This window comes from Cydia strobilella, chromosome 15, assembly GCF_947568885.1.
Source record: "Cydia strobilella chromosome 15, ilCydStro3.1, whole genome shotgun sequence".
Classification (NCBI taxonomy): domain Eukaryota; kingdom Metazoa; phylum Arthropoda; class Insecta; order Lepidoptera; family Tortricidae; genus Cydia; species Cydia strobilella.
Genome location: NC_086055.1, coordinates 6,433,864 through 6,887,101, shown reverse-complemented (window position 1 = coordinate 6,887,101; position 453,238 = coordinate 6,433,864). Strand labels below are relative to the sequence as shown.

The following is a 453,238-nucleotide window of genomic DNA, read 5'->3' as shown; positions in this document are numbered from 1 at the left end:
ATTGTAATTTTTTAGTTATTTTCTTAAATAACTTCAAAACTATTTGTTTTAAATTTGAGAATTTTTATATTTGACATTCTCAAAATGAGCTCTTTTATTTGATATGTAACACGATAGTTTGAAAAAAAAAAAAAATTTTTTTTTTTAATTTTCCCATTTACCCCACAAAACTGGCCCAAATGTTGAAAATGCATTTGTTAACGTTACATGTCCGTCTTTGGGTTACAAACTTACATATATGTACCAAATTTCAACTTAATTGTTCTAGAAGTTTTGGAGAAAATGGGCTGTGACAGACGGACAGACAGACGCATGGGCGTAGCCACGGTGGGGCAGTTGCCCCACCCTGATCTCTGACCGCTTCTGGTCTCTGACCGGAAAATTAAATATTAATTTAGGTAATTTAAAAATTACTCCGCGAATCGAGCGCGCATGCACAGAGATCGTGTCTTTTATAGTTTATAGTTTTTTGTCTATTAGAATTATTTGGGATTTCCGGACAAAGTTAAGGGCAGTCCAGACGGGAGCAATTTTTCGCCAATCTGATTAAATTGTCTGATGAAATCAGGTGGTGCGGACGCAAACGCCAATATGGCTCGCTGATTTCGACCACCGATTATGACCGATATTACTGAAAAAATTGAGGTGCATACACAAGAATACCAATTTATGACGCTAGTATTCGCGTTTGGGGCCATTTGTTCAATTTAGAACGCTCAAATATTTAAAAAATAAAAAATATTTAAACGATTAAAAAATGCCCCCCAAATACTAGGCGTCACAAATTGGTTTTCCTGCGTCCGCACCCCATTTTATCGGTAATATCGGTCATAATCGGCAAGCCAAATTGGCGTTTGCAAGGCCTGATTTGACCGGACAATTTAATCAGATTAGGGAAAAATTGTCTCCGTCTGGACAGGCCTGAAGTTAGATTATTTACAGGCTTTATTTATTCCTTGTTAGTACCTATTAATTATTAAATCTACCCTAGTCTTGTGCTATTCTCACAACTACAAGATAGTAAGGAAAAAAAATGTTTCTGTTACTACTGCACTCAACCCCTGGTTTACCAATAAACATAAACCAGGGTTCGAAACAAAACAGCCTACGTACACTAAAACTAATAATTGAAATACTCCGTAAAAGTATCGACTCGAAAAAAAAAATTGAATCGTAATATGATTTGCCTTATGGGAATATAGTTCAGATCCGGAAACCGCTTTCAACTTTTAGTATGTTATTTAGTATTGGGTTTCCAAAATTGCCGGGAGACAGGCGCCAGCCATCTACTTCAGCGGAATGACTCCCGCCTCTTTGCGAATATTCCATATTGCTCCCAAACTGCATTGCACATACACATGTAGGGTATTAAATGAAAGCCAATTAAATATTCTATATTTAATTTCTACACTGTAGTAGTTTAAGAGCAGCAATTTACAAAAGAAATTAAAATGACGTAAAAAAAAACGATTATTTGGGTTTTACAACCAAACCAAAAGTCGGACGTTAAAGCGATGTACTACAATATTAAAGATGATGTCTCAAGCCATACACAGATATCAAAAAATCAAAATCAGACCAAAAATTAAAAAAATCTGTACCAAAATATAGGTATTTGCCAGAACAACTGCATTAAAGTATAAAAAAATCTAAATTGGTCATTTTCAAGTTTTGGAGACCCAATACCATGCCCAACAACATACTAAAAGTTGATGGCGGTTTCCGGATCTGAACTATCTCTTCGACCGTTTGCCATAAGGCATAGTACTATTTATTCGCTCCTCTTTCCCCTAACATGTATTTAAATATGGATTAATGATTTTTTTATTTGCATTAATTATTTTTATGATTTTGACCCATGTTCTTTCACTGATATGCGTTAAAATGGTTAAATAACAAACGAAATCGTCAACGCCATCTATACGACAGTAGGCCAAAGCTAGTAGCGCCCTCTGAGCGAGAATCAAATTTTCTTGATTTTCGAGGCACGTTTTTTCCTTAGACTGTATCCATCTATTACGGAGTTATAACTATCTTTGCCCTAACCCTCACTCTCCTGTAGATCGAAAATATTCGAGCGGTTTAACCGTACCCTGTATGGTAACAGGGTACGGTTGAAACAGCCTCCCCTACTTCTGCCCCACCCCTTAAAAAATGCTGGCTACGCCCATGGACAGACGCACGAGTGATCCTATAAGAGTTCCGTTTTTTCCTTTTGAGGTACGGAACCATAAAAAGCGGGGAATAGTTGCCTACTAAACAAACTAGTTTTATTTCAATTTACACATTAGCTTTTGCAATCACTTACAATATATTGGAATTGATTTAGCAATTTTATAATTCATAGATTACCTATCGAAAATGATGATTTAAATTCTATTATACATTCTATGAACCTTACTCTTATTACATATCATAATATCTTAAACTATACAAACAGCCTAAAAAATATAAGCAGACAATTCTTCCAGGACTATCAAATATTTAAATAACAATTAGCTTCCTTTCTCAGTCTTTACCATGGTCACTCACAACCATAAAAAGATTCTCCGATAAAATTAGCGGTTCAAAATAAAGGACCACTTACATGGTACGATTTTGGCCTAAAAATCATGATATCGTAAGCGATACTTGCTTGGCGATTTTAATGCAAAACTTTTCACGCATGTACTAAAAAAAACTCGCCTATAATTATATTATACATTATGGATCCATTAAATCATCGAAGACGAGGCGATTATGTCATTTCGTGGTGCAATATGATGATAAACGATACGATAATCTCGTGTTACGATAATCGTATTCTCAAGGTGAAAAACTCGTGCCATGTAAATGACCTAATAATCGTATCTAGGTTTATAGGTTATCAACGACCCTTTAGGGCAAATTATATTTTCCTACTTAACATAATACTTCAAAAGATTCACTCTTCATCAGAGTCCGATTGCCGACATTTCTCTTTGAGTTTGTCATATTCATTCCTCCTTATCAGATCCTCCTTAATCTTCTCCATATCACTAACTAAGCTACTAACTTGCACGTTCTCCAACTTATCCTGACTGATCGATTCAGCGTCGCTATCGAGCCCAGAATCATCGTCTGACTTAGGCTCGCTCTTTTCCTCGTCTTCTGAAAGAGAGAGAGCGCTGCTAATATCTTCAGATTCTGAATCGGATTGCTTGTCGAGTCTATAGGCTTTCGGTACGCGATCCTCGAGTCGCTTACGCTTGTGGGACGCGGCACTCTCTTGGGGGCTGTCCGATCTCTTCTTTCGTTTCATGCTCTTCGCTATCACTTTCTTCTGATGATCCAGTTGAGGAAAGAGCTCTGAAAATATTTAACGGTTATTATGTAATATTTATACCTATTTCTGGAAGTGAATTAAGGGGTCTGCCTGTTGTCTGTAGTCTAAACAGTGAAATATTTCATTCCATACGATTGAGCGCTCTCTTTTGAAAATGAAATTATAGTAAAATAAACGTAATACATTTTCCCAAATTAAAAGAAATAATTCGAAACCAAGATAAATTCCTAATCAAGCCAGACCAGCGTAACACGTTGAATAGGACAGGATTCGAGCTTAGACAACACTTAACAAAGATTTGTGACGGTCTCAGTCAAAAGGTACCACTTTTTCTGGTGCGCCTTATAAAAAACTGAAGAAGTGTCGGTAGCTTTTGAATGAGAAGACACATTAAATTTAATATGAAGCCTTGCCTTTCAACCATTTTGTCAAAGCCGAGACCTGAGAAGTTAATTTAAGATAAACAATGTTTGCAAAATAAAATTCTTCGGGCATACAAAACATTGACATACTCATATGATTCGCTGAAATGTATGACTTAGAGGATATAACCAAACGGAGTAACCATTAAAAGGCGTTTCCCTCTGTCGAAAATAGTTGGCCAATGGTCATACACAATGTATGGACTGACGTTTATCTGACATGGCTATTTTTACGTTACATTTGACGTTCCCCTCCCCCGCAAAAATCGGCAGACTTTTTAGTACAGAAAATTACAAGCAAGACGTCTCCGTTTGGTTATATCCTCTGAGGTATGAGACAACAAATTTTTTTTGCGTTTTCGGCGTTGGTCCTATAACTTCCATAGTACGAGTAAAAGTTGTTTAGTTTAGTATGCCTACCTACATATTCACCCCTCAGAGTATGGTCAGACATAACAGGATCACTCTGTATAATGACAGAAACACAGAACAAATAAACCTAATCTCAAAACTTACCGTGGGCCTGCGCAAGCGCTTGCTCAGCCGCATTCATTTCCGCTTCTTGTATGGAGTGTCCGCGCGCCGCCGCCAAGCGAGCGCCGCGGAAGTATACACCCACTGTGTACACGCGCGTGTTGGTTGGCCCGAGACACTCGATCACCCTGGTGTAACACGAAACCAGAAAACTGTCAGACACTGCATTATGAAGCGTTTACCATAGAGTAACTTATACTAGAGCGGTACTGTCATAGTAAATTTTGTAACCCCAGTAAATTCACTGCCATCTGTCGACACACTTTAAAACTAAAAATAAATATTTATAAAAATACGATAAAATGTATTTAAATATGGATAAATGATTTTTTTATTTGCAATAATTATTTTTATATGATTTTGACCCATGTTCTTTCACTGGTATGCGTTAAAATTATAAATAACAAACGAAACAGTCAACGCCCTCTATACGAGTGTAGGCCAAAACTAGTGGCGCCATCTGATAGAGAATCAAATTTTCGTGATTTTCGAGGCACGTTTTTTCCTTAGACTGTATTCATCTATTACGGAGTTATATCTATCTTTGGTTGAAGGAATTTCGATTTTATTTTAATTAATCAAATTCCAAATTTACAAATTTAAATGACGTTAATTGTCCGCGAGGCTGTTGCTGCCACTTCAAGGGTTATGTAGTAACATTCAGGCCTAAAATACAAACTACAAAGCTATTTGTTACAATGAGATAATGATATTCATCTCTCATTCTGTAGTATAGCTGTCTCTATTTACGTAAGTAATACTTACAAGTGTAGGTTAGGCCTTAGAGCCTCCTATGTGTGGTTTGTAAGTTCATAAGTTCTTATATATACCGTCTTGAAAAAAATAATTGAAAAACATCAGAAATTGATTGTCTTTTTATAAGCTTTAACTTGCCCTATTTGTATGTATGTTATTAGTGCGGGTCAAATCTTGAAAGTTAAATTTGTCCCACTTCCCGATTTCCGATTGAGCTGAAAATTTGCATACATATGTAAGTCGGGTGACAATGCAATATTATGGTAACATCGTCTGATCTGATGATGGAGACAAGAGGTTGCCATAGGAACTCTTGTGATGAAACAACGCAACCTACCTAATTGTGTTTGGGGTTTTTAGAATTGTCTTGATGAGTATTAGTTGCCTGTGGTAAAAAAAGTACAGTCAGTGATAAAAGCTTGTACCAAAAATCAAATTAATGCCAAAAACTTATTTTATTACTATTGCAGAGAAAGAAATGAATATATTGACAAAAAATACCAGGTGCAGTCGAGAGTGCGTCAAAGCAGACGAGAGATGTTTTTGTTAGATCACCGAATGCGTATTCATTGCCGTATGCACCGTATGCATCGATCGAAAAAAAAATGTTTCCTTTAAGTATCTTCTTTAGCTAGCTAATCAACTTCGGAATTAGTATCATAGTGAAAGACTGAAAGTTGTACCTACAGTATGATCTCTGCGTTCACTTCGTATGAATGGCTATTGGTCCCCAGTACAATCTGTAAAATGACATAAGAGTAGGTAAAAATTACTTGTATAGCGGTATATCTGGCTCGCCGCCCTCCATGGACCGCAGCGTGAGGCAGCACTGCTGCAGTTTGCTCTTGGGGTCGTTCCAGTCCTGGTTGAGGATGAACTCCTGCAGGCGCGGGAAGAGGCAAGCGTTGCAGAACGCCTGGCAGTAGTCGAGGTTCTGGGGAATTTAGACTGTATGTTAATATGCGACACGTTTGTTATCAAGTCTCGTAAAGGTTACCTATCTTACCTATCGATTGAAGATGTTGATGTTTGGTGTACCGTTTGCCCGAATTTCATTAGTAAGAACGCATTACAACGAACCAATAGATTTCTGAACTTTAGAAAAAAAAAGCAACGTGCAGAAGCCATTATACCTATAGGTTATATTTATATGATCCTTCAACCGGCGGTCTGATCGCTAAAGCGATCTCCCTGAAAAACTTTGAGTCGCGAAAAGTTGTACAATTGTACATTTTAAAAAGGGTCCGAAAAACAGGTCAGTTTTGTGATGCATTTTGTATGGACCGTCATAAAACTGACACCCAAAATTTGTATAAAAAAACTGCGGGCACTTTTTTTCTTTGTCGTGATTCTGAGTCGAAATAACCTAAAAGTTGTTACTTTTTCGAAAAAAGGTAAATGGTACACTTTTTTTCTGAAAATTCCCACATATCAAAAAAATTGTGATCTCCACAAATAATGACTTACTTTATCGATATACAGCGCCCCGAGGAAAGCCTCGAGCAGATCAGCCTTGTGCTTCTTAGTTGTGGGTTTGGCCTTTGGGTTGTTATAGATGGCGTACTCTGACATGTTGAGGTCGTCGCATACCATGGCTTGTGTGCGGTTGTTTACTAGCGACGAACGCAGCAACTGGAGAAAAAGAAGATTATTTTCATTATTCATCTCTTTTTTCGTATCGTATTTAAAATTTTCCGGACATTTATAAATAATGGTCGGACACGACCAGCTGCAGCATGGTGTCGCCCAGGAACTCGAGGCGCTGGTTGGAGCCGAGCGTGAGGTGGGTGAAGCCGACGGAGTGGTCGGTGGAGACGGATGTGTCACACTTGTATAGTTACAGTTAATACTCACTGACAAGTGGCCCTCGTGGTGGTCGGGGAAGTGCCGGTAAAGCCGGTCGGACATGACCAGCTGCAGCACGGTGTCGCCCAGAAACTCGAGGTGCTGGTTGGAGCCGAGCGTGAGGTGGGTGAAGCCGACGGAGCGGTCGGTGGAGACGGATGTGTCACACTTGTATAGTTTTTTTTTATTTTATGTGATAGCAAACGAGCAGACGAGGCGCCTGATGGGAAGCAGTCATCGTCGCCCATGGACGTAAGCAACATCACAGGAGCCACTTAAGCATTGCCGACCCTTGAGAACCCTAAATACCCGCTTCTTGAAGAATCCCATGTCGTAGCACAAAGGAAATACCTCAGTTACAGTTAATACTCACAGACAAGTGGCCCTCGTGGTGGTCGGGGAAGTGCCGGTACAGACGGTCGGACACGACCAGCTGCAGCACGGTGTCGCCCAGGAACTCGAGGCGCTGGTTGGAGCCGAGCGTAAGGTGGGTGAAGCCGACGGAGCGGTCGGTGGAGACGGATGTGTCACACTTGTATAGTTACAGTTAATACTCACAGACAAGTGGCCCTCGTGGTGGTCGGGGAAGTGCCGGTACAGACGGTCGGACACGACCAGCTGCAGCACGGTGTCGCCCAGGAACTCGAGGCGCTGGTTGGAGCCGAGCGTAAGGTGGGTGAAGCCGACGGAGCGGTCGGTGGAGACGGATGTGTCACACTTGTATAGTTACAGTTAATACTCACAGACAAGTGGCCCTTGTGGTGGTCGGGGAAGTGCCGGTACAGACGGTCGGACACGACCAGCTGCAGCACGGTGTCGCCCAGGAACTCGAGGCGCTGGTTGGAGCCGAGCGTAAGGTGGGTGAAGCCGACGGAGCGGTCGGTGGAGACGGATGTGTCACACTTGTATAGTTACAGTTAATACTCACAGACAAGTGGCCCTCGTGGTGGTCGGGGAAGTGCCGGTACAGACGGTCGGACACGACCAGCTGCAGCACGGTGTCGCCCAGGAACTCGAGGCGCTGGTTGGAGCCGAGCGTAAGGTGGGTGAAGCCGACGGAGCGGTCGGTGGAGACGGATGTGTCACACTTGTATAGTTACAGTTAATACTCACAGACAAGTGGCCCTTGTGGTGGTCGGGGAAGTGCCGGTACAGACGGTCGGACACGACCAGCTGCAGCACGGTGTCGCCCAGGAACTCGAGGCGCTGGTTGGAGCCGAGCGTAAGGTGGGTGAAGCCGACGGAGCGGTCGGTGGAGACGGATGTGTCACACTTGTATAGTTACAGTTAATACTCACAGACAAGTGGCCCTCGTGGTGGTCGGGGAAGTGCCGGTACAGACGGTCGGACACGACCAGCTGCAGCACGGTGTCGCCCAGGAACTCGAGGCGCTGGTTGGAGCCGAGCGTGAGGTGGGTGAAGCCGACGGAGCGGTCGGTGAAAGCGCGAGCTAGGAGACGTATGTGCTTGAACTGAACACCTGTTTAAAATAACATTGTCTTGTATTGTTGTGTATTTATTGGTATTCCATATTGCTACAAAATATTTCAAACGCGATTAAATTCACCTGTAATCATTATTCATTATTAACTTTTACAAAGTCATTATATCATCGGCAGTATTAGGTTTAAGTCAGCTCAAACAGTTACCAGCAGCTGCATCAAACTATTTTTCTACAAAATTTAATTCACGAGACTGTTGTCTGTATTTAATTAGGTACGGTCATAACTTCATAAGACATCTAGTCCGCAAAACCTACTTAGGTAGGAATCCAAAACACTCCTATCATCATTTGGCCTTATATACCTTAAGTCAGGGGTCACCAATTAGTTTCTTCAGGGGTCCGGTTCTTAGAATAAAATGACCATCCGCGGCCCATTTCTCATTGAGTTTATTAAATAAGCAAAAAAAATAAAAAACGTCGGCGGTCCGGATGCGGACCGCGGTCCGCCATTTGTATTTTCACCAGATCATAATTCGGTCACCGCATAATCAATCCAAAGCGGCTAAGGGCTTTGCTCACAGCACAGTTTGTAAAAACCATGCTATCTTACCAATGGAGTCCTCGAATTCTGACAGGAACTTGAAGTCCCAGGCCCAGGCCTAGCACAGGAGCGGCACACCAGTATCTCAAGATAGACCACCCGTCCCTCTCTAATTAATGCAGTTAGAAAAAGACGGGTAGTCTATCTCGCGGGCGAGATACTGGTGCGCCGCTCCTGTGCTAGGCCTACTAATATATAGTTTGTCAAAGGACTGTCTCATTTCAAACATAGACAGAGAGAATCATACTATCTTTGTCTTACACTAGTACTAGCACCCAAAAGAAAAGGATGAGTATAGTTTTTTTTTTTTTGTTCTTATTTACTGACAATTTGGTTTGACCAACTAAACTTACGGTCACCGGCTCTTGTCCTGAAGCGGGTGTGGGCGTTCCTTATTACAAACTTTTAATAATAGTAGGTACATTGTTGTTGTTGCAGAGGCCGGGAAAGGGCAATCCGTGGATGCGTGATGCGTGAGAAGACGAATCCACGAATTGCTATTCCTGCCGAGTCATATATAATGCTTTCTCTAAACATGCGAGGAAATAAGGTAAAATAATCATTGTTTAAGCATCAATCATTACTCAAATCAAACCTCCACATCAAAAACGTCAAAAACAATTTCCCTCTTTAATTATTTTTTAAAAGTTAAAGGCACAACTTATTCTGCCATTCAGTACCATTCAATATTCGTTCATTCAATATATTTGTGCAATATATTTGTGTAATATATTTGTGTCCTGTATGTGCACACATGATCCTTTAAAAAAAATAAGAGTCCGCCCGCTAAAACAGGACAATAATGATTTGAATATTTTTAATTTGAATTTGACTATAAAGTACTTCCCGTATTATTTTTGCTACAATAAGGTGAACATCTCCGAGCATATTGGAGAAACTCGAACTCAGTGAGCTTCTGCAGGAACTTGAAGTCCCTGATGTACTTGCGGTCACCGAGCGGCTCTTGCTCTTGTAGGGAGCGAGTTCTTTCTTTGTTCCAAACTTATAGTAAGTCCGCCTCGTTACACCATAGCGCTAGGGAGAATAACACGGTGTATGAAGAATGAGCCTTACCTATAGAGTCTTCGAACTCAATGAGTTTCTGCAGGAACTTGAAGTCCCTGTTGTACTTGCGGTCACCCAGCGGCTCTTGCTCTTGTAGGGAGTGAGTTCTTTCTTTGTTCCAAACTTCTAGTAAGTCCGCCTCTTTACACCATAGCGCTAGGGAGAATACACGGTGTATGAAGAATGAGCCTTACCTATAGAGTCCTCGAACTCAGTGAGTTTCTTCAGGAACTTGAAGTCCCTGATGTACTTGCGGTCACCCAGCGGCTCTTGCTCTTGTAGGGAGTGAGTTCTTTCTTTGTTCCAAACTTCTAGTAAGTCCGCCTCTTTACACCATAGCGCTAGGGAGAATACACGGTGTATGAAGAATGAGCCTTACCTATAGAGTCCTCGAACTCAGTGAGTTTCTTCAGGAACTTGAACTCCCTGATGTACTTGCGGTCACCCAGCGGCTCTTGCTCTTGTAGGGAGTGAGTTCTTTCTTTGTTCCAAACTTCTAGTAAGTCCGCCTCTTTACACCATAGCGCTAGGGAGAATACACGGTGTATGAAGAATGAGCCTTACCTATAGAGTCCTCGAACTCAGTGAGTTTCTGCAGGAATTTGAAGTCCCTGATGTACTTGCGGTCACCCAGCGGCTCATGCTCTTGTAGGGAGCGAGTTCTTTCTTTGCTCCAAACTTGTAGTAAGTCCGCCTCGTTACACCATAGCGCTAGGGAGAATACACGGTGTATGAAGAATAAGCCTTACCTATAGAGTCCTCGAACTCAGTGAGTTTCTGCAGGAACTTGAAGTCCCTGATGTATTTGCGGTCGCCGAGCGGCTCTTGCTCTTGTAGCGGGTGCGCGCGTTCCTTATTCCAAACTTCTAATAACTCTGACTTGTTGTACCACAGCGCTAGAGAGAACACGCGGTCCGAGACCTGATACGTAAAAATTAAACAAATTTACACTATAGTCACTGTTATTTTCTTGAAATCGCGAACATTTTCAAAACTTTATTGTAACCTTAAACACCTAATTTAACTGGTTTATCAGCAAGCGGGAATATGATAAGGTTTAAAAATGTTTTTCAACTTTGCTTATAACTGTTATTACATTCCTTTCTTAAAAGCTATTTTATTTTCTACGCTAACGAATATTGGCGATGTCACTGTGAATGAAAAAGAAGTATATGTTACTTCTACCCTATTCAAAATTATACCTCAAGTCAGTACGAATAACGTGTAATAGGGACTGTTGGCTGTATTTAAAATAAATTATTTAACAACATGCACGAAATAAAGCACCGGAAAAATATTAGAAAAACGTGGACAGCAGTATTTTTTGACACGATTTCTATTTAACAAATAAGATTTCGTTAAAGAGTAGTTGACTTGACGGTGACCTCACTTGTTTAGTTTCCATATAAATTCCATAGTGGCTTATCGTTTTGACCAGTTTTGACAGTTCGAAAAAGGCACTGATTTGACTAGTAGGAAACTACCCTATTGTATTTCTGTCTCACCTGTAGAGCTCCATCGAGAAAGAGCGCGCCCATGAGCGCCTCAAAACAGTTGGCCATCGCGTGCCGCATCACCACGTCGCGGCACAGGTCCGAGCCGTGCGCGTACAACATGAACTGCTCCAGCTCGATGTTCTGAACATAAACAAATTATAAACATACGAAAGAATTTAGCATGATGTCGTTTAAATGCTTTTTTTCCTTAGCCAACTTGGCAAAATGCTGATTCTGCACTATAGAAACTCGATAAGTTGCTGATGGCACGTGGGCAGAGCAGGGCTCGGAACCGGTATTTTTTTTAAACCCCGAAATAGCCCAATATTTTGATTTTTTTTATGCTCATTACGTAGGACTGAATCATGTATTTAGGAAACAATTTTGCATTATTAAAACGTCCCATTAAAAATGAAATTATAAACTAAAGAACGAAAAAGAACGTAATAATACCGGTATTTTTGTATGGAGCAAATACCGGTTTCCGACCCCTGGGGCAGAGGCCGAAGGAATCTTCAGGAGTCGGAGGGAAACCAGCGTGTACCTCTTATTATGGCGTATATTGGTATATTGGAAAAGTGAACGAGTACATATTTATTATTACTATCCTAAACCTATGTCTATTGATTATAGCGCCACATATGGACCAACCTAGCACACACCACCTTGGCAGACCGCCTTGTGCCAAGCCAGGGAATATTCTGAACAGATGTATCGACAACAGGAACTCCACGACGGCATCGCCTAAGAACTTCAGTCGTTCGTCCTCATTGTTTTAATAACAGGTCAGGACAAAACTACCTTACCTTAGCTAACTTAGCCAAGTGCTGATTCTGCACTATAGAAGCTCGATAAGTAGCCAGACCACCTTCTGCTTAGCCAGGGAACATTCTGAAAACATGTATCGACGATAGGAACTCCACGACGGCATCGCCTAAGAACTCCAGTCGTTCGTCCTCCTTGTATTTTATCAGTTAAGGACAAAATTACCTTAGCTAACTTATATATAGTCAAGTGCTGATTTTGCACTATAGAAGCTCGATAAGTAGCCAGACCACCTTCTGCTAAGCTAGGGAACATTCTGAACAGATATATCGACGATAGGAACTCCACTACGGCATCGCTTAAAAAGTCCCGTCGCTCGTTCTCGTGTTTTAATCAGATAGGGTAAGGACAAAACTACCTTACCTTAGCTAACTTAGCCAAGTGCTGATTCTGCACTATAGAAGCACGATAAGTAGCCAGACCGCCTTCTGCTAAGCCAGGGAACATCCGGAATAAGTGTATCGACGATAGGAACTCCACGACGGCATCGCCTAAGAACTCCAGTCGCTCGTTGTGTTTTATTTCCGACTCTGTCTCGCTGTGCTTGCCGAAACGGGACATTATGTTGATTAGCGTTACGATACCTGGAAAAAATAACAAAACTTAATCAATTGAATTTGTATAGATGCCATTCGCAAATCATAGGCATAGGCGAACGGATACGACGTGGAGCGCATGTGCAGTGCACATTTAGTAAAGCCCAAGTCATTTAGGCTAATTCGAACATGCACTATCATCAAACCGATATTAGAATGATATTGGAATTATATCAGTTAACTCTCTCTCGCGTTCATTTTGCTCAGACTTGGCCGCACATGTATTAGTGCGAGCGAGACGCCCGCGCGAATGTGAGCTAACTGATGTGACTCCATTATCGGTTTGATGTCAGTGCACGTTTGAATTGGCCTGATAGATTTAAACAACTTCACGATTGATTTCTGTGCATTCAGGTTAGTATGACGTAGGTCACGGTCACGACCCTAAGATATGAGAGAACTTTTAATAATGAATAGCTTAACTTGAAAATAAACAGCTGTGGGATCTTTAACTTCATGATATTATAATAATAATTAGAATCATTATTCAATACCCACCAAGAGCGCTGGTGGCCTAGCGGTAAGAGCGTGCGACTTGCAATCCGGAGGTCGCGGGTTCAAACCCCGGCTCGTACCAATGAGTTTTTCGGAAATTATGTACGAAATATCTTTTGATATTTACCAGTCGCTGTTCGGTGAAGGAAAACATCGTGAGGAAACCGGACTAATCCCGACAAGGCCTAGTTTCCCCTCTGGGTTGGACGGTCAGATGGCAGTCGCTTTCGTAAAACCTAGTGCCTACGCCAATTCTTGGGATTAGTTGTCAAGCGGACCCCAGGCTCCCATGGAGCCGTGGCAAAATGCCGGGACAACGCGAGGAAGATGATGATTATTCAATACCCACCCTTCTTCCTAGTATAATGTATCCTCCGATCTCCATACTCAGGCTGCCGAATACCACAGTTAGTGAGACTATTCCTCGCATGATCAGGATTGGTTCCGAAGTTTTCTCTATACGATGGATGGGTTAATGCAGTTTGGAGCAATGCTCGTTGCTTGAACACGTAACCCATTTTTTCTTCGAGACTGTCTAGGGATTTGTGGAAGCGGAGATGGCGAACTAGTACTGGGATCAGCATGGCGTGCTGAAAATAAAAGAATCACTTAAAAATGTGTATTTTCCCACACCAGCTGGTAAAGGCTCCCTTGATTGTTCAAAAACTGATAAGGAAATTGCATTTTATTCAAAGTAATCTAATGCAAATTTCGAGTTGTTTTCTTATGTTTGCTGGTAGAATTGACTTTTAAATGATGATTTTGAGTGGTAAATATTTAATAACATTCAGAGTCCATTAGCTAACACTATAACCACCAGTATATTATACCAGCCAGTATAATTAGATAGACACCATCATTTGGCTAATTTTTGTCAAGAGTTCAATTTGATTGATTTATTATTTCTCTGGGAGGAATGTCTAAATTTGTGTAGTGATGGTACAGGTCAATTCACAAGAACTGGCACGAATGAAACGAATGAGTGAACGAAAATATTTATGTGTATAATTGTGTATGACATCACTAAATAGTATAAAACAAAATCGCTTTCCGCTCTGTATTGTATGTATGTCTGTCCCTATGTATGCTTAGATCTTTAAAACTAGACAACGGATTTTGATGCGGTTTTTTTCAAATAGAGTGATTCAAGAGGAAGGTATAACTTGTATATATGTATAATTTGTAAAGATTTTTGTAAATTAGTTAACTACCCGTGCGAAGCCGGGGCGGGTCGCTAGTTAACGATGGCGGTTCTGACTGTATACTGATACTACATGTATCACTCATACAATTAAAGTTTCGTTCATTCCATTCGTGCTAGCTTTCGCGAAACGACCTGTATATCCGGTCGGCCGGTAGTGTAAAAGCCTTCTGAGGTTATGGCGACTGAGTACTCATTTAGTAACAGTTTTACCTTAACCATTTCACAGAAGAGGCCGGTGATGTGGGACCCCTTCCAAAAATATTATGGTCACAGTAACGTCTCTCCTCATTTAATTTGCATCCTTTTTCTTGGAGCATGGCCTTTTTAGCGACAAACTTTTAAATATAATAATGGATATATTTTTACCTGAACTATATCACACATGAGGCCTGTGGTGTGGAAGCCCTCCGAAGATATAGCGACAGTGACATCTCTCTTCATTTTACTCTGTGTCCTCATTTCCTGGAGCTTGGCCTCTTTAGCGGTTAGTTTCTGGCGCTCCTTGAAAGACGGCTTGGCCATGTTGGCGATCAAGTGCCGGTACTTGACGTAGTAACGCCAAGCTTTTTGATATCTGAAACAAAGTATGCGGTTGAAATATGTAGGTAAATTTTAAAATATCCGCCAAAGTTCCACCACCCACCTCACAGATAACCGCAGCCAAATAAAATAACACTAGTGTTAAAATTGGTTTCTTGGGGTTAGATATGAGGATATCACGTATCATTTGTGGTATATTGCACAAAAAAAATCAGCCATATCGTATCTGGAGGAGCCCAAACTTGGTATGTTTTGAAAATTCTTTTTGTTTTAATTAAAAAAAAATGGCTGAAATGTAATGATGTGGTGTACTTTTAGAATCGCCTCAAAAAGCCCTTTGGTAGGTACACAATAGGTTTAAAAAAAAAAAAAACCGTCCAAAAAAAAAACGTTTCAGCACCCCTAAGGGATTTTTTTTTAGGAACTGCGGGTCAAAAAAATTGTTTTGACCTCTAGTATGCATGTGCCAAACGGCTAACCTGTACACCTGTTGCGGTTTTTCTTTGAAATTGGGGTGGAGCGGCTTCCAGTAAAATGGTTCGTGTAATTGCTGCGTCGCCAGTTCCTTTTTGTTTGTACTTGGCTGAACACGCTACCGTGTGTCTAGATAACCCATTCAGGGTTGCCAGCTTTGCCGAGCTACGGTGGGCATATGCCGAAGTGCACGATCTCGGGGTAGAAAGTCTTGGACTTGACGTCCTTGGTTTATAAACAAATTAGCTACTAATTTATCATTCTTGTTTCCGGAACTTAAGATTGTTGATAAGAGGCAAAAAAAACTTAACATACGGCAAAAATACATCGGCGGCCGTTTTGGCTGATAGAAGCTCAAAACTGAAAAGTAGGCACCATTTTTAACTACCGAGAAATGGAAACTTGTTTTTCTGTGCTTATGGCTTTTTGCCTTACAGCTAATGTTAACTGTGTCTTTATCTATACTACAACTCACTCAGGGTTGCCAGCGTAGCTTAACTGTGGGGGTCGTATGCCGAAGTGTACAATCTTGGGGTAGAAGGTTTTGGACAGAGTCCTTAGAGCCGACCAGCGGACTCCGATCTAGCTGGTCTACCCGCCCCGAGCATGGTTTCTTGCCCGGGGTTGTTATGCTAAGCACTTTTGTTAACTGTACATCAGTAGAGCCTACTAGCTATTTCTTATCCGGGTAAATCACTAATGTCATTATCATTCCTGTACGTCCGTATAGTCTGTACTCACTCGGGGTTGCCAGCGTAGCTGAGCTGTGGTGGTCGTATGCCAAAGTGCACGATCTCGGGATAAAAGCTCTTGGGCTTGGTGTCCTTGGCACCAACCGGCGGACTGCGATCTAGTTGGTCCACCCGCACGGAACATGGCTTTTTGCCCGGGTACGTCACTATCATTCCTGTGTGCCGAAAAACAAAATAATAATTTAAACAAAATTATGCATTTTTTTGTTTACTTATCCGCTCGTCGTTAATGGTGGCAGTGGCATGGCAAATTTTATTTTCGTAACAGAACCAAGGCAAACTACATCCGAAATTTTTTGCTTTTAAACCCCCCCCCCCCCCCCTTTTTAATTTTAATTCGGTCGAATGCTTTTATTGAATAACTAGGTTTCTTGAGGATATACTTTTAATATATAAAATAAGACGATTTTTTTTATGGTGGAATAAAAAATATATATTTTAGTAGTCAAGCTCATAAATATAGTTGGTCAAACCAAATTGGCAGTAAATAAGAACAAAAAAAACTATAATCATCCTTTTCTTTTGGGTGCTAGTACTAGTGTAAGACAAAGATAGTATGATTCTCTCTGTCTATGTTTGAAATGAGACAGTCCTTTGACAAACTTTATCAATATTTTTAATCAGAAATTGCAATAAGGTGAAAAAGTGTATACATATTTATGAACTCTACTCTACATTGTTAACCTTTTCGCCGCCACGTCAATGAAGTAATAAAGGGTCATCAACGCCAAGAAAGAAATTGCACTTTAATTTAACAACCCGTATCAAGTCGTGGCCTGTCGGGGTTTTATATCAAATCAATTGCGGCGAAGCTTAAATTCACTAACCTTTAATTCTATCCACAAACTTTTGCCACGTGTAATGGTCCATGCTGTGGAAATTCTCCAAATCTTTGGGCGGAATCAGTAGCCCGCTTTGGTCTAGAAGATACTTTAGCACCTCGCACATTGACAATACCTGAAATTATTTAATCATTTAAACAGTAATATCGACATGAACAGTTTCGATTAATGTTAAGATTTTAATGGGATTGGCCGGTCGAAATAATTGGCAGATGGCGCCAGCATAGCTTGTCCTGTCAATTCCTAGAATTGTGTAAAAATTTTGTTTTTAATGCCTGCCAGCCCTTTAAGCCAAATCTCATAGAAAAAGGGGCAAGCTATGATGGCACCATCTCTGCAAACCTTTGACAGTTGCCAACCTCATTGACACGATAAAATAAAACACAATATGCATTTAATCAAAAAAAATTAAATCGTCGTTAAATCTATGTAGGGATTATCATCGCGACCAAAACGAATATGTCTTAAGCGCCGGTGTTTCATGGCGCTTACGACGTTACGAAAGAGCGGCGTTGAATCTCGCGGCCTAAACGTGTAAGCGCCTTGAAATTTCACGGCGCTTCCGACGTTTTGGTCGCGTGGTTCACCCCCCGCCCTCGCCTACAGGTTGCGACACTCATTGTTTGACATGATTTCTCTATTATGAAATATACTATTAAGATAATAACTCAGTGGATGCGCATGACGAAAATTGTGAATTGTTTCGAATAAAATGTGCATACCTCGCATCCACCCTCAGGCAGGAACCGTACGAATCTCGGCATGAAATGGAACTGCGAGCACGAGTTCTCTGTCGCTTTGCCCAAGTCCAAGTCCACCAGCTCGAGCAATTCCATGAACAGGAAGTCCTCTGAAAACCATATATTTATTACACTACAATATAGTTAACCCTTTAGTCCGTAGACATCATACTTAAAACAGCATCTCTACTATAAGAATTACGGTTCGAAATCGAACGACTAGAAAGGAATGTACAAAAAGTACGGAACCCTCGGTGGGCGAGTCCGACTCGCACTTGTCCGGTTTTTAACTTATGTCGTGTTTTTGATAATGAACCTTATGAATTTGCACATCGATAACATCATAATTTTGTAGTATGTATTATTACAAAAAACTCGCCAAACAAATCCAGTAAAGTTCTGCGGCGCGGGTTCCTCGACATACAATATCGTGTATTCGATATTGAACCTTATAACCTTGTACGTCAGTAAGAGCACCTCGTACTATAGAGCAAATTCCTTAAGGTTTATTATTGCATAAACTCACCAAACAAATCCAGCTCCCTCACAGTAAAGTTCTGCGGCGCGGGTTCCTCGACGTACAATATCGTGTACTCGATATTGAACCTTATAACCTTGCAGGTGGGCAGCTTCGCCAGCTTGTAGTGCGAGAACATGGAGAACCCGGAGAAGAGGAACTCGTGCTCGTCGTGGCCGATGATGGTGGGGGCTTTGATGAGGAAGTTGGTTGGCGGGGACACGGTTATCCTGTGATCAGAAAAATACGTTTTAAGAAATTACACACACTGTTTTCCATTAAAAGTACATTTTGAAACATCCTCATACCAAGAGCTACAAGCGCCAATATACGGGATTTGTTTGACACAATCATTGAAATTTCACGAATGGTAGTACATTACAGGAGTATTTTTTTATTTCATACGTACCGCATGTATTCCCGAGTATCAGTATGACATTCTAATAGAGAGTTTGAAAGGTTTGATGTGACACCTCTGGAGTTGAAAGAGTTGATAGACAGTGGTAGTCACAGATCCATATAGAGTATAGACCATGGACGCCAACCAACAACACAGAAGAGGTTGCTATGGTCGTTTGCAGTTGTGCACTCTAATTAGTATAGCAATAGAGTCTCAACTCGCCTGTAATGGTACAGCTTGTCCAGGTTGCTGTGGTCCGGCCTACACCTCGGGAAGCTCCCCTCCCCCGCGTACACCCCGTGCCGCATGCCGTGCCGCCGGGCGCGGGCGCTGCAGCGGCAGAGCGGGCCGCCGTTCATCTCGCCAGTGTTGTTGAACCTTAAATGTGCTTTATTGTGAGATATGTTAGAGTTCAAAGTGCTTTGTTTAATTTGAAGTTTAAAATTACATCGCCCATTTTTTTAAATAACATGCGAACACTATTGTTGTACAGTCGCCATCAGATATATCGGAGCGGCCGAGGTTCTCAAAAATATCTGAACACGCACTCGAACGCCTTGACAATAGAGGAGTGTTCAGATATTTGTGAGCACCTTGGCCGCTCCGATATATCTGATGGCGACTATACAAGAATAAATAAGGTTGTCTGGAGCTGGAGCCTTTGATTTTCGCTTTTTGAGATAGTATTACTTGATTTAGTAAATTTTAACTTTAAGTTTTTCATTTTGATTGAGATTTCAACTGAACATAACAGGGGCTATATTTAATCATCAGTGTTTTTGGACAGTTTTTATGTTAATACCGTTCTACAGTTTTTATGAAAAAAATTCGCTAGCAGGCTATAAATAGTAAGTAATGGATTTTAAAGTACAAAATTAAATGAATAAATAATAACAACAAATATTAAACAATCTCAACATACCACATTTCCGGGTGCAGCCTCCGCGGATGGCTCTGCTTCCTCTGCAGCTCTACCATTATCCGGTCCGTGTAGCCCTGCAGCCCGTCTTCGTCTAAACTCTCTTCACTCTCTGATGATGATGACGATGAACTCTTTTCATCCACTGCATTGAAAAATAATCATTAGAGCATGATTTTTTTTCTTTTTGCCCGCAATTAATGTGTGACTGATTTGGAAAAATTATAAATAAAATTAAAACATCAATTTTTAATGCTAAATCAGTGTTGGAAGTTACATAGGGTAAATCATAATTTATGTACATAAATATACAATTATTGGTAAAAGATATGTGAAAAATCTTACTAACATCAGAAATTTACACTATTTGTGATATATCTATAATAAAGATTTTAAATATAAAATAATTGCAAACCCCGAAATAAAAAACGCCAAAATCACATACTAAAAATCATCAACTTTTCCAAATTTTCCGCCAGTTCGTCTTAAAACAAATGTATTCTTTATAACTAAAATACTGAACTAATTTCCATAAAACAACAGAAAATGTATTAATTTACTATTAAAATAATTATACAGGAACAAATCTATTTTATCTAATTATGCATAAAATTATATATTTTTGTTGTGTAGGCTGCATCCATCACTATGCATTTAATGGTCAAATAAAAAAATAAAAAGTGACGAAGCCCTCCAGTGGTGACAGCGTACTCGTAGCCTTGAGGTCTAGGGCGATAGCCGCGTAAGCTGTATTAGACGCCACTGATGAAGATCAAGATTGTATATAAATATTTAAAAAATATGTATACCTACGCAAAAATACCTGCACAATATTTAAATACTCACATCTATGCTTGCACATTTTTGCCTTTGGTGCTTTCAGGGGAGGTAGTTCATCCACTTCAGGTCTAGCTTTCCTTCCTCTTTCAATCACTTTGGTGAAGAATGCATCACATATCTTCTGTAGTTTTGGTGTTTGCTTCACACTACCTTCAATTGGTATATAGTACAGTTCTGCTGGAGAGCTCCTGTACCACATTTTCGGGGTCTGAAATAGTATTAATGAATATAAAGTGTATGATGTATCAAATGATGTGCGGCAAGATAGGTGTAAGTGGACGAAAACTAGAGCTGGACGAAAACCAGCGCAATGACCCTATATTAGTTATTAATACAAACTTCATAATGGATGCAGATGTAGGACGTAGATAGGGGGCCAAGGCCCAGGGCCAGGGGGGCAAGGTGTAGGGGAGTAGCCTACATTGACTCTACAGATAATCTGACTCTGGCCTTACTACAAGCACATAACATAATAGTCCTACATATAGAAATCCCACTGTTTAACAAAACCAATATTTCAGCCTCCAGACCTCAGCGAACTCGGCGTCGTCGACTGGACAGAAACGGCTTTGGACAGAGTAGCATGGGGGTCTTTGGTGTCGGAGGCCGAGATCCACTTCGGGTCATCGCGCCACAGCAGTAAGTAAGTAGTAGTAATATTTCAGCAAATCAAATTGTCCCATTCTCTAATGCATGAGATGCATGACACACTCCTTTTTGCTCAGACTGTACCATAACAACTGCTCGGAACAGTCATGATCGGTCAAGCATGCTTGAACAATTAAGTGAAATATGTATCACTGCTACAAAACTTAGAAAAATAAACATAAAACGTATTTAAGGTTTACCTCTTCCTCTTCCTGTTTTTCTTTGGACCATTTCTCAATTTTCTCAATTAGGTCTTCTGAAGTTTGACAGTAATTTTTCCTAAAAAAAAATCAAATAAGTTAGTACATAAGCATTGATAAATTATGATAAATTCTGCCAGCAAAGTTAAGCTTAAGTGTTTATGTTTTGTAAGTTTCATCTGATATCTTATGTATTTGTATCTATGTACATTGTATGTATTTGTATGAATATTATATTTCTATATATGTATGTAAGTCTATGCCTATGCATTATTTAAGTATATCACTCGTATATATGTAATCATAATGTCTCTGCTTTGCCTGAAGGTTGACTGGTAGAGAATGCCTCATAGCATTAAGTCCGCCTTTTGTACGATTGTATTTTCTTTTGTGCAATAAAGATTAAATAAATAAATAAGCTACTATTATTAATTAAGCTAACTACTTACTACTTAAGAGTACTTTTGTGAAAAGGCAATGAAAGTTTGCAACTGTTTTGCCAGCTGAGTATGTTGTAGTATGATGGAATTTAATTTAATTGGATAGCAATTTAGTCTGCATAAATTGCTAAGCTTTTAAGGGTTAAAATATCACTTCATAAAAATGCATAGCTTACCTAGAATAGAACCGCGACGAATGGCGCAAAATGAAGGAGGCCTACACCCAAAGGGTAGAAAAAGGCTAAAGAGAGAGAAGAGAGAGAGAGAGCTTACCTGTATTCTTCTAGAATCTTCTCTCTGTCAGTTAGTGGTTTCTTTGGCAAAGCCTCGTGCCGGGACCTTGGGGACACATCCCTAGCATGGCTCCGGTACCGTGAATCTCTACTGGGCGACCTGAGGCTATGTCTATTGGGCGATTGATGACTGTATCTACTAGGCGACCTATGGCTGTGTCTGCTGGGTGATCTATGGCTGTATCTGCTAGGCGACCTATGGCTGTGTCTACTGGGTGACCTGTGGCTGTGCCTGCTGGGTGACCGACCACTATGTCTACTAGGTGACCGGTGGCTGTACCTAGAAGGTGATCTCCTACTGTGACTGCTTTCCCGGTGATGGGATGGACTGTGCCGCCTTTCATGCTCATACCTCATCTTTTCCCTTTCATATTTTTCTCTATAATATCTTTCTTTTTCCAATTCTCTATCTCTGTGACTACTTTCTCCATATCTATCTCTGCTGCTCTCTCTATGTCTGTCTCTTTCCCTGTAGTCATCTCTGTCTCTGTGGCTTTGTCTTGAAGGGCTCCGGCTGTGCCTGCTTCGACTGTAGCTCGAGCTACTGTAAGTAGGACTTGATTTGCGATGGCTTCCTTCCCTATAATCCCTTTCTCTGTCATGACTTTTATCTCTATGTCTTGGAGGTGAATCATATCTTGATCTTGATGATGAAGAATGGATTTTGGAGTCATAATAAGCCCTGTCACTAACTTTGGATGTTGTGGGAGTGTCTTGTTTTACTGACTTGGATTGATTTGGGTTGACCAATTTATCTTTTAGTGTTGGAGGTGGATTGGAAAAGTCTGGAGAGTGGAATGCAGCCCCTGTAGGTGGTGGAAACTGTGGTGGCACTGCAGGAGGAGGAAACGCCGTCACCGATGGCGGTGGTACGTTTAGTGGAGGTAAGTTAGTGATTGGTAATGGTGGAGGCTTGTCCATTGAGGGTAACGGTCTAGAATACGGTGGCGGGTGTTGGAAGAGCTGTGGCGGGGGCATAGACAGCTGCCCCAGAGGCGGCACTGACGGTGGAGGCACAGACAGCGGAGGCGCCGTCGGTGGAGGCACGGGAAGCGGAGGGCCCGTCGGTGGTGGCATTGACAACGGAGGCGCCACTGGGGGAGGTGCCGACGGTGGAGGCACAGACATTGGAGGCGCCGATGGTGGTGGCACAGACAGTGGAGGCGCCGACGGTGGAGGCATGGACATCGGAGGCACCGCCGGCGGAGGCATGTTCAACCGCGGCGGCGGCACACTATAATTCACGGGCGGTATTGACATTTTTATAACTTAATAAGCATTTTTAAGCTTAGGGGATAAATAGCTTTGGAAATATAATTCCTTTACTGATTCAATATTTTTTACATTCGCTGCATTTATTTTGATTTATACATTTTTGCTGCCGCTGGCGAACCAAAATGTAGCTGTAGTGTGACAGCTGTGACAGTGACATTCGGGACAAAATGTTGCCATGCTAAGACAACTCGCACGCATACGCATTAGGATGGTCAGCCGCGCGGTTTATTGGTTAGGTAGAGTCTAGTATTATATTTTTTTTAGGTTTTAGATATTTATTTCTCAAAAGATTACAAGAATAATCACTTCCTGAGAAATACATGTTTACACTTAACTTAATACAAAGGAGAGTGTAATTAATAATAATTATACAAAATAATAAATACAAAGCCAATTCCTTGGTAGATTATATTCTTTGGTAGAGTCTGTGCGGAAAGAGAAGAGTCGTAGAATGTATGGGTTCCCTTACATTCCATGACTCTTCTCTTTCCGCACAGACTACATGCAGGGCAAGTCGCTTGAGTAAATGTTAGCGGCGGTTACTTTTACCCGCGCAATCTGCTTAACTATTAACTAAAGCACGTAAGGGCGCATGATAGTCCTCGGCAGTTTCATGCACAGTACATGGCCCTGCAGTTATACTTTGGCAAGCAATTTCCGTCAGTAGGAAAGGCGGCAAATTTAAAAAAATTAGGCGCGGAGGTTTGCTTTACCTTAGAATATTTGAGTTTCGCGCCTTTTTCTACTGATAAAGTAGGTTTGGCGTTTGCCAGAGTATACATATTAGTGCAACTGCCAAGAGGTGTGTTTTGTCTGCGTCCACATTCGCGCTTTAGGCATCTCCCACATGAGAAGAAGATAATCAAAGCCTTATCCATTGCTACTTGGGTGGTCAACTCTACGGTCAACCTAGGATGCATTTATCTATGAAAATGAAATAAATAATAAACACGTCATATTAACAAAAATAATATAATTTAAGTTGTATTAATAAATTAAATTGTGACAAATATCTTTAATTTTTGCACTTCCAAGACATTCACCATCTTTGTAGAGAACACCAAATTGGCCCTCTGTAAGCGCACGTAACTTGTTGTCGAGTAAAATCATCAAACCCTCTGCATTCTTTACAACTCTACAGCTAACCAATGGCTTAGTGTGTTGAAACCTAAAGTAACATTTCAGAACATTGTTATTTGATAATTCTGTAGGCTCTTTATGTATCCAATGAGCTAATCCAGTTATGCATAAATGATTCCAAAGTGCTGGGTGCTTAGTTCCTGGAACCTACAAATAAAGTAGATGATTACAATTTTTTTGTATAATTACTAGTTACTACTGAGTTTTATAAATCATTATTTTAGCACAGAATAATTTTACATACAGCTTTATTGTTTATATAATATACTAACACTTACAACATAGATGTTATTCGTTATTAAATCCTTTTTAAATATGAAGTAGGCATCTTTCCAATTGGCAAGGCAGCACCTCTGTCCAACAGTCCATTTGTGAAGACCCCCATGTTCACCCACGATTTGTCCTGTATCTATGTCTATGAAGACGCCTTCCCTTTTCTGAATATACTGGCAATTAAAATTTTGTATTAGTCACCATAATAAAAACAATATTTTGTCAGATATAAAGGAAATAAAATTATAGACAGTTTGTTTAAAATCAGATAATTAAGTAACTAAAGCTTTATTTTGTATACAAAATTACACACATGTAAAATATAAACAGAAAATAAAATAACTTGAGTATTTCTATGGACAATGTTAAAAGTGTAAGTCCCAGTGCCATATAAACACAAAACGCGAACAAGACTTTTTCAATCAGTGTCCGAGATTTTTTTAAATAAACTGGAATTTAAACTTGAACAAGAGAGATATAAAAGTCCCCAATTTTAATGACCAAACAATATGCAAGCTCACTTCTTCGATGAAATCCTGAAATCTTCTTTTCCCAATGAAACAAATTCCTGTACTATCCTTTTTATTGGCCACATTCAGCAGTCCCTCTGCTTTGGCTATTTTTCTCACTTCGGTCTTTAGTAAAGGGGCTAATGGAAACATGCACATCCGTAAAGAAAACTGCTTTACTTGTGACAAAAAAAAAGTTTGGTCTTTAAACTTGTCTGCTGGTTGTAATAATCTGACACCTAAAAAACAGAACAGAAATAAAATAATATTATATTAGTTAGTGAATTGGTGTCCAAAACTATATCATAATTAAATATTGAGTAAAACATACCTTCATTTTCATTATATTTTTCTAAGAATGGTCCGAAAGAAGTATTCGCATAGTGACCAGTGGCAATAGCATCAACTCCTAAATTTTTCCTGCAATGTTCAAAAAAGCTGTCAAATTTAATGTATCTGTTGCACAGAATATCAGGATTAGGGGTCAGTCCTGTCTCATACTCCTGTAGCAATACAGTGAACACTTCGTTCCAATACTCCTTAATGAAATACACTTTATGCAACGGGATTTCTAGCTTACGGCATACGAAGGTGGCATCTTCAAAATCTCTTTCATCTGAGCAAAACCCAGCTTCGTAATTATTGTCCCAGTTACGCATAAACACTCCTTCGATTTGGAAACCTGAACAAAGAGAAACATTTGTGCTTTAATTGAATATTATTGCACCTGCCTAAATCAGATCTAACTTTTGTATTTATTTGCAAACCCTTACCTGCTCGTTTAAGGAGTAATGCAGCCACTGCACTGTCTACGCCACCAGACATTCCTATTGCTACTTTTCGGAACATATTTGTAATCTTAGAGACGAAATAAAGTTTTTTATTTCGAGATTAAATTTGTATAACCTCTAAATTACCAATGTTTTTGCAAATACATATGATTATGACATTTCTCAATTTGCTATAAAAACAAATTGCATATCGGAAGCACCAACATTACAGCGATAATAATATTAATAATTTCTGTCTGTATCTCCGCATGGATACTAAGGATAGGTATGTGCTGTACACACGGATGTAGAATTATATAACTGACTTTGACTTGACTTCATGGCTGTAGATCAAAGAGTCTGTACATGAATCTAGTAGAAAATATACTATATACTAGATCTATGGTGCTGTATAATCTGTGGTAGATGATGAAAGTTAGTTTGAGTACCTGAGAAAACCGCTGCGAAATATTTTATTTTTATAAATACTGGCAGCACTTCTGATGAACAAGCTAAAATGATTTGACACTTTCAACTACTTCAAATAGGTTATTGTCAAGCGGTTTGAGAATTTCTAGAATTCTATACATTATCTTATAATTTTCTTATTAAAATGTCGAACATTAATTTACAATGTTTAATGGGCATACAGTGCAATGATTTCGTTATGATAGCCGCTGATCAATCGAATAGTCACAGTATTATGGTCATGAAAGATGGTGAGTTTGCGCTTTTTGTTGTCTTGTTTTTACTATAAAACCTTATGCATAAAATTACTACAAAACGTGTGTTGTTTCTTTTAGATGAAGACAAGATTCACAGAATATCCGATAAGTTAGTTATGGGCGTAATCGGCGATTCTGGAGACACCACTCAGTTCGCCGAATACATCGCGAAGAACATCCAACTGTATAAGATGCGCAATGGCTACGAGCTCGGGCCCACCGCCGCCGCCAACTTCACTCGACGGAACTTGGCTGAATACCTCAGAAGCAGGGTAAATTATAGTTTATGATTAAAATTTTTGGTAGTAATAAAGTCGGACCACGCCAAGTTTTCATGCCAATTCCAATTGCTACGTTAAGTATGGAGATTATAAGAATATGTATGTGTTGGCGGCCGAGCGTAAGATCAGGCAGATCGTAAAACATGAAAATCTTAGTCTTGTTCTCTTTAATGTGACTACCGTCAATACATTACGATCGGCCTCGGACATAATATGCATTCTTACTGCGAAATTAGCGTGGTCAGAGTCTAACATCTTGCCCTTACTTCAGCCACCACAATTATGGACTGTTATTAAAATATGTGTTCTTTTTCAATAATTTCAAATGTTTCATTTTTTCTGTGATACTAATAATTATGTCTTACCATTCCAGACCCCATATTTTGTGAATCTGTTGATGGGCGGTTATGACAAGGAGAATGGTCCAGAGCTCTACTTCATGGATTACCTGGCATCCAGTGTGAAGGTGCCTTTTGCTGCTCATGGCTATGGTGGCTTCCTCAGCGTCAGCATTATGGACCGCTACCACAAACCAGGTAAACCAATATTAACACTATCTTGAATTCACCACAAATTAATATAAATAACTGGAAGGGCTTAATGAAATGTCATCTTGAAATCTTTAGCTTTAATTTTCGTGCAGCCTCTTTGATGTTCACTTGACAAACCCTTTAACAGTCAAGATTAAAAATAATTTCAAGCGTCATTGCCACCTCGCCGGTCATGACTTTAGTCATAAAAATTCTGCATAAGAAAAAAATACAAAAAGATGATGTTACAGGGTGGTCATTTTTACCACATTAACTAAGTGTGCCCTATGAATGCTGTGGCATTATGAATCTATTTTAATTTCAAAACCCTCTGTTTCAGATGCAACTGAACAAGAAGCTTATGAAATCCTGAAGAAGTGTGTAGCGGAGGTCCACAAGCGGTTGTTTGTGAGCCTGCCCAACTTCCAAGTGACTGTGGTCAACAGAGATGGCATCAAGACCCTACCCACTATCAATGCTGCCTCAATGAAGTAATTTTATGTATTCTAAGAATAAAGGTCTTTTTCTCAATTATTTGTTTCCCTTATCCTTCTGCGTTTCACCAGGAATATTGGTGATATAACATTTTGATAGTCAAGTCACTTGACCACTTGACTCAAGTGTCACTAAGTATTGTGTAGAAACAATAATAATTTTATAAGTTGACTGCTGTTAACATTTTGATGGTCAAGTGTACCACAGATGTTGTATCAGACTACACAACATTGCAGAATATATGGTATTTTAACTATTTTAGTATCACTTTCTATAATTTGACTGACAGCGACCCACTTGTCTGGTTCTCTGTTTGTAGGTGCTTTTTGCTACATAAGGGTTTTGCCATATTAAGCGCGTAGCTCGCGCTGGCAAGGAATGTGTTGAATATGTCATTGATAATGTTGCAAAATGTATAAAGAAACGGCATAATAGGCTATTCCACAATTTTTATTATTTATTAACCTTGTGACAATAAGAATCTTGTATGAGAATGTGAGAAAATTGCAAAGGGTTTGTATCTCCAATACCACTGTTATGTGGTGATTTTATTTTTGGTGGTGATAATCATGTGGTATTCAAGAAGCATTAACCAAGAGTAGAAGCAAATTTCTTAAACCTAATTTAAATGTAAAAAGTTAAAAGCAATATATCTTCATAACTTAAATTAAATTGAACTATGCAGGGTTCTTAGTAATTTATTGCTAACATAATAATTAAATATACATATAAGAATAAGATTTTTATTCTGTCCTCATGTTTTACTCCTTTCTGGGCTAGAGGGTTGGGGGTTGTCCTGATTCTCTGATTGCGAGTTGTTGGGGTCATCACCTCCATTGTCGCCTTCATTGTCCGATTGGTCTGCAACCAAAATATTATTTTAGTGTGTTTATAAAAAACAGGTAATAATAAAAAACAGGTTATTTCCAGTGGTAACTGCTACATAACAGTGGCAACAAAAAAAATGCGCTATCTCTTTTTAGTAATACTGGAAATTAAAAAGATTTTATTACAATAATGAATACAGGCACTATTTGGCTCATGTCTAATATACAGAACCACAGACGAATCATGGTTTGCCTGTGCTTACTGTATAGAAAACACAGGCAATTAATTACGATCATATAATTAGGCGATCATCATGATGCAAGCGCATGCAACACAAGTGAGGTAGTCGCCTTAAGTTACCAGCACTAGCATATTTATAGGTCCTGAAGACTAACCCCAGATGATTTTGTGGTGAATGATATAAAACAAATAGGTACCTTTCTTTTCAGCAGGCATATCTTCAGTCCTGTTAGCAACTTGGAAATGGTACTCCAGCTCATCAAAGTCAAAGACCTGGTCCGTTGGCAGCAGACATGCAAGATATGGTGGGAACGTTGGCTTGCATGCTATTACTGGAAACAGACAAATATTACAAATAAAATTTACTGTATTCATTAATTAGGTGTATTCCCATTAGTTCCCACCTCATGTGACAGCCACTGTGCCCAGCTGGGACAAATAGGAAACACCATTAAATATGATTATATAGTTAGATAATAGTTAGACTACTGTGCTATGTGGAGGCACCAGATAGTAAGCTAAAAACTGTATCTCCATGATCTTCATCTCCATACCAGTTTCATAACCAGATAGACCAGCAACAATGTTATTTGATACAGGTACATGGAAGGAAATTAGATATGTTTATCCTCTTTTTTACTTCAATACCCCATCATTGTTGCAGGTTGTGATCCGTCATCATAATATTGTGACCTGGTGGTCACCATTCTCTTTCAGAGTAATTTTTTTAAACTAAATGTGAGACTTACACGGAAACACTGTATTGTCCTCAGTGTTGAACAGATTGTGTGTTTCACTAGTTTTTGCCAGGAACTTAGTGAGTGCCTTCTCAATGTCCCTCTTCTGACTCGCTGCTTTTTCTCTGATAGCTTCATATTCAGTCACTGGTTGTTTGTGAGTCTGAAATTAAAAACTGTTAATAACAAAACAAATCTTAACTATTTTGTATGTCTGATCTGATAGTGACAGCAGTAATTATTGTAACAATTAACATTCCTTATTGCAATTTTTATGTAGATACATTTTCAAATTGAACCTCAGGCTTTTACACTATTTCCATGAGTCTAAATTTTTAGTTTAATTTTTGAATACATTAATATTTCATAAGTATTATAATTGCAAAGGATTTTAAGTGCCATTGCCATTTCTTTGTAGCATTCTCTGCATTCTGATAAATATGCAAATAAGAAGCTGGGTTTCTTCAGGTGACCTCCTAGTTGTTCTTTTATTTTTGTAAAATTTACGAGAATAATTTGTCTGTGATTTGAATCTTACAGGTGTTCTGATATAAGCATGGGGATCAGGCAGTGGTGGCAGATGGAATGGTATGTGTGGCGCAGGCTTAGCCTTGGAGCCAGCAGACAGCATGGCTGGTGTCCGTGGGGCTGGCGCTTGTTGAGGGGGCTGGATCACATGCCGGTTAGGTCTGGCTGCATATTGTTCTAAGCCTTGCAGGCTAATACCTGAAATGTAGCAGATTTTTTAAATATAAATGATGAAAACCATTGTAACTTTTAGCAATAATTGAATTATTTATATGAGAAGGGTTTGACTTAAGGTATTTTGACTCCACATTGGTATAGTAAAAAAGTTATCTACTGAGCTTGTTCACTTACCTGTACTAACAATGGCATTCTGTTAAACATGCCATTATTTATTTTGTGCGAGCGCGTGGCCTTTGTGCCTGAGGCTCACACACAATGGCCATGCGCTCAGGCATAATGGCCACGCGCTCACACAAAATAAATAATGGCTTTTGTTTAACAGAATGCCATTGTTAGTACAGGTAAGTGAACAAGCTCAGTAGAGAAAATTTTACCTATAATATATGATGACATTATTTACCCATGTTGATGAGAGCCATGAAAACATCTCCAAGAACTGGTTCAACTCGTCCAGACAGCTCACAATATCCTTTAGCCGAGTTTCCCACCTCAGTAAAAACTGAAACATTAACATTGTGCTGTGATGTTAATTTTTCTTGATAGATTGTTGTTGAATATTTAAAAAATGTATTCCATTTTACTTACAACATTGTAACATCTCTGTAAGGGTCTCTAGCGACATTTTATCAGTTGCATCGAAGCCTGATTCTAGAAGTACTGTGGATACTGCTATGTTAAGTATTCTCCTTCGTGCATCGGTATTGCTTTCTACTTTTTCAGTGGGTTCCGCCATTGTGGCAATGCGTGGAGTTAAAGACTAGGTCAGTCTTATTTCTGTGTTTAAGACAAACACAAACAGCTAAAAATTTGCTAAATTAATCAAACTTAAACAGAAACAACTGAAGTGAACGTATACTCCAATAAAATCTTATGCCATGCCCGAAGTTGACGCTGTTGACGTTTCCTTCTGGGTTGCCAGTGTAGAATTTTGTCACTATTGTCCATTCATTGTCCATCACTAAGGTGCATTCGTCATGTAACATGTTGATCGAATTGATGTTTAAGACATTGTTAAATACGTAGCAATATTCAAAACAAAAATCGACTTGGCCACAATACTTCCCCTGCTTGGCTAGCTAAAATCCATATTCTAGATCATTCATTATGTGAATGCGGCCTGGAGGAAGGCACTCTTGATCACATCTTCTTCAACTGTCCAAATACTCATGCCAGTTTTTATGATTTTCTTCCTGACTATATTCAACGTCCTGTTAACATAAACCATATCCTTACTTTGGTTAACACTACCTTTGTTTATGTCCTTGCTAAGTTTATGAAAGATTTTAATATCAAGCTTTAGCTCCTTTTAAAAGTTTTTACCTGTTTGTTTTCCCAAACTTTCCTGTAATGTTCTTTTAAAAAAAAAAAAAAAAAACCTGATCCTGGCAGTCGGCTCATTACTTTCTATAGTTTCTATTGGTTTTTCTGGCCGTCCATTTTTTCTATTTTTATTCCTATAGTAGTTTAGATTCTTCAACCGATCAAGCATCTACACGGACTGGATCAAGTTCTGATACTGAAATTCTGCTCCCACAACCTTGATGCTGGCAAAATTGTCCCAATGGACAGATGCCATAAGAACCAAAAACTGAACTGAACTGACATTTGACATGAGTTTTGGAACTTTTGGACTGACGTAAATCAAGTGACGTAAGCGATCTGCGATCTCACTATTCTCAGTATTCTCACTTGTTCTTGTTCTGTGATTTTGTGTGAATTATGAGGATTCGAATTAATTATTACATTATCTAAAATTTAATATTTGCTATGCTCATGTAAAGAAAGTGATTTGATATTTGAACGGCAACCAAATAGAATTTTTTTGATGTAAGGAGCTATTTGTTATTAGGATTTCATCATTTGGATTGTCGATTCATTAAGGTTTTAATAAGTTATTACCTTACCTTACTATATTGTTGTCTTCATTGTTCATTGCAGCGCGCCATTTGACTCGTCAAGTGATACCAGTGATCAAGATTTACAGCTCCCTTCAAAATGGTGAAAGTGTACGGGCTTCTAGTTCTATACAAAGGAGTAAACAGTGCGACCATTTTAAAAGATGTCTACGACTTATCAAGTTTTAGCTACTTCCAAAAAGGTTCAGTACAAGAGTTCATGACATTTGTTAGTAAAACTATGGTGGAGAGGACACAGCCAGCTGCCAGACAGTCAGTAAAGGAAGGAGAGTATATGCTGCAAGTGTATGTGAGAGCGGACAACTTAGCAGGCGTACTTATTTCGGACCACGAATACCCCAGTAGAGTTGCACACACATTAATTACCAAAATATTGGATGAGTTCACAGCAAGAGTCCCCGCTAACACTTGGCCAACAGCCAACAATACAACTGTGGACTTCCCAGTGTTGTCTCAATATTTAGTCAAGTACCAGAACCCTAGAGAAGCTGATGCTTTTACAAAAATCCAGGAGGACTTAGATGAGACAAAGATTATCTTACATGACACAATAAAGGCAGTGTTAGAGAGAGGTGAAAAACTAGATGACCTTGTTGCCAAGTCTGACAGCTTGTCTTACCACAGTAAAGCATTCTACAAGACTGCTCGAAAAACCAATAGTTGCTGTAACTTCTGAAGAACTTTGTGTCATTTGAATGGCCATAGTTGCTTTAGAGCAAAGTATTAATGTTATACCATACATAGACATTATTAAATATAATAAATGTGTATTGTGTGTGATGTTACAAGCTTTTGACTGGGAAACTCATTAATATTCTGCTATTGTTTTACTTGACTATGATTATTTTGGGGTATTTTAGATGTACTTTGTGTAATCAAATGTATAATGTGTGTGGCATTATTTCACCTGCTAATTCCATAGGTAACCAATGTTAGTAGAATGATTATTCCAATGTATTTAAGTTAATAAGGTCTATGATAAACAGCTTTGTTCAAATCATATTGCTAGTTTAGCTGCAATGCTATGCAAAACTGATGATGTCAAAGTAATTTAGGTGAATAGCAAAGTTTTGTTAGAACTCAATTAATTTGTCCATTCTAGACTTATATTTAGTTTTGTAATTATTTTTGAACATCACAGATATTTACTCTATGCAGTTGTCTCGTCTACAATTTTAATGAGGCCTATTTAGTGGTTAAAATTTGTGTGGATGACACTGAATCTTACTTAACATGTTGAACACCATACTCGTAATTATGCATACTAAAATCGTTATATGTGCCTGGCGCTGCACGGCTGCAGCGTAAGGCTTAATGTGTGTGTAGTTTTATGTCTAATTGATATGATTATCAGTACTAAACGATACTGTATGAAAACAATCAAGATGCGTAAAAGTTTGTTCAACAATGGGTTTTCACAGTTCTGTTGCGATGGTGGAATATGTTATCTATAATTTCAGAAGTTGAAACCTATCACCTTATTTATAGTGTGATGTGTGACTCATGTTTTTGTTATTACAATTAGGTAGCTTAAACAGATATGCATGTTGAGAACATTGGAATCATCAGAATTATGTGAGTCACTTGTTGGAATTATAACACAAACATGATGTATTCTTTAAATATTTTGTCTGCGAAATTAATTAATATCAAAAATACTTTTCTCACATATTTTAAATTCTGTAATGTATGTTTTATTTACATTCCTTTTATAACATTACACTACACTTCACTACTTAATAGACTATTGGTTAATATAGATCCAACCTCTGTTTTTTGCCTACCAAATTGTTTTATAAACCAGAGGTTAGTTGTAACTACCTAAAATTATTGCAATGTTAGTTGACTAAAAATAGTTTTATTACATTGTTATGTTGACATTATTTGAGATGATAAATTAATAAAAATTGTCAATACAATTTTAACTTAATGTCTAATCAGTAAGATCTATATTTGAATGGATTATACAGTACCTATGTAAACCAATGAGAAGGAAAGCTCGATAAATTATTTTTTGACTATGGCTTACAAACACCCAAGTGAGCCCCAGATTTAAATAAGTGAACGTCAAACCATACCTTATGGACTTTGACAAGACTGCTTCTCATTAGTTCACATACTTGTATTAGATAATAATAATCATCTCAGATGGTATGATTGTTTATTTTATTACGGACATTAAAACTGCAATCAAGATAGTGGAAGTTTTACAGAATGACTATTTGGTTATATGTACTACCCTCATTGCCAAGAATATTCTTATCCGCCTTACACAGGGTCAGGTGGGGTAAATATAAGACACGGGTAAAAATAAGAGTAAGCTTTAACCGAATAGGATATACACTGCAGCCACTAACCTGAGAGCTGATGGTGTGAGCTGGAGTCTTGGAGTACACAATACCTAAAGTAAACAAATATATACGCAATAATAGAATATATTTTATAAGTATGCACGAATGTGGTTTCAATTTATACGTAAATAAACGACCATCTGTTAGTAGGTAACTATACGTATAGACCTACACAGTTATACTTAGATAGTTTCACTTGCAGCAAAATATGTAAGCACAAAGTACCTAGGTACATAAGTAAAAGTAAAATGTTAATGAATTCTCTTGAGTATACTATACTGTAGTAGTACAGTATAGTATACTCAAGAGAATTCATTAACATTTTACGTAGGTACGTACGTTTTTGTACGTAGGTACGGGAATTATACGAATAACCCAAACGATAGAATAAGTGAATATAGGGTTAAACGTATTGAGATGCACAAATAACTCAAAGAAATCAAACAAGTAGGTACTTATTATATTCTTAACCTGCGTTAAAGCTTACTCAAAAACGTATTATATTTAATTCCTATTCCATTTAAAATGAAGTCTACACACAAAGCTTCTTTTTAAATGGAATAAAGTGGAATAAGTTTTTGAGTGTAAAAAACTTAAGTCTTATTATTACCCGTGCCTTATATTTACCCCACATGATCCCATATTAAAATCATAAAATATAAAAAAGTCCTAGCTAGACTGTTAGAAATTGCAGAATGTATGTATAGGAAAAAGACACCATTTTTGTATTATAATATAATGAAATTGGCAAAGCTCTAAAGATATTGAACAAAATACGTGGAGAAACAGTATTTTCATATTTGTAAGTTGTATATTTATAATTTTATTAGTGTAATTAATTTACTGGAACACTGGCTTTTGAACATAATTTGTGAGGAATCAAATAATGGTTATTAATCACCATAAAAAGTGGTTTACAAAAATAATGGTAAATGATACGTGTGTAGATTATTTTAAAGATAGTTTGAGTAACAGACAAGTAACTAAATATTTTTTCAACACACTTGCTCAAAACGACGTTTTTATTCCACCGATTTTTGGCTCATAATCCTAGATATTAAACACGCGTGCTCTTTCAGTGTATTATTCCACTCGTGCCATTTCATTATATTATCCGACTGAGTTAAGAAGGTAACTGATTCAGTCAGCCGCATTCGAGGGAAGCCAGTGCTGTCAAACTGGTTTAACTTGGCAGATATAATTAATACCAATTTATTTGTTGTCACTTCTTAAAATGCAAGCGAAGCAAGCAATACATTAACTTCAACTGATTGCTAATAATATGCATGGAAAGGGAGCCTTCTTTAATTGGTCAGACTGGCGGGCACGGGCGCGCCCGACCGCCCGCCGGGGTGAGGGGCGGCCAGCAGTATGACAGATGCAACACACAATACTAACTGTTTCAACTATTACAATTTGATTTATTAATAAAGTTTCTTTTTTTTCTCGCAAGTGTGTTGAAAAACGTCGTATGAAACGCGTGTGCATTGGTTATTACACACATCGGCTTTCTTATTGCGCGCTCGCTTACAGCTCGCGCTGTACACAATATCGCCTCGTGTTTAATGACCAACTTAGCACACTTGTATCATAATGTACTATTATAGTGATAGTTTGACTTCATATTTTTTTCCTTGTTTTTTCCCAGTGGTAACAGATGAGAAAAAACTTTTCAAGTTATTACCACTGGTAACACGTTAGTAATAAAAGCTACCCAACTCCTATTTTTCGGACTTCCTCTTTAATTGTTTTGAACACATCGCTTCAATAGGCATGGTGACAGCAACAAAGAATCATGGAAATAATGGTTTCAAAGAAGTGAGTTTTTAAGTGCAGTTGGAAAGTATTGGAATTGTTTGCATCTTTATTGTAACTTCGTTGGTATTTCTCTGTGGTTCGTAGTACCTAAAGTAGTGTACGCTTAGGTACGAGGCATAACTACTTAGGTACTTACTCATTGTCATGCCTTATCATTGATCAATATAAATAAATCTGCAAGTGATCATTTCATCCTATTGTAAGGATAAGGTATGCGAATGGTCATTTGATTCAATGTTAAATTATATCGCCGTTGTATATGAAATATGTGGTTTTGAATCAGCGAGGCAAAGCAATACCTTTTTTTTTGCAATCCGTATGCAGTTTCCGACTCTGCCTCGCAACATTCCAGTAGAAAAAACAAACGGTTAACTATGTTAAATTATAAAGTTAAAAAATGTAAGGGCCGGAGACTATACCAACCTCTAAAATCTCTGTGGCAGTTTGACATTCGCGGTAGCCTCCAGGTCCTGAGTAAAGCAATAAATATTTACCGAATAGCAACAAATAAGGTGTGCCACGTATAATGAAATTGAAAAACGTGTACCGTAAAATGGTCCTACTTTGCTAAGGAAATTTTTAATATTTTTTAAACAGTTCATTATAAAATATTCAGACGAATTGAATATTAAGAAGAACATCTCATGTAACATATTATATCGGCAAATCAACTTTATGAAATGTTTTATATAAAACAAAGTTATGAATAAGGATACCCATTTTTTGGCGTATTTTCCTGCCTATAGTCTACTAAGGGCCCTTAGGGGTGCAATGTTACCCCGTTGTGCGCCAAATTAATAGGCCCCGCCAAAAAAGATAGATTAATTTTATCACTAACGTAGCAATTCAAAATATATATATATATATATATACAATTTCGTTTATCTGAGTATATAAATAATAATATAAAAATATTATGTTTGAATATATTAGATTTTAAGGCCTTATTTTTGAATTGGGGTACCCATTAAGTACCACTCATCATGGGGTAGGACCATTTTACGGTATTTTTCTTAGACATCAGTTGAATGCTGAAAAAGCAGACGTTATTTGAGGAGTGTACCTACATTTCTAACTCGAATAGCAAATATACCGCTGTTCGTATGTATTATTCTAGACGTTGTTCAATAAATAATCGATATTTACTGTTATGAGTGTCTTAATTATTCATGGTTGCTTGGTTGCCCACAATTGCTTGGTTGTTACCATTAGTTACCACCAAGTTGTTACCATGCAGTGGTAACTACTGGGATTTTTTCCCCACCTTTTACCACTGGTTACTAATGGGAATTTTTTTCTTAGTAGTTACCAGTGGTAAAATGGTAACAACTTGGTGGTAACTAGTGGGAATAACCCCAATTGCTTTGGAAATTCCTACAACAGCTCAGTCTCGAAACTCAGCAGAGAGCTAGGTATTATGGGTAAGAGAGATATGTTACTCGTATTATGTAGGTACCTAGATATGGGGCTATGGGCACTGTGAATGTCATCTCGCTTTGTGTGGTAGGGCACAGCACAGCGGATGTCATTCCAAATCTAGAGCAGAGCCCAACTGGGGAAGTAGAGTGGAGGCACCTTACAGAAAACCGCAGCCAAATAACACTAGACTCTACTTATAGCATAATGTTGTGTTCCTGCCGGTGAGTAAGGTTGCCAAAGCTCAACGACGGTGCGGAGTGTTAGGGTCGGCAACGCGCATATGTAACTCCTCCTGAGTTGCAGGCGTACATAGGCTACGGAGACTGCTTATCATCAGGCGGGCCGTATACTTGTTTGCCACCGACGTAGTATATAAAAAAAGATCAGACTACAGAATTGTATCTTGTTTTGATTACGGGCATGTCGTTATCGTCGGTAAGAAGTTTGTATTTGTATGTTGTGTGTTGTTGTAAGTAAAAAATAAATGTATAATATACAGGGTGATCAATCCAAATGGGTCAGTAGGGAGAAGTCAGAAACTATGAGAGATAGCGAAATCTGTTCTTAGGAACCATGGCGTCGATTTTAGATTTAATAATAATGACATTCAAACTCTTTTTTAAACTCATACATTGTAATCGCGTGAGTATTTGTTTGTATTATGGATCCTGAAATTTGAATAAAAAGTTTGAAAAAATTGAATGCCATCATCACCTTCCTCGCGATGTCCCGGCATTTTGCCATGGCTCATGGGAGCCTGGGGTCCGCTTGGCAACCAATCCCAAGAACTGACGTGGGCACTGCACTAGTTTTTACAAAAGCGACTGCCATCTGACCTTCCGGCCCAGAGGGGACAGGACACTAGGCCTTATTGGGTGTGTACAGTGTGAAAAAAATTCATGAGCCCTAGAGGGAAAGTGCCTTAAAGCCTTAAGTTAGCTCATTTTACTTAAAGGAATCATTATTTTATAAAAAAAAAACAAAACTGCATTTAAAGATACTTTGTTGTTTTTGGTGGTTGTCTCGCCCGCGAACCGAGCCGAGTAAAAATTCAAAAAATACAAAATATTCGATTTTATAAATATTTTGTACGACAGACTGTAAAGGGCCCACTAATTACCAGTCCGCCTGCAGTCTCTGGCCTGTTCTTGTGTTCGGAAATGGTTCGGAACTAAGTATCAACTTTTCGTTCTAACTGACAGTGGGCCCCTGTAGACCTAATGTTTCTTGGAGAAATCGTGACATTAATATTAACTCTATCGACTATATAGGGGAATAAAATAGCGTTTTTTTTTAATTTTTCGTCGTTTCGATTTTCGGGCGAGACAAGCGAATCTTTGAATGCAGTTTTGTTTCTTTTAAAAATAAAAGAATGTTTTCTTTAAGCAAAATGGGCTAACTTAAGGTTTTAAGGCACTTTGCCTCCAGGGCCCATTAATTTTTTCCACACTGTATATAGTACATTGTGAAGGTTGGCCTACGAGTGAATCACGACAAAACTGAGTACCTTCACATGAAGAGATACAAAAATACAAGGATTCGTAGGAAAGGCCTCACAGTGGGAGATACCTCATACAATGGCGTGGAGAGGTTCAAGTATCTTGGATGCATCTTCACAGATACCAACCAGAGAGAGGGCGAGATAAAAGTCCGGATCCAGAATGCTCTACGCTGTGCTGCTGCCCTGCACAAAGTGTTAGTGTCCAAGCTAATGACCAGGAACACGAAGCTTCGAATATACAAAACGGTCATAAGGCCAATTCTTATGTACGGATGCGAAGCCTGGACACTAACACAAAAAGAGGAGCGCGCGCTGCTGGTAGCCGAGCGGAAGATCTACCGCAATATATTGGGACCCACACGTCGAGAGGATGGAACCTGGAGACTCCGCAAGAACCAGGAGATTGAAGATCTGGTGTCCGAGCCGAACATCATCGGAGAAACGAAAGCCGCCAGGCTCCGATGGCTCGGGCACGTAGTCCGGATGGGGGAAGATCGCGCAGTCTGGAGGGCGTACTTTGGAGTACCAAGTGGCCGAAGACCGTCTGGACGCCCTAGGTACCGCTGGAGAGACGAAGTGCAGAAAGACCTCAGCGAACTCGGCGCCGTCGACTGGACAGAAACGGCTTTGGACAGAGTAGCATGGCGGTCTTTGGTGTCGGAGGCAAAGATCCACTTCGGGTCGTCGCGCTACAGCAGTAAGTAAGTAAGTATATAGTACATTAATTAGTTATAATCTCAAGGCCTTCTATCTACTAGTGAATCACTGCGCTACTTCTTCACCAACCGCTAGCTGGCTATAATAACTTATTTACCTAAGTGACATATATAGTTCTTGGATCTGATCTCTTTAGAACCGCTTTCTTTCGTCACCTTATCAACTATCTTGCTTGGTAATATGGTCCAATTTTGTTTGTCAGAAAAGTAATAATACTTAGGTACTATCTTGCTTAGTTGTATATTTGCGGGTAGTCCTAGTTAAGAGCCATCATCGTCAATTCATCACCCTTATTACCTAGGCAATAGGGTTTAATCAAGCAAAGCAAGTTCGTGGCACTACCTACAAAACAAATAAATATTATACATAGTTAACTCCGGCAAACCCAGTTTGTCAGTAGAAAATGGCGCGAAATTCAAATTTTCTGTGGCAGGACCAACCCTTCATGCCTATTTTTTAATTGCCTCCTTTTTCTTATTAGGAAATTTTTGGAATTAATATCACTGTTGGACTTCTACCATAATATACGCCTTTGAGGTAACAAATTCATGACCACTAAGTTCTTGCTTGTTGATACCGCTATATTTTATGGTCAGATGGTCAGCCCGAACTCCCGAAGATAAGAGTAAAACGCAGGTTGAAATAAAAATACATATATTAATTACATCAATATTAAATTACAGCCAACATAACTATGTAGATTACAATAATAAAAATATACCTATATAATTTTCATTGAAACAAATAAATTAAATAATAAAAACAAGGTATTTTTTCTTATTAGTAAAACTAATTCTAAAAAAAATCATTGACTGCAACTCTGAGAACGGGTAACAAATGGTCTACAAGCAAGGGAGAGTTCTCACTTATAGTATTTAATTATTATGGAATTTACTTATATAGTCTAATTAATTAATAATGAGAAGACAATAACGTTATCAGAGTCTGCATACGAAAACTGGGGGCAATTTTGTTTCATTTCAAGATTCCTATCTCCCATTAATTCCATGAAACTGACCCATTTTCGAATTTGGACTTTATTGTGAAGTAATAATCATTCTATGAAGAAAATGGGGCTATTTCTGGGGTCTATTGCATAATAAAATATAAGCGCATACTATTAGTGATTTTACATATAAAATCGCTAATAGTACCTATTAGCTTGTACTTATGGAATAGGCCCCTGTTCTCAGTTGGCACCTTACGCGCTATAATCTAGCTACGGGCTTCAGTACAACTACATCACTTAGGCTCAATCAATAAGTACAATATAGAAGAATGGCATACTTTCTTATAGTCGTCATGGTAACAAGGACATGGCGGTTAAACGATTTTGAATCTTATGTGTACGTACGCAAGGCGACTTTTAACATATTCAGTGCCGGCGTGAGCTGCGCTACGAGCGTAACCGTTAACACGGGAAAACCCGTATGTAGCGAAAAGCGCATACGAACAGAGAACCTGCCTAGCGGGTCGCTGGCAGGGAATGTGCTGTTTTAAGACAATGATATTATTATTCATCTACAGATAGATGGAATACCTTTTTTTTTTCATAGTTTTAATACAGCATTCCATTGCGTATTATCTTTTCACTCTTTTTAAACAGTCCGTTGCAAATATAACAAGTATGAAGTTACCGCCATGCCCAAGACATTGGTACAATGTCACGCCAAAAGAAATGTTCAGTGGGGAAGTCGCAGCCTCTGTTAACATTCTTGTAACCTAAGTAGAGGAGATTGGTACTATATTACTGAACAATTATGTTTGCAGCTAATTTTTTGGCATGAAGCAATGAAAAAAAGAAAATAGACATAGAACTAATGCTTTGGAATAGACCGGCGGTGATGACGTTATGTAACAATTATCATCTTAATTCGAATTAGATTCTTCTCCGCCGGTGGAATAATAAATTTTGCGAGGAATAACAAAGGCGTATTTACAAAAACAACATCAACTCAAACGTCAAGGATAGTAGTGAGGCCCACGAAAGTTGTACCATGAAAAACAGGATAAAAATTACCTTTTCACATCACCTATTTGAAAAAGGGCTTTTTCTTCCCCACTAGGAGGGATAAATGTGGCACTTTTCTTCCCTGCTAGGGGGATCAAAGTACCATTTTTCTGTTCCAGGACATGATTTTTTATCTTTCTTGTATACAATATTTTTAGTTTAAATAATATTTTGGAACATAACAATTTCCTCATAGGTGATGTGAAAAACAGTATGTGTCACATGGTAGCAAAATTATTTCCACCTTGGGCGTTAACACTTGAATCCCTCACTACGCTAAGGATTCTATTTTGGAATCCCTCGCTACGCTCAGGATTCAATTATAGAATCCTTCACTTCGTTCAGGATTCAATGTACGCCCTCGCCGTAAATATGTCATTTTGCTCCCTTGAGACAATCTACTATTTTGTATGCCGTTTTTTATGGTGTAACTTTTGGTGGCCAGACTCAGCGAAGGAAGTAAGTACCTACAGAAGTTGCAAACGTATAAATGCCCTTTGACGAACTTCCACGCGGGAGTTATAACGTTAAATATACTTTTTTTTACTTTATGTACTGCGCTACTTAAAAATTATGTCTCTAATGATAAAGAGATTTCACTATTACAGTCGCACATATATCTCTTTTCCACTCAGCGACCGATACACTAACGCTCTAACATTACATTTAAAATATGTTACAATGTTCCCATTTGTTATTTTCATTTTTATATAACTGGATGAAAAATTGCGCGAAACGAAATTGTAATATTTTTGAATTTCAATTGACGGCGTGAGACACTCGCCTCGCTCAGTCTTCGTAAAGAAATGGGAAAACCGAAGGTAATCGCACAGAGAGCCAAAATGCAGTATATAAATCAATTCCTTCCAAGGCAGAGTACTCTACATATATATTTAATAGAAATATCTACTCAATACATGTATATGTTCAAAACTACGACTGATATATTGTATACATAGGTGAAGATACATTCACGCACTCGCTATACTTCGCACACTGAGGGAACAATCGTTCCTAATTTTTAGGACCTTGTAAATTCCAAAAAAACAGTCTAATACAGACCTTACGCCATGGTGTTAAGATTCATAATAATGTTATCCGACACTGTGTCAGCTAAAAATAATCAGCAGTGTGCGATGTATGCGCCACAGAGTGATCACTACAAGCTTCATGTGTCAGCAATTGTAATACATAAAAAAATTGATCATGATTTTATGTCACATTATAATAGATACATACAATGATTCAAACGATCACACAATTTTTTTTTTTTCATTTGATAGCTTCTTTAAAAATTGTAAATATGGTAATGATTTAAACGTGAAGGAACGTAAACAGAAAACTGGGAGATCCTCGGCCGACGGCGCACCAGGCCTTGCAGATTTAAAATAATATGCTTAACTAAAAATAATAATTTAATATAGACTCTACATTGACAACAATGTAACAATAAGGTAATTAAAAGTAATTATAAATGCCTTTTACATCCAGCCTAATCGAAACTTATCGTTAGCCGTAATCCAATCATCTACGAGAAAATAGATTAAATTTTACACTCAGTTCCTACAGAAATTATACATAAATAGGACGCAGCGCACTCTAAGCAAATTAAAAAAAAATACGTCGCTATCACTACACAATTAAACCGTCCATCACTTACAACCTACTTACACATTATAAAAGGCATCACTTGATACTTCTTCAACGAAACGAAATCAACATACGTAGCGATACGCCAAATCACGTCACATAGCAACACAGGGGAACGGCGTATATCGAATAATCATACAAAAATGGCGATACTACTATTTGCACCGGGAACGTTTTGTACTAGGGTCTACTCGGGAGTCCTAAATTAACTTTGGTGTTTGCACGTCGGGGTGGTCACTTGTTGGGGACCTGTATCTTCTTGGAGCGGAAGTCGTAGATCTTGCGGCAGAACAGCACGAGCTCGGGGGAGACCGTGGGCGGCAGCTTGCCGTCGTTGGTGGCCACGGCCGGCGTGATGTCGCGCGCCGGCATCGGCGGCACGATACTAGGCGCTACACTCACGCCCTCCTCCACGGCTTTTAGCCGCTTCCTGTACCTACAGATGGTACAAGGGATCACATTAGTTGTACTATAGAGTAACTTATACTAGAGCGGTACTGTCATAGTAAATTTTGTAACCACAGTAAAATCACTGCCATCTATCGACACACTTTAAAACTAAAAATGAAGATTTATAAAAATACGATAAAATTTATTTAAATATGGATAAATGAGTTTTTTTTATTTGCATTAATTATTTTTATGATTTTGACCCATGTTTTTTCACTGATATGCGTTAAAATTGTTAAATAACAAACGAAACCGTCAACGCCATCTATACGACAGTAGGCCAAAGCTAGTAGCGCCCTCTGATCGAGAATCAAATTTTCGTGATTTTCGAGGCACGTTTTTTCCTTAGACTGTATCCATCTATTACGAAGTTATATCTATCTTTGGTTGTACCGTGAGGAAGAGGAAGGGCCGTCTCGATATGGAAGGCACTTGATTTGAAATAGCGCATTGTAAAGTGAACTCTATTGAGTTTTGCACCTCTTAGTGTTAAAACTTCATTTTAATACAGTTGCTCAAAAAGTGGTACTTTTTGTGGCTGCGTAGCGTGCGAGAAGCTCAATTTCTCGAATTAGTGCTTTTTACTTTTTAGTTCCAAACTATACTTTCGAAACGCAGTTAAAATTGAATTTAGCTTGAGCAGGTACCAGGGCCTCATGAGTTATGAGGAGGTGTCGTTGACCAACCCGCGCCGGACCCGCGGCGGCCGCGGCCGGGGCGCGCACGAGTATGAAGGTATCGCGGGCTGCGGCAGCTCGCGTATCGCGGGCTGTATAGGTACTTTTGGTTTTGGTTTGGTTTGGTGGTATGATTCTACTAATGATATATTAATTTATTATTTTTCCCAATTGTATTAAAAAAACGTCGTTTACAACACGTGTGAAATGTCTTTTCACACTAGTTGTAAAATGTACTATTTTAAAATAGGTACCTAAGAAGACCGGCGCAAGACAAGGCGTCCTAGTGTAACAGTCGAAAATGCTCATGCTCCGTTTAGATTTTTCCCACAAAAATACTTTTGACGCCGACTTCGGACAGCGGTAGGAGCGCTAGTGGGAAAGCGTTTTCACTGTTCAATCTCACTCACCGACAGTACTCGTTGAAGGTGAGCACGTAGCACTTGTCCTCGATGCAGGCGACGGAGTTGGCGTCGCGGTGGCGGGACGCGAACACCTCGTCCGGCGCGTCGTCCGCCTGCCGCCCGCCGTGCGTGTGCTCCGGCCGGTAGTACCACACGAGGGACACCATCATTTCACCTGAAAATAACATATGACACTTTAAAAACCACTAGTAAGACATACATAATAAATGTCATGGAAACTTATGTACCAAATATTATATAATACTAGTAGTTTTTTGATGACTGACCACATCGCGAGAAAAACGGGACTGATCTAATGGTCTTTTTCATGTCTTCCGTTAGTTTATTTGGAATAATGAATCTCATTTATATTGGGCCCGTCGGTGGCGTTCAAAAGGTAACGATGCGAAAAAGCACTAGGGTAAGGGTCGGCTGCACCAAACCGTCTGTCATCGTTAGTGTTGGCAAAATTTTGTCGTATGGGAAGTTTCAGTTGACTGCTGAGTGACCTTGGTCAGTTCACTAAAATTGGTTGGTGCAACTGGCCCTAAGTAAGGACACCAGACCATCAAAGTTAGCTTCGGTCGACTCACCGTCGTCCGGGTTCTCCCACAGGCGAGCGACGCGCGCCACGAAGGGCTGCGCGCGCGCGGAGGAGGCGCGCAGCAGCACGCAGTCGCCGCGCGCCACGCGGTCCCCGCTCGCGTGCGTCATGCGCGACCAGCAGCGCGCCGTGCGGTCCAGCCGGCTGTCGTTCTGCAAAATGCAAAGGGATCAGTGGTGAACGCCCAACTACAGGTATGTTTGACGAGCGAGTCCTCATCGGGCATCGAATTGGATCCCTATCTTAGAATTTTTGAAAAGGATTTACTGAACGATTTTTTTAACTGGCCTCTAACGATTCAACATAGACGGCTAAAAGCGGTCAAGTTAAATCTCCACGGCTCCATCACTCATAACTTAACCTACAAAAAATCCCGGCTCCTTCTACATGGAGTATACCAAAGATAATTACCACCTCAAAAAATGGTACAATGCAACGTAACTCACATTGAGGTAGACTTTAGAGATGTGATCCTCGCCGTCCCACGTCCAGCCGTTGCTCCAGCGCGGCGGCGCGCGCGGCTGCAGCGCGGGCTCGGGCGGCGGCGCGGCGGCTCGGCGCCGGCGCGCGCCGCACCCGCCGCCGCCCGGCGCGCGCCGCCGCCGCACCCGCACCCGCACCCGCCCCAAGCTCGGCGTCGGCGACGCGCACGCGTCCTCCACCAGCAGCGCCGCCTCGTCGGTCTTGATCACGCCCTTCTTTGCGAACAGTTTCACCTGAACGTAGCGAAAATGTGTGATCATACTAAACTGTAAGTACGAAATTAGATACACGGATAGACTGAAAATACAATAGCGCTAGGCTTAGACTTGGACTTTGATGATTTTTACATCTATTTTATTACAGGTCATCATCACGTTCAACGTTCATCTCTCGCACGATCTATCCCCTTCTTACTCAGTTTACCTATAGGAAGCGTGCATGAACTGTAGGGGGCGGCAGAAGCCTCCTATTCATTGGCGCGAAGCATACATTTTTATTGTTAGATTTAAGCCCCTAGATGGCAGACCCTCCTCTGCGCAATAGAGCGTGCGTGAACTGTAGGGGGTAGGTACCTGCTTACAGGCGTTAGTTGGCCGAACCTTCAACACGCCCGGTCCCATCCTATCCCCTACCCTACCCTACCCTACTACACTACCCTATAGATAAGATTAGTTGAGTCTTATCATAAGACGAGAAAAAAAAAACTTATAAAAAGGCTCACCTTTTCTCCCACAGCCTTGTCGACGAGCTTGCACCGCTTCACCGGCTTCGGAACCTCCTTGACCTCTTCCTTGTCGGTTTCCTTCTCGGCCTCCTTCGGAGCATCCTCTTTAACGGCCTCAGGCTTCTTTGCCGCTTTCTTCACTTCGGGAGCTTTATTACTAACACTGACACTATCGTCCTTGGCGGATTCACTTTTGTCTTTAATGGCCTCACTTTTGTCCTTTAGGACCTCTGGTAGAGTTGCTTCGCCAGAGACCACGGTACTATTCTTTTCGGTTTCACACTTTGTTGGCACTTTAGCGTCCTCCTCGTAATCCTGTTTCTCGGTGGGTTTTAATACTGATTTTAAATTGTGCGTTATTTTAGAATCGATTTTCTCTATTTTACACGCTTTCTTGGTTACTTTTTTCTCTATCACGGGCGATCCCGTGGACCTAACGCCATTGACGGTACTATTGGTATCCACAATATTATTATTGATATTTAATGTCTTTTTTGTTTGCGCGATATTTTCGCTTGGTGAAAAGAATAGTTCAGCGGGATTGATCTCCTTATCGGAGCCGTATCCTTTCGCGTCCAACCTATCAATACTATTTTTCCTCAACAAATTATCGAGCAGTACGGCACTTTTAGTTTTGGGTTTCATGGCGACGGTATCTTCTGGAAGCGCAGCCACGTTTTTAAGTCGCGGGTCGTTGCTGACGGCAGAGTGTTCCACGACGGCTTTCTTTGCCTCCGGTTCCTCCGCGGACTTATCCGACTTCCTCTTTAGAGATTTCCTCTCCGCCGCGGGCGTTTTGGGTGTTCGCCTCGGCTTCTGGGTCTTCCTCTTAGGCTCTCTCGTGACTGTCTCGACGCGCGTCTCGGTCTGTTCGCTCGAGACCTTTCTGCGCTTCTGGAGTTTCACATGTTCGCCAATGCCGTTTGTCCGGCAAGGATCTTCTAGTTCCGCGTCTTTCATTTCAATCTCCAGTTTCGGTCTGGAGTATCTCCGCTTTACCGTCTCAGGCGCATCGGGTGCCGCAGCTGCCTCTATCAAGGCCATATTGTGTTCTCGTAGGGCGAGCGTCTCTGCCTTCCGCGGCGGGGAATATGTCGGGCCCTCGTTTTCCTTCTTAACATCGACTAGAGGCGTCGTTCGTTCATCAGAAGAGGATAGATCGATGGGAATACAGAGAGGAGGGGAGATAGCGAGCACGTCATCGTCGGCGTCGCTGTGAGATGCAGGCGGTGGTTGGAGGAGTAAGCCGGTATCGTCGCCGGCGAGGGAGCGGCGAGCCATGGCCTTGCCGAGACGCGCGCGTCGCGGCGCCGATGGGGGCGGCTGTGGGGCACACGCACCGGCCGAGCCTCGCGCAGGTGACGGCGGGCCGGGCTCGGGGCCGGGCAGCTCCCGCGGTAGACGGAGCGCATCGCGCACGTCAAACTCCCGCTTGGGCGAGGCGCCGCCTATAGCTGGCACAGGACACGGGTGCGGAGCGTCGGCTGCTGCCGGCGGCTCTGGTTCCAGAGGCGGATCCTGCAAACGATAAGATATAATAAAATTCTTGGTCATTTAAAGGGGAAGCTAGATCCGATGTTCTAATAAGGAAAGACCCTCGATTTGTCGCGAGCCCTCTAACTAGCGGTAGACTTACCTTTCCGCTGCCGTGGGTGTCGGACACGGCGTCCAGCGCGCACGCCCGCACCTTCGCTCGGAAGGCGCCCCCGGGCGGCGCGAGGGTAGGTGGGACGTCTGCCGGGCCGCCACCGGTTGGGGCTTTACCAGTAGCGGGCCCAATAAGGACGTTTTTTGGACACGCGTTAATTGGGCACGGGCATCCGCGGTATTCTGAAAAACAATGTTACAATAAGTATTTGTAAGTAACTTCCAAGGCTTTATTTAGTAGTAGTATATGAGTAGGTATACGAATGGGTTAAATTGGTTAAGTAGGTTTCAGAGAGAAGTAAAAACAGTGAGCCATTTAAGTGAGAATAATAGCAGATTAGACGTGGAAATAAACGCGAGAACTGTAGCGATTCAGCTGGCTTCAGTTACAAGATAAGATATCATCTATATGACTTATACAAATTAAGTACTGTATTACGTACTGAGGAGTTTTGTCCTGAAAGACGTGCCTATGAAAACTACTCTCCCCTCGCAATCGGATATTTAATACCTCATCCATAGATGACATTGTTAAAATGACTAAAGACTAAAGGTAGATCCCCGTCATTGTAGGAAGGAACGATCGGTGTACGAATAGGTATAGGTATTAGTTAGGTACGAGAAGTCCGTTTACGTCTGGTCGGTCTGATGAGATCGAGTGAACATAAAAAATGATGATAAAAATAAGCTATAATATAATCTACATGTCACTTGCATGAGTTCAGACATGTCCGGACTTTGATAAGGATGGCACATGACTCACTGGTCAAGTGCTAGTGACGCATCCACTGAAATGCAATCTGATAGTGTATCAATTTATCTATATTATATTTCTAGCAATCTTAATGCCTTAAATTTAGTTTCCCAGAATACATATATCTATAGTTAGTAATTATTAAGTAGGCCACCAATATCACCGCGACGTTCATTTAGCTCTTAACTACTATGCGTAGAAAGACATGCCATTTAGTCTTAGGACATCATACTTACCGATCAGCAGTGTTTACGAAAGAACATGTTTACCTAAACGGATATGTATCCAGTCAGCGGCTAATATGTCCAGCAGGCATATTGCCATTCTACCGGGGTATGTTGACGAAGATCGTAGGAAACCGTCCAACGTTCGTTTTTCTAAATGTGGACGTTATTCAGTTGAAATGATTAGACTTACGGATCCGGATCGTCACACTATATTGGTAGAGTAAAGCTAAATGCTTAGTACTGACCGACATATGGTATCCTCTGTGGTGAGTGCTGGTAGCACGGCGGCTGGCCGTAGTATTGTGGCGGAGGATACGAATCGCTGGGGACTCCCACCATCTGAAACACAAAAAAAAACATGTTATTTACAGTACTAAGACGCTTGAACTGTTATGATTAGTAAAAAGTACTAGGTGGTAAACTACTTCAAATGAATCCTATTGGTAGGTGTATGGAATCGAACTAATTGCAGTTCAAAAAAGGTTGTTTAAAAACTGGACAAGTTCAGACTCGACTCGCCCACCGAGGGTTCCGTACTTTTTAGTATTTGTTGTTATAGCGGCAACAGAAAAACATCATCTGTGAAAATGTCAACTGTCTAGCTATCACGGTTCATGAGATACAGCCTGGTGACAGACAGACAGACGGACAGAGGAGTCTTAGTAAGTAGTGTGCGTGCCGCGTGTCCATTCCATTGGAAGCTTAAGTTAGGTACCGTAAAACGAGGTGGCTTTCAAATGCAGGGGCGACTTTGAAATTTTAGTTTTTAAGCCATAAATATATTTTTATGCGAGATATTTTACAGTAGGTGAATATCAATATATAGGTATATTAGTAATCTAACTAGTTACGCGAACAGTTTCAGTAAATAATGAATAATGGTAATTTTGTGGCCGTTTTAAAACTATCAAAGTAGCCCCAAATTTTCCTAAAGCTACTCCGTTTTACGGTACCTATTAGCTTAGGGGATCTTTAAAAAGCATGTCGTATTCTTCTGTGTCACAGAGCGATTGATTTGTAATATTTGTATCAACCTAATGAAACCTGAATTACCAACTCTCTTAAAAATAAATACTTAAACTTTTGAAGGATAAGGTCCGTTAAAGGTGTATGTACATGTACTTACCGGTGCGTCGGGCTGCGGTGGCGGCAGATGGTAACGCCCCGGCGGCCTATAGTACTGATAGCAGAGATCAGCAGATGGGTAGTAAGGCCCATACTGCTGAAGTACCTGTAAAGATAAACTTAAATTAATCTCACATTAAATTTCAACATAGGCTAGCAAGTAGCAAGAAGGTTTCTTATTTTCGTATCGATATAAATAGAAAACTATCAATCAACCCTTGTTATTATTAGTGCTTAGTCAACAAAAATGAGGTTGACCTACAGTGTCGGTATCCTTTACCTTAAGTAACTAGTAAAAACTTCATTCCCTTTACATAACAAATTACGAAAAACGACGTCAGATTTACATTATATGAAGGGTACTCGGAATGAACATGTCTAGTCACTTTTTTCGGAAAATGAGATTTTCATCTTAAAAATGTAGAGCTCCTAATGAACTATTAATTATATCTTTTGCTACCACGGTGTTTTCTTAAATTACGATTATTTACATTTTAAAAACAAATAACAGTGATTAAACTAAATCTAAACCTAAATTAGCCTGAGGCATTGTTCCCAGGACACTGGCCGCGTTCCCCCTCTGCACAGTGAGGCTGAGCTTCTGCGCAAAAAATGCGCCAGCTCGTAGGTCGCCAGACACCCAGACTAGTTTGGTAGAAATTTCTTTTACTAGTTTTCTGGTGTCTGACGACCAAGGACCGAAAGTTTCGATCGCAAGTATAATATATGTAACACAACTTTTTTTTAGTTAAAAGAGACCTGGTCACGGAATTACCATACGTTCTGACATGGTTCCAAATTTTAAAACCGCGATTGCTCAAAATGTTAGTAAAGTGACTAGACATGTTCTTTACGTGTACCCTTCATATGCAAATACCTAATTAATGTATTTTTTAAAACACCAAAGTAGGTACATTTTACAAAGTAGGTACAGCATAACATCCTATATTCTCCATGCAGCTATTCAAACAAACAAATAATAGTGTTTAATTTAATTAGACCACCAGATATCGACCATTAATTTTATTGTAAACGATAACATAAGTATAATTAGGTACGTCGAAACTGTTGAAAGCATTCACAGTGCCTACATACAGTATCTTGACTTGCAAAAACTTGAAAACCACGAACAGCCAAAAGATAGAGAATTGCAGGCCAATTCGAACGTACAGTCAGCTGCAGAGAAAAGGTACCCCCTCTGTATAGAAGTTTTATACAAAAATGCTAAGCGAATAGTATTGCTGACTGAACACTGACATTAGAATTATTGTATTTATAGTTATCGTGCGTCTCGCTCGCGCGTATTACATATACGGAGAAGTGCGAGCGAAATGCACGATAACGAAATGACATCATTTAGTTAGATGTCATTTTGATGCCAGTTACGTTCTAATTCGCCTGTCGGTCAAATTACACCCAATGGAATCTTTATAATCCAGGGTTAGACCCTAAAGAATTACACTGTATCAAGCTGCTTCTGTATGCAACATTAGTAATTATTGTTTACGTTAGCACAGAATAAATAATAGTACTTGGTACAGAAAATTCACTCTAACAAAACGCGTCTATTACGGCAGATATGACCGCTAGGTGGCGCAAGCGCGAGCAGGCGTCCGTTCCGTAGCGGTACGCGGAAACTACTATGGCTAGACACCAAAATTGGTGTGGGCCCACTGTGGGCCGCATGTAAGTAATTGTAGCGACGCGACGAAATCGCGGAGTGAGCCACGCCTGACTTTAGTAAGTAATTGAATGAAGTCATGATACTGATGATGTTTGTGCTGTTGCGTAGGTATTACAGTATTTACAGTGCGTACGCAGTCACCAGTCGGTGTCGACAAATTAATCCGTACGTTTTAATCCCCCACGTGCCCCTGGGCCCCATTTGTACGGGTCGCGGCTCCGTCGGGAGCTCCGGGCGTTTTTTCCGCTAATTAGCTTAGTGTGTAATGTTCATTTTCGTAATAAATAGCGCGCTTTGTTAACAGGTGCCTGGGTTTGCTTGATTTTGTGAGGTTATGCTAAAGGAATGCCTCACATTACGTGCTTGCATCGACTATACAATGCGCGTTATTTTAGTTTACTACAGCATCTTTGATAATAAATACGAGTAAAAATAACTTAAAGGAAGGTTTTATCTGTAGGTATGTAATAAGGGGAACCTGAGAATAAGATCCTTGTTTTAAATTTTTTCTCCGATGTGTCAATTACCTAATGTTTTTTTTAACACAACATCATTAATTTAGATTTATCTCACAATTATCTTGAAAGGTTTTATTAATCTCGGGCGATTTAAGAAAAAATATCTCGACAAATCAAATGATATACCTATTTAAATAAGTACCTAATATGATTATGTAGACAAAATGTTACGAGTATTTTATTTAAAGCAATTTATATTTCACCACACCTGGTGGCTGGTTAAGGCTCTTTTGATTGTTCAAAAACTAATGAGAGTTGCATTTTATCCACATGTGGGACAAAGTAATCAGATGCAGATTTTGAGTTGTTTCCTTATGTTGGCTGGGGGAGTTGACTTTTAAATGATGATTTAGTTAGAATGATAAATACTTAATGACGTTCATTTGGATTTGATTTGGTTTGATTTTGTTTGATATCTTAGGCCAGGATTACACTTGTAAGTTTTACTTACGTAAGTAGGGACACAGCTATACTACAGAATGAGATATGAATGTCGTTATCTCATTCTAGCAAATAGCTTTGTCCCTACTTACGTAAGTAAAACTTACAAGTGTAATCCTGGCCTTAGTTAATATTTTCTTCGAGTTGGTGTGGTGAAAATTTTTGTGTTTCACTCGGGGGCAAAATTAGTTTAACCCTCGTGCTTTGAAACGCTCGAAACGCTCAAGATTCCATTTTTCGAACCACTGGCTACGCTCGTAGTTCAGTTTTGGAATCTTTCGCTTGATCGGGTATCAAATCAATACAGTAGCGGAAAATAATCTATCATATTTTTTCAGGTACATTTACATATTTATTTTGGTATTTTCTCAAAAACGGCTCTAGCGATTTTGATGAAATTTACAATATATATATAGGGGCATATGAAAAGGACAATTCGATCAAATTAGGGTACATTTTTAAAATAATTAGTTTGCCCGAGTTTTCGCGGTAGCCCAGTGGGTATTAAATAGTAAAGTAAGTAATGATTCGATTTTATTTTCAAACCAGAGGTTAACGAGGTCGAAAAAGCGTTCCAACTAGGTTTTATTGTTGGTAAGATTAGCTTTTGAGTGTTTTCAAATAAGAAATTTAATATTTATAACATAACATAACATAACATGATTTGTGCTAACGTGGCCGCCTATGTTGCCACGTGCAGTGGGACGTAGGCGATATATGATCGTGATGATGATACAATCATTGTTTACATGATATAAAGTCTAATTTCACGGAATTTCGAATTAATGCCTGCAAGAAAATAGGAAATAGGAATATGATAGATTTTTAGGGTTCCGTACCCAAAGGGTAAAAACGGGACCCTATTACTAAGACTGCTGTCCGTCTGTCCATCTGTCTGTCACCAGGCTGTATCTCATGAACCGTGATAGCTAGACAGTTGAAATTTTCACAGATGATGTATTTCTGTTGCCGCTATAACAACAAATACTAAAAAGTACGGAACCCTTGGTGCGCGAGTCCGACTCGCACTTGGCCGGTTTTTTTGCCGCTAATGTATCAGCACGAGCGGTAAAACAACAACTTTGCCCCCTTGTAAAACAAATAACTATAACTATCTTCTTATTGAATGTCTGAAAGTAATAGTTAAACGTTAAACGTTTTTTTTATTTACTTATTAAAAAAAAAACAGGAATAGGTATACATTAAACTGAAGACAGTTTGTTGGCGAATAGTGCGCTCTCACTTTTATGGTGTACTTTCTTGAGTTTTAATACTGGTTTCAAGTAATCTCAATAACAATAATCATAAACAGCTAGTGTAGGTACTTATAAAGTTGTTGTTTATGTGTTATAGCTTTATCAATAATGGTTTTAACGATTCCGATAAACGGTTATGGTATTTTGAGGCCATACCATTTGACTAAAGCATATCATATCACTTACATTTATCCCAAGTATTTCAATAAATTAAGAATATATAATTTGTTTTTATGCTAGAGATACTAGATTGCCGCAGCGAAAACGTGTCACTTTTCATGAAAATATCCATACATAGTGTTGAGAGTTAAAAAATACGATGTTTCTTTTATTTTATTTTTATTGAGGCATATTGTTAAAAAAATTAACACGTTTGCGTTTGTTTATCAAAGCTATATCGTTACATTTTGAAGATGTTATGTTTTGTTTTAGTTATATTATTATAGTTTTAATTTTTAATTACATTTTGAAAAAGACGTATAGACGTAGGAAATACATTTCTAAATATTATTTGTCAACGTATTTTTGGGCCATCCTGTATTAGGTAATAATTGATTGATTTATTAGAAGCTACTTAGTTTTGTATGTACTTTGGCAGTAATTGTACTAGTTGTACTCGGTAAGATTTTGTGTTGTAAATGTTTTGCCCGAAACTAAAATGGAACATAAAACAAATAAAAAATAAAATTCGGTCGAATTGATAACCTTCTCCTTTTTTGAAGTCGGTTAAAAAATTTATGATCGATGCAGAAGTGCAGATTCATCAATGCACAATATTGAATTTCACACCATCCGAACAATTTTTTGTCCATGTTAACTGATACTGCATTTATACGTCGCATTGTGACGTCAATGAAAAGCTTGCCTATTACGGTGCACGGTGCTAGGTGCACACGTGACAGACGTCACAGTAGAGCTCATATTGTGTAGGCGGCGTGTGTGACGTCACCACGGCTATGACGTATGCTATGAACTTACGACCGCTAGTCAATTTCAAGGTCTCAGCTGCGTTTTAGTTATGCCTTTTTGCCAATGTTATAGGTAAGTTTTCATGAGGAGTTTTAAATAACTCCCCGTCGATGTTTTCTCAAGGGACTACAGTATGAGGTTCTTCAAGAAAGGAGTGTTACTGTAAGTACAGGTTTTTTTTAGGCTCGATTAAGCGCATACGACAGTTACGAGTATGTAGTTGCGTGGGAATATTAACATTTAACGTAGACGGATTTGGTTGCACTAATGTTTTATGTAAGTATTAATTAAGGCCGTTCCCTGAGCCAGAAGGCGAAAAATCTCTTTATATGATCATATTTTTCTAAGAGACGTTAATATTCGTAAACGTGGAAAAAATATATGTAGGTCTTGATTATATTATATTTAATAACACAGCTTCCGATACACGAATTATGACACTTCGCTCGATATAATTAATGCCCAAAGTAACCTGTAACTCGGACTTTTAATCAAACTTTACTCGGTTATTTATTATGTGACACTATAAACAAAAAAAAACAATCTTAAATAGTAATTTGACAGCTTTCGAATTTCAATATTGTAAGTCAACGTTTTTAAAATAAATAAATAAATCGACAAAATTGGATCAAAATTGACACTTGGCGCGCATGGTCTTTCCCGTTCTTTCTTGCGAAAAACGACAGTGATAGCGGCAAACCGATGGAATGGGTTATTTCACTGTACTATAATCAAGTTCTTACTAATAAAACCACTGGGCACAAGCACGACAAACCGGCACTTTGAAGGCATTCAACTTATCAGGGATTATCCTCAGAGCGTGTCTACACGGAATAGATAACGATGCCGCTTTGATCGGCGCGGCTTGTACGACGTACGACGCGTCCGCGTGCCGTGACCGTGACGTTTTTAAATAAAGTGGACTTAACCCTATACCGCATACGAAGCCATATATGGCGGATATGATATTCAACTCTATTGACAGCAATTAAAATTCAAATTTAAACAAATATTGTTTATTAAATGCAGTAAGGGGTTAAAAGGTGTCCGCGGCTAAAACTGCTAACAATGACCACCAGGATTTTAGACAGAAGCTAACTTAACACATCTACATGTAAAATATTTATTGTGGGTTTAATAAAAATCATTTGCTAGCTGACATCATCCAGTTTGACCACTTTTTCAGTTTGTTACATTTGAAATCTTGGGCCGTGGCTTTATTTCAATAAATTAAATCGAAACTATTTCGAAGTAGTTTCGAGATGTCCTACTGTCCCCTCCATAGCGATGTGGTTGGTGTATTGTACAGTCCACTACAAAGAGATGTATCCCCTTTTTCACTTTACTGTATTGTAATAAAGTAAAAAAGTGTATACATCTCTTTGTAGTCGACTGTACTTGATTGGAGCGGATGCGCAGGGCTCTCATCACGTCAAGAATATTCTTCGTTTAGTACGAGTTTTAGTGCTCTAACTACGTTGTACTTAGTCGAATGCTGATAGTGATCCTGCGGCGCTCCTGTTACAAGGCGGGGTCGGCATTCGTTGGTGGTTTTAGACGATAGTCCTACCACTGGTTAGTCCGTCATCGCTCCTGAGGGGCTACCGCGAAAACCGAAATTCGCAAATTGCGGGGATCTTTCTCTTATACTCCAATGAAGGCGTAATTAGAGTGACAGAGAAAAATGCCCGCAATTTGCGAACTTCGATTTTCGCGGTTATAGCCCTGGTTGCCCCGAGCCAGGTGGCCTGCGTAAACGCATTTCCCCAACGTTAAAAAAAAGGGCTTAACTACGAGTTTCAAACCATCCTACCACCAAATCAAAAGTAGCCAATCGCAGGCTTTTTAATGATTTAAAAGTCCCAAGACTGCGGTATTACCCTAACCTAACCTAACCTGACTCTTTTATTTAACTTACCGGTGGGTGCGGAGCGTGGTAATGCGGCGGGGGGTGGTACCGCGCGAGCGCGCGCTCTGTGTCGCCGGCAGCTTCCTTGATCAGCGGTCCGGCCGGCTGGTAGTATCCTGAGGACAAACAGATATACTCTTTAATTACATGAACAACGTAAGAGATATTTACATATCTAAGCCACTTAATCATACAACTTAGCAAATCTCTATAAAACTCTCTCTCTCTTTCTAACAAACATGACGGGGAGGGATGACAAACGATTTGTTACATTTGACAAATATGTATTTTATGAGTAAGTAATGCTGTAAATCTTTATGATATGATTATTGTATTGAGATATATTTTTAAAAGAGCGTTTCGCCTGTCTCTACCTTTCCCTGGGTTTCAGCACCACGTCAATCGTGATAGCTTTTACTGCCATATGCCTTAATTAGGTATGTCTGTTTTCCACTGATATTTAAACCTTAATAAGATTTATTTATAAGACGACAAAGACAAAATCGGAGATATCAGAAAACGATTTAAAAGGTCTTCTGGAATGTATGCAAACTTTAGTTCTAACTTTGGTTCAAAGACGCTAGTAAAGTCTACATCATATGCAAGTAACGCATTTAAACTTAAACTTGGCTATTTTCGTTTTGACTGTGTTTAAAATTAAAAACTTCGAGCATCTTTGCAATTTCTAACAAAGAATGTCTCCTGTTCCAAACTTCCCTTCCGTTGGATGCGGTTAGCGATACGGTTTCTTGAGTTGTTATAATAAACTTAGTTTTATGTTGCTTCTTATGCAAAGATCAAAACAACGGCATTCGAACTTAATAACTTGATTTTAATTTTTTCTCATTTTGATTTTATTGATGCGAGCAAAATGCGCGGCAGCGATGTCAAAATGAGAATAAATTAAGGATTCTTTTGTATTTAATTCGCGTGTATCGTTATTATTTTCTTTGGCACGAGGAGTCATTTTATTTTTACTAACAACGTAAGGCTAGGTTCACACGGCATTAATTATTCCCGCATTATCGAATACCGTAGTGACAGCAATATTTGTATGGCAACGTTCAAAATCGTTCACACTGCTAGACGGCTTTCCCGCATAGACGCCGTGTGAACGATTTTGAACGTTACCATACAAATTTTACTGACATTACGGTATTCGATAAAATTCCCTTATACTGTATACGGGAAAAAATAACACCGTGTGGACCTAGCCTAAGATTACCCATTACGTGTCACCTACCTATATGTGAAATCCCGAAATGTAGGTACTGTGTCATTAAGCCTTTCTTTTACTCAAAGCACCAGCATCAGCAAAAGCATTTCGAACTGATATTATAAAACTATTCAGAAGGTTTTATCAGTTAAATCGATTTCTGTAGGTAGGATATAACTTCTACCTTATAAACCCATAAGAACTTTTGTTTGTGCTAAAGCCGTGTCTCACTCAAAACCTCAGTCCCTTTGTTTGTAAGTAATATAAGTTGTACCGTCACGCCGACAACTGCTGCGCGTTGCGCGGATGCGGTGGTTGGCGATACGGTGCCGTGTTCAGTAATAGTCCGCACTAGATAAAAGTTTGCGGTCAGAACCACTTCCGCTCGAAACGAGCTGTTTTCGGTTGTTTGACCCGGTTTTTATACGTGTGAGTATTGTTGCCAACCTAACATTTTCAACTATAACAGTGTGGATGTATAATGCAAAGATTGCACCAAGCCGTATGTCACCGTAAAAGTGTGCGCTAAATTTTATTGTATGGCATGATTCATAGTTCACTGCTGAGTGACGGTGATCAGTCAGTCACCTGTGGTTGGTGCAACCGGCGCTAAGAAAAAAAAAACAAACGTATGTAGTTCCGCTTCCGCTCTCATTTTAAAACGACTAGCTAGATTGGTCTAAAACTTTGTACTTGCAATAGGATAAGGTATATCTATGTCTGAAATTAGTTTATGTAGCTTCAGATACCATAGTTAAAAAAATACAGCGAATTTAAGTTTTTCATACAAAACTTGTTTTTGCTCTATTTCGTTTGTTTTATGAACTGGAGCTATATAAACTAACTTCAGACCTACCTCATGTTTTAAAATGAGAGCGGAACTACGTTTGTAAGGGAAGGTGCAATTCGGCCGAGCTTGCCGAGGAGAGGGCTCTTAACAGCCAAACCAGGCGGCGCTGTACTGCGCCATATGTTTTGTCGTAAATGAATTGTTGTTACCATAGTTAAAAAAATACAGCGAATTTAAGTTTTTCATACAAAACTTGTTTTTGCTCTATTTCGTTTGTTTTATGAACTGGAGCTATATAAACTAACTTCAGACCTACCTCATGTTTTAAAATGAGAGCGGAACTACGTTTGTAAGGGAAGGTGCAATTCGGCCGAGCTTGCCGAGGAGAGGGCTCTTAACAGCCAAACCAGGCGGCGCTGTACTGCGCCATATGTTTTGTCGTAAATGAATTGTTGTTACCATAGTTAAAAAAATACAGCGAATTTAAGTTTTTCATACAAAACTTGTTTTTGCTCTATTTCGTTTGTTTTATGAACTGGAGCTATATAAACTAACTTCAGACCTACCTCATGTTTTAAAATGAGAGCGGAACTACGTTTGTAAGGGAAGGTGCAATTCGGCCGAGCTTGCCGAGGAGAGGGCTCTTAACAGCCAAACCAGGCGGCGCTGTACTGCGCCATATGTTTTGTCGTAAATGAATTGTTGTTACCATAGTTAAAAAAATACAGCGAATTTAAGTTTTTCATACAAAACTTGTTTTTGCTCTATTTCGTTTGTTTTATGAACTGGAGCTATATAAACTAACTTCAGACCTACCTCATGTTTTAAAATGAGAGCGGAACTACGTTTGTAAGGGAAGGTGCAATTCGGCCGAGCTTGCCGAGGAGAGGGCTCTTAACAGCCAAACCAGGCGGCGCTGTACTGCGCCATATGTTTTGTCGTAAATGAATTGTTGTTACCATAGTTAAAAAAATACAGCGAATTTAAGTTTTTCATACAAAACTTGTTTTTGCTCTATTTCGTTTGTTTTATGAACTGGAGCTATATAAACTAACTTCAGATATACCTCGCTGTACTGCGCCATATGTTTTGTCGTAAATGAATTGTTGTTACCATAGTTAAAAAAATACAGCGAATTTAAGTTTTTCATACAAAACTTGTTTTTGCTCTATTTCGTTTGTTTTATGAACTGGAGCTATATAAACTAACTTCAGACCTACCTCATGTTTTAAAATGAGAGCGGAACTACGTTTGTAAGGGAAGGTGCAATTCGGCCGAGCTTGCCGAGGAGAGGGCTCTTAACAGCCAAACCAGGCGGCGCTGTACTGCGCCATATGTTTTGTCGTAAATGAATTGTTGTTACCATAGTTAAAAAAATACAGCGAATTTAAGTTTTTCATACAAAACTTGTTTTTGCTCTATTTCGTTTGTTTTATGAACTGGAGCTATATAAACTAACTTCAGATATACCTCATGTTTTAAAATGAGAGCGGAACTACGTTTGTAAGGGAAGGTGCAATTCGGCCGAGCTTGCCGAGGAGAGGGCTCTTAACAGCCAAACCAGGCGGCGCTGTACTGCGCCATATGTTTTGTCGTAAATGAATTATTAAACGTCAACTTTTGACAATGACAACCAGAGTTACTCCATAATGTACGGAGTTGTATACAACGTCTTCTTCATCACCTGTCAAATTCGAGGCCGAATTTGTCTTAAAAACCGGCCAAGTGCGAGTCGGACTCGCGCACGAAGGGTTCCGTACCATTACGGAAAAAACAGCAAAAAAATCACGTTTGTTGTATGGGAGCCCCATTTAAATATTTATATTATTTTGTTTTTAGTATTTGTTGTTATAGCGGCAACAGAAATACATCATCTGTGAAAATTTCAACTGTCTAGCTATCACGGTTCATGAGATACGGCCTGGTGACAGACAGACAGACGGACAGACGGACAGCGGAGTCTTAGTAATAGGGTCCCGTTTTTACCCTTTGTAGTAGTAGTAGTAGTAGTAAACTCTTTATTGTACAAATATACACATTAAAAATTACATTGTACAAATAATAAGATGTACAAAGGCGAACTTATCCCTTTGAGGGATCTCTTCCAGTTAACCTTTGAGTAGATGAGACGAGAAAGTGAAAAGAGGGTGACAAATGTAGCAAAATGTACAACAAGGTACCAGAAAGATAAAGGATATAAATACATACAAAATTAATAGGATAAACATATAATATATTACACAAAAAGGATAGGGAAAGGATAGGGTCCCACTTTCACCCTTTGGGTGCGGAACCCTAAAAATGTTACACAATCAAAGGATCTTTGGCACTAGTATACAATATTTAATTTGCCGGATTTATTATACACAACTTCTTACACCATTCGATTAGAATACTAATAGCATTTATGTTCTTTATTTATGCATCAGATAGTAGTACACTGGCAATCAGAACCACTCATGCATAATGTTAGTTATTATTATTCAAATCCAACTAATGTAACAATACAATAAAGATTATTAGTAGTACACTGGCAGATAGTAGTACACTGGCAATCAGAACCACTCATGCATAATGTTAGTTATTATTATTCAAATCCAACTAATGTAACAATACAATAAAGATTATTGTATTGTCATAGAAGCTCGATTAAAAGACATAATTGATGCTAAGTGAAAACGAGTATGTATGTGTACACGGGTATGTCATGTCTTACACTTAATTGACAATAAAAAACATTAATTTGATTAATTGATAATACGAGTATTCGATAAATAAAATGGGTATTTTTTTTAATACGAACAGGTACATATTACCTACTTCAGCGCTAACTTTTCTAAACCCCGGCTCTTACTGCTCTTATCATTGAATTTTTCGGAACTTATGCACGATATTTATTGACGCTTTTCGGTAAAGGAAAACATCGTGAGGAAACCGGGCCAATCCCAATAAGGCCTAATTTCCCCTCTGGGTTGGAATGTCAGATAGCAATCGCTTACGTTAAAACTAGGCCCACGCTAATTCTTGGGATTAGTCGACAAGCGCGTTCAGCGCAGGGAACAAGTGTAAAATATTGAAAAAAGAAAAATTCCAAGTACGTATGTGATATATTGATACCTATTCATCGTCATAATTATATTCTAAGCGTACAAAATAACTAAAATACCTACTTACAGGTACAGTTACAGTAATTTGTTATAATACCTATTGTCTACCTGTGGGAACTTGTAATTGGCTTACTGTTTATATGTAATTACCTAACTTGTTACTCTAGCCAGCTGTAAGTTTTCCTACCAAAAAAAAAACCATTAACTAGGTACGTCGTAGGTACAGTACAGAGAAAGCGGAGCCGGCACTCTTGGTCTCCCACTGGTTAGGTTTTTCCTCAGCCTCTGTATTTTTCACTACTAACCGTAATTGTTTGTTAAAATGGTTTATTTGTTTTTAATGTTCAGCTTCTGTAAATATAATGTAATTAGGCGTACAAATTAACAGAAAAAAATATTCAAGCTTCAATTTGTAGCGTTAAGTAGGACTTATTTCATGTCAGACTCGTAAAAGGTCACATTTCTCTTAATAATGTTATATAGGTATATATTTAGAACATTATGAGTTTATGAACTGCGTTGGTCAGAAAAGGTATACCATTAGAAAGTGTAATTTTTTATATCTTTTATCACGCGATAAATGAGACCGTAGAGGAGGTCAAGCGCAACAACCTACAAAAGTCTATAAAAACCGGCCCAGTGCAAGTCGGACTCGCGCACGAAGGGTTCCGTACCATTACGCAAAAACGGCAAAAAATCACGTTTGTTGTATGGGAGCCCCACTAAAATATCTATTTTATTCTGTTTTTAGGATTTGTTGTCATAGCGGCAACAGATATACATCATCTGTGAAAATTTCAACTGTCTAGATATCGCGGTTCATGAAATAGGGCCTGGTGACAGATAGACGGACAGTGGAGTGGAGTCTTAGTAATAGGGTCCCATTTTTACACTTTGGGTACGGAACCCTAAAAAGTAGGATACCTTTAGAAGTACAATGTACAGTCAGCTGCAGAGAAAAGGTACCTCCCCCCCCTCCCTGTATAGAAATTTATATGGAAGGGTTGTAAGCTAATAGTATTGCTGACTGTACATAGGATTTCTTATCATGATCATGAAATAAGGTTAAAACGAAAAAAATCTTCTTAAATATGGTCAGAGGAACGGGGTGACTAAAACGCGTTTAAAGGTAACTAGACTAAGCACAAGATTTATAACAATATCAAAGACAAGAATTTACATTCCAATCACACATCAGTGCGCCATAAATAACAAATTCGCAATCACTTGTTCGTTATTTATCATTTGCATATTAATAAGCGATATCGATTGCGAACAATACGGTCGTATATCGTGAAATACCATCTTAATCTCGGGTTTAAATTGTTTAAAGGGCATCGGTAATTGGTTGCCGGTCCCGTTTTAACTGACAATTATTTTATCCGTTTTCCTTCCTTGAATTTAACTTGATATATAATAAATCTAGCTGCTCGCTTCATAACTCTTGAGCTCCTGTGCGGATTTTGTCAGATGTTTAACGATAAAAAGTTATATATTATGGCTACAATAGAGGCGATATATTATCATTGGTTGTGAAAGCTCGAGTGAGTCGAATTCTCATGCGAACCAGAGTAACGTGACTTTGAGATCCGTAATAACTTTGTGTAATTAAATACCACATTAGTGTCACTAGTTCTTGTTCGCCTGGTAAGTGATGTGATGGAATAAATATTCAGTAGCTAAAATAAATATTCAGTTTGTTTATGGACCGTATCTTGTACTTGTACATATTACTTCTATGTTTATCTTTTACATCATTTAAATCAATTATGATAAAGAACATACACTAATTTAATAAGTCGATAAGTATATGATCTTCGCGTCTGGATGTGATAACAATCCTCAAGGTAAAGCTATTTATAAAATACGCGATATGTTAGAAGAGAGATGCTTAATTGCTTATGTGGAGATAACCGTGATAGACAGTGATAGCTTATTAGGGTTCCGTCCCCGTAAAAACGGGAACCTATTACTAAGACTCCTCTGTCCGTCTGTCTGTCACCAGGCTGTATCTCCTGAACCGTGATAGCTAGACAGTTGACATTTTCACAGATGATGTATTTCTGTTGCCGCTATAACAAAAAATACTAAAAAGTACGGAACCCTCAGTGGGCGAGTCCGACTCGCAGTTGTCCGGGTTTTTTTATGTTTTATTTCTCGGAGATAACACAGAAACAGTAGCAGGTGCATTGATATTGATACAAATCGACTCTCAAGCTGTTTCTTCAATCGTCATCTAAATATGAACTGTAATTTGATTTCATTGAAGTTAAATTTACAAGGATCTTGTTATCCAGATACGGCTTAGGTAAAGAAAGCATGAAATAAGGCCCGTTAAAAGCGTTCGTTGGTTGAATTTTAAGGGCACTTCATTAATAAAACACTCACGAAATTATCGTGAATGTTGCCCTAATAATTTATGAAGTTACGCTTCGGCCACTTGTTTACACGAATGTCGCTTAACTTTACTCAATTTACTGTCGTGTTCCTTGGTTTTTCGTGACAGCATATTGTCTTCATAAATCCAGTTCTTCGCTTGCTTTTTGCTTATTCTAAATTGTGTCATCATATATGATGGTTTCCAGAAGAATAAAAATCTATCATGACCAATTTCTAAGAAATAACTAGTTATTTCGCAAATTCAAAATGTGTACTTGTATTCATGTAGTCATCCTATCTGGTAAATAAAAACTTAGAATATTAAAACAATGTTCAAAAAAGCAAACAAATAACAACTCCAATAGGGTTTTTCAGGCGACTTTCCTCGCAAAGACAAATGAAGACTTCGAAAAGTTCGAAATTCGAATCGAGTGATCATTGAAACAGTTGAAACTTTAGACTAGGCCGAGGCCGAGCTTTTTTAACAGACAGGTAAATAAAAAGACTGTTTGTCTTCATGAAAACACTTTTTGCATCATTGTTGTAGACACCTCTTCGAGCCACTCAAGCCACATTCATGTTTTGTATAAGATTAAAGAATCTTATTAATGTGATGCAGATACTATAAGTCTATCAATCAGTTCTTTGGTTTTGATAGCAAAATAATAATAAAAAAACCTAATTTGCGTGGCAAACCGTGGCCTAAAAAGAAGCGGGCGGTTTGCCTTGAGTTGCAGCTGCCTACTGAGGGGGGCTATTTCTGAAACCGCTTTTTGCACTTATTTATTTATTTACCGGTTCCATTGTAATTGTAACCGTGGACAGTACAAGTGGGTGATTTTCATTCTCAGTGAGTGTTGTAAAACCTTTAATACTGGCCGTATCGTATCGTATAATAAGCATCACTTTTAATTCAAATAAGGTCGGTAAAACATGAATTGATGTACCGAGAAATGGATTCTGATTTTCAAAAGTAAATTAATCATTAAAAAGTTATTCGTGATCATGAGTGGACAATCAGCGTTCGAAATGCTGTTATATTTCCGTTAGAAACAATCAAATCGTCACAATCTTCCGAGCGTTTTACCGGCGACTGCTAAATATCAAGTGATATTTCGTACAAAAGATTCAAGAAACTCAACGATGCCAGCCGGGGTTTGATCTCATGATCTCCATTTTGGAAGTCGCACGCCTTTCCGATAAGCTGCAATCGCGTTTCAATCAAGTAAACATCAAAAGACTGAGAATCAACCAAGTACCTATTAAAAGTTTTATTCGTTCAAGTGACGAACTGCCCGCGCTGGTGTTCGTTGTTTTCTGTCTGCGATCTTTTAATCCCGCAGTGCTAGCGCGATGACCTCGTCATATTAAATTTTTGGCAGCAATATGCTTTATTATTGAACTAGCGATCCGCCCCGGCTTCGCACGGGTAGTTCAACTAATTTACACAAAACCTTTACAAATTATACATACAGGGTGTCCTTAGCCATTGGACAAAGCCGCAATGTACATATGCATTAGGGTATTTAGAATCAGTATACCAAGTATCATAACAACCGGTGTAGCGGTTACGAAGAAATTAACAAATTACGATTTTTTTACTTTGGAGCAGCCTGTATGTGTTAATAGTTCCTGAGGTATTAACACATACAACCACATATAGTATGAAACCTTCTTCGACCTTATTGATTATCTTTTTTAGTTATGACATTAATAAGACTCTGACTTATGATAAATGTCATCATTGCCTGCACATTTTCGAACAATTTGTCAAAATTACTGCCAATGATTAATACAGCATGTTTCTTTTTGTTGTCGATCATTGGAATTAATTTTTGTTTGATTTTTTTTATATCTTTTGTTCTAATTAAAAAAATATTAACGTTAGAGCATTCCTGAGAAGTAACCCTACGTGGGATTACAGGGTTTGTCCAATGGCTAAGGTCACCCTGTATAAACCTCCTCTCTGATCCTCCTCCTCCTCTTGAATCACTATCTATTAAAAAAACCGGGTTGGGTTAAGTAGCTAGTGTGGATCTTTAAGTAAAAACGTTCCTATGAATAACTGGCCAACACATTATAGACAATAATGGCGTTTTTACTGCGTTTCTGTCATAAACCTGTAAAATATGTAGTACGTTTGCGTTTTGGCAGGCACGATGTAAACAGCAGGAGCCGAGGGCCATTTTACCGCGATTTTTATTTTAATTTTTTTTTGTGACCTCTAGTAAAAGAGCCTTACTGCACCATGCAATAAGACCCTTTTTCCAAGATTATTAGAACGTGCACTCGGGTCCTTTTCAGGGCAAACATATGTTAATACGAAGTTGGTTTTATTTAATTATTGTGTTTATTAACTTCCTTTTACTTACTAATGTTATTATAACTTACGCTGTATTGTTATTAATAACGCATTAACAGTCGTCGTTTAACAGTTCTAAAAAACCTATTTACATAATTAACGTCGTGGTATGTTTATGACTTTGGCATTTATATTTTTTCGAGTTATAAAGTAAGACGGTTGAATAAGCCCCTTCACACTTACCTACCTCTTTGTAGTTGGCCGTTGGAGACTGTTATCTCCTTAGAGGATAAAACCAAACGGCGTAGCCATTAACAGGCGTTCCCCTCTGCCGAAAACAGGCGGCCAATGGTCATAGTCATACACAATGTATGGACTGACGTTTATCTGACATGGCTATTTTAACGTTCGTTACGGATACATTTGACGTGCCCCTCCCCGCAAAAATCAGCAGACTGTTTTGTACAGAAAATTACAGATATCCTCTAAGGAGTCTAAGGTTATCTCACATTAGGCTCAATAAGGATACTAGACGACAATAAACAATGAAAATATTTAATGATATTACCCGTTAGGTACATGAAACCGTATACAATTTTAATAGAATTTGCTTTAGTATATTAGGTATAAAGGTTTCCTCTTTAGGTTTTATTAACTAACTGGCTAAAGATTAGTTACCTACCTCTTTACTTCAAAAGAATTGACGACGAAACCGAAAAATCAGTTCATTGAGATATTCAAACTCTTGTTTTAAGTAGACCTAAAACAGTTGAAGATAATATGTTAGTACTTTTCGGCTTTTAGAACTTCGATTTTTCTCGGTTATTTCTAGCTATAAGTTGAAGTAATGCTAGTTATATGTTTCTGTCCTAAAAATACCCACTATCCCAGTCTAAACATGGGAAGTCACTAAGCCCAAGGCCACATTATTATTCTGCATGCGTTAGAAAAAGCAAACAGACGCAATAAACCGCGTAATTGCTCAGCAAACATGCTGAACTACTACCGAATATCACCACAAAATTAGCACTAACATACTCTTTTTTGGAACTAGTTAGGATATTGGTCTATTATCATAATCGGCTACAGAGCATTTGTCTTAAGTAGTCCAATATAACGAGACCTAGAGACTATAACCACTACGCTTAATCAAAAAGTGCACTTCATACTGGTATTTCGCAGCGATTGGCTCGACAAGAAGACCATGTTACCCAGTTGATAAAAAGAAAAAAGACGCATTACTGCAAAATTGGTCGTGAACATAAGTCCTCTCGCATTACTCGATAAGTAGAGCTAACCGTTCAATTAGCGACACCGAGATCGCAATTAGGCCCGCCGCAAAAAGCGCTCCATCTAGCGGGGGTAATTTGACCGATCCGTTTTAAGAATATTAATAAAACGCTAATGAAAGCCCGATGTCGCCGACAAGTTTTTTAAATAAACAGGCGCAGGCAAAAACAGGATCGCCTCGGCTATCGGAATCGAGCCGTAACTCGATGTCTAAGCTATTTAAGTGATCCGTGGCGGGCATATTGATTTATGGTAGGTATTTCAATAAGTTCCTATAAAAAAAGTGACTGTGAAAACCGATATGTATTTTTATTAGCTCTCGAGTTTTGAGCTTAGCATTATTGCGATCTGATCTGATCGGTAATCTCGTAAAATTTTCGTGGAAAAGTAGTCGAGTTAAAGAAAGAAGATACCATTATTTTAAATAGGTTAGTTTTGAAAAAAATCCCGATGTCTTTATTAACAGCATTTTCGACCTAGTAGTCGGACTAATAGTTTTAAATAGGATATCTAATATTCTGAGATCCTGTTGCCGTAACTAAGACATGCAAAAAAAGATATCTATAGGTATGAAGAATAAGAATGATTTATTTACAGGTTTTACAGGTTTCTACTGAATCATTCATAGTACTGACAGTCAATCAATTCCTGACAATTCCGTATTTTATGTTGGTACGTACTCGTACGTAGGAACTTTCCTGTACCACAAATAACAGGAATGTTCCTAAGATACACTAGGTATATTCATTTACACACGCTCCAGCTACGCCTGCTTGTTTGTCAATGTCACCAACGACTTGGTATTTTAAAAAACCCAATTAACTATGTATGCATGTATTTTTACAGTACATATGGTGGTACTTTCTCGCACTAGTGCGTAAAAGAGCACTTTTCGTGCATATGTCGAAAGTTTAAAGGGCCATATGTACTGTAAAACGTTGTACGATACACGTGCGAATACGTAATTCGCAACTCGTGTCGATGTAAAACACTCCCTGCGGTCGTGTTTTAATTTATCGCCACTCGTTTCGAATTTCCTCTTTTCCGCACTTGTATCGTAAATAACTATTTCCGGATCTCGATTCAAGGTTAAAGTATACTAGTGAGTCTTATACTTAATTAACGTAATCTAGGTATAGTAATATCAAGGATGAGTTACTAAGCAGATGAAACTAACGTTATTTAAATTAGTTTGCTACAAAACAATCATTAATTAATTAAGGTGGCGTTTTATTTTGAAGACAAACGCAATGTTTATTGATGCCTGTCCTCGATATTCAATCGAAATGCCTATCAGTTTTGACAGTTGAATATGGGCCCGTTTCGAAACTAAATAATGCGTGATTAATGCATAAAAAGGTCCCAATTATAAACACTAGGTCCATATAATTTGAGCTTTAATCAAGTTATTATAAAGTTGGTTTTACCTTAAAATCCTTTCCGCAGTTAGGACATATTTTTATTTTCGGTAGCTGTTCGACCACCGCGGTTCGCCTGCCTTAGGCGCACTTTTTATTGCAGAACATTTATGGGCATGGTAGATCAGACCATTGATATAGCATAAATTATTATAATACGTAATAAATTTAATGAAATAAATGAATTGATCAATTTTATTGCACGTATGACAGGCAATTAATACGTTACAGCGACATTTATATCTAAAAAAAGGTAATTACGGTAACATCTTGTATAAAGATAGGGTAGATGAGGTATATAAGGCCCGGCCCGTTGGGTAACAAGGCCCAGGCCCATGTATAATTTGAAAAAAAAAAAATTTAAACCAGTTTATGTCGTCAAAATGTTTATATTTTTTGCGGGCCTTATTACCCGGCTAGTGTTTAATAAAGCCAAAAATAGTACATTAAAAAAACTTATTTTGTCAAGACTACTGATATATTTTTATAATTATTGTGATATGTGAAGAAACTTAAATAAATGAGAAATCTATATTGAGTGTTTTTTTATAATATCTTCATTATTATTTACATGCCTTATATGCCTCACATAGGAATCAGAAAACATTTAGGGCCACTTGCACTAACCCGGGATTTACCGGTTAAACCTGGAGTTACCATAGTCACCAGTACAATTTGACACTGGGTTAACGGTTTAACCGGTTAACCCCGGGTTAGTAGGATGGTGAAAGTGGCGCTTAATGTTTTGTACATAAAAACACCCCAAATATTTTGTGATGTGTGGGCAAAGCTTTATACAAAACCATGGAGTTAGTTGACTTTATTTCATGGAGTTTATTGACTTGAAGCGCAAAACACCCACCATTAACGGTCTACACAGCGCAAGTGTTGAAAGTAGGCAAATAAGGAATGATTTTGCAAAACCACTTATTTACAGTATACAGGTTCTAGAGAGGCGTGGCTAAGATTCGCTATTTAAATTGGAGAAAATTAAAATATTATGAAATTTCTAATATCTCTATCGTTACGAATAATCTTATTCACGTCAATTAGATAATAATAATATATGCTGATCGACATCTTCGTAGTACTTGGAAGTGGGTCCTCAGTTTCTTTTCTTCTAAGGCCCACTTGCACCATTCCACTACCCCGGGGTTAACCGGTTAAACCTGGAGTTACCATGGTTACCAGTACATTTAACCGCTTAACCCCGGGTTGGTGGGATGGTCCAAGTGGGCCTTAGTTCACTATTTCATCTGTCACGTTTTTTCAAATATCAGATTAAAATAAATGGAGTAAGGTTTAGATTAAGATAACATTATTAAACTGAAAAGGAGATTGTGTAAATTACTCTCGGAGCCACATTGTAGTAGGCGGCTTTTGTTGGTAGACTTGGTAGTAGATAATTGTTTTTTTTTTTGTAACGGCGTCCGAGTGTTCCCACGGGCTTTCGAGCGAGACCGTAAACCTTTCTGCCTAATAACTATTATATTGCATGTTAAATTTGTAAAGTCGGTAGAATTGCTGTGTTCCCTAGTATGCGCAAGGTTTATTTTATTGTTTTCGTAGTCATTTGTGCGAGAGCTTGAAACGGATACTTGTTATTTCGCCAACTTAGCAAATTCATTAGCCATAAATAGGATTATAAAACATGGCATAATTATATACATATATAATATATTTGGGCATATTTGTTTTAAATACAACCTTAATGTCGAGAAAGTGTCAAGTTAAATATCCCAAAATAAATTTGCAAATGTAGGATGGTTACTGGTTAGCTGCCAACCATACATTTAAAATTGTTTCAAGTACATATTATTATGGAGCCAATCAATGTAGGCAAATAAGTGTCAAAGGTGATATAAAAAAACCGGACAAGTGCGAGTCCGACTCGCCCACCGAGGGTTCCGTACTTTTTAGTATTTGTTGTTATAGCGGCAACAGAAATACGTCATCTGTGAAAATTTCAACATCGCGGCTCATGAGATATAGCCTGGTGACAGACAGACGGACAGCGGAGTCTTAGTCACTGGGTTAACGGTTTAACCGCCTAACCCCGGGTTAGTGGGATGGTGCAAGTGGCGCTTAGTGTATATGTTTATGTAGCTCCTTACCTAATTGTGGATAATAGTAGTAGTAGTAAATCACTTTATTGTACAAAACAAAAATTGATAACATGAAATTCATATAAATTAATAATATAATCACTGCATGGAAAACACGGAAGCTTAAATGACCAAAGTTTCAGTCTCAACGTCTCAACAAACACGCAATTGAGTAAAACCTGCTCGGTATATGAAGCCGCGTACTAAATAACGAAACTAATCTAATAGAAACGAAAGGCCATAAAATAATTTTTAAGAGTAAACATCATTGAATAATGACGCAAAGTATAGATTCGGTATTTCTTATTCGGGGCAAGCGGCGGTCGGCGACCCGCGGGGCAACGGCCACAGCATTATGATTCTAGTGCAAATGTTTTACTAAGAAAACAGGATATCTCAGAGAAAAAATTACTTCAGAGCAGTATCTGAGTTTTATGAGATCTTTAGGCGGTTTATGTGTGACGAAATTGGGAACAAATTAGGAAGTTGATTGAATGTCAATGGCGAAAATAACGCGTATTGTTTCGCCCTTTCAAACATAACCTTTTCCTTAAACATTCGTTTACGTCTGAACATTTACACTCAATTATAAATTTATTAAAAACGTAGACTACGATGATATATGTATATCTTCACAAGTGGCTGTGAAAGGTATGGCTATCGCGGGCTAAAAGGGAAGTTTACCACATTCGCATCAACCAATGTAAATAGGTATCTATGACCACTTACTGGAACATTAGGTAATATTTTTTATGTGTTAATTAAATAGATAAAATCGTGCCTAACAGGAAAATCAAACATCATGTTTCACAGAACCCATTTCAGCTCGTTTCGCGGGTACGATCAACAATATTGACAAAGCTCTTTCCTAGAAGAACAATATTGTTATGAAGCTTGTCAAGCCTTCGTTACATTTAATTTATTTATGTCATATGTGGCCTACATAATATATTATAAGGTAAGGTGTAGTGATAAATATGTTATTACGTTGGATATGACTTGGTAATCTTCGCTCGGTAGAAAATCGAATCGAAAGTTTCTCAAATGAATTCATACGATAATAGTAAGCATATGTCAAAATAATAATAATTACAAAATAAAACACAAATAACACATGAAACAAAAAAATACATTATGTATTACCTAATATAGATCGGACTATACCTACCCAATTACCTTCCTACATTCAGCTACGATAACTTTTTCCTTAAAAAACCACTAGGTACCAAGGATAAAAAGCTACAGCAGATTACAAGAGCCGTGTAAGTTAAGAAAACAAAGTCCTAAGACAATTAGGTCAGAGCCTGTTTTCTCGGGAACAACGCAAAATGTTCTCTATTTCTCCTATATAAGGTCTTTTGGACTCAAACGGCAGTGGTAATCAAGGCAAACGGCGGTGGGATGTTATTCCAGATACCGTTACGGAGCTTTTGCCTCAGAAGAATCAATATAAATTTGACATGCAATTACTTATTACCTACTTCTTTCACAGTAACAATCAATATGAAAGTCGCAATTAGGGACCTCATACTATTGTCACTGTGACAAGGTACGGTATGGTACTGAAATTAATTGACCGTACCACGCGTTTGTAGTTTGTACTTAATAACTAGGTGTCTTAAGGTACCGTTCGAATTAAGGTGACTGTCCGTTTGTAACTGCCGCTGCACTGCAGTTGCGACGTTACGCGGTGCCGCATTACTGTAGCAGCACGACTGCGGCTGTTGCGGCGTGCAGTCGCGACAGCGTTCGTTGATGGCTTGTCAATGTCAAGTCATATAATGTCAGACGTACAAATAAAATACTAATTTACTTTTGTATTTTTACGTGAAGAAGCGAGTGACGATAATGCTACATGCTACATGAAAAAGAAGACCAGTTTGCCTTTCTACAATAGTCAGAGTCCGACGAAGGCAGCTACGCAATATTAATAAAAAATCTGATATTTAATGGTGATCCTTTATTCAGATAATATTGCCGATTAAATGAAAAGCAATTCAACATTGAATGAGACTTAATAATTGACGAAATACAATCAAATTACTCAAATAAAATTAATGCAGAGGAAAAATTATTCTTAACATTAAGGTAAGTTCACAATGTGAAATTTTCTTCCCCATCCTCTTGCCTAAATGCGTGACCACCGCACACAGCAATCCGACGGAAACGGGACTCATGAAGTTCGTGATATATACGGGGGAAGTGCGCACTTGATCCACCTGCATCACGTATAGGTACTCGGCCGTCAGAAAATTGCGGCTGGATTTAGAAGTCTGTAATAAACGTCCCCTCAAAACCATGCCAAGTAGGCTCTTTTAGCAGGCCTTTTATTGATTTCTGCAAAGTGATTCGTGGGTTCTGGAGATGACGATGCGACACGTAAGAATAAAATTATCCAATGGTGGGCAGGCAGTCGTTCGGTGTTAGCAAAATATTACGGATTTATCTTTCTAAGTACCATATTAAGCCAATTTTACTTTCCTTAGGTACCAAACAGTGAAGTATGATGAATAAAATAATTTATAATTTACACTTCATATTGTCCAGTTGCAGGTGTGAATGGGCGACGGCACTCTATGATATGACCGCACCATCCATATAAAACTTGACGGGCGAGACAAGAAATCCTTTATGATGAAAGATATTTCCCTCGCCTTGGCCGATAGAAAGAACTTTAAATAAATTAATTTGAATAATAAATGGTTTCCTCGTGTTGGTGTGAAGAATTACGTGTTGCACTGTAACACAGTTTGTTTAACCCTCATGCCTTGAGACCTCCGCAACTGTCAATATTCTAAATTTTAAACCATTCGCTTCTCTCGTGGTTCAATTTTGTATCGTTTCGTATGTTTGTATATCAATATGTTACCATGAGGTATTAAATAACATCTTTGCCCCTTGTAATAAAAATAAATGATTGCTTCTTTTATTTAGCTCAGGAATGGCTTTGCAATGACAAAATGAGAAATTGTCACCATAAACGACATTATATAATATGATATATTACAATACAATTACAGTTGCCAGGAATATTCGGCAACTATTCGGTATTTGGCCACTTTGCCGGATATTCGGTATTCTATTTGCCTCTCTATCGCTCGTGCCCTGTCGAGCTTATAGCTATCCTCGCAAAACTACGAAAAAATAAAAGAACAGTTTATTTAATGAATCTATAAATAATATCGTCGTATTATTTGAATCCCTAAATCAATAATCTCAAAATACGCTAAATTTGTGAAAGCTGATTCCACAAATCTGCCTTAAGTTATATACCTTAGTTTTATTGGATGTATATAATGTACAAATTTCTAGAGAAGGCGGAGAATGTAAAGTTATAGCAAGAATAGTGCCTGGGCGTGGGCATAGATTTAATAATAAACTATACAATTATTTTCTGGATCAACAAGAGTAGAACCTAAATCAACTTCAACTGAATGCTACTAAACAAAGCCCTCAATGTCAACCTTACGTGCAGAACATGTTGAACATATAATGTATACACTTTTTTGGGAAACAGGTTTTTCGTAAATTAATAAAAAAGTAAAAAATAAGACATGTTTTATTTTTCACAACTCTTTATTAACTTTAGTTTTGTCCGCCATGATCGTGATATCAGCAGCTTGAGCCTTGAACTGCAACTTGTAGGTACCTGGAAATTAGAAATTATCTTTTCAGTTTCATGTTGTATTTTGAATATAACTATGTATTTTTGTATGTATATGATTTATTGCTTGCAAGATGGTTATAAGTTACATATATGTATGTCTGTTTGTTGAATTTAACTTCAAATCAGTAAAACGGAGCTAGTAGCGGACAAGCTGTGTTAAACGGTTTGTCTTTAGATATTCTGGCCACCTCATCACAGAAAATAAATAGGTAATAGTGACCCGACCACCAAAATGGACTTTTAAATATTCGTAGTAAAATAATATTAATTTTATACTTACATCGACGTGATCCTGACAGCAATATTGTGTGTAACACTTGAAGTATTTACTTCACGACAACACTGTCTTTCACGTAGGTCTTCGCGGACTATAATTTTTGTAAATCATTCCCACAAGTGGAAACAAGGTTTTTGATATATTAAGCAATCAAAATCTACTGTTTAGGTATTAAAAATTATAAATCAAATCGTAAGAAACTAGCGGTTTAACTGAATTTTTATATTATGACAATTGATGACAATGACATCTTTGACAATTACGTGAGTGACGGATTTATTTACTATGGTTCGATAACTTTTACTATACGATGACATTATTATATTCAGCCTCGCGAGAAGGTCAAACTAAGGTCATCAGTATATTTGTTGAAATATCTTCAATCCTCGATTATTATATCGCAGCAAATGTCGGAAACTGTTTAAAAACCTAATATCTCGAAATGGTTTTCGAAATAGAACATTAAAAAAAAATGAACAATCCTAATTAGAGATTGGATTTTGCAAGTAGTGAGTGAGAAGTGCGACTGTGTGCACGTTTTCCCCCGCAAAAAATGGCAGAACGATTTGTACGGTAAGATATCGCTTGGGCTCCTCCCTTCCGACGTGTCGGAAGCCGGTGTTGCTCGAAGGGTTTGCCAGACTATAGTTAACTTCCGAATTTGACACTCTCTTTTTCGGACCTATCATTCTAGTTTCCTAACTGGCTCTGTGATACTCGTATGGCTCAATATAGATTAGCAAAAAAGTTTACAGTAGTACTATAGTCGCCATCAGATATGTCGGAGCGACCGAGGTGCTAAATATATCTGAACATGTACTCTAGCGCCTTGACAATAAAGGCGTGTTCAGATATTTGTGAGCTCCTTGGCCGCCCCGATATATCTGCGATATATGGCGACGGTACCATCGGGGTTGTTTATCCGTGGGTGTAATAACTCCTTAGAACGTAGTGGTTATATCCTCTTTGCTTAAAACTACTAATATCTGTGCTCAAAGACAATTCAGTGCAGGTGACAGATTCGACGTGCGGTCTGCAGCCGCAGTTGCAATAATACACCAAATACGCAAAAATGGCCATGCTACGTGCAGTCGGTCTTGTCATTCATTTTACTATGCAAATTGACAATAACACCGACGTGTCGGAGCAGTAGTGCAGCTGCGGTCGGGAAAACGTTAAAATCACCATATTACGTGCAGTCGATATCGTCATTCATTTTACTATGGAAATTGACAATAACACCGACGAGTTCAGGCCGCTGCAGTAGTGTCGGAGCAGTAACGCAGCTGCGGTTGAAAATGGACAGTCACCTTTACGCTGCACTGCAGTCGGCAGTGATGACGCGCCGTAATACTGCAGCAGTAATGCTTTGGTGATACCTACGCAAAAGTGTCTACCAGTGCCCACAGTGCCAACCTACCATCGGGCCAAAAAATTAACACCAATTCAGCAGCAGTTTTATCTTAACAATTACGAACTTATATAAATCACAGAAAGCTGATTACTTAAAACAATAAGAGTATCTGTAATTGAATATAGTTAGAGTTAAGGTTGAGTACACTTTTATATTCTGTTAGTTCTTTAACCACTACATGTAATAGAGTTGAATCTGTATAATTGAACTAATAAAGTAGGTAATTAGGTATTGATTAATCCTAACAATTGTATATACCTTGCATCTATTATTAAGTTGTTGCCATAATTATGTAACGTAGGTTGATTCAATAAATATCAAGCTTAATAGTTGATCTTGCTAGGATCAATTAGTTAGCAAGCATAATTATTTTTCATGTAAATATTGAACAAGATCTTAATTGGCTCAGTTACATAGCATTAGTAAGAGCAATCAGAATCATTGATGTGTCTTAAGTCCTTGTTAAGCTCGTATGGAATCTAGATGCTTGGTTAGGACTATCAACATATTGATAGGGCCAACCAAATATGTTTAGTGTTCATTAAATACCATAAAACGGATGAGCAGATCACACTAATACTGGTTCCCAACTTTCCCAAGGATACGAGCTCCGATCGCAACTCCTGAAAGGGTAGAGTTCAACGGAAGCCTATTCTCAAGCCGTAACGCCGCGGGTCACTGCCCCGAGATTGGTTAGACACGGCGATTCGCGTTCGTGTCGTTTTTATCTCGGCTTTTTGTCAACAGCGCGTGCGTTACCCCCTACATTCAGGTGTACTTTTATAGTCGACGTCGAAGATCTGTTTACAACTTTATATCTTTGCATGCAAGAAATACATTAAATCATTATAGCTGTTTAAAGCGATTAAAAAAACCGGCCAAGTGCGAGTCGGACTCGCGCACCGTGGGTTCCGTACTTTTTAGTATTTGTTGTTATAGCGGCAACAGAAATACATCATCTGTGAAAATTTCAACTGTCTAGCTATCACGGTTCGTGAGATACAGCCTGGTGACAGACGGACAGCGGAGTCTTAATAGGGTCCAGTTTTTACCCTTTGGGTACGGAACCCTAAAAACAATAGTGAGTGAAACCGTACTGATCTAAATATTCTTTATAGTTCTTTTTCGCTTGGGTAACTTGGGTTACTACAACGAGGCGCGAATTTGTTAAAGCGAGGCGTGCATTTAAAAATTTATTACATACTAGATTTAGCTAATACTAGATTGTGTTGTTATCAACTTTGCAAGTTTACGATGCCATATTTTATAAATTAGGGGGCATATTAAAGCTAACATACGTATTAAGTATGTAATTTTAATACTCTTAAAGGAATAGGGTTTGAGGCTACGATTAGGTAGACAAGGTGATTCGCGCTCGTGTTGTTTTTTATGAATATCCTTTTTCGCGGGCGTGTGCGGTATTATTTATAGGTTAAGTACACTTTTATATTCTGTTAGTTCTTTAACCACTACATGTAATAAAAAATATTTGTTGAAATTTGAACTTAATAGTTGTCAATCGTTGAATATCATATCCGCCATACATGGCTTCGTATAGTTCGTATGCGGTAAGGGGTTAAGAGGAAAGGGGACGGTCGCTTCTCCATACAATCGTAGTCCCCATTTTCCTCTCTGGATATTGACATTATGGAAAATATTTGTACATAATTTGGTGTACATTAACCATAGCTATGCCCCTACGTTTGACTTTTGTCAATCTTTTGATTATTGTAAAAATTAGGAGCAAATAACAGATTTCATACACATTTTTAAATGCTCTTACTTATAATAATTAAAAAATCTAAAAAAATCAAACGTAGGGGCATAGCTGTGGTTGATATACAACAAACTGTGTCAAAATATTTTCAATTATGTTGATATTCAGAGAGGAAAATGAGGACTACGTTTTATGAAAAGGCGATTTCACACAGGTCCTCCACTGTCGCTAAGAACAGCATAGGTAAGTACTTTACCAAAATTTGCATGCCAAATGGCTGAATATTGTTACTCGCTATTTATAAGGACACCTTTGTACATACATATTCTTGCAAATAAATTATTCTTATTCTTATTCTTACGATTTGTTTGAAGGCGATTGCTAATTTTGTTAGTTGGCATATACCTATCGGTATGCACGTTTGGATCTGTGATTATTAAATTTATTAAACACATAACATGCTTTAAGTACCTATAATTATGTTAATTTTAAATTAAAATAATAGTAATCAGTTAAGTAGTATTATGTAAAATTAATTTCAACCTATATTTACTTACAAGTAAAATAATTATAAAAATCGTTATGGAATAGGGCGAAGTATTATTACGTTATGCGGTTAGATCATTTATGCCTAACATCGCGTAAATGTCGAGACACTTTCGCTACAGGGCGCGTAGCCAACGTGCCAATCGTTAACGCTCCATAGCGTATCGTAGTCATCTCTCTCTATCACTCTTCCATACTAGTGCGACAGTGACAGTTGCGTTTCGTTCGCTACGGAGCGTTAAGCCAATCACAGACGGAGCCGGAGACGGAGACCATACCGACAGATACGGCATCTGCCGATATCTTTTACGTACTATTTGACAGATCCCACACACGAAGCTGTAATATATATTTTGGTATCTGCCGATATCTTATCTCAAGGCATCTGCAAGTGCCTTAACATGCCTTGCGATGTCGGTCGGTATATTTCGTCTCTCTCACAATGTTGGTGCTGGTGCTAGACAGAGGGCGATATATATTTTGGTATCCTTACGTGTGTGGTGTTTAGCGATACTCGCAGATAATTATCTGTCGGTATCTGCCGATATCGGCCGATATATTATCGCTCCGTCTGTGATGAGCTTTAACGATTGCACGTTGGCTACGCACCCAAATATAACTAAACGAGACGACATAAATTATCGAAAGCCACAAAAATCTGAGATTTGGGAATCGCCACCTCCAGATATCGTAATATTTACTTTGGGTAGTGTGATATAGAGTTTTATGCCCCTGCATTAAAGTTAAATTTGCAAGTGCACAGCCGTGTGAGATACGCCTGTGAAAGTGGTGACTCGCTAGCCATGTATAATTCCAAAACAGCGTAAGCGCAACGGACCGGTAGCTGATATTTGTGTCTTTATTGTATTGGAAAACTGTACGGCTATTGCACCTCACGAATGCGAGAATCCTAACACTTATCAATATGAATATAAAGTCTAATTTCGGTGAATCCAACGGCACGAAGTATACATACCACACGCGTTGGCGCGCTCCAGAGGCGGCATTAGTTTGGACTGAAGCGTTGAAATTATGACAAGTCCCCGCTAAGCTCGGTTCTCCATACAAACGTAGCTACGCTCTCATTTAAAAGACTAGCTGGATTGCTCTGAAACTTTGTAGGTACTTACAATAGGATAAGGTATATCTAGGTCTGTAATTAGTTTATGTAGGTTCAGATACAATAGTAAAAAAATACAGCGAATTTAAGTTTTTCATACAAAACTTGTTTTTGCTCTAATTCGTTTGTTTTATATACTAGAGCTATATATATATAAATTAACTACATACCTAGATATACCTCACGTCATTGTATGTCCAAAGTTTCATTACAATCCACCACGTAGTTTTAAAATGAGAACGAAACTACGTTTGTATGGGAAGGTGAAATTCGGCCGAGCTTGCCGGGGACTCTTAAGAAGGTTTATATTATTTCTGGTTCCAAACTGAATGTGTCTAGAGATTGTGTGTTTGCCCATTAAAATGTCTCTATTTGAGTTCGCTTATGAATTTTTTTGGTTTGAGAGTTTTGAAAATTCGCCTCTGTTACTGAATCTACGTTTTATTCATTTGTTATTGATAAATAATCTAAATATTATGTTAATATATTATGAAGTATACTACATTATAACTATTTTGTCAGGAAAGTGGGATATTACATTAACAACATACCTACTTGCGATGGTTTCTGATGATTCATGTGAATTGGAAATTAATACCTAGGTAAGTGAAAATAGCCAAAACGCTGAACAATTAATCTAGACTCAAATGAGTTACAGCTTTTTTTATTATCTTGATCTCAATATTTATGCAACAAAAACAACTACTTTCCACACTAAAACCACGTAAAATTATTTTAAAAGCAAGAAAACAAAAGCGGAAACATCGTTAAATATCCCAAATCCCTAATCTAGCGTTCCTTAATAGGGTACACTAAAAGCGAACATGGAAAGAGTAAAACTAAACATAAAAGCTCACTGAAATACGAGCCGAATATAAACACGTCGCACCAATTAATTGTTTCGGCACAAGAGCTTCCGCGAAAAACGGAAAAAGGGGAAAAAAAGCGGAAAAACAAGGTGGCGCAGAGCGACGGCGAAGCACAAGCAAATCAAGCAAAACCTTGCTGTTTGCAAAGTTTGTTTAGTGCCCGTGGTCGCTAAGCGAGGTTTCACTAACCACAAAAGCAGGTGAACTATGAAATCGGTTTATGTTGCTAACGAAGCAACATAAACCGATCACATAGTAGATTGTTAACCAAGGGATGAAAGGCACTCAATTCTGCCGAGGTATTTTGGCGCTCGAACGCAGTGAGAGCGCCAATAGTCCGAGGCTGAAATGATGCCTTTCACCCGAGTTAAACACTCCTCTTTTCATTTCGAATAAGAGGAAAGTAAAATGCATGTTTTTTTTAAACATGACCACCCAAGTATACATTTTCATAGTGTTTTTTAAGGGTACTTTCAGTTAACAATTTAGGCAAAAGTGTCGTAATTTATGGAATGAAGAGTTAAATATCAGAATGGAAATTGTATAAAGAATCCATTTAAACTCAAATATCAATTGCTTATTGTAAAAAAAATAAAAAAATCGTACTTCGAACGTAAAATGCTCGTGCAGACACGTATCATTTTCTGCACACCTTTTAGAACAACAATGACCCTCTTTCAGAGCATGAGAAATGAAAAAGAAAATGAACAATCGAGATAAATAGTACAGATGACATTTATTAGACAGTGTTATTGCAATGTGATGAAGATAGATTTCTCAGCTGTGGAAAGAATTTAAAAAGAGCTTATCGTTGGCTAAATCTATTTTTGAAATTGATTTTTTTTAACATTAATGTACCTATACAGAAATAGGTACAAAATGCTGCCGACATTATTAACAGCTGTGAACTCTATTCCGTAAAATACTAAAGAAATGCTTTTTTAAATTGCTTTAGAAATGAAATCAACAAATTGGTTAAGTTTTAATTGGCTACAAATAATTAAGTTTAATTTTAGTCTAAGCCATTACTCCTTTGTTCAAATAGGTATGACCTACCTCCAAGTAGTAACCATTTGTGACGTTTTCAACCAAAAGGTACCACATTGTCGCTTGTTAATAAGGTTGATTTCTAATTGAAGCTATACGGCAATTACGCCTTACTGACAAGCGACAATAAGTACCCTTTTAGTTGAAAATGGCACATTTTATCATTAACATAGCCGAACCAATTGCCATCTAAATAGATGATCACGTGTTAAACAGCTAGGTAGGTGTAGGTACCTATAGGACTATACAAAGACGTTTCGCACTCACATTAACACAATTAGAATAGACAAATCACCGTCCTATTTATACCCCTAGTATTCGTAGTTCAGCCATAGGTGCGGGTTAAAATAGACGATGCACAAATAAAACACAAATGGGATCTCACCCTCCGACCTTGAGCGTTCGCCCCTCGTCGGGGTATTCTGATTTTACAGTTTATTCAAGTTTTGATATTGTACGAATAAGTGCAAGCGGGACGCCTAATGGCGCAGTGCATTTTGCGCGAACTATTTTATTATTTATTAGGTTAAAAAGTTACAATTATAACTGCACAAAATGTGAAGCGTAGTCAAATATCAGTATCACTTTCTATATAAGTAATATTATTATACTGTAGTAAAATTACTTAAAATGATTTTAAATCTGAAATATATAATTTTAGCACCTATTTAAGTAGGTATGCCCTGGATACTCTATAGAGGAACAATTCCCCCTAACCCTTTCCAACCGGAAAATTGAGATTTGCTATCTTATCAACAAATTCTAGTGACATGTGTTAAAATTGACATTTAACTGTAGGTAATCTCAAGTATCACAACCCGCACGATCATATAAGACCGGGTGGAAACTGTCAAAAGTCAAAAGCATTTATGGAAACTGCTACTGCTTACTGTGGAAAGGGCTAAGAGCATCCAAGAGATACCTTTTCAAACGATTTACCTAATATATTTTTTTTTGGGTTCCAGTACTGTTCTGTTGTATCAAAACCTTTAATATATTCTTTAATCAGAATACCGCCCTTTGTATAGCTGCATAGGGGTATGGAGTAGTAATTGAAGAATATTGCAGCCGCGTCAGCGGATAGGTGTTTTATTATGTTTGATTAAAACCCTCGTTTCGCTTTAAACGGAATCTCATTTATTAGTTGAAGGTCACTAACAACATCTCGCGTCAGCTCCAAGTCTTCATCAACCGCTGTCTTCGCCGTATCCTCGGTGTATACTGGCCCGAGAGAATATCCAACGTAGATCTGTGGGAACGTTGCGGTGAGACTCCGATCGACCAGCAGATCAAACGCCGCAAGTGGAACTGGATCGGCCACACGCTCCGAAGGGACCCGGATCACATCCCGAGACAAGCCCTAGACTGGAATCCCCAAGGAAAGCGGAAACGTGGTCGCCCTAAGCAATCCTGGCGGAGAACGATCATCGCAGAGGCGGCGACCATTGGCAAGACGTGGAGCGAAATGAAGCGCGAAGCTCAAGACCGAACGGGATGGCGGAGCACTGTGGATGCCCTCTGCCCCATCTAGGGGATATAGGACCATAAGTCAAGTCAAAAGTCATTTATTAGTTGAAAAAATATTGGTTTTTACTAGAACCTGTATTTGAACGAGATTTTTACGTGGTTATTTGGTTCCTAGCGCGTAACCGCTATTCCTAAGAGATTGGTCACTGAATCCTAAAAAACAAATCTCAATAGGTTCATAATTGAAAACAGGACGCACATTAATTTTAATAGGTGCGTCAAGTAAGTAATAGGGGTGTCCGCAAAAAAGACATTTGTACTTCTGACTATTATAGAAAACACGGCAGATTTATTTAAAAGCATAATTTGTTCTTGCTTTGTCATAAAGAAGAGGCAGCGGAACCTAAACTAACAAGATTAGACAGATTAATGACATCAATTCGTAACGGCCATTTCGAAAACATAAAAATAATCCAAAACATATCACAAAGTCGTTTTTAAACATTAGATATGACGAGATAAGGTTATTTAAATCAGAACGCTCGTTATTTAGTGAGTCATCGTATAGTAGGTAGAGATACTAGAGATAAACAATGTGCGGATTGGGCACATAAAACTAATACTGGCGAGAAATGGTTACAGCGAATGAGATGAATAGGCGACGTGAAAAGGAGAATCAGGTCAACGTTCTGTGATCAGAAATGTAAAGGTTTGCGCACCGTATGTCCGGATATAGCCGATTTTTCCTGCGCGACTGTATTGCGACTTTTTCGTTTCATAAAGTATATATTTACCTATGGTATTTACATTTAATAGGTGGGAATATTTGCAGATATGTTTTTACATGTTTGTTTATTTGATTATTTTCCACTAAATGAATTAAAAGATTAGCTGGGAGACATTCCTCATAGGTTTAGGTACATTCATCTTTGTTTTTAACCTATACAATAATGTTTGAAACTTCTACTACTAATATGTTTCGGGCATTCGAGTGTGTCGGATGTTGTAGTCCGATTGTAACTAGATCGATTGATCGCTGTAAAATTGTATGTACCTAGTCGTATAATCTTGTTCGCAGTAGTAGCCTGGTTGGTGACAGTTTGTTCCTACCTAAACCGGCCTCAAATGACATGATAAATATTTCAGAGCCGCAACTATACTCGCGAAGATATTAGCAGTTTAAGCGAAGCACTTACTTGAATATCTTTATTCGCGGGTGGCTTGGGAGCTTTTAGATGGAATGTATCCTAAGCCCTTTTCCGGAGCTCAAAGTATTCACACACCAAATTCCATCCGGAACATTTATTCTGAAGTGTGTGAATAGGTAACATAGACCCATCTATTTATTGTTTATTTGGTATAGGTAGCAGTTAAAATATTGGTATTAATTAAGTTAATAAATTACTGTGGCAATTCCCTTATTTCCCAGGCACCTACATAATTATAAACAGAAATTATCATTCCTACTTTGCAACATGAAAAATGATTAGACGTTCGCTTTCGGTATTGACCTACGGACCATGCATATACCTACAGTATCTTCCGGCTGATAATATCTAGAACACTTATTTAAAGTTGTCATTAACAGATCTTCTTGTCGTTAAACAGTTCAAGCTTGCAGCTCTTGCCAGTATAGACTTTGTAGTCTCAAAGTTCACCCCACTAATATACGTTATATAAGACTTATAATACGTCACGAAATTGATATACATCATTTTCCGTATGTACAGTAAGTTGCACAACTGGCGAAACGTGCATTTATTTCGAAGCGAATGTAAGATTTTCCAGATATTTCGTTATAAACATTCCCAGAGATCGAGTTATTTTGAGCTATGATAACGTACTTTAATTCTAGGAATGGCTTAGGACGCTGAACGCAAAGAGCCGTTACATTAGGAAATAGCGTATATATTACAATAGATCAGCCAGATCCATGTATTCTGTAGCGCATAATTCGGTTATCACAAAGCGCGTATCTCCGTAGCCTGGTAAAGACTTACGACTTCGATTTGTATTCTACCGACGATGCGTATGTTACGATACTTACGATGTACTTCTTGGTAACATATGTCAGGGAAGGAATCCTGGGCTGTAATTTACAAGGCATTTAGTTACAGAAAAAATATTACATCGACTTTTATCTTTACCTACTGTATTCATTATACCAAAAGTGAGTTTTGAACCTCTTAAAATGATCGACGTTGAAGCATTTAGATTAAGATTGAAATAAGATTGAAATGTTTGCTAACCATGTATGGACCTTTTAGTCTGCAATAAATGATTTTTATTATTATTATTTTTTTATTTATTTATATCTACAAATATTTTTCTTAATTTACAAAATATTTTAAAAATACGATTGTTAAAATAATAAAATTAAAAATATCACTGAAATATGCAGCAGTAAAAATTCTGTCAACGTAATTTTGGGCCATCTTGTAAATCGCAGATATCCAAGTCAGTGAAGTGAGTACAATTGTTTGCATTTAGTTCAGTTAATCTTCTTAAATACTGTACAATAAACTAAAGCACGTATGTTTTGCTTTTAGCACGTGTATAAAATTATAAAAAAAAACTTTAATGAAAAGTTTCGTAAATGTTCAGTCAGCAATAGTTTTCTACATTTTTTTCTGAACTATGTACGAGTATGCTATAGTGCTTAGCATGTCAATTGAAACCTACTAATCGCGATTACTAGGAACGAGCGCACATTCGACATAAAATGTTTTATAAATAAATAGAGAGGCTAAAGAGCCGACGCAAAGTCGCGACTTGCCGCGGCGGCCCGCCCATCGCCCTACTAACCAGACGCGACTGGTCACTCGTCTGGCTCTGGATACGCACTAATAAATTGCTATGTCACTCCACAAAAAACTATGCCAATATGATGTACCTACCTAGTGTAGGTAACGTCGATGTTGTTAGTTTCTAGATTTCTGATAGGTACTATGCGCTACGGTGAAGTTTGGAATACCAAATTTACTTATACTTTTAGGTACTCACTAAGATATCGTAGATCGAGAATGTACGCGTAATAATGATCCCACCAAAAACATTTTCATGTAAAATGTTGCCAAGACGAAACCATAAGGCTTTCACGGTCAAAAAGTTATCAGATTTCTTGTAGAGCCAAGCTTCTAACTCTACAAGCCCTAACTTCACAAACTCTACACCTTAGTCAAATTATGTGACTTGGCCGTTTCGCTACCGTCACATGGACGTAAGGTGAAAAATTGTGGTATTTTCTATAAAAAGGGACCTTATTGTCGATGGCGCTTACGCCATTATTAACGATGCTCCGATATAAGTATAATGCCGCGCGACGCTGTGCGGTGTAAGCGCCATCGACAATAAGGTCCCTTTTCATAGAAAATGCCCCAATTGATTTCCTATTCATTATTTTTTATTATACAATAGTTCTTGTAGTAACACATACCAAATTTCAACTAAATCAGTTTCAGCGGTTATTAATTCCCTATACAAAATTCCACCCCCCCTAGGAGCTAACAATTTCAGGTTTTTGAATTTTTCTGTTGTATGTGTAGGTACTAAGACTATGTTACATACCAAATTTCAGCTTCTTATGATTTCAGGAAGTACCCTAAAGGTTTTGATGATCATCAGTGCATGAGTGAGTGACGAAATCGGGGTTTTTTTAGACATGAATAATATCTAAAGTATAAGAGTTAGATCGAGAATTTTGTTTATCTGGTATAATTTAAACCCAAGTTATCCTTCTCCCTCCTTTTGCCGACACTTCACAAAAAGAGTTCAACGATTTACATTAAGATTTAGTTTTACCTATGTATATTGGAAAATTCTACAGGAAACGAGTGTTTTGTAACAGAATTATTAAGTATGTACATACAATAAGACTTGTATTATACGAGTAGGTATTCCTTAATTAGTTATTTCAAAGTGCAAATTTAACACAATTTCGAATTTACTGCTTTTGTTACCGTATCCATACAAATGTATGAATGGAATTTAAATGTAACGATCACACGGGCAATGCGTGTGCGTAACAATACCCGTCATGAATACATTTGGAAATAATTAAACTATTCGACATTCAGGCGGACTGACCCAACAGAACATTCTGATATTTTTGAGTACATTACAAATATTAAAATTCCAGTCCAAAAAAATAATACTTACACATATTGTACTTTAAAATAATATAACAGACAAAAAAGAGGCAAGCAACAGAGGGCCTAGCCAAAATGACAATCGTTGCATATCGCAACTTAAATGAGACAAAACCGTTTATGACACCTTCGAAACTAAACACAAACAACATCACCTAAATTAAGTAATTCGTAATTTCATGCGGTAATTTTGATTCCCCATTGTTTGACAATCAAAATGTTAAAATCGTTGATAGCAAGGCCACCGCGGCTTTAAAATACACCTGTACAAAACAAACAGCGAATATGAATGCCAAATTATTTCACAAAGCGGCCTTAAGGGGAAAATTTTACGATTATTTATTCCTTATTGCGCGTAAGTGAAATTTATTATCTTATCAAGTTATCAACAATGATATAACCTGATATTTAAACTACCTACTGATTTGTAACAATGCAGATGTTTCTATTTTGTGTCATGTGTCCCATACAAATTGCAGTCCGGTTGCAGTCCGTCTGTATCGGCCCTTAACATCAATACTTCGTACCTTAAAAAAAGGGAATCATTCCAGTTAGCAGTCAGTTATTTCTTATCTTATGTAAGTCCTAATCATCTATCATCCCTATTAAGGTAAGGGACGAGTATAGCTATCTATTCATGTTCACTACCACTGATATATACCTACCGCCAACCTTGCTAGAGTTGACTTTTATAGTTTATTAAAGTCAACTCTAGCAAGGTATGCTTGAAATAAGTAAATCAACTTCATATCCATAAACCACACATGCCGGGTGAGTGTTTTCCATTTAATTTATTCCATCAGCTATTAACACAACAATATCTGTTTCGGTTTAACAAACATTCGGAGCCATTAGCGTGTGTAGCCCGTTATGTTCCAAGGAACATTAACGAATGTTACACCTATTTACTGTTACAGATAAAATCAAATCTGTTTACGTAGGGTTTACACTTTACTGTACAAATACTTGGAACAGTACTGTGCTTTCACTAGGAAAAACGAGGCTGTTCCAGAGGAATCCAGTAGATAGCAGCAGAGGTACCAGAGGTATCTCACGATAGTTTAATTTCGAATCCAGCAGTGCACGGTGACAGAAAAAGCGCAGAAGATCGGTGCGTTTTTGAGTCATGAGAAGCTAATAGGCTCATGTTTGAGCATCAAGTTTTTTTAATGTAATAGGAAGCCGCCTGATGGGAAGCAGTCATCGCCACCCATTGACATAAGCGTTGCCAACCTTTGAGAACCCTAAATACCTGCTACATAGCGCAAGGGAAACACTTCAGAAGGTAGCCCATTCCACAACTTACACGTTCTAGGCAAAAACGAGCGAGATGCGAGTAGACGTCTTTTGATCCCAAGTCCCTTGAAGTTAACTAAATTAATGCCGCAGATCGGTACGACGTGTGACCATAACGCCAATTTTGCAATAAGTGGTATGATACCATCAAGAAAGCTTGTGTTGTGTATCTATACGGTCAGCCCACACAGCCTTTCCGCTGACCGCTTCATGTAGAAAAAGTTAAGAACACTATGACGGAGGGGAGCCCACACGGCTTTTGACCGAATCAAGTCAAGTCACATTGGTAACATTAGGATTGATCACAAAGAAGTCTTAACTTCTTCTGAACATAAAAATGCAGTGAGATTACTGATGAATTGATGAAATTAATTTACTGTGTCTAGAAGGTGTAATAGCGGTAGCATTAATAACCCAGCATGGGAAGTGTTAGTACCTATTAGAGTTCCGCAATCTGCGATCCATGATATTTAAATGTCAATCTTGGGCACGAAGTGATTGAAAACTTGTGTTTGTCTATGTTTATATTGCGTAGGCAGGATGCAGGACGTGGTATCCTACTGTAGTGGAGCTAATTGTCAGAGGGTCTTGAAGGATTTGTATATATTGGCTTTTCATTTTCAATAAAGAATAATGATGAGCGATAGCCACTTTCCTTTCACATAGACTGCCTATTTTTTTTTAATACCCATTGGAAACTCGTAAATTAATCCTTATTTGAGCGGACTAGCTGTATTCAAAGGGAAATAATTTTTCCTAAAAGAGCTAGCTAGTTGATTTTCCTTCCCTTCCATATCAAGTTGATTATGTAATTGACGATATTGCGGTTTTATCAAGCCGAACCGGTTGAGAAGTATAAATTGGTTCAATGCCTACTGTGTCCAAACCAGCAACATACCCGTGTTCATATTGTACACAAATATGGCAGTGAAAGTAAATGTATATTATTTCAGACGATTATTGCAACAATAATGATAGTGAAACATCCTTGGACATTCGATGGCGGTTGACGCGGGGGCGTCGTTCCACTTGTAAATTGGTGTTAGGGGGCCGGCGGGAGGCGAGCTGTCAAAATGGAACCCACCCGAGCTGAGCCCCGTTTCATTCATTTTGTTTACTCCTAAATGTGTAGTTAGTAGGTACCTGGTAAGGAAAAAAATCTCAATTTTTCTCAATTTTTCGCAATTTTGTCATTTTATGATATTAAAAATTTTGTTTTCAATAAACAGCGAGAAAATGTTTGATTGTTTGTGTCGGTATATTTAACTTATTTGCAGATCTACTGCGAAATGAATATGTTTAGAATATGACTTAAAAAATTATCATCACAAACAAGGTTTTTTATAGCAACAAAACTGAAACGGCCGAAAAGTTATAAGCGATGTTGACATTCTCGTAGAAACATTTTCCTTCCACGCCTTTAACTTACAAATAACGTTATTTCGCAATACAGGGATAAAGAAAATGTGTATGATAAAACACCCACATTCAACCATTAAATATTTATAGAAACACAGCAAGTTTCACAAAATTCCATTTTGCTACTCAACAGATTGAAAATGAAAATGAATGAAAAATGATTTATTTATGTATCAAAAATGCAGCTTATTACATAGTAGAATTACATTTTTAGTATTCTATTGTTAGACAGCCTAGGAACAGTGTCCTGAGCCCTAAACTAGGTAAACCTGTCTTATAGGGATCAGGGAATAAACCACCGCCAGTTCTAGCAATGCAGCAAAGGTTGGTTGTGTACAAAAGTTAAAACCGGCCAAGTGCGAGTCGGACTCGCGTTCTAAGGGTTCCGTATATTACACAATTTAAGCAATGTATTTTTTATGTGAAACGTGAGTGAAATGTCTTTAAACACCCGTAGGGGTCGGATCAAAAACTAAGTAGTTAAGTCCGACTCACGCTTGACTGCAATTTCTAATAGGTTTTCCTGTAATCTAAAGTAAGGTAAAGATCTATTTTGTTTATTTTTTTCAAAATTTTAGACCCAGTACTTTCGGAGATAAAAGGGGGAATGGTAATTTTTTGCCTTTTTTCTTGAATAACTTCTTAATTGTTTATCCTAAAATTATGAAAAAAATAATTTGAGATTCTCACAATGAGCTCTTTTATTTGATATATAACACGATATAGTTTGAAAAACTTTATTTTTTAATTTTCTCATTTACAGATTTAAAAGTGGCCCCCATGTTTAAAATTCATTTGTTTGTGTTACATGTCCGTCTTAGGGTCACAAACTTACATATGTATACCAAATTTCAACTTAATTGGTCTAGTAGTTTCGGAGAAAATAGGCTGTGACAGACGGACGGACAGACAGACAGACAGACGCACGAGTGATCCTATAAGGGTTCCGTTTTTTTCCTTTTGAGGTACGGAACCCTAAAAACAGATACAGATGGTCAGATCGCTGTGTATACAATTTTTAAAGTTTAGCAAGGATGATAGAAATATGACATTATCAATAAGATTATGCTATAAACATGTTATTTGTTCGAATCGGGCCGTTACGCGAAACGTTACATCCCCATTCGGGCGGTGGCAGCCAAAGTTAGCGCTATTAGATAAAGGAGGAGGTGTTGCTTTGTGTGGTGTAGTCCAGGAAATGTAAAATAGTTATCCATGCGCTAAGCTAGCTAATCAGTTGAGAACAAAACCTATGTAAAATTTATCCGCATGCCACTTACTTTTTTCATTTATTTATTTAGCTACACTTAATATAAGGAATTTACACTTTCTATGTATTGTGTATGTTGTAATGTCAGATGTTTTAGTTGCATATTTTTCCTTAAATGTACGTCATCTCGGGATTACCTAGCAGATGACTTTGCCATATGTTTCTTTGTTTAAATAACTTCCTTATATCATTTGAATGAATTAAATTTAGAGATTCTCGTTGCAAACTAGAAAATCAAAAGCGATACGTCAAAAACAACGGACGGACGGAGACTATAAAGCGATAATAAATTCCGCGCTCGCGCCGAGTTGCCAAATCCCTGACGACGCGCGCATTTTAAACAACGCCGGGTTATTGATAGTTCGCAACGTGTCGTGTTTTATTCGACATTTGGTTAAACGCACGACGGCTAGAATGGTAGACCAGTGCGCAAAAACAGATGGGATGAGTGAAATTGTTGTAGAGTTCATTTATCTAGGGAGAGATCAAGAAATTGAAATGAAAATTAGTAGAACCAAGGTTCACGAAACTACGGTTTTCAGGTAAGCTAAGGAAAATATCTTCACGTCTAATGTTTAGTGTTCCGTACAAAACTTTGTTCGCGGAACATTTAGTTAAGCGTTATGGATATTCTCCTTTTCTATTTTACAACCTTTTAATTACATATATGTACTGAAGTTCATGTGTAACGCAGGCTAATATTTGTCTACAGAAATCAAAAATTCGAGATCGACGTCGAACCGAGCGCAGCTGTGTAAGCGAGTGACGTCACACGTCACCGATTGAGGCGTTTTTCGAGTCACAACTTGGAATTGGAATGTCAGCACCGAATGTACCAACAGCAACAATAATGATCATCGGTGGATCTTATACCTTTACAATAAGGTTTATGAACTGTCATTAAACAGACGACCACCAGTAGGAGGCATTTATGAAGCGGGCGAACATGAGCAATAAAACATGGCGTTTGTGAAGTTTACTACCCACCGCGGCGGTTAACACGATGTAAACGCCGCGCCCCTTTCCTTTAGGAATTAATAATATTTATTGGTCTAATGTTTAGTTAGGGTGCTTGAGTTATGTTTACATATAAAGTCATACATCATAATCTTAAAACGCCTGAAGTACCTGTGTAATATTTTTAATTTGCTAGACTAAACGTTTACGCGCATGATATTTTTTATCAATGAGAGTCAAATTTATTAAAAGAACTATCTGTTACACATTTTTACGACATCATTATGTTTGAATAATATTGAACAATTGTCAATTTACTCCCGGTATTGTCTTCGGTTACCGTGATAGTTACTCATAAAATAAAACTATGAAAACAGATTATATCGCGTACATTGTATTGTCACCCGTTGACCACGAACGCTGTAAAGGGTTCGAAACGTCGGGATGTATTATAAATTCAATATACGCGATATAATCCGTTTTCATACTTTTATTTTACTCCCGGTAATTAAAAATACAACAGCACATAAACTACAGAATATGGAGTTAGGTTTTCATCGCGTTTTAATGGGTTTCCGTGGGAAAGGGCATGCACTAATTATTTCGCGGTTGATCGATGGAACGCTTAAAGGTTACCATCAAGTAGGGCTAATAAACGAAGTAGATGGAATTGAATATCGATTACTTTTGCACTCACGTTGATTATTTGCTTAATTTACTGTTTTTACCTAGGCGATTTAGGCTTAGGGCTACTATTGTTTGCAAAATTTAGGTACTACTATTAACCCTTATTTTAACCCTTTTCTTGGCAAAATTATAAGAAAATCTAAGTTCAAGCCTCGCTTGCGGCCGGATAGATAAAAAAAAATTCTGTAAGAAAAAATATATATAAAAAGGTGGTGTACTTATGTATCTTGTAAGATACATTGCCAAGAAAAGAAAGGGTTAAGTGATCTTTGACCACGCACTGCTATTTTTTTGTTTGCTGTACAGTTTTAAGCCAAGGGGTCCTTTTTGGGCGACTTGAGCTCCCATATTTACTCATTCGCATGGGTGGCGATGTGCAATGCAGTGCGTGGTGGAAGAACAAAAAGCGGCAATTGCGCTCGACGTGGCAAAAACCTAACCTAACGTGTCAGTTGTCAAATACCTAACAATTACAACCACCAATAAGAAATATGTACAAATGGAACAAGAGCCGTGTACCGTCATTGGGGAAGTCGTTAATAGAAATCTCATTAAAGTTGTAATTTCAGATTGTTTTGGGCCAAACAACCTCTTGAATAAATGGGACATGGGTATTGTTAATCATGTAGGTATCGGTCGTTACATTTAATAAGCACAATTACTTTGACCTATAAACAGACTTCCGATTTACATAGAGATAAACAATAAATGGATATTGGGTAACTCTATTTTTAAATTAATGTATTGTTTAGGTGCTTTGTTTTTAATTTGTTGTTGCGTATAAAGGTATTTTATAACGAAAATTATATAGGCCAGGTCATGGATTTATATTGATAAAGTAATTGATTAAAAAAAATATTTAAAGATTTAAAGTCGTAATAAAACAAGCTTTATACAATTATGCCTAAAAGCATAGATAATTAGATAAGTAAGTTTAGAGTGCTCACACTCTAAGCTTACTAAACTTTATATTTCTCTATGCTTAAATAGTAGATCCAACGAGCTGCAAGTTTGCATGGACACATAAAGAATTCATTGAATTCATTAATTAAGTGGCCATGAAATTTTGCAGCTGGGTGTACATAGGAAGATAATGTTTATTTTAATCCGAAGAACCTATGGTTTAAATACATTTACATATATTATGCGCTATAATATAACCTCGAGTTCTACTTTATTTGATTCGTAGTCCTAAACGAAGCAAAACGTCTTCTAAAAGCTACATTTAAATACTTAATTATAACTCAATTCAGGGCCGCCTGAATAAAGAGAATTGTGAAAGAAGCCTATTTAAATTTATTTGTGATTTTTTTATGCCATTCGATTAAATAAGTTGAAGGTTAAAAAAGAAAAACGTCTGAGATCTTAAAATACGACAAATACAGACGGTTGCGAAACCGGTTTTTCTTTTAAAGAAATCTGCAAATAGGTCTTACTTTATGCTTATTAGGTAAGTACCTACATAATACAAACATTAGGAAGGTATTTTTTTAACAAAAAATTAAATAGGCTTATTATACTACTTATAACTAACTGTGAATCATTCAAAACCCATTTTCACGTAAAATATTTGGATCTACATTAAAGTTAGGTGAGTGCTGAAGTTCGAAATACCTAAGTACTAAAACAAAAAGCCTCAGCCTTTGCCCAGCAATAGAAGAAATGGAAGTCTATCAAATAAATAACAAAAACTACTCACTTATATTATGCGCTATAATATATATGAAATAAAACTATGAATATATTATAACTATGAATTATAATCTGTTTTCATAATTTTATTTTATGAGTAACTACCGCGGTAACCGAAGACAATATTAACTACTCACTTGCCAACGGTTTTTTCCACATGTTTGTTTATATACACAGAACAATACTATCACGTAGTATCAGATCCTGCCAGGACCGAAGACAGAATACCAATAAAAACCATAAGTAGTAAGTGCGCATATCATCATATCACAATGATAAACGCGAGGTCAGCTTGGTTTTCGCGAGGTCTGCGCGCGACCTTCGCAAAAATTAGCGCCATTTACATATTGTAAAACTTATTTACATTATCTTGAGCACGGATATTGATAAGATGGTTTGAGATAACGTCGCTGAGATCACTCCTAATGTAGCGTAGACATAGCTGAATGTGTAGATGTCGCGTGAAACTGTTTTTTATAGATATTTTTTGCAATCAAATGGTCGCAAAGCTGGTGCACGTGCAATTTTATTTTATTACAAAAAGGCAAGCATTTGATCGCAATCTCACCTGATGGTAAGTGCCGATGCAGTCTAGGATGGAACATGCTTACCTAAAAGATGTCTATTTACTCTCAATTTAAAAAGATCAGATAAGAATGAAGATTATAGTGGACTGGGAATAGATTTGCAGGAAGTGAATTCCACTCCTTAGCCGTTTGCATGATAAAGCTGGATGCATAGCGCTTAGTACGAATCAGTGGCAGAGTAACGACGTAAGGGTGAAACGCAAGTCCGCGTCTAGTCCCACGGTGGCAGAATGGAGATGCGGGGATAAATCTGGAATGTGGAATTGTGGACACTACACCGACAAGAGTGTTACTTAAATTATGAGACAAATTTACAACTTCAGCTTGAATTCGACCAAGTGTGTGGAATGTGCTTGGTAGAACATCATCGTAGGTGCTCTGATGCATATGAGTTGTTTACTTAGATAAATGTCTGTAGAAACACGCAATCAGGAAGGGAATAAGTAATAGTCGCAAAATTTGACCTTGCAACACCGAATGTTTAAGTTTCATCAGTCGAGTTTTCAGATTTGGTGATAAGCTCGCTGTGACGCAGCTTCGTTTTATTATCGATATAGTCGATGTAATAAAAATTGTAATAGACTTTTTATACTGGCAGTCGAGTAATAAAACCGAACGATTACTCTTACGTCCAGATTCTAACCTAAACACAGGTGTTTTTCAATCAATTCGAAGCTAAACAGAAGGGTTCGTGGGTGGTGATGGCATGTATACTCGTATACATATTTTCACCATTACATGTAAAACATTCTATACTGCATATTCGTGACTGAGACCGTACACTTCGCTTTTAAAAACTCCATCGTCTAATTATATCGACCATCAATCGAGAGTGTCGCGACACAAATAGAACCGCGTTGAGGCGAGTGTTTAAGTCGCCTAATATCCCTCTATGACCTTGGCCGTTTATTGTGCTCGTCATTATATCAATAAGCTGATTATTAATCTGAAAAATATTATTCTTATTTTATTAGTAACCCATCAAGCCAAAACCCCCCCTTTCTATAGCCTTGTATACAAATTTTAATTTTTGCTCGGTTCGTTAATGAGTAGATTATAGGCCCTCACATTCACATTTCACGGCTACATGTATTACGTGTGAAACTGTACCGGCGTGGCGCGGCCGAGACGCCTGTTAATGTTATTAATGCACATGCGGGTGAGAGGGGCCGACATTCGCATTATAGCTTATTAATTATTTGATGAAACCAAATGACAAACAGCCCGCTTTAGGGCACTTTTAGGGAGGCAAGCGGCGCGTGATTCCTGGGGTGCCTTTCATTCCAAGCGCGAGCGAAAGTTTGCACCGGGCTACCGCCAACCTTGATATCCGACCAAGCATTCTTGTAACCGATCTTCTAGGTCACGGCGGTTCACTGTTTTATGACACGAGCAGTCGGATTTTTCGGTATAAGATGGGAATACGGACGGCATATAAACGAGTTGAAAAGCCCGGTTTTAAGAGGAAAGGGGACGGCCGCTTCTCCATACAAACGTAGTCCCCATTTTCCTCCCTGGATATTGACATTGTGGAAAATATTCTAACATAATTTGATGCATATTAACTATAGACCATAACCGTTTTGACTTTTTTTAATTATTGTAAAAATTAGGAGCGAAAAACATATTTCATAGAAACGGCCCAAAGGAACGAAAGCCGACAAATATGGTGTGCATTAAACCGTCTAAGGGCTGGTATCGGCAACTGTGCGTACCTCTGGCACAAGTGGGGGTGGAGCGAGTCGGCGGCGTGCGAGTGTGGAGATCCGAAACAGACCATACATCATATGGTATTTCAGTGCCCTGTTACCAGATATAATGGCCCAGTTGAGGATCTTAAAAATCTGACAGAAAGCGCGAGTTTGTATCTGCGGAATTGTAAATTTTGATGTTAAGTTTAATTTAAGAAGTGTGTGTATTGATTGCCATACGATAAATAAAATATAGAAAAATTTAAATGCTCCTAACCTAACCTTTATATTTAATAATTAAATAATGTTAATATCCAGAGAGGTAAATGAGGATTACGTTTGTATGGAAAGTAGATTTCGCTCGGGTCCTCCACTTTCGTCTTAAGGGACGAAATTTAATTAACGACCTATTAGGAAGCGGGGATTATTGGGGTAGACTGGCTGGTAAATGAATATCGGGCTAGACGGATTGAGGTGTGGGGAAACATGGTGATTGGTTTGGTGTTCAGGCGTGTGATATTCAAACAGGAGGTCTTTAGTTCGATTTCTACCCGACCCGGACCAAGGAGTTCGGAGCATAACAGAATATTTAAGTACTACAAAAGCTTTTTGTAAAGAAAACGCTACTTTCTCGCTGGAGAGAGACATAGTGTGGAAACCTGAATCTCAAAAAGGCCTAGCTTTCAATCTGGGTTGTAACTTTGTAACAGTTAGGTTCTTTATTCCGTGGTGTCTTCGATGATTTTTGGACTCCTGAACACTACTTTAAAAAGCAACCGGAAAGCGATTATATGTATAAAAGAAAGAACACTAAGAAAATCCTATCCTTGCCAAGAAAAAGTAAGTTAGGTTAATTTGTGTCATAAATAGGGAAGGAGGGGAACGGTTGGTAAATTAATACCTCGCCAGACGGATTGAGATTAAATTTGTGGAAACATGACACTCATTGCCTCCGAAGGCCGCGAGTCCACTGCGCTTGCAACGTGAAAGGATATCAATGATTGTTTAATCACAAAGTAGACTACAATTACTTTTGAATTACACATTTAATTTTAAATGCGATTACGATAACACATGTGTAGCCCTCAAATACCTTGGCAATTAAGCCCAACGCCCGCCCCTGCAACTAATTTTAATGTTTTAATACTTTTAGCCGAAAGCGCTTTATCATTTCGAAATAATTAACGATGAGATTTGGGAGAAAATATTCGCCGATATTATCGACGGTAGGTAAGCTACCATACAACATAACATAACGTTTAAAAAAGTTTCGTCACAAATACGCGCCTTAATGGCCCTAATTAATAAAGGTAAATATTCTGTGAGCCTACATCTAGTTTATCCGTTAGAAAAAAACTCTACTGGATTTTGTGATTTGCGATCCAGTTTTAAAAATAAACAGTCGTCTAGACGTACGTAAAGTAGTACGACATGATTCGCTAAAATGAATTTCAAATCTAGTTCTAGAGGCACCTTTAACATGTATACGATTTCTTGGCTCTAGTAGCTACATTCTACTACTAAGTCAAGAGGAATTGTTTACTAGTTGGATTAAATAAGGGTTAAAATTTTACGTTATTGATTTTATAATTACAGTATGGGATTGGGACTAGGGAGCGCGTCCCGGAGAGAGCGGTGAAAGTAGGGTAACCACTAACCAGGTAGCAATTATAAATATTATAATAAATAAAGTCCCCACTGATATAGCGAATTTACCACTTAACAAATTTAAGTCCCACATTAAGCGCTCCTTGTTAAGTAAATTATTTTATAGACGATAGAGATGCCTTTAAGCCGGTAGCTTGTTTTCGATAGTATGATAAGATTTAAATTAATATTGTATTTTCATTGTGAATAATTCACATTTTATTTATATGCTAGTGTCCAGTAAAATTGACACACGAGACAATCATGTTCTCGCCTAATTATAAATAAAAATAAAATATCGTATAGCCCATAATGCATGACGAAACAATGGCATAATATACGAAATAATAATAAAAGCAAAATTAAAATACAATACAAAAAAAATGTCAACAATGATTAATTATAAAATACTACTTAACTTAAGTAGTTACTACGTCATTTAGCCCAGTTATGGGACACTGGTGCATGCAATGACAACCAGTGTCCCATAAGTGGACCGTCAAGACTGTCGGCGACGACTGCCAGCAGGGCGCTGCCGCTGGCGCGCACACGTCCCGCTGCTGAGGTTGCTCTCTTGCGCACGGTGGCGTAAAAACAATCCACACGCGCCTCCGCGAACATTTCGGAGGCGCTGCAAAACCTCGGCAAACGCAGCAGCGCAATTGTATTATATCGATTAATTTAATTTTAGTTTTGGACACTTGGAGACCTTATACATCTCTAATTATTTTTATTTTTATTTTTATTTGATTGTACATACCTATAGCAATAGTAGTTGCAGTTAGTTGTATTTTATAATTGTTGATGTATCTTTTATGTACCTATATATATATACATTGTATATAGGTTTTTTAAATAAACATTCATCAATTCAGCATGTAATCATGTAACTTTGAAGCCAATGTACGTTCCCTTCAAATTAATGCCCATTTTATTGAAACAACGGCTGTTGTAGCCTATTACTTTATTCCACAGTCAATAGAAGTTACGACCGTATCTTGTAAAATAAAGGTTAAAATGTTATGTTATTATATAATAATATATTATACTATGGGAAACAGTCGCGGCGGCGGCGGCGGCGGCAGGCAGTTTCTAGGGCTGTCGGTTTAAATTTTAAAATATCAATATATCAGCAAATATGGTTGCGGGTAGAGATGGGGCGAATATAGAATTTGCCGAATTATTCGGTTCTTCTGATTAATCTAACAAAGCATTTAAAAAACGCTTCAATTACATTAGCAGCTAAAGGTGAATCGATTCCTAGGCAATTCCCTAGAAGCAAACAGGTCAAAAGGCAAGGGACTCGCAAACAAATTTTCAACACTCTCCAAATAATCAAAACATCCTATGGATCATCATGTGTTTTAAGACAACGGGAAAACGTAAGCTGATGGATGAAAGATAGTACTTGAAAAGATCTGGAGATTACATTTTTACAGTGTTGCAACAAGACAAAACAATAAAAAATAATTGCCGAATATACGGCACTTTAACCGAATAATTCGGCCGAATTAGAACATTGGAAAACTTGCCGAATATGCCGAATAATTACCGAATATCCCATCTCTAGTTGCGGGCTTTCTGGGGTCACGTATAAAATAAATGTTACGGTTCGGTTAGACGTTTGTTGAGTTTTACGCAGTTAACCCAAGTCAGTTACTTATATGGGCATGTTTTTAAAACCATTTTATCGGTAGATTTTCCTACATATTGTCAAGAGTTTGGACATACATAAAATGGAAGAAACCCGCTGATTACTGACAATTTAGTAACCCTAACAGGAGTATGCGGGCTTCGAGCTGGGACGACCCGCTGACCCACTCTCCCCCAGAGTTATCATTGTAATCACATATCGAGGACGGGCCAGACTATATCACAAACGGACCAGTATAAGAGCGTTACAATAATGGATAGTTGTTACGGATTTCAAGATTAAAATATACTGGTTCTGTGGGCTCTGCAAATGCCTGCGCTCGCGCAAGCAATTTGAATGCACGGTCCTTGATTACCGCAGCGAGGATTCAATTGGACAAATACTGAAAACACGGTTAATAAGATTATACTCGTTTGTCATACCGAGAAATGAATATGAAATGTGCTTCGTTTGCACTCAATTTAATAGAATTAAATTCGTAATGTTATGCTCGAAATGGAGGGCTTCACTCTTATGGTACCCAACTGTCCGGCTCCGATTTGATTTATTTTTATATAATATAAGTATGTTACTTATAGGGTGGTGTAAAATAACCGAGACATAATTTTTTTAGCTGCCCAAACAATATATTGGGAGAAATTGTTTTCCAAAGTACTGAAACGTGACCAAACCCTCTAACTTCTGTGAAGTTTTGTTCAAGCAAATTGCTAGTTAATTACTGGTTTGATTATATGTTGGAGAACATGAAAAAGTAATGGACTCGTGTTTTGTTATTTCGGCTAAATCTCATATGTTACAAAAAAAAAACACTTAAGTTTCATAATTCTTATCGTTTATCATCATCATCTAGAAGGAAGTCCTAAATATGTAGTATGAAGCTTACCGTAAGGTGAATAAGGCATGGCGTCGCACAAATTGCACGGGCAGAGCGGCTTACCTGAAAAAGACAAACATTCGTTGAGGCACATTTATTTACTTAATATTGTATGCAAATTTTCAGTTTCATTGGAATTCGGGAAGTGGATCAAATTTAACTTGCAAGATTTGACCCGTAAATACATAGGACCATTGCAAGTTAATAACAACTGTCATTTTTTTTTGTGACAAACTCTTATATGTCAGACTGTACTTCTTCTCATTTGCATGTCTATCGAGTACCTTGAGACCTCTCTAATGAATAAACTTGATGTGTTGGTGGTTTTCCAGCGAGGAGTTCCTTTGGCTACCTACCGGCTGCATCATCAGAACACCTCCATGTTAGCATATTATTGCATTGTCACCGGAATTACGACAGTACTCCAAATTTCAACTGAATCAGATATCGGAAAGTGGTTCAAATTTTAGTTACAAGATTTGAAGCACTATACATATATACAAAGGTATATACGCAGTAAAGCTAAACAAATAATAAATAAAATAATAAATAAAAAAGTGTAAAAATACAACCATGTACCCAACATATGGCAGATATAACAAATGACTCTGATAAATTAAGATTTGCGCCATACAACTGTACTGTATTAAATTTTATTTTGTTGCTTTTATTTGTTTAGGCGAAAACTATTTAATAAACTTGTCACAACTTTCGTATGACTAATTGTCATTTTAGTAACCTATCTAGGATATAAAAACAGAATCTTAAACTTGAACTTCTATAACGACTTGTGACGAATTCACTACTAACTAAATAATCGTAAAAAGGATAAAAATTTATAGATAATAAACCGCGATTTATCACAAAAACCATAATAATACAGTTGTAAATAAACATTAAATCGCAGTCGGAAAACGTAGTATAGGGCTATTGCTGGGCGCTGTTATCTACTATCTATGTGACAAAAAGCCACTGTCACCTTTTAACACCGCTTGGTAGAAAGTGACAGACCCACCCCGTCATTATCACGCTATAACGTGGATAACTGCGACCATCATATCTGCACTGCATGAGTTATGATGTCAGTAATACAGTTGCGGCCGCGTCCGATGACAATACAATAAATAATTCAGAACAGAACTATCAAAGGACCTTTATTTTCGGTAAATAAAAAGTATCAAAACATTCACAAAGTTACTACGCTATTGTGCCTGTTCGAGAGCTTCGTAATATTAATAAAACTGAAACACATTACGCTACTTCATTGTTACGTGCTTTTTAATTTTATGGGTGTTTACGATCGCGAGGCGCGTTGTAAAATGTTGTTGGCAATTAGCTCTTTGGTAAACTGTTAATTTTTTTGTTTGATTATGCATATAATTTCAATTCACTGTAGGTAGATATAATCTTTATTAGGATCCGTAGGTGGCGTTAAATATTACTTCTATTGTTGTTGTATATCTATGTGTAACTTTTTTCTTATGTTGTAATTGTTTAGAATTCGTCATTTGCTCCCTAGAGAACTAAACGTAATTATTGTAAACTTATACTATCTTGACTACGGATAGTATCAATCTCACTAGTTATTATGTTTAGTTATTGTCTGTATTCCACTACCTAATCTCATCATTACTTTGATTTATATTTAGTACTTAGGATAAATAAAAAAACATATGTAAGCAACATTTCTGTTACATGCACGCCGTGTTTGCCTGTAGTAATTGGGTGAATACTCAAGCAATCTTATTTTACAACTCGTCATTTATAAGTATTTTTTGTATTGCACCTGTTGGCAAACCTAAATAAATAAATAATTGCACGGTCGTCAGTTAAAAAAGTATATCTTTTTTCCTTGTAACAATGTGATAGGTGAGATAACTATTAAGGAATACGATTGTCGTCATCGTTTTATTACAGTACCTATGTCGTTAAGTAAAAAAACTTAAAATGGCAAATTAAATACACCGTTTTCTGAATTTGAAATTTTGAATGCAAGCTGTTACATTCTACCACAATTACCTATATACAACTTAATAAATCGTGCTCCAGTTTCTTTTCTTCAGAAAATTATTTCCCAGTTAAACAAGGATTTAAAGTCGTTCTTTATCTTTAACCTTTAGTATACAAATTATAATGAAACCTAAGCTGGCAATGTGCTGGTGTATATTATAATTACGACAAGCATAATAAACAAGTGTTAAAAGCTCACATTTATAAAACGTAGAAAATAAAGCAGCGGCCACAATGTAGGCGGAGAGAATGTTGATTCTTGCGCGTTTTGTTATACGAAAGATAGTACACTTCCGTTTTTTTTTTCTTCTATTTGGTTCTGTTTACATTAGCAGTACTACTTTACTTAATGTCGCGTCGATTTCTTGCTGCCAAGTCTGATCGCTCTAATACGCAAAAGCGATAGAAAAATTTAGATTTTCGTTTTTCTCGGTAGGGCTTCTGTATATTCTAAATATGATCTAAAACGGAACAGCCCATCATAGCGTGGACGGCGCGGAAGAGAACTTTATTTTCGTTCTGGAATAACATTTTTTTTATCCTTGCCACCACCACCCAACTCGCTACGCCTATGGCTGGGTCTTAGAGCGTTTTCACATTGTCCGATCCGATATCGGATGTAGGATCATACATCCCCGTAGACCGGCCGTGGGGGCGCGCCCGGGCGCCGTCTTTAGCGGTCACGCACGCTACAATAAACATTATGCCTACTTATACGCACACAAACAAATATTATCGGTCCGACAGCTGACGGGGGGCTCCGACATGGCTGAATTTATCGGAAGCGCCTTTCCGATATAGGATGTCAGAAGGCGCCTATGAGAAAAACAGCTGCAGGAGAGTGCCATATGGCATCAAGGCCGCCTTTTTTGAGTTATCTATCGTTTTTTAGTAATAACTATTTATTAAATGAATAAGTAAATACAGAGAGACACATATGTCTCGCATTTTACTTTCATCCGACATCCTATATCGGATCGGACGATGTGAAACCGTTCTCAGGTAGCCGGCGAAGCAGAATGAAGTCATCCACCACGTAGACGAAGCAAACGAGTCAAACAAAGAAGCGCAGCGACCTTAACGGTCACGCTTCATACCCATGGAGAGCGAGTGAGGTTCACAAATTGTCAAAATGAGGGGGAAAGGGGGACTCGGCCGACTATGCACCCGTATGACAAAAGGTTTTTAAGGCGCTCTGCATGGATAGGATAGTCCCGCTTTTATCGACACTATCGCACTTTAATAATAATAATTTAGCAATTTATTCCGAACAATATAAATTACAATTGAATATATTATAATTATAATATATCTCTCAGCTCGGTGTGCCGTAAGGCATAGGCCTCCTCCAACTGTCTCCATTGGGCTCTGTCTGCAGCAACCCTCATCAGTATGTTTAAAGAATTTTAATATCCACAAATGAAATTGTACATTTCACTTCATGAGAATACATTAAAATAAAAGTAAATCAGTGAGCATCGCACATTATACAAAACAAACAAAAACCAAAAACAATAACAAATTAAATTAAAACTTTTTTTTGTCACAATAACAAGTACCTATAGGTAGCACATTGCAGGCGTGATTATAAAACTTACACGCAGTATGGCCCCAGAGTCAGACGAATGTCATCTTTCCATCTTGTACTTGGATGTGCTTGCTTTCTAGTACTGCCTCTAGGAGTCTTAGGGTACCATATAGATATATAGTGGTGCAATACTGGCTGAATGAATCAGAATCGTTTTCTATGCAGAATAACAAAAAACAAGCTCTATTCCATTTCGTTTACATATAAATTTTGAAAAAGAATTAAATGTAACGCCTAATTCTAATCTAGTTAGGTAGACGACACCAGCAAATGAACACACCGTTCATTTACTGGTTTCAGAACATTTGATAATCCAGTAATGGAACTATAAAAAATAAATATAAAAACGACCTAATCTAGAAACGTATGTTAGCTACCTACACACACGAAGGAACTTCTTAACTTTATTATCTAATTATCTATATAGTACTTAATTCTGACCTAAAATGAGACAGGACGAGTACCTATACATACTAACAAAATCACTTGACCTTTAGCGCACAATTTAGTGCTTTCCTAATAGTGTTTTTCCAGCAAGTCCGACTTTGTAAAAGCCCAGTCGTGACATTTAGCTTTTGTCAGAGACAAGTAAATCGCAGACTGGGAATCTCCATACCTATATATTCAATCGCCGCTTCCATTATTTTAATGATTTTGATTTTGATTTTTTTTGGAATGATTTTCATTCAAGGATCAAAAACGTCCTGGAAAATGGGAGTCTTTGCTTTGGAAAATATAATAAATAGTAAACGATTTGGGTAAATTTTAAAGGCTTCATCTACAGCTTTATGCCTAAGTAATGAGGGTAACCAGAAAGTGACGCTTTAAAGGCCATTTATTTTATGATGTCCGCAAGAAAGATGCATAACACTAAATCTAAATAAAAATGATCCTCGGTTTGTAACTAAAACAACGTTGTCAGTGGCATTTCTGAGCTAAATAATAGGTAACCCTTTATTATTTAAGGTGAGAGTTAAATAACGATATCCTGGCAATAATAACATTAACGTTAATTTATATTCAAAAGTAAACCGTCAGGCGTTACCTCATAAGAAGTCCCAGTTCCATAAATATATTTTTACAATCATACGTACGGGAGCGGCCGGTGCATTTATTTACGTTTCAAATGAGGGGAGGAAAACAGCTGGTTGGAAAGCGTGCTATAGTAGTATAACATTTAATGGCGCTTATGACATTTAGTTTAAAATAGTAGTAGGACGGGAGGAAAGCTGACGATTGAAGTACGTCTTATGTAGTATGAAATGTAATGGCGCTTAAGACCTTTAGTTTGAGATAGTCGGATGGAACTAAAGGGCCGCGCTCCACTGATTATTGTTTTACTTAACTTTTTATAGCTATTAACCAACGCCCTTGGAGGGCCTGTATTACACAACGTTCCTGATGTGCTTACGTCGTGCGTTCTCTATATTACCACACTGGTGGTGCATCAAGAATGATTAATTTGATGAAGTTTTTGGGAATTGAAAGCTGCAAAATTGCATGGGGACGGGGACATAATAAATGAATTTATTCATAATGGGTGTACACGGGTCATAGGTAAGTACACGTATTTAAAGTTTATAAACTCAATTTACTGAGTAGAATGTTGACAATTAGAAACGAGAAGGCATATAAACATGAAATGGCAGTAACATAATTATAATATATGTAGGTTTAAAAATTATGAGATACTTATAAAGTATCTATTGGTAGGTAGTGTAGATACCCTAGGCAGTAATCCCACATTTCACCCCAGCTAATTACGAATACTTAGATACCTCTAAACCTTGTTATTTCATACATCAGTTTATCGTAATAATAAACATTATAATTTACGCTACCAATTTCACACATTAATACATTTAAATTTTAATAGTCCGTAAAAAAGCGTATAAAATTAAAAAGTCATAAAACTAAATCTCAAACAGCATTTACGGTTTACTAAAGATTCCATCAACGAAAGAATCGGACAAAGCTCATTGATGTTGAGATAACAATACGGAACATTCTCGTCCGGTACTTCCCAGTTATACAACTTTATTTTTATTCAATTTTGAACCCTATTGGTTTATAAGTTTTAAAGGACATAATGGAATGTAGTACCGGCGGCGCGGCGTTCCATTCTTGGTTAGGATCCCGTTTAGAAAGAACGAAAGAACCAGACGGCGGTAGTAAGTTCGAGAAGTGCGTACGTGCTAGCGCGCTCGACCGCAGAGGCGGCCTTAGTTTGGACTCACTGCGGCGCAGTAGATTCGCTTTGCAACTTGATGGTGTATTTTCAAGTATTTTGTACGCTTGCTACTGGGCAGATTGATATAAATGCTTGTTGTTTACGAGACAGAAAGGAGATGTTTATTTATTGATTTGATTTGAACAGTTTACATTAGGTACTAGAGGTACTACTTCGTTCACCCGTGCCCGTGTCCACATAAGTAGTTAAAAATGAGAAATTCACGACCCCAAGCTTACTCCTCAGAGGAATGCTAACTTTCAGTCCTCATTTTACCCTGTAATTTCCGTGACAAAAAGTGTCCTATGTCCGTTTCCAGGCTATATAAATCTGTGTGTGCTGCGTGTTTCATGTTATGAGAGTAAGGATCAAACATCCAAATATACAAATGCATGCATTCATGCATTAGTAACATCCCTCAATTCAAAAGTTAAGCCATTTCACACTCCCTAAACTAATTCACCCACCGCTCCCCCTCGCGACGCGAGATTTCATGACTCATCGGAAGAGCCCGTGACGTCACTCACTCACTAGTGGACAAAGAAACGTATTGTCTTGTTGTTGTTACAATCAGCCATTGAGGTCGTGTAGCGCTGACACTACTTTGTATACAGGCTACAAGTGGGCTACAATCACTTCCTAGGAACTATATATTAGGAATGTTTACATTGTGTTTTTTTAGAGCAGAACTTTTTAATAAGCAGAATGTAGGTACAATGTGTACCTACTGTATAACATGCAAAAATATGGTATAGCACAGCGCACATATAAATGTTTGAACAGACGCGCACCATATATGTATGTTACCTTGTAGACTTATACTGTTGTACATGATTGCAATGATTAAATTGACAAATTAGAGTTGTATGAACTATTTTAAAGCACATTATGTATGTGTATTTGTTTATATATAGGCATTAGGCACTCAACATAATTATATTTTGTACTACAAAAAACTGTAAAACATGCAACATGAAGTTACCAACCGAAATAAAAATAGATTAAAAGTGAATACATTTATAGGCTTGAAAATCCTAAGCGAACAATAGAAAATGATCAATTCATTTTCTATTGTTCGCTTAGGATTTAGGATTTAGGTACCTAATAATATATATTAATCTACCTACATACACATAATATTACAGACATTAATTTTAGAAAGTAGGTTAATTATTTACAATAGCAGCCAAATCGAATACTCATATCTGAATGTATTGTTAGGCACAAAGAAGCCTAGGTCTAGGGCTGAATAAATCTAGACTCAGACAATAAGGATCCGGATACAATAACGGATCTGCGCGAGGCCGACTCACGCGCAGCATAAAACTATATATACCTAACTATATAACCGTTATTAAATAATATATTAACATAAAGGTTAATTTCTCTTCTTATTATACAGCAGTTTCTGTTCTTATTATTATTATAACTAGATAAATACGGTTCGATTAGACCATGTCAAATTTTAAAGCTAAATATAGTTTTTTCTTAAACGCTCGTGGACTTGTACACAAACGTTTATGCGATCATCTCGGCGTCTGTCAAAATTTCCATTCTGATATTTAACTCCCCATTCCATAAATAACGATACTTTTGCCTAAATTGTTAATTGAAAGTGAGAAATACTATAAAAATGTATACTTAGTCACGTTTTTAAAAAATCACATGCATTTTACTTTTCTCGTAATCGAAATGAAAAGTAGAGTATTTAAGTCGGGTGAAAGGCATCATTTCAACCTCGCTCGGACTATTGGCGCTCTCACTGAGTTCGAGCGCCAAACTACCTCGGCAGGAATGAATGACTTTCATCCCTTGGTTAACAATCTACTATTCTCGATGACAGTGTAGGTACACTTTTATGGCACTCGAACAAAAATGTAATACCTGTAATTGTACCTAAGTGTATTGTTACCGGACATATATGTTTAGTACCTAAGCCAAACGATGACGCAAATCGCGCGATTTGTCACCACTTCATTTGTCCGTGCTTTTTGAGGTTTTCATATTTCACTCCGTAAATGATAATTTATTTTATCAGCATGATATAATTCTAAACTCTAATTACTTAATTGGAAAATATTCTGGAAATACAAACAGATCAAACAGACGTTATCTACATAAATGACAAGCTAAACCTGTTTGAGCAATCATAAAAGTATTATGCAATAATATAAAAAATGATTGTGCAATAAAACATACGTTTATTTTACTTTAGGCGATATTTACCACTTTTCCGTGAAACGCGGTCTCGAGTATCCACGATTAGTTCATTGTTAATTACTACCCTATATTTTATGACCAAATATTATTATGTCACGTCGTCCAAACGTGTCCCGTCCCGCACTATGCTGTCCCACTCCGCTGGCTCCACAGAAAACCAGCGCCGTTGACTACGCTAGTCGTGCCAGCTGCATTGCTGAGTGGAGACCATTTCGGCTTCACATCTCTATTTCTACTGTTTTGTTTATCTTTGTCTTGTATTTGCTATACTATATGTGTTGTAATGATGTGTTGTCTGAATAAATGATTTCTATTCTATTCTAAAAAATACCTACTGGTACGTAGCACACACATTTCTTGTTCGATGCTGAGACGCGTGTGTGTTAAGCAACCATAAACCAACCATACACCGATGTTAGAATCTGTCTAGTGTTTAGTTGACATTCAGTGTGTTAGGCTTAAAACAGTTTAGCTAGCTAGGTTAGGTTGTAAACAGGCAGTTTGTGCACGATACTCACCGATCGCGCGTTCGTGAAGCGTATTCAAGGGATAGTCACCTAGTTTGAGCAGATAGGCTGACAGCAACACAGCATCATGTCTCGGCTCTGGCCGCTCCCTGTGAGCCGGCGGCGGCCGCATCAAACTTGAAATTGAAAAATCCGTCGGCCGTACGGGCGCTACCCAACCACTCACACTGCACAATTTACACTCCTCCTTCATTTTAACACTAATAAATATCCGTATATACTATCCGTTTTTTTTTGTACTCGGTTTGTACTGGGCACTAGTAAATCACATATAAAAATATCCACTCACATCACAAGTTATCACAGCAGTGTTCGGCGTCAGCCTGAAAAGTAAGTCGGGTGTCAAAACAATCGAGTTTTACGACTTTCGACTGTCCAGAAACGGGCGTGTTCAGAAACGTAAAATATTATATCAATTTGACTAAAGTATCATCGCAGAGCGCAGGAGCGTAAAATGAAAAAACGGTACATGATTGTTTGTGATAGGCATGTTTGTTTTTGAAAATGAAGATTTACAACTTTAGCTTTTTGTGAACATAGCTTCTCCTAGCCGTATTTGTCAACAGTGACTGCTTTTACCATTTAAAACTTGCACATAATAGCCAATTTCTGCAGCAAATGTGCGCCCATCACATCAGTTGCAATTGCAAGTCAGCACCCCTCCATCATAGTTAATTATATCGCATGGCCGCTTCTGGCCTTTGGCGCTTAGTGTCCAGATAATTAATTGCTTAATTAGATATAAGATTTACACCATAATGCGGCTATCGCATAAAGTGCCTCATACGTTAGTTAATTTCATGTATTACTGTTAATTTTAGACATAATCCTACGGTTTATGGCAATTGCATTTTATTATAGCTAGATCTACATCTAGATACAGATTCAAAATATTCTTTATTCATGTAGGCCTAGCAACAAGCTTTTATGAATAGTCAAGCTAATCATCAGATAATAAAATGCAATTGCCACATTTGCCACGCAGTTGGTATAATTTTTCACGTTTCTGAATACGCATTTTTATCTCTCACATGTAATCGCCGGTATCTTAACAAAACGCTCACGTGCGAATATATTACCTCCGTATCTTTCCACGAATCTCTAGGAAGGCTATTGATCACCTATTGATCAATTTGGTACTTAACACGTTTCGACCTGCTTTGAAAGGTCAGCAAAATCATAAATTAATATTGCGATAGCTTTCACAATACTTTGTAAGCCATATAGAAGAAACCCTTTGGAGTGGAGCATTAAGCGTAGCTTATGCGAAATGTGCCACTTTGTCGGTACAGTAAGTATTTCTAGTTAATATTTATGCATTTCTATACTAAAGAGCACATGGAAATGCTTCTCTTTGTGTTGAATTTCCACACAACGTACTACGTTTTATTAACATGAAGTGCAGTAACTGCAGTGGCATTTTACGTCAATATACTTGTCGACAGCCGACAAAGTAGTTTAAGTAGTACACTAAGTTCAGAATCGGCTTCAGTTAATTATGTTACTATCGGAATAATACTCGTAATCATAAGCGTTGATACCTAATGCTATGTTTACCATTGCAATAGTCGGATTCAGAACTTTATACCATAATTAAAAATATTCTAACTCAAAACAACAAACAATTAATCCCTTAAAGGACATATATTGCGAGTTCAGACGTATAAACAAAGGTTAAAGTCATACAGCGTGTGTTGAGATAGCCGGCAATTATGCATGTGGCCGCACGGTGCGGTGTCAGCGCATTGCGGGTACGGGTCAGGGGGCATTGCTGTGCGATTCGGGTTCTTAGCGATGTGCGGGAGCCCATTTTAAATGTATGGACAAAAAAAAAGAACATTGCGTTTTTGTCGGTGAAATATTGCGTTTATGTATGTAGTTGCCATACAATATTTATTTGGATAAAATGTAAAGGAATCGAATGGCTTTTTTGACTTGAAAGAATTATATGCAACGGTCTCGGTAGATTATCTAGATTTTATTTTATAGATAATTTTAAGTATTAAATATTTGTACGCCATATTATGGTAAAATAAGGAATGATAATGAAAACTTTGTATAACACCTGTTTGTACAGTCACCTACCTGCAATAATAATATATGTTACTAAAATAAGTTACACGCTCTTATCGCTCTACAAATAAGATCGTGTCAAATATTTTTGCGGCTTTCGTTGTGCAACATAAAATTGTATCGGTTGTACAGAATGTGTTATGGCGCCACTTGTGCATTACTCTTTGTTTGTGCAAATAAAGTTTAAATAATGAACTAAGTACTTCATTGCACAAAATGCTTAAATAAGGCGGACTAAATGCCTGAAGGTATTTTCCATCACTTCCATCAGTTATCCAATCAAATTCTTGCTGGTCGATAGAGTCTCATTTAAAACTTAGAAAGTTACATCATTTATCATAATAAATTCTTCACCTATTTACTTTATATTGGCACAGTGAGCTACAATCTTAATTTCCCAGATAAAATATGATTCATAAGACTGGTTTGTTTACATTAAAACTTCGGAAAGACTATTTTTATATCCAAACCATTTTGGTCTCCTAAATCATACTAATCATATGTATGTACTCGTACTATTTGGATTCAGTTGAACTAAAGTACCAAAAGGCTCGTTATATCGCAGATTGTTCTGTGTAAATATGTATCAGTAATTAGACATGTGCTATTTTGGCATTATTTCAATGTAGAGGCCTAATCGTCAGTGCCATCACCAAATATTACATGGTGAACGCCAAATATTAAGATGGTGATTGGACTGATTAGATAAGTTTAATTAGTGTAAAGGTCATGGATGAGTACAAAATAAAATAAAACATTATTGGTGACCATAGGACTCAAAATCGTAATAAAAAATATACACATATACAATACCTCATTTTTTTGAAGTTGGAAATATTTGCAATGTTCGCTGCAGTAGATTAAACTTTAAAAAAATACGTTATCTGCATTTGCGTTGAGGAAAAATCAGCTTCGTTTGATCCCGGCTGCGCCTGCGCCGCTGCACGTGACATTGTTTACCCGCGCTCAAGGCCGCCATATTGCGCCGTTGTTACCGAACAACCATTAGGTAAATAAATATTAAAATCTGTTGATAAGGTCCAGAAAATACTTGAAGATAAGCCACAGAGCGCACTAAGCCGTCACTATGTACTTTAAATTAGAATGTACCTTTTAAATTTACATAATGAATAAGGTTCAGAAAATACTTGAAGATAAGCCACAGAGCGCACTCAGCCACTACTTAAATTAAATTAGAAATTAGAATGTCCCTTTTAAATTTAAATAGTGAATCACGAGATTCGCGAGGTTATTCATCGCTGCGGAATGCGCGATGTGCGTTTGAACAGGTCACAGGATTTTCATACATCAGTTGATACAGCCCTTCAAAGGTTGAATTAACTTCGTTCGGTGTCTTCTACGCCTAATAATGATCAATATCGGCCGTTGGATGTTGGATCCTGGCTGCGACTGCCTACGTGACTGTTTACTTAACACCGCTCAACACTACCTAAACGTAACAATGTGAACCATTAAAAACTATGGATAGTTTCCAGAAACCCAATTACTATCACGGTTTGGTCCTAGCTGCGACTGCATAATGCATACACGTGACTTGTTACCCGCGCTCAAGGCCGATTTACTCAAGCCCGCTTAACACTTAACGAAACAATACGAACCATTAAAACTATTGATAGGTTCCAGAAAACACTCAATGATAATCGGAAGGTATCGCCGTTTGATCCCAGCTGCGAATGCATACACGTGACTTGTTTACCCGCGCTCAAGGCCGCCATACTGCGACGTAAGTACGTTACCGAACAATGCCAGGAGCGAACCATAAAACTGCAAGAAAACTATTGATCTTTTCCAGAAAACTATTAAGCGCTAATCGTGTGTGTGAAGACTTCGTGATTAGTCCTGGAGAAAAATATATGGGATTTCTAGAAAATAGTTAGCGCAATAATGAATGGAGTGGAGAACAATATACGCAATAATGAAGTGAGAACCAATAATACGAGGGGAGGTAAAAATATTCGCGGAATGAAGTAGAAGGAGGTAAAATGGTACAAAACCTATTTGCTTATCTGGTATAAGCTGTTTAGAAAAAAAAATGTTAATTCAAAACCGTCATTTGTTTTCAATATATCGGCCCTTCAAACAAATTATTTCGAAATAAACGTGCGACTATGGAGCATATTGAATATCGTGCCGTGATTTTCTATCGAAGCAAGGAAAACCTCCGCAACTTATAATTAATTAAATGAAAGCCGTCTACGGGGACCAGTGCCCTGCTAAAACCATGATTTACAAGTGGCATGGCCACTTCAAACATGGCAGAGAGAAGACGACCCTCGCCCAGGACGGCCGATTGAAGTAACATCGTCGGATATCGTTCAAAAAGTTGAAAAACTCGTACTAGAAGATGCTCAAACCGCAGCAGATGCAACAACGAGTTGAAGCATCGAGGCAATTTTTGAATCTGTGCGGTGACACTCCTACCCAGATACTGGAACGAATTGTGACTGGAGATGAGACTTGGGTTCATCATTTTCATTTTGAATCGCTGGTTTACCCACCCTAGAGCCCGGATCTGGCCCTCAGTGATTATTATTTGTTTCTAAATTTAAAAAAAGAACTACGAGGATTTTTTTTTGCGACGATGAAGAAGTGAAGGATTTCGGCTCATTTTGAGGGCAAAGATAAAAAATATTTTTTTGATGGTCTACATAAATTAATTAGTCGGTCTGATAAATGCATTATACTCGAGGGTAAATATATTGTTAAAGAAAAATACCTATTGTTTTATTTCATTAGCAAATACTTCATTCCGCAAATATTTGTACCTCCCCTCGTATATCTTCTTAATCTTACTTGAAAAAAAGTATTAGTAGCGTGCGTTTAAAGACGAAGTGCGAATCTTTAAGTGATAAGGCTTTATGATTATTTACTGATTAGTTAAGGTATTACTGAGAATTTTAACCTAGTTTGTTTGAAACTAATGTCCATTTGTAATGGAAATTGTATAACATTAACAATGATTTTACTTCAATGCTAAATTTATTTCTTCTGTATATGGTTGACCATAACATAACATTTTAACATAACATTTCCCTGCTAATTGATTAATTTATTACTGAACGTATCGAGTATTTAAATATCTTTCTTCCCTCAATCAAAAAACGTAATTAGTGTTGAAAAAGATCGTCGTGATAATAAAAGGTTATGTACGAGTAAAAGGGCCCGATGACGTAATGAATCCCTTTCGCCTTAAAATACGTTACGTCTTCGATGATAAAAAATGGTTGTTTAATAATAGGCCGGCAGCACGTGCGCCCGCGACGGCAGCTGTCGTGACAGCTGGTGAGGACGGAAGACCCTCCCCCCGCGCCCTGATTAACCCCTCTTACCTGCGCTACCTGACGCGAAACCGAGGCATTGCTTAAAGATACAGAACGACATCACTTTAAAATATGCTAAGATAAGCTCAATGATACTTGTTTGTTAATTTTGTGTGTTTATCTTATCCCATAAAGTTGGAGGACTAAGATACACTTCGACAATTTGGGATGGTTTGTGTAAATGCCCCCAGATTGGATACATTGCTTGTTCCATATCTTCATGTATCGTATGATGGAGCTCAAGGGTAGTAGACAGTCGTCATTCACTATTTATGATGTCTCATTATTTGATTCTCTAAGCCCTGCTAATAATAATGGTAACGCTGCTGGGAGGCAATCGAAAGTTACTCCCGCGCAGAATCGGGAATAGTGAGTTTTTTTTACCCCCGCGGAAAAGCCTCTATTTCTATTTTAGCAATGGTAGTTATAGAAAACAAGCCCCCTTCACATATTTTCCATGTTCATTTAGGCTAAATCTAACGAGGCATAAAGATAATCTACGCCACCCCTTCCCAATTTGCCTTCAAGTGGTACGCTCAAGAATCAAATCTGATTTGTGAACATGATCATTTTAAGCATGCTCGAACGCGAACGCAGAACTTATATTCGGGTAGTTTAGTGTTGTTTACCAATATCTCAATTGACATTTTGCTGGGACGTCAGTCTTCCGTGACCGCAGCTAATGCAACCTAGCTGAAACGTCGGAAAAAAGGTAAAATAATGAAATTTAATCGCGTTAGACCCGTTAATGACATTACTTATGTGTACAAAACGCGAGGGTTTAAAGTATGTAATTTCTTAAACTTCTCACATCCGAACCATTCACATAAACATCACCTCTTTAATTACTCAAACCGTTAATTGGTGTAATTACAGGTCATGAATGTCATGATAGTAAATTAAGACGTAACATAATGTAACACGTTTAAACGATAAATAAATTATAAGGATACTTATTAAGCACTTTAAAGTTCATTTGAATGTTATCACTTATTAGCGTTAAATCATTGGCTGGACTGTCAACAGTGAATTCTTATCGCCATTCGGAAGTTCGGCTCGTAACTCGTAATGGTGGGTATGGCGAAAACGCGGCAAATATTTTGGCAATGTTTTCTGGCGTATACCCAGTTGCAGCGAGTGCATAATGCTGTTGAAATAAATATCAAGTACAGTTTGAATACAGTAAGTTAAGAGCGTAGTCGGGTTTGCTCATATATATTATTTGATCTGGTTAGACGCAAATGCACAATGACTTTTCAGCGCTCTTGGCAAGTGCATGCGGTAAACTACTTCAATGATCATGAATTCTAAATTAATGCTGTTTAATAACTCTCCTTTAGAAAGTTCGAATGAGCATTAAATACAGTTTTGTAATCATAAACGGTTAAACTGATAATATGAATCGTTTGTGAGGGCTGGTCCCTTCGATGCACTTGGCAAGCCGAGCTGGCGTCGGCCCAATTTGTGCCAGCTCCGTCCCGACTAGACTAACATCGACCTAATAGATAATATTATGATGGATTGTTGGTACAGTATGGGCACTTCTAACAGAAATTTAATATACTCGTGGTCACGCGAGATTTTAAAGTTGTGGGTTTAGCATATCCGATCTTCTTATCAGTGAATTGTAAGGCTAAAATTTACTTATAGAGAACAACAAGACTTGTCAGGTGAAGTCTTATCGGATTAGCTATCAATATCGATTACCATATCGCGACAGAGCTGTATCAATAACTCGATAGGTTTTATTTAATCACGTTCCATTTCTCGTTCAGCTTAGATTCCAATTTAAGATTTATTCGGGCGCCAAAAGCAAATTTGCAGCGGAGAATGGTTGGGGACTAGTGGATATATCGTGTAGGTATGTGTGAAACCACGCCCCTGAGCAATGATAGTGGCTATTTAGAATTCACGAGTTTCACGACGCTAAAACATTGTTTGCGGCGACCCTGCACAACGTCTGATAAACATTGGCCGAGCGAGGCACTATTGAAATTTCATTTTCAGACCGAACAGTGCTTTTAAACACTGAGAGCTTTTGTAGCTGTCCTTAAAACACTTCATAACTTAGTCCTTTATTAGGTATTTGTTCAATATAAAATTTTGCTTTTATAAAATGTCGAAGTTTCAGCGCAAACGTTGACATTTAATTGAGAGCTTTATTCTGAATCTATTAACTTTTAATAGCAATTATGTTGAAACGTCACGCACTTATTATATATTACAAATTTGTCGATGCCGCCTATGTAATCCGAGCAACGAAAGCACACGGGAGGTTTCGCAAGAACTAACAGCTTACATAACTGCTTGCGCAAACCACTTAGGTGAGCTCGCTTGTAAGTTAGCTTTAAGTTCGTGCGAATAACAAATCATTTGTTTATACACGTTTACTTACTAATATTATTTAAGGTGTATCCTCTTGGGTTGATTTCCAATTTCCCATACATGTTTTCGCAGCTTGTTTTACAACTATTGCCAAAACGTTTTATTTTTTAATAGAAAATATTTTAAGAGATGTTAATCTTTGCATTTTTAGTGATAAAATACAAAAATAAGTGATAAACATTGTCATATTATCATTTAATTTTTATCAACCTTGCGATGACAACAATTAAATGAACAAGTAATTTGATAACTAGACGTGACCACTTTTGTACTAAAATTGACCTGACTGCATCCCCCTTAACCTCAACGTATTAGAAAGTCAAGATTATGGTAGTCAATTACTAGGCAATGGAATAAATTGTGGACGAACAAAGCGATAGCGATCGTGCCGACCTACATGTGTCGCTATGAAAAAAGCTCGGATGTTGGGCGAGTAACGGGCCCCGGCTAATTCGTGCTGATGATGAGCGCGCCATATTTACAACGAACGGAACTGTTCTGTTCTCTGTCGAGCTATTTTATTGGTTCTATATTCTATATGTGATGTGGTGTTTGTTATTCGTGAGCGCGAATGATCAAATATATATCCGTTATGGCAATTGATATTATACCTACTGGTATTAAATTAGAAGGTAGTGTAATTACATAGAGCTTTAACGATTTAAAAGTGAATAACAGTATTATAAACGTTTGCCACAAAAAACATTCCGTTTAGGTACAGCGAGTTGCAAAAGTACATACCCACGTTATAAATGCAATTCATTAATAAAGTGGGTAGGTATGCAATTTTGCAGCTTGCTGTACATTAAGTTAAGGCTATTTTGTATGTATTCATCGTTCACATATTTCAATGTACAAATATTTATTAAAAAATGTGTATCAAACTTGTACCTAATACATAATAGCAAACTTTCCATTCTCATGTACAACATAAGACAACTACGAGGTCAAAAGCTAGCCATACACGTACGGATCTGTCTGAAAGATGTCTGTGCTCAAAACCAACGGATAGGACACGGAGCAGACAGATCCGAGCGGCCGCCTGCACGTGTGTGCGTAGTAGTAACGGATGTGTCCGCCGGATCGCACCTCAGTAATGCTACGGCACGGCAGTACGCACGCGCTCATTTACAATGACGTTTACTGACAACATAGTTTTTTGGACAAATTTATAGAGCTTTATTGGTCTTTACTACGTTTATGGAAGGTCAAGGACAAGAAATTGTACCTAAACAAGGATCTTAAACAAGCTTAAGATCAATTGGTTGAAAAATGTACATTCTTCGACTAATTCATCGTACGCTTGTTTTCTTCTTGGAGACATATAAAACCGCCACATAAGACAGTCAGTTTTTGTTTGGACAGAGATATTGTTGCAAATAACCTTCACTAGCTAAATCCGGATCACGACTGATGTCCGTCGCCGTGTGTGGCAAAGTCGCGGATCAGATCCGAGACGTGTCCGGCGGACAAATCCGTGCGTGTATGGCTAGAGAAACGTATTCGTTTGAAAAACTTTAAGATCTTAGAGATCTAAGATCTGGTTGAATATATGTATCTAGCATGCTAGTTTAATAAAAGGGCAAAAGCCTAAAAGTTGATAATAATAGATATTGTGAAATTTAGCATTAGAGCAGGCGATATCGCCTATAGAGGGCCGCAGGGCGGAGAAAGTATGCCTTTCACTCGCACAAGGCCCTGCGTCTAATTTCAACAATCATACGTAAGCCGTACTCCATTGTTGCTATATTAGTCGGCAGAACAGCTTTAAATGAAACAATGTTGCTTTCAGGGTAATCAGCAGAGCATGAAGTGCAAAAGCAAATAGGTTATGTAAGATTTTCCTGGTTGTGTCCAAGACGAGTCCTTGGGCTAGGACAGTTGGGCTATCAGCTAATCTCTTTCCTACCCAGATATCAATCGCTCTGCTGCTCTTGTTCCAATTTTGTACAAAATGACAGATGTCGGAAAAATTTAGGCAATCAAACTGTCAGTTTTTTATTTGGGATATAAAAACAAGGATTAGAAATAGAAAGCATCTGATAATTATTGATTATGATTAGGTATCATGATTTTTCAACCCAGCTGTAAAACTAGGCCTTGCTGGAATCATAACATTTTCATTTCTATTAATATGTTGTCACTAGCCGAAAAGTGATATATTTAATTATTAATTCCGCTAAGCTAAACTCATTGATACGAGCTGAAAATCGAGTAGCAACTTCTGATGAGATTTAAAAGTAGCACGACTCTCCTACCATAAACTGCAAATCTGATAAAAAGGAATTATGCTAGGTGGGTGGATCCCATATTCAAGTATGAAGTAGGCGTGCTGCGTAGACTTTTAAAGTAATTAATCGCCTAGTACATCTAATCACTTAATCAGACATCAGACAAGGCTGAGGCATAGCTAATATCATCAATATAAGCATTTAATGGCTTAAGCCAAAGCAATCAACATTACTCTTGTAATTAATGCAACACTTTGTTATTCAACATTAGTATTATCGCTAGTAGATTATGCAAATTCAAATGGTGAAGTGATAACCTAAGAAGTAATGAACCTATATAAAATTGAGTTTTATCCAAAATGTGTAGTAAATGCGTTCCCTCGCCTGTGTATACTCGTACGTACATAACTTGTACTCCCGCGCATTTTTTTTAAAGTTCTGCATACTGCGGCCGACGTCGGTTTGCATGCCTCGTATACTAAACGGCCTCACTTACGCTCGCTTGTTTATGTCATTTTTGTTCGGAAATCCTTTATTTCCCAGGCCTTATAATAATGTACTATGAGACTTGTTGCTTTAGTTAAAGCAAGCTACGAGAAGATTTGCTTGAGAGTTTGAATTGGGCGTGTGGCAAAGTTAAGACTACAAAGGTGAAGTTAGGCTGCAAGTTGCAAGAGACCGCACACGGGGTTAATGAATAACAATAGGTATGTACCGTACGCGCCTAGAGAGAACAAAAGGCGACCTCACTGAGTAAAGTTTGCGATAGAATAATAAGAGAATATCAACTAGTTATACAAAGCCGCCCAGACATCAAAAATACAATTTTGATTTGTCAAAACAAAGATTCAAATTGAATGGAATGGGAGACCTTAAAGGCCTCTGGGCTGAAAGAGTATACGATACCTACTGAAGACACCAAGAAATCTGTAATTTGAACGGGCTTTCTTTTCCTGTGTTTAGGAAAACTACAAAGTATGAAACATGAGGATGAACGGGTGTTACTGCAGTAGGTCCCTAATTTTTTTTGGGTACGCAAGCATTCGTAAAGTTTTTTTTTATTGACCTGATTCTTTCGAACAGAAACCTTAATTTTACGAGCTGCGATGAAGTGTTTTTCAGTGCACATAAAAGAACGGCAATTTGTTTGTAATTTGAATATACTCATCTCACACTCCGTGTTTTGGAATTTTCAATTAGCGTAACATAATTAGGTGCCTACATAACAAAGTACGGTTTTATTAAAACCTGGAGTGCCCCACTGGAGCAGAACTACATACTTTATAACGATGTACCTGTGTGTCTTGATAGGTTCATATTTACTTATCAACTTATGACTTTTTGTATATGTATGTTCAGTATTGCTGTAGGCTGTTTTTTTCTCTTCGCACATTTTCTTCTTTCTATTTAACCCTAGGTATGGTTGATACAAAATACCTCTTGGTATTTAGTATTCGTTATTAGAACATATAAGTTTTACACAATTTAGGCAAATATTATCTTTCGGTAATAATCCTAGCTGGTCGGGAGAAGTAGTGGGCCATGCCTTTTGTCCGCAACTGGGGCGCCTCGATGGCATTAATTGATAGCATTGACGGCGCGGATTCTAAGAGAATTTGCCTAGGAGCTTCCTTCTCAAATGTGTAGTGGACGATTTGAACACACGTATATATATGGCAAACCAATTTAGTCAGTAGACAAAGGCGCCAAATTTTGGACAAATTGGTTTGCCAGACCATAAATATATTTACGATAACGGAATAGGTATAAATGTTAGCTTTCCTGCAATGCTAGTCGGGAGCTGAAATAGTGGGCCATGCCTTTTGTCAGCAACTGGGTCGCCTCGGTAGCATTAATTGATGGCATTGACGGCGCGGATTCTGAGAGGATTTGCCTAGGAGCTTCCTTCTCGAATGTGTATTAGACGATTTGTGTGTTCAAATCGAGTAGGTATATGGCAAGCCGATTTTGTCAGTAGACAAAGGCGGCAAAGTTGAAAAAAAAATGGTTGGCGCGAAAGGTCGAACTCCTACAAATTTTGACTTTTGCGCCTTTTTCTACTGAAAAATTAGGTATGACAGACCATAATTATTATATTTACGGTTACGGAATATAAATATATTTTTTCCTACAATCCCACTCGGGAGCTGAAGTAGTGGGCCATGCCCTCCGCAACTGGGGCGCCTCGGTGGCATTAATTGATAGCATTGACAGCGCGGATTCCGAGAGGATTTGCCTAGAACTAGGAGCTTCCTTCTCCAATATGTCCACTAGCAATATGTTCGGTCGATTTGAACATAGGTACGGCAAGTTCATTTTGCCAGTAGAAAAACGCGGCAAATATTAAAAATGTGTCGAAATCCCAAACAAATTTTGAATTTCGCGTCTATCTATTCTAATGGTCACTTGCACCATTCCACTAACCCGGGGTTAACCGGTTAAACCTGAAGTTAATACCATGGTTAGGTACCAGTACAATTTGACACTTGGTTAACGGTTTAACCGCTTAACCCCGGGGATGGTGCAAGTGGCGCTATTAAAGAGGATTTGCCTAGAAGCTTCGTTCTCAAATGTGAAACGTATTGGTTGCAGTTTAGGTACATCCCTAGACTGCAGTTACTAAAATATTGAACGAATGATGACAGTGCTGAGTGCATAACAATAACATAATACCTATGTATATATTTTTTTGCCTTTACCATAACATATTTAAAAGGCATACCTATATTTTGCGTTGGTGTTTAATTCATTTTTATATAATTAATGTTTACCTATATTTGAAGACTTCATTATAGGTAGACCTGTATCGCGTGAAAACAGGCATTCACAGTATCCATGAAGCATGACCTAGCAGCTGCTTACTTTAGCTCGATCGTCCGTGTTTCGTTTCGTTCCGAGCCTCCCTGTTTATCGCAGCGAATCTACTAATTATCTCATAATGAAGGCTACTACTAACCAAATGAATATTTAAACGTTTGACGTTACGCGAAATAGTAATACGACACCCGGGTCTTGATTTACGTCATCTGACAAGCCCAGTTCGCGATCGCATAGAAAGCCGGCCGGCAGTAGCTGGGTATGTAGATTCGGTAGCTCCAGCTCGGTCATCGCACGGAACCCGTTTCGCACAATACCACCATTTCTTTGCGCTGATCAGCGCGGACACCACACTGATAATATATATACGTGACACTATGACATTTATTTACATGTATAGAGTTCTGCATACAATCCACACGTGTTACAGATGGCATAACACGACACTGAGCGCGGCTGAATTCAGGTTATGTCGCGAACGGAAGCGCTGTACGGTTAGTGCGTCGTGTTTACAGTTGGCGCGACGCTTTAAGCGAGCGTGTGAGACGTCCGTTCGCTACGCGGTTGACAGTCGACTGACTGGCGAAGCGGCACGGAACGAAAGCTGCGTCGTAGCCGGCGGGGGTCGGGCGCGGGAGAGAGGTGCACCTGCGGGACGCTGTAGGGATGCCATTTGTTTGTCTCAAAATACCACGCAATGCCACGTATTGACAATTGAAGTGGTTTAATTTGTGCAGGGAGAGCAATAACTAGCTTTTTAAGACCATATAACATTATTAAACGGTACTTACTACTTATAAAGCTTAATTCAACATCTTTAAATCTTGTTGCCAAACGATCGTCTGAAAGGGCAAACATTGGAAATTAAGTTCGCGGAATTCTCACTTCTCACTGTATTATTTTTATGTTTTATATTGTGTAACAATTTAAAAACAATACAATATAAAGGTAGGTATACAAACAAAGCTACTTAACACTTTAGGTATAGTTACAAAAAATAATATAATACCTGCGATTTAAATACCTACATGCTAAAACAAAGCTATTTAATATTAATTAACTTTCTATTTTGCATAACGGCACTTTTTCCACCTTGCTACAGTAATTATTAAAAATAAACAAACCTGCTAAATATTTCGCATGGCAACCCTCGTAACTTCTGCTTCGGTCTCTTCGGCTACGCAATAAACGCTCAATAAACTTTCTCATTAGGTGCGCCTAACCGTGCGACCGTACAACGTACAACACTTATTGAGACCCTATATAGGGATAGGGATGTACTTACTTCATACAATTTTACAGTGAGTCAAATGTGCGAGTGCATTGCACTGAAATAAAAATTAAAAATTGGTATATAATAATAAAACACTCAAAACAGGACAGCGAAAACTGAAAGCGCACGGCAACTCTAAAATGGCTTCAGTGACACTGACAGAAGCTCGTTTTCGTATCTTGCCTGTTTAAACTTGGCCGTATTCGAACAATGTTTCTAATGGATCACTGCGGTTCGATAACGATCTGTCAGTGTCAAAAGTGTAATTTCTTAAATACCTTAAAGTTAGGTTATTAACCACACCTCCCAGACTACTGAACATTCTCCTCACGTGTGAAAGTCAAAAACCGACATTGGCAAATTCACCCCGTGCAAAATTGCGGGGAGTAAAAGCCAGATAGGAAAAAAAAAAAAAACGTCACTTTTAAGGCGGTTCCCTGAGCCAGAAGGCCAAAAATCTCATTATATGATCATGTTTTTCTAAGAGGCGTTGATATTCGTAGACGTGGAAAAAATATAAATGTAGTTCTTACACGAATTATGAAACTTCGCTCGATACAATTAATTCCCAAAGTAACCTCTAACTGACTTTTAATCCTACTTTACTCGGTTATTTATTATGTGATACTATAAACAAAAAAAGAAGAAAAAACAATCTTAACATAAATAGTAATTTCATAGCTTTAGAATTTCGATATTGTAAGGTAACGTTTTTAAAATAAATAAAAACCGACAAAATTCGATCAAAATTGACACTTGGCACGTATGTTCTTTCCCGTTCTTTCTTGCGAAATGTGACAAAGACAGCGGCAAACCGATGGAACCGCAGTCGGTACGATATCGACCTGTCAGCTAGTGATCTCTTAGAAGCATTGTTCGAATTGCGCCGTAAAACATTGCCTGCATTGTTTGTTTTGTGATGAGGCATACGATAATAAATGCTAATTTGCCATCATCTAATCGTTAACTACTTTAAATTTATTACGCCATACGTTTTCTATGCAAGAAACAAATGAGCGGAGCGTTTCATACTATTTCCTAATGGGCAGTTACACTTTTACTGTCCCTAGCTTATTAATCTGTGCCCTAGCTTTCAGCAATGACGCCGAATGGGTCGATACGTCCGTGCATTATATGTGATGCATAAGCTTATAGAGCTATCCATTTCTGACGTCACGTAGACGTAACAGTTAATTGGACGGTACATGTAGTGCACGGACAGTGAGTGTTAAAAAATTGGTTTCCGCAAAAAAATATCGATCGCTCAAATCTATTTGCGGTAATTTAATAAGTTGAGAGTACCTAAGATTTTTTTTCAGAAACCATCAGTTTTTATAATATAATAATTTATTGTTATCTAGCTTGAGAACCGAAACCTAAAGGGGCCCATTGATTATCAGTCCGCCGGACGATATCAGCCTGTCAGAACAAAAGTTTGACAGTTCCGAACAACCGACAGGCCGATATCGTCCGGCGGACTGGTAATCACTGGGCCCCTTAAAACAGATCAAGCTGTCAAAATAATTAAGATGAAGGGGATAAGAACGGAAAAAGAAGAAGATCCATGAGTGAGTCTAATAATCATAAGCTATTAACTGCACCAACTTGTATATAACAAAGTGAGGGAGTGTCGTTATAAACGACATATTTACGGGTGCATCAACTTTTAGAACACTGATTTCGTGTTTTGCTAGGGAGTGTAGGGACACGAAATTAAGTGTTCTAAAAGTTGATTCACCCACATAGAGATTTGACATTAATATTTGACACATTATTATTGCTAATGCCAAGCAGTCAGCTTGTTCCGACTCTAGAATGTTCATAGTTCACCTCTAGTTGAACCGCGACGCACCGACATGTAGCGCGACAGCGCGAGCTTTAAGCTGCCCGTGTGCGTATGCGCCGGTAGCTTTATTTTTAATTGCGCGTTTAATCCCACGCTACCCAGTTGAAAACCGTGTCAAGCCTTTATGTAGTAAGGCTAGTAAATCTTAGTATAAAGTAGGGTGTTATTTGGGTTGTTACCTACTTGTTGCTTTAAAACACGACAGTCAATAGTATAAGAGCTGTGATAAAAATAATATTTCTAAATAAATTCACGTTACCTTTGAAAATATATGTAAAATATGACGTTCAAATGTTAACGTAACTCGCGCAATCTACAATAACTGAAAAATGTTAGTGCTTCTTTTGATACAAACCAAATCAAATATAACAAGGACGAAAATTTGTATATTAAGTATCTCATTTTATATGACGTTAAACAATTGTACCTACGCAATAAATTATCCAGAGAGTAAGTAAGTACACAACTTTACGCCATATTTCAACGTTTTAGTCGTTTTACGCTATCTACATAAAAACATAAGCTGAAATCACCCCATTGCACAATAAAACGCAATTCTTATTGAATTCTCACCCCACACGCGCCGCTCTATATGCGAAAAATATACCAATATCCAACTACCTACATATTATGGTAAAATATTATTAATTACTTTTTATAAGCAACCTCATCCTCTGATATCATCAGAAATTTAATCAAACTAGTCACTTTTAGGTCTTTGCCAAAAGGAACGATGTAATATCTGGTGACTAAGGAGTGACTTTTCTAGGGCGTTTAGTCACAACGCTTTAAATTACCTATTAGGTATTGTCAATTGCGCACGGATTTTGAAGTCGAACAAGCTAGTCGTAATTTGTAAATTAGATAATATTATGTTGCTTTGGGATTATATTCGACAACTAGTGATCGAGCCACGGATTTTGAACTTTATTAAGGTAAGTAAGGTGGGTAAGTTTAAGATGTAATAATAACCTCTATTGCAGTCATACATAACAAAACACGACAGTCAATAGTATAAGAGCTGTGATAAAAATAATATTTCTAAATAAATTCATGTTACCTTTGAAAATATATGTAAAATATGACGTTCAAATGTTAACGTAACTCGCGCAATCTACAATAACTGAAAAATGTTAGTGCTTCTTTTGATACAAACCAAATCAAATATAACAAGGACGAAAATTTGTATATTAAGTATCTCATTTTATATGACGTTAAACAATTGTACCTACGCAATAAATTATCCAGAGAGTAAGTAAGTACACAACTTTACGCCATATTTCAACGTTTTAGTCGTTTTACGCTATCTACATAAAAACATAAGCTGAAATCACCCCATTGCACAATAAAACGCAATTCTTATTGAATTCTCACCCCACACGCGCCGCTCTATATGCGAAAAATATACCAATATCCAACTACCTACATATTATGGTAAAATATTATTAATTACTTTTTATAAGCAACCTCATCCTCTGATATCATCAGAAATTTAATCAAACTAGTCACTTTTAGGTCTTTGCCAAAAGGAACGATGTAATATCTGGTGACTAAGGAGTGACTTTTCTAGGGCGTTTAGTCACAACGCTTTAAATTACCTATTAGGTATTGTCAATTGCGCACGGATTTTGAAGTCGAAGAAGCTAGTCGTAATTTGTAAATTAGATAATATTATGTTGCTTTGGGATTATATTCGACAACTAGTGATCGAGCCACGGATTTTGAACTTTATTAAGGTAAGTAAGGTGGGTAAGTTTAAGATGTAATAATAACCTCTATTGCAGTCATACATAACAAAACACATTATGTAAAATAGGTTGGTAAAATATTATGTAATATTATGAGGAGATGACTTCGGAAACGGGGTAATTTCTCAAAGCTTGACAGTAGCAAAGATACATTGATCGAGTGAAAATTTCGTGCTTCGAATTTGAGAGGTAAACGAGATGGCGCTGTACAGCATCATACATTTCATTTCACAAAAGTTAGCTTCTATAGGAATAACCTCTAGCCGCCCTTAATAAGGCCTATACTAAGGCCTTATTTCTATGTATTTCGACAAATCAATATTGCATTTGTCTTGGCAAGGGTCGAAACAAATGAACGTAAAAACAAACCCATTGGAATCAGTCACAAACAAATAGCGAACTAAACAAATTGGTGACACACAAACATCCATCCTTATCTAATATGCAGCTATTTTTCAGTCATGAACTTGTGACCTCTAAGAGAGCGATTGCTACTCCATTTCCAGTCGAGTCAGTTTCCAGTATTCTGATCAAGGGTCATTACGATCTCTTGGCGAGTTGATTCGTCAGGCTAACCAGTATAAGTGCTCTCTAGGACTAAACATAGATGTTACAGCTCACGTTTGTCTGGTTCTTGAGAACTTATACCCGTAGCCAATGGGAAGCCAGTGCTCGTTACATTACCCGAGAGGCTTGATAAATTGGCTAAAGGAGAAACTAGAGTAGTTACCGTTTTACTCGGTCTAGCTTCTAAGATATCTAGTCTGGAACTTAAACTAACTACTTGAAACGAAAATGTTCATAATACGCCTGGCATTTTAGGAGGCGAATGAAACGAACGATGATTGAATGGAAATACACACACAAACAAGCAAATATGTATGGAGATAAGGATTCTTAAAAATGCCGTTGACAGTTTAATGTGTTGTGTGCTGCCTTACCACGCATAAGAGCCTTAATTACCATTGAAAAACCAGTTTAAATTTGGAACTTGCTGCGCGAGAATACCTACAGTAAACAGTTGAATTGGTTTTCCAATAAGTAGCTATTAGTCATACTAATAAGCTAACTCTACACGGTATTTGCAATGGCAAAGTGTGACAATGTCATCATTAATGTCAAATTTCAAAAAAATAAGACGTTTATAATGCCACTCCCTCATTTTGTTCTGTTCAAGTCGGTGCTAATTTAACCTAGACCATAAAGAAGTATAAGTAAGGAAAGAGTGGTAACTCCATACAACAGTTTTCTCACCAAAACGCGAGTTATTTCATAGTCGACATCTCACTACCACTTTTTTTTTTACTTATAAAATCCGTCTATGCCTAGACGGATTTTACTTCGTCTGTTACCTACGAGTATGCTTTGTGGTGCGATGTGTGTGTGTGTGTGTGTGTGCCCTCCCTTACCATGCGATACCCATAATATATATAACATAACAGGTTACATTCATAGGAATCATAGGTCCAACTTGACCTGATTATGAACTTATCAAACTTGTAGGTATAACTTGTATGGTTTATACTTGGAATTAGCCTTCTTTGGCTGAATCAGCATTTAACAATTAAAATACGATTATATACATAGGTACAAGAGCTATTTCTTTCTATTTACTAACAATCCAAACCAGAAGTATAAGTAGGTACTCTAGGTACCAACCTAAAGAAATTCTGTAGGTATAGACCATTTTCATGGACAAGTAGAGTAGCTAACTATCACGACTTATATTGACCGGGATATAGACCGTGATTACCTTTTGTATTGTTTTTGAGCTCCCGATATTTCGACGTAAAACAAAAGGTAATCACGGTCTATATCCCGGTCAATATAAGTCTAGTGAAACTAACCGTGAATCATTCAAAACTGTAACTATCACGAGTTTCGAAAAACTACAAACAAAGGTGAAAACACTTCATCAAAACAATTCCTATTAATTAATATTATTCAATCTAAAAAAATATATTTTTTGTAGAAGTTGCACTTAAAATACATTATAAAAACAAAGAACTGTAATTTTCCATTTCATTAAAAGCTCATTTCGAGCGCGGTTTTCATTAAAGCTTTCGTAAGTTTGATGCGATTTGTTATTCTCGCATCTGTGGTCGCTTAGGTTAAAGTCGAACACAGACTACGACTTTGTAACTACGAAAAGGTTAAACTAACTTTAATACCATTTTTGCGTTGAAACTAAACATAACTGTATAGTCCGACAAGAAATTATAGAAAATTATCGAGGGCGCCACTTCCTACGTAACTGTCACATTTTTCACGTAAAATGCTTGAACATGGCAACAATTTAGTATGGAAATTATTTTGTTCCATTTTATTTAATTTCTACTTATTTTATGTCGTACTATAGTTTTTGATGCTTTAGATTTGAATTTTTTTTTATGTTTTACCACTTACTAAAAAATATTTTTTTTTTATAATCGATCGCCTGATAGTTAATACCTATACCTATTTCAATTGAATTCTCGTTCCGCTGATGGAAAATGCATGATCTATAGGTACTTACTTAATACTGATGCTATTCTCAAACAATTGTTTGGTTGTGTGTAATTGCCCCTTAAGTTTTTAAGACCGCGGACATAAATAATATAATGGTCTGAAAATGGCCGTAAAACGTGGGCGCTTGAAACAAATTTGTCCTCGAATGCTCACGTTCATCTGTCTATTAATCTACAATGTCAATACCGCAGGAAACCAGTAGATGAGGGCACCTTCGGACTATTGTTGTGGAAATCTATGAGGGAGCACAGGGAAGTTTTTATCTAGTGAACATCTTTCAGATGACATGATAAAGTGATGATGACATAAAAGGTTAAAATTCGAAACAGTTTTCAAGATAATGTCTCCGAGTTCTCTTCTGTCAACTTGCATGGGAAATGTAACCGAGCGAGAAATTTCCCCATACAAAATGGGGAATGTTACCGAGAATGGCACAACTCTAGCCATAATTACTTAGGTAAATTTCGATATTTTTTATATTCTAAAAACATTATTAAGAGATGGACCTGTGAAGTAGCACCGCGCCCGAAAGTTCGCATGCGTGTCGAAAAAGGTCACAACCTTGGTAACCTTGGAGTTGTCTTAGAAGCAATGTCATGCGAAATAGCCGAGGTTATGCACAAAGGCTTGTGTTACGTATTTCTAAAATTTTGCATTTGACAAGGTTTTACGCATATTACATTAACATAGGTACTTACCAGAAATACATTTATGTAAAAGCAAGCGGTAAATGATCAACACATTCCGCTTGATATACATATAATGGCCCTAGCAGATTCCGTAATCAACTACGGAATATCTAGCTACGGATCTGCAAAGAAATTATAATTTACAATTAAGAATAAAATCCTGTTAAAAATAAACCTACAATATAAGCATAACTGTGATAAATTTTTTAAGTATTGTAGAGTACTTAGCATGTTTAACAAAGCAAAACTAGCTGTAATTCTAAAATATAAGGACTTATTAGGAAGGTGGATAGATACAAATAAACCGACCTCCGACGCCTACCCAATGAACCCCATTATAAAGTCCTAAAAATTAATAATGAATATGGCAATAGAGTGGAATTCATACTTACCTAACTTGCTTTCCTAATAGAGTATTACAAGATATAAGTAATACGCCTAACAAGACCAAATATATATTAAAAAAATAACTTAATAGCATAGTACAAGAGTAATAAATAGTGAAATAGTACACAAATATAACATACTTACATACATAAACATTAGAATTTAAGCCTAGGGGAATAAAGTCCCTCGCACTACCTATAGTTAATAAAATCTTAAATAGTAAAGATTGTAAATACGTTTAAGAAATTATAATAAAAAAAAATTAAGACAGGACGTAGGGATCCAACCAAATGAAGACCGTCAACAAGGTTGGCCAACAATTTGGATAAAATCGCAAAGAACCGCTGCAAAAGCGCAGCGCACTTTATCGAAGAATCTATTATTTCTTTCGGAGGTTCGAAATAATCGATAGGCAGATAATCGATTAGTTCACCCGGTGGTGGTTGTAAAGTTCCTACGCCCAGTAGTGGACGTCGGCAGATTTTATGGTCGTAAATATTTTAATTGCGTTAAGATAGAAATTCAAACGAAATGAAACCATTCGTCTTCAGATAATTATAGTGTCCGCCATTTTCTAATTAGTATGGTATTAGGAAACAGTGGCGTTGATGGAAGCGGTCGTGAAACATCACGCTGTGCCACACGTGGCCCACGTGGGCCATCACGTCACGTGGTGCGGTGCATTACCCACTAGGTGGAGCATTTGGGCGTTAGACTTATATTGGTCGGGATATAGACCGTGATTACCTTTTGTATTGTTTTTGAGCTCCCGATATTTTGAGATCTCAATCTATAGCTCAAAAACAATACAAAAAGTAATCACGGTCTATATACCGGTCAATATAAGTTTAGTGAAACTAACCGTGAATTATTCAAAACACTCATTAAGGCGTTTTCTAAAATAAATATTGAAAACCTGATTCCTTCAAATCTGGACATTCGTGGGCTCATTCTTCTCAGAATCGACAGATAAAAATAGTTAGTGGAGTGAGGAAAGTCGCACTTTCCTCACTTCAGGGAGTGACGAAAGTAGGCTTGTTCTAGCTGCTGAGGTGAAAAAGATATTCCAAAATGTCCATTCCATTACGTCACGTTTTAGTGTGGTTTTTTTTTCATTTGTATACGCGTGACGTAGTGGAATGGAATGTACAATTTTCATACAAATTTTTGGGTCATTTTTATCATCAGGATTGAATATGCTAATGATTCTGAATTGAAAGAACCCAAAATACCAGGATCTGTAAGAATCACGTTTTCAATATTTATTTTAGAAAACGCCTATTTAACTCGGCTCATGATCAGCTCGTGGCTGCGGCTTACAAAAGGCACCTGTGAAAGCCACGTTTTCATGTGTGTTTAAGCGTGTAATGTTGTATTTTTTTTTTCACTTTCTTACACAACATATAAATGGCAGAATTCATGCTTAAGATAAACACAATTAATATAATTATCAACAAAAATCGAATTCGAGGGATTACCGGATAACGCTAATAAGCGGGGAAGTGCAGCTCGCCGCAGGTAGTAGTAACAGGGCTAGTTTACTCCAGGACTTCAAACTCAGAACATCTTACTATTAAATAGGTATTTAATTATTTACGCATAATATTGTCTTCGGTTACCGCGATAGTTACTCATGAAATAAAACTATGAAATATACGCGATATAATCCGTTTTCATAGTTTTATTTTATTTACGCATAAGCTTAAGGGATTATGTATAGTGCGAAGTACCTCATTACAGAAAACAATACAACGAATACAGATAAGAAGAGGCTAAACAGCAGGCGGTCTTATCGCTAAAAAGCGATCTCTTCCAGGCAACCATACAACAGGTCAGATCCTTACAGTTCCATTATCGGTTATATTTATAGCTGTTATTACATAATTATACCCATTAAGAGACTATTCTATTTAAACAAAATATGGAAATCCTGAAATTAAATAAACTGAATTCACTGTCGTATTAATTCTTTGAAACAATACACAAACAGAAAATTATCTAGTTGAAAAGCATATCCTACATATCCTATGAAAATCCACCAGCCTTAACTGCTGACTGGAAGCACTTTGTTAACTTTAACGCGCCGTTAATTTTTTATAGTGCCAGGTCAGGGAGCGACCTCGACTCATTACCATGTGACCCGGTAAACCCCGTTTTTTGTCCTACTTCCTCGAACCAAGTTATCCAATGGAGCGACGAAGATGAAGCACGCGTAGCATATATGGGGGGTTTAACAAGGTTTTCCCAGTTCGAGGAAGTAAAATGTAAAGCTAATTGCAATTGTATTTTATCGTTTTGAGGGCAGTTTTTTGGGAACTCTTATCAGTTTTTTTATCGTGACTGTCGAATTGAAAGTCAACTTGTTTAGGAGAACACACATGCATAACATAAAGGTGGTATTCGGATTACGACAGCAGCAGAGTGTTACGTGTTACCACTTCAGCGTTGACGCGGGCGATATCATTGTTAATATCCTTGATAATATCATTGTTAATATCCTTTATAAACTCGCTCGCTTTGCTCGCTCGTGAATAAAATTCCACTCGTCGGTAATCATACACTTTCCGCACTTGTTGCATAAATTATTAGCTATTCTAATAGCGGCAGTAATGCGGCAACGACAACTTTTTATTATTATTATTACGAATATACAACGGCAAATGCTACAGTCGTCATCCGAATGTCACGTTAAAAAAATGTTATTAAATTTTGGAGTATCTATACACTTTTATTTCATTACCTATGTACTAATATAAACAAGACATGTCACAATTAACAACAATAGCAACTGCAACATCATCAACAACAACATGTCCAACATTAACATGTAGAGCAATCTTAGACATAACATATGTGTGACCCATTTTTAGGGTTCCGTACCCAAAGGGTAAAAACGGGACCCTATTACTAAGACTCCGCTGTCCGTCCGTCCGTCTGTCTGTCCGTCTGTCACCAGGCTGTATCTCATGAACCGTGATAGCTAGACAGTTGAAATTTTCACAGATGGTGTATTTCTGTTGCCGCTATAACAACAAATACTAAAAACAGAATAAAATGAATATTTAAGGGGGGTTCCCATACAACAAACGTGTTTTTTTTCAGTTTTTTGCGTAATGGTACGGAACCCTTCGTGCGCGAGTACTACTCGCACTTGGCCGGTTTTTATACTATGTATATTTAACAGTTTTGAATGATTCACGGTTAGTTTCACTAGACTTATATTAACCGGGATATGGGACCGTGATTACTCGTACCTTTTGTATTGTTTACGAGTTTCTGATATTTCTCGGAGCTCGATAACAATACAAAAGGTAATCATGGTCCATATCTCGGTCAATTTAAGTCTATGTATATTTATATAAATATGAATTATGAACGTATAGCATGTAGCTCGTAGCCTTCTAAGAATAGCCTCACGGACACTGTAAGCAGTCTTCGCTTTGAAAGTCCTTGAACTATGTCCCAGATCTGTTGCGGTCGAATTTAATGATGTAGGTAGGTACGATACACGTACAGAAAACTGGTGGTGAGGTGTTTTAATGTTGTAATGTTGTAAAGAAGGACAAATATTATATTTGACATATATGTAATTTATAGCGTAGGTATGATTCGCCTAAAGGTAAGCGGGCAGGTTTTGGGACAAATTAATATCTTACCGCTAACATTGTCCACAATATTTTATTCGATTTGACTTGTTAATAATTTAAATACTTAATATTCACACGTATTTTAATTTTAATCAGATTTATTGTTATTTTTGTATTATCTATGGGAATTTTAGTTTGAGATATACATTTTCAATTGAATTAACTGCTCACGTTCGGTAATTTGAACAAGCAAAAACTTAAACCCGAATATATATATTTTTCTTTAAAATACCTAAATTGCCTCCCCCCCTCCCCTAAATCGTCTTACGTAATAAATGAATGGCACCTTTCCTGTTCTCGGCAGTCAAGGATGTGTAAAATGAAACCTTAAAAACAAAAATGTACCTATTGTATGATCTTGATGATGCTTCCTAAAAAAATAACCCGCTGCTTATTGTGTCCATCACACAAGGCGTTTGTAAGTCCTTCAACTTTGTTCCACATTCGCAGTCAAATTTAACAGTGTGGGGAAGGGGAAGGTAGGACGGTCACGGACGGTTATACACACGACACGATATATAGCCTCGTACTGAGTCCCTTATAAAGGCCTTATTCCAAAACGTAATTTTAACTTTGATTTAATAAGTCAAGGTTCCCAATTAAAAAAACGAAACTAACGATTCTGGGACTTAGGAGGATAAGAATACCTACAATTCAAAATTACTTAACTGGAAAACTGTTAGTTACATTTAGAAAGTGCAATCGATTATATGCGCCAGGGGTCCCCAAACTTTGCGCCGTGGCGCCCTGGGGCGCCGCAGACCGTAGAGAGGAGCGCCGTGAGGCAATCCTCCTCTTCATGTTACCTATCTATTTCGAATAGCTAGGTTAGAGCGCTGCCGGCGAAATCTTAAACTTGCAAGTGCGCCGCGTACTGAAAAAGATTGGGAACCCCTGATCTCAAATTGTAAAAAAAAATGTCTGAATGGCTTATATTATTATTTATATTCCTTTATTTATTTTCAGTCTTATTTATATTATTATTATGATATAGGCTGTTCTAATCGAATTCAAAATAAGGTTCTTAATTCTTCGGGATCTTTGTTTTTTATGGAATTTTGGTGGTGTTTAATTCGGTATTAAATTATAGATATTCATATTCATACCAGGTCGCATTGTCATCACGTCAATATCTGATGAGATCTTGGATTATTCGAGGAAGCTCTTTGAATATACGCACACCTATAGAATCTATATCTGTGACAACTGAAGAACACTGTAATGTCATCCATGATAATAATATTAGTAAATAAGCAAAGAATCATGTTATTAAATTTCATATCCGACGGCTGATGTCGTGATGGCAAACGTATTGAACTGTTGACCCAGTTTGGCCATCCTCCAACACACAGATCACTCACTACTAGATGGAGCGAATCAGGTCATCACGTATTAATGAACCCGCTAGCTTAGAGCGCACCCGCTCATGTCAGTTACACGTCAGTTCATATTTACAAGTTTCGAGTTTTAGTAAGCTTATTTTTTGATCGACGTGAAAAACAGGACGAGCACAGGATGGATGAAATAGCGACAGGTCACGAGAACCCTTTGCGGCGCCTGGATGCCTTGCCTTCGATTGAATTGGATAAACATTCGTGAGATGTAAGCAATAGATGTGATATTAAACTTTTATCAACATCAGTATTTTAAGTGCCTATGTGTGGTGAGTTGGTGACAACAAGTCTACGCATATGAATTACAATTCAAAGTTCACGGGAGGTAGTCTACAGTCATTCACCAGCATTACGCTGGCTATGCAACTTCTCAAGACATTTGCTCGGATATTCCCAGTTCTCACGTCCAGCAATCGGACTGAATAAGTTACAGTCTTATTGCACTTCTCACCTACGAGTTTGACGTACTCGTAAAAGTAGCTCAATATTAGGTTTAGGTAGAGACTAGTGAATGATTAAGACTGCTAAATAAAAAGGCGTGTCTAATCATTGCAAATGTAAGATGTCAAAAACAAGGCGCGACGTACACACTTACCCCATACATTTAGTACAGGGCTTTGCCATGTGCCAAATGCGTTAATAAGTTATAGTGAGCTATCAGAGAGAGTGTTTTTTTGTCATTTATTGGTTTTATTTAACAGAATGATTACACTTTAACACGACATTCCTTTATTTACATCTACATTAATATTAACGCCACTAGCGGAACAGAAGCCTATAAAAGGTCCATTCCATTCCATCCATCCATCCATTTCGTTATATGTAGTTTGATTGACAAATTAATAACAAATAAGCAGTTTTTTGCATAAGTTCTAGTTTGTAAGGCAGCTAGAAGTTTAGAGTAAGAAGTTATTGAGTCTATTAATAAGTATGCCAATGGGTAGTCAGTCTTTGTTAATGCTTTATAATGCGAAATTCATGGGAGGTAATCTACATTAAATTGATTCTCCAGCATTAACACTGACTATGCAACTTCTCAACATATTTGCTCGGATATTTCCAGTTCTCATGTTTGACTATCGGGTTGAATAATTTATAGTCTGTATTGCACTTGTAATACGAGTAACACATATGAGTAGCTCAATATTACGTTTAGGCACAGACTAGTGAATGACTCAGACTGCTAATCTAATTAAACTGGCGCGTCTAATCATTGAGATGTCACTCACCAGCCATTTACCGCAATCTGAGATTGCATATGCTGTGATACGAGTATGATAGTAGTGAGCTATCCTAAACAGTAAAAATTATCTAAATGGTGAAACGGAGACAATCAGAGGCTCAGGATTCAAGAACTTTAATTGAACACAAGTATGTACTTACACATTTACACAATGTCTCTTACATTTACACTTGAAATCCAAAATAAAGAATTGAACAAAAACATCTATTTGTAGGTATAATTTATGTACAGTCGCCATTAGAAATATCGAAGCGGCCAAGGTGTTCACAATATCTGAACACGCACTCTACCTTGACAATAGAGGCGTGTTCAGATATTTGTGAGCGCCTTGGCCGCTCCGCTATATCTGATGGCGACTGTAATATCTTCCTAAGCAGAGGCCATATTGTGACGGCATCACAAAGTTGCAAAATTAATTAGTTGGAACTACCAGTCCTTATTATTTAATCGTCTCTGGTCGAAGTGACACACGTGTTAGCATGGCTTCATTCATACGAATAGGAATCGTCTAATTCTTATATTAGAAGCTTTGAAACTAAATATAGATAGATACATATTACGAGTAGATAGTAATATAAATTCTGTGAAACTATTTCGAATTAAGAGATTGAATTCTATTCTTATAAATTCTACGAACCTATTTTGAAATCAGAACAACCATTATTATAACGACTTACAGAAAATCAGGAGGCGGCTTCTATTTCAGGAAAAGCCGGGTAAAGGATGACTCACGCTAGACCGTGCCGGGGCCGGGCCAGAGCTTCCGGAGCTTCGTTTTCGATGAAAAGCACCAAGTGATCACCGATCAGTCGTCATAGAAAATGACATGTCGGACGCCTCGTCCCGGGCACGGCTCGGTCTATCGTAAGTCATCAGTCAAGTACTCGTATTGGAAATGCGACTGAAGCTCCACGGTTAAATATTGAACTATTTTTTATCAAGCAGATACGTCTACAATACTACAATTACGAGCGATACTACAATTTTTTATATTAAAATGAAAAATTCAACGGTTCAGACAAGACTCGAACTTGCGACCATTCGGAACGCCGGACTGATCGTTCTTTGAGCTTACTGAAGCTATTAAGCTGCGTGATAATCTTTCCATTCGTTTGTTTTAATTTTACGCGGTCTAATTAATATTGTTAAAGCTAGTTGTACCAACAACCAGTTATTGAAGTTATATGTGCTCTAATACATAAAAAAGCTCTAAAGAGGTGGATTGTATTTCCGGAAAAGCCGAGTAATATCTGCAACTCAGCTGTTGCTGGAATGTTAACTACGGGTTGAATTTGCTAGGACCGGTTGTAACAACCACCAATATTTTAATTAAGTTAGCTAAAGGAAAAACAAATGGCAATAGAAGTTCTTACACTCAGTTATTTTAGTACTTACCTCTATGCTTGTCAGTTGAAAAAAGCCCATACGCGCGGCAACAATTTCGCTTCTTTATTTTACTATTCTTACCTGAAACAAAGGCAAAAGATACATTAGAACGTTTAATAACTTATGAACCGTAAAAAAAGGGGTGTTATATGTGTGACGCCAATGTCTGTCTGTGGCATCGTAGCTCTCAAACGGATGGACCGATTTTGATGCGGTTTTTTCGCGTAAAAGCGAGTTTCCTTTTTCCTTGCGATGCTTGATAAAAATCGATCCAGTAGTTTTACAAAATGATGTAAGGCACATTATTTTAAAATACTTTGTTACACATAAAATAATAAGTACAAATGGTGGACTTAATGCACTCTTGCCATTAAACGGATTATTATGGCACAATGCGTGCGTAGTTTTTTATTTTTTTTTATTTAATAATTCTTTAATAATAAAATCTTTTTTATGATCGGCAGATGCCTACTCTTAAGTATGTGGTGTTACAATATGATATCGTGATATGTTTTATGTAGGTCATATAAAACTTGGTCGTTTTTTACTTATTTATGCTTAAACTTTTAAATTTGCTCCGACGTTTCGAGGACGGCTTAATACGCGTAGTCTCAGAAAACAGTACAATGTTTTTACCCAACAATAACGAAACCTAATCACCGAAATGTATAAAACAAAAATTTCAAGACTCCCAGTGTGAATTACTTCGTGAAAATACGGACAACTAAGTATTGCATCACTATGGGGTTAATATATCCAGTCTTGTTATTTAGAAGCGCGCACGGGTTTTCCCCCCTTACACAAATTACACAAACAACTATTTCTATTGGGCATTTCCGCAAAACATTCCAAGAAATCTTCATTAAATAGGGGGTATTAATATTAATGCAATGTTCTGCCGCCAGAGTGCAGAACTACCACCTATCGTAAACCATAGAGTAACTTATACATACTGCCTTAAACTGTTTTTGACAAGTTTTCACAGAAAATAAAATATGACATTGATGCATCAAGGCGGCTTGTTTACAAAGGGCCTACCGGAAAACGCGAAAGTCGAAATTTAGTTATCTGCCTCTTTATCGCTCGAATATGCAAGTGATAGAGAGGTTAGAAAACGAAATTTAGATTTTCTTGTTATGCGGTAGACCCTCGGATTGTGGTAGTGGCGCCCCCTACGCACTTTTATTTGGAACGGGAGGGTAGTTTCTCGCCCCCCTGCCGCCAGCGCAGGCGCGAATTTGAATTTCGCGCCTTTTTCTACTGACAAGGTTTGCTTGACCAACTATACATTATAAAGGTTTATTTAAAGCCCGCTTCAGACTCTCTCTTCTTCTTCTTTGTCGTAACCTCATGGCTGAGGGACGTGACGAGTGTGGACACTCTTCACCAGTGCTCTCCAGGCCGCTCTGTCTTGGGCCCAGTGCATGCTAGCCTGCAGTGTGGCGTTTGTCACTGATGTTATTCTGTCCGCCCAACGCGTGGCCATACGTCCATCCCTACGCTTCCTTGCCATGCGGCCAGTAATTATGAGCCTTTCCAGGCTATCTGGCCCTGTCCTGCTCAGATGACCGAAGAAACCAAGTACACGTTGGGAGCAAACAGTGGAAAGCCTCGTTGTAATGTTCAACGCTTCAGACTACGCGGCGTGAAGCCGCGAATGCGACTGTTGAGTCGATCTCGCTGATTAGCGAATTTCGCGACTCCACACTCGTGTTCGCGGCTTTGCGCCGCGATTCGCGCACGAGTATGGAGGGGGCTTAACGTATACTAATAAAAACGGAATTATCTTAAAGTGCCGTGGAAATCCATCAGCTTTTTGCCGGCGACGCATCGCGCGTGGAATGTCTCGCCCTAGGCCATAAGAGATGCCACTTAATGTGTTCATTATCTACGATCTAGGAGGGGCGGAGTCGTCAGACGAGATAATTTGAGGGATGATTGAATTACGCTTTATTGATTTTAATTGACTCTAAGTGTTATAACGAGGGACGTAAAATTAAAGGTCGATTTTTACATCAAATATACTTTCGGTAAAATAAACCGCTTGAATGTTAACTGCATGTTTATTACCAATTAGAAAAACTGTATTTCTGCATTGCTTTATGTTCAGAAATTAAAGTGAATAGGTAAACATATGTGTAGTTGGATTTATTACGGCGCGGCGTCAGAAATGTAAGAAGGGTTCTGACGTAAGTAGATAGAGATATTTTATAAGTAGACCAAGGTAGGTAACATAATATTAAACTACCTACTCGCAATACATATAAAGTACTACTCATGGAACTATATCAAATTGACAATAATACCATGACTCCTCTGTGATCAATTAGATTGCTTGTGAATGATTCAGTTTATATTCACTTTGACACAGTTCATACCAGATTACTTTGCTAACTGTACGTACAGACAATGCTAATTAGGATTAATCGTCATTTCCAATCGTTATTACCACAAATAACAGGGCGCACGGCGGCAGTGGCAGACGCATATAATTTAACGGCATTATAAATCGACGCGTTTGCTTCATTAACATTTTGCGTTCCCTTTACGGGCTGATCCCAGTGAAACCGCGCGAAACGAACTCCTTTTTGTCTGAGAAAAAGAACAAAAACACAAAAGTTCCAGCCAGCTGCGCGCGAGCATCCTGTCAACGTCACTACACCTTTTTGCATTCATTGATCACGGCGACATACTTCCATCCTTTACGCTCGGCGTTTAATTTCCCGCGGGCGAAAGAGATGATAGTAAAAAGTAGCTGGCTCTTTAATATCCATAATAGTGGTTAAGTGCAGCAGTCTTCCGCAAAGCGCCGTGTTCTTTGATAATGTGTTTTGTAGTAAGGACGCGCTTGTTTATTTTTAGTTGTATGAGCGGGCTCGGAGGGCGCCCGGTTGTCGATAAATTGTCATTGTTGTGACACAATAAGTTAACGCTTGGGTTTCCCAAACGGTTATCTTACGACTTAATACGGAGAAACACCCTGAATAATATTCTACGCGTGAATATGCAATTAGTTTCGCATCATTTCTTGCAAAAGAATAAGAATTCACAACAGATTTTTAAGTAATACAGGCGCCGAACCACAGAACTATAGTTGGTCAAGCAAATCTTGTCAGTAGAAAAAGGCGCGAAATTCAAATTTTCTATGGTACGATAACCCTTCGCGCCTACATTTTTTAAATTTGTCGCCTTTTTCTACTGACAAGATTTGCTTGACAAACTATAGTACCTAAATATTCCGTGCGCCGAACGCTTTACCAATCTTCGATCGATCTTTTACCATGACAACATTTTTCATAAAGCTTTTCAGAATCATGTCAATATATGACCATTTTTTAAAGCTTTCAGTGTAATTACGTATATATTTACATATAAGGAAAATATGAAATTTTGTAAGGAATGATAAACTCCAATAGTTATGAGTCAATTTGTATTGTATATCTCCGCATGATTCCGCTCGAAATGTACTTCGAAGCGATTCCTTACGCAGATAAGTTTGCGTCGATGTCTGAATTTTCACACGCATTTAATAAATGAAGAAGTTGTAAATTAAGATAATGATAATACAGTTAAAGACCGACCACACCGGGACTTATCACAGTGTGTAAGAAGTGACTTATCTTATGCGTTGCGTTTTTATCATACATTTTGATCCGTAAACGGTGTTAGTGTCTTTTGAGCAGCGGCGTGTCAGGGGGCCTAGCCAAGATAGCAATCGTATATCGACAAACGCCAAATGAAAAGTGAAAATGAATTACTGTTTACGGTAAAAATCACGAAACTTATGCGGTAAATTTTATCTGAACTTAACGCCGAGCAAAGTGGGTCTCCACACCAACTATCAACAGTCGTCGGCTAGAGTGATATAATTATACCGATAGATAGCGTGAAGCGGTTAAGGTCAGTCGTTATCAGTTGTTATTCCCATCGCCCGTGCGAGTTGATCTCAGGCGAGACAGTATAAGAAGAATCTCTGAATTTGTATAGTTATAATATAACTCGATATCAAGGCCTCCATTAGCTATTAGCGAAGTGCGGCGGTGAAAAACTAAACTTTCGTTGGGCTCATCGGTGTATTTGATATTTGTCAACTGTGTAGGCTAATGTGTCCCAATAGGCTTCAAGCGGGTGGCCCAGATGTGCAATTCTGCCAAGAACTTTAGACAAAGACTTCAGGATTTTGCGCAAATAGAGAAAACATTTTATGATAACGGCTATAGGTAAATTTATTTGGCGGGCGGCGAATCGGCGATAAACGTCGCCTCATGGCAGCGTAATAAAGTGCAATGGCTCTTTCCAAATCTTAATTCGTCTGTTTACCTCTATATCGCCCTTGCCTTGCATATTTAAGCGTTAAGGATGATATGGACGAGGATTGAGGAAGTGATTCGCAGTTATATTTAGTCCTGGTTCACCTGATAACCACACCACATGTTCAGCGATAGCGTTGTCTTAGAGCGTTTTCACATTCATCCGATCCGATATCGGACGTCGGATACTACCACAAAGAAGCGAAATGTAAAAAGTGCCTGTATATATTAATCTACTGATTTTATTAATGCTTATTGTTAAAAAGAAAGTGTTAGCTCCAATTTTATGACCTGTAAGAATTGTAGGTGTCAAATTTCATTACTGTCACTACTGTTTTAACCCCATTTAAGACCTAAAATCTGTTTTTGTAGTCACATTTTTAAGTTTTACACACAGTAAAAATATGATTTACTATTCGGCGGCTATTCAAGGCGGCTGTATTTATTTTTCTTTAATAAAACAGGTGTAAACAGGTTGTGTAGGGCAAGAGGAATCTACCGATATGTCATTTAAAAAAATCCGTCCAGTATCCTGAGCTACAGCAAAAATAAAAGGACTTAATGCCATGGAGCACTCATTAGCTGTCTTTCTCCGGGGGTAATCCGAAATACGATATCGGATCGGACAGTATTAAAACGCTCTTAGTTTTAAGGTAAATACCGTTGCGGCGTCGTTGATGAGTCTGTATCTATCAATTTCCTTGATAAAATGAGTGACATTCGCCGCCGTATTACTGCCGCGATTATGACGTTCATTCATTCCGTTACTTTCATTGTCTTTTTATTGTTACACTGTTACTAATCATTGATATGGACATGTCTCTGAAATAACGTTTTTCAATTTTCTATAAATAGACTCGCAATCGCGTAGCCAATTAGAACACAGGCATGAGGATGACGTATGGCCGGAGGAATCCGATGGAACGATTCCGGAACGGAGATATATCCGGTAACATAACAGCCTTGTTCCGAGATCAAGTGGCTATAACGTACCTACCTACGTATAACGATTAGGTTTCCGGTTATATTACAATAAATGATTAAACATAGGTAATAAAGATTTATGTTATTGCTTTGCCTTATCCTAGATTGGTAGGTACCTAATTACATAGGTATCTTTGCTTTGGTCCAGAGGTTGTCAAGCTTTTAGATAGATTTAGATTTATTTATTTCAGGATAAAAATTACACTATTAATTTGCATCAATGTCAAAATTATACTTGTTTCCTTATCATGATCGTCAAACATTACATACTTAAAAAGTATAAAGTAAATTAAAATAATTATAAACAGCCACGGATTTTAATTTTAATATGCAAGATTATAGCATAAATGTTATATTTTATTGTGAACTTAAATTTATTCTAAGCTTAACAGCATCTTTTACAGACGTTTCTGCTTGTTAAAAAATTATCTACTTATTACGCTTATAGATATGAGTTTCCAAGACGGAACGGATGAAAATCCTTGAGCAGGTAACAAAGTCTCGCCTAGATACGCCTAATAGCAAATGCACTAGGAGGGCCGAGTGATACGAAATCTAACGAAAAAAAAAAACCGACAGCAAAATAATATGAACTATCATGGGAATCCGAAAAGATCACCATCTTCCTCGCGGTTGTCCCGGCTATTCGTCACGGCTCTTGAGAGTCTGGGATCCGCGTGGCAACTAATCCCAAGAATTGGCGTAGGCACTAGTTTTTACGAAAGCGACTGCCATCTGACCTTCCAACCGAGAGGGAAGAATAAGCCTTTCCCGTAAAGATAGTTTTATATACAAGCTTTTACGAGCACCAGATTTGTTTTGACAAGAATGATCTACTCGTACTATTCATCAAGACGATTTTAACTAGCTCAATTACAATTAATGGCTGAATTCTTTTATTTCATAATTCATATGACTATCTATATCTTCAACCCAATTTATCAAGTTCTACCAAATTTCGATGACACCCAACCACCCATGAAAATCGGTAGCCATTTAATGCTTGTTACATTATATTTTACTATTTTAACACGTTATATTCTAAGCGCTTACAAGTCTTCCTCTATCTTTAATTTTACTTTACGATTGCCTTATTTGCATATTTTTTGGCCAAACCACGACTCCACTTTGTAGAGATAAAATCAGAAACTCAGAACTCCTAATGTATTTTTTATCTCGCAAAACAAATTAATTGGCACCTGTACCTTTATCAATTTATCATCGCGCTGGATTTTTTCACGAAAATATTGTTGTATTCATTTAACTGATGCTTATCAGAAATTATTGTTCCATTAATATACAAACACATATAACATATGCATGCATGCATGTTATATATATATTGTTGTATTTCTTACAAAACACCTTCAGTGCTTTAGGGTTAACTTTTTATCAATATAAATAAACGATAAACAAGATTTTTTAATTCAACAATCTTGACATTAATTTGCTGTAATCTTTATTTAAGCCATTTTATTTTGATCAAAACGTGTCAGACGCCATGCTTTATATCTACACAAAAACGCTTAAATATCTTATATTTTCTTATCTTATAATTTGATCCTTTTTCTATTTAAACTACAATTTATCTTCAATTATCAGGTGTTACCTGTTTTAAGAAGTAGCATAATTGTTTATCTTTTAGGATGATATGACTCGTAGTCGCTTTCAAACGCAATTAATTTTAAATGCGTCAATCACAATCGAGTGATGATTATCTTTATAAACTGAAGTTTAATTAACAACAAAACTAAGGCAAAATTTTATTACTTTTGCATATTTAAAATCTCAACCGCTTCCGGAAATGGCAAATAAATCTTAGAACTTCATTACGCTCAGAAGAAGGGTAAAAAAAAGTTACCAACACTGAGCTTTTTTGTTGGGCACTGTAAATTGTTTGCACATGAAATTAATCCAGAATCGTGTTGGGACGCGGCAGGTGTAGGACCCAGTAGTGGAACGGTAAGGAAATAAACCTTCATTCGGCGACGCGCACGTCCAGTAACTATAGCTCCTTGTCGAACGATTTCGCAGTTAACGGTCCATACTGCGACCGTTAAACTGGTCCCGTACAGCGACATTAATATGTATTTTATTTCATGGAGATAAGGTTCTAAAGTGCATAGATATGTCGCTGAATGCGCATATCGCAGTATAAACCATTTGTACCAAGATACCGCCAGCGCCAGCGACTGTTCGGCTTCCTGCTTTGGATGCTTTTTAAATCTTATTTGTCATCGTTATCTTGTTATTACGAGCTTTTATTTTGATTGCAGTATTCGGGTGAAAGGAGTGTTTGTCGAGAAACTAAAAATTCAACTAAAGCTTTTAAAAATGTTGCAAGTTATAGCTGTAAGTTATTTGCATCCCTCTCTAGATTCCTCGACTTTTGTTGGTAACAATTAAAGTGAATGTCTGATACGAAATGTATTTTTATTGTTATTTTATATAATAATGTCTTGTCTTCAGATGGAGATTCTACTTAGGTTATTGCAACCCAAGCCGTTTGATGGTCGTTATGTTATAATATACAGCTTTTAGTCCCATTTACTTACAACCCCCGCAGCACACCTCAGATGAAAGACTAAGATTTATATACGTATAGATATGTGAGAAGATATAAGAAAGAAGACAAGGGAGCACTACTTTGGCACAAGAAACGAAAGAGATCCTTAGATCAATTTATGTTCCCGTGAATCTAATATTAAATTAACTAAGATAATGAATTGCAAAAAACTTTAATGTATTTTTTAAGTCGCAGCAGGAAAGGATAAATCTAAGTTTAAGACTAAGGCAGGTATTACCACAGGCATAATTCTGAAAGTAGTAGGAAACTTGTCATTAGAATCAATTTATGTGGACCATCTGGCAAGGGTAGTCTGCGTGGCTCAGCCATAGAGGGAGGGACGGAGGGATGTTTTTGTTCCTCATTGTGAAGCACAAAGAGGCAACAATCGGCCATTCACTCACTATGGCTTATGCTAGGGCTGTCACGTTGATATTTATAAAATCTTAGCCATTGAAGATCGACAAAGAAAGGCTAGTTTTTTTAATGACAAATAAAATATAAATATGTATAAGTATGCTAGGATATCATACTATTTTCGTACAAAACAAACGATATTCGTACAATCGACGTGTGACACATTGCAAGAATTTGTTGTCCTTTATTCTTTATTATGTACCCTTAAGTCCATAGCGGTAGCACACTTGCCAATATACTTAAAACAAAAACGCATCTCTAGAATAAGAAGGAATGTCAAACGGTTTAATGGTTAACTCGCGAACCCATGTCATTACAATTATGACATGGTTGAAATACGTCGTCGGTCGGTTTCATCAAAACATTGTCATTTAACGATTTACATGCAAGTTTAGCATATAATTGGACTGGAAAATACCAATCCTTCGATTGCATATTAAGACTAGGCTCTACTTTTTAATATCCTCGCTGCTGCCCTACGCTCTCCATAGCTGCCAGTAAAGCACACAGTTACAAAGCCGAGCCGGATATCCTAACGCTGAAACCACTGAAGATAAAAAATACGCTCCATCGAGCAATTATTAAAATTGAAACGTTTCCGTCGAGGAATTTGCAAAGATATCCATAATTATACAAACATTTCTTTAACTTAAAACGTATATAGGGTAGGTAATGGTATGCCAGGCCAGATACCGTCCAGTGCCAGTTTCCGTCCACTTGACGGAGTTGCCACAAATAATTGTGTATAATTTGAATATAAACATACCTTACCGCACAATTTTGGACTTATTGCAATCCCTAATGTCTAAACAATAGACCTATCTACATAAAAATAATATTTCGCAAGTAGCGAATTAAAAATAAATTATATTACTTGCAGATGTCCGTGCCTTTCAGAGGTCATAAAACAAAGCAAAAAAGGTTTAGGCGGGAAATGTTCATGCTAAGTTTATTTACTGTTCTAGCTATTTTAAGTAATATTTTTAGCTTACTTTTCCTACATTTTAGGTTGCACAATCGCGCAATTGCAATAACAACCTTTCCCCGCGTAAGATAAAATTCAAATTGCGTAATTAGACTTGAAAGAGATATCGGCTTAAGAAACATAAACAACGGACCCAATACGGTCACAACTCAACTCACTACTCACTACATAGGCGCTTTTATACTGGTAGGTAAATTACCTACACTCTGCCACGGCAACCGCTCAATTTCATTCTACATAATTTTATACTACCACAGCCCTTGAAGACTACACACGCACAGGTCGTAAATTGACGCTACAAGTGCTATAACTAATACAATAAAATGGGCAATATAACCCCCTTATACTAAATTGATGGGCGCTGATGCTGGTGATTGCGTGTCGTCTTACATGTATTACTATCTATTGGGAAAGTGGTCCGTGGCAGAACTTCAGCAAACTGTGCTTCTAATTTAATTCTGACAGATGTTATCTCAACTCGATACACGAAGCAAGTTTGTACCTAATTAATATTTTATAGTAACATTAAACATCCGATTAAAGTGATTAAACCGAATTAAGATAACCGAGCACCAATTACTAATTTGTGTCATAAAACGCTTGATATTTTGTTGTAAACAAAACAGGTATTTCTCCGAAAGCATCTTAGACAGGTATTTTGCGGTGCGTTCCACCAAACTGTTCAAATATTAATCCGGCTAAGATTACAATTACTTAAACCAACAATTCTTGGCGAAATGTTTATTTTTATTATGGGGCTTTGGGGTAACTCGGATTTTTGGATTTAAGGGCTGTAAAAAATATCTGTAAACTTCGAATGAAAAAAACGAATGCCATTGCAATTGATAAATTGATTATTGATAGATTAGTGTAAAAATAATTTATATTGTAATTTAATATTATGAAATAAATAAATCTAAATCTAAATCTAAGGATGTTTTGGAATTTAGGATTACTGGAATATGAAACTACTTTTAATTTAAATAATTATATTTTTTTTTATTATTAAATTATCTGCACGAGTGATAAGAAGCTTTTTCCTAGCGCATTCTGTGGCAGCTTTTTACGGAGCTATTTTTCATATTAAAAAAAATAACGGTACTATTCGATTCCTTACATTTTATAACTAAATCTAGTTAAATAGATAGAAAATGAGAAATGTATCGTAATAAATTGGAAACTTAAAAAATTTATGGGAATAATAAAAAAATACAAGACATCAGTATCGAAAAAAAAAACCTTTTTTTAACTTTCAAATAGGAAAAAAATAAGGGTACTATTCGATTCCTTACATTTTATTTAAAAAAATATTGTATAGCAACAATATACATAAACGCAACATTTCACCGATAAAATCGCAATTTCCTTGTTTTACATAATACGTGCATATTACATACATCGAAACGGCTTCTAAGCAAAGCGGCTTCTAAGCAGTGACACTGACGTCACGATGTGTTGCCATTTTGTAAGAGCGTTTGCTCAGTAAAGTGCGGGTGCCAGACTGACCATCATTAGTGACATTTGATCCTAAAAACAAACCTGATCGACTGATACCATTAAAAAAAACTGTCAAATACCCAATTATGTTTTTTCCTTATTGTTCCTTAGTCAACCATCAGCATCGCATCGATATATAGTATAGTGTTGCATCAGTATCGACGGCGTCGATTTGGTCTCGAATATGTCCTCGTTGGGATATACAACGACGACAACATTTTTAGTGGAACTCAATTTGTCATAGTTTTTGAAATAGCCCTAACTCACTCTCCAATTAATCCAGCTTTGTAATTGTCGAGATTTGTCGGTGGATCCGACGTTAAGCGATGCCATCGGCATCATAAATATAATTAAGAGAGAGTATTCATTAGACGATCAAGTTATGATTCCGTTTATTATTACTTTGTTTGTTAAAGAAGCAATTAAGTATTAATAGTAATCAAATCGTTTGTTGTTTATTATTTTTGACATCTTAAATCTCATCCCGACTCGTTGACTTTTTTATACAAAGGATTTTTTATTTAGTGCAGGCGTAACAAGCATCTTTTTTCTAATCTGAAATAGTTAATTATTAGGTTAAACAATAGGTAAGTATACAAGTTTATACTGTGTAAAGTTATAGATCCTCCTTGTAAGTAAACATATGCCTGCATCAGGAGAACCCGCTATTTCCTGGAAATGCATAATAGGCTCATAACTACACTATACGTAAAAAAGTGTTAAAGTATGTACATAAGCAGCCACTTATCATTCCAAGTCAAACAATTCGCGAAACAGCAAGGGCATTAATTTAATTACCTACTAAGTAACACTAAGTAAGTACTGAAACAGACAAAAAATATAAATTAAAATATTATTCTGGTAAATTGAGACAGTTGATATATTCATTTAAACTTTATTGCACAAATTTACACAAAAAAAAGAGTACAAATAGCGGACTAACCGCCTTGAGGCATTCTCTACCAGTCGATCATTGAGCTAAACAAAGACAATTAGTTTGGTACAGGATTGTAAAGAGTGTATATGAAAAAGACACAAGTCGACGACTTATCTCTTTGTAAGCTTACTCTGAGCTTTTCTGATAGGCTGAGGGAGAGCATTCCACAGACGAATTGCTAGGCAGGTGAATGAGTTGGACAAGAATCCAGTTCAATGAGGGAGGATAGCCACCTTCAGAGTACAAGAAGCACGAAGATCACAACCAGGACGGTCTGTTATAAACTCAAAAGACCTGAGATAACTGGGTGAATACAGAGTACATAATATTCGCAATAACCTGCGTTCACGAATTAGGAGCCATTGGAGTTTACGGCGAAAAGCAGAGACATGGTCATATTTGCGAAAGTTAAAAACGAATCTGATGCAATGTTAGTGCCACACACATAAGCGTAGTATTAATAATTATAATTGATATTGATATATTAAAAATAAAAGGTTTTCCTTTGATTAGAAAATAACTAGCTGAACAGGTTAACAGTATAACTGCTGTCAGATTTTTTCTGAGGCTGAACGCGAAGGCTTATTTTAAGATAGTATCTATCTATAACTATAGCAGGTACAAATATTCCGATAATATAATTATGAAATTTACTACTGTATTTTTCTCAATATATATTTATTTAGAATAATGTCACAAAACGTAGGTACACAAACACTGTAGTCACTAAGCACTAAGTGAAGTTAAGTATTTAGGTTAGGTACCTATGTTTCATATGCTGAGTGCCAACTAAATTTCAGAACTTCAAACTTATTAGTTTATTATAAGTACCCGTAATTCCAAAAAATTTCGTGGTTTTTCCTCCCAACTTCGTAATTAGCTGGTTAAGCTGTATTAGTACTATTAGTAGGTACTTGACAGGGGTGCACAAGCAAAATAGTTTTATGAAAACTATTTAGGCAGAGGCCTTGACTTTTATGGGAGCAAATTCCAATCTTTAAAATATGACCTTGGTTTGGTATTGATTTGATATTACCAATGCCAATTTAAAATTGTATGATTACATTTTGTAATTGCAATTGTTAGTTGTTCTTGAATCAATTACTTTTTGCCCAACACTGCTTCGTAAATAACCCAATGTTTATTTTGGTTGATTATTGATTAATTAAACTTTTCTGATTAATTAAAACTGTATTGCATTAATATGCATCCAGACTACCTTTAGGCAGCGGAAATTAATTAATGTATGACATGTCCTACCTACCCACCTATACCTACTTACCCACGCACTAGAATATTTCATAATAAGAAATAAGTGATAGGTACAATTTTTATTTGTTTGTACTTTTTAATACTCACTAGTTATGGCCTGACCTGACATGCATTGTTAAATACCTTATACCTGCTACAATCACCTATTAAAAACGGCTGTTGTTGGATTTTAATTCGTAGTTTGATTGTATATTTAGACCTTTACACCATCCTATTTTGCTCTTGATATCTAGATATTAGATGACTGGTGACATTAACACTCCGGGCAAAGTTGGACGGCTTCACGCTAATATAAACATTCCTGCAAATATTCTTCGGACTTCCCGACTTTATATGAGTCACATTTTGTCCCCGAAATTTAGGTAGCCCATAAACAAAACTATTGCTCCAGTGGACGGGACCGACAGACCGACTGTAGGTACGTCATGCCGTTGATAAATTGATAAGGCGTTCCAATGACTTGTTGTGTTCACATACCAAAGTTTCTTGACAGCAACAATGCGACTCAATAAGCACTAGAATTATATCGAATTGTTTGAAGAAGCAAGCAGGTACTTTTCTTTTTTTGAAGACGGATTTCATTCTTTATAAATCCAAAATAAGAGGATGTTTTATTATTTGTTCGTCGAGAAATAATGTAAGTAGGTACTTTCATAACAAGTATAATTAGGATTAGGGCCGTTACAAGTTACGAGTTCACTGTTTGCCTCTATTTCCAACAATCATATTATGTAACTTTATTAGCTTTATAAAACGTGACACAGGTTCCCTAAATAAAGTTTTTATCTTTTTTTATTATATTTGACGAAAGCTCAACGAAGTCATATTTGGCCACTCGCAAGGGTTTCAAGTAATTACATATAGATAATAGTTACATCACTCAAAGTATAAGGAAACGGAGCAGTATTCAATCGTTATATTCATTATATACCTGTCTTCGAATGAATCACGTCTAGTAATGATGATGATAGATTTGCCTACAATCTACAGCCGCTGGTATTGCTGTAGCCTTCACGCCAGTTAGACAACCGATTGACACCTCACCTCACTTACATCTAGTTACATTGATATGAGGTAATAAATAGTTCGAAGAATTGTATGGTAATAAAATGTGTTTATTAAATTTTCCGTTGTAAGTGTAGTACAGATTTTCCATAAGTATTTAGTTGTCCTTTAGCTAGCAAAGAATTTTGATAATCTAGTGCGGTTTAGTCACATCAAGGGTAATCTTACGTAAATATGGTTCTGATCAGGCCTCGTCAAATAGGCTAGTATTAAATTCAATAAATAATGTTAAACTATTAATGATCGGAATTAAGTATATACACTAGATATATGTATATATTAATTATACAAACACAACAATTGTTGCTTCTTTTTCTGTGATCCTGAGAAGGTACAACTGCGCAATTACACAAAACAACAATATAAAGTCTGTAAAAAACTCGCCCAAAAAACAGCACGGAACGGCGCTAAGCAGTCACCTGTATAAAAATATTTATTGTGATTTTTGGAAGCGCCTTAGATGCCGGAACACCGGGATACCGGTCACGGCAAACCGACCGAATGCGATCGGACCGAGATTCCCAGATAACACGGCCTGCAAATATACTCCTTATCCGAGCCGTGTAATAACCAACGACGAGGTACCAGCGTTCCTGGGAAATTCCTTTATTTGACGGCTGTATACTCTGAGAGCTTCGGGAAAAACATTTTGTTTCGATGTTGGTTAACAGATTTATTAGGTTTTATTTTCAGTGCTTGGAAATACGAGGCTAATTTTGGGAGGCAGGAGCTCTTTGGTAACAAAATAACGTATAATAGAGCTATAAAAGAAACACTATTAGGCAAATATTTTACTGTGAAAAATGAACATGGCGAAATGGGTACTCATCTGGGGTAGTTAGCTCTCGTAACCAATGCCCTTACATTTAGGTAGAATAGGTACCTAATAGAATAGACCTAGTAGTTAACAGGGTATTTATATCTTTGTATTTAATTTTCCTGTAGTTACGTGTTAAAATTAACATCTACATCTCCCCTGTATGAAAGCAGTTTTTAAAACACATAGGTACTGTGCGTGAAGCGTAGAAAGTTTATGTAATCATATTACAAAAAGTGACATTTGCTAGTTACTTAATAATATCTTATATTATAAGGCAGAATTAAGTGCCGTGTTTACTAAGTAATGAATCTTTTCCCAAGACACCTAAGTAAAATAATAACCGCAAGAATGGGAAGCGTGAATATTACAGCGGCAAATAATCAATCATAATATTGCTATTTTTGCAGGCATTCATTTGAAAATTCGTGAAATTAGACTTTATGTCATATAAAGAATGGCTGTATCATCATCACGACCTCACGACCATCTATATACTTACATGCCACTGCACGTGGCAACATAGGCAGCCACGTTAGCACAATGCGGATTGGGGACTTCACACACACAATTATGAAAATAAATATTGAATTTCTTATTTGTAAACACTCAAAAGCGAATATTAGCAACAATAAAATCTAGAGGGATCAATTTTTTGCCCTCGTTAGCCTTTGGTTTGAAAATTAAATCGAATCATTACTTTACAATTTAAAGCCCATCGGGCTACCGCGAAAACTCGGGCAAACTAATTATTTTAAAAATGTACCCTAGTTTGATCGAATTGTCCTTTTTTGTAAATTTCATCGAAATCGCTAGAGTCGTTTTTGAGAAATTACCGAATAAATTATGCAAATGTGTCTGAAAAAATATGATAGATTATTTGCCGCTACTCATCATTCGCTTGGCCTTTTCCGATTCACTTGGGGTCTTTTTCTTCCATACCTCTCTGTCACCCGTCATCTCATCATTCACTTGCGTTCGTTTCATATCATCTTTCACACAGTCCATCCACCTTTTCCTCGGTTTTCCTCTCCTCGTACCTCCCTCTACATTCATTCATAATACCTTTCTCGTCGCATGACTTTCATCCCTCCCCATCACATGCCCGTACCACGCTAGGCGATTTACACTTACTTTTTCTGTTATTCTGCTAAATGAAACGATTGCTTCGGGAACACGAGGCTATAATAATATTTTGTGTGTTTAGTAGGTAAAGAGCAAAGCCAGCCTCGCTTACATTACTTACAGTTACGCTTACACGCATTATCTCGTTAGTGGCAACAATGGGCAATTTACCGCAGCGTGGCGCATCTCGTGATTCATGCGATCTCTATGGATCGCGTCGCGCGTTTACTATGTATACAACGACTTACAGGCCTATTAGAAAACTTTAAATCTCCACTTAATTTGCCAGTGATATTAAAATGATAAGAACATAGTACTTGCATTTTTAGAATATTTTTTTATAATTTTAGGATAGTTTTTGCTCGTTATAATTGTTTCTTGCTGTGCATGCTTACTTTGGATGGCATTCCTATGTAATACCTACCACTCATGTACTCTTTGTAACAATGTTGAATGTTGTCTGTTTAGTGTGCCTTTTAAATAAAGAAAAATACGACACACGACATGTCAACTTCGTATTATGTAAATAAACTTAATAACAAATCAAGTTGAAAATTTATCCATAATCTAGCCGTAATTTACTACGGCTTGACAAAGCTGAAGTTATTCTAGTACCTATACTTAGCGAGAGAGAGGTTTGTAAATTGCAATCCTGGGTGCAAATACTTTACATTTAAAGGAATAGGAACAAAGATTGCTGCTTACTTTTATTACCTACTTAACTTTATATTGCAGGATTACATCAAAAGAAAACATTTGCTGTAAACTCCAGTAAGATACTTTTATTTTATTTGTGTAAATCAAAATAAGTAGTTTCTTTAGATTTTTGAAATGGGAAGGTAAATTAAACCGAGGCAGTAACGTTTATACATAATTTAGATTACTGATGTGCCGTCGCCGTCGGAAAGTTTCCGAAATTGCGAAATTTTCACATTGAAAAACGTCCTTGTCATATTTTTGTATGGGGGTTGAAATTCCAAAATCATTTTAAGTCTGAAACAAGAAACTTTCATAAGTGTCCTTAATATCCTTTTCCTTAGAGTCCAGTATAACAATTGTTTTAGGATACTGTTGGGGCTGCCGCGATTTTGTAGTGTATCGCAGATGTTTACCGATGCACACACGGACAGCTTTGCAGCTATTTTACGCAAAAGAGTGGCATCCTTAGTGAAGAGGTTGCGGGGCAGCCCAAACAGCATACTAAACACCATTGCAGATCGATGTGAGGGGCGCTTCCAGAAGCACTGGAACCTTTTACATTGCTCACTAGGTTATGTATGAACTGTTATGTATTATTAATTGAAGGTACTAACACTAGCTCTAAGTAAACTTTTGTTACTAACAACTAGCGATTCTAGATTGTGTAGTTAAATTATGTTATTACAAAGCCATAAATAGTAGATTAGGCAGAGAAGCCAAGTAGCTTGATCATCTCATATACTTCGCCATTATTTCAGTTATTTGGACAAATATATCTTTCAATTTCATAAGTGAGCTGACATAATTATAAGTATTTGTGCCATTTTCAACCAAAAGGGTACTTATTGTCGCTTGTCAGTAAGACGCTATTTCCGTATAGCTTCAATTAGAAATCAACCTTATCGACAACCGACAATGTGGTACCTTTTGATTGAAAACGTCACATTTAATTAGTATTATATAATAATATTGTACAGTAGATAAGTAGTTTTTATAATCTTTTTAACTGTTTTTACCAACAGTCTTATAAAAATAATCTATGAAAGGCACGTGGTAAAATCCTAAATCCCTTAAGAACATGTTTAGTATAAGCAACATATTAGATGTATTGAAAACTAAAGTAAACATTCCACACGGCCCGCCGTTACCCGGCCTCCCATCAAATGTGTCAGCCGTGATCTATCGGTCATAAAAATCCTCTTGCGTCATACGACGAGATTACCTCAAGGACTACTACTATTTTAGAGCCGCCTGTCGCATCATACAATGTTTTTTCATTAAAAAGTTTAAACTAAGACATAACATTTACTTACCTGTCTGTACGTAACGGCTGTCAGCGGGTTGAATTTCCTGAATTGTGACAGGTAAATAGGTAAGTAGTTGATGTAATTTTGACTGTGTTTCTAATTTCTATTATGTTGCAGCTGCGACCGAAATGACTAAAAGAGAACCCTCATATAGTAATATGAAGTAGATTGTGTCACAAGGGAGCAGAATGACATATTTACGGCGAGGGCGTACATTGAATCCTGAGCGTAGTGAGCAAGTGTTAACGCCCAAGGTGGAAATTATTTTGCTACCATGTGGCACAGAGTGCTTTTCACATCACTTATGAGGAAATTATTGTTCCAAAATATTATATAACCTAAAAAAATAGTATGCAAAAAAGAAAAAAAGATCGTATCCTAGAACAGAAAAGTGCCACTTTGATCCCTCCTAGCAGGAAAGAAAGGCGCCACTTTGTTCCCTCCTAGCGGGGAAGAAAAAGCCCTTTTTCGAATAGGTGATGTGAAAAGAATTTTTTTGGCCTTATTGGTGTTATGTGCATGGTCCGACATGCACATGACCGGGTTTTTATTTACGTTTGTACACGTATTTATATTATTTTCACTCCTTAATATTCCTCTCTTGGAATTAGCCTTTAATATTTAGAGCGTAAATAATTTAAATACTACAATACTAACAACAACAAATACTAAAAATTTAATTCGCCGTATAAATTGGGCGTCCGTAAAAAACCCTCGGTGGGCGAGTCCTTGTCCGGTTTATTTTATTTTATTAAAAGACTTGTGATAGAAGGGCTCGTGGCCTAGGGGTAAGAGCGTGCGACTTTCAATCCGAAGGTCGCGAGCTCAAACCCCGGCTCGCTTGTACGAAATATCATTTGATATTTACCAGTCGCTTTTCGGTGAAGGAAAACATCGTGAGGAAACCGGACTAATCCCAAAAAGGCCTAGTTTCCCCTCCGGGTTGGAAGGTCAGATGACAGTCGCTTTCGTAAAACGACCAATTCTCACGTCACTTCTCGGGATTAGTTGTCAAGCGGACCCCAGGCTCCCATGAGCCGTGGCAAAATGCCGGGAAACCGAGAGCAAGAGGAAGAAAATTAAATGATTGTAAACGGAGTTCTAAGCGATGAAACGAGTAGTCTGTTAGGAAAGAGAAGACGTGGATTGTATTGGGCCTCATACATTCCACGACTCTTCTCTTCCCGCACATACTCTAGATTGGTTTACTCTAGTTTGTAAATGATTCCTTGAGACGCTTATCAAGTATATTTCTACTGCAGCGAAATTAAAAACAAACTTTGTTGAACGTAGGACGCTACTGCATATCATACCGCTTAAGAACTTAGTAATACCTAGTAACTAGGGAAGACTGGGGTAGATCAAACTATTTGAAATAATCGCTTATGTAATTAACGATCTAACGCTAACAAGCTAGAAGCGTTTAGGTTAAGTTATTCTGAAGGTAGATATTGTAGATATGTATTATGATATTTAATAGATATGCACCAAAGATTTTTTTATAAATTTTGCTTTTATCAATTTCGAATGCTATATTGATACGGTTAATTGCATCAGACATAACCCCAAAGCTGTGAATGTAGTATTTGGATTGAAACGAAATAACATGACAATATGAATGGATTTATGTGTGAAGCGATCGTGATTAGAGCGTCTACAATTGTCAGGATATATGTAAAAGTAAGTAGTAACTTTATTTCAATCCGTCCCAACCTCCCCTATTTAAATTAAATTGGTCAATTCAAACCACAGTGATAATCGTATAACTCGTTTAAGATATAATTGTGGTCAAATAAAAATGTATAACCCTGTCTACTGTTTACCTACATTCAAATGAAACTTGCCAAAGAAATAGTACGAGTAATAAAAATCCTCTGTGTATCCGACGTGGGGTCCCACTGGAGCACAAAGGTATTTTAATTGGAACGCAGTGGCCTCCGTTTGAAGGAAATAAGGTCTGTTTTTTAAACCACCCGATAGGCGGGTGAACTGTGCAGGCAAATGGACGGATAAATAACCAATTAATAAGGATTTTGTAACGAGTGGACTGGAAAAAGTGACAGTTCTTGACTGGAATTGGAAGCAGCTTTTTGAAGTTAGTTACTCGTTGTTTTGAGAAGCTCTAATCGATTTTTATTAGTAACGATTGGCTTGAGATTTAGTTTGAAGTAGGTATAAGCTGACTCCACCATAGCTCTTAAAGGTGACAGTCCATTTCTGACCGCAGCTGCGCGACTGCACCGACACTACTGCAGCGGCCTGAACGCGTCGGTGTTATTGTCAATTTCCATAGTAAAATGAATGACGATATCGACTGCACGTAATATGGTGATTTTAACGTTTTCCCGACCGCAGCTGCACTACTGCTCCGACACGTCGGTGTTATTGTCAATTTCCATAGTAAAATGAATGACAAGACCGACCGCACGTAGCATGGCCATTTTTGCGTATTTGGTGTATTATTGCAACTGCGGCTGCAGACCGCACGTCAAATCTGTCACCTGCACTGAAATGTCTTTGGTCACAGATATTAGTAGTTCTAAGCAAAGAGGATATAACCGCTACGTTCTAAGGAGCTTATTACACCCACGGACAAAGAATCCCGATGGTACAGTCGCCATATATCGCAGATATATCGGGGCGGCCAAGGAGGTCACACATATCTAAACACGCCTTTATTGTCAAGGCGCTAGAGTGCATGTTCAGATATTTTTAGCACCTCGGTCGCTCCGATATATCCGATGGCGACTGTACCTACTGTAAACTTTTTTGCTAATCTATATTGAGCCCTAGGAGGATATAACAAAACGGAGTAGCCATTGGCATTCCCCTCTGTCGAAAATAGTCGGCCAATGGTCATACACAATGTATGGACTGACGTTTATCTGACATGGCTATTTTGACGTTACGTATACATTTGACGTTCCCCTCCCCCGCAAAAATTGGCAGACGTTTTTGTACCGCAAATTACAGACGTGGCGGCTCCGTTTGGTAATATCCTCCTAGATTGAGCCATGTCACAGAGCCAGTCAGGAAACTATAATGATAGGTCCGAAAAGAGAGCGTCAAATTCGGAAGTTAACTATAGTCTGGCAAACACTTCGAGCAACACCGGCTTCCGACACGTCGGAAGGGAGGAGCCCAAGCGATATCTTACCGTACAAATCGTTCTGCCATTTTTTACGGAGGAAAACGTGCACACAGTCGCACTTCTCACTCACTACTTACAAAATCCAATCTCTAATGATGACACAAATACATAGAAAATGACACACGTTAAAGACAAGTCTTGCACACCTCGATCTCTTTATAATAAAGAGCGCATTACACAGTTATTGTGTGCAACACGAGGTGTGTGTTGTACGTACCGCGCTAGTTGTATGCATGCACAATTGATCTTGTACCTCGACAGAGGGGAAATAGTGCGAATGCCGACTCCCTTCCGTGTTGCTCGAAGGGCAAACCAAATCTGTCAGTAAATAAGAACAACCAAAAATCTACTCATCCATTTCCTTTGGGTGCTATAGTATACTAGCCCAAGACAAAGATAGTATATGATTCTCTCTGTCTGTTTCAATTGAGACAGTCCCTATATTTTCCTATGTGATTTTTTTAACATTTCATGATAAATTCATTATATAAACTGTTCTTATATTTTTTCGTAGTTTTGCGAAGATAGCCATAAGGCCTATAAGCTCGACAGGGCACGAGCGATAGAGAGGCAAATAGAATACCGAATATTCGGCAAAGTGGCCGAATAGGCCGAATACCGAATAGTTGCGAATATTCCTGGCAACTCTAGTCGTAATATCATAGTATAGTTGGTCATCTAATGTTTGAAATGAGACAGTCCTTTGACAAACTATAATTATATAATGTCGTTTATGGTGACACTTTCTCATTTTGTCATTGCAAAGCCATTTCTGAACTAAATAAAAGAAGCAATCATTAATTTTTATTACAAGGGGCAAAGATGTTGTTTAATATCTCATGGTATTGATACCCAAACGTACGAAAGGATACAAAATTGAACTACGAGAGAAGCGAATGCTTTAAAATTTAGAATATTGACAGTTGCAGGGATCTCAAGGCATGAGGGTTAAACAAACTTTGTTACAGTGCAACACGTAATTTTTCATTACACCAACACGAGGAAACCATTTATTATTCAAATTAATTTATTAAAAGTTCTTGCTATCGCTTAAGGATTTCTTGTCTCGCCCGTCAAGTTTTATATGGATGGTGCGGTCATATCATGAAGAGTGGGACACCTGCAATACGAGAGGAATTATAAGATTTAAATTTGTGTTTCAGTTTGAAATACGAAACTGGACAATATGAAGTGTAAATTGCGCAATTACTTATAGCTCTTACAAATTATTTTATTCATCATACTTCATTGTTAGGTACCTAAAGAAAGTAAAATTGGCTTAATATGAATACTTAGAAAGATAAATCTGTAATACTTTGCTAATACGGAACGACTGTCTGCCCACCATTGGATAATTTATTGTTACGTGTCGCATCGCCATCTCCGGAACCCACGAATCACTGCAGAAATCAATGAAAGACCTGATAAAGAGCCTACCTGGCATGGTTTTGAGGGGACGTTTATCACAGACTTCTAAATCCAGCCGCACGTTTCTGACGGCCGAGTAGGTACCTATACTTGATGCAGGTGGATTAAGTAGTATATATCACGAACTACATGAGTCCCGTTTGCGTCGGCTTGCTGTGTGCGGTGGTCACGCATTCAGGCAAGAGGATGGGGAAGAAAATTTCACAATGTGATCTTACCTTAATGTTAAGAATAATATTTTTCTTCTGCATTAATTTCATTTGAGGAATTTGGTTGTATTTCGTCAATTATTAAGTCTCATTCAATGTTGAATTGCTTTTCATTTAATCGGCAATATTCCCTGAATAAACGATCACCATTAAATATCAGATTTTATATTAATATTGCGTAGCTGCCTTCGTCGGACTCTGACTATTGTACTATTGTAGTAAGGCAAACTGGTCTTCTTTTTCATGTAACATGTAGCATTATCGTCACTCGCTTCTTCTCGTAAAAAATACAAAACTAAAATAAGTATTTTATTTGTACGTCTGACATTATATGACTTGACATTGACAAGCCATCAACGAACGCTGTCGCGACTGCACGCCGCAACAGCAGCAGTCGTGCTGCTACAGTAGTGCTGGACCGCGTAACGTCGCAACTGCAGTGCAGCGGCAGTCACAAATGGACAGTCACCTTAAGCATAGGACTGCATTTATAAACTTTTTGAAGGTAGGTTTATTTATTTATTTAAACTGTATTGCACAAAATACATAAAAAAAATATAGGTACAGATGGCGGACTTAATGCCAACTGGGATTCTCTACCAGGCAACTATAGGTTCAAACAGAAAAACCTAGAAAAACCATAGACAATTGGTGTAATGAAAAAAAAAATCATTGGGTCTCTATTGTTTCCCATAAAGTTTTAAGTCATAATGTATTGTTTGTCCGCATTTTCGTTAGTCATAATTTAGTTTTTCTCAGAAACGCGTGACTTTTCAGGATTACCATAAAACAAACCTATAACCTAACCTACTTTGTTCTTTTCATTTGTATGTTTTTACTGAGGTGTGCCAATAAAGAGTATTCTATCTATCTATAGGATAACCTTACGAAAATCCTGAAAAAATAACGGTTTCAGAATTATGAATTATGATAATCTGACAATTATTACATTATGACTCAATAATTATGTCAAACAAAGGGATAGGAAATCATTGAATGAATTTAAAAAAGCAAACTATACGTTTTCTTTTATCCTAGTAATTTTGAAATGTTGTTCTCTTCCAGAGAGCCTATGATTAATATATATAAAAAATAACGTAAAATAATACAAAATATATAAAATAATATCTTCTACGCGAGCCTATGATACTTTCGGGGAATGTAATTTCTCCACATATAAATACATAATTATGTAGGTACAGTTACAGTCAACAGTACATACGTGCAGGGGTCGGAAACCGGTATTTGCTCCATACAAAAATACCGGTATTATTACGTTCTTTTTCGTTCTTTTGTTTATAATTTCATTTTTAATGGGACGTTTTAATAATGCAAAATTGTTTCCTAAATACATGATTCAGTCCTACGTAATGAGCATAAAAAAATTAAAAATATTGGGCTATTTCGGGGTTTTTAAAAAATACCGGTTCCGAGCCCTGCATACATGGGTTAAGTATTTCCTTAACTTTGCAACTAAAAATGATTTTGTGAGTTTATTGTTATAAAAATAAAAATATCCTATACCTATGTATTTATAATTGTAAAATAAATAAATAAACCTTATTTCATTATTATGTCGACAAGGTTCTAAACAGTTTTATGCTCTTTGGAATTTTCGGGCTTCAAACAGGTGTTAAGCGGGGAAAACTCGTCTTAATTCAAGTGTCAAATTTATAATCAAAGTTCAGTTAATTTGGTAAATATTGTCATGATTTATTGCAAACTTCATCGCCTAATCTCCTTAAGATGTATGTAAGTTATGAAACTTTGCTATAATATAAATGCTGTACTAATATTTATTAAAATATCGATGGGATTTTTTAACCCCCGAAGAGGAGTGTAATATGTTTGACAGCTGTGTGTGTGTGTGTGTGTGTGTGTGTGTGTGTGTGTGTGTGTGTGTGTGTGTGTGTGTGTGTGTGTAAGACGATGGTTTATACACGTTGAAACACCATAAACGTAGTAGAAACAATAAACAAAACCCAATTCCGCTGCGTCCATTTTTAGGGCGGTCTACAATCTTTCAAATAATACTTACAATCGTGAGCTTTTCTTGTAACAATGTAAGCAATTCGCAAAAACAAACATAAAGTACGATGATTAGGTAACGTCTGCACAGCATGTTCGTGGTGTAAAACAAGTAGTAAATTTCAGTTTTGAAGGAGAGAAAGTAAGTACGTCGGTGCGGGCGTGCCTTATCGCCAAGACGGCTGCCTTTTCCCTTGTGGCTGTGTATTGTACGGTACTCGGTTGAGTAGGCAAAGGTAAATAATAAATATGAGTAATTAATTTTAATATACGCAATAATTTAATTCATCGCTTACGCGTTATCGGGTCAGTTAGAACAATGGATTTTATCTTGGAGAAAATTTTACTTCGTCCATACTTATAGCATAAAATTAGCAAGCGTTTGCAATTTAACTTCATTGTCACACAACAAAGTATTCAACTGTTTAATAAATGGGAAACGACTTCACCGTTCTAAAAAGCGTAAAACAAAAGTTTCGAGAGTTTCGCCCCAGTTGTGGACATAACTGATTCCAGTTTCTACACCCAAATGTGTATGGGTTACACACGTGAAAATTTTACGCGTTATCGGGTCAGATAGGAAAATGGGTCACCCGTTTTGACAAAATAATACTTCACCGATACCTGTAGCATAAAATTAGCAAGCTTTTGTAATTTCACTTCATTGCTACAGCACAAAGTTTGCAACTGTCCTCAAAAGCGCAAAACGAAAGTCTCGCCCCAGTTGTGGACATGATTGATTCCAATGGGTTTCTAGATACACACGCGTAAGAATTTTACGCGTTATCTGGTCAGATAGGAAAATAAGTTACCCGTTTTGACAAAATAATACTTGACCGATAGCTGTAGCTTAAGATTAGCTTTGCGATTTCACTTCATTGTTAGACCACAAATTTCGCAACTGTTTAAACAAATGAGAAACGACTTAACTGTCCTCGAAACGAAAGTCTCGCCCCAGTTGTGGACATGATTGATTCCAATGGGTTTCTATACACACACACGTGGGAACCTTATGCAAGTGCCAGGTGACCCCGGGTCGCGAGTGACGTGACAAACAACCCGTCGCCTTCGAGTGAATGGCGATGCGTACCGTGTGCATTGACGTTGACTACTATTGTTCCATTTATAATGTGTATCGTGTTTTAATTTAACAGGATACACATTAGAGTAGATGTAAATACTGTAGTAAGAGTTCCGTAAGTACTTATTTAAGCTGAGTAATAAATATTACGATGGGTGCGAAACTAACATAAGCTTTCAGGTAGTATAAAGTTATAATAGTTGGAGGAAATGTTAGGTACTTATCCAATTAATTTAGGTACCTGCATGGGCATGATTATTTTAATGGACACCTTAATAAGTTAGGTTCCATAAAAAAGTTAAGGTACATCAAGGTATAGGTAGGGCTAGTTTGTTACGCTGCGTCTTACGTAAGCGATCAATTCGCGACTCGCGAACGCCAAGCGAAGCGCCGCGGCGCGGCGCGGCGGGCCCACGGCGTTCGCGTTCGCAACGAGATCGCCCACGTAGGACACTTCTATAGGTATCAAAGTATTGATTAACTCCGCGCCGCATCGCTCCGCTTCGCGTTCGCGTGTTGTTCGCCTACGTAGTACGCTTCGTTAGTATTCAAATCTTGTTAAATATCTATTCATATTTCTTTAGTGACGAGTACTAATGACAAGAATAGTTTATATATAGACCATGCATGTAGTAATTGAAGCGTAAAAAAATTAAGTAGATAACGGACTCAGCACGTTAATCGATTGTTACTAATTCGCAAGTTCCCTCTAATAGGGGATATTACTGCAATGTTCTGCCACCAGAGTCCAGCACTAGCCTTTTTAGTAAACCATAGAGTAACTTATACATACTGTACCTTTAACAGGTTTTTGAAAAGTTTTAAGAGATAATAAAATATGACATTGAAGCATCAAGGCGGTTTGTTTACAGAGGACCTACCGGGAAACGCGAATCCGAAATTTCGCTATCTGGCTCTTTGTCGCTCGAATATGCAAGAGTGACAGAGGTGTTAGATAACAAAACTTCGATTTTCTTGTTTCGCGATAGACCCTCAGATTGTGGTAGTGGCGCCCCCTGCGCAGAGTTTCGCGTAATATTCCCTATTAAGTAAAATAAAGTTGAAACTGTACTTTTCAGTCGAGGCGAGCAGTAAATGTACTCGTATATTTCCCCACGCTGCGCGCTACGCCCTATTATCCTTTTAGCGCATTAACCTATTCCCGAGTTAAAAGGTAAAAGAATCAACATTTTGCTGGAAAACTGGCTGTTGATGTTTTAGCAGCTAGTTTTTTATACTCATTGTAAACAAGAAAATGGTCAAAGCGAGAGTGATTTTTGTATTTGCTATTTGTGTTCCGCAAAGGATACTTTGATGATTACTTTTAATTTTTAAAATTTTGTCACTTAGTCGTAAAACTCGTAAACTACTGAACGGATCCGATTCATATTTTGGTGTTAGCAACATCGACAGGTCGCTAATCTTTCCTCGCGATGTACTTACGCGCACGAAACGCTGCTCTTCGTTGTGAAAAAAAAAAGTTGTGACTGGAAAATAGCTCGATTTTGTGTAATGATAAACTTCTGCCCTGCCAGGGTAAGTGTTTTAATTACAGTATTCCGTTGTTATTTATGTTATTACATGTTTCTTTAGAAACATAAACAAGATTCTGTTTTTGGTCGGCGCCGGCCATTTTGTTCCCTATTTGCAAGTTAACGAAAAAGGTCTATATTGATACATTGATAGACAATGTGAGGCGACATTGATAGTTATTATTTAAATATTTAGGTACATAAAATACAATGTTAAAGAATTATAAAACTGACCCCTGCAATCACCTTACCCAGGAACCTTTGAAATCCCATATCTTCAAAAATAATGTGGAGTAAAAAAAAAACGCGTTTTCTACTGCTACAAGGGGATACTTTAGGATAGAGTTATAAAAACGAAAAGGGTCTATATTGATACATTGATAGACAATGTGAGGCGACATTGATAGTTATCATGTTCACCCCAAAAGTTCATCTGACTCCAGTGACTTATTATAAAATGTGTTGTTTACCAAAGTGACCCCTACTTGTTTTGTTTCCTATTTTATAATTGTGATACATTCATAATAAATACTATCAGATACATTGTTTGTTTATTTGTATTTATAAATATAAAACAATTAATATTAAACAATAATTAAAATATTTAGGTACATACAATACAATGTTAAAGAATTATAAAACTGACCTCTGCAATCGACCTTACCCAAGAATCTTTGAAATCCCATATCTTCAAAAATAATGTGGGGTAAAAAAAAATCCGTTTTCTACTGCTACAAGGGGATACTTTAGGATAGAGTTATAAAAACGGTTGCTATCAAAGTGACCCCTTTTTAATTATAAATTTGATAAGCCACTTTTTATTTTTTTCTCCGGATCATTTATATTTGTTTATCATTTCTAAAAAAAATATGTTAAGTGGATTACACATTATTTATTTAATATTTTTTTATTTAAAAATGAAAAGACATACAACTTCGAATTTCAAAATTAATCAATGTAACCCCGTTTTACGGTACCAGTACTGCACCAGTTCAAAAAATTCCGTGTTTATTATTGAGGTTGGAAGGCATCAAGAATTTACAATTTAGCAAATTGTGTAAGACATGAATACACTTAATCAATTTTCTAGCCGCCAACTTCGGTATCTACATTCTGTCAAAGCGTGTCGGTCGTGGATTGAAATACTGACTTGCATCTGAGATCTTTTGCAAAGGAAGATAATCAATGTAATCAAATTGTCTTTTCGTGAAAGCTGACCAGCCAAACAGCGGATAATCTTCAGCTGATAAAGAAAAGGAGCTTTGGGATCTACTTTCAAGAAATGTACCTCTAAAACCCCTCTAATTTTGATTTAGGATTTAGGGGTAGGGGTAAGATTCAACTTGTTTGATTTGTTAATAAAAAAAAAATTATACTACGTCGGTGGCAAACAAGCATACGGCCCGCCTGATGTTAAGCAGTCTCCGTAGCCTATGTACGCCTGCAACTAGAGGAGGAAGAGGAGGAGGAATTGTTATTTTAAATGAATTATGCGTCAAGTATTAGACTCGAAACGAAGTTTGCCACAAGAACAGATAAAAGAACTTCTGCAGCGTAAAAGATCCGGTAGCGGAGTACGAAACCCCGAGATTCCGGAGAGAATGCATTAGGGAGAGTTGGAAAAATTGAATCGAGCTTCCTCGTTCCATTCCGACTAAGTATTCCGAGTGTGACTTCATGGTTAATCTTAAATAGTTTATCTGAAACTAATCGAGGTAAGACTAACTTTCATAAAGTTTGTCTGTGACTACTTTGGACCTATTTTATATAAAAGAACTGTCGGGTTTCTGAGTCAATGCAAATCAGTTGCCACATTGTAGACGTTCTACATTCTTTGGCGATTTAAGTATTATTTTCATGGCGTCACATTATGTAATAGAATAAAGCTTTTCATTGCTAAAATTAGCACTAACACTAAAGCGGACCCGAGCTCCTTGAATGCAACCAGAAAAACGCAAATATGAAAAGGAGGAAGATAGAATAGTGGCGTTACTTAAATATTTCTCTTGTTTGAAACTGATTTGTGTTTGGATGCTTTTTGTAACATAGCTAAGCTTTTAGTTGACTGGTAAACTGCTAAGCAGTGGCTTTAGTTAAATGAAAAGCCAGTGGTCGCTGGCGTCGGGCTCGGCCGCTGCATTTGTTCCAATTCGAATGTAGCTTCGTTTCAAAATAAACTATTCGTTTTTACGTTTCGGAGAAGGACATTTTTAAGCGGGAGGGTGATAATTCTACTTCGTCTAACTTTGCACCTATTTAAATGTAGCATAGTGAGGGAGTGCCATTATAACCGTCATATTTTATAGAGATTTCTCATTAATGATGACATGGCCACACTTGGTCCGACTATAAACGCCTATGTTAGCGTTTGCATCTTCAGGATAGCTCGAACATATAATAATTATGTGAAATTAACAATAGTTAATTCATAATTATTTCGTTATATCTAACTGGCGCGTGATTTTTTATGATGGTTGTTGTATAGTCTGCATAAACATTTTGGAGCAAAATATAGCAGTATGGTTGATAATTTGACAAAACGTGATATTTATCTGTAACAATATCTTTCTACGAAATTTCAAGTCTCTTACTCGACAAAAAAAATCTCGATATTAAACCCTCTCAACTTCCTTAAAAGAAAAAAAATCCTAAACACTGAAATTATTTTTATTAAGTATAAGAATTAAATTGATTCTTGATAATAAAATTATTTACAACATAATTTATTGTATTCCAGTATAATGCATTTTTATGAAGTTTTAACATATTACAAAGTTTATTTAACGTTGGTACGAGCAACTAATATCAAATCAAGAGCGAATATAAAAAGTAAGAATGCGCATTGCGCCTGTTGCAACAACTAAGCAAAGGCTTCTCGTAAATGAAAGCCAGTGGTCGCCGGTGGATGTCGGCCACTACATTTAGAATCCTACTTTGTTTTTTTTAAATGAACTATTGCTGTTTACGTTTGATTAGCTTTTTTTTGATGTGTGAGGTGATTAGTTAGGATAGCTAACTTCAAATACCTCAATTGTCAGGAGTCACACTGAAAGGTTCTTGATGATATTACCTGAAAAAGGAAAAAAATACACCGTAAGTAACAGATAAACAGTAAAATAGTCCCTATAGTTGGGCTTTTATAGTTAGTCAAACCAAATTGCCAGTAAATAAGAACATAAAACCGGCCAAGTGCGAGTCGGACTCGGGTTCCAAGGGTTCCGTATATTACACAATTTAAACAATGTATTTTTTATGTGAAACGTAAGTCTTTAAAAAACCCGTAGGGGTCGGATCAAAAACTAAGTAATTAAGTCCGACTCACGCTTGACTGCCATTTTTAATAGGTTTTCCTGTAATCTATAGGTAAAGATCTATTTTGCGTATTTTTTTCAAAATTTTAGACCCAGTAGTTTTGGAGATAAAGGGGGGGGATGGTCATTTTTTGCCTATTTTCTTGAATAACTTTTAAATTATTTATCCTAAAATTATAAAAAATATATATTTGAGATTGTTACAATGAGCTCTTTCATTTGATATATAGCACGATATAGTTTGAAAATTTTTTTTTTAATTTTCTCATTTACCCCCCAAAAGTGGCCCCCATGTTTAAAATTAATTTGTTTACGTTAGATGTCCGTCTTTGGGTCACAAACTTACATATGTATACCAAATTTCAACTTGATTGGTCCAGTAGTTTCGGAGAAAATAGGCTGTGACAGACGGACAGACAGACAGACAGACGCACGAGTGATGCTATAGGGTTCCGTTTTTTCCTTTTGAGGTACGGAACCCTAAAAACTATACTCATCCTTTTCTTTTGGGTTCTAGTACTAGTGTAAGACAAAGATAGTATATGATTCTCTCTGTCTATGTTTGAAATGAGACAGTCCTTTGACACACTATATATAAATTTAATTGCACGCGTGTCCAGATCACTTTACGCTTGCAGGCGTGTCCTGATCCTAATTTTTGTTGCTAACCTATCCTGCATTCAAATTTTAAATACGTTATTATACTACCAAGAACTAAGAATTCCCAGTGTGCTTAAGCGAACTTTTAATAGACTTTTTGTAGTTGAGAGTGCCAGCTCAGTAGGCTACGAACTAACGACCTGTTTATTCTTTTATTTGTTTTCTTTTCATTATACCTATGTCAATTTGATCCGGGTAGTTTATCTACCTTTTCCTACATTAATCTACCGAACGTCAAGTTAATCTTTCAAATAAAGTAAATGGCGCACTTTTTTCTGAAAATCCTTTTTTTATCCTTTTTCTACCAGTGAATGCTTAAGTAATCTATAAATTGAGAGATAACATATTTCTACTCTAGTACAAGTAAAGCTAGACATCAAATCATTCTTACTTGAAAAAAAAAAAAGCTTTTGCAGCCATATAAGCATTTAAGGTTAGGTCAGAAGTTATAAAAATATGCGTATCTGTTCTGTATTCTGTATTCAAGTCGAACAACAAATTAGCACGCATCAACTTGCTGTATAGTGCGTTGTTTCTTTTATTTATTAGTCATAGCCGATTTTCATGATATTTTTTTATACTTCCAATATTATTTAAGTAAAGGTTACAGTTAAGTTTGAAACAATGTTAAGTAATGCAGAAGAATTATAAAAAAAGATCCAATATATTTGATCTAAAGTTATAGTTTAACCCTAATTTTCATTTTCCTATTGACTGCTATTTTACTGCACACAACTGTACGGCTATAGATACTCGATTTGACAATTTAAAGGGGCCCACTGACTATCATTCCGCCGGACGATATCGGCCTGTCAGTTGTTCGGAACTGTCAAATTTTTGTTCTAACTGACAGGCCGATATCGTCCGGCGGACTGATAGTCAGTGGGCCCCTTAAAGACGTAGATAGGTACCGTCGTTGCGCTTGTGAATTCTGCTGTGATCTGTCAAATTTTAAGAAAAGTCGAGCACATGTCGGAATTTACAAGCGCAGCGATGATTTATTACCTAAATATATAATTATATCTCACACAGAGCGCTTCCTGGTTCCTTTTGTTGATTCAAATAATTATCTCAGATTATTATTTGAAAAAACAAAATCCGTGTTAACTCAGAAAACGAGTAAAAGCTCCATCATTATTTAATTTCATGTACCCAGAATGTTTTAAAAGCTACGCAGAAAATGAGATGATTTTATTTCCAACAGATTACGAACGCTTCGGCAAATCTCATTTAAGTATGTACTGCCTTTTCGTTAATGTTTTTCTTTGAATAATACGTTTAATCAGATCTCCACCAATCCGGCGAAAAGGCGGATTGATATAATGGACGAATTTAATTTATTAACCCGCTTGAAATAAAGATAATGTTTGTGTTAATTAGAAAGTTTGGTAAATCGTTTGAATGTTAGCTACTTTGTGGTCGCGAACCCGGGATTTAACGAGTTTTCTAAACAACATAGTGGCAGATCATTAACTCTCGTTGTCGTAGCTATGGGAAACTGGGAGGTACCTATTAGGGTTAAACTGAATTTGTACATACTGTAGAACCCGCTTAATACGATCACGATTTATGCAATTTCCCGCGTACACACTAGTCCCCTGCACTAGTTCCTCATAAATTTTTTCAGGGTTTATACGCTTTTACTCTTAAAATGCGTTTTTCGTGATCCCTTCAGAATCTTCTTAAGCGGGTTTTACTCTACCTACATTCGTAGTAATTAGGTTTAAAATTAAAAATAATAATTTAAAAGCTTTTATTTCGGATTTCATATTACATCCATAGAATTACATATTATTAAAATTAAAAATTAAATAAGATCAACTAATTTTCCCATGGACATTCTGGTTTTTCGTATGAGTCTAACAGTGGTTTACCTTCTTGTCCTATATGTACATAAGTAATAAAATATCAGGCAGTATTTAAGTACAACGCATCGCATTGTACTACTACTAAATAAAGAAACTAAAGGAAAAAGTCATTGAAAACACTCAAATATTATAATGCCAGTCTGTAGCTAAATACACTGACTTTATTTCAAACTCACGTTGTTTCGCCCTCTCTTTTGTCGCTTAAACATTCCCGTCTATCCATGTCCATACTCCATACCATATATGTTTATAGTCGCAGCCACGTAGCCATGAGTGTTCAATTGCTGGCAGGCTCGACCGGTTGAAAATAAAAGAGCCGCGAACAAACATACAGACATCAGGTGAAATGAGCGCGTTCCTTTGCCGGCGCAATCGCAACGCGCGGGTGCTTTTTAATTTAGCCTTCTCTTTATTATTAAAAGCTACAACTTTTACTGCTTGCTTTTGAACAACAATAGATATTTTCTTACGTAAGGCCAAGAAATTAACCAGAGTAGTATTGTAATTCGTAAATATTGTAAATGAGCCGTACATTTTTGAAACAGTCGGATGAAATATCGTTTTAATCTTTTTCAGTTAGTGCTGTTATTTTTGTAACTGAAAATGAATATACAAAGTACATTATGCTTTGTTGCTTAGTTTTCGCGATGAGTAGTGTAAGTAGTGCTTTTTCCAAGCTAGGGGAATTATCATGAATAATCATGATTCATTAAAACAATAAAGAATAAATAATTGAAAAAGTGGAATGTAATTAAATGTGTAAAAATAAATTGAACTACGATAATTTGGTTTATATCTTCTTACAGACCTTTAGCAGAGCTATTTCTTTGTTTGTTTTGATGTACTTACCTATTTTATGGTCGTTTGGGAGATTTCTTACCCTTAAAAACCTCTGACGACATAAAAATACCACGAAAACCATATATATTTTATTAGTGACTGATTTCTACCGTTGATTTACATAGTGAGCACGCGCCATGTTTAGAGTTTAGTTACCGCATCAAACCGGATGCACCAGAACATAATACTGCGTTGGCGGAAACCGATTTGTCCTGTTATCAAAACTATTTGTCACAATCACTCAAATCCGTGTATCGTCGTCACTGACACCGTTACTATTCGAATTATAAATTGTATCGGTTACTTTGACCGGACCTATGTATGTCAAATATTGTCATTGACAGGGATGCGAGTGGATGCGAGGAATAAAGAAAGGGATATTTCAGCAAATTGCATACATTTTATTATTAACGTCAATTGGACGTATTTTTGCAAACGGGAACCAACACACACCAAATACTTATTCAAATGTTTACTGCATTGTTTTAACATTAATTCGATTTTCAATGAGTATTTGGTATGATGGGTTGGTTCCCGTTTGCATAAATACGTCCAATTGACGTTAATAATAAAATTTATGCAATTAAGGTACCATAAAATGTTGCGACGTTAGAATTAAAAACTATGTTCAGGCTTAAAAGCTTGATTCTTTCATCAGCGATGCTGTGTGTTTGCTATTAAATAGAAGTGCTGCAAAAAAGAATTACCATTACGTAGATTCAACGATATATACCACTAAAAACATACCTTTCAAACAGGTCTCATTAATAACAGCTTGTAGAAATAACACTCGTAAGCCATTTTAATAAACCTTCTTTAATGCAGAACATGAACAGACTGAAAATAAATATAACTTTCAACGCGGTTTCAACGGCACTTTCTTAAGATACCAGTCATGAAGATGTAGTTGATTAGAGTAGACAGATAAATTGTCTTACCTACGGAACATTCGCTTGAGGCAACATCTTAATATTCAACCTCTTGACTCACTAAAGCGCGCAATGTTAAAGTCACCTTGGGTCTAAAGTAACAGAGTTCACTTTCTAAAACAACAAATTGCAAGAGATACGTGGTAATGAGATATATGAGATGATCTGAACACTTTCTCTGTGAGGGCGTGTATATTGTTGCAAGGCGGAGAGACAGGCGGTGCTATTGTTCTTGACAGGGATACGGTTCTGTGTACACTGTATAATCAAAAGCAATACAAATACCTTTGCACCGTATTTGTGATGAGTACAATAAGTTCTGGGTTTCAGTCGATATCTTTAATAACAGTAAACTGCAATTCAAGAAAAAAGTACTGAAATTGGCAATGGATAGTTAATAAGAGATCATAGGCATAATACCTACATAGTAGCTATTATTGTGAAATAGTATTGTTAGTCGTTACTGCTTTGTTTATTTTTGTTTTTGTTTTTGGTTTTTTTTTCTTTACTTTGGCTCTTTCTCCCTTAGTAGTCATAATTTTGTTTGATGAGCTTGCACCTAGTGTTAGTAAATTGGTAACTGTATTTAGTACCCTAAGAGTAGTTTAAGTGTAGTATATTCCCATTACATGTCTTAGTGAGAGCTGTTAAGGGAATAAGTGAATGTCCTTAATGTGTATTTGTAAACTCATCTCCTGCTCACTTATTTCTGTTTGCTTTCCAAATAAATAAAATAAAATAAGATAAAATAAAATAAATACCTATTTTGATATTTTGGCCCATTAATTTATTAAACGCTTACAATGGCCAACAAACAAGTAGGGCTACGGCAAACAGATACGTATCTAACATACATACTTATGTTTAAAGCACAGATTAGATTAAATTATAGAACTGCAATAACTTCTTTGGGATCTCCAAAGAAGTTATTATGGTCGAATATGCTGTGCGCTTTTCTGTGTGGTCAAAAAGTTGAAACATAATTTTTAATTTTTCATACAATGTATAATTAATGAAATTAATTTATTTGGATTATTTTGCTATTATTTAAAATTATTTCTGACGATCACAATGTAGATTCTTATAAATTGACATTAATGTAATTTGTACTGTAATCATATGTTGTGAAATAAATATATCCAATCTAATCTAATCATATTTTTACCTATCACGATGGCAGTAAATATTTGGATTCAAAGCATATGCTTTAAACCATATGGTTCTCGTCAGTTCTCATAGTAGCCCCGATTGTTTGGAATGTCACGGAATTTTAATCGGTTTTAAAGAAAACCTAACCTTTATACCTCGGTTCTCCATACAAACGTAGTTACGCTCTCATTTTAAAACGACTCGCTAGATTGCTCTGAAACTTTGTACTTACAAGAAGATAAGGTATATCTAGCTCTATAATTACTTGATGTAGCTTCAGATACCATAGTAAAAAAAAATACAGCGAATTTAAGTTTTTCATACAAAACTTGTTTTTGCTCTATTTCGTTTGTTTTATAAACTGGAGCTATATAAACTAATTACAGACCTAGATACCACATGTCATTGTATATGCAAAGTTTCGTTACAATCCAACACGTATTAGTTTTAAAATGAGAACGAAACTCCGTTTGTATTGGAAGGTGATATTCGGCCGAGCTTGCCGGGGGCTTAAGAAATATGAGAAACACCCTTTTGCGACTAAGCACTTTTAATTTTGAAAAATAAAAAACAAATAGTTTGTCGAATGCTTTGGCCAGCCTAAACCACAGCGAACGAGAATAAGTAAACAACACTGAAATCGGGATGTAGAAGGAATTAGAGAATAATTTATCGTCCAATTAGCAAAGCTCCCAGGGAAAAGGAATCGAGTCTTTACAGGGCCGATAATTGCTTATTTAGGGCCCCGCGGTGGGACGTGACGTGAGGCGTTTAAAGGCTGTACTTATTCCGAAATCATTTTAGCAATCTTCAGAAAAAATAAGTCAATAACTTACATAGTTGCTAGGTTAAGGAATTAGTTCAACATAGGTACATACATACAGTTAGCAGCAAAAGTTGCTAAGCGGGCGAGGTGTTCAAAATGATCTTGACGCGACTTTATTGTTAAGAGAATAAGAGCGTATTTTTGAACACCTCGCCCGCTTAGCAACTTCTGCTGCTGACTGTACCTGGCAACCTGGTATAAGGATTTTTTTCAGATATCAATCTGGAATTTCGAACATTTATCAAGCCCGGCCGTAACATGGAACGACATTGTTTTTTTTACATACTGTTGCTTGCCAAATATTCATTTGCTCTTTCAAAAAAAATGCGAAAGATATTTTATCAAGTACAGCCGAGTTGCCAGTCTGTCATATAAAAAAAACGGAAAAGTGCGACTCGGACTCGCGCACGAAGGGAGCCGTACCATTACGCAAAAAAATCACGTTTGTTGTATGGGAGCCCCACTTAAATATTTATTTTATTCTGTTTTTAGTATTTGTTGTTATAGCGACAACAGAAATACATCTGTGAACATTTTAATTGTCTAGCTATCACGCTTCATGAGATACCTACAGTCTGGTGACAGACGGACGGACGGACAGCGGAGTCTCAGTAATAGGGTCTCGGTTTTACCCTTTGGGTACGGAATTCTAAAAACAGTCAAACTGTACAATAAATAATACAATATCTTTGACGCTGCACATATCCCATAATCGATAGCGGAGAGCAAACAAATCTCGCAGCTATCGACAGCATAATAGCCACAATACAAGACAGCTGTGGGCAGATAACTTATCTTATCATGAGCTTAACACAAAGGCTCGGCAGACCTTGCATGTTATACATAGATTACCCCACGCAGACTTCCCATAGTAAATTGGTCACCTATTGCCCGCGTAGGACTACATTAGACTTAGGGTTATTAATTCTATAGGTAGTTTAAAAATGAGGTAGCTATTTTAGATTGGACTTCTATTACATAACTAAATAACTAATGTGTTCAATTAATCCAGGCACAATAGAAATCAACTGAAAATTGTAGTCAGGGCTTATCGGTAAACGGATAATAATATTAATAATCTTATGTGATGTGAATTATAGGTTAAGCAGTTCTTCATTTAATAATTTTTATGTATATATCTTTACCCTGTAAACGAGTACATGGGTTTGAATTTGTAATGATGTAATTTTTTATTATTTATTTGTATTATAAAAAAGATCTTAATCCTATTGTAATATTTTTATTTGACGTTGTAATGACGATCACTAATGGGCGATTTCTGAAACGTTTTGTATTCTTATTGTAATTGTTTACGTTGACATTCATTTTAATTGAACTTTATTTATCTATGTTAAATTTATTTACGTGTATGTTATAATAATACATGAAGATCCTTATTGAGAGAGACAATTGATTGTTTTTTTATTATTATACGGACGATCATGATGAGAAGCCTATTTTTTATTCTCCTCGCGCTCATAAATATAAATTTTGATATTTTTAAATAAGGTGTAGTTAGTATAGGTCTTTAATTAACGCTCGTGCTAGTGTTAGTAAGGAAACGCCATGTGAACTTGTTGTCTACTATGCTTCATCTAAGGGTAGGTGATCTATGATGCAATATAATGACCATTATATTTATGTTGATAGTGGTCTGTTTATGTGCATTTTCAAAATACCCGTCAATAATAACGTGTTAAAGAGATAAGATAACAAGGATTATAAATCAAGGAAGGGAATTTTTTCACCCTCGATGCAAGGGAGTGTTATTATATAGATATTATTTATGGAAGGTAAGGAATACAATCTCCATGTATCAAAAAGTGTCCGTCAGAAAACCTTAAATAGGTGGCGCCACAATACCTAGAATATTTGATAAACAATTTCAAGTGACAGCGCACTTCACTCCGTCAATAACGCCTACGTTCTTAGCTACTCTAGCGCTACTCTGGAGAGATTTGGAACTATTATTTATAGCTGACAGCTGGACACTTTTGCAACAGTTCTGCCATAACAGTTCTGTCGTCCTTTCTCTACCTACCGTCCATAATAGATATCTTTAAAGTACAAAACACAAAGCATTTATTGTTAGAAAGTGAGTAATGGAAATGATGTTTATGTTACATAAAGTGCGTCACAATCAGCCAGTATTTGGCTGTTGTGTATTGTGAGTGTGTCGTAACACAGCTACCAAAAAGAGAAGCCGTTTTCTTTTTGTTTTTAAGGATACTTGAAAGGAAATTCATTTCACGTGTTTGGAGAATAGCCGTCCGTCCTGTTTATCAGAGGTATTTATTTTACTAAACATATTGTTGTTTTTGTTTGAGTTTGGAACTCGTAATAACTTATGAGGGCATGTACTTATTGTTCAATACAACCTGATTAATTCAATTATAGGCTAGATGTCTTATTGCCATAATGACAAAGAATATAAAGATGCATCGTTGTTATTATGGCAATAAGAGCGTCATAATAAGATGGCATCATGATGGCGATGGCGGTTGATATCATAGTGACAGCCACACTGATATCCATCAGAATTGTTGTCAGGACATACTCGTGGTAATTTATCAGAATACTTTTTTAGGGTTCCGTACCCAAAGGGTAAAAACGGGACCCTATTACTAAGACTCCGCTGTCCGTCTGTCTGTCACCAGGCTGTATTTCATGAACCGTGATAGCTAGACAGTTGAAATTTTCACAGATGATGTATTTCTGTTGCCGCTATAACAACAAATACTAAAAACCGGCCGTGCGAGTCGGACTCGCGTTCTAAGGGTTCCGTACATTATATACACAATTTAAACAATGTATTTTTTATGTGAAACGTGAGTGAAATGTCTTTAAAAAACCCGTAGGGGTCGGATCAAATACTAAGTAATTAAGTCCGACTCACGCTTGACTGAAATTTCTAATAGGTTTTCCTGTAATCTATAGGTAAAGATTTATTTTGTGTATCTTTTTCAAAATTTTTGACCCAGTCTTTTCGGAGATAAAGGGGGGAATGGTAATTTTTTGCCTATTTTCTTGAATAACTTCTAAATTGTTTATCCTAAAATTATAAAAAAAATATATTTGAGATTCTCACAATGAACTCTTTTATTTGATATATAACACGATATAGTTTGAAAAACTTTATTTTTTAATTTTCTCATTTACCCCCCAAAAGTGGCCCCCATGTTTAAAATTTATTTGTTTACGTTACATGTCCGTCTTTGGGTCACAAACTTACATATGTATACCAAATTTGAACTTAATTGGTCCAGTAGTTTCGGAGAAAACAGGCTGTGACAGACGGACAGACAGACAGACAGACGCACGAGTGATCCTATAAGGGTTCCGTTATTTCCTTTTGAGGTACGGAACCCTAAAAGTACGGAACCCTCGGTGCGCGAGTCCGATACGCAATTGGCCGGCTATTTTTAGCAATTATGGCCTGAATGCGAGTCCTTAAAGCCTAACAATACTTGTATACTAGCCTTCGCCTGCGTTTTCGTCCACGTAGAACCCGTCAAAAAAATTTAACCTTATTTTCTTCCAGCAACCAATAACCAAACAACTTAGGGGTTAAAATCCTTTCTCAGTGGAGCTCTGCAATATTTAAAGAATATACATATGTATAAAATTTCATATTCATATTCGTATATTCATATTATTTCAAGGTTGTACCTTGAAAGATTTAGGCTGAGCTTTAGTAGTATCTATAAAAAGTGATGGTTTTATATAATAAGATTAAAATACTAATGTTATAGCTGGAAGAATTGAGATAAAATAACTTATTACAATTTTAGGCCTAGGTTTAGGTAGTTTCTTGAGTTGATCAAACTATACCAGGTCATTTACCTAACTTCACACTGAGGTTCGCAAAGTTTTAGCCATAATCATACTTAGTTATTCAGCATAAATAGCATAATAAAGCAGTGTTGCAAACACAGACATGAAATCGATACGTGGAATTAATGACTGAGTCGCGCGAAAGTTTGGTGAAGTAATTAAAACTATACTGGTATCCTGATTTAGAAAGAGTTAACTGACAGTTGCGTGCGTATATTTTATCAAAATATTATGGCGTTATGGTTAGAAATTATATAGTTTTTATGATTTACAACAACTTACTTTTATTTTAATGCTTCTACAGGCATATAGGTATAATTATCTTTTCAGGAAAAAATGCCGATGCGGTTTTTAGGATGTACAGACGGACAGAGGGAAGTACAAAAACTTACCTAACCTAACGAAATTTAAGAGGTTGTTGTGGTTACGATGAGAAAGATTTTAATAGGTTACCACAAAAAAAAATCATCGCTTGCCGAGCTGTTAAGTGTCCGATGTCAGGAACTGCGTAAAAAAGATAATCAGAAAAAAACTGTATACTTATTTATAAAACAAAGCCCCACAAATGTGTCACCACTAGGGTTGCATTTCATTTCTCACATCAATTCCGCCGTCTGACGGGTTATTAGCTGTTTACGCAGATTAACTCATACAGACTCTGCATGAAGAGTTTTGGCCGAGGGGTGTCAAGTTCCGGCGGTTCCGTGGCCGGCTCACTGGCACTGCGGGGTTGCGTAATGCATCGTAGCCATAACGTGTTTTGTAGTTTTCTATTTAGTATTTATCTATAAGCCACTATTAGTTGCCTGAAAAAAAAAACCATTTCATTTCATTATGATGTTTACGAAGACTCATGGTCGCTCTACAACTTGCATAAGCGCTATTTTGGTTGTGAACTACGTGCCGCAAACCGCACCGCCCAAGAGTACATGTCTTATTTACAACAGCCCATGTAGCAGTCTACAGGCCAGTGCCCATGAACTCATTTTTTTTGAGGAGTACAGCGGGCCTATGATGGGCCCTGGGTGATTGGTCAGATCAGAGAGGATCTTCAACTCCTCGTTGTTGCAGATCTCCAGCTGGAGATATCTAAGGATGATCCTGGGTCTTCTTATTGTCGCGAGCGGCCTTGCCGGTAAACTTAAGAACCTGTCAGCGGCCAGGTACTGACGGCGGCGAGGTATACCGAGCACCGGCACCGACACGCTCGGCGTAGTTCCCCTTGAGCCCGGCACGGTTTGAATCGTCTGTCATCGTGGCTGGCACTTTGGAACGTAATGTATAACACGATACTATAAACGATAAAAATACAACCATCATATACCTACAGGTCGTAAACGTGAACCATTCTGGTCGCGTTCTCATAATAAATTATTATCATCATCTACTAGCGTCATCATGGTGAGACTATATAGGTATATAGTCGGCGCAACCTAAAATCACATATTTGAAAGTTATGAATTGCCTTTGATTTGACAGCTATGGATTGATATAAATATAAAACATTTAGGCTATCAGTTAAACGCTTCATGCATACGAGTATAATACTTAACGTTCAATTCATAGCTGTCAAATATGTATGTAGTGAGTAGTCGCCTTATGCTCTGTCTAGTCAGCAAGTGATCTGTAACTGTTTATGAATCGGTCTTTTTGCTCGCTTTGTCCTGGCAACCATTTGTCATTGACTCGTTATCGTCAATAGTGTACTGAAAGGACCGATACCCGTTACCATAAATATTAATATGCATTTTGTACTTTATTCCTTGGTTGTAAGATTCCTACGGTTGTTTGGGCCACCGACTTCTCATCGCTTTGTTAATACCTAATTGAACTTGTTATTTAGTGTCACTATGAGTGAAGTTTTTTTTTGCAATAGATCATTCATGTTTCAGTGAAAGTTTAGGTTTTTAGAGTAGCTATTTGTTAATTCTTTTCAATTATTGTTATCTGAGACTTCGGAGCGGGCATCATGGCGACAGACGACAGTCGACAAGTTCTCTTTTACCGTTTGCATGCGTGTGCATTTTTACGTTACACGAGAAGTCAAATCTATCATTTTTAGGGCCCAGTAAGTTCGTGTTCTTCTCTCACTATCACTAGTATTTGTGATACTACTAATTAGTAATTAGTTTAATTACCTAAATTAAAGGGAATACTTGTATGCTTGTAACAACAATACCGACCAGAAATATCACTTTCAAAAGTAGAAATGTAAAAGTCAGAATAATATATTACCTATGTATCTTTATTTATTTATTTGATACGTTATTACTTATATTATTAATCTAAATAATATCTTAATTTTACTGGTTTTTAGCAGGAAAATACCGCTTGTTTGAAATGCAGTAGTGAAAATAAACTTCACATTATATTTGTTTTCAAGTTAGCAAAGTAAGTAGCAAAATAAAATAAAGAATGGATAATTCATTAAATGCGCCCACTGCCCACACATAGGTCTTATCTTAATCGACCTAGACAACGTAATGCGGTGACAACTCCATATGGGAGACAAGTATACAGTAGACTTTCAATTGCCAATACTAAAGTAGCCGAGTCTTCAACTTTGTTATACATGGCAACGTTTAGCGAAGTCTCATGCTGATGATTTACATGCCACCACTAAACGCAAGTAAGCACGACTGATTAAAGATGATGCGACTTACGATTTTCATTTTAACTTGTTTATACATAGGTGTAAGAGAAGGTACAGCGAGCTTAGCTTAGCGAGCGGCTGGGTGTACCTACATGCGCATCACAAATTATGCGCGATAAGTAATGCCATGACAAAGATGAAGAGCGCACTTTTATATGGAGACTAACCGTCTTAATTATTTACTCATCTCTATTTATGCTTATAAATTCTTAACATTACGCCTACTAAACTTTCTCTATGTCTTTATGATCGGGCAAAATTATTATGTGCCCAGATTTCGCTATGATCATTACCATACAATGATAGTTGACACCAGTAGGATTTGCAAATACATATATAATTCGCATTAACATTGAGGCCACTGTTCGTCTACTGAAGAAGGTCAGCGAAAAATTATACGAGTAATATATATTTTTTTCAATAGGCGTAAAGGCCTACGCCTAGGCACGACATAGTGATACTGAAATATGTATTTAACATCTTGTAACTTACCTATGTTGAACAAATAAATCTTTGAATCCTCTGAGGTCTATTATAATTTTGCGGAACGGCATCCATCGGTCCGAAGCGAATGGTCCTGGGCTAATCCCGGTAAAGCATGTAATATGCAATGAGCGTGGAACTTGATTCTGAGTTATGTTTTTTACATTGTATTAGACATTGTAGAAGAATGTATTTAAGCACTGCCGAGGCGGCACAAAATTGGATTTGTAATAGCGTAGAAAATAATGACGATAGCACTAAACAATCACTTTTAGCACCAATTAGATATGATTTAATAGGCACCGTGTCGTCACAACATAAGGCGGATGCCCGCACAAATCATCATGATAGGCCATTGCTTTATATTACGTCAATATAAGGTAAATGTTACGTCATCATTACTATACTTAAACCTTTCTACACCACGATTAAGTTCAGTTTATAATCCTTTTTAATTTAGTAAGTACTTCGACCGCGTTAAAGTTGGTAAACTACTCCCACTCCCATCCCCCTGAGTTCTCTTGAAGCTACTTTTAATTTAAATCCTATTTCAGACCCATAAGGCTAAATACGTTTGGATTTCGTCAACATCTGTTCAGCAGTTTTTGAGTATTTAAGCTACATCTATCCAGTCTTTAAATATACACAAGAACAATAAACTCCATATCCATAAAACTAAATTGAAGAAACACACTATATCTTTTATAACAAATAATAAAATAAAACTATGAAAACGGATTATATCGCGTATATTGAATTTATAATACATCCCCGATGGATGAATGGATGGATGGATGGATGGGGATGTATTATAAATTCAATATACGCGATATAATCCGTTTTCATAGTTTTATTTCATGAGTAACTATCGCGGTAACCGAAGACAATATTAACAAATAATAATTTAAAATTGCATGGACGTGCGATCATTTCTTTGCGGACTACGTTCCTGGAAAAAGCTACTTCCTTCCGAGTATTACCCTTCAAACATCTGTATTTCTAAATAAATAATGGCGCAATTATAGTGCGTTCAATGTCGTTTACCCAGCAACCCTATTATTTGGACGACCGCATTTTCGTGCATGATCTAGTGTAATTTGCACTCTTATAAGCATCATTACTCAAATCTAACAAAAATATGAGGCAAGATATAAACTAAACACATAAATAAACTCGAAATAAGTTGTTTATACAACTTAGCTGGGTAAGTTAAATTTGATCACATGTTATAATCAGTTGTAGAGGCAATGAGGACCCAAGTTATGCTAGCCAAGCTCAGGCTGGGGGCCAAATAACTTTCACAACTTTAGCTTAAACTTGTCCAAGTGATTTGGCAGACTAACAGAACTCTTTTGGGCGAAAACTTACATATTATTATGCAGTAAGTGCTCATGATTGTGATATGTTTGATATTGGCGAAAATGCTTACTTCGGTGTGCAAATATGAAAATTTAATTTGTAAAATATGACTAAAATAAGAACTTTGGCTGAAATTTGATGCACCTGCTTTCTTTCGCAAAGGTATGTAACCAAACAACAATAATTATCAGTAATTTGTTGCTTAATGATTTTGTTAGTAGGTATGTATCTCAAATCATTGTTGTAATTTTAAGCTATAGGCTGTAATAATCTATTTAATTATAAGAGACTTGACTAGACGTTGCGAAACTCCAAAAACCTTTAAGTTTTAAAAACACAAGCCTTTATGGCCTAAGTCTAAAAGGGCCTTTATAAATAGGCTTAATTGTTATAAACCTAAGTACTACTACTACTAATAAAGTGGGACCAATTCATTTTATTAATTATTTTTGTTTTGACGCAATTTAAAGTTTGATCAAGCCTTGAAATACTCGTATCGAAACTTAATGTTACAAACAGACACCAAAAAATAAAGCTTTACAAAGTGCCTACAAAAGGGGAAAAGCGAGGTAGGCATCCAATACACTGCTATTAGGTAAATACATTCAGAAAGCACTACAATAAGCCTAACTGCAAAGTTTCACCGGTACAGTTGGGGAAGTTATTCTCAGTAAGAGAGTTTGAGCGAAGCATTACTATTGATGCCTGAATAATATTAATATATTTGCTAGTAGGTACCTATGTAACACATGAACTGTATATTTATTTTCTCAATTAATGAACCTATTTAGGATACATGTAGACGGTGTTAATTTTCTCTGTTAGTGTTGATTCGGGTTAAAGATGGGTTGATTACTGAATAATATACACTTAGAGCGTATAATTCCCCTCGATATTGGCATCTGTTTAACAGACTGGGTTAACTTATTTATGTGTCTGTGTTTGATATAAGTGTTGCTTAAAGGTTGTAACTACTATCCCCATAATTTGCCAATTTTACATGCAAGTAGCCCACGTTACTTAATTAACTAAATTTTTGTTACCTAAATGTATCTTCCTGCTTTTTCATATTTTCTCCTGACTTTCCAGTTAAGAATCAACATGATACGTAGGTATACTTCACCAAAGAATATCAAACTCTATAGTATTTTTCAAACACGTAGGGTACGGTGAAAACGCTGGTGGCCTAGCGGTAAGAGCGTGCGACTTTCAATCCGGAGGTCGCGGGTTCAAACCCCGGCTCGTACCAATGAGTTTTTCGGAACTTATGTACGAAAAATCATTTGATATTTACCAGTCGCTTTTCGGTGAAGGAAAACATCATGAGGAAACCGGACTAATCCTAACAAGGCCTAGTTCCCCCTCTGGGTTGGAAGGTCAGATGGCAGTCGCTTTCGTAAAAACTAGTGCCTACGTCAATTCTTAGGATTAGTTGTCAAGCGGACCCCATGCAGGCAACCATGAGCCGCGGCAAAATGCCGGGATAACGCGAGGAAGAAGAAGAAGTAGGGTACGGTGACAGGTGTCATTTACATATAATTTATGATCTTAAAACGCCAAATCGTACTGAGATAACATCTGTCAGCGTACCTTTCCTGTTAGAAAAGTACTTACTATACAATACAATACTTACCTACCTACTATAGCCTGTCTCTATACTTTCTGGCAATACACTCGTCTCGCTTGTGTAATTAATGCTTACACGCGACTTGTTTTAATTACACCAGCACGTCCGATGTCGACGCATCAAAATGCATGCAGCCTCAAAATTTCATGCCCTAATTACGTTAAATCGTTTGCCGATACTGAAAACGCGCTCAAACCTCGAAAACCAATTCATACATTAAGATATTGCCGTCCTTTACTAACGTTGACAAAGCAGCAGTGACAAAACGTGTAGACGTTGGAAATTGTGATAGTATCCGAATGGATAGGACGCTATGTGCTGACGTGTTCAGTTGAGATTAACTCTGAAATAGCGCCGGATTTCGCTCGAAATTTTAAAACAGATTACCTACATATTGGGCAAGCAAATAAATTATGGCCATAGCTAACATAGGAAGCGCTAGGCGCTTATTCCCGTGTCAGAACACCTGTGATATTGGTTATCCCTGGAACTTTTACTGAATCCATGACGCGTAATCGCCTGATCGCCATTTGGTCACCCGATTTATTTCAGCGAGCTGTAACAATGTGAACGGTTTTTGAAACCGCTTGTTTTCATTTGCGGTTTTTCCGTTATTTCATTCAATTCACCGTATTTTGTTTGGATATTGCATAGTTGAATTAGTTTGATACCTACTGCAAAATCGTTGACAATTATATGTGTATATTGGATCTGTAAATAAAAAAAAGGATACAAAAACTTTTCACTATCACCGGTAAGGTCATAATGGGTTAAGTAAACCGAATAACATTAGATCTGAAAATTTACTTTGATTGTTCTGTTTGAATATTAAACAGAATCTTTTTTAAATATAACGTGTCCAGTTGTTGGACAGTAGCCAGTAATAGACGGTTTACCCTATCTCGTATTGACTGTACCTACTTACATAAATATTTATACTCAAGTACCTATAGCTTTCATATTAGTTTCTTTGGCTATTAAAACTCCAAGCTCTACAGAACATCAATAAGGCTAATAATTAATAATAATGTTCTTTATTGTGCAAATGAAAACATGATTAAATACAGCAAATTAACATAAAAAAGGTTTTATCGCTAAAAGCGATATCTTCAAGACAACCTCCAGTTAGTATAAATTACCGCAAGGAAGAAATATGTATAAGGGTAGCAAAAATAAATGGAAACAGGAGAAAAAAAAATCAGATCACACATAAATATAAAACAATATAAATACATGCATAAATAATATATACATAAATATATCACACAACACAGAATCAGACAGACAGACAGGATCTAATGATTAACGAGTTTGAGGAGGGGACAGATAGTATATTTTGAGTTGAGCCTTAAAAATGGGGAGCGATTTAGCATGTCTTAGCTCAGACGGCAGAGCATTACACAACCGAATCGCTTGCGAGGTAAAAGAATCGTTATAGAATTAAGAAGAAGAAATTTGGGCAAGCAGATAATTCTGGGAGCATCTTTATTAATTAGTTACCGTACAAAAACCAAAAATCACAGTCATCACAGAAGGCTTTACGATAGCGTAACCGTTTACATTTGCTATTAATTGAGACGTGACGGCTCATTTCATCTATAGCAATTATGCTCATAATTTTATGATATTAAAGTCGTTTTCGACTTAAAACACGTGAGTGACCCGTTATTAATATATTTAATATTAAAGTCTACATTCGCTAGTCTATGTAAGGCGGCATGCTGTATAAGATGCTATCGGTCAATAGAACAAGATCGGTTGTTCTCACGCTCTATTTGTAGATTTCAAAGCTCGGTTGTCTTCACATAAGGCACCAGTGAGCATTAAACGTTTTGACATAGCTCCTTTCATGCTTGGTCGCTAAAGAAAAAAAGTATTAAGGCAGTAGTTTCTTTTGCGTCTTAAAGCCTTCATTCTATGGAAGGTAGCTTGTTCCCAAGCGATTGGTCGTTGGTTATGCCCGTTTACGAAAACTTGTCTGAATTTATGCCGACCACTCTGTTTAGTAGGGATTCCATATTTTATTTTATAGTATAGATTTTAAACATATTTATAAGGCGGTTTGTCCGTTTCCTATCCTTCCCCTTTGATCTAGATTTGGCAGGTAATATATCCGGGAGCTATAGATTAATGGAAAATTTAATATAAATCTACTAATAGTTTGAGAGGTACAATTTCAGATCAATGATAACGGCTCCTTATGTATAAAGATTCTACACAAATTGACCAAATGAAATTGAATATGACAATGAAACAGGTTAGTAGATATAACAGAAAACATGCATTTGATGCATGTTTGTCCATTGGGTACTTCCTTTCAGTATTAGAATCTTTTAGCTAATAAAAGTAGAAGTAAAACGTAACTAAATAAATATAGTTTAAAAAATGTTAAAAGTATTTGTAATAATACTTCCTATTATTATAGGCAAAACACTTCATTACCTAACATCAATGCATTACAAGTGTAACTTGTACAAATGACGTGCTAAAGCCAAGGTAAATACCCGCCGTACACGGTGTTCGAGCTACAATACCTACTCCATGTTACCGTTTAATTGCCTCTGATTATACGGCCGTATTACGCTGTATGCATAACTAATTGAGATTATTATAAAGATATTAACTGCCGGCGAACACTGAAGTTGCCCTTCGCCAAACATATTGAGATAGAGAATATCAGGGGGGAATAAAGACTCAGATCGAAGTGTAATTATAAAAAAATGTTTACTTGGTATCGCCCATCACACGCCTCGAGCTGGTGGTATGTTAGAGCCGTAGGTATTCATAAAAAGTTAGGGCTTCGATCAAGGCTCGTTGAAGACCGGATGCCAAAAAACATGATTCATAAAGCCAATTAGCGCTAATCAGTTAATCAAAGGTTTAGAAACCTGGGAAAGTTAGAGGTCCCCAGACGCTTCTTTAGCTCGTCGCTAAGACAAGATTGCCGCCAGAATTTTGAATATTAAAATTTGACAGCGTCAAGACCCTACAAAAGTAGCGATTTTAATTGAAGCCATTGAAGGCGAGGCGTTTATAGATTTGGTTTAGCAAACCTTGAATATACCAATTTAATAAATTGTATTTTTTTATATACCTATATACTAGTATAACTTTACTTATACCTGGGGATTCAGGTTTGTTACCATGTTAAGTGACATTATTACAACAAACCTATAAAAAAATGAACAATATGTACGATAGACTGCAAACACTTGCCCAAACATTTACCTATAAAGAATAGATCTTTTAATGTTATCGAGAAATTATTTTTGCCGGTTCGTTGGTTCCCAGGCCAGCATTCGCATGTCGACCTTAAAGTTTTTATAGCTTATTTACACGGGTTATATTAGCGCTTTAATAGCAATGAATATATTATATTATGTTTACAAGCTCTCGCATTTGTTTTTAATATTTACAGCAACGAATACAAAATGAAGTGATTATTTTCCAGGCAGTAACTGCGAATTTTATGGTCCATAGACTTTAAAGGACATATTAGCTGTCTATATGCAGTAGTTTATTACGCAGGTCTGGAAATTCCATTATTATAGTTGACTGCTTAAATTAAATTCAAATTATCGTTTGTTTATAAGTGCATCTAAGACAAACGTAGTTTTGTAGGTATAAGCACTTACAATATCTGCAATAAATAAATATGCTCAAACGTTGCCTTACGTTATTCGTATCCTATCCATCATATTTTCATATCCCAGATTTCCCGGCCCCTTTGTTCCGCTGCATGCGAAGGGAGGGAAACAAATGAACAAGCTTTCGCATCCGTAAATATTGCTGAAACAAGAAAGTATAGAGGGAAATGCTTGGAACACAATTTTTGACTGTAACTTTGTTTGGATTAGTTATGAGGTAAACATATCAAAAGTTCCCGGTCGTAGCCCTTGAGCCGGAGGGGTTTGAAGGTCCCAGGTTTTTACTTCGGAATGGTGTCAATGTGATACCATAATAAATTAAGCAACCCCATTAACGATCCCAAACACGGCCTAGCAGCTTCACTGATAGATATCAAGCCCTAAATAAACTCTCAAGAGCGGATATCTAAAAAAACTATACAAGATATCGAAAAACTTGAGTAAATAAAACTTGTAACAAATGTAATCATTAATCAACTTTCATTTTGTACCAGTGGCCATGTCGCCAAGACGCATAGTTTCCGAGGTATAATCGAAAAACCGTTATTGTTATTCTGAATTTCACAAGTAACCAACTCGTAAAATCAAACATTTACCCAGCCACTTCGCAGTAACAAAATAAAGGGAGCATAATCACGCAACCGGGCATAAGATGAAAAGCATATCATTACCCTGACCGGATGTCGTCCATTCCGGTCGCGGCCGACGTGTGCCAACCCTAGCGTGTAGTGATGTGTCGTGCCGAGATATTCCTCGGCCGGGATATTCCCGGAAAAGAAAAAACCCAGCTAGTAATATTTACTACTCAAATAGAATATTATATATATTTTTTTTGTTTTGCTTAATTTAATGTGCCACGCACTTACACGTATATCAAAGGTATCCACAACAAGCCGAAATGCTTGCCTATTAAAAACGATAATAATTGACTTTTCTTATATTGCGACGTTGGCAAACAAAGCGTGCTGCCCAAGTAGGTATAAACAGCTTGCAACTCTGTGTAAGCAGCTGACAAGTCTGGAGTTACACGAGCGTTGCTGATCCTTTAAGCTTACTTTGCTGACAGGGAAGTCAGGGACATAACAAGACCCCACATAGCAGACTCAGTATTTATCTACATGACAAACTTCAGCAGATTTTGTTTTTAGCGTAGCTGTATGTTTTGCACGGTGCTTACGAAGTTTCCATCAAATACTTGTCGCTAAGTCAGTAGCGTCAAACACATTGTAGAAGGTCACTTCTGTCGACAAAACAATAAAAGTTAACGACTCTGGTACATAGATATCCTGTTTTTCTTATTTGAGTCTAAAGTACTGAAAATTTTTATCCCGCCTGGAAAGGTGCCGCGTAAAACTTAGCTTTAGATTCCCTTAACTTTGCGATGTCTACAGGAAAGACACGAACGTGTTTGCTATAAAATGTGTGTTAATAACGTAAGTAACGGATTAATTTCGAGATAAATTCAATGTTTCCTTGGTTAAGGATCATTTCGGTAAAGAGGGATATTATATTCCTGAGTACGGAGAATATTACCAGAAATATCTCCAATGGGGAACCGACCGCGCCACCTCACTAAAGTAGCATAGCTCGTTCAGGAACAGAGTTACGTGAAAAGTGATTTCCTTCATAGTCGGGTTGGCGTCTAATGGCGCGGCTAAAGAATTGTCGTCCGTATTTACACTACTTCCTTCTGCAACCTCATATCTTAACATAGCGTTCCTGAAATCTGAACTTTATTTTCTGAACGGTAAAACTCCATTTTCCGATCGCATAATTGTGTAATACGCGCTTGAGGAAATGAACAGTCGATTTCGTACTGCTTGTATCGAGTTCACGTTCGCTCTCTCCAAATAAATTACCGTTCAGATTGACCTAGAAAGCTACGTTGATGTTTGTCGAGAATCATAGACCAGTTTTATTTGTTTTTTTTTTGTTCCGTCTCGGATCCGGTAGAAATGGAGAACTAAGAGGCCTACAGGGCGACTCGTAGCTTATATAATAATGGCAGTGCAGTGTGCAGCAAACTAGACGTAAAATTAAATATATCTACTTAATTGATTGGTAGTGTAGATATCCCGTTCCATTATTACTATTATTAGTATTTCATTACATACCCATCGAATAAGTAGAATTTATCATATATAAAGTCCTCCTCGCCGTGTCTGACGACGGCGACTCCTCCAACCTCCCAACTGTTTTTAATCGGGAACATGGAACGGTCTATTTTGGCTTGTTTTTCATACGATTGACGCGGCACAGACACAGATTGCCGCATATGGAGTCGCGCGCGACAACGCAAGTCATGCTAAGCGATCTGATAACAAAAGTTTACGTATTTGCGTGGTTTTATGAAACCACGATGCTAGTAACTTTTTTTCGGATTAGGCATTTGACTGACAATTTTCGGAAATTTATTCGATTTAGGCTATTAAAAACGCGTTTTTAATCTTAGCCATTAATATCCTCCTTAATTATCTTATAAAAGCTCGCCCAACGCCAATGTAATTCAGCTACTCAACACGGAATGGCGCTGTAATTAATTATTAATATCGCTAACTTATCATACGCGAATCAAGGACTAAAGAAACCGGTATAAGAAAGTTCTCCGATAACGCAGGTTGTTAAGGATCTCACGGTCACGTTACACTAGGGTTTTCGAGACATCTACACGCTTGCGAGTAGCCAATCGTTGGGAATTGTTTGACGGAATCGTAACGTCCGTGACGTTCGTAAACAAAAGGTTGTATGTGACAGTAAACTTCCTATCATGATATGACTATTTGACTATTTGCCATTCACCGTAGAATTTCACAGATTGAGAGTTTCACGTATTTTTACCGTATTCAAGGTTAATAAGGTCTACTGTCCTTAAAATTTTGTATGAAATTACAAGCAAATATCAGCCTTCGTGAATTAAGTATTGTAACCTTAGTCCGATAATGAAGCTTAATTTTTATTCTAGTACTAGAAATAAAGTAGAATTTTACTAATGCTGTAATTCTGTAATGCGACATGCTAGAGAGACCCAAAAAAATTGAGGCGATAGAATAAAAGTTTCGCTTTAAAAGGGAATCGTTTATATGTCCCCTGTTTACACAATGGTGGACGGCGGTAACGATAAAACCTAAACTACAATACAAACAGACCACCCTTTTGGCCCTTTTTGCCGTCTGTTATAAGCAATTAGCAATTTTAACTCCATTGCACTAGCTAAACCTATACCTCTTTTAGATAAACTAGGTACCCAGTTGGAAAATGTTTTACGCGCGTTCTATAACATTTTTCCACCGAGGGCGGAAAATGCCCTCTTTTTCGGCACTTCATAAGCTCCCGCAGGAATGAAGGTTGGTAATTGAGGGTAACAAATTGCCTGGGACGAGAATTACCAGAAAACCTTGTATTATGCCTCAATCTCTGTTAAGTTAGATTTAAAAACACGGGCTTGATAAGGTTCTTTAATAGTAGATTATACACCGAGAGGATAAAGTACTGTTTTATGTCACGGGATCGATATTATATCCTGAAAATAAGGGACTTCAGATTTAACTCCCGAGCGTAGCGAGGGTTTCAAGCTCGCCCAAGACGAAAACAGCTTTATCCCAAAGGAGAATACTCTACTTTTCTCACCTTTTGCGAGACAATAAAAAGCAAAGCTATACTTACTAGAAACAACGTTTTATTAAAACTTAAACTAGGTACCTTATTTTTTTTTAAACGTACAAATAACAATAATGACTTACTTTAGGTGAGTTTTGCATGATACAATGTCGAGCATTTGGTGTGAAAAAAAATGTTACGAGTAAGGTTTTATCAAAATAATTTTAAGCATTATTCATCAATTCATCATTGACCGCCATTCATAGAAGATAATTTACTTACTTTATAAATGGAGCTTTTTTCCCAACACCCATATTTAGAACCCGTGGTTCCATATTTATTTAAGACGAAATGGAGTGATTGTTATTTTGTATTTTTTTTTTTTAATTTTTAAAGTTAGCTTTTATTTTTTTTATGGAATTTGTTTCTCTAATGGAACTTTTAAAATAATAAAAAAAATCGATAAAAGTCAAACAAAAGAATATTAGCTACGGTTAATATACAATAAATTGTGTAAAAATATTTTACATAATGTCAATATCCAGGGAGGAAAATGGGGACTACATTTGTAGGGGTAAGCGGTCCTCCAACATCGTCTTAAGCGTATATTTTATTATCCTTAATATGAAAGCTAACCTACTGCTGTTGTTTCAACAGATTTAACTTTATTATTATTGAAATAAAACTATGAAAACGGATTATATTGCGTATATTGAATTTATAATACATCCCGACGTTTCGAACTCAATTATTATTATTATTGAGAAAGGGGTTATTTTTAGATATACGAAAATAACCTGTGCATGGTGTTTATTCTCACAAGCGCTTTGATATTATGATTCAAGGAAAATATTTTCCTGTTACTATTAATAGGTTTATGAATAACGTCGTTAATATTAGGGCGAGGAACAGGAGATAAAAGAGTGTTTTAGTAAATCTGAATTTGTAGGTCAACATAATACTACATGTTAACAGCCAATAGGTACTACTACAATAGGTAGTACTAAAATAACTTTATTAAATGTTAATGTTTATGTGTGTGTGTAACTTTAATTAATGTTTCAGAAACTAAGCGATAAAAATGAGGAGGGCAAGGAAATTATATGTCTAGTAAATTGCTGACTTGATATTGTCCACATTTTAATGACTTACTTATTTTCCCATAATCATTTACTCTTCATCTATTCTTAAAAGTATATTTTTTACTGATACTCGTATTGTACGTATTTTTGTACACTTCAGTAAATTATTGAAAAGAATGTCAAAAAAACGATTAAGTTTAACGAAGCGGCGCGTGAAGGCTCATTCATCATATCACTTTAACGATTGATAAATAGTCTTCAATAAGCAATTATTTAAGTTGATCGGTTAATAAACACGCCATAAATAATGTATAGAATACGAGTATAAAGTCGCCCGCCGCATTAAGTTAATATTTAATACAAACATTACACAACACGTGTCGTATCGCTTTCATGAGGTAAATAATGCCGGGTGACACATATAATAAAATTACATGATATTTAATATTGTCTTCGGTTACTCCGATAGTTATTCATAAGTTAACTCACTCACTATTTAAACGGATTATATCGCGTACAATGAATTTGAAATACATCCCGACGTTTCGATTTTTCTAACCCTTGACAACGCTCGTGGTCAACGGAAGACGCGGTGGTCAACGGGAAGTAATATTTTTTTCGTGTAGCCCTTTTTACCTGTATGCTGAATTTGCAAGGTTTTCTTGCGAAATGGTTTTGAACTTACCTGAAACAAGAAAATATACATATAAATAAATAGATACATATTTTATAACTTAAGTTCAGTTATTTTTTAATTAACTATTTACTCAATCGATTATAAAAAAAAACGTAAATGTTTACGACAAGCGACCCATCAGACTCAATGGCACACCGTTGGCATCTGTCGCAAAGTTCACGTATCTCGGCAGCACCGTGACCAACAGTGGTGGCTCTGATGACGACGTCGACGCGAGGATCAAGAAAGCCAAAGGCGCTTTTGCCCAGCTAAAACCGGTCTGGGATTCGAACGTGCTCACACGGCGGATCAAGATTTCCCTCTTCGATTCCATTGTGAAGTCTGTTTTGCTCTTCGACTGCGAGACTTGGAAGGAGACAAAGGGTCTGATAGGCAAGCTGCAAGTGTTTGTCAACAAATGCCTAAGATCCATTCTGCGCATATTCTGGTCGAACACTATCAGCAACAAAGATCTATGGAATCGATGCCACCAAGTCCCGGTCAAACAAGAAATCGCACAACGGAAGTCGAAGTGGATAGGGCACACCCTCCGAAGACCAGAGGACAACACGGCCAGCCCGCGCAGCATGGTTTCCCCTGTCACAAAGTCCGTCACTTTCGCACTCACATACTTGTTAGAACGTGACGGGCATGGTGATAGGCGTACCGTGCTACCACTCCAGGATTGCTTACAAGTGGAAGCCGCACGGGAGCAGCAGGCGACATGGCCGGCCGGCGCACACGTGGTAGCGCACTGTCGACGCTGAGCTGAGGACTGAGTTTGAGGGACGCGGAGCGCGAGGCGCAGGACAGGAGCGGATGGCGACGTCTCACGAAGGCCCTTTGTACCAATGGGGTACCATAGGACGACAACAACAACAAAACACTTACTCAATGAGTTCAGCTAGTGATTTTTTGCAGTGTAGTCTGCGATTAAACTATTAATTTGTTTTAAATCGTATATAGGTATATCATGAGCTCTGGGTTCGTCCTCACATTCGGTTGAAGCATTTGCGAAGATAATCCACCGAATGTGAGATATCCAGTTGTGCCCATTTAGCGTTATATTTGTTTGGTTAATCTAACTGGGAATTATCCATATCTTATTAGTTTAACGTGCTAATACTTAGCTATACAAACCCGAAAAGTTGCTATCTGGTGCACGTGTTCAAAAGCTGAACAAGGGAATTTTTCAAAAAGTGAAATACTGTTGAAACTGTCTTGAATATGAAACCTAAGACTTGTAAAACATACATGACTACTTAATATTTAAGTTCAAATATATATTTACGTAAAACAAATAAACACATGTATTTGCGAAATAAAATATCAAATAACGTACGCACAATCGCATACAATCTAAAAGGCTCCAGGCTTTCATCCCCAATCATATATGTACATAACGGCGGACAATAAACAAAGGGGTGACGTCATCATTACGTCATCGCTTCGAGAGAAGCAGGCCGTGTACATATTCCCATTGGTCGAAGATTTCCGTTTTCGTGCGGACCAGTATAATATGATCTCTCGGCGTAATCCTGGAGCGCGTAATATACTAATTGAACCTTCAATTATTCCATATTCTGTAAGCTATTGAAATCATATTGGAAGGCAACGAAACAAAAATTCTAAGGGAATTCGTTCGAAACTGATAGCTACATTTAATTTTCACACATATGGCAGTCGACGCCGACTTTGCCTGCCTCAGCGAATTCACTCTGGGAGCAGTTTTTCGGGGTTCACAGGCAAGATTGTTATTTCCAATGCTTAGCTAACAAAAGACACAAGCCAACCAACATATTTAAGAATGGTTTCTAAATACGCACAACAAAAAAGGGTTTTAATCATACTATGGGCCGATTGCATAAAACCACCTGTATACCTAAACTATGTAGCGAGTTAAAAATTCATTCTATTAGTATGAATTGAATGTACCTACCAATAATGCCATGTTTGTTATGTTAAATAAATATTTTCTGTCCATATCTATGACATTTGAATTTCTATTATTATTACCTATTCTATGACTTCAATGATTGTTTATACTTTCCTGCAGGGCATATTAAAATAAATCATTCCGTCGATGGCGGTTCTTACTTATGTCGTGTTCGTGTTTTCGATTATCTAAGCGATGAGAATGGGAGGGCCGTGGCCTCGTGACTCCTCAGTACATTATGGTATATTAGTAGGTATTTTGTAATTATGTTCGTATATTGGCGTAACATGTTGCGCAGTCTTAGGTTGGCAGCTGAATGTTTTTTTGACAGATTACAATGCTTTGAGGTAATTAGTATAAATACACGAAATATTTCGTTCTAATTTTTAAGATTATTTAAGGCTTTTTACTATTTAATGAAATACAAAAATCTCGACATCCACATCCTAACTCACTGAGGAGTTGGGACTTAACATACGATTTTAAAACCATTGAAAAAGGTATGTTTAGGAAACCATACCTTTACAGACATGTCAGGACTCGAACCCACGATTCCGATTTCAATTTGGACGGCTAAACCACTCGCTTGTTACAGCTTGCATAAACCAAACTAAAGTCGCATAAACTACTTGTATACACTGGAGCTCGGTGGGCGGGCGGGCATGACGTCCGCCCGCCCACCGCTGCATCGGAATCGAATTGAGTTTTAATATGTATCTTCATTTATGTAAGCGTTCTTGGTAATTTCATTTCCTTATACAAGTTTATGATGGTATTGAGGAAATTGATTTGGGTTTGCGAACGAGTTTTATGAACAGTTATGGTCTGTTTTGTATTTAAATAGATTACACGCAGTGATCCCTGGCTTCATTCAGGTCTTGCATCGCATTATTGTAACAAGCGGTATCTATCTACCTTTAGAGAATAAAACTGTGATTTTTTTAGACTAAGTTAATGGCTAACATATAATAATCGCGTTGATTCGCTTTTTTAGGTATTTCAAGTCTAGTTGTAATTAGAGGTACATAAATTCGCAATAAAGTAAAGTAGATATAGAACTTACCTATGTGTTCAAAAACAAGGATTTTTTCTTACTTATTAAACCAACTAAAATTATCTTAAACCATGTAATTCTCTTTGCAATCCAAACGAGCAGTTAAAGCATAAGCCCCTTAAAGTGTAAAAGCCGTGTGGGTTGTGAAAACTTTCAAATTGTCACGTCAGCACGGTGTTACGCCCACATATGAATAAGATAAAATTTCACGCCAACGTCGATTAAGCGTCCGTTTTGTAACGTTTTTAAAATGGTGTTATTAAGAATTGTTAATTTGTTTCACTTCAAAGGAAAAAACACAATTTTAAATATATTTGCTAAATGATTTTAAGGAAAGGATTAAGGATAGGTAAGAAAATATCTTGACGAAGTTATCGGTTTCGTTTTTTCCCAATTTTAATTAACACATAAATTAAATATGCTTTAGTTTGATTGTGCCTATTTATAAGGAAAACTTACACTGGATAAGACCCAGGGTAAGGGGTTAATATTAGCCCCTTACCCTGGCTCTTACATAGTACATACATATATATATATGTATTATTTAAGAGCCAGGCCAGCCATGTACAACTAATAGAAATATTTTCATTTATGGACAAAGGTAGAATCTCTCTACCTACTTCTCCTGCTATTCGCTTTTGCAAGTGCGTTGGGAGTGCAATAATGTATTAGGTATCTAGGCGTGTAACCAGAATGGGGGTTACCCCCAACTCTAGCACCGTAGTTTTGTCTATTGGACTCTATTTAAATATGCATATGAAAATGGACAATTACTTTTCTCTGTGCACCATTTTCACGTCTCTGTTAAGCCCTGTATGGTTTTTGGTAGAGTCGCAATCTGTATATATTTTTTCTATTTTGTGTAATATAGTTTAAATAAATAAATAATTAGGCAAATTATCGCAGACATATTTTCTGAAAGTCGCCGTCAAACGTTATCCGCACGTTTCACTTCACTCGAACAAAGAAAGGAACATTTCGTACATTTCCCCTGTGCCTTCGTTGCACGTTTGCTTTTACTTAACATCCTAGTTGAACGTTCGACAATCGGCAATTAATCATGATAACCGCTTCCTTTCACTACGCTATTGTTTTCATAACTTGATGTGAAATAGTTTATCGACTCGTTGACATTTCACGACGATGGGCGTTTGTTAGGTATGTTAGTTATATAATGTTATGTACCTATATTTATCTGAGACTAATGAATCGTTAAGACTGTCAGTTGATATCAATTGTGCGCGAGTGATGTGTTAACTAATCGACATGGAACATTAACCGCGTGGATTAACTTTTTTATCACTCATTCATTGCCATTACCTACATATTAAGTCGCCTGGGTTACATAGTTTATTTATACCCTGGTTTTATAGAATTTGAGTTAACTAAAATAGACACACATTATTTGGTAGTTGGCTTACTCATTAACAGGCTATTTCCCTTAATTTGGCAGAAATCACGGAAGGTAGTGAGTTCAAACCTCCTCGGCGCTCAATAGTAAAAATACATAAAGAGGTCAAAGATTTTGTACAGTATCTCTTACTAAATGAGGACTCTCTTGGCTGAAGGGACAGAATACAAAACAATACAAAAAATGATCAATCAACATTAACAAAATGAAACAATAAGAAACGCGACATAACATTGTGTTTGGTAGTCTTTATTATTATTTATTTGTGTCTTAAATATAATACTACGTATTCGCAGTATTTATTATAAGTTATTTGGCGGCTTATTATTAAGGTAAACTGAGTAAAAGGCCTATTGCTCAGTTATTCCTTTTATTTGAGTAATTTAGCATGTTTGACGAAATTTTTTGTTGTTTAGGCCTTACTTTCGCGAAAATTGGCGTTGATTTATTATTAGATTTGGTCGAATAGGATAACCAACTTTGAAGTTACTACTTATAGACTAACTGTCATTTTTAGAGATATTTCTTCGTCTTCACTTGCTAAGATTGCCAAAATAATAGACATAAAATGATTGAACAAACACTAAACATTAAACAAAAACATTGAACTAAAAATACTCCTACCACCTAAAAGTATCATCCGATTGCGTGAAGATCACTCATGGAAACAGTAAAAGATTATCTAATGACTAATACGCTTGCTCGAGCTAAGAAGCTTTTACTTGGCGCGTGTTAAGTGGCTTCTTCTAGTGATATATTCGATTCGATTACGACAATACAGGCGATTTATCTAACGTCTATCGATTCTTAATGTTAATTAGCACTTGAATGATGTTGTTTTATAGGAATGAGTAATCTACTCATGTCTTACAGGAGATAGATGCATAGGTTCGGGGCATGCATTTATTGTATACCTTTTTTTCTCGATATCTCTAGTAACTCTTCGAGAAAAGTCAGTGGACTGACATTCCCCAAAGGAAAATGGAACGTAGTCCACGTTTGTATGGAGAAAAGGTCGTCCCATTACCATCTTAACTGAACATCGACAGACGGACCGTATGTCTTTGCCATTAGATTTACGGACTGTGTGTTAACAGTATGGAGTATGCTCATGCCTGCAGGAGGCTTGCACTGCCCGATAAAACACATCGATCATAGGTTGTTTTTTAGCCACCCTGTATAATACCCATTGTTATTTCACTTATTTATTTATTATCCTTCTTAAGGTTATGGTTTTTACAATATGTATATAAAAGTAGAATATAAAAACACTTACAAAACAATACAAAATATATATAAACACATTATAAAAAACCTAACCTAGGGTGCCGCCAGCAGCGGGGCAGGGCCCAAGCTGCCGGTGGTCAGGGCTGCAGAGAGGAACCGGCGGACTATCCGCGCCGTGTCCACGATCACCGCCTTCTGCATCTGACCCTTGATCCAACCACCTAACGAGAGCCTCTCAAGATGTTGGTCGAGACTTATTATCGCTATTAGACCGTTCGCTGAAATAACTATCGGGACAATGATCGTCGAATTAACATCGCACATGGCGGTTATCTCGTGAGCCAAGTCTAGGTACTTACTGGACTTGTCCTTCTATGCTATCACGAGATTCTCATCATGATACCCATTATACTCGGCTTTTAGGTGTGGGAATGATTTCGTGTATTTTTTTGTTGGTTGTAAAGTAGTTACCAAATTATGAATTAGAAAGGGAGTTAGGTCCAAATACTTGTAATTAATAATTAAGGATGGGCTGTTTCTCAAAAGCAACCTTGAAAATAACCAAAACTGAAATTTAACGACATGGGAATTTTGGATGTGTGAGTGCAGGTTTCATCCAAATGAGATAAAGTCAAAACCTATACTTGTTTGGTTTCACGGTTCAAATTGTAAGATCCAAAAATACACGACATCAAAGCAAAATCTCATAACACAAAGCCAGAAACTCCCTACATAACTCCGTTTCTTCCTAACACGAGCATAAAGAGTGTAACTATTCAAGCCAATACGATCCCTTGAAAACTAAATACCATTCGAAATAGCATGTACTTACCTATCTGCAACGCAACATTTCAATTTCCTGAGAAGTTATCGGTTCGCGTAGCTTTTATTTGGTTTGCGATTCCAACTTTAAGTACTTACTGTATGACTCAGGTATGCAATTTATACATGCTTTGATACTTTATGCATTTATACTTTATTTGACCAGTAGCTACAAATACCTTAGAGCAAAATATATGTATTCTCATTTGTGAGTTATTTGACTCAGTAATGTTAAGTGGCGAGGTTACAGCCGAAAATTTGGAAAACGACAGACCAGGGATGTGACCAAATGACCTCACCATCTGGTATTTTATCCCTACGTAAAGTAACTAAAACAATTGCATACGCTATACGCAATGCAAATAGTTATATTTTCTTGTAAAGATTTTTGTTAATGTAAAAATTCTAAGTAAATTTTAGTCTTGGCTAATGAATCATAATATCATCATACTAATGAAAACGTTTAGCAATAACAACTGTATCTTTGAATAATTATAATGACTTTGACTAATAGCAAATTATGATAAAAACAAACAAAAGAAGGGCTTTTGTAAATTTTCAATTTTTCTTCAATACCTACTTATATTTATATTTATAGGTTGTATATGTTCGTATAGCTTTGATAGCCAACTGGTAGGTATTTTTATTTCATGAAAACTGCAGCAGCCGCCATTCGTGTGACTTTGTGACGTCATCATAGCAATGCAGTAACAAAGAAACGTCATATGTGAAGTGCAAATTGAACGCTTGGTTTTGCTATATTGACGTCACTCATGGGAAAAAATGGCGAGCGGCGTTTGCGGTCACGTGACATACAGATAATGAAACTACGATTTTAATTTTTAAATTAAAAAAAAAACATGTTTCTATAAAAAAATTGTATTAAACTCGTATTTCTTATGGTAGAAACTATATAAATACTTTCATAATTTAATTTTATTAGATGATACTCCCGTATCGGTAAGAGTGTAGGATTGGCAGCGCGTTTTATCCCCTCGAATGTACAAAAAAACAAAACTAAATAGATTTAGCTTAATTGGAAGACTGGCGATGCACGTTGTGTAAATTTTCTCTCAAATTGCGCTTTGTACTACGCAGCAGTCTGGTACGTCGAAATGTTTGCACTCGGGCGGCTGAAGGTCACTTTAACCTGTCTGACCTTTAGCTATCTTTTTCTCGCATTAAAGGACTTAGCTTTCATTATCAATACTAAAGTAGGCTAGCCTGCATTAGAACAGCGGTGGAGTAAGCGGGAAGGCAACAACCCTATATGTATGTAATATTTCTGTAAATAATTAATTGTGTTTCAATGTGTGTATTTGTTTTTGTAAATGCTACCGTTGTTTGTAATAGCTAGTTTGTAAGCGATTTGGTTCAACTGTTATGCTTATAAATGTAATAAATAAACAATAGCTAAAAGACGCGAAGATTGAACGAATTCGAATAGTTGCGTTTTCAGTGTCTAGTAAAGTTAAGACTTATAAAAGTTATAAATTGTTTTACGTGTGCTTAAAACAGTTAAGACTGCTATTGCTTTTACTGAAAGTAATCATTTCTTCTGTCGATATCTTACTGCTGCTGCTGCGAGTCGTTATTCGACCAATTAATTATTTTGATGGCCGTTCCAATTTTTTTCTGTCTGTTGGCGTAGAGCGTTTCTTCAAGTCTATTCATATTTTGAAATATCGGGTCAGACCACCGCGCTAGAGCACTTCATAGGTGATAAATATATTTATACGTAGTTAAATAAGCGAAAATATCTTAGTAACATTACCTTTAAAAAAAGATTTTAAATTGAAGGCAAATTCTTAAGACAATAGTTAAGCCGCATACGCATATTGAGAAATACTATTTTATACAATCGTGATATAATGGAGCTTTTCAGTCGAGTACCGTGTTGTACTCAGCAAGCTTCGTGGCCTTATTGGGTACGAGATTGAAAAGCTTGATTGTATCATTATTGTATACAATACTTTTTCTACGAGTCAATAAAAATAATACTTTAAACTAGTAGAATCATATAGGTAAACAAAGCAAAAGTATCAATTAATAAATTAAATTTACGAATTTTGTAAAGCGTAAAGTTATTTCTAAAGCTTATTATACCACACAAGACTACATGAATGATAAAACAACGTGGGATTAATTATGATTCGAAACGATTAATTATTTATTAGGTATATTTGATTAACGATGAGGAAATGGATAATCCAATGTACTTCCTTTGTTGTTGTTTTTTACATTTAGATTTTATTCTAGTAACATTCTAGACTAGTATTTTTTATAAAAAAAATTATGTTTGACGATCTTTGTGTGAAATTCTTAGTATTAAATTCTGTATAATAATTCAATATTATTATGGAATAATATTAACATCAATAAATTGCTCTAATAATTAGCTTAAGATAATATATATGTACATATTATTCACCATTCATAAGTATATTTTTAGTTGAGTTGAGTATACCTATACTACAGCTATGGTACGCGAGCAGCCGCGATACCTTCACACTCGTTCGCGCCCCGGCCGCCGGGGCCCGGCGGGTTGGTCAACGACACCTTCTCGAAACTCATGAGGCCCTTAATATACTTGCTCCTTTCTAAATTAAATTTTTACACAGTTTTTATCTCGATTTTGGCCACCGTAGCCTATGGAGTACCCAATTATAGTTTGGTATACGAAATCTTAATTTAGCCATTACACTCGACGAGTAGAAAAAGTACTTAATCAAACTTGCTCAGTAAATGTGGAATTGCACGCAAGCTTAGCGGGAACTATAGAAAAAGCGTTTTCGTGCGTAACAGTTTTTTGTCTTTATACTTTATTTTTGTATCGCAAGTGTGATGAAAAACATTGTGTGTAACTCGGGGCGTAATAATATTGCAAACTCGAGTTCCGGCAAGCCGTCGCCCCATGTTGCACAATGTCATATTACGCATTTGTTTAAGTTAATCAATTATTTGTTACAATGCGGTAAACATGACACGAAAGATTATTCCGAAGCTAAACTCTACAATCCCTAATAATTCGTCTTTAGTCATTAAACAAATTTATGAGTGGGCGTTTAAGACGGTATAAATAGGCGGTGAATCAACAAGCTCCGATAAACGCGCAACAGACACAAAGGCGGCTTTAGCATTACCTTGTAAACTTTCGACGTTTTGACAGAGAATTGTAAACTTTTTCTATCTTACTTATTGCCAGGTGTGACAACGCATTAATGATAGGCATCAAGGTGACATTAGGATATCAACTGCAGCTGCATTACTGCTGAGGCCTTGACGCAGGCGCTGTCACTGTCAATTGCTTATTATTGCTTGCTTGCTTATTATATTATAAAATTAGTGATGACTGTTATGCGGCGGAGAACGTCACTCATTTTATGAAGGAAATGGACAGTCACAGCGCAGCGGCCCGCGGCCGCGTCTTTGCCGCAGCAGTAATGCCGCCATGCCACAGTAGGTAATGCATTACCTTAAGAGGAAAGCGACTGCCTCAAAACCGGTTTTCCATAAAAACGTATTTCCCATTATCCTAGAGAGGAAATCTAGAGGGATATTAACATAATTGAAATTATCATTAAAAAAAAATCGATAAAAAAACAAACGGACAAAACAAACAAACAAACCTATGATTGAAATATATCAAATGGTATAAAAATACTTATATTGACCGGTATATAGACCGTGATTACCTTTTGTACCCGTGAACATGATGCATGTAACTGCGTCGAAATATCGGGAGCTCATAAATAATACAAAAGGTAATCACGGTCTTACGGTCTATATCCCGGTCAATATAAGTCTAGTGAAGCTAACCGTGAATCATTCAAAACTAGGTGTAAAAATATTTTCCATAATGTCAATATTTTGTGTTTTGTACAATAAAGAGTATATACATACATACAAATTGAAAGTGACATCGTCCGCGTCAACGCTGCAAGAGTACCGCTGCTGCAGTCGCCATCTATACCTCTTGCGTCGAATGGTCCCTATGACAGTACAATCGGGGACATTGCCGGTGAACCACTTCAGAAAAATTTTACCTCGATCCTTACGATCGAGCTTAACTCCACCTCCCATAGAGATAACCCCAATTACGATGCATTTAGGATTTTTTATGGAAAGGGTAAAAAAAGTAAAAACAGTAGTGAGACAAACAATAGGTAGTAAGGACCGTTTAGTAGTAGTTATTGTTTAAGCTAAGCTGCGCCTCCCCATAAAGATAACCAATTAGGATGCATTTTGGATTCCTTATCTTAGTTTGCAAATGCCAGCCGTCATAAGACAATGGACTGCAATAAACTTTACCTAAGCTAACCTTTTTTTTCAACACCCACATTTGTCTGCAAGACTTTTAAACGATTTTTGCCCTTAAGGTGGTTTACCGCCAATGTCCTCGATTGTACCTTCAAGTCTCCTTTGGTTGGGAATAATTTTAAAAAAATATTGAAAAAAGTGTGTGTGTGTCAGCTCCTCCGACGCACGAAAAAGTGGAGCGGGTCGTGGAGTTTACTCCTTTACGCACGATTATCAAATATGTAAGTACATTATAAAATTAAAGATCAAAACTCCGCAAATTGACAGTTGTTATTTGTTGGCATTGAATAAATAAATAAATTTCTATGCAGCCGTTGCTAGGGGCTGCGCAAGATAAGTTGCGCACGAAACTTGACGTAACGTAACGTTTGATGGTACCTACTCCCCATAAATTTTCATACCCCGGGCTTATATATATGAAAACCGATTCTTAAGGAGTAAACACCAAAAATATGTTATACCTATTTTTATTACTTAAATGAAGTTAAATGTTACATTTCTAAATAAATTAATATGCTAAAATTCCAAAAAAAAACTACAACCATTTTAAGTGACAGCTACTCCATATAAACATGAACTGTCATATTAAGGACCGTCAGTCGATGCGAGAGGTACATATATAGTACCTATGTAACCTGTAGACTTTTAACGTTTTGACAAAGAAAAGCATTACATGTTCTTAGAACGAATATTTTTTTGTCAAAACAAAAGGCGGTGTTCTAACAACTGTAAGCTGCTTGTGAAACGCAACCAATCGATTGGCAATAAAAATAAAGATGAATTTTAATTTTATCGTCATAACTGCCAATCGCGCTTTATTTACAACCGACTAAAGGGGTCCATTTTGTCTCAAATGTCACGAGTGTAATTCGTTTATCGGCAACAAATGAGAAGACGACAATGTAAACAATAAGCAAAGGGTAACGCAACAAGTCGCGATCGCTACCTCTTCCGCTCTTTATGAGCTTGCGGCCTCATAAACCCTCCCTTTACCACCCATAACCCTGATCTATAAATACATTATTCTTTGTTTGTGGAATAAACTTGTAACCAACCAACATTTCAACATGACCTATGAAGGTCAAAACCGCCCAAAAACATTGCACAGCCATGTTTACTAAACCCACGTCATCACTTACTACATCATAAGGCATACAAACAAATACAATAAGTATTGTACCATGAGCGTAGGCGAGCGCGTCCGCTGCGCTCTGCTGCGGGTAAAGCTGGTCGGTCAGCGGTGGCAGATCGGCGATCATGTTGTAGTGGACGTACCCTGCACCCTGCGACTCGACGCGGCGCCGAGCGGTGCGCAGTTGCGACTGGCGCGCAAATCGCAACGGAACGGAGGGATGAGGCGACCGGACGCATGCGCCCAGAAAACGCGGGAAAGATTTTCTAGAAGCGACTTCCGCAAACATATTACGCGGGCTCTTTAAGCGTTACGTTAGGCGTCTCCCTGCCGTTCTAGACTTTGTGTGTCCTAAGTCTGTGGGGCTTGGGTGCAATATTGAGAAAGTTGACGCGCAATAATATTACCGCGTTTTTTTATTCTTATTTATTTATTTTAATACTAGCTTTTGCCCGCGACTTCGTCTGCGTGGAGTTACTATTTTTTTTTATCTAATCTGCATTTTATCGATTCCCCATACAAACTTCCACCCTCTTTTCACCCCTTAAAGGATGATTTCTGGAATAAAAACTATGTCCCTATGTCCTTCCCCGGGACTGAAACTATCTCTATCTATACCAAATTTCAACTAAATCGGTTCAGCGGTTTAAGCGTGAAGAGGTAACAGACAGACAGTCAGACTTTCGCATTTATAATATTATAGTATGAATAGTATGGATTACTGCGTAGTTAAGAATCATTTCTTATTAAATAAAAAATGTATTTCATGCATTATTCTATCTACTTACAATATTCCAAATTCACATTTCCATTTCATAGTTCACTTAGAATTTTTTTTTCATGATTTGGTATATGTAAAGAAACTTAATTTTTGTTATTAGAAATTACTTGACAATCCGGTAACACGAAAGGTATTTAAAAATGAATGCTTTAATTGTGTATTAACTTACTATACTAGAAATTCTGATACACGATATTGCGTTAATAGCTCAATTATAAACGTTACACATTCAGAATGTTAAGGCTAGGTTTACACGGCGTTAATTTTTCCCGTATAACCGTATACGGGATTTTTTCGAATACCGTAATAGTGACAGCAGAATTTGTATGGCAACGTTCAAAATCGTTCACACGGCATTTATGAGGGAAAGCCGTGTAGCCGTGCATTTTTTTATTTTTTTATTTATTCGATAAAATCCCGTATACGGTATACTTACGGGAAAAATTAACGTCGTGTGAAGCTGGCCTTATAAGCTGTGGCCAATAAGCGGGGCGTTCGCGGCCACAATTAACTGATGATTATCATGTCAAATGTCAATGATACTACATATATTTAGACTTCACATTAAATAAACATTTCAATTAACAAACAGCTTTCATTTGATCCTAATTATAGTTAGGTACATTTCTGCATTGACCGACCGACCGAGGATGAGATGGGCAGATACCATAGCAAAAGACATGAGGGCCTGCGACGTTTCAGTAGACGACACGTCCGATCGTGCGAAGTGGAGAGAAAGGACAAGAAAAGCAGACCCCACAATCAGATGGAAAAAATAATGCTAAGGAGAGAGAGAGAGAGACATTTCTGCATTAAATGTTGTTAGCGAGAACTCTATTTATCATAGAAATTCCAATAATGGCTTTTAAAGCGTAGACGTAATTGTAAAGCTGACAACTAAATGGAAATGTTAGTTTCCTTGATAATTTGCGTTGCAAACGTGGTAAATAAACCACGCAACCCAGTGTCAAATTGTACTGGTAACCATGGTAACTCCAGGCTTGTGGCGCTAAGAAATTGCTTGTGTCAATGCTGCGGGAGCAGTAACATAACGTCGCAACAGACACGCTGGTGCAGTCGTCATGCAAAATTAGTATAATCGACATGAATATGCCCAACTATAGTCTCGTCACGACCTGCCATTTTTAAGAAGAAGAGCCGAATAGGTCCTGTTCTGGTCGGAAAGTCGTGTATATTCCTTCACACGGAACTGTTTAACATTGTCAACCAATGTCAAAAATTAGTGATCAACTTCAAGACAATGGCGGTCGATCGAACCCCTTGCCGTAGCTCCATAACTTCTTTCCATCCTCGTCCCGGACAAAGGTCACATCAGCCCTAGCTTCTCACCTTCTATAAACAACGACATACTGTCAGCAAATCTCAGCCTTACGATCTTAAAGAATTACTGATAAGAGCTGAATTAAGAGTCAACTCGACCCGAGGGCTGTCTTTAGGGATCTAGTCGATAAGGATTTTGACATCTCCCTCCATCTGCAGCTTAGCTCCGAGACTCTTAACATTTACCAGTTTTTCTATATGTAGGAAACATAGACATATACATGTCGCAATCGAGGCCTGTTTTATGAAAGCTCGTATCTTTCAGTACATGGGCAAGTCTTTCTCTATAAAAAGGCTTCCTTGTTCTATTACAGGGTTTCATAAAACTTGTCATCTAGTCATAAAACGGCCAATTCTGCCTACGTACGCACAAATTAGCCCCTCTGGCCAGGTGTACTTAACATTTTGTTTGCAAATAATATACTAAAAACAAATTTTTATAAGTCATAAGGTAGGGCAGATTTTATCATCTAGCGGGATTCTTTCGATACCAACAGTTCAATACACCTACAACGTCAGCAACTCCGACCTACGCTCTGAACGAATTACACCCAGATAGCATCAGAATTAAGGCCCAACTCGAGGGCTGTTTTTATCCCTATGATGGCTCGGCTCTTGTAGGTCGTTTTGCATGACCGAGATCACTGATATGGCCCTAATATAAATGTAGTGGCTCTTTTACGAGCACTCAACGGCCCGGCTTCGGAGATAATTTGCCTTGACGTGTGATAAAATCGCTAGGTCCTTGTTTTGTGCGCAATGTGTTTATTCCTAGCAGTGGTTTTACACGTTGATGTAAAATTGTGAAAGGCATTGAAATATGAAAATATCTGTTGTCTGGAAAAGATGGCTAATGACAGCTGTTGTTATATTTGAGGTGTGCAATATTATATAGTATGTATGGTAATTTGTATTGTAACTAACCTTAACTATAAAATATTATGTTTCGTTCGCATCCAAGAAATTTTAAAAATACTTACTGTTCTAAATAATTACTAGCATTCGATGATCAAAGGAACTAATCCCTCAAAAGTGACAGTAACTGGAATGATAGAATAACCCAGTCATTAGAAAAATATTCATACACATTTAAAATTTTCATGTATTCTCAGTTCTGATCCTTTAACATTGATTTTATGAGATGTCTGCTACGATGTATCATTAAGATGAGTTAAAGTATAGTTTGGTAAAAGCACATTCCAATCTTATTTAGAATTCTTTGCTTTTGTATAAATAGTACAAAATATGCAATATTTTAAATAACCGTAACATTCTATTTTAGATTAGGAGCTTATCTATGACGCTATGATAAAATCTGTGATTGTGCAATTTCCTGCCTATTATCGCTACAATCCCTAGAACCAGAAGCCTCAATTCAGGTTAACATCATCGACCCAATTCAAGCAAATTTGGCCAATCGGGCCTAATCAAAGCTGCCCTGACATTTACGCGACAGGGTAGTCGTGATTTAATTGGCACTGCGGCATACATAGGCCTAATTAATATATGTACATGGTAGAGTCTGTTCGGAAAGAGAAGAGTCGTAATATATTGGGACACCCATACATTCCACGACTGTTTTCTTTCTGCACAAACTCTACCTACCCATTTTAATTGTGTTTCGTCATAGAGAAATAAGTAGGCCTAGTTAGAGTGACCACTCCATATGTCGATAAAAACCCATTTATAATAAGTTTAAGTGAATTTTGCGAACACTAATTTGTTTTTATAGGATTTAAGGTTAATAAATAATTAATTCTAAGCAAGTGTAAAACTTCCTAATAGTACGTTGTAACATACCCCCCCCCCCCCCTTACAGTATTATTATTAAGTTAGAATTGCCATGTATGGAGTGAGCACTCCAAGCTTACTTATTTCTCTTACAGGTAAAATGTGTTAATGTGTTAATTAATGAATGTAATAAAGACTCGCTTTTAGTTGGTATCGAACAAACATTTAAGAAGATCCAATAACTACAATAGTTCAGCCCTGTATTCTATCAATGACTGCATTACCGCTTTTTAAAGGTTTAATTCCAATTGCGACAACATTGCTGTCGGCTGCCTTAACGCGGTAAATATCAATAAATCGACATTGACATTTGCGGCGACATTGATGCGGTTACACGGCCAGCAGAAATGCGACGCGGCAATATTACTGGTTAAATTGGCGTATTGGCGATGACAAAGTAATTTTATTAAGGACACACTAGACTAAGTAATCACTAACCTACCTCAACAAACTTCCTCAATGCTTAAATACTCGTACAAAACGGCATTCCGTTTAAACAATTTTCATCAAAAATTATTAGGAACCACTGTCCATGAAATACTCTGCAACACAAGCCTCTATAAACCATTGTGGAGTTAAAGCGATATTATAAGTAGTGACCCAACGAAGTGGGACGAGTTGATGGCTTTATCGTCTATCTATGCTGCAATATAATAATATTAAGGGATGGACCGGAACTTGACTTTTTGTCAATTTCCTGTATGTCCTCGTAACGCCGAAAGGCATATCAAGGTCTTCTTCATTTTATCAGTAACTAACCTTTTTGATATTGTTACTGAATTTATACATAAGGCACTCATTTCCAATTCCTGTTAAATATTAATTTAAATTCACGAGGTTTTCCCGAGGGGCTACAGTATGGGGTTCTTCAAAAAAGGAGTGTACAGGTTTTTAAAGGGTCGGCAACGCGCATGTAATATCTCTGGTGTTGCAGGCGTCCATAGACTACGGTGACTGCTTACAATCAGGCGGACCGTATGCTTGTTTGCCACCGTCGTGGTATAAAAAAATTTAAAGTAAAGAATGTACTCTACATTTAAATTAATATTTAACAGGGATTGGTAATGATTAACATTATTCTTGTGCCTTATGTATTTAAATTCAGTAACAATATCAAGAATCTTAAATAAATAAGGGATGTTAAATAAATAAAGAAGTGAATGATTAAACCCACTTTATCCTGGTTTCGTAGCTACCTTACTGGCAGACGCCAGCGTGTCAGAGTCGACGACAAGCTGTCCGACTGGTGTGAGCTTTCCGCTGGCGTCCCGCAAGGAGGAGTACTTTCGCCACTTCTTTTTTCTATTTTCATTAATGGTATCACGAAAGCACTTACGTCATCATACCATCTTTACGCGGACGACCTACAGATTTATGCAGCGGCTAATATAGATGATCTTGCTTCAATGATTACTCAAATCAATTCTGATTTAGAGTCCATACGGGATTGGGCGTGCAAATTCGGTTTGAAGATTAATGCCCAGAAGTCGCAGGCAATTGTCATTGGTGGCCCTTACTATGTAGCTAAGCTCTCAGACATGGTGATACCTGACATTTTTTTTGATGGGACTAAAATCCCCTTTTCCTCTACTGTCCGAAATTTGGGTGTCATCATGGACCAGACGCTTTCCTGGGAACCCCACGTGGCTGAGGTGAGTAAAAAAATTTTTGGTTCCCTACACTCTCTTCGACGACTTCAGAATTTCCTCCCTCTTCGTACCAAACTGACTCTTGCCTGCTCTCTCTTGCTCCCTCTACTAGACTATGGTGACATTGCGTTCTTGGATCTTAATGAGGAATTGCTGAATAAACTTGAGCGCTTACAAAATGTCTGTATCAGGTATGTGTATGGCCTCCGTAAATACGACCACATTTCTAATTTTCGTAAGCAGCTCGGGTGGTTACCGATCCGCCAGCGCAGGGATGTGCATGTTCTGTCGTTGCTTTTCAACATACTCTTCAACCCCTGTTCCCCATCTTACCTAACCGAGAGATTTAACTATCTGGCTGAAGGAAGTGATCACCGCTTACGTTCTAGTGCTAATCTTACGCTTGCTATCCCTTCGAATAAGTCTCGAACGTACGCAAATTCATTCACAGTGCGCGCGGTGAAGTTGTGGAACGAGTTGCCCCTGTCGCTCAAACGGTCCCGGTCTGTAGCATCACTCAAAGTTAATCTGAAAAAGCTTTGGCTTTCCCACGAACTGTGATTTGGTTGAGTGCTAATATATATATATATATTATTTATATATTATATATATATATATATATTTATTTAATATTTATTTAGTACTATATATTTATGTATGCTAGTACATATTTATTTTATTGCATAATGCAATTGATGTATTTTAGTTATTCGTAGACGTTAATATTGTAGTTTTCCTTCTTAAATATTATTGTACGTTCTGTAAGTTTGTCTATCTATCTAATTCGAATTTTCCACTCATTTACTCTAAGGTTAGCTGGAAGAAATCCCTTATAGGGATAAGCTCGCCTTTGTACCTAAATTTATATGAATTTCATGTTATCAATTTTTGTTTTGTACAATAAAGTGATTTACTACTACTACTACTAAACCCTTTGTTAAAATAAAACTGAATTAAATATTAGCATATAACTAAAATTTTCTTTTTAACTAAAAAATAGGTCCCATGTATTTTATAATTACCTTAAAATATTATTAGGCCCTGGTTTTGGTGAAAACAAAATGTAACCTGTCAAAAGCGAAATAAAAATCAAAGCTGTATAAAATAACATAAACAAATAATAAGTAAAAAAAGGTAAATTTCTATACAAGATTGTGCAGTCTTGCCTTTAGTTTATTTAAAGGTCCACTTAAATACCGACAGGATTAAGTTGGGAAATTATAAACACTATAAACAGGAAAGGGATATTAATTTCCCAGAGGCTAAAGTTAGTGGGTCTGTTTGTTTGTTGCCACGGAGACCGTAATCCCTGCTTGAGAAACTCTGTTATTTCAAGAAGTGAAATCTGGTACAACAATTTGTAGAAATGGGGCTTTGATATTGCTGTAAATTGAAATAAAACTATGAAAACGGATTACATCGCGTATATTGAATTTATAAAACATCCCGACGTTTCGAACCCTTTACAGCGTTCGTGGTCAACGGGTGACTGAGGAAAAAACTACAAAGTGCAAAAATACCCACTTTAAGGCTGGTTGTACATGCAAAATCGGTTCATGAAAACGTCGGGATGTATTATAAATTCAATATACGCGATATAATCCGTTTTCATAGTTTTATTTAATGAGTACCTAACTATCGCGGTAACCGAAGACAATATTATTGCTGTAAATTATTTTGTGCAGGTAATTATAATTGAAGAAATAAAATCTGAGCATCTACCTTCTTGACCAGTCTTGGGTTATTATGATCTAGCTTTTGTTTACCTAACGGTAGGTTTTGTATATAAACAGTTAATACCTAATCAAGCTTTTTTGAGGTGCATTTATTTACATTATACTTTTTAATTTTAAAACTAACACGAACGTAACGTCACGTTCGAAACGTCAGGCCATAAATAAACGTAAGTCTGTACGCGATTAAGTCCCGTGTTAGTTTTAAAATTATGAGTGAAAATCGTGTTAGTTTAAAACAGTATATTCTACTTTTTCTTTTAGTGGGTCTTTTTTAGTCTTTCCTAAGAGTGTAACAAACCTACACAAGATATTCACACAAAAAATAGAGCGAGTTGAAGTTTTTAAAGCTTTTACCATAAATATATATAATATAAAATAAATATTCATGCCAAGTTTCATGTTCTTGTAATTTAAACATGTGGTTTTAAAAACGGCTTTTTGGCGGCGTGTTCTTGTGACTCTTAGTTTTTCTTTCCCTATTTATTCGTTTCTAATTCGAAGTAACCGTTTACAATATTAACACCCTACAAGTATTAAAAAACAAATGTTAAGCTCCATTTGCTTTAAACGCTCATATGATAAATGTGCGCAATGCAAAACAGCCAGAGTTCTAACAAATTACTTACTAAATGCAAACGGGTGCGGCCGACGATAACATCTGCCTTACCTGTAAAGAACAAACATATGTTAACATTTAACAAAATCTTGACGGGGCTAACGAACTATGGCGAATAATTTACATAAAAGCAAATGTCTGTGTAAAACAACGGGCTGTATATTCTCTATGGTTGCGCGAGTGCGCACGACTACTCATCAGGCGCCAGTACACAGTTTAATAAATAAATATTAAGGGACAACAAATCGACCACAGATTTAAAACATAATAGACAGATAAAGATAAACGGCCAGCCTTCTGGGCACCTTGCCCATTGACGGCGATTTAGGCCAAATTTTTTACCTATAGGTTAGGTTTTATTATGTTTGTTTTTGTTAATTGTTTTTGAAATAAATTCCCGTTAAATTATTCATCTTAAAGATACATAATTAAAGAGATCAACATTTCTTGCTGAAATGCAGTCGGCAGCAATGACGCACAGCTACGCTGTAGCATGTAACACTGGTTTGTCTTAATCTATGTAACCATAACAAGTACATTATATTTGGTTTCCTAATAGAAAATAATGAATGGGCCCTGGGGGGAAAGTGCCTTAAATACAGCTTAGTGCTTATATGCAGTTTTGTTTATTTTCAAAAATCAAAGAATGATTATTTTAAGAAAAATGAGCTAACTTAAGATTTTGAGGTACTTTCCCTCCAGGGCTCATTCATTCTCTCCACACTGTACAGTAAGTAAGTACCTGTGCTCAAATTCAGTGTGTATGCATTTGTGCAATGTCTAAAAAAGTATGAGTATATATGTAATCGAAAAGCGCATTCATACTGGTCTTCTAGGACCACCGCCTTGCTTATGCTCCGTGAGCGTTTGGAATGCACTTCTGATAGCTATCATGAAATGGAACCGGGTTTCGAAATAAAGGATACAGCAGTTCACTAATTGCGTTATTAAGCTGACAGTCGCCATCCGAATATCAAAAGTTGGTTTGGTACTCGAGCGATGGTTATTAAAAAAATGACATTTCATGTATTTAAAAAACAAAACAGAATTTACAAAATCAAGAGCGTTTACAAATTTCGGTGAAGGAAAACATCGTGAGGAAACCGGACTAATCCCAGTAAGGCCAGGAGTCGTAGCACGGTACGCTTATCACCATGCCTGTCACGTTCTAACAAGTATGTGAGTGCGAAAGTGACGGACTTAGTGATAGGGGAAACCATGCTGCGCGGGCAGGCCTCCTTCACTCGCTCAAGGCCACGCGCTATATGCCTACCGCTCGGCGTATCGTCGACGATTCAACCGACAGAGGGCCGCCGAACGCCCGCCTGAGCGCTCGCACCGCGCGTTTCCCGCGCCTACGCTTCGAAATGCCGAAACCACGAAATTATTGTGCAGTAGATGGGTGTAAAAGTCAAAAAACAAAGGAAAATTTGTCGTATTTACCGAGTAGTATATTAAATCTATCTTTATGAATTTTGTCACCATTTATTTCTTTGAACATAAGTAGGTAAATCGTAAATGAAGGAGTTTTTTGAGTCAGGTAATATAATTGTTGTTTTTAAATATTTGATTGACTAATAAAAAATATGGTTGATTCGCAACATTTGTTTTATTACAATAATAACATAAGTAACAGTACAACCCTAAAGCATTCTTACGATGACGCGTTGGCACGTGACTCGCACGGCGAGCAAGGCAGTCTCGACTCTTTGTTCGCGTACTTATGGTACATTTCTTCTCGTCCTGAGCAGCAGGTATTATTATTAAGATTTTGTAGGCTATTATAGCGTAGGTATTTTCGCTTTTGTATGGGAATGATGTATCTGTTACGTAGTAACTATTTATTAATCTGTGGTAAGGCCTAGTTTATCCTCTGGGTTGGAAGGTCGCTTCGCTAAAGTAGTCTTCGTCGCTTTTGTAAAAACTAGTGCCTATGCCAATTCTTGGGATTAATTGCCAAGTGGACCCCAGACTCCCATGAGCCGTGGCAAAAAGAAACGCAAGGAAGATGATGATGAGCGTTTACAAATATTAATAAGGGTGTCAAGTTATCATACTAGGTCGTTTCTTAATTTAAAATCTATTTACCAATGATTTGCTGGTCCGAAATGTAAATCATAGTTACATATTCATCATCCAAGCAGTGACTATCATATACAGTGTAGTGTTGGTAGGAACTAGTCTATGACTCTAAATTTGATAAATTCCGACTCGTTTTTGCGAGACTGCGTTTAAAAAACTTTCAAGTCTTTTAAAGCCCCTAGTCGAGTCCTTTAAGGGGATCCCATGCCCCAATGACCTTCGATCTGAATCCCTTAGTTTTCTAATGTTTTTTGTAGCTTATCATATTAACAGCAACGCCTCTAAACAATATAGTATCCCATATTTACTTCAAAGTTCATTGTTTTATAGATATTTGGCATCAAAATTGAACAATTTTAGGCCAAAAAACTGTTTACTGGCCATAACTATTGCGTTAATTAGTTTAAAATTAACACCTTAGACAAATTTTTAGAGACTTAAAAGACGAACAGAAATATGTAGATTTCGTAGCCCCTTAAGTATTTTTATGCGCAACTTATTAAAAGGACTCGAGCTTCTAAATGTCAACAATTTTGTAGGTTTTATTTAAATAACAGGAAAGAAAATAGGCCTTATTGTAATATGATTTGTGTACCTAACCCATGTTAATACAATGCGTTTTGAATATTTTGTAAATAAAATTTGAGTTTTCTGAAGAGGGCTCAGGTCTCTAACAAGTTGAGAAGAACTCGAGAATCGAGTTGAGTCTTAACCAAACCAACACTATCACTTATTAAATTTAATTAAATTTAATTAAAATTTAAAATTAAATTAGAATTAAATTAAATTAACGTTTATTTCGAGCTCATGGCTCATAAAATGTTAGTACTTACAATAAAACTTAATAAAAATGTCAATAGCAAACGAGTAAGTGAAGCTGCTAATTCACATGTCACTCACTATCAAAGTTGCTCTATTTAGGAAGGTATTTGTGACATGATAATGTGCCACGCGTCTCATAGTCATGTTAAGTAGATAAGGGCCATAACTATAGTTAAGTAGACACATGTTTGTCCACTCAATACACCTATTTGTCCGTAAATACTGGTACTAGCTTCATGTGATAAATATTGATCGGAAACACATGAAATGTAGATACAACACAGACAGTTAATAACAAAAATAATCTAACGTATTTTTTTATGTAATAGGAGGCAAACGACCAGACGAATCGCTTGATGTTAAGCGATTACCGTCGCCCATGGACACCCACAACTTCCGAGGGGTTGTAAAAGTGCGTGCGTATACGTTGTTAGCAATAAAATTGCCGGCTATGGCAGGCGTGGCTCACTCCGCGATTTCGTCGCGTCGCTACAAGTACATGCGGCCCACACCAATTTTGGTGTCTAGCCATAGTTGCCGCGCACCGCTACGGAACGGACGCCTGCTCGCGCTTGCGCCACCTACCGGTCATATCTGTCGTAATAGAAGTGTTTTGTTAGAGAGTGAATCTTCTGTACCTAGTACTATTAATGATTCTGTGGCTCTGGGTAGCTTTTAACTACATCTACACATATTATCAATCAGCGTTGTGTTGACATTTAAAAAAATACCTAATATATTTTTACGCTGCTGCTAAATGATACAATATTTTTAAGCCATAACAAACTAAATCTGGATATGGTTTTGTTTTTACCTTCCAAAATTCATATGATCACCTTCAAGTAGAGGTATAATAAATACTATAGTTTTGCATGATTGCATATTGTCAACAAACAAAAGATGTAATCTGGCAGTATATTTAATTCACAATTCATTCAACTTCAACAAATTTTAATATTTGAACCTTTAGAATTTAAAAATAAAAATATCAAGTCAAGTCCAAATATTATTTATTCAAATAGGCCTAGCAACAAGCATTTTTAAATTTTAAATCATACCTACATGATCCAGCCAAGTAACAACTTGTAAAAAAGTAATTTCTTAAAAATACTTATTACTAGTTATTACATACGTTTCATTTATAGGCTTTCAGTACATATATTGAAAATAAATGTTAATGATTACCTACTCGCTTTCGGCAACCGTTAATAAAGAGCGAAATGTTGAAAAATTCCGTATTTTTCGCCTCTCGTCGCCGTGTTGTTCAAACTTCGTAGTCGGGCTTGTTCCGAAATAATTAAATTTAGGTACTTGAACCTTTTGGCCTTGATTAAATTAGAATTAATGATGATGACGAAAGAGTTGCGAATGTTCTTAATTTTGCGAACAATATTTTTTTCATTAATCTTATTTGGCAAATACGATTGTTAGGAGATACCTAACCTAGATACCTAACTCCATTTCGCCATAAATATTCGAAGTATATATTTTAGAAGCGGACTTATTTCTATTAAGTAAGTTTGTCTTAACTGACAAAATCCGGTAAAACACTCAACTAGGTACTAGAGATAACAAATCATTCGTTATGATTTTACAGTTACCTACATATGTACAGTCGCTTTCAGATATATTGGAGCGCCCGAGGTGCTCAGAAATATCTGAACACGCCTCTATTGTCAAAGCGTTAGAGTGCGTGTTCAGATATTTTGAGCACCTCGGGCGCTCCGATATATCTGATGGCGACTGTACTTAGTAGTACATACTTGCGTAATAATTCATCATGTTACTTATTTAGTAACATCCGTCTTACTCATTCATTTAGTATGATTAGTATGCAGCATCTGTCTTCATTTCACGGCTACAACCTTATGAGTGCTACATTTTTATCCTTATGTTACGTAAATAAGAGAAGATAGCGACAAAAAAATTACGTAGGTAGCTGTTTCTTAACATTGTGAATGCAATGTTTTCACAATAACATTGTCTACATTGCGGTGATACTGCAAAGTAAATAGCCCTATTTTAAATAGCTAATTGGGCCTTCCTTACTCGGCAGCGAGTAAAACATCTATTATGTCCCAGACGAAAGTAATTAGGCAGCCCGTTCCGTAAATGACTGTTGTTGCAAAAAGAGAACTAAGTATTTTTCCGGCTCTCAGCAGTATGAAACAGATTAGAAATCTAGATGCCAATTTGAACGTACACTTTGACGTCGATCCTGCATTTCGCTCGTACTTGTTCGTGTTCGTACATGTATTGGCGCGAGCGAGCGAGATGCAGGGGCGAATGAGATCAAAAGGACATCCTTTAGATGACAAAATGTAAGTTTGAATTGGCCTCCTAGCCGAGCATCTTTGCGATTTCCCAGCTGTGGTATAGAAGAGTCCGACGTGTACCTATTCAGTTACCTAATCCCAAGCTTTTGCAGAGCCACTAGTTTTTAGGTAAGTACCTATGTACCCATCCCATTAGGCCATCTAACTTTTCAAAAAAAACAGTGAAAAATGAAAAAGTTAGAGGTATATGATAAAATTACAACTACAAAGGTGTGTAAATTCCCCATCTGCATTGGTATAGCGTAGGGGGTTGGTAATATTTACCGGAGTCTTGCGTTTAGAAATGTAGAAAAAATACGATTTAAGGCTTGATTATGAAAGAATTGATTTTCTTTTCACCCGCCATGATTCAAATCATAATACCAGAAGTTTTAGGCACTTTAAACCGATTAGAAATCTAGTGATCCCCATTATATATGTAGAGGCGCCGTAAACCTGGGTTTCCAATTCCGCTCGCGTCAAACTTCGCTATAGTCCGCATAACTTCTTAACGGACTTCCAATTCAGTAAAAAGTTTTTTAACTATGTGTCCCAACTACCTTCCACGTTAATTCAGGTTTTCATCCCCATAATATCTCCAGTTGATATTCTATTGTTAAAAGTAAAATGAGCGTTACCCATTTATGTCGTTTTGGCATTATAAAAGAGTTCAGCGACTGGATTTAACTTATTACGTATTTTTTTTCTGATGAAAAGCCGTTATTGTTTTCCAATAAATGGATGTTTCGCTCGAATTCGTTGAGCCATATCGAATTGTTTATGTTCTTAACAGATTTATATTCTTACGTGGGAATACAATATGGGGATATAAAGTTGATCATTTTGGTTATAAAGGACGTTTTTGTGGCATTCAAAGCATTCACCACTTAGCCAAAAACTCATCATTGTAAAATTGACAATTTATAGAATGAATTCGACAAGTACATAGGTATAGTTTCTTCGTGTAATGATAGACCTTTTAAGCGGCTCATTAAATAATACTTAATCTACTTTTATAGGATTCCGTACCTCAAAAGGAAAAACGGAACCCTTATAGGATCACTTTGTTGTCCGTCCGTCTGTCCATCTGTCTGTCCGTCCGTCTGTCTGTCTGCTAAGACCCTTTATCTTGGGAACGCCTAGAGGTATCGAGTTGAAATTTAAACCATATACTCAGGTCTACGGTCCCTTGAAGCTGTGAAAAAATAGTTATTTACGATACAAGTGCGAAAAGACGAAATTCGAAACGAGTGGCGATAAATTAAAACACGACCGCAGGGAGTGTTTTAAATCGACACGAGTTGCGAATTACCTATTCGCACGTGTATCGTACAACGTTTTACAGTACATATGATCCTTTAAACTTTCGACACAAGCACGAAAAGTGCTCTTTTACGCACTAGTGCGAGAAAGTAGCACCATATGTATTGTAAATCAAATTTCTAAATTCCGGAAAAACAAGGTACGGCCGTTTATGCCGCAAAAAACGTATATTTCGGCACTCAAGGGAATCAGAATCGATAGGGTACTTCCCATTGACCTAAGCCTATGAAATTTGGCAATTAATATCGTCTTACACTACAAATACAGGGCAAAATCTGAAAAAAAAAAACTGTAAATTCGTAAAGAAAAAAAAATTTGAAATTTCTACGGAGCCCTCGGTGGGCGAGTCCGACTCGTACCAGGCCGGTTTTTATATACAGGTTGAGTCTGACTCAACAATATTTTTCGCTACTTATGAGTTCATCGTGTCAGCCAGCCGAAAAACGTCCACTGCTGCTGCCGATAATCTGGACATTCCTAATGTCTCAACGATCTCGACAACACCCAGCTGTCTTCTATCGTGCGATCTTGACCAGATCGTCCATCTAACTTGTAGGCTATACTTGCATTTATAATTATTTGATGACGGTTGTTTTAATATATGATATGCTATGTTTGCTCGTTTAACTTCTTATAAAAATATATCTTTATTCAGTATTATAAAAGACATATATATGCTTACATTTTTATACAAATACATAGTGTAGTGACCTTATGGTCACTAGGCGCAGCACAGTTAAGTGACCAACTGACGTTCCTAAGTCGTTAGAATAAGGTCTACAATTGGTCAGTCAACTGCACTGTCCAGTAAAGATAACAACAAAATAATATAGGTACTTTAACATTTTATGAATAAAGTAAGCTACATCTGTTCCCCGTACTAGTATTAAACTGTATCACGGTGGAAACAGGATTCGCCATCCTCTATTTTCAATGTGTTGACACTTGACAGTCAATAAGCAACATCATTTAATTTTATTAGTTAAGTTAAATATTAGCCGTACACGTATATGTATATACGCTAAAACCGCTTAAAAATTTATTTTTCCTTCGAAAAGCCATCGTTGAGCTACATATCATTGTCCCGCAATCAATACTAATTTACCCAAACGGTTCCGCGGCTTAGCCATTTTCTTGGCAAGTTATAAGTCGGGATCAGAGGGCAGGAAGCGTCCCATATCGATTATGTTTGCTTAGGGAGCACCCAACTTAAACCATATTTCAAACGAGATATCGATACTGTTTGCGCGTGTTCGACGCTCGGTAGTGTTTTATGGGCTTTCTAATAACGCTCTGGTGAGATGTTAATTGTCATGCGGGTGTGGGTAGGGAAATTAGTTTATGTCAGGTCTTACATAGGCATACATTTATACACGATAAAGTATTTCTATATTGTCAGCAGTATCGTATCCTATTTATTATATAAATTAAACAAGAACTTCATCGTGTTATATTTACGTTTTTGCTAAACTTACAAAGCATCTCGAATCTCGAGTCTATCTATTACCAAAAATATTCTATGATTTCGGTCCTGATAACCTAATATTAAACATGAAAAAATTATTCAAATAAACGGTGCTTACTTTATATTCCAAAATCGAGCGAGATTTAATTAAATATATAAGGGAGTATATTCGTCAGACTCACCACTCACCAGATTGACAGATCATTACGTTATGACCTGTGACTCTGACTGGACGCCACCTGAATCTTAAAACCCCGCGGTAATAATCTAACATTTAATTGATATGTTGGCCTACCTAACTTGAGCAGTAAAATAAATGAATTGAATAAATTAATATTGAGCATGGAAATAGGCTGTAATTAATTTAAACAAATAGAACCGTGATTTCGTAGAGCCTCTTTGCGATATTTATTGTACATGAAATGCCAAACAATTCAGCTAATGGGGCACGTAAATACAAATGCGAGCGACAGACGGCCAATTACAAAATCATTAATAAACACCCAAAAATATGAGGTGGCGAATTAATGAAGCTGCCGTGGCCACGCAAATTGGTGGCCAGATTCCCCTCCACTAAGAGCATGGGTGAGTGGCACACTTAGGAGAACCAGTTTATAGAGGACCCGATTAATTGCGATTTTCAATGTAACGTGTTCAGGTTAATCATATGGGATAATTTCATATAAAAAATGTGCACGATTATGTCCGCTTATTTCAGATCAGATTAGTTTCAATGTTGAAATTCTAGAAGATACTAGTAAACGATTAATTATTGCATATCTATGGAAGTCCATAATTTTTTTTATTAAATCTTCAAAATGTAGCTACGAATGAGGGATTTAATGGTACATATTTATAAATGGTTATTCGCAATTTTCAACAAATAAAATTGACAATTGAAATTGACTTGACACTTAAATAGCCGTGACAACTTCTCTTGGTGGTTTGCTGACGAAATAACTAACACAATATTTTATAACATTAAAAAAGTCAGTGTTAAGCTTTTGGAACAACACAATTGGCCATCTGGGACGATTTATTCATACATTTGTAGCATTTTTTCAGGCACGCGTGCCCGATGTCGATTCCCGACAACTTTCGGTTATTTGTGTATTTTATTTTGTTTGACGACAAAATGTAGACTACAGATGGCGAGCGAGTGACGTAAGTGGGATGTGGTAATAAACCAGGAAATTTCAATAGTTTTGCCGCATTCCTCTGCAACTGTCACGTCATATGAACATGTTTGAAATGGTTTTTCAGTTACATATCGATCGTCATCTCGGCTTGTGTAAAATGTACACACTATTTATTTATTCGCTGTCGATTTATTTTCAACAATAATAAAGAGGAATATTTCAACCCATAATTCATATTATGACGATATTTAGTTCTGTAGGACAGTAACAAAGGGTTTTAAATTTGAACCATAATGCGATAATACCTGGGTAAATATTCAGCCATCGAAATATAATTTACAGTCCGCCACAAACATAAGGCAGAAAACAAAAAGCAATGGCCTAATATATTATTCAAATACTAATAAATACCAACATTATCATATTTTTAAGACAGAAATAAGTGTCAATTAGTTATGACAAAACACCTCCCGACATTATTTTCTTTTATCTCTTCAGCAGTGACTTATTGAATTATTTTTAGGTCTCAAGGGGCTCTCTTATTAATTTTCTCTCCTGTCCGTCTATCTATTCGCCAGTCTCAGTCCCAGCGATTGCAATTTATCACCTATCGAACAAAATGTATTGGTTTGTTTCTTGTAAGAGTGCCGTGTCGGCAGAATACAGGATAATAAAATATTGTTCGTAAAATGTGTAACTAAGTAAAGAATGTCTTACAGTAGTGGCCAATTATATAGGTAAAATATGCATAATGTATGCCTATACACCGGTTGGACTTGGATACAAATAATAAAATACAAGTAGACATAATAACTAATTTATAAAATGGAATAGGCGCTACGTACTCGTAGTACGCGGAATTCTATAGTATATATTATATTAAATACTATAATAATATTGTGCCCTATATTTACAGAGCAATACAATGGTATTGCAGCATTTTGGAATAAAAACCTGAACGGACCCCTACCTAAAACTTTTACCGATATTTTTCACTCATATAAGTGGCATTAAAAATATCGTGTAAGTACTATTAAATGTCGTCATGATAGAGGGTCTCTCCGTCACCGACATGTCATAAAAACGTATTTCATGTCGCGACACTCGCGACTGAGACGTAATTGCTGAGTATTGGGGGTTCTAAGAAATGATAATGATAAAGGATATTTCGTCAAAAGCAGTAATTAAATAAAGGCCCCTTGTGTTAGAGGTGGCTAGATATTGGCAAAATATTATTTAGTTATGATACCTTCACACGATAAGAAGAAGAAATTAAATACATTTAATTTATGTCCACTGTTAGCTAATGGTAGTTCAAACTTTTTTACAATTGTTTTTTTTATGTAGGTACACGACATGACTTTTGAAAATTATGACTGTAATTATGTATTAATATAATACATATGGTCGTAAAAAAACAAAATATTAGGAATAAACAGCTTTTTAACTGAAGCCAATGTGCTAGATAAGTTACTATGTAATTGAAATACAATAAAATGGGTACCTACATCAAAGAAAAAAAAATATGTTTATTTTCCTAAATGCAGAAAGCGTAAGCGTAAGCACGTATTACTTAGCATAAATTTACGATTTTTTTTCCTGGATGGACTAGTTAGTATCGGTCAAAAATTGCATTAGACAAAATTGATTGTTTTATGCTCTTGATGTCCAATCTACTATTATTTTATAAAGTATACCTATGCAGTATTAAAGCTCTCAGTCTCAAGCAATGTTGAGCTTCTTTTTCGTGACAAAAGCTCCTTTTGATACTTATCTTAAAGCTCATTATTTAATTAATTCTTCAACATTTTTTCTTTTAACATCATAATATTTAATGACTCTTGACAAAACACAGGCAGACAAAACGATTAATTAATTAAAATAATAGGATTTCTAGACGTTGTTTGTTTGAGATTCGCTCGGACCCAAGATGATCAATCGCGATTGTTTATCTTACATGATTGTCAAACGCGATAACTACATTTATAAACATATGTTTTATTCGAATGTATCTAAATAGCTTTGTGAATATAATACAATACAGATACTCTTTATTGCACACCTCATTACAGAAAACTATACAAATAATACAGAAAAGAAGAGGTTTAACAACAGGCGGTCTTTTTGCTAAAAAGCGCATTAAATATTACGACAAAACTCATTACCACAAATTGAATAGCTACAATGTTGTTTTAGTATCTACAATATTTTCAAAAACAACATAGCATACACATAAAATGTATGAAAACTCTGTTTTTATTTGCAAAATGGCTGCAGGTGTGTACTCATTGAGTCTCAAATCAATTTTCATTACAGACAACGTTGCCGAGTTATGGTAATAAGTTTCTGTTTTACGACCTTTCTTAAGATTCTCGTAGCTTTGCGAGTATTTTCTTGGGGGAAAGTGGACGACCGCTTCTCCATCCAAGCGTAATCCATCCAAGGTATAATTGTTATTAGGCTTAGGTACTAACCCTTTTGAAACTGTTTTTTACTAACAAAATGTATGTGTCACAGTTACATGAGAACAAATGATTTAATTTAATTTAATGTAATCCCCATTTTCCTATCTGGATATTAAAACAAGAAATAGCTATTTATACAACGAGTGCGGAAATCATCTTTACGCACGTGTATCATACAATGTTTTACTATGCATTGTGCGAGTAAATAAAAAATCATATCATGGCAAATAAGTTTAATTATTAAAAAGAGTGTTTTAAATCGACACGAGTTGCAAATTACCTATTCGCACGTGTATCGTACGTTTTACAGTACATATGGCCCTTTAAACTTTAGACATATGCACGAAAAGTGCTCTTTTCCGCACTAGTGCGAGAAAGTAGCACCATTTGTACTGTAAAAAAAATTGAAAACAAAAAGCACTAGTTTTTTTTTTATGAAATAGGAGGCAAACGAGCAGACGGATCACCTGATGGTAAGCGATTACCGCCGCCCATGGACACCCGCAACACCAGAGGGGTTGTAAGTGCGTTGCCGGCCTCCGATCTTTTAATTATTGAGCTAGGAGTCTCAAAAAAATTGTTTGATTTTTTCGTTTCTTACACTTATTATAATTATTAAAGAAAACCCAGAGAGGAAAATGGGGACTATGTTTGTATGGACTATCAATCGTCCAATATACTCATAAATGTGACCTCCAGAAATTATCCCTTACACACAGTAAGAAAGTTAAATAAATCCATCATACATCCACATACAATTGTATCGCTATAATGTCTATCTTGAAGGCACCAATCGACGTAAATTGGATAGCGTAAGTACAATTCGTTTAAGTGGCAATTATGAGACATGATTGGATTTCACGAAATGTTTCTCCTTTTGGGTTTAGTTCTTTGAAAGTTTCATTATTAACTTTTACCAAACCTCTTGGTTCATCCTTGAGTTTAAGAGGATACATTAGTGATCACTGATCAGTGATGATGATTTTGCCCCTAGATGAATATTTTTTATATGAGTTCAATATTACCAGTTTCTGTGTCTGTACGTTTTGCTTTTTTTGATATTCTTGTTTCTATAAGAACTAGGCTTTATTCAAACAGCGCTAAAAACGGCCAAATAAATGTGCCCTAAACAGACATCTAGCATACAAAATCGGCAAAAATAAGCGTAAAAATCTAAATGGTCAGGCACATATAATTTCTTTGTCATTCCGTTCAAAAATTTCGTTACGATTGGTAAAGTTTTGGAGGATGAAAATGTCGAGAACGCAACCTTGATTTCCGAGATTTTTCGCAGGATTTTTCGCCTGAGCTGCAGTTGTCCTTATCGCACTAATCTTAGGAGCCATCCCCGTCAGCGCGAAGGAGATATTTACCTAAAATTTTCAAATCTGAGAAGGGGCTTAGCTGATATATCCTCTTAATATTAAAATATTACAACATAATGGCATTTTTAATGAATAACATTGAATACAAGTAACTTACAACTTTCATTATCGGGCTTAAATATCACTCCGTTCATTTTTAGGGTTCCGTACCCAAAGGGTAAAAACGGGACCCTATTACTAAGACTCTGCTGTCCGTCTGTCCGTCTGTCCGTCTGTCTGTCTGTCTGTCTGTCACCAGGTTGTATCTCATGAACCGTGATAGCTAGAGTTGGAATTTTCACAGATCATGTATTTCTGTTGCCGCTATAACAACAAATACTAAAAACAGAATAATATAAATATTTAAATGGGGCTCCCATACTACAAACGTGATATTTTTTCTGTTTTTTCCGTAATGGTACGGAACCCTTCGTGCGCGAGTCCGACTCGCACTTGGCCGGTTTTTTTGTTTATTTATAATAATCATGGATAAATAATTTCATTAGCAGATTTTTTGTATTAAAATAAAACCACAAATACGAGTACCTATTGCAATGCTTGAAAGCTGAGTGGAATATGTTATCACTTATCAATATTTCTAGTCTATCCGGTACGCAATTGTTCGCCTGTCGCTATATTTAACAGAAATTAAATTTTATGAACTGTATTTTGTTCATGGTTTATATTTAATTATGAAGACTTAATATTAATCCAGCCTTAATATCAAAGCAAGGTCTTAAATATTAATAAAATAATACGATCATTAACTACTTAAACGAGTAAAGAAATTTATCATTTAAATTAAGGAAAACCCAAAACAAAAATTACGAGTAAAGAAAAGCCTCAAATTAAATTCCAAATTACTAAACGAATAACATCAAGAAGCTCATTTCACAGAAAAGGGCGGAAAGTTCCAGATAATGCTCACTAACTATGTAAGAAGAGACCGTAAAAAGCATTTCATTTTCTCATTCAAAGTGACGAGACGAAAACAAGGAAGGAAAAATAAATAATGGAGTCCAATTAAGTAAGAAAAGAGGGAGCCGATGGCATACAGACACTGAAAGAGACAATTGCGGACAATAGTGGTTTAATAATGTGCGGGATGAGGCCGTGTCGTGAGTGATGTGACTGATGTGTCGGTCGGCATATTGCCCAGATGGGTACGTTTATTGCGTATGGTAATAAATTACATATAACTAGATTAGAAAAAATACCATAATTATTGGAAAAAAGGAATTTTGCGTTTTTTATCGAAAAGTGAGTGTCTGACTACGCATAATGGAGAATTTCTTGTCCTTACTAAGTAAGAAAAGAGCTGATGGAATATAGACACTGAAAGAGACAAAAATTAGGGACGTGTTGGAACATTGCACAACTAAGGTTCCTTGCTTCACACGATCGGTGCAAAAAAAAGTTATCAACGAATCACCGTCGATTAATTATACGTCGTACAAGAAAGGTACCTAAGAAAGTTCGTACGCAGAAAGTATATATATCAGGAAGTATAAGTAATAGTTAGTAGTTTTATAGTAAGAACAATTCGTCATTTTACTAAAATTTGGAGCGAAAATTTTGATTAATGCTCAGTGAAGGTTTCCGTAGCTGCTACTACAAATAACATCAAGCAGCACCTCCTGGTTTCTTGTTGTGTGGCTGAATACGGAATGCTTAATGCATAATCCATACTAATTTTATAAATGCGAAAGTATGTCGTGTCTGTCTGTTACCTCTTGACGCTTAAACCGCTGAACCGATTTATCTGAAATTTGGTATAGAGATAGTTTGAGTAGTTTTTATCCCAGATATCATCCTTTAAGAGGGTGAAAAGGGGGTGGAAGTTTGTATAGGAAATCGACAAAAAGCAGATTGGTTAAAAAATAAGCTACCCAAATTACTAACTCTACGCAGACGAAGTCGCGAGCAAAAGCTATTAGTAATTAATAATCCCGGAAATGTCGTAGTAGTTATGGGAGTCGCGGTCGGCGGCCTGTGGGATACTAAATGCGTTTGTACTGAGTGATTGGTGGCCACGTTTTGTTTATTCTGTAATTATCTTTGTTTATTGATACCTAGTTTTTTATGAACTAAAGGGATGTGTAACTAACCCTTACGGACCAGATTTTAAGAAATCTTCATTTTTATCCTCATTGCCACTTTATGTCCTAAAAATTCTGCTTAAGGTAAAAATACAAAAAGATGACTTTACAACCAACTCTAGTAATTGTTCCGTTACAATATCTTATAACACAATAAAATATTACGACACGACATTATAGTCATTAACTCTTGCGTTTATTAGATACCGCAATTTGCAATATAATTTTAAAAGATAAACCAACTCTCCCCTTAGGCGATTCTCCTGGTGTCTACTTGTTTGTCAACTGCAAGTTAAATGACAAAGTAATATAATTAATTCAATTAACACTAGGAATGTTTAACAAGGATGACTAACTTCCATATTCCTGTTCTCCAGCTCAGTAATGTTAATGCAGTTTTTCTGTAGTGTCATTAACATCGGAATGGCAAAGCTTTTAAGTTTAATCGATATCGTGCATAAAAAACACCTTGGTAATAAACATGTTTATGGACCCAATTTTGAAATCATTGGCACTCATATAGCTATAATGTAATGCTGTAGAATTATACCTGAATAAATATCAATCTATACCCACCCAAAGTTTTTCGCATATCAATTTTGAATATTTCTCCATGAATATTAATAACTCTATCCATAGCGGTTGTTTGCGTGTGTATTTTATTCGTGTTTGTTCCATTCCCAATATGTGGAATGACAGGGGTTTGTGTTTGTAGCGATTCGTTTTTCTGCACGAGCTAAACTGTCCGTTTAATAAGTCAAACGAAAATTGGAAAGACCTATTGCAATTAAATATTTAAAATTCGTCAAGGTTTTCATGTTAAAATTAACTATTTGACAAACGAAATACAAAGCTGTTCTGCATAAAAATCAACATTTTGAAAAATGGTAGGCTTTTAATAAACTTTTTGTCCAAAATAAATGAGCCAAATTGAATTGTGCTGATATTTCCGGTTCTTTAGTAGAGGTCTATGAGATCTTCAGATATTATTGCCACAGGTGTATTAAATTTGCTACGCAAAGAAAAAATATAACTTCATAAAATGGTTTCACAGAATCATTGTCGATCGATCTGTGTATGATTGTCCCCAAATATATATTCTTTTTTTTACCGCAACGCAGACTTCGTCTGGTGGCTACAAATGCAAATCAGCAACATGCTTCGTCCCAAAAATACCAATGATGATATCGTCATGAATGGTACCTGGCTTAAATGTCCCCATTACGCTGCCAGCGTTACCGCGCTGATTGGCCAACGAGATCTGTTAGACCAGGATTTATCTATCTATTTATTATAATGTATACTTATTATGAAACAATAGTTAGGTACTTATTACATGACTTTTACAAATTATTATTTCTCCTCCTCCATGAACCACAAAGTCCAACCAAAAGGCGAGCAAGCGGGACCTGACACCTGACACTATAAGTTTAAACGCTTTACTTCTAGCACAAGTACATCCGTGGAGTATTCATTTCGAGCCAACAAATTTTGTTTACGCTGTCCGGGACGGCCGCTCTAATTTGTAGTGCGGATTATATCGAGTTGCAAACAGTTCATCAATACATTCCAGATGCAACACCATTTTCACATTAGGGTGCCTATTTAACTATGCCTAGAGCTAGTTAAGGGATACGTTCGCTTTAGTGTCCACTGAATAGACTGTTTGTATGCGGTGGGGGTCAACTACCTCTGCAGCAAACTGTTACCTACTTGTTGCATTTAAGGTATTACTGCTAATTTTATTTTATTTTTCTTTATTGGGGAAAAAAACAGACATAGGAAGATAATATAAAACGAAGAGAATGGTTTTTACATTAATAGGTGCAACCTACATCCTGAGACAATTCCCACTAAGATTTATAAATCAAGAGTGTATAAGTGGCATTGTCATCGGATTGAGGTACTTATAACATGTGTGGTAGGTATAGTAGATACCTACTACTACTACTACTAATACCTACACTAATGTTATAAGAGAAGTGAAAAATAAACTGTACATAATTGAACAATAGGGTCAGGCAGATAAACTAAATGCTGCTAATAATAACTATTTTCAGCTTTTTATTTAGCATCATTTCAATAATAGATAGGTTTTTTCTACTTGGAATTATTTTTAAATAACGGAAGCAAAACGGAATTTGTTGAATTAAATAATATGCAGTAAAATTGTAAATAGTTACCTACCCATGTTTCATTTAAATTTATTTTAGTTTCGGTTATCATTGAATATTATTTAATTCATATTTGATACGAATTTTATTACAAAGTAGAATTATTGGAATAACTCAAAAGCGCTACTTGCGCAGCCGCCTCTGTCAGGGGTCTCCATTACTGGCCGACAAATTTTGTTTACGCTCTCGAAATGGCCGGTCTAATTTGTCGCGAGTGGGATTATATCGTGCTGCAAACGGACACTTTATCATTTGTTGCAGCATGCAGCTTTAAAGGCGGGATTATGCAGAAAAGCAGCTTCTTTTAATACAATGTAAACAGGTCTTGGATATCGATCCCATGAATTATTCTACCAGGAAGGAAGAAAGGATTTAGTTGATCGTTGTAAGACTTGCAAATGTAAGCGGATTACTTATTGCAGATTCGATTTAATATTTTTGGAGTGTATTGGAGTTTACTCCTTAAGAATCGATTTTCATATACCGGGTGTGGCCTGTACCTAATACAAGCAAAAAATTAAACTGTAGGCTGTACTCCTCATACTGACTAACATTTGTTTAGCGACTTTAAAAAATAACTTGTGTTTTGATTATTAATACACTTTAAAATTTAATCTAAGACGCAATGTATTGCGAATTTTGTTATGTTTAAGGCGTGACAAGCAACGTCAATCACAATGATAATGGCGTGTATTGGAGATAATATTTATTTTGTATGACAATAGGAAGTCTAAAGACTTCATAATTTTTAAAAGTTATTGAACATAAGTGTCACCGTTTGAGGAGTAAAATCTATGTTTTTATTATTATTTGTTCGTGTTACAGGCCACACCCGGTATAAGCCTGGGGTAAGTATAAAAATGTATGGGAGTAAAATCAAATGTCACATGCCACACGTTACACGTTACAGGCTACGTTATGTTCGATCCCATGAATTATTCTACCAGGAAGGAAGAAAGGATTTAGTTGATCGTTGTAAGACTTGCAAATGTAAGCGGATTACTTATTGCAGATTCGATTTAATATTTTTGGAGTGTATTGGAGTTTACTCCTTAAGAATCGATTTTCATATACCGGGTGTGGCCTGTACCTAATACAAGCAAAAAATTAAACTGTAGGCTGTACTCCTCATACTGACTAACATTTGTTTAGCGACTTTAAAAAATAACTTGTGTTTTGATTATTAATACACTTTAAAATTTAATCTAAGACGCAATGTATTGCGAATTTTGTTATGTTTAAGGCGTGACAAGCAACGTCAATCACAATGATAATGGCGTGTATTGGAGATAATATTTATTTTGTATGACAATAGGAAGTCTAAAGACTTCATAATTTTTAAAAGTTATTGAACATAAGTGTCACCGTTTGAGGAGTAAAATCTATGTTTTTATTATTATTTGTTCGTGTTACAGGCCACACCCGGTATAAGCCTGGGGTAAGTATAAAAATGTATGGGAGTAAAATCAAATGTCACATGCCACACGTTACACGTTACAGGCTACGTTATGTTTCGTGCGCAATCCCTGTCCGTTTGCAGCAACTGCTGTATGGAAACACTTTATTTATTCAATGGCAACAACAACTGTAAATTTTTTGGAGTTTTCATCTTAAATTTATTTTGTATTTTATAATCGTTTGAAAGAGTTAACTCCACTCGTGCGTCAGAGCAAACACACACACTTTTTTTTTCTTCAATGACTAGACGGCTCAGTTAAAATAGGTACATAGAATTTTGGAAGAATGTCGCTAATTATGTCGTTATCATTTAAGTTCAACTGGAAAAATCTCCCGATCTTTAAAAGCCCGGCTAAAAAAAGGCGAATTCAATTTGGAAAAGACTGGTGTGGGTCTTTTCCAAAAGAGTTAAATTCGCCTTGTCATATTGCAGAGCGTATTTAGGTAGGCACATATATTTGAAGCTGTATCCATCTTATTATTTTTCCGTAACGAGCCTATTCATCAAGTTAATTTACAATTCTATTGTCTTTGCATACTTAATGAACTTGGAGTTTCTTCAATTACGTTGTCTTGTGTAAGTATAATATAAGTTATACTTATTACAGAAGCACGTTATTTTACGAGCAAATTTATGAACATTTTCTTTGAGTAATTACGGCATAAATTACCCGTTTAGCGAAACAAAATAAGTCATTCACAAAGTTGAACACTGAATAAACCTCTACGTTTAATAACCTAATACAGACAATAATGGAGACGCAACAAAATCATTTAAGTACCACGTTTGCAATAAAGAGAAAACAAAGCTTTTCTATTAGGGTCTAATCTGGAGAACGGGCCGAATGGGGCCCAAGCCATAATTCCGTCCAATAATCCTTTACGATGAAGAGTTGAATAAGCGTCTGGCGCGTTATGGCATATTCTGAACGTCGTTTCCTTAATAATTTGTCTCCGACGAAAGCCTACGGCCCTACTGCGGGTTTTCGTCCGGAAATAAGCCCTAGCTCATAATATATAATCACTAGGTAAGCAAATATGAAAATACTACGACTGTGGTTAAGTAAATGACTTTCCTTAAAGATGATTTTTCTTGGACACGTTTTTGAAAGTCTTGCTACCATTAGTAAGTAGGTCACCAGATATATATATATATATATATATAATTATATAATTTGCCACCGAGTGAAGCACCAATTTTCACTACACAAGGAAAATACTAATTGTAAAAAGTCAAAGAAAATCGAAGCAAATCGATTCAAAATGAATGTTATTAAATATTTATCATTCGAAATAATCATTTAAAAGGCAATTCTACCAGCAAACATAAGAAAACAACTCAAAATTTGCATTTGATTACTTTGCCTCACACGTGAATAAAATGCAACTCTTTTATCAGTTTTTGAACAATCAAGAAAGCCTTTACCAGCTGGTGTGGTGAAAATAACTATTTTTGAATGTAAAACAGTAAAACTATCCGTGGTAATGGGAGGAGTTATACTGTTATATGTAGATAAGTCTTTGTTTAGGGACTTCTATAGTGTGTAACCATGTACGTGGTTTTTCAACCATGAAGATTTTCGTTGGATTCTCAACGTTTTGAAACAGCCTGCCATTCTGTCAATCATGCAGTGACGGAGGAGTTGCCTATGAAAACAAACGAAAATATTTTTGTTTCCGAGACAAGGCCCCGCTACCCGAACCGGGTCAATGCCGAGTAACATAGTCAACCACAATGCTTACATCAATATTATATTATTCTACGTAAATGTACTTATGTTAATGTTTATCTGAAAATATTAAGATGAAATCAATTTCCATAATGTTGACAGATTCAGCAATAATCATTTTAAATAATTTAAAAATCGCTTCATTCCACAATAAAATTAGTCTGTTTACATAACCGTCGGATTCAGTTTTAAACGACTAAGCGCCATTTGCACCATTCAACTAACCCGAGGTCAAACGATTAGTACTTAGTAGTATAAACTATATAGGAGGATATAACCAAACGGAGCCGCCGCTGTACAAAAAAGTCTGCCAATTTTTGTGGGAGGGGAACGTCAATGTCAGATAAACGTCAGTTCATACATTGTGTATGACCATTGGCCGACTATTTTCGACAGAGGGGAATGCCTGTTAATGGATACTCCGTTTGGTTATATCCTCCTAGAGTATAAAGGGTAATTGGACCAATGCACTTAAAAATAAAACGAAACATATGATTTTAATGCATAACGCGACACATAATATCTAACCGCTCCCCGCCGTCCCCGGTGCGAAGGTGCCCATGATGTTCGCAGCATTTCCACGCTGGATTACTATGGACAGCCTTTCAATATTTTTAATTCGATAAAGCGCAATGCAATCATATGATACGCGTCGTATCGTTAAAATGTTTCTTAAAACGAAACAAAGAACAAGCAAAAAAACCATTACTCCCTGTAAAATAATTCATAAGGGTTTTGTTTACACCGCTTTGTGTAAATCGAGAAACACTGTTAGGAGAATGGGGAGAGAAAAGGGCTGAGCCCCCTCCAGGGGGGTTCCGCACCGGGTCAAGGGTCACTGGATCGACGGCACCTAAATATACATATAGATAACGATAATGGCCCATTTCGGCCTTATTACCTCCCGATATTAGATCAATTATTGCGGAGCCATATGTTGTTCCCGGAATACAATTATTCAATTTCATTCGAAAGCAGCGTAGTTATTCCGTCATAATTATTAGCGATGAAGGATGAAAATTTGTAAGAAATTATGTCGTTAATATAATATTGTAATCGTAATAATCTACTTTATGTTTCTTCATTAATTTCGCGAGTACCTATATATTATTGTATAAATTAGCATCACTACATAGTATAAAACAAAGTCGCTTCCTGCTGTCTGTCTGTCTTTAAAACTATATAATTTGTAAAGGTTTTGTGTAAATTAGTTGAACTACCCTTGCGAAGCCGGGGCGGGTCGCTAGTAATAAATAAATGAGCATCAAAATTAAGGTTTGCGTGATTAGGTACCATATTGAGCATCTTAATTTAATAAAAATTAAATTTCGAGATTACTAATTCCCTATTTCATTATGAACATAAACTGAAATATTGATCTGATTGTTAGATAAATTGTCTCGGTGTAATCAAAAACACAAAATACCTTACTACCTATGCCGATTAGTAGGTAATATTTAGATTTATGTATTTCAATAGTTTATGACCGAGACCGCTTTATTTGATTAACATCACATTTAAAAATAACAGTAACGACGCTTGAAATAAATATCACTGAACACAACATTTATACATTATGCGTCAATCATTTCATAAAGGCGTGAGTAACCTGAAATTTAAACGGTCATGGATATAAAGCAACCAACACACGTGATAAAGTAAAATTGTGGTTGCCGTGCACGGTGCTTGATATCAAATATTTATTGGAGGGCGCAGAAAGCCGCGCTGCCTCGAAGCGTAATAAAATAAAATGCTACTCTGCAACAAAATAACACGTTTAGTGGGAAACAAACCCATAATCGTTTACGCTTACTATCCATTTCACAAAGCCATTTCGGGATTAAATATCGATTAAGGTCCAATCTCATGTGCCCTAATTCCAATAATTGTCACCTTGCTATGAATTAAGATTAAATGTGCCAATTAAGGGAGAAGTGTCTAACAATGAGACATTTATTTTATTTTTAAAGCTAATCTGCACGTTATTTGCACAAATGTAGACACATTTACTATATCAAAAGAAACAGCTTAGTCAAATAATAGCTGTAATAAAAAGAAAGAAGACACTGCTATTCCTCGGGCGTTAAACACGGAATTATCTACCATTCGGAATCTAGGTCACCTCCGAGTAAGATTCAAGAACAACTTAATAGCGACAAATACTCGACTCGGCTCATAAAATAACCTTTCTAGTCTGTTACTTAAATAACTGCGGATAGAATCAAAGATAAAGGAAATCCTTTGAGGAATTCGATACCTTTCTAAACAATTCTCTTGATAAGACTCCATAATTTACCTACGTCGGTGAATAAAATTGTACAGAGTTTAAATGGCGAGCGAGGCAGTATTTAAAGGGTTAACGGTTACAATATTATAAAATAAAGCACGTTTTGCTGGTAATGAATTCACGATACAAAACTTACGATTTTTTTTATTCACAACCAATTAGCCCGCAATTTTCTCAACATTAATATAAATAACAAGATTCTACACATAGAATATAATACAAATACCTACTATACCACCTTCAACGAAATATCAGTTAGACGACCAGGTATCAAGAATTAGATCGGAATAACATTCGTGATCCGTTCAGATCAGTTCAGCCCGAATACATTATGCAAGAAAAGATTTTACACATCTAATATCGAAAAAAGTTGCCAGCTTTCAGTTTACCTATTGTCAGCTGTTTAAAGGATAATCCATGTCAGTGTCTGACTCAAAACGGTATTATCAGTTCAATAAGAATCCAATGAAAGCTGTATCTCTCGAGGAGTTAGCTAAGCTTCGTTTAGGGCCATTTTGGTTTTGCCTAGAATTTTAGCGGGAAAATTTGCAAAGGCGCTTAGCGCAGAAACAAATGCTGTTACTATTTTGCATAACATTTTCATTATTCTTGTACATTATTATATAGTAGTTTACATTTTAATAAGTTATATAAACTAAAGTTATTTTTAATTAAAACAACCATGAAAAAAAATTGTTGGGGCACGTGTGAAAAATAAGTGCGGTAGGTCTAGTAAATAACTAACGTTTTTGATAATTTAGCAAAAGCCGCGGTGAACGTTTTCTTACCAAAAGAAAAAAAAACATCACAAAAAAACATCATAGCAAGAAAAAGACTGATTTAAGAAAGATTTTAAATTTAGTTCTATAAAGTAAATCTGTCTTACTGTCTGTTACCATTTCACTTAAACCGCCGAACCGATTTAGATGAAAATGGGTACGGAAATATCATAGTAGAGAAGGATATAGGATAATAGGTATTTATCACGGAAATCATAATTTTATATAGGTAGACGATGTCGCGACAAAAAACGGATACTAGCTTTTTGTCTTGTCGCAGTGCTTGTTTGCCGCTGGCGTGGACAACAGTATATTAAAAACACTACCCTGGAAATTAAAAAAATAATGTGTTAATAAGCCCTGTACGTACCTAATTACGACAGGGCGCGCTAATGTGATTCTGGTCACGCGGCACAACACAGGCCTCCACAATAAGCCTCTCCTGGATGGTCTTGCTACCTATTTCCCCCCACTTCTGCGGTTCCTCTTATTTTCACACAAATTGCTAATAGCATATCGGTTTTTCTAACTTAAAGATTGATAGTAGTCTTGTTCTTGAAGTAAAATGTAGATAATCAATCTATTTCAATATTTTTAATACTGCTCTAGTTTATGGTAGCAATAAAGAGTATTGTGGATATAATGGAAAACGGACACCGTACGCATTAGGTGGGCCGTAGGCGCTTTCATGTCAATAGGTACGACGCTAACCACTCTCCTCTAACACCACCAGGGACATAACACTTCATAGCCACAGACGGAGTAATAGCGATATTGTGGCATCATCTGAGGTAGACAGTTGGTCTCCAGAAATGTGACAATATTTAATTTTTTCCTCCTTCCTTAAACGTCTGAACGAGACTAAGCAAACAAAGACTCAAGATTATTAGCAAGCTACTTAATCTTGTAGGTCATTGAAAGTAGGTACCCTTAAAATACTCTGTTAGCTTTTAAATCATGGACCCAATTAATACACATACCTAACTACTACCTCTAGTATTTTAATTTCGAAAAAAAAAACCTATTTCTTCAGAAAACAGCACACTTTTACACTTAGCACAAAAACTAGATAGCGCGGCTCTCAACTAGTCTAAAGAACTTTAAAAATGTAACTAACTCCAACTGTATCTTAGTCTAAAGTTCCACTTATTTCCAAGATCTTATGTTACAAGCAGCTAATTCAGCGTTCGCCCGGGAACAAGAATTGCAGTAAAGTCTTAGTTTTAGCGTTACCAAGTGAAAACAGACTGAACTGGTTTTCAGGACCTCACGGGGCGGTTTGATTGCAAGTGAGAGCTCTGCATGGGGGTGTGGTTTAGGAGATAGTGATTCAAGTTTTGTCGTGTGGGATTTGAAACCTTTGGGGCTATTTCGTCAAGTGACAATCAAACTCACTAATTAGTTACCATTTTTTTTCTATTTTATTTATTTATTAATAGCTTAAGTCTAAATGTCCTACTGCACCTATATTGTATGTCCTAAGATACTGGTATAAGCTGATGTGGTTACCTATAATTGGACAAACATCTAACCTCAATGTTATGATTGTTATGTAAGGTACAGATTATTTTTTCATGATTTTATTTTATTTTCTATTTTCTTTATTGGGGAAAAAAACAGATGCATCCTAACACAATGATGTATTGTCTGTTGGTGATCCCAAATAAAAAAAATTTAAACAAAATCGACTTTTATTTATTTATTTATTTAAGAAACAAAAAGGTTTTGTTATTCTTATTACTTATTAACGTTCAATACTGAGATTTTAATAGTGAGATTTAATAGCGCCACACTAATGATTTAGGGTTATTACACTGCATAGATAGTGTTTTAAATCTATTAAGTTTCTCGCAGAAAATATCGAGATTCAGAAATTTTTCGTTGTACAACCTGCATGCCCTTCTAACAAAACTATCTTTTATCGGTATTAATACGGTTCACTACAGCTATGAACTTGTAGTAGTAATTATTGAGTTTTGGTTGTCACCTGACGATTTGCAACTATGGGGGATCAAAAGCTTTAAGCCCAAGTTTTAATCCCAAATAATATAATATTATCGTTGTAATTAAAGCAATAGTTATTGTAGAAACATTATTGTTATAAAGCATTTGTTAAATCTAAAATATTTGTCTAAAGACTTAAGTAAAACATCTAGGTAGAGTAACTCTATTTGAATGTTTATGGATATATCGATGGAATGATTGAAAACTAACTATGTACACCTCTCCCTCTCCGCCTAGCCTTATCCCATCATTTTGGGTCGGCTCTCCTATAGTCAATTTTTTTTATTCCGTAGAATAAAATGACATTTCATGTGTTGCTAGTTTGAACTAGCAACACATGAAATGTCATTTTAGTAGTCTACGGAATAAAAAAATTGACTTTAGTCCTTCTTCGCCAGGACGCAGAATTAACTATGTACACCTGAATAAATAAAATACAATAAAAAAATCAAAACAAATGATTAAAGATAGAATAACATAGACAGTTTTATCGCTAAAACTTTAAAGTTAATTCTTGTTATATTTCAGTACCTACCTAACTATTTTTGTTTGAAATGTTTCGTAAAAAATGTTTAACGAGAATGGGAATAAAGTAAAAAACCAAGTAAAATAGGAAATAAAACAGGGACTACAAAGCAGCTTTAATTGCAAAGTCTGTTAGTCTGACTACCCATTTCACGCTGTGTAAAGGATTAAAGTAAATTAAAAGTTTATTGCGGGTTTATCTCGATTTTCCTAGCATTAAGTAAGACACGCTTGCCACTTGGACTAAGTATAACCACAGAAAAAGTATAGTCGGTGTCAATGGTGTCATGTTCACATTTTCATTTATGAATTCAATATCTTCTTAGCGATAAGACCGTCTGTTGTTACCTAGCTTTTAACTGTATTTCATTTTCTGCATATTTTTAACTGTTTGGTGCACAATAAAGAATATTTACTTACTTATCACTTGGGTTAATTATAATTAAATCAATTTGTTATTGCACTATACAGTGCACTCGTAACACAACCGGCGCCATGACAACTGACGAGTGTTGCCAGCGCATCTGTTTATTTATTTGGCCACCTCATTAGGTACATTCACATACTACACCTCGCCCCGAATGGAACTACCTCACCCCGTGACAATAGACTGTTAGTCTATTTTTGACAGTATATCGGCTGTGGAATGAGCTCCCTGCCGAGGTTTTCCCGAGGGGCTACAGTATGGGGTTCTTCAAAAAAGGAGTGTACAGGTTTTTAAAGGGTCGGCAACGCGCGTGCAATATCTCTGGTGTTGCAGGCGTTCATAGGCTACGGTAACTGCTTACCATCAGGCGGGCCGTATGCTTGATTGCCACCGACGTGGTATAAAAAAAAAAAAAAAAAATATCGGTTCTGTTAGCCACGTGATGACGGAAAGTTCAAATGCCGGTGTATTCTACCAAGTATGGGTGTTTGTCAATTTCAAGTAGATAACACCTTTTTCTTGTACCACGTTGCCATGATTACGCCAAAATATTTTGCTTGCATAGTGCGACATAAAATAGTAGAAATTAAATAAAATGGAACAAAAAAATCCATACTAAATTGTTGCCATGTTTAACAGTTACGTGTTACGTAGGAAGTGGCGCCCTCAATAATTTAATTTTCTTCAGTTTTAACTTTGGACGCATACATTGACGAATCCATAAACGTATTTTTTTTTTTATATCTATCTTTAACTTGAAATAATCACAATTATTTACCAGGGCGCTAGCGACCCGTTGATGGGCTCTTAACCTATTAATCTTTTATCAAACAGTCACAAGTTGAGTTCAAGTTTAGTTTTAAACTGCCAAAATACGACCTGGCTCGCTGTGAAGTTCTTTAGTTTTGTAGTCCAAAACCAGCGCGACCAAGAATAATTTACGCTATTCTACGCTGCAAGCATCTAGGAATTAGTAGTATAATTGCGAATAAAACTAAATGGACTTATGTCTATCTGCTTCTCAAGTACAATGGTCAACTGCGCGTAAGCTAAAGGGCGTATATTTGATTGATATTCAAGGCGCTTAGGCTCTTCTTGCGCTAAGATCAAACATTGCCGTCAACTCTGTAAGTAATTAATTCTTTTGCCGGCCCGTTTGAATAAATCACTTCGCATAATAATGTGCCAGTTACTTGTTCAGTTTTAATTCACTTACATAATTTAATAAAATGGGATTGTAGGATAGTGGGGAAGTTGAATAAAGATGTTTTACAGCGTTTAACTTCCCATTGTCTAACGAGTTTTGAAAATTAATTTTACCCCAAGCCTCCGCTTTATTAAATTCACGAGTCGCTTTTCAGCTTTTTCCCGTTAATAAGACAATTCTGGTTTTTATTGCTATTATACATAACAGCATATTAATAATAAAAAAAACATAAGAGGTCCTCTTACAAAAACATGATTTTAGGCGTTATTTTTCGTGTTGTACAAAGTAGTAATAGTAGTAAAACACTTTATCGTGCAAAAAAGGAACACAAAACAGGAAAAAACATACATCATTAGTACAAAGGCGAAAATATAAGGGATTTCTTGCAGTTAACCTCTCTTTCTATTTTGCGTGATCCCACACGCATTTGGGTGGCTCTCCTTTCTTTCGTTGTGTATGAAAACTGACCTGGTTCGTGGTGAGCAGCCGGCGAGGGCGCGGAGAAGGCGCTGCAACCCGCAGCTCGGCGCGCCAGCCCTCCAAGCTCGGTCACTGTAAATAAATAAACTTTAAGAGGGGGCGTAAAAAGGGAAACTTGCGACAGAATAAATGGCTGATTTACTTATATCACTAGCTATTTCATACATACAAAAATTTACTTCAGGGTTACGATATACGACTGAAAATAAATGAAAATTAGACATTGTTTGTGTTTTTTTTTCCTATGAAGCCAACTTTAACTTTTTAAGTTCTTGGTTAAAGTCTGCCCTTACAAATGTAGTCTAGTTTCCGTATGATTTGTTTCATGGCATTTGCCCGTGATTAAAACGTGTAAAAACTTAATATAAAAACGACATTATTCCCCCGTAATGTCCTCTTAATTCTTTTCAAATATGATTGTGTCAGATTTTATCGTAGCCATATATCAGAACCCCGTTAACCACACTACTAGCATCAGTAATCTAACGAAGGTGTTATCTAATACTTAATAGCAATTAATTGAGAAAGATTATCGTAGTATGAATTAAACGGACCAAAGACAAATAATGGTACAATGTTTACACATCGTAATTTAATCATGAGAATAATAAAATCATAGAATGGCGGAATTGTGGACTTAACGCGGGCTTTTCCAGACAAACAGCTAAAATCAAGAGTATTTTCCTTATATCCTTCTTAACATAATGACAGAAAAAATCTTGCTCTTTAAAAACTCCGCTGAGAAATACAAACGAGAAACATGGAAATTATGTTTTAAATGTATCTTGGATTTATCATGGATTTATCGCGTCGTCGAAAAAGAAGACTGCAGTAGCTTTTAAAATTTTCCTGCCTTAATATACTCATATTGCCTGCCTTTTGTGTGTAAAAATAATATTTCTACATTGCGATTGAAATTGTACTACTTTACTTTGCTGCTGCATTGCTTCAAGAAACGTCAAATTTAACTGGTATTAAGGCTTGATATCTATGGTGTCGAAGGGTGGACCATTAATAAGATTATGGAGGCTAAAATCAATGCATTCGAAATGTGGTTATACCGAAGAATGTTTAAAATTTCCTGGAGAGACAAAGTTTCAAACATTGAAGTTCTGAATAGAATGAACAAAAAACTTGAACTTTTGACCACCGTAAAGACAAGGAAAACCTCATATTTTGGACATATCTATAGACACGACAAGTATAACATAATTCGTAACATCTTGGAAGGGAAAATCGACGGCAAAAGGAGCAGAGGAAGGAGAAAGCTAACCTGGATAGACAACATTAAAAGCTGGTCCAATATTAATGACACTGCCAGTTTGTCTAGACTGGCACAGGATAGAACCAAGTTCCGTAAGATGGTCGCCGACATCCGCTGAGGATATGGCATAGCAAGAAGAAGAAGAAGGCTTGATAAAAAAACGTTTTTCATGTTTCCTGCAGCATAGCTGTGGACTAAGAATCTAAAAGTTACACTTGAAATTCTTTATTCCTTGTATGGCAATTATCCTACATCCGATTATTTTTTTATCAATTTGATATGGTTTTCATCTTAATTTGATTCGACCTTGATCGTGAGCGTTAGCGGCTCGCGCTGATGATTGTCACGAATGCAACCATTATTACTATTAGGCATTTCACTCGCACTAATTAATGCGTGTAAGCTGCCTGATGACACGACTAAAGTATCAAATCGACTAATGTATCGTATCAAAATGAAATGAAAACCATTACAAATTTTTAAAACAGAATCAGTCATGTATCAATTACATTTTAATTTAAATTAACAATTTCCAAGTATGTAAAAGCTGCACTCGAAATCTTCCACAGGGTCATCGTAATTATTGGGGTCTCCGAGACCGAGACGATATGGTATTTTGGTCATCCGTAACAAACTGTTTAGGTATAGTCTGCATCTTCTCAAATGATTTTTACGTCTAAGACCCTAATCTGTTAAATAAAGGCCATTGTTTCTTTTCTATCAGCGTCGGCCATTGTGTTTGACAATGGCACGCGCCGTAGCACGCGCTCATACACAATGGCAAACAATGGCCGACCGTTGCGGTAAAAGAAACAATGGCCTTTGTTTGGGTCTTATACGTAAAAATTATTTGAGAAGATTCATACTATACGAAGTTTTTCTTAATGGTTTCCCTGCACGTTGGACTCACCCGCCTCAGGAATGAAATAGGAATACACGGCAAGCTGAGAAACGTTGAACGAGTTTTCTCAGCAAGATAACAAATAGGCCACGGCCGCTTAGTCACTAATAAACGGGTATTACTGAAATGGGATTCCGCTAAGCTATGAAAATTAAATGCTCTGCTCTCAAATTCAAATTATCCTGAGATGAAAATTAAATAAAAGCGGAGCGGCCTGTAAATTTTAACCGAGAGAAGTTTTCTGTACCTATATTTGGCTAAATTTCCCCGGTGGCCAAGCGGATTGTACACAAATCTATTTTATAGGTAGCATTTTGCCATTTGAACACACGTTAACGCCGCCGCCAAAATGTATGCCGAAATAATTATAGTGGCCATCAAAATGTTGTACATGATTAAACCCAAAACCGAGCAAAATAATCTGCATTCTTTTAACATTCGCGTATGACATGACTGTATTGTGCTTCAAATATACCCACCGGTTCGTTTAACGAAGAAAGAATGACTTTTATTTACCAGAAAATATTTTTCTTTATGCGCTCGGAAATAATAAATGTACCAGCGTACTACATATATTATTTTCCTCTAACTTTCTTACAAATACATAGTGGGCCCCAAACATTCGAAAAAATGTTTACCACATATTCAGGTCAGTATTGCGAGTGATATGATGATAAATAATTAAATTACCGTTTCATCTTTATTGCGTTTTGTGTTGTTTATTTGAACCAAAAACGTTGGCTTCAAGTTTTAGTAAGTCCCGCTTCACTGATACGCAGTAACAATGTAATTCAAATGATTAGAATTAGAATTTTTCTGTTGAGATATTTATTTTTATAAGTAGGTACCTATTTAATAAAATAAATAGTCCGTCGTAATCTTTGCATTTTTGACTTCTCTGTTATAGGAACACAATTTGGCAGGCACACAGTCCTATGGTTAAAGCTTGTTAGTTTACCGGGCACACGGTGTATAAACCTAAAGTCAAACGCCGGATACGTTGGCGTTGCGCCAGCGTGTCGATGCAGGATCTTGGCCCAAAGTGGCACTTCCACGTGGAAATTATAACCGCCATTAACATAATCTCATCTTACGCGCATCTAATAATTTACGCGTTTAAAGTGCGTGTAAACAATGTAATAAAACTATTTTTTAAAGGAGTAAATAATCTAAATGATTATTAAATTAAAGTAACTTAGTTAAAGTAAAGGGTGAAAGATGTACAATTCTATTTCGCTTATAGTGTATGAATTTTATAAAAACTGCAAGTTCTGATATTCATAAAATATATGATCTGCGTTTGTTTGTTTTTGTCCCTTTGTTCTATATCGAGATCTACTCCTGTATGTTGTTAGGTAAACAAAACGTTGGATGTAAATTTCATTACATCATTTAAATACATTAATATAAGTCTTTCAGGAATATTTTCTTTTATTATATTTTCCTCTTGCAAGTACGATTACTTTACACTCACTGTTATTTACGCCAAATAGTACCGTTACGTTTGTTACAGCAACCTGCATAACTATAACATTACCGTAGTTACCGTATAGTAGATTAGTATTTCCAGTTCTTCTCCGCAGCAAAACCGGCAATGCAGTAAGATGTATTTTTATAGCCACAAGTTATGAGCGAAGGTGACGTCTGCCCGGCGTATTCCTTTGTCTCTTGATTATAATTATACACTGTTTGTCAAGATGTATATTATATTAACGTTGTTCAAAGCAACACGTCCGCTGCAATCGATTTATTTCCGTCTTTACGTAAGTGCACGTGTATTGTAAAATCAGTATTGCGTTCGAGTAAATACGTAGTTTTTATGTTGTATGTATAATCATCTTTCATTTGCGCTGTCAATTTGCAATTTTATATTCTGTTTTATTTCATACCTAATCACTAAATTCATATTTAAACTCCAATAACACGGAAGCCAACGACCTGGAATTCTGTCGAGTCATACACTAGGTATCAGACACATTGTTACCTATAGCGCCAATATGAATGACAACTGTCATTGTCTCTAAAGGTACCGTTGAATTCAGATTACACCAGCATTATTGCAGTAGTATTGCAGCGCAACATTACTGCCGACTGCATTGCTGTCGCTAAATGTCATAAATTCGGGGAATAATATCGATTTTGACATTTGCGGCTGTAATGCAGTAGGCAGTATTGTCGCGCTGCACTACTGCAGCAGTAATGCTGCCGACTGCGGTAGTGACGCAAATGTCAAATCTAATATAAATTTCTCGATAAAATTACCCTTTTGACGTTCCCTACACAATACAGGCGCCTGCATAGCTGCAGCAGTAATGTATGGTCTGAATCCGAACGATACCTTTATTCTGCAATTATAGACTAAGTAGTGTCGCTTAGCTCTCACTCGTCAGCTAAGTTAATACCTACTTAAGTATAATTAAGTTCCCCGTACATAACAAGTTCGTCCAGTATTAGAATTTAGAACACCGGACCCATTCAGTTTGAAACGATATAAAGTCGTTAAGCCCGCCCGCCCCTGTAAGTTGCACCCGAGACGGAATGGCACGGTTCCAAGTGCTGCCCGACGTTATTAAATAGCCGCCCCTTATCTAAGCAACCGTCCAACCAGATTCCAAATCAGAGTTATCGGCCCTGTTTGATATTCCATCCTGTTTGCTATTACACGATTTTATCAAATTAATATCAATTCCTAATATTCCTACCTACTTAATATTACAAATGCGAAATTAACTGACTGTCTGTTACCTCTTAAACTTCTGAATCGATATAGATGAAATTTGGTATGGAGATAGTTTGAGCCCCGGGGAAAAACACGGGTAAGTAGTTTTTAACAAGTAGTAGTACTCTAAGAACAAATTAAATTACTTTGTTATGAAAATATTTTAATTTTTGTTTCTACCTCAGGGATGGCCAGTGGGCGCCACAAGCCCTCGGAAATTGTCATATACTTGGAAATTTCGACCCATGCTACCGAGCCCGGGTGGCCGAGCCGTTGAGGCATCTGTCGCGTAAACGGAGGACGCTGGTTCGATTCCAGCCCCGGGCACTGGAAGCCTTGGTCATTTTTTATTTTGTATATGATATTTATTTCGTTAAGTAGTAGTAGTAGTTTATAGTAGTAATTCCACGCAGACGAAGTCGCAGGCAGCAGCTAGTTCTATCACCGGATAACTGATGTCCCAGCAAACAGATATTTGTGCAACTACCTGACAAAAAGTCTACTGAATTGACGTGTTTGTTTTTGAATTTGTCATGTCTACCTCCAACTTTTTTATAGATTGTTCGACAGGTGTAACTTGCGTCGAAACCTCGTCAACAATGGAAAACAAAACAAATTTGCGGTAGACCCGCTAAAAAATATGATTTAATAATATCAAATCTTACTAAATTTTTATTGTAAGATTGTACAAGGAAGATTTCCGGTGACTTTCAAAGTTGTGAACTGAAAACGGTGAGGTAAATTGGATAACTTTGTTAAAATGAAACTCGCGCGAAAGAGCATTGTGTTGTAAATTTGAACCTTTCTAAGTTTAGTTGGGATCTAATCTACGGTTTATTGAAAATTCACAGTCATTCCCAACTAATTATCTAAGCTTAATTCAGTTGATTAATAGTCTTCATTGTACTTTATCGCAAGTTAATTTATGTAATTACAATTGCCTTATGTAAACAATATCCGAGTTATTATTAGGGATACGCGTGAAATCAGCGGTGTTTTCAAACTTGGTTAGGGTAATTTTATTTATAGTTAAAAATTGCAACGCATAATGAAGGATTTACAAGTAATAAATAATTTATAAAAAAAGTCGTTTACCTAATTCAGGAAAATGTGTCGATGAAAAATTTTGAAGCAAGAAATATAGCCGGTAAACAAGAAAATTCTTTCCACTCTTTGTTGAGGATCACTTTGTCGTCCGTCCGACCGTCCGTCTGTCTGTAAAGACCCTTTATCTCAGATACGCGTGGCGTGGAGACATCGAGTTGAAATTAACTTCATGCATGATTTATTTTTTATTTTTGTAATCATAATTTATATCCCAGTCCCACTCGCACTTGGCCGTTTTTTTATAAGGCGCTACGATTAGTTAAGAGTTTGTTTCTCTGCTCATCGCGATATTTATCTGTTACCATCAGAGTTGAAACAGAGTTGTCCGGTAGCTTGGACAAATGGCTGGAGCGATCCATCATCTCGCCGCCGCGCCGTTGCATCACTCCGTTAATAGGTCAATGTTTCGACAGAGCGGCCTCGACTTTATGCTGCGTTCACACATCTGCGCTGCGCTCCTCTTCGTGTCACTCGATGAAGGGTCTCTATGCTTAAAGCGTTTTCACACTGTCCAATCCGATATCGGATGTTGGATGACCCGTGGAAATAAATAGCCGCTATAATGTGCCCTGTGGCGCAGTAATTTTATTTTGGTATTAATGCTTTATTTTAAACAATTATTATAAATCAAATGGATAAATCCGATACCAGATCGGCCACTCATTAGTTCACTATATATTTTGAAAATGATTTCAAAACAGAGGCAGTAACATGCTCAGTAGATATTCTTGACAAGCACTGAGCAACTTACAAAAAAATGTAGGGTAAGCGAGCAAAAATCATATAAATCATTGTGTGTACGCTAAGTTCGCCCGATTCGACTGCGCGCGACTCGACTTTACAACGCGATATTAGTTTTCCAGCTATCTATTTACAAAACAATCTGTATCAACTATAAGCTATATCAGGTATATGTATGCATAAATTAAACGCCTGTGAAGTCTAACAAGCCCTTGTAATTGTTTGTCCTTATTTGTTATTTTGACATTCGTGTTTGTTAGAAAGGGACAAAATTTTACAAAGGTTTGCTAAGTTTTACGAGTTCTAATATACCCCCCTGGGAATAGAATATGCATCCTCTGAGGTTGATCCTGTCTTAACAATTTGATATCGTTATCATCAGTATGACCTTGATTTGTGATTCTACGAGTTTTAGCGCCTCTAAACGATTGGTACTTATGTATACGAATACCTACAGTATACGAATGTATACTGTAGGTGCCGATTCTTCAGGCAGCTCGCTCGTACAGTCGCCATCAGATATATCGGAGCGTCCGAGGTGCTCACAAATATCTGAACACGCCTCTATTGTCAAGGCGTTAGAGTGCGTGTTCAGATATTTTGAGCACCTCGGGCGCTCTGATATATCTGATGGCGACTGTACGTAGTACTTACTAATTGGTACGCGTTGCGTGGGATCGGTGGGATACCCGATGAAAACCATATCAAATTGTTAAAATTGAATCGGCCTCCTTAGTATAACTTGACTGGGAGTTTCGTAACTATATAGTTAATCGGAGGCCAGACTTAAACCAGTTTGTATATGGCGATGCGCTCAATGCAAAATGGTAAAATAAAAATAACATTGCTATTTACCACTTAACTCAGGCGACTGATATAAAGTTGTTCGGTAGTATTGTAACTTAGAACTTGGTATAAGTAAGTTATAGAACCTTGGTTTTCTGGACTGGAAGTAATTTAAGTATTAAATTTTAATTTTACACGTTCATTAAAATGCAACTTTCAATCAGTACATAACTCCTTAATAAATCATAATGATTCAATAGCTTAGCGACCGCCTCAGTTTAGTGATATAATCGATACTTTTAATTAATTGCCAGTTATTTCTTAAAATATCAAACAAGTTAGCTATTTATGCCGTTCCATTCATAAAGTTATTCTATTTATATTTTTAGCTACGCGAATTACAGTGTTGTTGCTGAATTTAATACAATGTGTGCTGATTTAGATATTTTTTTGATAAATGATCATTAAAAACAACTAATACCTATTTCTTTCTCGTGTATTTTGTTGGAGGTTCCGTCTTTTATTACAAACAATTAAATGTATATTTCAAATTAACGCCTGTTTGATTGATTAAAAATTTAAAAATGCAACCTTGTCTACACTATTCCCCGACGAGATCTGTGGTAACATCACAATTGGCGATACATGTATGCTTTTATACCTACAATACTTTACAAAGCTGTAGACAAGGTTACAATGATTAGAGACGTGCGAATGGAACATCAGCGTCTGTAGCCGGCAGTTAAACAGCCCAGAGTTTTTATTTTAACACAGGCATTGTGTTTAGACTTTAGAGCTCACAGGAAATATCACACTCAGACGTTAATAAAGACACGATGAAAACACTTTACTTTTGAATTCTGTTTAAGTAAAACTTCGGAAGAAATATTTAGCTAACTTATCAATTCGCGACGTTATGTTACGTTGAATGAAGTGTTTTATAATCAAAAATTGATGAACAAAGCGACTTTCAATAACGTAGCGAAATGATTGGCTGTTGGTACCTGATAAAGTAAGTAGAATCATTATCGACAACTGATTCTATTACTCTGTGTCTCCCTTTTTATACACCATTGGGTACAATTTATGGCCACTCTCATCCAGCTCTTTCCTTCCGGCGATCGTCATTTCAATTATTACTTAGTTCTTGTCCCTAGTTTAAGAATATTTCTACGTCTATAGGTAAAAAATCTATATATGAGCGTTTTTTTTCAACATTTTTTAAATCGATATTTTGATGATATTTTTGTTGTCTGGTAGACGTCCCTGACCACCCGATATACCTTGGTATGGCTGGGTGGCTTGCCACCCGATATAACATTAAAATATGCATACACTTCGTCAAAAATATATCCAAAGGTATTGGGCAATTGAAATGTGATATGGACTCAAATACCACTCGCCTATTGCCACTTCGGCTTATATAGTTTGTCAAAGGACTGTCTCATTTCAAACATAGACAGAGATAATCATACTATCTTCGTCTTACACTAGTACTAGCAACCAAAAGAAAAGGATGAGTATAGTTTTTTTGGTTCTTATTTACTGCCAATTTGATTTGACCAACTATAAATCCGTTGGATTACGTCTATGAATAAGGCTAGGCGCGTACGAGCAACTTTTGTCTTCGCAACTACGTACGAGTTGAATTAATTTGAATGAAAGGTAAGTAAATAGAATGTTAAGAACGTTACCTGGATGCGGATGAGTGTGGACGTGCTCGGCCGGAGGCTGCATGGACGACAAGGCTGAGAGGGGCGTGTAGCGAGCCCCATCTTCACGAGAACAGCCCTCCTGGAATATCATACAGCGTCAGGACGGAACATTTAAAAATGTCATATGTTTTAATAATATGAGCAAAAATGTGACTATTTCATTCGACCGATGATATAATAGTTAAGTTACCACAGAAACTACTATATATGCAACATAAATTCAACCATCCATGGTCACCTTTTGTATCTTTAGTTTTACGAGAGACTAGTGGATATATTATGCGGTATACAATGATATATCACTTCCATGTTTTTACGGTAGAACTTTTTTTTAAATAATTGTTAGTGATTTCCACCTTCCTACTTTAGGTAGTCTAATAGTCATTTGTGCGAGCGATGAGAAAAATTGGTTTCTATAATGGTTTTTCATAGAGGTTTTTTAAGTGAAACTTTTATTCTATCGCCCAAAAATTTTTGATAGCAGCATGTCGCATTACATAATTACAGCATTTGTAAAATTCTACTTATTTCTAGTACTCAAGAGTTCATAGTCTTACATAAGCATAAGACTTTTTGTTTTCGAACATCATCATCATCACGGATACAATACTTAATTCACGAAGGTTGATATTTGCTTATAATTTCATACAAAATTTTAAGGACAGTAGACCTTATTAACCTTAAATACGATAATAATACGTCAAACTCTTTATCTGTCAAATTCTACGGTGAATGGCAAATAGTCATGTCATAATAGGAAGTTAATAGTCACACACGACTTTTTGTTTTCCCAAGCGTGTAGACATCTCGAAAACGCCAGTGTAACATAACAGTGAGATCCGTAACAACGTAGGTGTAATCGGAGAGCTTACTTAATACCGATTTCTTAATCCCTTGATAAGTAAGCGATATTAATAATGAATTAAGTTTCACTTTTGCATCGTGGTTTCATAAAACCACACAATTACTTTTTAAAGTGAAACTTTTATTCTATCGCCCCAAATTTTTTGGTCTGTCTATTAGCATGCCGCATTACATAATTACAGCAATAGTAAAATTCTACTTTATTTCTAGTACTTAGAGTTCATAGTCTTAAAAATAAGCATTATTATCGGACAAAGGTTACAATTCTTAATTCACGAAGGCTAATATTTGCTTGTAATTTCATACAAAAATTTAAGTAGTAGCCTTATTAACATTAAATACAATTGGGCGAGCTTTTGTAAGTTAAGATTAAAAACGCGATTTTAATACCCTAAGTCGAATAATTTAATTTACCAATTTTTTTTAGTTAAATGCCTAAAAACCGAAATTAAGTAGGTACACGCAATAGTAAAAAAACTTAACACAAACAGTTCGACAAACAGTGCTGTCAAGTTTAGAATTGTTATACTGTGTTTTTCCTTCCCAGGCATGTTATGTGCCTCAAGAATTTTCTCAACGTCCCGCCGCAAACGGAAGTACGAGTAAAATGTAAATCGTTGTGTAATGTGGCAGTTAAGGTTAAGACGGAACGCCGTATTTTGCCCCGAGCCGCTAAAAGCGTCAATGTTAAGATTGTTAAGCAGCTATTTTCCACAACTTCATCCGCTCGGCAATTGTTCGGTGGTCCCGTCGAACACTTTTCGTTAATCCAGTAAATAGTAGTATATTACAATAAATCTAATAATTTTGCTCGATAAGTTTGGTTTAATTTGTTTACTTTTAGTCTTTAACGGTAATTTTTTTTTCGTTGTAAGTTGTTGTAAAGAAAAGAAAAAAAAAAACTTATACGCGTTAGGTAGTATAAAAGTACCAAGGGGCCCCCTGACTATCAGTCCGCCGGACGATATCGGCCTGTCAGTTGTTCGGAACTGTCAAATTTTTGTTCTAACTGTCAGGCCGATATTGTCCGGCGGACTGATAGTCAGTGGGCCCCACGTAGGCCCCTTAATGAAGGATTAATTCTAGCGCTTGGAATGAAAACTAATTGCAGTTAATAAGAAGCTAAATTTATCAGTGACGATCCTTGACGCTCTTGAGTGTTTAACGTTACGTTAATAAGGTTTAACGCGTCGAACGATATACTCTGCGTCGAGGGTAGAAAGACGGTTACTCCTGTCACGCGTAAATCTCACTTCAATTGATTACTTCTTTCCACTCGAAATTCATCGTTTACAGAAAAGGTACACAAAAGGTTTACTTTCCCGCGTATCTTCAGGTACGTAAGCGATGAGTCTATGACGGATAATGTGTATAGGGATGATGATGGTCCCGAGGCGTGTTTACATAGAACTTACTTAATTACCGGGTATTAATGAGAGTCGAGGCGCCCGCGGGCGAGCTATCCTTATTTACATGCTCCGATTTGCTGACTTTTAGTCGATAATTGATCTTTATTTGCATCTTGTTGGCAAGCCAAGACCAACTTATACAAGCGGGTTGGCAGTTTGGTGAAAGTTTTAACTACATATATTTTGCTTACCTTGTCGCAATTTGCAGTTGCCGTTGTCTGGGTGTGACTGGTTGAGGATATACGATATTGCATCCCAGAAACGGTACAGAAGCCTTCGTGATGGTGTGTCGAATAAACTCCGGTAATTGTGACGTCAGTATCTTGGTTCACAATCACTTCGACCTTTTGCTTGCTATCCTTTGTTGTTATATCGTCTTTTTCCTTTTTAGTTTCTTCGTTTTTTGCTTCCGACTTAACGCCGGAACTTACCCCGTTTTTTGGCTTCTGAGAAAAAGACTCATCGCTACAAGAATCCGACGTCGTGTCGTCCTTACTAGATTTAGATGATCGTTTTTCGTAACTGGCTGCCAGTATAGCGGTGGCATTTAGACTCGCCATTCTTTTTTGTACAACCATATCTTTTAGATCCATCACGACTTCGTTTCGGTTTCGTTTCTTTTTTACAGGCACTCCGGCAGTTTTCTTCATTTTGGCCGGAGGTTTTTCTGTATCAGGTTTGCTTGATGATGCTTTAGGAGTGGTTTTCTTTTTAGATTCTAATTCACTGTCTTCGCTTGATGAGGTTGACGATTTGGGATCCCAATATTTCCCAGCACTTCTTATTCCAGGCACTCCTCGTAAAGATCGTTGGACTGGTGGATTATCATCTGAGCTCTCTGAACTATCTTCCTTTTTATTGTCTTTCTTACTGTCGTAATCAGATTCAGATGTGGTCTCTCCCTGATTCATCTCTTTTGGTTTCGTTTCTTTCTTTTTGACTGTTGTGGCTTTAGATGTACTAGGTAGCACAGGTCTGTCAATCGTTTTCATAAGACCTAACTCCATATGTGTTCTGCTTTCATTTTCGTAGAGACAGTGTACTTTAGCAATGGCGTTTAGTGAAGCCATTCTGTGCTTTTTAGGCCCCGACCACATAGATAATAGTTTTAGTCTCCGTTTACTTGGTTTTTCTCCTCCAAGTAAAATAGATTCATCTTTTAGATCAATGAGAGAATCTTTCGAAAGTTCTTTTAATTCCTTGGAAGTATTTTTCTTAGCCCCATCAGTAATGCGTTTATATTTTTTAGCTTTAGTTTTCTTGCTTTTAGGTGAATCCGAACCAGAGGAGTATTTTGAGTCCTGATCATCGTTTGATTCGCTCTGGCTTTCATCCGATGATGTATAATGGAATGATTTAGTGTTAATAGCAAATTTAGATGTATCTATATCTTCATCTGATAGACAACTTTTCTTATTTGACTTTTTCACTTTACACGTTGTTTTCTTAGTTGGTGGGGATGTTTTGAGAGCTTTTTCTTTGTCACTCTTATTTATTACAGGCTCCTGATCAAGAAACTTTATTGGACTGAATGGTTTTCCTGTGATACTGGATTTACGTGCCACCATTTTGTAAGACTTACTGACTATTGGTTTTTCCTCAATTTCTTTGTCTATACTATCAACTGCAGATACAGCTAAGCTTGATGTTGCATCAACTTGAACAGAATTAAGCTCTTCATTACCTTTCTTGGCCTTTAACTGTTTGACAACTTCTTCGATAGGGCGATGAGGCGAGTACTTCTTTTTCTCTAGTTCTTTTTTATCAATAATAGTTCCTTTTACTCTAGCAATCGGACGCACCCGACCTACGTTCTTATTTACAGGACTTCGGAAGCCTGACAATATACTTTTCGGGGAATCTACTTTTTCGGTAAATGTATAGACATCAATTTCGGGACCAGGCGTCACCAAAGTATTTAAGACGCTCTTTTCCTTAGTGTTTTCGTCTGTCTTTGTTTCGCACTTCATTGACAAAAATCTTTCAGAAACGCTAAGGCTGCCTTTAGAGTTTTTAAAACATTTGACATCAATATCAACCGTTCGTGGCGGTCGACTGGAAGTGAAAAATTTAGGGGGCCTTTCGACTTCAATTTTAGGTGATGTTTCAGTCGAATTTAACGCAGACGGTTTCGAAAATGTACTCGCTAAGCCACTATTATTGAAACATTCTTTATCATCAGGTTTTTCATCATAAGGGTTTTCAGCCTCATTTTTAGAATCGGAAATTATCTCCCGACTGTTTTCACCGTATTCCTTACTTTTAGTTTCTTGAGACATAATTTCGTCCTTTTTATCATGTTTATCTGAACCTTCAAGTTTAGCTGCAGGTGTTGTTTTCTTTTTTTGTATTCCACTAGATTTCTTTAAAAGGACTTTAGCTTTAGCAACTTTCGATGTTAGCTTTTTGGGTAAAGAAGAATTAATTTTGTACTTAATATTATCATTGTCATCCCCTTGTGTTGCCGTTATCAATTTAGATTTTGTTGGGGATTTGGGTTTTTTAGGACATTTTTTTGCCAACACTCTTTTTATACCTGCAGTCCCTTTTGGCGACTCCTTCTTCTCCTTGGAATCCTTTTTTGTCTTTTTAATAGGCGAGTCACTACGCGATGAACTAGCTTTTGATGTTCCCGCTTTTGCTGAATCGGAACTATCACTTTTATCTGAATTAGAAGATTCATCCTCATTTTTCCGGTGGATAGCATCTTCTAATGTCTTTTTAGCGTTTCTCGATATGGTTTTATTTGCCAAATTCTTTCCCTTTTTGGGTATCAGTTTTTTCTTGACTTGTTTAGTATTGGATCGTGCCTTGAAAGCTGTTTTGCTCACGACCCCCTTCTTCAAAGTTTTTGATGCTTGTGACCTCATTTTCCGATGGGGTCAGATAATTTTTGTCGTCATTGACGGCCCGATGACGAAGTTCACATCCTAGAACAAAAGAAAACCCAGATCAGTAAGATAGAAATATTCCAGTTAAATTACATATAAAGATTCAATTTGATGGTATTATTCCACACCCGCTGAGCTGGAGAAATATATTCTATTAACTGAGCGTCTATCAAAGGCTGCAATCGTCATTAGGGTAAAAAAACCTTTTGTTGTCCGATTTGCCCCACGACAGATGTTTAGAGGTATCAAAGGTGTTCTTAAACCCGAGGTTACGCAAGCGTGAATAGCAATTCTGTTAGAATGCCGCCGTATCCGCATAAAAAAATGCAAGCATAATTTTTATATTAAGATAAAGAAAAGATGCATATTAGGTACTTTGAATTAGAACGTAATAAGAATTTATTAAATATATTTAAATATTTAATTTAGTCAATTTTATTGCAATAACAAAGGTAACGGATACGTGTTACCTTCAAAAAGTATGACACAACTAAAAACTTACTAGCTTAGCTTTTGTTTTAGATGTATCTAAACTAAAGTAAAAGCTAAATACACATGATCGGATGACTGAATTGACTACTCATAACATACGCACCAATGCAATAAACAACTAAAAACTTCTTAGCTTAGCTTTTACATTAGATGTAAGTACCTAAACTAAAGTAAAAGCTAAAGACACATGATGAGATGACTGAATTGACTAATCATTACATACGCACTGATGCAATAAATAACGCTAACAAGCGCACGGCACAAAAAAAAAAAAATGGGCTACGAGCGAAATAATTCTTCTAAAAATAAACATCTGCCGATAAACATGTGCGCACGCTTATATCAAAATGTTCACCACACACGAACAACCGTTTTTATGTGTCCGACAGACGGATTACACTGAAATACGATAAGGATGTACCTGTCATTAAAATCTGAACATCCTTACACCCTTGTAGTCGGCGCGGCAAAATTATACCTGCCACGCGCTCCAATCATTAGCTACAAAAAAAAACTGTACCTTATCATCTGCCAATGTGCTTACAAATTTAGGACCATTTTACATATGTTAGGTACTAGTACTTTAGTCACGTCTAAGCATGCATTCCTTCATTTTCTGCTAAGAAACTAAACCGGTTTAATTTTTATTAAACCATTATCTAAAACGTAACTGATATTATTTAGATATTTATTCTCATAATACAAAATTACAATATAAATTATCCTACACGAATTTATATTATGATCGTCAGTAGGGTAGAAATGTGTAAGTTCGTTCGAAAGCACAGGGAATTCTATATAAAACGAGAGGACCTACCTTCTACACGACCCATACGTAACAAGAATAGACTAATCCCACCACCTTGTAAACTTAAACTACTGTCATCAGGCCCTTTAGTAATGTCTATTAAAATATATAATAAACTCCCGGACTCTATAAAAGAAGAAGAAAATGATAATATATATATAAATAAAATTAAACAGTTATTATTAGATAAGTCATATTACACTCTAAGCGAATTTTTTAATGACATATTATAATTCAATAATATTTATAGATTATTTGTTCTCGTTAATATAATACTTATTGTTTTGAATAATAAATGACAAATGACATTGCAATTAAAACTTTCGACACGAAGAGTGTATTTTTGACATTTAAATTCTTATTTTTACATTTTTATTATAATGATTGTATGTTAAAATAATTAATCAAAAATTCTCCTCTCTAATTTAATTGTAAATTATAGTTATAGTATATTGCAGTGCCCAACAGGGTTCACAAAGACCTAGCTTATAAGTTTACCACCTGTACAATTACTTTGTGAATTTGCAATAAAATATTGAGTATTGAGTATAGGTACATGTAATTTACATTATTTGATAAATTTAAAAATGTCTGAGTAAGTAAGTAATCGTATGTCAACAATTTTATTCACTTATGTCAAAACTAAAAATCGAGAGTAACTAATTAGCAGTGATCGGAATAGGCACAGTATAAATACCTAAACTTATTTTACGCCTATTGATTGTATTGAAGAAAAACGAGGAATTCATTGTTTTTTACCGTATTCATAACAATATTATTTACTTAGTACGTTTCCGGGACTTTACTTCCAGAAAAAATGTTATCGCAAGGCAGTCTCCACTTTTTATTTTTTTTTATTTCTCTTTTAACTTAAGTTAGGTTATTAAATATGGAAATAAAAATAAAACACAAAATGCTTATTTGTGTGTATGTTAGACGTGTCATTTCTTTCTAATAAATACTTTAAATATATAGTACAGTATAAGGTTCTTCAAAAAAGGAGTGAACAGGTTTTTAAAGGGTCGGCAACATCCCTGTAGTTGCAGGCGTCCATAGGCTACGGTGACTTCTTACAATCAGGCGGGCCGTATGCTTGTTTGCCACCGACGTGGTATTAAAAAAAATACTAAAATTGTAACGATAGGACTGTTTTTAAGTTATTAACAAAATAAAATGCAGAATTATTGAACTATGTATTTTTTGTCATAAATGTAGTCTGTGGGGGAAAGTCGTGGAATGTATGAGGTCAAATACATTCCACGACTCTTTTTCCGAACAGACTCTGCACGTTACATATGCTGCTCTTGCTCGTAATAATAGGCTCATGTTTGCTAACTGGTTACATGGAGCAAGCAATAAAACGTCAAACTTCATTATTAACGCAACAGTATTTTGTAAGATGAAGATGTTCAGAAGGAAACAAAAAGGAAGACCATAAAAAAGCAATATCCATGGATACCGACGCAGGTCCGATATCGGACTCCGAAAGCGATGCCGAAACTATTCCAATATAAGTTTAAAACGCTTCCCCGGCCTTTTCACGGATGTGTTATATTTGTTCATGTACCATAGTGGTTTTTAACCTTTTCAACAAATCAAATTATTTTATTAAATATTTAAAAAGCAGCTTTTCAATGCTGTTAACCCTGTGACCTACTAGTTTAAATTATTTTAAAGTGAGTCTTTAATAGCATTGTCTGTATAGCTGCACAGGGAAAATTAGATAATCATAATCCCCCCGGTTCGGAACTCGGACTCGGACTGTCACAAAGTCGTTCCTAAGTAGGACCATAGATAGATCAATTACTTCTTCACTTATGTACAGTGAGCTGCAAAAGTGCATGGACGGATTATGAATGAAATCCATTCATAAAGTCGCCATATACTCTGGGCCACGGCGTATATCTTGACTCGGAAACATATTTTCCTACAAATCGAGTCGCTTCCGATTACAAAAATTAAAAAAATGGCCCGAATCGGTATATGGATTTGTTTAGTCGTTAATCATAACAATAGGTTATTTTACTTTAGAGTAAAAATGAGTCAAAATGTTCAAACTATTTGTTGCTATGTATTTAGCATAGCCTCGTAAGTCCCCGAGCACTTGTACAAGTATAAATTAAATTCGAATTTTGAAATCTTATAAAAATAAAAGTTCCAAATTCAAAAGAGCAAAACTTGCCCTTGGAAAATAGAGAAACGTATCCAGTGACGTTACAAAATACATACTATGATGAATCCACCTCCTTCACTGAAAGTTCAAATATGCTTGTTCTTGTGTTTCCATATATTATTGAACCTACATATAATTTCATGACTAGTGTAAACCAATTTAATTTATATATAATAAACTAGTCTTTTGAGTTGTTAAACATTCATTTATATACTACAAAGATTTACGATACAATCGTGCAGCTTTATTGCACGTTCCATTCAACTTAACTTAGCAATTCCTTAAATTACTACTACTACTAGTAACTATTAGGTACTAGTACTTACTAATATTGTATATGATCATCGCAATCCTTTTTGAATATCAAAGTCCGTTTGAATCATTAGATTCATTAGGCATGTAGCAAGTTAATATCGGTAGCAGTTGTTTGCTCAAAATATGAACATTGCATGAATTGCATCGGACTGCGGTGCGCTCTAATTCGGCCGCTCTGTAATTAACAGGATATGGGACTATCAATTCTCAATATTAACGTAGTCCTCATTTTCCTCTCTGATTATGAAAAATATTTTTAGACAATTTGATGTATTTTAATCATAGCTATGGCCGATCTTTTGGTTTTTTTTTCGATTTTTGCTTTAGTATAAGAGTTATTTAGTATAAGAGTTACGCAGCGTACTACGTAGGCGAACAACACGCGAACGCGAAGCGAAGCCATCCGGCGCGGGGTGAATCAATCCTTTGATACCTATAGAAGTGTCCTACGTGGGCGATTTCGTTGCGAACGAGAGCGCCGCGCCGTGGGCCCGCCGCTGCGTTAGGTTAGAAGCTTTTATAAATTTGTATGAAACCTGTTTTTCGCTCCTATCTCTTATTTCATGTTAACAATTTTTGTTTTGTACAATAAAGTGATTTACTACTACTACTATAATAATTAAAAGTCGAAATAATCTAACGGTCGGTGTGATTAAAATACATCAAATTGTGTAAAAATATTTTCAATTGGCGACCGGTCTGGCCTAGTGGGTAGTGACCCTGCCTGTGAAACCGATGGTCCTGGGTTCGAATCCCGGTAAGGGCATTTATTTGTGTGATGAGCACAGATATTTGTTTCTAAGTCAAGGGTTTTTTTATGTATTTAAGTATTTATATATTATATATATCGTTGTCTGAGTACCCATAACACAAGCCTCCTTGGGCTTACCGTGGGACTTAGTCAATCTGTGTAAGAATGTCCTATAATATTTATTATTTATTTATTTATTATTATTATAATAATGCTAATATCCAGAGAGGAAAATGGGGAATACGTTTGTATGGACAACTGCCTGGTTTCGAGGCGGCCGTCCCCTTTCGTCATAAATGCAGCTGATTTAATTCTACTCAAGCGAAAATGAATTCAAAGTTATACGTCGAAATCGAAAATAACACTTGACGACGATAATTGTCCCGGCTGCTGTTGCTGTATCGTAAATTAAAGAGGAAAAAATATAAATTATTTAAGGAAAGATTAAATGAAAGAAGATTAAAGCGAGCGCTTTATTGCAAAAAACTGAAGCAACTAACGTGATACTTTCAGTTTCGAGATTAAAAAGCGAGGCGACAATTTAACGATTAAAAATAGTTGCCTCGGAACAAAGTTGGAGAATAATGATTTCGGAGCAATCCTAAATAATGAAACGATGAGACCGGCTTTTGCCGAGTTAATCTAATAAAGGCGCTTGCGTACTAGCGCTGTTATTGTTTGTGGGACCTTTATTGCGGACTGAAGGCTGAAGTGAACTGCCGGTGCCGTGCCGCCGAGCTTCTGTTGATTGTTTCGTTTTTTGCTACAAAGTTTGTAGTAGATAGTTGAGAATAATGAGGATAACTGACAAGGTACTAAAGATAAAGATGTCTAATAAAATCATTATTTTACACATTGTGGGAGTTTCTTATAAGAATGATAATCTAATAAGTATATTTGTATAATTATGTCAATAATAGAAATTAACGTAGGTACTATGCAAAAAAATAAATAGAGCAGTAAGAGAAAAACTAATGTAGTAAGATACGCACATGAAACGTTATAATAAATACATAAGTACTTACCTATGTAATTTAATATTGTTTTTAAAACCCAAGAGGACGGTTTGCGTGAGAAAATATTTATAAGATTCTTAGAAAACGCAGCGAGGAAACTTTTATGATTTGCTATTAAATTTTTTCTATTTATTGAACTTACATTCACGGCTCATAAGAACCTAAGCATCTACAAATTCGCTGCATATTTAGTAAACCGCGAAGAAGATTTCAAATATTCCGTCCAAAATATTTATTTCGAGTTCAAAACGGAGCATCAAATCCGACCCGATAGCCATTTAATAGTGTGTGAGATGATTTACAATGTCATCAGCATACTGAAGCGCTCAGAATACATTTTCGCGCCTTCGCGGAGATTGCGGCGGGGCGCGCCGCCGGGGGCGGGAGCTATCGATCCGCCGAGCCGGAGCCTCAGACCTCAGATTCACTTTTACGCCACTTGCACGTCAATTACGGTAATTCTGATAAGAACTGCCAAGTGCCGGTGCACTAATGTAGCTAAAATAAATTTTATGGCGTTTTATCGATCTGAGGCGTGTTTGCTAAAAGTATTTAAGCGTTTATTTTATTAAATTTTGTTTTATTGGCGTCTGTTCTGTAGGTAAGAATGCTGTTTCTCTGTCATTTATTTTTTAGAGTTTTGAATGATTCACGGTTAGTTTCACTAGACTTATATTGACCGGGATTAATATCGGGAGCTCACAAATAATACAAAAGTAATCACGGTCTATATCCCGGTCAATATAAGTCATTTATTTATTTTTTATTTATTTAGGTAAACAAACAGCCACTACAAATAATACTTACCATTTTTAGCTTTCAAAAGACTATCTAATGTTATGCCCGTAAAAAACATCCAAACCTTAAAATAATATCTCGGTGATTTTAAAAATTTTAAAACGAAGAAAATGAGCGAGCCCTTGTTGTTCTAATATTATAGGTAACTACCTACTGGCACTACTGCATGTATTATTGTATAATCTGCATCTTTTCAAATGACTTTTTGGTCTAAGACGGTAATCTGCTAAACAAAAACCATTGTTCCTTTTTCGTGAGCGGTCGCCCATTGTATATCATTGTCTCCGACAATTGCACGTGCCGTAGCACGCGCTTAGACTCCATGGTACACAATGGGCGACCGCTCGCAAAAAAAAACAATGGCTTTTCTTTAACAGATTACCGTCTTAGACAAAAAATTGATTTGAGAAGATGCAGACTATAACTAAATATATAAAAAAACCGGCCAATTGCGAGTCGGACTCGCGCACCGAGGGTTCCGTACTTTTTAGTATTTGTTGTTATAGCGGCAACAGAAATACGTCATCTGTGAAAATTTCAACTGTCTAGCTATCACGGTTCATGAGATACAGCCTGGTGACAGACAGACAGACGGACAGACGGACAGCGGAGTCTTAGTAATAGGGTCCCGTTTTTACCCTTTGGGTACGGAACCCTAAAAAAAGAAAAGAGAGTGTTTAATATGTAACGAGTTCAGATTTTTGTTTGCTCTTAAAAAGGATTCATATCATCACCCGTATTTTACTTATGCAAAAACAAAAAGAAAATTCTGTCTCCATTGTTGTCCGCCTGGCAACGAGAAAAGCTTTCACGCGCAAAGTTATTAAGCTATGGAGATAAGGTTCAAATTCGCCTGTATAGTGACCTGTGAAGTACCTGTAACTATAGTGCTAATTGGATGAGAATTAGCCCGCTCCCGCTGGTACGGCTAACTGACTTAACGTCCAGAAGATTCGCATTCCGATAATCTAATGTTAAATATATACCTATGGGATTTTTTCTGGAGTTCGCAATATCTGTCGGGCATGGGTTGGGTATATACATATTTATGAGTGTATATATTTATTATTTATCAAATATAAGTGCCCACTTTTCTACAGCATTGTTCTCAATTACATCCTGGTACAGCATGTAAATTCCACTAACGAAGAACTTACACGTAGCGCTTTCGTTAGGTAATATTAATTATTTACGTCGTGTCCAGATAACCGTTAGCGATATGTATACAGTGTGAGAATCCAATACGGGTAATAAATTAAACTAGATATAGGATTTATTTATGTGTATTCTGCCTGTCCTAACCTACGGTGCCCAAACATGGTCGGACATCTAGAGTCAGAAGTCCAAATTGAAGGTTTGCCAGCGAGCAATGGAGCGCAGTATTCTAGGTGTCACAAGGACGGATTGCATCCGAAACACTACATTGCGCTCCAAAACAGGCATAGCTGACGTGGGGGAGAAGACCGCTAGGCTGAAGTGGAACTGGGCGGGTCACGTCTGCCGCATGCATCCGGATAGGTGGGCTAGTATAGCCACCAAGTGGATGCCGCAAAAGAAGCGCGGACGTGGCAGGCCCAGACGGAGATGGCGGGACGACTTAGACACCTTCATCACTTCATCAGTAACTGGCCGGAAAAAGCACAACAGCGGGAGTTGTGGAGATCAAGGGGAGAGGCCTGTGCCCAGCAGTGGGACACTTCAAAGGGCTATTAATAATAATAGGATTTATTCATGTAATCATTAATTAAGAAGTTTTTTTTAAGTTACACTTAGTTATGACCCCGTAATTCACCGTCTCCGCTGGTTCGGCCATGTTTTGAGAATGGAGGAGGATCGCGGCGTTAAAAGGGCGTACTTGGTTTTCATGTCTGTCAAAATCTTCAACCATTTGCCAAATGACTTAAAATCCTTGGATTGTCAAGGTTTTAAAACCAAATTATTTAAGTGGTGTTTACAAAAAATGTTCTACTCGGTTAATGAACACTTTGTATCCACCAACGCCTAATAACTGTTATAATATTTTATTATTATTATTACTTTTTAGGTACTGTATTAGCTTGACATAAAATTGTTATGAAAATTATGTGTTGGCACTTTTCTGTATGCATGACATTGACCTGTTATTATTATTCTCTATATTTATTCATTTTCTTATGTTAGGTTTTTTATAATATGGATATAAAAGTAAAATATAAAAACAATTACAAAACAATACAAAATACATATAAACAAATTTTATAATCAAACCTAACCTAGGGTGCCGCCAGCAGCGGGGCAGGGCCCAAGCTGCCGGTGGTCAGGGCCGCAGAGAGAGGAACCGGCGGACTATCCGCGCCGTGTCCAAGATCACCGCCTTCTGCATCTGACCCCTGACACCTCTCAAGGTGTTGGTCGAGACTCTTCGCTATGAGACCGTTCGCTGAAACGACTATCGGGACAATGATCGTCGAATCAACATCCCACATGGCGGTTATCTCGTGAGCCAAGTCTAGGTACTTACTGGACTTGTCCTTCTCGGCTTTCACGAGATTCTCATCATGGGGGATGGTGATGTCGACGAGCACGGCTCGGCGCTGCGATCGATCTATTATCACAATGTCAGGCTTATTGGCTACAATAGTCCTGTCAGTGATGATAGATCGATCCCAATAGAGCGTGGCACGACCATTCTCGAGAACTGGCACAGGTAAATACTTGTAGTACGGTACTTCGCGGTCCACAAGGTCATATAGAAGAGCAAGCTGCTGGTGAATAATCTTATTATTATCTTATTCTCTATTATTATTACTAATACTTATTTTTTTTTCTGACATTTTTATACTTTTATTTTAATTTTATAGGTTTTAATGACATGCACATTGAGAGTCAAAGAGTATTGTACGCCAAATTCAGGCTGATTGTGATGTAACCAAATACTAACCCTACCACCATTTATAACCACTCACATTCAAACAATAAAAATTTGTATTTGTATTTGTATTTGGGACGCCAGGTGGGGCGGAGGCCGATCGGACGTCCCAGGTATCGCTGGGGCGATGCTGTTGGAGTAGATTTGAGCGCTCTCCATGCCGATAACTGGCGGGAGATGGCACAGGATTGAGACGACTGGCGTATACTCGTGTCGGAGGCCAAGACTCATTTTGGGTCGCTGCGCCATTAAGTAAGTAAGTAAGTATGACCCCGTAATTAATTTTTGAAAATTCACCGAGTAGCAATATACTGCAAACGTTACTAAATATAACATGACATGACATTACGAGATACGAGCTTTTTAAACAACAAGCGTTGACAGATACTTTAAAAAGCTCGTATCTTGTAACTTGTGTATTGCTTTGCCGGCCGAATTATTTTGTATGGTTAATATTTTCATTGTATTTCTAAGCAAAATTTATCTCATTATACTTCTTATAGATCCTATGCCAACCACCGTTTAAATATTGGATTTACACACTGTATGTACAGTATATGCCAGTCAGATGTGGTTACCTATCCACAGACGCAGCTATCCCCCCCGCATTGGCAGATTTGTCCACCACACGGGACAGCCACATTTGTAAATATCCTTACTAATTCTCCTAGGTTTTCTGCACTTTTAACACTTATTTTATTGCATGTTTTGCGATTCCAAAAGTCACAACGTTAAAAGAGGCCGATATAAATCTCTTCGGTCTGAGTCTTTTATGTAAATGCATTAATTCGTTGGTAATGCTACCGTTTATATTTTCCATCTATAATTTAACTGTCTGTCTGTTGATCCGCTATTAGTGACTGACGTGTATTGATGAGTCCGTTCCGGCTATTTTTAATATCAGTGGCATTATTATAGGTGTAGTAGTTGTTTGTAATGAAAGGTCATGTTGTTTTTATTTAAGTACATATTTTGGCGCTATTTTTTTATATTAAGTCGTCTACCTTGCCCGTACAAACGCGAATTTTCTGAAGATTTCCAGGTATAGAAGTTTTTTCACATTAATGGTTGTAAAAAATGCTCAGTAAAATAATCAGCGACTTGACACGTTGAAAGATGCAGATAATATACGAAATAAAATGCGTTTGTACAGGATCGCTCATGAAATGTCCCTGTACTATGGACGGTATAGAAAGGACGACAATCTCTTATAGCAGAACTGTTGCAAAAGTGACCAACTTTCAGCTGTAAATAATAGTTCCTAATCTCTCCGGTGGCGCTAGGTAGGCTCTGGGACCAAAGAGTATTGTAATATATAGGAAACTCTGACATGAATCATAGAGGTATAATAATGTAGAGATGAAATGGGGGAGCGGCAAGAAATAACCCGACCAAATTACGTAGGTTGTTTTTGGGATGTTGTCAGGAATGTTAAAATGTGTTTTTAATTTTGTCACATTGCGTATGTTCTGTTTCTGTCCCTCGCGGTCGCACGGGCGCACATCAAATAAAATACTAGGTGTATGGTCTAGGTACATCGGTGTATGGTGGCGCCGCCTATTTACTGTTATTGATGGACACTTTTCATATATGTATAGAGTACATATACCACCAGTTTGGCACAGACATAATTATAGGGTACGCTAGCCATAGTATTATTTATTAACGCCAATATTATGCTTAAGTGTCCGTCTGTTGATCCGGTATCACGGACTGACGTGTATTAATGAATCCACGCCGCCGATTATAAATATCGGTAGAACGGCGATAAAATATATCGACGATTTGACGCCGATAACGGTGACTGGCGAAAATTGTTTTAACGTCGTGTTTGTCAACCACGCCGGATGGTTGAGTTTTTTTGACGTAACTTTATACAGTGTAAAAGTGTAAAAAAATTAAATTAGGTACGAGTTAAATTCTGTAAAAGACCATTATCAGATTATTTGTTTGTGAGTTTCCGAAGCAAAATACAGAACATTTGTTATCTAAGCAAAATAAATAATTTTCTTTTCATTTCATTATTTTATTTACCCCCGTTATTTTATTAGATTATACCTAACTAGCGATCCGCCCCGGCTTCGCACGGGTTACACAAAACCTAAACAAATTATAGGTACACCTAAACCTTCCTCAAGAATCACTCTATTGATAGGTGAAAACCGCATGAAAATCCTTTCAGTAGTTTTTTATCGTGAACATACATACATACATACAAACAGACAGACGCGCGGTTTATCTCACGCGGTGAAATGTGCTAAAGTCCGTCTAAGCTAACTTGCACCGACTTGAATAGTACAAAGTGAGTGTTATTATAAACGGCACATTTTCATAAGAAAAATGTTATTAATAGTGACATTGTCACACTTTGTCATTGCAAATGCCATGCAGAGTTAGGTTGGTCTGATTCTAGAGCGACTGAGACGTACGAGTATTACGAATAGTAGTTTATTATAGTTTCAAATCGTTTGTCGAGCGATGCTCTCGATAGCGATGCCTCATGGAACCACCCAGGGCTGTCTCGAACAGACGGCAAACGACCCGACGGGCTGACACTGGTTCCCTGGCAGAGAGGGCGGTGTCGTATATGGGATGCAACCTGTGTGAGTACATTTGCTGCATCCCATGTAGGATACACTGCTAAGACGGCAGGCTCAGCGGCTGAGCCTGCCGCCAAAAACAAGCGCCTGAAATACTCTGATTCCTTGGCAGCCACCTACGACTTCGTGCCCGTCGCCGTCGAGACAGCCGGGCCCTGGGGGCGGGAGGCGCGTGAGCTCTTCCGAGAGCTTGGCAAGCGCCTCAGTGAGAAAGGGAATGACCCCGTTCTGAGTCATGGCTTGATCAACAGGTCTCCATCGCCATACAGCGGGAGACCTTTGGACCCGGCATGGCTCAGAACGGGTTTTAGTTTCTTAAGGTAGTTAGTACAATTGTTATGTATTTGTTGCATATATTAATTGTGGTTGATTTGTTGAAAATAAATATATTATGTTTGATATAAGTAATACCGACATTTCTAAAACTAAAGTCACATTCACATCACATCTAACGCGACCAACACTAACAACAATATGCATTAAAACATACATCTCAATTCACACATCGTGTGAATGAATGAACGTCTAATAACTGTATTCATGTTATTATTTATATAACATCAGAATATGAACGCTTTAAAATTTTCTGTATTTTTTTTATTTGCAATCAAGAACTCAGCGCGGCGTAAGCAAGCATCAATCAGAGTTCCAAGGGATTTATTCTTAAATAAGCATTTTACATAATTATCAACATTGTACCTACTGCAAATACGCTCTGAAACCATCATCATCATTTTATGGAATTTTTGTACAAATGAATAATTACAAACTCGTTTGTTTTGCTTCCTATACTTATAATTTCTGTGATTTTTTGTTTATATTAGTGTAGTCATGTTTCAGTAACAATAGGTTTTTTTAATAAATAAAAAAAGAAATTCTAAGTTAAAGTGGACATAATATTTTTTGCTACTTTACGCGTCATAAGTCAAATTAAGTTCACTCTACTGGAAATGTTACTTGATATTGAATTGATATTTATACTTATAGAATTTTACTTTCTGAATACGGTATCTGTATTGAATAAAGAAATCAAGTGTCAGAATTACAAGACGCAGGCGCAGCTCAGGCATTTCATGACGGTTTATTATACGCCTCCTTTTTCTCTTTGATCGCGGGACTCGTCTCTTGGCAATCTTTCCCTTTTGTTGCCAGCGCTAAGAACAGTAAAAACCCACTAGATAGGTACGAATAAAAATTCTCAAGGGATCATCTTAATAGAAAAACCATTGAAGAAAAGAAAACTGTAAGCTAGTTAGTTAGCTACCTTACCTTAGTTTAGTTAAGTTACCTTATGGTAATGTCATTCATCTTGTCACGCGTATTGAAAAGATCAACGCGATTAGGCATTTAGGTACTATACTTACCTATATACTTATTTTTTATTTAATATTTTAAATGTGTGTGAAATTAAATTCTTCACAGTAAAAGTCGCTAAAAATGACGTTAAAGATTTTGAAGAAAACAAATTAAATAAGTGTTAAATAGGACTTACAGATCGCCCTAAATTTACACTCTTAACTTAATAAAGGCAAAATTTTTAATTATTAAGCCCGACATATGTCGATATATAGAACTTGTAGATTACCACGTACGAATACACGAAGCAGCATTCTCAATTTCAAATTTAATCAACACCGGAATTTTTCGGGGTAAAAATATACCAGTTCATTAAATTTACCCAATATACGGTCGAAAAACTCGCAAAAATAAAAATCTGTAGATAGAGTGCTTTGTAATTTGAACCTTAATAAAACCTTACATTTACTTATCGAGTTTATTGTAATAAATGAGCTTTATTCTTTATAAAACAGTCGATTTTACAAAATGGCAGGGTGATACGAATTTTATACCGTCCGTGGGTAGAGGACGCGCCGCCGTGAATGTCAAGTAGGCACACATAAGCCGCTATTATTGTGTGTGACACAAATTTGGAAGACGACAATTGGCTTATTTATTATTGGAAACCATATTTACTGAATCCTGGTCTACGCTCCGTGAATAATTCCACGATTCCGGTGCTTTATTGGTTATATTTGTTGTTTTGTAAATACGTACTTTGTTATGTATGTGATCGGTACTTTTGCCATCGGAACATTTTTGTGTTTTAACGGCGCTTTGCGGTTTTTAATAAAACAGAGTAAAGTTTTGTTCTTGATACAACTATTGTTAAGTAAGGTAGGTATTAAAGTCTGTTATGACTTATATTTCATGAAAACATAAGTCTAAACACAAACCATCGTTTTGTCAAAGGTATTAAAATGATAACCAATCAACGATATGGTTACAGTATTTAAGCCTTTTACATCAATATTATTTACGTTTTTAACTAATAATTTTATACCTAAAGTCACACAGACGATGTGGCAACTTTACGATAAATTAAAAAATACAACCAAGTTAGTGGTATTTGTTTTGTTTTGTTTGATAAGCGGAACAGTTGGACGACAGTCGAGTCTCTCAAGTAATTGTACTTTACGAATTCACGAGCCTTCTGGACGCTTTCAGCGGTTATGTGGGGCGGAAACGAAACAACGGAAGTTAAGTTAAGAAAGTGTATTTCTTTAATATTCTATATTCTTGTATCTTTCAATTAAATTGCTGTGCTTGCAGAATATTTGTCAACAGTTTTATTATATAGGTATATCGTTTGATTTATCAAGGTAGATATACAGTACGTAATCAATAATCATAGGTTCTTTTTCATCTTTGTAATAACGACCCTAGCGAAATGTTTAGGTAGCTAATAACGTTCTAATTAGCATTATTTCCAGATGCAATGTTTCATGCACAATAACAGTGAATAAACGCAGAAAAGAACACACATTAATAGATTCCAAGCACCGCATGACATGCGCCCTACAAATGCCTTTATCTAAATTACTTTCCCAGTCCTTGATCTCATAATCCATTTTCAAGAAATATGTAAGTAAGTAAGTAAGTAAATATTCTTTATTGCACCAAAATTATACATTTTACATACATGTAAAACTACAAAGAAATATTTAAAGAAAAAATAGAACCAGGTAACAACAGGCGGTCTTATCGCTAAAAAGCGATCTCTTCCAGACAACCTTTGGGTAGCAGGAAATGTAGAACTCATACAAAAGTCAACAGGTAGTGCAAAGAGCTAAATATGGAGACTATTAAACACAAACACACATACTACAATTACTACTTATACATATAAGTATTAAAACGAAACCTAACACACAAATAAATATACAATACAATATATATATATATATATAATATATATTTATACAAGCATATATACAATATATAAAATGGCAACTTAAGGCAGAGATAGAAAGTATAGTTTTAGCTGATTTTTGAATATGGGGAGAGATTTAGCTAATCTTAATTCTACTGGTAAAGCATTCCACAGCCGAACAGCCCGGAAGGTAAAAGAGCTATTATAAAATTTAGAAGTAGATGAGGGAGAAGCAAGAATATGAGTCTGAGAACATCTGATAGAAGAGAGATACTTGAAACGCTCTTTGAGATAAGGTGGTGTAGCGGGGTTAAAGAGAATGCCATAGAGAAGGGCGAGAACATGAGAATCACGGCGAAGACGAATAGGAAGCCACTTGAGCTGAGAACGGAACTGTGACACATGGTCAAATTTGCGCAGACCAAATATAAACCTTATACCGAGATTCTGGAGGCGCTCGAGCTTATTCAGCTGGTCCTCCGTAAGGTCCAGATAGCAAATGTCGGCATAATCTAATATGGGCAATAAGAGGGATTGAGCTAGCGCAATCTTAGTGGCGTAAGGCAAGAAATTACGGAGTCTGCGGAGTGATGCAGTTGCAGCAAACATTTTCCTGCTAACCTCATTCACCTGAGGTACCCAAGAGAGACTCTGGTCCATCATGACACCGAGATTCTTTACCTGGAGAGAGTAGGGAATCTGAATACCGTCAAACACAATGGCAGGTAGAGAACCTAAATCAATCCGGGCAGTGAGCTTTGAGCTACCTATGACTATAACCTGAGTTTTAGTAGGGTTAACCTTGAGACCGTAACGTTTACTCCAATTTAAAATACTCTCCAAGTCAGTGTTCATGGCGCAGATAGTCTGTGATAGATCGGTAACAGAGCCCTGAGAGTAGATTTGAAGGTCGTCAGCGTAAAGGTGGTAGGAGGACAAAATATTGGAAGTGATAGAGTTTATGAAGATAGAAAAAAGAAGAGGAGACAACACGCCGCCCTGTGGGACACCAGCAAGCGTGTTGCACCACGAAGATCGATAGGAATCCGCCTTTATACGCTGCCGACGCCCTACTAAGTAACTGTGAAACCAGTCAACTACCGCAGGAGATACATTAAGTGAACGCAATATGCCTAACAAGATGTCAAAGTCAACCGTGTTGAAAGCATTACTGAAATCCAGAAGCGATAATACCGTGATCTTACGATTATCCATACCGGCCCGGATATCGTCAGTAATTTTTACAAGAGCAGTAGTTGTGCTGTGGCCTGTACGGAATCCGGATTGGTATGGGTTCATGAGCGCGTGTCTGTTCAAAAAAGAAGTAAGTTGCTGATGTACTAGACGCTCTAGAACTTTAGAGAGGAAAGGAAGAATGGAAATAGGACGGTAGTCTGAGAAGGCGGAAGGACTGGATTTTTTAGGCAAAGGAATGACGTCGGCATCTTTCCAAAGCGACGGGAAAACATTAGAAGAAATGGAGCTATTGAGGATACAGGTGATAATAGGAGCTATGAGGTCAATGAGGGGAAGGATCATGTTTCGGCTCAGATTATCGACTCCAACGGCATTAGACGAGATGGCTATTACGTTCTTCTTAACGTCACTGTCAGTAAATTGAGCAAGAGAGAAAGGGGGATAGTCAGGAGTTGGGATATTTGAAAGAAAGTTAAGGGTGTCCAACTTAACTGACCCAGAAAAAGTGGCAGAAGAAGAAAAATGCAGGTTAAGCTGGTCGAGGTCAACGCTATCACTGATTGAGTTTTGAGGTTGCTTCCCAACTCCAAGTGACTTTAAGAACTTCCAAACTTTGGCGGGGTTCCCATTTTCTACGGAATTGTGAATGTGTCGCCTCTGAGCATCTCGGCACATTGTACTGCAACGATTCCGTAAAGCATGGTACTTAGCCTTATTTTTGTCTGTAGGGTATCCCCTGAATCTAGATTTAGCCAAATTCTTTTTTGCTATTAGTAACCTAATGTCCTCAGTAAGCCAGGGAGCAGGAAGGTGCTTAATTTTTACCGGGCGTATAGGGGCGTGAACATCGTAGAGATGAGTTAGAGCAGAGTTAAAGAGCGATACCTTCTCATCTACTGAAGCAGCCTCCAACACCCCACTCCAGTCGAACTTCGAGGCATCCTCACGAAGCTTTTCAACACACATCCGACTAAAATTGCGCTGAAAGAGTATTTTAGGTTTGGCCTTAGGGGGACGGATTTTATAAGACAAAAAGAGCAGATGATGATATGAAAAGGCGTCCGCAGAGAATTAGTCATACCTTGCAACATGATCTACAGAAGAGACAAAGGTAAGGTCGAGAAGCGACGGAGAACAGTTAGGAAAAAAATGTGTGGGACCGGAAGGCAGAATGAACATATTGCAGGCTTCAGCAAGGGATTTAAGAGACTTGGAGCGAGAGTCATTTTTTAGAATACATGTATTAAAATCCCCCATAATAATATGATGGGTATATGATGGCATTAAATCCTCAAGAAGCTTTTCAAAAGACGCAAAGTAATTAACTTGAAGGGAGGGAGAATAAAAAACACCTAAAAGAACTTTAGAGTGAGATAGGCTCAACTCTAGAAATAAATACTCCGCGGTGACAGAAGGGGATTGAGCAGACATACTTAAAATGGAATACGGGATATGGGATCGGAGATAAATAGCAACACCCCCACCTCCTCTGCCAGAGCGATCATTACGGATTAAACAAAAACCGGGCAGCGAATAAGAGGTAGACGAGAGGCAAGGCTTGAGCCAAGACTCGGAGATCAAAATGGCGTCAATACGACTTAGTTCAAAAGTTAATAAAAAATCATTAAAGTGGGCGGGAATACTTTGGGCATTTATATGCACGACATTAAAGTTTTTGGGAACGTCAGAAAGTTGTTGGTCAAGTAAGTCATGAAGAGAGGGAGGGAGGCTATGAAAGCTATCATCACAATCAGAGGAAGCAGAAACAAAGTCACTATTTTCGCTAGAATCGTTAAAGTTTGCCATTTATGGATAAATATATATAAAAATAAATAAGTATTATAAAATAATAAATATAAAAATAACTAAGACTAACAAATTCACTAAAATTATTTCCAACGACCCGCCAGCAGTAACTGAATATTATATGATACAAATTTTAAAGTAACAACAAAACGCAATTTAGTAAGTGGCAACACTGATACATGTCAAGTGTCACTTGTGACATTTATCACTACTGTCAGTGCCAAGCGAACAAGAAATTTATAACGATAGGTGAAATATTAACCGACAGAAGTGTAAAGTTGTAAAAAATAATAACGTAAGAAGAGGGTAAAAGAGAAATTCGCACAAGATATTACACGGCCAAAAACAAGAGTCAAATTGAAATGTAGAAACAGGAAACTTACTCGACAACTAATAACACTATTCCTCAAACACGGGGCTTAATAGCTCCCTGACGCTTCACCCTTTTGTCTGGCTTGTTAGCAGCCGGGCCTGGTACCGCCGCTGTACTAACGGCGGGTTGGGACTCCGGCGCCGGCTTGATGGAGTCGAGATCAGCGAGTGACGACACGCAGCGGCGTTCCCCTTCCTTAACTTGAACGTAGACACTGCCGTCCCGCGTAAAACAGTTACGAACACCGAGACGTTCACGGGCAGCCATGAAGACGTCGTGCCGGGGTTTAGTCAAAAACTCCGACACAATCACGCCCGTTCCTTTCAAGGCGGTTTTGCTATACCACACATCGTTGCGATTAGAAATGTCGCGAAACTTCACTAACACGCATCTGGTCTGGTTTTTACGAGGACGCCCCATACGGTGACTCCGGGATATGTCATCAGTTGTGAGCTCGCTCTTCAAATGGGTCCTCAGCAATCCCACGACTCTTGCCGAAGTATCCTCACCATCTTCCTCAGCAACGCCATGAAAGAGGAGAATCTTGCGCCTCGACCGCATCTCCAGGCTGTCAACTTGATGGCTGAGGAACTCCACTTGTTGCTGAAGTGTCTCCAAGGCTTTAATTATAAATGATCGGAAAGCCTCAAACTGCGCAGCAACAGAAGAGACGGTGGGACTCCCCGGAGTAGCCATATCTATTTGTGCCTGGAACTCCGCCATCCTTGTGTTGAAGCTCACAGACATCTCCTCCACGGACTGCTTGATGGACTTCATTGTCAGTTTAAAGTGCAGTGAAAGTGACTTAACACAGTAAACAGTGTCAACCTTATTAAAAGTGAAATTAGCAAAGAGAACTGCTGGTAGGTAAAAAGTATCAACTAAACATTAATTTAATTTTGATTTAAGGCCAAAATATTTACTTTTTAATAATTTAAATAAAAGTTTTATCAGCTGATGTGTACTCGTGTTTCTATGCCTACCCTCCATATAACCTACCCCCCAATATGAGTTTTATTAAATACAAAGTAGGGTCTCTTTTCGAATAATATAGTTGGTAGGAAAAGATACGAGATTTAAACAACACTCGGCATTCCTCTTACCGCAGAATCTGACAAGGGTCTTCAGTTTTTCATTCCCAGTGTCCCAGCTCAAATGTAGCTCAAATGCTAGCCAAATACTCAAGGGGTTAAATCAAATTGGGATTTACATATCGATATTGCGATTAATCATGAGTTTAGAAGCTGTGAATATAAGATAAAACGAATGATTAAAATAAGTTACTCGATGAGAAGTGAGTTCGTGGTAATATTTTTTTTTATTAACCGACTTCAAGATTTCAAAAGGAGGTTATCAATTCGGTTGGGTTTTTTTTTTTAATGTTTGTTACTCCAAAACTCCGTCATTTCTGGACCGATTTTGAAAATTCTTTTTTTGATTGTAAGTATATACATACAGATTGGTCCCGTTTTTGTCAAAACGCAGTTCTGATGATGGGATCCATGAGGAATCGAGGGAACTCCTCAAATGTTAAAGGCTTACATATAGTGATTTTAGTATTTTCATCAACAAATCAAGCACTTACATTTAAAAAAGTGACATTTGATGAAGTGGAACTGCTGATGATGATCAGAACGGAACTCTTCAATGACGCATAGTTCACGTTTGGCGATTTGTCCTCTTCGTTATGTTTGTTAAGCAAGTTAGGTTTTCAAGAAACATTTTTGTCAAGCTCGAGTTCTGATGATGGGATCCATGAGGAATCGAGGGAACTCCTCAAATGTGAAAGGCATACATATAGTGATGTTTGTATTTTTATCAACAAATCCAGCATTTCCATTTTAAAAAGTGACATTTGATGAAGTGGAACTGCTGATGATGATCAGAATGGAACTCTTTAATGACGCATAGTTTACGTTTAGCGATTTGTCCTCTTCGTTATGTTTGTTAAGCAACTTAAGTTTTTAAGGCATATTTTTGTCAAGCTCGAGTTCTGATGATGAGACCCATGAGGAACCGAGGGAACTCCTCAAATGTGAAATGCATACATATTGTGATTTTTATATTTTCATCAACAAATCCAGCATTTACATTTAAAAAAGTGACATTTGATTAAGTGGAACTGCTGATGATGATCAGAATGGAACTCTTCAATGACACATAGTTCACGTTTGGCGATTTGTTCTCTTCCTTATGGACCCAGACCCAAACTTGGACCCGGACTCGGACCCGGACCCGGGTCTGGACATGGACCCCAACTCGGATCCGGACCCGGATCGAACTCTGACCCAAACTTGGACCGGACAGCCGGACACGGACCCGGACTCGGATCCGGACCCAGGCCCGGACCCGGAAATGCTATTAGAAAAGTGGGTTAGGTTAGGTTAGAACTGTGACCCTTACAGAAACGAAATGCTATCAGAAAAGTAGGTTAGGTTAGGTTAGAACGCATTGCGTGAGCTTCCCCGTAACCCCGCAACCACAGCGGCGAGAGGACACCATGGGGTTTAGTGGGTAGTGGGGCCTCTATACAGCCCTGAGTCCCACATAACCGTCCAGGCCCGGCGGTATGCGTAAAAGCATTCCCCATGTAAAAAAAAAAAAAAAAAAGGTTAGGTTAGAACTGCGACCCTTACAAAAACGAAATGCTACTAGAAAAGTGGGTGGTTTTACCTCCTTTTCTACATTATTAGGCAATATTATAATAATTAGGCAATTAGGTAAAATTAGTCAAAAGATGGATTAGGATAATTACGCAAAATATGCTGTCTATTTCATTTCATTGTCTGGAATCTAAGAGTGCACCATCAACAATAAGTAAACTTTCAGCGGCATCCCCCATTGAAGTCGGTTTTTTTTTCTTAAAAATTATTACTAAGTACTCTGTTCTGTTTTTAATGCTCCTGATAGTACTTACGCATTAAAACTTCGATATATTTTGCAACAGTAAGCATATAAAGTATATAAGCAAAACGTTCTATACAAAAGTAATATTACTACCGGATGTGGCCTGTAATATGAGCAATAAATTAAACTGTAGGCTGTACTTCTCAAACTGACCAACATTTGTACAGCAACTTTGAAACATAACGTGTGTTTTGATTTTTAGTCCGCTTTAAAGTTTATTCTAAGACGCAATGTTTTGCCAATTTTGTTATATTTGACGCGTGACAAGTAACGTCAATTACAATGATGTTAGTGTACATTGAAGGCAATATTTATTTTGTACGAAAAATAGGAAGTCTAAAGCCTCTAAAGGATTTAAAATATTTTAAAAGTAGTTAAATAAAAGTTTGAGGAGTACAATAGGAATACAATAGGTAATATGTGTTGTATATGTTTTAATTATTTGCTCGTGTTACAGGTCACACTATATTATCATATCATCAGATAATTAACGGCTTGGCAATATCAATTATGAGTTTAAATGCTAATACAGGGATATTTATTTAACCGCACATGTTCCGCAAAACAGGTGCATTTAGATTAGCTTCCGCCCAGGAAAAACACTTGTTATTTTTGTTTTGTTGTTAACTTTGAAATTAACATTATATGGAGCAGTGCACATACATGTGTGTGTATACACATACAAACCAGGTGAAAGGAAAAAAGTAAGGTAAATTTAACAAACCGTGTTGATTTTCAGCGACGCCTAGCTATTTACTATGAAAATAAAACTGTAATTACATATTTTTGATTTAAACGACCCAACTAGGGCCCGATTCGAACTTTAAGATAAGTGAAATATTAGGTCTAGAAACGATATAGATTACCTATGTCAATGTCAAAAGTGACGTTTCTTCAAAATATGTATGTAGGCCGTAGGTCACTATTCAATACCTCACCCTAGATTTTATTTAAAAACCAACCCAAAAAGAAAATTCGCTTCACCGTACCACCCAATTTGTCCGGAAACGGCGCCGATGGACATACTAAGTGACTCGCGTCCATTCCATAGGGGTGCGATAGGCTATATGACAGTAATGACGTCATATCCGCCCTATGTCCCCTAAACGTCATGTCAACCGGCCATTTGCGGCGACAATACGACGCGATATTGTTTTTGTTGTGGGCTTAATCAATCGACGGCCGGCAATAGACATGATAGGGCATTTATGGCGGTTACGAGTGGTGAAATATGCATGTAATGTCGTAAAAAAGAGTAAAAACTAACAGTCTTACTTACTTTTTGCTTTATTTTTTGCTACAAGTATATTTCACCACTCGTAACCGCCATAAATGCCCTATCATGTTTATACTTACATAATGTATGTTATTTAACTGTGTACATAATTGCTTTCAACGATCAATTTATAAATTAAACGACTTATGTTATGTGTAATAAATGTATATCATTTATACTTAAACAAGTAAATTACCAAACTAGCCTAGTAAACAAACTTTCTTTAAAGCAACAAATACTTTCACAATAATTAAACAATTCCATAATGGCCAACGAAAGTGCTTAGTTCTATCCGGTGTTCGCTTTCTACCGCTTCCCGCCATTGATCGCGTCTCGCATTTGTCAGTGTAAGTGGCCCTTTGGAGTGTGGTCACATAGTACAGGTAGGGACATTAGTTTGGGGAGCTAAGTGAGCAGGAGAAACACAATGGTTGTCGTGTTATTTGCAGAGGATATGGGCTTGTTAGATGACTATGCGATGAGGCTTATGTTCTTTAGTGTCTGTATTTTTCACTTAGTTATTTTTTTAAATATAGAAAGCAAACGAGCAGACAAATCGCTTGATGGTAAACGTTTTTTTATTCTCAATATATTATGCATGTTAGATAAGTTAAATTTCAATACCTGACATGGAAAAAGCGAAAAGTGAAAGTTAACAAGTATTTATTTATACCAAACTCACGAACGTATAAGTTGATATTTAACCGGAATGATATAAAAAGAATAAAATGTAAAAGAAAGAACACACACGATTGGTGTATATATATGCATTCGATTTAGCCGCTCAGCGTCCGAGCTTATCAAGTTACTCGCGTCGACTTAGTGCGGCGAATAATGTAACGTTTGATACAAAAGCAAATTTCCTCTCCAAATCGCAATTCGCAGGCCCGTTTGATTCGTCGCAACGGTTAAAGATTAGGCGACAAAGCCAGTGTACGAGGAAATTCCGATTTCCGCCAATTGTTAAGGTCCCTTCGAAAATGAAATCACTTGTAAGGTTCGTCGAAACAGAATCACTTTTGCGGCGCTCAAGATCCGATATCCCTTGATGCTACTACAGTCAGCGATTTCGTGCCGATTCTGCCCCGTTTTAGTTACAATATGAGCCAATATGTAGCCGGAGAAGTTGTTCTATATTCATAGGGACCCGTACGATATATTTTTACAAATAGGTCTACCAATGCAACGGTGATAAGTACCTAATAAAGTAGTGGTTTTTAGGGTTCCGTACCTCAAAAGGAAAAAACGGAACCCTTATAGGATCACTCGTGCGTGTGTCTGTCCGTCTGTTACAGCCTATTTTCTCCGAAACTACTGGACCAATTAAGTTGAAATTTGGTACACATACGTAAATTTGTAACCCAAAGACGGACATGTAACGTAAACAAATGAATCTTAAACATGGGACCCACTTTTCGGGGGTTGGTAAATGAGAAAATAAAAAAATAAAGTTGTTAAAACTATATCGTGTTACATATCAAATGAAAGAGCTCGTTATGAGAATCTTAAATATATGTTTTTTGTAATTTTAAAATAAATAATTTAGAAGTTATTTAAGAAAATAGCCAAGAAATGACCATTACTCCCCCCCCCCTAAAATAAAAAAAAAATCCCCCTAAAACCTCTAGTCTAAAATTTTTAAAAAATAATACAAAATAGCTATTTACCTATAGATCACAAGAAAACCTATTAAAATGTGCAGTCAAGCGTGAGTCGGACTTAATTACTTAGGTTTTGATGAGACCCCTACGTATTTTTTAGACACAGACATAAAAAATAGGTACATTGTTAAAAATTGTGTAATGCACGGAACCCTTGGAACGCGAGTCCAATTCGCACTTGGCCGGTTTTTTATATATGGTTAGATTTAGATGGGCTAAGAGAAACATTGGGGCACCAGAAACACTTGTAGGGGCTCCTCATTGCCCCATCATGCAAAATAAACTATGTTTCTCTTACCCCTCATGACGCGGTACGAAGTTCGACGACGGCCTGACACTATAGGTATGTTAGTTTGGAAGCCACATTTACTATATCGAATAATTCATCGAATATAACCCGGATACAAAGGCAGTGGTGATATATAACTTTTCCTTTTCTGTGCCGTAGTTTCCTTACCAAAGCGAAACTTTGTGTTGTTCGGTATTGGGTAAATATTAGTACAGAAATAATAATAATCTTCGATATCAAAGCCTAACAAAGTTTCATAAATATAATTTGATGTTATATAACAATAGTCAATTACTCGAGTTAGTTTTTTTGTGACAATGTTGGGTCTTTACTTATTGTTTATAATAATCAGGCTGCAGGAAATTGGTGGCGCTAAAAATTAGAACTTTACGAGTACTTCAACTTTAGTATAGGTATAAAGAAATAAGATCACCTCTAACACTTGTACGATTTCTAAGTAGCTAAAATTATCTATACCTACATATAATTTAACATTATATCTACATATAATTTAACTCGGCAAATGCATTAAAAATTGTAAGTAAAGTGCAATGATTACAAAATATGAATAGGTAGGTACTTACCTACGTAGAAATTTGAAACTTCAAATACTTTCCTTAAATAATCCTACGTATTGGCGCGACAAAGCTCACAAAGTCTTGAACGCTTTTTAAGCAAAACGACAAGCACTTACAGCTGACGAACTCGCGGAAGATTCCACATTATAAATTGCACGTTCTGTTGGCAGAATGTCAAAATGGCGGAACAATTACGTTGAGTCCATAAGGCTTACACGTCGGCACGACACATTACATGTCGGTTCCACGTCGAGCTGACAAGATGGCTCGTCATTTTATAGGGCTGTCATCAGGAGTTATTCTGTCACGCGCTTCAAGTGTCAAAAGTTTGAAACAATAGATTTGTACTTTGTACCGCGGGTTTTTATTAAAAGGAATTGATCATGGGCCTTTGAGACTGTATCAGGACAAAAAGGCTGAATAAAATGAAACCAAGATGTCAAATAAACTGTCTGCTACCACGTATCTCTTTTACATTTACGTTCGTTTTAGCCTACGTTTAGATTAACTTATTGTGTGTTTTATTGTATGTTTCAATTGTAATGTGTTTTTTTGTGTATATTACCTAAATGACAAACAAATCTGCTATCAAGAACTTGACTTCATGTTTCAAAAAATTGAGAACAGGAGTGGTTATTATTTCATCGTTAAGTAAAATTTTTGCGGTAGTCAATTATTTCATATGCAACGAGTTTTCATTTAGAATTGGCCTTTGAAAGGCAATATGAATATACTAGATATAAGCCGCTAAAAGCGAGTTACACCAGTGGCAAATTTAACTCGCAAAGCGTGCTGGATTAAAGCGAAGTTGGCATTGCACACGCATTCGTAGCTCCGAATTCTATGACAGATTGCATCAAAAGCATATTTCTTTTTCACTCTTTGACGGGATTTTTCTAATTTCGGGAAAAAGTGGACAACTGGCAGGTGTCACACTCAATGGACAGCGAAGAGTATGAAGCGATTTAAAAGAGCAGTAAAAAACAGTTTTATCCCACTGTCAACCAAATATCGCGTAGTATTTTGGGCATTACTATTTTTAGAATTAATACATAGTTTTCTTGAATGCTCTTAATATCTTTATCTACGCACATATTACAAGCCAATATGATGCAAAAGTCACATAAACTACTATTAAAATGCTCAAAGAAAATCATAATTAATCTTTAAAAGAGCACGTACTTACTTAAATGACAAAAATACACGATATAGGGCTTTGGCAAAGTTTCCAAGAAGTGTGCATAATCTGCATAATGGGATTGATTAGCTTAATTTTCCACTCTTTTAATTGCGATACAAGCGAAAGTTGGTGGTTATTTTCACATCCCAAGATATCATTCCTGAACCTGAAAGAGTGGTTAGCAAATGAGACTGTAATTTTTATTAATTTTATTGATAAATATATTCCTCTTGAGCAAATATTTAGAAAACTACATTATGTTTTATTCGCTTGCGGTGCGGTGCTTTGCATACTCTTCGTGATAATAACTCGAATCTTTTCTAAGATTACTTTACACGTACAATGTGTCGTATCGATGAATTCATAACAATAACCTTAACTGTTATAACTTTAACAGGATTGACATTCCTACTAATCCTTCATTGCACAACCTTTTCGCTTTGAGATTTCAAGACAGAGAATTCCGTCAGTGTATGCATACTCCAATCGTGATGTTTAAACTGCTTACCAAGCTCAAGTGAATATCACCCCCACACTAGTGTCTCCCCAGCGTCGGCGTTTAGTCAACTCCATGGCTGACGTCGACGCTCAAAAAACGCTAGTTTAGGGGATCTCTTACAGTTATAGTGGTTAGTCTCCAAGTTTCGTCACTTTCGTCACTCAAATCCATAATAGTATCAGAACAAGAAATCAAAATCAGAATCAGGCTCCTGCATCCTGTAGGTAAGCGGTTGCAACAACACAAAACAGTAACGCATGGCCTTTGGCCACCGCATTTCGAATCACACCGCGACCGCGACTATTCGACCTGGCACAAATTATTCCACCCATTCAATCAATACTCACCGGCCATCCCAGCCAATTATTCGAAATGCCAGCTCATATAGCCAGTAGTCACATAACGTCATGCAATGTCGACGAGTTGATGACATTATCAAATCAAGAGTTTGGCATTTGCAGACCCAGAAAATTTAGACTTTATAGCATTTAAAACCTTCGCGCTTTGAACACATAAAATCACATTTATAATCGGGTTTATTGCGAATTATTTTGTTACCTTTATTTACCTTAATTTAGACTTTGCTTCCGTTATATATTATAACTGTTGCTAGTCTATACATTGAATTATTAGAGGTATATGAGTGTACCCAATAATAGTAGAGTACCTATATATTAAAAGAGAGTGCATAAAGTGCGGTTTTTTTAACGCGGTGAGACTTATTCGCGACAAATAGGTATAAAATAATAAATGTAAGTGAGCGCAATCAAGTCTCATTTTATTAAAATACTTTAAAAAATGCGCGCAACCGTGAAACTTGAAATGAATATAAGCTATTCTTATTGCCATAGGTAAATTATTGGGTATGTAAACAATGGGTACAAATGCGAAAGTAAATTGTGGCATATATTTCGTTTATCTACTGGATATGGAAACATTTTGTTCGCAATCCACAATCCATTCACACTAATAGCAATTCAATAAAGGACACATTAATTAAATGTCAGAGCAGTGAAAAGTAAACAACAATACAAATTTTGGGTATGCTGTTAAGAACGGAATAAACTCCACAGCTTCGCAAATTATTCAAAGCCTTTAGAAATAAATTTCTAATTAACCACAGCCTTGTGTTCCTGTTTAACTGGCTACTGCACCGTGATACAATTTGCATAAAGATGTTCCGCTGGTACCTAACAATAAAAAACAAAACAACCCCAGTCACTTGCCGAGATAGGGCGCGTAAAATCGGGCTAACCATCTACGAGTATAACCGGGGCATTCCATGAAGTTGTCTACCGTTATCCCGTACAAACGCGAATTTTCTGAAGATTTGCAGATTTTCTTTTTCTGTGACAGAAACGCCCTACGCGCAGAAAAATAATTATCGGCTTAAAAACGCCGAAAAAAAAGTTCTAATACACGAAATAAAATGCGTTTGTACGCTACATCCCGCGTGGAATGTTTGAGAACTGCGTTGCACATAATAATATAGTTGAAACAAATCTGAAGCTTTGGTTTGGTTTGCCGCTTTTACTCTGGCCTGGCGCTTGAGACATAGGTACCAGATTATATCCTAACTAGGACGGTGAGCCTCGTTCGCTTTTGCAAACAGAAACAGACGGCTAGTCAAGAAGCCTCTCAGCGAAATACTTTGCCCGATACATGAAATTCTCAACACTTTTTTATCGGGCCGGAGTATTCCTACCTTTGTGTGCTTGCAACAGTGGCATGGCAACACTGGCTAATTTCCGGAAAAATTGAAGAGAATCATCAAGCAATCGAAAACCGTGAGCCGTGAGCGGAATTCCGTACGCAGGACGCGGCCATTTAGCGGCAGCGACCGCTGGACAAGAATAGTTGTATATAGTCTAACTAAATAATGTATCTGTTAATCACCCAAAAGGTACACTTTGACTGAGAACTGAGCCGCCCGCACTCGCGTATGCTATGAGAATATAGGACAAGCTGTGGGATAAATTCTCCAGGGGTTCTTTTTTTCTAGACAATTCTTCCTCTCGTTGGCGTACGGTGTAAAAGCGTCGCGAAGTGGAAATAATTATTCTTGGCAATTATAGTTATTTAGATATTGAGTGATTTGTGAGGTGTTAATTAAGTTCTAAATATCGTTTGAAAAATCCCGCTCTTTTTTCTCCTGCTTAAAATTTTCTTAAAAAAAACTGTCTAATTGGTAATACATAGTATAATATGGTTTTTGTCGATAAGATTTGACAGGCAAGCATTCACAGAATTGCGTTTCAAAAATGTTTTTCATTAATGACAAAAGAATCGTATCTACTAAATAACTATGAAGTAATAATTGAATCAAAAATTAATAAAAATTAATTGCTCCGCATATGTCGCCTGTGCGATCACGCGATCTTAAGAACGAACAGACCTGCTAGCATGAGCTGCGTTCTCGCGGGCGACTCCATGTATCTAGCGCGACTTCAAGTATGGACTCGCGCGCGTGAACGCAACTCATGCTAGCCGGTCAGGGGCGATTTTTGAATTTCTATCGCTTGAATTCGTCAATCGGTGGAAAACGAAAAAATGCAAATTTTTGAAATACGAGTGATAGAAATTAGGAATCGAGTGGTATTGACTACTCGTTTTCAATTCTATTAGTAGAATTTAAATTCCTAGTAGTGGAGATATTATTGAACGAAATACACGAAATCGAGCGGTCGAAATTCAAAAATCGGCTCCCAGATGTAAAACATATCGAGACACCCGACTAAAGTAGGTAAGTACTGCTAATTTATAAAGATACTTATACTACCATTTCTTGTAGATGATAAGAACACCAGTTACCTGTAACAATTAACAATAACAATCAAAACCGTTAGGTACTTATATATTGAAATAAAAACAAAACCGACATAACATTCAGATTGTGACTAATACGGCTGTTGCAGCGTAAAAGAGGGCGCGGGCACAGGGTCCGCACAGTTCAAAATGTATGAGAAATCTACATTAATTCTCACATTAGAGATTTTTTGAGATGTGATTACCTATGTTACAAATAATATATTTTGAAAAAAATCTCCACAAAATATGTCAATATGTTTTTATAAATCCAAATTATTACTAAAATAGAGAAATAAATCAAAACATCAATTCCCACACTAGAGATTTTCTAATATGCTGTTCTCAGGCATATACTCATTAAGTATTTATATTTTCTTCCAGCTTGGCACAGAAACCTGCCCCCAATAACTTTCGTTATTAAAAAATTTTTTTACATAAAAATAACAACTAATGTGTACATAAAAATTACATGTTAATTAAGCTCTTTATATTTACTATATTCTACAAAAAAATCTCTAACGTAAATGAATCCGTTTAATTACTATTAACCATTTTTGTTTCGAATTTTTTTTTGTTGCTTATAGAAAATGGACACTCGACTTTTGTTTCACCTTCATAAATCTCTTACTCATGTTAGTGTAATAACAAAAAAAATCTCACGTATATGTAATATTGTATGGAATACAACCATAATTATTACGACGTCCAAGCTATTTAAATTACCCACGCAGGCACTAACTGACGGGTACTGATTCACTGTAGAGAACGTTTGATCGACTTCCATATCTCCGTCTCACTTCAATGTTCGCGGTAGACGATCGGTCCGCTTGAACTGCCGAGAGTTCGCGATGCGGTCGACCGTTAATTCTCCCATGACTAACTTACCCAGTTTCATCGGTACGCGTAACGATTGTTTACGCATGTTTAATTTTGATTGCGCGCTTACTTAACACACCTCAGGCAAAGCTCCGATAAAACGCGCAATGCATACATTGCGGCATATATCTCACGTATGTCAGCTATGAGGCTATGACATAGCAATGACAGACAGTGGCAGTTAGTGCCAAATTAGAATACAGACTTTTCTACCAACCATAAAGTGTAGTGCAAAGAGAATTTTAAACTCCTTAGTGAAAACCTCACGGTTTATGCGAAATTGAGCGTTAAGCTATGCTATGCTGTGCTAATAAAGATGATGGTGTGATTTACGGAAATTAATAATAGATATAATTTATTTTATTGTATAATACATTCCCGTTTCATTTACACCCAATATTATATCTTTTTCCGTAATCAAATGCGTTTATAATTATTACTGTAACCGTCTGTGTATTGTACCATAATATACGCGATGGTTTGTCCTCCGGGCCCAAAATCGATGATCCCCTTTGATTATTTATTTTAAATGAACGTCAAAATCCAGACAGGAAATTTGATTTTGACATTTACGGCTACTGCCGTAGCAGTCGACAGCAATGTCGCGCTTCAATATTGCTGCAGTCGACTGCATTGCTGCAGAAAACGTGAAAAAGGTAATTCAATTCAATGGGTAGTAGGGTTATGAGATGAAATGACGCAATAATGAAACTTTAGTTAATTAACAATATTATATTAAATCATTATTACATACTATTTTACTCGCAAAAAGGTTTACTACCAACATACTTCTTGGTGCCCAAATGAAATAAATAGTACATTTCGATGCTAGTGCGGAAAGTATGTCATTACTTCACGAGTACCGAGATAGGTATCTTGGCAAGACTCGGGACTAGTGAAGAATGACATTTCCGCACGTGTATCGAACGACGTTTTTTAACACAGTTGCGAAAAAATAATAAAAACAACAAGTGAGGAATAAAAACAACAAGTAAGGAATAAAAACTTGGAAACTTAAAACGCCGCTTAGTAAGAAAAAACGCCTCTTTTTTGACAGGCGTTTCGGCAGCTATTCCTTTAAAGTGATATTTTCCAGAATGAACAATAAATGGGCTACATTGTCCATTTTTTTATTTAGTGCAAAGTGCAAATCGCCACACTGTAATTGTAACAGGGAAAATTGTCACAAAAAATTACATAACATTTAAATTTCTTGTAAACAACTCATTTTTTTTGTATGGAAAGGTCTAATAATTTTTTCAAAAATGAATTCCTCGTTCCTAAATTATACGAAAATGTTATATAAGTTGCCCTAGTTGCTAAGAACAGGAAGAAATATAGCATAGATTGGACTTGGGGAGCCGACCCTTTCACCCCCCTTTTGGGGGGCGTTACGATCTCGTGGCTACCGGGCTGAATCAGTTTTATTTGCCCTAAGGAACAATCAATCGTGCTAAGCGGCATCGCCTGAGACAAAAGTGCATACTCAATGCGCTTACTTACCACTATAATTTAATAATCAAATTAATGGGCCCTGGAGAGAAATTCTCTGAAAACCTTAAGTTAGCTCATTTTACTTACAGGAGACATTCTTTTATTTTTAAAAAGAAACTATATTGCATTCAAAGGTTTTTAATTTTTTTTTTCAATTTTGCTTGTCTAAAAATATTCTTGAGTACTAAATATTCGATTTTATGGAAATTTTGTACGACAGACGAGTGTAAGACGTAAGACCTAATGTTTCTTGAAGAAATGTTATCATTAACATTAACTGTATCGACGTGGTATCGACTAGTAGAATAAAATAGGGAGTGTTTATTGTTTGGAATTTTTAGTCGGTTCGATTCCCAGGCGAGACAAGCGAATTTCAAAAAACCTTTGAATGCAGTTTTGTTTCTTTTTAAAAATAAAATGAGCTAACTTAAGGTTTTAAGGCACTTTCCCTTCAGGGCCCATAAAAAAATTCCACACTATTCAGAGCACGTCTTATTCTCAACTGTTAGACCTTAGACTAATATAACTTGATCCCAAGTTTCCTTACAATTATACGTAATCGAGGGCCAGGTTCATACTGGTTTCATATCGCGATGCGCTCGCTGACAAATACCAAGCGGTAAGAATTGCTGACATTTGCGTCTTTTCACTCTCACAGCTCCCGCTACTAAAAGCATCGGATGACAGGATCGTTGAAAAGGGACAAACATATCGTTTGACGTTACGTTACTCTTCTCGTGAATTGTCAAAATTTAAAATTCGAAATTAGCTTTATAATTTGTCCGGGCGGCTATTCGAAGTATAACTAAGTGGACGGTCCTTACTAACCAGTAAGATTCAGATCAAGCATAATAGATAGTTGTAAGACTCCAAGGGTCTATTTATATCTGACACAGCATCCAGTATTCTAAACGTTTTGTGAATAGATATAAAAATTTGACAGCTATCGTTTTTCATATAAAGACAGACACTTAATGCATTGAACTATTGAACCTTAACGCAATGCCATAAGCCATAAGGTATACTTTCCTAATATACCTTGAGGCTAATTCGAACTTTGTTATTAAAGATATCATTTTTTTAATTTGCGTGTGCGTTTCGCTCGTACTAGTTAAAATATGTTTTGGAGCGAGCGAGACGGTCGGGCGAATGATAACAAAATGATATATTATTGACATCTTAAATAAAGTTCGAATTGGCCTCTGTGAATGCCTGGAAATACCGCATACTTTTTAATTTTTTTATGCTGGAAATTGATTTAATTATCGAGAGAAAAATGAATACGTTATTCTTCCATAACTTGTGCAGTTACTGGCAAAAAACTAGAAATGTCCATTAATTGTGCAGAACATTATTTGCTGTTTGTTTCAAAAATCTTGCTGCTATTCTACAAATATAGTAGTGACTCGGGAGATTTTTAAACATGATCGATACAACTACTTCATAACCACCATAGTAAAATTTTCTCTCGGTGTGGGAGTTCCTCGGTCATGAAAAACTTACAAAATAATAATTTGTTTCAATAAATCTATAATTTACATTTTTGTCGAGGGATATTCTGACCGTGTAGTCGTATAAGCTTCATAACCCATTCTACGAAAAATATCTTATGTGGGAATTATTGTTTAAGTAGTATAAAAGATTTAAAAAAAAGTTTTATTTCTCAAAAACGGGAACTGATATTAAGTTGTTACTTTACAGACGGGTATTCAATATGATATAGAATTCACCCATGTAGAAAAATTTGAGTGTGCATTTAATGTAACTTAAACTTTATATTGACTCCACTATTATGCCTTTTTCGAAATCTTTGATGAATTACTCGTACTTAGATGTAAATAATTTCCGTATTACTGCCGCGATTAGAACGTTCAATCCGTCACTCATGTTGTCAAGGAGATTGTCTGACCTGACAGTAACATCGCCCGCGTCAACGCTGCAACAGTAACGCCACTGCAGTCGCCATCCGATCCATCCGATTTACGTTAAAAATTGAATAATAGTACTATTTATTTACCCTTCTTTAAGTTTTTTATAGTGAAACATTCACATGAGCGATTTTATCATATTTACTCACCTAAATAATAAAATAGACTTATGAAGCTTATGAAGCAATTCCGATTAATGCACATATACTATTTATAGAATCTATTGTTTTGTTGAAGTATTTCTTGTGGAAGTATCTGCAAATTCTAGGAGTTTGTTTCTTTTTAGATTGACAAAATATTCGCCTTCAGAAAAGACTATATTATAAATTACAAAATTACTGGTGAGTGGATTTTAGTTTAATTTATTTTAAAGGATGCATGACGCATTGTATTGTTAGTTTAATCATTGTATAAGCCTGAAGTAGTTAGGTAGATGCTACAAATCTGATTTAATGAACGCGCAAAAAAGTTATCTCCTTGAACAAACCGGTTCTTGTACAGTCGTAGTCAGAGATAATTATGTTAACACTTTTGCACCTTACTCCTTTGTAATACGGCAAAATATGTAAACATATCTTTGACGTCCACTGTACTAAGCTTCTATTCATTTTTATCGCTCACGTCACGTGTACATAGCTTAATCTACCTAATTTATGCCTATTACAGGCCGTGCTGGCTGTATTTAATTCAATTAAATAAATAAAATGTGCAAAGCTGCTCTTCTTTCATCGACTAACTATGTCGGTACTTTATATTATTAGGAAATTATCTTTTTTTTAATTTATTTATCATAAATTACACAACAATTTTCTAACAAATATATTCCTCGCCAAACTGCGATTGCAATTTGTTGGCGAGATATCGGTATTTTTTTACATATATATATATATATATATAATTATGCTGTGCACTATGCACTAAATACTAAAATAGAAAATTTTATTTATATATGGTAAGAATATTAGAAGAAGTTCACCAGTAGATATGATATGTAGTAGCCTCATAGAGCAAAACAAATACTTTCTTCGCAGATTTCAATATTTGTTTAGGTTCCACCCAAAGAGCACTGCAGGAAATAATGAAATCCGTGTTCCAATATCCTAAAGCGGAAATTTACCACAAATATATTCCACGATATTAGTATGGCATCAGCGGCAGGCAGAAAAAATGACATTTTTATGCTAAAGGTAATGAACGAAATGCGCGAAAGCGAAAGGAACTCCTTGACCAAAAACCGCAACCACATTAAGTTCAGGTCTCATTGAGCAATTTACACGTAGGAGGTCAGGAGTCCAGGCAAAACAAGCGTGTAGATATGTCAAAAATAGTTTTGGCAGTTTGTAATTTCGTTAACCTTGTTTCTTCTGTCTACGCCTTCGAAAACAATACCTAAAAATTATTAAATTGTATAACGGGGCTTAATCGCGTTTTAAGATTTACCTCTGATATTTTGACGTTTAATAATGTGTAGAAGTCGTGAAAGTTTAAATAAGTCCTAAAAATATCCCTCATCTAGTCACTTTTGCTTCTAAAGCTGAGCTGTGTACTTCCTCGGCTTACTTATCTATCTTTCGAGCAAGTTGCTAATCTGATGTGGCGGCACTTAGTTTGTGATCTGAGTAATAATGTATCAGGCGTAACCTAATTACTAACTTTATAGCGGGGATGTGGATCTTGGATAAAGCTTTTTTAGCTTTGGTGAATTTGAAAATAAATAATAATAATTAAATTAATTAATGAGACTATACGTGTAGTCTAAGCATGAGCTCTGTGCATTCTTAAGTTTAGGAAGCGTGAAAATGTTCGCCGCAACTCTATCTAAAAATTCGAGTTCTGTCACGAAATACTACTGAGCAGGAAGGACAGATACTTATTTAATTCTAATAGGTACAAATACGTTTCAAAATACAAATTCGTAAGAATATTGCAAATATTGTTGCGTTGCCATAAAATATAATGCTCACGGAACAAGCAATGAATGTCAGCGTAAATCTACCGCGTGCAGCGACAAGGTTCCAAAGCAGTCCACAAATCAAATTGGTTCCTCGCATCAACACGTCTAAACGCCATTCGATACCTGTTAAACAAGTGTAATTAATTACAGATTAATTTGTCAACGCCTCGACGTACTGTCATTGATGACGGTGAAGCTAAGCTGGTATCATTTTACGTGATGTGTAATTCAGTTTATTTCACTGCACTTGTTGGTAGTATAAGTTTAAAGTTGGTAGTATATGTTGGTAGTATGTGTTTTTAATAGTTGCCATAATGACAGTTTTTTCCTTAATCGTAATGGGAAAGGACGGTAGGAAATGAAGGCCTTATCTTCACAGTACCAGAACTGCGAAACATCGTATTTCTGGCGGTTTCAAAGGACGGGCGATTTGATGCAACATTGCCGGTCCTGGCCAGCAAACTAGCAAAGTGACCTTGCGTGTTACGTGACACGTCACGCTTCATTCATAGCCTTTTTAATGCACTTTTGCTGAGATCGTTGTTTATATGTTTGCCATCACTCTTTTATTATGTAAATATTGAATATGTGAATGTCGTTTTTCACTGACGCAATATACAAAATTGGTGTCAGTCAATCAATTATGTAATTAAATAAACCTGATCTTTGTAATACCTACTAATTTAATACATACTATCCAGCACTGCTGTCAAATCAACATAGCTTCTGTCAAGGTTGTTAAAAGTTTATAAGATCGTGATATATTGTTACATTCCTATAATCTCTAGCTCAGCCAGATTCAAAGTGTGCTTCGCGGAGTCCTACGGCTCCGCGAGAAAAAACGAAAAAAATCAAAATCCAGCTCTTGTACGATTTTTTTATTTGGGGCTCCGTCAAATATTTCGCTTATCCGTCACCTAAAAAGTTAGAGAACCGCTTCTCTAGCTAGAGGTCTATCGGCAGCTACCCACAGGCCTTTCCATTGTATTTTGAAACTTTGTTTTGACAAATCAAAATTGCATTTGTTGTGACAATATTTTGACTCGTGGGCGGCTAGAAGATATTCAATCGCTCCTGATGGTTACTGTTTAATTCACGATATGTAATAAATCCGATCTGAGGAATTAAAATTATTATATCCTTGTAACCAGATAATGTAGCGTATAAAAATATAATAAAATGGTCTAGGCATTTCACAGCATTTACGGTATCTCTGAAAATTGAGCGATACTCTCATCAGATGAAACAGTTTGAGGGAAATTAAATGCTGCAGTTTTTTTTGAACAATGATATAATAAATACGAATATGAATATTTTATGTGACCGCAGCAATTAATGCTGGAGTTCACTTGTGGAAAAATATGCGAATGTAAATACGTTGTTGGAAATAAACAAAAAATATATGATTTCATTCATTCATCATTCATTTGATTCACTTTGGAAAAGGATAAATCAAATACATATGTCAGTGACGGTAGGTTTGATTGATTCTTTAATTTATTTTTGTTACACAGTAAAACATATATAACTACATAATATTTAGTATCGCAGTAAATGTGCATATCTTTGTGAATCACGCGAAAACGCAAACACGTGACCTATATCCGTCTCATTCTAACTGGAGTGAGTCGAGAATGCGTATGCATCGTTTCATTCAAAGATAGTAGCTATACCTAGGTCATAGAGGTGCGTACTATGTACATATATTGCTACTGCGACAATTATATCAATAATAAATATCAATGAGTAGTTTTAGTTTTAAGGTCGTTGCAGCTCAGTTTGAATCAACATTTTTATTAGCTATTAATATATATGAAGTTACGCTAGTTATGGAATATGGAATATTATTTATTACCTATAGATTGAATTCACTTTATCAATTCAAGCATTATCGATTATCTATATATATTAGGTATAAGAAAAAAGCGCTTGTCGCGTTGTGCTCATAATTTTGGTACCTATTTGATTTTGTAAAATAGGTCTCTCCTTTTTAGGGTTCCATACCCAAAGGGTAAAAACGGGACCCTATTACTAAGACTCCGCTGTCCGTCTGTCCGTCCGTCTGTCCGTCTGTCTGTCACCAGGCTGTATCTCATGAACCGTGATAGCTAGACAGTTGAAATTTTCACAGATGATGTATTTCTGTTGCCGCTATAACAACAAATACTAAAAACAGAATAATATACATATTTAAATGGGGCTCCCATACAACAAACGTGATTTTTTTGCTATTTTTTTTCGTAATGGTACGGAACCCTTCGTGCGCGAGTCCGACTCGCACTTGGCCGGTTTTTTAAATCTGATTAGAACTGTCCTTACAAGATTTCCTTAAACGGCACATAACTAATTTATGTTTCAATTGAGCAGCTATAGGTAGTATAGGTAGCCCGAAACGCCAAGCCCAACGATGGCCCGAACCAATCTCGACTACAAATTGTTCCGTACTAATATATCCGTACATAACAACATAAGCCGATTCCGTAAACCCTGATAAGGTCACTCGCCTACTGACCCATTTCCTTGTACCTACCACCACCGGCCGCAAATTGCCCTTCCGTGCACCGCCACTGTCCCACAACGGATTTAGGGAATAAAGTATAGTCCGACGCTTTTCCGAATGCGCATTTGTCGTAAAAAATGAATTCGGAAATGCATTTGCTGCTGCAATATAAAATGGATAATGGAAATAACAAAACGTAAATCAGTTTTTATCGCGAAAAACTCTCTCTTGCATAATAGAGCGATACAGAAGCAGATCAAGAAATTTCGATTTTTGTTATTTGCGGTAGACCCTTTCACTAAGGTAATATTCCAATCTTTTTTAGGGTTCCGTACCCAAAGGGTAAAAACGGGACCCTATTACTAAGACTCTGCTGTCCGTCTGTCCGTCCGTCTGTCCGTCTGTCTCTCTGTCTGTCTATCACCAGGCTGTATCTCATGAACCGTGATTGCTAGACAGTTGAAATTTTCACAGATGATGTATTTCTGTTGCTGCTATAACAACAAATACTAAAAACAGAATAATATAAATATTTAAATGGGGCTCCTATACAACAAACGTGATTTTTTTGCTGTTTTTTTTCCGTAATGGTACGGAACCCTTCGTGCGGGAGCCCGACTCGCACTTAGCCGGTTTTTTATAGTTAGTTTAACCATGAATCAGTTGCAAGCTGGCGTTTATTTTTGTGACTCGGTAGTTGGTAAACATAGTTCCTTATACTCAAAACCTTATAACATGAGAATATTTTACGTACGGTACATATATATGATACTCGTACACATATGTACAGACTGAAAAGCATAACTTTACGCTTCATAACGAGGGTTCAACTTCGCGAGATGAACTGAGTCAAAACTACGCGTAAATGCTGTTATTTTATAACGGTTATATAAATATAACTGATTCTATAGAGTATAGATAATACGTACCGATAACAATCAAGTTGTAGTCAGTTACAGAATGGGCTCACCCATCGTGTCAAACTTGTGGTCAGTGGGCGTTAATTGGTGTCATGCGAGCGCCTTCCTATTAACATTAGCTCGTTATCAAACCATTAAAATTTAACTAGACTAACCAAATAACGAAACAACAGTCGTGATTACGCAAAACTTGACCATGCAGATAATTGTCTTGACTGATAATGACAATAATCTTCTTTATCGATTCAATACGGTTTCTTGAATAATATCAATGCCTCACTGCTTTTGTATACGAGGGACGAAGAAATATTTTCCGTGCTCCATTTATGTTTTAATTTCAATTTCAATCTTTATTTGCAACCAAGTAGATACAGTTTACACAAATACACATGCAACTTAATGCTAGGTAGGTACATACATAACTACTAGGACCCGGCAAGGGCTTAGCAAAGTAGGGTTTTAAAATACCTATTCCTTATCTAGATTTCTTTGGTTTTCATTCAATCTTTCTTCCAATTGGTACATAATTCATTAGTATTTTAGGTAAAATAAAATTTTCGTTAAAAACAAAATAACAATTTAAAAAAAGCTATGGCACGAATTTAACTACTATTATGATAATAATGGTAAAACATTGTCAAGATAAGTTATTAAGGCATTGGTAAAATTGTCAAAGTAATATAATAAGAACAATACGGTATTTATATTTGGATAGGAGGTGAACATATAATATTGTCATGCTTATAGCGACTATGTATATTTTAATATCAGGATGAGTTTAAGTATTCATTAACGGTATAAAAAGCATTTTCGATTAAGTAATTTTTTAAAGCTTTTATAAATTTGTTATAATTTTCTTCAGACTAATGTTTTTGTGTTATAGTAATTAAAGGTTAGTAAAAGGGTAATTATTTTCGTTGTATTGTTTCTGACCACTCTGTCACGCTTCTATTTTTGTCTTTTATCAAATACTTAAAAATAAAGTAAGTTGAGTGCTATTGCATGTCTTTCTGTATATAGATTATAATTCTCTTGAGATAAATTCAAAAATAATTTTACCTCATACAAAAAGCTCCATTCCGTCACATTTTTGGCACGACAACACGACAACGAAAAATAATTTTGGCCCATAATATTGTCTTCGGTTACCGCGATAGTTACTCATGAAATAAAACTATGAAAACGGATTATATCGCGTATATTGAATTTATAATACATCCCGACGTTTCGAACTCTTTACAGCGTTCGTGGTCAACGGGTGACTGAGGAAAAATTACAAAATGCAAAAATACCCACATACTAAAATAATGAACAATCATAGACTACAAACTTTAAGGCTGGTTGTACATGCAAAATCGGTTCATAAGGCTAGTTATACACTATAATTATTTTTCAAGTAAAGATATATATATATATACGCGATAAAAATAAACTATGCCGGCTCCAACCCTACACCACGGACCCGAGAAGATTTAATTCCCTCCTAAATTGTAGGAGGGTATCCCAATATGGGACCGGCAACAAACTCGGCGGGACACATCTTTTCAAAACATCAGAATGTCCAGCATCATACAACACTACGGTCTCACAGTCTATGTCTCGCTTGCTCCTTTATCAGGTGGACTACAGGATCCCAAGCTGGTGGTAGAGAAAAGGCATCTTCCCTATTAAAGTTTGGATATTTCTTAATCTCAATGGCCTCGCGCAGCATTCTGGGTATGTAACGCTTCTCCTTGGCAAGAACCAGAGGCTTATCAAACTTGATTGAGTGATTGGCTTTATCCATGACATGCTCACAGACAGCAGACCTAGGTCGACGGTGCTTGACATCAGCTATGTGTTCCTTCACCCGAGTGGAAATGCTCCGTTTCGTCTGCCCGACATATGATAGGCCACACTCACAGTCCAGCCTGTACACTCCTGCAGTCTGTAGAGGGGTATTGCATTTTACAGGCCTCAGGAATTGTGACATCTTCTTCATTGGCTTGAAATATGTTTTTATAGAAGCACGCTTCAAGATGTGGCTGATCCTGTCCGTGACCCCCCTGACAACATGCATGCACAACCAGCCTTAAAGTTTGTAGTCTATGATTGTTCATTATTTTAGTATGTGGGTATTTTTGCATTTTGTAATTTTTCCTCAGTCACCCGTTGACCACGAACGCTGTAAAGAGTTCGAAACGTCGGGATGTATTATAAATTCAATATACGCGATATAATCCGTTTTCATAGTTTTATTTCAATTTTGGCCCAATTAAATGTCATGAACTTAAGAGTGCTTAAAGTAAAATAGTAAAAAACCGACAGAAATCGATGATAATACACACGAAATGTACAAATGTGTCGTACACGAAATGGTGCTCAGCTATAACAAAATCAGAATCAGAATCAGAACGTTTATTAGTAAAAGCAATATTATTTTACATGTCAGGAATTGGGCAAGTACATAATAATATTTACAAAATATGTTACAACAATTATAAAAAATAATCAATTAATAAGACACCCTTAAGTTCTTTACTGAAAGCTTCTAAACAAAAGCCAATATCCAGCAACCGCAAATCCGACATCTATTAAAAATCCAGTTTGTAAAACCATTTCCCAAACAGAGTGCCCTTCGCAGCCGTTATGTGGGACTGTCGAGTATTTATTTAACAACTACATCCGAAAGCCCCGGTGTCAATCCCAACGTTCCTCGAGTCAAGAACAAGTATAAGAGCGCTCTCTGATTACTGACAGTTGCTATGTATTTGGAGACCACGTTATGCTGGTTTATTTTAGAATTTCATCGGGCCTCGGTTACAGAACCAATGAGAATATACGGTTTTGCGCCGTCCGACAGCTATCGCAGTAAGCTTTCAATACCACTGTTGCTATCGGGAAATCGGAAAATATTTTTAAACCAGGAATTGGCTTTGAGATTGCGAGGTGTGATTTTGTTGTTGTTCTTTATGGTTTGTTTAACCATTGAACATGACATGAATAACGACATATTTATAATTGTATGTAAAGTGTGCTAAACAGAAAATGTTAAATGACGTGTAACGCTTGTTATCAATAAACAATTGATTGATTGGAGTTTGTGGTTTCCAGTGATATGACTACATATGTTTTGTAAAAAAATAGTCAAACGCGCGGTCATCTACAGACTTTTAGTAAATGAAATCGAAACCAACTGAACAATTTTCCGAATTAGATTCCAATTAGAAATTGATATTTAAATAACTTATTAGCATAACTTATAATATTTTAAATTCCAAGAAATTATACCTTCCAGACTGCATTAAGAGATCTAATAAAACATTTTCTAGTTAGGTACAATAAATCCAATAGAGTTTATTACACGACTCCCGTGATGGTCACCGGTGAGTTTTTATGTCAATTGCCTTAGGTCATTAAATGTGAATAAAAAACATAAAATTAGCCTAGCTTGTGTCACCTTACCGAATGCATTAATCATTGAGCCACATAACTCACGTTCAAGGACCTCCTACTGAGCACCCGTCTTATAACGATTATGATGTCAAAACACTACAAAGTATCGGTTTCCTTGCTGTGGGAAACTTTATGTTTCCCTAGTCAACTTAATTTAGCCGGCGGCGGTAAATGGCTCATAATTTTTAAATTACTCTTATTAATTTTATTATGCGAGCAGACTTTCTGTAGTCACTGTAAAATTGTAGGGTAACATTTTTGTCGCGGTCTTCACTTTATTTTCCTGCCTGCGAGTTATGAATTAATTAGGTATACGTTGAAAAGTTTGTGGTGGCAATCACATCAATCATTTTCGCCGTTGGATATGCTTTTTCAATATGGAATCAGATTCCAAATGGAAATTTAAAAAAATGTTCGGACATACCATATCGAATGTGGCTTGTGGCTGCTTTAGAAATTGTGTAATAAAACAATATAAGAACGTAGATATTTTTTACCATTGTTGTTTATAGAAACACCATCGCATTTTGCTGTCAATTCTGAATTTGTAAGCACGAGTTCAAGCAACCAACATGTAACGAACAAACTTCAACGCAAGTCTTCAAGACAAAACAAAGTTGGGCTCGGTAACAGATAAAATTGTAAACCTCTTGATTTCATTAAGCATTCACAAGCAACATAAGCGGAGTAACACGAGCAACAGGTGGCTGAGTCCGGACAAACCCCTCTATCTTGAGTTACATCAACTCAGAGTTAGCGAGAGATACGCGGTAACTGCCTCGGAGTAGTTTACAACTACGCTTTACTTATACCTACTAGTAGACTAGATTCTAGATAATTCTTGGGTAAGGTAACTTCAACAACGACGTAGTTTTGAAAATCGCTAATATCTACTAAACTAGACGCACTTTATACTTTGGCAACACTTATGCTACTGCAAAGCTTACTTCAGTAGATAGTGCTTATAGTAGTAGATATTAGCGATAGTCCAAAGCACCGTCTATTTTATTTTATTTTACTCATAAAAAAGAAAAAACATGTCGGGACACAGTTTACGACATGGCGACTTCAAAAATACGACTTCTTCTTCTTCTTCCGGCCTTGTCCCATTTCTAATTGGGGTCGTATCGTTTCTGGATCGTCGCTGGGTCGAAATTGTTATTTGAGAGGTCCCTTTTAATAACTGACATCCATGTTAAGCTTGTCCCAGGAAAAAATGTCGTTTGTATTCGCACCGGATGCCCATCAGATTTCGGACCAAAAGACTGTTATATGTAAAAAATAAAACCGGATAAGTGCGAGTCAGACTCGCCCACCGAGGGTTCCGTACTTTTTAGTATTTGTTGTTATAGCGGCAACAGAAATACATCATCTGTGAAAATGTCAACTGTCTAGCTATCACGGTTCATGAGATACAGACGGACAGACAGACAGACAAACAGAGAGACAGACAGACAGACAGATAGACAGACAGACAGACAGCGAAGTCTAAGGGTCCCGTTTTTACCCTTTGGGTACGGAACCCTAAAAAAACTACAACCGAATTGAGAACCTCCTTATTTTGCGATTTGAAAGTCGGTTAATAAATAGAAAATGATGAGTTTCTCCGAGGAGCCACAGTTATTGTACGGCTGTACGCGAGCTCTTGTAAATAACTTTCAATAGGTATTTACATAAAAGCTTGTCCGGAAGTCTTATACTTGGATCTAACAAAAGAAGATTGTATACTGGAAGTCAGAAAATTTTGCCTTTGATAATTTTAAACTTTAAAAAATAAGTGCTAAAAGTAGGAGTTTCCTTCTATGGTCGGAGGTCAAGCTCCTCTAAGGGTAACTTCACCGGCGTAGTTTAATAAGTAATGGTTATACAGTAGTTGTCACGGTTCACTAAGGTCAAGAATAATAAATTTATGGTTATCCTTTCTAAAGAATTCATAACATAGGTATTTAATCTCCTAACAGGTTTTAAAATTTGCCAGCTTGAATAGAACTCTGTTAAATTGACAAAGAGTCAAAAGTTAATTGGGGCCAGTTAAATAGCCAATGCGGCCATTAGCCGTCAGCAGTATTGGTTATATCGCACATAACCAATACTTAACATTCGCCGCCTCGGCATGTCACAGAAACATCTCCGCGACATTAAAGTTCCGCTAATGTATGCAAATGGTTTTATTATTGAATTGGAATTCATCCTTGATGTCGTGGTCGGCAAGGGCGGGGTATTTATAGACGCGCGCCACGTGGTTGAAGCTAATTAGATACTTCGTGTTACTTATAGTCTCTCGATGGAAAAAAAATTGGTGGCAATTTGAACATGTGGAATAATCTAATAAAACAAAACAGCCGCCCTTAGAGCAAGTCTTTTCTGGAGACCCAAATACCAGTATCATATTATGCAATTACTAATACTCATTTTACATCAAATGTAGAAGTTAGTAACATAATATAAAATACTTTTACTTAAACAAATTAATACATATTAGCTAAGCCATCTCAGTATGAATAGTAATTAACAACATAAATATGTATATATGGTTCCAATACAATTATTTACAAGTAAACACAACACACGACAACTAATGTTTTTACCGTTTATTACTGTTATTGAGGTACAATATGTATCTCAATTACAAAATGAATTAGGTTACTAACAAAACAAAGAACGAGCAATATAAATGTTGAATAGGGATAGACACAAATAGAAAACGGTTTTATCATGTCGTTTTAACTATATGATACGCTTGTATTAACAGTAAAGCAAATAATGCAATTGATACAGATCTATAGATTTAATCATGACAACTATACAGGTATGTCCACACTAGCGCATGCCGTTTTACCTTACGTCTTCAACTTTCAAATCGCTTTGCATCAAACGCGTTCCATAGCGATTCACGCACTATTATTATACGCTATGGCCTTTGAGGAGTGTGTAAGACGTATATGTTGCACAAGAAAAGAATACTATACTCTGATTTGTAATTAGATTCCAAAAAACTAACCTCACTCAGATCCTTTTTCTTTTGTAATAATGGAAAATATGTAAAGAAGTAAACTCAAATTTCCCTTTTGCATACTCTAGCATTTAAAATAAATATAGATGTATCCTTTTAGCATTGTTTAGTTTCTTAAAACATACGGAAAAGAGAAAAAGTGAGGTTAGTTTTTTGAAATCTAATTACAAATCAGAGTATAGTGCTTTTAATCCGACAAAACTAGAGTTGCTGCCCTACTAATTCATAGACGCTCATTTATCGCAAATATGTCATGTTCTAAAATATGATTTAATATTTTATTACAATTTTAAATTCCTAATGATTGTACGTAAATAACTATAGTACCTACGCCATGAAATCGGCGTGTAAGAATATGATATTAAGTACGAGTACACACTGTAAACATTTTAACGAGCGGGAAGCCACAGACACTCAAGCACGCGCCTCAAACTTGTGAACTCAGCTTTCATACTTTTCGTGGCTAAAAATAAGTGTTTTGTAAAATGAACCAAATTTCAACAAACACAGCTTATTTTCTTCGACTACTTAAACGATGACTCAAGAATCAAGCTCTCAGTTTCAGAGGAAAAATGTTATCCAGTAATTTACGCCTAATCGCTCGTCGTCGCAAAAACAGGGCTTTCGTCATCTGCCGATGTTCCCGCGTCCCCCCAGCGACACTTAATTAATAACAAGTCGAGATCTTCAGTCACGGCTGCTAATAGCGCAGTCTATGAACGACGACAGTAAGCTACAAATATTTAGGAATCCACCATCAAATCTTGGAAGCAACAACTGCTGAACCCTACAAATTCAGGATAAGTATCTATTTATGTTCTATCGTCACTTGGTTTTTGCACCGAAAATCATCTTCTATAGTATCTTTGTTGTCTATTAAAAAGTATAGTATATACATAAGTCTAAATGAAACTTATGAATGGACGACAAAGAATACAAAGATACCATAGAATAAACTTTTGGTAATCGTTTGTCGCAGGTAACCTAAACTGCTGGAAGTCAAGTCACAACGTTCCTTGGGAAGTCAGTGTAATGACTTCAAACGTAAAACTAGACTCGTTAAATTACTAGAGGTTTGTTTATCAATGTAATTAACATCTAGTAGCACTGTAATTAGCTCCCTTTTGCGATATTTTCCGGCATTCTCGTCTCATTCGGACAGGACAGGAAAGTCCGTAAGTACAGTTTTCGCGACTTTTGATTGGGACCCCGGGGACAGATGTCGGAGTTTTACAATGAAATTAAGGAAATCCGTTACTATTTACATTTTATACGTTGTTCAAATACAAAACGACTTTATTATTGCTAATGGACTGAGCTGCGGTAAACGTGAGGTTTCGGAATGGGAATGGGTTAATTTATTTTCAACGAAACATGCGCGGAACTGCAGCTTATTTAGGCGAAAAATCCTGCGTAAAAAACTCAGAAATCCAGGTTTCGTTCTCGACATTTTCCTACTTCAAAACTTAACCAATTGTAACGAAATTTTGGGAAAAGAATGAGAAAGAAATTATCTGTGTCTGACCGTTTTGATTTTCGCGTTTATTTTTGCCGATTTTGTATGCTAAGCAAAAGCCTAGCCAAACAAAATGCATTTTTTGGCCGTGTTAGCGCTATTTGAAGTAACCTAGTTCTTATAAAAACAAGAATATCAACAAAATCAAAATGTACAGACACAGATATTTAATGGTAATATTGCTCATATAAAAAAAAACACTCATCTAGGGCCAAAATCTAGAGGAAAATATCGAGAACGTTTGTATGGAAAAATTACCACTAATGTATCCTTTATTAACTATTTAATGGGCTGGAAAGAAAACAAACAAATAAGCGCTCGCACAAAGTGAGACACAGAAAAGAAGTTAGAGTAATAAAACACTTCACCTACTCATTATTCAGCGCGTTTTGCGTAGAAACATATTACATATGTAAGCCTTTCACAGGTATTTTACGACTTACAAGATAATAAAATGTGACAAAGAGGAACTAAGGAATATATTACATCAGGAAGTGGCAGTAAAAACTGTTATGAATTCATGTTTCTATGGAAGCACTTTATATTCCAGTAGGAGTCAGTCAATCGATCTCCCCACGTGCTAGGGCTAAGTGGCAATAAATTTGCCCAGTTAATGTTAGACAAGAATAACGATTCTGGCCAGCCAGGGTGACAAACTAGCGCTTGAGAGATTTACTCTCACGCTCGGAAACGGTAGTCTGCTTTATCAAAAGATTTGCTGTTGGGAAAAATAGTCGTTTAGCCGGCTATTCGCATTGTACACACACAATACTGAAATTTTAACTTAAGTGTTGTGTGTTGTGTGCTTAGATTTCAGTAACGTTTTATTTTTTTTAGATTATTTTCTAACCGGTTTTGCGAACTGCTGGGAGATACTATTTCCTACATTGATCGAAATGGTTATATGCAATATAAGAGGTTTCAGGCAATGTGAATGCTATCGGGATCATAAAACAATCCAAGGGATTTTAGAAATTGTTCCAACGCAATTATATTCATATTCCATTGGAGTCTATTTAATAACTTATCCAATTCGCTATAGTATTACTCTTATTTAGTTTGATACCTATCACTTGTTTCACTAATTTGCATTTTCATTAAACTCAGATATATACCTAAAAATAAATCCAAGGTTACACTTCCTTGACCCCACCAGCACGTATACATACACGATATAATGAACGTAGGTATACCTACGTTCATTTTGTCCTTAATTCGACCATACCTTGAAATAAAACTATGAAAACGGATTATATATACGGATATATTTACAGCGTTCGTGGTCAACGGGTGACTCACCCGTTGACCACGAACGCTGTAAAGAGTTCGAAACGTCGGGATGTATTATAAATTCAATATACGCGATATAATCCGTTTTCATAGTTTTATTTCATGAGTAACTATCGCGGTAACCGAAGACAATATCGACCATACCTTCACAACACAATGTAGCAGACAAATAAATTATCTCTCTTAAGATGGATCTAACTTGGACGGAATGCTTTGTTGAATATCTAGATGTAGATCTAAGTAGATAAATCGTCTACCTGAAATTGGTTCTATCTATGAGATAACCTCTACAGAGACTAGAGTAATAGAGTAATATTTCCACAATAATACATCGTCGTATATTAATGTCATGGGTTGATAAAAGGTTCAGTCATGGGTAAAGTGGTATTCGCACTAATACTCTTCGAATTGATTGCCGTAATAATAGTGCCCTGTAGTAGATGTATAATACTGGGTCGAATCCTGGCTTAATGTAAAGCTTGTTTGAAAGTCTTTGATCGTATCTTCAAAATCGGCCTTGTAGTTTGTAAGAACAAATTTACTAGACTTATATTGACCGGGATATAGACCGTGATTACCTTTTGTATTGTTTATGAGCTCCCGATATTTAGACGCAGTCCCGATATCCTGGTCAATATAAGTCTAGTGAAACTAACCGTGAATCATTCAAAACTCTTCCCCGACTAATCCTTTTATAATTTCAAATTTCCCGATACGCCCACATTTAACACCCACATTTACCAGGTAAAAAAATATTTAGGACAAAGGGAAAGGCATTGTTACAGTATCATTATTATCATTACTTCCCAATTATATAAATCTAAGAATCAGAAAAGCTTAGCCTTGATTTAAACTCTTAATTATGTATTATCTAAGCTTTGTCCTTGGATCAAAATTATTTTCATTGTCTTGTTTCTGACCACTCTGTAACGCTTCTATTTTTTCATTAGCATTAGCGCGCATTAGAGTAGGCTCTAGTATATAAGTTTGATCCTAGAAATAAACCGGCATAAAAGACCGTAGATTGTAGAAATATAAATCAGTGTTTCTTTACTCGCCCCTCTGTCCTCTCATCCCTGAGCTGTCGAGTCATAACCCGAGGTCCCGTCTGGACCGAGGGAGATCGTACATGCTGCCACACTCGTCCCGACGCGTCGCGGCGCGTTTGTCTTTTAATAATTAAATAAAAAAAGTTGAGTGCTATTGCATGTCTTTCTAGCTGTAGATTATAATTCTCTTGTAAAAAAATAAAAACTAGATTTCACCCCATACAAAAAGCTCCACTCCGTCACATTTTTTGGAGACAAGGAACAAGCCAACAAAAAGAAGTTTGACTTTTGACCCGTTAAGTGCGGTTTCAGATTAGTGTTTTATGCGCGCCTATAAGCTCGTTTTTGGAAGCGCATTGTAGGCGCGTATAGACTTAGACCAAATGCAAATGTAGCGAAATGTAGCTGTAGCGCACGTGTAAGCACGTAACGCCGAAACAACCGTTATACGCGCAGAAAGAAAACCTAGTCTGAAACCCCCTAACAATGGCGCAATGACAAATAGTAGCTCAACTAAAATTAATAATACCACAAACAGTATAAAGCTGAAAGACACGAAACAAAACCTAAGATAATAATGTTCTTTCTGTATTAAATCGCAATGAAGCGAACAACGGGAAACGTGGGAATATATAACGCTAGCCCCACTTAATGAGAAGTTAACGCGGAAACTTACTAGAATACCCTCGACACGTTTTATTCATGGCCGTAAAGCCTTTTAACTTAAATTTGCAAGGTTCCTGAAAATTTATGAGGTGTCATTGAGCAAGTTAAGTCGTTGATCAAACTTTTACCGTTCAGTTGTCTGGTGTTTCAATCGGGATGTAATTACTAAGTTTTAATACTAAATATTATTTAAGATTATGCTTATGTAAGGGTAAGTAGATACACATAATTCTTTGGTTTGTTTGATTTAAGTAGGTCTTTATACAGAAGTCTGTTTGTCCTTTAAATTATCATTCGTTTTTCAATGTATATATATATATGTGTCTTTTCCAAGCAAAAAGTCCCATTTTGTCGCTTGCCATAAAGACGCTTTGACAGGTTATTCGTATAAAGATACAAGCAAATCTCGTCCAAACAAACAAACAAACAAGCGACAAATTGGGACCTTTGAACAGACTGCGAGTACTGCGACTACTGCGAGACATATATAAGCCAGCATTAAGAGTTCAGGGCGCGTGAAAAAATTTAATAGGCTAGTATGTATTGTAAACGAATATTTTTGACAAATATAATAGCCTTAAAATATATCCATTATAACAAAGTAGTTATTATTGCAAGCCTCAATAAAATAATAAGTAACACAACAAGTAGAAAACAGTTGCAGACAGTCTTATCGCCCAAAGCAATCTCTTACGGACAAGCCCCATATCTGCTGTGTAAACCGATTAGCGCCTACGGTAAATCATGCGAATCCAAGCCGCGAAGCCACACTAGTGATCAATTGCTGTTAAACATAATCATACCGACACCGTTGTGGTGAAGTGCATCAAACTGATCAACTGTGCCTAACTTGCCCATTGTTCTAACTGATGTGACTGCGCGACAGCGAGATGCGATGATTTTATTTTATATTATGTCGCTCAGAGATGGGCAAAATATAATCGACTAACGATTAACGATTAAGATTACAAGAATTAATTGCGACTGACGATTGAAAACGACGATTGATCAATCTTAGTTGTATAGAGTGCAACTAATTTAGTTGCAACTAAATTAGTTGCCGATTGATTTCGGACAACTAAATTTTGTAATCGACTAATTAGTTAGACTATTTTCTCGCGACTAATGTTAGAAGCAAATTGAATAGAATACCTCGGTATGGCTATGTTAACAGACTGATTAGGACATCTTAACGGATGTTTAAAAATAAAATAGTCATGTATTACTTACGATATTTTGACCGTTTCTAAGGAGTGAGATCTGTTCTCACTATTATTTTACTACTAAAGTAGTGCATCTCTCTGAAATTGGATTAAATTTCTCTTATCTAAGGGTAAATAAGAACTGGGTACTTTGTGCATTAGTAAAATAACACTTAAAAAAACACAATTATATAAATCAAACTTTGTATATTAAATATAAATGCAACCATGATATGTAGTATATTAAACTATAATTTTAGCTCAATCGGATGAAGATATCTGCTTCAAAATAAGTCGCAAAATTCTACCCAAACTAACATAGTTACAACATACGAGTACCTCCGTATGTTACATACATACGTACTTGTAGTTACATATTGCAAGATAAAAAATGCAAAAACGGGCGACTACGTAGTTTTAATATAGGTTTAATCGTGAAATTTAGTCGATTGAAACTAAAACTAATTTAGTTGTTAGTCGAACATTCTCACAACTAATTTAATCGCAACTAAATTAATCGCGATTAAAAAATGACGATTGATATTTTTAATCGATTGATTAGTTAACTAAAAGATTAATCGATTAATGCCCATCTCTGATGTCGCTGTTACACACTCAACTTGGTCGTATTACATATTACTCGTATTGGCCATGTGCGATGTGCGTGAGGGAAATATAAGCGATGTAACGCATGGCGAGGAACAAGAAAATTGACAGTGACAACGCCCACGTCACCGCTGCAGCAGCAACGTGCAACGTCGCAATTCAAATGAACCAATCCTTTATACATTCGCTGATAACTACACCGTTTAGTGTTTACTAGACTCTAGACCACCTAATTGTATAATTCTGAAAAATATTTCCCATATTCCGGTTGCCAAAAAAGGATTATTTTTCTTGTCTTTCACATAATTTAATTATAAATTAAAACTACGTTTAACCGTAGTAATAATAAATGATCAACAGTATAGTGAAAAATCTTCGTCAACATGGGCCATGACCAAAATTCCTTACGTTATGAAGAATTTCTGATGTCTGGTACTGGATAATTGGGACAATGCCTTAATCGAGCGTACTAGAAGAGCTCAGATTGCCGAACAAGCCCGACAACTCAGACAAGCTACGCACACATCTACCGTAAACTACCAGACTAACTCTCGAAGGTGACTCAAACTGAGCATCGGTATTTACCGGCGTCTGCATTCATCTACCGATTCCATGCACCAATCCAGTGCAAACTTAATATTTGGTTTAATTACGTTATTAGTAACGTACCTAACATACGTTTAAACTTATAAAACTCATGGTAAAATGACTATCCCGCACTTTTTTTTTTCTTCAAAACATTATTATAAGTACTGCTTTGCACATTGAGAAGAAATAATAAGAACTCCCGCCATCCACAGATAAAAGTTTATCCTTCATTGTCGGTGAATTAATTTATTACGGCTTTACGAATAACCAACATAATTTAAATAGATGCCATCATAAGGATGGTAAAGAACCAATTTGCCAAGTTAAGCCCTTTAATGGAATACAGTAAGGAATTAGCGGAAAGATGGAAACTCCGCCAGTGGAAATGAATGCAAATATTATGAAGCGACGTGTGAACAAGGGGCTCATTACAACCGCTTGCCGAGAGCGGGCGAGTTGAAAGCTTGGACGAAACTGTATTCTTATATTTCTTATCAAGATTACATACAGTCGTACATCGACAAACGCTAAACGATTTGTATCGGGATGACAGATGCTACGAAAAGTCGCGTGACTATTTTCATACATTATTTTAGTTTCGATTGGTTCTATCAACGATTGTCATCTTAGACGCCCTCGTAGCAGTGGCGAGGCTTCCATAGAATTAGATTTTGAATTGTTTTCAATTGGGCTCAAATGACCCACATCTTTCAAAGACAAAATAAAGCGAATTATCTACAGCTCGCTAAACGCTTACATGACATGATATTATCGCCGCCACCGAGAAAAAAATGTTTCAATCTTATAGTGAGTTCAATCGCTTGCTGTTTCATAAACCTCTATAATAGGGGTCATGAGACTCCGTGAACTTAGTAGAAAAAAAAACAATAAAAATACAATACCTATAAGCTACAAACAGCGGTGCGGTTACAAGAAACAGGTTAAAAACATTGTATTAAGTCAGAAGTAATAAGACGGTTAAACCTACCTAGGTTTAACCGTCTCATTACTTCTCTCACTTACCTGCCTACCCCAAGTTATCTTACTTTTCGCGAGATGCACGGCTGAAGTCATAGTCAATGCCTCTTATTCTTACGGATCAGGTCACATTAAATTGGTTTACGCAAGCCCTGGACTTGCGTGCGTTCGCGCACCCAATCAGAATGCTCGGCCATTCCCCGCCGGTTATTACGCACTTCCCTTGCGTTATGGGCTTATTATGCAAGTGCATTTATTTACAAGCCACGAATACCTAACATGCACATTTATTATTGATTTCAATTTTAAACCTTCAAGATTGTCAAACGCTACTTAACCAGACAGGCTTTAACACTAACTTATTTAACTGCACATCAAAAAAATGTTTAGTTTAGTTGTTTTGCTTTGCTTTTCGTGAATCTAGGTTCCAAAATACTATGGAAAATATCCACATGTTCCACGGGATAGTTTAAAATAATATATAATATTTTGACAAAACTATAACAGCGCCATCTAGTGAGTTAAACATATCTCAAAACTGTCACTGGTTATTACGACTTCTTTACAAAAAATCGCAACAAACACAATGTTTTTGGAGATAAGTACCTACTCGTAATGTATGTTACATGCACAAACCACAAACATACAAACTCAGAAACTCACGGACAACCATAAACGCATCTCCGCAAATCAGTGTAAAATTGATGATTTTCCCGACTGTTTTATCTCATAATGCATTAGAATAATTTTCATAATTGATCTTAAGAAGAGTACTTAGGCTTTTGGCGCCCAATGAACAGGAAAATAAGCAGAGACAAGCGAAAAAATTGCTCATTTTCGCCTTTTCCTATCTTTTATATTCAAGCATCTTACTCGAGACTTTTCCCTTTCAGTGACCAAAATTATAATAAGGGTTAGAGGTTAGCCCCGGTAGTCCGGTTTTGGATTAAATGATAATAAATTATCTTGTTATGTACCATAATGTCGCCCATCTTTTCTTAAGAGATATCGTGTTGATAATGTACAGGCAAAAATATTGAGAGTAATATACGAGTGACAAGGCATACCAAGATATATATAATGGGATATTGATATAAAATCCCGATCTAAAACGGCGAAAGATGAGACTAAACAAATTGACATCGTTTTCGCACAGGCAATGTTGGAAGTGTTTCTATGATTTTAACATCTGTGTGTTAACCACAGCGTTCTGAAAACTGCAAAAAAACAACCATTAGGCAAAAATAGGCGATTTCCTGATTAACGAAATTCTTACATTCCCAAAGGATTTCAGTAGCTTTTTGGCGTGGAATTTTTACGTTTGGACATTACAAACCGGCGTAAGAGACCAGGGCTATAACCGCGAAAATCGAAGTTCGCGAATTGCGGGGATCCTTCTCTGTCACTCTAATTACGGATTCATTGTAGTAAAAGAGAAAGATCCCCGCAATTTGCGACTTTCTGTTTTCGCGGTAGCCCCCCAGGCTATTCTAACTTTTTACACTGATCACGTTATTAAACTACTCGTAGTGCATCTCGCTCGCGCCAATAGACTAGTCCGAACGAGATGAGCGACGAATGATGTCAAAAATAAATAAAGTGAAGTTCGAATAGAACTGGGCTCGAATTCCTTTCGGACGTGATAAGACAACCGCATATTGTGCGGCATACTAAGTGAACAGTAGACCACCTATGTAGCGAACATAATGAAGGTTTCTACCGGTGCGCCATATTGGATAACCCAAAAAGAATATGGAGCAATTTGAGGTATTATGACATTTATGACATGTATAAGTACCCAGAAGGGTACTGATGATGGGTCACTGTTCTAGTCTACAAACAAACATAATGAAATAAGCATTATTACAAATGTACTATTGATTAATCTGTACATTGGGTACACAGTAATATTATATTAGATCAATATCAAAACAATACCAAATTTTTATAAAATAATTTATATTTCTGATCAGATAGTTCAGATTTTGCCGCGGCCAAAAAGCGGGATAAATACGCGAACCTGGCAGGGAACTATTATTTTGTACCCCTGGCGTTCGAGACTACTGGGTGCTGGGGGTCAGAGGCTATTGCCTTTACTAGGGGAGTGGGACGTCGTATTAGGGAGAGGGGGGTCTGACGCCCGCGCGGGTTCGTACCTGGTGCAAAGGTTGTGTCCATCGCAATTCAACGTGGTAACGCGGCTAGTGTGATGGGCACCTTTGCACCAGGGACAACTCGGGGGGGACTCTTTGACTAGGCTTAAGTTTAGCCTTAAGTTGTTATGGAATTGTTTTTTTTTTGTATATTGACATTTATTGAATAAATTCCTAACTAACGAACACACAACGATGTGTATTGTACGATAAAGGAACATGATTAAGTACTTAATGAATTATTTGTTTAAGTTATCTAAGCGCCACTTGCACTGGTTAACCCCGGGTTAGTGAATGGTGGAAGTGGCTCTAAGTGAACTTAAAGTTACGAGGAAGTTTTCGGAAAAAAGACTGCTCCTGCTCTGGGTACCTAGCTGGGCTCACTTTCAGTAGAAAAATGTTGCGAGCATCATGGCAACTTTTAAGCCGGGTAGGTACCATGCACGGTACGTTAATATATGTAAAAAAAAAACAGAAAATCTCACTACCTCACAAATTTAAACATGTTTGCTCAGTGTTTAAGTCACTACTTGAATTCTAAATTATTGTGTGTTATAATAACGTGACGTCGAACATTGACTAATATCTATTAATTTGTCAGGGAGTGCGGTCCAAGTAGGTATCGAAATACTCGAATTTTAGCTATGGTATTTAAAACTACATATATATGTCCATAAAACAAAGAGATTGTCTGACTATTTAGGTGTATGTTGTAGTACACTTATGAGTTAGTTTAGCTGCTGTTGCCATTAAATACAATATTAGCGTCATATTACCACAGATTACAAATTACATAATTTACAAATATAAAAATTAAATAATTTCTTCTAAATAATGCTATGGGGACAAAATACCTGCAGTAAAAAGTAGAATGACCCAAAAACAACATGTGTAGGTACATGGGAATATGGGAATATGGAGTTATCGAACTGCAAGCATCAAAAGCCCTATTTTGGGTTCCAACGGGTATATTAAGTTAGGGTGACACATGGGCAACACTGACGTAATTACTAAGCCTTTGCTGTCCGCCCGCACGCTTGTCTAGGCACTAGGCATCGGGCTATCTTATTAACCGTAATAGATAGTCAGTTGCTCTTCTATGATAGATTAGTCCTTAGTAGGCTATTTTTACCCGATTATGAGACGGCCTCGAAGTTGTGAGTTTGATTTTCACGTACAGGTTTTATATGGGAAGTAACGGAAGTAATTAAATGATCAGCCATTTTTAAAACTGCCTAGCAAAAAAATAGCCATTTGGACGGCATAAAATATTGCTGGCAATAAATAAAAATCGAGCTACAACTGTTCAGCAAACAATGTAATAGATTACATTAGATAGGTAGCCTTATATCAATAGTCGAATCAAATGGACTGCATCCCAAGTGATGAAAATTTTGCAATAAGCGTACCTACACAGTTTTCATACCTTGAAAGGCAATGTTGGGTCATATGGGTGTCAACCAAATTCTTAATGTAACAGTTTACTAAATACTGCATAGCTATTAGCTATACAATCTGTTATGTACAGAGCTGTACATAGTAGGTATTTATATTACAGTCCATAAGATGATTCCTGATGGCAAACTGTATTTGTCGTGTCAACAGACCTTTCAACACAATGAGTAACCCACAGCATTGTCCATTGAAACTACGTATAAAATGGAAGATAGATAGCTTTCAGCTTGACAAGGGTTTGTGATCTTTGGTTGTGTTCGTGTCTCATCACGTAAACACTAACATTTCACACATCGACATAAATAAACGGCTACTTTGGAGTAAAAGTTATTAGTCGAGAAACTCGAGAATAATCGAAAGGTCGTTTTTAGGGTTCCGTACCCAAAGGGTAAAAACGGGACCCTATTACTAAGACTCCGCTGTCCGTCTGTCCGTCTGTATGTCTGTCACCAGGCTGTATCTCATGAACCGTGATAGCTAGACAGTTGAAATTTTTACAGATGATGTATTTCTGTTGCCGCTATAACAAACAACAAATACTAAAAAGTACGGAACCCTCGGTGGGCGAGTCCGACTCGCACTTGGCCGGTTTTTTTATAAGTGGATTTTGTAACGGTTTGGTATTATTCGTTTCGAAAGAGAGAGAGAGAGAAGAAAGCATTATGACGCAGATATAAAGACAAAGAGCGCTATACAATGGAGTATAATAGTAAAATAATCTAGTATAGCTCACCTATCCCTACAAGTAGAATTTAATGGATCTGAAAGCTAATTCTGATTTAACAATTTGTTACGGTTTTGACATTGTTTTGATACGACCTTAAAGAACGCCGACGCTCATTGGTGCACACGAAATTCAATCAAACTCGTGCGTGAGATTTGCACCAATCACCAAGACGATCGTCAAGCTCGTATCAAAACAAAATCAAAACCATTACCAATTGTTAGATTAGAATCAGTATCCCGTATGCCGTTTTTATTGTTTGTATGGAGCTTCGCTTCTTACTCTTCTCAATAGGTACTTACTGCACGCGATGTGGTTTAATAACGCGATCTAGGTACACATGGCCAATATGCCAACCCAATACCGAGGGCATTTTAAAGCCAATTAATCAAAATGCCAAACACTTAAGATCACTGCAATGCGGCAGGTGCCCGGTAAGTAACTCGTGGCAAACGGCCCGCATATCTTCTTGCATTGCAAACGTTGGTTCTGTTTAGTGTCGACGGCAAACCGTCGGTCAGAATTTCCGGTTTCAAGCTTATGTAACTTTTCACAGCGTTGTTGTTAGTCTATTGTTTGTAAAACGCCTTATGGAAAATGAGACAACCACCAGCTAGACATGTTTTCAGACGTACATACCTAAATCAGGAGGTCCACTTGCCAATATTTATATTGTATGTATGGGTCACCACATTTAACTAATGTGCCACAATAAGTACTAAATATAACACATGATAAACGGAGTTAAACATTTACAAACAAATCTAGACAATAACTTGGGAAACGTCAGGCGCGTACTGTCAAATTTGATGTAAGTAGGTATGTAAAAAGGTCTTCCTAGGTAAAAGCCTTTCTATCCACTGATTCCAATGAGGGCTAACGCGTATGAATTCGCCGCTAGGGGCGCTAGTGTAGATGGTGGTCTTTTCCATAGTTCGAAATGTCAAATGTCACTTGTCACTTAAATGACTGACAGCTGTTCTCTAGTCTTTTGGACCACCATCAACAGAGGCGCCAACTGGTGAGCAAAAAACGATAGCCCTCATTGCTACGTTAGCTAAATCTAGCATCTAGCTTCAGAAACACATCGGTTTTATGTAATAATCTTAGTAATGTTTTTAAATTAAAGCTGCTTCCTCATTGCTAATTAAGTTAAAATACATTCATATCTCAAGTTGTATTTAATTAATTTTCGCAATTTACGTGAACACGAAGTTTTATACACTTTTAAGATTTAAAAAGCTAAGGTGAGTTCGGCAAAGTTACGGACATCGGGTAAGATCGTATGATTCAAGTTTCCGCCTATTGTGGGGTATTTTTTGAATGCTGGCAAGGTGATGCGATGCGCAATTTTGTTCCGCACCCCTCTTTAGTCCGCACTTGTTGCTTTGACAGACTAGACGCGTATTTTGTGCCGTTAAGTAGAAAAGTTCAAAAAATGTGTTTTTATTTTCCATCCGGATATACCCTCCGCCAGTTTTTTTGGAATAACTGGTAAGATTAAGCGTTAATTGTTTCTTTTACAGATTGCATGTTATTTTTATTAAATTTGTGACAAATCTGTATATTTGGAATTCTGATACGATGCCTGTAGGCCAAGATCCGGTCTTACCCGAAGTGGTAAAAGATCGGATGCAAATCATCCGATCTTAAATTCTCAGGAATGCTCAAACTTTATACGTGTCACCACGATGCTTGATTAAATTTCTCTAACAGACGTATATAGTGGTGTTTTTTTTTTACATAACCGCAAATTACAATCTAAGCGTCTAATATTGCACACTTAAGTAGGTAACTGATCTCTTTATGAATAAATAATTATAAATATTTTTATTTACCTATCTGCTGTAATTATGAAGAGGTAGGTTTATTTTTTGTTGATTATTATTATTATTTTAATAATGTTAAAGAAATATAATGGTTTCTTGAAATATTATTGTTGTGTTGATTAATCAATTCTTACTTGGTTTAAAATGTGTGCTTATCAAAGCGAATTGGCCTGTTTGTAAGATCGAGAGATGTTTTCTCACACGAAATCATACTCGTAGTTATGTGCGATGGCGTTGGAAAGTTTATTAAGTACCTATAGACTGATATTACTGCAAATGATTAAGTTTTGGTCGTATTAATTCCTCCACTTTCATATTACTTTACCCTTATGTCCTATTTTATCACCCTCTTTCAACCTACCGCGCTTAAGGTGTCAATGAACCTACGTGGTTCATTGACCCACATGGGTTCATTGACCCCACACCTAAAAGTTTGACAACCATAATTTCTTGAAAATTGAGCGCATGGTGTAAGATCGGACGGAAAAAATGCAAAAAAAAAATGGGTCGGATATAATAGCCCGAATTACTGCTAGGCCAATTCTTCTATTTATATATGAATCGGTGAGTAAAACCGGTTATTTTGCAATGGTAAACTTTATGGTACCGGCAATAGGGCCGAACTTATAGGCCCGTCCGTTCTTACACCACCAGGTAAAAAAAGAATGCTGTCAATTTATTTTGTTTCCTATATTTAAACACTCATTACACGCTCACTATGACGTTTAGAAAGATAATAAAATTCAATTATATAGAGCATTTCATTATTATCAATTCTGTACTTAAAATCATGTCTGTACCCTATCCAAAAGCTGAGAAAAAAAAAAAACCAACATCATCTCAACCCACCTAAAATCGTCCGAAACTTAGCCGAACTCACCTTACATACTTATTTCAAAAGTCTGAAATGTATGTGGATTTCGTGCACGTGGATATTTCTTACGTTTTATATGAAGTCAAAGAAGACTAATTGCTGCCTTAACAAACTGAAACAGAAATAACTTTGATAAGAGGCATAATCATGTATAGTTAACGCTATCTCTACTGAGCTCGTTCACTTACCTGTACTAACAATGGCATTCTGTTAAACAAAAGCCATTATTTCTTTTGTGTGAGCGCGTGGCCTTTGTGCCTGAGCGCGTGGCCATTGTGTGTGAGCCTCAGACACAAAGGCCACGCGCTCACACAAAAGAAATAATGGCTTTTGTTTAACAGAATGCCATTGTTAGTATAGGTAAGTGAACGAGCTCAGTAGAGATAGCGTTAACTATAGTCATATAGTATTTCACTACCAATTACACGTTCGTGTACCGACCTACATTACTTCATCATCATCATCATCATCATCATCATCATATCAGCCTTCTATCGCCCACTGCTGAACATAGGCCTCTCTTCGAGTACGCCACTTATCCCGGTCCTGAGCCAATCTCATCCAGAAGTGACCCCGCGGTCTTCCGAATGTCGTCCACCCAACGAACCAACGGACGCCAGGCACTCCTTTCGTCTAAAAGCGGCCACCATTCCGTTAACATTTTGGCCCACCTGCCATCACTCTGTCTGGCAACATGTCCCGCCCAGCTCCATTTAAGTTTGGTAATGACGTTACTTCACCCTTTGTTAAGTCATATTTAATAATATAATTATTTACAACGTTATTTTATCGATACTATTTGTTCCCACCGATTCACCGATTTCATTTTCGAATAAATGCCCTTGTAGCTTGACTGTTTCCAAACCCAATTTTGTGCAAACAGTTTACGAGGTCGATTCACGCATATTGAGCTCGGTGACGAATTAATGAAACAAGCATGTAATTGTTATGATCCCGCATTGCGAACGTAAACAATAGCGTGCTACGTTATGTGTTGGTTAACTTTCGTCATTAGACTTTCGTTCGCTAAATCTGCTTGCGTTCTGCAGTGGAGCGGAACGCGCCGTCAAATTTATATGTTAAGCTCGCGTTTTACATGCACTTTCCAATAATGTGGGTATTGTATTTTAAGACAGCAAAACTGCCACGGAAATAGTCTTAAGCATTTTTAATTATCGTTTGTTAGCACGAAAATTAACTGTTAATAGATTTTATGATATGTATATTGATATTTCAGGATTCAGAAAAGGTAAAATGTCCATTCATTCTGAATATAAGGAATAAAAATTCTTTAAAAAGCTGAAACTGAAGAGAAAAAAAACAATTAATTTCCGAAATGACTGCGGAAGTTTATAAGATAAGGAAACGAGATCAATAATTATTATATTATACCGCTACTCAATCTCTTAATAGTTTCAAAGAGCGTGACAAAGCTCCAGTCATCCCTTTCACTGATAAGCATAGCATAATCTGTTAATATTATCGGGTTCTAAATCGATTATTGTGAGGCAGGTTGTGAACCACGCAAACAATCAACAGCGGGCTTACGGGTGTCGGGTAACCGGCGCTGTCGAGTGGCTAGCCGATACCTAATATAATATTTCTGAGGCTGCGTTTGTTTATTAAGTACTTAAGTGTACCGGTCAGTTATTGATATTATGTTATTTTATGGGAGTGTAAATACTTTCTAAAATATTTTTATAATATCTGACATACTAGCGAGTAACATTCTCCACAATTCTACGTGGTGTTTTACCACGAGATTTTTTTGCCTGGGTCAAAAACTTTATTAGTAAGTATGAGTTAAGAAGGTTTTGCGACTTTCCCGTGGACAACATAAAATAAATTAGGCATGTTCAAACCTACCTATATCTTAAAAGCTAATACGGTGAAAACTGTTATGCCGTTAACTACTAAAATATACCCAAATCGTTAACTTTCATCATCAAGATCGATCAAGTATTTCAATGTTTTTCCATTAGATGTACATTTTAATTGAATGGAATTTCAACTTTCATGTAAACAAATAAGGGTAGCGGGTAGGTAGGTAATTATATCAATATTCATACTTGAAGCAAACGGAATTGCTTTTCCCATGTAGGTATAATTAAATTGACTATACTAATGTTAATAAAATATATTTTATTATTTTGCCGGATTTATTATTAATTTACACAAAGGGTACATGCTTACAAACAAAATTTATGCATCGCCAAACTGTAACCAGTTTGTTGGCGATTGATTGATTTGAAATATATTGGTATTTATTAGTTATAAGTTGACCACCTGACGTTTCCCATGTAACACTCGCCACTTGCAGGTGTTCCAGTAGTACTAGAGCGTGATATGTATTAATAATATAGGCATATTTAGAATAAGTCGGTTTTTGAAGAATACATAAAATGACGAGGTTAATAGTCGACTGCGGAAGCATATTTTTCAAACATATCGGGCACATTATTAAAATACAAAACTCCTTAGACCGATTTGTTGTCCAATGCCTCACGGCATCGACGAAATTGCCACCGGTCGGTGATATACTCTACTTCACTTTCCTTTCCTACTTTCAAGCCAATTCGAATGTACACTGAGATCAGAATGGTATTTGAATCATGCTATTTAGTTATCGTGCGTCTCGCGTCAATACATGTACGGACAAGTACGAGCGAAATGCACGATAACTAAATAACAAGATTCAAATCAATGTAATAGAAATATTAGAAATAAGACCATACTTAGCGTACATCTATTAGTGTAGATTAGGCTAACGGCTACGTGTCCGTTCGAATTGGCCTGTTAGAATTGTTAGATTGAACTATCGTTGACCATAGCGCGTAGATTTAATTATTGCTGTAGTTATAGAAGATATAGTCTACAAACAAACATAATGAAATAAGCATTATTACAAATGTACTATTGATTAATCTGTACATTGGGTACACAGTAATATTATATTAGATCAATATCAAAACAATACCAAATTTTTATAAAATAATTTATATTTCTGATCAGATAGTTCAGATTTTGCCGCGGCCAAAAAGCGGGATAAATACGCGAACCTGGCAGGGAACTATTATTTTGTACCCCTGGCGTTCGAGACTACTGGGTGCTGGGGGTCAGAGGCTATTGCCTTTACTAGGGGAGTGGGACGTCGTATTAGGGAGAGGGGGGTCTGACGCCCGCGCGGGTTCGTACCTGGTGCAAAGGTTGTGTCCATCGCAATTCAACGTGGTAACGCGGCTAGTGTGATGGGCACCTTTGCACCAGGGACAACTCGGGGGGGACTCTTTGACTAGGCTTAAGTTTAGCCTTAAGTTGTTATGGAATTGTTTTTTTTTTGTATATTGACATTTATTGAATAAATTCCTAACTAACGAACACACAACGATGTGTATTGTACGATAAAGGAACATGATTAAGTACTTAATGAATTATTTGTTTAAGTTATCTAAGCGCCACTTGCACTGGTTAACCCCGGGTTAGTGAATGGTGGAAGTGGCTCTAAGTGAACTTAAAGTTACGAGGAAGTTTTCGGAAAAAAGACTGCTCCTGCTCTGGGTACCTAGCTGGGCTCACTTTCAGTAGAAAAATGTTGCGAGCATCATGGCAACTTTTAAGCCGGGTAGGTACCATGCACGGTACGTTAATATATGTAAAAAAAAAACAGAAAATCTCACTACCTCACAAATTTAAACATGTTTGCTCAGTGTTTAAGTCACTACTTGAATTCTAAATTATTGTGTGTTATAATAACGTGACGTCGAACATTGACTAATATCTATTAATTTGTCAGGGAGTGCGGTCCAAGTAGGTATCGAAATACTCGAATTTTAGCTATGGTATTTAAAACTACATATATATGTCCATAAAACAAAGAGATTGTCTGACTATTTAGGTGTATGTTGTAGTACACTTATGAGTTAGTTTAGCTGCTGTTGCCATTAAATACAATATTAGCGTCATATTACCACAGATTACAAATTACATAATTTACAAATATAAAAATTAAATAATTTCTTCTAAATAATGCTATGGGGACAAAATACCTGCAGTAAAAAGTAGAATGACCCAAAAACAACATGTGTAGGTACATGGGAATATGGGAATATGGAGTTATCGAACTGCAAGCATCAAAAGCCCTATTTTGGGTTCCAACGGGTATATTAAGTTAGGGTGACACATGGGCAACACTGACGTAATTACTAAGCCTTTGCTGTCCGCCCGCACGCTTGTCTAGGCACTAGGCATCGGGCTATCTTATTAACCGTAATAGATAGTCAGTTGCTCTTCTATGATAGATTAGTCCTTAGTAGGCTATTTTTACCCGATTATGAGACGGCCTCGAAGTTGTGAGTTTGATTTTCACGTACAGGTTTTATATGGGAAGTAACGGAAGTAATTAAATGATCAGCCATTTTTAAAACTGCCTAGCAAAAAAATAGCCATTTGGACGGCATAAAATATTGCTGGCAATAAATAAAAATCGAGCTACAACTGTTCAGCAAACAATGTAATAGATTACATTAGATAGGTAGCCTTATATCAATAGTCGAATCAAATGGACTGCATCCCAAGTGATGAAAATTTTGCAATAAGCGTACCTACACAGTTTTCATACCTTGAAAGGCAATGTTGGGTCATATGGGTGTCAACCAAATTCTTAATGTAACAGTTTACTAAATACTGCATAGCTATTAGCTATACAATCTGTTATGTACAGAGCTGTACATAGTAGGTATTTATATTACAGTCCATAAGATGATTCCTGATGGCAAACTGTATTTGTCGTGTCAACAGACCTTTCAACACAATGAGTAACCCACAGCATTGTCCATTGAAACTACGTATAAAATGGAAGATAGATAGCTTTCAGCTTGACAAGGGTTTGTGATCTTTGGTTGTGTTCGTGTCTCATCACGTAAACACTAACATTTCACACATCGACATAAATAAACGGCTACTTTGGAGTAAAAGTTATTAGTCGAGAAACTCGAGAATAATCGAAAGGTCGTTTTTAGGGTTCCGTACCCAAAGGGTAAAAACGGGACCCTATTACTAAGACTCCGCTGTCCGTCTGTCCGTCTGTATGTCTGTCACCAGGCTGTATCTCATGAACCGTGATAGCTAGACAGTTGAAATTTTTACAGATGATGTATTTCTGTTGCCGCTATAACAAACAACAAATACTAAAAAGTACGGAACCCTCGGTGGGCGAGTCCGACTCGCACTTGGCCGGTTTTTTTATAAGTGGATTTTGTAACGGTTTGGTATTATTCGTTTCGAAAGAGAGAGAGAGAGAAGAAAGCATTATGACGCAGATATAAAGACAAAGAGCGCTATACAATGGAGTATAATAGTAAAATAATCTAGTATAGCTCACCTATCCCTACAAGTAGAATTTAATGGATCTGAAAGCTAATTCTGATTTAACAATTTGTTACGGTTTTGACATTGTTTTGATACGACCTTAAAGAACGCCGACGCTCATTGGTGCACACGAAATTCAATCAAACTCGTGCGTGAGATTTGCACCAATCACCAAGACGATCGTCAAGCTCGTATCAAAACAAAATCAAAACCATTACCAATTGTTAGATTAGAATCAGTATCCCGTATGCCGTTTTTATTGTTTGTATGGAGCTTCGCTTCTTACTCTTCTCAATAGGTACTTACTGCACGCGATGTGGTTTAATAACGCGATCTAGGTACACATGGCCAATATGCCAACCCAATACCGAGGGCATTTTAAAGCCAATTAATCAAAATGCCAAACACTTAAGATCACTGCAATGCGGCAGGTGCCCGGTAAGTAACTCGTGGCAAACGGCCCGCATATCTTCTTGCATTGCAAACGTTGGTTCTGTTTAGTGTCGACGGCAAACCGTCGGTCAGAATTTCCGGTTTCAAGCTTATGTAACTTTTCACAGCGTTGTTGTTAGTCTATTGTTTGTAAAACGCCTTATGGAAAATGAGACAACCACCAGCTAGACATGTTTTCAGACGTACATACCTAAATCAGGAGGTCCACTTGCCAATATTTATATTGTATGTATGGGTCACCACATTTAACTAATGTGCCACAATAAGTACTAAATATAACACATGATAAACGGAGTTAAACATTTACAAACAAATCTAGACAATAACTTGGGAAACGTCAGGCGCGTACTGTCAAATTTGATGTAAGTAGGTATGTAAAAAGGTCTTCCTAGGTAAAAGCCTTTCTATCCACTGATTCCAATGAGGGCTAACGCGTATGAATTCGCCGCTAGGGGCGCTAGTGTAGATGGTGGTCTTTTCCATAGTTCGAAATGTCAAATGTCACTTGTCACTTAAATGACTGACAGCTGTTCTCTAGTCTTTTGGACCACCATCAACAGAGGCGCCAACTGGTGAGCAAAAAACGATAGCCCTCATTGCTACGTTAGCTAAATCTAGCATCTAGCTTCAGAAACACATCGGTTTTATGTAATAATCTTAGTAATGTTTTTAAATTAAAGCTGCTTCCTCATTGCTAATTAAGTTAAAATACATTCATATCTCAAGTTGTATTTAATTAATTTTCGCAATTTACGTGAACACGAAGTTTTATACACTTTTAAGATTTAAAAAGCTAAGGTGAGTTCGGCAAAGTTACGGACATCGGGTAAGATCGTATGATTCAAGTTTCCGCCTATTGTGGGGTATTTTTTGAATGCTGGCAAGGTGATGCGATGCGCAATTTTGTTCCGCACCCCTCTTTAGTCCGCACTTGTTGCTTTGACAGACTAGACGCGTATTTTGTGCCGTTAAGTAGAAAAGTTCAAAAAATGTGTTTTTATTTTCCATCCGGATATACCCTCCGCCAGTTTTTTTGGAATAACTGGTAAGATTAAGCGTTAATTGTTTCTTTTACAGATTGCATGTTATTTTTATTAAATTTGTGACAAATCTGTATATTTGGAATTCTGATACGATGCCTGTAGGCCAAGATCCGGTCTTACCCGAAGTGGTAAAAGATCGGATGCAAATCATCCGATCTTAAATTCTCAGGAATGCTCAAACTTTATACGTGTCACCACGATGCTTGATTAAATTTCTCTAACAGACGTATATAGTGGTGTTTTTTTTTTACATAACCGCAAATTACAATCTAAGCGTCTAATATTGCACACTTAAGTAGGTAACTGATCTCTTTATGAATAAATAATTATAAATATTTTTATTTACCTATCTGCTGTAATTATGAAGAGGTAGGTTTATTTTTTGTTGATTATTATTATTATTTTAATAATGTTAAAGAAATATAATGGTTTCTTGAAATATTATTGTTGTGTTGATTAATCAATTCTTACTTGGTTTAAAATGTGTGCTTATCAAAGCGAATTGGCCTGTTTGTAAGATCGAGAGATGTTTTCTCACACGAAATCATACTCGTAGTTATGTGCGATGGCGTTGGAAAGTTTATTAAGTACCTATAGACTGATATTACTGCAAATGATTAAGTTTTGGTCGTATTAATTCCTCCACTTTCATATTACTTTACCCTTATGTCCTATTTTATCACCCTCTTTCAACCTACCGCGCTTAAGGTGTCAATGAACCTACGTGGTTCATTGACCCACATGGGTTCATTGACCCCACACCTAAAAGTTTGACAACCATAATTTCTTGAAAATTGAGCGCATGGTGTAAGATCGGACGGAAAAAATGCAAAAAAAAAATGGGTCGGATATAATAGCCCGAATTACTGCTAGGCCAATTCTTCTATTTATATATGAATCGGTGAGTAAAACCGGTTATTTTGCAATGGTAAACTTTATGGTACCGGCAATAGGGCCGAACTTATAGGCCCGTCCGTTCTTACACCACCAGGTAAAAAAAGAATGCTGTCAATTTATTTTGTTTCCTATATTTAAACACTCATTACACGCTCACTATGACGTTTAGAAAGATAATAAAATTCAATTATATAGAGCATTTCATTATTATCAATTCTGTACTTAAAATCATGTCTGTACCCTATCCAAAAGCTGAGAAAAAAAAAAAACCAACATCATCTCAACCCACCTAAAATCGTCCGAAACTTAGCCGAACTCACCTTACATACTTATTTCAAAAGTCTGAAATGTATGTGGATTTCGTGCACGTGGATATTTCTTACGTTTTATATGAAGTCAAAGAAGACTAATTGCTGCCTTAACAAACTGAAACAGAAATAACTTTGATAAGAGGCATAATCATGTATAGTTAACGCTATCTCTACTGAGCTCGTTCACTTACCTGTACTAACAATGGCATTCTGTTAAACAAAAGCCATTATTTCTTTTGTGTGAGCGCGTGGCCTTTGTGCCTGAGCGCGTGGCCATTGTGTGTGAGCCTCAGACACAAAGGCCACGCGCTCACACAAAAGAAATAATGGCTTTTGTTTAACAGAATGCCATTGTTAGTATAGGTAAGTGAACGAGCTCAGTAGAGATAGCGTTAACTATAGTCATATAGTATTTCACTACCAATTACACGTTCGTGTACCGACCTACATTACTTCATCATCATCATCATCATCATCATCATCATATCAGCCTTCTATCGCCCACTGCTGAACATAGGCCTCTCTTCGAGTACGCCACTTATCCCGGTCCTGAGCCAATCTCATCCAGAAGTGACCCCGCGGTCTTCCGAATGTCGTCCACCCAACGAACCAACGGACGCCAGGCACTCCTTTCGTCTAAAAGCGGCCACCATTCCGTTAACATTTTGGCCCACCTGCCATCACTCTGTCTGGCAACATGTCCCGCCCAGCTCCATTTAAGTTTGGTAATGACGTTACTTCACCCTTTGTTAAGTCATATTTAATAATATAATTATTTACAACGTTATTTTATCGATACTATTTGTTCCCACCGATTCACCGATTTCATTTTCGAATAAATGCCCTTGTAGCTTGACTGTTTCCAAACCCAATTTTGTGCAAACAGTTTACGAGGTCGATTCACGCATATTGAGCTCGGTGACGAATTAATGAAACAAGCATGTAATTGTTATGATCCCGCATTGCGAACGTAAACAATAGCGTGCTACGTTATGTGTTGGTTAACTTTCGTCATTAGACTTTCGTTCGCTAAATCTGCTTGCGTTCTGCAGTGGAGCGGAACGCGCCGTCAAATTTATATGTTAAGCTCGCGTTTTACATGCACTTTCCAATAATGTGGGTATTGTATTTTAAGACAGCAAAACTGCCACGGAAATAGTCTTAAGCATTTTTAATTATCGTTTGTTAGCACGAAAATTAACTGTTAATAGATTTTATGATATGTATATTGATATTTCAGGATTCAGAAAAGGTAAAATGTCCATTCATTCTGAATATAAGGAATAAAAATTCTTTAAAAAGCTGAAACTGAAGAGAAAAAAAACAATTAATTTCCGAAATGACTGCGGAAGTTTATAAGATAAGGAAACGAGATCAATAATTATTATATTATACCGCTACTCAATCTCTTAATAGTTTCAAAGAGCGTGACAAAGCTCCAGTCATCCCTTTCACTGATAAGCATAGCATAATCTGTTAATATTATCGGGTTCTAAATCGATTATTGTGAGGCAGGTTGTGAACCACGCAAACAATCAACAGCGGGCTTACGGGTGTCGGGTAACCGGCGCTGTCGAGTGGCTAGCCGATACCTAATATAATATTTCTGAGGCTGCGTTTGTTTATTAAGTACTTAAGTGTACCGGTCAGTTATTGATATTATGTTATTTTATGGGAGTGTAAATACTTTCTAAAATATTTTTATAATATCTGACATACTAGCGAGTAACATTCTCCACAATTCTACGTGGTGTTTTACCACGAGATTTTTTTGCCTGGGTCAAAAACTTTATTAGTAAGTATGAGTTAAGAAGGTTTTGCGACTTTCCCGTGGACAACATAAAATAAATTAGGCATGTTCAAACCTACCTATATCTTAAAAGCTAATACGGTGAAAACTGTTATGCCGTTAACTACTAAAATATACCCAAATCGTTAACTTTCATCATCAAGATCGATCAAGTATTTCAATGTTTTTCCATTAGATGTACATTTTAATTGAATGGAATTTCAACTTTCATGTAAACAAATAAGGGTAGCGGGTAGGTAGGTAATTATATCAATATTCATACTTGAAGCAAACGGAATTGCTTTTCCCATGTAGGTATAATTAAATTGACTATACTAATGTTAATAAAATATATTTTATTATTTTGCCGGATTTATTATTAATTTACACAAAGGGTACATGCTTACAAACAAAATTTATGCATCGCCAAACTGTAACCAGTTTGTTGGCGATTGATTGATTTGAAATATATTGGTATTTATTAGTTATAAGTTGACCACCTGACGTTTCCCATGTAACACTCGCCACTTGCAGGTGTTCCAGTAGTACTAGAGCGTGATATGTATTAATAATATAGGCATATTTAGAATAAGTCGGTTTTTGAAGAATACATAAAATGACGAGGTTAATAGTCGACTGCGGAAGCATATTTTTCAAACATATCGGGCACATTATTAAAATACAAAACTCCTTAGACCGATTTGTTGTCCAATGCCTCACGGCATCGACGAAATTGCCACCGGTCGGTGATATACTCTACTTCACTTTCCTTTCCTACTTTCAAGCCAATTCGAATGTACACTGAGATCAGAATGGTATTTGAATCATGCTATTTAGTTATCGTGCGTCTCGCGTCAATACATGTACGGACAAGTACGAGCGAAATGCACGATAACTAAATAACAAGATTCAAATCAATGTAATAGAAATATTAGAAATAAGACCATACTTAGCGTACATCTATTAGTGTAGATTAGGCTAACGGCTACGTGTCCGTTCGAATTGGCCTGTTAGAATTGTTAGATTGAACTATCGTTGACCATAGCGCGTAGATTTAATTATTGCTGTAGTTATAGAAGATATAATTGAAGAAAGCAGCCATATAGGTACCTATATCATCTGGTCTGTAGCATCACTCAAAGTTAATCTGAAAAAGCTTTGGCTTTCCCACGAACTGTGATTTGGTTGAGTGCTAATATATATATTTTATTTATATATTATATATATATATATATATATATATATATATATATATATATATATATATTTAATATTTATTTAGTACTATATATTTATGTATGCTAGTACATATTTGTTTTATTGCATAATGCTATTGATGTATTTTAGTTATTCGTAGACGTTAATATTGTAGTTTTCCTTTTTAAATATTATTGTACGTTCTGTAAGTTTGTCTATCTATCTAATTCGAATTTTCCACTCATTTACTCTAAGGTTAGCTGGAAGAAATCCCTTATAGGGATAAGCTCGCCTTTGTACCTAAATTTATATGAATTTCATGTTAACAATTTTTGTTTTGTACAATAAAGTGATTTACTACTACTACTATATAGAAGTTACCAGAATATTTACAGTAATTCTCCTCTTTCTCATTTTACAATCAGGGGATGATATTTAGGATGAAAACTAAAAGTATACTAGGTTGTAAATTATTTTTGTTCTAAATCACGGTTAAATGAATTCGGTTAGTCGTTTTCCCGTAATAGATTTACAAAATTTTAAGATTTCAGTCATAGTAGTACCTACAGAATAGAATAACTTCAATTCAACGCGTATGAATGAATCATTGTCAAGAACAGTTATTTAACAAGAAATATCCACATATATTCGTTTTTCTGTATTTACGAGGGAGAATTATGACTTTATAAACCAATTAGGTATATTCCTCCACACGATAAATTACACCCTCGACGAGTTAACTGCCCGCAAATGGCATGTCAATATAATTTGTTCAGCGGTATTGTTATATGCATATGATCACTTAATATAAACCCCCCTTTATTCAATGCTTTTATAACAAGCTGATGCTTTATACTTCGGTTATCGTTAAACTCCAAAAGTTTAAAAACCTTACTTTAAAATAGTAAAATATTTAGAGGTATTTCAACAGCGGTACGAGGTAAATTCGAATTCCAGAGTATCGGATAACATACACGAGCCACTTTGTCTCAAAGCTAGTCACACCCGCAAACATTTCTCTTTGTAAATGTACGGACTATTTTCATGGGAAATTCATTTCACTGGCAGGACTTTTCAAATAAAACTAGATACACATCGCGGGAACAACAACACTCCTAAGCTTAAATAAAAGCTTTACGAAGGATTTGGCACATATATGTTCGAGCCCCGCCGACGCATATGTTCTCGCTAGTCAGAGCATTTTCCGATGTTCTCCCATTTGTACAAAAATAATGCTGTAGTTAAAAAATAACCCAAGCCAAGCGGCTGAATGGCGTCGGATCGCACAGGATAGGAACGAGTGGCGAAACCTAGTATCGGAGGCCAAGATCCACTTCGGGTCGCTGAGCCAGCGAAGTAAGTAAGTACCTAAGTAAGTAATGGACGATGTATTTCACGTATGACGATAAGGAAAAAAAAACATATTATTTCGGGTAGGAATTTAACAGATGTAGAGGTCCCGTGTTCGAATTCTGAGAAGGGCATTTAAATATTTGTGCGATTATCACAAATATTTGTTCCTGAGTTGTGTTGTTGTTGATGTTTACTGTGAATATAAGTATTTATATGTAAGTATATTATACATATCTTCGCTTAGTACCCACAGCACAAGCCTTGCTGAGCTTACTGTGAGATAGGACTATCTTTATAATCAGTGTCGTGTGTAGAAGTATTCATATCTGAATCGTAACGTAACCGATTTCGGTGACTATGGGTACCTATCGAATTGAAATTTATGAATAGCTGTAATACTAATAAATAAACCTATGAGCAGTTTTCTTAATAGGTATATAACTTTTAAGTCGATTACAATATTAGCTTCAATAGCTCGTAAAAAGTAGGTAAGCAAACATTTTCCCAAAAACTAAAAGAGAACCTATGAGAAATGAAAGAAACATAGTATTACATAAGGAATTAGAATACGGTAGTGGATGAATCCGACTAACACAACTTTTCTAGGTATTTTTAATAACCAAACATTTACCCGCTCTACGTCCCTTTGCATTCTGCCTATAGATTCGCAATGTCCAAGGTTTCGAAACTACAGAGATTTAAATTTTAGCTTAGCTTTTATTCCAAATTTTTATTTAACTCCAATTTTATAAAACGAGTTAATGAATATAAATCCGCCGCAATATGTATTAGAACGCGGATTTGACCCAATTCCGCCGCTCGTAAAACCCCGCCGCTCTTAACAAAAGTTTAATCGCTCGTCTTCGCCTATCAACGAATACTGTGTCCTGAAATATAATCGGGTAAAATTATTCATGTACCTCGTTATAGTCGGCATTTGCATAATGAAGTTTTGAAGCTACAATAACATTCTAAGGGGGGGCACTCGCAGTATTGCACAGGGCTTTCAGTCGTAATATACGTGGATAAATTATTTTGTTATGATTTTTCTTATCAAGTAATTTATAACATGACAAACAATTGCATGGACAGGTAAATAAAGAAATTTATTTGATATTTTTTAAGGTTTTGCAGCACAAATTAAAAGGGTTTTTAAGTAATTTATAAGTAGTGATCGGTAACAAACGGTTTAATTTCATGGCAGGGTGGTCGAGTTAAACTAAAGGAAAGTAACAATTTTGAAGCAGGATTTTAAGGTTCGTAATGAAGGTTATTAACCTTAATTAACAATTTCAGCTGAATTTTACGTTACAGATTCCCTTAACTATAACGCTGCCATAAAATTAACGGTTAAAATTCAAACGGTTGTTACCGATCACTATTTAATTCATAAGTTTACCCGATATTTATTACTGGTATCTAAGGTAAAAATTAACTGCAATTCTACAGTTAAGCAGCGTAAATAGTAGGTAAGATAACTTTTCAGAAGCATAACATAGTAATTTACCTTAATTGTTCCCGACACGACAGTTTACTCTATCCTAATTATCTCTGGTTACTCAATTAACCCGATCACAGTGCCGTGATACAGTCAAAACGGAACACGATCGCTAAGCGCAACTTACTATAGTTATTACATTTCCAGGGTATCCATTAATCAAGTCACATTCAATCAAAGTTAAACACAGGGTTCGCGGGAAATTGGTAGATAGGTCGCCACGTGCGTCGCGGGCGGGCCCGCCGACTGACTGCGCCAAAAGATGCGCAGTTACCCCAATATACCCTCTTATTACCATGTATCCCACCTCTTAGACAAAGGACCTCCGATCAATTAGGGCTAAAGTGGCAGAACCTGAACGCGCGGCTTGCTGTGGACTCATAAACAACAAGCAACCTCGACTGAACATTGCGATCTATGCTCATGCCTCAACACCAAGCATATGACGCGGCAAAAGAAGAAAAACGCGCAATACAAGGCAGAAAGGGACGCAGATATACAGATTAGTGTGCCGTTCGAATGGGACGGCTTCAAACATTTTGTAAGCTGATAACCGGCAAACTGGGAGCGAGGGGAACCATATTCTCGCGCTGCTCTGCATGAATGTAATGAATTAAGTTTCAATGGTACAAGAAAGACTTTGTGCGTCCATGTGAATGACTTTAGTCATTAAACCTCAGCATGGCGGTGTTAATGTGCAAATTAATTTAATAAAGTAATTTCACGTGAAACTAAAAATAAGCAGTAAGCACTAACCATTTACTGCTACCATTCTTATTAGACTAATTAGGTACTGTTAACTAGGAACGTGCAAATTTTGTGTCGATAATAAAAAAAAATTTAAAACAACGTGGTCTCACACAATAGATTAATAAAAACTCAACGAGTGATAAAATAATTTCAAGGTCTAATCAGCATCAATCACTACACTGAATAAGGAAACACAACTAAAACGCACACCTTATCCGTTTGGGTTAAAGAAAAACATTAACCATATTGATTTAAGTATATATCCTTGCACTAAAATACATGCGCTACGATATACAAAGAGGCCAGTTTAACACAAAGCGTCCTCATATCACGGCTTAAAACGAGTAGGTAGTCGAATCAGTCGAATGCTCGTAACCAACTGTGGGCCGTGACATATACAAACACAGACATAATTAACGTGCAATTTTTACCTATACATCCATGAAAATGAAATCCATCATTGGATCCTTGCAACTCCACTGCCGCTGCACACACACACACCCAAAATCACGCACACTACCGCGAAGTCCCTCCTCACGCGAAGGGAAAATCTTCACACACGGACGGCACAGATAAACATGTCAACTGCTAGACATTGTTACCCTAAAGTCCTTTCACGTTTTTCACCACAAATACACCATTAAGCACAAATAATAACACAAACCGCATAAATGAACACAGAAACACTGGATTATTTCGCAATATCACCCGCGTCGAGTCAAGAAGACGTCGCTTTCATCGAAAATACGCGTAAGTATTGTAGTGTCGATTCGGCGACTGTTCTCCCCGCCCTGAGCCAGACTCGAATGGCGCCGCCATATTGAATCTCACTTCACGAACGCACAGTGGAGCATCTAGCGGCATCACTGTGAACAAAATTGTCAATGACCTTACAATGCGTAGAGTTCAATTTAGAAAATATCTTCAAATACTTAACCAACTTTAGTTAAGTGCTTATAAACCAAATTATATTACAAATATGATTAAAGTTTTTAGTTTGTGTTTTATAGAATGCTATAATTTAAGAAGTTACTGGCAGCGTTTTATAACTGCGCTGTTGAACTAGCGTCGTAATTCTTCCACACGCCGGTAGATAGCGCTTAAACCAATCCATGGAAGCTTGTGTAAATACATTTAACTTTAACTACGTACATTACGAACTTTGTGTTTATATACATACAGCGCTTACGTACTAAAAAATGTGTTTATATACATACAGCGCTTACGTACTAATAACACGTTCAATGCCACGAAGCTTTACGCTACTTTATCTAATTACCAAGGGTAATTTACGGCTTTCATGAACATTGTTACCTATGTATTTTATCCAGTAAGTACCAAATTAATAGAATTAAGCAATATTAATAGGGTATTTGACTGTATTTAAAATAAATTATTTTACACCGTGCATGAAATAAAGCACCAGAAGATTAATAAAGAAGCGTAGACAGCAGTTATTTTTAGACACTACTTCTATTTTAAAACCCACATAAAATTATAAAGAGTAGATAATTGGATTGTGACGTCACATGCTAGTCTTTTATATAAATTCCATAGTAGTAAAATCGTTTTGACAGTTCGAAAAAAGAAACTGATTTGACAAATACCCTATTAAGCACGGTACTTAAATACTTACATAAATTTATAAATTATTTCATCTACTTAGGTTCAAAAGAAGTTAAATGTTTGTTAGATAACCGGTGCTTTAGGTACTGTGAGCACTTGAGCAGTGCCAGCAGTATACCTATGTATATTATTAACGTAATTTGAAATTGATGTCTTATAGAAATATTAAGAACATCCTTTTTACAGCTTTAATGGGGTTAGGTAATTATTTAAGTGTAAGAAAAATTAAAAAAAAAACTGCGATATTTTGGTAATTTCTGTTCATACTTACTACAAAATCTATGTAGGCAGTTAGATTTTTTTAAGATGTTTATTTATTTATTTAACCTTTATTGTACAATATAAAAAATAAAGTACAAATTACGGACTTAATGCCAAATGCCATTCTCCACCAGCCAACAATCAGGCCAAACAGAAACAGTAGTAGATGCGGGCATTAAAGAAAAAAAAAGGAAAACAGACATTATAGCGTGAAATAATACTTACATTACAAATCACACACATTAATGTTAATTATAATACTTATATTATGAACATTCGAGCTTAAGTAATATTCGGACACCTTAAAAAATCGAACTATATATATATCAGCTTTGTGTAGATGTAGAGTCGTATTCAGATATATCGGAGCGGCCAAGGTGTTCACAAACGTCTTATCATGTCTCTATTTGAACGTATTATATATTTTATCCGGATTGGCGGGACACTACAAACGACAGGGTCGAGTGGAGGAAACGAGGGGAGGCCTTTGCCCAGCAGTGGGACACTAAATTAGGCTAGTAAAAAAAAAAAATATATATTTTTGAACACCTCGGCCGCTCCGATATATCTGATGGCGAATTGGCAACTGTACTACCTGTACCTACATAAAATTTCCCCCCTTTACGTAGAATCACTGTAGCGCCGTTATTACAAAGTCAATTAGGCACATTACATCTAACGCAATTTTATTTGTACTTTATTTTAATAGACATCCAATATCATGTGTGTTCTACATATTTTTATTTGAACCATTCGTGCAGCGACGCTACGGGTCATATAACTGGCTTGTTATAAAAATTACTTCTCATTGTTTCAATTCAAGAAATACTATGCAAAAATAGTCGTAAACAGATTGACCTATCGCTAAAGTCAATACATTAATCTGAATAAACCTAAAGCAATTTATCTAAAAGTTAATATCCCTTACCGTGTGTTGTTTTATTTCTTAAAACTTCGTATTCCGAGTCGATGTTGGAACCATTCGGGGCGATGCAGGCGACGCTGCGGGAATCATAAGTGGGTGGCCATAAATTGCTTATTGCTTCCGCTTTGCCGACGTATGAGGTGGCTGATTCAGTTGTATGCATCTGCTGCTACGCCAATAGATTAAGTTTAGGAGGAAAAATTAAAAATTTATAGGAAAAAATAAGTTAAATTACGTATCATATTATAAGGTCAATGTGTATACAAATATGGCATATAAAATATTTTGTTGGGAAGACCGTCATAGCTAGGACAAGAAATCTTGTATTTGTATGTATACGTACTTTGCTCAGACACAGAAAGGAAGAGCTTCGCTCCTTCTTCTCTACCAACTTTCAGTAAATGAAGTATATATACATATATACAAGCGCGCAAGGAGCTAGAAGCGACGAAAGAGCTTGTAGACGTTCTTACATACCTAAGACACATTAACCATAAGCAGCTATTTACTTCATATTTACACTACTTATAGCAACAACAGAAAGACACTGTGTAAAAATGACAACTTTCTGCCAATCATACATTATGAAATACAGCCCGCTAATGGACAGACGGATAGCTAGCGGAGCGGTGGAGAGTTTCTTACCCCTACAAATAAAGAAAATGTTACAATTTAATTAGGCTGAAAGCTTCTACTTACTTACTAACTATTTTGGATCAATGATCCAAAAAGAATCTTGGCATCCGAAACGAGAGCGTGCCACCTGTCCCGATCCTGCGCAACTCCCTGCCAGTAAGTGACGCGAAGCTGAGGCAGATCCGCCGCCACACTGTCTTCCTAGGTGCTTTCCAGCGATGGGCGAAAGCTTCTACCTAATAAAACAAAACTTATCTTTTCTGCACGAAACTGCATTATATGAGCGGAACACAGCCAACAACAACATGTTACTTTCTAGACAATCCTGTGTTTCCTTTTGAGAACTTATCAACGTTTAACTACCGTGTCGATTTTACGAGCTATCTTTAACACAGTGATTTCGTGAAGTCCGTCTTCTCTCAGTTTTATTACTGAGGTGTTATTCCAAGCATGCGAGAGAAAATAATATTGAGCCAGTTTAAGAGATCGCTGTTTAGGTTAGTAGAGTTATTAGAGGCTCTTCTCTTTCCGCACAGACTCTACCGATTTCGAAGTCACGTTAAGGGCTCCACTTATCTCGCAAAAATCATATGCAATTTCCGTTACATTACGGCTTTTCATCGATGCATTGAATTAATTGCAGCCACTTAGTCGGCAATTCATCGCAAATAAAAGAAAATGTTGCAAGGTCTGCTCTGGGGCTCTTGACTCTGGTTTTCCCGAGATCTCGATCCACTCGTCTTCATGATTGAGAATGTCTTGGATATAAACCGTGTTACTATCTGACGATGCACATGTGCGGACCAATCAATGTGATTCGATAAATTACTTCTTTTGTTCAAACTTAGTAAATATGTGGGGTCTTTATTATCTATTTTTGTTTAAATGTTTATCAGATAAATAAATCGATATTAAATAAATCCCCATTAAAAAAAAAACAATTTCCTTTTTTCATTAGTATTTACTGCTAAACTATCGAATGTTTGAAGCGGTAGCGAAAGCCAAGACAGCAGTACCAGTAGTTTTCAATAAAAAAAAAGTTACGTATCTATAAGGTTACGGGATGTATCAAAGGAAAAAAGAAAGGCTGGGCAAAAAGCAACTATTTTAGATTTTATACATTGAACTAAGCCCTTCAATTTCTTGGGTATAATTATGTGAATGTTTCAAACATTTACAAAACTTTAACAAAATCCCGCGTTCTGATTTTTTGGTCCCGGCTATTTTGCAAAGCATTGCTACACACACGCACTAACCGAGTTTTCTCGCAAGCCAGTATTACGTGACCTTGAGATCCGCAACAACTAAAGTACCTATGCATAATCGAAGGGCACTGGTTAGCCTGCACTCTTGATAACGTTTAGAATGAGAACCCAGAGGCGCAGTGAGCTAACGACGTCATAATCCCAACAAGGGCAACAAGGCCCGACAGTTAGCCGACATCGTTTCTGAGCTAATGGCGTCATGCCACCTCATTACCTCAACGCCGATAAGGACGAGACCTAACTAATGAGGAGACCTAAATAAACTTGTACGCCGAAACTAAAGCTCGTTTGTCTTTATTATCTTCCTTTGTGCGTTTGTGCTTTGAATCTACATCTACATAAATCAATTTTATAATGCGGCGGATATTTCTTTCTATAAGTAAATGTAGTCTTTAAATACCTATCTCAAGAAGTTTTTTAAAGGATCAGTTTTACTTTCTAACTCAGTTTTACATATAAAACATTATAACACTTTAAGCTCTCGCGTTTTGTACACATAATTAATGTCGCGGTAGACCCGGTAATGACATTAATTAAATAAAATATGGCTATTAAGTTAATATATTTTAGAGTTTTTAAGTCAAGACAGCTTAGATCAATTTATAAAAACAGCAACAAGTAAACAAGCACGCACAAGTTACAATTAATTGTGGCCGGTGTGATTATTTTGTCCATCACTTGAACAAAATGGACCACAGTGTTACCAACATAATTCATTTTGTGTGTATTTTTAAAAAGCCCTAAAATATACTAAATAATAAAAAAAACTCACTAGGTCTATCTTGGATTTATTGGTTGGATCTATAAAAAATGAATGAATGTGTTAAACCAAGTTAAACGTATGTAGTGGCGTCACTAAGGGCCAAGTTGTACTTCTGTTATCGTAAACACGTTCGCTATTTATTTATTGTACACGGAAAGTTTGATAGTTTCAGTAAATGGCTACGTCACAGCTGGCTACACATCCATAATTCCACATACATCGTGTAAAAAGCTCTCGCAGCTCTAATTGCCTCCATCCGAAGGCCGAGCCCTTGATCCGTTTAGTGTCGGGCTTGCGCACAACAACGATGTTCGCTGTATGTGTTGGCTTATCTATTACCTATAGGGAAATTACTCAAATTACTGAATTCATATGATGATTATTAGGTAAATGAATGAAATACAAAATAACACACGCCAGCCAGTCTACTTCAGTCGAGTACCGTGGTATAATCTAATTATACATTATACACAGCACAGCAGCGCTATTATAGTTTGACAAGAAACTGTAGAAAATAAATGAGGGCGCCACTTTCTATAGTCTGAATTTTATTATCACGGAATTAATGGAAAACAAAAGCTGTGGCCGGTGACAAAAAACTTTTGCAGCATTCAAAGTACTTAAACTGTCCATATTTTACATATTTATTAGAAATATTTTTATATTCTACTTCAGAAATATTGACTTTGTTAAAAGGAAACTAAATTTTAACATAAAACATTTTCATTATGGAGATTCACTCGTGCGACCAATATGCGGGCCGCTAAACAATATTTGTGCCATTTTCAACCAAATTAAGGCGGTTCCCTGAGCCAGAAGGCGAAAAATCTCCTTATATGATCATGTTTTTCTAAGAGGCGTTGATATTCGTACACGTGGAAAAAATATATGTAGTTCTTGACTATATTATCTTTAACAACATAGCTTCCGATACACGAATTATGACACTTCGCTCGATACAATTAATTCCCAAAGTAACCTCTAACTCGGACTTTTAATCCTACTTTACTCGATTATTTATTATGTGATACTATAAACAAAAAAAGAAGAAAAAACAGTCGTAACTTAAATAGTAATTTCATAGCTTTCTAATTTCGATATTGTAAGGTAACGTTTTTAAAATAATTAAAAATCGTCAAAATTCGATCAAAATTGACACTTGGCGCCATGATCTTTCCCGTTCTTTCTTGCGAAATGTGACAGTGACAGCGGCAAACCGATGGAACGGCCTTAAGGTACTTATTATGGTTGTCAATAAGGCGCTTTTTCCATGAAGCTTTAGTTTGAATTCTACCTTATTGACAACCGACAGTGTGGTACCTTTTAGTTGAGAACGTCACATCTTTCGAGATTGAATGCTCCCGTAATCGCTTTTAATGGCTTTAATTTAAACCACCTCTAAAAAAAGGGTTATCAATTCGATCGCTTTTTTTTTAAGTATGTAGGTATGCTACCGCAAACCTCCGTCATTTCCTCATTTCTTACTACGTACATTTTTTTAAAGTTTTTTTGCGAGCCCTTACTTGGAGAAGTTGTTTGTTTACATTAATTCCGTGAGAATAAACTTCAGACTTTACGTAACTGTCACATTTTTGACGCAAAATGCTTAAACATGGCAATAATTTAGTATGAAATTTTTTTAGTTCCATTTTATTTAATTTTTACTATTTTATGTCGCACTTTAAGGTTCACGTCTCTCTTGAAAACATATTCAAAGTTAAGGGCTACAACGCTTATATTTCAAATTAAACCCTTATCCACATAAGTTCTTCTGATTAATTATTACATAATTGTACACAAGAGTAAAATCTTTTGATGAATAAAATCTGTGCATTACTAAACCACTCAGTTCACCTAACAACTTAAAAAGTGTTTGTAGCGGGAACGGAAATAGGAACGCAATTTGTGGGAACAATTATGATTCGAAGCAATTTATGACCCTATAAACCGATTTCTTAATATGGCAATCGCCTACTTATTACACATGGAAATTAAAACCTCGACAAAAAATACTAAACCCATTTATCCACCAATCAAAATCGATTTATAGCTAGTACAATGGCTCTTCGCAACAATGTTGCTCTAGCGCAGTGTCCAAAAGCGTCGTATAAATGTTCTAGTCTCTATGGCACATACGTCCTTTTAAAACTGTGTGGTGTTCGTGTACAAATCTTACTCCACAGAGAAAAAATCTTATAAATCTTCCAGGGTCTACGGGACATACGTCCTTTTAGAACTGTGAGATGTGCGTGTCCGCATCGTGACGCGTCACACGTCACATTCCAGTACGGAAGAAAATTGACGGACACAAAACACACACACCGAGGATCTGTGAGCGCGATTTTGATCGATGTTGGCATGTACGAAGTGCGTGGAAAAGAAAATCAATGCGACAAATGTTCACAATGTTAGCCGCTAGGGCAGGCGCAAAAAAAATCAGTAACTCATATTGTGATTCAAATTAATGTAGGTACGTATCAATTACCGTTTTTAAAAACATAGACAAGCCCCACGGTTCACGATTGCAGTAATTTGACGTCGAAACAAAACATATTTAAGTTTAACTTAATCTAACTTCTTGACAATAAATTCGCGTTCTCATCGCGAGCACCACATTCGTTCATATACCTACATAAATATATCTGCTGGCAACTTAGCATAAGCATTTTAGCTTGACCAACTACGTTATTTCGTCATCTCGAAATGAAAGCCAAGTAATTTTAACTATAAAACTCCCGTGAGCCTCAAACATATTAGATTATTTTGATAATACGTGAGACGTAAGTGACCCGCTATAAAATAATCTAATAATATGAAAGCCAAGTAGATTGATTTTCAGAAAGTAAACGCCGAAACATCAATGAAGCCTCAAAAAATGGAGACTCTTTTAAAATCGCTCAAAAGCTGGGTCGAGCTGTTTTCCGTACCTTTTGTTTCCGTGCACAGTTAATAAAAGATGCATTTTGATGCCTCTATTGAAACCTCCTGAAATATACGGCCTCCGTTATAAGCCGATAACCGGCTAAGGTATTTGATACTTTATACTAAATAGATAAGGTTCATTTTCGCTTGTAAGTTGCGTGTGTACGTCCCTTTGTTTAGGTTGCACTGATATAACGTGATAAATCCCTTGACAATAGATTACTGAACGTGGGCGAGCTCCTTATGATATCGTGTGGGGAGCTCGTGAGGTACGTAACTGGGCCGTATGAAGACTGAAAAGCAAACTGTCTGTTCATTGCTGAATGTTATGATTGGATCACTACGAGTAGGTACCTAAAACCCGTAGATAATTGAATTATACTGTACAAAGATGTATATACTTAGTAAATGTGTCGTTCTGGGGCAATCATCATCTAGGCCTTGTTCCCATTTACTTGGGTTCGGCCATCCTTGTCCTTTTCTCCCATTCTGTGTCGTTCTGGAACAAATATTTAAAAATTACATGCCATGGCATTATTACGGCTCTGTAATGAAACTCCTGCCTATTTTTTATTTTTTCAAACAGTTTGTAACCGCGTACCAATAGGCAGACTGCAGGTATATTTGTATGCCACTTAAAAGTATTAAAAAAAATTAATTTTGAAATAAAGTTATTTCCTTCCGACGGCTCAAGTCCCCTGGACAATCTTCACTTGGCGCTACTACTAGGCTATTATCTAGTCGGCACATATCGCCACCAACAATTAGAAAGCTTACAAACCATACGTTAAGTGACTCGGACACCAGAATTATAACAAACGCTTGATTGACATTGGCATTAGCATGAATATATCGCCTTTCCCTGCGGTGGACGGTAAAAACTAGCAGGAACATAGTTTGGAAAGCCGAGCATTGTCATTGCGTGTGTGCCAATGAAAAAGAAACAGCGCTGTTGTATTGAGATTGCATCTATAATATGTTAGTACTTCCGAATTATTGTTATACTGGATGTGGATATTTCTATATTGATTTTAATTTACGTTGTTCGCACATTATTTAAATGTGATGGAACTTAATCACGTTAACTTTTTTTAAAATTGTTACGCCTGTGGAAAGAAGTAAAAAGAGGCCTAAGCAACATGTGTAGTTCCTGGAAAAATATAATGTGTACACGATTATCGTTTAGAAAACTCTACAAGACAAACAAATCGAAAATTATTTGTCTTGTAGAGTTGGTACCAAAACTATAATTATAGGTACGTCGTAAATTTGAAAAAAGTGAATTTTCTTAATATTTATTCAATACCAGAGAAATACTACAAATCAAGGCGGGATATGGCGGTACTACCCGGATGCGTTCGAAAATGATTGGCACAATTAACAGGTGATTTCTAGGGAAACAAATAAGTAGAAATCCAAAAGGGACGTCTTTCAGACCTTTGCCAAGCAGTGCAGTACTTGCTAAAAAAAACGACGGATAAAATCGCAATGTCTCGTGCGGCGCCGGGGGTTATGCTTCATTTGTCAAATTATGGGCGAGCGACTTGCATAGGTACAGCTCGGTGCTCGCTAACGACATCGACGTAACGGGGGAATTACAGTTACAGTGAGCCAAATCGGTAACAACAACAATACACACAATAACAAGTAACAGTCAAAGCAAGATTTCAATCTTTATTGTGTGTATGATGATTTAATTAATTGTCGACCCCTAAGTTAGGCATATAATCCCGATAAAATATGCAAATAAATAAGAGCTACAAATTTAACTATACACTTAGAGTGGCAAAGATATAATGAATCGAAAAGGGGTAAAATAAAATATAGAACATTGAATAATATTGTATGCACTCTCGGATTTTTAATGTGAGTAACTTTTCCGCCCAGACGCTTTTAATTAAAAGGTTTGCTGTCCTTGTGTAAGAAAAGCATTTTTATACGGAGTGAAATCGGTTTCGTCAAAAAAAAAAAGCACAACACGTTATCGTCGAAGTCAAAAATTAGATTATGACTGCGGTTTCGAATAATTATTTCATAGTACCAAGCGATAAATTCGATATTATTTAGTTTAAACCGCACCAAAAACGTAGCGTAGTCATCAACTATGAATACAGTATTAATCAAAACTTGGATTGCGTAAATTCCTCCAATTTTTGACACAACCGTGAACATGGAAACTCCACTGATGATTGTTATTGCAACCCGACAGTGTATTGCTATAAGCTTGACGCTACAGCAAGCTGTGGATATAATCCGTATGTTGGAACAAAAGCACAGACTACCATCCACAGACTCGAATCTAGTTTGAAGAAGCGAGGTCGCCACAAATTGCGAAACACTAATAGTACTTAGGTATATATATGATTACTTCTAGAACTACAATTTTGACTATGTTTGTAATTTAACTGACCCATGATCCAGGGCCCATGCCGCTGCTTCTTCTTCTTGTCCTAAACCTTATCCCATTATCTGGGGTCGGCTCTCCTTGTCTGCCTTTTCCACTGTTTCCGGTTTTGGGCTACGGTGTTATCTATACTCCTATCTCTTTCAGGTCCTTCTAGACCGTCGTCAACCAGCTGGCGCGTCATCACCCGGCGCCTCGCGCTGTCGTGAGTATGTCGTCTTCAGGGCGGTGGAGTACATGTCCATCGTAGGCGACGTTCTTTATCCTTGTCTATTATGGGCGCGACTTTATAACTGGGCCCCTGCGTTGCATGGAAATTTGTATTATCAGCGGAAGTATGTTCCTAATAGTTAACAGGAGTTAAATGAGGTCTCCCCTTGTAATAGAAGTTAAAATCTTTCATGAAATGGGCCCTTAAAACCCAAAACGTCGTTACATCGTCGGGCTCGGATCTCCGGCATCATATTTTCTATCTCGCAGGCAGGTGATCTGTGCACGACACACAATATAAGGTTATTTATGGGTTCCTCCGGTCTACAAGTAGTTTCCTACTTGTTTATATTTTACAACTTTCCCAACTTGTACCAGAACTAAGCACTATTTTATGTTGTTGAAGATTCTCGGCTGTACTCTCTGAAAACTATTTGAAAATGCCATACAAACGTAATCATGTTTGCAGTTTGTCCTAACCTCAAACGAGGTTTTCATTTCACTTGATCGTATGTAGCTTCATCTTTATCACTTACTGTAAGGTAAAACTGCTGGAACTAGAATTCAAATAAGAAACGGATTAAAAAGAAAAAAATGCTCCAAGCGTTTTGTAGGATTGTAAGTTTAAAATTACCTAGATACTTATATATTGAAAACATAATCATCACGGTAACAGAAGGATTGGAGTTCCGGCGAACATCCGCTGGTGATGGCCGGATTGGCCGGAACTAACAAATTAGATCCACCGGAATTTCAGATGAATTTACTCAAAGCAACGAGCACTATTGATTCTACTAGGAGAAAAAAGTGTCCGAATTTATGAATACTATTTTCGATTTTCCATTACGTTACCTTCATATAAGTGTCTTTTATATGAGTAGAAAAGTAGTGTTATAACTTATAACATTTTGTAAAGTTTTTTTCTTCTAGAAGAAGCAATAGTGGTCGTGATTCTGAGTAGTTATAACCTACTGGAAATATTACACATGAACTTACAACAATAAAAAATAACAATTCTAAGTTTTTGCTTTTGTTTTTAAAAATATGAGAACACAGCCCCCATCTCACCTCTAATTGATAATATACACAAGTGTGACCTAGCTACAACTGCAAATTGTAATTGCACTACAATTGAAAAGGTACCAACTGTTAAATACCTTGGTATAATCCTGGACTATATTAGGTTTTCCGGAACTTCCACATAGAGTATCTAAATATAAATATAATTCGGAAGCTCATTTGGATTTTTAAAACCTTAAAGCACAGAGCCTTACCTGCTTTATTAGAGCAAATTTACACTGCATTGGCCCAATCCATAATGAGCTATTGTGTCCCAGTTTGGGGGGCAGCATAAAAACTAAATTTATAGAAGTCGACAAGGCACAAAGATGTCTGACACACACATGACACAAAGATAGATAACACACATAGGTACAATAAATTATAATATAAAATATGTATATACATACACATCTTTGGTTTATACCCTTGCTATTTTTTGGAAGAGCGGGGTTTTCTGCTTAAAAGAAGATCCCAACCTATATTGTAACACTACTTGTACAAAAACTAATAAATATGTCTTCATTTTTAATTTTTTCATAAGTTTTACCAAACACACATTCTACTACAAAATCACTGCAAAACTTCTTTACCAACGGGCTGAGATAAAAAGAAAGAAAGGTAATTGGTAGACCCATAATTTTGTAGTCACAGTCACATATGACTTTGGCGCATATCGGAATGTTAATCGCCCCGCCCTGCCTAACTTTGAAGGCTCGACGTACACCTTGACCCACGACTGAGGGCAGTTAACTTTCATTCATGTTTCTATGTTGTCAGATCGACAAATTTACGGTGTAATTAAATTTAACAAGAGCAAGTATAGTAGAGGCCATAGTGATGTAAAAATATGATATGTGGATTGGATTGTTGTGTGTTGCTCGGAATTGCCATATTGCAGACTTTTCAGATATATAGGTGACATACGGTGTTACATTTTATACAATTTGGCGAAACCTGCGGTGGTATCATGGTCGCATTTTTGTCACTTGTCGTGTCATGCGTCACTTTCGCACTTACATACTTGTTAGAACGTGACAGGCATGATGACAGGTGATAAAAAACTGACCATATTAGCCCTACTGAGGTGGATGATCTTATTGTAATGTGACTAAGCCTGCGCTGTGGATCTGATGGTATGCCTTTTTTTTTTGGTTAATAAAGTTTTCTGTTTTATACAATTTATTAACTAAAAAGTATAGTAAAATATTTATTAATAAATAAATATACTTCTTTACTGCTGTGCTTAATAGGTCAAATATGTACGTCGTTCATCAAGCGATAAGAAGCGATTATACAATAAAAATAATTATTACCACTAAGTTGACGTTAATATACATAATGAAACGGGCTTATAATCGTTTAAATTATAATTTTAAAAATGTCAGTAGTACGTACTAACTGGTACTCAAAACTAATTAGTACCCTTCTTTTTCGCTTATTTGTTCATTAATTAATCAATCAATATAGTGAAATAAAGAAATAATAAAGAAATCGTGTAAAATTATCTGTAGGCATACCCGTTGATGATAAATTGATTATTTGAGATTCAGTTCTTATCTCTAGTTGGAGCGTATGCTCAGATTTCTTAATTTTTTTCGTCCTATACACATACAAAACCTGACAAGCCTAACCTAACCTACCCTTTTTTTTGTTAGGAGGGAAAAATGCATTCCGCATACCACCCGGGTGCGGGGGGTGACCCGAGTGGCTATGTGGGACTCCCGTCTAGGCTAATGAGCCTAACCTACCCTAACCTAACCCTACCCTACCCTAGACTAACCTAATTTACATACATAAGGAAATTTCATAAAAATTTCGTGATGCCTTGGCGAATGCCAGATATCTGTACTGACAAACCCACTAACCTAGTTCGTAAGAGTAGTTAGTACTTAAAGTGTGTGAATATTAAATAAAATAGGTAGTAATAAAGTAATTATTAATATTACCAACAGATTTAAAGGTCAATTCTCAAACTGCGGTCGATTTCCCGATCGTAATAGGCTATTAACAATAATAAGTAGGTAGTAAAAAATCGTGTAAAGCAAGATCTGGTCGAGAAGGTAATTGAATGCTAGAGCTACAATCAAGTCTTGAGAAACATGAATTTAATGAGCGCTGCCATTGACATGGTGTATATGGACTAGGACTAAATATTAAATTAAACGAGTAAAAGGCAAAGAAAAAAGTGTAGAGCCTGCTAAATCCCAAAAATGTTACACAATATGAACAGACAACTAATTAATAATGCATGTGAACTTGTATGACCTACAAAATTCAAAGGCATATTAAAAATGGTTATTTTAAGGCTTACAAAAAAACTTTTTTTTAAGTTTGTGATGTAGGTTAAAATTATTTTTAATATATAGGTATGTTTTTATTTAGGAGTGTAACTACAGATATACAAACTGAAAATATACTATACCTCCACTATACCTTTGTGGAATCAGAAGGAACTGAACAATTTAACCATTTTTAATTTTCTTTATGCCTAAATACTTCTTAGCACAAATTAAGGATCTTATGCAACTAGACATATATTTATTGCCTTTACTAAATGCGTAGAAGTGCAAAATTCTATATAGTCGACAAAAAAGACCCAACAAAAAGTATATCTGCGTGTCTGTATAGTTTTATTAGTCAATGGCTCCTCCAAATTACAGTGATTGGGTGTGGGCTCGCGGTTTCGGCAATTTGGAGCACATAGTGTGGTCTCGCCTTAGTTTTTGTGACACATTTATTATTCATATTATGTAACTATGTGCACTTTTACTATATTTGTCATTGAAAATATAGACAGACGCCTACACACATACTACACATGACTTAGTCTTATAATTTTTGTTCTTATGGTTTTTCCCAACTGAAAAAGAAGTAAAGCTTGTCGAAGTTTTGTCAAGCTTACGTTTGTAAGTGTGTATTTGTTCAGTTTACCTTTTAGTCTGCATTCTTAACGGACTTCAATTTCATAGAAGGAGGAGGTTCTGTATTCGGTTTGTTCGGTTGTGGCTATTTTTTTAATATGTAGGCTCAAATCTACCTGCATTTCCAATCTAATTCTGGCCGCAATAATTTCGCCATTGGCACAATGAGACGAATGTAAATAAATAAAACTGTAAATAATTTATTACAAAAATTTATTTTAAACGCCAAGTGCGTCGCGAAATGACATAAATATACACTGCGCATAGTGCGTATACAGAAAAACGAACCGCAACATACTATCAAATACTATCAATACCGTACCGTACTGTATGTTTCCAATCCAACCCAAGATCATCAGATTTGCGTGTTCGCAACGTGAATATGAGTATGAGCCTAGATTATTTTATGGTCCACAAGTTAATTACGTAATTAAGAGGCCCCGGCAAGCTCAGCCGAATTGTACCTTCCCATACAAACGTAGTTCCGCTCTCATTTTAAAACAACGTGTTGGATTGTAATATTTGTAATGAAACTTTGCAGATACAATAACATGAGGAAACATCCGAAATTAGTTTATATAGCTCCATATTAAATATATTAATACCGGGTCACTCACGTATTTTAAGTCAAAAACGCTCGACATGTTTCACTCCGTACCCAGGAGTGTCATCAGGCAGGAGCCCCGCCCTCGCCGAGTCATCGGGTGCGGAGGGCTGCGGCCCGCAGTCTGCGCCGGTCCGTCACCGTCAACGCAAGCTCCTGGTGATACTCCTCGGTACGGAGTGAAACATGTCGAGCGTTTTTCGACTTAAAATACGTGAGTGACCCGGTATTAATATATTTAATATGTCTGTGTCTCACGGAAGTTTTGTTATTAAAATTATATAGCTCCAGTTTATTTTAAAATAAATGAAATATAGCAAAAACAAGTTTTGTATGAAAAACTTAAATTCGCTGTATTTTTTAACTGGTATCTGAAACTACATAAACTAATTACGGACATAGATATACCTTGTCCTATTGTAAGTACAAAGTTCCGAACAATCTAGTTAGCCGTTTTTAAATGAGAGCGGAACTACGTTTGTATGGAGAACCGAGCTTGCCGGAGACCCTTAAGTATCAAATGTTTGAATTAGTTTTTTCTTATATTTATGAAAGTTTCCCTTACAAAATGCGACATTCAGATAATAATCAAATATGAACTAAGATATTCTAGGTAGTTTTGACCATATGTAGTTGGGAGCTTTTGGTATAGTCTAGTTGAGTGGTTTTACGGTAATAAATGTTATGTTCGTGGTAAAATAATTTTATGTCTCTTATTATCGAGTTGATAAGTGTGAGAGGAACGGAAAATTTCTAATGCGATATGCTACTGGAGTTGTTTACAGTATAAAAAAGAATATGCCTTACTAAAACTGCATATTAAAAAAGGTAAAAATAGATAAAGCCTAGAATTTACGTGACCAGTACGAATGTTCCTTTGTAACACATTTCCAAGTATTTGCTAATAGTTTTATGCAATTTACTGTATTGTTGCATAGAATTGATTTCGCATTGGGATTACGATGGCGGAAATTATTTCATCGTTACGTTTTTATACGACGAATACATTTGCATACCTAAATACTGGCTACTTGTTTTTCGCTAAGGAGGGGTTTAGAAGCCACAGACGGACAGACGGACAGTAGAGTCTTAGTAATAGGGTCCGGTTTTTACCCTTTGGGTACGGAACCCTAAAAACGGGACCCTCACATGTTATAGGGTTTATGATATGTGTGTATAAGAATACTAACGCTTCAAAAGACAGATGATTTTGTCGTAAGTAGATGTTGGTAGACTGTCACTGACTGATTGGGAGAGGGACTGACTTGGAAAAATTAAAGTTACAATAACTAATGCCTTAAAATGAAAAAGGCGTAGGTGGGCTAAAATACGCTGATTATGATGATGAAACAACAAGCTTAATTATACATAGAACCACTATCTAGAAACTGACACGCAAATTGCCTGCTATCATCATATATCAGAAATTGTACCGCGCAATTACTGATGCGCATCCACTATGATCGATCGTAAACTGTCACGCATCTCTTGATATACATATATATGTAGGCACAATGTAGGTTTTTACACATACGAGCTAGAACATTTTAGGTCTAACACATTTTATTTATGTTCGATTTGGTCTGGCTACGCAACGTCAACGTCACATACCTATAAGTATGTAAATAATTATCTTTCCTTGTGTTTCTTACAAACAAAAATATTGAGTTTAAACTTAATAATCAGTTTTTTTACTTTTAGGGTTCCGTACCCAAAGGGTAAAAACGGGACCCTATTACTAAGACTCCGCTGTCCATCTGTCCGTCTGCCCGTCTGTCCGTCTGTCCGCCTGTCCGTCTGTCCGTCTGTCCGTCTGTCCGTCTGTCCGTCTGTCCGTCTGTCCGTCTGTCCGTCTGTCCGTCTGTCCGTCTGTCCGTCTGTCACCAGGCTGTATCTCATGAATCGTGATAGCTAGACAGTTGAAATCTTCACAGATGATGTATTTCTGTTGCTTCCTTTCTGTTTTCTTACTTTGCTTACTTTCGTTCCTATTAATACTATTTAATTATATTTGCGTTAATGTTTCTTCAATTTAGAAAACACATAATACTTATAAATTATAAACTTTATTGTTTATTTATTTAATCTTTATTGCACATAAAATTATAAGTACAAATGGCGGAACTAATGCCATTAGGCATTCTCTACCAGTCAACCACTGGGCTAAAAAGAGATGGTTGTAAGGTGCAGGATTACCTACTATATTTACTTTAAGGTTAGGTTAGGTGTAAAATAAATGATAGTGCCCTTTTATTGTGCTGGTTTATATATGGACCATGTCTATGTTTATAGTACATGCCCGAATTTCACTAAAGTATTAGGTATTAGTAGTAGTAGTAGTAAAACTCTTTATTGTACAAAAAGAAACATAAAACAAGAGAAAAACGCATCATTTGTACAAAGGCGAACTTATCCCTTTTAGGGATCTCTTCCAGTTAACCTTTGAGCAATAGAGGGAGAATTGGAGAACGGTAGACATCAAAGCTGTACTAAACGGCATAAAAGAAAAAAATTCCTAAAAGATAGCTAAACCTATAACCTACAGTAGGTAGGTAGGTAGGTATATGAGTTTAACGACATAAATAGAATACGACTTTTTACAATTTGAAACATTTTTAAAGTAGCTAGCCATATTGCTCATTAAGAAAATTTCTAATGTGAATTCGGAGACACTAAGTTACACAACGAGCAGTAAGAAGTCTAGTTTGAGCTAATCGTTAGCTATGATTTTAATTACTTCCTCTTGTGCACTCGGCGTGGAAATGTATTGGTTTCCTCATACCCATTTCAGTACATTACAGTACATTTGCGGTATGCCTAAACATTCTAGCCAAATGTAAAAAAATATATGTGCGGGTGGTAAACAACTATACACGAAACGTGTAAAATCTTGTTGTTATACTGAAAGAGCTACTTTTACGTCTACGTATCACGCGATCATTAGATAATATTTGTATTTAATTATTGTAACTGTATGAAAAATATCTGTTTAAAAACTGTAAATTGAGCAAGAAATTGGAACAGTTGACGCTGCGCGAAATACTTATGTTGTCATGTTTTACCTTATTTACCAGTTAAATAAAAAGGATGGCTAATGAATTTAACAGTCTATGTACACATGTATTTTTATGATATATGTTCTATCTTATCGTTGAAGCTACTAAAATAATGACGATAAATTCAAGCAGTAATCTCAGATACAAACTTAAACTCGAACTCCAAAAAATTAAAATATTTTCTTATAAATACAGTCAGTTGTTTAACATAGACATCCACTTTTAAATAAGTACAGCTAGTATGGCGACGCAGGTACTCAAATTGGGGCACACACTGTACGCTAAATAATTAATTGCTAAGATTTATATATAACATATAAGTTTTAATTATCCTAATGTTTACGCCTCGTTAACTGCCTTTCGTATTTAAAAGATACGGGCAGTTACGTTAATGCGGGTTTCAGCAAATATTACCTCATAATATATGCATCGTTACTTGCTTACTAAATGGAAGTGGCTAGTATGCTATGAGCGTTCAAGGACGATACAATCCGAATAAGTTCCGAATAGTTAATTGTTGTTTAAAAGTTGTTGTTTAACTCCTCGTGCTAATATTAACATTAAGACAAATGCTTCATCTCCAAAATAGATTCCTCCTATGCTGTCCAATTAAGGACATTCTATTCACAAACTACAATATATGTATAAAGTTATATTATAAACTCGATAATCTTGTTGTCCAAAAGCAAAGCATTATTCGCGGGTTAGGACTTAGGCTAATAGCTCAAAGCTTAAACAATAAACATATCAAAGATAGATATAACTCCGTAATGGATGGATACAGTCTAAGGAAAAAACGTGCCTCGAAAATCACGAAAATTTGATTCTCGTTCAGAGGGCGCTACTAGCTTTGGCCTACTGTCGTATAGATGGCGTTGACGGTTTTGTTTGTTATTTAACAATTTTAACGCATATCAGTGAAAGAACATGGGTCAAAATCATAAAAATAATTAATGCAAATAAAAAAAATCATTTATCCATATTTAAATACATTTTATCGTATTTTTATAAATCTTCATTTTTAGTTTTAAAGTGTGTCGACAGATGGCAGTGAATTTACTGGGGTTACAAAATTTACTATGACAGTACCGCTCCAGTATAACATATGTAGGGTGTAAGCTGTCATAGTTAGTTAGAATCAAAATCGAGTATGGCATTGGGCTTAGTACAGCATTAGTTAATACAGTGTAGTACGGTAGCAATACTCTTACTTCTTTCCTATGCTCCGGGACCGGGGACAGTGAAGACAATGTCGTTTTAGTAATTTAGTAATTTCAAAATATCTCGTGGTCCCTTTTTGAGAAATAAGCGTGTTAATACTCGTATGTACCTAACTTTATCTCTTTTGGGTGTAGCAAGAATTTTGCATGACCGAACAGATGAGGCGAGTTGCGTGCTTAAATTTTGCACCTCTACGAAGTGAATCATCGCCCGTTCAGAATCTCATCCTCATCCTCACCTGTCTGAGTTTAGTTTTGTTTTATTTTTTCCACTCAAAACTTATAGTGTCTGGAGGCCAGTTTAAAATATACCATATTTCCAACGATACCTATAATGAGATACCAATTATGTCTCGTAATATATTAGGCGAAACTTTATTTGGGCAATAGCTATCTAGTTACTTACAAAAGTATTCTCACAATTCTTTGATACCTCTTACAGAATGAAGAACCACTATTGGTAGATAACTAAAGGAAAATATCGAATACTGTGCGAAGATATTTCCTTTTATAGAAAATAATCCCACCAAAAACATTTTATGTAATTTGGCGGCCAAGACACTTGCTTTTACTGTAAAAAAAGTTAACAAATATCAGCAAAAGCCGAGCCACTACGTCTTGACTTTATGAACCCTACACCTTGGTTTAAAAACTATAACTTATTAGCCGCGTCATAGCGCATCCTTTACAGAAAATCGCAACTAAATCGCATCATTTTAGAGATTTTAACTGAGACATTCATTCGTGTGTGTGCACAAACAAAGGATCCTCATCTCACCCTAAATGCATATAGATAGAGGTACAAAACGCTTAAAGTGCATGTAGGCATGTTCGGTTATTCTTTTGGTAACTGTACGAAATTAAATACTTAATCCGTCCGTTTATTTATTCTTTTATTGCTCAATTATTTGAAACTCAGTAACTTCGGCTATATAGGTACAGAATGAGAATGGGAATGTTGATTGTAAAATCTATTAACCAAGTTAACAGCCTCGTGCCGTATAAGTATTAAAGTAATTAAAAATAATTAATTGAAAACCAGTTTTGTTATACTTGCGCACTGATAGTAATGATTGGAGAAGATGGAGGAATTTTACTCCAATTGATTATTTAATGCTTTATTTTTTTAGTTTGGGCTATAATAATAGGCTATTTTATTAGTTGTACTATATAATAATAAACCTTCATCATTATACTTCTTCAGTTACCTTAATTAAACAGGGGTACAAATATAATGACCACCAAAAAATGCCACCTACCAAAAACAATTATTAAACACCAAAAAATTTTTTACTTACTTAATAGTTATTATTATTCAATTAAAAGTAAAACTAAAAGTAACTAAGAATAACAAAATATTGTCTTCGGTTACCGCGATAGTTACTCATGAAATAAAACTATGAAAACGGATTATATCGCGTATATTGAATTTATAATACATCCCGACGTTTCGAACTCTTTACAGCGTTCGTGGTCAACGGGTGACTGAGGAAAAATTACAAAATGCAAAAATACCCACATACTAAAATAATGAACAATCATAGACTACAAACTTTAAGGCTGGTTGTACATGCAAAATCGGTTCATAAGGCTAGTTATACACTATAATTATTTTTCAAGTAAAGATATATATATATACGCGATAAAAAACTATGCCGGCTCCAACCCTACACCACGGACCCGAGAAGATTTAATTCCCTCCTAAATTGTAGGAGGGTATCCCAATATGGGACCGGCAACAAACTCGGCGGGACACATCTTTTCAAAACATCAGAATGTCCAGCATCATCCAACACTACGGTCTCACAGTCTATGTCTCGCTTGCTCCTTTATCAGGTGGACTACAGGATCCCAAGCTGGTGGTAGAGAAAAGCCATCTTCCCTATTAAAGTTTGGATATTTCTTAATCTCAATGGCCTCGCGCAGCATTCTGGGTATGTAACGCTTCTCCTTGGCAAGAACCAGAGGCTTATCAAACTTGATTGAGTGATTGGCTTTATCCATGACATGCTCACAGACAGCAGACCTAGGTCGACGGTGCCTGACATCAGCTATGTGTTCCTTCACCCGAGTGGAAATGCTCCGTTTCGTCTGCCCGACATATGATAGGCCACACTCACAGTCCAGCCTGTACACTCCTGCAGTCTGTAGAGGGGTATTGCATTTTACAGGCCTCAGGAATTGTGACATCTTCTTCATTGGCTTGAAATATGTTTTTATAGAAGCACGCTTCAAGATGTGGCTGATCCTGTCCGTGACCCCCCTGACAAAAGGCAGAATGGCAGGCCTGCGCTCAACTGTGGGGATCTTAATGTGGGACCTCTGGTTGACCCGCGGTATCCTGAGCTCGTTTGCCTGGAGCGCGCGCCTGGCATGCTGGAGCTCCGCGGCCAGATGCTGGTCATCACATATCCTCTGGGCTCTCTGAAACAAAGATTTGCCTACTGTAACAAGTTGACTGGGATGGTGATGCGATTTGCCATTTAAGTACCTATCAGTATGAGTAGGTTTCCTATACACAGTGCGACCTAGGGTGTTATCAGGATTTCTTTTTACCAATACATCTAAGAAGGGGAGAGAACAGTCTTTTTCCAACTCCATAGTAAATTTTATTTTGCTATGGATGGAATTTAGGTGATCCAAGAAAGTTGAAACACTACTTTTTGGAAGTATAGTAAAAGTGTCATCTACGTATCTTTTAAATATCTTCGGTCGCACAGGAGCCAATGAGAGTGCCCTCTCCTCGAAGTCCTCCATAAAGATGTCAGCGACTACTGGAGACACCGGAGACCCCATGGCCACGCCGTCGACTTGAAGGTAGAATTCACCATTCCATAGCAAGTAGCCAGATGTAAGGCAATGTTCCAACAGCTTAGCATATTCCTCTGACATGTTCTGCTCACATAACCTCTTCTTGACAATTTCAATGCAGTCTTGTACCGGTAGGCTTGTAAATAGCGACTGGACGTCAAAACTGACCATGATCTCATCATCAGTCAATGTTAGGTCTTTAATCTCACCGATGAAATGGTAAGAATCCTTTGTATGCGTGCTAGTGTTACCACGTAATGCTGAGAGGGCTCCCGCGAGGTACTGAGCCAATTTATATGTGGGAGCATCTATCTGGCTCACTATGGGACGTAGTGGGGCACTAGGTTTGTGTATTTTTGGCAACCCATACAACTTTGGAGGCACGGGGCAGTCAGGAACTAGACTTGCAACATTCAGATCAAGGCTGTCCGAGTAATCACTAATTAGTTCTTTAGTGGTTTTCAATACTTTCATAGTCGGGTCCGTCTTTACATGTTTGTAGGTTGTAGTATCCGCTAATAATTCCCCATGCATGCCAGGCGCGCGCTCCAGGCAAACGAGCTCAGGATACCGCGGGTCAACCAGAGGTCCCACATTAAGATCCCCACAGTTGAGCGCAGGCCTGCCATTCTGCCTTTTGTCAGGGGGGTCACGGACAGGATCAGCCACATCTTGAAGCGTGCTTCTATAAAAACATATTTCAAGCCAATGAAGAAGATGTCACAATTCCTGAGGCCTGTAAAATGCAATACCCCTCTACAGACTGCAGGAGTGTACAGGCTGGACTGTGAGTGTGGCCTATCATATGTCGGGCAGACGAAACGGAGCATTTCCACTCGGGTGAAGGAACACATAGCTGATGTCAGGCACCGTCGACCTAGGTCTGCTGTCTGTGAGCATGTCATGTAATGCAGTCCGCGACGCACTATAGCCTCCGGAGCTCAGTTGTAGAGTCTGGTCGCTGGCACGCCCTGCCGCCGCCACTCGTACTGCCGAGACGTGTCCGTTCCCACGCCGACTCACCCTCGAAGGACCAGGATAACTATCCACGAATTCGAATTAAACTAATTACGACACTTGTAAAAACTGACTTTTATTAATCGCGGTACAAGGTATAAAAATACTCCTAACACGGTAACTGAGAGTAGAACGACTGAGCACTTTAAACTTCTTCAGGTTTTCTTGAGGACTTTTTGATAGTAGAAGCTGCTTTTCCGATACTGTGCTTTCCCAGTCGTCCTTCCCTGTATTTATACGAAAATTTAAGAAAAGGAAAGCTCCTACGATAAGGAGATAAGATCGATTTCCATTCGTTCGATTCGAAGGGCTCTGATTGGCTAATGACGCTATCCGGCCGTCATCGCCTCGATTTTAGTTATCTCGTTATCGCTTACATTATGTTTACTTAATTAATCACGTAATTATCGAATTAAAACTTATGTATCCTAACATCTAAACCATTAGGCTACTCGATTAGCGAATCTCTTCTGTTCTGCTCGGTAATACTCACACAATACGAGCTATTGTCCGCTCGCGTCGAGGACAATAGCGCGGGTTTTTTGCCCTTTCGCTGGCCGAATACAATACTTTGGCTAGGCCTATGACAATAGTACCTGCACTGATCGATAAACGATATTATTCTCTACGATTTCTACATACATTATTATGGTCGGATATTTATAATTTACGTGATATTTGATCGAACGTACTAACTCCATAGTAAAATCTGAGCGATATCGAAATGCTCGGCGGATTTTGTGTGACCAATGGGAAGTTGATCGTGCGTCCTGCTCATTCTTACCTATCCTTGTCTACATTTTCTTATGATTGGCTATAATTCGTGAGCCAATTAACGAATCTACATTTTAATCTCTTTCTAATGCTTTATCTCACTCTTTTTACTATGGGATTAGGAATTCAAGGGAAATAATTTGACCTTTTCTTATGAAATCGAATGAAACCTAGATACATAACTAATCCTAGGCTATAAAATAACGCGTATATACATGTTACTTACGAACTAATAACAATCTAGAGCGAATTTGCCTACCTAAACGATAAAATCTTTATTAAGAATACAATCTTAAACTATTCGATTTAAATTAACTTAGAATCATCTACTGTCGTGTTAGAGCGTCGCTAACATTTTGTCCCCGCAGTCGAAGACTCCTGGTGTCTGGGTTGCGACGCGATGACCGCAAGCCTACAGGTTGGCCTGCGTAGCGTCCCGTGCCTCGTCCTGATGTCTGCGGAGCGAACCCGTCCGTCGGGTCCATGGTAGACGATCTCGACGACTCCTTTGGGCCACACGCTACGTGGTCCGTTCGGCTCGGATATGATGACCACATCTCCCGGCTGGATCTGTCGCCCTCCGTCATCGGACGACTTGCGTGGTGCCAGAAGTGGGAAGTATTCCTTCGTCCAGCGCCGCCAGAAGTGGTCAGCTAGCGCCTGGGCAGCTTTCCATTGTCTCGTCTCGTTCTCATCGTAGGCTCCAATCATCGGTAGGTTAGCGTTTTGGAGCAAAAGAAAGTGTGCCGGTGTGAGACTTTCTTCGCTGTCCGGGTCTACGTTGACGTGTGTAAGCGGTCTTCGGTTGACGATATTTTCGATTTCGGTCAATATAGTTTCGAAAACTTCGGGTTTCGGGGCTCTAGTATTGAATGTATAGAGCATTGCTGTCTTCACGGTGCGCACCATGCGCTCCCAAGCTCCGCCTGCCGAGGGGTTGCCGGGGGGAATGAATTTCCAATTCATTCGCTGTTGCACGCCGTAGGTTTGTAGTTGCGGAAGCCATTGTCGGTAGGCCTCACGCAGCTCGTTCGATGCGGCCTTAAAGCACGTTGCGTTGTCGCTATACATGGTGCTCGGCCATCCTCGCCTCGCTGCGAAGCGACGTAGCGCGAGGAGTGCGCTGTCCGTTGACAGGCTGTATACGCTTTCCAAGTGTATGGCTCGTGTTGCTAGGCATGTGTACAGACACACCCAGCGCTTCTCTCGTCGTCGGCCTATGGTCACGTACATAGGACCTAGGTAATCTTGCGCGGTGTAGGTGAATGGCCTCTGGTAAGCCTGTAGTCGCTCGGGTGGTAGGTCGCCAAGAGGTTGCGCGCGCGGCAAGGCTCGGCGTAGCCTGCACAGCGCGCAATCTCGCGCCACAGCTTTCACGGTCGGTCGTAACTGCAAAATCCAATAATTTTGACGCAATTGATTTATAACGGCCTCGTTATGTATATGCGCTGATCGTCTGTGAGCTCGTAGGACCATTAATCTGGTAAATGGATCCCTTCCGTCTAATATAACAGGATGCAGTGATGAGTACAAGACTGGAGCGCTACCTAAGCGGGTTTTCATACGTAGCACGCCGTCATCGCTCAGCTCGGGTGCTAGAGTGTATAATCTCGATTTCTTCTCCAGTTCTCGTCCCGCGTTCAGTGTTCGTATCTCGTCCGGGAAGCTCCTCCGCTGACTATTTTGTAGCCACATATGCTCGGCTCGCTTAATGTGACTTACTTGAAGCTGTAGTCTTCTATTTCTCGTTTTCAATTTTTCTACGAATAGCAACACGTAGGCTGTAGAGTTGATTAGTCGATCGTAGTTACTGAAACGTCGTATGTCCGGTAACACGCTCGATGGGTCCGGTCTCGATGTAGTCGTAGTCAGCGTGGTCTCCGCCTTCACGTTAGACTTCTTTTCAGGGAGGTCTTCACTCGGTTTTTCAGTGATATTTTGACTCGGCCACTCCGCCTCGGGTCGGCGTAGAAATGGCGGGCCTTTATACCAATCGTCGTCGATGTCGATTTTCCTCGTCGGCTTGCCTCGTGTAGTTTTGCGTACCGTAGCGTTGAATATGTCGATGGCTCGCTGATCGCTCGGACTTACATTTTCTTTCTGTGTTACTCCAAGCGCCTCGATCGACCAATGTTTCTTCACTTGCTCGTTCAAGTCTTCGTCGTCGGTACGACAATGCATGACTGTTTGCTCGACGGTACGAATTATACGCGGCATTCTTCCGAAAAATGCCCATCCCAATGGAGTCTTCATCGCGCACGGCTCGTCCTCGCCGCCCTGCCTTATCTCCATGGGAGTTATTAAATGACTAAAGTCACCTCCAATCAGCATCTGTGGTACTCCCGTACCTGTGTAGCACTCGTCTCCTAGGTCTGCGAGATGCTCGTACTTCATTAACTCGGCTTTATTGAGCGACTGCGATCTGATTCCCAAACCTTCTACTGTTTTTACGACGATCCCGTGTGCGGTGCCTCCTCGTGCAGATCTCACTGTTGCCTTTACCGTTTGCGTGATTGATGTATGCTTCAGATTGCGTATTCCGCGGATACAGAGGGGCTCGTCCTCGCCCACTGCTCCTATCTCGTCCGCGACATCTTGATCTATCATTGATAGCGTCGATCCGTCGTCTAAAAAGGCAAAAATTTGAACTGTACCTTTCGGGCCTGTTACCGTAACAGGTAGCACCTTGAGCAGCACGTTATAGTTCGGGGTCGATGACACGTACACGCGTGGGTCGTTGTCCTCTCGTTCTGAGGGCCGCGGCTCCGCTCTCGCCGCTGGCTCGACCGATGACGTAACTCTCGGAGGGGCAACCGCTCGTTGCGCAGACAGAGTTACCGCCATTGTAGTGTCTTCGTTTGGCTCCTGCATCGGGTCAGCATGGAGTAATCGATGATGCACGTGCGGGCAGCCTGCCACTCCACACGCTTTCGCCTTACATTGAATCTTGAGATGTTTCGCGTCCATACATCTGTAGCAGATCCTGTTCAGCTTCGCCCATTTCCATCTCGCGCCTATGCTCTGTGTGGCGAGCTTACGACAGTCCGGTGTCGAATGATTGCCCCCACAATACAGGCACGTTGACTTCGCGACGTTTACATGACGAGCGGCGTACGTGACTTTCGGGCCAATCGCGTAGCGGCTCGCGTTCGCGGTAGCCGGAGTGGGGTAGCGCGGCGCGGATGCAGTCAGTCGAGCGCCGGTCGCGCGCGCGTGCGGCGGTGCATACGGGGTCTGCGCGCGCCTCGGGGCCGCGCGAGCGTGACAGAACGACATCTCTTGCTCGCTCTCCTCCATCAGGAAATCCGCGAGTTGTAGAATCTCCGGATTGTCGATGTCCCGATGCCTGGCTGCATAGTCGCACCATCTGCTGCGTAAATGAGGCGATAATCGGTCCGTGACTTCTCGTATGAGCATCGGATTATCGGCATAGTGTCTTCGGTCGACGTCTATGATTGTTGACACTATGTTCATAATCTTGATTGCGAAAGTGTTGAGATCGTTCGCGCTCGGTCCCAACTGCGGCAGTCTTCGCAAATCTTCGATCGCCTTGTCCAAAAGCACTTCGCTTCGGCCAAACTGCTTCTTCAATATCCGCATTATCATGTCTGGTTTCGTAGCGGTCGATAGGACGTGTGACACGCACGTCTTCGCGTCCCCGCGTAACGCCATACGCAGTCTCGCGACGTTTTCGTAGTCCGTAAACTTGTATCTCTTCGACGTCTCGGTGTACGTATTGTAGAAACTTCGCCACTCACTTACATCGCCGTAGAAGTGGGGCAACTCGAATATATCTTTCGGTGCCGGACGAGCCGCCATTTGCATTCTCTCGAATAACTGCAGCATAGACTCCGCAACCGTACCTTCGTTCGTGAGCTGCGTACGTGCCGTGTGCGGCGTACGGGGCTCGTCCGGTGGCGATAACGATCGCCGACGATCCTCGCGGCTCGGTGAGCGACGTCGAATATGCCGCTCCGCCTGCGTAGGTCGCCTGGGAGTGTCGTAGTCTGGCGGTGGCTCGTTGGCTAACCTTTTGTTGGACTTGACGGGCTCGGTTCGCGTCTTGTCCTGCGATTCGTCCATCCACTTAAGGATTCTTCTTTGTTTTTGCGGCTCGATGTCGTCTGGATCGGAAACCGCGTCGGTCGTACTACCTACTGCACGTATTTGCAGCTTCTGGGTTTCTAGCCGCTTACGAATTAAGTCGGCTTCGAGTTGTAACTCCTTTTTCTTGATCGCCGCTAGCCGCTCGTCCGCTTCCAACTCGATCTGGGAGACTCTGGCTTCGACGATAGTACTCGCACACGAACGCACGGAATGAGAGCGGGTAGGGGCATACGGGGTGCTTGCCTCCCTAGGAGTTACCTGCGGTTGTGACGTCGTATAGTCTCTGGTGACTGTCTTCGGATGACGTGACGGTATCGGTGTCGGTCTCGATAGACGCCGTAAGCGCTTCTTGAGATCCTTGCTCCACAGCATCATTGTATCTTGCGATGGAGACCTCGGTGGCCTCGGTAAGTCCCCAAACCTGGGTTCGATCGGTGGTAGCGCGGCCGCTGCGCCGAGCGGCTCGGCACTCGCAGCGCGCTGATTGGTCCTTTCTGCGCCGGTCGACTCGGCAGGTGGAGGGGAGAGACGCTCCGCGTCGGCGCCTCCGGCCCTCTCTGCAGCTACGCGGGCGAGCTCACGCGCTTGAGCCGCCGCCGCGCCCTCGTCTAGGAAGCGCTGCCTGTCTTCGTCGATCCGCGACGCTGACTTCGACCTCGTTTTTACCATATTGAGAGACATGGGCTTGAACACGACGTCTCGATGGGCTGACAGGAAATCCGGCTCCTCGAAGGACCAGAAAATAATGCAGTCCGCGACGCACTATAGCCTCCGGAGCTCAGTTGTAGAGTCTGGTCGCTGGCACGCCCTGCCGCCGCCACTCGTACTGCCGAGACGTGTCCGTTCCCACGCCGACTCACCCTCGAAGGACCAGGATAACTATCCACGAATTCGAATTAAACTAATTACGACACTTGTAAAAACTGACTTTTATTAATCGCGGTACAAGGTATAAAAATACTCCTAACACGGTAACTGAGAGTAGAACGACTGAGCACTTTAAACTTCTTCAGGTTTTCTTGAGGACTTTTTGATAGTAGAAGCTGCTTTTCCGATACTGTGCTTTCCCAGTCGTCCTTCCCTGTATTTATACGAAAATTTAAGAAAAGGAAAGCTCCTACGATAAGGAGATAAGATCGATTTCCATTCGTTCGATTCGAAGGGCTCTGATTGGCTAATGACGCTATCCGGCCGTCATCGCCTCGATTTTAGTTATCTCGTTATCGCTTACATTATGTTTACTTAATTAATCACGTAATTATCGAATTAAAACTTATGTATCCTAACATCTAAACCATTAGGCTACTCGATTAGCGAATCTCTTCTGTTCTGCTCGGTAATACTCACACAATACGAGCTATTGTCCGCTCGCGTCGAGGACAATAGCGCGGGTTTTTTGCCCTTTCGCTGGCCGAATACAATACTTTGGCTAGGCCTATGACAATAGTACCTGCACTGATCGATAAACGATATTATTCTCTACGATTTCTACATACATTATTATGGTCGGATATTTATAATTTACGTGATATTTGATCGAACGTACTAACTCCATAGTAAAATCTGAGCGATATCGAAATGCTCGGCGGATTTTGTGTGACCAATGGGAAGTTGATCGTGCGTCCTGCTCATTCTTACCTATCCTTGTCTACATTTTCTTATGATTGGCTATAATTCGTGAGCCAATTAACGAATCTACATTTTAATCTCTTTCTAATGCTTTATCTCACTCTTTTTACTATGGGATTAGGAATTCAAGGGAAATAATTTGACCTTTTCTTATGAAATCGAATGAAACCTAGATACATAACTAATCCTAGGCTATAAAATAACGCGTATATACATGTTACTTACGAACTAATAACAATCTAGAGCGAATTTGCCTACCTAAACGATAAAATCTTTATTAAGAATACAATCTTAAACTATTCGATTTAAATTAACTTAGAATCATCTACTGTCGTGTTAGAGCGTCGCTAACATCATGGATAAAGCCAATCACTCAATCAAGTTTGATAAGCCTCTGGTTCTTGCCAAGGAGAAGCGTTACATACCCAGAATGCTGCGCGAGGCCATTGAGATTAAGAAATATCCAAACTTTAATAGGGAAGATGGCTTTTCTCTACCACCAGCTTGGGATCCTGTAGTCCACCTGATAAAGGAGCAAGCGAGACATAGACTGTGAGACCGTAGTGTTGGATGATGCTGGACATTCTGATGTTTTGAAAAGATGTGTCCCGCCGAGTTTGTTGCCGGTCCCATATTGGGATACCCTCCTACAATTTAGGAGGGAATTAAATCTTCTCGGGTCCGTGGTGTAGGGTTGGAGCCGGCATAGTTTTTTTATCGCGTATATATATATATCTTTACTTGAAAAATAATTATAGTGTATAACTAGCCTTATGAACCGATTTTGCATGTACAACCAGCCTTAAAGTTTGTAGTCTATGATTGTTCATTATTTTAGTATGTGGGTATTTTTGCATTTTGTAATTTTTCCTCAGTCACCCGTTGACCACGAACGCTGTAAAGAGTTCGAAACGTCGGGATGTATTATAAATTCAATATACGCGATATAATCCGTTTTCATAGTTTTATTTCATAAGAATAACAACTTATAAAAAAAAAAAAAAAAAATTAAAAAACAAAACTACTCTTAATTAAAAAACATCTAAATAAGGCCCCCGCGGCATTGTGCCAAAGATGCTGGCAGCATTCCCTCGCTGAATGGCAATACTTATGCGCTGCGAGAGAAAGCCGCCAGCTCTCTGGTCACCGGTTGCGTCGACGAGCTTTTTGCTAAGTTCTTTAAAAAGAACTTTTGCGCTTGGACCCCACGGCCCCAGTGTCTCGACACCAAATGCCACAAAGTGGTATTGTGGGCCGAGACCTCGGTACTTAGCGAACTTTTTGCCTTCAGCCGCCTCGGCAGCCGCCCCAGCCCTGAACGAGGTTCTTGGTAGATGGGACGGAGCTAGTGTATCGACGCATGTGGCGTCCCAGACCAGCACCCGTCCCATCTTCCACGGGACCAGGGTCATACCGTCCGGTCTCTTGCCGTCGTCCCTCAAAACGCCGTTTGGTTCAAGGATAGCCGGCGCGTTGACGGTGGCAAGAGAACGGCGGATGATATCGTTCAGGGCAGCGTGCCTGGAGAGGCGACCAGCGCTTAATTGACAAGAAAGGCCGTGGTGTCCAAGCACATCGACGGTTGCGCCGCAGGGGCATCTGTGGGGGGCGCAGACCTTTACCCCTAATCTAAGACTTACGGCTAAACGTAAAGTATCCGGCTCTAGATATGTACCAGTGGGGGGGGGAGGGATAGGCATGCAGCCACTGGCCGGATTCTTGTTCTGCAACTGCGAGAAGCCGTGCGCGCGCAGGGCCGTCAGAGCTGGAAAGTAGTTCCTCATACTAAAAAATTTAGGTCTAAAATTGCAAAAGTACCAGCTGTTTTAATCATGCATTTCAAATTGTATTCCGACACCAAATATAATGAATGATCATCAAATCTTGAAGAGCAAATTAATGCGACCTAAATTAAATTCAGTCGCTAGCTTACCTAACTTACGCTGCAAAAATAATTAATAGAGAAAATAATGTTGAGCGATGTAACAGGGGTAAGAGTAAGAAGATGCGTTTCCATTGGTTTCATTTGCGCTCCTAGTTGAATTTTCATCGAACACAGCTTAGCTACCTGCCTCGCTAAGTGTTGGTGGATGCTCGCTTACTCTTTAAGCTTGTTGTAGTTGTAGTACTAGTACCTAGTAATTTTGAATATGTTTTTACGTTGGCCAATTCTGATCTGATAACTGACTGTAGGTGTCATAGTATCACAGATCAAATTAATACTATTTGTACTTATACTTCAAAATAAAAACACTACGAGTAGCACACGAAAATATATTGCAAAAACAATGCACCCATTTATTGAATGTAAAGCGGCAGGTGTTGAGCCTTCCGCTGTCTTGGTCTGTAATTTACAACTTGCATCCTAAAATCTCTCTACCCTTCCGTTTCCGTCTTTTATTTGACTCGTCCTTGAATGTATCAAAAATGTATCTTACTATGTGATCTCTTCATCGCGGGTCCGGTTTTATAAGTAGCAAAAATGGAAACAGCTTCTGCAAAGCTCAACAAAATTTAAGGGACGCGTTCTTCAGGAATGAAGAATACGACTAAGAAAAAGTGTATATATAGATAATATAAACATGTGTGTAGATAGATTTCAAGACAAGCATTCCTGATATAAAGAGGACAAGCGGTTCCAGGTTGCACTGCAGCATTCCTTGCAAGGCAACGGCCGTCCGTTGCTTCGGCAAATCTCGACTCAGTTCGAAAGTAGACTCGCGCTTGCTCGGACGCGCGCGCGCACTCGGTGCTTCTATATTCAAATTTGAAATTTGTCCGTTACCGAAATATTGTTTTTTTGTAAAGAATTTTGAATAGTGGCGAGTGCTGTGATTTTATAAGCTGAACTGATTGGATCTTGAAGGATTGTGCGTACTATTCTTAAATTGGATACTTAATATACCGCTTAGGTGCGGCTGGATTGTTATTTTTGTGTAAGTATATGTTTGATTTCCTAATTAAGTATTTGACCAGCTGTTTTAACAACGGGTTACCTACCGAATGTTGGCCTCAAAAGTTTATCTCTACGTAGCCAAGCTTACGGTATTTTGAAGCAGGTTTAGGTAATTTTCATTATATGAGAGTTCAACATAGAGTAACATAAAGCAACTGCTAAACCAAATTTTAAGGTGAATAATATTGTGTATTTACTTTTTTTATTTGATTCGTCTGTAATTACAAATTACCTACAACCGTTTCACTCATACCATACTAATTAACTACCTACAATAATTTATTTTTATATTTGTAGAGAACTATACATATGTTTATGCAACTAACATAGCTACATACATTATGGCTGCTCTACGCGATGGGCCAGCGTGTAGAGAGGGTAATGGTGTCTGATGGCTTATGGCGCGGCGGGATGGCGATGGGATGACCACGGTGTCGATTTTTCATTCGCACATTAAAGGTAGTGGGCCAGCGATGGTGCGTACGCATCTACACGTGGCCCATCCCATAGTGCGTATTCTCAACCATCGCATGGCCATCTCGCTGGTCCAGCGCTGGGCCATCGTGTAAAGGAGCCATTAGGTGTTGGTTTCCGGCTCGTCATACCTCGTTAAATATGACCTATACTAATTAGTTAGTAACACGCTACCTGTGTAAATAAATACCAAACTATTTAGTTCTAAGGAAGCTAAAATTCGACTCTATATCGATGAAGTCGTCTGCGCAAACTACAGGGCAAGGCACTTTTATAAACCCTAGATAATAATGCCGATAGCTCAAGCGATTAAAGGGCACTTTCTAATGCAAGCAAACCTAACAATGTATTTTCTAATTACTTTTAAATCTTTTAAGACATTGGCTTCCAGAACATAACGCAAAAAGAAACATAACGAAAAAAGGAGATAAGTATATATATATGTATGTATGTATGTTTATTTGTATTAAGTATATGTTTAGGTTTAAATATAGTTTATATTCATGTATAGTCTTGGTTATAAATTCATTTACTTTAAAATACCTATTGGTTGACTGGTAGAGAATGCCTACCGCCATTTGTACCATCATGTATTGTGCAATAAAGATTAAATAAATAAGTAGATATGTAAACATAATAATACACAAACATGCATGTAAAGGTCAAAGAAATTGGCAAAAACCCTATGGATTCCTAATACAACTTCTTGATGGCAATCTAACATCTAACGTTACTTCTCACGTAAACTGCATCAACCCGTTTGGGCGGCAGGGCGGGCGACATCGAGGAAAACTCTTTGTTCGAGTAGGTTTGTTTAACTTTAAATAAATCAGTCCAGCCTACATACAAACCTACCTACATAATAATGTCCTAAATAAATAAATTTAGTCTTGTCACGTCTCACACACCTGTCAGTGATATGGATATTTTCTCTCGAAAATTTGCATTGGCATCACATCTGTTTGAGATTTCTTGGCCGCCGTCTGCGCAAGTTATTCATTGATAGAGTTTAACTTACATTGAGGTATTGATAGAGTTTAACTTACATTGAGGTAAACTCTATTCAATTTAAAAACAGGTCGCCGATGTTACTATCGCACATAAACATGTTTAAAGGAGCAAATAACCAAATATGTAATTTTGCACAAAAGCCAAATTTGTTCCAATTGTTTCCAGCAAAAAAATGTGGAAAGTAAACGTTAACATAGCACAAAAAGTTAAGCTCAAGTTTTAAAGTCAAATCAACATGCACAAGATGCCAAATAGTAAATAAGAATGTAATTTCTGCGATTTTTTATTATTTTCATAGTTTTTGAGTTTAATAAAATAATTTATGAAAAACTACTATGAAGATAAAAACTAGTGAATGAACACCGCAGAATCCAGTGAATGAACATTATTTAGATCTTTTTAATCAACAATAAAAAACATTTTTAACCAAAAACCGGCCAAGTCCGAGTCGGACTCACCCACCGAGGGTTCCGTACAAATTTAACTTGTTTTTTTAGTATTTGTTGTTTAGCGGCAACAAAAATACATCATCTGTGAAATTTCAACTGTCTGTACTACTGTCTAGTCTAGTCTATCAGGGTTCATGAGATACAGCCTGGTGACAAACAAACAGACAGACGGACAGTGGAGTCCTAGTAATAGTTTTACCCTTTGGGTACGGAACCCTAAAAACAAACGTTTCCAGCTCTATTTTAGTAAGCGTTCATATCTTTATGGTTATTCAACAATAACATAGAAACATGTTACATATTAATAAGAACAAGAAAATCAATCTTTAAAAAAAGAAATAACGTGCATTTGATGAAAAGGGAAAGGGACCGGCTCAGCAAATAATCCTTAAAATAATACACTTCTCATTGCATTGTTCGTCTTAACATTGTTCATACATAGGATTAGTAGAAATCTTATAAATGAACAACCCACATTTTTATAGTCTATACTGTACTGTTCATAGGGTGACTGTTATAGTTATTGGCCAATACAATTGACCACTCTTAACATTAAGACTTATTTTTGCTTGTTTCTTTTTGATTTGTTAGGAGTGGCCAATTACTATGTAGTGGCCAATAACTATAGCAGTCACCCTACATAGGCATGAAAAATCTAGTAATTGGACTATTATAGAAATTTGGTTTCCAGTACAGTACTGGCTAAATGAATCTGAATCGTTTTCTGTGCAGAATCACAAAAAACGACCTTAATACCATTAGGTACGTTTACATTCACTGGAGGGTTTACCCTATGCACTCAACTTCACTCAAGTAAGCAAGCCCCAGTGCGTAGCGTACAGCGTACTCATAGTTTCTAAATCCAAATTCTGCCATAGAAACATACTGAAGTATGTACAATTTGCATTTTGCACCAAAATCTGCTTGAGATTTCTCATCCGCAGCTATACAATAATTACTGCAACCATTTTAATGATGGTTACGAATATTGCCTTCTGACCCATTTGGAACGTGGTAGTTATATTGTCAACATTAGCACACTGTTTTGTTTAAGTTTCTGGGTTAGCCGTTGTTGCATTAAAAATTGCATGTTAGGTATGTATTGTACTTACCTTCCAAGTTTGTTGAGCATTTACAAATTGTGGGCAATTTTATTTTACCATGTACCTATTACGTATTTAGTTTAAAAAATTAGGTAATAATTTTTCTTGGTAAAGTAAGTTATTGGTTAAGCTTATACTTTTGTAGTTAATTGCTTATAAAGTTATAACAGTTGTTTCAACAATCTGGTGGCAAATTCAGCTTGTGTTAATATCATGATATAGCGACTTATCTCACAATATTATAAAAAAAATGTAAAACTTGCAAAAATGCAGTTACAATTCAAAAAGTATGGGCGGCCACTGTGCCATGTCATGTAATTTTGCGGTATCACAACCTGTCAAATAACATTGCGGAATTAGATACACACCTGTTTAGGTCCAATTAAACATACGTATTGTATTCAAGCGATAAATTGATCATGCACCTAATTTCGGCGCATTATAACAAGCCTAAACACTATAATAATTGACGTAACAAAATAAAAATCACTTGATCATTACAGTTATTTCAGTTACATCATGTACCGCTGACGGTTCTTCAAGCGCCATTTGTTGATTTCGCGCTTCATTGCATGTAGCACGATCTATTAGACAGTCTTTTGTTTTTTGATATTTCATCGACCCTACCTACTAACAGTTGGTATTATAATATTTTGATGTAGGTTAAGACATAATAAAACTAGGTATAACTGAACATTTGGATAATAAATAGGTAGTTATTTAAGCTACGAAAACCGTATCTTTTTAGCTACAGAAACTACACAGCAATCTGTAAGGAAAATTAACAGACGTCGCACCACAACGCAGGAGACTTTTTATCTTCGTTATGCTAGAAAACATACATAGGTCAGATATCTACTCTTACAACTCGCGATATCGCCAAATTGCAGTGTTTTAAGATTCAGGATCCAGGTATAGTTTATTCTGTCAAAAAATCCGGTAAGATTTTGATCTGCATCACTATACACCTGCTGTATGGGTATCATTGTTTTTATGTCTAGGAAAATGTATCGGACTTTGCTGTTTGGCTGTCTTTTCATCATCAAAAACGAAGACATGAACTTTCTCTTTACACATCACTTTTTGTTTACGTTGCAGCTAATGCAGTTTCTACAAATATAAGTAAACAGGTATGGACACTTGCTTGGATGTTTGAAGAAAATGAAATTAGACAATTGAAATCAGACCGATCAAGCAAAAGTAGGTACAAAACCAGCCCTGTGTTGATTTAATGCTCTTCCTAAACAATTTTCATATTAGTTCCAATATGTAATGATTCATATTAATAAACAGGTGGGTTAGTGACCGATTATTAGCTAATTTTTTTAAACATTTAATGGTAATAGAAAAAGTACTCTTATACCCAACTATTAGGGTAAAGCAGAAAAGATTTAAGAACATAATATTTTGATATCTTTGGTAATGGTAACTATTTAAAGATTTCTTGAAAAGGAAAGAAAGTCTGGGGAGACTTTCTGACTGGAAAGGGACTGGTAGAAAACCAGCTAAATGCATAAGCAAATAGCTTCTAAGTTTCCGACCTAAGGCATTCAGGAAATAATCAGGATTACAGTTAATGTTTGCGGTGACAGCAATTTACACCAAGACCCTAAGTAGTAGGTACAGAACTACTTCTACACTACCATTTAGGGCTTGCGGGTTCATTTATGATATCTAGAAAATGTATAAATTATTCGTAAATTCATAAAAAAACAACTACCTCTACAAAGTTATGGGGGAGATAAAAACACAAAAAATAATTATTCATCGCCACCGTGTCGCGCTTATCACATAAAATATAACATAGCGTTCGCCTTTTTAACGGTGTCTAAAAGTGACATATCTCTACTAAATCCATAGAAAAAACAAGTAGCTGCAGCATACTTAATAAACGCTTTACGTAAACGTTCTAAGTGACCGGTTTGAGACAGGAAACGATCAAAACATCATGTTCCTCAGTGACAGTATCAAGTCGCCGTGGAAGCGTAGCGTCAGCACCGTTAGACATACATGATTGCACGGAACCATGTATTCACATTATTGCGCGAGCGCAAAGGAGTCAAATTTTTGGAGGAACCAGTGTCGTGACCTCAAGAAATTAGTTATTCCCATTTGTTATCACAATTTTTTACTGGACACACTAATGGAACAAATCTTAGTAGCTAATTCCTGGGTAGGTTCCCGAGTGGAGAGGCAATGACGTGATGGGGGACGGGGAGATTACGTGAGTTTAACTACTGCGATGTTTTCCTATCAGTTACCAGTGGTAGCAACTGGGAAAACATAATACATAGTTCTAAATTTTTACTACCACTGAAATCAAATGGGAAAAAAATGCCAGCTGTAATGTAAATAATAATAAATAAAATCTTTATTGCTTTATTGCTTGCTTTATTGCTTGCTTTACTGCTTTAAACCTTGGATATTACATTTTACATTAACAACAGTAGTGTAACCAGTAGTGTAACCATTGACAACAGTCGGCAAAATCCCTGTTAATCGAAGAGCACTTTTACTGGTTCCCCTGGGTCATCGATTCGTCCCTGCACTGTGAGCGATAATAATAACGCAGAACGCTGGATACGACGGTCTAATCGCGCTTTTATTTAATACTTGCGGTACCGTTGCGGTTAAAGGCTGACAAGGAATCATAGATTCCTACAGATCTTTTTTACACAAGTGATTGCAGCAAGACTTGTTTATGTTTTAGTCACTACTTTTAATTTATAAATCTATTAAAATCATTGTTAATTTTAACCTACCTCTTGATATACCTACCCAATGTACCCATATGAAACTTTCAAGTACGTATATGTTAATTCAGATGACAAGCGTACCGTGTTCGTATTACTTCGTATTTGAATGTTACAGTTATTTTTTAGAGAATAAGCCAGTCAACACTCAACATGTTATCATCGAATGAAAATCGTTAGAATTTACTAGGCTTTTCTTTCTAATAATCTTCAATCCTATTAATGCCTTCTGCATAAAATTTAGAAAGGCAACTACTTCCGTATACTTAGAAATCTATCGCGTAATCTGGCTATGGATGTCCTTTTAAACGTATAGGTTAGGTACGTAAAGAAAGACACTTCCCGTACAAGCGAGTTTAAATGCATGGCACGGTTCCAAGATCGTGGCTCAAGCCACACTTCCTTCCAACAGTTCCAACCAACTTTATTAACTGTATTATTAAGGACGTTTTCTCGAGACTTAAACCACATTTGGGGATTATAAAAATTAAAAACGCATCATGTTTTTTGTACAAAAAGAAACTCATATTGTCTTTTTTAACTACAAAACTCCCGTCGGACTATTTAAATACTAAAAATGGCTGTAATGGCGGTAGCTTCAGGTAATAGTAATTGATCGATTTTTTACCTAAATTCGACCAAAATTATTTTTAAATATGATACCGACTTGCTTCTTATCATCCCTGGCATGCCCGGTTGCGTCCTAAAAAAGAGATTCCAAGATTTAAGAAGGAATTGAAGGAGTACCCGTGACTGAGGTGAGCCTTGGATAAGAATATCCATTTATTATGTATTTGATTTTCTATCTAGCGAATATCTATATCACTATTTACTGTAAGACCGAACCGAAAATATTGGCATTTGATATATGGCTGACCTCTCTTTAAAAGTTTAAAGAAAATAAGTATTTTTTTCTATGAAATGCTATCTTCTTTTATAAACAACGCTTGCCATATCAACATAGTTCTGCGCTATGCGTTTCAACACGCACAAGATTGCATGATAGGTATGGAATCCCAAAATTATACTAGCAATCAGAAGTTAGCTCACAGTTATCATAATTTGGTGATTAAGTACAGTAACTATTATGTTCAACGTGTTTCACGTGTTATGTCACAGTAGAATGCACGCTGAATTGGAATTTCGGTATTACTCAGTAAAATAACGTTTAGCAGGAAGACATTGTTCATTAAATACCGTTTCATTTTCACGGTTTTTGTTTTCTACCAATTTGTGGCTCCGGTCTTTACAGCAACGACCTACAACATGTAACAACAATTGTTGGAAAACCTTAACACAACAGATTTACTTTTAAATATATGTAGGTACCAACTTAAATCTGAAGAAATGTTTATATTATCTTCTCAATTATTATTCTAATTTGTTTGTATTACCTTCCTAACAGGCTGTGTGGCCGACAAACGGCTGTAGAGTCGTTTTGTTATGTGACAATTTATATTCGAAAAATGAATTAAATATCTCTCGCGCTCACTATTTGGTTGCATTTTGTATAAATTAATAATTCCAAGCGATTATCGTCATCTTTTTTGCCTTGTATTCAATATTTATATCGCTTGACGATGCAAATTTTTAAATTATAGCACGATTATCTTTTCTTTCCGTGTCATATTAATTTTCGGTTAATTAACCTAAACACGATGTAAATATTTGTTGCCGGGCGCGCGGGTTGTGAACAGATTTCTAGAGAATTTCTAATGAAGTTATGCGGAACGTGAAGAAGACGGGCGTCTCATCGCAAATGTGATCATATCGCTGTAATGTATAATATAAAATAAAATTCTAGTTATGCTGCGATAGCAGAGTTGACTAACCGCGAGACTCAAAATATAATTATGTAGTAGGTTTGAACCCTGGCTACATTCAGAATTTATGTTGAAGGACTTGAAGGAAAACTGTATGGAAATTAAATAAATCCTTTACACTATGTAGATGCATGTAGGTACAAATAGAGGATTAAATGCCTAAAAGCATTCTCTACCAATAAACATTGACTCATAGGTTATAGCAGTCCAAAACCTGGCCAAACAATGCGCCCTGCCTAAACCAAACCGTCCTAGTATAAAATTAATTTCAGAAGTGGCTCAAACAAGTATACACAGTCCAAGACATAATGATATAGCCAAACTGCGACAAAAAGAGTCATTAGGACTTTAATTGCTATATGCGGATTGTTAACACAAGCTCTCGATTGTTCATCCAAACGCTTACCAGACGCCGACTCAAAGAACCATCATTCGCTCGCCTTTTTACCTACTTGGGGTTGACGCAGATAGTCTTTTCCTTCCATATTTCTCTGTTGCCCATTATCTTATCATTCACATCCTTTTGTATTTCAAAACGATTCGCACACAGCCCAACATGTTACATACCTACACATTCGATCAAAGATCATCCGCCAACTCAAAGAATCGCTGTAAGCACTATATCTTGAGATGTTTATATTTACTAATATAATTCGAAATCACGCTAATATGGTTCATATTAAGATAATGGAAAGCGAATGCCTTGTAACCTGTGGGAAGAACAGTTCCGAGCTTTGTAATCGTTTTTATCTCCTCGCCATTCAGAATAATAACAATTTATAACATGACCCACTGATATTTTGTTAAAACTTGATTATATATTCAGCAGGTTTACCTTTAGTCTTCAAGTTTGGATATGTAAATGTTTGGGCAAGAAATGTGTAATATTCGGTGGTCACTTGTTATGTCACTCTGTCAACATTATAGGACATAATGCGTAAATCACATCGTAAACAAGAGGATAGCAGACCACATACAAAAACTCGGAAAAAGCAAAGCAAAGCAGTCTTTTGCAACACCTGTAGAACGAAATGAGACTGTGTTCTCCCGAAATGCTTTACTTTACGTGATTTATTATCGAAATGCGGTAGTTGAATTTCATTTCTTTTCTTGATATATCAAACGATATGACACACGTTTTGACTGAGAGAAAGTATAGACCTTTTAGTTATGACCTTTAAGGCTTTTAATTACATATTTTCACGATAACCTAGGTAACGCGTGCAGTTCATCTTATTCGTGTGAATTGCGACTTGCAAGCCACCTGCACGTTAGCATAAGTTATGTTACGAAAGTGGGCACTGGTTGTTTTTAAATGGCGAATTAAGAACTATGAGCCCGACCTCGTGCGTGCCAGCAACCGCCGGCGCCGCAAGCCAAAATCTGCGTGTAAATAATTACTTAATGGCTCCAACCCGGTAATCGTAGAATTTGGCTAAACTTAATTTTTAGTTTCGACTACGGAACAAATCAAGTTATGTTATTATTTAAATATTTTTTGATTTGTCTTTTTATTTAAGGTTGGCCGGGTGGTGTAGTGGTCAGGATCAGGACGACAGCCGCGTTAGCTTAAGACACCCGGTTCGAATCCAGCTTCAGCCACCGACGGGCTTGGTCACTTTGTCTTCAGTATATGACATTTATTTCAGTTTTTAGATTTGTGTATATAAATAAAATAATATATTCATATAAAAACATCAAATGCATGTTGTTTATTGAGCAATCATTTTCCAAATATTGAATTGTGTGTCTTTTTCTGATGATGATCTGGATACGGGCCTTCATTGGAAGATGATCCATATGACATGTTGATGATTTTTGATATGTTCATTTAAAAAAAAAATTTGTTAATAAGTGGACAGGTACCTTTGAACAATAACGAGTTTGTTTTTGAAAAATCATCAGAACCAGAATACTTTTATTTGTGAAAACATAGGTACAATAAAATTGTGGTGTTATAATAATAATGTTGTGTTAATTGTGGTGTGGTGTTGTAATAGACAATAGCAGTTCAGTTGTCTTCTGAGGACCGCGAGCTAGCTAGTTTATAAATATTTTATGGAATGTGCCTTGTGTTGTGCACGAATGACATCATTGTTCTAGTTTGCCCACCTCTGTTAATGACCGTGCTAAAACCAACCATTACCATTGAGATGATTATTAGGTTCGTTCAGAGTTTGTTGTTCAGTCATAATTTTTTGTCTTTATTTAAAATTGATTTACTTATCGCCGATAGGGTTGGTAGAGCTAGAGATTGTTACAAAAACTGACAATGTTAGATAAATCTAGAAATCTGTCTCTGTGTTCGCCAACAATTTTAATATTTACAAAAACAACATTGCTTTCTGTTTACTCTGTCTATTCTACATTCGCGACTGCTTCTAAAATAAAAACTAGATCAAGATCTACGCAAGATTGCGTAAATGAGCCAGAATAAATCATATTGGCATATATTTTTTTATGGAAACATTACCATCAATTTTATTGTCAAACCATCACAAACGCAAGTGACGCAAATTATTTACACGCATTGTTACTTTTGCAGCTTGCATCCCGTCTTATCATTGTAACGACTATGTCGGTCCTAATATTGCACCTTTGCCGGCAAAGGGTCCTTTGTACATGTCTATTATGGCATAATATAATTTAATACTATCAGCCATGCATTAAATCGACCTTTAGTAAAAGTAGAAAACTTTACATATATTCTAAAATGATGAGAACGTTGTGTGGTTGTTGGTATGTACGAATGATTGAATAAGTATGTTTTAGTGTGACTATTTTGAATGATGCAGTTCAGAGGCAATTTTTTTGTAATATGAGAGAAAAACCCATAAGTAACCAAAAAGCACAATGGTTTTGATTATTAATTGATACTTAAATAAACTTTTGGTCACAAAGCTTAGAAATACAGGAAAAATGGAAAAACTCACTGTGTCATTGTGTTATCTTATGCAGACGTTTATGCTTAATAAATTTTTTTTTATCATTGTTGTACAATTAGACTAAGGTTGAGTAATGTTACAGTACCTACAACTGAAATATGTAGCATCATATTATAATTTTATTCTAATAGTATCTTAGAGTGAATGTGAGATATCCATCTAATGGTAACGCATCCCTGCCTGCTTGTGCTTAGCTAAGTACGCTACCGTCGCTTACGCAACCAATGTAACTCTTTCTGCCACTATTAACGCGTCTTTATATAACGCACGCAATTTCTACATGATACCAACTAGTTTATAACAGTTAATGTGTAACCGTTAGTAGAAATTGTAGTTATAAAATATATTTACATGGACATACCCGTCCGTACACATCTCATAAGAGACATACAGCTAGATTTCAATGCAAGTTGCAACAGAATGACATAGCTCAACTAACGATTCAAACCTAGCATAACTTCCTATTGTTATACCGCGTTTTTTGTTCACATCCCAGTAAATCAGTAGAACGCTAATGACAAGGGAAAATTTACGCCAAAAAATACCGTCTAGACAAGTTTTTCCTAAAAGACAACAGCAACCTAAAGTATCATAGCATGCCAATATATTTTTTCTTATGTTAGAATTAATAAGATTGCGTAACTAGTTCTATGTAGGCATCTATGTGACTTCTATAACCTCACGTTCCTTGTCCGTATAAAAAATTTAGTCGAACACGTGTAGATTCTATTTCGGCTACGTCATGCTCTCCGGTCTCTGGGCCCTTAGTTTCATTTTTTTCCAGTTTGCCGCTGGATATCCATACAAGTCCAACCTCTGAGAAAGCATAAACACTTAAGAGGAAAGTGGACAATGGCACGGGACCGCTTCTCCATATACAATCGTAGTCCCCATTTTCCTCATACTCACCATAGTTATTTCGATTTTCAATAAATTCTATAGAATTTGTTTTTCGCTCCTAATTTTTCAACTCTAAAAAAACAATATGTATAATGTCAAGATCCAGGGAGGAAAATAGGTAATTTCTACGTTTATATGGCGAAGCGGTCGTTCACTATACTCTTAACCTGGCAACGTATAAAATACTGCAAATAGCTTTTGAATCTATTTTTTTCCTTATCAGAATCAAGTTTCCTATTAAGTGTCAAGGCGGCTCGGATTCCATTCCCCTTTTTCTTCCGAATCAAGAAATACGTATCCCCCAATACTAAAGAGGAGTAAGACATGTTGTGAATGGAAAAGCTGGTATTTGTATTCTATTCATTATCGGCTAAGTTACTCGTTACTCGTACAATACGGCCACATTAAAAGAAAACACTTGGCCTCAATGAGTTATTGAACTCCGGGCCTCTTAGTCAGTGAAACGAAAGAACTATTACTAACACCAACACTCTACTAACAATTTGTGACTTTTTCAACTAAAAGGTACCACATTGTCGATTATCAATAAGGTTGATTTTAAATTAAAGCTTTATGGAAATAGCACCTTATTGACAACCGACAATAAGTAGCCTTTTGGTTGAAAATGGCACAATTTAAGCCCTTATGTCTTTGTAATACGGTTTACGTATATAGTCTGTAACAGTCGACGATGGTAAGTACGTTATATGTACAGTCAAAAGCATAAATATATACACATTCCCAAAGTTTCAAAAATATGAATACGCTCTTACACCTTAGACAATAAAATCGTGTTCACATATTTTTGAGCCATTTGTCGGATCGATATTTTTGCCTTCGACTGTACTGTTAGGTATTGGAAATTAGACAGCTATGGGGCCTACTGTGAAAATCGAAATGTCTATCTGCCTCTTTATCGCTCTTGCATAGGTACCTACTGACTGATAGAGAGAAAGATAACGAAATTTAGATTTTCGCGGAATTACCTCTGGTAATATTATTTAAAGTTAATTGAATAAGCGCCACTTACACAATCCTGTAAGTTTTCGTTCTAAGTACAGTCGCTATCAGATATATCGGAGCAACCAAGGTGGCCACAAATATCTGAACACGCCTCTATCGTCAAGGCGATCTATCGCGCACTCTAGTGCGTGTTCAGATATTGTTGAGCACCTCGGCCGCTCCGATATACTTATCTGATGGCGACTGTACATTATCACTGCACTGCTAGCAGTATCTGGTTTAACAAGTTTACAAAACTTTCACATCGAAGCTCGTCTGGCTCATGATAGAACTTGCAAGTATTCTAATGGAACCTGTGTTTATTTTGAATTTTTGCCAGCTGCACCCCGGTCAAGACATGCCATCATAGCTTTTATTACATTTAAACTTTACCTAACTATTAAAAATACTGTTATAACTATTAAGAGAAGCGTGTCTACTTGAATAAAAAAAAATGCTGACATTTTTGAGAGGCAATAATCTAGCTAAGGAAATAAATAAATGAATAAGTAAATATGTTATAAATGTCTTACACAAGACCCTCAATAAGGCATATGTAAACGCAATAAATGTGACAGCGTTCTGGACAAGCGCTTTTGTCTACTTGGGTCAAAAAGTTAGCGATTTTACTGAGGCTTTAATCATATAGCTTGTTAAGAAATTTTTCTCATTGCACCATTTTTACAAGTTTCTGTTTGGCTCGATGGTTGACTGGTAGAGAATACCATTAGGCATTAAGTCCTCAATTTATACATTATTTTTGTTTTTTGTGCACCAATACGTAAATAAATAAATATATAAATTGTTGGAACATCCTTACAAGGGTCCGGTGAGAAAATTAGGATTTCAAGATTTTCAAGCATTTATTTTATGATGTCCATAGAAAAGTTCCATAACCTTAATACATTCTAAAGTAGTTTTTGACCCACTTGCTAAAGTACCAAACTTGCCTAACCCTTCTCTTTCAAACGGTCAGGTTATCATTATCGTAACTATATTACTCTCTCTTTTGCCCCCAGCATTTAGGCACTCTACAAATCTGATACAACAGAAAATGGCCAAGGCACTAATTGTTTATTAAGTGCGTCTGTTTACACCTGCCATTTGTCCTCTTTACCTCGATTCAAGCCTCGGGAGAGCCTCAGTGTCACGAGGCCTGCTTTGATGCTACCAGATCACTTGTTCAATAGACGGTGCAAAAAAGACAGGCATGAGCACCCATTGTGGCAGTCGCGTTCCATGAAATCCCGTGGGCACGAAGTTTAGAAATATGAGCAATATTTTAGATAAAAATAGGTTGGAAGTGTAAATAAAATAGCGAAGAATTGCTTGAAGTGAACGTCGTGGCGTAGTACACATTAAAATAAAGGTTTCTATATCGCCTTTGAGTCTGACTGACACGCTTGTTATAAGCTTCATGGTCAGCTCCTCTGCGCCTTTGTTATTGTTTATTAAAACGAAGTTCAGCTTTGTAAAGCAAAGCCCAAGCCTACCATAATCCGGACTTTTTTATTGGGGTTGACCAGTGGAAGCATTTTACAGATTGCACCAGCATAGGTTTTACCTGTCAATTCTATTTTTTATTTTATTTTATGGCCTGGATGCTAGCCAGAGACCCTTTAAGCCAGATAGATAGATAGAACAAAACTAGAGACAGGTAAAACCTATACTGACGCCATCTATGAAAACCTTTGACAGTTGCCAACCCCATCGACGTAGTGCCATCATAATGCGGTCTATGGGAGGCAGTCTGCTCGATGCCTATCGCGTCGCGTTGTCACGTACTGATCGTAATTGCATCACGTTCGCCAACCACGCCAAATGCTTCCGATAACTCGGCAGAAAACGCCGACTTTTCCGCTTTCTTGCAAGGCACTCGTTTGTTTTTAAAAACGATGTAAAAAAGTCTTGCGCGCGTTCCAAGAACCAATCTAAATGGACAGCAATCGTGTGTAGACAACCGCATTCTACTGAGAGTTAGCATATATTTTTCTAGTGTTTTTATCCCACTACGGTGGCAATCAGGCCCGATGATTCCGCCGATGATTTTTGATGTCCGCCTGATGGTAAGAGGCCGCTGCTGCCTAATATGGGGGGTTGCAACTCGAGCGGTGTGACGATGTCACAAAATTTACTGTGTTAACTGTAGTGTCAGTATATGAAATGAGGGCAAAATAAGTAAGAAAAGGCGGCGTTACCTTTCATCGGCGGTCAAAAACATTTTTGCATCACTGAGTAATAGTACGTTCGGTGACACTTGTTTCCGGTATGACCACAGCTTTTGTTCTTACCTAATATTCAATTTCGTCGTCACCGGCGGTCAAAAGACCAGTGAAATTGCCCGGCACTTGCGACTTTGTTTCATGTTTGGTATCTTGTAAGACATCTTAATGGCTGTTTCGCGGCTTGATGGGCCCGCCGCGTCTTTGTAGTTCGTTCACATTACGTTTGGGCGTGTGTGATCTTAGATCATGACCTGGAGTGACCCTGACTTTAGCTACTGCTCTGAGAAGCCGTTTTGATAATGAGTGTAGCTTTCGAAAGTACACGATCTGAGATTAACTATACCCCCTTGTTTTTCATTAATATATATACCTATTTACTTTGTAGGTACCTGACCTACAAAGTAAATCTTTAAAAAATCAACTTCATTTTCCACTAAATACAGTCGTGTGCAAAAATTAGTAATGTACTATTTAAGATATTTTACAGTTAATTTCCAATCAGTGTTAACATAGGTATTAAAATAAATATATAAATTAAGAATGGGAAGATATTATCAAAATTTTTATATTTTCCTTAATTTATCTGTGATGAACTTTTTCAACTGTCTAGCTATCACGGTTCGTGAGATACAGCCTGATGACAGACAGACGGACAGACGGTCAGACGGACAGACGGACAGCGGAGTCTTAGTAATAGGGTCCCGTTTTTACCCTTTAGGTACGGAACCCTAAAAATACAAAAATGTTGGTTCCGTAACTCAGTAGTCACACACATACGTGACTATCGCGCGATGACAATCATGGTACCAATACAAACAAGTTAGACGGTCAAGGCAACACGATGCATTTCCTGATAATAAAAAACCTAATTGAGTAATGGGTCAGACGACTGATACAGCAGAATTTCAAGGACCCGAGTTGGAATGTATTATTAAATACAGGTGTTTGCATATGTGGCCATAAAAATAATACTTACCTATATTCTGAAATTCTAAGGATGTTAAGAAAACTAGATAAAACGGAATACTCAGTAAAAAATATGCTTGCCAAACTGAAAGATTAAAGTTCACACAGCACGATCGACACGGTGTAATTTTTATAACCACGCAAAAAATTATAACTAACCGGTGTTGCCTGCAATATTGCAAGGTGGTTTATAAAGTTTTACCAAATTTAAATTTACCGTGACTGCGTCTGCAAACTTGAGCTGCTTGCTAATCCTATGACGCAAAAAGCTTAGCCGATATACTTCATCATGGTTGTAGGTAAGAATGGGTTGAGTCACTTGTGATAGTTGTGATAAATAACAGATCATTGACATATCGTGAGGCATTTGTGTCGGTATGGTTAGTTGCGAATAATGATAATAGGTATTTATCGCAGACATAATCATTAATCAACTAGTCAAAATGGCCTACATGACAATAGCTGAACATTTCTTCTCTATGGAGCTACAATAATTATGAGGCGGGAGCTGTAAGGGTAGTTTCACATCCTTCAATATTTACTATATATCAGGTGTTTCATGTTACGTTGTGACACAACGTAAAGCGAATTATTTTCTGTCTCTAAATATCAATACAAAAACCTTAAAAATAGTTTGAAGTTTGTGGCAACCAGATTTTTATCGGCGTGCGCAATAATATTGGTATTTTTCTGACGAAAATTGTTGGATCTATGTCGACTAGATACGAGCATTAATTAAATGATTTGAAAAATAATATTGAGACCTGTTTGTTTCTCTTTCACTTCCGTTGTTTTTAACACAACTTTTTTTTATTAATCAATGATATTAATTTATTTGTATGTATGAATTTGGACTACAGTCGGTAGTACTATTAGTTATTCTGTGCTACAGTTGGAAGGCTGTTGAATATGTCTTTACTAAAATTTTCTTTGTAGAATTCTTATTTTCATCTCAATTGGCTTTTGAACGTCTATGTTATCTCTATCCCCATCTAGTAAAGGACTAGTTAACACTATCGCGAATATTTCGGCCAACTATTGGCCGCTGCAAACTGCAGACGTGATTGGAAACTTGCGGAGATAGTGCACCGATAATACTTGGCCGAGTTATATCCACTTAATACCGACTTCGATAGAGCATAGTTTTGTCAGAGATTTTGAAGTTGGGGATTTTGCCGCATCCTTTTATAGATAAACTTTACTGGTCTACTGAGTATTAAAATAGAATAGACAAAAATGAAAGTTGAGTTGGTATTGAGTTGATATTTATAAATTTTTGGTCTTCAGGACTTCATTTAAAATACTTTTCTCGGATTTTTTCTGTGACATTAAGCTACGTCAGCTAAGAGGACTTTTGCAAACGAAAACTCATCATCCAAAATCTAAATCATATTCATAAGCTACAGTCGCGGAGATCGGGCATACATATGTATAATTTGTTACGATGAGAGATAAGTGATTACTGATTACCATAATTAAGGGCGTTTTAAAAGCAAGGCATATTAAAGAACATTTTCCACTTTCATAAATTAAACAACTGCAATGATATAGGTAAGTTAATAAGTTGCGCAATGTTTATTAATATGGCTACTTGACCTTGACGTCCATGTTATCATATTAAAATACAGTGTTAAAGGAGCCAATACTATACTTCTAGCCTTCGGAGCGTAACGGGCGCTTCAAGGTGAAGTCGCAAGCGCACCAACCCATTGATATAATTCGGCACCTCTGTAACGCGACCTCATGGTACGTAGTAACTATGCGTACAGAGATCACAAGAGTACTGGTTAAGGTGTTTACACTCGCCTGTTGAATGGTATCCAGGATGACGGCATGGTAGCGTGTCATCGGCTCCAGTCCAGTCGTTATCTGATTTGAGACGGTAATTAGGATTAGGTGAGAACGCACATACTTAACGAAGTAGATAAATATTCCTTGCGATACATCTGTTGTGTATTTTCAGTTTCTAATGTTTATATTTTGATATAGTAATTAATTACCTATAAAAAAAGTTTAAAGATAATGATTAATGAACATGTAACATTTTTCCTGGCATCCAATTAATTATGTAATCGATTTATCACTTTTACGTCAACTTACTCGTAAAGTGTTTAATAACTTAGCAAAATATTTGATAACGTCATCCATCTTTGTCATTGGAATAAGTAAACATACAAAAAGTAACACTAGAAATACTAGTAGGTACTTATGTACTATAAGGAAATAAGTGTGGCTAGTGTAGCTTTCGTCGACAAAAGTTATAAGAACGTGTCAAGCTGAGCTTCAGGTTAAGACCATTTGTACAGTATTTATTAAAAACTTTAAATTCGTTTGATGCGGTTATTAATTAATTAATTTACAGTTTATATTAAAGTATGGTATCTTACTGAGGTTACATGCCCGCATCATAATATGTATACGTAATTACGTAGTACATATTAATTAAAGGTCGAATTACATGGTAGGAACCAAATATTATCCTGGCGAAATAAAACTATTATTACTTTTCAATAGTCTCCTTTAATGTAAATGAACTTTTTACATGTTTAAATAAGCATCTCTATTCCTTTATAATAGTACCTTGAAGTTTTGTCTTCAAAATGACCTATAACGGCCGCCTCTAGGTATTCGTCATTTTTTTTTCTCGCAAGTCTTGCTTCAGCTTTTGAATAAAAAGTAATCACTGGGAGCCATGTCCGGACTATACGGGGATGGTCGACCTCAGTGAACTCGCACCCGCGAACTGCAGCCTTGGCCACGAAGGCGGTATGCACGGGAGCATTGTCGTGTAGCAGCAGTACCCCTTTGGCTAGTTTTCCTCGTCTCTTTTCCTTTAATGAAGCCCGCAATTTGTGGATCAAAGAAGCATAGTACTCGCCATTTATAGCGGTACGTAGATACGCTACTGAGTTAATAATTACACTACGCTCAATTGTCCGACGGATGCAATAAATATACGAGCATAATTGCCAGCATAATTGCCTCCGATTTACGAAATCCTACGAAACGCGATTTTTAGAAACTTCATACGATATAATCACCTTTAAATTGGCATCAAAAAGGGGTATAAATAAAAGATTATTTTGATTCTTTGCAATCGAAACCTACATTTTTTTTTTGTTACAGGCATTTCCTAAGACAAACAACAAACAATACATATAAGGGCCACTTGCACCATTCACTAACCTTTTTTGGTGTAAATAAATATAATTCATAATAATATTGATTAATTCAGATCCAGATACAGATCAAATTTAATACTAAGAATCTCACAAAAGGATCGTCAAACATATTTTTTTTAATAAAAAATACGACTAGTATTATAGAATTATAGAATGGTTTTAGAATAAAATCTGATTGTCAAAAAAACCACAACCAAAGAAATACATTGGAATATCCTCATCAATAATCAAATATGCCTAATAAATAATTAATCATTTCGAATCAAAATTAATCCCACGATGTTTTATCATTCATGTAGTCTTGTGTGGTATAATAAGCTTTATAAATAAGTTTACGCTTCACTTAATTTACCTCGACGTGGATTTTAAAAAAACGGATAAAGTGGGCGAAGATTTTGCGCCATTGCGTAAAGTGGTAAAGGTTTAAATTATAAAAGAGCAAAAATAGGAAAGCAACTACCCTGTAGACTTACACAGGCCTTGTCTCAACTAACAATACCTTAGTTAGTACCTAGAGGCATTGTCTAACTCTTTGTTCTATGTGTAGCTTGCATACGCAGTTTTCAAACCGGCTACTCGTATTTTTCATCCCGCCATGTAGCTCCTCAGAAGGTTGTTAACTTGTTACCTACAGAAGTTTAAAGCCTATGTCTATTTATTTTTAATTTTTTATCCTAAACCACTTCCGATGCCTTCGATGTTCACAACTTCCTGGTAAAAATCTTTTCAAGACACTAACTGAAAAGTTTTACAACTCCAATAACACCTCGCTAGCTAAAATCGTGAATATTCTTTTAGTAAAGTATCACATACAATGACTAAATCCACTTGTTTAGTTTGTAAACACCACACGTCCGTCAATAGAATCTGACCCACTTATGAGCAACTTCCACTGGCAGTCTTTAGACCACAAACACCCCAAGCCAACAGTGTTATTATGGTCTAACAAATAGAGATGTGTTTGCAAATGTCTACGGTTTTGCCAACCGCAAATGTAAGGTGTGAGTGTGACAGTTGAAGTTATTATCATGCAGTTTGTGTAAATTGATAGTTTCTGAACTCAAGTCGTGCGTCGAGAGGTTAAATTAGTGTCGTCCTGTCTTAGCTTGATGAGGTCGCAGGGAGTTCTATAAAATACCTGACGGATTCATTTAACTATCTATTAATAAATCGAAGCATAACATGATCCCAACGAGTTAAAAGTAACCATGCGGATAATGCACCTTCTGTAGGAAGGTAGGATCCGACTTTTGGTTCATTTTACTTAAGTATTTCACTAATAAAAATGTGTTAACTGTGAAATGTGTTATTTGAATTTATAGTATACCTAGGTACATTTTGTTATATGTATTGTCCCAACTGTTCCAAGTGATCATACCGTAGATAATGTTAATTTCTCAACCATGTTTACAAAACTGTATCGCGCATTACAAGTCAATTATTAAAAATGCAGAAAATCCTGTGCTTTCGTAGCATTATTTGCATAACAACTACACAGTTATATTTACCGTCAATTTTAAAGGAATGCGAATACGCGTCAAATGCCAAACAAATTGCGGCCATTGTGCCAGTGGCCTATTCTAAAGCCATACATAGACAGCGATGTCGGGCGATAAGATGGTTCACACGGGCCGGAGATAGTTTACAAGACCGGTGACATTTGGAATAATGAATGGAGTCGGATGTAAATCGTTTTGCCGAATCAGGTGGAACTATCAAAGTAGGTATCTGCTAATGTTAAATAAATGCCTGTTGGGCTGCTGCAAATGGTTGTAAGGCTTGACTAGTTTTTTAGACTGCAAGTACCTAGTAATTAAGTGGAAGCTTATGAGTCTTAAATTTGTGTGAGAGTTAAGTCGTTAATACACGAATAATTAAGATTCAAAAGTATCGGAGTATTTTGAGCACAGAATCTCGAAAAACTGAGTTCAGTTCTTTAGATTTAATTCTACTGATGTGCAACTTATAGAAAGTTTTCAAAATGTTGGAAAAGTTGCCGACGAAAGGCAGGAAATATGTTAATAAAACGAGAAAAAATACCGTAATTAAAAAAAGGATTAAAAAGTTACTATTTCGTATAGCAGTAATTTAGACTGATTCGAATTCTAGCCAACATACATATAATTAGGTATTTAGGTAAGAATATCTATGGAACTCGAATCGCCCTCAGAGCTATGTATATGGGGCAATTAACCGCGACGTGACTAGACTTGCGTCTGTCGTAATGTTGTGGAATGCATTGATGAATTTGAGAGATGAATTATTCATTTATTAGCCGTGTTATAATACCAGTTTCATCGCCATACTGTTTTGACGCGGGAAAAGGGACGGATTAGCCTTTTACACTATATGTTGAAATATACTAAAAGAAACTAAAATGCTTAAATAAAATAGGTATGGGTAGTGTCAGACCAACCTAAAAGTTGGCATCGATTTTGATAGCATGGACTGTGCAAGGGTTAAGTAAACGTCATAATTTCATAGAACTTTGACGTTGGAAGTAAATACCACAGTCACAGTCTGTGCTATTAAAATCGCTGCCAACTTAGCTTGGTCTGACTCTACATGGCAAGTCTTAATACCAACCGCTTGCATCTTTGATGTTTGAAAAAAAAAATGATATGCATCGTTAAGCGTGCATTCCAAATTTAATCATACTTTTTAAAGTGTTAACTAATTTTTATGAAACTTCTAAGAAAGTGTTGTTAAAACGAACATTTTAGAAATTTTGAAACAGTGTTGGACGGCAAATATTGTGTCCTAAAAAACGGATTTTATCAGCACAATGCATAATTGTTAAGTAACCGTTTTACTGGCACTTGTTAAATAAGCCATGTAAGCCCTGCAATATTTGTCAAGTCGATCTCTTTCGCGAGACCAGTCCTACGGTGGATGTTGCAGATGATCACATCACTATACCGTGTCCTGAATTGACAGATGAGCATCGCGTCATTGCCGGTTGCCGGTGTCATAGTAGAGTTAACCTAGTAAATACTTTATTTATTTGATGAAGATGGTGTATTTAGTTTAACGGTAGGTATCTACTGTAAACCATTTCAAAGTACTTAAATGTAAATTTTATAAACAAACGTCAATCCTCCATCATACTTTCATAAATGCGGCTGAAAGCCGTAATTTCGTTAATGGCGACTACATCACGCGAACTTCATGTCTCTATTCAATTCAGCGAGGTTTTTGTTCGCGTGTCGAGTTGCTTGTTCTTCCTCGATTGTTGTTTAGAGACGCTTTTGTACACAAAATGTGCGCTATTAAAGTGGTAAAGTGTAACTGACAAAAGACATTAAATCTTATAGCCGTATTTGAATTTAATATTTGTTTGTGTGTTAAATTCCTTTTTAAAAAAACGCTATCGTCATGCTTGAATTTACAGTAGACTGCAGAGATTGTCTGCCTCTTGTTGCTAATAGATCTCACTTACATATTATAGACTCCTCAGCTTGTATAGGTAATAGACTCGAGTGATCTCCATAGGTGTCAATTTTTAGTCCTGAGAGCGACTTATCAAAAAAACTTGAATTTTTTTAAAGCTTTATATTATATATAGCATTTTAGATTTGTATTAAAATATAAATGTTTAAAAATACAGTTGTAATTAACACTAGGTTAAGCTGATCGGTATAATATAAAGGCAAACGGCCTTGCTGTGCTGTGTTTATGATTGCACGTAATGCGTCAAGAGTTCAGGGTGTTACGGCATCGGCCGAGAATATTGATGAACGTAAGTTATTCTTATCGTAAGCACTATAATGAAGCTATGACGGGTATTGTAATGAAGGCGTAATTTTGCTCATAACATTCATAACTCTCTTATTTACAAAAAGCAAGGTACCTGGCTTGACACTTAATAGTCCAATGATAAAGAAAATATTGCAAAATGAAGTCTTAACACTCTTGACATACATTATTACGGGAAATCTCTTATATTATATAGCTTAGCTTAGTATGATTTCATGCAGGGCTCGGAACCGGTATTTTTTTAAAACCCCGAAATAGCCCAATATTTTGAATTGTTTTATGCTCATTACGTAGGACTGAATCATGTATTTAGGAAACAATTTTGCATTATTAAAATGTCCCATTAAAAATGAAATTATAAACAAAAGAACGAAAAGGAACGTAATAATACCGGTATTTTTGTATGGAGCAAATACCGGTTTCCGACCCCTGATTTCATGGAAGAAGAAAAAAATAAGAAAGTTTTTAGTACTTATACTTTTTGGAAGTGTTAGTTTGTCACGAATGCGTGGTTTTAACAGCACTAGAAACGGAGAGAATTTGCAGGTACCTAAGTATCAATTTTCCGTTACATTTGTAAAATTAAAATAGATATACATGCTCGAAGGAGATCGCAGCTAAGTGGGCAGGTTACCTACGTGTGTTCATAAATGACATATTCCCGCACCCCTAATAGAATCATCGCCGCCATCCACAAAAGCCATAGCAGAGAATTCAATCGGCATCTCTGGAATGTTCGCTCACAAAGGCCCATGAGGTTACCTCAACCAAAACACACAGCATAGGGACAATGACAGTAAACTATATCCGATCGTGTAGTAAAATGATTTAACAAGAAATAGTGAAGACATAGCACACGTACGAAAAATTTAAATTTTAATGTACTATTTTTTTCACAATGTTTGAATGGCATATACCACCAGACCATAGTCGCGTCGCTAATACCTTTGATGATAGAGTAGATGGACTCTTACTATTTTAAATGAACTCTGTTTGTACGGCAACCTCAGCTGAGCCTTGTGGATCGAAAACATCGCATATAAATGAAGCTGTGATGGGACTAGCTTGTCAAGTGGCCTTTCATATCATAAGCAAGTTGGTATTTAGCATTGACAGCCTATATTCGAAGAGGTAAACGCGTCGTGCCGGTTTAATTTGTGTACATTTGCATTATAAGTTTATCGCTGTTTTGTAAATGAATGCCAGGGTCTATTTGCATCAATGTGATTTATTTATGAGTAAAAAACGTGTTCAACATTACATTTCACGAGTACAAGTAGTCACTACTTACTTACATGAACTACTTAATTTATGAGCAAAAAACTTGTCAACCTGTTACATTAAATAGGTACGTTGCAAGAGTAGACGTTCAGTACTAATTTTAGTATACATATAATAATAAGTAGGTACAATTATAAAAAAAATCATTAAGATGATTACTATACCTAGTAAAAAATAAAACAACTAAAACTAAACCTAAGTAAAAATAAAAATGCTAAAAAGTACTTAATACCTAATAGTCTACATTATCGTAATTAGGATACATTAGTATTCTAATAACGTGTATGTGCTATGTACTTTACCTTATTTGTGTCCCGATGGCCAGACATGACATACTTATCATACAAAATGTTTAGAAATCACGTGTGAATAAGTTTGTCGTCTGTCACATGAGCGAATTTAGTGTGGTATTAATCCTGGCATAAGGAGTATACATACCTATGTAACCTCTTCTTTCACAAAATACGTAGCATGGATATCCCATCAATTCTCCTTACAGCCGCGTTTCATCTAATAGGCACTTTTTCTGCAAAGATTCCAGCTCATGATTCTCAACGACGTGTGAGACATTCATTCCTACACAACACATGATTAATAGGTAACAAGTAGGATGTAAAAACAATTAATCTTCATTTCAAATGCAATCTGTTAAGACAAAAACCTGCCCTTTCAACACCGATAAATTCAAGCATGAGAATACATTTTTTTTTCGCAAATAAGATCATCCAACCTTTTGCCGTGAAAATTGGCTTTTTCCAAACCTTATTGCATCGTAATAAGGGCTTCTTCAGTTGTATTCGTTTTTAGTTCGTTTACTGTATAATAGGTTCCTCATTTCTTTCTCTTAACGATGATTAAGATCGATTAATTGGCGTAAACTGACCGTTCTCACGCAGAATAACAAATACTTAATTACTTGCCGATCGTGTGTGTTAGCTAGTGGGTTGGCGAGTGGCAAGGGACTCGTTGTGAAGTAAAGGCGTGATTACACGCTTTCCGGGACTCAAAAGGCATGTAATCGGAGGTGATAGCCTGATTGGTATGATGAATGGTACTGGTATGATTGACCGCGCATCAGTACGTGTATTAAGTGGAGACAGTGGAGTTGTTTGAGGTCATATGGGAAACCGGTTGAGTAAGTTGGATCTAGACGTCTTATTCTAGGGTGACACCCAAACTTTGGACCTAAAAATCCAATATAAAAAGCCCGGTTTCATTATGTATGACAAACCTGCTCAGCTCACGATGATATCCCATTAAAAGTAAATAATGTTACGATATCCACGTAGAAAGTAAATTTTGAAATAATGGAATCAATGAAATAGTTGACAAGTTTTCACGCGTGCTACATATACGGTGGAATATAATCTGCACTGCAACCTATGTACTTACGTTATTTTATATGCCTAATTTGAATAAGTTAAATCTCAGTCTCATTTTTCCCGTGGATAAAAGATTTACTAACTAACCTACCTACCAATTTACGTGAATCAATTATCCGCGGATATGTAAGCAATATTCAAATCACCATTCGCGATGATCCTAGTATCGCTACCCTAACAGTGACTAATTACCTATTTTAAACACCGTTCGGCTGACCGGCTGGATGCCGATACGTTTACGGTTGTTAGTTGTTACCATCTCATTATTTCAAGCAAATCCAACTATCGCACATCATTGCTTCTAAAAATACAACGCTTCGCATCTAAAAATATTTGCCTTGCCAATTTCAACCTTGATTACTCGGAATTGTGACTAAAATTGTGCTTTTAATTAGTGACGTATGCTGTTTTATTTGTGAATAGGTATTTATGGTTAATTGCCATCGTTTGTTTGACTCCGTTCGTCTCTAGCGAGGTGTAAACAATTACTGTATCATAGTAATTAAATAGCTTAGACAATTAGTACTCTTATTATTAGTTCGATTAGTTTTGCTAGTGTCGGGTTACAATCTCTGTATGGATGAAAACAAAGTTAATGTTTGTGAAGTACTCGATCTCAATATTTTTTGAACTACTTTATCCATAACTGTAGAATTCATTACAATATTGCTTTATACAACGTGCATGTAGGTCGCTTCAGTTTATTATATCCGTTTAAATGGGCCTGTTTTACGCAATATTCGTCAGTTTTAAGGCATTAGCTGTTGTTTCACGATGTTTAAATAAAAGAGTAGCCTAATGGCCGACACTCAAATAAAAACAGTGGTTTTTCAAGTTAAGTACATTTATTACGAAGTTACATGCATGTCGTGAGCGGACACTTACACAAATCGACACTTTACTATTTTAACTATCGTATTTTGTATCTTCTTTATTTGAAAATCAACTTTAGATCATTTTAAATAAGGTGCATATTTAAGGATAACGTCAATTAGAGATATGTCGTCGAGGACGCTAAGTTTAGTTGTTAGCAGATGCTTGTTCGCCACTCCCATACATTCCGAGGCCTGACACAAATATTCTGATCGTAGTTATATGGCAATTATGGCATTTGAAATTAATTTATATCACTGTTTGCTATTTAGAAATAGGTTCCCTTCCAAATAAGATTATATGTTCATTTAGTTTTTTATCATCGACGTTATGCTTAGCGCTTAAAATTCATAATTGAGCACATTTTAAGTTGTGTATGTGAATGAGTGCCTGAAGCTATTGGTCCAGATAGGCTTTTGCTAGCTAGTTGACCCACTTCATTGGGCCATATATGGTATAAGTACTGTTATTGCAACTGGCCAAATCAAAGCCTCAAAGGCTGCAGTATGCTGGCTGACGGCCCGTATGAAATAACTAGGTAAAGGTGTAAAAAGATTTTAATTTTCATAAGAAGACCTCATCTCTAGTAATTCGAGGATTTTACTATCCCTTTCGAACTAACGGAAATACTAACTAACCAAAATTAGGTATAATCGAAGCATGATTTACTTATTTTGAGCCAGTTTACAACCACTGAATGTAACCTAATCCATACGCACACTGGATCAAGTGCATCGAAGTTAGTATCGTATCTAGATAAAGCTTAGACTCAATTGAAAAGCTCTCAGAGTTGGTAATCCGTATGGGATTGTAGAGGTCTGAAACTTCTGTAATCAAGCCGATAAGTTCTAAATACGACCCACAAAAGACCGCTAAGGCTAAGGATTAAGAGAAAAATGGGAATCGGCCGAAAAAAGAAGAAGGTTTTGACTTCATCATACAAATCAAACCAATACCTAAATAAAAATATTTATTACCCGTCTTTTTAATTTGAAACACCAAGGCCCGCTCTTCCGATGGAGCAACCGGGACATCCAACTGGAAACAGGAATATTACCAGCCAGAAACATTAATTTCCTATCATTTTCTTTTAAAAAATCTACACTAATAATAAACTAACTTCACCCGTTTGAGCTTAACTTTGACCTCCATTAAACCCCCCGTACAGTACATCGTCCTACATTCTTCTCGTTATTATATTATTATCTCTGTTCTCGCATACATCATCTCACACTCAGTGTAATTCTTTACAATGTGTGTAGCCATAGACAAACGAAACAGATAGATAAGTCAGGATGTTTTATAAATTCAATATACGCGATAAAATCCGTTTTCATAGTTTTATTTCATGAGTTAACTATCGCGGTAATCGAAGACAATAATACATAGATAAGTGTTTTTGAACTAGGAATTAGGTTTGACGCTACAAAGATAAATTCATACACATTCATTCATTCACATATTGACGAGCGTAAATATTATTAGTTTTAAAGATAATGCACGCTGTAATTAGGAATACAAAGTATAGGTTAGGAATACATGGTACGAGTATATTTTATGCAGCGATGTTTCGTTTTATAAAAGGTCAACCTTAATATTCATAAAGTTATTTATGTCTGTAATATAGTCATTTTGTGCTCACAAATCTCAGCCCGAGATGTCCAAGAGAACTCAGTCAAAAAGCTTTTTGAATCTTTTTTTTTTTTTTTTCAATCCAGCTTTGGAGCCCAGGATTCACTATAGGTTTGAACCTTGTCCATAATAAAAGATTGGTAACATCCGGCCAAACAATGCACGCCTTCTGCATCTCAAAGAACAGCCTCCTACCTACATGCGGCACATGCCTCAATAGCATCGGTATTTATTACAGAGGCCCTCGCTTGAATAACTCTGGCTGATTGATATTCTAATGAGACTTGAAAAAGTTTTGATTAAATGTTGTCATTGATATAAGTGAAATGAGTCATCGTGGAGTCATCACGTATTTTTAAAGATTTTTTGTATATTATCGTCATGTTTTGTAATATTGTCGATTTTATCATAATGGAATCGATAAGATCGTAAAAATGATCATAAAATGTGAAAGTCTTGTGAGATGGATAAATGGACGTACCTATTCATTATTTATTTGACTCGAAAATTACTGAAAGAATACGGGTTGATGCACAGATAGTTTACAGGTATCTACCCTGAAATAATATTTACAAAGACTGTTTCTAATCCTAATATTGGGCGGGGAACTTGAAATTCTATCCAAATCAAGTCCTGGGCAAAATGTACTACATTTATGTATATTAAATAAGTGTAACCTCAAACTTGATAGTTTCGGCATACTAGATGAACTAACTTTGCACATTATCACGAAAAGCAAATTTGAACTTTCATTAAAAATTCAAAGCACAAAGTGCCTTGAAAAGATTTTGAAGTTATCAAAGCCTTTTCATACCGGTTGCTTACACACTAGAAGCACTCGCGGGTGCTCTCATTTCCTTTCATTCTTCGCTACGCCCACTTCGGCGGACGATCGCCGACGCGACAAACGCAAAGGTCATTGTCCTCTGCCTACATACATGCTATGTATATAATACATAATATGTGGAGATAGAATTATGTATTTAGGTCAATCATAATTTCATTGTTATGATATCCTAGGTCTACCACGTATCTCAGGCCGTTGGTAAAGAAGTTACGCGGCGATTTTCTAGTAAAGGTAACTGGGTTTTGGGACTAAAACCAGCATAAGGATTTATTGTGGTGGAAGCGCTGGTGGCCAGCGATAAGAGCGTGCGACTTTCAATCTGGAGGTCGCGGGTTCAAAGTCAAACCCCGGCTCGTACCAATGAGTTTTTCGAAAATTATGCACGAAATATCATTTGATATTTACCAGTTGCTTTTCGGTGAAGGAAGACATCGTGACAAAGTGAGGAAACCGGACTAATCCCAATAAGGCCTAGTTTCCCCTCCGGGTTGGAAGGTCAGACAGATGGCAATCGCTTTCGTAAAAACTAATGTTTACGAGAATTCTTGGGATTAGTTGTCAAGCGGACCCCAGGCTTTTTTTAAATACCACGTCGGTGGCAAACAAGCATACGGTCCGCCTGATGGTAAGGCCTATGGACGCCTGCAGCACCAGAGATATTACATGCGCGTTGCTGACCCTTTAAAAACCTGTACACTCCTTTTTTAAAGAACCCCCATACCCCTCGGGAAAACCTCCCGTGATGCCGGGATAACGCGAGGAAGAAGAAGGATTTATTGTGGTCAGCTACGGTTAGATCAAGGGCTTGGCTTTGGACCTCTAGGCTAGCCTAAGATGGCATATACCGACCGGCCGTGACGGAGTAGCGTAGAAGTCCAGAGGGCCTACCGCGAACCACGTTCGACGTGTTGCCTCCCTGTCGCACTTACGTATGAATTTATAAGTGCGACAGAGAGGCAACACGTCGAAAGCGGTTCGCGGTAGACCCTCAGGGCGTTAGTCGCGTAAGCTGAAGACGCCGCGCCGGTTTGAAACCCGCCTTCGTCTCTTACATCTATTTCAGCTTGTGATTTATATTTAAGATTTGTTCCCAAAAGTTGTAACTGACGTCTAATTAAATATTTCAAATATTACTTTAGAAGTTTAGACTTTCTTTCTCTGTATAGTGTCATTTAAATTCCAATTAAATAGTAATTTCATGTAATAGTTATTCCTTAAGTGTTAATAAACACTTTCCCTTTTATTTAACTTTCTGTGCTTAACACAAATCCACTAAAATTTGTCACTAAGTTTATGATGCATACATTTCTTTTAACTTTCTCGAATGCTCTTAGTTTGTCTTAAATGTCATGGATTCCATTCGAAGTATAGTGAAAGTCATTACATAAATAGAAGATAATATTATTCTGAATTAAATTGTTATAAAATCATATTAGGAAGATGATTATTACCGGATCTACCTACGCTTTGTCTTTTGGCCTCCATTCCCTTAAATGGTCCATCGAGATTCTAGAAAGTATTAAATATTTCCGTACGTTCTACATTTACATGCTTACCAATAAGCTGCTTAATATGCCCTTAACCTTATACGATAGAAGAAAAGTTAATCTGCTATATAAAATGAAATGGACACTTAGGTACGTTAAGACTTTCTAATAATAGGGTGTGTGTAAGCTAAAAATCCTTGATAAAATTTTACATTACCATCTAGTGGATTCCCTTAGAACTATTTGCTGTTGTATCACGTAGCCTTCACCCAGAACTGCAACCAAATCGACCAATCAGTTTTGGGGATAATTAGGAACGTTCATTTGTATGGGCCAACAGACGGTCTCTCACCCGCCAATCGCATATACGCCATATACCTTCCACGTTTCGACTGAGGAAAAAACTAAAAACCCTTTATGACAATAATACTACATTTCTTTAGTATAATATACTTATAGCTTACCAATCTTACCATCAAACTGTTATTGGTTGTTCCAAGGAACAACAACAAGAGGGGCTACAGTATGGGGTTCTTCAAAAAAGGAGTGTACAGGTTTTTAAAGGAGGCGTCCATAGGCTACGGTAACTGCTTACCATCAGGCGGGCCGTATGCTTGATTGCCACCGACGTGGTATAAAAAAAAAGAATTGGGCAAGACATTAAAAACATAAAAGAGCCTCTTTGTAGAGATGTTCTCTGAAAGCTATAAAAATATACCTAATAATAGGTAGTTTGGTAATAGTTATTGACTGCCTCAGGTGGTAAAAGGCATTTTCATACTTATACGGCATATCATACCATCATCCACACTATTAACTTACTATTCATATCTAAACCTTATTGCAAAGGCATATAGACCACATGTGTCCAGTTAAGGGTGTTGCTGTTAGTATATACAGTACCTCTAATTCACTATAATCGCTTTGATACGTGAATGCTTCGTAAATTGGCTTGTGAAGGTTTTTGATTAAATTGCTGCCTTCGAGAATAACTGCAGTTATTTACAAACGATGGGAGTATAGGTACATAAAATTGTATTTTGTTGACATCAATTCTTGTTATTTTTGGTGACATGAGGAATATTTTTGTTCTTAACAACTTGAATCAACAACGTGTGGCATATTTATGTAAAATTGTAAAATGATTGAAAAGGCATGGTGCCACAAAAATTATATATCTTTTTAAATTCTCAACACGGAATTAGCACTGAAATAATAACTATTCCTACGAGTATACTGCATTTTACGATACCACAACCTAAGTTCATCAAGGTAAACGACACCCTACTGTCACCTCTATTGACAACGACTTAAGTTTAAAGATGACGTGACGAGCACTCTAACGTCTATTACCTTACGTAAAATCTAAAGAAATGCTAAGTACTCACGTATGAGCAGCCGTGTGAAACATCGAACCCATGCCTGTTAGTGGGTGCCATCAATAGTCCGGCAGTCGCGGGTCCTTCACTTTCGCGACTTTCACCGTGAGTTGCGCACCTAGCCTCATCTTTTAAAACAACGTATACGCCATCAAATGTTTATACACGTATGCCGTTTCGGCGCGGCGCTAGGCGGGGTATCGACAACCAACATAATAGAAAATCTGTTACAACACAAGCACTTACTGCGATCTGCAATGTTTGTGTTTGGGTTGCAATGATGCGTCATAAGTAATGACATGGTCTAGCTAGGAATCTATAAACATATTAGATTCATGATCGTATTTTAATAGCTGTAATAGTAAATAAAAAATGGTAACTACATAAGTTTTACTAACGCATGCGTGCGTGGTAGTGGCACTGCCAAGAAAATCCGAAGGGCGCTTTCTTTGATAAATATTGTTTGACATTAAGTACGTATATATATCGTGATCGTTTAAATGTACTTGGCCCATAATTTCTAGGCCGTGGCATGGTAAATTAAAGTATACCTAACCCGAACTTCAATGCAAGCATTCTGTTTATGCTAACGTTTCGGCAGCAAAATGCATGTTATCGACACATTTGTGTTGTTAAACACAGTCATTGCTCGAAAACGATCAAATGAAATGAAATGACTTTTGGTCTAATTAATTCCGCGCCTCACTCACGGCTACTGGCTGCCGCTAGCACATATAGTAGAATTTGATAATTGACCGCCGTTCACTCAAATAAAATAGTGCTTGTTGTTTATTATTTCCAACTCAAATATTTATCCGGGTTTCAATCGTATTTCAGTGGAATAAGGAGAATAACGTTTACATAATTGTGAAACTGGGAATGTACGTCACACCTATTGTGGCCAGTTGTGAGAAGGTACGAAGGTGCGAGGTACGAAATTACTATACAAATAAATGAGCCACTCCAGTGACTTACCCAATGTGCCCATTGCAATAATAATTATTATAGTATGATATTAGCAAATCGCAAGTAAACTGGTTTTTTTTTTGGATATATTTATATAAATTGTAATTTTAATAGCTTAGAATTAAAGATATACGTAATCAATATTAATAACTATGCAATGTAATCTTTTATTTATTTCCTATTAGGTACAGTTTGAAATTCAGTAAAATTTCTTATTATCGATATATATGATATATTAAAATGCTTTTAATACCAAGCATTCTTTTTTTATCATTAGGATCCATCTACGGATTATCGCATAACTTCCATCCATCAGTTGGACTACATAAATAAATAAGTCATTATACGTTTTAATGCACATATTGCAAATGGAATTTCAAACGCTATGTCAGACAAAACAATCATTCAATCAGTATATTTTTCGTTCTCATCCTTGTTTTAAGTGCGTGACTAATGCTTTAATATCGCATTTTGATACAAGTATACATTCATTTTCATTTATCAGCCCGACCTTACAATCAAGGAAGCTCTAATTGCTTTGCTGCAACGTTTGCATTCACAACACAAGCGAAAAGGAGCTGTTAGCAAGAGTTACGCACGTCAAAATGCAACTCATTTTACGTAACGTAACTTAGAATGGTATTGTCCGCTTTATTATGAGCATCATTATAAATGAGTTATGTAAAGTGTGTGGGGATGATAAGTGTAATTGCTATATTAAATTTCTCGGACTTGGCGGTGTCTGGCAGTGCTTCCGTTTTTCTTTAGTTCTGATGTAAATATAAACCGCTAACGTTATGAGATCAGTACCTATATTTATGAGTATGACTAAAATGTTTTCCATTAAAGAAGTATGTACAGAAACACGTCACTAAAAATAAAAGCTTTAGTGTCGTCAAGAAAAAGAAATATAAAAAGCAATGTCTCAAATATTTATACTTTTCGACTGCTAATCTTGGATTCTTATTTATTCGTCTTTCGATAGCTATAAATTATTCTATAAAAGGAAAACCTTATAACTATGTGACCTCTGTATAGGTCAATAAAGACCAGTTTAAGTTAGAAAAAAATTTGCGAGGTGATTCGTTTGACCCAATGTACTGCCAGAAAAACTTTAGTTAGGTAACATCTCATTCGTTTTATAAGATGTGTGATCTAATGTGACGCAACGATAGTAAAGGTTGATTTTTATCTCGACCCCTTAGGCCATCTTACTATTGAGATTATAATCAGAACGATTGTTGATCACCTGAATACAAAATCTGTACGTTGCAGTTTTTAATAGTTTGGGCACAAATTGTATTTAATATTTGAGATTTTGAAAATTATACAAAACTTATAAATAAATAAATAATATAGGACATTCTTACACACATTGACTAAGTCCTACGGTAAGCCTAAGGAGGCTTGTGTTATGGGTACTCAGACAACGATATATACTAGTGGCTCTGTGAGCTGTAGACCTCGCGAGCATAGTTAAGATAAGATGGATGTGTAAAGCTGTCCTGCCGACTAACCACCAAAAGATCAGTAGATTCGTAAAAGTAACCTAGATAGCGGATAGAATGTTTATTGTTAAAAAAGATTAGAAATTAAATTAAAATTCTTGTTTGAGACTATGACAAGGCACTGATATTTTCAGACATTAATTGTCACGCTCGTAGCATCCGTAATCTCTTGTGTAAAAATTTTTTTTTTTTTTTCAAATAATAGCTGAGATACCTACATGGTTCAAACCCCGACGGTGCTAATTTTTTTTAAATAATTTTAACGTTCTTTTTCAAGTTAAGCTTATGTTATTCTTATTATCAATTGAGTGTCGCGAATTCTTCTACCGATAACTACAAAAACGCTTCTATTGATAGCTTAGTGCTGTTGGCGTGCGAGTCACATTTTTGAGTAGGTAACAAAATTTTACATTTACTATGGAGAAAACGTGAAATTTTATTCACATTTTTCTATCTCGCCAATCAGTCCTGTTACGTTTAAGAGGGTAGAATAGCTACAGACAATAGGTACTTTTTTCATACAATTTCCATTTCGGCAGAAAACGGTTTCCACTAACTAAATCTTAACAAATCACTTTGATTTTGATGTTGATCGCTTCAGCATAATATATTGTAGGTTTGTAAATTTCGCTTTAAAAATAATTAAATCACATTTACAAACGGGTCTATCGCGAATTTATTTTGTTACCTTTATTTACCTTTATTTGTAAATGTGATTTAATATGTGTTCAAACCGCGAAAGTTTTAAATGTTATATTTAAAAATAATTGTCATAAAAAATAGCATGTGAAAAATAAAAGTTTTCATTTTCATACAAACTGTATGGGACAAGTTTTCCTCGATGGGCTGTATCAGGGATACAGCCGCAGTGGTTGGTGTAAAACGTGGCGTGGAAGTTATTGCGAAGACTGTATAGATTAATTACCCAAAATTTTTGTTCCCCAATAGCTTTTGTTCCATCCGCGTTTTTCCCCATTCTGTTTTTTAACCAGGCGTATATTTTTTCAGTAGTTAATTTTATCACACGCGTATGTCCCAGACGCTTTTTTCCCCAAAGAGTTATATTTCCGAGAACAAGCCCTTCTTACCCTGAGCCGACGGAGCCCCGCTACGCGGGGCTCCTATTACTGGGCGGTTTGCCCTTCGGGCATCTGAAGCTACCTAACGAACCTAACCTACCTATCTATCGACTTAGTGTGACTATCGTGAAAACATTACTCTTTGGGGAAAAAAGCGACTGGGACATACGCGTGTGATTAAATTAACTACTGAAAAAATTAACGCCTGGTTAAAAAGCAGAATGGAGAAAAACGCGAATGGAACAAAAGCTATTGGGGAACAAAATTTTTGGGTAATTAATCTAAACAGTCATTGCGAAGACCGCATAGTGCCGCTTAGGGACCTCATAGCTTAAAGCAGGCGCCCTGTATGTAAGACTTAAATGTTGGGCTTTACCCTAACCTACAGTGAAAAGGTTGTAGGTAAGGGAAAAAGGCGCCGCAGGCGCCCTGTACGTAATCTTTACAGTGTAAAAGGCGCCCCAGGCGCCCTTTACGTAAGGCGCGCTTTTGATTGTCGGGTTTCGCTCGACCCTACAGTGTAAAGCCTGTGTGTAAAAGCGCGCTTCGCACGCTTGAATGTCGGGTTTCGCCTGACCTTACAGTGTAAAGGGCGCCACAGGCGCCCTGTATGTAATCTTTACAATATAAAAGGCGCCCCAGGAGCCATGTATAAAAAGCGCGCTTCGCGCGCTTGAATATCAGGATTTACCCGACCCTATATTGTAAAGCCTGTAGATAAGAGCGCATTTGAGCTTTTTATGCCTTAATTTTCGCACACGGTGGCCTCAAACAAACGCAGTCGTGATATTCCTGTAAAAATGCCACATTTTAACTCTTTTCCAGCTTTTTATAATACCGCGTATTTTATTTTTATAATATTTCAAAAAGATCTATCAAATGAACTCAATTGTATCGAAATCGGTTAATGGACTGATGAGTAATTATTAAATAAACACTGCTAATAGGGGTCACTTTATCTCCGAATGCGTCGTTTCTGGCGCAGAATCAGCGCCATATATGTCAGCAGCACATGCAGTTCCGAGTAATGGCTACTTTCGTTGATACACTGATATCGAAACCATTCATAATATACCGCCACCGCGCCATAACACTTTTTCGTTAATATCGGCTTTCGATCCGAGCCCCTCTACGGGTTTTTAAAGACGTGCACCTTACGTTTCACGTCAAAAAAAGTTTGTCAAAAATGACCTTTATTCTCGCATCCTGTAGGTACCTATGTTTTTTTCAAAATCTGTACACCCTAAAATTCATTAATTTGAAATTGAGGGAAGGTTTTCTAAGACCATTTTCGCGTAGCAGCACGGGATCTGGTAGCTGCCCTCACTGACCCAAACCAACCTGTATACCTGGCTGATTTTTGAATTTCTAAAAGTATTGAAATGCTTAATAGTGGAGAGGAGATATGTCGAAGGGAGCCACACGAAATAAAGCGCACGAAACTCTAAAAACCGCACAAGTGCGGGTCGGACTCGCCCACCGAGGGTTCCGTACGTTTTAGTATTTGTTGTTATAGCGGCATCGGCAACAGAAATACATCATTTGTGAAAACTTCGGTTCATTAGATACAGCCTGGTGACAGACAGACGGACAGAGGAGTCTTAGTAATAGGGTCTCGTTTATACCCTTTGGGTACGGAACCCTAAAAATCGGCCCGTTTCGACCTGACGATGTCACCACCTGTCGAACAAATTAGGTACTACTTAGTTAGGTCACCTGTGTTAAAGTGACATCTTTGTTAGTTATTATTAAACAACTTGTTTGACATGTATAGTGTAAAGGTCACTCACACAAACAGGCGTTGAGTAATATTTTCTCAATTTTTTATTGAATTTTTCAATAATGTTATTGAATAATTGGCTCCATAAACCCGCTCAGACAAACGACATACTACATAAACCTCAAGAAATCTAAATATAAATATAAAAGAAAACTGTAAATTAATAAAATTGTATGAAATTCGGAAAAAGGAGAGAACCACTTAAAGCTACCTAAATGTATGCCTCCGCCGTTCAAAACACTTTAGAAAATTAAAATAACAAAAATAGAAAATATTTTTTAGGGCTAGTTAAATAAAAGCTTGTAAAAATGAAACGAATACGCTAAGCCCGCGTTTGATCAATTAATTTCAAAATAGAAAAATAAAAAACAAATAAAAAAAACAACACGAAATTTAACTTAACAAAATACAAAAAGTTATGTAGCAGCATACAATTACTGGGGATCCAACCAGGGGCCACCCGGTGCAAACGAAAAAAGCGAATGTTTGCAAAACTCGCCATGATAGTGCTTACCTAAGTTGACGAAATTCAGCTACTCATTCTCGAGTAAAAACTAAATATCTAAATACCGCCAAAGCCAGCAATACAAAATGTCCGCATTTTTCGACATTTAATCTGTAAACATATCTTAAAAAGAAAATACTATTATGATATCGATACGACTATTTGTTTAGGCGCGAGCTATCACGACTCCGCCATTTTGAAAAATTTCCAAAAACCGGATCGACAAAAAAATTCTATTAGTCATAGAATTTGGTCACAAAATTTCACGAGAATCGGTTGAGAATTGCGACCTGTAGAGGAGAACATCCGGACATACAAAAGCAAAATGCGCGAGTCAAACCGTAGACCTTCGCTACGCTTCGGTCAATAATATATAAATACTTAAATACATACAAAATACTCATGACTCAGGAACAAATCTGTGCTCATCACACAAATAAATGCCCTTCCTGGGATTCGAACCCAGGACCATCGGCTTCACAGGCAGGGTCACTATACCCACTAGGCCAGACCGTCAATGTCAAATATGGTATAAATATTTTTTGTAAGTTTATCATTATTACAAAAATGACGCACTCAACTTTTTCGTCATTTTCCAAACTCCATGATAAACATGATCAATCAAGCTCCATCAGTTTTATAATAACCGGGTTTTCTGACTTACCAGTATGCCAGGTCGATCTAGGACGACTATTCAAGTCATATAGTCCACTGCCTTCAGGCATCACACGCATGGCCGATGCGCAAATTGAATCCATGACTTGCGTTACACTTTCAATTTCAGAACCTTTCCCGGACGCGTGGGGCATACGACAAGAAGGTGCGTCCAGATTCAGCTAACACGTACTTACGAGTAGTAACGTAGGTTAAGGCTAAACAACAGATGTTGCAACAAATGCATGCGATTTTAGATAATTGCCGGTTAAGTAGGAGCAACGAATTAAATCGATCGATCATGTCCCGCAATGTATAGACAAATTTTACATCTTTTTGAAAATAGTATTTTTTTACTAAAATTTTGATATTATACGTACCTGCTGAAATACCTAGCTCATTTTTTTGCTTCTTCGGAAAATCTAAATCTCCCAGGCTTAAGCTACTTAATTTGATGCAAAGTTTAAACTTGCTAAGTTTTTTAACTTTTAAAGTTTAAAGTTTTTCATATGTAAATATAAATTTAGTAGCTAAGTTTATATAATACTGTAGCCTATTGTTAGCACGGGCCTTTATGAAATCAGATCGGGTGTCACGCGTAGGTACTCGTAGTTTCGAAACACATTTTGATACATGGTTGCCGTGCGTTTAGTCGTGTGGGTGCACATGGAATATCAATAACAGACATGTTGACTGTGGGTTGGTGGAAGTTACTAGCGGTCAAGCAATTTTCAAACATCAGCTCAACACATGTTAAGAAAGTCTCAAAAAAGACCACTCATAGACTGGTATCATCATCATTTTCTATTTTTTTTCATGTACAAAATTTTTAGGACTAATATGATTGGCGATGAGACTTGAATTCAGGATTTTTTTCAGTCTTGCCCGTTAAAGGGTTACGGGTGCATACAAAAAGAGCGGTAACGGGACCCTAATAGTTATCACAAAGCAGTTTGCTATCATTATTATTGTTATCATTTTCACAATGTAAAAATTCTAAAAACGCATCGAAATAAACATATTTGTATTTGATGCTACAAGTATATAAATATAAGCATATTGTATAATTATACAATTTATACATTTATTTTATTTTAATTTATGTAGCATCAAAATAATAAAATTTAATATCGTCTGCCTTCTTCTGCAAATAATCACAGGAATTAAAGAATGCACCGCCAACTGGGGTGAATCGGGATGACGGGGGTGAATTGGGACAAAGCCAGAAATGGGATTTACCTGACAATTTCTTAAATTGCCACACAAATTGTATCATACAAAATCTACTATTATTTTACAACATTACAATTCACCCCCGTCATCCCTATTCACCCCGGTTGTCGGTACCAATTTTGGGAAAGTTGTGAGATTTTTAAGATGCATAACAGGATGGAAGTTACTCAGTTTTCGAAATGTTCAAGACGCTTTTCGCTCTTACCCTATCCTCATATCAAACGTCCAATTGGAACAGCCGTATTGAGCAATGATAAAGTGGCTAACACCGCTCGCTACGCTCGACTGCCCGCCGTTAATAATGCTTGCACGACTCGCGTAGTTTCTCTACGCACTGTATTCGCGAGGAATAACACGAGGAATAACTTTATGGCGTCTTTTGAGAGCCGGCGTCTAGTTAGCGCTATAAAAAATGGCGTCGCTGCGCAGTCGCGCCAACGTTGCGTCGAGCAGCAGCCATAAATATAGTTAACTAGATGCCGATGCTAGTGTGGGGTGGCCCTAATAAGTCAATATTTAAGAGGGAAGTAGCTCCTACTCGTCCATACAAAAAGAGAAAACGTTTTTCCACTTCTAAATATTTTCCATTCTCCATGATTTTTAGTATATTATGACACAATGAAAAACTAGGTTTATAGGTTCTCCTTTTGTAAAAATTTGGAATACAAAAAAAATATATGTCCTATAAACCTACAATATATTATGCTGAAGCGATCTACATCAAAATCAAAGTGATTTGTTAAGATTTAGTTAGCGGAAACCGTTTTCTCCCACAGTAAATTATAAAGGTTTTCCGATTACACTATCGGAGTGTTTTAGTTTCCGTAGTAAGATTTTGTAGGTAAGAGGGCTATTTTACAGTCCTATGCGATTTCGATATGTACCTATTTCCTGAAATAAAATTAAGTACCACGGATAATCAAATTGTGGTTGTGATAAAGACGATTATTATAAAACATCAGATTATTCTCTATTAGTCACGATTGTACCCGCTAACTACCTATAGATGCAACGCCTGTAAGTAGTGCCTGTACCTAGTTATTTGTCTGATTGGCAGTCTTATAGTTAAGTGTGTGGCGTACTTGTAAGGTTCAGTGTACGAGAGGCTCTAGCTATTAGTAAGTATGTATGTACCTGACTGCCTGCCTGCCTGTCGTACTTAACGGAATACAGCTATTATTTATCATCCGTTTACTCGTTTGTTTACTTCGGCGTCATTCTTTCGAATCTTAAAAAATAAAAAAATCATCAACCTCTCAGACTTCAACCTCTCTAATCTCTAATAATGTCTACTAATGCTTAGGTACACCCAGCCGCAAAAGGTCATGCACTTTTGCAGCTCACTGTACATGCAATTCTAACATAAGCGCAGTTTCCCGTAAGTAACTGACAAAAGTTCTCTAACGGCTAACAAATCAGCAACTCCAATCGATTCTAAGCTCACTCTTAGCACCCGCGACACTTTCTATCAGTAATTGATCATGCTGCCAACAGTTGTTATGTCATGAACATCGTCATCACGGACAATACCGTCTATTGTTTATTTATTATCGCTTTGAATGAGCCATTCAGAGGCGCAGTTTTCAAAATGTTGCCGCTTATATAAGATATTGTTTATGCTGTCTACGTCTGTCTTTCGAGCCGAACCAGATGGACAATTGGTCGTGTATTGTTTATGTATAGGTATAATGCGTATATGAAACAGCACACCATTTGCGCAGTAGACATGATGCAACCGTCGTCTTAGATTAATCCCTCAGAATGTAACTACAGCTCCACCTTAGGGAGTCCTACTTTGACGGTTGTTATCTAGTTAGTAGAAAGTAGCTTAGTTTAAGACTAAGTTATTTTCGCTTACCGAATTTTATATCTATCGCAGCACCATCATATTATCATGAACCGTCTAAGTTATGTAAGTAATAAACCAATATTTAATTATTTATTGTTATTGCGTCCCTATATTCTGTTCCAATGTTGGGCAAAGACCTCCCCCCTCTTCTTCCACTCGTCCCGGTTTTGAGTTATACCTGGCCAGTCACTGAAAAAGGAGTCCAAGTCCGCCATTGCCAATGAGGTCTGCCGGATCCCCGGTTTGACTGAAGGAGCACCGACTCCGTGGTGCATTTAGATTTCGTTTTATACCTTTTTGTCAGACTGTAGAAGAAGCTATGCAGAAGTGGTACAATCTACGACACTTATACCCAACCCAACTCTATCGTATTACATACATACTTGTGCCGCTGACGGAACTGAACTAGTATTAACTCTTAGGATAGCATTTCCTTACTATCTTTGCCAAGCGGGCGATGAACTTCTTACTTTATTGCTCTCTTAAATAGCAATGCAGATGCGCAGATTATTTACTAACTAGCAAAAGCGTTAGAAATAGTATACCAGTGGTTATATCAAAACGGTACGTCCTTACCGATTACAATTCTAAGCTTTATTTTATACCAAAGAAGGGTGGTTTTCATTTGATAGAGTAGTTGAGATACGATTTTGATATAAGTTAGGGGCATGTATCGTATGCATGCTAATTTTATTGTCATACCTCTGTTGCATGGCAATGCCATACCGCAGTCCATTTTATTGGTCGCATTTCCTCTTTTTTGCATAATTAGCGATATTCCTGGAGTATTTTCTTGGTCATAAATTTGGTCATTATCCTTTTAGACGTTTATTACTTATTTATTTATTTATTTATTTATGTAAGATGTTATGCATAATTTGCACATTATCATACTTAATACCGAAATAAGATATGGATTCATTATTTATAAGATACTTATAGCAATTTTCTTTTGTTTTATACAATATTTGCAGAAACATTAAGCGCCTCTGGCACCATTCACTAACCCGGGGTTAACCGGTTAAACCTGGAGTTACCATGGTTACCAGTACAATTTTATCTGGGTTAACGGTTTAACTGGTTAATCCCGGGTTAGTGGGATGGTGCAAGTGTAATACGATAATATTAATTCCTACAATTCTCGAAATAAAGACCGAACTACACTAGATGGGTGGTATCATAGGAACACAGTGGTTATTACGTAAAATATAGAAATTTTTTTTTCGAAAATGTGTGAAATGTATCTTATAAATTTGCTTAATAATGTAACTTATTAATTTCTGCTCTTTTTATACTGTCAACCCCGCATAATATTTGAATATTACGAAACTTGATTAAAAACTAAATCTTTATCAAATGAACGAGAACAAAACTGATAAGACCCACTTATCTCATTACATTATCGACTATCACACATCGGTAATCAGTGTCATCACGTTCCTTTAACCCTGATCTTGATACTTATCTCAACAACAATACGATTCTCCCACGTTTTTGTGGACGTGCCTCGTCGTCATATAACGTAATGATAATAGTCCACATAAGTGGATAACGTGATAATTATGTTGTGATCGTTATGGTTACGGACCCGTTAAACAACTGCGGCAAATTTTAATTTATGTCATTCAACACTGTTAAAGTGGTACAAAATTTCGAGGTCGAAATTTAAGTTTCAATGTATGCGAAATCGCGTGTTAGATTACGTTGAGTACAAGCCGAAAATGTTAGAAGCTGTAAGAAAGGTAGTAAAATCATTTTAATAGTAACAGCAATTTACGCAATTCAAGGGGAGAATGTAGAAACAATATGCATGTTCAGACTAAACTGATGCTAATTTGATTTTTAGTATCATCTCAAACAAATAAAAACATTGATAGATTGATTGATCTCAGTATTGATGACGGAACGACGGGACCAATCATGAAACTTTTAAGGGAAATTTTGGAGTATTTTTGATATTTTACTACCAGTAATACCTGTAAAGTTTCTACAGTTTTTCGAGTTAAAAGTTTACAGGGTTTGTGGGTTACATTTCATTATTAGTGTCAGGTCCGCTCGGCATCCGCCTGATAGTTACTGTTGACTCTTTCTACTAATATTAGGATGTCACATGCAAATTGATGAGCCCTTAAAACTAATTTATTGTAGAACCCTACACTACCCACTATAGATTATACATATTAGATTAGTATTAAAGTTAGCGTTTCTAAATACGACTCCAAGTTTGAACATGCAATGCAAGTCGCATGGAACGTTAGTGTTTATTTACGAGTTGGTATGTCTCCGACCAGATATGAGCAAATAAACAGCTGTTGTTCCATCCTCGACATATTTAAATGCCCATTCGTAAACCTTAATGCAACGAGATTAGGTATATAGTCAATTAATTGTGTATCTGTTAAGTTTGGCTCGAGTCGCACTAACAAAACGAATGGCGCGATTTACTCACACTTCGCGTGTTTAAGCACTTACGTTTACAAGGCGTATTTCACGTTAGATAAGTTTGACTTTAAAATGGTTTTTAACATTGAAGATGGTTTTTAACAAGTCGCACGCTCGTACCGCTAGGCCACCAGCACTTCAATTCCAATAACAATTATATGTATAATCCTGAAAGAAATTGTAATAATTGGATATTAGGCGCCCAGCAAGATTCATCAAGCCACAACCATAAGTTAATTCACCTTTATATCGCCGATGTGCGAAAGCATCATTATACAAAATAAATATGTACCTATAATAATGCTTTTTAATAAATATAGGAAAGACATAGTCAACGAAACTTTACACAACCATCTTCGTTGTCCAACGCCTTCATTGCATGCTACATGCATGTACAAAATTATTTATATATCAGCTATCGCGGGAAATGCATTATACGGTATAATGTTATTCGATTTATCTCGAATTACGATCACGTCGGTCCATTAAAAAGACAATCAAGTAGAGGTAGAGAAGGACTTTCATCGCCTAATGACTTCCACATTGGTATAGAGAAATCTCCGCGCACTACTTCAGTGGTAAATTAGGTAGAACATTGAAATTATTGCTCCACCAATGTTTTTTTTACACAACATGAAAAGTCAGGCATCGTTACACTGATTTCTATCCAATAATCAAAACGACTACAGGCAGGGTGCACTCAATTTCTCGTAGATTTATCGCTAAGGCGGCTTTGACCGCGTAAGAATATAAAATTATGAATGTTATGGTTTATGATTGGTAATTGACTCTATATATTATGCTATCAAACGGGGTTTATTTTTGTTTATTGTCGATGTTTGCCTCACATGTGAATAAAATGCAATTTTTTTATCTGTTTTTGACAATCAAGAGAGCCTTTACCAGCTGGTATGGTTAAATGTGGGGCGCTCCGTCAGGACTGGCAGTTTGTATGGCAGATTTTGGACTATTGCTATTGTTTCACTTAAAAAATTATGCCAGTCAAAATAGGTAGGTAGTGTCGTCACTAGTGTAGTTTGTATTTGTAGGTTTTTTTTGCCACGCTTTTATATAAGTAATTAATCGGTTTTTCTTGTTTCATACTTATGTATAAGGACTTGGATTGCATTCAGATTACACATATGAAATAAAACTATGAAAACGGATTATATCGCGTATATTGAATTTATAATACATCCCGACGTTTCGAACTCTTTACAGCGTTCGTGGTCAACGGGTGACTGAGGAAAAATTACAAAGTGCAAAAATACCCACATACTAAAATAATGAACAATCATAGACTACAAACTTTAAGGCTGGTTGTACATGCAAAATCGGTTCATAAGGCTAGTTATACACTATAATTATTTTTCAAGTAAAGATATATATATATATACGCGATAAAAAACTATGCCGGCTCCAACCCTACACCACGGACCCGAGAAGATTTAATTCCCTCCTAAATTGTAGGAGGGTATCCCAATATGGGACCGGCAACAAACTCGGCGGGACACATCTTTTCAAAACATCAGAATGTCCAGCATCATCCAACACTAAGGTCTCACAGTCTATGTCTCGCTTGCTCCTTTATCAGGTGGACTACAGGATCCCAAGCTGGTGGTAGAGAAAAGCCATCTTCCCTATTAAAGTTTGGATATTTCTTAATCTCAATGGCCTCGCGCAGCATTCTGGGTATGTAACGCTTCTCCTTGGCAAGAACCAGAGGCTTATCAAACTTGATTGAGTGATTGGCTTTATCCATGACATGCTCACAGACAGCAGACCTAGGTCGACGGTGCTTGACATCAGCTATGTGTTCCTTCACCCGAGTGGAAATGCTCCGTTTCGTCTGCCCGACATATGATAGGCCACACTCACAGTCCAGCCTGTACACTCCTGAAGTCTGTAGAGGGGTATTGCATTTTACAGGCCTCAGGAATTGTGACATCTTCTTCATTGGCTTGAAATATGTTTTTATAGAAGCACGCTTCAAGATGTGGCTGATCCTGTCCGTGACCCCCCTGACAAAAGGCAGAATGGCAGGCCTGCGCTCGACTGTGGGGATCTTAATATGGGACCTCTGGTTGACCCGCGGTATCCTGAGCTCATTTGCCTGGAGCGCGCGCCTGGCATGCTGGAGCTCCGCGGCCAGATGCTGGTCATCACATATCCTCTGGGCTCTCTGAAACAAAGATTTGCCTACTGTAACAAGTTGACTGGGATGGTGATGCGATTTGCCATTTAAGTACCTATCAGTATGAGTAGGTTTCCTATACACAGTGCGACCTAGGGTGTTATCAGGATTTCTTTTTACCAATACATCTAAGAAGGGGAGAGAACAGTCTTTTTCCAACTCCATAGTAAATTTTATTTTGCTATGGATGGAATTTAGGTGATCCAAGAAAGTTGAAACACTACTTTTTGGAAGTATAGTAAAAGTGTCATCTACGTATCTTTTAAATATCTTCGGTCGCACAGGAGCCAATGAGAGTGCCCTCTCCTCGAAGTCCTCCATAAAGATGTCAGCGACTACTGGAGACACCGGAGACCCCATGGCCACGCCGTCGACTTGAAGGTAGAATTCACCATTCCATAGCAAGTAGCCAGATGTAAGGCAATGTTCCAACAGCTTAGCATATTCCTCTGACATGTTCTGCTCACATAACCTCTTCTTGACAACTTCAATGCAGTCTTGTACCGGTAGGCTTGTAAATAGCGACTGAACGTCAAAACTGACCATGATCTCATAGTTTCATAGTTTTATTTCATGAGTAACTATCGCGGTAACCGAAGACAATATTATACACATATGAAGTTTATTGCAAGGAACACATAACTAACACCTATCTTGCGTGGAATCAGTCATATTCAAATGCAAATGCAGTGAACGTAGCCACGGGCATTGTTAGCCTTAATAGTGCCATTAGGAGTTGAATAAACAATGACAACTTAGACATTACCTATGAGCGATGCATACAAAAACCGTGTGTGTAAACGGCCTTTAATGATACTCGTACTTACACTATGACATCTGTACCCCTGGTGTAAATTTCATTCGATAGCGCGATGGTATGGCATGTAATGAGGAGGGATGAATGACATATAGGCAAAAGAATGTTACGGATGAATGTTGATGGACGGAGAGCGAATGGTAGACACAAAAAACGATGGATGGATTGTGTGAAAGAGGAAATGAGAAAGAAAGGAGTAAGTGCTGAGCTGACGAAAGATAAAGGAGAATGGAAGAGGAAAACATGTTGTGCCGGCCCCTCATAACGTGGGATAAGGGCAGGAAGAAGAAGAGCGCGACGTGACGTAGGTACGCGTTTGCATTAAGTGTCATATTGTATGGGATTTTGAGTGTGCAAAACGTCCCGCTTGGCGTGCTGTTTAAAATCTTATACAAAAATAGACATAACGCAAACGCGAACGCTTGTCACGCTTTCGAATGAAATTTACACTACCGGTTCTTCAGTTGGTGAATATACGCATTTTCCTTTAATATAAAAATGTATAGTATTTTCAATATAACTTGGGACTCCAGCGCCGTTAAGATAGAACATTTTTACAGAAGATGTCATGCGCCTCCCTAAGGCGTGTAGGTAAACATAAAGTAAGGAAAGATTCGCAAGCTTCTGGTAAGCTTTGGTAGCTCAGTTGGTTAAGAGCGATCGGACCGGAGTTCCAAAAGGTCACGACTCACAAGTCTTAACAGGTGGTCTACGGGCCACTCTGGTCCTTCCAGGGTCCTAATTCATTAACAGAAAGGTCCGAGTTCATTAAAAACCACAATCCTAAACAACAAACATCCTCTGGAATGAATTGAATAATTGAAATCAAAATACTAATTATACTTTTTGATGAAGAAGATCTTGCCATACAGATATAAACTGTTGTACTTTTAAAATACCAATCCTTAATAGTTTTCTAACTATCCACATCCACATAGGCCATAACATGAGACCAGACACCGCCAGGTTTTGAGAACGCCGTCCGAGACAATACATCAACAACGGATTTCAGCTCCATTGTAATCATTGTTTACAATGTTTACTAAACTGCATCCGTGCCATTTCTTATGCAAGCAGACCGTTCGATCGTTTAGAATACTTTAGAATTTTAGATCGCAGGTTTAAGAATGACTCACGTTAGACCGGGCCGTGTCCGGGCCGGAGCTTCCGGCGCTTACTATGACATGACAGGTGATCACGTGATGCTTCCCATATAAAATGAAGCGCCGGAAGCTCCGGCCCAGAGACGGCCCGGTCTAACGTGAGTCATCCTTTAATGGGCGCATCGACGCTAAGGGAGGCGCGAAAAGACAATCCACGACACGAAAGACAAGGTGCAGATACAGAGTAAAAAATCCGCGTAACGACAATGATAATGGTAGCGTCTGACATATAGCGGTGTTAAAAAGTGACAATGGTTTGATAACAACGGCCATCATAAACGCCTGATGGATTTGATATTAAGAAAAATCGATAGTTTGGTTGAATGCACTTGTTTGGAGAATACTAACTTATACGTCGCCTATTGTATTTAAAGAAGGACATAAGCCTAAAGGAATTTTGCTAGCAGTACGCAAGAAGGTACCCGCCCGCATCGTAAGAATATATAGGTAACAGCCATCATAACACCATCACTTTCTTTGAAGCTCCATCTGTAGCAATGTTGGCATTGGTATTCAGGTCAGTTGTCTAAGCTGTCTACAACTCTACACAACATGTAAAGGATCAGCTAATACACATCTGACACCCCAAGAATTACCTGGAGTTTGATGGCGTCTCCGTTTAACATCAGGCAGCTCGTACTGCAACTAGTTGGTAAAAATCATTAACACGGTGTAGATGTGGTGTAGGAGGTTCCCACACACGTAGATACAACTACCTATGTGATAATTATATATATATACTCTCGTAAAAACTGGAGGTTCGTCCGCTTTGTTTGTTTTCCGACAGATAATTAATACACGTAATACTTTTGCGCCGAAGAACAGGCTATGAAATGTGTATTTATAAATGCAACAATAGTCCGATATTGTTTATCAACTTCCATTAACAAGTGTTACATAATCACAACTTGCGCTCAAAAGTACAGTTCATTAGCACTGTTTTATAGAACTGTATCAATTTCCAACAATCCAACAAATGTTTAACAATCCTCTTTAATTGGGCTCACCGAAAACGTTTGCTGCTCGAGGTGCAAAACGTTTTTCAGGTTATTTAATTCTTGAGAAGCCTCGTAATAGTCGTAATCGAGACGTGCACACCCCGTTACCTAGAAAGAACTTAGTTAGAACATGTAATAAAAGATTAGGTACTCGATCGTTCTTTCTTGTGAATTGATTTACTTTTACTTAGATTGGTTCTTGAATGCCTAGGGATTTTTACCGATTTTAATATGGTCTTTCATTTTTAAATGTGATTAACTCTCATTCATTCATTCATTCACTTTAAGAGCTGGGTTCTTGTCGGTGAAGCCTAGTACTATTATATATTCTGTGGTGCAGCGTGATGAAGTTGCCTCCACCTTGGTCGATCCAAAGCCAGCCCTTTAGTGTCCTGGTACGACACGGCTTCTACATGCTCCTTTACTTGGCTCATATAACTTTTTCTTGGTCCTCCCCTCCCTCTCCTTCCATTTATTTTCCCTTCTATGATGTTTCTGATTAACTCTAACTGCATTTAATTTGTTACAGGTAACACGAATAATGTCCCTGTGAGCGATGGACACGCTAACATGGTTGTCGTTGGGGCTGCAGTTGGCAGCGCTTTGCTCGATCGTGGGCGCCCTGCTTTTGTACCTGCTGCGGAAGGTCCGCGTGGGTGAGGTGCTGCCCGCGGACAGCGCCAAGACTGTGCTTGTCACGAGCGTGGACACCGCGCTGGGCTTGCAGGTGAGTCGCGTGACACTAACATGGTGGCGCTACTGCAGCTAGCAGCGCTGTGATCATGGCTGATATTAACCTGTCATGAGCGATGAAAATTAAATTCAACCATAGATAATGGATGACTCATCCATTATCTATGGTTGAATTTAATTTAATCTAACCTAACCTAACCTTATCCAGGATGAGGTTAGCACAAGACAAGATATACTCAGCTGAGCAGGGCTACAGGCTGAATAGACAGGTAAACAAATAATAGACCTACTAAGTAACTCAATGTCATCTTATCTTATTCCCTCGCAAAGTTTCGTAATCTCCAAGTTTTGCCGACACACTGTCTGCGAAGTGAGATCGCAACTAGCCACTAGTTTGTTTAGTTTAATAACAATTGCTTTGTTGCAAGTAAGTAATGCTCGTTGCATAGAAACACGTTGAGCGTCATAAACATAATAGCTTATTGCTAAGAAAGAAAAAGGAAATATTTTAGTTGTCAATTTCGGGTAAGTTATTTATTATCAGGTAAACCACAAGCTTGAAGAACGAAAATACATACGTTACGAATGACATTACGTGACTCTTTTAAAAGTTGCTTGATAACTTATAATAATATTCTACCCTAACTTAAGGGTCCCCGGCAAGCTCGGTTCTCCGTACAAACGTAGTTACGCCCTCATTTTAAAACGAGGAGCTAGTTTGCTCTGAAACTTTGTACTTACAATAGGATAAGGTATACCTATCTATGTCTGTAATTAGTTTATGTAGCTTCAGATACCATAGCTGAAAATATACAGCGAATTTAAGTTTTTCATACAAAATTTATTTTTGCTCTATTTCGTTTGTTTTATAAACTGGAGCTATATAAACTAATTACAGACCTAGATATACCTCATGTCATTGTATGTGCAAAGTTTCATTACAATCCAACACGTAGTTTTAAAATGAGAACGAAACTCCGTTTGTGGAAGGTGAAATTCGGCCGAGCTTGCTGGGGACTCTTATCTTAATGACCAATTTAAATAGAATTGCCTTTCAGACAAAGACAAAAAACATGGTATGATAACATTCTCTCAAACATCTCCAGTATTTTTATGAGCTTCTTGGTTATTAAAAAAAATTTGAAAGCTGGTCAAGCGTATAAATAGTAAGCTTCGTAATTTTTACACCAGCTGTTGACAGAATTAGAAATTTAATTACCTTTTACTTACATAACTAAATTAATATCCAATTCTTCACTGTTAATTATGCTACTTAGCCTAGGTAAGTGGCCGCTCCAACCATACGTGTAGCTATGCAAGGATTTCAATTAAGGAAATGAGCAGGAAATTGTAAGGCGACCGTTGTTACAGCATTATCAGAGACCAGTAAATAAGAAAGACCTCCGTACTAAGTTTCGTTAACTTGATCATTTAATATTGACGGCGTTTCCAGTCTCGAACTAATACTTAAAGGAATTAAGGGCCAGTTAACAGACTGATCAACGTGACGCAGCAGAGATCTATTAAGGAACTTCCCATACAATAAAGAATCGATTGATCGTCATCGCCTAGCACCGATATATATATATATTACAAGCTTTGCTTATTTTGGCGCTAGGTTGAACTGTGTTAGATGTCCCCTAATATTTATTTTTATTTTTATAAAATTTTGCGAACGCTTTAACGGTGACAGACGGTTTGGTGCAACCGACCCTTAATTAGCTTAACAGCCAAACCTACTAGACATGCCCCGCAGCTTTGCCCACGTGGGAATCGGTCTGTATAATTTTTCCCTCCTCCCACCAGGAGGTGGATTTACAAAAATAAGATCACCTCAATCACAACCTCAGGGCTTAAGAGTTTTATAGGTTCTTCGTCTTTTTAGGGTTCCGTACCCAAAGGGTAAAAACGGGACCCTATTACTAAGGCTCCGCTGTCTGTCTGTCTGTCTGTCCGTCTGTCACAAGGCAGTTCTCATGAACCGTGATAGCTAGACAGTTGAAATTTTCACAGATGATGTATTTCTGTTGCCGCTATAACAACAAATACTAAAAACAAAATAAAATAAATATTTAAGTGAGGCTCCCATACAACAAACGTGTTTTTTTTTGTCGTTTTTTGCGTAATGGTACGGAACCTTTCGTGCGCGAGTCCGACTCGTACTTGGCCGGTTTTTTTTTTGTTTTTATAATATTTGTATGAATTTCGTTAGTTAACAGCGCTACGCCATCCATTTTAATATAACGCGGGGTTCAAGTACAAAACATGTATGAAGATTGACAGTCTTTATTTTTTTTTCTTCGGGCATGATAACGATGTCGAGGTGCTACAAAGGCGCTAAAATTAGGCTCGTAACATTAACAAGGCTATAGTAACGCCTGCTCAAGTGCTGTTAACTAGTACCTAGAAAGTTTTTTAGTAAAATATTGTGTTAGAAGGTATTGTTAACCGCTATGTAGCGACTACATGAGTCGCTTGTATTAGTTTTACAATGTCTCCTACTTTGTGTTTGTTTTATGAATGCTTATAGCCATTTGGGAGAGCACCACATGGCAATGCATACAAGCATAGAGTAAAGAATCAAATTTTCTTGATTTTCGAGGCACGTTTTTTCCTTAGACTGTATCCATCTATTACGGAGTTATATCTATCTTTGATACAAGTAATTCAAATTACTTTTTAGCTAGGTGTACGACTAGATACAGTACATATGATATAGTATTCGTAATTAAAAGTCATGCTGTGTTAACATTTAAGTATTAAAGTGTATTTATTATAAGCAAGTTATAAGTAATAGAACTGCCTACCTACCTTTTACCTACGGATTTAAGGATGACTCACGTTAGACCGGGCCGTGTCCGGGCCGGAGCTTCCGGCGCTTCGTTTTCTATGGAAAGCATCACGTGATCACCTGTCATGTCATAGAAAAGTAAACGCCGGAAGCTCCGGCCCGAAAACGGCCCGGTCTAACGTGAGTCATCCTTTAATTGACCATTTTACTCATACATTAAACTATCTATACATCACAACAGGCAAACTATCCGTTCCTAGAATTAATAACTACTACGGGGATAGAACCCTTAGGAAAAGAATTCCATACTTACTTAATAGTTTGCCTGAAGCCATAAGACGTGTAAAAAATAAACCTAAATTTAAATCCATGTTAAAGAAATACTACCTATTTTGGTAATTAATTGCCTCCTAGGCTAAGTTAGTTATTTAAGTTAAATAATTTATAGACTATGACCCCTCAGTCAAACTCATTGTAGTTTATATTTGCGGGGCTATGACAATTTTTATCTCTATTTTTTATTTTTACCTCTGTATTTTTATTAAATCATAATAATAATTAATTCATAATTAATTACCTTATACGCTTCCCGATTCTCTAAATTGGGTAAAACATGAACAATTAATAAATTTTCTAATTGTTCATGTTTTACCCTTTAGTTTTGTCGATTCAGTACATTGTAATATTTTTATGATTGGTACTTAAATCATGTTGGTGTTTCGTGATTAATATTTGAATCGGACTAAGTAATAGGATCGCGATCAGTCGGTGTACTTACCCAGCTATTGATTGTACTCAGGAACTTATTGTCAATATTGTTACAGATCGCAACTTACCTCAGCGGCCGCGGCTGGCGCGTGATCGCAGGCTGCCGGCAAGGAGGCCTTGGGGCCAGGCTAGCAGAATCCTGGTTGCAAGCCCATGTGGCCTCAACTCCTGAGGACCAACCGCCACCGCGCTTAGCGACTGTTGAGTTGGATGTCGCCAGGGAAGACTTATTAGAGGAAGCGGCGAGAGCTACAGCACAGCATTTACCGGCCGGAGAACACGGTAAGAAAAAGGGATTGGCAACTGTTAAAGGTTTGCATAGATGACGCCATCATAGCTTGCCCCTTTGTCTATGAGATTTGGCTTAAAGGGCTTTATGCCCCAGGGCGTAAAATAAAATTCCATTAAAAAAACAAAAAATTGACACAATTCTAGGGGTTGGCAGGGCTAGTTATGCTGGCGCTATCTGCTAAATACTTTGACCGGCCAACTCCATTGACCAAGCTTAGAATGACACGCGGTCCAGCTAGCTGAGTCCTGGCTACCTACAAGGTCACGCGACCTCGGCTTCTGAAGACCAATCATCTCTACGTGCCATATCTTATTGCTCCTCTACACCATTGGCCATGATGGGCAATTGCAGGTGATCCAGATAGTGTGGAGGGTACAATGGCCTACAGTGGCCGATGATCAGCGATGATGGAGCGTAACGCAATCGCCATTCTATCGGTTTTAGGGCAAACATCAAAGGAAATGGCGGCCATGATTTTGCGCGTGCCCACACGATGGAATCGTCTCCCATTCTGTAAATGGACCACTATCATTGCCGATGGTGTAGAGGAGCCATTAATTAGAAAAAGTAATTAATGTTGAAAACAAAAACTAACCTTTTTGAACATATTGCTTAGAAGTTAGGCCTTTAAAACAAATTTATACAGTTGTACAATAAGTGTTTTGAGTTTTTTGAGTTGGACTAGAATAAATATCATATATATATATTATAATATATATATATATACAATAATTATAAAATTACTAGTTAACATAACTATACTAGACTCTGAAATATGACGTCATTAGGTAGGTAAGTAACTTAATAGGTACAGTCAAGTGTAAAAATATGGGTGCACACATCATACTCAAAAATATGCCCCATAGCTCTTATGCCAGCGAATTAAGAGCTTTGGGACATATTTTTGAGTAAATTATATGCACCCATATTTTTACACTTAACTGTACGTAGCACATACGCATAACGTAAGTACGTAAGTGGCGCAACACCGCGTTGTTACGAAAAACTAACGCACGATTACCTGCGGTTTCAGTTATTTAATGATCCAGTTCAATGCTCTGGTAATGTATCTACAAGATAACAAAAATCCAGTCACTTCGCCATATTACATTTTTATGAAAAAAATGTTTTACATTTTTGTTTTCATCAACATTAGTTTACATTACATAATTAATTGTAACAAGGCACAAAATAAAAATAGAATAAATCAAACAAAAAGAGTGCACTGCCCGGGAATCGAACCCGGGTCGCAAGAATGGGAATCTTGCATGATACCACTACACCAGCAGTGCTTGTGTGTCAAGGACGAAAATTAGCTTCAGTTTAATCACCTATACCAAAAACTGACCAAATTTTTATAAAATATAATAACTGAACCATTTTAATACTGGACACTGGCTTCTACTGTTCCAAGTTAATGTGTGAGTCATGTTACTCTAAATAAACGAATTTTAATTTTAATTTAATACTGATTTTTGTTACATTTTGTGAACAAAAAGTGAAAAGATTTAAAAAATTACATTACGTACTAACTCCATAGTACAAAGTTACAATCATATGGACACATTATGGAATCGAACATGTGACGCCATCTGTTGACGTACCTATACTGCGATAAGTGATTGACAGCAACAACCGGTAATGAAGTTGCGCAGCAAGTTATCGCTACCCTAGCGAGCGTTCCATTCGGCTAGCAAGATAATTAGCTTGCGTATAGATGGCGCGCAAGTTAAAACAATAAATAACATCTCTTTTTATTACTTTACGTTTACTTTTATATTTAAACAGTTACTACTACTGGAGTACTATGTTCTCTCGTACTTAATTTTACTATGTCCGTTATGAACCTTTCCAATTTGTTTGCTCGGATGGCGGACAATAGAACAGTCTTTGGAACAGCAAGAACAGTTTACCCTATGATTAATTTTATAAGACTGAATAATATTCGAACCTGAATAATGATGTCTAACTCTTTGTTATTACATTATTATTCGTTTAATGAACTGCATCCAAGTTGATACGGCAAGGCAAGGCTGATGTTTTGTAAATTGCTAATGTCCAAATAATGGCTGATATACCTAGGAAATGGCTAATGTAAATGGCAATTTGCTGCTGTTGTACTTATTAATCTCTACTAAAATGCAAAATGGATACATATTTTTTAAAAGTGTACTATAAAAAGGTATATCGTTCTTCGATTACAGGAATATGGGCAGTGATTAACACGGCGGGCAGCAGCGGGCGCGGCGGTGCCTCGTGCTGGGAGAGCGCGCTGCGAACGAACGTGCTCGGCGCGCTGCGCGTTGCGCGAACATTCGCACCGTTGCTCGCTGCTGCAGCGGTCGACCACCCGCACGCTGGCCGCTTGTTCTACATTGGTAAGACAGACAGGCTCGTGCTTAGGGCACGCTATTAACGACGTGCTCGGCGTGCTGCACATCGCGCGAACATTCGCTCCACTGCTCGCTGCTGCGGCGGTCAACCACACGCATTCTATTCTACATCGGTTGGTCTTAGTCTCCAACAATCTATAGAATTGTGGATGCCAATTTGCCAATTCATACTTTATGGTTACCGGACTGTGAATATACTTTTATCCCTTTTGCTCTCCCATAACTTAGATCAAACAATCAAACCTTCGTATATACCTACATCTACAAACCGCATTAGTATTACGTATTTGAAATGGATTCCGTTAGGATTTTGAAGGACCTATATGTAATGATAATGAAGTGTATATAAGTATCTAAATATTTGCACAATATGCTTAAACATCGGCTTGCTCAATCAAGTCCAAATCATATTGGCGTTCAATACCTAGATCTAATCACTCATTGGAAAAAATATTGTTCGTTAACTTGAAACTGACTGATAAAATTGACTGATTTGATTTATGATTAGGTATTGATTTGGCGTTTATGAATCATGTTTTTGCTGTACATATGTATTACGGTACAATTATTAACTTTTCAAATACTGTTTCCAGGCCTGACATCGGATACGGACTGCGAGAGCCTATCGCGCGGCGACGACGGCGGCGCGGGCGCGGCCGCGGCGCGCTGGGGCGTTTGGGGCGCCGCGCGCGCCCTCAGGGCTTCGCTGAAGGCCCAGGCACTCCATGTGGTGCTCCTGCACGCACCGGACTTGTCCGCTGCGGAGATATACTCGCCGCCGGCGCAGCTGACTGTTCCGAGCCAGCCGGCTAGGTACAAAATGTTCCCCTACTTTCATGCCTGATGCTTGCTAATAAGAAGCAATGGCAAGGTCGCCATGTAATGTGAAAATATGCGCTCAGTTCAGTACCTATGATAAATATAATATATAATACCTAATAATTTTCAAGCTAATAGTAAGTGTGTAAGACGAAAACTATTTAGCTTAATATGTGCGCTAAGACATGTTGGACTGCCTACAGTATTATTTTACTAAGTAAGCCTGATAGGTATTTTGGTTTAGTACCTTCTAAGAGCTATTATGTATTTTTCAGCCGGCCAGACACTCCGAGCTCGGACGTGAGCTCCTCCACCACGTGCGCGGTCACCATGCCGGGCGAGGCCACCGAGTACAGCGCCAAGGTGCTCCCCACCAGCGCCCTCAAACTGCTCGAGGAGGCCCTCACCACCCCCGCGCCCAGAGACACCTACTACCTGAAGATGAAGCACGACTCCTGGTTCACTAGGATGCCGTCTTTGAGAGTCACGCATTAGTTCCCTTCCTGTTAGTCTTGGTCTATCAATACCAATGGGTTTTAAGTCATGTCATAGACAGATTTAAGTAAATTCTTTACGTTTCGGGTTTCGGATAGAAGACAATATGCCATGCCGAAAATCTTTTATATACCAACAGCTGGCGTAAGGTTAGGCGGCTGATAGGCAAAAATGTGGCTTTATTGTCATTTTCAAGAAAGGCGCTTTTTTCTTATTTACAGTACATATGGTCCTACTTTCCCGCACTAGTGCGAGAATAAGCACTTTCCGTGCCTATATCAAAAATTTAAAGGGCCATATGCACTGTACAAGACACGTGCGAATAGGTAATTCGCATATCGTGTACATTTGAAACACCCCTTCGGTCGTGTTTTAATTTATCACCACTAGTTGCGATTTTCCTACTTTCCGCACGTGTATCGTACATAACTATTATCTGTCTGAATATGACCCAAATTATCAAGGAATGTCAGAATATGATAAGGAGGAATGGGCATTACTTAATTTTCAGTTGTAAAGTTAGGTTTTACACAAGGGATATATACTAACATTAAAGTAAATAAAGTAATTTATGATAAGCATTAATCTGATTTAACAATTATATTTACATTTGTTGTACCTAATATTAATTCTAATGGTATGTTCCATAATGAATAACGAAGTAATGACGGGTAAAAATACCTAGCAACCGTTTGGTATTGATAAACTTAAAGACGTAAATTGACTTTAAAAAACTGATTTCCCTTGATTAAATTGAGGTGAAGGTGCCAAATCAAATGTTTTCCAATAATCTGTTTTCAGTTTATTATTACTCACTTAACTAATAAGCGTCAAATTACGTTCATTTATTTTGTATCTTTCGTTAGTTTTTAATTTTATTCATCGACCTCCTTATCCCACATCGAAGGCACGGGATAGAGATGTAAAGTGCCAAATTTCGTCTGAAAGGACTGACTAAATTTTGATAGCGTTTCGACTTCAGATTACATTTAGACTGTATGGAGAAGTGGTCAGTCCCTTCAAACTATTACGATGCTGACGGAACAAAGTCTGTCACACACGAACACTTGCTGAACGGTGTAAATAGCACTTAGACCGCTTTTATATTTAGTAACATTTTCATACATCAACAATAGGTACTTATCTTACCCATCACGAACATTTTGCTATGTGCGCTATGGTAAAAGAAAAAGCACCTTTGTGGTAACAGAAAAAGCAAGAACATGAAAACTCATTAGTTTTTATAATATAAAAGCAGTCTTATCAAATTGTGAATTGTAAATAGCTCGAGCTCACTGTGCTATATGCTTGAATACTTCGGGTTTTGAATGAGTGCAGTACTATTTTATGTTATCGAGTGAAATGAATGTATTGAATGAGAATATACGGAATCTTTAGTCTCGTAAATTATAAAGTTTTTGTTCTGAATTGTACTCAATCATGCCGTATAATCGTTGGTGCTGCTACTGATGGTTAATGTAAATAACGTTTGTATATTAAAAAAAACTTCTATTAAAAGGACTTTTATTTTATAAAGTAAACATAGAACACACTGTAACAATATACCGTACCCACTTTTAACCTCTTAAAGTATCTACTCACTTAGAAGGAAAACGTCATACAGCGAATTAATACTCATATAGGTACCTTACAGAGGATGATAATGTCTGATACCTGAATAGGTATATAAAGTTTAATCGCAAGAGGGCTCAGTAACCTTCAAGTTATCAAACGCCACCCACAAATTGTAATTCTGCAAGCACAACAACAAGCCCCCTTCTCCCGTAACATCCTCCTTATCCACCAGGCTGGTGCACACCCAGAACTGCCGCGGGCCCTTGCCTCTTTGCTGCCAATGTGCTGCCGTGCTGACGGCGAACCAGGTGTAGTCGGTGCTTTTGGTCGGCACGTAGTGGACAGGGCCTGAGGGCCCATCGACACCTTCGTATTTAAAGGAGATTGAGTCAATGTTGCGGACGCTGAAAGAGGCGCATTGAACTTCTTTAAAGTCTTTCGAAAACGAAACGTTAAGGTCAATTCAGGTCATTAGACATTTTTGACGACTTCATCTTAAGATATAGATCAAACTGTTCTAGAGCTGGATCATCGCTGAATTAATGGTAAGACACTATTCAATTATTAGGTCCAAAACTACCACTGACTGTAGTCTAAAACTTAGCTTAAATAGCAAAGACTTACCCAAAGCTTTGACTGCAAGTCGTAGTAAGAAACGTGCTTCTCGATTGACCATACACATTCAGCATGACTAGTTGCCGCGCTGCAAACGAAGAGTAGATACAACTCTTCACTCCCGGCGGCCTGGCCACCAACACCGCTTCCACAGGACCACTATTGTTATCGTAGAACGGAGCCTCTAAGGGCAGAGGGATCTCCCCCGTACTAGTTCTATTTACTCGTATAAGAGAATATATCGATGGCCGTAGCCTGAATGGAGACAGAGTCAGCAAAGGTCGGTCGAAGTTCCATTCCGGTAGTAAATGGGCCAGCGTTTCGGGCATGTATGAGTATGTGATGTTCGATGCGACCTCTTTTATGGCTCGAGCGACCTTGTTCAGAGCGCTAAAATCCAGAGAGATGCAAGCTAGTAAGTGTCCGCTTTCCAGCTCCTCGAATGGGAACAAGGAAAGTGATCCTGCAATGAAACGAACATTTTCACTATTTTAAGACGTGAAAGGCATTTTCTTTTATTCTGCAGTGAATTGAAGGGGATTACAGAAACCAATAATATGAACGTTCTATCATTTTTAACACTAGAACTGGGTGAAATAAGAAGGTATCTGAGAAGGTACGTCCATATTTGACGAATGAGACGCTGGAGCACGTTTTTGGTCCAACATTTTCCGGAAGAACTGATTAGGTAACTAAATAGGTCCGCCTATTTCGTTTATAATCTAAGAGTATCTGGACACACCTAAAGAGAGCGAGCCAGGTACTTACTGCATTTCTGAGGATACTTGAATGGAAAAATGAAAATCACAGAATGAAACTACGACTGGTTGTTGTGGTCTCTCGGCTATGATACCTATGCCTGTTGGTGCACTTACTGGATTTCTGCGGAAACCCGGGCACAGTATGCGTCAGCAGGAACCCGCCATCCTGATCTGCCATCACGACCCCGCGTGCCGAAGACCCGGGCGCGCCATGACGAGACTCGAATATGGCCATGGCTCTGCCACCGCGGTCCATGTATGAACGCTGCTGTATTACATAGACAACATTAAAAATAATTAATCAGGTATATATTAATTGGATTCACGAGTAAAGGATGACTTCCTTTCTCCATCCTTTATACCGTTATAGATGACTCACGCTAGACCGGGCCGAGACCGGGCCGGAGCTTCCGGCGCTTCATTTTCTATGGAAAGCACCACTTGATCACCGATTAGCCGTTATAGAAAATCGGTCACGTGTCGGACGCCTTCAGCGTGGTGCTTTCCATAGAAAACGAAGCGCTGACAGCTCCGGCCCGGCCCCGGCCCGGTCTAGCGTGAGTCATCCTTAATTAGGCTGTCAGATTATTAGGTACCTAGCTAAAATTTTGAACATAACTCCACCACACTAAGTACCTAACACGACACTAAGCAGGTGCTGCACTTTATAGATAGTTCACTTTTAGGCTCCCTTGCGTTAGAGGGTCTGCCATCTTGTAGCCCAAATCGGAAACTTCAACTTGATACTTACTTCACGGCCTTCGCGCCAAATAACGGTCACGTACTGCTCACTCAATCGCGTCTTTGCTCTTTATCTAAGCTTTGTTTGGCAGTCGCTTGCTACCATTAATAACCCCAAAGAGAGGTACGAGTAAATATAGTTATTTTTCACTAGAGCCACATAATTAATTCCGCGCTATTATACCTTGTAGTCGGGCATCAAAGTTTTACTCAGCATGTCGGCCTCAGTGATGCCGTAAAGCGACTGTATCCACCGGCCCTCCGTGTCAGGCGTTAAGAAACTGAAGTTCTGTCCGCTGGGATGGACCACGCCCGCTGGAGGCTTGTATATGTACCACCTAGTGCACGAAAACGATTTTATTTAAAATATATATCTCAGTGCCTGACATTGTCTCGATAACACATTCAATCTTACTTCAATGTCAAACACTTGGACATTTATCTTAAAAAAATAGATTGGTAAGGGTCATCAATCATCATCATCATCACGCAATGAGCACTTGCCTTAGACTAATGCAACTAGGCGTCCAGTGTTAAACCTGACTGACTGTAAGTATCACGGGTACCTATACCTAGTTTTAATAGGCCACTGCATTACTATAACTGCTCTTGCAATCCACGCATTCCCAATTTCTATACGGTATAAATGCCCTTACCGGGATTCGAACCCAGGACCATCGGCTTCATAGGCAGGGTCACTACCCACTAGGTCAAACCGGTCGTCAAACGTTTGCAATGCTTGCTTACGTTGTACAATCTCCTAAGTTATTTCTTACCAAGCCACAGGCTTGTTTCCATCGCGACAATGTTGGCCTATGTAGCCGTTCTGAATCATATATCCTTTGTAGCACTCCAGTAAACTTCCGAATAAATAAATTAATATAAAATTCATGTTGCAAAATGCAGTTTTACGTATAGTCCAGAAACATGAGCATATTTAATTTCTACTTTATGGAGGAATAAAGCAATAACCTGAATAACATGCGATAAAAACTTATCGAAAAGCATTTGAATGATCGCACTACATATACTTAGTTTGTCGTTGCAATGGCTGGTAGTAAATCCAGTACCAATACCCAATTTTAGGTATTTCGTAAATTAGGTATTTGATTCTACCTATAAATATCGCAAGATGAATAAAAAGGTAAGGAAACGAAGATAAATATTTAAAAACATATTTTTATGTACAAAATTTTATTATCTAAATGATATTTTAAAATAACCATTAGACTTATTTACTAATACATAAATACATAAAGTGTAAACGCGTCGTCAATAGACTTTTTAGGTACTGTGTAAGGTATAAAAGACTACTTAAAAATCCACAAGAGTAGATAAAGCGGTAAAAAATGAAACAAGATGGCCCTTAAAATAAAAGTATATAAGGTATTGCATTCTCTTAACTTTGGTTTTAATAATATTAGGTACCTACTAACTCACAACGTTGATCACAGATACTCTAAATGGCTAATAAAAAGAGCCTTTTCGAGAAATTAATAAATAATATTTGTTATGAATTGCGTAGGTATTTGAACACAATAAAGATTGAACTAGTATTTGGACTACCTAAGGTACATAATTCACGCGTAACAAGAACTACAATAGTTAATATACTGAAGAGCAACTTCTAAATGGCGAAGCATTGCTCAGTACATACTTATCTCGCAGTAACAAGATTGTTAAATCAATGTCAAATTGGAAAATCATAAGAACAAAACATATATATATATATAGCGCATTCTAGCTGTAAAAACCGCTACATGAATCCACAATATACATTAATACTAGAACTGATTGGAATTTCACAGTAACGTTTCGAATAGTTTTACCTTTAAGTACATTGTTACTAAAACCGATCATTATAATTGAACTTATTCCGTTTGTATATTAGTAATGGCATGTCAATATGATCGTATTAAGTTTTTTATTGTACTCTATGTTGAGACAAAAACACATGGTAACTTCAAAAGAACGCATTCACAGAGTTCTTTTGTGGGTGACATAATGAATTCAATTCATTACCTAAGAAGTAGATTAGAATCAACATGATTGGACTGACTCAATTAAATGAGCGAAATTTCCCCATAAAATCGGTCCCGAAGTACAAACGGTCCCGCCGCCCCGGGATTCTTGTGGTAACTGAAAAAGAATAAAGATGAAAATAAAACAGATAAAGATCAATGCACACAAACATGGAACACTTGGACACGGGAGCAGATGGAATGAAACATCTCGCCTAACGGTACAAATGTATTATGTAGTGCATAATTTTATTGTTTTCCATTGTATTTTCTTCGGAAACGTTCGTATTTGTCATGCTACTTCAGTCAACCTCAGTACTTTTTGTACCGAGACTGACTGAAACAGCAAGTCACGGTCGTACGTTTCCGTGAAAATAGGATTGAAAATAATTATGCACTACCTACATCAAGCGAGTGAGTTTCGAACCCCAGGGAGCCAATTTTTGAATTTCGAGCGCTCGATTTCGTGATTTTCCCTTCAAATATATTATCTCCACTACTAGGCAAGATTGATGAAAACGAGTGGTTAATACCACTAGATTCCCAATATCTATTGCTCGTATTTCATAATTATCAATTCGCCGTTTTCCGCAGACGAAATCGAGCGCTCGAAATTCAAATATCGGCCCCCAGCTCGATCATAGAAAAATAAGTAAGCTTAGAGTACTCACTCTATTTATCAGTTTCCTTACTTAATAACAAAGAGACTTGATTGTAATAGAGAGGTAAAGTCTAAGAAAAATCGTGCTTCAAATCCGGCGCTGTACTGCGCCTTATCAGGGGTGCGAAAACTGCGAAACTCCTCCTTTCAGGCATTCTCGGCTCCGTTCGGCTCAGCATTGCTCTGAGCAATGAGGGCTAACGCGTATGAATTCGCCGCTAGGGGCGCTAGTGTAGATGGTGGTCTTTTCCATAGTTCGAAATGTCACATGTCACTTGTCACTTCAATGACTGACAGCTGTTCTTTAGTCTTTTGGATCACCATCAACAGAGGCGCCAACTGGTGAGCAAAAAAACGATAGCCCTCATTATAAGGGTTGGCACAACTTGACGTCCCTTTGCGTGTACCACAGATAAGATAATGACCTGAATTTTGACAGCCCTAAATCAGGGGTCGGCAACAGGCGGCCCGCGGGCCGCATGTGGCCCGCGAACCTCTCCTTGCGGCCCGCGAGCCTCCCTGTGGCTATTTTGTATGTAATTTTGACAAACGGCAATACCTGATAAAGTCATAAATATTAGCAAAGTGCGGCCCGCGTCAATTTCATTAACTGATATGTGGCCCTTGGCTGCTAAAAGGTTGCCGACCCCTGCCCTAAATAACCGAAACGGATAGTACCATACATACATCCTTGTATAAATAAATAAATAAGAAAGGGAGAGCATGATTCGTCCCTGAATCGCTGTCAAATTCCGGTTTTGTAGTGTAGGAAGTTTCTTTTCTGTACGGTAGTGGTAGTACTATTACTTATTCTGTGGCCATATGTTTTGCGGTCACTAAATTGACAAACGTCAAATTTGGACAATCAGAATTACCATCTAAATGTATGGAGCTGTACAGCGCTATCTCGTTCGCCTGTCAAATTCGAAGCACGAAATCGTCTTATATTTTACACATCTTACTCAATCAATGTGTCTTTGCTTAATAATAATAAGTTGTATGAGTGAATTAGTGTCAACTTACCGCCCTATTGATGTCTCCCACGCAGACCCAGTAGTCAGCCACCTTGGTGTCCTGGCTGTTGTGCATCTTGTGCGCGACGGCGACCGTCCATTTCGAGTGGTCGTGGTGAGACGTGAAAGACATACGAGCCAGGGGAAACTTTAGGCGCTCTATGTTCCGCACTCTGAAATTGGTTAAATAAACATTTTAATTTTATATTTAAATGCTAATATCATTATATAAATGCAATATATTAGAAACTACCAACCCGCCCTGGCTTCGCACGGGTGCAATGCTGATATACATATAAACCTTCCTCTTGAATCACTCTTATCTATGAAATAAAACTATGAAAACGGATTATATCGCGTATATTGAATTTATACGTATTGCGTAGTTTTAAAGATCTAAGCATACATAGGGACAGCAGACATCCATCCAGACAGCAGTAAGCGACTTTGTTTTATACTAAGTAGTGATATGTATTACACCACCACGGAGTACCAAGGTGCCAGGCCCATTAGTCTGGACATTAGTCCTGGGACTCCACCAGCAAGGTCTGACTGCAGAACCTCGACCACTAAGCCACTGTATATTGTTGAACACAACACTCTACTACTATATACTATATATAGGCCAATTAATTACTTACTGAAAGTTCCTATTGCACTCCGAGTCCAAGGTGCCAGGCCCATTAGTCCAGGACTCCACCAGCAAGTCTGACTGCAAAACCTCGGCCACTAAGCCACTGTATAAGTCGTCGTTGAACATGGCACTCTTCGCGAACGAGAGGAACTTGCGTCCGGCTAGGGTTTCGAAGCTCTCTATGTGGTACCTGGGGAAATAATAGTCAGGGTTATGTGGAGGAAACAACCAGTACTAATAAACCGGGGTGACTAAAATCAGAGGCGACTTTGAAATTTAATTTTTAAATTGAATTCTATAATTGTTGATCAGTTTTTTTTTTTGTATGTAAATTCCATGTTGACGTGTAAAAGTGCCCTTTGCCTGAGCTTATTTGCTGAATAAATGTTGAAGTTTGAAGTTTAAGGGATTTTGGTAGTAGGTAAACAAGAATTCATAGAGAACTAATGTGTTACACAACCAGTTCATAAAAATAACTTAATTTAGTGGCCGATTTGAAACTATCAAAGTAACAACAAAATTTCCTAAAGTCACTTCATATTAAGTACCTATAATATCTGATCAATAATCGTGAATTTGAGTAAATTATTATTTATTGTGTCGGTATATTACATGCCGACGTTTATTGTATATTGTTTATTCAATACACATGTAGGTCATTCTATATTATTTACAAATACTATTCAGTCAAAGAATGCGATATAAAACAGACGTAACAACAAATACCAAGCACTGCATCCAAATACGACACGAGTTGTGACTATTGTTTTCACTATGACTCAACATAAGAATTTAAAAGGAAATCAGATTAACTTATTAGTTATTACTCATAGTGTTTCCAGATCGTATTTAAGTAGCACAAACAAAAACAAAACCGACATTTTGTAAGGAGCAATAGACAAAATTTGATAAATACCCATTTTTTTCAAATACCAACTTAATATGAAACTCAATAAACTCATGTAACTTGCTTTTGATAGCTGGTAGCACAGAATAAGTAATAGTACTACCGTACAGAAAAGAAACTTGCTACAAAACCGGAATTTGACAGCGATTCAGGGACGAATCATACCCTCCCTTTCTTATGTATGGTACTATCCCTTTCGGCTATTTAGGGTTGTCAAAATTCAGGTCATTATTTTATCTGTGGTCGTACACGCAAAGGGACGTCAAGTTGTGCCAACCCTAATAATTGCTCGGAGACCGGAGTAATGCTGAGCCGAACGGAGCCGAGAATACCCGAAAGGAGGAGTTTCGCACCCCTGGCTATATAGGTAGTTATACTAGTCGCCTGTCCTCATCCTTATTAACTACGGCGTAGTAATTATATTGTTATTGTATTGCGGCGTACTCCGCAATTGAAAGTATCAAGTTGCAAGCGCCCATAACATAACTTAGGCCTGCCATATCTTGCGAGCTGTAAGTACGGCTGGGACGGTTTGTAACCTACAATCGCTGTTTGCCTCTATAACAAACAAGGTTGTATGAGTGTACGCGTTACGCGACCTTGTTCGTCATTATTAAGGTGACAAGAATATCTAGGCAACACATTGTTTTTACTAGATTTGTAGTCTAGTCTAAGACAAATTCGAATTTGACAGCTAATGTAGATGGCGCTGCAGGGCTCCGTGCATTATGCGGTAGCTCTGGTTATCAAATGTTGACGTTTATAATTAAATTACCTACCATAAAAATGTGGTTCTGTACAGCCATATTTTTCAGCTATGACGATTTTTTTTAGTCTCAGATACTTTATTACTTTATCTGTCAACATAGATCTTATACAATCAGTGAATCGGTAGGCGACTTACCAAGGAGAAGCGTCAACAGTCTTATTGTTGACCACCTCAACCAACGTCGATAGCTCATTCTCGTATTCCGTAGGTATTTGGCTGTAAACCACCAGCGGCTCGTTGTATTTCAGCTGCTTGGCTATCTGGTTTACGGTGGCGGTTTGAACCGACATGCAGAGCATCGACTGTCCATACTTCGTACCGGTTTGTGGGTAGCTGTAGCTGGTCAGGTTCATGCCGCGACCTGAAGTGAAAACATAAATATGGGTGGAAATTAAAAAAACCGGTCAAGTGCAAGTCGGACCCGCGCACGAAGAGTTCCGTACCACAACGCAAAAAAAATCAAGTTTGTTGTATGGGAGACCCCCTTACATATTTATTTTATTCTGTTTTTGGTATTTGTTGTTATAGCGGCAACAGAAATACATCATCTGTGAAAATTTCAACTGTCTAGCTATCACGGTTCTTGAGATACAGCCTGGTGTTAGACAGACAGACTGAATGGACAGTGGAGTCTTAGTAATAGGGTTTTTACCCTTTCCGTTCCCAAAGGGTAAAAACCCTAAAAATGCAACAATGGTATGAATTCTCCCGAAGTTAATGCCATTCATGCAACAAATGTGTTACGTGAAATTATGTTATTCTGTATTCACTATTTTCCGCCGTTTGGTTATGCACGGTGGGGGAACTAAAAGTGATGATCGGGCTCGACGTAGCAAATATATGTCAACTTTTGTGCGTTAAAATTTTCATATAAATTGACACTTATCAAATAACTAATTTGTCGAATAAAAATATCAAAAAATAAAACGAACGTCACAGTTGCGAGCAAATTGTTTTGTATGGATTAAATTAAATACCTGATTTGGGACACAATTATATTTATCGCTATGTTAATTCAGTTGATGTGGATGGCGGTGTACGGCTCCGTATATAGCGGTTACTCTGGTTGCCAAAAGTTGACTTGAGATTTCATCCACCACAAAACACGTGGCTCAGTAAAGCGCCATTCACTTCAGCTGTCAAACTCAGAGTCTCATTTGATTACACTGTACATCTGTTTAATCAACGACAATTGCACAAGGAAAGACCTCTAAGCCCTCCTACGTGTACACGTACAATACGGCCGGTCAACTCTACTGCCGCGAGTGTGAAAGGTTTTTTAAGAGCAAGTTTGGCCTGGCCCCACATAAGAGTAAGAGCTCATGAGAGGAAAAAGCATTGATTGCTGAGGTCGCCGTCATATCGCCGTAATATACATCTGTTCTACCATCAATAACGCCTTGGTTACTACGCTCTTTGTTTGCCAGCGCATGATATAATAGTGTATTAACTCACCATCAGGCACCGGAGGGAACCTCGGCACAGAATGCACCAGCCACAGCGAGGTAAACTTGTCTCCCATAATCACGCCCTTCGTGTGGCCTTTCTCGACCCTATTCTTCAGGAATTTAGTGTGCATTTTGCACATCTCGGCCAGGTCGTAGTCGTCGTAATACTTGTCGCCCAGCTTAAACTTCTTGTACTTCTTTACTGAAGGTTCCGTGAACTTCATTTGACCTGTGGTAAAAATTGTGAAACTAATACGGTAACACTCACGGGCAACTGTCTAAATAATTTATACTGTTTAAAGAATTCATCATCATCATCATCATCATCAACATGTCAGCCGATAGACGTCCACTGCTGGACATAGGCCTCCCCCAAGGCTCGCCACTCCGACCGATCCTGTGCCGCTCGCATCCACCGAATTCCCGCGACCTTCACCAGGTCGTCGCTCCATCTCGTTGGAGGCCTATCGGCAGTTCGTCTTCCGGTACGCGAAGTATTAGTTTATTTTAAAGAATTAAAATAAACTAATCGACATAATCTCTTAATGTCCAATGTCCTTTTTATAGGACCAAAAAATCTAGTCATAAAACTCATAAATCATAACAACCCCGATAGTTTTTCAAATAAAATTAGACCTTATTTCGTGAGAAAGAAGGTCTGACTTTAATGAAAACTTTTTTTTAAATAAAATATTCGTTTTATAGGCACTGAGTAAAATACATTTAACTTGTCCTAAAAATATTATGGTTGTGTGATTTTCAGGCAGTATTATTACTTATTATGGGATAAAAAACCTTATCTTTTCATAATTACCTTTTTTACGCTTTGAATACATTTCAGCTACATTTTGCAGAATATCTGGCGCATTCTCATTAGATGGTGGCTGGTCGTTGTACAAAACGGTCATAGTGTTCTTTGACTGCAATATGAATTACACAATATATGTTTTTTATCTTCTCATACGGATGGGTTAGTGTAACAGCTAGGTATTGCTTGTAAGAAGTGAATGGCCAACACTGATAATGACAGTGTTATTAATAAAACTGTATTACAATATTTACACTGAAGGAATTATGTACCTAACACAAGGTCTTTATAGGCTAGTCGGCTCAGTTACTTAATCCCAGTAAATGAATTAAGTACTAGTATTTGTACAACCACAATAAGACCATACAACCCTAATGAATAATGGACATAAATCTAATTCTTATAAAGTTATTTTTTAAGGAATAGCTGGTCAAACATATTCATTAACAGACCCCAGGGTTTTGGGTGAGGGAATGAGTTCATGTATTTATAACTTTGTTTATTGTCAAATAGTTACCTATCTATGAATTAAATAGGTTGTAAGCTATAAATGTTCTTGGAAATCTCAAAATAGTTTGGCTAGTGTAAAAAATTCTCACACCCAAAACCCCGGAGTGTGCTCATAAAGAATAAATATCATTTATTTTTGGCTAAAGGTTACAGACATACCAGGGGTTTCCGCACTAGGCAATACCTGTATCACGGGGAACCAATTACAATTTAGATATCAGAGCTGTTACAATTAACATCTAACATTTAGTAAGAAACTACTCACGGCCAGTACTATCTAAACTACAAAGTAAGGCTAAATCTAAACACAATATTGAAACTAAATCTTGTTAAATATGGCTTCTGTCTCTGCATAATTTTGTGAGTGCAGCAGTTTGAAAAGCAGTTTTTTCGCATTCGAAGTTACATTAGTTTATTTATCCTCATAAGACCCAGAGCAATTTTTGCGCTTTTGAATTTGGAACTTTCTTTTATTTCTATACGAGTTCAAAACTCGAATTTAATTTGTACTTGTGCAAGTACATGGGGACTTACGAGGCTATAGCATTAAAAAGAACTCTTACCTGGTACATAGGCTGCAGTGTCCTGCCCAACATGGAGTTGGGATTGGCAATGGACAAGTCGGACATGATCCAACCTTGGCGCAGTTGTGACGGAGTCAGGTACATGTAGGCTACCCCTTTCCGGACCAGGGGATTTAAATGATTCTTTTCTTTAGGTAACTTGTATATGTAAAACCTATGAACAAAAGCAGCTTAAGCTTATTTAGGCAGACAACCATATCTTCTAGCAGCCCAGAGGCCTATAAAAAGGTCTTCCATTCCATTGAATTTTAAATTTTTTATTTGCTAAATCAAAATTGCATTTGTCTTGGTAAAGTTTCATTCATGGGTGGCAATATAATATTTTAGTTATTGTAAGTGACTCAACATCTATTTCTATTGTGACAAACTGGACAAACATTTATTTGTAAGTACTTATACTTAATTAAAATATTTGTTTTAAGTTAAGCTTGCTTTATATAAATACAGAGCAGCTTATAGAACATATTTAGGACGTTTTTTATTATTTTTTGTTTCAATAAATATAGTAATCCAGTGACCCTAGGATAGTCATAGGTGTGGAATGAATTTCATTTAATAAATACAGGTACTTTACTTACCAGTCAACTGGGTCGCCTCTATCATTCCTACATTGTTGAGCTGAACCATCACAATCAGACACATATAAAAGAACCACGATAAAACACAAGCGATACATCGTGATGCGTGTTTGTTTCGCGAAATCCAAACTCAAAGTAAAAGGATGTTTTTACAATCGGTGTGTCATGATACTAATGATTTACAGTTCGAGCGACATGTTGCAAATAAAACTATTAAACAATGCATTTATTTACACAACAATCTATAAACATTTCATGGATTTCCTTTCCGATCGAGGGTTCAACAATTTGAATTCAAAATATAAATTTCGGTTGTTGATGTTTTCTTTGTGTCGCGAAGTGACGCATACGCAGTTAGGGTGGTATTCCATCTATTAAATTTCTTTGTCTAATATGTATTTTGTCTCACATTTTACTTAATGAGAGAGTGTGACGCAATGACATTGGCCAAAGATATTGGATAGATGGAATACCACCCTTAAAAGTCGTGACACACTATCGCACCGCACCGCGACCTTGGTGCGCTGCACCCATTAGTGAGAGCGAGAAAGAAATATCTCTTTCCTGCTCTCACTATGGCTATTACGCACGGCGATAAGAAGTGATCAGTCAGTTAAAAAAACCATACTAATATTATAAATGCGAAAGTCTGTCTGTCTGCGTGTTACCTTTTCAAGATTAAACCGCTGAACTGATTTAGTTGAAATTTGGCATAGAGATAGTTTGAGTCCCGGAGAAGGATAGATAGATAGTGTTTATTCCGAAAATCATCCCTTAAGAGGGTCGAAAGCGGGGTGGAATTAAAATAATTAATGGAGTGTCTGATAATTTGTGTACATAAGCAATTAAGCATATGCTCAAATTGCATGATTGCTATTACACTTTATCAAGGCGCTATTGTTACTCTAGCTCCGATTACTAAGTCCACGCAGACGAAGTCGCGGGCAAAAGCTAGTATATAAATAACTAAATTAGTAATTTTTGGTGGCGCAATAAAATAACTTCAATGTTCTTTGGTATTACGTATTACTAACACTGATTGATCCCAGTTGGTCTTTGAATAAAGAATTTATTAATTATTATTATTAATGCCAATGACGTGAAAATGAAAAGGCAATTGAATAATTGTTTGGACCTATCATACCCAATAGAAGATTGTACAACAAGGGCATAAAGCGATGCATCTTTATCCGAGGTAATTTATTAGTCCGAGCGCAGCGAGGACCAATATAGTCGAGGATAAAAATGGACACTTTTACCTGAGTTAGGTATAGTTAAAATACACTGCTTTTCACTTCGATTGTGAGTAAAATGTACAAAAATATCCAATATTATTTTATACCGTATTTATTCAAGACTAAAGAAAATTGTACTCGGGCCGGTCGGGGGCGCGGGGCGCCGCGCGCCGGCAGGGCTGGTAATTTGTATGGCAGATTTTGAACTTTATTGCTAAGTCAATAAGGGTCGTAATAGATGATTTTACTTTATGCTCTAGAACATAATAAGCAACTTTATGTCGTCTACGCATGACTTAAAGTCGAACTTTACGAGCATGAGAATTGAAAATAAATTTTTAGATCAGCGACTAACCTTAGTTTCTACAAGTGAGAGGGAGATAAATGCATGACTATCAACTACAAATTCTGGATACAATTTTACGAACTAGATTGTTTAATATAAGCCATTTTAGGGGTGTATTCCCATCTGTCCCCTCCTCATGTACATGGCAACGATCACGTGAGACGGAGATTAAAGGTAATACACCATTTCAGGCCCAATGTCTTGCGAAAGTGCGACTGTGGCTTGTCACTAATTTAAACGCCACAAAATCAACCAGCGTTATATCTACAAAGGCATGACTACTATACCTGCATGTGGACTTTCTAATTTCATGACAATGTAGAAAAAAGCAACATGATGGTATTAAAAATATATATTTATCAATGAGCAAAAAATAGGTGCCAATATAACAAGTGAAAACAACTCTAGCTAAAAGTTCGGCAAATGGTGGACTGCGGTTCAAATATGAGTGGTATAAAAGGTATATTTTTATGACTTATTCATACTTTATTATATTTTGTACTCTTAATAGGAAACATTTCAGAACCATGTAAATCCATCTGCTACTGAACCCTTGCTAATAAAATATATACCTACACATTCTCATATGGAAGACAATGAATAAACAGCAGTAAATGCCAACGATTTCTCCTTACATCTAAAATTACTTATAAAAATAAATAGGCAATTTTCCCGAAACAAAATACTTCAAAAACTATGTTTACTATTGAGTAGTAATTCATTTCGACTTATTTACTGTTGAGTAGGCATAGATACGGCAGCTTTCGTGTGCGACACATCGCTTTGTCTCCAGTAAGAAACGACCGTTTTGAGTTCAGTGTAGAAGTCGAGTCCTTGTTTGCCGCAGAAGTGGTTCGTTCCCAGGAAGCTGCCGCGACTGCCGGAGAAAGAGAACATAGATAGTGGGACAGGGATGGGGACGTTGACGCCGACTTGTCCAACGTCGATTTCCGAGGAGAACTTGCGTGCGGTCGCTCCGTTGGTGGTGAACACTGCTGTGCCGTTGCCGTAGGGGTTCTTGTTGATCATCTGGATGGCTTCATCGAGGGTATCAACGAACAGGCAGATGAGGACCGGGCCGAAGATCTCTTCCTTGTAGCATTCCATGGTCGGTGTTACGCCGGTGAGGATGGTGGGCCCGACGAAGTTGCCTTTCTCGAAACCGGGAACCTTGACGTTGCGTCCGTCGAGCACCAGCTTAGCGCCTTCCTTCACTCCTGTTATCAATACAGTTAACATTATGATTGGTACGTATTCGTTTGAACAAAAATAACACTTAGAGGGGTATCAAAAACTATAGGTATTAATAAAAAATATTATTGGAAACTTGGTAAAATTTATACAGAGTACAAAGCAAAAAACAAAACTCTTAAAGTAGTACCTAAAACCAAAAAATATTATCTAATGGTATTATTATGAGTTTCTTAAAAATCTTAACATTTTTGTAAATTTAAATTACCTGTTTCATGGACTTTTATGTTTCATGCATAATTATAGTTCCATCTGACTCTAGTCAGAGTAGTAGTAGTATAGTGGCATCTGATCTGGGTTAACTTGGATCATAGTTGGAGAATTTGAATTACAATTGGACGATTACCCAAAGAAACATTTTGAATTAATTGAGATTTGCTTAATAAATTAATCGGCCTACAATAATGACCCAGGTCCCAGTCACAAAACTTACCAGATTCGACCAGCCGCAGGATCCTGTCCTTAGCGCGCGGGGAGATGATCGGCCCCACGTCGGTGCCGGGCACGTGGCCAGCATTTACTTTCAACGCCTTCGCACGGGCCACTAGGTCTGGGATCCATTGCTTCGCCTCACCTGAAACAAGTCACTTTGTAAATAAGTATAAAGTCACAAATCGTACAAAGCCGAAAAACCCTAAATATTACAAAGCTAAAAATTACAATTTTATACGTAAACCAGCAAAATTGAGACACATTCTTTGACCACTAACGCTAGCCTTTTGACCAGTGTTGCCTTCTGCATGTAACTGTAACTAGGAGCTTTACAAAATAGGGTTCCGTTGGCAACTGGTGACAATGGGTGTAAGTTGACTTGTTGTGACTAAAACAATTGACAATTGATTATTATACGCCGTGGTTCCTGTGTACAGATGATGTACTATACGTGTAGTACTCACCCACGAAGACGGCGGTGCTGAGCGCCATGCAACGCTGTCCGGCGGCGCCGAAGGCCGCGCCGGCGAGCTGGTTGAGCGTGTGCTCCTTGTTGGCGTCCGGCATGATCACGCCGTGGTTTTTAGCTCCCATATTGCTCTGCACTCGCTTGCCTGTGGACAAATATTTACCATGATTAATTTTTTTTTAAAGTTCTGCCACGTTGATTTCTTTTTTTATTGTGAGTTGAGAAACTCCTCTTTCAAAATGTTGAGGTAATTTTTTTTTTTATAATAGATTATTTTTATTTGTCATGCGATCAAAAAGTCCCACCTGTTACAATTGGGGCAAAATATTCTCACTGTTAATTTCCGCAATTAAAGAGTAATTCGTTAGCTTTAAGAGTTTTTTTTTTCGCCTCATAATGAGACAAGTTATACAGGTTAGCTAATAATAAGTAGGTAGCGTACCAGCAGCAGAAGCCCTTGAGTAGATGTGTTTGCCCGCGGCATCTCCACCAACAAACGACACAGCCTTGATGTCGGGGTGGTCGCAGAAGAAGTTCACGGTGTCGTGCGTGCCGTGGACAACCTGGAGACAACAAAAATACGATTTTTAGGGTCGGTTGCACCAAACCGTCTGTCACCGTTTTACCGTTTGCTAAATTTTATTGTATGGAAAGTTTCATAGTTCTCTGCTGCTTGACGTTAATCAGCCTGTTAATTGTGGTTGGTGCAACTGGCCCTTAAAGGATCAGCAAGACGTGTCAGCGCGTTTTGGTATATTTCTCTATAATGATTATTATGAATTTTTGAAATTTCCCATCTTCATTATTGAATTGGGTAGGAGGAAAGACATTTCCGAACTAGTAAAAGTACTTATCACGCCTGAAAGCGAGTAAAACGTCATTTATACAAAATTTTACGACGGGCATATGCTAGTACCTATAACTTAAGCACATTCCATCAGCTTTTTTTAATCGTTTTATTCAAAAAATTAAAGGATATTTTTGAATTTTTTTTCAAACAAATTGATTGGACAATATAGTATTCTTTCTTCTAGTATAGTATTCTAGTATAGTATGGTGTAGTATAGTATTCTTTTTATAGTATTCAACATACATTGACTACACCAGGTGGTGCTCCAGCCTCAGTGAGCAGGTCCACCATAGCGAGGGTGGCCCCGGGGTCCTGCTCCGACGGCTTGATCAAGCAGGTGTTGCCGGTCACGAGCGCAGCCGGGAACATCCACAGGGGGATCATCACAGGGAAGTTGAAGGCGGCCACTCCTGTGACCAAACGATATGGATATTACAAATATTGATAAAAATATAATAAACCTTTTTAAAGATTGAACGTGTCCTCGTCCAAATGCAAATTTTATTAATATTTTGACTAAGTATAAGAGTCAATGGTAAAATATTTAGAGGAAGCTTTCTTTCTTTCTAAATCGGTACTTATGTGAAACTATGATGCTTCAGGCAGATAATTACTCCGTGGATACACATGTATTTTTACGTGAGGAATTTAAAGGAGGTAAAGGCTTTTTTTTTTACCTTAAGGGGCTACCTGCGGTTTTCATAGATTTTTGATAAGTTTTGAATCGTATCTCCTACTTTTGCACGACAGATAGAATTATAACACAAACGGCTATCGGTTCTTCAATCTTTTATCTCCATTTTTGTCTACCAGATTTTGAAAGAAATGAATACTTATTTTTTTATGATATATTGAAACATTGTCTAAAAAAACACTTTTTTCGTATCTCGATTGCTGTGAAAGATCTTACATATACGAAATCTACATATTTGGGTTCGTATTTGACTACTCTAAGCTGCCGGGGACCCCTAACTAATATATATGGGATAAATGATCCATTTGCCCTAGATGGTGCCGTTAAACGGGGTGAATAGGGATGGCTGGAACTGGAGTGAATAGGGACAAAACTTGAAATGTGATTTACCTGAAAATTTCTTAAAAAATACCCACACTCAACGTATCATTTGACTGAAAATAATAGTCGATTTTGTATGATACAATTTGTGTGGATATTTTCTAAGAAATTGTCAGTTATATCAAAGGCCTTACCAGCCACAACACCGAGCGGCACCTTGTAGCTGTGCGTGTCCATGTCCTTGGCGATGTTCTGGATGCAGTCGCCCAGCTGCAGGCTCGTGATGCTGCAGCAGTGCTCCACTAGCTCTGAAAAATTATTAAACTAAATATTTGGGCGCCATTGTTGATCACCTGTAAACTTCATCGAAAGGAGATAAGGTTTGGTGGCACCAATGGCCAGTTAACCTTTTCGACGCCGTGTCAAACACAAAAGCTGTCACTCGGACGCCACGCCACGCCGAAATGTCAAAACTGAAATTGAACTTTATGTACATGCACGTAGGTCTATGTTGCTCTGTGGCCTTTGACCGATTAATCCGTCTTTGGCGTTGGACCTGCGGTGCCGATATATCCGTCATTGGCGTCTAAAAGGTTAAATGTGTTGATTTACTACAAGCAAAGTGTTATTTCCGTACGCGGCGGAAAGAAGTTGATAACTCGAGATATTTTGTTGAAGAAATTTGAACTTAATAACGCCATAAGACAATTTCGTGCTTCGAATTTGACAAGTAAACTAGATGGCGCTGTACAACTTACATTATGCGGTAATTCTGTCAAAAGTTGACGTTTGACAATTCAGTGACCGCAAAACATATGGCGCAGTACAGCGCCATCTGTTTTGGATGCCAAACTAAGGGGCAGGTTTTTTTATTAGACTTTACCTGCTATTACAATCAATTCTCTTTGTTTATTTCGCACGTTAGTATGTAAGAAAATTATTCAAGTTTTGTACACCCTCCAGGCAGGGTATAGTGCTACAAATATTTATTTACCGCCACAGACATATATACTCACAAATGACAAAGACATATATACCACTTTGAACTTTTATACTTACGAATGCCGCGAAGTACATCTCCTTCAGCGTCAGCCGTGGTCTTGCCTTGTTCCTCTGTGATTTTCGCGGCCAGCTCGCTGTGGTTCTCACGGAGGAGGCGAGCGAATCTGTTCACAAATTCAATTATGTGACAATCAAATCAAATTGGTGGAGTTGGCTCGAAGCGGATTTCACGAGAGTCAATAGCCACACAGTCCACAGTCCACAGAGCACACATGCGAGGCAATTTCTTCGCGCACAAAACGGACAGTGTAGAAAACGTGCGTGCGTTTTTTAGACGTGCCTCGGCCGAGGCGGCGCGCGCGAGGCACGACCTACACAATAACTCAGTGGTCTACACTGTCCGTTTTATGCGCTAGGAAATTGCCTCGCGCGTATGCTCGCTCTGTGTGGACCCGGCTAATGAAATTTGGACCTTATTTACAGTAGTTACAATCCATATTTAAGCCTTTGACCGCCAAAGACGTCAACTGCCGCGCGCGGCTACAGCCCAATATCAACCTTCCTGCATTCCGATAAGGCTCGCGTTGACGCGTTGCGCACGATAGGCGTGGCGTACATAGGGTTAACTGGAAGCAACATTATTTCACATCATTATTTAATCGCCTTTTTGAACTCCAGTATTCGAATATTTTTGACCCCCCTCCCCCGTGTAACGCGCCGTAACATTTTCGTGTACCCCCCTCCCCCTACCTAAAAGTTACGTAACACCCAAGTGACCATTCTTACCTAAGTCACAATAATGTTCAGCAAAGTATAATCATAAAATTTCACGTCGGGATAGTAGCAAGTGGAAATCCGTGGTCTCTGATGCCTACCTGTGTGCCTACCACTCCGGGAAATAGGCGTGATTATATATGTATGTGTTTTATTTAATAATAATAAAAACATTGTTACCTAACGCCTTGTTCCAAGCCCCGCTCCCGCCCCTGTAACGCATCGTAACGTTTTACAAGACCCCCCCCCCCACCCCAATGTGTAATTTGAACGCCCCCTAGGTTCTTCATCACTTTTTTTTATTTTTGAATTATGTGATGAATATAAATCATCAGGCGACAACCAAAACTCAGCAATGACCAACACAAGTTCATCGTCATGGTGAACCATATTAGGTTGATTATTGTTTAATCAATTTTTAGTAATTAGTGAGTTTTGGTTGCCACCTCACGAAATTAGAGCTGTAACTACATTTCAAAAGTTCTTTCTTAGACACAAGGTTGATTTATAAGCGGATTATTTTATGAATAGGTACTCAAACATCACAGACAATGCCAAGCATTGATATATTTTTTAATAACGATTGTTGTTTATATTTTTAGTCCCATGCACTTTCCTAACGAAGAAATCTTGCAAAAATATTCCAAATTATCTCCATAATACATTCATTCGAAATAGCTGTCGATAAGTTCGGCCCGATTTAAGCTATTCGGACGTCCTACTTTGTCCGAAATACCCAGAAATACATTTCAGAATGTGGCCTGGCAAAAAAGGTAGGTTAGCGTGGCATTTTGCACCTAATAGTCTAAAATATAAGACGTATTTTGAGTCTAAGAATACAACATACTTGAACATAAGTTGCTGGCGAGTCATAATAGTGCTTTGGCTCCATGATTTGTAGGCGTTCTTCGCTGCTTCCAAGGCTGAGTTTAATTCCTCCTTTGTTGTCTCTGGAACTCTGAAATTAAATAACAAAAATATCAATAGGTATGTGTACAAACAAGAAAGCAATAAAGTTCTATGTTCTATATTGTTCGACATAAAAGGAATGTACAATTAATGTGTCTGCGAATTGTAAGTGTCATTTCGCTATGGTAACAGCTTTCCATCAGGTGGGCTATACGCTTGTATACCACCAACTTAGTATGTACCGTAATCAGGGTAGTAGTTAAATGTAGGTAGTAGTAGTCGCAAATCAACAAGTTTTAAATGTAACCATACATGGCGCCATTCATTTATTACGTAAGGCGACTTACAGGGGGGTGGGATCCCAGTCTTCATAGTTCTTATCACAAAAATGCGCAAGTTAAGATTACACTTTGAAAAAGTACGCGTGCATCCGCGCGAGTGCTGATAACGATACACTTTAAAATGAAACCAAAGTTGATTATTACATTTATTACCAAAACATATTTTTTTGTACCTCTGGAGGTACAAAATAAACGTTCTTAAAACTGTTTCTTTGAAAATCAAACTCAAAATAATCTCAATGTGTATATTTTTTCCTTTAGATTCTTACGTCTTCTTTTGCTACCATGCCCTAGCGGGCGTCGGTGGCCACCTTTGCAAAGTCGTTTCTACTCTTGGCCAGTCTTGTTAGCGTGGCCGCGTCCTTGATGTTTGTCCATTGTTTGATGTTATCGAGCCAGTTCATCCTCCTTCTTCCCCTTCCCCGTTTTCCCTCTATTTTTCCTTCTATTATTATTATTTAGATTAGATTCTTACGTAATAAATATTAAACAAGGGGGAGGGTGTCAGCCGTCAGCCGATTTTAATTTTTTCTTACATGGAGGTAGGGTCAAAATCTGGCAAATCGTCTTACGAAATAAATGAATGGCGCCCATGTTGTTAAAGTGTTTGGCAAATTGAAGATAACAATCCACATAGTTAAGATATGAAACTGAGTGATATTGTTCGAACAGATTTGCCGAAGCACTGATAAGACTAAATATTTATCAGTACGGTTTTTACTCACTATTATTTTTAGTCGCTTAAAATAATAGTGAAATAATAATAGTAAAATAATAGTGAATAAAAACCGTACTGATAAATATTTTGAAATATGTCTCACGATAGTTTAAGTGCGATCACTGATAAGACTCATTAAATGGCAGAGATTAATTTATTGTAGTCGACGTTTAAGATATGTTTACACTTTTGCACCTTACTCCTTTGTAATAAGGCGTAAAATATAAACATATCTTTAACATTGACTGTACCAGCCCAACCCTTTTAAGAACCCGTGATTAAATTATATCTATGGTAAACTTTATGATAATGATAACCTGAATACATTAGTATGTAACAGTATGTAACAGTCATCTAACTAAATGATAGACATAGTATATACAAGTAGTTATAGACATGAAACCGAGCGACCAGGGGTAAGAGAAAGACATATTCATGTATTGACAGTTTCATGTATGGCAGCATAATCCTTTTTCTCTTTTACTCTTATAAATTTCGGTATTTCGCCATCGCCTCCTTGGTATGATGCCATAACCCGACCATGAAAAAATGCCCGGTCGGTGATAAAGACAAATCATGGCACTATTTTCTCTTTCCTCTTATAGGAATCGCAATAAGACTATCTTTCTCTATCAAAGAATGTCAGGCCCTTGAACTAAATACATATGCAGGTACTATGTTTTGTTTATGTTCGTACAGAATTCTAACACGTTTAGGTTTTAGATAAAATTTATTTATAGGCCAATATCGAAAATCTGTTATCTGCCTCTCTATCGCTCTTGCATATTCGAGCAACAGAGAGGCAGATAACGTTTTTGTAGTTTTCGATGTTGGCGATAGGTCTACAGGTCAAGTGACAATCATAGTTGATAAGCCACATGTGCATTGATGCATTATCAAGCTCAAAACCAGTGAGAAACACCGTAACTTCTCATAAACAGTATCAAATAATAAGATAAAATAATTAGGTATATAATTGGCAAACCCAAGAGGACAAAAAAAAAGTATTTCAAAAATAGAAATTTAATATAGCACCTGCACCTGGATGCCAGCTTGGACCCTTCGACTCAGTCCAAAGGCGCGCTGTACGAATCGTCGACGATCCCAAACTCACAAGCGGTATTAGTCTAAGGAGAGACTTCGCCTCCTTATGCGTGTTCTACCGCTTGTACAATGGGCTGTGCTCTGAAGAATTGTTTGACATGATGCCAACGGCCGCTTTCTATCACCGCACCGCTCGCCATCGGCAGGGTGTTCATCCTCACACCCTAGCACCTAACTGGTCGCGTACTGTGCGGTTTAAGAGGAATTTCCTCCCGCGTACGCTTCGGCTGTGGAATGAGCTCCCTGCCGAGGTTTTCCCGAGGGGCTACAATATGGGGTTCTTCAAAAAAGGAGTGTACAGGTTTTTAAAGGGTCGGCAACGCGCGTGTAATATCTCCGGTGTTGCAGGCGTCCATAGGCTACAGTAACTGCTTACCATCAGGCGGGCCGTATGCTTGATTGCCACCGACGTGGTATAAAATAAAATAAAACTATATTTCGTCGAGTGACAAGCAAAAGTCACTAAATACCATTACAAGTTCATAGCCAGAGTAAACCGTATTATTTATTGAATAAGGTTGAGATTTGTTTAATTATTTTTCAGTAATTAGTGAGTTTTGCTTGTCACCTGACGATTTATATGTTTTTGTTTTAAGTTCAAATTTTATTTGTAGTTTGTGGTACAAACTCCACTAAAACTTGTATTTTTATATTGCACATCCCTACTAATATTGTAAATGCAATAGTAACTCTGTCTGCTGTTACCTCTTCACCCTTAAACTACTAAACTGATTTTGAAGAAATTGTGTACTTATGGAGATAGATTGGCCCCGGAAAGGACATCAATCATTCCACACAGATGAAGTCGCAAAGTTAGTAATTATATGTATAATTGGCCAACCCAATAGGACAAAAATCAATTTAAAAGCAGTAGAATCAACCGGGTAATTTAATTTAATTTTAAGTTCCCTTTTTTTAGTTTATGCTACAAACTCTAAAAAAGTTTTCCTTTGTGACTCTAATCTAGGAAGCCATATTCTTCAAATTACCTTCCGATAACTTCATTTGTGGCTGGATTGGTGAGTTCAATCCAATTGGTGGTCTTCGAGTCCACATACTGGCCATCAATGAACAGCTTAGTTGTGGGAGCGGAGCTGCTATAGTTTCTTCGCAGTAGGACTTGAGACTGAAAAAATTAGGAAAGTGTTTTAATAATAACATATGTTGTGTTTCTTGTTTTCTACATGCCAATTAGCTACTTGTTCTACATTAATAGTATAATTACATACATGGTAAACAAATAAGTACATAAATGTGTTCTAATAGCAACTTTTACTGTCAGAACTAAGTTTTTCTACATGATTGTTTTCATTAACATGCAAATGAAAATTGTGTGAAAGGAGTTAGTTTAAATTATCATAGTAAATAGATACTAATGAATACAGTGACTTTTATGCCCCAATGACTTTTATCTTTAAATATATACAGTCACCATCAGATATATAGGAGCGGCCAAGGTGATCACAAATATCTGAACACTCACTCCAATGCCTTGAGAATAGAGGCGTGTTCACATATTTTTGAGCGCCTTGGCTACTTCGATATATCTGATGGCGACAGTACCATATATTTTAGCCAACATACAGTATTATTTAAAGAAATGTTACACTTTTTATCCTTAATTATGACATAACCTGTATCTTCGATTTATATTGAAAACTTGACAGGTTTTTCAATATAATTTATCATGTTTGATTTATCTTCATAGATAAGTACTGTAAAAAATAAAGTTTCCTAAGATAAAATATTCTTTTCCATACTTACATGATTAAGCTTTTAGTCCTAGAATAAAATATTTTAAATTTAATCATATCTTAACTTGGTGTAATTAATTGGTTTAGTTGAAATGAAACAATTAATAAAAAGCAAGGCAGATTGGGCATTTAAATTCTAAGATTACCCTGTAATTTAAAGTATTTACCAACTGAATATATATACCATATATACCAATATATACACCATATATATATATACCATTTTAGGACATTTCATGAAAATGTGTTAGTATTTTGAGAAGACACTCAATTCCACACTAACAGAAGTAAACATTGAACAATTCAAAATGGAATTTATGCTGTTTTTAAAACTGTAGATAAATTATTTATATCACAACACCAAGCCACCTCTGTATAATACTGAATATAAAATCAGACTGTGATGAAACTCTGAGACAAATACTGAAATGAGCAACAAACAACACCAGTGTCCACTATGAATTATGTAGCGAGTTTAAATAACAAATCAGGTGAATGATGTATTAAGAACTCCTTTGTTTGTTCACAACCATGCTACTCTCGAGTGATGGAAGAGGGAAGAAAACATTAAAAAATTTATATCAGTAATTGGCAAAAATATTACTTTTATGGCTTTTACAAAGAAAAGGTTTTGAAACATTGAGAGAGCATACATACCTAATAAAAAAAAAAAAATACTCCCCGCCCAATAGTTGTCATCAATCCACAGCAGTTTTGTAAAGCACCATTAATTTGATGAGAAGCCATTCTAATATATATTAATTATTAACTCGACTAATTAAGGAAAAAAAGACAAAAGTAGTATTGCAAGGAAGCACAAATCACATGGCTTAGTTAAATCCATCTAAGAAAAGAAACAAAGAATAAGCATATGCTTATTCTGGGCGAAGATGTACAAATATACCATGCTTTCTAGTTCTAGCTAATTATATAGAAAGGAAGGCGTGGTTAGTGTTATTTTTACAGCTTCTGCTTTCAAGGTAAAATAGTAAAGTTCAAAGTCAAGGCTCATATTGAATTAGGTGATTGAGTACTTATTAATCAAATACTCAGTAAATTCACACTCCAGAGAAACGCTTCCAGTAAAATATAACGAAAATACTTCATAAACAAAACTTACTTCTGATTTTAACAGCTTCAACATAGCAGAGGCCATGATTATGTGAATATATTTTTAAGATTATGACGACCACACTATCTATAATCAGAGCGGCTGTTAGGGGCCTACTGACTGATTAAAATACAAAATGTTCTGACCTTGAATTGATAAAGTTATTTATTCCAATTGTTGGCTTTCGTAGCAGGCGAGGATACATTATTTTGAATTTGATTAAGAAAACGTTTCGTTCTTTCGCAAAACTGAAACTGTCAAAAATATTTATTCTATTATTTCGAAAATATTCTTATTAAAAAATATATATTTATGTCATGTATAATTTACGCAAAATTAGTATATTTTATTACATCCATATAACATTCACTTTTAATTGAAAACATGTAACGTATACAACTTTGAAATGGAGTCGATAACAAAAGAAAACGGAACGTTATGAACTATTGAACTGACGTATGGCACATGACGTCAAAGCGTCAAAGCCAAATAGATAAGTCATAGAAGGTAGGATCCTATAGAAGTGGTCGAACGCGTGCGCCCGTGAGGGACAGAACATACGCAATGCGACAATATGATTGGTCGAGTAGATGTGAGACTGTAACAAGGACAAACAATAGTAACGCGTTCTCTGCTACTCCTACTAAAAGACATATAAGACTATTTAGACTATCCCGTTCTGACATTTCCCCCCCACCACACATGCCTTCTTCTTCTTCTTCTTTTAAAATTATGGCTTCAGCCCAGTGGGACTATTTCGCCAGTATCAAGGTATTGAGAGGTTTACAAACGACAAAAATTGTACGGTTGTACAAGACAGTGTACGGTGATTTGTTAGCTCTTATAATCGATAGCTAGACTTTACAAGAAGCACGTGGACTACCAGCCGTTGACTCCAAGATGGTGGTTAAACGCGCTTCAAAATTAATTCTCCATTCACTGCACACTACCACATTAGTTTACTGTATAATAAGCTATCGATATTACACTTTAAACAATATTAATAAGCAAAAAACAAAGTAATTAATCACGATGCTAACTATCAAGATGGCGCTCGAACCGGAAGTCCCCACACATGCCTGATAAGTTTAATTTAAAGTGACCATAGACCTAGCATTACATAGACCAGCTATACGCGTGCGCCCGTAAGGGATAGACATAGATGACGTCATAAACGTGGGGATACCATATTGGTAAAAATTACCCCAATATTTGATATCACGCTGGGGCGATTACCCTAGAGGCAAAATTAGCTTGTTTGACGGTATTAAAAAATTGTTAAATAAAATGTCAATGGGCCGTTCTTTTTAGGCGTATATACAATGAAATACCTCCTATAATTCGCGAAGGTGGTACAAAACTAAACATGTTTAGTAAATAAAACGTAAAATAAAATGTATTATGGGTTTTAATTTAAAGAAATCACAAATCTCAATCACACCAATTAATGTACACCACATTTAATATTCACAACATTTGTTTATTTATTTTTTGGAATTAGAAGTACGAAAAAACTTCGAGGTTAAAATTACCCATAAAATTATGATATTTTCATCTGGTATCCCTAACATGATTGTTATGCAGCTATATTAAGAAGAAGTTTACCCTTTAGCTGGAGTGGCTCCCCCTAACATCCGCCGGGAGGTGGCCTGCGCTATCGAAAAGCACAAGCAGGAGAACGACCAGCGACACCCCTTGCATGGACATATCCCGCCACCTGCCCGTCTTAAAAGCCGCAGGAGTTTCATGCGGAGCACCAGCCCCCTGCAGGGTGAGCCGCCCGATGTGCGCCGCTTGCTGTGGCAGACCCGGTGCCCCCCACCGGACGGGTACGTGCAGGCTTTGGAGCAGCTGCCGCCTGGCCATAAAGAACCTTGGCCAATTTGGAAGTCCTTAAACAGGCTCAGGTCCCAAGTTGGTCGATGTAAGCATAACATGGCCAGATGGGGACTGCTCCGTAGCCCCTCGACTCAGTGTACCTGCGACACAGCAACGCAAACCATGGCACATCTACTGGCGTGCCCCGCATGCCCACATCACTGCTCGGAACTGGATCTGAGGGACGCGACAGCCAGGGCTGTCAACACCGCTGCCTACTGGGCATCCATCGTATAGAAGTGGGGGTGGAGCCACGAGACGAAAAGAAGAAGAGAAGAAGAAGTTTAAAAATGGCTGACCTCAGACTCCTACCTACCTACGTAATTTGGGCGGATAATTTTACAAATAATGTTTTGTTAATTTGCGTAAATAATTGCGATATTTTTATTGAAATCGTTTGATTCTACATTGCTTTGAGTGTAACGTAATTTTACGATGTTATTCTCACATATTGCGTTAAGAGGAAGGTGTAAAATACCGTACTTACGTGTTAAAGGTTATGATCTCATATTTTTGCTCAGACAGGCTA

General features: G+C 37.3%; 11 protein-coding genes and 1 non-coding gene across 14 annotated transcripts; 3 read left to right on the top strand and 9 right to left on the bottom strand.

Moving 5' to 3' along the window:
* Positions 1 to 2,178: 2,178 nt before the first annotated feature.
* On the bottom strand, positions 2,179 to 23,582 carry LOC134747898 (ribonuclease 3). The gene is made up of 19 exons (XM_063682575.1): positions 22,173 to 23,582; positions 21,460 to 21,538; positions 20,618 to 20,819; positions 19,775 to 19,916; positions 19,075 to 19,230; positions 18,462 to 18,682; positions 17,918 to 18,045; positions 17,181 to 17,310; positions 16,343 to 16,508; positions 14,954 to 15,161; positions 13,733 to 13,973; positions 12,656 to 12,876; positions 11,477 to 11,608; positions 10,721 to 10,892; positions 8,160 to 8,341; positions 6,484 to 6,648; positions 5,790 to 5,950; positions 4,243 to 4,388; positions 2,179 to 3,327 (listed from the first exon to the last, which is right to left on the bottom strand). The coding sequence occupies exons 1-19, from the start codon at positions 23,450 to 23,452 to the stop codon at positions 2,924 to 2,926; spliced, it is 4,536 nt and encodes a 1,511-aa protein (XP_063538645.1). The 5' UTR covers positions 23,453 to 23,582; the 3' UTR covers positions 2,179 to 2,923.
* Positions 23,583 to 24,429: 847 nt separating this feature from the next.
* On the bottom strand, positions 24,430 to 26,321 carry LOC134747704 (mitochondrial tRNA-specific 2-thiouridylase 1). The gene is made up of 5 exons (XM_063682315.1): positions 26,163 to 26,321; positions 25,721 to 26,071; positions 25,402 to 25,628; positions 24,886 to 25,053; positions 24,430 to 24,754 (listed from the first exon to the last, which is right to left on the bottom strand). The coding sequence occupies exons 1-5, from the start codon at positions 26,236 to 26,238 to the stop codon at positions 24,455 to 24,457; spliced, it is 1,122 nt and encodes a 373-aa protein (XP_063538385.1). The 5' UTR covers positions 26,239 to 26,321; the 3' UTR covers positions 24,430 to 24,454.
* Positions 26,322 to 26,678: 357 nt separating this feature from the next.
* Positions 26,679 to 28,226, top strand: LOC134747884 (proteasome subunit beta type-2). Its single transcript, XM_063682558.1, has 4 exons — positions 26,679 to 26,878; positions 26,963 to 27,156; positions 27,539 to 27,701; positions 28,036 to 28,226. The coding sequence occupies exons 1-4, from the start codon at positions 26,773 to 26,775 to the stop codon at positions 28,188 to 28,190; spliced, it is 618 nt and encodes a 205-aa protein (XP_063538628.1). The 5' UTR covers positions 26,679 to 26,772; the 3' UTR covers positions 28,191 to 28,226.
* Positions 28,227 to 28,699: 473 nt separating this feature from the next.
* Positions 28,700 to 31,572, bottom strand: LOC134747703 (transcription initiation factor TFIID subunit 8). The gene is made up of 6 exons (XM_063682314.1): positions 31,289 to 31,572; positions 31,104 to 31,202; positions 30,534 to 30,721; positions 30,008 to 30,158; positions 29,456 to 29,590; positions 28,700 to 29,051 (listed from the first exon to the last, which is right to left on the bottom strand). The coding sequence occupies exons 1-6, from the start codon at positions 31,434 to 31,436 to the stop codon at positions 28,945 to 28,947; spliced, it is 828 nt and encodes a 275-aa protein (XP_063538384.1). The 5' UTR covers positions 31,437 to 31,572; the 3' UTR covers positions 28,700 to 28,944.
* An 817-nt stretch (positions 31,573 to 32,389) lies between these two features.
* LOC134747883 (synaptobrevin homolog YKT6) lies at positions 32,390 to 37,939 on the top strand. The gene is made up of 2 exons (XM_063682557.1): positions 32,390 to 32,530; positions 32,642 to 37,939. The coding sequence occupies exon 2, from the start codon at positions 32,699 to 32,701 to the stop codon at positions 33,293 to 33,295; it is 597 nt and encodes a 198-aa protein (XP_063538627.1). The 5' UTR covers positions 32,390 to 32,530; positions 32,642 to 32,698; the 3' UTR covers positions 33,296 to 37,939.
* Positions 37,940 to 44,320: 6,381 nt separating this feature from the next.
* On the bottom strand, positions 44,321 to 334,619 carry LOC134747931 (uncharacterized). Its single transcript, XM_063682609.1, has 13 exons — positions 334,249 to 334,619; positions 255,764 to 258,502; positions 253,279 to 253,378; positions 244,055 to 244,138; positions 57,968 to 58,074; positions 51,183 to 51,287; positions 50,302 to 50,395; positions 49,065 to 49,258; positions 47,426 to 48,946; positions 46,792 to 46,937; positions 46,211 to 46,365; positions 45,624 to 45,792; positions 44,321 to 44,522 (listed from the first exon to the last, which is right to left on the bottom strand). Exons 2-13 carry the CDS (start codon positions 258,440 to 258,442, stop codon positions 44,321 to 44,323), a joined length of 5,556 nt encoding a protein of 1,851 aa, XP_063538679.1. The 5' UTR covers positions 258,443 to 258,502; positions 334,249 to 334,619.
* On the bottom strand, positions 276,945 to 277,724 carry LOC134747930 (uncharacterized). Its single transcript, XM_063682608.1, has one exon. The coding sequence runs from the start codon at positions 277,686 to 277,688 to the stop codon at positions 276,945 to 276,947; it is 744 nt and encodes a 247-aa protein (XP_063538678.1). The 5' UTR covers positions 277,689 to 277,724.
* A 32,100-nt stretch (positions 334,620 to 366,719) lies between the features above and the next one.
* Positions 366,720 to 425,413, top strand: LOC134747895 (uncharacterized). The gene is made up of 6 exons (XM_063682573.1): positions 366,720 to 366,966; positions 416,174 to 416,371; positions 419,953 to 420,178; positions 422,393 to 422,566; positions 423,175 to 423,394; positions 423,676 to 425,413. The coding sequence occupies exons 2-6, from the start codon at positions 416,201 to 416,203 to the stop codon at positions 423,893 to 423,895; spliced, it is 1,011 nt and encodes a 336-aa protein (XP_063538643.1). The 5' UTR covers positions 366,720 to 366,966; positions 416,174 to 416,200; the 3' UTR covers positions 423,896 to 425,413.
* On the bottom strand, positions 421,410 to 421,480 carry Trnag-ccc (transfer RNA glycine (anticodon CCC)). The gene has a single exon. It is a non-coding gene; the product is annotated as a tRNA-Gly (tRNA).
* Positions 425,414 to 425,567: 154 nt separating the features above from the next.
* LOC134747893 (deoxyribonuclease-2-alpha-like) lies at positions 425,568 to 428,554 on the bottom strand. Of its 2 annotated transcripts, none has more exons than XM_063682570.1 (5): positions 428,364 to 428,554; positions 427,772 to 427,925; positions 426,961 to 427,111; positions 426,095 to 426,548; positions 425,568 to 425,874 (listed from the first exon to the last, which is right to left on the bottom strand). In XM_063682570.1, exons 1-5 carry the CDS (start codon positions 428,477 to 428,479, stop codon positions 425,589 to 425,591), a joined length of 1,161 nt encoding a protein of 386 aa, XP_063538640.1. In that variant the 5' UTR covers positions 428,480 to 428,554; the 3' UTR covers positions 425,568 to 425,588. The 2 variants fall into 2 exon arrangements, with proteins under 2 accessions (XP_063538640.1, XP_063538639.1); XM_063682569.1 differs by having other exon boundaries at positions 425,569 to 425,874; positions 426,961 to 427,114; positions 428,364 to 428,550.
* A 291-nt stretch (positions 428,555 to 428,845) lies between these two features.
* On the bottom strand, positions 428,846 to 437,867 carry LOC134747899 (deoxyribonuclease-2-alpha). The gene is made up of 8 exons (XM_063682576.1): positions 437,521 to 437,867; positions 436,922 to 437,096; positions 435,855 to 435,960; positions 435,048 to 435,269; positions 433,728 to 433,953; positions 431,924 to 432,106; positions 431,293 to 431,455; positions 428,846 to 429,726 (listed from the first exon to the last, which is right to left on the bottom strand). Exons 1-8 carry the CDS (start codon positions 437,616 to 437,618, stop codon positions 429,628 to 429,630), a joined length of 1,272 nt encoding a protein of 423 aa, XP_063538646.1. The 5' UTR covers positions 437,619 to 437,867; the 3' UTR covers positions 428,846 to 429,627.
* A 1,573-nt stretch (positions 437,868 to 439,440) lies between these two features.
* LOC134747882 (probable methylmalonate-semialdehyde/malonate-semialdehyde dehydrogenase [acylating], mitochondrial) lies at positions 439,441 to 451,065 on the bottom strand. Of its 2 annotated transcripts, none has more exons than XM_063682556.1 (10): positions 450,978 to 451,065; positions 448,956 to 449,092; positions 445,742 to 445,852; positions 444,178 to 444,284; positions 443,313 to 443,426; positions 442,347 to 442,513; positions 441,696 to 441,816; positions 441,249 to 441,398; positions 440,786 to 440,926; positions 439,441 to 440,318 (listed from the first exon to the last, which is right to left on the bottom strand). In XM_063682556.1, exons 3-10 carry the CDS (start codon positions 445,765 to 445,767, stop codon positions 439,834 to 439,836), a joined length of 1,311 nt encoding a protein of 436 aa, XP_063538626.1. In that variant the 5' UTR covers positions 445,768 to 445,852; positions 448,956 to 449,092; positions 450,978 to 451,065; the 3' UTR covers positions 439,441 to 439,833. The 2 variants fall into 2 exon arrangements, with proteins under 2 accessions (XP_063538626.1, XP_063538624.1); XM_063682554.1 differs by lacking the exon at positions 450,978 to 451,065 and adding an exon at positions 450,841 to 450,977.
* Between the last annotated feature and the right edge of the window lie 2,173 nt (positions 451,066 to 453,238).

What these genes read in the sequence shown, in the direction of transcription:
- LOC134747895 (XM_063682573.1), top strand. Translation starts at nt 416,201, where the DNA reads ATGGACACGCTAACATGGTTGTCGTTGGGGCTGCAGTTGGCAGCGCTT. An exon ending in TTTACCGGCCGGAGAACACG is followed by an intron (nt 420,179 to 422,392) that starts GTAAGAAAAAGG and finishes CTTCGATTACAG; the next exon opens with GAATATGGGCAGTGATTAAC. An exon ending in TGGCCGCTTGTTCTACATTG is followed by an intron (nt 422,567 to 423,174) that starts GTAAGACAGACA and finishes TACTGTTTCCAG; the next exon opens with GCCTGACATCGGATACGGAC.
- LOC134747898 (XM_063682575.1), bottom strand. Translation starts at nt 23,452, where the DNA reads ATGTCAATACCGCCCGTGAATTATAGTGTGCCGCCGCCGCGGTTGAAC. An exon ending in AAAAATGTGCAAGCATAGAT is followed by an intron (nt 19,917 to 20,617) that starts GTGAGTATTTAA and finishes TTTTCAATGCAG; the next exon opens with TGGATGAAAAGAGTTCATCG. An exon ending in GAGGGAGCTGGATTTGTTTG is followed by an intron (nt 18,046 to 18,461) that starts GTGAGTTTATGC and finishes TATGGTTTTCAG; the next exon opens with AGGACTTCCTGTTCATGGAA.
- LOC134747931 (XM_063682609.1), bottom strand. Translation starts at nt 258,442, where the DNA reads ATGAGGTCACAAGCATCAAAAACTTTGAAGAAGGGGGTCGTGAGCAAA. An exon ending in ACCACGCTCCGCACCCACCG is followed by an intron (nt 51,288 to 57,967) that starts GTAAGTTAAATA and finishes TTATCTTTACAG; the next exon opens with GTACTTCAGCAGTATGGGCC. An exon ending in ACCTTCAACGAGTACTGTCG is followed by an intron (nt 44,523 to 45,623) that starts GTGAGTGAGATT and finishes TACCATCTGTAG; the next exon opens with GTACAGGAAGCGGCTAAAAG.
- LOC134747703 (XM_063682314.1), bottom strand. Translation starts at nt 31,436, where the DNA reads ATGGCGGAACCCACTGAAAAAGTAGAAAGCAATACCGATGCACGAAGG. An exon ending in TACAGAGATGTTACAATGTT is followed by an intron (nt 31,203 to 31,288) that starts GTAAGTAAAATG and finishes TTAATGTTTCAG; the next exon opens with TTTTTACTGAGGTGGGAAAC. An exon ending in GGACAATACAGTGTTTCCGT is followed by an intron (nt 29,591 to 30,007) that starts GTAAGTCTCACA and finishes GTCTGTTTCCAG; the next exon opens with TAATAGCATGCAAGCCAACG.
- LOC134747893 (XM_063682569.1), bottom strand. Translation starts at nt 428,479, where the DNA reads ATGAATTTTATATTAATTTATTTATTCGGAAGTTTACTGGAGTGCTAC. An exon ending in GGAAACAAGCCTGTGGCTTG is followed by an intron (nt 427,926 to 428,363) that starts GTAAGAAATAAC and finishes TTCGTGCACTAG; the next exon opens with GTGGTACATATACAAGCCTC. An exon ending in ACTTGCAGTCAAAGCTTTGG is followed by an intron (nt 425,875 to 426,094) that starts GTAAGTCTTTGC and finishes CGCCTCTTTCAG; the next exon opens with CGTCCGCAACATTGACTCAA.
- LOC134747930 (XM_063682608.1), bottom strand. Translation starts at nt 277,688, where the DNA reads ATGAAGTCCATCAAGCAGTCCGTGGAGGAGATGTCTGTGAGCTTCAAC.
- LOC134747704 (XM_063682315.1), bottom strand. Translation starts at nt 26,238, where the DNA reads ATGTTCCGAAAAGTAGCAATAGGAATGTCTGGTGGCGTAGACAGTGCA. An exon ending in TTCAGGATTTCATCGAAGAA is followed by an intron (nt 25,054 to 25,401) that starts GTGAGCTTGCAT and finishes TTTAATTGCCAG; the next exon opens with TATATTCAGAAAAGGGAAGG. An exon ending in TAACGAATAACATCTATGTT is followed by an intron (nt 24,755 to 24,885) that starts GTAAGTGTTAGT and finishes CTTTATTTGTAG; the next exon opens with GTTCCAGGAACTAAGCACCC.
- LOC134747884 (XM_063682558.1), top strand. Translation starts at nt 26,773, where the DNA reads ATGTCGAACATTAATTTACAATGTTTAATGGGCATACAGTGCAATGAT. An exon ending in TATTATGGTCATGAAAGATG is followed by an intron (nt 26,879 to 26,962) that starts GTGAGTTTGCGC and finishes TGTTTCTTTTAG; the next exon opens with ATGAAGACAAGATTCACAGA. An exon ending in GGACCGCTACCACAAACCAG is followed by an intron (nt 27,702 to 28,035) that starts GTAAACCAATAT and finishes CCTCTGTTTCAG; the next exon opens with ATGCAACTGAACAAGAAGCT.
- LOC134747882 (XM_063682554.1), bottom strand. Translation starts at nt 450,876, where the DNA reads ATGGCCTCTGCTATGTTGAAGCTGTTAAAATCAGAA. An exon ending in ACAAATGAAGTTATCGGAAG is followed by an intron (nt 445,853 to 448,955) that starts GTAATTTGAAGA and finishes ATTTAATTTCAG; the next exon opens with AGTTCCAGAGACAACAAAGG. An exon ending in CAGCACCGCCGTCTTCGTGG is followed by an intron (nt 440,927 to 441,248) that starts GTGAGTACTACA and finishes GACTTGTTTCAG; the next exon opens with GTGAGGCGAAGCAATGGATC.
- LOC134747899 (XM_063682576.1), bottom strand. Translation starts at nt 437,618, where the DNA reads ATGTATCGCTTGTGTTTTATCGTGGTTCTTTTATATGTGTCTGATTGT. An exon ending in AGAGGCGACCCAGTTGACTG is followed by an intron (nt 437,097 to 437,520) that starts GTAAGTAAAGTA and finishes TTTTGTTCATAG; the next exon opens with GTTTTACATATACAAGTTAC. An exon ending in CACTGCAGCCTATGTACCAG is followed by an intron (nt 435,961 to 436,921) that starts GTAAGAGTTCTT and finishes TTCATATTGCAG; the next exon opens with TCAAAGAACACTATGACCGT.
- LOC134747883 (XM_063682557.1), top strand. Translation starts at nt 32,699, where the DNA reads ATGGTGAAAGTGTACGGGCTTCTAGTTCTATACAAAGGAGTAAACAGT.